We start from the raw sequence: 576,716 nt of genomic DNA on the forward strand, positions 1-576,716 counted from the left end.
GCATTTAATTCCATCCAACTGAATTTTCTGATTTGGTATATAACAAACTGTAAATTTCTTTTATTGATTGTAAATATCTACATCACTAGAAGCCTTTTTGTAGCAATTGATCATTTAAACACTGCAGTTACAAGTTTAATTTTAATATTTTGTTGTACCAATACACCAGACTGTTAATTAATATATAGGATTATATTTTAAACACATTTTTATAACATACTTGTCTCTTGTTACATTGGTTTAGTTTTTAATTTCGTATTTTATACTTAGTGTTTATCTGGTTTTTACATAACAAATTGTTATTTACTTTCACTTTGTATTTGCTTGTAAATAGGACACTACCAGAAGTTTTTTAGGTAAACATTATTTTAAACACTGCAGTTTTTTGTTTACCTTACACCAGACTGTAATTTAATTAAAGTAGGCCTATCATTATTTTTATACTACGTCTCTTGTTTAAATTATCTGAATGAATGTACTACGAATGTACATTCAGCTGTTAAACTACAATTCACACTTTAAACTGAAACAAGAGGTTCTACCCGTGAATTCACGGGTGAATAGAAACCACCATTAAATTAATTTAATCAACTTTGACTTTATATTTCATTTAAAGGGCCCAAGTTCGAGAAATTTTCATGTGAAAGTATGTTAAAGGCAGTGGAACCTTCATACCTTACGTCCTAAGGTTGGCCGAGGTTGTACCTGAACACGCAGCTCTCTTTCACGACATCTTTAATACTTTTCAATGAAATTGCGATCTGTTAAAGATCGGTGACAACCTCTTGGAACGAACAACATACATGGTTTGTTAATCTCATAGTCATCATGGTTCGAACACCTTTAGTTACTCACTTGTAACAAACAGCTATAAATAGCTTCACTGTCCATTCACCGCGACTCTTTTTAGAACGTAAAAGTAAATAATAAAATAAGTAAACAAAAATGTAAACTAGGGTGGTCTGCCGTTACACTTTAGACGCATAAATGAGCGAAACATTATTTAAAGATTGTCGATGGCTAAAACAGCTAACACCCTTCAATATGTTCCCTTTCAACAGATTCACCGTTTGTTTGCCCGATATTATTTCAATTCTAAAGAATGGCAAATTTATCTGATAGTTTATACTGCACCTTTGTAGTGAAACTGGCCATCCTGACCATTTGCTTGTACTTTGTAAATGGGCATAGCAGGATGTACTCGTGCAATCAACATTTGTTCTACAATCGTCATGTCAGTTAATTCGTTCGGGACACTTGACACATCCATATTATTTAACACCGTGAATTTAGTTGCATTTGAACGACAACGCGAACAAATCGGTGATTGGTTTGAAGCTGTAGTTGTTGGCGATGACAGTTAGTGCAAGTGTAACATTTTTGTGCATCTAATTCATGTTGGAATTGATTAGCTAACTGCCTATCATTATCAGCTTCTTCCGCCACTGCTTCATCTGGTTCCAAGGCGCCTTGATCTGGTTCTTCTTGTTCACGACGCCACTCTCTTACAATATTTGCATTATCGGTGCGACGACCAATATTACGACGTGGCCTTTGAGGCATGCTCAAAACAAATGTAGCAAAACTGTTACTTCCATTGATTAACTGTTACATTCCAACTTTAACCTATGATGAAAGTAAACATTGAAATTTAAACAAAACAGTTACAAACAATTATCATATGTTCATCTTATTTAAATGAAACGAGATAAACCCATATGTCATAAACCCAATATATTTTTCTTTCAACTTACATTAAAATAACAAGCGAAATTGCGTGACCCGTAAAATAAAATCCAGAAGGAAATTTGCAAATATTTTTTACCAAAACATTGTGCTCAGTATTCTTTAGCTGTTGGCCAAATTTCATATCAATTGGTCAAGCCATTACATTCTGATGCCCTTACAAAGAAGTTACAAAGTGAGGGAAAGTGAGCTTCGCTCAACAAACAAACTATATTGTCGATTGCATTGGCCAGCTGTTGTTCACTAAATTAATCAAATAATAACTTCCAAAACATGCAAGGCGTAGCCCTTTGAAAATCAGCCTGTGGGGCAGAGCCCTTAGGGAGTTCGTCCATATCAATACTTTTCGGCAAAATCTACACACTCTAAGCTTCATTTTGATATGCCATATGCCTATATTTTTATTTGGTAAATGGCCTTAACCGTTTACATAAAATTTGATTGTATCACTGTAATAATATAATACTAGTGGTCGTCCTGTGGTCGAAACTCGTATGCGTAGATTTTCCCTACGATGCACACGAGCTGGGAAAAAAGGTTTTAAAGAAACATGCTTGCCTATTAATATATAGATACTGTTGTATGGATAATATTTTTGTACTATTGAGTGGATGGATTCTTATGTAAACAAGCCTTGAAATCATATTAAGTGAGACTAATTCGTCAACGTTTGTGATTTATGAAAGCTATAGTGACAATAGGCGGATGGTGGCCCCACCTTCTGCAGTAGCCTATCTATAAAAGCTATAATGTATATACAAAACTATAATATCTATAACTAATATTATGATGGTCAATTTATACATATCCACTGTTTTTGTATCTTGAACTGAGGTGACACATATGTCGTCAAATCGTCGTTAAAATTGGTTAAAAACTGTTTAAATATACAACTTTTAGCACGGTGTTTGTAACTAAACCAGCCCAAACTTAGATTTAAATCAATCTAATACCTACTCTTGCTCTGGAGTGCTCTGGGGCTCAGGTCCTTCTTGGAAGTACCGTACCTAATCCTATTCATAGTTTTTGGCCAGCTTGCTGTGTCAAACACCCCATATCACTCCTTCCCTACTTCCCTCTTACCCACAAACTCTTATCAAATTTACCTATAGGGAATCTTTTGGGGACAGCAGACTCAGAGCTACCCACGTTCCCTATTGTTTGTTGCGGAGGGTAAGTTTCTCATAATCACCCCAGGCCGAAAGTCCTACACTCCTGTTACGATTGTCGTACATTATACTATCGATATGTCGAACTTTTGACAATAGTGCAACAATAAGTTACAACCGATAAAATCAATCGATAAATTTCGATACATTTGATTGCTTACAATCGAAGTTTACAACCGAATACAACAGCTGATTTTTACTCCCTAGGGTCTTAAAAAAGAGCTACTTTACTTACTTAGACCCGCAACGCATGTTTATAGTTCTATGCGCATAACGCGTGTATATGTCTAAACTGGGCCTTCCTATTGAAATTATTTTTGCATTCGGATTAGTAAAGTGCAAACAAATAAATATTTTAACGGGATTTTATTTCGCTAAACAAGCAAGTATTTACAGCATAAGTTTAGTAATGCAAGCATTTCAAGTAAGAATAATTTTGTATTCATTTGACTCAACAACCAAAGTTTATGTATAATTAGGGGAATCTCCACAGCCACTGGGGCGGAGCCCGAAAGGATCTTTGAGATATGAGTGTGTCGTTAATCGAGAACGTAAAAGGTATCATCAAACCAAATATCAGCTCAACCGACAGTAGTTAATGCGTGATTGAACTTCAAACTTATGTTTGCATAAAATTGTATTATATGTATATTAAATTTATAATTAATGTTTGTAAGCAGTTTAATTACAGTGCAAACTGTTTTAAGCCAATTAAAGTTTTCCCGGAATAATTTCCCAACAATGACCTTCCTCAAAACAACTTATCTTTAAAATCACATGGTGCACACTGCAAACTACCGTAGCAAAATGGAAGCAAAATGCGAAGTACTTGAATTCTGTCCACACGAAACAATAATATTTCCAGTAGGTTGAGGAAAGTTGATAATGAAAATTTATTGAAAACAGCAAAATTATCTCATCTAATTCAATTTTAATGCTTTATGAAGATTGCCGAAAACACTGTAAGGGATTTATTTATTTAATTTTAAAAGTTGGTTTTGCATGATAATCCTTTTAACTCTACAAAAATTGTGCAACCCCCATAGCTGTAAGTATTACGGTACAGTTTGAAGGTTATTGCAACTTTTGTGATTTTACCTATAAAATATCATAGTTACTTCCGCCACTTAAGAGTTGTTGGCAGGCTAATGTGGGAATTAGTTCAATTTTTAACACTAATAATTTATACAGTCTGGTCTTGTAACGCGATTAAGCGCGATTCCGTCAAGGCCCGGCTAGCTCAGTCGGTAGAGCATGAGACTCTTAATCTCAGGGTCGTGGGTTCGAGCCCCACGTTGGGCGGTTCACTTTTTGTCTGATATTGACCAGTATTAGGTTACCAGTGACATTATACTCAATACTTATTATCTATTTATTATTTATACATCACATAATTTTTATTATTTATTGCTTACATAATGCTTGCACTTACACCTGCAAGTTTATTATCCTGTTTAAAATTGTAATTACATACTTTGTTTCAAAGTTAATAAACTAATATTCAAAACGTGTAAAAATATTATGATGCATCCATCCTTCAATAAGGATCCACGTTAAAAAGAAGGAAGGTAGGAAAAAACTGATAGCAAATATAATAAATACATATCAAATAAAATAATATTCTTTTAATCAGAAAAAATGTGTTTTTGATAGTAAATGAAGATATTCGTATAATGGTATGGATGGAAGATGTAAAATATTAAGCTATCAGACCAATGCAACACTCCTCCTTTATTATTCTGTGTACAACTTATTATTAATCTTCAACTTCATCATCTCAAAAATACATTTCATTCATACATATATGATCAATGAGATAGGTACAACAAAGCCTACAATAACAATTTTGGAGAAAATAGTAAATTACAATCCCATCGGTGCCGATAACGTAGATCAAAGTTCTACAGTTTGCCGCTAGGAGCAGCACAAATCACGGGTCTTAGTAAGTAGTTATACATTTTACAACCAGAATCGCTGCTGTCGACGTCGTCTGATGGCATAATTAATTAATTGTGGAATGTAGAAAAGGGTTCACACTACATTCCAAAATTCCGTAATTCATTACCTCTCTAAGAACCAGTAAAGCAGATTTTGTTTCTATACAACACCAGCGCTGCAAAAATATGTTTAGCCCAGCATTCTTCCAATTATTCGGTAAATTATTAGCTCCTTTTTATAGGCTAAGCTAACTTTTTGAAAATAAAAGATAACTCAGGATTAATCATGACTAGTATTGTTCCTCTGAAGATAATATTTTGGTTATGACGGTTTAGTGCTCTCTAGAGCTGATTAAGGGCATTTTTTCAAGACGATGTTTTAAAAATAGTAACACATGCAAGTTTTCAAGAAGTTTATAGTCTATTTTATAGTCGAAGTTCATAGTTTATAGTCTGGAACTAAAACTTAATGCATTTCTAGGTATCGTAGTCATCGATATACTGTATAATACTTTACAAATTGTAGCATAGTAAAGTTAATAATGTAGACCGATTAATATTTTGGGAAATAATATAAATTTTACACATTGGGAATCGGGTGGGCCTCTGATAAATATTGCCGATACCTTGAAATGCCAGAGATTCTTAAATTCTTGTATCAATCACTTTTTATTGTCGTAAATTAAAATGTTTTTCTTCAATCTTGCAGAGGATAGAAAATTTAACGTGCCGGTCAGCGTCAGTCAAATATTTATGATCGGAAACAATAATTAATTTACTGTGTAAATGTTGGCCAAAACTCAATTCAGATTTGAAAAAAGCTGTCTGCATTATTTCTTTTTAAAATTATAAGATCTCATTTAAAAGGGAAGCAAGAAAAAATATCTGTGTGACAAAAAGTTTAGTGCGATGGCCGGGAATCGAACCCGGATCAACTGCTTGGAAGGCAACTATGCTGACCATTACACCACCATCGCACGGTGAAGGCAGTGGTATTTTCTAACAATATAAGTACACTTGTTTATGTTTTTACGAAATGTAAGTGCTATGTGTTTTTTATTCTCCAAACGGATGTAACTCATCCGCATATAGTTAATATGGGAATTTTTTATTTTAAGTTAACGGTTACACTTTTTTTATTTTTCTCTGTAACCGTTAGGCATACAAAAACGCTTCAACATACTAAATTATTTGTTTGTTTAATATTTACAATATATTTAAAGAAATTGAATAATTTCATTTTTTAGGGTGGAAAGTAAGAAAAACCCTTAAAACCTCTTATAAGACCACCGTTTCCATCCAATCATGCTGGTTTGTGAACTCATTTGTATGGACATAGGTTTACATGTAGGTACCAAACTTCATTAAAATCGGATTTGCTTGAGTTAAGTTATCACACTAACCTACACATATTTGAGTTACAAACATTTTATATAAATTTGAACAGAGGGTGTTTTTGGCTTCTGGGGAAATCGAAAGGAAAAAGTAAATCGGTCCCAGGTCCAGGTCATAACCATGAAACCTACGGTAACAGCTTGTTCCCTTATGGAAAATTCGCTAATGAGGTAGAAAAATTGAATTTTTGACACTAGCACAATCTGTAATAAGCTATAAGCTCGCCCATTAAAACATCTTTTGAGCCCTTTATTTTCAAAAACTCTTGCCTAAGCACAAAATGTACTACAACATTAATTCTCTCTTAAATCTATCTTTGTTCTTTGTGTTTCTCAGTTTGAAGGGTGTCTAACCACTTTCTGGTAACTGTTAGACCTAAAAATCAATTGTGTTGTGAATTGAATTGTATTGTGTTCATATACTAGGAACAGCGTTGGTGTAGTTCTCATTGCGTGAAGTAAAAAGCCACTGGTAAAGATCTCATTGTGTCGCATCGCAAACCAAAAACTTGATGTTTTGTAAATACCACACACTGTATAAATTTCTTGTTTTTATTCTTAACCATGATGACTACTGAAATGGTATGAGTGGTCGATCAAAAAACAACCAAAACTGTCTGCCCAATATCTACACGTAAGTACGTACTGAGCAAATATAACTTCTTAATCTGTTTTGCCCCACTATTGATGACAAAATAATTCAGAAAATAAATTGAACAACATTGTTAATAAACGACTTATATATTTTACTTATCATCTATTCGACATCAGGAACATTTTGGTTTAAAATTGTTATTCTCTTAAGCTATGTACAAATAAATGAGTACAACGGAGTCAGTCTTTCATAAACTTCCCATTGGGAGAAAGCGCTATCATAACAATAATATTTCTCTTGGAAAAGCACCACTGAATAAAACATCACTAATATGCAATATGTAAAAAAAAAACAATAAATTCTGAGAATACTTTAGACCTGTATTCAATTAAAATAGAAACAAGATTAAGAAATAACAACAGAATTTTCATAGTACAAAAAATGTGACATGACCTAGTGGCTAGAATGGTGAAAAATGTTACAACAATAATAGAATATGTACATGGATATTTTATACCCATTTTAACAGCAAATAATATGTCATTCATTTAAAAATTCTGCACTATACAAACATTTAAATAAATTTACAAGACTTTTAAACAAAAATAAGTACTATTAATGCAACCATAGACTCATTTGCACTCAGAGTAATTTTTGTGTAGGGGATATGAATGGACGAGTAGGAATGACAAACAACAATAAAATTAACATTCTATACTCTCTGTTCTATGATACACAACAACCACAGAGAAGTAGGGTACAGAAGTACGAAAACTTGCTTATAGGACGACCATGCGCTTTCATCTCTAGTGTTAGTTTGTGCCAGAAATATCCTTGTGATGAGCAATCAAGAGCCCATGCAGAAATTCCTATGGCACAGGGCACAGGTTTTTATCCATCATGAGCTTTGTAGTACATGATGGGGGTGTTGAACTTTGCTTTAGACACCAGCGACTAGTGCACCCCTTACATGTGCCAAGGATATTTCCTCTGTACCTTACTTTTCTATGAAAAAACTGAGTAAATCACAGATTTCTTACAACTCATCTTTCCTTGTGTCTTTTCACGCCTGTGGCGTTTTAACCATTTTTTTGCAAGGGAACAGTCCAAACCCTGTGCTATCGAACATAAACGGTTTGTTGGATAGCACCATTAATTAGCCCTCAATCGGCATCTTGGTAAACATCCTGCTTTGGATTCAATGCCTATCCAGACAAAGACTTGATTCAGTCATCATTAGGCTTAGGTTTCTCTTCCACTTCACTAGTTCCGAATGTGAAGAGGGGAGGGGCAGCCACAGTGCAAGTGTACAGCAGCTCTTGCATCTTTAGTCTGAACCACATCTTCGTCTGGAGAGGCATGGCCTTCATAGAGGGCAAGAAACTGATTAAGTAGTGGTAGTCGTCATCCACCTGCAACAGTAGAAGCTACTTTAAGTCTATGGAGCAACAATAACGCATACGGTATACAGATATCATGGATCTTTATTTTTTCAGATGTGAGCTGGATCGAAATACAACTGGAGGTAGCACTGGCACGGCAACTCTGCTAGAAAATCTAGATGCTTTACAATTTTGTTATGTTGGTACCAATTAGGGGAGTCAGGTGGTTTACTCATGGCTGTATGTATTTACAATCCCGCAATTTCCAATTATTAGTAATAACCGGTACCCTAGTTTATGTACTATGTATGTAACTTTATCCCTTAATAAAAAATGGCAGCGAATGTCTCGCACTTCTCTTATTCATTGCTACCAATAGTTGTATCTCTAGCCCAGTTCTTAAAACAACCCCTTGGCAATAGAGGCAACCATAGTACCATAGTAAGTGGCACCAATCAGTAAGAAACTGCCCCATCCCTCTTGTAGAGACATAGGTTGATAAATGAAATGTTTATGTTTAACACGTTCCCTGCAGCACGTCAAATGGCAGGCGTATCCCCAATGCGGCGCAGCCCGCAGCTTCGAACCCGATTGCCGCGCAGCCCACAGTGTCAAACAAACCCGATTGCCGCGTGTGATTGGCTTTCCAATTTTGGTCTATTGAATAGAAAATAACGTGCGGGGATGTCCTGCTTTACGACGAGAGTCGACGTAGTTTGCTAAACACCCATTGATAGCAGCACTGTTTGGAACGTAGCCGGTCCCATTGGAATTGTATTGTCCAATGGAGGGAAAAAGACAGGACAAAATGTTTCATTTTTAAGTTTGCCAGATGGGGATTTTAAGGGAAAATTTACTACCAACCTACACTACAACAAAATGCAAGTCACACACTACACGCTAACATGCTATAGGTCCGCTATCGACTGACGCTAGAGCAAAAAGGAGATAGACAACAGGCATTGCTGAGCGTTCCCGATCGGGTACGAACGCACCGTATGGGGGCCGAGCGCCATACCTGGTCGGGAACGGCCACACTCAACGTGTTTATATAATCTCATGCTAAGTGATTTTCTCTGGTACTTCTAATAGTAACCTCCTATGCACCTGATTAGTGTATTGGGAGCTAAGTATTTATTTAAAGTCAGTAATCTACCCACCTGACATTGTGTTTCATGCAGACGGTTGAATAAACAGAAAACATTTAAATTATGAGCTGGACGATAACTATAAGATGTGACTCAGAAGTTAAAATAACCCAAATGTGACACATTATATTATGAATGATCTTGCGTTCTGTGGAACACAGTAAATCTGCTGCTAGCCTCTCCAGAAGAATTTGAAGAAATATAAATAGGTGAACACTGAAGAGAATCTAAATTTCACTCTTAACAGTATACATGTTTTGTCTTTTTATAGTAGGCTACAGTTTTTTTCTTTTTAAAGGAGCTCTAGGTAAACATATTTTCCATCACCTGCACAGTTGGTTGGTGGTAGTAGCTGTTATAGAACTCTGTCGCTGTTCCTGACTCCCTCTTGCGTTTCCTCGGTGTTGGAGTCGGATGTGACTGAGGTTTCAGAAAGTGGTCTAATCTCTGGTAATCCGTGGGGATCATATCTGAGATGTTTTGAGGCAGGTCACCTCGTACAGCTGTATCCACACCTGTTACAGGTTTTAAGTCAAAGATAACACAGAGGAATATTAAAAATTGTACAGCTGTTTATGAGCATATAGTCTTTGATAACCAAAATAAAGCTTCAGCTAGTTTTAGAATTGAAATGGGTGTAGTTGAATTGACCCACCAATAAAACGCTGTTACCAAAATCAAAAGAGTCTACATGTATACAAAAAGGGTTGTCTCTGTAAAATCCCTTTTCCAGCTGTCCTAGGTAACCGATTATTACGATTGAGGTGATATTTTAAAGCTTATGATCTAGCGGAGAGACAAATGGTAACTAACAAAGTAATTGTTTAATTTATTTTTAAGGTTCAGGACATTATCAAAGACCAAGTGATGCTGATAAACTTTTTATAATGGGAATGTAAATTATAATTTAACCTCTTTAACCACAGACAGTTTGCAAAGAAGAGAAGAACAGTTGATGAAAACAAATTTTAAGTTGGCAAACATTTTGTTAAATGTAACCCGATTGAGGAAGGTATGATTGAGGTAGACTGGGACGGTGACGTCGTCCTGTAATCCAGCTACTAGGAGGTCACGAATTGTGGATATTTATATTCACGCACTGTGGATGCGATACTCTCTAGTGTGGATTAACGTCTGCACTAGTGAGTACTACGACTACCCGCAGTGCTATTCTGATTATTAGACCAATTTGTTAATTACAAGGCAAAAATGTGTCGGACTCCACTATAAACTGTAGGTCCCTTAGTTGCCATTGGCTATGTGCTATTAATTAATAGCTGCGTCAAAGGAACATGTGGGCCTTAGTCACAACAAGACTACAAGATCGGGCCACTCATCCTTCACTCATATTTGGGTTGAAATACGCAACTAGTGGCGTCCCCATCCTTAATAATTGATATAATTGAATTGATATATCACTCTATGTACATTTGTGAAGTGCAAGGAAGAGCCTGAGTGACAAGCATTGTGCGGAAATTCCTATCGCACAGTCCACATGGTCTTCTTCCACCGTGAGTGTTGTAATACATGATGGCGAGGAGGCGGTGTTGGACTTGGCCCTAGATACGAGCACTAGTACTAGGCACCACTTAAGTGTATTATTGATTATTTCCTCTGTGCCTTACTTCTCTGTGGCTAAATACATTTTTTCGCTATGACGTGAACCTGTGATTGTTTTTCACATTACTTCAGGCTAGACCTAGGGGTTGTGGCAATATCACTAAGATTAAATCTATTGGTTATTCAGCGGGATTTCAACACGAGACCTCAGGGACGAAAGTCCCACGCTCCAACCACTAGACCAGCTTGCTCCCTTAGCTAAATACAATTTTTTTGTCCTAGGACATTTTTTTTTTGCCCTGGCTACATTCATTAGTCCTGTAAGTCCGAAAGAGTCTCACCTCTATCATCCCCTTGGTTTTCCTCATCCTCATCATCAAAGTTCACAGGAGACACGGGAATTTCCAATGTTTCCTCGTTGTCATCCGAGTCGAGCTCCACTCCTGTTATATTCAGGTTTCGTAAAGTTTTCCGAGTAACGATCTGGTCTTTTAGGAATACCTGGAAACAAAATGATTTATTTCCTCGTAACAAAAATGTACTTCTTTCTTTATCTAAATGCACTTTATGGAATGAATGATCAAATGGTTTAACTACAGACTGTTTTGCTAAACCAAACTTAAAGAAATTTGAGTTTAATAGGAAATCATACATATTGTGACAATGCTGTTACCAGTGTGTGCTGGGGTTTTCTAAATTTTGGATCTGAAATTTTAATTAACAACCTTTAAAAGTAAAAATAAACCAAATCTCAAGATGAGATACTATATTACAGAGACAACTTAACTTGTAAACCTAGCTAACACTGTAATCAAACTGTAAATCAATTAAGAGTCTAATACCATAACCTCAGAGAGAGTAATAAAACAAAAAGACTTTTGTTTTATTACTCTGAGCCATAACATAACCATTGACTATTGGATACTGAAGTAGATGTCCCATCCATATAAGGGGTGCTGTTGCCAAATAAAAAAATAAATAACCGTAGTCTACAAGCCAGTCACAGAATGCGCTATTGACAAACGTTTTATTTTCTTTCTCAATTTTGTTGCTGATCAAGTTGGTGGGTAATCACAGTTGCTATTGTTCAGAATAAGTTGTTCCAATAGTTTGATGTGGTAAAAAATGTATGTTTATTTGACCAGAAATTAGTAATTTTGGTCAGCAAAATCTGCCGGTGGCTTATATCAACTATGGTCATTTTAATCCAAAAACTGGCGACAACTTTAACTTGGGGATCAGGTACGCGGTTTGCATCTAAAGCGCTTTGCGCCCCCTTTGCCCTTTCTTTGCCAGGGAAATTTTATCTTCCTTGCGCCCCCAATCAATCCTCAAACCACTTTATGAAGGGGACCCTGATGGAGGTGGAATATGTCTAGTTGTATCAATAGTCTACAATAGAATAAAGTTACAATGGAATAAAATTAATTTGGCAGAACTCCTACACCGGTTAAAAGCACTGTGACTGCAAATACCCAACAATACTGATCAGCTGATCTTACCATATCCTCAAAGTGTGACCACGGAGAAACAAATTCTTCAGGAAGAGAATCGCCAGCTTCCAATAAGATCTTTTTGACTTCATTTCTAAACATGTCTCGTAGATTTTTCCATCTTTTCCGCACCTTGTCCACTGAAAGAAACAAATAAATGTAATAAGATAAATAAGTTCTTTACTGAATAACTGAAGAATTCAGAAAAAAGAATAAAAAAAATTGTGTAAAGTATATTGTGTACGTTTACTGTGGAAAACTGGGAGATTAAATTGGCTCTAAGCATAAATATATACCTAGCAATATACCTAGCATGTAATCATTATACCTACCTAGGAAGTTGGAATAATGAAAAAACTGTTTTTTTCCTTTGACATCATAAAACATAATATGCAAATATTATTTTCAAAAGCTCTTCTTCTACATATTCCTCCTTAAAAATTAATTTGGATAACAGCATAAGAAGCAGGGCGACGGCCCAAGGTCTCAGCGATCCGGGATTTTCTTGATTTAGTGTCCAGTTGTCTCTGTGCTGTTTTGTTACACAAATAACTATATCTGAAATGTTTGCTCACAGTTACAGCTTTATTCACAGTCAAAACAATTTAAGTCAAAAATTACTTGGTGAAGTGGAAAACCATGCAAAAATTTTTAATTCAAGCAGATTACATAAAGAACAAATTTACATCTGACCGGGCCGGGGCCCTTCAGAGTACCGGGCCCCACCCTCTAGCCGGCCCTGATAAGAAGTACCATGGACTCAGGTTCGTTTAGGGTGAAAAAGCACCCTTAGTTCTGCAATCAGCTATGGTGCCCTCACCTCGGAATATAGAAATCAAAGTAAAGTACAAACTGTACAAATTGTATTTCTAGTATAAATGAGCCATTTCATAACAGGTATGATTGTTTTGAGGCATGATAGATGATAGATGACAAAATGATCTGATTATGACAGTCATAGTTTGAGGTTTGCCCCCTCCCCCTACTCCCACCACAACCACATCAGTTATTGAATACCACAGACATTGACACGAATACATACAGTAGAGTCTACAATAGCACAATTCGGAGGGTAGAACATACCATATATTTATTGTACACTATACGTGATGTATAAAACTAAACTATATTATATTTGAGTAGCCATCTTTTATAATTTATAGTTTGAGGAGGAAGATATTTAAATACACATTTATATTTGGGTTTTTTCTACCTATGGGCTAGCAGTAAAAAAAAAACATTCCACCATATATTAAACCTTCCTATTTCAAAATGTGGACGTGATATTTAACGATTCATGCCTATGCATATGTAATCAAAATCCAAAACCAAGCAAATAGAACGGATATAATCAGTTCTACGATGTGTTTTTCATACAATAACAATTAGGTGACCTTTGCATAGAATGTAGGTTTCAAAACGAATCTGACACTCAATAGAAATAGGTAGGCCTAAATTTTTATTTTCTAAAACTGGGTGTTTGGGTTTGGGTATAAATTTGCTGTGTATTTATGTACAGTATTTATTTCCTCCAACAAAATGCCTAACCAATACATAAAGGTAAGAAGAGACTTAGTTTACACATTTTGACACTTAAATAAGATTAAAGTGTTAATATAAGTCAGTGTAAAATTATTACTTAAAAAACTTGTTCACAATAATTTCAATTGTTCACGTGTCCGCCTCCATCAGTTTCTTTTAAAACTGATACAATTATAGATACCTCTAAACAAAATTAATTTAAATTAAACTGACAGTATCGGAAAAAGTAAAGTTTACTTTAAATATCACAAAGTTAAAAATAGCAACATCGATGCGAGGTACTGTAGTTCCCAAATGGCGCGATTAGCGCGGGTGTTAAAATCAGCTGACAGCCGTCAACAAAGTAACAATTTAACGTTTCCATGGCAACGCCACTGGAAGAGTCAAACTATTGCGCCTTTTTCTCCGCTTATCTTGGATTTAAGAAACAAACCAGTGTTGTAGTTTTTAAGTGATAATCTCATACATATTTTTGCAATTTTATCGTTATGCGTTTTCGTTTATTACATAAAAGAAATAATGGTTTGTAGCTAAGTTATTACCATTTGCCTAAATACTTTTTAACTCATTAGCCAACAATGTTGAGGCAACAATGGACATTTACTTCGAAGAAATTGAGCAAACCCTTCAAATTTTTAATAAATACAGTGTTGTTTGTTGATTACAAATGCGATTTTCGAATATTTGTAAATAATTAAAAACTCAATTAGAAAATTCATGTGGTTAATTGACGTTTTCCAGTAATGTAACCCCGCATTTTGTTGAAATAAAAATTCCTGATTTTTGATTCATTAACAAATTGTAGGCAAAAGTTTAAACATATACAATATATACAACCAAATCCTCAAACTGTTTTATTTATTTCTAAAAACTTACGCGGTCGGTCTAATTCAGCAGCCACTTCATCCCATAGCAGTTTGACGACATCTCGGTTCTTGTAGTTGTAGTCCTTCTGGTCCCAGATGGGTGGTCTGTCACGCACCAGAGCGATCAGCTTGGTAACGTCCATCTTGCACATGGTAGGTCCAGGAAGTAGAGAGTGGCACAGGAGACGGACAAACGGACAGTGGACGGCGCGTCCTATCGCTCAATACTGTCGCCGCCCGCTCTACCCGCCTACACTGTTGCCGCTTGGTGCAGGCGAGTCGCCTACAATGTTGCCGGTGTCACCGCCCGCGCGTCACCGGGCGGGCAGCGGTCACCGCGATTTTGGAAATGTTAAAATTTTGTTTGTTGAGTAATAATTGTTTCTTCGCTTGTGAGTTAAGGTAGCGGTCAACAGGAGTTTTCAAGAAGGATTTAGGAATTGTCAAAATTTAACTATTCTGTGAAAATAACTAGATATGTTAGAAACGGAGGATTTCAAGGACATTCCCCGACATTACTTTTATGGAATTGTTATTGAAATAATGTGGAAATCAGCTGAACAGTGAACAATTTTAAAATAACATAACCTGTTGCACAACGTTAACACGTTTAATGTAAAACTCTTTTTAAATACTTTTTTTTAAATCGCTATAATTAGCAATAATGTACATTAAACTGTAGAGAACCTGTAGCCATAATCAAGTATAATATGCAAGCTAATTGAGTAAATAAAATTATAAAACAAACGTGAACCCCAAACAGAACAATATTAGCTTATTCAAATGCATAACACCTTACTTTACAGCACATCACAACTACTTTAAAATGTACGAGGCTCCTTCCAGATTAAACAATTCTATAATCTCTAGACTAGTTAGGCTTCCACGGTCACGGCGGATGGTCGAATCATCTTGGTGATCACGTCGTTGAAAGAGTGAGAATATAGGCGAGCGTTGAATAGTACGTAGTAATAGGAGTTCGCCCTGAAGATGGGTACCGGTAGATGCTACGTATCCGAAACGTCCGGAACTCTTCAACGATGCAGTCCATCGTGGAGACCTATATTTGGCACAGTTCTTGTTTCACGTAGTACACAATACTGTATGTGTTTTTGAATAATTATGGGCTAATCATGAGTTTGTATGCCATAGTTTTGGATGTTCCATGAAGTAGCCTATAATTAATAAGAAATATGCAGTAAGACACCAAAAAATACTCTTGTAAGTCATTTTGTACAATTGCTGTAAATTCTAGTAGAATACGATTTCATAGTATTATCAACAAGCTTCTCAGAAACGCTTAACCTGCCAAAGATGTGAATTACCTTGAAGTACATTGCAGATGTACCAGAAACAATAACATAACAGATTCTGTGAAACAGTCAGTTGTTTTTAACTGGATAAACAGGATTTTCTGTCGTGACGCCAACATGGAGTCGGATACATCGCAACTGATTACCATTATATTCCTAAAATGGTACATAATGTGAACCTTGGTTAAGGACGTGTTTTATTTTGCCTTATCGACCATCGTAATAGCTATTTGTTTACAGATTTTTAATGAGCTTGCCTAAAAGAATAATTAACAAGAAAAAATAATTAGACAAAATCATGATAATAACTGTCTCATAGGCTATTATGTTCGTAAAAAGAATGCAATCAACAAATACGTTCTAGTCTAACTTCATTTTGCGACTTTGTTCCAAGTTTTTATTTAGACCATTTTCCATTTTGTGCAAAGGCCTCAAACGTGACTACTTTTGTAATGTTTACAGTTGTTGAACTCCACCTATCGGAATCAATCGTAACACATTCGGATGGTAAACAGTTCTGATAGGTGCTGTAGTTGGATTTTACCGAATTTTAGGATATTTGATAAGAAATAGGCCGAATTGGACCAAGTTTTTACCATCAGTCAAATCGCAGAACGTGTCTGCTAAGGTTTCGTGACTGATACATTCACGCTACGCTGCGATCATGACGATGATGATGTCTACTAGTAACGATAATTATGTTCGATATTTTGCCACGATCGCAAAAAACATGATGTGTCCGGGACCGCGGGAGATGAGCATACTTTGCCGTAATCACAGCTTCTGCCCTTTTAATAACGATTCTTAATAATGTAGTTTTAGGTGTTAAATATTCTATTTGTAAACGATTCGGATAATCGGGTTTTTGGAGAATCGACGATTCGGATAATCGGTTATTCGGATAATCGGTTATTCGGATAATCGACGATTCGGATAACCGGTGACTCTGGTAGGTGGAGTTCGGATAGTTAGAGTTCTACATGTGCGGTCCAAAACCACAGGAATAGAATCCGGCGCATTGCAATTGCAAACAGATAATTAGGTGCTTTGGACAAATAATTGCTACCGATTTACTTATTCCCCAGTAGTCAACCATGTCGTGTCGTTTCGTGTCGTGTCACTTCTCGTGTACCCGTGTACTCCTACTCCGTGTTCCCACTTTCACCTCTTTGTGAGTTGCCGTTTCCGGCGGCGGGTGGTGGATTTCCGGTAGATCATCGTACTTTCGTGCTGCGCCGCAAATGAAAAATAGGCCTACACAAAATTGCATTGACCTTGGTTCTCTAGCCACAAACTGTTAAAATACTATTTTCAGTGGACTAAGGATATTTAAGGTTCTTTATTGCTAGAACTTTAATTTACTTAATAATCTTTAGGTACCTATCTATATTCTGTGTTAATATCAGTTACTTATCCATCTAGTTGGGCTACTATGATTCAAAAGCTGAGCGTCCAATACAACAATTACAGACTTTTTACCATGTACAATGTGATTATTCCCTTACAAGAATTACGATTTCCCTACAGTATCTACTTCAGTAACCTAATCTTTGCCTCATATTACATACGCTTTGGAGTTAGACAGCTAAAACTAAAAAAATCTAAAATCATTGTTTTCCAAGTTAATCATTTGTTGGGGTTGACAATAGAAATTTGTAAATATCTCAAACCAAGTTATTTTATAATACCAAATAATTTGACTAAGTTAACCAGCAGTATTTGGCTAATTTAATTTAGCATGTTGTAAAATTACAACTTATAATGATTGTATGTACTCATTATAGCAATATGCCAATAATAATGTTGAATGCACTTTTACAAAAAAAAACTGTATATATTCAATGGTATAGTAAAAATGGTTGTAATTATTAATAATCATACAATTGATTGGAGCTCTACAATCACTGAATGCACTTAGCCTATAGACGCACGATCACAGTGTGCACCGAGGCGATAGCCCACCTACATAAACTCCACAACAATAACCGATACCGCACAAGTTCGCATTGTCTCAAAACCGTTTTCATTGTTGTGCTTTCACTAGCCGCTGTTGTGGAACCCGCATACATATTTAAACCATCTCCGGATCCGTTTGTTTTAATGAGGAGACCTACTTCTGCTTACAATGTTGGTAGTTGGTAGTTGTCAGGAACTTGCTGTGGTGTGATATTGTTAATAATTTAATGTTTGATTTTGAAGTAGTTGGTGTATTGCAATGAGCACGTGTATTGGTGTTACCGCATTTGTATTTTTTTAGTTTTTTTGTTGGTAGTTGTTTCTTGATTTAAATGCGGGGGTTCACTAGGGTCATTTTTTTGGGCCATTACTTTTTTATACAATACGACGTAAAAACTCAGCACTTGGTTTGCCTGTAGATTTTCAGGAAAACGTGTTTATCGGATAATAATCTACTATTGTAGCAGTTAAATTGTTGTATTTACGTCTAGTACTGGTGATACATTTCGGTGGACCTGAAACGTTTCTAGACTTCCCTTGATGAAAATCTGTTATTCTATTTGATTTTTGGTCTAATTCAACTTTAACAATCAATGTGCTACAGATATCTGTAAAATAAAGAATGTAAAACTGAAACGGCTCCTCATACTATACTGTAAAAAATACAATACATTTCTACATTCGACAAATATGATTTCAAACCATCTGGAATATCGAATAATTTTGAACTATTAAAAAAGGCAAAAAAACAAGTTTTATATTTTCGATTTTGTTATTTTAAAATTTGAATGTTTTACATTGTTTAGTTTAAATCCAATATAGCTGAGTTCTGTTCTGTGAGGTCTGAATCGATACCAATAACCTAAACTCAATGTTAAATTTAAACTATTAAAATAGAACAGTTTATCTAACTATCCACACTTCTCCATCTCAGCTGTATTATTTTAAGCTTAAATGAATTATAATATTAAATACAGAAACACAATAAATTACCTAATGACTCCCCTAACTTCAACATATTTTGAAGGTGAATCACGACCAAAGAGCCTCGTTTGGCTAATTTACTACTAGCATTATAGACGTAAGATGCATATTTATAAAATAAACTGATTCCAATGTTTGGATGATTATAACCTGTGAGAGATCTAAATCTGTTAGTGTGTTCAGTCTCTCTGCCCTAACATTTTGCGTAGGTAACACAATCCTTAAATACGCCATTGAATCAACTAAATATAATGCGGAATTCATTCGAGGAAGATTATTTAGAAGGCTGTGGCATCTGCCACAGTGAACTGCGATGCAGCGACCTTGCTAACTGCACGATGCAACGCCTCCTAGATACGGGAAAGGTCAGCGAGGAAGGTAATGGAAACATTATATCCGGGAAATATAAACGAGATGGTACTAGGTTGTGCAAGTGGTGATAGAGGTCAAATCTTCGGCGCCGGTTGGATACGTAGTAAAGAATTAAAGATTAGATTAGTTTCGTGCGTCGCCACCAGAATGCGTTTTAGGTAATTTTAAGGACGTGTTGTTAAATGAGATTACAGCTTAGTTACAAAGAACAGCTGATTCATCCAGAATCATTTATTAAAAGCCCAATAATCAAGAGATGCTATGGGTCTAGTTTCGAATGACCAAAAAGCCTATGGCTTTTTCTTAGGAACCGGTGATTACTAGGCAAATACTCACTTAACTGCCTAGAAATAACATGGATGAATTCCTTACATAAAACAATAGAAATACATGTATGTATATCCTACTTTATACTCCATTGATAGTTTACCATTTATTCAAACTCCAAAAAACTTCAAAATATCTTTTAAATACACATTGTTTATGTTTTGTCTTGTTTCTGTTTCGGCTCTGGCCCATCTGGTCTTCGGGCTTTAAAAGTTATCATGAGCTTATATGAGTTTATTCATTGATATCCTTGTAAATTTCATGTTTACAAGTACCAACTGTTTTCAAGTTTCAATTTTGAAATGAACTGAACCCAGCAAAATTTTGTATCAGCGACTCATTTTGTATCACCCACATCTGTATTTTCCATAGATAGATAATCTGACTATGTTCAATTAAAAAATATGCAAAAAAAATATTTTTATATCAGAATCCAGGAGTTCCAATTTTCTGAATGCAAAGACTAGATCGCGCGTCAGAACACACTATATTGGCGTCAGAAATGAATGGGAAGTTCCATAGTGAACGATAATTACGTAGTCTTCACAGCTGATGACCGTCAGGTCAGTCTGTGGTCAAGGAAAATCCAGGCACCAACTCACATTTCCTTACTTTCCTTGCGTTGAGTGTTTTAACCATGGAAATATCTAGACCAATTTTGAAAGGAACTGTGTTCGTTGTAACAGTATTACAAGCAAGCTATTAAAGTAGTCATAATCAGGAGTTTAACTTTTAAAAACGTTACATCGATGTTAAGTGAAGAAAACTATTTCAGTGCTATTTTGTTTTAACATTTATTTCATAGAGCTGAGTTCCTTTTTGCTTGCTAAATCTCTGTGCACTGGTACAAGAGTTTTATTCAAATTGTTACGCGGAGTAACCTTAATTTCTACAGTAATATATTCATATGCACACTTTAATTATCTTACAATGCGGCTTTTCATAACCAATTTTCCTCGAAATTAAAGTTGAATTGAAAATAATGGTCCAATACCATGATTTTGAATAGATACGCCTGTATTCTTTCAAACATGATGGTAAAAGCAAAAGCACGCAAAATAAATAAATAGGTTTTGAGATTGACAGTGACAGGCAGGTGGCGCTAAGTAACAGCAGCGGATCTGCACGGAACTACGGGTGCGAGAGAGACAGAAGACTCGTTCGTACCTCTCCGCGCCAGGTACGAACGAAGTCTTCCCCCCTCCTACCACCCCCCTCAAACATCTAACTTGGACAACACAACAACACTCACATTCATTGACTGACTACACTTCCAGTCGCACAGTCCAGTCCCGTCCCTGTGTCCAGTCACTAGTCAGTCATTGCTCTATATAGGCTCTAGCTAATCTCTGCGATTCCAAGTCCAAGTCCATATGACCACAGAAAATATACTTTTAGTATATATTCTGTGATATAACTGTGGCGACTAGCGCCTCGTCTCGTGAAGCTCCTGCTCGCTAGGAGCTTATGTCATCTGTGTACGGTATTGTACGTTTGAATGATGGAAAGGAAAGTCCTATAGGGCGATTCCAAACGAAGTTCCTTACACACCTAATTCAATATTTGCATAACTTATATCCTTGTAGTTGCCATTATTTGATAGTAAAACAGCTCAAGTGTTACTTGAAACCTCTAATTTCTGTGGAAAGTGGTAAAGTAAAAGTGTTCAGAAAGAAAACTTCCCTCCTAATTTCCCCCTAATTTAGTGTGCTTGGGTTGGAAAATACTTCAATCAGTTATACAGGGTGTTCATAAAAGGCGAGGAAATATTTTACCTAGTGATTCCTTGGGTCAAAATAAATAGAAAATTAAGAATAACATGTTTTCCAAAATCGTTTCGTTAACCAGATATCCGCCATTTTGTATTTTTACATACGAATATTTATCTTAAGTCTTTCCCAACTGATGTTTATGAAACTAGGTATGTATGTTAAGGTAGGAGAGACCCATGTTAGAAAATAAATTATCTCAATTTAACTTAAAATTTCAAAATGGTGGCCATTTTAATTTTTTTAACTTTAAATGACTCAAAACGGCTGATTTTATGAAACAATAACAAAAACACTTTTTATTTTGGATTTTTAATTCCCTATCAAACGGTTTAAAGTTAATAAAAGGTCGAATAAGAAATGGCTGAAATATTACGATTTTTAGTTGTAAAATGGGGTAAAAAAAGGGTAATCTAGTCAGTTTTGCCTTGAGTTTTGCCCTCTTTTACAACTAAAATCGTAATATTTCAGCTATTTATTATTTGGTCTTTTTGAACTTGGTATAGTTTGATAGGGAATTAACAATGCTAAATTAAAGTGTTCTTGACATTTTTTCATATAATCAACCGTTTTAGAGTAATTTAGGTTTAAGAAATTAAAATGGCCACCATTTTGAAATTTTAAGGTGAATCGAAATGAATCTTTTTTATAACATGGGTCTCTCCTACCTTAAAATACATACCAAGTTTCATAAACATCGGTTGGAAAAGTCTAAAGATAAATATTTGTATGTAAAAAATACAAAAAGGCGGATATATGGTTAACGAAGCGATTTTGGAAAAAATGTTATTCTTGATTTTCTGTTTATTTTGACCCAAGGAAACACAAGTAAAATATGTCCCCACCTTTTTTGAACACCCTGTATAATCAGTTGTTCAACCTAAATGCAGAATAATAATACAGACTCTACTAATAAGAAGTCTTAATAATATTAATTACGTAACCAGAATATAATAGACCTACTGCAATTAAAATGTACTACTGTAGTCAACAGTATTCACAAAAATAATCTAAACAAGTTCAGGGTCATGTAAAAGAGAGTTGTGATTGTTAAAACTCGCAATACATTAGTGAAATAACAATACAGTATTTCCCTCATTTTTTAACACAAAATAACTCGAACCCAGTCTCGCTACCCTCCAGTCATTTATCTTGTCTTCACAAAAGGCCAAATTGTTATTGATTTGCAAGCGACTGCGAAAATGAACAAAGTTGAGTGAAACGAATAGCCACATTCATTGTTGCTTGGCTTTTGTTTCTCACTTTTGTGGGAAATACAAAAGTCACGAACGTAAACTTCATTTGGTTTTGAATTTTGGAAAAAGTGTATTATATTGTAGTTAGAAGATTAAATAGTTCATCCGCAGAAAAAGTAAAGTTATCATTGTGTAGCACAGCTTTTTGTTTTCTGCTTGGTTCAAATTAGCTGTTGTCATTAATTCAAAAAAGTTGATAGTGCTGAACCCTGTTGGTAAACTTTATTACTTTATAATGCTATTGAATATCATGGAACCAACTTTTGTAGTTGAAACAGCTGACTAAAGTCTTTAAATCCTTTTAAATATGAATACTCATAAGGTTAACATGGGAAACTTCAGAGCCACTGGGGCAGAGCCCTAAAGGACTTTTGAGATAAGAATATGTCTATATGTTAATCGGGAACGTGAGCTATCATCATACCAAATTTCAGCCCAATCCGACCAGTATTTAATGCGTGATTGAACTTCAAACAAACAAACAAACTAACACACAAACTTTCACATTCATAATATTACAGTAGTAAGATTATTATATTTTTACGGGGTAGCCATGACTAATTTTAAACACTCATCTCAATTAGTATGCCATCAAGTAAAAATTACTTTACGTTATTATTTTTGACGAGTATATTTTTCTTATCAAATAGCTTATATTATCGTCTTAATTTATGCTACTGTATTACTTAACCAATCATAGTTTCATGGAAAGCTGTCCTAATAAATTTTAAAAATATAGGAATAAATCAAACATAGTGTACATCGAGTGGACAAACATATATGTGTTCTATCGTGGGTTGCAGCATGTACTAAAGCATTTTTATGACTTTCATTCAACCAACAGACCAATCTATGAGTACAGGTTATAAATATTGAAAAACCACTGCAGTTGCCCCAGTTAAATTTTATATCTCGGTTTTTTATACCGTCGATTCCAACAATACCCATAAGTCTGGGTGGAATTAAACGTGTAGGTCAATTTGTATGGATATTTTAAAATATTTTTCAGTTGGGGTTTTGTGAACAAACAAGAGTTTTAGATTTTATAGGATGAATACGGTATAACAGTTGCATTTGTATGGGGATATATCATTGTAGTTCCGGTTGGGACTACAATTTCATTGTATGTAAAATGTCTTTGATTTAAATGTTGTTTTGTCAGTTCACCTTATTTACTGAAAAATGTAAATTTATCAAAGACACAGTTTTTGTAAATTTTAATATTTGTCATCTCATTTAAAATTATTTGATTGCCACCGATGATCATTGTAAGAATCATGATCAATCACGATTTTCAATTATTGTGACTATTGTGAGTAATATTTTAACTAAAATGTGTATCAATCAGTAAGTTTTTTTATTACAGTACTTAATATTTACTTTTGACAGTAGCAATACCATACTTAGGTAATGATGAATAATGAATACCCCGCCACAGCAAACCTGCAGCCTAAGCGAGTTTCCATTTGCCTGATTCAATTTTTATTATAATATTTCCTTAAAAATATTATATTTATTCCCTATTTAGATAACATCAGGTTTGATGCAATGAGTAATTTGGTTTGCTGCTGCAGGGATCCAAATAAAGACTAATTTTAGTGAAACGATAATAGTCTACGCAATAACCATAACCAAACTAACTACAACAATTGACTTAATCTGCATAATAATAACGTAGGTATTTGAAATTTGCAGGTTTTTAAATTTTCTTCAAAACCACTAAACATACATAGACGCTTCAATATACTACATAATTAATTTTATTAAGTTCTACAAAATAGTTAAGTATGAAATTGCAACAGGTTTTTAATGGTCAAAAGGGGGAAAACAGCTTTTTACCCCATAATTTTGAACGGATTGTGTTTTTGGCCTCTCCTAGGGACAAAAAAAGTAAATCGGTCCTGGGCCTAGGTATTATCATTAGAATCACAGTAATATCTTAGTCCTTATGTGTAATTCTATAAAAATAAAATAACTACGATCTAGAACAGATTTACCGAGAGATGTAAAAACTTCCTTACAATAAACATTATGGAAAACAGAAGGATGAAGATCGGCAATGCACTTTCTATTTTTTTTCTGTGGAAAATTATACAAAAAAATCACCATATTAACCCAATTGTTCTTACCCAACCTATATTTTATTTTTGCTTGCATAGTTTTAATGTTTGCCTGAAAAATATTTATGAAACGATACAGCATGATAACAATAATCCTTATAAAAGTTGAACAACAGTAAACTAACTAGTGAAATACAGAAAGATACACAATTCAAGAAATTTATAATAAACTAATGCAATCTTGTAAATCCAGGGAAATTCTCGAGTAGGATGGAAAAACAAAACAAAAGTGTTGAATCACGATTCTAAAATTTTAAGTGAGTATGCAACTAACACTTGCACGTGGGTATTGCAGATTGCAACTACGATGATTTGTGCCTGAAAGGTAATAAAGTTGCCTGCAATAAACCAGAGATTCGCCAAAACAAGATTACTTCCTGTAAAATGTTGTGTGCTAAGTGAAAAATACTACTCTGTTATGGCGCAATACCTACATTGGAATTAGATTTTAACGTTGAGAAATAATGTTTTCATCGGATTTAGAATTTGAGTGCATAAAGTTGATTCATGAAGGGGTTTTAGGTAAGTTTTGATTGATATACAGTATAGGAGATTAGAAATGTTGTTGCAATTGTTTATACATGTATTATGATTAGTTTGTCTAGGGATTGAAACTGCTCTACTATATTAACTTAATGCTATCTGTATTCATCATTGATTCCATTTGTATACAATTAACACTATTAGTCCCTCTAAAGCATTATTTTTAAACGACGGATAATTTTTGTAAATCTCTAAATTAGGTGATAATGTTATCATAATATTATAGATTATGCTATTAGTTATTGGGGTCTGATGATACTAGTGGTTGGGATTTGATGCTACTAGTGGTTAGGGTCTGATGCAACAAGAATTTGGGATCTGATGCTACAAGTGGTTAGGGTCTGATGCAACAAGTATTTGGGATCTGATACTGCAAGTGGTTAAGATCTGATGCTACAAGTGGTTTGGGTCTGATGATACTAGTGGTTGACATCTGATGCTACAGTTGGTTGGGGTCTGATGCTACAGTTGGTTGGGGTCTGATGCTACAGTTGGTTGGGGTCTGATGTTACAAGTGGTTGGGGTCTGATGCTTCAATTTGTTAGGGTCTGATGCAACAAGTATTTGGGATCTGATACTGCAAGTGGTTAAGATCTGATGCTACAAGTGGTTTGGGTCTGATGATACTAGTGGTTGACATCTGATGCTACAGTTGGTTGGGGTCTGATGCTACAGTTGGTTGGGGTCTGATGCTACAGTTGGTTGGGGTCTGATGTTACAAGTGGTTGGGGTCTGATGCTTCAATTTGTTAGGGTCTGATGCAACAAGTATTTGGGATCTGATACTGCAAGTGGTTAAGATCTGATGCTACAAGTGGTTTGGGTCTGATGATACTAGTGGTTGACATCTGATGCTACAGTTGGTTGGGGTCTGATGTTACAGTTGGTTGGGGTCTGATGCTACAGTTGGTTGGGGTCTGATGTTACAAGTGGTTGGGGTCTGATGCTTCAATTTGTTAGGGTCCGATGCAACAAGTATTTGGGATCTGATACTGCAAGTGGTTAAGATCTGATGCTACAAATGGTTTGGGTCTGATGATACTAGTGGTTGACATCTGATGCTACAGTTGGTTGGGGTCTGATGCTACAAGTGGTTGGGATCTGATGCAACAAGTATTTGGGATCTGATACTGCAAGTGGTTAAGATCTGATGCTACAAGTGGTTTGGGTCTGATGATACTAGTGGTTGACATCTGATGCTACAGTTGGTTGGGATCTGATGCAACAAGTATTTGGGATCTGATACTGCAAGTGGTTAAGATCTGATGCTACAAGTGGTTTGGGTCTGATGATACTAGTGGTTGACATCTGATGCTACAGTTGGTTGGGGTCTGATGCTACAAGTGGTTGGGATCTGATGCAACAAGTATTTGGGATCTGATACTGCAAGTGGTTAAGATCTGATGCTACAAGTGGTTTGGGTCTGATGATACTAGTGGTTGACATCTGATGCTACAAGTGGTTGGGATCTGATGCAACAAGTATTTGGGATCTGATACTGCAAGTGGTTAAGATCTGATGCTACAAGTGGTTTGGGTCTGATGATACTAGTGGTTGACATCTGATGCTACAGTTGGTTGGGATCTGATGCTACAAGTGGTTAGGGTCTGATGCAACAAGTATTTGGGATCTGATACTGCAAGTGGTTAAGATCTGATGCTACAAGTGGTTTGGGTCTGATGATACTAGTGGTTGACATCTGATGCTACAGTTGGTTGGGGTCTGATGCTACAAGTGGTTGGGATCTGATGTTACAAGTGGTTGGGGTCTGATGCTTCAATTTGTTAGGGTCTGATGCAACAAGTATTTGGGATCTGATGCTACAAGTGGTTTGGAGTCTGATGCTACAAGTAGTTGGGGTCTGATAAAGTGGTAGGGGAATATTTCAGTGAGGCATACCAAGGCATACCAGCGGTATAATAACACGTCAGCAGGCACGACTCGTATGAACACCAAAATTGTAAGTTTGGGGGGGGGGCGTGACTCTTAAAACCGCGACTACTCATCTACAGACTACGATGAAATCTCTTCTGCTGTTGACTCTCCCTGTTTTCATCGATAGTTTTCTCAAGCATTATAATGAAATATCTCAGTTATTTTTCTATCGTGTTGACTGTAAAATTCAACTTACAAAGTATTAAAAAAAGTTTTACTGTAATGCAATGCAATGTAGCTATGTTTGATCGTTTCAAATTTCACGTTTCATTTTTTTGGACTCAGTTTTAAGACAAGTTTTTAGAACACCCCCGTCAAATAGTCCCATGGCTATTCACGTGAATCAACTTGTATTTTGTGTTGTGAAAGCACCACTTTGAAAGCCCAACATGTAATTTAAACAAGCTAAACGTAAAATTGTAAAAAATGATCTCACACACAAACATAGATAGCGCTATCACGATTACTATACGAGTCCGGCTTGGCGCGGTTGGTAGCAGATCAAATTGTTTAACTCGAGCTTTGGAAATGAATCCTAATTTTTATTAAATGTTTCATTACATTCAAGATCATTTTTACTGGATTGTTTCTGGGTCTAAAATGCACTGAATCTCCATTTATATTTCGGTTAAAAACTTTATACTCATTTCTAACTTTATTTCCAACTAAATAGGTTTCATACACCAACACAATGAAGTAGTGCAAGTAGATGAATTATTCTGTAATCAATTTAAATAATGTAAAATCAATAATTCGTTATTGGACTTTTATAAATAGAAAATTATGTTGTCAGATTTCGACCTACCTATATACAGAGTGTTTTTGTACAGTAACATTGCAACACCTCTCATGTAAATTACTACAATTAACTCATGTTACATATTCTACAAGTAATTTATTTGGTGCAGCACTAGTATTGGAAAAAACTAATTTTATATCAAAACATAAACATTTTCAACACTTCATGGCATATAATGATTACCAACGCATTATTCCACTTTCTCGTCGTCCCGTTGTTATTGTTGTCTGCGCGTGATGCTCGGTGTATCAGAATATAAACAATAACAATATAACAAGACCCAGCGGCACAGTTCCCATGCGCTCCTTGCATAATCCAGCCACACTAGACAACGGTTCATACTGTCTACCTTCCTATAGCAAGATAAAATCGACTATATTTTACACGAAAATATCTAGATAGCAAAGAAATAATTTGAGTTTACAGATACTTTTGTTCAAGTAATGGTTTCAAATTATGGTTGCTGGAAAAGAAATAGGATGATTTTCCAATTCTTGAGAAATGTTCTTTGAATTTATTTCTGTGTATCCGATGAGTTTCGCAGGAAACTGATTTTGAAGTTGAAGCCTCGATGAGATCCTAGTCTATAACCTACTGTCGGGGAAAAGGTTTAGACACTCGAGTTTGGTGCTCTACAGAAAAGTAAAAAAAAACTACCCAGAAGAAAACGGAATATATATAAATTGCCTTTGTTTTATTCTACTTATTCCTGTGAAAACAATTTTTAGCACATTATAAAACTTTTATGACAGACGGAAGTTAAAATCCCCCAGTTTTTAGAGTTAAAAACTTATCTTATGACTTTGAAAATTCACTCAACAAAAGTAAACGTCAGAACTTCATCAAACCTTGATATATAATAGATTAATTTGTATAGTTCCAGAACTTTTACATACTCAAAAAGCTTTTGTTGTTAATTTTGTAAATTATTTTTTAGTACCGCAACTTGGTCCGTAATGCAAATTTGGGTGTGTAAAATGTCCTTTTACCCTCATCATCTTCGTGATGGCCATATCGTAGATAAAGTAATTACTTAATTTATTTTAATTTTTTTTAGGCGTAGCGAGGAAAATGATGCTGTCAAGTACGATCAAAACGACCTTGCTCTTCCTGAACAGGTCCTAGCTGTCACCGTCAGGAATATTGTAAGACCATCTCAGTTTACCATTGTTTTACCCATAGCTTGATTAGTAATTTAATCAAGAATCTGTATGTGTGCTAGTGTGCTCCTATGTTCGTGACTGATCCTTTCCATGCCGCCGATTTCTTTTCTTTTCCACACCAAAGATTATGACGAGGATGACTCTGGCATCATCAGATTCGGACAAATTCCAATCCGTGATTGCTACCTTACCCTTGGTGCTACATAATATTGAGAGGCATGATTTTCTAATTCTTGCTAAGCACGTATAATCACTTTGAAATAGGCCGTAGATGTCAATATTTTTTTTTCGATTATACCAAGGACCTCGACATAGGCACAATCCTACGAAGATGAATCCGGGCGGGCATTAATTGCGCCAACTGACCTAATCACAGAATAGGGTAATCATAAATTGCACCAACTACTCTAGGGAGCCACCCGATACGTTCATTAACTGCGCCAAGTGGTGGCCCTATTTGACTGTATAATTTTGAGTAGGCCTAGGTTAGGTTAGGTTAGGTTAGGCTAGGTTAGGATGACACGTAAACAAGGACATTCCTTCTACCAGCAATTCACCCCTACGTGGCTTGGATTTTGGCGCATCTAAGGAACATTTTTGGGACCCTTTGAGGGCTTGGCGCAATTAAGGTACTCTTTTGCGCAATTAATGCACGACCATGAATCCACTAGAGCAGCCTTGTCCGACGGAAGGTCTATTCACCATAACCTGTACGGTTCACTATTACTCCTAGCAGAAGGATGGTGCGAACATCGATGGGTGCGAATGGTTTGGACATTGAAATCTCCCACCCACCACGGAACGATGATATCGGTCCACTTTTTGGGCAGAATCACGATCTCGGTTTTGCTTAGAGCGGGCGCGAGACCGTTACGCATGACTACGTCCAGTTTTAGCCTGCTCAACATCCACAGTTATTGGAGCTGCAACGTCATCGTGCCCAAAACGGTTTGGCCGGATATTTCAGGCCTAAAATGGCTAAAAACAATGCTCAATAGGCTCGGGTTGAGTGTACGACCCTGTCATTCTACTCCGAGACTTCGAAAGGTCTGGGTAGCACCAAATGTGACACTCATCGTTCACGGGTAGTACGCAGGGTGGGAAATGATAAGGTGGAACCGGAGATATTCCTCAGACCTAATTTTTTATTGTGTTTCAAACTCCTCTAATAACTTTTATAAGTCCTTAATAAATCGCATACCCTTGTGCTCTCCAGGAGGGTGGGCATTAATTGCGCCAACTGACCTGAGCCAGGTAGTTGGATAATCCTGAATTGCGCCAACTACTCCAGGGAACCGGCCGATACTTTTATTAACTGCGCCAAGTGGAGCCCTCTTTAACTGTATAATTGAGTAGGTTAGGTTAGGTTAGGCTAGGTTAGGTTAAGTTAAGTTCGTTTAGGTTAGGTTAGGATGACACGTAAACAAGAGCATCCCTTCTGCCGGCAACTCCCCCCTACCTGGCTTGGGCTTGGTTTAACAAAAGAACATTTTTGGGACCCTTTGAGGGCTTGGAGCAATTCAGGAACTCTTTTGCGCAATTATAATGCACGACCCTCCAGAAACATGCATTGTGAATAGGAAAAAATGAATTCCCTATCATGGGGGCACACTGAAGTACAGAAAATGTAAAGAGGACACTGAGTTTCTGGGGTAGCATTGAATAGCTCAGGTTACATATACTGTATATCTAGATGGATTAAATATGCCAGGTAAAGTCTATGTCTTTTCTAAGCATGTTTGTTTGCTGCTAAATAAATATTTTTTTCAAGGTAACAATAATGTATAATTCCATATGTCTTTGCATTTAATTATCAAAATATACTCAGTTGTTTCAATAATTTAAAACTTAAGGGCATGTCGTAAACATTAAGATGATCTTGATAGTGTTAAACTTATCTATAAATTTCAATCACCTAAACTTAATTATCAGACTGAAAGTCAGTTTAATATTTGAGCCTCAAGTTCAGTACAAAGCAAACCTCTATTGGACTTTGTAATATTTAAGTACGTCTGTGGCTTTGGCCTTTTGTTACTAACAAGCTCAAACTTCCAAAGCTAACTACGCCATCTTTAATACAAGCTTCGAAGAGTATTTAACCAAAAAGTATTTGCGTTGTAATAATTTCTACAAACAGTTTTTATCCGTACCATAAATATGGAGCGCAAAATATAACAACAGTATTGCCAAAAAGTTAAGATAAACATTTTATTTCATAAAGAATATTATTACACATACGCCTAAATTTTAAGTAATTTGAGACGAAAGAAACTTGTAAAGTGATTTTACTTAAGTATGGAAGTAAATTGAAAGGATAAATTTTTCATAACCCAATATTGAGCGGTGGTGATACTTTAAGAGGCTGGGATACTCTATGGTCATTGCAAGAGGTAATATTTTCAAAATTGCTCACCCAGAGAATGAGGAAGGGTCTTACCGTTTATTAAAAAAGGTCTTTCCTTAGCCTAGAGTTAAAGGTCGAAACGATATCATAGATTATTTTTTGCGTATTGTGATCTAAACATCTAATCTATAATGTGTCAGCTGTCACGTTTTTTTAAAAGATCGTAGTTGTGTGACACAAACTGCGCTGGTAAAATTCTATTTTCTACCTTATTTTGTTCCTGAGATTGTTGACGGGACACAAAAAACTGAATAGCTTGCAATGAGTCCAAACCCTCTATCAGTTTGCCTTGGGTAAAAAGTCCGCATATCCAACGGAAATAGTTTAATTTTGCATACCTCAAGCGCAATTTAGTGTAGCCTACTAAAACAGAAGAATAACCTCCTAATAAGTGATCGCTGGTGGTTACGTCCCACAGGCCCGGTCACTCCATTAGGCCTACGTAATAACAAACGTGCAAAATAATCATTGCTCATACGCTCTATTAGAGAGAATCAGCTATTTCAGTAGGACGGGATTGCGACGTTGCCACTTTTGTCTCTCCACGACTTTGTATGAGAGGTGACCATGGTAAGACATCAGCTGATTTTATTTCCCTCCAGGTTTACGTAAGCGGTTTACAGGCTTGTGTTCCCGCAGTTTTGTTTTATAACTGGCAAAACTTTACCGACAACATTACGCATACTTTACTGGCAGACGTGTTTTACGACTGGATCAATGGATTCCATGTTTTTTTATGCCAATTGACCTGTGCGAGTTTAATTTTCACCACTAGCTTTTGTGTAAAAAAATATATTTTAAATATCTTTATCTTATTAATTTTGTTGAGTTTAGGTCGTGAACTTTGGTAAATTTTGATTTTTTTAAATGTAGTGTAAAAACTGATTATTTGGAAAAAAGTTGCATAAATTGTTTGATTTACGTTCCAGTAGCAACACGGTTAATCTTTTCTTCTGTAAATGCGTAAAACACAATTTAAAAACTATTTACAGAGCTTGTTTATTTAAAAAAACATAAAAAATAATAAAATAACCGTTTAATGTAATGTGATATTGTTGTGTTTACTGTCAATTGGTTATTTTCTTGATTCTGATCTAAATATTTGCAAGCAATTTGAGTTTGTATGGAAATTTAAATAAGTTATTTGAGAGGAAGAATATTGGTTCTTCTATCTCCGCTTTCATGTTTAACTAATCTATTTTCTACAAAGGTTTTCATTGAGACGTTATATATTCGTTCATAGAAATATTGACGTGCGAAACAGATTATTAACCAGGATTGCCAACCTAATTAAAACAAACTCCCCAATTAACTGATAAACATTTAAATTTGATGATAATATTTTTCATTAAAGTTCATTGTATTTTTTTATAAATTCAAAAACTCAAGTAATATAGAATACTACTTCGGTGCACTCAAATAACTTTATAAAGCCTCTGATCAAATGTTTTAAAATTTTTTACTTTATTTAGGAAATATTTGATAAAGGGGCGTTTCTGCTATCACAACTCAGGGGGTAATCAAAACTCAGACTTTGTATAAAAATGGGCCAACAATAGAATGTATGGGGAAGCTGAAAGAGACATGCCTTAAAATATTAGCGTAGTTGAAGCAAACTAAAGTAAACTTAACAAAAAAGTTTCAAAAGGAAAATTTGAAAATCACAACATTTACAACATTTCTTCGAGCTTCGAAAACATTAATTTGGTACAAACTGAGGTGAACGTTGTATAAATAAATTCTACTTACAGTTTACTGAGTTTACTAAGTATGTAATCCTAGTTTTAAACATTATGTTGTAGAACTATTTGTACAAAGGATGTCTAGTAAACTATTCCCTTTATAAGTTTGTTTTTCAAAACGAACTTTATTAACTTATCGACCCAAAGAGGTTACTTAGTGGATTAAGTTCACCATACAAACCTTAGTCTAAGTATTTGAAATCATTAATTTTAAAAGTTGTAATGCAGCCACAAACTTCATACTTTATTCTAATACTGTTTCTTAGTTTTTGACTTCACATGTTAAGGGAATAAATTAATTAGATTTAATAAGTTTTATTAACTTAACATGTGATCGTACTGATGGTCTATAAACTAAAAAAAACAAATTTTAAACTAGAAAGGAAACTCATATTGAGAAAACTCTAGTGTAAAATTTAAAACACGTATTATTGGAATCAGGAACTAGGTTCCTTTTGGGGTACAGAAGTCGTTGGTCTATTCTAGGTTTTGGATTATTTGTACCATAGACAATAGACCAATATTTCTTTTGTCTATGTTTGTACCCAGTAAAATATTGGACATGCTAAATGGTATTTTTTCAATAACACTGAAATCCGAGAATATCAAGGTTCATCGTGACTATTGTAAGAAATAGAGACTGTTTTATGAGTAAAACAACATACAATTTAAATGTTGATTAAAACACGTTAAACAGGAAACTCGCAAAATAACTAATTACTTTACTAAATGATCAAAAGCCTCTAATATTGGTTAACAACATATTCTAGTTAATTGTTATACCTTAATTAAATTTGTATAGCAATGTCCACTTCATAAGTATTAAATTGAATTTAATGAAATGTTTGTTTACCTCATAAGTACCTATGCTTTTGTTGAAATCCAAAATAAGGAAATACTGATGTGTTAGTTTTACAGCTATAATATGCATCTGACACAAAAAAGTGTATAAGTTATTTGTAGATTGCTGAGTTTGTTTTGATTGGATAGTCAACTTTAAAGAAGAAATAAAATAATGTTATAATGAAAACTAGAATAATAAAATCATTGTTTTTTTAAATACACTGTCTTTAACCTACTGTTTTAATTGGGTAGGGTAGTTAGGTTAGGTAATTAGGTAAAAGTTAAATGTAGGAATTGGTTATAGAGTCACTTAAAAATGGGAAGTTTCTTTAGCAGTCGAACGTGGATGAGTCAAAAACACAAGAAATAGAAAAGGTCCAACAATTTTACTCAAATAACTTTGAAAACAACCACATAATGACATAAAAAAATTGAATGTACAGACGTTAAGTATTTTTTTATAGATTGACTGAATTCTTTATTGCAGAGAGAATCATGCGCAGTTATTTAAATGTAACTGCGACAAGTTTTGGATCGTCCCTCGTAGTTGAGTTTTTCAAATATAACCAAAATGATAGTTGACCTCTTTAATCTTTTTTCTGAAAGTGCAAACAGTTTCTTAGAACGAAACTGATTAAAGCCCAACCGAACCTGACTTAACAGTTGGAATAATCAGAATGCTGTAAAAGAAGAAGCTTACTCCTGACGGTTGGTATTAATTATTCCAACTTTACTCTGATCTTAAAGTAGCTCTTCGCCGAACAGTCTTTTGATCTGGGTATTTGATAGTAAACATTGTTTTTACCGTACAGCTAAAAAGGCTGTTAAGGTGCTGTGAAGCTGCCCCTGATATTTTAAACGTAAATAAGGACTCTAACCTAAGTCATCGGCTCTTTTCTGTTATGTAAGCACAGCATTTATTTTGATCTAGATTGTGTTAAAATGAATGTTTACCAATATGGTCAATACTGGCATACATTTTTTGGGTCTTACAAACTGTATTGAAACTGTAACAGCAATTGTATGGGGGAGCGAGCTGGTCTAGTGGTTAGAGCGCGTACTCCGGTTCCTGGTGTACCGGGTTCAAATCCCGCCAAATCAATAATGGATTTTATCTAAGTGATAATGCTGTAACCCCTAAGCCTGAAGTAATGTGAAAGACAATTCCGGGTTCGTGCCTAGCGTCCTAGGACATAACTGTAACAGCGGTTCGTAGCTATTGTATAATAGAAATCTGGCAACATGGCAAAACGGGATCTTCTTGTCGTTGTATCCTCCAATATACAGCATGTAGCACTGAAAAGAGGTAATGCATTAGAATTTCAGTTCAATAGCATTAAAACATCAAGGTTATCGACATTTTAACTGCAGACAAATCATTAATCAAGTAAAATATCAACAACCGTGTGATTTTAGTCATTATTCACAAAGACCGATGCTTTTGACGTTATAAATATAACGATTTAACGTTAATAAATATCAGTTTGGTTCCAGCGACGTCAACTATGATATTATAGACGACTATACTATGCTATCACCTTTGAAACAACACAAAACAAAGGAAGTTGTCGCTAGAAAATTCTCGCGACAACCTTTAGCAATGGAGGGATTTGAAATTTATTTCTAGCTACAAAAAAAGAAGCTTTTGTAGAGGGACCGTCAAATTTTGAAACATGTTGAAGTGAACACGTTAAATTTGTGAGCACGTTTAAGTTGTTACCAAGTTAAAGTGAATACGTTAAATTGGTGAACTCGTTAAAGTAATGTACACGAGTAGTATAAAACACGGGGGTGATCCCGTGACGTCATAATTAGGTAATTGGTAAGTATTTTGTGATTGTGGAGCAGCGTGAATTACGCAGCGACTCTGGCGATGTATGTTGTGGATTGGTTGGTATTGTTATTAGGTCAAGGTTGTCTGAATGTGTTTTTTTAAATGTTCAGCTTTAATGTTTCAAATATACCATGTACTGGATTGTAAAAATATGTATTGTTCCATTTAACTATCCATCAACTAGCTGTCTCATATAATCTTCGAACTCTGGGCGGAGAAAGTACGAGGTACTAGATACTTGTGAGTTCTGTATCGGTGACATAGTTACGTCTACTGCGTTTTGTTCTTGAGTGTTTTGTTCTTGAGTGTTTTGTTCTTGAATATTATTATTTGAGATATTCGATGTTGAAGATATTTTGGGGTCTTGAATAGGAGCTGAATTTCTTGCAGACATGTTTTCCTGACGGTAGCTAAGAGTCAAATGATCTGTAGTTTACTCTGTTAACACTTATATAGTGTTTACAGAAATTCTAAATGTTTGCACAGAGACGTTTCAATCTTCCGAGAGATGAGGGAATTGCATGAATACCCTATTCTACCGGAGACAGAAAGACATACATGGACTGTAAAGACTTCTAATCATTTGGAAAAACCTAGATATGTGATAGTTGGACTGCAAACGGACAGAAGAAGTAACATAACTGCTGATGCAACATTATTCGATCATTGTAAACTTAAAAACTGTAAACTGTACCTTAACTCTCAATTCTTTCCATACGACAATTTAAATGTTTCTTTTGAAAAGAAGCGGTATAGTATTTTATACGACATGTATGCAAGATTTCAATCTTCATATTATGGCAAGGCAAACACACCATTACTATCACCAACTGAATTTAGTTCAAAAGCACCTATCGTGGTTATTGATTGTTCAAAACAAAATGAATCCGTTAAATCTTCTAGCGTGGATATTAAATTAGAAATGGAGTTTGAATCCAACATACCTTCTAATACAAGTGCGTACTGTTTGATTCTTCATGACAAAATTGTAACGTACACACCTTTAACCGGTATAGTAAAGATGGTTTTATAAGCCTCAGCAAGACAAGGTATAAATAGCAGTCACTTAAGCAAGGATTCAGTTTATATTTGTCAGTGGTTGAAGCAACATATGATACTGTAGACATGAATTCTTTAACGGACAAAGATAAAAGCAGTACCAAAGTGGAAGAAGAGGTGGTTGTTAGAGAAGAAGAATATGACGCAAAAGTTAAGCTTTGTGAAGATGAATTATCAGAGTTTCTAAAATTCCATACTCAAGATAACAATGATATGGACAGTTGTGAAAACAGTGTTTTTGTAACTAACTCAGCGCTAAAGAGGAAGAAAACCCCCGAAGACGACCTTCCTCTTAATATGTTAACGGATATTTTCCTCCGTATATTTTACCCCATTTCAAGATGTATGTCTAAAGGCATTGCAATCGGATTAGTGAAGGACCTATCATACGCACCTAACGCAATTTTAAATCATGGAGCAAAAATGTTGTTTTTTTCGGAGCATGCTTGGGACTCATTCATAAAACATTTGCACTTAATCGAATGTTATTTGGCTAAAAACATGTTTGGTAAAAAAACGGCTGTTCGGTTATTGGATTGTGACATAGAAATAGATATTTATAAGTATCGTGGAGGACAGCAAATACGTTTCAGAGACCTATCAAAACACGATATTAAGATTCAACTAACAAGAGAAGAATTTTATGTTTTGGGTTGTGCCGCTTCACCTGTAACTAGATACATGAAACAACTAACATTTTCAAGCTCTGTAATAAAAGAATATTTAGTGGATGCTATGGATCAATACCCTGACTCCCAGATTCTACACGGACCGATCGATACATCAATTTTTAATCGAATCCCCTATGAGGTTGAAATGTGGCGGAGTATAAAAGACTACGAGATCAATAAGACTACAACGGATGACGTAAAAGAAAATATTGAAGAAACACAGCCAATCTAAGTGTGTTTTAGTTTGAAATAAAAAAAACTAATTTAAACTCGTGGGGTAGGCCTACTTGGGGATGATGCCCACGTTAAATATACATCAACGCGCCTTAACTGTACGGCCTGGTATAAATATAAAACCTACCGTGGTGTGGAAATCAGTTACTTGACATTCTTACCATGGAGCAGAGGGTATGGTTCTCAGACAAAGTTAAAACAATAGAAGAGAAACCCTGTGTGATTGAGTTCCAAGCTTTTCGTGGAAATACAAATGAATATGTTGTTAAGGAGTTAGTAATTTTAGATTTATTAACGTACGTTGTCTATCCCTTTATGTTTAAACCACCACATTCTTTTAAAAAACTAAATTCTAAAGCCAAGTTAACTAATAAGTGGGTTACTAGGAATTTTCATCACATTGCATGGAATGAAGGATTTTTAGATTACAACACTGTAGATGATGTAATGTATCACTTTTGTGCGAAATTCAACCGTATTTACACTAAAGGTTTGGAAAAACGAAGCTGGATTCAAAAATATACCATTGGTAACGTGATTGATGTAACGATTGACTCAAATTTTAAAGTGTGTTATGACGGCATTTGTCTTGCAGGCAAAAACAAATGTCATCGTCAAGGTCAATGTGCTTTAAAAAATGCATACCGTATAGCATCATTCCTAAACCAAAAGGAGAGCTGCGGTAGTGGGGGAATCGATGGGTATAAATATGAGGAAAGTGTGCAGACAACACATCAGTATTGTTCCAACCTAGGACAGGAAAACACCTACAGCTTGACCAATAAAGATGGCATCTCAACTCCAGAACCTTGTTGATCAGTTCAACACTCATTCAAAGTCAAGTGTTTTAATTACTAAAAAGTGTTCAGAACTTAAGGAACTAAAACATTATATTGTGCATAGAATGAAGAAAATGGAAACATCTATTGGGGACGCTATTCTAGTCTCCTTAAGCGATGCACCTTTTACTCCAGGAGATGAACCAAAGTTCCAAATGTTTCTTCCAAAACGGTTTGTCAGCATGTTACAAAATGAGGATCTACGCAGCATCGAACCGGGCTCTCTCTATTTGGTATCTCATGGAGTTAGTGGGAACAACTCTACAGAACTCTCTTTGCACTGTTGTTAGAATAAGAATATTGTACAAATGATTGTATATAAATAAAATATTATAAATTATCATGTTAGTATTTTGTCTAAAATACTAACATGATATTTTTTAAAAACTGATATGGATGACCTTGACCTAAATCAGAAACAACATTTTTACAATCGATTACAAACTAGCTAACCCCCACCCCTCTTCTTTGCGTATAAAACGTTGCTAACAGTTGGGTTTTAATCATTTGGATTGCAGCGAGCCATCTACTCTCTTAATATGTCCGCAACCATTTTGAAGATTAAAATTGCCTTTCCGAACTATACTCACTTTCAAACTAGGCTAAATTCTTTTGAAAAAAGTTTACATAACTCTGTCGTAAACAATTCCAAATGGGAATTATCCGAAGCAGGGTTTTTTTACACTGGGAAGAATGATGAAACTATATGTTACTACTGTGGAGGAGGATTAAAGGATTGGCAAGAAGAAGATGATCCGTGGCAAGAACATGCACGATGGTTTCCAAGATGCCCCTTTGTGGTTGTTAACAAGGGGCAAGACTTTGTGAACAAATATTCCAAGCGAATAAATAAAAATGTGATAGTTAAAAAGAGAAGCTCAACCAAAGGCGTAGGAACAAACGAACCTGTGCAAAAACAAGGATCGGAGTGCATAGTATGTTTGTCCGCAGAGAGGGAAATTGTGTTTTTACCTTGCAAACATTTTTGCAGCTGCATCATGTGCGGCCTAAGTGTTGACAATTGCGTTTATTGTAGAACCCCTATTATTTCTGTGATGAAAATATTTATGGTGTAATACGAGGCCCTTTAAAAAGATTAGTGGTGGGGGTAGCTAGGAGGGGGGGGGGGGATGGACTTTACCTATAAATACAAGAAGATAGTCCTATGCCTTCAATCGTTCTGCAGACTTCCTAGAGGCAACTACAGCTCAATACAACAATTATGTCTCTCAAGGTGAAGTTTGTCCAGTACGACGATGTTCAACTTTCAACCTACCATGATATAGATGTTTTTGCTGAAGAGTTGAGAGTTCTACTTGCAAGTGGGTATGCAGTTACAGTAACAACAACAGCCAACAGCACTCTGCTTCCAGACTACGGAGCTTACAAACCACCATGCCCCAATCGAAGAAAATTTGAAACCGACCATTCAGCATTCAACATATATGGAAGCAGCAGCTCTACGACGAAGAACGATTCCAACACTTCTTAGATTTAACTTAGATTTAACTACTTTACATTATTATTACTATTGTTGATTGTAAAAAAAATAAATGAATAAATAAAAAATATTCTGCACTATTTATCCATTAGTGCAGAATATTTTTTAAAAACAGATTCAGATGACCTTGACCTAATAACAATACCAACCAATCCACAACATACATCGCCAGAGTCGCTGCGTAATTCACGCTGCTCCACAATCACAAAATACTTACCAATTACCTAATTATGACGTCACGGGATCACCCCCGTGTTTTATACTACTTACACGTGATAGATTAAGTCTATATTTATGTATCCGATTTAAAGACGGATTGGTGCACTCAAAAGTCGAATCATCGAGCCTTTTAAGTCTACTCACAGTAATTGTTTTACAGCTGTTTTGCTGTAAGCCTGTACGCAGGTGCCATTCGGCAAACCCTAACAATAAACCATCAGCTGATTTTATTTCCCGCCAGGTTTATGTCAGCTGTTTACGGGCGTGTTCCCGTGGTTCTACTTTATTGCCGGGAAATCTTCCTGACAACAAAACACAACAATATTCATGCTTTGTAACAATGGACGCCATATTGTGTAAGTATTGGTCTGTAAATTCTAAACCAGAATAAATATGGCCCAGAAAGAGTTTTACCATAAGCAAGTAGGGTCTTGGAAACTGTTGTTTCGAGATAATAAGTTCTTTTGTAATAAGACAACTTTAATCAAATTGATGTCTTGGGTAGACTTCCGTATCTGTTGGAACAAACAACCGAATGAAAATATCGATTATTCGATTGTTTCATTCGAATATCGTTTGGTTAGTTAGGTTAGGTTAACCTTATCTAACTAACCAAGCGATATATCGAATAATCGATACATCGATCGATATTTTCAACCGGTTGTTTGTGCCATCAGATATGGAAGTCTACCCGATGTCTTATCTGCGTTTCAATTCGTATATAATGTTTTCATTGCAGTAACCATACATATTCCTACATAATGTTAAAATAAATAATCACTTTACACACAATGAGTGTCTTGTAGGTAGAATTAATATTTTTCACCCACCATTACTACTAAAATAAATTACTCAAATTGTAATTCAGTTTGAAAGCGTCTCAAATCAATGCAAGATATACAACCATATACCTAAATTAATCAATGATGTAATACCCAACAACATTCTCTATTTACAATAGACAAAGTCAAATAGCTAATTAAATGATCCGGCATTGAGTATAAAATAGATATTTGGTGGTCACAAGTTGGCAACAATGAAAACCGATGATTAACCAGGATTACCAACTATTCGTTGAACCGCATTAACGGATATGGAATAATAGTTCATTTTTATAGCAACAACAGATAATGCCAATTAAATTCTGAACCATATAGGGATGAAATCGGATTGGTGAATGCTTACGAGCTAACACTGAAGTTAATAAGTCTGGGAAATATCAGGCACCTTTTCTGTAAACGTTTCTCGGATAAAAATGGTAATTCGTTGATTCTATCAAGGAAGTAAAAAATTAAAAAATATAGTAAAAACCAATAAATGAATTTTTGTGAAGCTATATTGTTGTTATTTCGGATATGGACCTACAAAATGATTTATAAAATATTTTAAAAACTATAATTCAATGACCACTTTACCTATTTTTATTTAGGTAATGAAAAACATAATTTAACGATTACAACTTCGAATGAAACATTCACAAATAAAAATTTGAGAAGTGTCATTGAATAAGTTGGATTTGGATACATTTTACTTTCCCACAATAATACTTATTTTATATAAAAACCCATTTTAATGATATTTTAATGAATGTTTGAAATATTATTTGGAAGAAAACCCAACAAATAAGACGAATTAAACTAGATGCCAAAGTATAATTTCTACCAGTTGTCCTTTAATCATAAAACTTTATTTCAAAATAGCTTAGTGGAATGACGGATATTTTTGTACCCTTTTATTGATTATATTTGTGGCTGGATAAATAACCTACAACTTTCCATTGCCAGTAAAAAACAAATTGTCCACATTTTAAACGTTATGTTGATTTCTAAACTGAAAAAATACATTTAGTAAAATTAGTATTTGTTTTAAATGTGTCTGTCAATTTATTTATTTATTTATTCACTTTTGTCCTGTTCAAGTAAAGGTGCTAGTTTATATGCTAAGTTTACTGCAAAGGGTATTTCACATTTATATAAATGTTGTTACTATACATTTTTCGTAGGAACATGAATTAAATGTTTTTTTATGTATATGTTATAGTGGAAGAATATTAGGAAAATCGACCTAACAAATTCGAACTACCTAGAAATTTTGCACAGCTGTTAAGTAAGCCATGTTCTTGAAAATGTCAAAAGTCCCCGGAAATCCCTGCTGTGCTTCAGCCGCCATCTTGGAAAATGGCGGCCAATTTTCACTTTTTTGACAATATTTCCCAAACTATTGGTATTAGAGAACTTTTGTAAAAACAAAAGTTAAAGAACGTTTAAAAATACACAATTTTTATATTACAAGGTTTGCTCTATCTCTAACGGCTATTGAGATAAATAATAAAAATAGTTTTAAATTTAAAATTCCCATGTTACTCTTATGAAGGAAAAGAAAATTGTTGCAGTTTGCTTATTTATGGATATATTTTTATCAAACTTGGCAAACTTATTTATTTTATACTAAGTTAATGATATTTAACATAATTACACACTTTATAACCCTTCCAATAGCAGTAAACGTAGTACTTGTTAAATTTAAAGTTATTTAAATAGGGATTCTATCTTTCATTTTTAGGTATTATTTTAATAAAAATCCAGGCAGGCAAATGGAAATTCATTTTTAGACACGATTGTTAATTTTTCCTTATTAGTATTAAAGAGAAATGGAAAATGGTGGCCGATTTTTTAATGACTCCTTAATTGTCAACATTATCAAAAATTACCAAGAGCTAAATAATATTCGCTACTAAAAACTGAAAAAAATATTTGTATTTTGTTTATTGATATTGGCAGCACTTTTTTAACAGGAATATTTGACTTGTTCATTGTTAGTCAGCTGACAGTATAATAAAGTATGATAGCTGAGAATGTTTGTTTGTTTTACAGATTCTGAAGTTATTTAATAAGAATGAAAGGCTGTTTTTAAGTGTGTTCGTGTTTATTTTAAGTTGTTTTATTATTTTTCTGTGTACATTGTTAACGTTGTGTGATATATATAACCATGCCAGTGTTAAAATTAACAATCGTGTCTAAAAATGAATTTCCATTTGCCTGCCTGGATTTTTACTAAAATATTTCCTAAAAATGAAAGATAGAATCCCTATTTAAATAACTTTAAATTTAACAAGTACTACGTTTACTGCTATTGGAAGGGTTATAAAGTGTGTAATTATGTTAAATATCATTAGCTTAGTATAAAATAAATAAGTTTGTCAAGTTTGATAAAAATATATCCATAAATAAGCAAACTGCAACAATTTTCTTTTCCTTCATAAGAATAACATGGGAATTTTAAATTTAAAACTATTTTTATTATTTATCTCAATAGCCGTTAGAGATAGAGCAAACCTTGTAATATAAAAAATATGTATTTTTAGGTGTTCTTTAACTTTTGTATTTACAAAAATTCTCTAATACCAATAGTTTGGGAAATATTGTCAAAAAAGTGAAAATTGGCCGCCATTTTCCAAGATGGCGGCTGAAGCACAGCAGGGATTTCCGGGGACTTTTGACATTTTCAAGAACATGGCTTACTTAACAGCTGTGCAAAATTTCTAGGTAGTTCGAATTTGTTAGGTCGAATGGCATTTGAATCCCTAAAATTCCTGGACTATTACTGGCAAAGTATAATTATAATACATGCATTCTTTAGAATAACCAAAAGTGTGTCACGAATAGTATAAAATAAAGATATTAATTTGTTGAAAACAACATTTACTTACAGTAATAGTATAGATTTGTTTTGACTGTATAGGCTATGATGGTAAATTTTAGATTAGATTGACTAATGATAAAAAGAGTAATCACAAGTCTACAAATATAACGAAATATTTTGTATATAATTAGGTTGGATTAGTTTAGTTCAGATTAGATAAGTTAATGCCAAAGAAGGATTCAAAAGTTCGAAAATACCTTCATCAGCGTATACTCCACCTGCAGTGCCAACGGGTATTCCCTAGAAAGACTAGGCAAAGTGTACAATGAGATCTATTTCATACTTTGCCTGGTTCATTTTAGGTATTGCATAGAATGCCTACTAATTCTATAGAATGTCTGATTATGTTCTTTGCCTGTAACATATACGTAATAACTAAAGGTAATAACTAAAGGATAACTAGGTTATAACTGAATTGTTATGCATACAATGTTTACCTTATGTTAGACATTACAGACATTAAATTTTAGAAATAACCATTCCATATTATGTAATCTAGAAACAAATCAACATCCAGGTTCAATTTCCGGGATGAGATTAGATTTTGAACACAGCACAACTGTGGGACAACTGTTTTGTTTCCGGTGTTTACATTATCAGTTAATAAACTTTGTCTTTAGAGTTGTAATAGAAACGATACTCAACAATATCGCACAGCAGTTTTAGTTTTGTTTGAAGTATTTGATGTTTCATTTATCATTTCAAGTTTGTAGCTACTTCAGGTGTATTTACCCGAAAATAATACCATCGTGTCAAAAAATATTTGTGATGCCTATATTTAATCATATTGCATGGAATTTATTGCGTTGCCATTAATTTTTTTACTAGAGTTTATCCTGTTGTTATTTTGTTCTTGTTGCTCAGAAAATTATTGTTTTGTTGTATTTTTCAGCCAGATATTTGTGGTGATTCATTATTTAGAGGTTATCTTTATTATGTATCGTTCTTGAAATCTTGTCTCCAGTTCTTTTTATTTCCTGCGTTCTGAACATCACACTTTTTGCATCGAGGTTGAGAGAGTGAGTCACAACATAAACTAATTAAAAAATTGAATATAGAATACATGTTATAAATTAATATAACTTTATTTTAGAACCCTTGTTGTAAAATGGGCCTATTTTAGAGATAGGATTAAAAAGAACAAAATTTAATTTAGCAATGCTACAGTATTTACATTCTGTATATATTATAGATGGTCGTTGAAGAAGGCTCTAAAATAATAAAAAGTATTGTGATTTATTTCAGAAATGTACTTTGGAGTGTCACCTAATTTTAGTACAGTGATATTAGTAAAATAAATTTATATTTAGAAATTATGTAAGTCAAATAACTAATGATTATACAGCTTCGGCAGTAAAAGTTTTAGTCATTTTGTATTCTGAAACAAAATGACACGTAAGTAAAATTGGATTATAATTATTTTGAAATGCAATAAATGTCACTGTTGTGATGCAATCATTGTATTGATTCCCAATAATGATGAACAATGTTAATTACAGTTTAGTTCAAACAAATGCTATTAAATTTGACAATAAGATAAAAATAATGGCTTCCAAAGTCTAATAGTTTGTTTTCACAAACGAGTTTTAGTCTTATTCACTATTATTTTAGGTTTGAAAAACTCTTTATGCTGCGTTTCTAAGTACTTGGATACACAGTTAAAGGAATTAAAAGTATATTAGACTAGCTGTAACCCGCGGGCTTTGCCCCGTTTAACTTCAAGATTATCTCGTTCGCATGGCTCAATCACGTCCTGGTTGAAGTTTGTTCGCTACGCTCACTCACCTTTAGGTTGGAGCTCGTTCGCTACGCTCACTCACCTTTGGGTTGGAGCTCGTTCGCTACGCTCACTCACCTTTAGGCTGGAGCTCGTTCGCTGCGCTCACTTTCCTTCAGGTTAGTTCGTTCGCTACGCTCACTGACCTTTTGGTTGCAAATTAGCAAATTAGGTCATAAATGTAAAAGAAATAATAGTGCTGCACCCTGTTGGTAATTCTTAGAACCAACTTGTTTAATTGAAACAGCTGTTAAGATTCAATAATTCCATTTCTCATAAGGTTAACATGGGAAACTCCAGAGCCACTGGGGCGGAGCCCGAAAGGATATTCGAAATAAGAATATGCCTATATGTTAATCGGGAATGTGAGCTATCATCATGCCAAATTTCAGCCCATTCCGACCAGTATTTTTCGCGTTCACTTGTCACAAACATACATCCATACATCCATACATACATCCAAACTTTCTCATTTATAATATTAGTAGGATTTAAAAACATCAAAATTAAAATGTATGAACATCATTTGTGATGTTTCCTACAGCTTAATAGTTTACAAACACAAACTACCTCACTGCAAAGAAAACAAAATGTGAAACCTTTAAAATATCTACGAACTTTGTTCACCCTTTTCACAGACAAAAAAAAAAAAAAACTCTATAAAGAGAGAAATTAAATAATCAAATAATTATTACAATGTAATATAAATAATTTTTTAAGAAAATAAAACAAATTACTAACTGCAAAAAAATAAATGCAAAAAAAATTGGACGAACGACGATTTAATGAGCGGAAGCTACAAATGTCTACCTTGGTATACAATGCTTAGTACTGAGTCAAAGCAAATGACCAACTACATAAATAGATTATCCCTCGGTGGAAGCGTACCTAGCAAGCCTTTGAGACATTGAAATTAATAATAGAAGGTTCAAGAAGCCACGGACCTTGTTAATTATTCCAACAGCAAATGAGTTTAGCCTCCGTCATCCTGTCAAGGCTAGCTGGCCATTTTCTTTTATCTTAAGTTCGAAAAAAATTTTCTTGGATTATTATAAGACATTTTTACGACAATAGCTCACGATGGATCAGATCCTTGAGTAATCCAACGTTTATTCGAAAAATTTTGTGAACCAAAATCAGACTATGGATATGGGATTTCAGGGGGAGGGGGGGGGCTTCATGGAGTAAAAATAGGTTTATCCTAAAACAAAAAATTTTGCAATTTCCTTCAAAACTATTACGTAGACCTTAAAAAATTATTTAGTATATTAAAGCGTCGGTGCAAGCCTAATAGTTAAAGAGAAAATTCAAAGAAACTGTAAATGTATTGTGGTCATCCATGCTCTTAAGGAGAATTAAAAAAAAATAATAAATCAAAATTCGCCTTGTCTGCGGTTTTCAATGGTTCTGTGGTTTTATAAATTCGGTTTTCTGCAGCGGGAGCTTTTTTGGATAGCATAGCCCAATAAAATGTCATGTGATATTATTACACACATAATACCATAATACGTAGTCCTAGAATATATAAAGGGCATGAATGGATTAAAATTTACCTGGTTCTGGTTGGGGTTAAAAATTACAACGAAAGGGGTATAAATAAATAAATAAAATAAATTATTATTCATCTTCTACCTGAAGAGTTTCCGCTGTTGTGTTAAGTCGTCGTCAACGCTAAATATTTAAAACTCCTTTGGAATTTGTTTTAAACATGCAGTTATATAAACCCCTAACACTCATAATATGGTGTCTTTGATCGAATTAAGAATTAATATCGAAATTGAATGTTTTAGCTACGATATTTTATTCAATTAAAATACAGTATTAGAACAATAAATAACTATTATGGTTTAAGTGTAGACTTTTCATAAAATGTTTGAATGCTATTTTTAACCGACTTCCCCACTACCAACAAAAGGAGGAGGTTCTCAATTTGTTTGTGGCGATGTTTTTTTTTTCTATGTATGTTCACCAATTTCTCTGTGATTCTTTTACCGATCAGTGTGGTTCCACCACCAAAATAACCAGGAGAGTTTCTATTTGGTACCTTATATATTATGTTTAAGTATAATATTTGTTTCGGTGAAAAATTCTGAAAACCTTAAATATTCAACATTTATTTTGTTTACATTTGTGCAGATTGTTTACATTTGTGCAGAGAAGGCAATAAATAATAATAGCATTCCTACAGCTGTTAGTTGAAACCATTTAAATGAAGCTACAGACAATTCTTCATGAAACAGTTGCTTCATATTGATCAATAAACTATTTCTTGCCATGGAGCCTAAAAGTTACATTGAAAAAATGCATTTTGTTTTGGTTACTATAAAAAATGTATTTTAACGTTTGACCTCATTTGTGTATACAGTAATTCAGTTTTTAGTATTGAATATTCTGACTTACAAAAACATTTATGTTTCAGTGAATAGCTGTAAAATATTGACAAATAAAGGTGTATTGTGAAAACCAAAGCATTCGTAAAACAGGTCTAAATATAAAGCAAATGCAATTAATTATTCCTTACACGACCTAAGAAGTGTGACAGTGCATAATCGTCAATTGTCTTAAAAGTGTTAAATATTTTAATTACTAAACATGCATTTGCAGATTTGGAATGTTTATTGATATTCTCTACCGAGTTAATATATCATATCAATACTATTATGCCTGCTTCGGAAAGTCCTAGAGGAAGATGATTTGCAATTTCGACTAGGCTATATCCTGATCAAACAAAACCACCTACATGGCTTGCACCACTTTTAGCTGAACCAATCTTTCATATACATATTTCATTTGCAGATGTGGAATGTTTATTAATATTCTCTTCCCAGTTACTATAACATATCAATACTATTATGCCTGCTTCGGAAAGTCCTAGAGGAAGATGATTTGCAATTTCGACTAGGCTATATCTTGAGCAAACAAAACCCCCTACATGACTTACACCACTTTTAGCTGACCAATCTTTCATCATATAATATTTTCCAAAGGTACTATACGAAAGGTACTATGGTGTTAACGACCAATTTTGAGAGATTTTTTAGTGCTGGTTGCTGAGGAATAACTTTCATATTGTTCCAAAAGGCTTGAGACGTTACTGTATTTCTTTTTATAATGTAGAAGTACACCGATTGCAGGAAACGATGATGTCTGACATTTCAATGTATCTAGAAAAGACAATTAGTTTCTCATTAGGCCTAATGTAATGGACAACTCTTTCTTTCTTAAGGAATATTTAAAGATGTTTATTGCCATACCCATTGATTATGTAACCTGAACAGGTGACTCAAGCAGTTTTAAAATAATGATTGTTCTGTGGAACTTTTGATTGTTTCAAACAGTTTTGCTTATCAAAAATCCTCAAGCAATTAATATATAAAAAATTATACAGTCACTAAAAATCGTGAAATAATTTATTTTTGTAAAAAAATACAACCGACTTCAAACGCTCTAAAAAGAATGAAATAATTTCAATAAAGTAAACTTTTGTATTAGGCAAGCTCACGTATTTCAAGTCGGCGCGGCTCAAACTGCAATTATGATTGAAATTAAATATTGTGTGTGTATTTTGAAAATCAATAAATTGTAGCTGGATAACATAAATATAAAAAAAACATACTGAACGGTTTTGTTTATATATTAAAGGAAATATTTTCTTGTATTTTATGTTTACTTCAGAATAAATGCATTATGAAAATAACACACACAAATGTTCTATATGAATAGGAAAATAATTTAGTTTGATATTATGATAGGGAAAAGAAGCTAGTTTAGTATTAAAACGTTACTTTTCCAAGTTAGAAACATTTAAATGCGTTATAATCTTTTTAAAGAGACTCGTTAATACCACTATGATGCCGATCTCTGATAACGGTAATAAAATAACACTTAACGCATAACTATGAAAAATATATGCAGATTAACACCTTTAGTTATAGATAGTCACCTGCAATATGGACACCCTCTTTCAATTTTGCATCAAAAATCATCATAGAGCCGCGCCGACTTAAAATACGTGAGCTTGCCTAATACAAAAGTTTACTTTATTGAAATTATTTCATTCTTTTTAGAGCGTTTGAAGTCGGTTGTATTTTTTTACAAAAATAAATTATATGATGCAGTAAAACATATAATGACATCTAGTATTGGCATTTTGTTTGGTTGAAATTTAAAAAAAGTTAAACCTTTACATGCACATGTTAGTTGAATGTATAGAAAAGATTTGAGAAGGTTTGCACACAAATAAACCAATTAAGTAAAAAAGTCCAGATTCCCAATTGGATTTATTTTTAAATGAAAACTATTTTAGACCATAACTTTCTTAACTTAATCGTACCTATAATAACACAATGTTTATATCAACTAATAGGATCATTATCGGTATGGATCATAAACAAATTACGTCACTGGCCCGAATGTCTATCTATACCATAGAATAAAAAACTGTCAGCCGTGCAGCGGTTACCATGGTTACCATAGGTTCTAGCGCACACCGCTGTTAGCGCCGTGTAGTTATGTAGCGCGTACGCCGTAACTACATGGCACTCCCAGCGGTGTGCGCCAGAACCTATGGTAACCACAGCTTGGCTGCGGTCTATATTTAAGTCTTTATTTCTATGTCCATACTAACAGCTGAAACAGCTGATTTGAAAGTTTTTCACTGTTTTATTTAAATGTTAATAAAACATGTTTACTTTCGGGCCGGTTACGTCATTTGTTTATTTTCATGGTTCATACAGTTTCTATTATAATATTCGTAGTTATTTATAAATTGGGAGCGATGTACGCAGCTTACTGCAGCAGAATAATTTGTCAAGAGAAATACACAACAAGCGAGTGATTTTAGTCATTTTTCACGATGTCCGGTGCTTGTGACGTTATCGATATCAGTTGGTTCCAGTGACGTACACTTTGATATATGTTGGTCTTGCGTTCTTTGTCGCAAGATTGTGGTATAACTTATGAAAATGTTTACTTCACATAACTACTACTCTTAAATTTAAATTTAACATATTATTTGCAAATCAAAGTAGTTAATCGTCTTGAAATCGTCATAAAATGTGTGGACTGTCCTGCTGAAGTACATTTTTGTGTTCGTTCATGCTGTTAAAAAGCGTATTACATACATCTTCCATCTAAGGCAGTGGAATACAAAGTTTTGATGACGTCACGCATCTGAAATGTGACATATACTCTGTTTTCCCTTCAAAATGAATAAAATATTAAATATAAATTTTTCAAGTTACTTTAGGCGAGACCTAGCGGTTGTAATATTATCATTTAGATAAAATCCATTGATGGTATGGTAAAATGAAATATATAAATATTTATACTCTGTCTGTTTACAAACAGTCAACAGTAATATTTGTATATTTTATTCGTGGAACCTCGATAAGAAGACCCTTGATAACGAGTCACCTTTGATAACAAGTGTAATTTTTAAATCCCCTTGAATTTATTATGACCATAAACACATGTGACAAACCTTAATAAGAAGTCAACCTTGATAACAAGTCTAATTTGATAATCCCCATGAGAGTCTTGTTATCGAGGTTCTACTTTTATGGATCAAAAGTTTGTTACGATAAAAAAACATCGAACATGCTTTATAGCTTTAGGTTTTTATTATTCTGATTATTTAACTAAATAGAAAATAAATGCATATAATGATGTCCAAACAAACAAACAAAAGTTGAGTTTTAAATCAGAGAAACTTAATTAAAGTTTTTTGCATGTTGCAAATGTAATATTGTATCAGACTGTTGATTACACACTAATTAAAAAGTTTGAAAGATAAATAAGATAATGTGAATTCCGTTGGAACGAAACATGCTTTATTTAGACATTTAGTTAAACATTGAAACGTTGAAGCCCGCATCCAGTGGGAATTACTGATGAAATCGTAGTTTAAATAAATCTCATTAAAGGTAAACAGCATCAGAATCAGCCTTAAATGGATCATCTGATTTTAATTAAACTCTTGTAATATAAGCACCACAATGCATTTTATTGTTCATCTTTGTGTGGTCTAATTTGAAATATATTTCATAACGGGTTGATTATAGTTTTAATTTTTATTTTGGAAAATACTTGCAGTTATAAAGTTTAGTGAAAAAGGTCAAATTATAAGTTCAATTTTGGTTACTATCTTTACTATAGTCAAATATTGTTATCACAGAATTGAAAACATAAGTCTGATCTAATTAACTTTAGATAATGTATAAAAAATTGAAAAGATTAAGTAACTTGCTTTGGTAAGTTAAAAGGCCGAATATAAAAACAAGGCCAAACTTTAAAAAAAAGTCAAATAACTCACATAACTTTTTTCAGTTGTTAGATTTTTTTATTAATAACCAAAGATTCATTTCTGAAACACTTAAGTCTTTCAATATTGTTCAACTTTTAATTATATAACGACAAAACTAATTTACATAAATTTTTACTAGCGAATTTCCCATAATAAGCTATTAGTCATGGTAATACCTAGACCCGGGACCGATTTACTTTTTAGTTTTGATGTCCTCAGGGAAAAAACTATCCGTTCATACTACTTGTAGTATAAATCCCCGATTTCGATGGCATTTGGTGAAAACAGGTAAACCTTTATTGATTCGAACGAGTTCGCGGACCAGCATGATAGTACTAGTGTATCGAGGTTTTATGGGATGAATATTTATTTTTTCCATTCTTGACCGCCGAAACAAATTTGCAATTTCCATCCAAACTATTTCGTAGAGTTTAATAAACGAACAAGTTACTATATTGAAGCGTTATTGTAGGCTTAGCTGATACAAAGAGATAAAACTTAAATTCAAAATGTTATGTTATTCTAAAAGAAAATAAATATACAGTAGTTTGTTTGTTTAGGGATATATTTTAGACGATTTCACCAAATTTGTTTCATACTGAGGTATTAACATTTCAATTAAAAAAATCTTTACTACCTCCCTTGTAGCAGCAAACCTAGGTACTCGTTAAAATTAATGCTAATAAAATAGAAAAAAATCTGAAAATTGTAAGGCATATTTCAGTGAAAATCCAACCAGGTAAATGGAAACTCGGTTAGTCTGCAGGTTTGCTGCAGCTGGGGGTATTTATTATTTTCCAACCCGATAGTGTAAACAAAACACGTACTAGTTTAGCAGACAGCTGTGGTAGTCATCAGTCAAGGGCTCCACACTGCAGTCATTTTTCCACTAGTCATTCGTCCAACTGATCATTTGTTTCAGTTTACTTGTTCCCAACAGACACAGTAGTATTCCCTTGCAGTAAAGTATGTTTCATATACATGTACCATCAAAAATATTAGCAAATTACCCGGCCGCAGCAAACCTGCAGACTAAGCGAATTTCCATTTCACTGAATTGATTTTAAATTAAATATATTTAAATAACATTAGGTTTAACAGGTACCTAGGTTTGCTGCTACAGGGAGGCTAGTAAAGTGTGTTTTTAGTAAAATATTAGTAGCTTAGTATAAAATGAATAAATTTGCCAAGCTTGCTTAAAATATTTCCATAAAGAAGCAAACTAAAAAAATTAACAATATTCTCCAAAAGAATAACATGGGAATTTTAAATTTGCAATTTTTTTAATTTTCTCCTCAACCAATAGCCTAAAAAAACACAGTACAAAAACACTTTGGAATACTAAATTTTTGGGTTTTTTTTAGGCTCTTTAAAATGGTCTAGAGATAAATTGGGAAATTATGTGATTTGAGGGTCAAAAATGAGATAAACAAATTCAACGAATAGTGTTTTTGGCCTCCAGGGACATAAAATTGAAAAAGTATATCGTTCCCGGCTCCAGGTATCACCGTGCTACCTACGGTAATAGCTACTTCACTATAGGGAAATTCGCTAAATTTATCTGAAGATTCAGCATTTACACAAAGAATAAAGCACTGAAATGATTTATAAAGCCATAAAAAAAATTAAAATTTTGTAAATATCATGAGTATGGGTTTTGCAATTTTTTAGTTTATATTTTGTTTCGTTTGACCGTCATACATAAAAAATAATCTTGATTTACAATACGAAGTTCCATGTTAAAACACGAAATATAAATTATTTAATTTGAATCTGCCATATGCTATCACTACAACCAAGTGAAAATCCGTTTAATAGAACCAAACTAAATGCACAGTCATAATCCTTAGTCCTACACACTCAATGAATAGTTATGAATTACAACAATGAATATGTTACATCGTTAAGTTTGGATGGTTTGAAAATCTACCAATAACACGTGTTTAAATATTCTGTGATTTCCTTGGCTTTCCAATTCACAAGGTTTAATAATACTCTTTTGTTGCGTTTTCTGAACAACATTCTTTTCGTCCTTTTTTGTGAGGGAAGCCTTAAACGGAAGTGATTCCTTTTGTAGCAAGGTTCTGTTATATTTGGAAATAATATACAAAATACTATTCTGAGTAAGAAACCCCATATTATACATTCGTTACATCATTGTTAACCTGCCTATTGTAGAAAATACTTACATAAATTAGCATTTATTTTTAATTATTTGAATACTTTAGTACACCTTGTACTCATTAGTACTAAATGTCGTCCAGTGGTCGAAACCTCGACCAAAAATAATGTAATGTACAGACTTAATTTATTCTTTTAGTACAGAAAATATCCTACAGCTGACTTTTAAATAAATTGTATTACTCCAGTAATCGAAAACTCGATCGAAAATAATTATGTAATAGTATTCGTAATACAGACTTCTCTATTTTCAACCCACGCTATAAATAAAACATGTGATTGAAATTTCTTCAATTTTTTTTATTTTCTGTTTATGTTTCGTTATTTTTTCGTCATCAGCATGGGAACCCACAAGTTTTATTAATTAGAGATTCCTAGAATTAAATTAAATAATAAATAAAGTAAAATTAAACACAACCAATGTTAGTTTTATCATTGACTAATATACATAACTACTGTAGGTATATATAGTCAATGGTTTCATGAAAAATAATAGGGGACAATAATTAGACAAAATTATTAAATATTTAAAGCATATTATTCGTAGACGCTTGAATTTATCATTATTAATTTCACCAGTGTATTATCACCTGAAAGGACTTCGACATCTAGTCATAGTATAGTAAAACAATCAAATTAGTAGTTGATAAGCTGGACTGTAGTTTACTGATAAGAGGGTTACATGTTGGAACATGATGCCCGCCCCTATATGTAGCACATTAGCTGTGATAATAGTTGTTTGAATAGATACAGAAGCCAATTTGTCATCAGCTGATGTACCGATTGGTTTTTAACGTAATTCAAGCTACAAGTACCGTATGACACTTAACGACAAAACAAGCTCATATGTTGGCATCCCTGTTTCTTTACGTCATTGCCAATCAGCTGATATGCATTGTTGCACAGTTACCAATGAGTTTTAGTGTTATTTAGAATTTATTGTGGACAAGTCTCAACATGGGGTTTTCGCAAGCTGAAAGAGTGTGTACTGTATAGTATAAGTAAAAAAATATTGGTTTTATGCCAAGATAGGTTGGAAATTAAATTTCCACGTTTGATTCCAGTGCCTAAAAACCAAACTCAACCATATAATTGTCAACAATTTAGAAAATCAGATCTACGGAAACAAAAATAAATACAAATAGACGTACACAATACAGTGGTAAGCATGTAGTCATTTAGGTACACCTGCATGGTTTGTAAATGATTTCTTTTCATTTTTGTCTCGAGCTTTTTATTAGCAATTTGTTTATTTGCTTGATTTTTGCAGGTTTTTATTTTGAGTATGACGATCCTAACCTATCGTACTTATTGTATTTAATGGTCAATAAAACCTATACATACTTTCAGTTCACGACACATCACGTTGAGTCTTATCTTTTTATATCTGTATATTTAATTCCGTAAGCGAATCGGTCTCCACGAAACATCTCGAGCAAGGAAAAATGTAGCATGACTTTTGAGGATTCATTTTAAAGCTTAAGGCCCAAGGACTTTCTAATGGAAGTACTGCTACAGTGTTTCTATAAGCTGTTTTAATTATACCAGGTGATGTAAACATTGGGTATTTGTTTGTTTATTGATTTTAGTGTTCTGTTTTTAGGTTAGAATGGTAGCCTACCTAATGAAGTTGAAATGTTTCGTGTTTAGGGCAAGACTGGTACTACGAAGAAGAGTATTTAGGAATAGTGCACAGCATCATAGGGAATGGTTCAGGCCAAATCACAACGGAGTAAAGGGCAGCAATTGCTGCTATGGTCCCCTAGTTTACAATGCCTCAGACACTCTTTGCGTGGATTTTACCCATAGTTGACTGTGATAGTGATACATTAATTACAAATCAATTAAGTCAAAATAGTTTAAGGCTGAAAATGAATATCACAAGCCCTGCTGACGCTCATACTAGCTTCAAATTAAAAACTAACATCTCAAGGTATTTAACAACAATGCACCCAAATGTGACGAACTCTTTCGCATTTCACCCACAGTTGACCTGTTGTCTGGTGAGGCGGAACGGCGGAACACCGTACCTGGTACCAGGTAGACGAGGTGCAGCGGAAAACCTGTTGCTGGTCGAGGAGGGGGAGTAGTGGGAGGGGGAGAGAGATCCTGCCGCGCCGCGACCAGTGCGCTTCCAACCTTGCAGAAGGAAGGAACTTTCGCATCGTCTCTAACATAACGGAACTTGTGACAGTGTTAGTGTATAGTGTGAAGTGCAACATGTACTGAGTGTCACGTGCAATGGTGGGGTTGTGGATTTTCGCCGTAGGATTGGCGGTGTCTTCCGGTGTGATCGCTAAAAGTCAAGGTAAGGGTAGTTTACAGGGTGTGTAGTAATAGGTGGTCTAGTATAGTAGAACTAGTGGCGTGCCTTCAGAATGAACAGGTGGCAGGATTAGATAGTTATTAAGTTGGCTCCATGGAGTATCATGTCTTGGAATCCGAATTACTTTTGGGGTCAGTTTGTAAATAATGTTACGTAATAAGTTCTAAGAAGAGTGAATATTGCAAAGTACACAACGATTTAAAATTTTACAAGCCTACTCGAATCATCTATTCAAAATATTTTTCGATATCACACAATCCCTAATTTGGGTAAAAGAGTTAAAGGAGGTAGAAGTTTACTATTGTACAGTATTTATAATCAGGGCATTTCGTTTCAAATAATTGTGAAATTGATTTAAAAACTAACAAAATATCGCATTATTAACCAACGAATTGGAATTATTAAGAAATTAATAGTAAATATTGCGAGGTTTTTAAATGTTTTAAAAGTTTATGAGCTTAGGAAGTGATTCGAAATTTAAATGTTAACTTTATGTTTCTTTTCTTGGACTAAGTTTCGTGTCATGCTTATTTCGTAATAAATCATAAACAAGTTTGATTATATAATAGGCCTAGCAAAGGATATCACATTGTGGGACATCCGATTGTGATGGTAGGTGGGACATAGTTTTTTTTTAATTATTTGACCAAGGGATTCAAGGAATTTAGATATAGGCTAACCATTATTTCGTTGTAAATCGTAGAAAAAAATATCTGATAACGTTTAGCATAGAAGCTGCATTTCAAAAATAGTGTTAAAAATATAACACACATTTATTCAAGCTTAAGCCACTAAACTGTTTAATTTATTACGGAAAGATTCGTAGTTCTTAATAAAATACAAAATAGTTTAGTAAAATAGAGTTTTACCTATTTTTCGATGTCTCAAGTAATTTTTGGATTCTTCGTTTGCAGCACCTCCTCATTTCTAAAATGCAATCAGTTGAACTAGGCCTACCAATGTGCTTTTCCAAAGTATGTTTGCAAATGCAGGCCATGACTTAAGTTACTTAGGACTATATTATATAACCGCATTTATTTTTATATTGTGAATCACTAGTAACTGTTTACTACCTATTCCTGTCTGAACTGGCTTTTACGTAGGCCTAATGTTTTAGTTCTAAGTTAATGGAACTTTTGAGTGAGAGGTTGTTTACTTAAGATAACTCCGCCTTTTGAATAACAACCAATAGTAAGTTTAGTATCAGAGTAACGTAGTATTATCAATTAGTACGGTAGGCCTACTTAACTCAGTCATCATTATCGCTAGGCTTATTGCAATTCATTGATTTTTCTTCGATTATAGTACGACAAAGCTACAGTATTTCATATCGCGCTTATTATCAATTTAATGTCACAATTATTGTCTGTTTAGCGTTGAGTGTTCTCTATACTTAGAAATAAGACAAATAACACGTTTATAGAATGTGGTAATCATACATATTTCATTATTTTTATTGTTTTAAAATGTATTTTTACAGATGAAGCCAATAAATTAAATGTTCGCACAGCCAATAACTTTCTCATGGCTTATTGGGGGATTTGTTACAATCTTCCAACTTAATTGAAGAGTTTTCGTTCAGTTAATTTTAACAATTTCAATTGATTTTTCCGAAAACATAGTTACATGCTAGGTGATAGCGAAGTATGAGAAAATAATTGGAGCAAGTGGTTCAAAATTGCACACTATTTATCTTAAAAATGGTACTATATTGGGGTTAGTTTAAATCTTAAAGTGGTTAAGTTTTGTTAAGTTGGTAGAAACAACTCAAACAAGTAGTGATGCCAACCCCAGAGATATGTGTTAATCCGCGAAACAAATTCGTTCCTATGGTTTAACGAACCTTATCAAACAAAATCTCTCGAATATCACAAATCTAGGGTTTTCTTTCTGTTATCTTTATGTTTCTTAGACTACGGAAGCCAATAGGCAAATCGAACTACGCTTATCCTAACGAAGAAGCATTGAGTTTACCTTTCTTAGCTAAAGCTTAGATAAAACATACCCCCTTAACTGAAACATTGTTGTTGGATTAAAGGTTGCAGAAAAAGCTGGAAATTTAAAGTTACAATATCATTCGTATTTGAGAAAAAGTAGATTGTTGTATTTTGCTTGTTTGTGCGTATTTTTATCAAATTTGGAATTTTTAAACATTTATTCCGTAATATTAAGACCGTGTTAAAAAAAAAAAACAAAAAAAAAACACACACACACTTTCCTTCCCTTTATCAGCAACTCTAAGTACTCGTTAAACCTTATGTTATTTAAATAGGTAATAAATCTGACAAGTTTAAATACGTATTTTAGTGAAAATCCTAACATACAAATGGAAATTCGCTTAGTCTGCAGGTTTGCTGTGGAGGGGGTAACCTATTTTGTTTCAGGTAAAAACGATGGTTTAGTTTGTTCGTTGTTAAGTATAACCTGATACACAGTTTGATGTTTGTTCAAAAAATTTATTAGGCTAGGTACTAAGTACATTGACTATTTACATGCATTGATTATACAATTGAACACATATTTTTTTTTGTAGTTGGTTTGTGTTCTCGTATGCATAGTCGAAGTTGGTGCTATCACAGACGCTATTTTGGGTAGTAAATACAGGGTGGTCCAAAAAACGGACACATTTTAACATAATTTTTTTACAAAATTCTAACTTTAAGGTAAAATTTATGTACAGATAGAAAAACTCAAAAGGTTTTAGGTGATACTGTATTTAATAAATCTCAATATGGCCACCAATTAAATTTAGCATATCGCATACCTTTCCTGTATTTCTCGGGGATGGAATCAAAATTGCATGTCTAACTCCAGCATAGCCTTAAACAGTGGTCGTATTCAGATTTATTTATTATCACTAACAACTTTTAGAGTTTTTTCGTACAAAAATGTTACCATGCAGTTAAATTTTTTTAAATAAAACTGTATGAATGTGTCAGTTCTTTTTGGACCACCCTGTAAGTATATTCACAGACCTATGATCAAACGTAAAGCTCACACGTTTTCTTTACCTTTCACAAGAGGAAAGTAGTGTAAAACATTTTCTTCGCCCTTCGATATATTTATAGGAAAGTAGTGCAGCAACAGCAGTCTACTATTGCTACGCTGAAGCAGCTCTTGCTCACATTAAACACAGAGTAATTACAAGTTTTATTGCTCACCGAGGAACAATTTGCTACAAATCATGTACAGAAATTTACTTTTATCGTATGCAAAACGCTAATTGAATTCGATTGTGATCTGTTTCGAATAATCCACCGAATGCTGAGATAATGAAGAGGACCTGATTAAAAATAGATACGCGATCTTGTTTTGGGGGATTGAATTTCATTGTCGACTCGGGGGTTGAAGCTAAACAACGGATATCCATTTGGTATTCAGTTTGTTACATTTTTTGTCAGTTTTATTGGTTATGTGATTGCAATAAAGGGGTTTTATTAATTGTCAAAAAAAAAAATAAAACCTCGCAGATGATAAAAAATATTTTAAAAGTGTTATGTGTTGAAAATTTTTAATTTATCTTTTTACACCTCCCTTGGGGGCTATTTATCTAATTTCTACTGAAGCTGAGTTTTTTCTGTTTAACAATAATCTCAAAATTACTAATAACTACTGTGATGTGTCATTAGTTATATGTAATCAATTTAAGCTTGTGTTGATTTGATTAATTCCAATTTAATGAAGTTTTAACTTATTATGGCAGGCATTTCCGGTCTCCTCGATTTTAGCCTACATTCATGTTTAAACGGTTTACACGCATGATGATGATTTTTAAAATTTACAAAATAAATATTGAAACTGCTGTAATTTGTGAAGAAGCTACATTTTATGTACATTGTTGAAGTTTTTGACTTTGCAACATCAAAATAATTCTCTATAACACGTTCAAAGCCTGAAGCACTAATTTTCCCCCATTTGACCCCTATAATCAATTTTCTATGAAAACCTGCCCAATATCACTCAAAGTCCAAATATTGTATTGACACTAAGATACAACATTAATTGCTTCTGAGGTCGACTTGGCAATCACTCCTGTAGCTTTGGTTCAATGATCTTCAACTCTCCGGGCTTGAGTCAGGTAATTGCGTCAAGACAGCCAAAGGACTGATCTTAATTAAGTCCTTCAGATGATCTTTACTTTGAAACCACTTTCCTGCCTTAATTGCTTATCGTCAACTTATATTTTGACTCCCATCTTAGCAGTTTGATTACAAAAGTTGAGTCAGCTTTCTATCTTCTTTGTATTGGAAAATTACTTGGTTCACAGTTTGAGTCAAGGGACATGTTCCAATCTTTTGAAATCGTTCTCTATGTGATACGCATTTTCAGGTGCGGTCATTTGATTTGAAAATTCTTTTCTTTTTCGTCCTAGAACGCTAGGCACAAACCCAAGATGGGTTTTCATATTACTTCAGGCTAGACATTGGGGTTGCGACATTGTAAAAATCACTTTGGGCTTGGAACCCGTGACCTCAGGAATTGAAGTCCCGCGCTATACCGCCATAGTCCAGCTTGCTCCCCGATTTGTAAAATACTGTCATGCTACTAAATTTTAAAACCGATAAAAATCGATAAATTGTATTTATAAATGTTGTCAACCTAAGACTAAAATATTAAAAAATCTCGTACAACAGCAAATAAAACCATTTTGATTTCTGTTTTTCATTAACTAGAACGAACACTTAAGTTTTTTAGGGACAACAGTAATTTTTCAACACGGAGAATGTGTAATTTTAACACTGGACTCGTGTAAACGAACGTCCTTGACAACGTTTCGGGCTGATACTCATCGTCGTCATCAGCTCACATCAAAGCTTCACATCATGACCGCTGTAGAGGTACTATCAAAATATTCAGTGCTGGATTTTATTTTCTTTTATTTTAGGCGCAATTTCGAAATAAAATGTTCAATGTAAAACTACGGTATACATATTTTGGCGGGGAGCTGATCTAGTGGTAGAGCGCATGGCTTCCGTCTCCGAGGTTCCCGAGTTCAAATCCGGCTAATAATTTAATGCCACTTTAATCTAGGACTAGCTTGGAATATCGTGTGAATGGGTTTTTTGCTAGAGCCTAGTACCATACAATGTGAAGTTTTACCAATATTTTCGTACTTTCTCTAACATTATTTAACGAGAAAATCAAGTTACACTTTATGTTACTAGCAAAATATTAGCATTCCAGATGCAAATTTCGGTCATGCAATTTGCGAAGAGAACCTTGCCATGTTTCCGCTTGTTTGCGAAAAGTAAGAAAATAAAGTAATGCGACACGGGTGGGCCCAAGGGGGGCGATTAGCATTTTAATCGGAACCCCACTTACATGGCTCCATCACTCGGGGTCCCCTGGGTCCCTGGGTAAACTTTGTGACAGGTGTTTTGTTGGCAATGATCTAGACTTGGGGTGAAAATCGTCGGTTTCTAGAAGAGTTTTTTTTTGTGTTTGGGATTTTCTAAGAGGTTTTGTAAAGACATTTCGTTTTTATGTGCACCTTTTGTTATTTGTAGATAGCACAAATTGATAGCTAGTGTCATCTGCGACCAGAATTGATCTCACTGGTATCGAACCAGCAACTTTCAGGTTTGAAGGCCGATGTTTTCCCCAACAGACGGTTCCGAACCACTAAAACTCGAAAGCAATACTGTACTGAAGAAAGGCTAGTTGTTTGAAACCGAAGCTACTTTTTTGTTTTTGGGCTGTCTGTTTATCGTATTCGGTCGGCCTGCCATCTAGTAGTTCACCTGTCTCTGTCACCATTGTTTTACAGTACGTTCCTTTCCGTTTCCTGCACGTTTTGTAGGTCCTGAACACCAGTACTGTAGTTTTCTGTTGTTATAGACCAATTTTTATTTCTGACGTAAATAGTGTTTTTATCCGTTCATATATTTTTATTATAACGGAATAGTGAACAAAAACTTTCCCTTGTATCGATTTAGTTATTTAGTGGGGTTACAAAAATGCCAAATTTCATTCTATTATTGGTTCGAGTAGCCACTGAATGTGTTATCTAGATAGGATGGTCATTGATTTGATTTCAGAAATGTTACGCCAATTAGGTGCTCAAATGGACCTAAAAGCTCGATAATTCGTGACACCATTGTCAATTTGACGTATCTTTCGTTGTTGCTATACTCTGTATGGTGGGACCTGTCTCCTAGCTTTCTGTCTTCATGAATCCCATCCCAATGGCCCGCGCCAGTACCAAATAGACGAAGGGCCAGGATACAGGTTCCTTCAAACATACTGTAAGCTGTAGAGTGCGAGACTTTTCACACATGCGAAACATTGTTCGTAATCGTAACCAAGCAGTCCTAGAACGACAGTAGAAAAAATCCGAACTAAAGACACGGATATTATTATATATTTTTTTGCACTTACCGTTTTCTTCTTCAGCTTATAATGCAAAATCAATTGCCTAAGGTATGCTTTGACTATATAGATCGTATTTTATCCAATTCAAGTTAGGAAATTGAGGACCTTTTCTGTTAATCCACTACCGCACATATAATAATTTGTATGTAACAGTGCACCAATGAAGTTTCAAGGTATGTCTTAGTTCTAACTTAACCTAACCAAACCAAGCCTAAAATAACCCATCCAAACATTATTTGGTGATAATTATAACAGTTTAAACTAAAAAAAAAATTGTATCTAATTTGTATCTAAATGTGTATAGTAATCCGGAAGGCAATACACAAGATGAAGTAAAAGAAAAACCTTGTGTAATTGAAATAACAAAACAGGTCCAACATTCATCTTTAATTTCGAAAATCTGCGTTACACCTTTGACTGTGTATTTTGATAACCCTACGCTTTGGGAAATAAAATCTACCCTTGTTGCAAGAATTGACTATCGTACTGGGAAAGGACTTCGAAAATAAGTCAGGTATTCTCATCACTAACATTTTAATTCGGCAGAAACTTCATACTGTAATTATAAACTGTTTAGGACAGCCAATTACAGACTTTTTCACAAACCCTCTACCTCCACCTGCGTCGCGGTGTTGCCAGTTGGTGCTGCACGAAGCGGCAACGCTGCACGGCCAGGTTCAAAGTACCGGTATTTATTTGTACGTGGCCGGCATCGGCATCACCACTTGCCAGGTCTGGGCCTCTTTTGCATGTGAATCTCCCCTACCTACAATGTTGTATTCACTAGTGTGATTGTGAATGGGTGGTAGGTAACGTAGTATACAGAGTAGTTCATTGCAATGGATTGGAAAATGTATATTGAAAAACGTCTAGGAAAAATGTGTGTCTTATGAACCTTGTGCTGTCGAACTCTATTTGGGAAATTTCGGAACAAGAAACAATAATAACTTTCAAAATACAATGCTAAACTAAATTAATTTATGTAAGGGAATAGTATTGTTTGGATTTTAGTGAAGGAGTACTTTTCAACGAGACAGGTTTTGTTCAGAGGTTCTATCCATTTTAGTATCTAATTGGATATATTTACCGTAGAGGATTCCGAACCACTGGGTCAAGCTTACGATGAATAACGTGATTTGAATTTGAGCCTCTGAGAAGTCTTTGGATTTAAGTGATTTGAAGTCTCGACTCGAGTAGCATGTAAACCAGCTCAGCGGCTTAAAGTCAATGATATTATAAACCCATTTCTAATATTAGCTTTTGTCCTAAAATTATTGCAGCAATCTTGAAAAGTTAGTTATCCACATTTGGTTCCAGCTCCAGCAAGTTCCTAATAATGACGTACCTAATCATAATCATTAATTTCACACATTTTCAAGTCCAAAAAGGTTGTATTCAACATGGGAAACAGTTGATGGTTGTTAAAATTGAAATACTAACCAATCGCATCACTGAATGTTATCAAACTAGTAATAGTTTGTAGGCTTCTATTTGTATCCTGACGTGCTAGTACAGTATTCAATATTTAAATCGACAAATTCAGTATCAAAAACAATACTTCCCTGTATCTTCATCCCCAAGATTGTTGACTAGGTATGTTACTGAGATACAATAATTTACAACTGCAGTTGGTTCCAAGTGCAGTTAGCGGTTTGCTTAAGTTGTTCAGCTGATTTACAACATAACATACTAGTTCATTATTCAGCTACTTAACATGATAAATTACGGTTGTGAAAATATATGTGAGAGGATATTTTTCCTCGGTGATAACATTTTCATTTTATACTTTTGTAAGAAAAACTGTCAATGAAATGGATCTATAAACTTCGTCGACAAGTTGATATGAATCAGTTAATATAAAAACAGCTGATTGTATTGATTGTTGTTTGCTGTGCTGATTCACAGCTGATTCGTTGCTGACGCGATGTCGCAGGCGGAAACGGTGACCATGTGACATTTGATACCCATATTTTCGTAGAGTACAGAAGACTGCAGATTCAAGACTGCAACTAAAATAATGATCACAGAAAGAATTGTATCCAAAAATATGTGTAAGAAAAAATCTTTTTCACCCTCTGTATTCGAAAATAACCCATTTCCATACAGCTGAGATCTTCGAAAATCGTCATCAATTAATTTCCATACACCAAAAAGCTAATATTGATCAGCTGGAATAACCTGGCATAAGCATTACTTTCGCTACATAAACAATACTTTACCTGACATCAACAAAGTTACAACTGAAGTTAAGAGATATTTCAGATATTTTTTAAAGTTTGATGAAGTAGTTTTTTTTTATCGTGATAAAAAGTGTTAAATACTCGCATGTAAAACACTATCTCGCCACGAAATGGGTCACTTTCGTGACTAGAAGGGAAATATACTATATCTTTGAAAAATTACTTTCCATACCTTTTCCTTTGTTACCTAGTCTTGTTAAGATGTTTTTGAATTTGATGAAGTGCTTCTTTAACTGAATTTTTGTGATTTATGAGTTAATTTGTATACTACTCCATATATTCTGGTATTATAATCAAGTATGAGGTATTTTGTAGAATCAATTCTAAAATAACATAAATCATTTTGTATACATCAACGCATTCAAACGATGCACAACAATAAAACAAGCGTTAAAACAGGCTGGAGAATTGAAAAGCCTACCTGTAGTATCAAAAGTTTAGTACAGTATTTGCATCGGACTCCTCTTCAATTGGCCTTGACCAGTCGACACTAGCTACCTGTTCTGCGTCAAATTGAACCCGGCATTATTGCCACAATATGGTAGTTTCCGGTCCGAGCGTTTCCGTCCGCCATTCCGTCGATTACCCGCCAACGCGGGAACAGCGTGTTTTCCGCGGGAATCTGTTATTGGTTTCGTACTTTGATGCGAATCAATGGTCTCGAACCGATTGTTACAATGGATTCTGTACTCGTTTTCGATTACTGTGCAATACTCGTATGTCAGTTTCAATATTGCTATCGGTTCAGTTGTTGTGCATACAAAAATTAAATCCATGTAGACAATTGGAAATAATTATATCAAAAAGTGAATAGTGTACTCAGAGTCACAATAGTTATTTTGTAAGAATGAATAGTTGTAATGTTTGCATACTCTTTTCTGTAAGGTTTCGCATATGAAAACACTGCATATGCATGATAAACACTACAAGATTCAAATGAAAACAACGTTACAACAACGTTGCGTAACTCACAACGTTACAGTAATTCAACGTCTTCAGTAAAAAAAAACAAATTTAGTACTACGTAATTCAATAAAACGTTTACCTTCGTCACTTAGTAATTTAGTTTTGTATGACAAGTAGTGTTACTGTATTTTCAACAAAAAAAAAACAGTTCACATTGCAAGGTATGGTGTTATGTAATCAAACTCACAAGGAACAACGGTTTTACCTCAGCAAAATCTACTCTCTTCTCTAGGAGTATCGGGGATGCGGAATACTATCCCCCGGAAAACTACCCCCCCAGGTGAAACGTGACGTCACAAAATCTGCTAACTAACCAATATGGAAGCCGTTTCCGCGACTGGAATACTACCCCCCCTAGACAAATCATGCTATGTAATTTTAATTTTAATTCGAGTAATTCCGTTGGATAATAGAAAAGGCATGTGGTGAATATAAAACAGATTTTCGAAATGTTACAGCAAGTTTGGTTGGTTAGGTTAGGTTAGATTAGAACTGTTTGACAACTAAATTTGAGTGTCCGTGACTGGAAAACTGCCCCCCCCCGGACTCTGACGTCAATATGACGTACCGTAGGAACCTGCTTGGGGGGGGGGGGGTAGTTTTCCGGGGGGCAGTCATCCGGAGTATTGAGAATCTACTAGATCGACTCTGTCCTCATTCTCGGCCTCAAAGGTGACCAAATGTCGGTAAACAAGTATGATTCATGTCCTGGCCTCAAGGCTGTGATTGGCCACTTTCTTCCAATCCTTCAGTGAAGACGTTCTTGTTTACTATCCAAATCCAACCTGTAGTAGGAAATATCCCTTAGTCATTGGTAGATCAGTCTAGAAATGATTGTGTAATGTAGTTCTAGGTAACCTAGATGTTCTGGTTTTATTTGGAATCTTATCATGAATACAAAAAATGCAATTACAACAAAAATCTTTATTTTTCTAAAGGACTTCTTCCAAAAGAATATTGTAATCGCTTATGGTTTGATACGTGCTGTAGTCTGAAATTATTACGCAATGTTCCAGGTATTCTTGTTAGATATTCTAGTTTGACAATCCTGTTTTTAACTCGGGCAATGCATTTATCTTTTGGGTTTAGGTTTTCCTTATGGACTTTTCCTAAACGACTAAATTAGTCACTTTTATTCCTTTGATTTTAATGTAGTATCCGAAATGATTACGTAATATTCCATGAATTTTGATGAACCTTCTAGTTTGATTTTCAATTTTGAATCCAACTCTAGATACGCAGTATCGTTTCATAGTTTAGTTTTCCTTATGAATATCTTCCAAATGACTGTTGTGATCGGTTTTTAATCACCGCCAAACTAAAGTATGGAAATCATTAAGATTTCGTAACTGACGTAGTAAAATTCATAGGCAAATATTGCGTTTTGGATATATGTAACAGGAATTCCTGCAAATTTGTTTAGTTATCGAGAAAATTATTTTCACCCTCAATTGCATAAAAATTATTGTTACTATGCACATTAAGTAATTGCAATTATCATGGAAATTGCACCAGAAATTAATTTTTCACTAACAATATGTAATTGAGTATTAAATCGAATATTGTAAGAAATAAAAATACTACACATTAATTTGATTATGTAGTGTGATAACACAATGCAACAACGATTCACTAATACAATTCTTATCTCCAACTTCGTTCCATTTCTCGTAATGGAGTTCATTAATACTCATTTACAGCTCTTTGTACTTTTTGCTCAGTTCGTGAGAATTTTAGAAATATTATTTTTTCTTACTACAGCATTTTTGTAAGGCTTATCGCGCTGTGAATGGAAAACTCACGGCTTTTCTCGGCGAAAAGAGCTTCGACAAAAATATAATAAATCTCCAAAATGCATATATTCGAAACTTTTAGAAATTAGAAAATTTTGGTGTTTTTTGACGCGGCAGTGATTTTTGATTGTTTTTTTTAATGATTTCTTTAAGCGGCTTAAATATTACATTATGAAATGTATTTTAAGTTTAAAATGCTGAGTAGTTGAGTGGACATAGTGATTGCCTATTTATCAAAAGAATGCAGGTTAAATCTTAGGAGAAGTCACAGGCTTTTAGGTTGTTTGAAAATTCACCCAGCTGTTCTTGAAAGCTTTCTCATTCTTTCAACATTCATCCTTCACTCAACTTTGACTTAAAATACTGGTGTTTCAGTGTCGTAAAATCAGGTAGACTTCCTTATCTGTTGGCACAAACAACCGAATGAAAATATCGATCGACATATTGTTTGGTTAGTTAGGTAAGGTTAACCTAACCTAACTAACCAAAAGATACATCGAATGAAATAATCGAACAATTGATATTTTCATTCGGTTGTGTATGCCAACAGATACGGTAGTATACCCTAAAAACTAGTATTATTATCATGCCAAATTGAGATGAGGACGACACTTAACGTATTTTAACCCAAATATGAACAAAGAATGGACTGTAGAATGGAATAATAATCTGCGTGGCTTTCTTACTGACTAAGATCAGCTGTTTCATCAGCCAGGATCATTTTTAAGCAATGATAATGGACAGCGGGGTGTAATTTCGAACCTAATTTTGAATTTCGGATCCTGCAACCTTTTCATTACTAGACGACCTCTAATCTACGCAACGACGTACTACTCAGTAATATGTACACTTGGATTTGGATCTTGTCAATCTTAGAAACGTTTTGAGTTAAGCATGAAACTCATGCTGCAAGCTAGGAGAAATGCTCTACGAAGTTCATGTAGTGAAGCATGAAACTCATGCTGCAAGCTAGGAGCAATGCCCGAAGTTCAGTCTAGAAAGAGTGGCTCTTGCGAAGAACCCCCAGTGAAGTGACAGTTGCATAACTACTGTGGGATCTGTGTACAGTTGCCTCACAGGTTGTGACATTAGTTGAGTACTAAGCTTTGAAATCACTCAATGGATTCTGAAGGGTGGGAATCAACGAAAGTGGGACCCCCTATGGGTTATTGAAGTGCACGTAGCTCTTGTACTGTTAATGTTTACGATGTTCATAAAGAGTCGTGGAGTTAATATAGAGTTAAAATAGAGTGCCGTACTGAGTTCTATGAGGTCTGTGTTCAAATCTCGTAATTCACCAATTTTAAAATGGTTATGCTGATGCTCGGACTTTCAAGTACTGTAAAGACAATGGTCTATAATTTGTTTAAATAATGAAGGTGGTTTGATGGGTAACATACTCTCATCCCTGAACACCTTCGTTATTTGAACAAACTATAGGTAAAGTGTCTTACCTAGTGCTAGGTAGTGTCTTTGTGTGTAGATATAGGAACTTAAACCGTACAATAATTTAAAAAGTGGTTTCCATATTTTGTTTTTTCTTAAGACCAACAACAATGTTGTATTACTAGGCTTATTAACCAAATAAAAGAAAATACTAATAACAATACTAACATTTTGTCACATGTTTTAAAACCACAAGAACCTTTTGTCTCTACACTCATCTTAAATAATATTGTTTTGGTCCAGTTGTAGGTTAATATGGTCAATGAAAATATATATTGTAGGCCCTACTTATTGAGACCATGCAAAGGTGAGTGAGCGTAGCGAACGAACTTCAACCAGGACGTGATTGAGCCATGCGAACGAGCTCATCTTGAAAATGAACGAGCATGTGACATAAAACCACAATAGGACAGGACGACGTCTGTCGGGCCAGCTAGTCTTAAATAATATTGTTTTGGTCCAGTTGTAGGTTAATATGGTCAATGAAAATATATATTGTAGGCCCTACTTATTGAGACCATGCAATTGTCTAGATCAATAAAAACACAATGGCCTACATTCTAATACTCTTTTATGTATATAATTTGTCTACGAGCCACCAGACATTTATTTAATGATAATATTTCAGTTGGACAATAGAGCTACATAGTAAAATGTTTAAACAGTACAGTCTGGCGAAATGAAAACAGGAAGGCAACACAATCTCAGCTCACGACGTCTTGATTATTAAAACTGTCTTGTTCTATTTTTTATGATCACACTCTAATGCCTTTTGCGTCCTAATTAACTCTTTGATTAGAATTGTAAATTATGTATGTTGTGGTTCCATTGGCTGGGATTCGTCCCTAATTTTGGTACACACTTTTTATGAAATCACAGAACACTCTTAGATTAACTTATATCATTATATTAGTTCGTATATGGTACAATAATGTAGTGTAAACAGATTTTTGAGTCAGTTTTGACGCCCGGAAATTTGTTGTGTGGACTAAATTAGCATTTTCTCATTTAACACTTTAAAATGAAATCACAGTACAATCATAGGTGATATGATTAAATTAGTTCATCTATGATACAATACTGTAGTGTAAACAGTTAGCTGAGTTAATTTTGACGCCAGGAAAAAATTGTAGAAATTAAATTTGCATTTTCTAATTTAAAATACTCTTTTGTTTTGATCATGATTTAAGATTTTGTAGTGAACCAAATACAGAAACATTTAATAGGCCAGGCCTTAAACCGTAAATAGCCTTACATTTGTCGATTCTATGTATTTTTTTTTTAACTTTTCATTAAATATAGGCACCCATTAATGCAAATTGTATTTTGAAAGTTTTTTTTTTTTACTTTCTCCTTCTATACATAGTACCTATGAGGAGAAAGTATTGCTTTCTTCAGAAAGTTTTAGGTAGAAATATTCGTTATGGGTCCCCGAACCCAAAAAATGGTTTTGAATTCATGTCAATGTGTGAGCTATGTGGGTATCCTTAGTATAACCAGGCCTTTTCATATATTGAAATTTGATTATTACTAGAAGTTTTACTCATACAACCCAAAAAAATAACGGAAGAATAGCAAAAACGGTTTGAACCACATATTTCGATTCAAATTTGGCACATCAAGGACCTTTCGAATTTGTACAAAAACACAACCCAATGCCTTAAAAATTACGGTTCAGAATTTAAAAACATAGTTACACCCACCACGTACCCATAATAAGAGGTTTGAAATGCTAATTGTGGGGAGAATGTGTTAGATTGGTGATACCGTTTATTAATTTATCTTTTCACTCTTTAACTTTCTATAGATTCTGTGAGGTTCGAAGTCCATCAGATCCACGGCTCACCACAAACGCCCGGCACCAGCCACAACAGCTGTTATCTCTGGTTTAGGTTCAAGACGTGACAAAACTACAATAGTAGGTCCAGCTGGTGTTTAGTTTACACCACAACTTGCAGCTAAAAGACAACATGCAAACTATAGCCTAGTTGTTTACAACTTTGCGGGTACACTTGTCAATCAAATGAAATATACGCGTTGCAGTATAGAGAATGCATTTGTCATTTGGTAGCAGCTGAACATGTGATTTGAATGTAGGATGGATGAACCATGCTTTGTTGAAGACTAGCACATTCATTTGTCAGGATTTAAACCTCGCACGCTTAGGACAAAGGCACGACAAGTTGAATACACGCGTTGAATGTTGAAGTTCAAAGTTTTTCCATTGGAATTAGTTATATGCAAGTTTTGTTTGGACTTGTTTTACATTTTTAACGTGGTATAATCAAGAAAATGGACGGATACAAAATATCACTATTTTATTACAAGCATGGTTCCCGAAATATCCACTAGTTTCATCAAAACTGAGGCCTATACTTTACTGAGCAAATGTATGAGATCATAATAAAGGAGCAACATCAGGTTATCTCAAACCATTTTAATAAACATTTTCAGCAAACTGACAAATACTTTCTAAACCGCAATTAAAAGTTAAAAATTCTAAACGTAAAAATGCGTCGGAGAGAAATAAAAAAATTAAAGCAATATGAGCAATATGAATATATTAAACAATAAATAATATATTTTAAAAATGCCGCAAGTTGATCAAGTATTTTATTTTATCCATCGCTAAACCAACCATAAAACATCGAATTATCACTAAGTGCAAATGTTATCCAATCATAACCAAATCAGCAAGCACTACTAAAGGTATTAAAAATTCATAAACGTTCAACGCCTGCAACAATATCACCCTAAGACCTTTTAACCGTTCAAAGTAAACTAGATGAATTACTAAAAAAACCAATGTTGAATGCGAAGCTGCTAACAAGTCTGCCAGCTTCTACAGTGCGGGAATATTAAAAACTCATCAGATATCTACCCTACCAGGAAGTTACTGTACGATAAGCCAAGCATACATCAAGGCATTTTGCCTAGGTGTTTCATATCCAGTGCATTTGATTCCTTATATAACTACTACTCTTTCTGTACTTTTGTGATTAGAGAAAACGTGTATCCCTAAATTTTAAATTTAACGTCACAATAGGTGACGTTTGGCCGTGAAATATTTTTACAAAATTTACAAGATTTACAAAATGGCAGATATCTGGTTAACGAAGCAATTTTAGAAAAAATGTTATTCCTGGGTTTCTCTTTATTTTGACTCAAGGAATCACTAGGTAAAATATGTCCCCACCTTTTTTGAACACCCTGTATTTTAATAGGCAAGCATGTGTATTTAAAACATTTTTTTCTCAGCTCGTGTGCATCGCAGGGAAAATCAATGCATACTGTACAGAAAGATATTTTCCTGTAGATGTACAGAATCCCTTTATAAAATAGGCTCAAATATAAGTACAACAAATGAATTGAAAATAAAAAAAATTCACAATGGCCTTATGGGTTGCCATGCTGGTGACGAAATAACTACAAAATGTAAACAGAAAATCAAAACAAATTGAAGAAATTCCAATCAGATGTTTTATTTACGTGGGGTGAAAATAGAGAAGTCTGTATTACGAATACTATTACATAATTATTTTTGGTCGAATTTTCGACCACTGGTACAACGATGACCTCTAGTACAATTTATTTAAAAGTCAGCTTTCAGATATTTTCTGTACTAGAGGAATAAATTCTGTTGAGTCGCACGGAAACTCAATTTGTTTGGGAAAGAAAAAAATGTGGTTTAGGACAGGAAAAGTAATGGACAGGCATAATCATATGTTTTGGTAGATTGGAAATTGTTTTTCTTAAGGCTCAGCTGAACAGATATTGTTGTATACAGAGTGATTTAAATAATATTATGTGTCCAAACTCCAGTGATATTTTAATTATTTACCTGGTTCTTGCCCATCGCACTGTGATGAGTCATTTGATGACTGATGCATCCTGAAGGTGCAGAGCAGTGTAGGACGAAGTGACAGACTTGTAGGAAGAAGAATAACTGACATGAAGAATAACTGACATGTCTATAGTGTCTGTAGAAGTAAGTTGTATGACTCATCTATAATAATCCTGTAGAACCAACATATTGTGTTCCTTGAGGTATTGATCAAATTGCCAGTAAAAGATATGGCAGTTCTTTACGTGAAAAATCTAACAATGTAATCAATTTTTTGATATAATATGTCAGGTGATAGTTCTGTATGCTGAACCTTAATTTTTCTACTGAAAATCATCTAAATAATTATGATGACTCTAATAAACAACCTGTGGTTCGTTTAGAAGTTATTGAGACTACCAAAGACTTCTGAAGACTGATTAGTCAATATTACTCAATGAGATTACCCTTGAGTTCTAATTACTCAGTTACGATTTGTATTAGTCATTGATTCTATCTTTAACTTCTTAACTTTGATTTGTTAGCTCATTAGTCATTGAATCATCGTTGACTATTAAACTGTTATTATTTAGTCAGCCATATTTGTTTACTTAATGCTGAAATTTGATAATACCTTTCCGTTTCGAACTTCAAATTTACTATTTGGTCATCGTAACAATCATTAGCTACTGATTTCTGATTAGTTTATTACTAGATTCGTTGGCTCTTTGATCAACTCGATGTCTACTAAATTTGTTTTGGTCTTAATTACCATTAAGACGTAATTCCCAAATATCGCACTGTGTATGGGTAAAAATTATCTACGTTTCTGAAAAAAAAGCTATGTAATATGCAATTTTTTTACATTACATACTACAGTGCCGGGATATATAAAGCTATACAATAATTTTTAAACAAATATTGAAACAATGAACATATTCAATAATGTAAATAGGTCTTTTGTTAGTCATCAACCAATTTTTTACAACTAACAATACATTGAAAAATCACCGTTATCGAAATGATCCTCATTACAATGTTATTCGAATTATCTTTTATCAGATAAATGTTTCTATACAATAAAACATACGTTATTTCAACAAGCCCTCTGGTTGCCCAATTATTTTGTTGGCTCAAAGCAGTTTGAATGGTTTAATATCTACTCCATTGTTCGCAATGACCTGGAGGAATCATTGCAATAACGCAATTGTTATTGCGGGATAACACGTTTGTTATTGGGCGATAACGATTGTCTCTCATTGGTTGATATTGGTAATGATTGGACGCGATTGGGCCAAATAATTAACTTCATTGGAGGTTTGTGGTTGTGTATTCATTATGGGCATGGATTCCATTATTTACTTGGTTACAAAAAACATTGCTTATAATGGACACATCGTTTATTTGCATTTTGAGGACGAAAGATCTACATCGTATGAACACATTTTCATCGATGTCTTGAACTTATTTCTTGGAAAACAGTTGAGCAAGAATTTATAGCGTTTCAGACGTCGTTATTTGCAATGCTTTTCGCGAGAGTGAATCACAATAGACGATACAATACAATGACACTGAAGTGTTGTGTGTGGTTGTGTGAGTGAATTCTGACATGGTGTACATTAGTGAGAGTGTCTTAGCATTGACTCAACAGTATACAGGGTGTATAAAAACTCCCTGGACAGATGGTGTGTATTTGTTTCATAAAAAAAACTTCACACAAACATGAGTCTAAAATGACTGGTTTTTCTGTCTGTATGTTTGTGATTGCCCATAACTTTTTGACTCCTTATAAATAGTTGTTCAAATCAAAATGGTGGCAAATAAAAAAGTTCTTGGAGGCTAGCGGCCATCTAATTTCAAACAGCTGCTGAAGAGTTATTTATCGTCCAAAAATATTTTTTCATACACCAAAGTGATTATAATTTAAATATTTAGTATACTGTGAGATTAGAAATGTTCTTAGTTTTGAAATGTTTCCCAAGGCCATGGAAGCTATAGGTCATCTTGGATTTTCCCGCCATAATAACAATGTTAATTTTGTCAATTTCAAACAGCCGCTGAAGAGTTATTTACCATCTCAAAATGTTAGTTTGTGTTCACCCTGTATATTGTTCAACACCGTAGTGGTAGTCAGATTGTTGTACGAACAATCAGATGTACAACAATGATGGTTTCATAAACAGCTGATATTATTGATACATTATCACCCTGAAGGGGTGTAAGCAAATTTATGATGACAGGTGTCAGATACATTATAGGAGTGGTATGATGCACCTGCAGCCTCAGTTTAGTGTTAGACTACTGACTACTAAATTACTCATAAATTAAGATTTGATAGTAAAATGTTTACTACTAGATTAAAACTGAAAATTAATTACTCTCACCAATTTCTATATCTGGCCAGGGGGTAAAGTCTGGGGGTGAAATTCCGGCCCGTACACTCTAGGTTTTATAGAGTGTACTGAAAGTGTACTGAGTGTACTGGAAATTTGGTGTGTTCTGATTAAATTCACATCCGCGAAAATATACGTTTAATTTTACCCCCTGGTTTGTGACAGGGGATAAAATTCCGCTACCCCTATGGACCTCTTACTTGAACTGCGTTCCTAAACTCTTGTAAATTTTTCATCGGGCCGAAATGTTACCGCAATGTTATACAATTAGCTTATTTAATCAACAGTAAAACCGATTGGGACGAAGTGTAACTGTTTTTCTAAGAAATTTGAGGTTTGCCTAAATGTTACTGGACCGAAGCGTTCCACACCAAAAATTTAATGAGGGGTACGTAATCTATGACATATACTTGAATCGACCAAGTTTGCTTACCTCAAACCGAGTTGCCAAGTTTGCTTACCTCAAGCCGAGTTGCCAAGTTTGCTTTGCCCGCACGACTAGATTTCACCGCAGACGGAAGTGTTGCCAAATGATGAGTATCGCAGTCACAGTCGCTGTCTGATTCCCACGAGCCTAGAGTCACTTTCACCCTCCAAGGTCCGCGGGTGAACTTTGCCAAAGGTCGTCCGCAGCCTCCGGATCATCTGGGGACAAAGACGGAGTCATTGCGAGGGCGGTGAGGTACCTGTGCTTTTGGTAACGGACCGAGACTGTAGGGAAACATGAGGGAATCGGTTTGTGACTACTTATTTCGTAGTAACTTACTTTTAGCGACACTCTTCAGAAATAGTTATTATGAGCATTGTTTACTAAAAATATAGTGGATACGATAAATGACTGTTCATTTTAGCGAATTGTCCTTGTAGGATAAAAGGGGAACGGGACGATTGGCACACATTTTTGGATCTTCTGCCCATGGCAGTATTGGCACAATCATTTGAGCGGAATAAGTAGGGTCAACTCGCTTGCTTGGAAAAGGCACGATTGGCACAACCGCTCGAGCAGGTAAACGCCATCGAACGAGGGAAAACGGGAGGTTTAAAATTCCCCGTCAACTCTGCTACGACAGTCATTTGCCGGTAAAATCGCGTATTTTCAATGGTTAGGTTAGGTTATATTAGCTTAGGTTAGGTTAGGTTAGGTTAAGTTAGGTTAGGTTAAGTTAGGTTAGGTTAGGTTTAGTTAAGTTAGGTTGGGTTAGTGTAGTTTTATTTGGGTCCAGCAGGGGCAGTGACCGTAGCAGCAGATTTGTCGCTCAAACTTACACCATGGATGAAGTAACTGCTAACTCTAATAAACACTACAGCGGGGACTTTGTGGGGACAAAACAATTTCCATTTTCCCGCATTCTGGCTACCTGCCTACTACTTCCTTACCGGTCTGTTGTGCCAATCGTGCCTTTCCGAACCTTACAGTTTGACCCTTCTTAATCCCCTCTAATGATTGTGCCAGTCGTGCTATTCCAAATCGGCTAAAAATGTGTGCCAATCGTTCTACGGCCCCTACAAGGATTGGTCTTTGGTCCAATGTTGTGTAGGCGTAGTAGGGCAGGATAACCTTAAATTAGTTCGCGAACCAATAAAATAGGGTCATAGGGAAATAGTTTTATGGAATTCAATCAAAAATAGTGCTAAATAACTTTAAACCATCGTGTAGGGCTTAAAAACAAACAATTCAGTCTATTTACATCTTACCAAACAAACAAAACGAAAATAAAACAATTTTACTCCCTTGTTGTAGACACGTTAAACCTAATGTTATTGATATATGGAATACATTTTACATGGGGAATTGTTTAGTACAAATTCAATCAAACGTAAATTTGTTTAGTCTACAGCTTTGCTGCTGTAGGGGTACTTAAACACTTAACTTATATTTGAAAAGCAAAATAAATTTGTAACCACACGAAAAAGGTTTATTAATAAAACTCGGCAGATAGAACAGAATATGCTTAGTTAGCTGATTGACGAATCACCCATCCCTTACAAATAATCTCGATATTGTTGACACTAGATTGTAAAGCCCAATAAACAACCGTTGTTGTTTGGGTTCTGTTTTCATTGATGAATCACTGAAAGAAATTGTAAAGAGAATTGTCTACGTTTTCATCAGTTGTTGATGTTTAATCTATAACATTCAGAATGTAAATTCGGCGTACATTCATTAACATCCATCCATATTTAAAACCTGAAGTACCCATGAACTTTTGTCACAGCCCCATAAACCATATACTTAAAATGTTCGTCATGACGAGAAACCTTGCGCAAAACTATCCATTATTTCTACAATTACCCTTTAAGGTCGCAATTCCTTTCTAAAGGGAACTTTCTATATAAAAATACCTCCGCTGTACTTATTTGTTTGTTTCTTTCAATTTATTACCTTATAAAAAAACAGGTGTGGTTATTTTTTTGTATTACCGTATCCGGTTTTTTGTTTATTTAAGCTTAACTTAACCAATCAATAGTTTTATTAATACTTATGAATTCAAACGGGGTGAAGCCAGTGGGTAACAGCTAGTTTGTTAGTTGGTTATTGGGAATAAGAGCGAATATTGGGTAAGGTTGGTTGTGAAATAAACACTGTTACTGCATCTCTAAAAAATATATTAGATGACAAAACTCGTCTACTATTTTATTCTGCTATGCTTATAAGGAAGTACAGTAACAAATTCCACAGACGAGTAATCTTACTTACAACCTGTATTGTATTGCGTAGACTATTGTATTGCGTTCGAGTACTTAAGATACAACACGTCAACTAACTTATCTGAACAATCGTGTCATTGTTCACGTTCATGTTATTCTTGCTCAAGGTATGAAGGTATGCCAGTTCCAGTTACGGCAAAGGCGAGTGCCTTTCCTTGTATGGGAATGTCTCTTAATGAGTGTTTCTATAGATATTCTCATTAGAAAATAATAGTCACGATCAAGAGTTATGGAGAATTCCACAGGAACACAATATTTAGAATTTAAAGATATATTTTTTCAACTGTAATATAATTGAAAACCTAATAAAACAAAATTTTAGGTTTGTGTGGTTAAAGAACGCTCATAGAATAAATACCCCCGCCGCAGCAAACCTGCAGACTAAGCGAATTTCAACTTGTATGATTAGATTTTTACTATAATATTTCCATAAATAAGACATATTTATTCCCAATTTCAAAACAGTAGATTTAACGTGTGCTTAGGTTTGCTGCTACTGGGAAGGTAAAAGGTGTTTTTTGACCAAACGTCAATAGTATAGGATGGAATACGTAAATTTGTCAAAATGTATCAACATATATCCATAAACAAGTGAACTACAACACTTTTCATTTTCTCCATAAGAATAACATGGGAATTTTAAATTTACACTTTTTTAATTATCTCCGTAACCGTTAGCCATACAATAATGCTTCAAGACACTAATTTTTTTCTTATTTTAGGCTCTACAAAATGGTTTGAAACGAAATTCCAAAATCTTATGCTTCTAGGGCAAAAAATGGGAAAACCCCATAAAACCCCCCATAAACCCCCGTTTTCATGGTCTGATTATGCTGGTTCGCTGATATGAATTTGAACGGATGGTGTTTTTGGCCTCTAGGGACCTCAAAACGATAATTACATCGGTCCCGGGTCCAGGTCTTACCATGAGTACTACGGTAATAGCTTATTCCCTATATGGGAAATTCGCAAAAACGTTTGATCAACCAAACCAACGCTATCAAAGTTATGGACTTTTGGTTTGACCAGTGGCAATTTGATCACTAAACGAATTTGTCACATGAGTTTTCAGTATTTGCATTTCATAGGTTTTGTATGGTTGCCAATCAACTTGTAATTTGACCTGCAACAATCATGATGGGTAGTCTATCCATAACGAAGTCTTATAGACAAAATACATAATTTTTCTTGTGCTTTTAATACTTTTTAAATGTTAATCAAAATAAATGTTTTCTAAAATATTCAAGCCTGGTGAGTGTATCAAGTTACAATCAAAATAAATCAGATAAAAAAGGTTTGTAGAATGTCTAGAGGTTTGATTACAATTTGTTCAAATAACGGAGGTATACTGTCCTATTATAGATGGGACCTATTTGCAATACAAAACTAATTTATTAATCGCAGATAGGCTCCTATTTCTATCGCCTTCGTTATTTAAACAAAAAAAGTGTAGTTGCCCACGGAGCTATTCCAAGCCTTGCTACCAGGCTTATAGATTGACTTGTCAAAAGTTTTTTCATTGCAGAGAGGTTTATAATAGTGTATAACAACTTAAACACTCAAAGGCCTGAATGGTTTACTTACAAATTCGCTGTTAGCTATCAATAAATAAATAGACTCCTGTAGACACCGTTTAACACAGACAGCAGAACTAGCCAGGCAAGTAAACTTGAAACTTGTCGAGTAGCTTTACCGAAAACTTTATCGATACATTCCAACAAAATTGTTAATAGGTACTACTACTGGACGGGATTTTAGTTTCTAGATTTTTTGAAATTTTACAATGTCTAATGCTATACAGTTTGATCTGTGTCTAGTTAATGTTCTCCAAAATGTTACAATATGTCTACTTTTGCTGTCCTATTAGCTCAATGTCTGGTTATATTTTCCAAAATGTTGCAATGTCTACTTTTGCTCTCCAATTAGCTCAGTGTTTAGTTATGTTGTCCAAAGTGTTACAATGTCTACTTTTGCTGTCCAATTTGCTCAGTGTTTAGTTATGATGTTCAAAATGCTACAAGACTACTTTTGCTGTCCATATAATCAGCGTCTACGTGTGATACGTTGTCCAAAATGTTTTATTTTTTCTTCTGCTATTCGGTTTTCTCAGTATGTAGTTATGTTGTCCAAAATGTTACTATCTTCTTGCAAAATGATAACTTTGTACTACTGGACAGGATTCCACTTTCTAGTTATTTTTATTTACTGTCTACTTCTGCTATTCCGTATTCTCAGTGTCTAGTTATCTTGTCCAAAATGTTAAAATGTATACTTCTGCCGTACATTGCACAGTCTAGTTGAGCATTTAAAGTATCTACTGCTATCCAGGTTTTATAGTGGCTAGTTTTCGCTCTAGGTCTGTCCCACATTTCAGTGATCAGTTGTCGACCGCAAATCAGCCTGAGGACCTTGAGAGAACTTTCAAAACCGACAGCCTACATTCTGCTTGGGTCGATGATCCCGGCCTTGCCCCTGGCGCTGCTATTCCTATTCCTGACCCTACAGGCGTCACCTTCAAATCACTCCATTATCTGGACATTGGAAATTGGGGCTTTTCGACCCCACAGATCTCAATCTAACCAATGTTTTTGGAGTACGATTCGTGACGTCCTACACGTCAATCAGATTGCATTTTACAAAATATTTGAATATTTTTTCACCAAGCAGTCTACTTTTGCAATGTTTTTTCTACTTACATTACACAAAATGTGTTATAAGCTACGTTTAACCGTTAATAAGTTGACAACGTGATTAATACACAGGAATAGTTTGGAGCTAAAATCGGTTCTCACATTGAATACAAAATTTACTACAGTATACACATTTTTCCACGGTGGAAGCATTGTCATTGTGTTTATTTGCAAAATTTCTTAGTCCTATCTATTTATTGAAGTCTTAGCGAAATTAACCCTGATTTCACAATATTTAACGGTTAAGTTACCAACAATGTAAATTTTGTTCCCTATCACAAGTTCATGTGAGGATACCGGTTGTTCTAGTGATTGAAGAGCGGTACTTCAGTACTGAAGTTCCGTGTTCAATTCCTGCTAGCCACCAATGGTTATTCATGGAATTAAATTGTACCCCGTGGTTCCGAATCTACTTTTAACTGTATGTACAAACAATTGACCTCACTATATAAGACAACTCGCTGGAGAACCTTCTTCATTTTACACGGGACTCATTTTTATTTGAAGTTAGGGAGTGTATGGATTTCCGACTGTACGTGTTTAATCGCAATTAATTCGATCTCCTTAACACCTTAACATAGATATAGTGCGTCTTGTCTTGTGTTTATGGGACACCAGGCCTGTTCTCGGCTACAAGCTACAACACAGACGGAAGTTCCTAATCAAACATTCTATGGACATTGGACAGTTGGCTGGGACGATTGTCTGTCACTGCATGTCTTCGAGTCTCTCAATCACTATAACAAACGGTTTTGAACTATAAACATCAGAATCTAATGTTCAATGGGTGTTTATCAGTCTTGCAACAGTATTGTTCATAAAGGTACTAAGGTTGTTGAATGAAATTGAATTGGAAATTTGTCACACAAACATTTAATTTACAGTAAACAATTTAAGTTAAAAAATTCACATTTTTGAAGATTCGTTGAAATTTGAAATTGCAAAAGGTTTAGGTATTGTATCGCACGCTGAGAATAATATTGATGTTCGGAAAATAAACAAACAGGGATTGAGGAAACAGGAAAGAATAAACACCACCCTCGGTGTATGTGAGTTCAGTATATTTAACAATGTTGTTGTTTTACGTGTTATAAATCTGGTCCTTGTTTGATACTCCGTACAGATCTTACTCAACAAATTTTCATTTAGACAATTTTAAGTAGTGAATTTGTGATGATTGGCTGGGTAGCTGACCTAACAGTGCTCGTCTAACAATCAAAGGTCGCCTGTTCGATCCGGAGAAAAATAGTAGCTTTGTGTTAGGTACAAAATAAGTGTCAGAAAGGTATAAAATCGAATTTAATTATCAAATTGCATAATTTGTAGGCATGGATGTAATAAAACAAAGTTCGTTCATTAACGATGCTGTAAAATGTACTAACTTTGGCTTCTATTATGGTGATGTATTTGAAATGTGTCAATATTGTACCTAAAAACTTTCGTCACAAGATCCAATCAGAATGCTTTGCCTTTAGTGGTGGGTTTGATACCGTGTTACAAAGGACCTGATAGTATTTGACGTTAGCTGTCAGCCGTTTGTGACAGACTTTGAAGGGGGGAGGGGGTCACGTGACAAATTACAGCTGATATTAGGAACTAAACTGCAACATATATTGCAAAGTATTATTGGACCTAATCTTTCATTGCGCAGTTATAAAAAAATATTACTTTTGCTCTATTGTTATTTTATAGGTTAAGTCACGAAAAATGTTAAACCATTTTGAAATTTGATCTTTTGAAACTATACACAGCTGTATCTGATCATTTGACTTTAAAATGATCCTGAATGATGAAACAGCTGATCTTACAAAGCTACACAGAACACTGATAATTTCACACCATTTTAAACTCATCCTTCACCCATACTTGTGTCTCAATTGAAATATTGCATACTCTGTGTACATTTTTGACCCCGGCTATTAACTCTTACATAACTGTTACTACAATCTATTATGTATTGTTCCTAGACCAGGCTCATATTGGGCGAAAGTCCGCAACTGTGATCGACAAGGTTCGGCCGTTGCCGGTCCGGTACCGGTGCCGTCAAGTAACGGTTCCACGCCGGACCGGTTGCGTGGGTTCAGGAACTGGTTCGGTATTTAAAACGGTCAATCAATCCGTGGGTTGGTGCTCTTGCCAATTCGGTGAACAGATAAGATTCAAAACTGATGGGATTGTGTGACCTAGATTGTGACCCATTGTTGGTAATATTGTGGGGTTAAACTGGTGTTGAAACAATGACAATTTGTATTTAACGCAAATCATGTTATTATTGTTTTACGCCATCGACATTTTAAAAACTCTTTCAGTCTAAGCTCTGTTTTTTGCAAAACCTCGACAATTGCCATCCTAATGACAAATTACTCCTGTCTGGAATTGGTCCTGCTCTATACGTGACTGTAGCTTAATATTTGAAAGCGATACCCTTAACCATTAGGCGACACAGAAAATATTTAATTCAGATCATGCACTCTTAATCGAAGACAATATCTTAGACAAATTTTTACCAATATTTTTTACATAGACAAAATACCCCCGCGGCAGCAAACCTGCAGACTAAGCGAATTTCCATTTACCCGGCTGGATTTCTACTAGAACATTCCCTTAATTTGCCCCTTAAGATTTATTCCCTATTTAAATAAAATTTTGGTGAGTGCTTAGGTTTGCTGCTACAGGGAAGGTATTGAAGTGTTTTTAAATTGAAATGTTGATAGCTTAGAATGAAATATACAAAATTGCCAAATTTGATTAAAATATTTCCATAAACAAGGAAACTACAACAGTTTTTAATTCTCTATAAGAATAACATAATCATTTTAATAATTACAATTTTTTAAATTATCTCCGTAACCGTTAGGCATAGAACAACGCTTTAATACACTAAATTATTTTTTTAAGCTCTACAAAACGGTTTGGATATGGTAGTCTACATATTTAAATGTAATTTTAATAGAATATTGAATCGACTTGTTAAAAAATGTAATAATGTGATTATCACATTACCGAATGTGAACCAAGAAACACGTTCAACTCGTGATGGCGCGTACGGCGAAGGCAACACAAATGAGAAATTAATATCCCAAAGATACGACAAGAGCTCAGCCGAATAATTAGGCCTAGAACAGCTGCTGAGTTGAGCAGTGGTGCTTGTGTTTCCAAGTCAGTGACACACAAGAGGGTATATAAACTTTAAAAGTCCTGGAATATCTGATAAAACTTTGCTTAGCTTACTCTCTTGTTTATGAAAAGATTTTTTTAATATTAAAATGTTAAGAGTGATTATAAGTCTCATTGATCAATGCACTTTTGTTTGATTCAAGCCTTAAGTATTGTCTGACATAACTTTAGGAATATCCATTTATTTTTACTACTTAATTTTGTCAGTTTAAATACAAAAAGTTACAAAAATATTTGAAACTAAATAGATTATATGTCAGTCATTTTAAGATATTACGTAAGCTCAGTGGTAAATGAATCCGAGGTATTTATTTTACTGTGAACCTTTTAAAATCTTTTGCAACCAAAAAATATTATATATGTGATACTGAATATATTTACTCTATAGTCTATGACAGTAGGCCTACGGTATTCAAAAATAATTTTTTGAATAATCTGTACCTACAGACTTTTTTTCACAACTACAGTAACATGTATCTATAACACAATTTAAACATTCTTCCATAATAAATAATGTTGACCGTTTCTTCTGTAAACAGAAAAAATCTTTTCTAAAAACTTAACCAATCCAAGAAACTTTGTAAATGAAACAAAATTATTGCGGCCTACATACAGAGTACAAAATATAAGGTCAGAGGAGTTTCGTGTGTGGTGGGTTCTAGTGGTTCTAACTCATTGAGTTATAGCTGTAATATTACACGCGTCGGCTTTGTAATGCAAATTCGGTTCTATTGAAGACCACTGGCTTTTTATATGAATATCAAGTTATGATCCGACGTGTAACCGGTTTAACTCATCCGATAATTCGATGAGTTCTCGATGTTAACTTCGTCAATCCTGTTTAATAATCGCGATCAGAGATATTTTGCCTGGAATAGTTAATTAATTGGTTGAATCAATATACAAAGTAACTTTATAGTTAGGTTTGGGGGTTATCGATTGGGTTTTCCCATTGTATTTCGATAGGGATACTTAATTTTAATATTTCTTCAATAATTATTGTTGGCGATGATGCGGCAAAACTAATTCAATATTTTGATATTTTATACAAATAAAAAAAAGAAATATATTTGACTTACTTTACTTAGATGAATTTAAGAATTTTGATCAATTTTATTCATAGTCAATCAAGAATATTTGAATTAAAACAGTTTAATTTAATGTAAAATTAAAATAAAAATATTAAAATTTAATATATAGATCTTGCTTTGAGGAATGTGTACATATTTTAGATTTGTTTTAGTAATTATTAAAACCACCTTTTATAGATATTGTTTTACTTAATGAGACAAGCGATATAATGTTTTTCATTGTTCAACTTTTTGCTTTTATCTAATTAAAAAATTGCATGGAAATTCCACACCTAAGTAGTTCTGTAGCTCTTTAAATAATTTTAAGGTCCATATATAATAATTACAAAATATAATAAGCAAATAAGTAAAAATTAAATTAGGATAGGCTAAAATAAATTCTAGTCAACTTACCATGTATTAAAAAAAAAACTTTTCATATTAAAACACTAATTTGTGAAAACTATCCATCATTAACTTAATTTAACATAAAGTTGGGTAGTTTAATCACAATATTCCCTCCCACTAATCAACTAAACAAATCTCTTTTAAATCTAATTCACCCTAGGTCAGAAAAATTAGTTGGAACCTAGTTAACGAATTGAGTGCGGGACTTGAAAAGGATTCGAATTGCACATGTAACATAAAAGCTGGCGAGATTCATTAACAAAAACACGGGGTTTGCATGCGGGAGTTTTGTGCACTCAAAACTTGTCTGACTTGAATAACTTATCAACTAACTAGATAATTACTGTCCGTCCCTACCGTGGTACTCGACGTTCTGTACCCACGAGCACCTCAGCGAATATGCTTGAATCTACGAAGAAATTAAACGAAATTAAAAATATAAATCACCCAACCCGCTGAAATGCTCCCTAAGCCAAGGGGTTTTGTTTGTATTTTGTTCGTATGAGAGCTTTCATCATTTAGTCCAAAGTTGAATGGGTAAGCTTTAATCCGTTTCATTAAAATATCTTCACAATATCGTTGCGTTGAAGAGTTGTTTTTAAAATCCAAGAGGAATAATTTGAGCAGTTTTCGTACATTTTATATAGTTTTGTCAATTGAAAATGATATGAAAATTTATTTAACGAAAGTTGGTCTTTTGTTTGTAAAACAAATAAACATAATTACCCTCTCATATTGTTATGTATGTCGTGTTAAGAGTATCTTTCGTTAAATTAAATATACGTTAGGTGTCTTTAAATGATATATTTATTGCAATATTCAATATGAGAGAAAATCTAAATAGTATTTTAAGTCAAAACCTTTTGAGGGTTACTCACGTAACAAATAGTTTTGACTTCAATATTAGATTGATGTGTGCTATTTTGTTTTAGAATCAAAATAAAATTATTAAAATTGTTGCTCTTTACACTTACACTCTTTACACTCTTTTTATATTTGGTGGTTAAGATTGCAAATTTGAAGAAAGTCAATTTCTTTAGTTCTGCAATACTCAACCTGAACTTTATGAAATACGGTACAGTAGACCCCCTCTTATCCGGACTGGCTTTGGTACCGAGGAATCCGGATAAGAGGGGGTCTACTGTAGTAAAAAAATGGGGTGGGATATTAGCTTCTAAGGAAAAAGCTTAAAAGGTAGAGGCTTTATTCTTTAGACTTATTTAATTTCATTGTTATATTTCAGCTTTGATACCATATTTGATAACTTTTTGGTGGGTCAATTTAAAATGTTAAAATAAGAAGTGTTTAAAGCGTTTTTTTTTACATAATTTGCTAAATCATAACAAGAATAAATAGATTTTTCTCTTAAAAAAAAACTCAGAAGCTGTCGAAACGACGAAAGCAAATTAAATGCAAAATGGCGTAGCTTTAATACATCCGTTGTGGATGTTAATAAAAACAAACCGCCTTAGTCTGTTAAGGATAATGGCTGTGGTGCAGGATTATAAGCTGTGTGTATTTTCATTTCATTATTCGTTTATTTAGAATTTTATTAAGTTCTTGCAGTATTATCAAGAATAATAAAGGGAATCTTTAGGGACATGGATGAAAAGAATTATGAGAAACTTTGTCTTGCAGTTTATTATCCTAGGAAATTGAGATGTTGTTTAGTCTATAAAACACTAATTTATCAGATCCACATACAATAAAGGTGTTTTGAAGGGATAAAGGTCGTAATCGGAATTAGGATCAATCATATGAATTCCTGAAATTTGATCTTATTAAAACTTATTCAATTGATTAATAATTTAATCAACCTTGATAATAAATACCTTGACTTTTTGTTTTCTCAGTTAAACATTAATGACCCAACTACGCTGTGAAAATATATATTTTCAAGCATATTTGAAATATTGAAAATAATTTTACTTTATTCTGTATATGTAATACAATACATTCTGTATTGTTGCCTGTATGGAAAAATAATTGGTTTGTCATATTTTTTTTTAGTTTTGGTTTTCGGCAAAAATATCCGTTTTGGATTCCCCTGAACTAAAAAAAATGGCGATCGAAGTGATGTCTGTCTATTAGTGCTGATGTGTAGATACAGACTGCACCAGTGGTCCGATTTTTGGTGTGGTATGTGGTTACTAGTCCTAAGCATCTCATGGCTGTAAAATAACGAAGAGATTATAATTTTACAAAAACGGGTCTCCAGGTACACCAAAATGAAAAAAAAAAAATTGCCCCCAGGTTCAGGTCTTACCGTGCCACATACTCTAATAGCTGCTTCCCTATTAGGAAATTCACTAAAAAGTGTTTTAAGTGGTAGGCTACTCAGAAATGCCACGACTTAACAGGTAATCACCATAGCAACCTTTAGACTCAAAATTGGCTTAAGTTGTTCAAAGAGTGCTGAGCGTGAGTGCCCTTTTGTCCAAACTCCATTGTTTCTTTGGCAAACCACTTGCCTTCATTTCCTTTTTCATTGCAGAGCGACGTGTTAAGAAAACATCGGTCTGAATTTCGCTTTTCATAATGTACACAGTCTGGGATTTCTGTTGGCCTGTTGAAGTATGATCGTTTTGTGAATGTAAAATCTAATTTGAATAATGTATATAAAAATTCTTGCTGAAAATTTGATAGGAAATATTGAATATAGGTTATGAAATAAATGCGATTTTTGGTTAGTTGATAGCATAGAAAACGAGTATTTTTTTAATTGTATGATTGAGTGAAAAACGTATACGGAAATGGTGATAAAAATGTGACATTTTGCGAATTTATGAATTAGATGTCAGTATAGCTAATTAATACATAATATATCAATATACATATAGTTGATGTAGACGTTATAAGTAACGTTTCTTAATGTACATAACATTTCTATGATTTTGAAGTGATATAATGCTAATGAAACAGAGATTTTTGTAATACAGTCAATAAAAACTACAGTAAATAATACAAAACATACAGTTAATCAAAACTTTGTATCATTGATTTCTGACATAATTAACTGTAAGCAGGCAATAGATTACCAACAAATAATCTACAGTAAGTTTACTACACTGTACTCAGTTCACAAAATTTGGGTGGTTTTAGGGGAAGAAATATGTTCCCTCCACTTGATCCAACGTTAATACAATAGCTTAACAGCTCAGGCTTGCCAATACGTCAATCAGGTGCAACAAAATTAAGCAAAATGTTATGTTATGTTAGGTTAGGTTAGATTAGGTTAGGTTATGTTCGTTTATGTTAGGTTATGTTAGTTTATGTTAGGTTATGTTAGGTTAGGTTAGGTCATAATTATTAGGCATTAGCCTAGTTGGGTCGGTATAATACGTAAGTGCCAACCTTCCTATTAAAACCATCTAAATTCTCTTCCCTTTACTTAATCTGCACAAAACAAATACAAGAGCTACAATTAATTTACTCATTCAATACGCCAAGTGTATTTGTAATGCAAGGAATCACTAGAGCCACACAACAGTTAAAGAGGCGTCTTATGAAATGATAAGCAAGAAGAATGTAGATAAGAGCTTTATTTGCCTGACTTCATGCTTGTTATGCTGATAGACTACAACAATGAAAAGTGACGTTATAGTCGTTAGCTCAACAATGCTCTGGTATTTAACTAAGGATCGGGATTGTTGTATGTTCAATTTAGATTAGAAAGGCATTTCCATCAGCAACCCATTTGTGGGTAGGGAAGTAGGCCTAATCAAATTTAGTTGTTTTCGTAACAAGTTTATTTATTCGAACCCCAAAGTAATTTGGAAAGCAAAAAAATTTAGTAACTATCATTATGAGCTGCTAGAAGCTGGAAATAATTCCCAATAGTATTGGAATGAATCATTTCATTGGTCATCACTCTACTATGATAAACAATGACAGACCAAATTAATTTTGTATAGAGATGTAAGAACCAAAGTGTACTCAACTTATTACAGTAAGTCCACCACTTACAGGAACTCAAACGGTTACTTTTTTTTTCTTATTAACTCTAATTTATTTTCTTGAATGTAAAATTGGGATTGTAAAACATTTCATAGCTTGTAACACGTTGTTTTTCTTTCAGGTACTGCATCCATAATAGTTGACTTCCGATTTTTGTGAGTACTGGAACTTTATTTTAGAAAATTATAAATTTAGACTTTCGTTAGTGGTAAGATTGGCAACTCTATCTTCACGTTTATTTTTCTACAAAGAAGATTGCTTCCTTTCACGCCCACAATTTTAGAAATATCAACTCCGAAATCGTATCTTGCACTATAATCTTTCCAGTAATATTTTGGTTAGTAATTAAGTTCGAATGTAAAAACAGGTAATCGATGGTTTTGTGTCATGTTTAACGTCATGACCAGCTTCACGATTGATATATTTTTTGTTTTTCGCTACCCTACGTCATAATATTCTTGCTTGAGTCTCGAAAAACGTTTTTAGTTCCTTTTCCCTAAAGGAAAGAAGCTGTTTTTCCATTCTGGAGTTGAATGATTTATCTAATCGTCGACCTTTTGCTGAATCTATAAAATACACTTGACTGGGATTTTTCTGCCTCCAGAATTGTTTTATTGAGGTAAAAATTGAAATTTTTGTGCATTAAACCATCTTACAAGCTCTACTTATCTATTTGATATGAAGATAGTAAGATATTATATCTTCTACAAATAAACTAACTTTTGATAATTTTTGAATTTTTATAACTGATTAAAGCTTCTTTCATTGTTGAAGTAGTTTGGACGATTATTATTTATGATAAAGTTATCATTGCTTGTCATTTGCGGTTTCCCTAAAATCTTTATAGGTTGTCCTTGCTGTTTCTCTTTTATTTTGTAATATTTTTATCTATATCATAATGTTTGTGTGTTATTTCTGTCTATTCCTAAATATTTTATTACTTTTACTTTTACTTGCCATCCCGAGATGCCATATCCATGAGAATATTAAATATTTAGATTGAAACCCGGTCCCCAACATCAAATAAAACCTAGTTTTTCTAATAAATCACTTCATTCATAAAAATACCTAAAAAATCTCGTGACGGTTTTTTGGAAAGAGTCACATTTTTATATGAACCCTTCCTCATAAAACACACATGTTTTTTTTTTTTTTACAAAAAATAGCTTCTTGTTGGTACGCTTCCCAGAAACTACCATATTTGCTAATCCATCCTAAAAAGCTATAGTTAAAAATCTCGTGAACCACAATACAATATCTTTGAATGCAAATCATTAGTAGTCATGTAATATTGGTTTCCACTACGTTCTTTCAAGAAATTACGCGTTTTTTATAAAATAATAGGAATATAGGAATTGGGTGCATATTTTAATTTTAAATCAGAATGATTGAATCTTTAGCATGGAAATTTTTTACGATGAAGCTGATATTTATTCAGCTGATATTAATAGTTCATCTCACATTTCGGATGGGTATTGTGTTAGTTGATAGGCGTTGACAACCCATCACTTGACTGGTTCCGCAGCTATTTGACTGGTCGATCACAGTTCGTTACTATCAATGGCGAAAATAGTGATATCACTAACATTGACTATGGTGTCGTCCAAGGAAGTAACCTAGGCCCTCTTCTCTTTTTAATATATATCAATAACATTACTAAATTAAGAGTCAATGGTAAATTGTTTCTTTTTGCTGACGACACAGCGGTAGTGTCCTCGGGTAATACGTGGGATGATGTCTACCATCAAGCTGCATCTGACTTACTTAAAATAAAAAATTGGCTGGATCATAACACATTGACATTGAATGTATCAAAAACCAAGTGCATGCCAGTTTTCTTATCTCGAACTCGTGACCCTGGCCCTAGAAAACTCTATCTTCATTCATGTGGCGATCTGTGGTCTAATACCTGCGGATGTGACACAGTCGATCGTGTGGACCAATACAAGTACCTTGGGGTGATCATTGATCAAAGGATGACATGGTCTCCTCATATTATCTATGTAAAGCAAAGATTGAGGAAACTGGTCTACGCCTTTTATCAACTAAGCCGTGTGTTAACGGTTGATCACTGCAGATACGTTTACTATGCATACGTGCAGTTTGTGCTGCAGTATGGCATACTGGCGTGGGGCGGTGTATCTGCTGCCACATTGGCTCCTCTTCACGTAACCCAGAAAACCTTAATCAAAATTATTCTTAAAAGGCCAAAACATTATTCAACAAGTTTACTTTTTTCCGAATTCCCAGTTTTAAATATTAGACAATTGTTTATCAAAACACTATTACTTTTCATTAAGAACAACAAGGAAATTATTTTTTCTAACTTACAACACAGTTATCACACTAGACACAGGCATAACTTTGGATACCGCACTCCACAACTAGCATATAGTTCCTTGAAAAATAACGTGTTTTACATAGCTCACATCCTTTATCGCAACTTGCCGCCCAACATAACTGATGCTGAATCAGGCAGTGTCGCTGTGTATAAAAGCAAGGTCTGTGAGTGGCTGATGACTGTGGGACGAGAGGCTGCAGAGGCTTTAATTCGCTCGCCTTACATTTAAATTAATCTCTGACATCAAACGCCGCCATAATAGCTATCAAAATAAATTTTTCTTCATAGATTAATATTTTTATTGTTGCTTAAGGCTGTTTATTGTTAATTAATTCTAGTATACAATATATTTATATAGCATATATATACATTTATTAAAAGCTCCTGATACGTATTAAGTACAGATGTACACATTATTTATAAACAGTGTGCACATTTTTTTTGACCTATGGACAATAACCAAAACTTATTTCCTGCTGGTAAGAGCTCTTCCCTCGAGCACGGACTTGCAGTCCATTCGGGGGAATACTATTCTTACCTTGATAATGTATTCCTGTATTTATATATGTGAATAAAGTGATTTTTGATTTGATTTGATTTGAGTTCATTGTACGAGTAAATCTTTAAATAATCGTAAACCATGTCAATATTATTGATTGATTGATTTATTTATTGATCATAGGAACCAACACTTAGTGAGAAATATAATTTTAGACACCCTTGGAGAGTCAATTCTCTGTCTATTTTTTGCCAAATCTAATTTGAGAAGTTTGTTGAAAATATTATTGATAACTATATGATATGGAATGTCTAATTCAGTATCTAAAGTCAATGGTGTTGGATTTTAGGGTATTCTGCTGCCATCGACCATACCAGTAGCTTAGGCTAACCTAACCTAACCTAAACAGTTAAAAATACATTTTAGACCCCTTCTTTAATTTTAAATGTTTGGTCGCAATCTAACCTAACCCAACCTAACCTAACCTGGTGAAGTTTGTACAACATAAGAGAACGCATTTAAAATACTATCTTGAGTTAACACCGCTTGTAACCACCGTCTGGTCAGCTGACGGTCAAGGTCACGTGGTCTGAGGGGGGGAGGGGGGTAACGGTCCAACCCGTTACTCACCGTCGGCCAGTCGGACCATTTACATAGTGTAAACGGTGCGGCCTTGTTCTGCCGGGTCAATCGACGACGCGGCGTCAATCGCCCAAATCTTGAGGAAGGTTACAATCACGTGATCTTTCCCGCCAAACAGCTGGCCCTTGGTAACACGCGCCAATTTTGTACTTCAGCTTGGAGTTTAAGTCTAGTGAGGCACGAAGGACCAAAATTTTGGGTACGTATTATACCGACCACACCGATAAAATGAGTTCCAAATAAGATTTTAATTAGTTTAACAAAATCCTCCTAACCTAACCACCCTTAGGTTAGGTTAGGTTAAGTGTGGTCGGTTTAATACGTGCCGTAAGTAAACTTACCTTGATTTGTAAGACTTTCATACAGGACCTCGATAACAAGACTGTCATGGGGATAATTAAATAAGACTTTAAGGTTTACTTCTTATCGAGGTTTGCAATAACATGTGGTGGGGGCTCGAATAATTTCTTGGGGATTTGAAAATGACACTTAAAAAGGGTCAGTTAGTTGGGTTTCGCGATTAAACTGTTCACAATGATATTAAAGTGTTGTTGCATGGAAGTGAGGTGATATAGAAATTACGTGCATTAAAGTTTAGTTAATCCGAATTATATTTGGTAGAAGGAAATATTCATTTAAAGCTCAAACTGATCCTTCTTAAAGAAAGAAAATAGAAATTGTTGAAATAACTTACTTTATACTGTAGTAGGGTCTGTGGATATGACCCATTCGTTTAGAAACTGATTTCAACTTTACCATAGTGATGTTTGCCTACCTCTATCAATGACCTAATTAAAATTGACTACATTGCATAATTGGTATTTTTAATACACGAATTTGCTTATGCATAATGAATGCAATAATGGATTTGCAAGTACAGTCGGACTTAGAACTTCTGGTGTAGCAGTTTTGGGTCAGTAATAACACAATTATGCACCACACAAATGAATATTTTATAGCAATGAGTTGCATAGTTTTCTGAGTTTCATGGTTATATTACTTTTGAATAATGCAAAGAAGTCGTTTAATCATACTAATATTACAAATGTGAAAGTTTGTGTGTTTGTGTGTTTGTTTAAAGTTCAATCACGCATTAACTACTGGTCGGATTGGGTTGAAATTTGCCTAACTTAAACTATCCTAGCCTAATCCAACCCAAACTAGCCTAAGGTTTGGTCGGTATAAAATAACCACACTTCTATTGTTTTATAAATTTTAATTGATGCATATTCTCGAAAATTAATGTGTATTTATTTGTTGTGAAAATTAATGTGTATCTACATCTAATGAAACGGTTGTGTAACAGGTCGATTCAACTTCGACGACAAAATTTACATCCATGCATATTCTGCCCAAATATAATTGACTTTCATAATTACAAAGTTAAATCCCGTTGTTAAATCCTAAGCAATAAATCATCAGAGATTTGCGAGGTGTAAATCTTGTTACCCACTTAGGCTTAGCGTAATTATTAAAACCAAACTGGAAACGTTTATTACTGGAATGATCAAATGAAGCTTAACAAACCTTTCGACATAAAACAGCCCATATTTTAAATCGGATTAAGGAAATTTATCTGGCCCAGGTTGGTAATGGCAGTGTTCAATAACAGCTGATCGTCGTTTATATCGCAAAAGCAGCTGTTTTACTCCAATATTAGCCGTAATTAAATTGGCTGGTGTCTTTGACATTTGGCGGTTGGACAGTAAATTGTAACTCGCGCAGTTTTCCGTGGTTTTATTTGGGGATTGGTTTTTAATAAAATTCTTTTCTAATTGTCTTTGTCTAATTAAAAAATACATTATTTCAACGTTATTGGGTTTTTATCTATGTGTTTCTCTAGATATTTTACTCGAAAAGTATATAAAGTAAAAAAGGTTTAGTCATTATATTCAATATACGTTTAAAACTCACAATATAGTATGTAATCCGTATAGAAGGGATTGTAGAGTGTTTGTGTGTATTAATGATTCTGTTCTTCTTAATAACACGGCTTACACATTTAATTTTTCTCTTAATCTTTCATTGTGTTAATACTCACAAACACCCTACAGGGATGTCTACAGTATCCAATGGCATAGATTAACCAACACAAGTAGACTTATCACCCCATTGTTAATTATTTAGATGATTTTTTTCCTTTCTTGTTCATGTCGACACTGATAGCTAGTGTCAAAGAAATTTTGTTTCTGTCATTTTAGGGGTTAATTTAATGATCTGTGCTTTACTGGTTTCTACGAGTTATTGTTTATGATTATATATATTTTTTTTGTTAAATAAGGTTTTAAATTACTGAAATAAAAAGATCCAAATTGTAAACATAACACGACCTCTACAGTGCACCAGAACTAACAATAAAACTGGCTTCAGCTGTACCATAAGGATGAGAAGTCCACCAAGAGAGTAGGTTTAATCTAAGATAAAAATCATTGCTGGGGCCAATAACGCTGGGTTCTGTGTGTTTGAGTTTGTTTACACTTAAGTGCGAAAGAGAGAGGGAGTACAAGGCACAGATTGTGCTCAAGTTTGACCTTCACCAGTCAAGGTCAACACAGATTCTGCATGAGGAATGTGCTGAAGGCGTTCCTGTCCCTCCCCCCATGTGCCATAAGCTCATGGTGTAAAATGCATGTGCAAAGTAAATCCTTACTGTGATGGTTTTCATTATAGTAAAACTAAACGGGTGCTTAATGAATAGTGGAGCAAGAACAGTACGGTAGATTTTTAGTTTGATTCAATCAGCTGTTAATACCGACAACGGAGAGTTTTGTTTGTTTTGATTTGGTAATGTTTTGCCTCGGTTGCTCGTTAACAACCGTGTCAGACTTGACTAGTAATTAAGTACAAAGAAAAAAGGAGTTTCGTGTTTTATAGGTTGTGTTGCGTATGAGGATAATTTCCGCATAGTTTTTGGAAGTTTTATCGAACTGCTGCACCAACTTATTTTTTTGCTTTGTAGTAACCATTTAATAAATACGTCTGTCAATAAGGTAGCTAGGACCAAACATAGCCAAATCCGAACAAACTTAACTTTTAAACTCATCCCTAAGGTTTTGGCACAATAACTGTATTACTCGAGTCAAATCAAAAATTCACATTTTTTGTTGTTCACAATTTTTTTTAAACAATCAATACTGTTTTTTTATTGATATGCCTGCAAACAAAATTTGTTATAATTTTCAGCATAATTTTTAAATGACACCCGATTAAAACATCGAACATTCTTACAATTTAAGTTAGTAAAAATACATCTAATTTTAAGTCCTACATGTTCGTAAAACTAATCGAAAAGTTTCATAAACTGTACAAGTTGAATGAACTACCCTCAAACTTGACTAAACCTGAAAGATTCCGGTGTACATGATTTTGTAGTAAACCTTATTTTATGTTGCATGAAATAGCTATTCTTGGAGTAAATTCCAAGCTCTAGATCAGTTTGAAGTGTCTTGTGCACTAAACTGGTTCCAAGTAGTGGCAAATATAACATTGATGCAACTATGTGCTTGAGGGTTGGTTAAACTGTAACTATGCCACATGTGCGAAGTTGGGTGAGAGTTAAGTAATCAGCTGTTAATCATGTGTTTATTGTGTTTTGAGGTGTTTAAAATTGAATTAATTGCTTATAAGAGGATTTATTAAATCTTAATCTATCTTAAGGTAGGATTTATTAGTATTATCATACCCTACAATACAAGGCAACGTCGCACCAGCCGGCCTTTTACGAGGCAATGACAGTAATAAATGTACTGTATACACATTGCGCAGACGCTACATTGTGAATTAGCGAAACAGCTGTTTCGGTAGGCCGGGAATGCGGTGTTGCCAAATTTCTCCCCGCGAGTTTCATGATAAAGTTATAGTCTATCATGTTTTATATTGGAATTTATATATTTAAAAACTATAGAATTGATCGATAACGAACCAGAGGTCCAGCTAAGGGGTGAGCCGGTATAGTACAAGCAGAGAGCACAGAGTATAACGGGTGAAGGTACTGGTAAAAAATAGTAATCAGGATCCGAATCCACGACATCGCTGCCCCGAAGTCCGTATTGGAGTTCTTAAAAGATCTTACCTAGTTTTTGCAGTTCATAAAAAACCTACACATTTTAAGTATTTATATTATTGATAAGTTATTTAATCTATAACACGACACTAGATTATCGCACAGGATTGGATTACAGAAGGACGTGTTTGCCATGATCACCACAGCATGCAATCGCAGCGTCTATATACTTACTATGATGATTGCTGTAGTGATTACATACATCTGGGAGATAGTAATCGCGGATCACCGACATACGGACAGACGGACAGACAGACATAACACGTGACCTTCACAAAAACACCGGCAGAATTTGAAGGAAGCGAAATTTTGGATTGGACAATAGAAGATGAGAGATGTAGAGTAAAAATTATTTTTGATTTTTTTGTTTGTTAAATGTTTGAACTTCACGTAGTTATAATTTTTCTCTCTTTATTAAATGGATATGGACGATTGGTTTTATGCGAACTTTTGAAGTGAAAATCTTTCAACGACTTTGATTTATTGGATTTACTTTTCAATTCTTAAATAAGGGCTTATGATTACTGTCCATCACAGTATATACTGTACAATGTTGTAGACTTTGCAATGAAAAGTTGTTACTGTAGCACGCCAGAAATAATTGTAGTAACTCTGCGTCTTTAATGGTTTATCTAAGTTTTTGGCAAATCCAGGTTTAGCACAGGCGCCTATTGTTATATATAGCCATTTGTCACATTTAATATAACAATGCACGTTTTTTTAGACAACATCATACTACTTAAATAATGTCTTATGTAAATTAAACATGAAGTCTAAATTAGAGCTCTTAAATGGAGTGTGAACACAACTTACTTAATATCGAAGCAAATAGTAATTTCTCACAAGATTTTCCTTTTGAAAGCTTATGAAGACACCCGGGAAAAATTACTCCCAACAGACCAACAGAGTTCAGAACGAAGTACAGTATTCAAATTCTACACCGTTCAAAAAGGCGATTCAAACTTCGCGCAAAAAATCACTTCTATCAGCTGAGCCCTCAAGTCGCAACTTCTCACATAACTGTACAAGTTTGAAGAGCAGGCCTTTGAGGTACAACTTTTACTGAGTTGAGGAAAATAATCCGTAACAAGTTATCCAAGTTAGTTACACCTGACGGGGAGATAAGTGGAGCTGCTTGTGTGTGAGTGAGAAGTTACAACTTGTGTGTGTGAGGGTTAACAACTTCCTACTTCAATGTTACCTTTGGATCAGAGAGTTCAAGTTGAACATGACGTGTTCTACATACTTAAGTGTGTAGTAGAGAAGCTGTTATAGATTTTATTTTGTATACATTTAAATTTCCTATAATCCTTTATACAGAGTTAGGCAAAAGTATGAATACACCATCTTAAGTTTTCAAAGAGTTACACAAGGAAAAATAAACTGTACACAGCTTTATAAGGCAAAAAAATGCACTTTTTGGTCGAAATGATATTTCTTCCCTGGATCCCAAAAAGCTAGGGAGAAGAAAATTTTGTTTTCTTGAGGTGGGGCTGTATAAGCTAAAAATTGTGTGGTGGGGAAACACAAATTTACAAATTTTAAATTTTAAGCTAATCCTAAAATACTCCATTTTGGGGTCCTGGCCAAAATCGTCACATAAACCAAAATATGCACTTTTGTGCCATAAGGCTTGCAGAGTGTAATTTTCCTGGTGTAACCCTTTAACTGAGAATAAAATCAAGAGAGTGTATCCCGTGTACCAAACACTTTTGTCTAACCCTGTATGAAAATATATTCTCAATAAATTGTATTGAATCCCAAAATATTTGTAACTAAATAAATCTTATACACCAAAACCGTAAAATCACAATCAATTAACTAAACGATATTGCCTCTACATACGTTATGTTTTATAACCAACTTATAAAATTCGTTATGACTCGTATTTTTATTTGTTTAGTTCCTTGTAAAAATTATTCGTGTGAAGATTATTTTACTTGACATTTTCATGTTTAAATTTATTTCGTCAATCGTTCATTTAAAATAGTTAAATATCAATATTTTGTACATTAAAAAAATAATTTCTTACTACAAATGGCATGTCGTTCAAAATCGATTAGAGCATTGAGTGCTTGATCTATTATCGTTTAAGTCGACATAGGAGCTGCCTGGACTTATTGGAAACATCAAATAGTTATGTCGCATCAAGTGTGAGGGATCAAACGATCATCCAGACATCAAATAATATTACGACCTCATCAGCTGTTCAACACAGATTACATAAGAACTTGGTCCTGATGTTTCCTTTATAAATTCCCTTAGTTGAAACACTCTAAGTTTGATGGTAAAAAAATACTTCTCTTTCTCCTAAGATTAACTAAGATGACATTTAAAAGCAATTCAATACGGTATTTTTCATTATCACCCCTAACAAATTGTGCTGTAATCGTAGTATTAAATGCTACCTAATCCTATTTGTGTAATAAACATGAACTACAGCAACATAATTGGTATACATAATAAAGCATTTTCCTGGGCATTGTAACAGTTATGCCCTTTTTTGGTTAACTTTGTCTTTATAGTGTTGTGTCTTTACGGGTGAAGGAAGGATTAGACGAGACAAATCCAGGGATTAGGGATTAGGGAAACGCTGCTAACCGCCTAAGGGAAGCAAACATCTTAATGTCCTGCTTACAAGAAGTTTGTAATCGTAACGGTATTCAAGGTCATTTTCCATTGTGTTTCGCCTAACTGTAGATTCAGATTTATAGATAGCGTAAAAAATATAGTCTAACTTTTTAACTTCGTTGGAAGAGATTAAAATGTCTAGTCCTATGTTTATACATCCAATAATATGATTATTAGCGTCGAAAAATATTCCAAAGCCTTTGAGTAGACTTGCAACAAAACGATCTTGTAACATAGTATGACATTGTAAACAATGTTATTTTCATACAATATCTTTACTCAAAACATATTTTGCAATAAAGATTAAAAATAGTTATTGCAAAGTTACATAAACCATGTTACATACATGAAACGGAAATGGGTAAACTAAAATTATTAACATTTTAGACATGTAATACGTGGTAAAGTACTAATAGCGCCTTGGATAAGAGCTTCTTTGAAGAGCAGACAAGCATGAAGTTTAATATGTAATGTAGGAAAGTAAGATTGAAAATATTATCTTAATGTCTTGGAGCGATGGAATAAACGTTGACAAAATATATTTAAAGTATATTTATACGAAATAAGTTTTTACGTAAAACATTGGTATGTATCGAAAGCTGATTATGCACTTTTAAGTCCGGAAGGGCGAATATTTGAGTAAAATATTGCTCTGATTTTTCTGCTGTTCTATTTAACTACTGATGCAAAACTTTGGAGTAAAACAGGATTTGTTTTATAAATAGAGAAAAGTCCTTACCTTTAGTTTCACAACTTCATTTCTAAGTAATGATTTGCTTCAAAATCTTTGAAGTTTTGTCAGTTCTAAAGTGTTTTATATCACTAAATATTTGTATGCCTTGGACCTTCAATGAATAAACATTTAAAATTAAACAGTTAGAAAGCATTTCATTATTACGTTGCTAAATATTATTCCAAATCCGATAGTGTTGCTGAATTTAATAACTTTTATTTCCAATAAGACTTATTCCTCACTTATACTTGAACAAAAATCAATGTCAACAAAATACAAATTGCTAAATCATCACCCTCATATGCATTAATATTATGCAGGCTCAATTAGGATAATTGTACTATATTAGTATAACGATTGTGAAATGTCAAACTTTAGCATTTTACATAATAACGATGGTATTTGAATAAGTAAATAACTCGAGCTTTAAAGGACGGAGATTTGTGGTTAAAGCAATGAGGGGTCAGCGCCCTTAATATTGCTGTTTGTTTAAATTATGTCTCAGCAACGCAATTTAAAATAGAAACTCTGTGGCTTTTAATATTTTTTTATGTTCCACCTTCATATTCTATGATGCTAGTTCTATCCCGGAACTGTTTACACTTTACTTCAGGCTAATCCCAGAAGGTTGCTGTATTTAAGATAAAATCTATTGGTGATTGGCGGAATTTGAACCCGTAACATCGGTCACCGAAGCCTGGAGCTCTACCACTGTGGCACAGACAATATAATACTTTAATGGTTTCTTTTAATGGTTTCCATTGTCTGTGACTGTGGTCTTTACTATTGCGTTGTAATTTCTTATTGGTAATCGAAAAATATAAATATTCTACATCTAACCTACTAACTGGATTTGGTACTAAATTGGTTTTCATTAGTTAACAGTTAAGTTAATCGGATTTGAATATTTAAAGTTTTCCATTACCAACATCCAGATTATGTCAAATTTTAATGAAAATTTGTATACTTAGGTTTCTGAGTTAGAATTTCACGGTAGTTAGTAACCAAGTGCTTTTCGAATATAGACTTTAAAATAGGAAAAACATATGTTCCTACGTTAGCAAAAACATCAAATACATGTTTTTAAAACGTTAACATACAGTTATCTCTATATGTTTTCAAAACTTATCATTCAGAATATATTGAAATAAACTTGGCAACTGAGAATACAAACTTGGAAGCTGAATAGGCCGGAAATTGGAACGAACTCAGGGTGAAAAGCATGCTAGATTGATTGGCAAAGGCCATCACAGAAATCTTTGGACGTTGGCCTAAAAGATTTATATGGAAATTTCAGTTATACTGTGGTAGATTGGTATTGTTTGTAGATTGTATGACATTTTTTTTTGTTGAGATATGTTTTTGTTTCGTCAAAAATCTGTTTAATATTTACTTTAATATTTAATTGAAAATAATAAGGTAATACATGTGAGTTTTGACGTGCGTGATACTTGAACGGGTAGGATATTTCAAAGGAGTCAGGCTCATGGTAAATAACTTACAGGAATTTGTATAAACAATTTTAATCATCAAATACTATTTTAATTTTGTATTAAATATGTCTGGGCACAAGTTAGTAGTCCTTTGTAACACACTAAGAATGTGTTTCTTAATCCATCCATCAAATACAATTTTCCTGCCTACATTGGGAATATTTAAATTATAAAACAGGTGTGATGTTTTGGTTTTAGCCATATAGGGAATAAGCTATTACCGTGGGTCTCATGGTAAGACATGTTGGAGACTGATTTACTTTTTCGTGTTGATCTCAGAGAGAAAAAAAAAAAAAACACCATCAGATCAAATTCATATATATGTGAGCGTCTGTTGGCATGGCAACTCGAGTAAAAATAATCCGATTTTTATTAAATTCGGCACAAATGTTTAAACCTACTATTACTCGATTGAGTTTTTAAACGTGCAAAATAATGACCAGACCATCGGGACGGGGGCTTCAGAGTGGTTTTATGGGGTAAGAATTCTTTCCCCAATTTTGACCCTCAAAACACACTTATTTTTTTCCCTATACAATTTTTATAGCTTAAACAATATTATTTATTGTACGTATTGACGCATTGTTGAATGCTCAAAATAAATTAAACATTTTTTTATCGAATATTAGTTAACTGTTGTTGTGTGCTGTTGTAACTTATTTGGTACAATTATTTATTTCATACCAAGACTTTTTAATAACACTCTTTATTAACTTCCCTGTTTAAGGAAATATTTTAATCGAAGCCCTAGTGGAGGCTTTTATGATAATTTAACTATACACAGAGAATAAAGAGTTTTCGATAGAGTAAAAAAGTATTATTTACTCAAACTAATATGCGTTTATTGATGTACACAACAGCATGTTACGCTGTAGACATATTATTCTGTGGATTGCTGGGGTAGTTTTTCGTGTTATTTCCCCAGTGAGTTAGCACATGTTCGCTGATTCGCCCAATAGTCCCACATCACAGATAGCGCTAGTTCACTACCGTGCTATCTCACTTTTGTCCATTTGTTCAACTAAATCGGTGCACGTCTGTTCAATGACGAGCTTGCTGAAAGGTGTGAAACCAATTTATTCGCTTTTTCCCTAACCCGTTTTTATATTATATAATAGTTTGTCAATAATCATTGAGTCTGAAAATGAGTCTGGACAATGTGGAGTTCAAGTACATAAATTGTACAGTAGTAATCTACGTCTTCATTTGTTTATTATAGCACAAAATTACACTATTTCATAATTATTGTGATGGAAAATGTAGATATGATAAAAAAAAACAATAAATATAGTATTCAATTTACAAAAATGAAGAAATTACAAATGCATTTATTAGTGCAAAGCAGATGTTTGTTTGCAGATGATATTTATTCATTTTGCAATTTATGGTGAAACAAAGATATTAGGTAAGTCAATAATTTCGTGTAACGACTTGCACTTTTCAAATATATCACATTAGTTGCAAAAAATCTTTTCAGCGTGCTTAAAATTATTAACTTTTACGGTCTCGTAAGTACTTTTTTTAAAGTAAAAATTGTTTTAGATGGTGTGCAAATCGTTAATAAAAAAAACTATTTTTTATACTATTAGCCTTCTAAGACTGTTTGCCCATTTAGTGAAATCGTCAATGCCATACTTTTTTATGCTGTTGGTTGCTACATTTGTAAAAAAAAGAAATGAAGAACACATTTTTTTTTTTTAATTTAATCGTCTTTCAGTAAGTTGCTAACTCAAAATCAGAGTCGACACTTGCTACTTAGGTGCAAGAGTGTAACACTGAGTTAAGATCTCTAACCACTTTGACTGTTTATTCTCGAATGTGTTTATGGTCTATGCAGCTGGGTGATTACAGTGTTCGTCTTTAAATCTGAAGGTCGCTGGTTCGATCCTGATCAGTGGCGATTTTGGGCCCAGATTCCATTACGTCATTGGGCTCTCAACCTTCCCAATGGTCGTCAGACTGCAGCTAAACCAGAGCTACAGTTCCCTTACAAACTGCATCCCGATCAGCATTCCGACAAATACTTTCCCCCATTAGCTTGTCAACAACCCTTGTCATAGGCAAGTGGCGTGAGTAGCTATGATATTTTATGGGGAAAATCACAAATGTTGAAATAACTTGTGAATCGTCGTTTTCATCAAAATCGGACCACAGGCGTAGGTCTTTAGCTCTGTACACAGACATCACTTCGAAAAAAGTGTTTTTGTTCAGGGGACAAAAAACGGTCGTGTCCACAATAGACTCAAACTCGAAAATGTTTACAGAAACAAAATATATGTATAGAGGTAGAAAGTCAATAACTCGTAAATGGTAAAACTGACCAGTGAGTGAGCTTGATTGTCAATACAAATCTGAGGCAGTTGAGTTTTTCTCTGTATTAGGGAACCTGTCCCCTCCCTACCTGGGACTGCCCAAGACCTTAAACCATTGGGTCAGTAGACAGGTTCCATCACGCACACTATAGTATGTAGATTCCCGTACACTTGAGGCAGTGCAGACTCCCGTGGTCTAGAAACCTCGATGCGGCGGTGGCGTAGCCCGACCATCCCGTGCCGGTCCGTACCAGGCCCCCATTGTGCTCTAATTGTGTCATTGTGTGCCTCTCTCACTCACACACTGACTCTCTTCAACAGCTTTTTGCTCTTTTGCATACAATGAGGCCTCCTTGAAGAATATCTTTTGTGGATTTCTTCTATTTGGTTATTGTGTTGTGTGGCAGAAGGATGGTCTGTTACATGGTTAGGCCGAGAGTATAAATAGTAAACAATCAATATAATACGTATACATACAATAAATAGTCATGCATACACCAGACGGATTTAAATAGGTTGTTTAGGATGGAAAACTGTATTTGTAGAGTTAAAACGTGGAACTCGCGAAAGAATAATACCAAATATAGATGTGTCTGTTTGATTAAAACTTCAAAAGCACGTCTTTCTGTCTGTTTGTGGGTTGACGAGTCAATAATGTTGTATATAGATCGAACATCAAGGAACTACTTCTACCTTCTACTACCTTATAAGGAATCAGTAGACTAATCTCGGAGGAAAAAGATATTTTATTTGATTTCGGTATAGACTACAGGTGTAAACGAAGTTTATGATTTTGAGATGTAATTTATTCAATATACATTTTCCTGGTAATTTAAGCTGCAATATCTATTCTATTATATTATTAAAGTGATACAATCAAATTTTATGTAAACGGTTAAGGTAATTTACCAAATAAAAATATAGTCATATGGCACATCAAAATTAAGCTTAGAGTGTGTAGATTTGCCGATAACTATTGATCCCTATCAATCCTATTTCCTAAGGGACGAATTTCCTAAGGGCTCTGCCCCACAGGCTGATTTCCAAAGAGCTACGCCTGGCATGCTTCAAATGTTTAAATGATTTAATTTAATTTAGTTAATGAAACAGCTGGTCAGTACAATGGACTGGTGTTTGTTTATTTACTCGAAAAAGATGTTTGTGCTTTATGTAGATTTAGGAGGGTTATGTTTGGTTTTAAAGTGAGGTTGTATACGTTTTGTAAAGTATTGCTCAAAGTTTCATTTTTTTATTTATATAGAATTTTTATTTATATAAATGTGAAGAGGCATGACTAAAATTGAAGCATTATGGTAAAACATGTAATTCATGAAGCATCAATATGAAGCAATTGATGCTATTGCTACGCTAAGGTATGTTGTCATATTCTTATGGATCTATTAACATCAAAAGTAGGGGTTTGAAAGTAAGTAGGTTTACGCTTTTAAATCAGTTTATATTTTCAAACTAAATCATAGAGTTGCCGTATTTTAAAACACACATCAGCACCACTTTAATAGCTCTCTAGGTCACATTTTCTTCCCTTTGCAAAGAACGGGTATACCAGCTTGTTTATGTTTAAGAAACAAATTAAGCTCTTCTTCTTATGTAAATCAGAAATTTCAAAATAAACAAATATCTATTCCTACCATTCAGGACATATCGTGTTCTAAGAATCTTGGTAACACTCTTTTTTTATACCATTGATTCCTATTAAAAGAGATATTTTAAATTTAGTCTCGAACAATAGAAATACAATAACTCTAACTCGCACATACTTTACACAATCTCCTAGATTGCAGGGTTAAACTTGCCAATACAGGTTTGCAATCAGTGATCAATATTTATTCAACATTACCACAAACACAATAAGACTTGCCAGTGTTGCGGCAGTGTGTTTGTAGTCAAGTTCTTCAGCATCTTCGACTTGCTGTTCCCAGAAACCCGCGTCAGCATTCAAGGTCAACAGTTGATTGTAGGTTTTCCCCCTGTCGTCAGCCGCTGGTCTAGAATTACAGCAAACCAGCAATACTTGCAATCATCAAGTAGTCTTGAAGAATTCTATAACACTGATGTTTTGCTGTATTGCCCAGCGGTGTTTGCTGGGGTAAAAAAAACTTAGCAAATTCTTAGAAACGTACGTAAAAAGATATTGTAAAACATAGTTGTGTAATCTAGATGATAAGCTTCCACGGTCACTGCAGATTGTCAAATCTTGGTCTTCGGGTGTTGACCGCGTCGTTGAATACGACATATTTATAAAAGTCAATATAGCAACAAAAGTACTATACATTACGACATATATAGTTTAACTTATTCAACGACGCGGTCAACACCCGAAGACCAAGATTTGACATAGTTGTGTAATCAAAACAAACTGTTACGGTGAATATTCTAAATACTGTATATTAAGAATTCCAATGTAATTTTTGTAGAGGGAAAAGATCGTTGCTTGTTTATAGATATATTTTGATCAAATCTTTCCAACTTATTAATCCAATAATATACCATTATTAACATTTCTAGCAAAAAACTGTCTTTACTTCCCTGTAGCAACAAACGTAAGTACTCGTAAAATCTAATGTTTAAATATTGCATAAATCTGTTGTGTTTAAAGGAAAAATATTTTATTTGAAATCCATTGAGACAAATGGAAATTCGCCAAGTATGCAGGTTTGCTGCGACAGTGGTGTATATTAATCGTATAATTTTCTCGTACATTTTTATTTATATATTTGTTATGTGTAGATGCAGATAGTGTGTTTACATTTTCGACATAATCTATCTTCACAACGTTGATTTTCATTGGGAATAATCACCCTGGGCCTACAGGCATGAAGTGGTGAATATCTTGTTTTCATTTGGTTTAATCCCTTTCGACAAATTAAACTCGACAGCAGCTCCAAGAACGTTTCCCAAATCCCCCCTTCAACCCCCCCCCCCTACTGAGCGCGTTTGAGGCTGTTAGTGCAAACAGATTTGAGGCTCTAAATATTAATTAGTGTGTTTTAGGCGTAGTTCATCGTTGGTAGATTCCTTGAAGCGGGCGTTATTGGTAGATAATCTAACTAGTTCAACCAACCTTGTTATTTAATCATAGTAGTTTAAGTAAAATCAGCTTACAACAGAATTGAACTTGCAACATAAGAAAATAATTCCAAGGATTTCTTTGGGTTGAGTTGGGAAAGTATATTACTGTATAATGAGTTGAAAACAAACTTTTCCACCTCCAAGAAACAAAGTGATTGAAATACAACACCGTCAAGTGACAATCATTTTATTTGAATTAAAAACGTTCCATTGTGCTGTCGGTCCCCGAGGCCCGGGTTCAAAACTTGTCAATAACCATTTTGTCTAAGTAATAATGCCGCAACTTTTTAAACCTAGCCTAAAATAATATGAAAAACAAAAAGAACGTCCTAGGCCAAAAGATCAGTGTTATGCATTTAAATGGTTCTTGATACTATTGATTCAAATTTATTGTAACTTACGGATAGTTTTAGGTACTGTATGAAGGTGCAAATATACATTTTGTTACTTTGTGGGAAGTAGAATCGCCAATTTAGCTGCAGCTATGTCCGTTACTGACTCAAGATTATGAAAGTGAACGAGTCCAATAAAAAGTGGGTTAGGTTTTTATGAGGTCTACGAGTCTGTTCGAAGCAGCATGTGTATATAATGAATGTAATTGTTAAGATTAAATCAACTTCGGAATGATTTACAATAATTAAATCTAGTGCAACGAAAAATCAAACAAACAGGAATCCGACAAAATAAAGATATTTCACAATTCTTTGATGAAATTCCCTGATTTGCGGTGCTTGGTCCATTAACCATAACTTAATTACTCCCAAGGCACGACCCATCTCAACGGTTGATGAGGGAAATAAATTTAAAGTAAAAGCGACCCGCCTAAGGATGTGTTTGAGACCGTTGAACAATTAAGGGACCTCGGCTTACTCCCTAATCCAGGGATTTGTTATCCCTAATCCCTGCTAACATGTGTCCTGATATGCAAGTTGACTAAAGATAACGTTCCGTCTAGCTATGCGCATGAAGAAATATGAAGGTGTGCTTTTTTAATGGTTATTTCTCATGTTTATGCATATTCAGATCCTAGAATGGAAACTTACCATCTGTTTGAATGTAAACATGTGATCTCTAGTTTACAATGTAAAGCTAGTTTTGTTTTAACATTATTTCCCGATTTATTCTTTTAAACAGATCTGCATTTCACATCATAGTTTAAAGTTATTTCTTAAACAACGATCAGCTGATTTTTACTCTCTCTAAATTTACTATTCATATTTCTCGATTAGTTCTTCATTTACCCTCTACGCATGCCAGTGTTTTGTTATGGTTTATGATTTAAATCAGCTGTTTTCATTGTTGCACAAACGTATATAGAAACAGGTATTAGTTTGTTTTGTTGTGTTTTATTGATAGTGCGTGTTTGAAATTGCTCATAATCTGTCTAAAATTCCTGATAATTTGATAAGAGGCTTCAGAGATAACTACAGACAATACACCAGATAAATCCCAGGAAAGATATGAAGAGATACAGAAAGTATACGGACTGAACTGGTAAAATATGCCTTTCCTCCACTACATATTGATTATAAAATAGTCGGAACCTTTAATTGCATTAACTTTTAATCAATTTCTGTTACATTTATGAGAGTCAACATCGAGTAGATTTCTGTTATCAGAACACATCTCAACTCGTGGAAGTTAGAGTTTGCTAACTTCAAAATTATATTTGTGCTGTGAACTGAAAACCTAATAAAAACAGCAAGTCTTGCTCCACCAGATGCACTTCTGCATGGGAATGTTCCTATCAGTTTACAAGTGCTCTTACACTTCTGAAATTGAAATCAGTCTTAAATTATTCGATCAAATATTCATTCTTGAATTAGCAAATCACATATAATGCAACGTTACTTTTGTTAGTAACAAAGGAAATTTTACAACAATTAATTTACTCCACCTTCCCTGATATTGATGCAAAATGTTTTTAAAGTTTGTAATGAAGTTTTTGGTAGAATTTTGGTATTCAAAACTTTAGCTACTGGTTTAAAATAATTATGTGGGGATAACAACAATCTTAGTCTAATTATGTTCAACCAGTTTGATTTCCAGTCTCAATTTTATGTAGGTTTTGAGAAATTTCGAAATTAATCCGCACCTCATTCTTTATATCTATTAAGATATACCATTGCAATTAATCTTGTAAATAACTGATCGTACAATTTATTTAATTAGGGCATGAGTACAGCAATCATAAAAATACATATTCGTCTCCATAACATTATAAAATCTACTTCGTCATTCATTTAAACTTAAGCAAGACTTTCAAGTATTGAAATATCCATAATATAAGTTTTAGTACAAACAATATTTTGAGATTTATTTGTGTTTATTTATGCAGTAACGGTTTAAGCTTATGGATTGTTCAACTGAATAAATAAAGTGAAGGATTTGAATGGTAAGACCGTTAAGGATATTTGATCATAAACTATAATTATTGAACGTTAAGACAATAATACCCAGGAATACATTAAACTCCATTGTTCGGCATAGTGTTGGGTAGAGCCTGCAAAAGTTATTGGGTATTGAATCGGTACTTGGGTACAATGAAAGTTTAGAAATGGGTTTCGAAGTATTCGTGGAAAATAAACTAAGATTATTCAGTTAATGCTTAAAACGGGGTTTATTGAATAATAACTTCTGTGTGTATTAAAGCTACTTCTCATTTATCCTCAAATGTATTTAATTTCACTTTACGAACAAAGTAGCCTATAGGATTTAAAACTTAAGTTAAGTTCGTATCGATGGATTTTTCTTGCATGTGTAAGAGTAAAAAAACATGTTAAAATTTCTTTGTTACCGATTGCAATTTTTGTATTAGACCCTGTTATGGTAGGCCTAATTTATTTAAATAAATCATTTATCAACCAATGTTAAAATCCTTTTCATTTTAACAAAATTTTACCAACAGCAGAGAACAAATTCATATCTTTTCCTTTGCAATTATTTTTTCTCAAAGAAATATGCGGATCCGTGTTTTGCCAAGTACTTGGAGACTAGCGGCCATCTTGGATTATTTCAAACGGCTGTTGAAGGTTTGTGTATCATCCAAAAATATTTTGTCAAATACCACAGTGATTGCAACTTTAATATCTAGTGTAATGTGGGATCAGAAATCGTCTTTGTAGTTTTATAATTGATTTCTAAGGGAGTCCATGGAGGCTAAAGGCCATCTTGGATTTGCCCGTTGATTTGGAATGTTAATTTTGTTAATTTCAAACAGCCGCTGAAGATTTTTTATTTACCATCTCAAAATATGTTTTTCAAATACCAAAGTGATCGTAATTAAAATGTCTAGTGCACTGTGAGATTGGAAATTTTCTTCCTACTTTTGTCATAGTTTTATGAGTTACTCTAGGCTCCAAGGACTCTTAAAAAGCTATAAAATAAGTAGCAATAATCACCGTTTTACCACTTATATAAAAAAATATCCTAATTTTGGGAAAAAAATCCGCCCATTTCGTAGGTTGAATTACGAAAGCATTTATATGCTTGATATAAACATAAGATATGTTATTTTTCATAAGCAAAATTCATTTTATATACTTACATAACACCTTTTTGCACACTACACATAATCAATTCAAGTCCAAAAATAAATGCATTTTAATAACATGTAATTCAAACTGATACCTCAAAGCCTCGAAACCTCAAAAATATTTAGAACAAAAGGAGCTTATCTATTTAAACTTAAATTGTCCGATTATAGCTAGACTTAGCTAACTTAAGCAATTTCCAACTCTGATAAGTCTAACAACCGAAACAATAGCACAATACAGCCAAAGCCCCTTAGATTAGCCCAGTTTGAGCAACTTGGGGTGTGTCCAGTAATACTTGGAACTCTCCTGGTATTACAGTTTTTGTGCTAGGTATTTAAAATTTTAAAACCACCCTAGTTTCATTGTTATTTACAATTATTTTATCTCTTAGCCATGGGAATGTTTCAAAATTAAGAAAATAGTTTTAAACCATTTTAAACTATTGTTTTATTTGGATGTCATTTAAAATGGTTTTAAACTATTTTCCAAAACCGCGTTCCCATGACTTTCATAATAATTAAGGTCAGAAATAACAATTAAATTAGGTCAGTTTTTTAATATATATTGAGATGTGTTGGAAGTCATATTTCAGTATATTGGTACTCTATCAGATTTCTATTCGAATTAAAATATTTGTTATAGAGGAAAGATTTAACCAATTTAAATTATTTACAGTGCTTTTGCTACAGGGAAAATATATTGGGTTAAACAATTTAACCAAATATCCATAAGTGTTTTTGCAGTATCGAAATGGTTTTGTTCTAACAATTTTTCTTTTTTTTCAGGTACTGAATAATTTTCTCTTCTATGGGATAAGTAAGTAGAATAAATTTAAATTTAGTATTAATGTAGATTTGCAATTCACATACAAGAATAAAACAAGAATAGGGTAGTAGGTTTTAAATTATTTTAAATCTTAATTTGATAAGTTTACATACAAATTTCTTACTACTGAATTTTATTCTTTTCAATTTGAATTGATTACAGTTTCTTAAAACCACGGATTATCAATATGTCTTATTGGTGTACCGATAAAGTCTTAACTTATTTCGACATATTTTACACAAAATGCTTTTTATTGTATTGGTTGAATTTATACACAACAAGAAGTGACGTATTAAGTAAAATGTTTATGGTGCATTTTTCTATCGCAGGTGTATGAATAAAAATAATTAATTAGTTATTTAATTTATTTTTTTATATCCATTTCAAAAATTACAATTTGCCTTTGAATTGATGCCACACATTTGACTGTTGAATATTTCAGTATGTATATTGATGAACGCTATATACATCCCTATATCCTCTGATCTAGCAGCTAAACACCGTTCGTCCGCACCTAGTGGCATTTGCATGATGTGTTAAGCCAGCTCACCAATGGATTGGCAACTAAAATCGTCTAAATGACATGAATTTGTAATATGGGTTTGTGTTATAAAAATGTTAATAATGTTCAGAGGATTCAGCGTAATTTTTACTTTAATTAAATATTTTATACATTTTTTTGTTGATGTATAAATGTAGGTATGTAATTACGACAAATTCTTTACTATTCAATTTTAGTCCTTTTTTTATCAATAAAATGTGGGTGTTTGTGTTGTAACAGTGATGTTGAAAAAACGTATTCAAATAATATTGAAGTTCTGTCTGTGTCTTAAATAAAATAATTTTGAACACTCAGCACATTCTAGCATTTTTATTATTCTATCTTTAAACAAAAAAAATTTACACATTCATTTGTAAAAGTACTAAGCACAATGTGTGTGGATAAATTAAATATTTTTCTATATTTCCCAATTTAAAAGAAATTTTTACAAACGATCACATTAGTTTATTATTCATTTTATGCAGTTCATTCATTTATAATCCTACGTCATTAAAGTTATAGGTCTTATCACTAATAACCACTAACTAAAGATTACTTTTGACTATTTTCTGTACGGTACGTAGGTAATAACTTCTGATTTACTAAACCCATTTTAACTATGCATTTAGTGCTCTTCGGCACTGCAATAACTGGGTCGAGACTATTTTGCTGTGACTGCATTAAACGCCATTGTCCTGCGTTGTTGTGTAGATACGGCAATAGTTATAGGGTATTGAATCGGTACTTGGGCAGAACGACTTGGGAAATCGTTTTCAGAATGTGTTGGAACGATCAGTAGGCTGTAACTTTGAAATAAATATAAGAATTACTTATTTCTCTAAAATATACTAAGAAACATTTGAAATCTTAGTAAGTTGACAGTTACATATTTAAACGGTGCTATAATAGTTTATAGGTTTATATATGAGATATAGATTATTTTATTAACCTAATTTTTCGATACTACATCTAAAATTATTTTGCTGTTTGAACGAAATTTGTACTTACTACAACGATTCACAGTTCTTTAAAAATATTCTTTTGAACAGTGTAAAACCTTACAAGCCCAAAAGTGAAAACCCAACTATCGTTTACACATTTTAACCTATAATTCTTTCTACTTTAAAACCAAAAGGTTTTTTTAGTTTTGAAATTGTTTTAAGCTGCTTAAAAATATTCAACTAGTAATAATTGCTTATTTTATGTTGTAAAATTAGCTTAAAACAAATTTCGGCAATCGCAGGTTTATAAAATAATTGCAAGAATTTATGCTTTGCACTAAGACATTTAAAAACTATTCTGTGTGATTTTGTGTGTACAAACAAACAATAACAATACAACTGGTATTTAGAACTATTATTTTTCAACTAAACTTTTTACATTCATCTTTTATTTACTGATATATACATCGATGGTCTATACAAAATATTAAAATTAACTCAAAAAATTAGTTCCTCAACTGTCATAAAACTGAAAATGAAAATGTAATATATTTTTTTTGATATAAGTTAAGGATAAGTTTGCAACATTATAGCATTGAAAACATTGTGCAATTACAGGCTTTCACATGTTTGTTTAATTTGTGTAAATCCGCGTACTTAGAAGATTAATTCAATTCAACCCTTAATGGTTTAATAGCACCAGTAGTGTGTTTTAAAACTAAAACAAAACTAATCAGCTGACGTTAGATAGCGTCATTTTATTGCAATACTGATTATCTATATAAATAAAATTAGAGTTTTGTCTGTACTTTGCTCAGAATTATATACTTTTAGGTTATTTTTACGTTTTATACATTAAAGAAGCAGAAACGAGTCTTATCTCTATTTCTGTCTGTCTGTCTGTCTGTCTTTCCCTTTGTCTGTAACACTCAAGATGGCATTTTACGCAATCTTCTCCGTGAAAACCAGAGTACCTATCAAGATCCAAGTCATTTTAATGTATTCACTGGATTGGCGAGAGTGTCTTTAGTGATTTAAATATAGCCTCACTACTTTGTAAATAAAATTACGGACGTTCAAAAAAGCAGTTTTGTGCGATTTTTGTCAAATTTTCGTTCAATTTTTATCACATAATCGTCTATGAAATAACGAACAGCTGTTCGGATCAAGATTATTTTTTCTAGCTGTCAATGATATGTTTACAAATGTTGTTTACAAATACCGCAACCATTTCGAATCACGTTTTGAAAGCAAATCCCAACCAAGTGAGATTAAAAACGTTTTTCTTACATAACGGATTTAATTAATCGCAAGTGCAATAATATAGTCTAATAGTGTAACCGTAAATTAAATTAAATAACTAGACATCGTCCAAATCGGAACCAGAAATTCTTTGAGTATAAAATGTTTCTTGAGTTTTGACAACCAGAAAGAAGACCTTGAATCAGTGTTGTATAGGGCTGGGACACTGAAATGATCGTCGCCAATAGCTTACAAAAAGGTTTCCACTCATTGACGGCGCTTCAATGGCGGTTGTGTAAAGTGTAAAGTAAAAAATCACAACTGCAGTGGGTGATTGTAACAGAGGTTTAACAGAGGAAGAGCTAAACTCGCTTTTCCAATGTGTCACTTTCTGTTTCTACTCACCGTGTGATGCAATCGCTGGACCATACAGCCAATAGGCCCATAGCTCATATCTTGGGTACGTAAGCCTACATATTTATTCATAACAACCTTTTTGACGACGATCCTTGATACCGGTACTTTTCCATATAATACATGGCCTACCTACTTAAGAAATATAATTACAAATGACCAAAACCCTAACATTGTGTGATTTTCGTCACATTTCCTTCTAATGTTAATAGATATACTAATCATTGTTTAGAGAATGCGTAATCTATTAAATAACAAAAAGTTGTTTGGGTAAGGTTGTTTTTTTTTCAAACTGACACCGATAAGTTTACGCTATAACTTTTTACGAGAAAATCCAAAAGCAAGAGATCAATAACCTCGGGACTAGATATTAATGTATTTAATTGGTCGGATGTACTATAGTTCTTAGGTAGGTTCTTACGTAGGTACTGGTTCTTTTCCTTAGAACCGTTGGTAGCTGCTAGAATCATTTTTACGTAGGTACCAACACATCACTGTAGTTTACAAATTAGTTATCGTTGGTGTTGCACCTTATTTATTAGAGCCGTCCGTATTCAATTTAAGTGATGTCTTAACTCTGTATAAGTTTTGCTTTTTCTGTCTGGATTCCAAATCTTAGCTTACCCGGTATGCTAAGAAAATGATAACCTATTTGAGTAAAACATTTGTTGGGCAAACCATCATGAATTGTTTACGCCTTTATATTGTTTATGTATCAGTAGTTCGTGGCCTTTTTTGGATTGTTGTGTGTATGTCTGTTGGTAACGCATTAATGTCCTTATTTCTCAGCGTTTCACGGAATGGACAAGAGCACCTTTGATACTGAAAATGTCAACCGGAATAAAGTGTTAAATGGTGAGGTTAAGGTAGTACTTTAAATACGTTTAAGTTAACCGATGTGGAAAGTAACTTTCAATTATAGGCCTACTTTAGGGCTACGCTTCATGGATCTATAAAACATTTTTTAGTTTAATCATTGGACATATGGACCATAACGATCCGGGTGACATTTAATTGCGAAGCATTGATTTTGGCTTGAACTGTCAGATACTGTATTTGCGAAGGTTTATATATAATAGTTTTGCCAGCATATCTGCAAATATGCAAACTAACTGCTGTTCTTAATCTTAATATAAGAAGGTTTCAACTGACTACTATAAGATCCCCGTGCGTAGAACGGGCACACAGCTAGTTTACAATATTATTGTACCTTCGATTTCACAAAACGAAATAGTGACAAAATATCGTTTTGGGATTCAGAAATATTCTACAAACATAGTCCTTTTCGTTAAATATATAGATTGTTTCACGCATAACTACATACATTACTATTTGTAAATTTTAAGCTGACATTAAAACTAAACACACGAAACAGAGTTGCCAACAGAAGACGATTATTACAAAGACTGGAGACTGAACACACCTCAAGTTGGCCCAAGTAGTGTAATCTAACTAGTTTTGCCTGTATTGTACCATTGTTTTGCTCTGTCTGGACTTAATCAAATGTGGGTTTTGTTTGTAATTAGAATTGTAGTTATTGTATCCGGTCAATGTCCTGGAATAAAGTTACTATATTCCTATAAAGCTATATTCCTACAGTATACAGTATACAACTAGCAACTTTAGTATCGATACTTTGTTATAGAATGGGTTATTTCTCGAAATAGTTGTTGTAATGTCTTACGTTTTAGCACATTTTAATTTTTCATTTTGTATGAGTGATAATGTTTAATTACTATGGATTAAAAAATGTAGCCTGGAGAATAATTACATTTATTAAACTATACATAAACAAATATCTACTTGACATATATTAGCATTTCAAGATGTACCAATGTGTGTGTATGTTCTAATGCGTAACTTTGGTTTATAAAGGATTTGCAGCAATTATTTTGTAAAAGTATTCTGAATTAAAATTTTTAATTAGAGTGTTTTAGTTAGGTTATTTTATTGATCTGTTTTATTCAAGTAATGAGTGTACATTTAAAATTGATCGCCACTTGCCATCTTTTTTTTACGTCTTGTGAGTTGACAGTATAAAGTAAGTGAGTGAAGTATGTTGTAAGATTGTATTTAAGTAGGTGATCCACTTTCTGTAAATTTAATAACACAAAGTCGTATATATATAGTTGATAGGGACAGCTGAAATCGAAAAAAGCGTCAAAAGTGTTACAGTGTTTAATTATCTTTGTATTTTATCAGAATTGTTCGGGTTTGTGACTTATTGTAAAGCTTTTTACCTATTTCTGTTAATAATGTGTTATTTATTTTTTGACTCACTCTCTGATGCTTTAAATTATATTCTCTTAGTAATGTAATTTATTTGAGAAGGGAATTCCACAGACTTGTCATTAAATTATCAAGGCATTCGTCAAAAATTAAAGTTTTACAAGATAGAAGTAAAAGTAACAAAAATACCAAATAAACTAGGTAACATAAAATATTCCTATAGTAATTTATCAATGTATTCAAAGATATGTCATTGGTTTACTTATGTTCAAAAAGTCGTGTTGCTACCAATCTTACATTTTAATTTCACATCTCAATTTCAACAATTACATCCATCAAACATTAACATGCTACTTCCCGACAGCCAGTTTAATATTCACCACAGTTGTACCAACCTAACGATCGAAATATCAAAAATTGTCTAATACTATTGCTCCTGCCACAGGGCCTAGTACGTGCCGCCACTTCTAAACGAGCATTTGCTAAATGTTCATCGTTTGAGGGCAATTGTAAGAGCTTAACATTGGCTACGCTTCTCCAAACTCCATTCATAACAATGTATGTGATTTGAGGTTAACAATTTTACCCCTTACCCGAAAAAATTTAACGAGTATTCGAGATTGTTCGCTAGGAAATAATTAAACCCCTCAATTTAGTAGTTTGACAAGTTAAGGGTACTTACAGTATGCAACAATGAAATACAAATATCAAGAATACAATTCTAAGTTTGTACTTACAATGTTAATGTCTCATGGTTAATGGGTTGTGCTTTTAATTGGCAAACAGGATTATAAGTTGTATCATTTCGCTCGCGTTCTAGCGTTAAATGCTTTTAGCATCTAGGGCAATGGCAAAGCTGACAATCTAATTGTTAACATAACGGTTATAAAGGAAGTGCAATTAGTGTCCCATTTTAGTTTGTCGTATTTTCAAGTTTAATTCTTGAATAAAATTTTAGTAATTTTGTATAATTAAACATTACATTTGCTTTATTGCCTAAATTAACACTACAACCTTTGTGCAAATTATTATAAAGTATTATTTTTACTGTTTGAATTTTTGCAAGAAATTCAAATATTAGATTTTTCTGCAGTATGCGCTATTGACAAATGAAATTTTTTTACTTGTTTGCATGATAAAACATAATGATGAGATGTTCATGTTAATTTAGAATCAGAAACATTCTTTGTTCGAGATATAGTAAAATTCAATATGTACAAATAAATAAACGATTTTCTTTTTAGCGAATTTCCCACATAGAGAATAAGCTATTACTGTAGGGCTCATGGCAAGACCTGGACCCGGGTCCGATTTACTTTTTCGTTTTGAGATCTCCTGAGGCCAAAAACGCCATCCGTTCGAATTCATATATATAATTATATTTATATGTATATATGTCCATTAGCACGATAAATCGAGCAAAAGTGAGCAAAATATGTGTAAACCTACGTTTCTTCGAACGAGTTCGCGAACCAGCATGATCGAACCATGGGGACGGGTGAACATAGGTTTACCCGAGATTTATGGGGTGAAAATACGTTTTTCTCGATTTTCACCCTTAAAACATAACATTCCCCAATTTCTCTAAAGACCATTTTGAAGAGCTTAAAGAACAAATAATTTAGTACATTGAAGTGTTTTTGTATGATTACTGATTGCAGATAAAATTCAACTACCATGTTATTCTTATGTAGAATAAGTAAACTGTTGTAGTTTGCTTGTTTATATAGGCCTATCTTTTTATTAACCTTGGCAAATCTGTTTATTTAACACTAAGCTATTTATGTTTTACTAAAAAAACACACTTTACTACCCTTCCTGTAGCAGCAAACCTAGGTACTCGTTAAACGTAATGTTATTGAAATAGATTTAGTTGAAAATAAAATCAGGCATGATGAATGAAAATTGGCTTAGTTTGCAGTATGCTGTAAGGATATTTTTAAATTTTAACCACTACTTTTTGGGATGAATAGACACAATAGTTGTGGGTGGTCTGAAGGCGGCGAAGTACTGTATATGGACAAGCTATGCCACAAGATCACGGTGTATTACAAATAACTATAACGTTTTCAAGGTTATAACTGTAATTTTCTGAAACACTTTACTTTTAAACACTATTGAAAAAAGGATTTTGAAAAAATTATATATTTGGACCCAAAACAATCAGTGAACAAGATTCTAAATGCACACTTAAACACTTACCCATGATAAATCTGTTGTGTGACATTCACAAATTATTCTACATCATCCACCATCCCTTATTGCTTGTATTGTTGCGGTAAGTAAAGCAACATCCTTTGTGTCGTTTACTTATGATGCGAGATGGCTGTGGAAAATCTTCCCCATCAGCTGCACGTTCTTCCAACTTACATCATGAGAAATACTGTGATATCTTATTTTGTTGTAGCAATTTCAGCTTTGCAACAAATAAACGGGTGTTTGATATTTTTGGGAAATTGTTGGTAGGTTTCGATTGCAAAGGTTGGTTAAGAACAATAAATAAATCACACTACGTAAACAATTTTAAAAGTGTCTTTTTAACCGTAGCTCATTTTAGACTTACTTACTTGCTTTCCAACCATATGCTACACTATTGAGGTTTAGATATTTTTTTGTTTGTTTTAGTGGGTTAAATAAACAGGAAACAGGGATCTTTTTTACTGTTTTTACTGTTCAAGCTGAAACAAAAATACAACTTTTGCTTATACATGCCGACTTTCTATGTATTAAATGTTAAAGACACCATGCTTTGTAGTCTTCAAACCACTAAAGAGTACATAAGCAGACATAAAGCTTAATGGCATAGCATATGGTTGGAAAGCTTATAAAATGGCGCAGTTTTTAACATATTCTGACACTTTCTTGTATACAGGGTGTGAAAAATGCAATAGACCATTTTTTTATTATTATCAAACATCTTAATTTTTATCATTGAATCTATTTACAATTGAGTTTTTACAACTGATCCTCCGTCATTTTCTATTATTCTTATTCAAAATTTAATGTAGAACATGAAAATTACATTATCTACTCAAATCCATATACAGGTAATTGAGTTATCGCTGTATTAAGTTTAAAAGCATGGTTATTTTTGAAAAACTTAAAATATTTTTTTGGGAAGCTAATTTTTAGACTTGGAACATTTTATATGCATCATCACACTGCATTTACTTTGTACTTACGTCAAAAAATTTTTGTCACGCTGAGTACAAATCACCCTGTATAGGAAATTTGCTAATAGAATAATTAGAATAAAATATAAATTCAAGTTGATCTTACTATACTATTAACGCGACCAACAGTGTCCAGATTCCTGAGTAGCTTGAAGTTTAACTTTTATAGAATTGTGAATTCACAAATTTTTATTATCAATGAAATCAAGACCAAATTACAAGACTTGTTAGGTAAGTGTAGCAGTGTTTTGCTCAAGATTCGTTTTTGTAGAAAGGCCCTCGGGGCTCTTAACAATTTAAACTGCTGCCTTTGAAGTCTACTCAAAGTAATAACGTTTACAAAATCTTGTCCTGGGTTTCCTTTCCGGTTCAACCAAAACATAATAGCATTCCATAGTTTTATTTGTTGTTCTAAAGAAAGGGTTTACAAAATCTTATAAATGTTTGCAAGTTTACTTTCGATATTTGTTACTGTAGGCCTACGTTCCCAAGAAAGAAGTAGATAATGAAATGAATGTTGAAATCTTTTGTAATAAATTTCGAACTGAAAATGTATATAGGTTTTCGTAAGATAAATCATTCACAGGTTGTACTAGGATTAACAAAACTGTCTGCCTGTTTTATAACGGTAAATTTGTGTAACAAAATACGCAAATAAAGGGTAATTTATTAGATTTTTTATTTAGCTGTTGAGGACGAAATGAATACCTGATCATAAGAGAACTATTGTAGTTGTTTTCAGCATTAAATTTGTTTTCAAATTAAATAATTTTGTTATTAATTTCATTTTACTTTATATTACTCTTAGTCGTATTGTTAGATATTTTTCACGAAAGAAAATAAAATTACCAACAACACCACTTAAACACCCTAAACATATTTTACAATCCATCAATACCTTATATAAAGATTCAAAGAATGAAATATAGGCTCGAATGTTTGAACAAGAAGTTGGATAGAAACATGCTGCATGGGAACGTGAGGAGGCGGATGATGGAAATGCATTGTTGCTACGAGTGAGAGAGACAGAGAATATACGTTCCATGCGATAGACAGAGAGGGAAGATGTTGCGCACATATCTCCTCCACTATTGCCATGTGATGGGAATTTTTCTCCAGTAATATTTCTTCACCCTTATATTTCGTACCAAGTGAATTATGTGCTACCAGACTACATTTCCCGAAATAACTTTCTTCTTGTTTCCCTTACTTGAGCCCCTGTTGAATATAAAATGATACTGATTTTTCCCTTTTGTTATGCATTGAAGTATTTATTTGTTCGAAGAAATATGGAAGTTGTGATTCTTGTTTCACAATTGTTTCCTCTGGTATGTAAACATCGTATTCAAGTTAAAATTCAAAGCTTATGGTTTATCTAGATTAAATTATTTACAAAATGAATAATCAAATATTTTTTATAAATACATTTAATAAAATGAGCTGAACGCAATTTAGGTACACAGATCCTATAAGAAAGTAGATTTTTTAAAACGAAATTTTGATATTTTGTAGACGGTGGGTTTGCTGACCCTTCCCAAACGTTTTGTTCACATAGGTATCGCCAGTATGGCAGAATTATCTTTTGATTTTGTTATTTCATCAATTGTTTTTTTTTTCAGAAATGTTGCGTATAAAAGATAAAGTATGGTACAATAAATGGTTACCGTCTAATTGTATTGTTTTCTAGTATATTTCAATCATGTTATTGCAAATTGTGAAATTGTTGGAATGTAGACCACTTTAAACAATACAGTCGAGTAATCTTGTATAGATTAAACAAAACTTTGTCCCTTTTTTTCTAGAGAGTTTAAAATAAGTTTATAATTCAATTAAAGTCAAGATGCCAATCAAACAATTTTAATCAATAAAAGGTTACAGTACTTGCATACTGCCTTGTGGGTTTTTGTTAATCCAGTAGAATTAACAAAAACCCACAAGGCAGAGTGCAGGTACTGTAACCTTTTATTGATTAGCTAATGTGGTTTAGAAAAACAACTACATTATGAAGAACAAACAATTTTAATTAATTGTTGTTTTTTTTTGCAGAGTTATAAGTTTGTTTATGAAATAAAAAACAGAGTGTGAATTTTATTGTTAGTAACTTTGTCAATATTTATTTACAATTTCATTTTTGTTAGAATTAAAATATTTAACTGTTAGTAAAGGATAAGTAAATATTCATTTTTAATCGCACTTTATTGGTGGCTCTAGAACGTAGTATCTTATATCATCGTGTGGAATAATATGTAGGAGTAAAGTTAATACTAAACTGCTAAAATCAGTTGGAGTGTTTCTCAATTAAGTTATTTAACTACTTTAAAGAGAGAAGAAATTATTTAATATTTTAACAACGTCTGTTTACTGTGGTCAACTGTGTGTGTGTATGACAGGTTTTGTGCGTGTGTAAAATAAAATGACAGCCATTAAAACACATTTTAATTCTGAAGGGTTGTTTCGTTCCCAGCGTGGAAATCAACGCAATTGGTAAAATCTGCATATTTATAAATGAGAAGCTACATTTTATAATTACCCCGTTATTTCATTGGCATTTTATTGAAACACGACGTTATTTTTTACACAAGTGTTGGGATGTGAGCTGGTAGTACCTTTGCCAATAAATACAAATTGCAATACGTACTAATTTTAGACTTTTTGACTATTGCTAGACTATCCTTCCCTGCTAATAATATGCACTTGACTATTTTTTGACACTTAAATGCTTTTATTATTATTTTTTTTTACCCAGTAAACACATTATATGTTTTTATAATCTGTAATAAAATTTGTTACTTTACAAAATAGCAATTTATCCCTTTCATACAAAAAATACTATAGTGTGTCCAACCTTATAAAATACCATTTAAATTTCTAAACTACCTGTATTGATGGGTCTAAGTAAAATTTGTTCGTATTTTAATCTCCCTTTAATTACTGAGTATACGTTTTTTACTTAACATTTTATGAAATACAAATTTCGAAAGTAAAATTTATTTGAGACGTTTATTCAGTTTTTTATTCGACGTTTTACTACTTTCATACTCTATATGTAAAAAAAACCTGTGTATTGATATACTATATTGGTTTGAACAATATTTATATAATTCCAGTATATTGTTACATAGAATTGCTTACTATACTGTACTTAATCTGGCAAATTTACACACATATTATTGTGATTTGGCTAATATATTCATTAAAAATAAAGTGAATAGTTTCTGAATTTTGTGCCCCAACAATACACGTACGTTCAAAAACAAATCTCTACTGATAGCTTTTAACAGTTGGTTATCGAACCAAACCAAATAGTTTTAGTCAGATGAGTCTTACACACTATAATTTTGTATTTACAAAAAATAAATTAACAGCTTCATAATTTCGCTATACCTTGTTCTGTCGAAAAATTATTTATGTCTGTTGCACCGTCATAATTTCTCAGATCAATCTGGCATCTTTGAAGTTTTTCTTTGTGAGGGACTCTCGACGGTAGGAAATAAATCAGAAACTCGATTAAAAGTTATATTACAGCCGGGCACTGATAGAGAGCGTGTAAATGATGGAAACACTTCTCATTGGACGCTGGAGAGGTTGATGGATTCACCAATGATTGGGATCAATTCTTTTTGGTAACCATTATGGAAAAGCTATCTTGTTAAATACGTCTGAACCAATTTGTAACAAATGTGTGTTTGAACGATTTTTATCTTTTTTTTATATAATCTACTTAGTTGTACATTACGTGTACTCGTAGGAAAATTAGTTGGTACTAAAGAAAAAGAAAACAGATTTTTAAAACTAGAAATTGAATGCTTCATCAATTTAGGTAAATTGTGCAGTAAGTGAATACACTACCTCTAAACTATTTAAAATGTATTATTTAACAAGCGATGTTTAATTATCTACGATTTAAGAAGTGTAGCTTTAGAGTTTAAAATATCCTTATATATAATACGTGAAGGCGATTTTTACGAAACACTACTCCTCCGTTAATAATGGACGGATTTTTACAAACGACGTGTCAAAACAAAGTATTTTTGTGTAGACGCCCCCTTTCACCAATTCCTGTAATAAAAATCCTCGGGCTTTGCCCCACAGGCCATCAAAGTTGGAGTTTCTCCCATAAGATTAACATGGGGGAATCTAAATATTTTATTGGAAACTTTGTCCCCGATAATTTGAGAAAACGGCTGGGCGTAGAAACTTGGTAGGGGTGTCCAAAGAAAGGTCTTGGTCTGTAGATGAGTTATCAAAAGAAAAACTAAGCAAAATCCCTTAGGACTCTGCCCCAGAAGCATTTAAAGATCCCTTCACAGAGTTGTTTACATTTTGGCCATGTGAATAATACTTTTTAATGAAACAGCTGTTCATTTTTAAATTGTATTCCAAACAACACACATTTTTGGGAGTTACTGAATTCTTCCAAATAAGTATTTGCAATGTTATTTTCTGATTTTAAAATTGATTTTCTTCTTTATCATGTCAAGTTTTACAATATAACGTTCCATTACGAAATCAGTGGAAAATCCTTTTATCACAGCAAATCTTAAATTATTTCTTATTGAACTATCCTTTATCTGTCAGGTTGGTGTCTGCCTTTTTCACTACTTTTGCCTACATTTTATCATATTATTCTACACATATCAAATATTTATGTAGAAATATCTGCTCTTATCGTGTCTAATAAAATCTAAACATAGAAACCTTACCTAAAATGGTACCCATCTTGACAAATTATTTGCACCTGCCTATATTACGAACTTTGGCGCACTGGGTTGGTAACATTATTGAAAATAACACGACATTTTGGCTGTAAAATATGGTACAAAGAGAAAATACTATTTAAGCAGCTACTGTCATGACAGAAAGGTCATATTCCTTTAAACTAGATCACATAATCCTTTATAAGATACGTCGATTAACAATATGTAAACGTCATATATACGTAACAGACAATTTACAGTGTTTTGCTTTTTGGAAATGTCCCATTGCTATGTCATTTGCATTATTTGTTGCCAATGAAGCCACAAGACCATATGAACTAGGAGGCCCCTAACAGTTCAAGAATAAAAGCCAACTTCATTTCAAGTATTCCACTACACCTAACATTCCGTAGAGAGAATATATTGACAACTTTATGTTATTGATAAGGCTGAGAAAACTAACTGACATCCCCCACGTCAAGGAATTCCAGCTTTAACAGTAACCCCACAATCAATTTCTCAAAACTATGCTAGGGGGTTCATTCATTGGCACAGAAGTACGATATGAACTGACGTGACGTGACGAAGGAAAAATCTAACTTACACTGTAACGGACGGATATACCTCCCTTAGAAGTTAGAATATGTCTTCCCAAAAAATGTTTTCTCTGAAATAAAATTATATTACACTGATGAAATCACGGAAGTGTTTAACTACAAAAGATCTACCAATACGATTTTAATACTATTTAAAGGTTCTTCCAAAGGAAGAGATACCATATATAACATACTAATAATAACTCCGATTACGTACGGTATGGGGAATATTTTATTCATTGAATGATCAACCAAATTTGGCAACTAACGCAATTAATATTATACACTTTTTACATTTTAAACAAATCTAAATGCTCTAAATATGTACAGTATATTTCACCCAATTTATCGTAGTTAGATAAATTAACGTAAGTCTTGAAAGTAACTGTCGATTTCGACGGGTTTCACCTAGTTGTCACTGTTTTACGAAACAGATGTAACCATTGAAGAAAGATAGAGTGGTAATGCGCAATTCTACAATTTGGTTTCAGCCCGCAAGTTTTCTATTTGTACTTTTATGAACATCTTATTTAGCTTTATTCTATGTATTTATGACATTTAAATCATAAGCCACTGCATATTGTATGAATGGTTATGTATACAAACGGGTTCGTTTATTAAGACAATCGGCTACTCTTTAATGACTAGTCTAGAAAAGATTTTCCCCGAAAGCAATCGATGTTATCACCAATTAGGATCTATCCACTATTTACTATTATTTATTTACTATTATTTAAAAGTTAAATAGCGTGCTTGAGAAATACAAAATATGCAATAGTTATTAACTACACACATATACATTGTTTCGAATAGTACTCGGGATTTAGACTTAGTATGGTGTCTATGAAAGACGAAGGTGACAGAAGGAAATTGGAATCCCCGATCACGTTTTGGGTTTGAGACTGTTAACAGGCCCCTAGGTATATTACAGTGTATCCCGAACAGAGATAGATAATGCCATTAGTTGTTAAATGTCCGGCTTAACTCATGAAACTGTTGCACAACTAAAAAACTAAATTTCTTAGCTCACAGCACCATAGATATTTAAATTACAATCACTTTTGTATTTGAATAAGTATTTTGGGTTTGGTAATTAACTCTTTAGTGGCTATTAGAAAGGTTAAATATATAAGGTTATATTGCTCTAATGGTGGAAATACCAAAATGGCCGTTGCCCACCAATCACTATTAAAAGCCATAAATTCAAGGAACCATAAAATTTTTTGCCGGATTCTGGAGCTATTTTCATCAAATTATTAACTTGTAAAATATTGATCACGTACAGTTTTATTACTTTTACTACCAAATTTCTTTTTCAACGTACCTGTTAATTTTCATGCGGAATTTATTTAAAAAATCCCCATCCGCATTTGTGTTTTTGCTGACAATGAACTTGAATAAAATAAAAACCACAGAGTAATAATGAAAAGTTTTAATTAAACTCATACTAACTGAGTACTGATACAGCACGCAGTCGGGCAAAACTTCGCGGTTCTCATTGTGTTGAGGGTGGAAAAATATTGTATAGTTTTAATCAAGAAAGAAGTAATAAAAGTAGTTATAAATACTGGATTAACATTAAACGAATGTAATAAAATATAAAGAATACCCCAGATGCAGCAAACATTCCGACTAAGCGAATTTCCATTTGTCTGAATGTATTTTAAATTTAATCTATTTAAAAATAACATTAGGTTTAAGGAGTACCTAGGTTTCGCTGCTACATGGAAACTAATGAAGTGTGTTTTTAGTAAAATATTAACTGAGTAGTATGAAATAAATTAATTTGCGATGTTTGATCAAAATATTCATAAACAAACAAACTACCACATTTTACAATATTTCCCCAAATAAAAATGATTTAAAATGGTATTATTTGTTATTGCACTTCCCTTACTTTGACGTTGAAAATATAAAAAATAATAAAATAAATTGCTATAGAAATTTAAAATGGTAATCATCATACCTGCTTATGCAACGAATGGTAAAATGTTACTAATGAGAATAAAGTACCATTATCTAACGAGACTTAACAAAAACGTGATTGACTAAAGAAAGAGATTGCTGATGAGTTAAACGTTTTTCATGTTCATTAGTTTCATTTTACTGCCAGTCAGTAAAAATATTTAAATTCAAATAATCAACACTTTGAATTGGCTTAACAAATTAACATTGAACATAATGAATAATATTGTATACGTGCATGACAGTACTGAACTGATTATAAAGGACATTAATAGAACAGATTTTACTCTACAAAGACATTTAATTAACTGCTAAAATTAACTGTTTAAAAAGCCTGAGGTGTTTAATGTGCCCAAGAAGTAACACATATCACACATATGCTGGTCATGTGTGCGGAATAGAGTTAAAATGACAAGAGGAAATTAGAATACCTCAGCGAGCTGAGATGTTGTCTAGGTAACGTATTGTCTCCAGCGTTGTTGAATCATAACCTCTAGGATAGGATGGAGATAAAAAATTACTATATAATAATTAAATACATTGGTGTCCAACCCGTCTTTAATCGACACAAAATATTAGCAAAGAAATATGACCAGATAAGAAAAACCAATATGGATTTAGTAGACTGAAGGAGGTATGTATTACATACGTACAAAAGATCAAGGATATTGTAAAATTATACTATATAGTGTAGTCTTGTTACAGATAAAATTTGCAAACATTTTATCGCCTTATTTGAATAAATATTTTGTAGAGGAATATTATTCAGTTAAAAAATAAAACTAATATTTGTATTAAACTCCAGATACTCAGTAGGGCTTTCATGTTCACTTAATACCCTAAAACTAATTTCTTAAGGTTGTTGCTGGTGTTTTGTATGTGTTAAATATAACTTAATTATTTGGTAAAAAAAGTTTAGTAACAAGTTTTTACCAACACAAGCAGGAGGATACTTCCAATTCAATTGCAGCCAGGATATGCTTATATTCAAACAAAGTGACTTTACACGCTTTCATTCTGTCAGGAATATAATTTATACCTTTTAGTTTGTTTATCCATTTTACCCTCAGAGGTTACCTTCAATTTCTAAAATAATACTGCAAATAATACGATTAGAAGAACTATCTGAAGGCAAATCACAAATTCTTTGAACCCTTCCACCTTGGTTACGTAGAACAGATTATTGCTCCCCGCCAATCATCTAAGTCTTAGATTAAATCTAGATTATGTAAATAACATGCCGCTTAAGATCAATCAATTCTGACAAGTTTACACTTGCTAAGATTGTGTGTAACTTGGAAACTAGTTATACAGTCAAATATCATTGATTGGGAAGTATACAATTGCAGTGCATCGATCATGGGGTTGAGAAGTCATTACAGTACAGAGTGAAAAGAACTTTATACAGGATTTATCATAACCCAAAACATTTATTACGTTTTCTTTGCATACAGACAAACATTTTCCCTACAGTTACCTGACAAAGTGTCTGATTTTTGCATTTACTTACTTTGCCGCGCTAATATCACTTTCCCGCACTAATCTCACTTTCCCGCACTAATTTTTAACTAACCTCACTCCAGTATTCCAACAAAAAACACAAAATAGTGGGCTTGTAAAACAGCTAATCGATGATTTCGTTGAAGATCTAATTTATCATTTATTACATAATCCCAACTATCTGTTAAAGTAAATAAGTACACAATTTACGTACACAACGTAAATCACTTCTTGTACAGTACGGAAATTCCCCTCGCACGTAGTCAATGCCTCACATTTTATTTCCTGCCAAAGACTACGCACGCGCCTCGCTCCATTCAGTGGTATCTGCGCAGTGGACTTTATTTATCACCGATTGTTCCGTTCGACCTTGGACAAGTGGTACACTCACGAACCGGCTGGTTGGAATGTTATGTTAATTTTATGATCGAACTGGTCCATTTCTCAGATTGCAAATCAGTGAAAACTTATCACTAGGAATTCGTTAGGTTTTATAATGGGACTGCACGGTAAATTTACTGTAAAATAACCTTCGATACTATGAGAAGGGTGGCTCGAGAAGAGATCGTGCGGAAAATTTGGTTTATTATGTTGGTATTGGTAGTTTTTCTATGGAATTTAGACATTTGTTAGACACGGTACCATTTTGGTATACCATTGGATGATTTGTAGGCATCTTTGGCTAATTTCCTAATTGTATTATTATTTTTTGTCTATCCATTACCATTTTTTTAACGTTTTGAACTGGATCGTAAACCCTGGCCTTGTCCAAAGTCATCCTTTGGTCGCAGCATTTCTACCACAATGATAAAATAAAAATGATTGGGTCCGGTAACGATATCGTTTGCAATCTAACCAGCGACTGATTATTATTTCTTTAATGTAACAGAACTGAACCCAAAGAAAATTAAAGATTCGTAACAGCGAGTTAAAATATGTTTTTTATTATTGGCCACGAAATTAACAATACATCCTAAAACAATTAAAATAATTAATTATTCCGAAATAGTTAAATACCAATATTAACTGAACACACACGTTATTGAAGCGAATAACCCAAATGGTAGTACAGTGGATAAGTTTAATAAACTTTACAAAACTACGAGACAAAAGTCTTGTGCCCAAGGTTGTACCAAGTTAGCCAATGAGACGCAATGCCCGGAGGCGTCAGTTGGAGAACTCTTCTGGCAGATTTCCCGTCATTCCCTCCAGTAGTTCTCATTATTGTGCCAGCTGGTAGAATCAGCTGATGCTCTTTGCTAGAGTTTTGTCACAGAGTAACAACTCTACTTAGGAAAGTATGTAGTTATTTTAGTTGTAGTGTAGCGTAATTGACTTTCTCCACCCTACACTGTTATAATATGCTTTCCATGCATGAATTTAGACCAGAAAACAGCTGTTTGTCTGCTGAATAAAATCGGGCTCCATTACGTGATACTGTACTGAAATGCATTTTTACCGGACTCCAGCTGATTATGTTGGCAATAAGTAAACTAATCAATAAACGAAAACAGAACCTCTCTTGGAAGTAATTAATTAATACATTAGTGAGTGAATGTTAAGTCCTTTAGTCGGTGGGAATATACAACGGATTATAACAGTTTATTTTTTCATTTTTACCACAGTAGAATTATTATTGTAATTCATAAACCTTTTCGCCTGATGAGCTATAATTTATTTAGGTCACACATTTGTATAAAGTTATTCAACATTTTATTTAGTTTTTCATCTGGAAACTATAATTTTAGCAATTGTTCTGATTTTATTGCACGTATACTGCAAACTAAACAAAGTTGTAGAGTTAACCCATACCATATATAAATATTTGCATGCTGTAGCAGAGTATTACCAAACCACAAGCCACAGAATAAATATTTTGTGGTGATACGTATATTGTTTGTTTGAAACATTTAATTGATCTGAATGCTCCAAATCTATCTGGCAACCATATTTATTTATTATTTTTTTAGTATAATTACTATGTATACATTTTTCGGTTGAAAATCTTATCATTAGGTCTAAACAACAAAAAACAGGCTCATCTGTTGGGGGTACAACATATCCATAAATAACTTTTGTATCTAAACATTAATTTGGACTAAAAAAATCAACGTTATAAAATCAGGCAGCTATCAACTACGACTCCACTACTACGTAATTATTATAATTAATCAATTCTTGAGGCTACAAAAAAAAAAAAAAAATTAAATTACAGTATTCGAGTTTGAAAATGCAATTTTGATGAAATGTGATATAAAAACTATATTGGTGAGATAAAACGGAGCATAAATGTAATTATTCCATAAGACTAATTGTTTGGATATAATTTTATTGTACTAGACCTAATTGACAATATAATTACCCTTACAATGTAACAACAATCTTTCAAAAGTATCACGACATTTCAATCATGACGTTGTAGTAGATGTTCATCAATGTTACATTTACAGGTATCCGATGTCAAGTTATAGCCCTATTGATATAGCCTAATTGTACTACCCATAGCTTGGGAATAGAAATTGAATCTTTGACATCGCCCATTTAGGCCTCGGGTACGATACGAGCGGCGAGCGGTGAGCGGCTAGCGGCGAGCGGCAACCTGAGCGGCACGTGAGCGGCGGTGGTGGCTACGATACAAGCGGCACATTTATACCGCTCATCAAGTTTCCCAAGTTTTATGAGTTAGTTTAGTATAAAATGGTAAACTATGCTTACCTGCAAGACGTATTGCAACTTTTGTTGCTATCTGACAATTGTTTGCCTTTAAAAAAAACTTAGTTTTTAGAAAAACCTTAACCCTAATTTTTTCCCATACTTTTCTGGTGACTGAAGTGTTTTAAAACTTCCTTGTTGGTCATTCCACAAACATTACCTGGACTGCACCTCACGTATCAACTCGTATCGCATTTTTGCTGCTGTTTCCCTGTCATTTTAAGCCGAACTGAAGCATGACTCACCTGAGCGGCGAGCGGCGTTTTCGCGAAAATCGGTTTTGACTTGGAACCATGAGCGGCGCTGAGCGGTGCCGCTCACCGCCGCTCGCCGCTCAGACGTATCGTGGCCACCCTCAACAAATTTACACGCAACTAAATGAGACCCGATGTCAGAGCGGCGCCGCTCATGCCGCTCGCCGCTCACCGCTCGCCGCTCGCCGCTCGTATCGTACCCGGGGCCTTAGGGGCGTCCAGGGAATAATTATGGGATATTTATTGTTATGACCGAGACGTGTGGCACCACTGCAAATATTTGAGCAACATTAATTGTTCTGACGTCCATATTTCACTTAACCGAAATCGCTGCTTTTAAACGTTAGTTTCTGATTTGGAATTCCGTTAGGAGCAGTTATGGGTTTTTATTTTATCTGATCCAAAATCTAGCAACAACAGCGTTCAGGATCAATTTCTGTTCGGAAAACATTTAGTTTTATGTTTAGTGGGCTATTTTTTTATGTATTTCTAATTAACATTTCTAGTTGTATAAATTTGGCATTTTGATAGCGGTTTTTAAAAGTAAGGTAGGTATTGACTTATGTTTAACTAAGCTACTTTGTTTTATTTTATTTTATACATTATGTCAAAATAGTTTCCACTGTGTTTTCTGATTTGCTGATGATTTTCATCTCTCGCTTTTTAAAAGTGATTTAGATTTTTTTGCTATCAATTTACATTAGATGAGCACATATAATATATATATAGTCTAGAGTTCTATAGTAGTTATTCTTAGAACAAAAAAGATTTGAGCAGGATATTGTTTAAGATATATAATTAGCTGTGTTAATTATTGAAATGTGTTACACAGGATTACCAGCATATATGATGTTTATTTTTATATCATTTGTTATAATTAGGAATTCCTGATTTAACACTTATTTTAGTGAGTGGGCTTCAATAATAAAGAAGGGGAATCTGTAATTAATTCAATATCAACCTAATAAAAAAAATAATAAAAAATAAAAAAAAATAAATAAAGAATTTTCTCTCAACCACAGAACGAAAATAGTTCCTCCTTATAAAATCTTTCTTTATATTCATAGCTTAACATAAGAAATACTCTTTAGATGGATTTTTCGTATGTGTAAAAATTATACCATATCATTATTACACTTTTAGGGGAAAAACCTTTACCCTTGAACTGGCGTCTATAATACCGGTAACCAATCAATGAATATATTCTTATTCAAAGTGTTGATATGTGTTTTCGTTTAATACATTGCTAACTCTAGTTTTTATTTTGTGTTTATCTACTGTAGCATTTTTCACGTTTTTTTTTAGGGGAACGGTCCAAAACGATGTATCAATGTCGGGACAAATATTATACTTTTATATATAATGAAGTATTTCCTAGCATCAATATTATTTTAGGATTGCAAATTTGAGGAAAATCTAATATTTTTCTTTATTTGCAGGTATGTACCATACGTTTTGAGGATCTGTACAATCGAGATATGTAAGTTGTTTTGATTTATAACATAATTTTTTCTGTCATTTTGCTAAGGTAATTTTATTGGCCAAATTAATAATTCAACTGCCATTACAAAATATTCCTCTACACATTTTAAATTAATAATTTATGCCAAGCAAATGTAATATGATATAATCTAGTAATTTCTCCTACAATAATTAACAATGCATTCTCACTACCATTCCAGTAAAATAGAGTTGAACAAGAACCAAGTAAGCAAATATTTACACACTTCTATAAAAAATACACTGACATGTACCACAATAGAGAACAGTTTGTTTACTGTCTCACATAACCCCAAGTTGTGTGAAGTAAGAGGAATGTTTGTACAAATGTTTGTTGTGTTTGTTTTCACACATTCACCTTAGAGGTCATTGACCCGTGTTATCACGACCAGCTGTTGAGATAAGGGTTGAGCCATTGTTGTTGTATTATGCTAGATAAAACACGTGCATTTGCCATTTGTGTTTCTCAATTGTCTTGAGATAGTCAAATTCCGCGTACAAGTTTAGTACCAAATATGTTCATGTTTAAAGTATACATTTGTTTAATGCTTAGGATCTGCCATTAATTGTCGATGGTTCAATGCTGTGTACAACTTAATTTTATAATACAATAAGGGTAAATTAAATATAGACTCTTACTTTTATGAAATCTGCATTATATTATTTGGTATATTGCTGAGAACCTTAACAATACTATTCATATTTTGATTTTGATGAAATTTGCTTTAAAGGTGTAAAGCGAGATAAACTTGAATGAGTTCGCGAACCAGCATGATCGGACCATGGGAACGGGGCTTTACGAGGGGTTTTATGGGGTAAAAATTGGTTTTTCTCACTTTTGACCCTCAAAACACAAAATTTCCCAATTTCTCTTTAGACCTTTTTAAAAAGCTTAAAAAAACAATTAATTTAGTATATAAAAGTATTTTTGTTCGGTTAATAGTAACGGAGAAAATTAAAAATATTGTAAATTTAAAATTCCCATGTTATTCTTATGGAGAATATTGTCAAATGTTGTAGTTTGCTTGTTTATGGATACATTTGGTATTTTGATCAAATTTATTTATTTTGTACTAAGCTATCAATATTTTACAAAAAAACACACTTTATTAGTTTCTTGTAGCAGCAAACCTAGGTACTCGTTAAACCTAATGTTATTAAAATATATTTAATTTAAAATCAATTAAGACAAATGGAAATTCGCTTAGTCGGCAGGTTTGCTGCGGCGGGGGTATTATTTTAATCATACTGTAAAATATCATACTTACTCCGACCTATTGACCATGATAAGGGTTTTTGACAGCCTAATAGGAGAAAGTGTTTGTCAGATTGCTGATAAAGTTTATCATACTTTACATTGATTTTAAATTCCGTTACATTTTTTTGAGACAGAGATATCAAATACTCTACTGTAATATCCTATGTGAAATAATTTGAAATGCCTTTTCTATCAAACAATATTTGCTCCTGCTTTTCCTAGTTAATTAAATTATATTTACCATACGTTAACTCAGTATAATAAAAATTACATTACAATCCAATATCAAATTAAAATAATTATAAATACAATATTAAAATAAATATTTCACCATTGTATAAAATATTACTAAAGATGAACTGCAAGTATCATTCATAAGTCTTTGTCAAGGATAGATTTTAATTAGCCTTAATTAGACTAGCAAGTAATGAATTACCAAGGGTCTACTCTAACAAGGCTATGGTCGTTAGTTTAGTCACCGGACACCGAGCTAAAAATGCTCTATTCTTGAAAAAGACCAATATTCCTAAGTGATGGTTTTCACCTTAAAAGGTTTTTAACTTAATATCGATGTTTTAATATTGCTTTTACCTTTATGCTCAGGAACACCCTTTTATAATCTGACTCAAAGGAGCAAGTTTTTACCCTTTTATTCTTCACTTAGCACAAATTAAATTAGTGTTTGTAATTGATAAGGCGAGTGCTAAACTATAATTTAAATTACTAAAAATTGTAAAAACTTATTTTTTTTAGTTGTTAATTCAATTATTAGCATACAAGTGCAAGATTTAATACTTGTGAGTTTTTTGAAGGTACATTTTTAAAAAATTATTGAAGATTAAAATAATGTTTAAAGTTTTATGTAGTACACTTAAGTATATTAAGTAATTAGTTTCTTTGTTACATCAAAGGGGCGTTTGTAAATGATGTAAAATAGTTGCATGACAATAAATATATGATTTCTAGTCTTGATATACGTTCAAACTTTAACAAAATAAATTAAAATAGTCTAAATACCGGCTGAGAGGTGGTCCATAATAATTGTGTTTATAACCAAACTGTATTACATGGACTACCAAAAAGGAGGTATCTACAACATTTTATTATTAATTGGTATTCTGGAGGTCATATAACCTTTACATAACAATAAATTAAACAATAAACATGACTAATGTTTGATTTTGTCAAAGAAATCTTTGTCACAATTCATATTATAACCCTACTCCATTAATGATTAATTATGATATCTTTCCTTCGTCTCTTATCCAAAACGTTTATCTACAACTTTGATGTTGAATAGTTTTGTTTCAAATGCAACATTGTCAAAACAAGCTTCCTGCAAAAACATATAAATACATTTACACGAAACGCGAAACTGACATGAGATAAAACGAAAAACGATAGCGCTAGGTACCTAATCGGACCCGGTGACGGTAATCTTGTCTTATCATTCGCCAAGATAGCGCTATCGTCTTTGTTCTATGTTATGTTCGTGTCGTTTTTCGTGTTCAATTTTTACTTTGATGTTTTGACTTGCTGATAGTTTTTGTCAATGTTGCTAGCAACGAAACTATTCAGTACCAAAGTTGATGAACATTTTATGGTTCAGACGAAGGTGAGATATCCTAATTAGAATCTTTGCCTCTTACCTCGTAAAAACCATTTTAGAATTACAACTCTAAAACTTGAAGCAACGTAAACACATAACTGTTTAAATTTAAATAATGCATGAAATGACTATTCAACAGCTGAAGTAAAGGCGTCAGTTTCATGTATAGTTCTCTTCAAACGGGCCTGCAATTATATTTATGTATGCAGATTTTGGAATAATTGGTAATTATCTTTTACGTAAACACGTTTTAAAACTAGATAGGAATTATTACAATTTACCATAACTTAGTCGTTAAAGAAGCTAAGTGCTCATAGAAGTTACAGAAGTTATAGTTATAGAAGTTATTCATTACATTATCACTGTAAACATTATTTCACAGCAAAACACTTTTATTTTGTTTTCAGGCTTTATTTATTCAGCTCTCAGCTTTATTTATTTGTTCCACCTTACAGGCTTAGTATATTAGACTACTTCAAAAGTAAATTGTCACAGCCTTAAACACTATTTTATAGTCCCCCCCCCCCCTAGAATAACAATAATCTTTAAGTATATTTCATAACAAGGTTTGAGGTCCCCAAAGTACTTGTTAAATTTATATCCATCCCTACATTATTTTACATCATAACGTCATACATTACTAAAAAGAACAAGTATCTATATGGAGTTATCCATTTTATTTATTCATCTTCTCTTGGCAATCTTCTGCGAAAACTCGGAAGTGTATAACGGTGTTCGACGACACTTTATGCGAAAAGTTATTATCTAGTAGAGTGACAGTGTCATTATGCGTGGATTATTTAAGCAAGATTGTCGTCCTATTTCAGTGCCTCCTAGATTATGGTTTAGTTTGCTTCTCACCCTAGATGACGTCATCACTCTTACTTATCTCACGGCCTTCTTGATGGATTTTCTTTATCTGATTGACCCTGCAATCTTCAACTCTTACTATAGAAAAACAAGCGAATTTTTTTAGAACGTTTCGATTTTACACTTGGTTTGTTAGCAAGAAGTTTCAGGCATAAGGATTAGGCCAAATAAAATATTAAACATAAACAAAGAAAATATGCCAAGGATAAACAAAAAACACTCGGTAACCAACTGGTGCTATTTTATATCTTATAGTATATACCTAGAGAGCGAGCTGGTCTAGTGGTTAGAGCGCGGGACTTCGGTTCCAGAGGTCCCGGGTTCAAATCCCGCCAATCCCCAATGGATTTTATTTGTGATGATGCCGCAATTCTCTAAGACTAGTCTGAAATAATGAGTGAAACAATTCCGGGCTAGAACCTAGTGTCGTCTTAGGGTGTCAAGGACAAGGTGGGACTTAAAAAACAACTTATATCTTTAATACTCAGCTAGGGGACTCCCTATCCGTGCCGAATCATTTATGCTGGTTGTAATAAACAATGACTTTTCAGTTGTCATGTCATAAAAAAAATAATTTGTAACGATACTTAAAATGGTGAAGTAATTTTAAAAGAATTGCGAATAATATAGTCAATTTTCCTCAGAACCAAACCTAATCACAACAAGAAATCGCAAGAACTAGACACGACAAGTTAACTACCGCCCCCCTAAAAACTAGAACCCGTTAATATCCAACCTGTCTATTTGTTGTGACGTCAGACGATTAAACAAGAAAGTGCACTGCAACTTCACCTGGAAAGCGGAAGTAGATAATACAGCTAGAAACTCCCCACTTCCGCCACCCACGATAATCATCCATCATTATATCTTAGCTCCACCTGTGTTTAAAACTAAAAAAATACGTACAAAGAAATAAACACACAGGTTTTTATCGTTTAAAACGCCTTAGATTTTCTAATATTAAATTATTAATGGTGGTTTGTCTGTAACATTATTGTTTATTTTGGGCCTGTCTTTTGTCTTTTGTTCAACATATAAGGCAATTAAAATGTTCCTTGTATACTTTTCGGTACATCGACAAGTTTGAGTTTTGGAAGTTTTAAAAATGTTAAGCGAAAAAATATTGGAATGTGGTGTAAGTTTTAAACATTACTAAATTCAAACACAATAAACTCTTTTATAGTTAAGAGCTTAAAACAATATTTTTATAACAAGATTGGCATCAATGATTTCCCTAGAGCGGTTAACTAGAATGAAAATATGAAGCAAGTCACAACGTTTTACGTGTTATAACATGAAAGTGAATAATTGGAAGTTTTTCTAAGAAAAGTTATTTTAACGTAAAATAAGTGAGAATATTCAACTCTGATTAGGCCCTACATGAAGGCTGTTTATTCAGTACCTTTGTGGGCGCTGAAGTTCTCACGTTTGTTTTACCTGGAAGGAAATTAAACGTTCTGCTCCAGACATCTTTCACCGCTTGAGTCTCGCAACCTTTATGGAATTGAGTTTTGGGAATCAGCGATCCTTGGAGTTTCTTGGAAATTTGGAGCTCAGGTGAAACACGCGCATGCAAAAAACTGCAAAATGTGTTTTTTTAAATTTGTTTGATAATTTTTTTTTCGGAATTTCTAGTTTAATTGTTCTTAATAAATACTTTATAGTATGTCTTATTATCGACTTTGGTTAAGTAGATATTGTATCCGTATAGACTAGAAAAATCCAATGTACAGTATTTTCAAAAAGTAATTAGTAGGATGGGCATCTCACTATGTGTGTTGTAAGTTCATACTTATTACTTAATCATAAGTTAGTATGTAACGTAATATACTCTATTTGCAATAAGTTTTAAGCACTTTCAGCCAATTAAGTTTGTACTATTTAACTGACCCACACTCCATAAAGGAATACAATGTATACTTCTTAAAGGTATTGTTTCAAAGATTTTTTGGTACTTACGTATTAAACGGAGGCCACATATTTTACAGCGCGCTGCAGCGGTTATGTTAGGTTGGGTTATCATAAATATATGTTTTTTTTATCAAATTAAACTATCTTAACCTAACCTAACCAACCAAACTTGCTGATGGTGAAGGTTTACTAATCGAATCGAATCTGTAGGTTAGGTGGCCTCCGTTTAATACGTAAGTACCGATTTTTTTCACATGTACCTAACATGTTTATATCTGTAGTTTTATTTAATTAATTTGGGCTTTTTTATATTGTACTCATGTATAAGAGCTTTTGTTAATATACATCGATAGTATAGCCTAGAAAACGCTAGTTTTATTGTTTTTAGTAATAAACTTTGAATGTTGGTATATACTGTTAAATTACTAAGCTTACAACTTTTTACCACCTCACCACCGATGTACCACTTTATTCATAATTCTGTTTTACTACTTGTTCAACCCATCGAGTCTTGTTAGCCACTTCTAGTTGTAGCCCCGCCTACTACGTGAACACATTGTACTTTGGGCTGGGTCAAAGAACTCATTAAATGTGATTGTGGTGTGAATAAATTGAGCCCCGTCTTGACCTTGTGTCGAACAAATCTCAACGCCGGCGCCAGCGTTATTGTGGTGTATTGTTCGTGAAATTTAGCGGTATTTAGCACCTTATTGTACAGAGAGCACAATTTTATTATTTAACACCATATTGTAAATACAGAACAATTTTATTATTTAGCACCCCATTGTACACAATTTTATTATTTAGCACCTTATTGTAAATACAGCATAATTCTATTATTTAACAACCTAATGTACAGACAGCACAATTTTATAATTTAGCACTCTATTTTACAGACATCACAAATTTATTGTCTAGCACCCTATTGTGCACACAGCATAATTTTATTATTAAGCACCCTATTTTACAGACATACCTATTTTATTATTTATCGTCCTATTATACAGACAGCACAATTTTATTATTTAGCACCCTATTGTAAATACAGCACAATTTTATTATTTAGCACCCTATTGTACTGACAACACAATTTGATTATTTATCACCCTATTGTACCATTGAATATATATGCCTGTAGCTATATATAGTCAATGATTGTACTGACAGCACAATTTTATTATTTAGCACCCTATTGTACAGTCAGCACAATTTTATTATATAGCGTCCTATTGCACAGACATCACAATTTTATTATTTAGTACCCTATTGAACAAAGTACCATTTTATTATTTAACGCCATGTTGTACAGACGATTTTATCTTGACCTTCTGTGACTTTTAAAGGTTTTACTGAGCTCACAAATTTAGAACTACAGTATACGATTGCTCTCGTAAATTTCTTTAACCTACTTTATTATATTCATTAATAATTAAAACCGTACACGGGTTTCCCTGAAAATCATGCGCCCACTGACTAGCTTAGCTTAGCCTTATTATACCTCATTTTACAACTAAAATTCTTGATATTTGAGCAAATTTGTTAGTCGTCGTTTGAACTTGGTTTCATTAGATAAGGAAACCAAATAAAGTGTTCTTCACAATCTGTAATTTAAGTTACAAAAGTCATAATGACCGCCATTTTGAGTTGGACAATCTTAATATTTTGTCTAGTATAGGCTTTTTACATACCAAGTTTCATAAAGATCGGATGGAAAAATTAAAAGATTAACAAAATGGTGGATATATGAATATGCGTTTTCGAGAAAATTTCATTCTTGATTTTCTCTTCATTTTGGCCTAAAGAACCATTTCCCGTAGTTTAGTTGTTAACTTACGGAACACCCTGTAAAATAAACTCAGACCGAGATATACTGTACGTACCTAATTTTTATCCACACATAGACAGAATGCACACGAATACGGTTCACAGGTCTGATAGTTTCAGCGCAGTCGTGTGTTTGTCACGGCAAATAATGACTTTCATCCGTCCCTAATGACCTTGTTTCCAAATCACAATTATAACATTCTAGTTTTCATCCAAGGTTTTGACGTTTATGTTCGTGTTTGGACAAAAAGATTATTTAATTGCGGGTTTGTTCAGTTATGTGATATATAGTGAATGTAACCGATGTGTCAAATTTGTGACAAAATTTGTGTAAGGAATTGTACAAGGTGTCCTCAAAATCTACTAACCTTTTTTATCGTAAAAATATATATTTTTTTTATTGGTCCTTGCGTATCAACTTTCGTTTTTGAAAAATTCAAACAATTTAAACAATTTACTGCTGTTTTTGGGATTCATTGTTAGAATATTTTTTTGGACTTTACCAAAGTTGAAAAATTGGAAAAGGGATAACAATAATAGTAAGAAGACAACAAAAGTTTTTTAAGTTTTTGGAAATTTCAACATGATATTTAAGTTCGTCGGTGCAGAAATGAGGAAACCAACAGAGTTCTGGGACACCCTGTATAACGTTTTGTTATTCGAACAGTATTCATGTTTGACGTTGTATACAGAGTAAATACCTATTTAAACGTAGCAGTTCTTTTTAACGTGTTTTCATTTTGTAGTTGACGGGATTTCTGAACGTTAAGATCGTGCAATTGTTACATATAGTGAATGAAATAAATTGGGATAAGTGGATTTTGAACCTGACCCTGTTGGTTGGGAATTTGCATGTCCAATAGATCAGCACAGCCCATACATAAATACTAATTACGTGTTTGGAAATAAAATTATTTTTTATATATAAAATAATGTTTGAAGCCAAACTTATTTTATAATTTTATTATTCTTAGCGACCATTACAAAAATGTTGTTCATGTTAATACTGTACGCTGAAAATAAGAGATTAATAGTTAAAACTACTCTATTCACATTAATTTATCATTAATTTTACGTAACGCAAAACCAAAATGAAGGAAACTGATTAAAGTGTTAAAGTGTTCCATTTACCACCCCTTTGCAGTGTTCCCGTAGTTAAACAGGATTCCAGAAACTAATATCAGGAACCTGAACATGTCACTTCGTTGGTTGAACCTTAATTTGGTTGTAAGATTCACTGAAGAACGTTCAACTCAAACCACTCCGACCTGATTACTTTGGTTAGTTCTCAGAGTTTAAACACGGTTTCATAGTTAAAATCAATATTCTTGACGGTGAGTAATAGTTTTAGAATTGCGTTGATTAAGATAATAAACGGTCTAAGCAATCTGACACATACTTTCTCCCATTAGCTGGTCAACAACCTTTATCTCAGGTAAGCTGTGGGAGTAACAATGATATTTTATGGGAAAATTATATAGGTTGCAATAAACTTCAAACAGTAATTTCATGACTACATGCTACATTTTCATCAAAATTATTTTGGCAGTTTTTTTGAAAATCTTATGTTTTGTTATTTTATAGAGTTAATAGAATCAAAAATTTACAAACAATGAAAACATCTGGAGATACCATAAATTAGTACCCACAAACCAAATTTTATTGAAATTGGTCTACATATGTTGTCTGTAGCTCTGTACTCATACACATACATGAAAACTTCGAAACCCAATTTCTTAAGTTCAGAAGACCATAAAAAATCTAACCCGAAGATTTTGACGAAAACATTTTTCTCAAACACGATGTATAAAGAATAAACGAAACGAAACAGCGTTATTAACTTTTTAAATGTTTAAACTCTCATTGAAAACACAGAATTTGTCCCAAAATACAAAAGCACAAGAGAATTAATTCAAGTGAAACTTGTTCACCTGACAAACGAGATTGCCAAGATTTAATTTGCATAAATTTGAACTTGCGTCTCATTCTTGTCATGTGTTCAAATCTTGTATCTTCCAGTGAAGCGTGTGCCTGTGTAATAATAATATAGCTTAATAATAAAAAAACACAGTAAAAGACATAAATATAGTATTACTAGCTGTGTACCCGTTCTACGCACGGGGATCTTATAATATTCAGTTGAAACCTTCTTATATAAAGAACAGCAGTTGGTTTGCATATTTTAAGATATGCTGGCCAAACTATTATACATAGCTTCATTTTATGTTGTTTTTTGTTGTTCCGGATCGGTATGACAATCAATAAAAGGTTAAATTACCTCTGTGTCTGCCGGTCGATCCTATAACGGTAGGCTTACTTTTATTTTTACTATCTGATCTCGTTTGCATGGCTCAATCACGTCCTGGTTGAAGTTCGTTCGCTACGCTCACTCACCTGTATGTTGGAGCTCGTTCGCTGCGCTCACTTTCCTTCAGGTTAGCTCGTTCGCTACGCTCACTTGCCTTCAGGTTAGCTCGTTCGCTACGCTCACTCGCCTCCAGGTTGCAAATTAGCTGTTGTCATAAATGTAAAAGAAATAATAGTGCTAGTGCTGCACCCTGTTGGTAATCCTTGTAACTTTAATGCTATTGAACATCACAGAACAGAACCAACTTGTTTAATTGAAACAGCTGTTAAGATTCAATAATTTCATTTCTCATAAGGTTAACATGGGCTTCCAGAAATTCCACGTCAAAAATCGACAAAAACTTGATTTTCAAGGGTTTACTGTTAAATATCTAACTGTCTCATATTCGATGAAATACGTCTAAAACCATCTCATATATGTATAGTATTTGGAAAATAAGTTTCAGGCGGGACAGTGCTATAGTTATTGAGGAGTAGTTGTAATAAAGTGCGTATTTTAGCGTTACCAAGAGAATGACAGATAGACAGACAGACAGACAGACAGACAGACAGACAGAAATTGAGATAAGGTTTGATTCGGTTTCTCTGACCTATGAAATGTAAAAATAACCAAAAAGTTCATTATTCTAAGCAATGTACAGACAAAACTCTAATTTTATTTATATAGATAAGGTCATGTTTATTGATTTTTTTTCAGTTTAGTTATACCGGGTTATACACTGCACCGTTGCAATGAAAATCCCTTCTCTCCATATGATTAAGGTCAAATCCTGTCATAAATCAGTTTTCAAGTTAGAATGAATTTAATTTTAAAAATTTTCAATTTATTTCCTAACTGATGGAGCTTTATAATTTCGTTGTATATTCTTTAGTAACTACTTATAAAGTTCCTTCAAAGCATTTGGACTAAATTTGTTATTGATTTTCAAGTTTTTCGGTTCCAAATATATTCTTTGCATTAATTCGCATCACATATTGTAAACGTTAATCCCACAGAAAGCTAGTTATGGTGACCATTTGGGTTTCTTTTCATTAGACTCGTCTCACGCTAGGCATATCGTGATTGGCGAATGCTTAGGTATGCAGGCCCAAATTGTCAATCAGGCAGACAATACGCCAGACCACATGATGCCCAAGGTTGCCTGGGCTACGACCTCAGCTGATGAAGACTCAATGTTGTTCCCACATGTACACGTTTCTTCTGTACAACTCGAAAAGTAAGGTAAATGCACTCGTTGGTGTCTGAGACATTACTTGTTAAGATATTTCGCGTGTCTGAGGCGAATGGCACGTGCCAACCTGGGTCGTCCAATGACTTGCCTGATTTCAGACCCAACTTTATTGCTTTAGTCAATTGTCGCGTCGGTCGTTCGACGTTTGCCAAGGCCCAAGACAGTCTTTTACGATAGCTTTTAGCACGCGCATGTGATAAATTCCCAACCTAATGTACCAAGTGCAATTTGCGCCGCTCTGGTGTTAGGTCTTTCGTTGATGGAAATGCCAACAACATTGAGTGCCTTGATTATCCCGTTGTTTTCAATTCCGACTTTTAGAAGTGATTCGACGACGTGTGACATCAATCATAATAAATTCGACTGCGTCGATGCATTTGTTTCACTCATTAACCAAAGTATCCATCAACAAGAAAGACAAATTTCTAGACATGCATGAGACATCCGTGTCTTCTTCAATGGCATTAGACAATCGTCTTAATACTGATGTCTGAGACATTGTCCAATCCGGCAATACAGGCAAGACCACATTAGTGTTAAATCAGGCTTGATTACTAATACTATTGCAATTCCTGAATGAAAGTATTAATGGAGAACGATTACGACTGAAAAAAATTAAACCAGGACTTACTAAATCAGTAGCACGCATTGTCTGAAGGCAAATTAAAAAATATAATTTCCTTATGACGTGTGGATTGTTTGAGTTCGAGTGGTGACAACTGTTGGAACAAAAGCAGGATTAAAAATTAATCTCGCTTTTCGGGGAAAACCAATCATTTGCAATCAATTAATTACACTCAATCACCGCCACAACGGATCAAATTTCAATAAAACCTTTGTTTAGTAGTAATCTGCAGTCAATCGCGGCTAATCAGCTGATTGACATGACCGATCGATCAATTGTAATCAGCTGTTCAAAGACTACGCAGTTTGTCGCGCTGATTGGCGTTTCATACCCCAACTTTGGAAATTCATCAGAATCCCATTCCAGTGATTCATCAAAGATCGAATTGACCGTTAGTGTTATTTAAATTTGTGTACGATTAATTGCAATTCTCAATTAGTTCTGCCGGTTATTGAATCCTGATGGCATCTATAATTGGATGAAAAGTTCATCAATGCTTTTGTGTCATCCTGTAATTGAAAAAATCAATGTACGCGGTAAATACAGTTTTAATTGGATGTGGAGTTTTTACTACAGGAAAAAACTCTTGATTGGGTCAGCAATTGTTTGAAATTAGTCTACAATTTACGTTAATGAAAGATGTTTAGTTTTATTACGTGGAGTTGAGCTGAAAAATATATTTTACGTCAAGAGCAGATAGTTAAAATAGTTTGAAATCGTATTTAAAGTTTTAGATTTTTTTTACATTTTGAGCTTGCGAATCTAGTTCGCTTGAAATGTGAGCTTTTCTTCACTTTACTATAAAGAACTAAGGAAGTCGTTCGAAAATTAGAAACATCGTTAAAAAATAAAGTCAAATATAATTTTAAGATATGTCTTTGTTAAAATACACTTTGATAGAATAATCGTTCAACATCTCAATGCATCATGAAGTACGAAAATTAATTTCCCTTGCTCTAAAGAATACGCGGTTTCAGAATTATGCAAATGTAAATTTAACCTATTTACTCAACGGACAAGTATGTTCATTGTATTATTCTACAAATTCCGCTTTTGTACCTTTCTCAGCTTATCTACTCTTTCCTCTTTAATATTTAAAGAGAAGCTCTCTTGTATGGTTCTGCCTAAATCTCCGAGAATGGTAATTTATGTATGATGATATAATGATTTAATGGCGTTGGTTGATGTTAAGTCAACAATTTTGTAAATAATAATTAAATCTTTACAAGTCTACAATTTCTATCAGTTTTGAAACAATTTTGTATTTTAAATTAAGTTCAATTGCTACAGGCCTATTAATACTTTAAATTGTAATACTTCCGTATCACTAATCAGGAACGTTAAATTTATTTTAGATATTATAAGCTAAATCTATTGTTTTGGAAACGTAAGTAACATTTTCATTTAACTACGAATGTTAAAGTTTTCCATGTCACGTAAACAAACACTATTGTTGTAAACACAGGATTATGATCTACTTTCCAAGCTTTCCGTTTAAAAGCCTAAATGTGTTTTCCACACAGATTAGTAAAACGTATTAGGAATCACTCAAAAATGTTGACTAAGCTTTCAACCTTAAAGTGCTTCATCTTACAGAACTGGATACCTTTACACAAAAAGGGTTGAACAAATAAAGGTTATGGAAGGTAGTATAAATAAGGCTCATCAAGATAGCTCACAGTTTCTAAGGTTTCCATGCAGTTCAAGTTCTTTAGCTATATCTTTATTATCATTATCAATTGAAATGGGGACGCCACCTAGGTGCGTATTTTTATCCAAATATGAGTGAAGAATGACTGTAGAATGGTGTGAGATTATCTGTGTAGCTTTGTTACTGACTAAGATCAGCTGTTTCATTAGCCATGATCATGTGTTTAAAGCCCAAAGAGGAACAGCTAGGCCCAGTTTCGAACCATCCAAAGCTACTGGCTTTTCTCATGATCGAACCGGTGACCTTTTGATTGTTGTACTATAACTTCTACTACCCAGCCATATATAAATGCGACTACGTACGAATCTATTGTTCCTTGTAAAAGAATATTGTTGCTAAATGTCTTATACTGAGCTGTATATAGTTTAACACAGTAAACAAAAGGACCGTAGTGTTTTGTCTAAAAGTTCTTTACCACGGATAGAATACAGGCCGCTTCATAATAATGTTTGATGATAAGGTATTAACTATAATATAGCTACAATTCTGATTAGTAGGTATAGAACTTGGGAACAAAACGAATTAAGCGTGAACGAAGTTGACACTGCTCTTGAGTCTTGTCAAAGACAAAGGAACTGTATTTTTTCCCCTGTAGGTGGTCTTACTTATAGGTCGGTGGAACTATTTTACATCGGTTGTTCCGGTGTTTCATATCTATGAGTATGCACTTCCAGCCCTTGTAGGATGAGGAGAAACCTCCAGTTAGTTCCCAAGCTTTCTCCGTTGATCTGATGCATTTCCGTCCGATAAACCAACTGTTCCGGTTGGCCAACAGCTCCAGGTCAATCTGGTGAACTGGGTCACTATGATTTTTGTATTATAGTGTATCGTTTTTGGGCCATGTTGTATGATTTTTGTATCATAGTGTGTGGTTTTTGTATCATAGTGTGTGGTTTTTGTATCATAGTGTGTGATTTTTGTATCATAGTGTGTGATTTTTGTATCATAGTGTGTGATTTTTGTATAATAGTGTGTGTTTTTGTATCATAGTGTTTGATTTTTGTATCATAGTGTGTGGTTTTTGTATCATAGTGTGTGATTTTTGTATCATAGTGTGTGATTTTTGTATCATATTGTGTGATTTTTGTATCATAGTGTGTGATTTTCGTATCATAGTGTGTGATTTTTGTATCATAGTGTGTGATTTTTGTATCATAGTGTGTGATTTTTGGGTAATGTATGCTTATTGTATCATAGTTTGTGATTTTTGGGTAATGTATGATTTCGCATCATAGTGTATGATTTTGTTATCGTTGTGTGTTCTTTGGTATCATAATATGATTTTTGGGTCATTTGGTAAGATTTTGTCATCGTTGTGTGTTCTTTTGTATCATAGTGTTAGATTTTTGTATCATAGTGTGTGATTTTTGGGCCATGTTGTATGATTTCGTACCATAGTGTATGATTTTGTTATTGTTGTGTGTTCTTTTGTATCATAATACGATTTTAGGGCCATTTTTTATGATTTTGTTATCGTTGTGTGTTCTTTTGTATCATAGTGTGTGATTTTTGCATCATAGTGTGTGATTTTTGCATCATAGTGTGTGATTTTCGTATCATAGTGTGTGATTTTTGTATCATAGTGCGTGATTTTTGTATTATAGTGTATGATTTTTGTATCATATTGTGTGATTTTTGTATCATAGTGTGTGATTTTTGTATCATATTGTGTGATTTTTGTATCATAGTGTGTGATTTTTGTATCATATTGTGTGATTTTTGTATCATAGTGTGTGATTTTCGTATCATAGTGTGTGATTTTTGTATCATAGTGTGTGATTTTTGTATCATAGTGTGTGATTTTTGGGTAATGTATGCTTTTTGTATCATAGTTTGTGATTTTTGGGTAATGTATGATTTCGCATCATAGTGTATGATTTTGTTATCGTTGTGTGTTCTTTGGTATCATAATATGATTTTTGGGTCATTTGGTAAGATTTTGTCATCGTTGTGTGTTCTTTTGTATCATAGTGTTAGATTTTTGTATCATAGTGTGTGATTTTTGGGCCATGTTGTATGATTTCGTACCATAGTGTATGATTTTGTTATTGTTGTGTGTTCTTTTGTATCATAATACGATTTTAGGGCCATTTTTTATGATTTTGTTATCGTTGTGTGTTCTTTTGTATCATAGTGTGTGATTTTTGCATCATAGTGTGTGATTTTTGCATCATAGTGTGTGATTTTCGTATCATAGTGTGTGATTTTTGTATCATAGTGCGTGATTTTTGTATTATAGTGTATGATTTTTGTATCATAGTGTGTGATTTTGTTATCGTTGTGTGTTCTTTTGTATCATAGTGTGTGATTTTTGGGTCATGTTGTATGATTTTTGTATTTTAGTGTATGCTTTTAGTATCATATTGTGTGATTTTTGGGTCATGTTGTATGATTTTTGTATTTTAGTGTATGATTTTTGTATTTTAGTGTATGCTTTTTTGTATCATAGTGTGTCACTTTTGGGTCATGTTGTATGATTTGTGTACCATAGTTTATGATTTTTGAATCTTGTTAAACTACTCTTTAAAAATAATTTTAGATCCATCGCTGATAACGGGGTTTTTTTATAGGATTAGCATAGACGGGTTTGTTATTGATATGACCAATATATTATTTTTCAAACAAGCCTGTACCCTCTGCGAGACATGACTATCTTGGAAAAACTGTTTTATATTGAAACGTAATAATTAAACTAATTTAACTAATATTTTTTATTACATTTTTTACTGATTCGAGGCAATAAAAAGCTGTTATTGATTAGTTTTGTCACAATTTACAAGTTATTTTCTAACATTTACACAAGTAAAATATCATAAAACATGTTTTAAGTTTGTTCAGTATAAGTGATTCATTATAGCCTACTATAACAGAATTATTTATGCACTATCCATAAAATTTCAAAAAATAAAAGTATAATAAAAGTAAAATAAAAGGGTCAGAATCGTAGAGACTGTAACGTTTTGAAAATGATTCAAACTTTAAATACTCTTGGAAATAAACAGTTGTTAAGATTAGTGTCATTTGAACAGGCTGCCTGCAGGCCAATGATAACAACGATATAAATAAGACTTCTTTAACGGCCCTTGATGTTTTATTCGCTATTATTCGGGTATAAATTATACCAGAAAGTCGTAAACAATATGCTTTTTGTCAACCTTGTTTTTGATTTGTTAGTTAACTATATTTTACAACTATATTATTGCATCTTAAATCGCCTCCTATTTTCCTCCGAAAATTTTACTGTTAATCCCCCTTAGTCCATAATATGACCGAAAGAATTTATCCTGTAATCTTTAATTAATTGTTCCTTCAAATTAGAAACGTACGTGATTGAATCTAGAGTCGTAGAAATATGCGGTCCGTCTTTGGCTGAAGAAAGTAGAGCATTCTAGTTATGGCAAGGCCTACAAGTGTGTTTCCATTGGGCTCGATTTCACAGAATGGGCCTGCTATGTCATTTATTTATTGATAATGTACATACAATGTTTATGGACAAACAGACAGAATTAGACTTATAATTTTGTTTAGAGAAATGTGGTATTCATTACGTTTAAATGAAACTATTTTGTCAGAAAGAGATCAAGGTATACTGAAGGTATACTTAACAATGATTTTCTATGTGAACTTGTGTTGTTAATAATAGCCCAGTCATTTTATATTAAAAATATGCATGACAAATGAAAAATTCTCATAGTTCTGAATATTACTTTAAAGTGGCCGCCTATGTGTCTACCAAAAAGCCCCGTGGAAGGCGGGTCGGGAAGTGGCCGCCATCTTGGATTAATTTACTCATTCAATTAGTAATACATATAAATCTGTATGTAAAATAAATACTGAACGTGGTAAGTCCTATCCACATAAGGTCAGTATAACCGATATTCATAAAATATTGACAAAATTTCCTCAATCTGATATATTAATAATACATTTAAAGGCTGAACACACAAAAAAGTTCCAATTTAAGAAAATATTACAAATAATGCGGTTATTGTGAGCTCGCCAACGCCTCAATTTAAAATCCAAGATTTAAATTGCCAAGATTCATTTTGCATCTTGCTCTTAAAATCCAAAATGGCGGCCACTTCTCGACCCCCCCACCCACGGGGCTTTTTGGTGTGTTAAAATATACACCAAGGAGGAGATTCCAAAGCAATTTCCAGAACTATAAGATTTTTTCCATTTTCTAAGGCACTAAATGACTGGGTTATAAGTGGAATCAAACTAATAATGCAATTTTGCCCATTAACAACAATTGTTTATTAAAAAAAATTATGTTTATAGTTGTTGAATTATTTTGTAACATTTCACTTGTTGTCATTGATTTTCCCCCTTTAATTTGTCAAAACCAGCAGTTTACCAGCAAAATAATTATGTATGAAAGTAGATAGTCTTGTAAAATATCTATTGAGGATGCAATACTTTTATTTTGTAAGAAGAAACAACACTAGTATGATATTACATCAAAAGATCAGACTTCAATTTACTGTAAAAGATTTAATAACACCACGACTCCTGGGGAGGCCAGTAGCTAAGATTGCAGAGATATATGGCTGGACCTCTGGGAACGAGGGAACATTTCCTATCTGAGCAGGACCCATTAATGTGAAGCATAACCTGTGTGTGTGTGTGCGTGTGTGAGTGTGTGTGTCCCCTAATGTGACTCATGGCCTTTATCATAACTCAAGAAATATCTTCCACACATTCTATCTTCACCTTGACAACAGTGCTTTCTACCAGTATCAAAAACTTTGGAAGTATATTGTGATAGATGTAAAATTCATATTGAAATGTTGCACAGTGTAATTGTTAATAAATAGTGAAATTTTGTTTAAATATTTAAATACTTTAAGGGTTATAATTGTAAAGTGTGGACTTTTCCTGTATAAGTTCATCTAAATTTAGTCAAAGTTTCATAGATAACGAACTGTACAGACATGTTGGCAAAATATAAAGTCAATGATTTATTTTAAAGAACCTAAACCTGCAATACTGTTTAAAGGTTTATCGTAAAAAAAAACAAAAAAAAAACTGTGTAATTAGTGTTTCATTGTTGTGAACTATATACCCCAAATATTTATTATAATTTGTACATACAGATTTTTGTGTTTTGTGATTAGTTTTATTTTGCATGTTTTATCATGACTTGATAGTGCATATACTTGGCTGCTACTCTCTGTAGTGTGTTCCAACTTAGGTTTGTAGTTGTGTATTGTTAGTTGTAATTGGTTAGTTAAGTTTTCTCACCTGAGGATGGGATCAGATTTCAGATCCCGAAACGTTGTGTATTGTTTTTTTACCATTGTTGTAGAAAATCTCCTCATCATCACCAACATTGAACTTCAAAAAAAGGTTATTTAAATAGTTGATCATTAGATAGTAAAATAGTCAATTTATTAATGGAGTGTTTATTTTTACAGGTAAGCTGATATCTCACCGTTCTGGTTTGTAAGTATATAAACCGATGCAATATCACTCTGTTATACTGTATATATGGTTTAGTTTATAATTATATCCATCAACAGAACCAATAATATAAAAAAAATACAGAAAAATAATTCGGGATCGTACAAACCATAATTTAACAAACCGGAAATCGGAAGGTGCATCATAAGAGACAAATTAGTGGGAAAAAGGTTTTTACAAAATTGGCAAGTAAAATCAATTAATTAATTATGAATCAGGAGGCGTTTACATACTAAAATCTGCCCTTGGTAGGGGGCTGGAGAGGGGGTCGTGTATGTAAATTGTATCAAAATTACCTCCCTGAGCTTGGTCGAGTCGGAACTGAACCACGATTTTAATCCGCTCTTGGCTCTGGTTGATTTCTTCCTGATTAACAGTCGACGAACATAAACGCAATTAAATGCTTATTAGTAAGTAAAAATAATCTAACACAATTAATAAATGGTTTTAAGTTACCTTTCTCAGTAGCTCAAATGGTTGTTAAAACTCTACAACCAGGTTTCGATACTGAGTTGCACCATGATCACGTAAGTCAGCAGGATAACTTCTTGCCCACATGTCGGTCAAGTTGACGTCGTTAAAAAGTTTATAAAAACAATACAGGACGTTAAAAACACATACATTTAAACACGAACAGTTGTAAAACGTTTTTACAACTTAAAACCATTTATTAAGTCTTATAGTTCAGGGGAAGAAAAAACAAAAATGTTTAAATCTAACAAAATTAATTTAAATTTTTTGCTATTGCAATTTAAACGGACAATATCTTTTTCAGAATGCATTCGACGAATCGTATATTGGTAAAAAATGAAATGAAGAAAACTAAAATAATTTTTTTTTTATTTACTGATCAAATTAATAGTTTATTTAAATTTATGAAAAATTAAATATTTATTTACACAGTGTCCCGTAGGTATATAGCCAAACTCCTGGATACGATTCTATATTAAATAAAGAGAAAATGGGACAGATTTTTCTCAATAATTGCTTCTTTAACCAGATATCTACATTTTCACATAAAACTTACTTTTATATAAACTTATTTTTGATTTTTTCAACCGAAACTTTGTTATCTGGGTTTAGGTAGATGATGATTTAAAAAAATAAGCTAGGTCTAATTAACAATTTTAAAATGATGGCCATTAATATTTGTATACTTTAAACTACAGTACTAAAAATTGGCTAAGTAAGGTCTTAACATACTTACCAAGTTTTTATATAAACCTCAATTAGAAAATAAAAAAAAAACCAATTGTTTATGTAAAACTACAAAATTGCAAACGTCTAGTTACCAAGGCGATTTTGGAAAACATTTAATTTCTGATTTCCTTTTTATTTTGATCCATAAAACTATTTTCCGGAATGTGAATCTTAACTTACGAAACACCTGTATTTGTAAATCACGCCTTTATATTCGTGGAAGTTGTAATAGCTATTTACATTACAAGTGTAGTAAGAGCGTTTTTACATCACGCAGGTGAATGTTGTGCAACGAGCGGAAGCGAGTTGCATAATTCACCTAAGAGATGTAAACATGCTCTTGCGCAACGTGTAACGTACAAGATTTTACCTGACCCGACAATGTACATGGGTTTACATACAATATTTTTCAATATCCATTTCACTCATCGTCTAACAGTAACGTTCTTTTACAAACAAAAGCTAGGTTAGGAAAATACTTTAAAGCATAACAATAACATTCAAGCGCACAGCTGATTTCTAGCGTTGAACGTCGATGCCTCCATAGAGGTATATTTTTTTTAAGTTAAGCACTCAATGTTATTTAAATGGGTTTCATTACATCACCGAGTGAGTTTTTTTTCAACTTTACATCACTCGAGAAGTAAGGAAGTTGTATACATCACGCTTGGTATAGGGAAGTTTAACATGGCGGGTTAGGTAAAAATACTGAAATTATTTATGCAAAGTTCACCGACCTTTTGACTTATTACGGTTTACCCTGATGTTAAATATCCTTATTTACCTCTCAATTAAGTGAATTCAATATCCATTTAACAAAAATCTGTTTAACACAATATCAGAGTAACTACTGATATCAAAAACCATTATTTTGCTTTGTTTTCAAGCTCAAACTTTTAAAATAAATCTCTTAAATACATAAGCGAGACCAGAAAGTAATGCAATAAGCAGAAGTTGCTCTCGCCAAACAAGATCGCAAAGATTACATTAGCATAACTCAAAAGGATTGTCTCATTCTTCCACTGAGTTTGCAGTATGGCCGCAACAGCGCTAATTTAACGGTTAAATATGGGAAGTGTTAAACTTGAGGTAATTAAAAACCCTTAATTCAATAGTTTAAGTTAATAACCCTATCCATGATTTGGAATCTAAAATAGGCTATCTTTCGTAAATTTTCGTAACGTTTAGGTCATTTGTAAGTTCAAAGTTAAAAATTTGAACACGTATTTGAACATTGGTACTTAAAATAAGGTAACATTATGTTGAACCCTAAACGGAAAACCGTACATTGACAAAATTGATAAGACCTTACTGTTGTGGTTTTCACAAGCATTTTATTGTACTTAAAAGTAGTTTTATCGTACTTACGTAATTAATATTAGTTAACTAAATAACGTAATTAACTTAAAATATTCAGTCGAGACTGAAGGAGGTGGTAAAATAAGGAAGAACCACTATATCCAACAATTTTGCAGATCTCCAAAAGCTGTGAACTCTTCAGAGACAGATTCGGCACAATATTTGAATACATATTGTTAATCTTGCTTTTTTCCTAACACAATTATTGCCTTCTTGATTAATTTAAAGTAAAAACTGCTCACACATCTTTTCCAAAACATTTCAACCTAAATAAGAAGACCTTTGATAACAAGGGTCATTTTGTGTGACATAACCTTTTCCAATGGCCTTGATTTAATTAACACATACAGTAATTACAAACCTTGACGAGTTGAGTCATATTTTATCATCCCCATGAGGGACTTGTTATCAAGGTTTAACTGTATTAAAAGCTATTCATCAAGTTCTTATTATATAACTTCTATAATAAGTTAGATTAGAACCTTGATAACAAGACTCTCATGGGGATTGTGAAATAAGACTTGTTATCAAGGTTGACTTCTTATCGATGTTTGTAATCCATATGATTAGGAGTAAAATAATTTTAATGCGATTTGAAAATGACACTTTTTTATCAAGGATGACTTGTTATCGAGGGTCTTCTTATCAAGATTCCACCTGTATCCTATTTTATTGGTACGAGGTGTTTTTGAATAATCACTGTGGAAACAATTCGAACTAAAATGAACATTCTCTGCATAACAAGAGCTTAAATAATCTAGTAAACAAGTTTACATAGACTTTCTGTGCATTAAACCCATAAACGCTACAATCAAGTTGGAATTTCATCCTTTGCAAATGATAACACGTGAAATAACATCGTTCAAGTTCTGCTTACTAGTGGCACTCCAAACATATGGTGATATGATCCGATACACAATAGTCTACTACCAACATCGTAATCCTTTACAGTTAACTAAGCTCATCGTTGAAAGCTGATTTCACATTTCTGCACGAGCATCATTTGAGAGATTTGAACGATTGTGAATATTTACGATATTTACCGATTTGCGGAAAAGTGAGCTATTTATACTTAGATTATGATGTAATCGATTCTAGTACCATCACAGCGCGGTGATTATATTTCGAAGCATTTATGTTATGATCAGTATAATTGTTTAACGTTTTAGTTTGTCATCTAGAATATTTATAAAAGGTTGCAATTTATTATCTAAAATTGGTAAAATAATTTAGTAAAAAATAGCTAAAATTTGAAAGAGCTTAAAAAAAACTATCACGAATTTCAGTTTTAGCAAATTGTTTTTCTGAGTTATGGAACCAAAGAAAATTATTAATCGGGCAGTTTCAAGAATTCGTCTGTATTCTAGGTACATCATTCAACTGTCAATTATAAATTCTAAGAGACAGTGACGCAAATTTAGATGCGTATCAAACCGGATATGATTCCAATATGATGGTAGAAAGTAGTTAAGATATCTTGCAGCTTTGTTACTGACTAAGACCTATTTTATAAGTCAGGATCATTTATTTAAATCTCAATTATAAAAGATTTCGACAAATCTTTTGAGTTTGCATTTTGAGAAATTTTCAATTTCGTGCCCTTTTAAAAAAGTGTGGGTTCTAATCGATGATATCTTTAGGTAATTTTTTACTATTCATTTTTAATGCAAATTTTCCATTAAACGGAAGAATTGATTTTCTAAAAAATAGCCTAATGATTTCAATTGAAATTGTGTATGTTCTGGTCGTGTTAACAAAAAACAAAATTGTACAACTACCAATCCTATGAACATTATGTTTTTAAAGTTATTGAATAATTTGTGATTCTTTAAAACATCATATCTACTCTTTCCGCTTACCCATTAGGGTTGGGAGAACGTATGTGTTGGTGTATTGTCACATCTATCTATATAATTCTGTAAGACCAAATTTTTACCAGAAAATTGAGGACGTCTGGTAAGTCGCAGAAAAGTTGGAGGGGTCTTAAATTAAAGGTCTTGACCCCAGGGACTCGGGAAAAATAGCAGAATTCCCATAAAGTTACCAGAAAATGAGATATAACGGAAAATATCCACCCTAAGAAATGCATGGGGACTGAAAAACGTCTGCATTCTATCAGCTGTTACTTATTCATTTGCAATGTTTACATTTATTCCAAAAGTCAATGTTGGTAAATAATGTTTAAAATGAATTGTGTTTATTATTATTTTTTCGTTTTATAATGAGTGAACAGTGTAACAGTGCAATGGCTTTTGCGTCGCTTTCCACCACACAAAAAGAGATTCCGGGAAATGGGCCTTACTGTTTTAAAATTCAGGGACAAATTCATAGATATATTTCTGACTTACTACCGTGAAATGGGGAGTTGCCTTCATAATAATTAATAATAATTTTAACCTTTACATTTGCATTTGGTTCTTAAAATGGAAACTATAACAGAATTCGAAAGATTACAAAACAAATCTACAATTTTAAACTAGAAAAGATGTGCAATGTTTGGCTGTATGATTTCAGCTCTGATTCGTCGTTCTCCGGGCGCAGGCCAAACCGTGTGCACGTTTCCATTTGTTAATATGTTGTGTTATTTATTTTATCATTATTTTACAATAGTATTTCATTGACACATCAGAAGCAACTAATATACGACTCCAAATGAAGGAAACCAAGATATAAAACAAGAAACACTGTAAATTTTAAGTACCGTAACATAAAATTGATAATTTTAAAAACATATTTCGAATACCTATTTGTCATTTTATATATGGTTTTTTTATTGTAAGTCTAAATTAGGGGCTATGGCCCCTATAGGCCACACTAGTCTATAATAATTCTGTAAGACCAAATTTTTACCAGAAAATTGTGGACGTCTGGTAAGTTGCAGAAAAGTGGGAGGGGTCTTAAATTAAAGGTCTTGACCCCAGGGACTCGGGAAAAATAGCAGAATTCCCATAAAATTACCAGAAAACGAGATATAACGTAAAATATCCACCATAAGAAATGCATGGGGACTGAAAAACGTCTGCATTCTATCAGCTGTTACTTATTTATTTGCATTGTTTACATTTATTCCGAAAGTCAATGTTGGTAAATAATGTTTTAAAGTGAATTGTGTTTGATTTTTTTGTTTTCCGTTTTGATAATGAGTGAAGTAGCTAGACAGGGTAGGGGAAGACCTGCAAGACGTGGAAGAGTGTCCAGGAATTCAACAGACTTAAGAAATGCAAAAGAGAATGACATGTAGGGCCTAACTGTGAAAGGAATCCAGAAGCTGTTTTACAACCTGTCTTTAGAAGAACGCTGGAAAATGAGTTGAGTGTTGTTTCTGACAATCTTAAAGCACTTGCATGCGTTGTGGCGCATTTCACTTCGCAGAGGAGGCCACAAATGGACATTTCAACGCATGTTGCCACAATGGACATTCCACGACCACAAGTAAATGACAAACTAAAAGAACAGTTTTTACATGATTCGAACTTCATAAAAAACATAAGGCTATACAACAGTGCAATGGCTTTTGCGTCGCTTTCACCTACACAAAAAAGAGATTCCGGGAAATGGGCCTTGCTGTCTTAAAATTCAGGGACAATTTCATATATGTATTTCTGACTTACTACCGCGCGAAATGGGGAATTTCCTTCATAATAATAATAATTTAAACCTTTACATTTGGTTCTCAAAATGGAAACTATAACAGAATTCGTAAGATTACCAAACAAATCTTCAATTTTAAACTAGAAAAGATGTGCAATGTTTGGCTGTATGATTTCAGCTCTGATTCGTCGTTCTCCGGGCTCAGGCGAAACTGTGTGCGCGTTTTGCATTTGTTAATATGTTGTGTTATTGATTTAATCATTATTTTACAATTGTATTTCATTGACACACCAGAAGCAACTAATATACGACTCCAACGGAAGGAAATCCAAGATATGAAACAAGAAACACCGTAAATTTTAAGTACCGGTAACATAAAATTGATAATTTTAAAAACACATTTCGAATATTTATCTTTCATATATGGGTTTTTATTGTTCAGTAGTCTAAATTAGGGGCTATGGCCCCTACAGGCCACTAGTTTTATTTATTGTTATATTTCTTAATTTATTTGTGTATGTAGCTTCTACATGTGGTAATATGCATAATTCGCTGTCTCTGAGCATGCAGGTTTGCAGCTACCGTACTATGGACCACAGCTGTTAGTTGTGCTCGATTTCGACACGGTATGGTTTTGCCTTGTAACCCGGTCAGAGTTCTTGTCTCCCTGTTCGGTTACTTCCACTTCTACTGTGGTCAAGTGCTGCAACGGAATTTAGAAGTACAGAGAATCTCTTCAATAAGGCTAGATGACCACGAACTGAAAGGTTGATGATGATGGACTTTAATTATAAATCCATGCTGCGTATCATCACGCTACAATAGATTTTTCACGTTGTTTTGCGTAGAATGTTATGTACTTCAAGCAGTTGTGGACTTTCACCTTTGGGTATTATAATCTGTATGATTTAATCTGACCCTTGACCGGGTCCAAGATGCATCTTGGACCGGGTCTACCTCCGGGCCTTAAAGTATTGGCCAGTTCTCCGGTAGAAGATTTATCAGGAGAAAAATTCCATAATGCAGACTATAATCACTTATTTCAGATTCTCATTTTCTGAGGAACTAGAAAACTTCGATCCCTTTTACAACTGTATAGCTCATATGTATTGTCAAAAACAATTCTACACTTTGCATGGTATCCGTCACGAATATTAGCACACCAAATACATTTCATAACATAAAGAATTAATACAATTCTTTAAATTCTTTCTAACTTTTTTTAAATCCCTAAGGTGTTTAATTTATCTTACGGTATTATATTTTTCTAAACGGGCTTTACATGCATAGAAGAACTTAAAATATCCTACCTCCTCGAAATATTTCAGGTGGTTTGAGAATTTAACAAATTATTTATCCCAGTACATTTTGCTTGTAACTAATAATACTAATGATCTTGGTTTTTAGGAATAATTAAACATTTTATGAACGCCGTCTGTTAAATTTTTTTTAAGAGACCACCAATTGAGACATAGCATCCTCTAATACAATGCCGCAGCGAGACCAATGTTCAAAGCGGCAACGCCGCATCCACGGCCTACCGAAACAGCTGTTGCAATACTCCCTTATGGAGCATCTCCGCAATGTTTATGTTTACGCGTTTGTTATTACTGTTATTGCCATGATAACTGGCCTGGTAATACTTGTCACTAATAGACGAATTTAGTTAACACAAATAAGGTAATAATTGTAGTTTTACTTGCTACGTAATCGTAAAATGAACGATTTTTCTGAACTTAAAGCATTGTTATAGATAAATCTGTTTATCTTTGTCGCGTAACTTCCTGTGAACAAGCAAGCCATTGTTTAATATTGAAGCTTGGCTCATCAAAATTCATTTTCCTAAGCCCTCAAGCCTTTAAATGGTTAGGTCCTTCAATATTTTCCCTCTGGGTCGTTTGAAATCAACTTTTAATTACTATTTTGTTACAAAAAAATCAAAAGTAAATTTCGTATATACCTAAGCACTCGGATGCTTTTCCAATAAAACATTTTTGATACGCCTACTATGGTTCCTCTTATAGCAATTTCTAAAATAGTACTGGAGCCAGATATTCAACAAGAATATTCAATAAAAACTGTTATTGGTAGCTATTTTCTAGGCGAGTGCCACGACCGCGTCATAAGATAATTATTTATTGATGTAGAGTCCATTAAAGGTAGTTTCAATTAGTATAATATTTAATTGATATAAACTATCAATTGTAAATATGTAATAAAAGTGTTTTAAAATGTAATTAATAGATAACTAATAGATAATAAGATTAGCATGCAAGGCTGTTGTCAATGATAATACATAATATTCTTTAGTTACAAGTCTAAGAATCACAACAAAAAAATTTCGTAAACAATTTTGTAGATTTTAAAATAATAAAAAAATATTTCCCTTAATTTAGTTGTTATCAGGATCGAAAGTTAAAGGATGCAAGAATTTTTGACACAACACACTTTTAACTGCGACAATGAAGAAAGATGATGATACTAGTAAAACTAAACCAATTTTACAATACTGTAAATTATTGTAGTCTTTTACTTGTTTTTAAAGCAAACCCTTTCCCCTGTAAACTTACTCTTTGCTGTTTGCAACAACCGTAATTTTTGCGGCATCTGCAGGCAATTTTTCTAGTCACTGCTGCTTTGTCTAACTTTATTGTTCCTGTTCGAACTACAAGCTGATGTCACTTATTTTACAACTTTTTTTATCACTAAGCTTTACTTTTTTGTACAAAATTAGTCGTATAGAGATGGCGTCAAGTGTGTATTTGTAAAATTCAATTTCGTGGAGCAGTGTCTGCGAGTATTAATTTGATTAGTAGGCCTATATGACTTTCTTTAAATCCATTAGGGGGTTCTTTAAAGTAGGTTTGACGTGTATGGAAGAATTTGAAATATCGTGTCTGCTCATATAAGGTGTAAATATTTAAAGTGGTTTGTACATTAAAGAATTTGTTTCTTCGAGTACTGTACTGCATTTGTTTGAGGAAGGTGTTTTGTACATTTTATACACGTTTTTGTTTGTCTTGCAGCTCAGCAAATAACTACAAAAATATATTTTTTTATTAATAAAGAAAAAAGTGTATTGAAATTTAATTAATGTCCCATTGAAATATTTTGGCAGCACACCTAAATACAAAAAGGAATCATTAAATTAAATCCACCTTTCCGTTCGTGTACCGTTTAATTTCAATTAGAGAGTAATTAAAAACTTACAACGAATAAAAAAATTATGTTGAAATCTCAAGTTGACTTGATTAGTGGAATAGTCAGGTTTTAGCTGAGGTGTATAATTTAATTATTGAAAGTACAAATTAAAACGAAAGGATTTCGCGGTATTATCAAGTTAGAAGACGGTTTAGCAGTCAAATTGTTTAATTCATAAACTCGCCAACAGTTTTACACTTTTCTTTAAGGGTTAAGCAGGTTTTCTTCTCTCTGTGAATAATTTTTCATTTCCAACAAAAAACCTACTTTTATACTTTTAAAATGCCTCATTTAGGTCTAAAATCAAATTTAAGTTAGAAAACCCAAATAACTGGTAGGTTTTTAAATTAATATTTACGGTACCAGTTTACACACAGTAGTTACAAATATTTTTACGCAGAATGGAACGTAATCTTACTACAAAATAAAGTACAAACGAAACTAATCCAAACAAAATCAACCCGATTGACTATTTTAAGCACTTGTGAGGTCATATATACACTTCTTGTGCTGTACAAAAGTAAAGTTATTTATCTGACTGAAATATCGTGTGAAAATAAAGTAAATAGCTTTAAGAACGCTAGCTAGAACCGAAGTCCATTTGTTTTAAGTCATTTTCTGCGAAAAGGAACTCAAATAGCTCAGAAACTTCCAGGTGAGGTTTACATATCATGTCAAAGAGGCCATATGTAACAAGATATGTAATATAATAACTAAAAAAAAATTAGTCCTACTTGGGGAAATTTTTTTTTACAAGTGTGGGTAGCTCTCGTTGTTTCAAGAAATTGTCTAGAATAAAACTGTCTCCATAACTATCATTCATAACTTGAAGACCAGCAAGACTCTGCACCTACATTGGTAGTGTTGAGTGTACAGCACGTGTTGTGTCGTACGTGTACACAGCTGTGCATGTGACCTTGAGTACTGCGCAGGTCGTCGACGCAGCGGATCTGCGCTCTGACGCTGTGTAATAGACATGCGCACACGCCACTACACGCCACGCTGTTACGTAACTTTGGGCCGCGAATTGTAGTGTTAACGTTCAAATGAAACAACCTCAATGGATTATTTGTTCAACATTTCTTATCCAAACGATAAATCTTGAACATTTATTTTTGGTAGAACTGAATAACATATCAAGATTTTATGATGTGCAGTTTTGAGTTTTTGGTCAGTGAAAAAAAAAACTAAACAAAACATTGCATTTGAATCTTGTACAGTTCTAACAGTGGTACAGTAAGAGGTAGTTTTAGTTTTGTTTGAATAACCACTCATCGTTGGTGAAATGGAGGTTTTTGAATTTATTTATTTCTCTCAACGGTTTACATTAGTTTACAAAAATGGATACAATGTTATAAGATGACAAAATTCATTCCACAGTGAAAGTAGTACAGTAAAGTGGTAACATAAGAACATAATTGAATGAGTTCTCAAAATACCCTTTTTGAGTTGCAGAACAAAAAGGTTGAATCAAAGACACAAAATGAGACTCCCTTGTCTAAGGTTGTTCCTAGTTAGCCGGTTAGTTAACTATTGTGGGTAAATAAAAGGATTTATAAATTAAGTAGTCGTTAAATTCGCAAACTGTAAGTTATTCAGTTTATTCGATGGTTATTCCAAGTCTACTCAGCATTCGAAATTTGTTATTGTTAGGTAAGTTTTCAGGAAAATGTTTTTATTTCTTGTACGACGTCTTCATGACGTCCTTCGACATTACTCCAAAGGTAAATTCATTCATCATTCTTAATTAACCCCATATCATTCAGTTATTTTTATACAAATACAAATTATAAAACAAAAATTTCTTTTGACAGTCTTGTACGTTGTATTCAATGTAACCACGGATTAAAATATAATTATTGGCGATTGCTTGATACTGTTTTCTAAAACTGCTTCCTCTTTGAGAAAAATCTAATTGCTCATGTTGCTACTGTAATTGCAAACTTGATTTGCATTTTATAACTTTAAGTAGAGAAAAATGCAAATAGATCTTGAACAGCCAACCTCTTGTTCATTAAGGTCATCGTATAATGTTACTTGGTGAACGTGCTAAGAATATGTAATGGTCATTTTATACGTTACTATGTATCTAATTAATTATGTAAACATTTACGTCAACTGAGTTATAAAATTCAAAATTTCGATTTTCAGTTTATCGTCTAAATTTAAGTCAGCTTTCATTGTTGCCGCGCAATACAATCAGAGAGTTACAAAAGGCGGGAATTTCTAGGTGAAAGAATATGCAAATCAGTAAACGCCGGAGAAGAAAACATTACCAGAGCGAACATTAAGCGAAACAAGTCGTTCCCAAGAATGGAATTTCCGCTGACATTAAAGGTGCTTTTGTTTGGAAGTGTTCTCAAATCCTATCATCAAAGGGAACTTTTACTTGTGTAAATTGGTTTGTTGATGTTGCATTTAGCCTAGTTGTCAGCCTTAGTATTACTTATAGTGAGTGTCCATATAGCTAAAGGGAATGTTTATAAATATTTTATAATGTAGGGTTTGCACCTTGGCTCAGTAAATTAGTTTGTTAAAATATTCATTTAATTATTAAATTAACCCATATATTCACAATGTGCATTGTAAATTACCGAAAAATTGAAAACTTGATGGACAGATTGTACAAATTAAAACTCCAATAATTTATTTACTAATTCTATAATCGATTCTGACATTTAATACCTAAAAAAATTATTGACAATACTAAATTTTTTATTTGTGTACAGTACTGTCAATGGTATATAATTATGGTTAAATTAAATTATTGTACATCAATCAAGAAAAATATCACACTATTTTGGTAATGGGGGAGAAGCCAATAAAAGAAAATTCTTTACCAAACATATATGTTTGTAATTATATGGAATACAGAAAAATGCAAAAATCTGACAAGGTATATTTTAGAAATACCACCAACGTATTCCCCAATTATTTTTTTTAAGACACCTTGATTTGAAACCCCCAAAAGAACATAGTTAACACCTATCGATTATTTGCCAATTAACAGGTTTCGAGGTGAAAAAGTTCTGTAATACTTTTTGTTTACAATGTCTAAGTGGTTTCACTGAACCAAAAACCTCACACGGGATTTGCATAAGCCGCAGCTGTTGTTTCACACCCTCCAAATTCACATCCTTTAATATTTACCCGCCAAAAAATGAAAAAAAATCGCACAACAGTGTACGTCTTGTTCTTGAATTTCGATACGCTGAATGGGTTAAAATTGTGTAAAACGTTGATAGTTGGTTTTGGAAACACATTTTAATATTTTCACTTCTACTATCTTTCATCACTCGGGGAATTATTTATTCGTTTAATATAAGTCATTGTTCGCATTATTCATCAATGCTGAGCAACAGAATTCTGGTTGGAGGATTGGTGTGTCCTACACTACCCTCAAAACCCGAGGGGTTGCGTAACAGCATTTTACACCTCCTAGTAAAAAGAATTCCTCTTAATGTGTATCCATTTCAATTCCTTATAAATAAGATATTTTATGCTTTTGTAATTATTCAAAGAAGAAAGTAGGCGTATTTTTAATTCGTTATTCTTTAATTTGAACAAGTTTCTTTTGTCGATGAATTTGGTCAGTTGAGGGCTCAGTCGGTAGCAAAACTGACTCAAAAGAAGACAACAATGTTTTAGTTTCATGACCCAACACAACTATTACAAATTTACCAGTACAGTTCAGTCTTACTCCTTGCTTTACTGATACATTCTTCTCTCAGGCCAAAGAGGCCCACGTGGACAGTCAAATTCAAGATTAAAATCGTCCGCCAACCCTTAAGATAGGCCATAAGATAGGTGGTAACAATAAATAACCATAACGCTCTAAAATTGAACTAAACAATCTTCCTACAACCTATAACAAATCTAAATCATTGTGAATGGGACTTAACACTTGATCAAGTAAATTATTTACTTTTTAAACAAATGTTTGATGGAGTATATTTTCTATTACCACAGGTTTTGGAAGATTCCAAGCTTAATTTGATTTCAATTCAATCACAAAACTCAAGGATCGTCTGATTATTAGGGTAAAAGAATAGTTTATCACTAGTTTCTAAAATTGGAATAGTAAGAAATTCTTATATAAAGTGCCAAAATAATGGAACAAGCATGTTAAAATTTACACTGAAATAGACACTGAAGTACTTAACCCAAGGTCAGTTGCAATTGCGATTTGCGCTATCGTTAATGCAATTGTTGAACAATGTGAAAATGCAATATTGCGAATGTTGCGAGTGCAATTATTGATTGATTTGAGTGCAGTCACTATCGTTGTACCAATTGTGGCACTGTTAAGGTTAACAGGCTGACCGAGTGTCTAAAACGACGTATTGTAGCCTACTCAATGTGTTCATATGCTATTATTTTCTAAAATGTCATGTGTAAAGTGTCACATTAAATTATTTGTCAACTGGGATCTCTTAGTTCGTATAAGATATGTAATTTAAAGTATTGCGGTTATTATCCTTCACTTAACTATTGTGTTTTCCGACAAAGCACTGTTTGTGTTATCTTTGTCTATTGTAAGTTCCTGTTCCATATTATAAGACAGGGTTATATTATAGAAATCGCAACTTCATGAAACTTCTTCCTTAGCTATAGGAATGTCCGCAACATGTTGCTAAACAATATACATTCATCACCAAAAAAATAAATTTAAACAAAGAACGGATACATAATGTTTTTTCGACAGTAAAAAAAGATCGTAGACACATCCACTGTATGTCCTGTGCCAACATTTCACAACATTAGTGACTCCTAAAGTACTATAATGAAATGCATTTGGAATTCAACCTATTTCATCGTTAGAATTTCAATAAGTGGTCTTGACCAAAGAAGGGGCTGAAATTAAACATGAAGCTACACAGATTATCCAATTCAATTCTACACTATACTGCTTTTATATTTATCTTGAAATGCAAGTCCAAGTGTGCATTGCTGACTTAGAGGATTGACTGGCAATTTGAAGAATGGAGGTTTAATAACGAAACAAAACACGTTCAGTGCTCAGTGGTGACTTCTTGAGCTGATGAGAATCAAGACATTTATTCAGCTTAAGATAACACAGTTACAACACATCTTTGCTGTGGTCACCCTTGGCTTTATATTATGCAACCCATGCGAAGTTTGTATATCACTGTCTTAAGATCATCAAACATATTAATATAGCAATACACCATTCAGATAAATAAAGCAGTAAAAGATTAAAGAAAACGAAACGACATTTTATTTTCCAAAAATCTCAAATGATTGGCATTAGTCTATTCCTTAAACGTAATGCACCATAATGTTGGTAACAATGAGGGACAAGCAGGCAACCTTGCGGTGTGAAAGTGGGTCGGAAAAGGTATAAACACAACTTGGCTATGTACCAGGACCAGGTGGGGTCAAGGAGCTGTCGTTCTCACTCGGTGCCAAACAAGTTTTGAACCCTGAAACCTGAGGTCGAGTGTCAAAGATGGGATTTCGACTCATGTTGATAGGTTGCCGCTCTTTTGGAACGGGTTGCCGTACATATAGGGGTATGGTATGGGAAATAAACACAGAATTCTAAGAGGCAAGAGTAAGAGTTTTCACTAATTACACAAAAATACAATCCGTAATCATTGTGGGTGTAAGTTATGTTAGCTTACACTCAGACTTCGTTTGGTCACGTCACAACCGAATGCAAACATTTTGGTTGACTTAACTACTTTATATCATTGGTTTGGATAATTAATAGTGTTGGTTGAATAAATCTAATCAAGTGTTACAAATGCATTATTCCCCTTTATTTATCTCATAAATCTTGTCAATAAATCAATCTGTTTTCCAAAGTATTTCTCACTTTTCCTACATGGACTTTTAGTTTTCTGTTATCTATTGTATGTGTCTAAAACATTTATAATCGTTGGCTGTATCATTTTTCTTTCATTCAGGGCTGAGAACCAGTTAATTATATAATAGTTTCCTTTTACTAACATTCGTGATAACTAGAGGAAAATATTCTACTACGAATTAATTTCGTAATAGTAGATTAATATCTAAACTACTGGAAAATATCCACCACTTAAAATCTAATGGATAAAAAATCAATTCCTACACTTAATAATACAAGTGTTTTCAAGCTTCAACCCTCAGCATATTGCATAACAACTTATTCTCAGGAGGTGGTTTCGTATAAAATCTGACCTGAACTAATTTTAGGGGTCAATACGTGAGCAGGAACGAAGCAAGGGCGGTCGGTTTTGTGAGTGTGTTAAATCTTTCGGTCAGGTGATTATGTAAAGGCACGCACCTCTGAAATAGCCTGAGATAATTAGCTATGCTTTGTCCTTAGATTCAAGTAAATAATAAAGATGCTATGTTTTATGCAAAGACTTCAAAGCTATACAGTGTTTTGTAAAATTTATGACGATTGTAATTGCTATAAAATATTACTAAGTGATCTTAAATTAAGTTTTTCGTTGTAAATTCTGTTTCCTGGTACAGCACCTTGGACCACAGAATAAAAAGAATATAAGGATAAATAGTGGAATGTCAACTCCTTATTCTGTTGTTGAAAAACGGATATATGAACTTTTGATGGATAGTAGCACAGAATAAAGACTTTACATATGTAGCCTATCTACTCTGTCGTGGTAGGGTTCTATAACTGATCACATTACTGTATATTTGATTAAAAATTACTAAAGAGCCCGCTCGTTCTAGATCCGAAAAAACTATAACCACAGCCCATAAAATTACTTAGAGTAGTTTTTTTTTTACAGTTATTTCATTGGTTTTTAAATTTACCAAAACTTTTAAACGTACTGTTAAAATTAACACACAAATAAAAAGCATTGTAGTTACAAAAACTACCTGTTCGCATTGCAGTATTATTTCTTCCTCAAAACCCAAACTACCCCTACTTGTTGGAATCAATGCACCATATTGGGGTTAAATTGGCGATTTCACAAATTCCATACCGACTGCAAACTATTATCCGCTAATTAAGGGGCTTTTCAGCTTCAATGGCTACTGTCAATGGCTACAGGCATGGCTACATAGCAACATAGCTGAGCCTGCCGCAGTGAAAGCTGGCATTAAACACACATCTGCGCGGGAAACTGTTATAGAAAGCATTTCCGTTATGTTCGCTAAGTCACTTCCATCGCGCAACTCGAATAATTGAAGGAGTCATCTTCGTACTGAGTTTTCGAGTCAGATGGAATTACGGTTGAAATTGTAGGGTTCATTCGAGCTATTGCTGGAATAGCTGTGAGGCTTAAAAAAATTGGTTTAAGAAAACAGACTAGAGTTGCAAATACAAGATTGCTGGAATAGCTATGAGGGTTAGAAAAAAAAAATGCTTAAGAAAAAAAAATTAGTGCTGCAAATATATTTAGTTTTACGAACGATATGATTATAATAATAATAAAAAAAATTCAGGTAACCTTTCATAATAGGGCCGTCACTATTTAAGCCGTGGAAAACCAATAGTTTAAGTTAGGTTGGTTTATAGCTTTACTCACACTTTTTTTTAAATTTACCGAACAGAAACAATCATTAAAAAAAAAAACCAATTACCTAACCTAAACTGTGAGTTTTCCACAGTACAAATAGTGGCGACCCTCTTCTGAAAAAGACCCAAAATGTTTTACGCACTTGAAAAAATACATTTCATGCCAGTTTTACGCCTTAGCTCGATTTAGCATATATATTTTAAATGATTTTATAACTGAATTCCTTCCTAAAAATAATGTTCCTATGAGTGAGACAAATAATATAAACATATTCTATTTACACAAAGAAAAACTTTAAAATACGGAAACACAATAAATTTCCTATTTATTTATGACAATTTCATGTTTTACATGTTATGGTTATTTTGAATAAATACCCTGTCGTCAAATTTAGAGTATATTTCTTTTCCGAAATTGAAAAAAATGATTTAAATATAAAACCATTTCTTACAATGTATCTTGAAAATACAAACTGTCCTTATGATGATCAAATACATATAACACATTGGGTAAACAACCTATTGTATGTATAGAAACAAAATAACAACTAATGTACTTTTTATTTAGCGAATCAACAAGGAAAAGGCTTAACGCTTTTAGATGTTTCAAACATCCCAATTTTACACCAAGCCAAATTTTCTCATTAATATACAGTATCAAAGAGAATACTCTCTTTTACACAACATTTTAAAGCCTCTGTAAAACGTAAAGCTAATAAAGTCGTAACGAATAAAGTGTGAAAGCAAGGTTATAACAGCGCCATGTTTGCTTATTAAATCCACCTACAAATGCACTACACTTTGCCGCCAAATTCATCTCTTTCCCGCCTGATTACCTCCTATTGTCAAACCACTGTTGCCAACTCACAACTTTGTTTGACTTTTAAACTTGCCAGTGACATGTGTGGATTTCGGTGTTAGATTACGTATTGAAAGTCGTATTGTATGTGAGAAGTCGGTTAAAACTTTTCTTGCGAGGTTTTTCAATTTTAGATTTGCGGATTTATTGTTGGTTTTGGTTGTTTTCATTTGCGTTTTTATGTTCGTTTCAGTATATTGACTGTAAGTGAAATTTTAATGCTCAGTGTATTAGATAATATGCATACGATGCCAATATGTGTATGTAAAATAACAGGAAGAACAGTAGAGGATGATTATAAACATTTGTGTCCTGTTTCGAACCTTAAGATGTTATTGGTTTCTTAGGATAGAACCGGTAATATTCTGTCAAGAGACAAACTACATTTGCAGCTAACAAATGTAGCTTACACATAGCAGATAGTCCAGAACAGATAATGTAGTAATATAATAAAAAAAACATAAACAATTAGTTGTGCAGTTTGAATTTCAAACACGAATCATTACTAAATCTGTAGTGTAATATTTGGTGGCAGGTGACCTTTTAGTATCAAACTTTAATCTTACTAAAAAAATCTATTTATTTAAAATTATACGGAGGAAGTGTTCAAATAAATGCGAGAACACTGGAACTAGCTTTCAATGCCAGGATGGGATGACAAAAGAAACAGCTGACCAGGAAAAGCATAACATATCTGCACATTTTTATTCAATTATTCTATCTCTATTTTGGACCTACCGTCGTCAAAAAGCTTACAGAGCTATTTAAAAGCAAAATATATTTAATTGGACACATTTTAAGTCACAAAGAATTTTTTGATAAAACAAAAAAATTATAGACCTTTTCTAATCGTATACACATTAAGGACACCTTGAGTGTCACCTTAAGGTAATTAGATTCCTTGACATGCACAACCATGAACACTGACTATAGTTTGTTCAAATAACGATGGCGGTCGGGGATGGAGCCTAATGAATACAAACCTGCACAGGGAGGTAGGCCCCATCTCCAACCGCCACAAGTATTTGAACAAACTATAGAGCAGTGGCAGGACCACAGGCTATGATTGACCGTCGGATAGACAGACGGACTCTGAGCGGACACTTGAATGTTAACCAGGAAGTGTTACTTGACTCAATTCTAGTCCGCGCTCTGGCCACTCTAAACAGCTGTTGTTGTACGAGTATGCCAAGACATCTATCCTCGTTTGGATCTGTAGACTGTAATGGAATAAGGGTTTAGAATGGGAAAAAATCAATACCTCCGCTGCAGCAAACCTGCAGACTAAGCGAATTTCCATTTACCTGGCTAGATATTCCCTAAAATATTTCCTTGAAATTGTCACATTAATTTTCTATTTACACAACACAAATTTAATGTATACTTAGGTTTGCTGCTACAGGGTGGGTCGTAAAGTGTGTTTTAGTAAAATATTAATAGCTCAGTACGAAATAAATAAATTCGCCGAGTTTGATTAACATATATCCATAAACAAGCAAACTGCAACAGTATTTTCCCCCGTAAGAATAACGTGGGAATTTTATTTACACTTTTTTGAATTTTCTCCGTTACCGTCAGTCACACTACAATGCTTCAACATACAAAATATTTTTTTCCAAGCTTTACAAAGTGATTTGGAAAGAAAATTAGAAATTTTATGTTCTAGTGCCAACAATTGGAACCCCCAATTTTTATCCCATAAAACTCCCCCTAAACCCCCTTCCCATAGTCCGATCATGCGTTCAAATAATGTAGGTTTACACGTTTGTACAAAATGTAATCTAAATAACATGTTTTGCCTTATAAAAAAGGTACTTACGTTTTTATATTAGTAATTAAATATGTATATTTTGGCATCTGAGGACATCAAAACAAAACAGTATTTCGGTTCGGGGTCCTTGTCTTGCCACAAGATCTACGGTAATACCTTATTCCCTGTTTGGGAAATTCTCTAAAAATAACAAAAATAACCCACTTACCTGTAAAACTATGCAAAAATATGTTTTAAATGATACAAGACTCTCTTTAACACTGAGAAACTCTTAAATTGAGAAAGTCTTAAGAGGTGTTTTTATTGACAAATAAATCTGTTGTTACCAATCGCACTAACCTTATTTGTTTTCCAGTAAGTGTTATGGCTTATTTATGAATTACAGCAACTAAAGTGGGTTTACTACGTTAAGTTTACGTTGTAATAAACTTTAGAAGTGTCTCCCTCTCTCGATTGCTTGCCATTAATATTAAAGAGATTTGTCTGAGCCAGTTTCTTTATTCATTGCTTATTTTAACTTTGCCACAATGAATAATCTGGGACTTGGGGAATATTGGATTTGAGATGGTAATTCCGACTCTTAAAACAACGATAAATGGGGTTATTTGGAGAAAAATTGTTTAACTAACGATAAAGTTGGTATTATTGTATTCAATATTTTAAATGGTCAGTGATGTTATTTTTGATGGGGATGGGACCCGCCTGGTTTGGTGGTTAGTGTATGGGTCTTCCTGGTTAAGATTTCTTAATTACCTAGATGCTTTTAGTATCTCATAAAACCAAGACCTGGTGTTCGGAATCCATTTAAGCTGTACTTCAAAGAAATTACATCTCGAGTGAGGGAGAATTGTCTGAATTGGAAACTTACCTCCACTTAAATCCATGCAGAATTGAAATAAATAATTTTTCGGTGTTGAAAATCATGTTGAAATACGTAGGTAATTTTAGTAAAGGAAAGTTTCTTTTAAATCATCTCTTATGTTTAGTAGCGTGTTTTAAGATTAATAACAACATTAGTCAATTTCATATTTTTAGGACTAATAGATGACGCATTTGAGGTTAGGTTTTCGTGGGAATACCGTCTCCCTCGAATTATGCTTCGACATTATCAAATATTGGAAGATTGCTTTTGTATCTCGATAAACATCGTAGAAGCTTCCATACAAAGGGTTTTTGAGGATAATTTTTCCATGAATCGTGATGATGTAATACCCAACATATACAATGCACTTTTTATCAGTTGAAAACTAGAAAAACCCCAAATAATTCTCCATTTCTGTATCAATTAAGATGGAGACGCCATCTATTTTAACCAAAATAAGAGTGAAGTATGAGTGTAGAATGGAGTGTGATGCCTTGTGTAGCTTTGTTACTAAGATCAGCTGTTTCATTATTCTGGACCATTATTAAAAGCCCAATGATCAAGAACAGCTGGGTCCATTTTCTAATCATCAAAAAGCTACACACTTTTTTTAGGATCGAACCGGCGACCTTTTAATTAACAGTTTTGAATAAAATACCTACCCTACCCTACCCAAGTTCCCAACTTAAGACTTAACCCTTAAGTCTTAAGCTATAACCCTCCCATATTAATACTTGATGACATTAGTCAATATAGATTTATATTGTTAACACTATGAGAAAATCGATAAGAAAACGTTATTACATTATTTGTCTTTGGAACCAAATTAACTCTTTAACTTAGTAGAGAGACGTTGTGGACCCGGTAGGTGCCTACAATACCAGCTACGGTGATAAGCGGAGGTCAAGGTCAAGGTCACAGTCAAGGTCACGCCCGCCTCATGCCGCCAGTCTGGCCACAGAATCGCGAAACTGATTGCAACTATCGATATATAACTATATCGATTATTGCGAATAGACCGAAATTATAATCGGTTGATATAAGTAATTTAGAAGAAATGTACGTTTACAAGTTCCCTGATATGCAAACAAGTATAAATGTCTTGATCCTGACTGTGCAATGTTTAAGCATTCATACACTAATCTATGGATCTTAGTGAATATTTTCGATAATTTTCAATTTGCTACTCCACAGAAAAAGATCATATCCAAATTCATGTCGAACTAGCCAGTATTAAATAATATGGTGCAAGAAATTGAAAATGTTCCCTTAATTATTAGGGTAATTATTGTAGAGAAATGTTTATTCAGTGATTATTATAATTGTTTAAGTTTCATCAATTACAAAATGATAAAGTGTTAACAACCTGTGAGATTTAATGACAAAAACCAATCCAATCGAAATCTATCATCAAATAGCATCTTTGATGTATATTTACCGTCTTGTGAGTAACAGTATAAGCGTAAATATATGTTTTAAGTGTTATAAGACGTTTCTTTTATTTATTCTCCGTTAACAATATTCACAGTAACATCGTTAAAAAACTCACCTCATTTAGCATGATCCCTAACTGGGTTGTAATCGATTGTATTGTTATAAATTATTCTCGAACTGGAAACACGAAGTAACGCCAGTGTAAGTTTCTCGAGTTGTGATTTGTAAGTTAATTCTCAGCGGTCAGTAGTGTGAGTCGGAGGGCAAGATTTGGAGGTCGAAGGTCACGAAGAATGCAATTGACCTCATTACTGACACTTGGATTTGTCACAGTCTGGTCTCTGGCAGTAATTGAACCGTTTTTGTTAACACCACTTTAATAGGGAGAAGCATAGATAGAATTGTGTAAAATGTTACAAACTTATAAGTTATCAATTTGACCTACATATGAATAATGTGTTTAAATTCTTATATATTAACTAATTGGAGGTTTTTTTTTCAGGTATGAAAAAAAGTTGTCACTGAGTTCAAAAACTGGATATGTGTAAGTAAACATATTTTTTTAGTTTAGTAGTTGAATTATATTCAATTTTAATTTTACAGATGCTTTAAAGCATTTCTTTGTTATCGTAATTACGAACAATTTTGATTTGTGTACAATTTTGATGTAGGCCTATATGTAGTTTCCATAGACCACCAAAGAAGTAATTTTTTAAAGAATTAACATTTTTTTTACATAAAATCATAATTGGTTTTACGGCAACTAGTGAAGTAGTTTCCTTAAGGAATACAAAGGTTATATACAGCTCAAATTAACAGTATTTTTTAAGTGTATATGCGTCTTCTTAAATGAAACAAAACTTATTAACGAGGAAATGAGGATAGCAATAATGTTTAATCCTCCTAGGATAGCAATACTGATAGCGCGTGCAAAATTGTTGAAGCACTTATTAGTCCTTATCGAGTTAGGTCTATTCAATTTTTCCGGGTGATCTATCTTTATTAATTCCACTAACAATAATCCTGAGTTTAATTTTAATCCTGGATTAATAAATTGTCCACCAAAATTAATGAATTCATGAATATTTTTGTTGAAAAGCTTTCTTTTATTAAAAAAACTATTTGAACACAACAAAAATATGCTTAATGGTTGTTCGTTGTTTTATAAGTTGTTGCCAACAAATGTAATTCATCAGTTGGTCGCTGGATTTCATGGTTGGAAATATTTTATCCCTATTTTTTCCTCATTAGACAATTTGTTACTAACAGATAATTTTACGACAGGTATTAAAATTATCGAATATCGCAAACTGCAGCTTTAAAGGTTGTAAAGATTTTTAATCTTGTAATTTGATTTATGGGCGAATCTAAAGTCTCTTTAACATTGTAATTTTATTTTTACTACTCAATTTCTCTCTTTACAAGTCTTTTATATTTTGTAGAATACAATTTATTCGCCTTCATTGGGTAAGAATCGATTCAGTATCAATTTTATAATTTTATCGTAATTTTTATTAAATATATCACTAATATTATATAAGAAAACACTTATTTAATGTTACAAGCATATATCACAATAACTTGATCAATTAATGTGAAGTTCGTAGGCATGACGAGATTCTGAAAATTACCAATTTAGACGTCTTCTAAAATTAAACTTGTAAACCAATATATATTTGAATGATTTTGCGAAAGATTTTTATTCGTCCATGAGATGGAAGATTGGGAGAGAAAGCTGCGTTTTGAAAGTCGTGGATTGCCCTTTTTTGCTATGAAAATTTAAAACCTAGACACAGTTTTTACAAACTTTGTGTACATAATCGATTACCATTTTTTATGTAAATTATTTTAATATACTTACGCTTTTCCATTTTTATTGCTATATACTAATCCAGAGACAAATACTAACCTTCACCGGTTACCCTTTTGTTTGTAGTTAAACATTATTATTCATTAGCGTTTAATTTAAATCCAACCATAATGTTTAATTCCTAATAGCAGCAATCCTACGTAAAAACAGCATTAATCTATTGATTGAGGTTCAATTACCCAATAACAATCTAAGACAAGAGCAAACTATTTCGTTTAATTATTTAATACTGTAAGCTAGTTTCAGTTTGCATAAACAAGCTGCATGGTTGTACCTACTTTGTATTATTAAGCTGGTGAAGCCACAGTCATCCCTAGTGTGTTGTGGTGTCGACCCCTGAGACAGGGCAGATACTGATAAACACAACTATACAACTACTGTAGGGCCAAGCTGGTAAATAGTGAAGGTACAATTAGACAACCCTGTGTACTTCCAAGTCATTGGTGTTACATTGTCACAATGTGATTAAATAGTTTTGGTTACTAATTAACACGGTTGTGGTTGTGGTGATTTTGAATGTGTTCAAATTTAATCAGCTTATAAAAATAAAATCTTTTACAAGTATGGGTAATGTAAAAAAATTACTATTAAAATTATTGATAATTTTGAGCTTATATGGCTTACAAATCGGCATCATTCTGTTTTAAGTTAGTATACCTTAACTTGAGGCCATGAGTAGTTAATGCTTAATTTTAACATCATAAAATTAGTTTTAGGTTGACATACCTACTCTTCTCGACAATTTTATTATGCTAACCAAACTAACAAAACCCAATTTTTTAGACCTTCATAGACAAATTATTTCTACCTCCCACTGAATGTCTAAACATGTTTTCTTTAGAAATAAGTTCGAGGTTGTTTTACACTTCGTATTACTCGTTTTTCTATTATTTCAGGCGAGTTCATTCATTTTAGTCTTTCATCAAGGTAATTATTTTCAATCAGTGAAATAAGTCCCTCGTCTTTAAGGCCATCCCCTGCCATATGCAAAATCGCTCGATTCATTATAAAAATAATTATTAAAAGGATAAACAAAAGATAATTCATTTTACTAACTCATCTATGACATTGCAGCAGTTCAGGAAATTGTAAATGAATAATCTTTAGATCACTGTAGTGAAAGCAGAATTTCTCTTAATTATTTGTTGACTAGCAAATAAGTAATCCTAATGTTAACATTGCGTACTCGCTTGATGATAAATCACGATCAGCTGTATTGAAGTAAACAAAAATTAGCAGTAAATGGCTTCTAATGCCATTCTTATGGAGAACATTTTACGTTATATCTCGTTTTCTGGTATGTTTATGGGAATTCTGCTATTTTTCCCGAGTCCCTGGGGTCAAGACCTTTAATTTAAGACCCCTCCCACTTTTCTGTGACGTACCAGACGTCCACAATTTTCTGATAAAAATTTTGTCTTACAGAATTATATATAAGGATTGGTAAACAATCTCCACACACTCTATCGGCAGAATGAAAATCGAATAAAAATAATAATACATTTGTAATCAAATGTTTAATGTAAACAAAGCAGGCTTTTTTCATTCCCGAAGCATTTTCAATGGAAGATATTTTTCGTTAATGATCATTTTCTGGTAGATTTGGACAGAATCTGCTATTTTTCCCCACCCCCTGAGGCCAAGACCTTTAATTTGAGCCATATTCCCCATCATCCATCGAGCTTCAAACCCTCACAATTTTGATTTAAAAAATCGCTGACAGAATTAATAATATACAATGTAGTGTATCTTAGATTGTATACTTAATAAAGAGTCATATTAACGTGGAGAACTTTCAAATATATTCGCACGCATTGGTTAACAAGTTTAAAAAACTCGAATCATCTGGATAATAGGTCAACATTTTTGGATCACAAACTCTAAGCCACATTGAGCTCACACTTAAGGACTAAACATAATCAAGTCCGCATCTGCAGTGTCCTTAATTGATTACGGATCCAAAGTGGCAGTTAATGATCCGCATTCATTACCAAAGCGGGTCAACGGAGCTGTTTACGGTCAGTCGCTCCAGTCCAGTCCGTTCCCACGGAGTGAACTGGAGCTGTTTACAATGATAGTAAAATGGATGTTACCTACCTGGATCGTTGCCAATCCGATTGGAGCCCATGTCGATGTTGTGGAGGTGCAGGCCTGTAGGTGCGTAATATACAGGGTGTCCCTGAACTCTCTTGAGAATTTAGTAAACAAATTGTTTCTTAACACAAACAGACCGTCAGACGGAAAATTAGACACCGGAGAAACATGTAACTGTGAAATATGTTTGTCTTGACACAAGGAAAAATTGTGTGAAATGTTTCAGTTTTGGGACACTCTGTACATATTTTTTAAAACCCATAAGAACCAGTGTATGCCAGTAAAATCACCACACTACCATACCATACTAAGTACACAACTCTTAGAAGAGTACTTTTGTAGTTTAGTACTTTTAGTGTAAACCTGTTCGTCCATTTATGCAAAATCGAAATGTAAATCGTTCACACTCTGCAGTAGCTTTTTTTGTTTAGTTGGTTTTCAGGTCCAAGAAGTTTTAAACTACCTTAAAGCCTACACAATTAGTTAAAGGTCAAACAAAGAACCTTCTGCTAACAACAAAATCTTCACAACCTTTCAACAAGTTTTTTGGTCATTTTAATCTATTTCAAACGTTATCTTCCTATATGTTTCACTTTTACAAAACGTTTTACTAATTAAAACCACAACACCTTGTCCATGATCTATATTTTTACGGCCGTATTAATCCTCTTGATAAATCTTTGATCCAAGCTTATTTTCTGGGATTTAGAAGACGCAAATCGATTACGTGATTATTGCCAAGAGATTTATTACTATAGTTCGGCCGCTTAGAAAGCGACCTCCTCCACCATTGGTTTAGCATTAGCGCGCAGGTCGTTTTCTAAGCGGCCGAACTATAATTCTTCATAACTTTAACACAGGTACGCACCTGACGGCGTATATTAAGCCAAATACAAATGCTTAGAATGGCGTGATTTGTTTAGCGATGTTACTGACTATTATAATTTTAATTTGAGCCAGGGTCTATCAAAAGCCCAGCAAAGGGCACCAAAGTCCAGCTCCAAATAACTAATCAAAAGCAACTGACTTTTTTATTCATTTACACGAAAGCGATGTCTAACATCTTACTTATTGCCCGAGTATACTGTGTGGAAGGCGAAGCAGTAGCATGTTACCATCGTTGATGTCTCTGCAGTAAAGTAGGCCGTGGAAGTGTCACACTCTCTCATTCTTGTCAACACATTCACACTTTTACACACACCCACACACACACACACACACACAGAGGTGGTGTTTTTATACGATCTGCATCAGTGACAGGTTGACAGCCTTTTAAGCTGCGTTTTAAAGTTCAACTCTTAAAAGGTAGTCGTGAAAACAGCCAGGACCATATACATTAGTGCATATGGAAATACTTTTAGGGTAAAGGTACAAATATTTTAGGGTCTTTATTATAATTTTGAACATTAATGATTTTGTATTTTCAGAAATAATTTCTTTATAATGTCGACTACTCTGCGTAAGGTGTTTTAAGTGTAAAGGGTATTCGATGAGGTCGGCAAAAAAGCATATTTCTTAAACAGACAAAAGTATGTATTAAAGATTTCCAATTTTTATGATTTTGAGGATTTTTAAACTACAAAACCTAATGAACGAGTCCTTCCAAGACAGGTTGTAACTATTCGGTTATGAAGCTAAAGTATTTAAATATTTACCATGTTACTAAACAGAAACGCGATAAATATTACAGTGACTTTTAATCTGAGCTCGTTTATGAAAGAACTGATTACACCTTTTTATTAATTGCATAAGATATTACTGCATCAATGGTTTTTTTTCTACTATCAAAATTATCAGTGAGTTAAAATTGTCTAGCTATATCATGCTGTATTTTCGTAATAAGTATGTTAAAAAATCTGAACATTTCAGAACAATCTCATTGAACAAAATAAAAAACAAATCTTCTATCGTTACTATAAATGATAATTTCTCACCACAGGACGGCCCAACAAAAGAACCCATCACAACGTCACCTTTTCGCATTTCAAACTCCGCAACATTAGATGAAATGCTAATTTTATGCATTCATTCACCTTTGCCAAACGACGACTGCGTGCCAAGTCCCGAAGAGACTACAAACTTTCTTAATTGAGATTTCATACAAATTTATTACATAATAGGCCCACCACATGCGGAAATCACGCCTTAGTTGATACTTGCCACGATGTTTTTCTACAATAAAATACTGTGATGTAAAATATCTGTAAATATTTATAAGGTTTTGGAATAGAATGAATAATGGTTGTTTCTTCATTTTGTGGTAAAAGTGAAAACTAAGGCCTATTCAATCACACAATAAATATCATTTCGTTGATATAATTATTAAATATTAATCCCATAGTAAGTAATTGTATGCGTTAATCAAAAAGATAATTAAATGTAGTCTAACTATCTAAAAAAGACTTGAACTTTTCAACTAACGAGGACACTTTTCCTTTTAGTTCGTCATCAACTTCAGTAGTATAAAAGATGGGATAGAAAGTATGCACAACATTTAAGGTGCTACTTACGAATTAGTGTATTATTAAATCGAAGAAAATAACTCCGACTGTTCAACGAGAATATGATGTAACTAATATTTTTTTACTCTTAATACACTTTTATTCACCTAACTTCTTCAAAATAACCGCAAATATTTATTATTTACTATAGGGCCTATTTCAATAGTTATGAATGATTTTTAAAGTCAATAAAAACAAAACTATTAAAATCTAATGAGTACGTCGAATAGCATTACTACTACCAATGTAACGAACTAGGTTTTCCGTATAAAAATTGCTAAAATGAGTGTTTCTTTGATAGGAAATCCAAGTCTACATTGACTCATTATAACTGTCAAATATTTTCTAAGTCTTGAATTGAGCAGAAATCTTTAACACACTCTATTTACGTCATCCGACCAAAACTAAATGCTAATTGCTTTTTCTTTAAAGGTCTGGATTACTTTAAATGAGGAAAGGTGTAAAAATTCTTCAAATTAATTGATTGTAAATCCTCAACAGATTTATCCTCAAGACAATAGCCTCACCTCCATTCTGGGGAAGTTCTTAATCTAAAAGCCTGAAGAAATCTAGGACCACTTAGTGGATAAATTAATTATTCCATCAATCTCCCTTTGTCTCTGTTATTTCTGTACGTATCAAGGAAATTCGCTCTCGGAAAATTTAATTTTCCTTCAGTTACCTGACGAAGCGGAATTTCTTGCACTGAAAATAGCACGCAAAGTAGCATTCCTGCACTTACTTATTTTCCCACACTCGTTTAATTTTGTCGCACTCATTTTTCTTTCCCGCACTCTATTATTTCAACCAAACAACAAATATATATTTGTATAACTAGTAGGCGAATTAAATTTTTGCTGCACACGAAAGAAATGTTTACGCACGACCCGCTGGCTGGTGTGGAAAGTTTCTCAAGTACAGCAAAGGTACTTTGCACTCGTTACGCTTTATATGTCTCCTTCAGTTACTATAAAGCATATAAATAATTATTTTTTTTCCAACACTATACATTTTACAACACGTTTTAGGTTAGGTTAAATAAAAGCGTTGGACGTAATGGGAAACGCTAGACCAGCTGATTGTAGTCGTAGTATCTTCAAGTGTTGCTAACCTATTCCCAAGCGTACGCGGATTACGTGCCTAATAAAATCAAGCTGTTTTATGTTGTTTGGTTGGAACACTGGTGTGTGGCAAAAAAAAGAGTGCGACAAAAGTAAGTAAATGTGGCAATTAGCTACTTTCTCTACTATAATTAGTGCCCACTTTGTCAGGTGACTTTAGGAAAAGTAGATTGCATGTATTAGGCACTTAATACGGGTATGCTTGAAAACAGCTTGAATACACTGTTAAATCGATCAGCTGGTGCAGTGTTTGTTTGCCATTCCATTTTACCATCGATACAAAGACCTAACTTAACCTATAAACCTGTCGTTGCGTATTAACATAAAACCATTGACTACACAAACCAACAAATATATTCAGATTTTGATTCTTGATGTTTGGGAAATTTTATTTGGATTTTTATTCGTGACAAATATTTTTTGGCTTTTATTGGTTGTGAGAAAATTTCATTTAGGTTCGAATTTGTTAATTTATGAAACTGCACAGTTACAGTTAACACATTTTATACATACAATTACCCATTATTTATGCTTTATAGTAAATTTAGGGAAAATATATTGTAAAACAATTCTCCGCAATTGAACGTGCATATACAAATTTAAAAACTTATATTAGTGTGTACCACGTGTTGTTGATTTTTTAAAAATTTCTGATTACACCATTTAATAAAACAAGGAACTTCTTGTCATGGCTTGTGTTAAGGTTGAGGTCGAGACGCCAAGAAATAATTATATCCCACAAAGGAAGCGGTAATTTCTAGCAACCCCTAAATGAATGCGAAACATCTTTTAGAAGTTTGCTTCCACGCAATTACTGTAGAACAGGTTTATTTAATGCTTGATAACATTATACCTAACTGTGTTAACCGTGTTGCTGGTTTAGTGTAAGATTTTGTTCAAGTTGTTTTATTGTGACATCAAGTCGATATTCAAGATGAGTTTAAAGGGATTTACACATTTTAATAAAATATTTTAATACATTTGTTCTAAAGTGTTCCATAAATTACCAAAAACAAATTTAATATGAATTATGATTGATCCTTTGAAGAACAAAAATTAAAACAAAAAGCAATGATTTATTTGGATTTAGATTTAATACTAGTTCACTAAAGTTATAAAGAAATACTTTATGGTTCACTTATTTATTACCAATTTACTGTGTGTTTGAAGAGGAAGGTAAACTTAATATCGTTAAAAGTTTATTTTTGTCTCAATCATCATTGTTTTTATAGATTGTTGTAAAAGAAAGTAGACATTGATGGAATGGAAGTTGATTGACAAACTTGGGCTTCCACATCCGATTTCAAAAGATATTTGATTTGACAAATGTAGAGAACTGGAAAGAAATCACAGTAAACAAACTCCGATCCTAAAGTTGTCTTCTCAAAACACTTCAGTGACGACCTTTTATTTAACATCTTCGAGAAGCATGGTACAGTAAAAATTACGTATTTTTTAAATCCTTAATTCTTATGCTTTAAGAAACATAACTTTTCTTAATAAAAGAGAATGATTATAATCTCTTTTATGAGCAATACTCTTTTTGTAAGCAAATAAAAAATTAAAGTGTAATATAGATATTTACAAATAGTTTATTATATTGACTATTATTCGACGCATATCCTTGAAAAGAATTAGAAAACAAATTATTGCTAGAAGTGTGGTGAAAAAATATTATGTATGAAAAAAACTAGGGTGGATTTTTCCTCCTATTAGAATAGATAAAATAATTAATAGTCTTTGCCTTAAGTTTTTAATGAAGTTTATCGAAGGACGGACATTTATTTCCATTTGAATGAATGTTGAATAATAATCTTAAGTTACCTTTAATCATGTCAATTATGTAAGTATGTGTAAACACCTTTATAATTTGTGAAAAAATATAATTTTATATGATAACAAATGCAACTTTAAGGCAGATGACTACAATTAGAATTAGTTATCTCCCGTTAAATATACAGAGAGATTTTATACATTTTTACAGTTGAATTGTTCATTTACTATCTGAAATAAATCAGTGATAAAGAAATACAATAACTATTATTTAAAGGGTTTTCTTGTTGAAACCAAGTAAATTCTTCTTGTTAAGTATAAACTCTTGGGGAGCGAGCTGGTCTAGTATTAGAGCGTCGAGTGTGGTTCTTCAGTCCTTGAGGTTACGGGTATGAATCTTCCCAATCACCAATGGATTTTATCCAATGCCGACACTTCTAGGTCTAGCCTGAAGTAATGTAGAAAGCGATCCCAGGCTGTTGCCTAGCGACCTAGGACTAAAATAGTGTACAAGTTCTCTTACTACTGTAATACATAATGATGAAGGTTACAATCAGAAGATACTGGTTTTAAACCAATCAAATACTACAACTTAGACTAAAAAAGGTTTAGGTGAATTGTACACTTGTACAGTGAAGTGAATCTTTCCGAAAGGTTTCGGAGACAATACATTTGATTAGTCTGATCCAACGAACTTCGGATTGGAATCGTAAAACAAACATGGGATTTAAAGTACTCTCTTTAAAGTTTGCTATTTAACCCGGATCTAAAGTAATCTTATTTTAGTTGCTTAGGACTGTTATTGAATAATGAGTCTTGATATAGTTTTATACTTAATTTTGTTTTTAAACTAAGGTTGAAAACATTATTTCTGGATTTAAATTCAATTGCTAGAATAGCTTGTATATCTGTACTATTTTGAGACTTAAAAAGGTTAAGGTAATACTATGAGGTTAAAATATTCCACTTTGGCTTGCCACTAAATAACGAGTGTATCAAAAAGCATGGTTAAACCACTGAAATACGAAGCAGTGGTGGTCCCAGAGGGGGTATGGTAGACATATGCCCCCCCCCCCCGAAATATTTTATATTTTATTACCCAACATAAACAGTATTAGCTTGATAATATTTTAGATTTTAAATACGTATAAAAATAAGTTTTTAGGCTTTAAATTCCAAATTATTTCAAGAGATTCTCTATGGACTTAGCTTTTATTTAGAATGATCAAAAGATTTCATTAATCGAATATTTTAATTACAATGAAACTATTTGAGGTAAAATACAATGAATATTACATTAGGTATTTAAATAAATTCATTTTTAGGTAAAAATTTCTTTCAATTTTTTTTTACAAATCATTTGATATCTAGAGTAGAAGGAATTGTGTGAAAGCATAAATTAGGTGTCTCAAATAACTTTCTTTGCAACCTTTAACAACTCGGTATTAGCCTTAGCAGCTCGATGAATTGAACGATTTAAATTGCTCTGTAAATCTAAGTTTTCTTTTGATTCCTACGCAATACACTTTCACATTAATTTCCGAAACGATTTCGTAGTGTGTTTGACAGCTTACTTTGGTTTATAGAAGTTTGGTTTACATGCAGAACATTTTGCTTCGTTGAAATTTGACAAACATATTTTCGTACCTCTAGAAATGTGTTTTTTTTTTGGAATATTTAAACATAATATTTTGTGTGATTCACTCTTTTTTCCTTGATTTGTCCTTGAATTGTTGTTTGATTTTTCGTAAGGAATATCAATATAATGTGCTTCTTGTTTGGTGGAATTCTATATCCACTAAGGCCAATATATTCAATGTAAGGTCAAAGTGAAAGGTACGTTCACCTTTACAGTTTATCATTTTTGAAGAAGAAAGGGACAGATCACTGAACTGCTTCAAAGTATAGCAAGTCAAAGGATGGGGCAAAAGAACGCACTTTAGACTGAAAATTATAACGGAAGTTGTAAATTTGTAAGTTATAGTGCAAAAAATGCTGGACTTACTTAGAAAGAATCATTTTTCGTAATTGTCATAGTACTTTATACTTAATTGCTAATGATTAACTTGTCAATTGTTTGAAATTAATTTTCATTCAAATAATCTCCCGATGCCCAAAATTATAAAAAGTGATTAACCTGTTCTGCCCAGTTTTTCCAGAACATTTTAAACACTAGCTGTATATACCCAGCATATCAACTGAACCATTTTAGATTCAAACCATTTAAATGCCAATAAATAGTTGTAATGCATCGCAAACTATATAGTCAAGTAACTCTTGTAATAATATATTTACACATATACTGTTTACTCACAAGATGGCAAGTGGTGATCGATTTTGATTGGACAATTAAATCATCACACCCAATAGGTGAATGACAAGAATCTCAATGGCGTCGCATAAGCGATAAATACTATTGGCTAGTGGAAGTGCCGGCCAATAGAATATAAGAATATACTATTGGCTAGTGGAAGGACCGGCCAATAGTGTACTATTGGCTAGTGGAAGTACCGGCCAATAATATATAAGGACGCCATTGAGATTTTTATTATTCACCTCTTGTGTCTATCAGTCTGATGGTGATTGAAGTGTCCAATCGAAATCTACCACCACTTACCATCTTTTACATGTATTTACCGTCTTGTAAGTAAACAGTTCTTGTCGAATCAAATTTTTTGCCACATTGTATTATTTATCCAAAACTATCTTCACTGCTTCTAATTTCATTGTTATCGTTATTCTTTGTCGCTTTTGTTTTTTTGTTATTGTTATTGTTATTATTATTGTTATTCAAAATTGTTATTAATATAGTATCTATTTACTTATTACTTGTTAATTGTTATTTATTATATTATGTTCTTGCTGTTACCACTTTACTGTACTACTTTATTGTTTCACTGCATGATTTTTGCCATCCACAACATTGTATCCATTCTTGTAAACTGGTGTAAACCGTTGGGAAATAAATAAAAAATAATAATACACAGTATAAGTGTAAATATATTATTACCAGTGTTATTTGACTTATGTTTTGGTACTTTTAGGTAATTTAGTAACACGTTCGATGCTGATTAAAAAGTTATTAGAGAAAATAAACGTAAATAGTGTTGGTAAAATAAATCAAAATTCCTAGCATAAGACAGTCAAATCATTTACCCCATAAAGATTACAAATCGTATTTTAAGAGAATTTCTCCAACGGAGAAACTTAAAGCCTTGATACTCATCAGCCATTGGATCGAAGAGCTTTGGCGGGTCCAAGTGACAGACGTTGGACGCTCCCAGAGCCCCGAGGTTGCACACTGCTGGGTTTTTGGCATTGTGGATTGCTACGATCGGCAGTCCAAACACTCCACCTGACGAGTTATATAGTCAGCTGTGACAGCACCAGACAGTGACGGATGCCGAGAGATGTCAGTTTGTCAATTGCTGCTGGGTTCTTCATGATGAACAAGCAATTGCAAGCCTGCAGCAATTGACAAACTGACATAACTCTCTCTTCTGAACTGCAGCTTGTATCTCTTGCAGTGATTCAAGATTCAAGATTCAAGATTTATTTCGGCCATTAAGTTGATTACAATAGGCTTTGTCTTACATAAAATATTAATCTAAAAATAATATTTCAGTCTTTCCTGAAAAAAAAATAAAACATACAAAATAATAAAATAATCCACTGCAAACCAAACAACAGCACTTCTGTCAAAATCTTCACACAGCAAACCATGCAAAATATAATTGTCAAACAAACATACCTTTCAGTAGACGTACATGACATGACTTAATAAGTATTTAAGTTTTGTGCAGCCTTCATGGCATCAAAAAATTCATCAAATTTGTAATATGGGTTCAACTCAAGCCAATTTTTCACAATGGATACAAATTTTGATCTCCTCTGGGAACGGACAATACCAGGGAGGGCATTGAAAAACCTAATACCTGTAACAGGAAAACAGTTTTGTGATTTACTTAATCTATTACTACTCATATGTACATTTGAACGATTTCTGGTCATGTAAGAGTGAACATCCTTATTATATACAAGATCAGCCTCCATATCTTTCATTGCTATCAAACATTGATATATGTACACATTGACCACAGTCATGATCCGAAGTTCGCTAAATACAGGTTTATGGTGCTCTATAAAATGAGTCTGACACATGACTCGAATCGCTCTTTTCTGAAGTAACAACACTTTCTTAGCATGTGGGGAGTGACCCCAGAGCCGCGTACCGTAGACAACGTGTGCCTGAAAGAAAGAGAAAAAAGCCAGCCTCAAGAAATGAAATGGCAATTCATGAGATAGGTTTCTTAAAAGGAAAATCACTCGATTGAGCTTAGCACAGAGGGCGTCAATGTGGTCACTCCACACAAGCTCAGAATCCAGGGTGAAACCCAGAAGCTTTACAGGATCACTGCCGGTAACATTTTTGTTAAGACTAAACATGATTTCCTGAGTCTTATCTTTGTTTAAGGCTAATCTATTTCCAGCAAACCATTCAGATGCTGCATTAACCAATGTGTTTACACAATTTCTAGCTGTGGTAGGGTCAGTGTTCTTAGAGAACAGAGTTGTATCGTCTGCATACAGCAACACATCATTAGAGACATTGTGATAAAGGTCATTCATTGTAACTATAAATAAGAAAGGCCCAAGCACCGAGCCCTGTGGGACCCCATGCTGAACTACCAGATCTTTTGAGTTCACACCTGCCCATGACACTACTTGAGTCCTATTATTAAGATAGGACTCGATCATTCCAAGCGCACGGGGACCAACCCCATACTTAGGAAGCTTCTGTAGCAATAAGTCATGTGAAACACAATCGAAAGCCCGTGATAAATCACACAGGACAACGGAAGTTGAACATTTTTCCTCAAATGCCTCCAGGATGACCTGCAGAAGGGAGCCCACTGCCGAGACAGTAGATTTGCCCCTCCGAAAACCATGCTGGGCGGGGACCAGGAGCCCGTGCGCTTCAAAATGATCACAGAGCTGACTTAACATGACAGCTTCAAAAATCTTACCAAACACAGGTATCAAGGACACTGGCCTATAGCTAGATAAAACATTTTTGGGACCCTTTTTGTACACAGGTACAGTTCTGGCTGTCTTTAATACATTAGGGAAAATGCCCTGCAAAAGGCAGCAGTTAAACAAGTGGACCAGCAAAGGAGCAAGTATCTTAACAACCCTTTTGATTAGTGAAGTCGACATATCAAAGATGTCCTTACTGTCAGAGGACTTAAAATTATTTACAATATTTACAACATCGGATACATTTATGGTTTTCCATTCAAAACTAGCACTATCCAATGGAATTGAATCACTAAAATTGTAAACATCAGTATTACATGGTATACCGCCAATAATATCATCTACTGACTCAACAAAAAAGTGGTTGAAGTCATCGGCAGTAGCAAAATCAAGCTTGGCAGCTGCTCCCCCTTTGGGCCTACTCTTGCCAATCAGCTTCCATGCCGCCTTGCAGTGCGCCGAGACTTGGCCGACTTCATGCTCCTACTGAAAATAATCAGAGGGCTTCTATTTAGTCCGGATCTCCTGTCAAAAATTGACTTTAAAGTACCATCTGGCACTAGGACTAGGGAACTCTTCGTCCGAAGACACTACAATACGTCTTTCGACTTCCACGGCCCACTAGCTCGTCTTGCCAGGCTTGGAAACCGCGTTGCTCCGGACTGTGACCTGTTCTGTGACACAATTTCTCATCTCAGAAGATGTGCTACGGAAATCTTCACTCCTTGAACCTGTACGACCGTAAACTAGGCCTACTTCCAGACACAGATTTTCACCAGCATTTGTTAATCTTGTGATGTAGGCCCCTATGTAAAATTTGTAAAACTGATTATTATGTTTGTTCCTGCATTTTTGTCAATGTAAAATTATTTATTGTAAAACAATTATTGTAACGAATTGTCAATTTGTATTTATTGTAAAATAACTTAAACTCTTCTTGATCTCACTCATGCACTACTTGTTGCCATCCAACGTTCTATTTAAAAATTGTAAATATTTGTATTGTTAATATTTTTGTACTATTTATTTATTTATTTATTTATTTCAACGGACATCTCCATTTTACAGCATACAAAACAAAACAATAAACTCAGGATGAGTTAAATTGATAATAACAATTTTTGTGCTTAATATTAGAAATAAAATTAACAATATATAATGATCTAATAACAAACAACAGTAACAATGCCAAACCTAGCCAAACAAAACAAAAACTGACAAAATAACAAAAGGTATACAAATAAATAATAATTTTAAACAACAACAATAAATAAAAAATATGAAACAATAACAACAAACCTACCATCAACAATAACAAATGATAAAGAAAAATATATAGATTGACTAATAGAAATGTTTAAGTGAAATTTTTAACAGACAAGAGTAACAGTTTGAACAACAAAAAACAATTTTTAATTAGGACTGACTGAGACTGATGATCTTCTTGATATTGTTACTACTATTGTTATTGTTCACTATTTACACAACTTTTACTATTTTGTTTCCTGTAATTTCAAGTTGTGAATGTTTTTCATTGTAAAGTGGCTATGCCGTTGGGAAATAAAATAAAATAAAATAAAAATAAAATAAAATAACTGTGGTGGCACAGGCAGGGCCTTTTCCGAGCCTTGCGCTTCCTTGTCTGCAACATCGCCTGCTGAGTTGGATACTGCGCATTACACAGGTTACATCTTTTATTACTTGTTAATTGTTATTAACACGTTTTTATTAGCTCGCTTTCGTGTCCGGTACAGACTTTGCAATCAATTTTATACTTGATTACTGTACTACTTTATTGTACTGTATACCACTTCACTGCATGATTTTTGCCATCCACAACATAGTATCCATTCTTGTAAACTGGTGTAAACCGTTGGGAAATAAATAAAAAATAATTATAAACAGTATAAGTGTAAATATATTATTACCAGTGTTATTTGACTTATGTTTTGGTACTTTTAGGTAATTTAATTACACGTTCGATGCTGGTTATAAAATTATTCAAGAAAAAATACAAACAAAAAACGTAAATAGTGTTGGTAAAATAAATCAAAATTCCTAGCATAAGAGAGTCAAATCATTTACCACATAAAGATTACAAATCGTTGTATTTTAAGAGAATTTCTCCAACGGAGAAAGTTAAAGCCACGATACTCATCAGCCATTGTGATAAGAACGCTTTAGAGAAGGATCCAAATTACCGAGAGTATACAGCTCAGAAACTTTCTTTATCCTTCCTTCTGCCTAATTTGGAGTAATATCAAAGTAATTATTTAACAATTAGTACTGTTGGCTAAGTATTTATTTAGGAAATTGTGTCGCGTTGATGCCTCATTTTAAAGTACTGTACCTTTAAATACATATATTGTTAAATATTGTTGTTGTTATGTTTTTGCACTTCATATTTTACCTGTTGTTGTTAATTTCGCGCTATATTATTTGCTGGTTATGTCTTTTGCTTGTTATGCCTGTTTTTCACATCTATTCTTATTTATTGCACGTATTTTAGTATTCTATACCCAATTTGCTGTGTTTATGTGTGTCATACACTTGAAGTGATTCAGCCTATGTAATGTGTTTTTCTTTTTTTTATACTGGTTATGTCTTTTGCATGTCATGCCTGCTATCTAATTTATTCTTATTATTGCTCATTTGTTATTAACTAATTATGCTATGTTTATAAAGTGATGTAATCCTATTTATTGTATATTTGAATGTAAAAATGGTGTTACCGTTGAAAGAATAAATAAATAAATACAGGTTTTGTATGATTTTCTCAATTTTCTGAAATATTATTAAATTTTAATTTTACGATATTTATAATTATTAAAATTAAGTCGTTAAACATTTTTTGTATTTGTTATATTTTAAGCTCGAAAATAAAGTTTGAAAGCACAGATAAAAATCGTGCATCTTGTAAATCATGCAATTACTGTGTGTGTATCATAATTTATACTACAATAATTTAGAATCTTTTTATACTTTCAAGATCATTGGTATCAAATTCATACTGGATGTACAAAAAAAGTAAGTATACTGCAACATATGTACTAGATTCTGATTGAATCTTCAAAATCTTCTTTAATCATTCATCAGTGCCATTATGTTAACAAGTCAAACCCAAGTTAATGACAAGAATCAAAAGAACTAACATGTGATCGATGAAAACCGTTGAATTGAAAGAGGATTAGTGGCTCGCATCAAAGCTTTACAAGTCAAACACTAGTTATAACAGAAAGCTGAGGCTTATGCGATAATTTTTGTTTCTAAAGTCTAACATTATTCAACCAAATTGCTATGACTGTAAGCCTAAAAGATAATGTCTATAAGATTAACGAATGCTTAAGATGAAGAATTCAACTTCATTTTACCAATTCCTTAATTTTAATTACCATTTTATTGCTAAAACAAAATTTAAAGCTTGGCTTAATATTTTTTAAGGAACCTTGGGGTTTTCATTTAAACTAGTGAATTGGAAACCAACTACCTATTATTTTGGTGCTTACCTACAGCTTATTTAGAATAACATAGCAATAAGTATTGATTTTATTGCTGTTTCTACGGATTAAGTAGTAATTTAATAAAATACCATGAAAAATAATATAGGCTTTAAAATATTCACTGCTGTTCCACTCATTTAATCGTAGTTTTCACGTTATTCCTTGTCACTTTTGTTATTATTGTTCTTGTTATTGTTATTCAAGATTGTTTTTGATGTAGTATCTATTTACTTTATTTCTTGTTAATTATATTATGATTCATTATATTATGTTCTTGCTGTTACCACTTTTACTGTTGCATGAATTTAGCCATCTTATGGGCATTGTATCCATTTTTGTAAACTGGTGTAAACCGTTGCGAAATAAATAAATCATAAGTATTCTCGAAAAATCTACGAATTGTTCAAGATATTTTTTTTTGTTTAATTAGTAAACTACATAGTAATGTAAGCAACACTACACCTACAAACGTCTAGGAAAAGGTAAATGTTTAATAAACACACACACAAAAATGTCAGCAACCAAAGCCGGCCTCCGTTAACAATACACGACAAACATTCGAAATTTTTGTAAAGATTTATTTTTGGGCTTGATTTATACAATTACTTCATACAAATCTACGTATGATCCCCAAAAAGTTAAAACCAGCAATATAGCTCTGTACCTTTTATCTCATGAACGTGGAATCTTTTTGAAATAAAGTGTAGACGATATTGGCATTCCTGGTTGAGGAGATGTCTTAGAACAAATTGTTCTCTTTGTCCTCGGAGCTCCGGTAGTGTTTTATCCGATTCCAAGGGTATAGAAGACTTCCCACTCGAAACAAGGTGTAGTGGCATTTGTCGTGAGTGTCTACTGTCTTTGTAACATAAGAACACCCAACTTTATTGCTGTTGTAGCCTTTCTTTCCGGCAAAGACAAATGAAATGCCTCAACAGTTCGGGAGAAAAAGATTTGATTGCATTTCCAAGAAATGTATTTTTAAAGTGAAAAAATATTTGATATAGTTTCGATACTATTTGTGGCAGTAATACAATTTAATTTAAAATCAATTGTGATCATTGTAAATTGACAAAAAATTAAAAAAAATACATAGCACATTATTAATGAGATTTTGTTACGAATTATAACTTTTTACACAGTTGATATCTAAAATTAACGTTATCAGCGAACTGACTTATACCTTCTTCAATTAGCCTGTCAATAAAATTCGTAATTATGGGTACATTTCATAGGGAATAATCACAAAAATTTCAATAACTTTTTGACCGCAATTTTTACAGGATTGAGGGTTGTACCATTTGATTTTTAGAGAATAAAAGATTCTATCCATCGTTTGAGCAGTTTTTGTTAAAATTCAATTTCGCCGTTATTTTGTGGAGTTTTATAGGAAAACTAATTTTAAAAATCTAATTAAAAAAGTGGAAAATAAACTCCTGGATTCCATGGAGTATTAACTACATACCACATTCCAGCCAATTCGGACCACAGCTGTACTATGTAGCTATGTGGCAAGAGATTTCACATATGAAATAGTTTAATTTATCCACATGTCTTGTGGTTATGTTTCTACTAATTGGGCATGTTTATGTTGTTCTCATTGGGCCAACATGCTGCAATACATTACCAGCCAATTATTGGCGTTGTATAATCAATGGCTTATCTACTAGTTGATATAAAATACATTTCCAAGAATTCTAAATCGATACTACCTATTAACTTTTCAGTTAATGACTGTTTGTCCAAATATTCGGATCCAATATCTACTCTAGAGTGAACATCGTTTTCCTTTGAAGAAGATATGGAACGGACAAATGTTATCCTTTAATAAAGGACAGAACAAAGACTGTTTCCCTTCATTGCTTGTTTCAAAAGGGACATGAGCTCCTTGTATTGAGGTAGTTTGTACCTCGGAATAGCTCTGATCTGTTTAAATAATATGTGGTAAATAAAAAAAACTTTTATTTTACAGCGCTTAAGACATATGTAAAGTTCTGTTTATGAAAACGTACTGTGATTAATTAAATATTTTTCAGTTAACGGGTTTAGATTTTTTACTACTTACTCATTTTGAATTATCGTTTTCGATATTTTATTTTTTTTATTTGTATATTTAGAGTATCTTATTTTTTTGTTTGATGCGTGGGTTAGTGCCATTTGTATTTTTTGGGTTTTTGTAGTGTAACGGTCTAAAACCTATACATAGTTTTTTCTAACGTCATAATTTTGCTAGATAACATCAATAACCCCGATATGCCCAAAAAATAACATCCGGGTCAAAAAAATAATCCCGGCTTGAGACCTAGTCGGTAAAATTCATATTGAATGCGACCAAATAGCTATTACGTTGCATTTATTGTAGAATAATAAAAAATATTTAACGCAGAAATAAGTATATGCCTAAAGTGATATGAACACAATTTTTACTGATGTTAAAATGTTTTTATAGAGACAAATCATTGGTAAAAAATTATATGTATTACATTCATCTTCTTTAAAACATGGCTGTGAAATAAGCACCTTTAAACCGTCAATGAGTTGTCACTAATGAACCTTTGGATTGGGTTTAAACCTTCAAATGACGCTTCTCTTTAAGCCTCGTTTTATAAATGGAGTTTTGAGAGTGTCTTCAATGTATAGAAAACCTCAAACGAAACCACTGGAGTTTTTTCCTCTTCGAAGTATTTTTTGTAGCTCATAATCTCTGCATTGTTTTTTTTTATAAAATGTGATTTCCATTAGGTTGTAATTTCTGTGGGCATTCAGGAACAACACTATTAATTTAAACTGTGTTCTTATTCATAGAAAGTATAATTTATTAAAAGTAAACTTTTACTGTAAACAGCATCTTATTTATTCAAACTATTTTTTAATCATTCAACAGTGTCATTGTGTTAACAAGGCAAAGCCAAGTTAATGACAAGAATCAATAGAACTAACATGTGATCGAGGAAAACCATTGAATCGAAAGAGGATCATGAAGGATACTAGACGTGGTTTATTCAGTTTCTTCATATAAATGGTCCCCAAAAAGTTAAATTAACCAGCAATATAGCTCTGTACCTTTTATCTCGTGAAAGTGGAATCTTTTTGAAATAAAGTGTAGACGATATTGGCATTCCTGGTTGAGGAGATGTCTTAGAACAAATTGTTCTCTTTGTCCTCGGAGCTCCGGTAGTGTTTTATCCGATTCCAAGGGTATAGAAGACTTCCCACTCGAAACAAGGTGTAGTGGCATTTGTCGTGAGTGTCTACTGTCTTTGTAACATAAGAACACCCAACTTTATTGCTGTTGTAGCCTTTCTTTCCGGCAAAGACAAATGAAATGTTTCAACAGGGAGAAATAGATTTGATCGTATTTCCAAGAAATAATGTGTTTAAGTAATCACTTAAGGGTTTGCATGTAGATTTTTGAGCGTGTAAATATATTTGGTATGATTTCGATACTATTCGTGGTAGTAATAAAATTTTATTTAAAATAAACTATGATTATTGTTAAATTTTTCAAAAAATACCATATACGTAGGAGTTTATTAATGAGATTTGGGTACAAGTTAATAAAGATCAAGTTTTAATTGTTAACTTCAATTCCTTTTTTTACGCGTTTCCCTTAGTTTCAATTAAATTTGAAAAATGCTTCCTGATGTTCTGTATTATGTTGAAGTAGAATTGACACATTTACTTAGACATTAGTAATCTAAAATTAACGTTATCAGCGAACTGACTTATATCTTCTTAAAGTGGCTTGTCAATAAAAATCGTAATTGGAAGTATATTTCATAGGGGATAATCACAAAAATTTCAATATCTTTTGTACTGAAATTTTTACAGAACATTTTTTTAATTTGTACCAATTGGTTTGAAGTAAAAACATATAATTCATATAGGGAGATTTTTTGGGAAGCCCCGTATTAAACCGCAAAATTTAAAAAAGGAAAAACTCCTGGATTCCATGGATTATCAACTATATACCACATTACAGCCAATTCGGACCACAGCTGTCTGTAGCTATGTGGCAAGAGATTACATATATGAAATAGTTTAATTAATCCACATGTCTTGTGGTTACAAATGTGGTTAGGTTTCTACTAATTGGGCATGTTTATGTTCTCATTGGGCCAACATGCTGCAATACATTACCAGCCAATTATTGGCGGTGTATAATCAATGCCTTATCTACTAGATTAAATACATTTCCATGAATTCTAAATCGGTACTACCTATTAACTTTTCAGTTAATGACTGTCTATCCAAATATTCGGATCCAATATCTACTCTACATTTAGAGTGAACGTCGTTTTCCTTTGAAGAAGATATGGAAAGGACAAATGTTATCCTTTAATAAAGGACAGAACTGTTTCTCTTCATTGCTTGTTTCAAAAGGGACAGGAGCTCCGTGTATTGAGGTAGTGTGTACCTCGGAATAACACTGATCTGTCTAAATAATGTGGTAAATTAAAAAAATCTTTATTTTACAGCGCTTAAGACGTTTGATTTTTACCTTCGCTTATTTTTTTAGCTAACGGGTTTAGATTGTTAACTACTTATCCATATTGAATTATAGTTTTTCAATATTTTCTTATTTTTAATTTTTATATTACAGTATATTATTTTTTTGTTTGATGCATGGTTTAATGCCATTTGTATTTTTTGGGTTTTTGTAGTGTAACGGTCTAAAACCTATACATAATTTTTTCTTACGTCATTATTTTGCTACATAACATCAACAACCCGAAAAGCCCAAAAAATGAGATCCGGGTCAAAAAATAAACCCGGCTTGAGACCTAATTGGTAAAATTCATATTGAATGCGACCAAATAGCTATTACGTTGCATTTATTGTAGAATAATAAAGATATTTAACGTACAAAACTAAGTATATACCTAAAACTATATGAAAACAATTTTTACTGATGTTAAAATGTTTTTATAGAGACAAATCATTGGTAAAAAATTATATATTACATTACATCTTCTTTAAAACATGGCTGTGAAAATAAGCACCTCTAAATCGTCAATGAGTTGTCACTAATGAACCTTTGGATTGGGGTTTTAAACCTTCAAATGACGCTTCTCTTTTATAAATGGAGTTTTAAGAGTGTCTTCAATGTATAGAAAACCTCAAACGAAACACCTGGAATTTATACCTCTTCGAAGTATATTTTGTAGCTCACAAATCTCTGCAAGGGTAGTCTCTTTTTTTTATAAAATGTGATTTCCATTAGGTTGTATTTTTGTGGCAATTGGAAGGACATTCAGAAACAACCAATAACACTATTAATTACACTGTGTATTAAATTCAGATAGAATAAAATTTTGTAAAAGTAAACTTACTATTAAAACAGAATATTATTTAAATCTTATTAGATTAGTCACTATTTAATAAATTAGTATTTTTCAATACTTTTGAAATTCTTAGCTTTTGGTACTTTTTCATGAAAATGCGATAAAAAAGTGTCTTGATCTTTTGGTAAAATGTTTTTAAAATATGCACTATATAATGATTAATAATGTTTGTGTATGTAGATATTCCATGGCCAAGTACATTTTGTCTGACATTCTAGTTATTTTCAAGAACAATAACGCATACACAGTCTGTAACTGAACTGTACATTGTTTATTTATTATAGACAAATAAATATATTATTTTGTAACACTTTCACCTACGACACATGTTTTTGATGTTGTACTATTTTAATTATTTACATATTTTAAATACACATGGAAAAGATACACATGTCTAAGCAAACTAATAATGTAACCATTGACTATAAGATTTATAACTGTATTTTACTCTTTCTAATTCATTTGGTTTTTTACAGGTACGTTAATCCTTACACTAGAAGAACTGTTTTGGTGAGTTAAAAAATCAAGCATCAGTTCGACTTATGGTATGCTGTATACATGTTATTTTATTGGTTATGAGTTTGGCAGTATGCTATATGCTTAAGTGAGAAATTAATGTAAGGCAATTTAGATTGTTGTACTTAAGTTTACATAAGCATGTGCCTTAAATATGATTTTTTTGCTCACATGTTAAAAAATATTGAAAAATAAAAGATTAAACACGCCATACTTTTTACCAGTAATGAATATGTAAATCAAAAATAAATCAAACATATTATACGATTGTCATTTAATTCAGTAACGTTTTTATACGTTTTTACGAGTAAATATTTAGAGATAATAAGAATCGGTTTGAGAAGAAAACCCGACTTAGCTTGTTTTGTTCACCTGGTTTTCATGTCTTCAAGATCCAACAAATCAAATTCCTCGATATTTTCGCAAAAAGGTTCAGTTTATTCGTTCTCTTCTCCTTGGTCGACCGAATTTGTTCTAGAGTTACGTTTTCGCAGTTTTCTTTTGAGCTTAAACATTAATTTAGCTTTTTATTCTTGGTGAAAGAAAAGTGTTAACATTAAAGGGATATTTTATAACAAGAACTCTTTTCGTGGAGATATTTTTTGCAATTATAAATTTGGCTCCTTCTAAATTTTAGAATTTTTTTCTTATTTCACGTTAAAAAAATTCTTTAATAACAAATATGAAAATAATGTCTAAATATTATTACCGTAACAGTGGTTTTAGTATATAAAATAATTTATGGTGCAAATGTAAATTTATGTTTTCCTATAAATTTACCAGTGTTTGATGTCATATGATTAAGTTAAACAGAAGTAAGACTATCTTAATTGTTACTAAATTATATGTGTTAATTATCTAAGAGAAGGTTACAATTAATTATGTTCTATATTTCACTTTGGTTTATATGTACGTAGGCCTACACTGATCTTGTGCTAAGAGCTCGAAGCTTCTAATCTAAAATTTCGGGTTTCAAATTAAAATCACAAATGCCATTTGATAACGTGAAATGTCACCTTTAGATTTAGGTTTTTTTACTCCATAGTAGTTTCTTAGTTGAGTAGGACATTTACAATGATGAACTATTAAACAAAACCATACAAAAAATGCAAATTATATAAATAAAAAAATAAAAAAAAATATTTTAAAAATTAAGTATGAGGCATGACGCACCGGTGTTTAGGGCTGTAAAGTCCACCTGGGTGCGATGCAGGTACAATCACTCTTCTCGTCTGAAACATGTTCAAACTCACACAACAATACATCTATAACAGCTGTGTTTCATTAGTAATCCCATATACTAATCATATGTTACATAATATAAAACATATTATTTATTATATGGTAATGCCTTCTCTATCACTCATTTAAATTCATCTTAAGTTAAAACAAGGTGATTAAAGTGATACAAATTAATTCATCAGCTACCAAAAAATTAAGATTTTCTTTACAACCAAATTATAATTAGGATAAAATTAAATATGACAAAGAATAACTGGTTGATTATGTTATGTAGGAAAGGAGAACACATTGATTTCTGTTTAGCTTGAGAAGGCTAGTTTTAGTCACTCAGCGAAATTTACAAAAGAAGGAAAAAATTAATTTTGTGAATTTTGATTGTTGCAACTAAGTTTATTTCCTAAAGGAGAATTCATTATTGATTATGTTCATTTGGTGTTAACGTATTTCCTATTAAAATAGCTAATTTTAGCTTTCGTCATTAAATTTTATATGCGGAAAAGAATACTTTAACTAAGCCGAGTTTTGCACATTTTTGTTCTCTCAAATCTGTTCACAAAAGAAGAATGATTTGGTTGGATAAGGTTTATACAACACTCGCAGTCCTTATGTAAAACGCAATTTCAGTAATATCTCCAGAAATCCTCCTCTGTTGCCGGAATTGTTTTCTTATTGCTCTGTGTGTTCTATCTTGGATTGCTAATAAGATACTGCTTCCTAGTGAGCTCATAATGATATTTTTTCTTAAAATGCCTTTACATGCGAAAGTTTTTTTTATGTTGGTAGATTAGTTATTCAAAAGGGGAATCAATATGGTTTCGTATTTTCAATAATTAACTAGTGGTGCCGCCAACAGGACAAAAATATATCTTTTTCATGATTAATTAAATTAAGGTATATATGACTTCATATCAATAAATTAGGATTTTCTAATTCTCTTTCTAACTTATTTTCTTAAACTTTTCAACTAAAAAAACTGTGTTAGGACAAAAATTAGTTTAAAATAATTTAGCCATTTTGGGGTAAGAAAATGGTTTACGAGCGGAGCGAAGCATAGAGCGGTATAGCATAAGTTTGCAATTTATTGAAAGGTTGAAAAATATTCCTTGATAATTTATGCATCCATTTACTAAGTCCCAAATACACCATAATAGTTCGAAGTGTGCCATCATTGTTAATTACATTGGTTCAACATCAGACAAAATCACAGATTGTTACTCTAAAGCCCAATCGAATCGTATCGAGTTAGAGAAGCAAATATGTAACAGTTTTCCCTACTTGGTAGTTTCGATATATCGATTTCTAAGTGACGACCGTCCAATCAATTAATGCAGTTTGCCTAACCAATCAGTTTGTTAACTATGCTTTCAACATGTTTATACAATCTTGCTTCGTTCATCAAGTTAGTCAACATTTGAGTGTAGCGTGTTTTAACTTTCCGAGTTGGTGTTTACATAAAAGTGAATTTGGAGTACATTAAATGATCGTTTGTTGTTTAAAGTTAATTTTCCACATTGCATTATTTTACATGTAATATTTGGTATGGAAAAAATCTTTTCATATTGTTACAATTGAATTTGCTTGCTTTCAATGTATTGGACGATAAGTTTTCAATGTGTTATGTTTGGAATGATTTTATATTTGTTGCTGTGATCGTAACCAAGAGGATTTTAGATAAATGACCCCTTTAATATTAATTAGGGGCAAGTTTTTATCACGTTTAAACTACATTTAAATCGGAACTAACTACTTTGAGTTATTATATTATACCTACAAAAATAAAATACGGATGCAAGTGTAAAACGATATAAGCAAAGTTAAATAAAATCACATTTGGAAATTTTTCACTATGCTTAACTAAAGCTTGTTTTATTACTGTCAATTATTATTTTACTGTGGATCAGTTATGATAACAATTGAAAAAATGATCTTTTTCTCAAATTGCCTTTACATGAGAAAGTGTTTTCTTTAGTTGGACTAGTATGATTTTTCAAGAGGTAAATCTATATGGTTTGTCATTTTCAATAGTTAACTAGTAAAGTAGTTCCGTCAACAGAACATAAATATATTTTTTTCATGATTAATGAAATTTAATAATTTACTAACTCAAGCCGATCAACGGCTATTCACAGCAACTTTTGCGTTGGATTACGAAAACATTTTCGGAGCTAAAACAAAATCATTTTTCGCTGTCCAGTATACACAGGAAAGATAAAGCAAAGCAAGTCGAATTAAATTAATCCTCTTGTGAATTTTTGGACCGAGAGATATAAAACTTTTTGTCCGTCTGAGCAGAATCGACAAGAGGGCTTGTAGCTTCTCAATCAAGTGGGCTGTGATAAAAACTGCGACTGGATTAGCAATCAGCTTCTTTTTGCCACATTTCCTGGTAAACCCCTTTATATTTTTGGCTCAAAGTCCATGCAATCCGGGGGAAACATCCTGTTTAACCAATATTTGTATCAGACCGTTAAACACTTTATATTTTAGGCTCAAAGTCCATACAATCCGGGTGAAACATCCTGTTTAACCAACTTATGCATCAGACTGTTAAACCCTTTTTATTTCAGGCTCAAAGTCCATACAATCCGGGTGAAATTCCTGTTTAACCAGTTTATGCATCAGACTGTCAAACCCTTTATATTTCAGGCTCAAAGTCCATACAATCTGGGGGAAATTCCTGTTTAACCAGTTTATGCATCAGACTGTCAAACCCTTTATATTTTAGGCTCAAAGTCCATACAATCCGGGTGAAATTCCTGTTTAACCAGTTTATGCATCAGACTGTCAAACCCTTTATATTTCAGGCTCAAAGTCCATACAATCCGGGGGAAACATCCTGTTTAACCAATCTATGCATCAGACTGTTAAACCCTTTTATATTTCAGGCTCAAAGTCCATACAATCTGAGTGAAATTCCTATTTAACCAATTTATGCATCGTACTGTCAAACCCTTTATATTTCAGGCTCAAAGTCCATACAACCCTGTGACACTTCCTGTTTAACCCATTTATGTTTCAGACTGTACATAGTTATGAACTACACTTCCTGTTTAACCCATTTATGTGTCAGACCGTCCTTAGTTATGAACTACACTTCCTGTTAAACCCTTTTTGTTTCAGGCTCAAAGTTCATACAACCGGGGACACTTCCTGTTTAACCCATTTATGTGTCAGACCGTCCATAGTTATTAACTACACTTCCTGTGAAACTCTTTATAGTTCAGGCTCAAAGTCCACTTAACCCGGGGACACTTCCTGTTTAACCCATTTATGTGTCAGACTGTCCATAGTTATTAACTACACTTCATGTTAATTCCTTGTTATTTCAGGCTCAAAGTCCACTAATCAGGGGGACACTTCCTGTTTAACATTTTTTATGTTTTAGACTGTTCATAGTTAACCACATTTCCACATACTCATTGAACCTCTGAATTATGTCTCAGACTGTCCATAGTTAACAACCACACTTCCTCTTCAAAACCTCCTTTAAACGCCATGCAATTCAGGACACAGGGTGCAGAAAGAGAATACTGTATTTTGTTTATTTAGATAAAATGTAGTATTAAAAAGTTCAACACATTTATGTTTCATTATTAGAAAAAATAGTTTTAATCGGTGAGTTCGAAATACATTTTTATTTAATTCAAATTGGGGTTGAATTTCCTAGACAACCCACTACGTTGTTATAAGTGGCCCAGGGTATTTAACCCTATACAAAACTTATACTATCTCTTTAATTACACACAATCCTCTTATTAAATAAACAAACAAACACATTTCCACTTGTAAATAATTATCTACAAATCCATTTACTAACGGTTATCTCAAACTAATAGGCTGACTCTCAAGAACAACATGGTAACTTTGGAAGCCAGTGGGGTGGAGCCCTAGTAGAGCCACAAAACAAAAATATGATTATGATGGGTTATTGGCTATATGTCTGCAAAACTTCAGCTCAATTGACCAAGTGTAGTAATTTTAACGTGAATCGCAATTTGACATTCTCACAAAAATCCAAACTTTTACACCTAAAATATCAGTAAGACATCTATACCATTTACCCAGCTATTTAACGTCACCCCTGCGTGACTTGCGCGTGTCTATGTCATGCCGCGTGATGTCACGTGAGTCACGCGTGATATCCTGCAGCCAGCGTGACGTCACGTGCGACAAAACCCGCGGGTCACGGCTCCCACAGGCGACATGGAGAATAAATTGGGCGCAATTTCCTAGTTTGGCGAAAGGTTCAGCCATAATTCGTGTTGGGTAATCTCAACTGATTTGAATTATCGTCACGGCTCTCCTCGATTGTTTACAGTGTAATTCTTTTTGTTGGGAAATTGTTGAATTTTTCTTATGTAATCATTGGATTAAGTTTTGTTTATTGGTATTATGATAAGAGGAATTTGAAATGTCCCCTTGGAAATTGTATGATGCTTTGTCCTTGTTGTTAATGTTTAAAACTATTTTACCGCGCAATAACACATTTGGAGACTAAAAAACCCACATTTTTCATTTTATTCTTTAAAAATCCTTGCACCTTGAGTTTGGTTGAATTGAAACAGTCGCTGAAAATACTTCTACGTCAATGTGAATCAAAAATATGGGATCTGTCCCACACACTTCCCGCAAAACGTTCTTGTCACTTATATAAAAAGAAACGACAGTAGCCTATTTTACAAAAGTTAGAATTAAGCAATTTTTTTTAAATATCCAAATATTTCGGCTATGTGACAATAATTAGGCTAATTATCAAAATAAATACTCAACATAGTAACATAAATAACTGCAAACTAGTTTGCATTAGATAAAATCTTACGTTGTTTTAATATTTACGTCCATAAAAATAGGAAAACAACACAGAAACAACGGGTTAAAATTGCATTCACAGTTGTCCAACCAACACTAGCTACATTGTTGTATTGCAGTACACAGACACAATCCCCGTTCCACACTTGACTATTACCCCATAATTCAGTCTTGACTAGAGTCACTACACCATAAATTCCCATAAACCCCCGTAAATTCCCATAAACTCTCGTACACCGCGTGGTTACTAGAACACCTAACCAGTTTATGAGTTTCATCAACTGTCGTTGGATTGTCAGGTTTAGCTTTTAAACAGTTTTTTACGCTATAAAAACGCTATCATTAACTGACATTGCTATAATTTTTGGTGTTAACCGTGAAAATATGCATTTACGATGTACGAAACATAGAGCTCTTTGTTGCTATGTCCTGATTAAAAATCAGCGAGATAAATTAATTAATTGATTATATCTTGTTTTGTTAATCAATATTTCGACGTTTCAGTTATTATATTTTTACAAAATTCATAGTTGAAATAAAGGTACTGTTTGTGTCAATAGTCACAACAAATATTTGAATAAAAGTGTTCTCAATTTGTTCTATTAGCAAAAGACCCGGGACTGATTTACTTTCTATTTTGATGTTTCCAGAGGCCAAAGACACTTCGTTCAAATTGTTATATATTCATTTTTAATACCATTTTTGACCCTCAAAACTTAACATTTTGCAATTCATTCAAACAGTTCCTTACCTTTTTTTTACAGCCAATAAAACTTAAATTACACAATTAAGCCAAAATATAATAAAAGTCTTAATTGCAATGGTCCTTTAAACCATACCAAGCTCCACTTCATTTCCTTACAACAATATTATGTCCGGTTTTTACTATATTAAACTTAAAAAATGTTTATATTGCACCGTTGCAATAAATAAGTTGACATTCTGTTTACATACATAGATAAAAGACACGCACATTTCGTTAAATTACAGAACGATATTTATGTTGGGTTTAAACTAAAGAGATTTGTAGATATCCAAATATTGTGGTTGCAATTCCAAGTAATCAGCAAGCAACAAGCACTGCGACTGACAGATCAAATTATTTAACTTCTCCAGTTAATTAAAGACCAGTAGAACATTTCAGCTGGAACTTAGTTGTAAGTCAACAATAGTCACCATTACGCATTCAAAATCCACCTTCGTCCATTCAATAGCTATGTATTATATAAAATTTGGTTGGATATACTTAGATAAAACGATAAGAATGGGTTTTAAACACTATATTATTATTGGTTATGTTTGTGTGTTATAGCATTGACCGATCTATATTTATTTATTGTTTCGTGTTAGGCAGTTTATTTAAAAATTTTGGTTTCTCCGTTAACCTATGGCTTTTAAAGGTCTTTTAAATGAAAAATTTCAAACATATTAAAGGTTAAGATAATTTAGTGAAAAATAAACTTTAAATAATATAGAAAATATCAAATATGACATATCAAACCCAAAATGTAAAATATCAAATATAAAATACAAAATATAAAATATGAAATACGAAATACTGTACAACATACAACATACAACATATAACATACAGTAAAACGAAAAAAATATAAAATATAAAATTTCAATAAATTTCAATTTAAAAACATAAAATTCAAAATTCAAAATACAAAATATGAATCATAAAATATAAAATTAAAAATAAACTGGTGGTAAAGGTAAGCGTGTATTTTAAAACAACACTGTAATGGTTCTACAACACCAAGTCACCTACTCACTGACTCCTCAAAGAATATAAAAAAATATATAAATAATAATTTACTTTATATTTAAAATTTACCAAATTTAGTTTTGAAGCTATTGCATAATATCTAATCAGATATATATCTTAATAATTGTAAATAATAAGCTTCGTAAAGAAGACTAAACTATTTTTATAAGATTTTATGTTGTTACTTAAATAATATTTTGTTTCCATTGTTCAATTCTTGGGATTGATTCTGATGTTTATTAACTTAGTAATCAGAGCTCAAATCATCCACCTAGCCCTTGTTTGGAGGGGGGTAAAGGGGGGTCAACAGTCACGTGTTTTACCACGTGATCCCCCCCTTCCTTCATCAGCTGATCTCACATTGTTGAGTTTGACATTGTTTGCTGTATTCAGAGCTGGTCAACAGCGTTGATTAATTGGCTATTAGATGATTGTGTTTATTTAATTGTGTCGTTTGAACTCGGGTTGTGTAAAAACGTACTCTCTTCGGTTTAGTGTTTGGGAAAATATTGAAACAGGATTCAGTCCAATTTTTAAAATGGTTTTTCTCTATTATGAGACAAATATTTTGAATTTATTTTAGACTTTTTCAACACTTGATGTAACACTTAATGAGTAATTTAACTCTGAAATTATATTAGAATTCCGAAACAAATATAGTTTTTAATTTTACATCCTTTATTTGTACAGTAATAGTTTTCTTTACGTCACAGGATGAGGGTTTGTGTAGTTTCTTTAATGTTTCAGATTATTGTGATTTGTTTTTTACCATGCTTTCCTATTTCACGCTGTGCATGCACTTTGTTTTATAGTGTCACATTCGAAGATATCGTAAATTTTATTGTAATCGTTGAGATTCTGATATGTGAAAAGTTAACACTTTTGTGCATATAAACACTCTATAAAATCACAATTTCGGATCAAATTCTTAAGTAGAATATAGTTTAGTATAAAAAAATGATTTAATTCCGAGGGTAATGTATTTTATTGTGTATACAGGAAATTTAAAGCAAGTAAAACGATTTTCCATCACATTCTGAAGGGAAAATAAACACTTTGCACACTAAGTATGTAATGTGTGCAGTAATTGTTGCAAGACGTTTAGTTTCCACACAAATCATCCCCACGACTTCATCTACATGAATTGTAGCACCATTATCTGCGTTCTCATGGATATACTGCAGTTCCGGCGAATTGGCACAAATCATGTTTAAGAGCGCACGGAGGAATATAACGCAATGATTAAATGTGTACTTTGACATTTACATGGTAATATTGGCAATTTATCTTTTATTATTTATGCAAAATCGCTATAAGAGGTCATTTACAAGGGGTGTTTTAAACATTCTGAATTTCATTATTTGACTTGTGATAATATCTATTTGTGTATTAAGATATCAAAGTACGTCATTCCCGCTCGAGAATGACTGTTTATACTCGTAATACACACAAGATTTTCCCTAACATCATAATTAGCTTAAATTATTACACAGATTAACTTTTTAGATGTTTAATATAAAATGTCATTTAGGTTATGTTTGCTTTTTTAAGGTTACGCTATTTGATTACTAGCTTTTAGTTAACCTACCAGATCTTCGCGGCTATTTAGTGTAGAAACGACAACTGTAAAATCAGCAAGCGAGCGGGAATGATACATTCCCACTCTAGTGCGGCAATGAGCTATTTTGCGTACTGTTTCCGGATTGGTATTGTGATCATTTCCGTGCAGTTATAGGGAAAAATTATTTTTATTAAGCAAGATTCTTGAATGTTATCAATATTTTCAAAATTTGTTACAATATTTTTCATTAAGGAAAGTTTATTATTCGTTGTTATTGTGTCATAAGAGATTATTTGTGTGGAATAACCTAGACAATTATTTCTACCCAAATACGTTTGTTAAATATTTGTTGAAATGTACGAGTAATAACGGTATATTAGATAACGTAATATCAATCATGTATGTATAATAACCAAGGATTAATATTTCAGACCAAAATGTACATACACACAACCTATAGTTAGTAAATGATTGAAATTATCTTCGTAAACGTTTGCATAATTCGTGGAATGAAATCAATAGTTTGATATACTAAACTAAACTGTACTGCAATGGAATTCAATAATAGTTTCTGTGTGTTGTAATCACTAAAATAAATGTTCACAATAAAATTACGTTTTAAAAGCTGTCTCGTTTGCATCGTTAGTGCTTTAGACTTTTAAATCGGAACCAACCCTGACTTGAAATTAAGCTCTGACACTAACATGATTTTAATTGTCTTTTTATTACTACTTGCGCCATACTGTCTTACTACTGAACTTTTTAAAACATGATACTGAACATTTTTTACACTTAGGGATAAAAACTACAGTATTGCTTTTTTAATAAAGACTACATTTAATTTGAAAATATTTAATACCCATAGACTAACATTAACTCAAAGTTACTCAATGTGTGCGTTTTCGAGAAATTTCTGCACCATGAGTCATTTTACTTTAATTTTGTCATTGTGAAACTATTTCGTTCTTGGTAATATTGAGCAATATTTGAAGTCCAAGTTCTGTTTTTGTGAACTTTCTAGGTCGCATTTGGTTTGTGAATGAGTTCAACGAGTGTTGTGGAGAGTGGGCCGAAATCCCTTAGGGAAGGTTTGGTCCCTGAAGGACTTTTGGCCTCTGACATCTTGAAAGCATACATTTCCTAAAAAAAGCTCTGCATTTTTCGTGTTGAGAATATGTTTGAATATGATAAAACCTTTCGAATACTCTTAAAGCATTTCAACTCAAAGATGTGATAATAAGAGTCTTGTTTACTTATCATAAAGTGCATAAATTTTTTTTATATTTTTATAAAAAATATGATATGGAAATTTTTTACATAAGATTATATTAGCAGCGTAAACAATTCTAATTTAGGTAATCCACTACCCTCTAATTATTTTAGATTCCTTTGACAGTCTAGACATAAACATCAATATCAAAGCTTAAAGCAACCCCTGCTGTTGGCGCAGCAAGCTAATGTTAGTCTAAGCTGAACCCTCGCAACACCTACATTGTACCGTGGTTTGCTGTGTTGGATTAATTGACTTTGAGGTAGAATATATAAGCTTTCCACTGTATTTATAGTTAATATTCTAAATTACGTGGGAGATTGGAAAATTGCCTTCGTGAATCTTGTTAATTTACGAAATTTAATATAAAACGTGTTACTAACTATTTTTAAATCCACTGTTAACATTACAGTGGTTTCGAGCCGATCAATAATTAATTGTCAATATTATAGCTTTTTATTACGCCACACATGTCATTATGTCTCAGTTACCTGGCAATCCATTTCACTGTAAAAATACATACTTTTACAAAACATATTATAAAACCAAACTACTAGTTTTAAATGTGCTCTACTAATTTTTAATGTGTGAGACTTCCGTTCTTGTGGAACGGGTTCATTCCTTGCCAAATGCAATTATCGTTATCAATTGATATGGGGAAGCAACTTGCGTATTTCAACCTAAATATGAGTAAAGGATGAGTGTAGAATGAGTTTGACTCAAAGTGTGCTACAAGTATAATGATCAACAGCTGGGTCCAGTTCGAACAATCAAATTTTGAAATGGTTTAAAATTTATGGTGACTTTTTGGTTTAGCCCAAACTGACACCACAATCCTACACCTACAAAACAACAAAGGATGTAAACGTAATATAATTTGTTATAACTGCGCAATGAAAGATTAGATCCAATATTACTTTGCAATATATGTTGCAGTCGTTGTTGCAGTTTAGTACCTAATATCAGCTATAATTTGTCACGTGACCCCCTCCCCCCTTCAAAGTCTGTCACAAACGGCTGACAGCTAACGTCAAATACTATCAGGTCTTTTGTAACGCGGTATCAAACCCACCACTAAAGGCAAAGCATTCTGATTGGATCTTGTGACGAAAGTTTTAGATACGCTTTGGAAGCTTTTAATTTTTCATTTATAATTTAGTACAACATTTATACATTTCAGATATATTACCTTAGTAAAATCAGAATAAGTCAATTTTAAAGCTTTGTTAATTTGGCCGGAAATGACCACCTTGTCAAAATGAAGTAATTACTACCCAACAATGTTTGGAAGTGGTCTGAGATTGATATTTAGAAAAAAAAATAAAAAAAGTTGGGGGGGGTGCAATTAAAACCCACCCTGTGTATAGAGCTAAGTCTAGTTATTATAAGACATTCAGAGAAACCGAATATATGAGAATCCAATTCTAAGTATTCATTTTGTTTAAAAACATAGTTTGCGTTGTTAGGTGAAATACCTTCAGTACCTATATGGCTTTCACAATTAATATCCGAATAAAAACATATTTAAATTCTACGAAATAGAGACTAAGCAAAGTTTCCCGTACTCTAACCTAAATTAACGTTAAAGCGAATGCACAATTATATTGCTAAATCTAATTTAGTCATGGCTTACAGTAATTCCGTGGTATTAATCATTAATGACATCTACGTATTCTGTCAGTGTTTATGCTTGTTTGGTGTTAATTGTAATTAATTACTCTTAACAATTAAGTCAGTCTCGTCACAAGTTTCTGAGAGTGATTATTGGTTCATTGCAGTATAACATTGTTTTGAGTTTTCAATATAATGATTCATAGAAAACAAGATATAATCTGTTTTAAAAATTGGGGTTTAATTGTGTAGACAATAATGATAAATGAAAACTTTAAACTTTTACTTAGAAATTTCATTAGTGTATTATTAAAGAGCAGTTAGAATAGGAAACAATGGAATTTTGCTGTAAACTTGCTTTTCTACCTAATGAAAAGTATTTTTTTAGTTTGCTCAATGCAAGACCGAAATTTATCAAATTTAAATAGTTATTGTTTATTAAAGGTATTACATTTTTTTTACTCACTGAGATCAGCTGTTTCATTATCCAGGATCATTTTTATCAGCCCAAATACGTTTGTTAAATATTTGTTGTTCTGTAGGAGTAATAACGGTATTTTGGTAATATTAATCATTTATGTACACAATAACCAATGGTTATTATTTCCGACCAAAATGTACATAATCACACAACAGATAGTTAGTAAATGATTGAATTTATCTTCGTATACGTTAGCATAGTTCGCGGAATGAAAATCAATAGTTCGATATAGTAAAGTAAATTGTTACTGCAATGCAATCCAATAATAGTTTCTGTCTTTTGTAATCACTAAAATAAATGTTTACAATAAAATAACGCTTAAAAGCCCCCTCGTTTGCATCGTTAGTGCTTTAGACTTTTAAATCAGAACCAACCCTGACTTGAAATTAAGCTCTGACACTAACATGATTTTAATTGTCTTTTTATTACTACTGTGCCATACTGTCTTACTACTGACCTTTTTAAAAAATGATACTGAACATGTTTTACACTTAGTCATAAAAAGCTGCAGTATCACTTTGTTAATTATAACATCATTTGGGAAATACATATTTATACACATTTACTTTAAGTTACTCAATGTGCGTTTTTCGAAAAGTTTGTTATCTTTGAGTCATTTTAGCACAGTCAATCTGTCACAATTTTGTTCTTGGTAATATGGAGCAATATTTTATGTCCAAGTTCGGTTTTTGCGAACTTTCCAGGTCGCATTTGGCTTGTGATTGTGTTCAACTAGTGTTGTGGAGAGTGGGCCGAAATCCCTTAGGGAAGGTTTGGTCCCTGAAGGACTTTTGGCCTCTGACATCTTGAAAGCATACATTTTCTAAAAAATCTCTGCATGTTTCGTGTTGAGAATATGTTTGAATACGATAAAACTTTTCATGGTAAAACTGAAAGGTGTGATTATATGCGTTTTATATACTTACCATAAACTGTTGTCTTTTTATAATTTTTTTATCGAAATGAAAAATGTGTGTTTTTAACAGATTGAATTAACAGCGAAAAATACAATTTAGTTAATCTGCTATTTTCTCATTATTGTGGATTCCTTTGACAGTCTAGACATAAACATCAATATCAAAGCTTAAAGCAACCCCTGCTGTTGGCGCGGCAAGCTAATGTTAGTCTAAGCTGAACCTTCGCAACACCTACATTGTACCGTGGTTTGCTGTGTTGGATTAATTAACTTTGAGGTAGAATATATAAGCTTTCCACCGTATTTATAGTTAATATTCTAAAATACGTGGGGGATTGGAACATTGCCTTCGTGAACCTAGTTAAATTACGAAAAGTCATCAACAGTGATGGCATAAATAAAATAATACTTTATAGGAAATATCGTAAATTTTTCTAAATTTATTATTTCTTACGAATAATTTTGTTATCCTTTCTACGTATTGAAAACTGAAATTAAATCAAATATGATGCAAGAATAATCCAATTTTGATTAAATTTCATACACACGTGTAAACCTACGTTTATTTTAAGCAGCTCACGAACCAGCATGATCGGACTATGAGAACGAGGTTTTATGAGGTAGAAATTGGGGTTTCCCTTTTAGACCAACATTAAAAAATGTTAAAATTTTTTCTGAACTTTTTATAGAGCTTAAAAACACATTATTCAGTATATTACTCAAATATTTATAAATGTACTGTTCACATTAGAACGTTTTGAGCTAATTGTAAAGCTTATAGCTTTTCATTTCACTAGACTCCTCGTAACTTCGTCTTAGTTACCTTGATAATTTATTTCACTGTTAAAATACATACCTCGTCTTTATTATTATCACTATCATTTGAGATGGGTACGCCAACTGCGTATTTTAAGTCAAATATGAGTGAAGGATTGTAGAATTTTGTGAAATGATCCGTGCAGCCTTTTTACTAAGATCACTAAGATCAGCTGTTTCATTATCTTGTATCATTAATTATTTACTAAAAGCCCAATGATCAAGCACAGGTGCGTCCGGATTCGAACTTTTAAATTTTTTATTATTTTACATTTTCGTGACTTTTTGGGTCAGCCAAAACTTACACCATAATTCTACCCCTACAAAACAACAAAGGATACAGCAAAAGTAATATAATTTGTTATAACTGCAATGAAAGATTAGTTCCAATAATACTTTGCAATATATGTTGCAGTCGTTGTTGCAGTTTAGTACCTAATATCAGCTGTAATTTGTCACGTGACCCCCCTTCCCCCTCTTCAAAGTCTGTCACAAACGGCTGACAGCTAACGTCAAATACTATCAGATTCTTTGTACCGCGGTATCAAACCCACCGATAAAGGCAAAGCATTCTGATTGGATCTTGTGACGATAGTTTTAGATACGCTTTGGAAGCTTTTAATTTTTCATTTAAAATTTAGTACAACATTTATACATTTCAGATATATTACTCACTCTTACTCTTACTCCTGTGGCCATTCGAACCCTAGAAGGGTTTTAGCCTCTCCAACTAGCCGCCTCCATTCTTCTCTGTTGTGCGCCATCCCCAAATCTCCTCCTATCTTCACCAAATCACCCTTAACTTGGTCGTTCCAGCGCATTCTTGGTCTTCCCAAGGGTCTTGTTCCACTTGGTCTTCCTGTCCAGATTTTCTTTACTACTTTCTCTTCACTTCTTCTTATGATGTGTCCCAGCCATCTGAGTCTCCTGCTTCTTGCTAAAGCTACAATATCTGGCTCTTTATATAACTCTCTCAGCTCCCTATTTTTTCTGATTCTCCATGCATCCCTCTCTTTTACAGGTCCGTATATTCTCCGTAGTATTTTGTTCTCAAATGTTATTAGCTTTTTTTGAGATTTTTTTGTCAGGGCCCAAACTTCGGATCCATATAACACTACCGGTTGTATCATTGTTTTGTAAATCCTTTTTTTTTGTGTCTTTTGATAATATATTGTTTTTCAAAAGCTTTGTTAAGCTCCAGTAGCTTCTATCACCAGCAGCAATTCTGTTTTGTATTTCAATATCTTCCAAGTTAGTGTTAGATATTGTAACTCCTAATTACCTGCAATTAGGAAAAAAAAATTCAAAAAAATTCGTCTTGAATTTTTTTTGTGAATTTCAGATATATTACCTTGGTAAAATCAGAGCAAGTCAATTTTACAGCTTTGTTAATAAAAAAAATTGTTTTCTTAGATTTATGTATCAGATTTATGTCTACATATGTAATTGAAAACGTTGGTCTATCTGGCATTTATTTTTTACCTTGATAACTAATTGAATACATAAAATGCTTGGAAACAAATATATACCGGGTGTTCAAAAAGTCCCGGATCGGCTTCTTATTTTTAAAAATCTTAAATATCGACCTACAAAACTTAGAACATGTTTTTTAAACACAAAATACTATTTTAACATGTATTAAATACTTAAAGATGCATCAAATTTGCACTACTATTATACGCCACCTCATCAGGGGGGCGGCCGCTAGAAGTTGGCATAAAATAATAAATGTAGGCATAGATCGATATGCACACCAAATTAAAGGTCTTAATTATTATAATATAATGCCACAAATTTGAGCTCAAATGAACAACTGAGTATGAAATGGCAGCCGTTTAAAGATTCAAAATGGCAGATTCAAACTTCAGTGGGTAATTAAAACTCGCCCTGTATATAGAACCAAGTCTAGTTATTATAAGACATTCAGAGAAACCGTTTATATGAGAATCCAATTCTATGCATTTTCTTTACAAAACATAGTTTGGGTTGTTAGGTGAAATACCTTACAAATAAGTAGGCCTACCTATATGGGTTTCACTAATTAAATCTGGATGAAAACATAGTTTAAATTCTAGGAAATAGAAACTCAGCAAAGCTCAAGTAATTCTAACCTAAATTAATGTTGAAGCGAATGCACAATTATATTGCTAAATCTAATTAAGTCATGATCTACAGTAATTCCGTGGTATTATTCATTAATGATTTCTTCGTATTCTGTCAGTGTTTATGTTTGTTTGGTGTTAATTGTAATTAATTACTCTTAACAATTAAGACAGTCTCGTCACCAAGTTTCTGAGAGTAACTATTTGGTTCATTGCAGTATAACATTGTTTTGGGTTTTCAATATAATAATTCATAGAAAACAATATATAACCTGTTTTGAAAATGGGGTTTTAATTGTGTAGACAATAATGATGGATTAAAACTTTAAATTTTAACTTAGAAATTTCTTTAGTGTATTTTTTTTTATTAAAGAGCAGTTAGAATAGGAAACAATGGAATTTTGCTGTAAACTTTATTTTCTACCTAATGAAAAGTATTTATTTTAGTTTGCTCAATGCAAGACCGGAATTTATCAAATTTAAATAGTTATTGTTTATTAAAGGTATTAATTTTTTTTACTGACTGAGATCAGCTGTTTCATTATCCAGGATCATTTTTTATCAGCCCAGTAATCAAGAACAGCTGGGTTCAGTTTCGAACCATCAAAAAGCTACATACTTTTATATGAACTGGTGAATTTTTGATTAGTAGGCGAGCACTATAACCCTACGAGAGCTACCCATATAATTTATGTTTGTTATATAGCAATAGAATAACAAACAACTACTTTTATATATATTGTAGTACAATATTATAGATTGTTATATAATCATATGTTTTCTAATTTTATTTTAAAAAAGTAGAAGAAACAAACTTTTATGTAACGATTTCAATTATGACGAATCGTTTTTGTCGTCAGATGCTCAAACTTGTCAACGAAAGTTTGTAGTCACATGTTCCAACACGTTTCTATCTCGACCTTTTGTCAAACACGTGCCTGGGTTCAATACTTACGTGTAACGAGTTTTCAAACCGCACTGTGAAACCATTGTTGAATTCAATCATATGATTGGTCTGGTTTCAGACTTTCAATAAACAGGTGTTTCGATGTAAAAACGTTATTGCAATTAAAAGTAAGATATACTTTCACGTGGTAGTATGTTGAAGGGATTCTTGACTTTGGTTGTACTGTATTTCGGAACTTTCGGATGGTTATTGCACCATAACTTGACGGCGTGTTTATTTTGTTTTTACTTTGGTTGAACAATTTTTATTCGATTACACATTATGTTATTGTTAACGCAACATCTAACGATATTCCAAAAGTTAATGTTTATATTGATTTAAATGCTAACTTATATATCGGACTAAAAAAAGTATTCTTATATTTAATGGGGGGATTTCTGTGACCGAATAGACTTAAAAGTTCAACATTCCAATTTCAACTGCTCAATAAAATATTAATTATACATAAATTAACTAAAAAAAAAATTACCCAGTTACATGGGTTTAGTAACTTGATTAAAACTAATATTTTAAAAAGTTTTTACCAAACATAAATTTATACTAGAGAGAGTATATCTGTTAATAATTGTACATAAAAAAGTACCCCGTTTTTCTTACTTTTGATAAATTCAATACTGACCAGGCTCATGGTATTAAGTGTTATTCAACTTCATCTATATTATTTTTACATTAAAATATTTTAAATATATTTTAAACCATTCAATAAATATTCCTAAAGTTAAATATTTTAGTCAGTGACATACAGCGAGCGAAACCAAGACGATGTAGCTCCAACATTCTCCTTTGTTCGAGTAGCTATATATCGTTTCAGAGGTTATATTGTGGATTTAATTAAACTTAAATTGAGCTAAGCTAAAACCTTATGAGGCATACGTTTTATTAAACAATAAATTTGAAATTTTTTATCGTAAGTATTTCAATGAATTGTATGTCTCCTTACTGTAAACTTACAATGGTTCACATCACCTGCGTATAATCGTACTTTTTTGCTGTATTGGCGACTTGTTTCGGTTCTTACTTTAACAATTTTTCAAATTTACCAAACATTATTTAAGTTCTGTAACGTATTTTAAGTTTCTACCCCTCATGATGGTTCAATGTTAGAACCGAAACTAGTTAACACTACAGCAACCGATGATTGCTATATTTATTATGGTTTATTTACTTCAATTAGTTGTTTCACAACATATTATCGCTGAAAAAATCCACACTATTCCTACAACTACAATTACACACAAATTATTAACTATACCTGTAATCTACCTACACACACCAAGTCAATGCTGCCAAATCATTTCAACGCTCAATGTGATATTCAATACGTCACATGATTAACGTGAGCAATGCAGTCAGTCAAAGACGTCAAACGGAGAACATCAAATATCAGCCGACTTATCAGCTGTAGAGACAAAGGATCTGATTGGATCCTGGTGACGCTTTAACATGCATTGTTGTCTGTGAAGAGAACACATGTTAGATGTTAGTTGTATGTTCGTATAATATGTTCAACCCTATTTAAAATTATATACAGTCTTTGTGCATTCATTGTTGACTACGAAAATAAAATATGTTAGTATTACGTTCGTGTACTATTTTTAATCTTATTCATAATTTGATTTAGTATTTGTATTTTTTTGTTGACTAAGAAGAGAGGATATGTCAGTAGTAGGTACGTTTGTATACTATTTTCAATTCTATCCCAAATTATATACATTATTTCCTTTTATTGTTTACTACGGAAATAAGATGTGTTGGTAGTTAAAAGAAAGTATGTGTTAGATTGTTGATACCTTTTATATTTTGGAAATTTATTGGTATTATATTTTACTAATAGTACCTTTTCTTTCATTTTCAGGTTAGTGTTGATGCCCTGGTTTTACAAAAGCGTGTAAGGTAATTAAATTTAAAATTCCTACAAAATTTATGTTTAGTATATGGACGTGCTGGAAGTATTTACAAAAATAGAACACAAATTTGTAGCTTTACGTTTTGTTATTTTACTGTCTTCGTACAAACGTCTTGTTCGTACAGTAGTAGTTTTTGATGTGTATATTTTGATTCCATGGATTGAAACGAATACCCTTAAATCAAAATTAATTGAAAATGCTATCTCATTATCATTCAAACTGTTTTTGATATACAAAGTAAAATGTTTGTGCAAAATATATTTTTGTTCGTTATAAGGCATGTTTTTGGTGATATAATATGCGTCAACATTGTGTAGCTTGTATTAACTAATATTTTCTTAATTCTGTTTAAAAAGTAAAAGAAGAAACAAATAACATAAATATATGGTATGTTTCACAAGACAATATTTCCAAATTTAAGCTTTGCTGAAAATATTGGCGTAAAGTAAAAGGGTGTATATAAGATAAAGTGTTTCTTAACACCCATCTATCATTATACGTTTTTGTTATTCATCGACCTGAATTACTACAAATTCCTTCTGGAATGTTGTGTTCACTAAAATTATTTGCAGTTCCAAGGGCAGTGGGCTACATGGGCTTTTAACTCGCCCATTGGGCCCTGGAAAATATTTTAATCATTCGTCCTACAAACGTAACGGAGGTTTTTAGACACAGTTGTAAATGTTGAAAATTGCTTTAGAAAGCCACCAAACGGCCTAGAACCACTACTAACCAAAAAACACAATTTTTTAATATTGTCACATGATATTTTTGTGTTTATTTCAAAAGTTTCTAAAACTATATTCAATGATGAATCAAGGAATCATACAATTAAATCCGACTCAAGCATGTATAAATACCAGAGAGGTTCATACAGTCTATTCATGTCGTCTGTAGTAGCGTTGCATGCTTACTCCCTTATGGTAATTAATTTCGCCTTGTGCGTTTAGACGATATGTCGCTAGGGCTTTGCTGTTTGTGGCACTGTAAACATTCAATGTAATCAACATTTCAGTATCTCTTTGTAATAGAGAGGTGGTGTATAACTAGTTTACTGTTTTCCTTAATTATTATATGCACTACAATGGAATCTTGATAAGAAGACCCTCGATAACAAGTCGCCCTTGATAACAAGTGTCATTTTCAAATCCCCTTAATATTATTTTACCACTAATCACATGTTATTATAAACCTCGATAAGAAGTCAACCTTGATAATAAGTCTTATTTTACGATCCCCATGAGAGTCTTATTATCAAGATTTATTCTATGATGTATTGTAAACATTTCTACAACTAGTCTGGTATTCCATTTGAACTTCGTTGAAGGTTTTTTAGGTTTCTTATATGTAAATGTTTTTAAACGTTTAATGGGTTGAAAATAACTTAAAATTACTTCTAATGAGAAGAAATAGAAGCAGGATTCTATTTCAGATAGCATAGACGTTACATTTTTTGAATCACAGCATACTTCTTTCATCCCTATTGAAAAAATAAAGCATCATTTATAAGCTTCATTAATAATTTTATTGTTTAGTTATTTGATCTAATTGCTTTAGACAAACTTCAGTAATAAACTACTCGATTGTTCTTAATGTCAAATGATTTGCAAAATCGTACGTAGTCCTTTTTAAAAATAAGAATAGAAAAGGCAGTGATTACTATAGTCGTCAGAAGTTAACTGAGTTAGGAGTGAAAACTGTTTAAGAATTATTTTACTGCAGATATTGTGTTCATGATTGTTCTAGTATTCCTGCAACGTTTCCGTCACGAAACAAATTACTTTTATCTTGACAATTACTAATTAATTTCACTTTTACTGATGAAGTCGTGTTAATATGGCACGTGATGGCAATACTGTTGTAATTATTGTTTCTAAGGTATTAATTTAAAACAAGTTTTAGGATTTGTTTGACATTTATAAATTATAATTTTTATTTATAAACTAATATAATACACAGGCTGGCTCTAGGCATATTATTGCAAATAATCTACTCTCAGATTATGTTGTTCAGCATAACATAACATTCATGAAATTATGAACTTGCCTTTTATGAGTGTGCACAATTTTAAACTATGCATTAACCCCGTTTGTATCACATGTAAATTATTATTAGATAACGAAGATAATTCACCCAGATAGCACTTGAACTTGCTTTGAACTATAACTTGAACCCTCCACCGACAGTCTGTTCCCGCTCGTGTAGCCATACCGGCAATGTTGTATATTCGTGATAGGCGTATCAAACTAAAAGTATTTATTTATATGTCGTGTATAAAATGTGTTTGTCGTGTATTGAAAACGAAGCTATTGAAACGGAAATTAATGTAGATTTCTGTAATGATGTGTTTGACAATTCCAGCTCGCCGAAACATGTAACGCTTTGATTAAGGTTGCTATTTGGGACTGATAAAAGCTAATGTAAAAAACCCCATAGTATATATTAAAGTTCCGGGGGTACAAAAATGAATCTAAAAAAACTTTTTCCTTCCTCTGAAAAAATATCAATATCTATTCAAAAAGTTCGAGGATATGAGTACACTTTTGTATTTAATATTTAATTGATTCTTAAGAATTAGGCTACACTTAATGGAAAGCTTAAAGGAAGAGGGTGTAGGCCCTATATACAACATTTATGTACAAATTGTGATGAAATAATATGTTGTACAGGACTGGGAAATATATTAACCGTATACTGGAGCTCTTTTATTTTTTATTAGTCTCACTCTACGACTTATTAAATGATTATTATTGAGTGACAGACGTTATTTTAACAGTTGTGAATAAAGTTTATTTTCATTCACAGCAAAGAAGATTTACAGCGTTGGATATTAAATTGAAATTGTATCAATTCCTCGACTAAGACCAATAAAACCTCATCAATCAGGAAAATAATTAAAAGAAATAATTTTTCCGACAAAATATGTGTCTAAGATGTATCGACTAAAGTATAAACGTTGAATCGACTAAAACTTTCATTTACTTGACGTTTGATTGAAAATCCTTAGTTTAAACGAAAATACAATAAAAAAGGAATTTTTTTTAACGAAGACTTGGAGGAAAGATAAATGTTGTTGGCTGTCAGAACCTGAAGCCCTCAAGGGGCTGCCCTCTGCCCAGACCTCAAGGACTGTTGTGGGAAGTCCTCTACGTCAACAACGGACTACCGAGTCATTCACACACAATTATCGGCCTAAAACTACATAACTAAGTTCTCAAACTAACTTTTTCATCTTAAAAAATACTAAACAACTATACCTAGGTTTCGCATTAAAGTTATGTTTGTGTCATTTGTATTTTAATCGTATACCTTCAATATTAGTTCTAAAATAGTTCTTAAAAGGGTAACATGAGCATGCTTTTCACCTTCAAAGATTTAATAATTATTAGAACATATTATATGAGTCACTAAAATATGAAGTTAATTGTTGAATATCTGAAGGGATTGCTGTTGAATAAATAAACTTTAACTGAATGTTGGTATAATATTTTATGAGTTGTTCATATATTATGACAGAAATGACCATTATGTTTGATTGATTGTTATATTATATCTACTTTCTGTTGATTATATGATAAAATGATTAACAAAGTAATTTAACGAAATGATTTACTATTAAGTAATACCGAAACAAATAATTGCCACAAAGTAATGCTAATTTTATTTCATGACAGGTCTTTCCTTGTCTACAAAAGTTAAATTTGTATACTATAGTTTAACTTGTTGGGAAATTTACTTTCACTGTTAACGAATAACAATGCTTATACTATAATTCTTGACATAAAAGTAATATATATATTTTATTTTTGTAGAACGAGACCTAATAAGTATTCGTTTACCCCATAAAGCATGATATTAATTTATACTTCGGGTTTTTAGAATGTTTTTTGTTACAGTCAAAGTTATTGATTGCAAAATTGTAAGACACGTGATGAACCATAAAATTGTACAAAATAAATTTCAATCCCCGACTCAAATCGGGATTCAAATCAGATTTTGCCTGCAAAGAACTCGTGTGTGCGAACGCCTTTTGGAATCGACAATTAAGAATGGATTAACGAAATATTTGAGTAAGAAGCTTACGTTTAAACAATCTCTGAAAAATTACGTTTCTCGTTTTTGATCCATTGTAATCTATTAGGTGCCATTATTATTTTCTGAACATTGTAAATATTGTCTTTGGAATACTATATTTATAATATACTGATTTTTTATGCCATTCAAGGGTGATTTTTAGGAGTATTGAATAGTTATGAGAAACTCCAAAATTGGACTTTTGTTTGATTAGCTACAATAATTGTACATTGCTTTTCGTACTATTACAAGATGTTGCGTAAACATTTCTATTGCAACCATATAATGTCACGATTCATCCAATTATTTCTATGATTGGTCTTCCTTCGATTACAATTTGAAATTACATTGTATTTTCAATTATATTACGTAACATTATCTGCACTTCAGCAAGTTGTATTCTATTAGAACTGCTATGTATGCTTTGGGTTGGCGTATTGTATTTGAGGTTAACTTTAGATGGTATACACATTTCAACTTTCATAATTCATACTAACCTATATGAGCTAACTATTTATTAATGTTTTAAATCGTATGATTTTCAGATACGTGTTGTTGATGAATTATTTACATGCAAGAATTGTTTTTCTTTTCTTATACAAAAATAACTGTTTAATACAATTCAAAATAAGAAGGTTACAATTCTGCAGACTGCCTACAGTGGTCCTCGATCATCAAACGGGTTAAGCGTTTCGGTATACTGTATTATCATGGCATCTTCAGATCCTATTTGGTTTTCAACAATTAATGTCACGTTACAGTAAAAAAAAAACAACAAATAAAAAACTATTTTATACGTTTTACTTATGAGTATTCCTCCTACTAATCAAGTCAATATTTTTCAGGTACATATTTAAAGAAAATTTGTATTTCCACTAACACATTTTAACCACTGATAAGTTGTTATGAAATACAAATTTACTGATTAGATAAAAAAAATATTCGTGTTAGTATCTTAATTACATTTTACACACTAGGATAAATCCCATATTGCTTCAGCCGACGAAAACTTAACACGAAATAGTAGTCAAACTTCAAAATGTAATTACAGTAGTACTATTACATTTAATATATTACCCCTATTGTTATTTTAATTAGCATAGATATTGACTATTGTCAACTGGTCAATTTAAAATACTGTCAACGATCGCATAAGTGAATGCAATCAATCCTTTAAAAAGAATCTGTGTACTAAATTGTGCATAATAAGCGTTCAAAGCTTGCATTCGAGGAAAAAGTATTAAATACATAGAGTAATAGATGTATACATTCAAGTTATTTTAACCAAACATTGATTAAACAATGTATGAGCAGACCTTTTAGAGAGCACGCCGTTTGACTGTCAACTTTGTTAATCTTTCCTTTTACAAATCATCAACAACGTTGTGACATACAAGCTGTTAATAAATCAGCAGGCAAATACACATTCAATGGGGACAGTCTGCTATTCTACCGGTAAAGTCCTCAGTTCTATTGACGGTAGGGCACGAACCATTCTGAAATGAAAAGCTCGACCTTTCCCTGCTCACGCGTGTAACCTCTGTGTGACCTCTACGTGACGGCCTGAGCTGTGATGTCTTTACTAACCTCAGGTAAGGAGTTGCAACCTCTGGGCACGAAGTGAACAATCCTGAATTTTAGGAAAGGTCACAAATTATTTTCGTCCGAACAAAGACTAGTTTAGGTCCAGAGGGTGGCAGAAAGAACTCCAAACAAAAAGCCAAGAGAATTAGGCTCAACTCTTTATGAATTATCTGTATCGTCTCTATTTAAATGTTTTTTCGAATATATCTTGTACGTACACGAGTAAGTGAGGGTAGGCAATTCAATTTTCTTTATATTCATGTCCGTTTGTAAACGTATTAATATAAATCTAGCACCAATAAAGCAAAACAAATATATTAGTAATGAATATTATAATGACAATTATTAATATTAAAATTCCTTTTTTAAAGAAAATTATACCCTGAAAAGAAGTAATAATGATACCATAGCTAGTTTTAATCTAGCTTCATTACAAATTCAACCAATCAAAGAACAAATTTATTTATTTTATTCTATGCAACTTCTTCTTGCACTTACTGAAGTTACCTCCCCCCCCATTGTAAAGTGAATTGTGATAAAATCATTAAAAGTAGGTTATTTAAACTTAATGTGGCACATTTTCTGGTCACAACTAGTATATTCGTCTTCATAACAAAATTTAAACTACATTCTTTTTATGTTTATTGATTCGTAGCAAATCTATGTAAAACTAATAAGTGTCATTATAATAATATCTTCCTTGGTAATTTGTTGTTGTTTTTATCCCAAAAAACTAATACAATTTTTAAATATTTTATTTTGACTCGTATAATTTAAGTTACATAGGTTACAGTAAAATATAGAAAATAAGAATAATCAATTAAATTTAACCGAATTGAATAAACGTTTAGGCTGAAAACATTACACTTATCTTGTCTCAGGTATAAGTTTCTAATTTTGTTATAACTAAATTTTACTAACGTTAAGTTTAGGTATATTAAAAAATAAAATAATACAATAATACAGTAAATACTAAAAACTTACCACCATTGGGCTCTTGCTGTACTTTAGAATTTTGAAGGTTACAATTTTGTTTTCGAAAATAAATTCCAAACAATCAAAAAGCATTTTCTGTTGTAGGATCTGGGTCCAAGGGGTGGAAAGGGTGGGCTGCTCTCACTGCTGTACCAGGTATTTACGGCATAAATACTTAAGGGTGGTTTGGTTACTTTTATACTCTCAACTTACATTTATCAACATTGATCTCTTAAATTTTAGTATGAAAATTTTCTAATCTTTCATTAGAAAAATGTAGCAGTCAAAGCTTGCTTTTTCTTTAAGGAAAAAAATATTTATATAGGGAGCTTAAAATATTTCGAGGCAAGTTTTCCAAAGTGAGTCTTTTTTTTGTAAAATGTTAATTATAATACTTGATAAATTCAGGATATAATTTTATTATGAGTGTTATGCATGAGCTATACCTTCACATACTGCGCTATGAATACGTGAAAATACTAAACCTAATTAGGAGTTATTTGGAAAATATGCATTGTAAAGCTCAGTCCGGATTGGAACTCCTCATCTTCGTTATTATTGGTGTAAATTCTCCGATTAAAATGGCAGGCCAATAAACATATTTAACCTAAAATATACTACTGTATACTTTTCCTAACGTTCGTGTAAATGTATATACGTTTTACAGTATTGTTAGACTGAGTTAAGAGTCCTTGGAAGCTGGCGGCCATTCTTGGATATTTTAAAACAGCCGCTGAAGAGTTATCTACTATCTCAAAATATTTTTCATACCAAAGTGATTGTATTTAAAATATCTAGGACTCTGTAAGATTAGGACTTTTCTTTGTACTTTTTAAAAATTGTTTAATGAACAGGCTCCAAGTACTGGATGTGTGAAGATAAAAATAATTTGAGCCACTTAGCATTCTTCTTTTATTTGATAACCAATAGTGCAGTTAAAATGTACGTAGACTTCAGGCAAGAACTGAAGCTGAAGTGCAGTTCTGTGCTGTTTAATAACAATTAGACGTTACCGCAAAGATACAACCTATCTGATGCACCCCTCTATATTGACAGTTACCCCTCTTCCCACCTTTTGAACTTTTTTGAAGAACTGGGAAAAGTACAGGAATTGAAAGATTATGCTTAAAACTAGACGGGTTTTGAGTGTTTATAGCTACTGAGTAGGAAAATAGGAACCCTAAAACTAACTTTAATAAAGTAAAAATTGGAACTACATGTTGTAGGTGTAATGTGTATGAAATCTGCGTACAGTCGATACAAAAATCTATGCAGTAGTTCCTCTTATAATTATCGTGAACTATAAAGTATATTTATTATGAAAAATATAACCATTAGGTAGAATGACACAAAAATCGATGTTAGCAGCTCTCCCGATTACAACAGTCAACTAAATTATATTGGTTGGGGGAAATAAATTTGCAAGCTTGATTAACACAATAATCGATATATTTTACTAACATATACTACTAATATGCATAGATTATCTAACTGTATACTAATATGAACTAACTAATAATATGTTTCCCCGATTACAATCGTACACTATACATTTGTTTGGTTTAGGAATAGTTATTTGTTTAACAAGTGCCCGAGGTGGCACTTTGCACTCATTTTCCTACAGTTACTATAGCCTTAAAGCATAATAATAATTCGTTTTTGAACACTAAACAACACGTTTTTAAATCCGTTTGGTTAAATCCAAGCGTTGGATGAAATGGGAAACGCTGCACCAGCTGATCGTAGTCGCAGTACTGTATCTTCAGTGTTGCCAATTTTTTTTTCAAGCGTACACCTATTAAGTGCCTAATAAAAGCACACAGTTTTTGTTGTTTGGTTTGAATACTGGAGTGCGGCATAAGTAAATAAATGCAGCAATTAGCTACTTGGCGTGATATAATCAGCCAAGGAAGCCCTTTGTGTTAGATAACTGTAGGAAAAAAATGGCTACAAACTAAGGATAACTATTTTTAATCACCTTTCTCAACCTATTCCATCGAAAACATTCGAGGATTTACACTAGAGGCTTTCATCGGTTTGCTTTCATTCAAATTCATCCACGCCATTAACTACAGAATAATGTCAACTTCGTCGTTTTCACAGTGCAAATAACGAGAAAAAATAATAGCGGGGTTAGCGAAGACGGCGCTTAGTAACGAGCAACTCTTTGAAGCTTGCTTATCATTATCGGTGATAACGAGTAGTCCTTCCCTTCCACGTCCTTTCTATCACCCCCCTTCTGAAGGTGAAAAACCGACCTTAGAAGTCTGGAAGTCTCAGCTTTTAGCTTTCAAGTGCTACAATAAAAACAATGGTAACGTTGCTTATTTATAATCGAAATTTAAATGAAAAAAATGTTGTAATTTATCTCAAACTTGCAATCGTAAGTTGACAATTAGAATAGAATAGAAAGGTGCTTTATTGAATTCATATTATGTACATTACATTAAATGGATACGATAGATTATAGTGCACATACAACAATGGTCATACGACCGTCTGCTGGGTTGGCATAATGTCTATTCAATTGTCCATTCGTACGTTGACAATTACTCCTACTCACTTTAGCACTAAGAATAATATGGTGTGCCATTTATTTTGTTATTAGGACATATTGATAATCCAACGTGTTATTATTTTAAATCTCATGAGTTATCTAATTCCCTTTAACAAACAAAACGTTCCCAACCAGCATTGAACGCTCCTCGGTATTTCAAGATATGTGGTGGTTGTTAATGAAGGTACTAACTTTTTTCTTGAAAGTACATATTTTCTTTTTTTCCGAGTATATCTACGCTTGTAGCACTTTTTGAAGGTTTTTGTAATACAAAGGTCCAAACACTTGTCTTAAAATGTCGACATTTTGTTCGATTGCATCATTAAATGACAAATGACATTTGGGTCTGAAAACGACAATACCGGTACTTAGATTTGAACCAGCGACCTCCATTTGAAGGCGAGCTCTGTACAAATTACACAGGTTTTTGTATTTTTATGCTTGAAAAGATTTTCAAAAAATATACAAACGGAGATAACTTTTAAATTAGTAGAGGAACATTTAGACTTAAAATTAATTACGGTAAAAGTTTTTTTTTGCTCTGCTTGGATTGCAATTTTTTTTAGTAATTTAATCATAAATTATAACTTATTCGGACGAGACCTCAAGAAACTGGTCTTTTTGTTAGTCTGACAATTGTGGAGTTGTAAAATCCGCATATAGGATTTTTTCTAAACGATACTACTTGTTAAGGATTGTCTGATATGTTTAGCCACTATTCGTCAAACGCAACCCTAGGACTATCAAAATAAATTATAATTATAAATTAATTTAAGTTAGCCTAGTGGTTAGCGTCTCGGACTGTGAGGGTGGGATGGGTTTAATCCTCTTGCACATCCACAAAACTGAAATGGGTTTGAACACCTTTCCCAATCGTTTGCATTGACTTGATTGATAATTACTGGTGTGGACACGAGCAAAATAAAAGATTAAGATAGAGGATGTTCAAGTTGTGATTTGGAGTTATCACGGATAACAAGCATGAAGTTTCCAATTGAGTTTGTGCCTACGTTGGCTGCATGTTCGTGGCGGAGGACTAGACACTTTAAACTGTACATTGTAGACTGTAGACTGTAGACTTTAGACTGTAGACTGTAGACTTTAGACTTTAGACTTTAGACTGTAGACTGTAGACTGTAGACTTTAGACTGTATGCTGTAGAAGTGTAAACTGTAGACTGTGGTGTGTAGACTAGAAGAGGACTTGTGACTTGCGGAGGTGAAAGCTGAGTCTCTGTCAGGTCATCGACCTCAGGCTGATCTCAGGATGTGTGTCATCAGATGTGTGCCACAACCGCGGCGACGACCACAGACACAGATAACAGACAACAAACAGTATACAATACACGTTGGAAAATAAAATCTTTGAACGTCAGACAGAAGAAATAGATAACAATGAAATCAGACAACAGACAGTATAAAACCGACGACGACAAGCATTTTCATTGACAGCACCGGGGGCAACAACATAGACAACATAGATATCAGACAACAAACAGTATACAATACACGTTGGAAAATAAAAACACTGAACGTCAGACAGCAGAAATAGATAACAATGAAATCAGACAACAGACAGTATAAAACCGACGACGACAAGCATTTTCATTGACAGCACCAGGGGCAACAACATAGACAACATAGATATCAGACAACAAACAGTATACAATACACGTTGGAAAATAAAAACACTGAACGTCAGACAGCAGAAATAGATAACAATGAAATCAGACAACAGACAGTATAAAACCGACGACGACAAGCATTTTCATTGACAGCACCAGGGGCAACAACATAGACAACATAGATATCAGACAACAAACAGTATACAATATACGTTGGAAAATAAAATCACTGAACGTCAGACAGCAGACATAGATAACAATGAAATCAGACTACAGACAGTATAAAACCAACGACGACAAGCATTTTTATAATTAGCACCGGGGGGCAACAACATAGACAACACAGAAATCAGAAAATAAACATTATAAGACGTTAAAGACAAATCACTGAACAATAGACATGAGGCACAAACTATATTAGGCCACACAGACATCAGACAGTAAATTGTACACAAACATCAGATTACAAACAGAATACAACAGACGGTAAATAAAAAACTTGCCTTTGGCTCGCTGAGGGCTACCCCCAAGTCCCCTATTTTGGTTGGGGGATTGATCCTCCAGAAGGATCCCCTTTTATCCTCGGAGAAAATCTGTTACTGGTAATTTTTTTACTAAGTAAAATAATACAATAATAATTAGTTAGTAAAATACGAAGCACTGTAGTCTATTTCAACTGAAGTGTTTTTGATACAAAAATATTAGGGGGGTTGATTTTGGGGAGGGTGTAAATCGTATACACTTTTATAATTTATTCCTTGGTTTGAAAACGAAGACAAGACTCATTGAAAACTGCCTTCTGTCATATTTTGCTTACTAAACTCTACTGTGATAGTGAGTCAACATTTTAATTAAGGTTATGATGTCGTAAAATCATTTACACCTCACTATAGAGCAAGTTTTTAAAAGAAATTTAAGTAATATGTATGAATTTACATAGCCTGTTTGCATAGCCTCACAGATACCGAAATACAGCCACATACCTAACAATTGGGTTTCAATCAAGTTACTGAACACAATATTTGTAATTCTTTACATTTTGAGAGGAAATACATTTTTCCTAATAGTGATGAGAAGTGTACGTACAAAACATGCCTGTATGAAAATGTGTTACTGTACATGGAGAATAAACCATTTTTAAGAAATTCTGAAAGGGGGACATTGACATCCTATCCAGTGACATAAAAAATTGAATTTATTAATTATAAATTTCCTACACTATATAACTGCATTACGCTATCAAAATTCGGAATTTGTACCGAAAAGAAAGTTCTCACCAACGGCCTAAAGTGGGAATCACATAAACAAAGATCAAAACTTAAAACATACAACTGGATGCGGATACGCAAAGACAAACAAGACAAGAAGACGTACGGCCCAGTACACATTTCATCACAGGAAAGGTATTTTTATGGATACATCAAAATAGTATTTATAGAAGGAAGTTAGAAGACACAACATAACAGCACTCGTAGGTGACATAAGGTATTCGGAAAGATTACAAACGCTAGATTACGAATGCCAAGATTAACATACCACATGAAGGGATCAGAAGAAGACCCGACCCGACCACCTTCTGACATAACAACGCTGACATTTACCGTTCCCGCTCACGTGACTTGTGTGTGTGTGTGTGTGTGTGTGTGTGTTTTTGTGTTGGTTGTACCGGTGACCCCCGAGCTCAGAGAGAAAGCTAGCTCAGTTTTGCAGCTCCATTCATGGGACTATTTCCCCGTGTTGTAACTAGCTGGCTTCGGTCGTTGACTTTGGGTGAAATTCACTCAGGGAAGTAGCTTTTGTGGTTGGAAATAATCTTCCAGCGGATTTAGATTAGCCAATTTCTGAGTATCTTGTCAAATAGTCGGTTGATGAGATTTGGTTATGCGTAAAGATTGTGTGGTTGATTTTAAAACAAAATCTTTGTATCCTTACAAAACTGTAAAAATATCTCTACTCTATCCGGTAACAGATGAAAGATAAATGTATTACTTAGTCACAAGATGCTATCAATTCTAGTCCGTATACTAGTATGTACTATACTCTTTAACAGTTGAGAAATCTTTGTATTTTATTTTGGCTACAACCTGCTATCTTATTTATGTTACATGTTACTCATAAAGTGTTTAACAAATAAAAAACAAAAGCATTATAATTTTGCGTCTCCGGTTTCAAAGAGGCCATCAAAATGTAATAAGATACACTTTAGTTGACATTCAAATGTAACTGAAGATTTTGGCACGCACAGGACTTTGGAATATGAGATGTAATGCGTTGTTAATGAGTTCCGGAAGTTAACATCCCGGCAAAGTTTGCTAACACTTGGTGTTTCCGGTAACTTTGCCGTCACTTAATACAGAAATATGAAACCTAACGAAATTGCGTCGCGCGTTCAATCTGAAGATAAAGTAGCGAAAGGGAAAGAAACGAAAAAAGTAATTTAGGTTATAATAAACGGTATCAGCAAACTGTTATACTTTCTTCCTAGCTTGCCAACCCTTATTATTGGTAAGTGGTCGGAGTAACTATGATATTTTCGGGGAAATCGCAATAATTGCAATTACCTTTGAACAGCAATTTTTACAGCATAGTGGGTTGTACAATTTTGTTTGAAGGTAAAAAGCGCAAAAACATACTTAATTTTAATTCAAATTGCTGGTGCTGTTTTTTGTGAAAATCTGATTACTCTGAATGAGTTTTATGAACAAATTACGATAAAAAATCCGAATTGAAAGAAAAATTTAAAAACCTGGAGAACCATGGGCTATTAACACCATAGCAAAATATCTTATCGTTAACACATAAATAAATTTGTTATGGTATCTTTTTTATCAAAATTTATCCAAATGTATCTGTAGCTCTGTACTCATCCACACATGCACACACAGACATCACTTTGAAAACCTTTTTTGAGGTTCAGAGTTATCCAAAAAAGGATGTTTCCCTCTCAAAAATCAAACTGGAATATTTTGACGAAAACAATACATTCTCTATACCAAGCCTACTTACTACTTATAGGGTGAGAAATTGAAAATTGTTATACAACAACCTATCTATCGACAAAACATTCTATTATGTGTACCAATGTTCACAATAGAATGTTCCAAAGCGTATCAAACACTAGCTTTTACGTGATTACGTTAATGTTGTTGTGTTCGCAACAAAAGGAAGTTATCTTGGCCTCGAAGTAGTGATTCCGTTGCTACTTTTAACTCGTTATTGTTACCAGAGTCCTTATCTTGATCTGATAAAGCGAGGTTTACTTCAGTGTAGCTTTATAGACCCATTCAGTGTTACTCCGCCGACGTGTTCAGACTTGCTACTCTGCTTTTCTACACTCGAGTGTTTACTGTTCATAACTGATTCATGGCGGTGATACCGTTAAGTGCCATTACGTATGTGGTTGCCGTTAAATTACTATTTGTATTTGTTAGTGGCAGTTAAAATGGATCAAATGTGTAAACAGGCTTTTTGCGTTATACTACCACTTATAATGTATGTAACACAATGTAAGGCTTAGTTTAAGTTATACCTCAGTTCTAACCTTATCTAACCCTAACCTAACCTAACCGAACCGAACCGAACCTAACCTAACCTTACGTAACCGAACCTATCCTAAACCTAACCGAATCCAACTCAACCTAACCTAACCAACCCTAACGTAACCGAACCTAACCTAACCGTAAACTGGATTTGTAGATAATAAAAAAATCAACCTGGAAAAATATAGTCGTCCATTCAACGGGAAGATCCTGAATGAAAGATGGTAAAGTAAATCGAGTTTTATGTTAGCTAAATTACTAACAAATATTGGTTAGGTTTCCAAAAACATTTACTATAAATACCTAATGTGCAATGAAAGCAGGGTAAAATTTGTAATCTTACAAGTTTAAAAAATAACGTCTCAATACGAATTTGACACAGTCTTAAAAATAAATATATAAAAGTCCACAGATACATAAACATCAAGTAGTGATAAGTTCTACAATAACAAATCTAAATCCCTAAATTATGTAAGAAATAATTTTTAAAATTAATTTCACAAAAAAAAAAAACATTCACAGAACACATTGAATGTTAATAAATTGTCATTTTCACAATACCTATTGTATTTGTGTATTACACCGTTTTGAAAAAAACCATTTGAAACTTTTTAAATTCCAGCCATATCATTAAAAGCGGTGAAAACTTTTACATAATCTTTCACAAATTTCAAAATCTACGGTTAAATAAACTACTTTGTAGTTGAGATACATTGTACAATAACATTATGTTTCCGTAAATCCCTCTAAGAACAATGTAGTAGAAAGTATGAGCAAGCCCCTGTATAGCCGATGAAGTCAACGTCCCGAAAGAGCTTAGTTTTATGGTCGGTTTACGTTAATATCGTAACTTGTGCCCTCCGTTATTACAAGTATACGGGCCATATTTCATACAGAAAAGGTATATAACATGTAAGAGATGAAAATGTCAACCTAATTATAATGGATCCTAGTATTTTAAAACTAAGTGATTTTTTTTTCATTCATTGAAAGTTGTAGCTTACCTGATTTGCTTTGAAAGTAAATTAATTATGTTTGACATATATTAAGATAAGTTATTTATTACGAAAAACCTATAGCATTATAGTTTACTTAGGGCTTCTTCTTAAAACAAATTCACTTATAAATAGTACAACAACAATTTTAAAATAATTTAATTGTTTTCGTTATAGGTTCTGCTTTTATATGAATATGATTTATATTAAGTACAGTACCAATATACTTTTATTTTAGAAATTTGTTTAAAAGTATTTACTGTTACTGATAGACTTTCAATTTAATAGCTATAAGGTTTGAACTAATGCTGTAACACAAAGTTCTATAATTTCAATAATTAAAAGTCAATCAAACGAATTAAATACGACTAAAAAATATTACATTAAGACAAATGAATTATTCATGTGAAAAGTCTACATTTTACTTTTGTAGCACAAAGACATCACAATTACTACAATAGATCTTATTTGAGTAAAGATTGGAAAAATAACAGAGAGAGAAAACATCTCCAGGGTATTGCATTTAGCATGGACACCACTTAGTTCGTGGTCATTCATGCATTAACAGTTGAATATTATTTTCTTATGCTTTTAAAAAATACTACTCTATATTTTATTTTTTACTGCTCTGTTTAATTTTTTTCGCCATCACAAACGCGTCAACAAAGACAATATTGTGTTGTCTACGAGAGTTAAGCGAAGCACACCAATTCTGTCACAACATCAGTCAATCTCAACAGCTATATTTTACAATTTGTCGCCGCACTTGAGTGATTTGCCTAAGGCTGGTTTTATGCACCGCGACAGTCGCGAGTCGCGAGTCGCGCCACGTCTTGGGGCTGACAAAAATGTCACGCGACAGCGACACTTTTTTGTCGCGTAAACTCACATCCGGTGGTGGGGGAGTTAAAGAAATCAGTCTGTTCTCAATCCAATGTTGTGTGTTGTGTTTTGATGTAGAAGTGATTATTAAGTTGTTTAAATAGACCCTGTAGTGTTGTACACGTTAATGACAAAACCCCAGTTATTTAAACAACACATACAATTTACAGTTGGGATTGGGTCAACCCTCTTAAAAATGTCATTACACAATATAATGATGTAATTTATATTACAAATAAAGAGTAAAGAACTCATTTATATACTAATTATTAACATTAATCAATATAAGTATATGGAGAATATACCACGTGGAGTATGAAAAATTCTACTGTCGCGGTGCATAAACGTGCCCATTTGATCCAATAGAACTTGAACCGCGCGCGACACATTTTTTAAAGCTGCGATTCTAAAACCTGTCGCGGGTATTTAGAGTCGCTCCGCGGCAGTTTGTCGCTGTCGCGGTGCATAAATGCTCCCATTTAACTCAATAGAACTTGAGTCGCGCCGCGACACGCGACACGCGACTGTCGCGGTGCATAAAACCGGCCTAAGCCTTTATTGTGATGTACGTTTATAACACTTGAACAGAACACTTGAGAGCTTTTCGCCCAGTTTGTTGATTCCTTTAAGTCATTTAGGTTATTTTGTTAAAAATGGGTTTTATATAAAAATGTCAAGATTATTGAATTGACAGAGTTGTTAGTTTTAGCGAATTTCCGAAGCTAATACCAGTGTTCTTAAGGCGAGACCTGGACCCGGGACCGATTTACTTTTTTCTCGATGTTCCTATATGCGAAAACACCATCCGTTCTAATATATGTATTTATTTATATATTTTTTTATTCAAGTTGGCACGTTAACCACGGGAACGGGGTAAAAATGGGAATTTCAAATTTTGACCTTCAAAACGTATAATTTTCCAATTTCTCTACAAAAGATTTTGTAGAGCTAAAGAAATTTTTCGAAAAAGGCTGTTTCGAAGTGTTTTCGTACAGTTAATATTTACGGAGAAAATTAATAATTTTTTTATTGAAAATAATAAATCAGTTGTATGTCCGTTTATTTATTTGCTTGCTACAGTATATATATATATTGACCAAATGTAGGATATTTATTTATTTCATACTAAGCTATCAACATTACAATTAAAATCGCTCTTTATTGCCTTCCCGTTGCACCGAACCTTACTTAATGTCGATAAAACTATAATATTATTAAAATTGGGGACACATGTGACAATTTTAAGAAACTATTTTAGTGATATCCTAGGCAATTGGAAATTCGCATAGTCAGCAGGTTTGCTCTGGAGACGGTATTTAATTCATTTTTGTAGGGTGGCAGGAGTGGTAAACGTTTGCGATTTCTCCATATTTCTCCTAAAGATGATATCTGTAGCCTTTAAGACCTCTCAGTAGTAATTAAAAAATATACAGGGTGGCTGGTCATCAGTGTTACAAAATGTTTTTGGCGTAAGTACAAAGTAAATGCAGTGTAATGATGCATATAAAAGGTTCCAAGTCCAAAAATTAGCTTCCCAAAGAATTATTTGATGTTTTTCAAAAATAACTACGTTTTCAAACTTAATACAGCTATTTCTCAATTACCGGTAAATGGATTTGAGTAGACAATGTCATTTTCGTGTTCTACATTAAATTTTGAATAAGAATAATAGAAAGTGACGGAGGATCAGTTGTAAAAAACCCCATTGTAAATAGATTCAAAGATAAAAATTAAGATGTTTGTAACAAATTTAAAAAAACATTGGTCTATTGTATTTGTTCACACCCTGTAAACAAGAAAGTGGCCGATTATGTTAAAAACTGCGCCATTTTATAAGCTTTCTAACCATATGCTACACTATTGAGGTTTATATATTCTGTTGTTTGTTTTAGTGGTTTGAATACCAGAAAACAGGGTGTCTTTAACATTTAAAACATAGAAAGCCGGCATGTATTAAGCAAAAGTTGTATTTTTGTTTCAGCTTGAACAGTAAAAACAGTAAAAAAGTTCCCTGTTTTCTGGTATTCAAACCACTAAAACAAACAACAGAATATATAAACCTCAATAGTGTAGCATATGGTTAGAAAGCTTATAAAATGGCGCAGTTTTTAACATAATCGGCCACTTTCTTGTTTACAGGGTGTGAACAAATACAATAGACCAATGTTTTTTTAAATTTGTTACAAACATCTTAATTTTTATCTTTGAATCTATTTACAAGGGGGTTTTTACAACTGATTCTCCGTCATTTTGTATTATTCTTATTCAAAATTTAATGTAGAACACGAAAATGACATTGTCTACTCAAATCCATTTACCGGTAATTGAGAAATAGCTGTATTAAGTTTGAAAACATAGTTATTTTTGAAAAACATAAAATAATTCTTTGGGTAGCTAATTTTTGGACTTGGAACCTTTTATATGCATCATTACACTGCATTTACTTTGTACTTACGACAAAAAAACTTTGTAACACTGATGATCAGCCACCCTGTATAAACAAATAATTAAGCTTAAAAAATCAGACCAATATCAGTGTATTCACCCTTGATATTCTTGTCATAACATATAAAAGTCATTGTAACGGCTCCGATGAACTGTGCAGGTTGTTATTGACTATTTCACCTAACTGCATATCGGTTTAATGTTCTGCAACGTACATTTTGCCGGGACATTGGCATCACTGATAGGGCTTATTGAGGTATATAACTTGTTAGCTCTCAGCAAATGGGGTTCTTTGTTTGATGAAGTTTACTTTTTGTGACTCTATCAGATTTTCAAGCTGTAAGTTGCATTGTAGAAGTATATTTTGTACACTGTAGTATTTTGATTGAATTTGTTATTGGGCTGTAGTAAAATAATACATCACATAATAATAGAACCAACATGTTAAAACTTTTGTAACCACTCTCCTTAAAAAATGTAATAAATTTCAATACCATAAAGAATAAAACAGCTATCCCTAGTGTAACTAGACTAACAAATTAAAAGTTCGAATATAAAATAAAAAAAATGTAATTGTAAAAATATATAAAAAATATGTAAAAAAATATATGAAAATAAAAATAAAAGTTGAGATGTAAATGCATATAAAGCAAGTTGAATATTTAAGTAATAATAGACAATATAAATATGGGCGTGCCGATGGATATCTTGTTTTCGTAAGTCTCGACTCGTTTAAGTGTTGAGTATTTTGGTAATTATAAACTAAAATGATTACTATTATACAGGGTGAGTAAAAAATCAAGACCATCTAGTATTTTTGTATACATACAGAGATATCTTTGGTGGTCGTGCAAACTTATCAGGAAGTTTTATTTTATGACTTTGAATATTTTTCGAGTGTCAAAAAATGGGAGATTTTCGGGAACACTCTGGAGGATTTTGCTATCTCTTCTTTACCCATAATGGTGGCCCGTCAAACGTATTGAAGTCTACACATTAAAGGGATACGAAAAAATGTAGTGGTACTGTAATATTGGCTACGATCATGGATAGAGAAGAGATAGCGAACTGTTGTTTTCACCCTTCTTTAGGTTTTTTTGAACTCTACAAAATGAGATGTCACTTACGTAAGGAGGTTAACATTTACAAATTTTGAGTTGCCCCCGAAATTTCTTTTTTTTGGGGGAAACTCAAAATTTTCAAAATCATAAAACGAAACTTCTTGCTAAGATTGCACCACCAACAAAAGGATATCTCTGTATATTTACTTAGTAAAATATAATATGGGGGATCTTGACTTTTTATTCGCTCTGTATATGTAGCACCATAAACTAGTTAGTTACAAGTGTAAATTTATTTTTTATTCTATGTCCATTTACATGATTTGTTCATTTTACACCAAAACATAAAGATTTCAGTGCACTCCTACATACAAACTCCTACTGGAGAACTAATGGAAATAGTTTTATCAAATATGACACCGCGATAAAGACCGGTTAAGTGTAGCCCCGACAGTTTATACGCCAGACAAATGACTTTGACATAGTTATAAAATGTTTATAGGCCTGTCAGGCTCGCCGCTGCCTTTGAGAAGTAAAACTTAGTAACGTTCAATACCTTAGTACCACTGATAAAACGGTGATGTTTTACTTTGAGTCAGCAAAGGAAATGGCTAACTTTATGTCTTATACCTTTACTATATTCCTTACGAGCAACTGTAGCGGATTTTTTTTTACATTTGCTTTATACAAATTAAATTTTATGCCATGGTAGTAGTAGAATTAATTTAGTAAGGTTTAGAGTTTGATGTATTTTTTATATGAACATACGTGATGCTAACAATAGTAAGATAATTAGTTTGGTATTCATTAATGAAAATATTCTTCTTAAACAATGAAAATGATAAGAAATGCTTGACTTTATGATATATATTTTGTAGGTATATGTTAAATTGACGTAAATTGTTAGAAAATGAATACATACAAAAAATAAAAGGTAGGCTCGTAATTTATTTGAAAAAAAATCTATACAAAGAGGACCATTTTGGTTTACATCAGTTGTTAATAAGAACATAGGCTACTATTAACCCATTTCTTATTCTTATAAAAGAAATATCTGTAAACCTGGGACCGTTTTTTTCGTATTAGTGTCCTGAGAAGTAAAAAAAAATACAACTGTAAGTGTTTATCACATTTTAATATAAGATTAAACATATGTTTTCTTAAACATTAACATGGCGATCAAAAGTTGAATAATTTACTGTACATTATTATGCATCTATTCCAATTAACTAATATCAATCAAAATATTATTTTCTCTCTTTAACAAATTATAAGGTAAATCATATAAAAACTAAACAACAGCAAGTTAGTTCTCTAATGACACATTAGGTTAACAGTATTATGTTTAAACTTTTTTCAACTCCCGTTAGAGTAAGAACTAAACAATAATGAATGATGATTAATATTGAGTAAAAACACAATCAGATTTCGTTTAGTCATATAAGTCTCAGAACAGCTGTTTAAGCCAAGCAATTACTCGTTAGAACTTGTAAAACGACAAGTACAAGACAGTCTGAGGCATTTAACATCTTCCTGTTCTCGTCAAGTGGTTCATTCCTGTCTGTCGAAGTACTTTCCTGTAGAACTTGTACGTGTGGAGATTTTATTTATCTTTAAAGCTTCTTCCTTTTTTTAGTAAAGATTTATTGTATGACTTACTTTATTATTACAAAATTAGTTAGAAATTCGAATATAGAGTGGATAAATAGACTTTAAGGTAAATATTAAAAAAAAAAATTAACTGATTGAGGGCGTTGAATCATGTAAATAGTTACTGCATTTGTAAGTATTTAAATAGATATTGTAATAATAAGAAAACATTTTTTCCCAAAAAATCATTGAATTCGAACATGTGTTAAGGGCAAAACTTTTTGTCGTGTCCTGCTCAAATAACTAAAACGTTACATCATAAGTACTTGGGCTCTATGTTTGTGTTAATTTAGTTTAATTTAATATTCTTTTAACAGCAAATTAATATTGTAAATTAACTTAGAGATTTGACTTGTGAACTGAAAATTATTTCATACGAGTATTTTAATATTAAAATACAATAACTATTTTTAGGCATCGAACCCAATACGTTCCAGGAATTACATTATAATCCTGTCACATCCACTCACATCTCATTCGCATCTAATTCCTTACATATCAAAATGAAAACAGAGTTTTAAGAATATATTTCCGGTGATTGGACACAAATGTGAATAGGACATTTCTATCCTCATTTTCCTTGCTATAAAAATGTTATAAAACATAGTAATGATTAGCATAATATTGCAAAATAGCTACTAAAGCCCAATTGACCGAAACCATTATTTTTTATGACAACGAAATAAATGTTTCACAATGAAAATTTAGCAGATTTTTGTACTTAAAATCTTTATACCCAACTCAAATTATGAAAGAATAAATAAAAAGTTTCGTACTAAAAGTGACATTATCAGTTTCATTTTCAGGGTTTCCACTTTTGCTTTGCTCGCGTTGGCTGAAAGCCACGGTTTTTGTCTTTGTTCAATCTTGATGCTTTCGCTAAATTGCGTCCCTCCTCTTCACTAAGTTCAGTTATCTTCTGGGATTGCCTGACTAGGAATATGCCTCTTTGGACAATGTTTGCATGGTAATAATGTGGTATTTCCTCTAATTTTAATCCTGAATTATCGTATTTATGAATTGTCAACATGTATTAAAACTCACCTGATAAACTAGAGGTAACTGAGTGGTTATAGCGCTCGCCTTACAATCGAAAGGTCGCAGGTTCGATCCTGAGAATTCAGTAGCTTTCTGTTGGTACAAAACTGGACCCAGCTGTTCCTAATTGGACTTTAAATAAATGATTCTGACTAATGAAGAAGACTATTAATTTAGCATTTTTAATTGTCTATCAAACGATACTAAGTTCTAAAAGATTGAACTAGAAATAGCTGAAATATTACGATCTTTAGTTGTAAAATGGGGTAGAATAAGTCAGAAGCTTGTCAGGTTTGTCCCATTTCACAACAAAAAATCGTAGCTAAATAATAGTTCCCTTGTCATTTTTCATTAAATCAGCCTTTTTTGAGTAATTTAAGTTTAAAGTTTTTTAATGTCCACCATTTTGAAATTTCAGGTTGAATCAAGATGATTTTTTTCTAAACGCGGGGCTATTATACCTTAATATACATACTAAGTATCATAAAGATCAGTTGAACATATTAAAAGATAAAAATTGTTATGTAAAAAATACAAATTGGCGGATATCTGGTCAACGAAGTGATTTTGGAAAAATTTTATTTCTGATTTTCTCTTTATCTTGACCCAAGGAATCACTACGTAAAAATATGTCCCATTCTTAAACACCCTGTATAAGATATGTTTGTTGAAAGGACCTAGTACTGTCTAACTGTTATCTTTTCCAATAGCAATGAACCTATTTAGTTAGAACAGTACTTGGTGAACTAAATAACTGTGTTAGTTGATTAGTTCAGACTTTCTCGTCAGTCTAGCTCAACTGTCAAAGTTTATTTCCCATTTCGCTGTCTTGGCGCTACAATTGGCACAAATCAATAGCAGTTAATGTTGTTTCGATACTGTTGCAGTTCAACAGTTTGACAGTTCACTGTAGCTTTTTTGTTCACTGTCAGTATTAGTTTAAAAAAGTTTATAACTCAAAATATTGTTTTGGGTATTACTGTGATGAAGTAGTTTTATTTTGATTTTTAGGAATTTTTCGATTGTCTAAATACAAACAAAATTACCTTCAGTATGTTCTGTTGTGGTCCAACGTATGCACTATGGCACCTATACATTAATGATCGTAAATGTTTTTTTTTTAAGTGATACATAGTGTGAGTTTTACAATACCTCATAAATATTTTTGCAACAATGCATATCAGCTGATCGACAATTACGTAAAGAAAACAGGGATACCAACATTTAAAACTTTTTTGGTCGCTAAACAGTGCCTCGTAGTATTTTAGTTGCGTAAAAAAATTCTGTGTCAATCTTCGGTATTATAATATAATAAGGCTGATTAAGTGTAAGGGGGACTTATAACGTAGACAATTTAATGGTTTCTTTTTTTGTATAGTCAATGATTATATTTATCAATGGTTGCTAGGCACGTACTGACACATTAACATTATATTATGCATAATTAAGTACGCAATTTATAATTAACTAATTGGCCTTGCCATTAACAATTCTTTTGGAAGTGTTTTAACATAACAATAATTAAACTACTTACTCACCTAACGAATTACCCTAGTGTGTTTTAAAAGCCCCATTATCATTATGCACAATTATAGACCCCCCTACTGAGCTATTGCAACACATAACCTAACAATGGCGTCGGTATAAAAAGCCAATGCCACTTTGATATTCATCAAAACCCCCCGTGGAGTCTTTGTTTCTGATATTTAAGGGGCGGTGGATCAAACATTAACTAATTTAGCAGCTTCTATAGTTAAATCCAGGATAAAGGCCGTCAATGTTTACTTTATATGTTTAATGAATTTATAAAGTTTTACTACATTTTTAAACAAACTAGTGGTAGAAGCTTTTATGAAATATTTTATAGCTTTGATTGAAAAGGGTCAAGATTTTTTAAAATTTGGAAACACTCTTTTATGAGTTTAGTATGTACTTTTCTCTCCTAAAGTTTACTGTTCTTTTCAACAATATTAAAAATTGTCTTTAACATTATTAACCCGTTCAGATATTTAAGACTAAACACTTTTAAATAGTTTTATGAATAAATTTATTTTTTGTCTACACTATACTAAAACTTTGATACATAATTGAAATTGTTTTATGAAATTAGTTTAAGTGTAGGAAGTTTCATTGTGTTTTATAAATTAATTCGTTTCCAGAGTTGTTACAGGATTTTTAGTATTATTTTATTCATTTGGCTTGGTTTCATGTTTTTATACATTGATAATGATGTAATGTCAAATTATAAAATCCTTATCACATTTTTACCATCCTGTCTGTTGTTATTTACCTCTATGGGTTTATTTTTCTAAAAGATTTTTACTTACATCTTGCATTAACTCTATGTGTAAACACTACACAGTTATTGAGCTGGTCATATGCTTGAGTCCCGTGTTACATAAAAATTTATATAACGACTAGCTGAAACCGGCAGACGTTGTTTTGCCTTTGACTATTTATAATCCCGCGGGCTTTGCCTCGTTTAACTTCTTAATTTTCAAGATGATCTCGTTCGCATGGCTCAGAGCTCGTTCGCTACGCTCACTCACCTTTAAGTTGGAGCTCGTTCGCTGCGCTCACTTGCCTTCAGGTTAGCTCGTTCGCTACGCTCACTTGCCTTCAGGTTAGCTCGTTCGCTACGCTAACTCGCCTCCAGGTTGAAGTTCGTTCGCTACGCTTACTCACCTTTTGGTTGCAAATTAGCTGAGGTCATAAATGTAAAAGTAATAATAGTGCTGCACCGTGTTGGTAATCCTTGTAACTTTAATGCTATTGAACATCATAGAACAGAACCAACTTGTTTAATTGAAACAGCTGTTAAGATTCATTAATTCCATTTCTCATAAGGTTAACATGGGAAACTCCAGAGCCACTGGGGTGGAGCCGATTGGACGGATCACGAAATTGATGGTGTATAAACCTATTCCATGACATTCTACACGTATGTACCAAGTTTCGTGGCAATCGGTTTAGCGGTGTCTGAGTTTATCACTGCCAAACAAACAAATATATATACAAACATCCTCTTTTATACTTATAGATATTTAGTTTTCTTGTTTAGTTTGTGAATTAATAATGCAATATGACGAAAAATATAGTTCACCACACGGGCAAAAAGTCTTCTTTTAACACTCATTTTCCGACCTCGGCTTCGCCTCGATGGTAGAACTTGACCTCGGGTCGAAAAGAGTCTCTTTAGGCTCTAGTGATGAAATGTACTATTACTCTGTACAAAAATTGGTCTTGCCTATGTTATTTATAAGTTGTGAATCAATTTTATGAGCGGCTAGTCTAATAGTTACGGAGGGTATTTCTTGAAACGACTAGTGCAAATCTCGTTAATCTATATATTTATGTTAAGTGTGTGTTCCCGTGGTGTAAAACTTACCTTAGTTTGTAGGTCAACATATTTAGAGAACTTACACAGTATTTATTTCAGAAAACAATTCCTACGTTAAAAATGCTCGTTAAATACCGATTCGGAATAGTCTACACATAAAACAAACAGTCATCCAACAAACGTCCAGTATATCACAAACACATCCATATATCATATGTACTTGTATTATTCCAAGGCAGAGTCATCATTTATGAAGTGACAAAGACTTCTAAGGTTAACAAGACATTGAATGCTGCAATGATGGATGAGAGTATCAAAGAGACAGCTTAGAGGTGGTCTTAGCTGCACATTCGGTGGGGAATATTTTCACGCTTTTACCAAGACTTGTAAGCTGGCTTGAAAATCCTTTTCGAATGCTTCATATTTATTATATAGTTTTCTTTAAAGATTTCCATTTACTATTTTTATTTATTTCTTTTTTAATTAATTTATTTTAAATTATTATTTTTTTTATTTGTATTAATTTATTTTTTTAATTTTTTTAGTACATGTTTTTTTATTTTATTTGTACTATTGATAAATGTTTATTTAAAAATATTCCTAGATTAAATTATAAAAACAGCATTGTTATAACTAGCCTAAGAGTTTAGTCTAATATACAGGGTGTTCGTAAGTAAGTACCAAAAATGTAGACAGATGTTTAAGTTAGTACGTAAAAATAAAATGAAAATCAAGAATTAGTATTTCCAAAAACTACTAGTTAGTTGATAACCGTAATTTAGTTTTTTTGTGTTTTAAATTCATATCTTAAATAGTATTAAAGGTATCTTTATAAAACATATTATACAATTTAAAAGAGTAATGTGTCATTTGAAAAAAAATAAAAATAATCAAAGAAATATATGTGGTTTTAAAACGGTGGCATTTTTATTTTTACAAATTCAATTTATAAAAAAAACTGCCAATATAATGATCAACTGTGAAGAACACTTTTATTTCATTGTTATTAGTTACTATTTGGTAACATAGATTGAAAATATTGTTACAAAAATACATTTACTAAAGTAATCACTTTAAATGTTCTTCTATAATATACGGTTGGTGGATAACAGTTATCGATAAAATCACAGTATTCTCTGCTCTACCCCGTTGCGAAACTTGGATAAAACAACTAGTTGAATATATTAGTAAATGTAAAACATAAAACAGTTTGATGACAACGTAAGTGTTTACTGTACCTGTGGTAAAGTTTTATTTCCAACTCCTTCCTCATTGACTTTCAACAGATCTGTTACTTATCGGAGTAATATAGATTGTCGTTTGTTTTATTGGTTTCTTGTCTCAGTGGTTACTGTTTCTTAAAGTTCGGCTCTATTTATGTAACTGCATTATGATCAGCAAGCAGTTTACATATTGGTTATAGTCAATAGATGTTGCCTCAAATGTTTTGTGAGCCATACACTCTTTCAAATGTTAAAGATGAAAGATTTCAACGTCAAAAATATAGTATGTATTAGTGTAGACCACAAAAATCTATCTAGATAGTTATGGGACACATGACAATCTTAACCTAACTGGTGTTAGGTTATATCAACATAAAATAATATAACTAATAAATCTAGATAAACTATTAATCACAATGTTTATATATAAAAAAATAGTACAACGTTCGAAATAGTTTATTATACTTTAAACTGTATATTTACAACAAAACTCAAATGTTGGAGTATGTGTAACTTGTAAAATATTTAAATAAAACTCCTGTTTTTCGATTTAAAATTGCTTCAGGTGTATACTATCGTGGATATTTGTTTACGATTGTTTTAATACAGAAGAGTACCTATAGATTTATTTTATGTATGGTAAAATATATCCAAGTGTATAAAGCATTGGAACTACACAACAAATAAGTCAAACGATTCAAAATGTGTTATTAATTATCAGAAAAAATATTGTTTTATACATAGATTTACAAACCTTACACATAGAGTAAAATTAAGAATAACTTAGATTAATTTTGACACTTGTGAATTATTTAACGATGAAACAATTCATCACTAGGTCAAAGATCTGTTTGGGATGTTCTATTACGTACATATATAAAACAGTTCAAAGATTGTATCACTGACATCAATAAATAATACACTCTAAAGCAACTCTAAAAAATAATATTACTTAAGCTTAATTGTTAAAATAGGCCTAATTACATTACACCTGACATATAAGGGAAAAATGTACAAGTAACAACAAGGGAGAGTTTAACCAATTTAGGATATAAAAACTATCGTGGTTTAGAAGTAATATGTTTGTCATTAAGGCATAAAAATAAAATGGGATGAATTGGGAAATGGATACACGTCATAGATAAACTTGCCAACAATTTCGATAAGCATTAGAATCGTTGCAAAACTGTTAAAACAATATAGTTTTATACGTATGTTTCACAGCATTAAAAATTGTATTATTTTCCCATAAATTGTTACATTATTTACATTAACCGTTATGAAACACTATCGGCATTTTTCGACCATATTTTAATTTGACAGTGCAACGAAATATTAAATTCAACATCTTTGATATAGAATTCCGACGAGTGCCCCTAGGCTTATTGATATTCAATTCCTGTAGTCGAACTGAATGTATTTGGGTGAATTATTGTTTTGCTCCTTCATAGATCTTGCCTTCTTATCTGTGTCTCTTGAGGTTGTTCTCTATTAAATTACGTTGAAGATTGAGTGATTAATATGCTACTATAAACGATGAAATCAACAACTTAATTTGTACAGTAAAACCTCGATAACAAGTCTCTCATAGGGATTGTTAAATACGACTTGTTATCAAGGTTCCCCTGTATTCACATTTATTGTACTACGAAGTACTATGAAGTAGTGCAGTGTGAAATTACTAACTACTGTTTTTGTTTTCAGGTGGGTTTTCTTATTACTCTCCACAACGGTTACGTAAGTCGTATTGTTAAGTCAGCTGTTTATTGATGTAATTAAATTGTCAAGCTTAATTCGAAGAAATAATTTATAGGAACATTTTTACAATATTATTGTATGCACGAATAATATAGTGAATTGAATTTCGTCGCTTGCAACATAGGTGCTTAAGCACACAGGTTAATTATATTTATTTACGATCCTTTGTCTTTGAAATCGACAATTAATTTCAATACCAAAAGAAAAAAATGTCACAATTAGGTCAAAAGCTGAAAAAAGGAGATGTTACTAACAATTATTGCGAATCAGGTAACATATTCATAATTTGTACCACCAAAATTAAAATCTAACTTGTTTATATAATTATGACATTTTATTTTTAACGAACTTACCTTTTCAGTAATTAGTAGTCAGTAGTTAAATTGTAATAGTAAAATTTTACTATTATACTTTGTTATAAACTAATTGTACAGTACTACTAAAATTTTAATATTTATTTAATTGTAATAAAAATCACGTGTTTTTTTACATCCAAGACTTTAGTAAATAGATTTTGACATGTGGACCATTTCATTTATAAATTGATTATACTCATTTTAGATATTTTACTCGACAGATTAGAACAATAAAAACCCTTTTAAGGCTTCTATTTTCAAACGATTCTTAAAAACTTTCATTCAGCACTGTTTTCTATTGATAAAATTTAAATCTTAATTACGTTTTAATATTCACCATCTTATAATTTAACATTATAATTCTAACTTTATTGCTACATTGCATTGTTCAGCATTACAATTTCATGGTGAACATTGGTAATAAAATAAACATGAAGCAGTTCATATCAGCAATCGTATTGCTGACGTATCCCCACCGATGCTGACGAAGCAATGCCTCTGCTGGCTCTTGATGCTCAGTCCCGGCAACGGAAAGCACTTGAAAGTCCGTCGTAAATGTTTATTTCACTAGGCCTACCTTGTTGTCTAAACCGATTTGCATATTGAGAAGGTTGACGACAATCCTTTCTACAGCTGTTTCGTGAGTTATATCGGATTTGTGATATATGTATGGATTTATGTATAGAGTACTTCTAGCACCTGAATGAAAATATTACTCAATACTAAACACGATTATGGCAATACTCATCAGTAACTTACAAAAAAATAACAAAAAAAAATGTGAGTAAATTAACAATTGTACAATAATTTAATGATATTATCCTTGTAATTATTTATTTTAATACCAACTATGTAAACATTCATACCACGATTCTACGTTGTGCTCGGCGTAGTGTCTGATTTCTTAGTGGTTGGGGTGTTTTGGGTGTTTGGGTGTTTAAGAAAATCTTTGAAAACATTCTTCTAATAGATTTTCACTGAATAAAAGGGTGTAATTAAACAAATTGTTGTAGTTTGCACGGACATATTACGATCAAACTCGGCGAATTTATTTACATATACTAAGCTCAAATAAATTGCATGTAGCGTAGAACCCAGCTATTCGTCAATCCTAATGTTATGTCAATAGGAAAAATCTGTCATTTTAAAGGAAATATTTAACTGAAAATCCAATGAGGATGGAAATTAGTTTGTAAGTTTGCTGTGGCTGTATTTAACAAACTTGATCCAAACAAACTTGTATTGTTCATGCGGGTCCCTCACAGTTGATGTGTTAATGTTGATGTCATACACGGATTTACCCAAATGCGGCATTAGATCAAATCTGTATGTACTTGCAATCGACTCCTGCACTTCTCTGCATTACTTTTTAATATTTATGGTCTATCTTGTTGTTACATTTATTGTTAAGTTTTTTTTATTTTCTTCAGAGTTTACCGTACCTTTTGTACATTGTTCGCTTCTGTAAATTTGCTATTTTTGCCGCCATGCTATGTATTTACTTTGTAGTGTTTCATAATTTTGGGTTTGCTTATATTTAGTCTCTACTTCGTTAATATTTATTGTATTATTGTTCCTGCATGTTAACTAGTCTTTATTGCCACTTGCTGTGATATTTATCATAGGCCTATATTTATTTTCTCAACTTTGTTTTGTTAATTGAGTGTAGGTATAGCAGATAGTTGTAATGGTCGCATGTATATCGTCATCTCTTTGGCCATCTGTACAGTATATAATTGCAATGTGAAATGTAAAGTGGTGTTTGCCGTATTCAAAATAAATAAATCCTCTGTCATGAACCAGGCAATGCTTGTGGCTTTCTTGACTTTCTTGGCTTTCTTGACTTGTGGCTTGCATTTTTTTGTGGCAATGAGTTTAGGGGATCTCTTTGACGCCAATTACGTATAATGATGATTTAATTATTTATTCGGATTTAGTTTGGTTTTGGTTCTGTATATGAAGTTGTTACCTTCCTTTACTCTTAGGTTTCTGTTTTCTAAATTCAAAATTTATGGATTTGTTTAGTTTGATCTTTCAAGCATCTCAAAGTTTAAAAAATAAGATATTTGCTGCACAGAGAAGTTAAAATCGAAAATTGCGTTTATTTGCTGCGTTTTGTGTTTTATATTTACTGATTGAAAAAAACCCATCATAATTGTACTATAAAATTATATCAAATGACAAAAAAATATTCGTAAACATTTGTTAGGGTAGTAACAGGGAATTAAATACTCGTAGTAATATGGTAAAATGTATAGTAAAAGTTTCATACCGCTCATAAAGTAAAGATTTAAAATGTAAAAATACATTCTGGCAACTAACAATACTTACTTAATATCTTTACAATATAATATTTTGGGTCAACTTTTTCAATAGTTGTATACAAATTGTTATGTAGAAAAGAAACATTTTTCCTTAAGGTTGAAATATTATTCATGTAAATTATGATTCAAAGTAGTTTTATAATTAAATGAAAAAGTTTGAAAATAACTTATTAAGTTACATGACGTTTCCAATACAGACTTAACTATATAATGACTTATCCCCTTAACTAATTCAATCAACTTATTGAACATCGATGGAATGGAAAAACTACGAAATGTTTGGTTTGATGTTTTTGGACGACTCTTGTTTATAAAACCTCGCAACCCAGTTGACCAATACTGGCATCTTCGATTTCAATAATTCCTACGTTTCGGTCAAAGCTTTGGTTTGCCATGTTGTGCAATGAGTGGCCGTTTCATAGAATTTTTCGCTTCGGTAGAAACACAAAGAATATTAAACGAGTCAAGAGCTTCGTTTGAACCGTGCATCGTATATGACTTGATAGTTTCATGAAGTGGTTTCGAGAACTAAGTTTTAGTGCTGCGTAAAGACTTTTTACTGTTTAGACATGATAAAACATTTTAATATCTGTTAAAAAAAAAAAAAAAATTATATGACTTTACGGTGTTTAATGAGATTGATAAGCTACTATTAAATCTAGATTAATTTTAAAACCTTATATTAAAGTTAGTGGCAGTTGTTAATGTATAAACATCTATTCTACTCTAAAATACGATGATATTTTTTGTCATAAAATGGATACTTAATACAAACTTTTTAAAGCGATGTTCTTTGTACTCTAATGATTTACATGGCTTGTCATGAAGATTAAACAACCTTTTGTGCTGGAGGATATATCGTCAAGTTTATGATAACCTCTTAATACAAAGAATGTAATAAAGTTTTCTCAGTGAGGCTTTAGTAATGTAATATTACACAAGTTTATAACACACTTGATGTCCTTCCAGGCTTAAGGCGTGCTTTCAATGTTACCACAAAATAATTGGTTCTCCTACATGGAATTGGATAAAGTTGCTTGTAGATTTTTTGCACAATTATGATTTGCTATCTGAATCCTAAAAGGATATGTGAATTATTCATATTATTCAATGTTTTATTAGGTGAAAACTTATTTAGAAAAAGAAGACGATTTTTGAATAGGTTAAACCATTATATGAAATAAACCATTATATGAGTTCATTTTACAACTAAAAATCGTGATATTTCGCTTTTTATTTGACCTTTTTGGAATAGGTGTAGTTTGATAGGAAATTTTAAATGCTTAATGAAATCGAATTTTTTTTTTAGTAATATAAATAGCCTACAAATTATAGAGGCTGCCATTTTGAAATGTTGAATTTTAAAACAAAAATTGATTTTTTTAATCGTTCACCATACATTCTAAGTTTCATAATAATCGGTTTGGAAAATCCAAAGTTTATGAAAATGTATGTAAAAATTAAAAATAGTGGATATCTTGTTAGCGAAGCGATATTTACGAAAATGTTATAATTTATTTTCTTATTATTTTGACCCATAGAATCATTTCCAGAGTTTGACTTTTACTTACGGCACAATCTGTATATGCATAAAACAATCAATTAATTTTATTTGGTTGTAACGTCAATCCAGTAATTGTAAACATATATTCCAATAAATTGCTGTTATTTGCTAATTTTTCATTACCTTTAAACAATTACTTGTGCAAAAACATTGACTTAAGGGAACCGTTTACTAACCGGAAAAAAACCTAAATAAAATTTTGTTAGTTTTTAATTTCGTCAAAATGTTCATTGTTTGATAAGCTTTATGAATTGTGAACACGGACAACAAGCAAACAGTTGACCAATATTAATTAAATGAATGCACAGTAATGCATTTACTTTCGACAGATCAATCTTGTTTTTAACAGATTTTCAAAAATATTGTTGACTTCAATTCGTGATTTGGAGTAAATATTTGCCCATTAAAATACGTGATATTGTCATTCTACTTTAAATTATAGGTTAAAAGTTCATATTTATTTTACTAACTTTGTATCTAATCGTAGTACAATTCCATGTGGGTAAAACTAATTTTAATTTGTTGTAGTACCAACTGATTAAAAATACGTAATTTTGCAGACTAAAATCTGTATATCAAATGCAGTAGCTTGATGAAATATAGTGCTTAATAGACACCAACTTTATAATAGAACATTAATCACTAGGGTGCAATCGACAAGAGCAAAAGTTTAACTTAACTGAAAGCGAAGGTTTGAAAGACGCGTTTTGCCCTTGTGATGAACTATATTTTTCGTTGTAGTACACCAGTATTCAAGCAAAGTAAGTTACAGAACAAAAATACCTTTTTAAAAATAAGCTCCCAAAATTACTTCGATCTTTGTTCAATTTTGCTTATATAATAAGTGAACAAGTGGATGTTTAGTGCAACGGTTTGAAGTGATGTATGTATTTAATATTACGAAATCATATCGTCTATTACGATTTTATTTGTATCCATTGTACTATCGATAGATATCGATACGTCTAATCTTACAATAGTTTTTTTTATTTCTTAGGATTTAGGTGCAAACAGTTTTCCTTTATTATCAATCTTCTTAGATTGAACGTAAAAAAAAACTTAATACGGTCGAAATAGATGCATCAATTAACTACAATCAAATGAAAACAATCGATACAACCGTTACTTTCGATACAATCTCAGTTACAATCGGAAGTCAAAAATTAGCAAAATGTACTAACGTCATCGTCTCCAGATGAATTTTACTCCCTAAGGAGAAAAAGTGTTACTTTAGACGCAAAACGAATGTATTGAAATCAGCTGTTTTTCAATACATCACAAAAATATACTTTATACATTGTTATTGTACGCTAACAAAATAATCGAGTGAGGGGATTTCAGCTGTGTCAAGAGACCAGATGACGAAGTGAAAATAAACAGAGTTGAGCCTAAACTAAACAAAACTGTGGAAATTAGTGTGAACAACAACAATGGTTCCCTTTGGGGACCTCCTAACAACCAAACGATCGACAACGTATTGGTTTATTTAGTCCAAGATGTGTGAATGACAAACATGTAACAACAATCATTTCAATTTATAACTTTACATAGATCCTGAAAATGTACCAAATATAATTCAAAAATGTATATACTTTATTGTTTTGGAGTGGCACCAAATAATTTTATTTTTTATAAAGGATTCTGAATCTCATGAACATTTTTAGATTATGCATTAATTAGTTCATTTATTTTATTATCACGTGTTTAAAAACACATTTTTGCTTTATTTTAGTAAAAGTGTAGTAGTAAGGTTTTAAATCGTAGTTATAAGGTTTTTTGTTTTAGATTTTTACAGCTTTTTATTCTGCGGAAAATCTTTATAATGTTTACTGGACATTTTATTGGTTACTAGATAAAACAAACCCTTAGAAATTTTAATCATACTTAAGGCACTTCTTACATTTGCAGTTGATTACAATTTATACACCTTTCCAGTGATGGAATTGCCTCTTAAAGTCAGAAGAGGTATTATTGGCGGGAAAATGGAGTAACTGTTAACGCGGCAAACACTCCAGAGAGTAAGGTTCAATATCCGTCATAGAGTACACTTCAATCTTACAGGTAGTTTTGTTGAAATGTTTCACATCAAATACCCTCTGTAGTTTTATTGGATTCCGTACAATGTAGACTCACGTGTAGTAAAATCGTTAGTATTTTATTGTTATGTCTAGCATTTTATTTTCAGTTGAGTTTATTTGTTAGAATAAATTATAATTTTACCACGATTATTTTATGCAAAATATTTTAATACATTAACCAATGATTTTGACAAGATTGTTGAAATCTTCTCGCCGAATCATAAACAGCTGAAACATAAAAATTGGCAATTTACCATTTTATTTATATAATACTTTACTTATAGAACGATACTATACTGTAATGTATCGGCAACAATATAAAAAACGGAAAGAAAGATGAAACAACTTGTGATCTGCTTAAAGACATATTTTGTAACTAGTGTGGAAAGTGGTACTTTACTGCACTAGAGAGAATTTTTCCCGAGTGCAACTAAGAGACTTTGAACTTATGTTATACATTACATTTTTTTACAGGCTCTGAATGAAATTCTACAAACATTATGAATAAAAATCTAAATATAATTGTTGGTTTGTAATGTTTTTGTTAACATGCAACAGCAGGTTTATAGGTTAAATCAAGTAGTATTAATGGTCAAGTGGAATGACAAACACTACACCTAGTCCAGGCGCTAAACGGGTTGAGTATGCACTGAAAGTCTGACAAAATTTGACTTTTGATTATTGTTGGGGACATCTAGTAGATGAACAAAATCGATGATGTCGCATTTCTAGGGTGGTCACAACTCGGGGGGGAGGGGGGGAAGTTGCGCGGGTCATCGGTTTACGTTTCCGCGTCTAACTCACAAAGGTTAATGATAGAAAGGTGAATTAAGCGTCTATCTACGCCTAAATATATTGTCTTTTAAAAAGGATATTACAACCTTTCTTCTATCTCTTATACTTTAGGCGCTAATCAACATTTATTGCAAAAAATAAAATTTAAAAATACTTAAAAATGAAATATCGGAAATATTGCGCTTGTTTAGGGCATGTTAAAACTATTTATGGTTAGAAAAACTAACAAGTAGTACAACAACACCAAGTTTAAAGAAATCCGTGCAAAAACAACAGAGCTACGTTGATTTCAGTAAGAGTAAACGTGGAAAATTCGTAGTAGTACCGAGGCGCGCATGGACGGTACGTAGCCCACAGTCGATATAGGTTTGATGTTGTATGTAACTATGGGAAAGCTGAATTTTTCTATGCTGTTAGACCATGTTGAGATGAGCATTTTCCCAAAAGTCCCCACTCCTACCCCTTTGTGCTTTCCTCTACCCCCCCCCTTTCAGATAAATTTACAGTCTCTTAGAAATTAAGCTATAACTTTAAAACGGGTAAGGATAATAACGCAATCTTTTATTAATCATTTTGCGTTACGATATTCTACAAAAGGTGTTTACCATGGTATCCTAAATATTCATAGTTAAAAAATATCATAAACATAAAAAAATATTGTTTACAGATTAATTTATGAAACTTTTCTTTGTAGATGTTTTATACGAGGTCGCACAACAAAATGTTTGATACAAAATTTGGGGTGCATAGTTCACATTTTAAAATGATACATAGTTATTAACAGTTTGTTTGCATATAGTAGTTATAGATAGTACAGTATATTGATTTTACAGGACTCAGGCTTTTTTGTGCACCGCAACAATGGAAAAAATTACGTATATTATGGTTTTTGTATTTGAATTTGCCGCTTTATATAGATTATATTAACGTTATGTAGCTCATTCAGTACATATACAGACTGTAGTGGATACATATGAATGAATATCGTGCATTTGCTGCTGTACGCCAGAGCCTCATTTTATTATACAGGGTGTCTCACCTAAAGTGAACCAATAGATAACTTTTTTATTATGAGATATAGAGTTAACTTCTTATGGGACACTACCCTTTATTTTAAGATTTTTTTTAGTGGTTTCGAATTTTAAAAATATGTTCGCCATTTTCCAATATGGCTGACAACTTTATTAGTCCTATGGAATACCCTGTATTTCATGATTGTTTTAGAATGTAAACGCACAACTTTTAAACCTTTTTATTCTTGACATTTTTCTCTAAAGCTACTTGTTTAGGAGTTACATCGAAAAAGAAATGGTTTGTGAGTACATCCTGCATCCTCACAGCTCATAAACGTAAGTTTAAGAGCGGAAATACAAAGAATAAACAAGTTTTCAAATCACATCTACATAAAAAAAAACCATAAAATAAATTGTTCCAATATCAAAGTAAGCTAGGATTTTTGAAAATGGTGGCCATTTTTAAAACAACAAAATCAGTATTTTTTAACGTATTTTATATATTTTTTTGAACGAGGACTTATATGTGACTTATTTATTCTTTGCACTTTCTCCCTCAACTTACTCGTTTATGAGCTACAGGATGCCGAATGTACACCACAAGCCTTTCTTTTAGATATAACACGCTGTAACTCCTAAATGGGGTAGGTTTAGAGAAAAAATGTCACGAATAAGAAAATAGCTTTTAAATTGTAAAAGAATACTAAAATACAGCGTATTCCATAAGAAATAACAAAGTTGTTGGCCATATTGGAAAATTGTGGATATATATTTTTTATTCGTAACCATCCCTAAAAAAAATTTTTACAATTATTAAAAGGGGTCGTCTAATAAAAAGTTAACACTATATGGAAAATAAAATTTGTGTATGTTCACTATGTAATCTCAACCGGGATGAAACGTGTACCCTTTTATAGCAGAATCTCCAATTTAAAAAAAGATACGTCAATTTTGGTCTAACAAGTTATATTTAAATGAATATGAGTTTTTTTGAATTTTTAAATGGCAAAGATTGGCGGGCACTTGGAAATTATCTTAAAGAGGCGTGGAGTAAAGGGTGGGAATTGATAATGGAGTATAATTATTAAATTAAGGAATTGAGATATCGATACAAAAATTGGAAAAATCTATGTAATTAAAAAAAATTATAAAGTATTGTTTGTTAAGTATCTATCAAAGTAAATTATAAAAGTAACAGGTTTGTTTTATGAATTATTAACTGTTTGTAGGAAAAATTCAGATTCTCAGTAGGCTACATTTAAATTTTATTATTCATTCAATTGTTATCTTATCTTTATTAGTATGTAGTGCTATTTGTGTATGTTCTGTAGTGGAAATCAGTTTATTTTATGAATAATTGTATGTGATTCATGGTATTTTTTAAACGGTTTTAAAATATTTTAAAATCAGTGTGTCTTACACAAAACAGACGGTCTTTGACCGTTGTTCTTTGCATTTAAATAAAAAACACTGTATTGATATTTTATTACAATGAACACATTTTCTTCTTCTTCATCATCTATCTTCTTCATAATTTATTCATCTAATAATTCTTTTTGTAGATTATCGTAACGCAAAATGATTAATAAAAGATTGCGTTATTATCCTTACCCGTTTTAAAGTTATAGCTTAATTTCTAAGAGACTGTAAATTTATCTGAAAGGGGGGGGGGTAGAGGAAAGCACAAAGGGGTAGGAGTGGGGACTTTTGGGAAAATGCTCATCTCAACATGGTCTAACAGCATAGAAAAATTCAGCTTTCCCATAGTTACATACAACATCAAACCTATATCGACTGTGGGCTACGTACCGTCCATGCGCGCCTCGGTACTACTACGAATTTTCCACGTTTACTCTTACTGAAATCAACGTAGCTCTGTTGTTTTTGCACGGATTTCTTTAAACTTGGTGTTGTTGTACTACTTGTTAGTTTTCTAACCATAAATAGTTTTAACATGCCCTAAACAAGCGCAATATTTCCGATATTTCATTTTTAAGTATTTTTAAATTTTATTTTTTGCAATAAATGTTGATTAGCGCCTAAAGTATAAGAGATAGAAGAAAGGTTGTAATATCCTTTTTAAAAGACAATATATTTAGGCGTAGATAGACGCTTAATTCACCTTTCTATCATTAACCGTTTGTGAGTTAGACGCGGAAACGTAAACCGATGACCCGCGCAACTTCCCCCCCTCCCCCCCGAGTTGTGACCACCCTAGAAATGCGACATCATCGATTTTGTTCATCTACTAGATGTCCCCAACAATAATCAAAAGTCAAATTTTGTCAGACTTTCAGTGCATACTCAACCCGTTTAGCGCCTGGACTAACCAGCTTATCGATTTTGCTGTGATGCCAACATGTTTTTTAAGCACATCCTTATTACGTTTCCTTTATATTACGAATCCTTGGAGCCTAGACATTGTAACTCATAAAACAAAAAAAAAAAAAAAAAACTAAAACTAAAAAGGTTAACTAGATATTAATTTAAATTACAATTACTCTGGTGATTGAAAACATATTTTGAGATGGTAAATTACTCTTCAGCAGCTGTTCAGCAGCTGGGCAAATCCAAGATTACCGTAAGCTTCGATGGACTTCATTGGAGAACAATTCAAAACTAGAAAACGGATTTCCAAACTTACATGTGTTGTTGAAATAGTGGAGTGCGAGAAAGCAAAATGAGTGCGACAAAGTAAAATTATTGCGGAAACGAAGTAAATGAATCCGCTACTTTGCGTGCTATAACCAGTGCAAGAACTTTTCGATTTAATAAGTATGTTATTTACTTTTTTTTAGAAATCACAAACAATCGTCGATCCATTGGGGAAATAAAACCTAAAAACAGGTGAAATATATAAACTGTACTCCTGCTTTGAAAGTTCATTATTTGTCAGTATGTACAAAAATACACAAGTCAAAAATTTGTCGTATATTTTCTCTAAACATTTCCTTCTTCAGCCAACTGTCAAATGATAGGAAGTAAAAAGGGTTTACTCCTTGCTCGTGCCTTATTGACTTTCAATTGGTCTCTTGTTTAGTGTTGATTTATAGATTATTTGTAGTCCATTTGTCTTTTATTTCCTCTGATGTCGTTTATTAGATAGTGTCCTTTATGTTATCATAAAAAAGACATAAATGACGTATAAACCAATAACGCAAGAGTAACGTGCCTTATAAAGGCTCAATTATATTTTAAGAGCATTCAAAGTCATTGAGAGTATGCAACTTCATACTTAACCATAATAATAATACATTTTTTGATTTATCTTAATTATTACACTTGATTACCAATCAATTTTCATGGATTTAACACCGTTCAAGGCATTTTACTTAAACACACAATTGAAAAATATTAGGCGATATTCGACAGTCTAAACCTCTAAACACGAAGAGATAATAAAAATTTTTCATCTTAGTGGCTTAAAATAAATAAAAATAGAACATAATTTAGTGGATGAAATGGAAAGTGGTAGTTTATAAATATTATCAGTTTATAAAAAGGACAAGTTTTACCGGAAGATCAATAACTACTTGTATGAACACTCGTATTTATACGATTTTGGCTTCTTGAAATTTAAAATCGAAAATCCTGATCATATGTATTACTGTAAAAACTAGGGTGATAACTATTTCACTGAGATTGAATTCGTTAAGGTCACTCAATAGTGATAGTTTGATGACTTTTGTAAATTATGCTTTAGTCCAATTTAGCTTTATCAATTTTTTCTGTAATGTCGTTGTCTATCGGATGCTTAAGGTAATAGTTAGAATTCGTTATATAAAATATTATACAAATTTTGGGTGATTTCCATATATATCAATAGAAACATAATCCATCCACTCTCTCAACGGCACCAAACATAGCTTAATTAGTCATTTCCCATGAACGCCCGTTAGGCAGAAACCCTAGTCAATCACGTTTGTCGGTTCAATCCACGCACACAGTCAAATGAAATGACAAATATGGTTTAACCGCAATCCCACACTGCTTTGACAGATTTCCCGATCAAAGGACAAAGTCAATGTTCCATATTGACTCATTATGAGTGTTGCGCTATTGTAAATGTTGTTGGAAATTTAAAGAAGAAGCATAGGTGATTATTTTTTTCACCACGAATTCACCATGATAATTAAGTTAAAAGCGTACATTATAGTATATTATTTATAATATTTAATTTTATACTTGTCAGCTCAGCATTTTAACGTTTTGTATTGGTACACTAAAAATAGTGTGCTAGGTCGTTTTGTTAAATATTTTGTTCAAAAATGTGTTTTTGTTAAATATAATCATATATTTCAGTTCAATTAGCTCTTGAATTTAAATTATTGTACTGCTATTGAATGTAAACCAGAGTATTAGTGATATAGTTAAATGTTATGCACGAAATATACATTTTATTTAAACTTAAATTTATAAAGAATAACATTTTCTTATGGTTACAGTGTACTGTGGTTTTTGTATTTTGCCATTACATGAGAAATGTATGAAGCTATTTTCCACTGGACATTAGGTTTGACTGCTTCTATGGATGCTATCCTTTTGACCAGAACCTCATCGACCGTTGCAAATAGTGTTTTTTTTGTTTATTACGAATTCTAAATCATTTTTCAGATCTACTTCTTGCACTACTTTCATTGGAAATATTAAAATAGACAACTGCCTTTTCATTATGAGTTTAAATGCTTGATTAACATGCTGATAATATATGCCAGAATTTAATAATACAATTTTATAAAAACGCTTCTATCATAATATCTATCTTAGTTTATTCAAGTAAAGCCCCCAAAAGAAACATACTTTACATTAATGGTCTCCCTCTACAAATTTATATGGTAAACGGAATGGTTTATAGGTAAATTATTCTATTATCAATTAGCAATCATTAAGATGGGGACGCTACTTAGGTGCGTATTTTAACCCAAATATGAATGAAGGATGAGTGTAGAATGGTGTGAGATGATCTGTGTAGCTTTGTTACTGACTAAGATCAGCTGTTTCATCAGTCAGGATAATTTATTTTAAGCCCAATGATCAGGAACAACTGGGTCCAGTTTCGAACCATCAAAAAGCTACTGACTTTTCTATGGATCGAACCGGCGACCTTGTGTATGTATTTATATCTGTCAGATTGGCTAGTAAGCTGAAATTTCAATAGTATAATTTGTTAATACAGATCAATTGTTATTTGTTTATTATCCCCGTTTATTATCCAGAGAAAATGTGCATTGGGAAAATTACACTTTTGTTGATTTTTATGCTGCGTTTGTCTAGAGCAGATGTTTTAGAAAGCTTAATATTGTAATTTAAGTACGTTTTTTCAACTTCAAAAGTCAATACCCTAAACAATTTTAACTGCAGGCGTTTCGTCAAAATAATATGTAACATCCTTAAACGTTTAATTTCTTAAAAGCTATTTATGAAACTACTATTTATAAATCTAGTAAAAAAGGAATTACCAAGAAGTGCAAATCGTTCACAGTAATAACACTACAGTTTAAAACAACGCTTACGAACAACTTCTTAATTCTAATTGGTAATAGTGACGTTAACTCCAAGTTAAATTGCAAGCTGTACTCTCTGTCATAACAATCAAAGTGCAGAACAGTCGTGCCAACTGTTTAACACTAATGAGGCGAAGGAAAACTTTCCTCGTGTTGGCAGAACTGATCGCATTGTTTCTTTGTATTGATGAAGCCATTTTATAACTTAGTTTGTTGGACTCGTCAAAAACAATAGCTTGCTCTAGTTTATTTAATTTTCGTTGTTTAATTAAGTTATTTATATTTTAAAACTGTATTTAAACGGTTGCGTGGTTTCTTACTAGCCTAACTGCGTCCTGTTCAATAAAGAAAAAGAAGTTTGAAATACAATTTATTTAATAAATTAATTTTATTGTATACAAGAGTATGTTATACATATTTTTATGCTTAGATTTTTATGTTGAAAGAGACATCTGTCCTGCTAATCTAAAGTAATTATTGACTACAATCTACAAAATTAAATTGAAAAGTATTAACACATTGATATTTCTTCTACTCCTTTGGAAACAAATTGACGTAAGCAAATCAAATGTCTCAAATTTTTAACGTGTTTTTTAATTCAAATATTATATCCAGTGCTGCTAAGGGAATGACCACATATACATTTTGAGACACAAAATTATATCTACCGTAGATATTGTAAAAACATTCTTACGAATTCTCTAAATTTAATTCATGTTCTTAGCCTATTTTTCCCACAATTCACCCCGTTAATAATATTAATTCTTCAAACCAATAAAATATGATATTCCTACTTTTAGTAACTATAAAATTTAAATACACCTACATTCGTGTGTTGACAATATTGTTATATTTTTCGGACTTTGGGTTAAAGTAGGAAATAATGGGAAAATATTGGGGTTTACCACAATCCTGTGAAAATGCAATAATCTTAGAACCCTGTGCTGAGGAAAAGAGATAAGAAAATGGTCACTATACAGTGTTCTCCTAAGATTTGACAACTATGACCGGCTTTCGATGTAATTCGCTTCGTATACAAGTCCCTTTACAAATTGCATTAACCTTTTAGAAGGATATTTTTGTAACAAGAAGCTTTGCTTTAGGGATAGTTTTTCACACTACTTCATGCTAGACGTAGGGCAGCGTTATCACTTGGATAAAATTCTTTTGGGATATGGTGTGATTTGAACCCAGGACCTCAGTACCGGAAGTCCCACACTCTACCACTAGACAAGCTCGCTGCTCTAGGTATTTAGTTCCGCGTAAAATAATAGGAAGATGATAGTAATTTAAAAGTCATTGCGGATATTGATTTATAATGATATTAATTATTTTTACCTTCCAATATCTTTAGATTTTTGGATAAACTACATGTTTCTTGGTAACTACTACATCTTTAGGTATATCCTCTTCTACGATTCTTTATATTACAAATTGAACACAAATAAACATTAAATGGATACAATTGTAAAGGTTTTATGTTAAATTTGTCTATGTCAATGTGTGTTTCCTATGCAATTTTAATTGTAAAGAATAGTAGAAGAGGATCAACTTGAATAACTTTTCGTTTAGCTAAACATCTAAGGACATTGCAAGGTAAAAAATACATTTACAGCAATTGTATGTTTATGAATCAAATAATTCATTACTATAGTCAATTATGATACGAGTAGATTTTTGCTGACAAAGAAATAATAATCAGATAAATATATAATAATCAAGGAAAATAACGTTACTGTACTGAAATTGTAAATGTAAATCTTATATCTTATATTAATACATCTAGCGTTTTTAAACTCAAAATAAAATGTTTAAACGGCTTATAATCTTTTAAAGGGAATATTTTATCAAGTATATAAATAGTATTTTTTTACATTTTAACACAAATGTTCCACTTTTAGTACTAGTATTGACAGGCAAAGGTACTAGCCTCGACATTAGGTTGACATTAAGTGTTACTCTTCTTTTTCCCTTACACTCAATAACTAAGTTCTAGTGTCAAAACTATCACTTTGCAACCCCAGTGCGGAATCTCTACATTTTCTGATCTCACTAAATTTGCAACATTACCCAACTTGATCGATGTCTTTGTTAGAATATCATCAAGAAATTGTTAAGTTGGCAGAATCGGAGTCGAAGTTTCTCGATGTTGGCACAACTGATTATAATCAAAGTTTCATCCCCGTCAGCTGTGGTTATTGTTTACATTGCGTTTAACAACTTTGATTTCATCAAGTTACAATTCCGTTCACGAACTCCAGTTTGCACAGTTACTCTTAAGTGTTTGATAAACTTTTGGTTTGTTTTGACTTAGTAAGTTATAACTTTTAATGTGGATTCGTTCATTGAGAATATAGTTATAGGTAGGATCATTATTCGTACGGGTTGATACTCGCTCAAACATGGTAGAGTAAAGAAGCATTAATTGGACAACAATATCTTTGGCTGAATTCACATATTTAGTACCGTAATTTAAGGGTAAATGTGTTAAAACTATTGAGACGCTGACGCTAGGTACCTGTACAACAGTGGTTACCCAACAATAGGGAAAGAACAATTATAAACAATTTGTAGATCTACTTTAATTTTAAAGACTGATTTAGGAAAGGACTGTGTCCTAAACGATCTTCCCTCCCCCGCTCTGCCAATGTCATCCCTTATATTTTAATATATTATCTAGTAAATTTTCCTAGTAAAACATTGTTAAAACGTGCAATATTTAGCTTGTCAATTTTGGGCTGACTCACAATTTCTTGCTCAGAGTTTTTAATCTTTAAACTCTTAAAATAAAAATTGTTCACTAACCCAATCTTTTAGGAAATGGACAGAGAAAATATAAGAATGATAGTACAACTTTTAAGTTTTTACTCTTCCAGCCTACTCGTATGACATTGCCAAAAAACCTTTTTGTTACTCGACAGAAAAGGTTGTATTTACTTCATAAAATTATTGTTCCTATCTGAAATATGTTACAATGGCTTTAAGTAAAAAAAGCCTGTAAATTTATTTATGAAATCCGACCAAACAGTTGTGTTCGATGTTCGACTATTGACTCATAGCTAAAATTAATTAAAATTGTAAATACTTTATTTTTATTTTCTAACTCACTCAAAACTATTACTAACCTAACTAAATTTATCTATATACGCTTATCTAAGTGGAAATTTCCTAGGACTACTTGTATGAAAGATTGTATTGACAATAATTTCACGCCGATTTCTCGGTCTGGTGACAATACGAGTGACTGAAGACTCAATCCAAGGTCACTCCGATGACACCATGAAGGTCACAGCCTTTACTACTTATTCATAACCTCAATATTCTCGAAGGCTTAAGGAAGTATTGCTTAAGCCATAAAAATGACGTATAAATTTAATCATCGTATAAATCTTGCCAATTATGTTGTATTGCTGAAGCTACCTTTAATATATAGTGGGAGGAAAAATTAATTATAAAATTAATATAAATGTGTTAAATTCATATATTTTTTGTATTGATGCTGGTTTAATAACAACTTAACTACAACATATGTGGGGACATTTTATGTCATTATCTAATATATAAAATTCTCGTGTCACAGTGTTTGTCTGCAAACTCCTCCGGAACGACTTCACCGATCGTTATGAAATTTGGTGTGTAAATTCTGTAGGTATGCGAATCGGACGTAAACTATTTCCCGTTTCGAAATTCTTAAAAGGGCTCCGCCCCAGTGGCTCTGGAGTTTCCCATGTTAACCTTATGAGAAATGGAATTAATGAATCTTAACAGCTGTTTCAATTAAACAAGTTGGTTCTGTTCTATGATGTTCAATAGCATTAACGAGCTAACCTGAAGGCAAGTGAGCGCAGCGAACGAGCTCCAACCTAAAGGTGAGTGAGCGTAGCGAACGAGTTCCAACCCAAAGGTGAGTGAGCGTAGCGAACGAACTTCAACCAGGACGTGATTGAGCGATGCGAACGAGATCATCTTGAAAATTAAACGTAACGGTACTTTCTTTCCATCGGTCTGTCTTAGGGGAAACCTATAACTTAGGCGATACGAAGTTCGCCGGGTTAGCTAGTATCTTATATAATTTTAAATTCGTGAAGATTAATTTAAAACACTGTGGATGGTTTTCATATGTAGAGTGTGTTGATGTTTTGTGGACTAATACTATGATTAAACTACATTAGTATTAGAAGCTGAAGTTAAAATAAAGACACATTAAGTTAATACTCTTGTCGCAGCCAACTGGAAAATATTAAATTTACATTGTAGTATACCGTTTTTTACATTATTGTTTTCTTCACATCCAGATTCCTCTTATGGTAGCCTACTTTGCTTATTTTAATACATTCTCGTCTGTTTCTATTTAGATTTTATTTGAAAATTGTAAAAGGTTGTCAAATTGAGAAAAGGTAAAAAATCCTTATTCCTTTATTAAAAAATATTTAAATGTATTCAGACAAAATAATCCTAAGTCTAGTCCTTTGTTCGTTAAAAATTAAAATCTGTCGTTCATTATTGATTTCATTTACACATTTTTATGTTTATAAGTGTTCCAATTAATTGAACCAAGATTATGTGTGCCAATTATAATTGTTGTCGCAAAAGCATACATGTTCCCTGTTCTGCTGGATTACAAGTGATTTCAAGAAACAGTCAGTCGCGCTAGTAAGATGATAACATTATGCACTTGGCAATATCAACTGCAATATTATTAACAGTACATGGTTAACACCGTATTAATAAACAATAATTAGTTTACCTGGATGGTTGAAGTGATATATCTAGTTTATTGATCAATCATGTTTGTTCATATTAGATTATTAAATGTTGTAGTAATCGTTTTACGTGATTTATTCTACAAACAAGTCCTTGTACTGCGAAGTGCTCAAGAATAAATATATGTTATTTAATTTGATTATTGGAGATTTAAACTCACGTATCTAAATTTACAAAGAAATGTATACAAATTTATGTTTATTAATAGCCCATTTTTTTAGAATTACGTTTAAATCTCCAATATTAACATTTGCAATAGGGTTGTTTTAATTATGTATACCTTAAGACTTTAAGTAGAACTTTTAATGGGAATATGTAATCATTCATTTTTATATGATTCTATTTACTATGAATATTTCTTTGGATATGTCTATAGATATTCGTGTTGAGTTTATAAATTTATCGACGGAAAACTGAAAATTTTAACTAAGCCTGACTGGTTTATTATTTACATTATTTTTCATAACTTGCCACTCCGTAACTTCATTGATAACAAATAAGAAATTACCAAAATATTATCCTTCACAATGTTTACTTTTGTTTTCATAAATAATCAGGTTAATATATGTTTAGTAAAAATAATTCTAGTTGTAAGTTGTATTTTTTTGTATGAAATTGCGAAAAGTTTACCCATAAAAACAATTCTTATTCGAGAATAGTTTTGTTTTTGACACCAATACTTGTAGGATCGATTAGAGTTTGAGACTAATCTATTACTCTGAGCTACAAAACCTTTTTCAAAGTTTTAATGTCCAAGTAAGTAGCCTTTATTGATTAAAACTGGCAGAAAATAATAAAAAAGTCCATTATGCCTCACTTTAACAATACATAAATTACAGTTCGCATACATTTTTTGATATATTTAAACGTTTATCAAATTATAAAATTATCCTAGTTAAAACTTTAAAAAATAGCGTTGACTCAAATAACCTTTGTGGTAAAATTGGAACAACAATATTGCTTTTATTTCCAAAAAAGTAAAGAAAGATATATTGGTGAACAAATAAAACTAATACTTTTCAAAGCATAAAAGTAATACTTTTCAAAGCAATGTGGTCGGATGCTCAAAGAAAAGGTTGAGAATGGGGTCCACTGAAGCGGTTACTGGTCAAAGCAGATCCTGGACTCGTTTATAAACGTACACAACTCCACCGAGATCCCACAGGAAATTACTTTTATCCACTGGGGATTATTTTTTCAACACCTCGTTCCGAGTAGGTAGAACGAATCTGTATTTATGGGTGAAAATCAAACTATTGGTTACAACTGAGATTTGTCCAGTGTGACTTTATTGGTTATGTGGAAATTGGTTATATGTTTATATTGATTTGGTTTATTAATGGTATTGGCAATTGGCTTTGATTTGTATTTATCGTTAGAACCTTGCGTTAGATCAGTTTATCAATAGGCTGACGACAAATAGCATCAGGTACTAGAATCGATCTATTTCAAAATAGAACCAATTTAAGATTTTTAGGTAAACAATATTTCTGGTTGACTACTCAGATAATTAAGAGTTTTATTACTTTAATTTTATTTAAGATTTTGGTTGAAATTATATCTATTAACTAAGCCTGCCAGTAAATATTCGTGTTTGGCACGATGATGTGATAAAATTCTACATTTTGCAAGTATAATTTATAAAAGAAATTTAAGGTAATGTATATTTTTATTAGTTGTATAAAAAACGTATTTTAATTTGCAACTATGTAATCAACTTGCCAATATGAATCTAACCATGGTCTCCTCTTAAATAACGATGCGACAAGACAAATTTGGCAACGTCGCAGTCCCGGCCTACCGAACCAACTGTAATGGAGCATCTGCGCAATTTTTACGTTTTGGTTATTACTGTTGTTTCCATGGCAATAGAATGGCCGGTGCGACGTTGCCACACCTACGCCACGGTCTTGTTTTATGCTCCAAACTCGAGTTTTGGCGGGGTTTGGTTTAATTATTATACGCTACATACAAACTATTGAACCCAAACAAACAATATCTGATCACCATCCTGTAAAGTAATGGCAATACAATCAACAGTACCTACCCATAAGTAAAGTAAAAATTTTTATAATTTTATTTGATAACCTATGGAACCTTATCTAACTAAATCATACTTAAATTTGTATTTCTGTGTGTTTCTACAATAATTACAAACCGATTCCTCAATAGGCACTGTGACAATTAAATATTTAAAAGCCCATATGGAATATACAATTGAACTTTAGGTAATAAGAGTAGTTCCAACTCTAAACGTTAAGTTGAGAAGAGCTTAAGTTAAGTTTTCCCATTGCTAGTGAACGACATTAACACACTAATTATTCCGAAATGGGGGATTTAAAACTTTGTATATGCTAACACTTTTAAAGTATTAAACAAACTTTGCTCCCGCCTTTAGTTTGGTAACATGATTCCCAAGATGGTTGTCGTTGCGCAAACAGACAAGTCTTCTATGTATATTTAGGTTTGAGATACTTCTTATGTAGTTTTGAAGTGGTAACAATTGCATTTAGATAAGAATGTGAAAAAAATTGTATAAAATTATACTTTTTTTTGGGTCAGTTTAAATAGTTAATGTCAAATGCAAATTTTTTGAACTTATGCACACTAACAAGTCGACAAATACATAAAAATATGGTTATGGCGGATTTCGATTGGAAACATTCACCTTTCGGATCTGACGATATTTTGTCAGTTCCCATTATGTATCACAGCTTTTTGTTGCTGCTTGGTTCAAATAAGCTGTTGTCATGAATTACAAAAATAATAGTGCTTCACCCTATTGGTAAATCCTATAACTTTGATATTGAATATCATAGAACCAACTTGTATTGTTGAGGCAGCTAGCAAAATTCTTTAATTCATTTTTAATATGAGTACTGATAAGGTTACCATGGGAATTTCCAGATCCACTGGGGTGGAGTCTGAAAGGATCTTTTAGATAAGAGTATGTCTATATGTTAATCGGGAACGTAATCTATCATCATACCGAATCTCAGCTCAATGCGATCAGTAACTAATGTGGGATTTAACTTCGAACAAACAAACAAACATACAAACAAACAAACACACAAACTTTCACATTTATAATATTAGTAAGTTTATTGTTTACTTACCGTTAGTTTAATAACATGTACAATAGTGAGCAAGAAGTTGATATAACAAGTCAGCTATCTCGTGTAAGTTTGTTTATTTTTAAATTCGTTTGAAAAGTGTCACACACACTAATCTGTTATGTTACAAACGAGTTTTTAACCCTTTGACCTATTTCATCAAAACATATCACCTCTTGTTTCACCATTAACGTTTGAATGAAACAGTGATGCAAGTTATGAAAGCTTTTTTGACAACTAGAATCCTTTACACACTTAAAACAATCTGGAACAACAGTTTTATTTAAAGCTTTTGAAAACCTGAATATCACTGCCTTTAGTGCGCACCGTTTTGGAACGATACCATGTTCCATAGTTTCAACATTGATAAGAACGTTTCTTTTATAACTTGTTGACAGCAGAAACCTTTTTGCATTTGTATGATTACATTTTTAACTGGTTAAAGCAAATCTTTTGCACCTTTTTCCACGTTTTCCACTTTGCAAAGATCTTTTAAAATATTCTGGTAATTATTTAATTCTATTGGGAACTTAATAAAACACTAATTACGAATGATTATTATTTTTCTAAAATATTTAGGAGAAAACCTCATAGTTGTAACAGATATGTTCAATAATTGCTATATGCTAGATTATTACTTTTATGAATGACGTAAATATTAATAAAATAAAATGATTAACTTATCCAAACACAGTTGTTGGTAAGACGACTAGTTTCGTTCCTTAAAACCAAAAAATGTTAAGCTTGGTGTTAAAGAAGAATTCACCATCTACAAAACAAAAAAAAATTCGACCCATGTAACATTTTAAATGCCCAGACTTCTTTCTAGTCAAATATTATATTTGGTACTGAAATATTGACAAATTACACATCATATAAGTATATAAAAGAAGAACAAAACAAACTGAAATACTGGTGGCACTGGTGATAAGAAGAAACATCATGATTCAGTCAGTTTTATTTAACCAGTGGCAGTGATAAGACAGTGTTGGCCAGCTTGTACAGTTTTTATCAGTTTTATCAATTTTTATTCAATTTTATTATTGTTTTAATTATTGTGATTATCACAGTATTTTAAAGAATCTATTGACATACCACAATGTATCGATGTGCATATGATGTAGTTGTACACTACATGACCTGACGAAGTTCTTGGGAACGAAACTAGTCGTCATACCGACAACTGTGGTTGGATAAGGTAATAATTTTATTTTAAAAATAATACTGCATATTCCAACGAAGGATTTCAATGAATGATATATAAACATGTTGATTGTTCATCTTAGCAAGCAACGCACGTTTTTATCCATGGTGATACTTGAAGAGATGATATATATCCAAGGGAAGGTTGCACTTCAAAGAAGTCTTTTTGCAATTTACTGCCGAGTATCACGCAATCGCTTTATTGTTCTATCGGTTGCTCTAAAACTCACTGATTGTTGTTTTTAACCTTTCCCGTTTTGTCCTAGTATTTATCCTTATCAACATTTATTATGTTACATCACTACGTCCTCTTCATAGATAAAAAGATATGTATAACTTTAAGTTGGGTAACAAAACATAATTTACTATTTTAGCCAATCGTCGTTATATCATAATTTCAATAGACGAACGAATTTGTTGTATTGCAACAGAACATTTTGCTAACCAAACTAAAACCGAAGTAGTACACTAAATACTGGAATACTCATCTATTCTTACGCATCAAGAAAAGAAATTCGCGAAATATTAGTATTCTATGATTAATCAATAATAACGCCCTAAATAAATTCAAAGACTAATTATTGAAAAGGATAATGAATAATTTCTAAATTCATCGACCTTGACTCTTTTGTTTTGCTGAGGACTTTGAGTTACCTTGGTAGATGACATCAAGGTTAATTAACTCATTAAATTGTTCCTGATCTGTTTGAAATATTATAATTATTAAAGTAATATTTCTTCAATGAAACATTTCTATTATATCTCTACGATTCTATGCAAATAGTACTGCTTGAAACAGTTCCTTTCGGTAAACATTTGTGTCAAAAACTTTACTTGTATAATTTTTCCTATGTAGATTAATGGGCGTTCTTAATCATATAGATAACGGTAAAATTATAAATAAGTTTCCTCTCTTGATTTGATAACTTGTATTTGAAATATAATATACACATTTCTTGTTTAATACCTAAATTATATTGTATTAATAGTATAATACTCATACGTAGTTCATTGATAAACAAAATTGAAAAATTAACATGTTCTCCTTTTTTAAGGTCTGAACAAAAAATGTATGTATTGAATCATAATATTTGGCCATCTTTAATATATCCTTTTCAAACCGCACCAATTAAGAAAATTACAATGAAATTCTTTGACGATGTTGATAAAGTGATAAGATCAACAACAAAGGAAATCTTAGATCTTCCAAATGATATGCCAAATTCTATGTTTTATACAAGTACTAAAAACAAAGGGATTGGGTTATGTAAATCAATGTGGGAATCATCAATCCAACATATAAACATATGTCGCGTATTAAAACAAACGGGAAACCCCTACTTACTTAATATTCGTCAATTTGACGAAGAAATTAGGTTTTGTCTGGAAAAATTGAATTTAAGTATTGAATTTATTGAATCAAAACCCAAGATACTGCGAGAAACCTTACGAGACTTAGAGTATCAAAATTGGTGTAAACTTCCATACAAAGGGAATGGGGTGGTTCTTTTCAAAGAATGTAACAAGATCAATAAAAATTTGGCTAGAGGTTGTGGCCTCACAGAAGCTGAGTTCAAACAATACTTGAAAATGGTCGGAGACGTTATTCCTCTTAGAAGTCTTCATGGGAGATCCAGGGACGGGAACCAGTGCAGGCATTGTCCTGTATCTGAGAAATTTACTCTTGAAACTCTTGCCCACGTCCTTGGAAAGTGCCCATTTAGTAGTCTTCTACGAAATACCCGCCACCATACCATCAGAAAAATCATAGCTGATCAATTCAGAAAGAAAAGTTACGAGGTCTATGAAGAGGTCACGGCTATAGAAGAAGAGGGCTCTGTGAGGCGGAGTGACATCATTGTTATAGACAAGGAGAAAGATTTCGGTCTCATTATAGACCCAACAGTTCGTCTTGAGACAAATGAAAATCAGCCACAGGAAGTCCATGAAGAAAAAGTAAATATTTACAAGAAAACTATCCCATATTATTCAGAGAAATATAAAATATCAAAATTCGAAGTATATGGACTACTCATTGGATCAAGAGGAACAATTCCTCAACAAGTTGAGAAATTTTGGAAGAAATTCAAGTTGGAAAATCAAGTGCTATATTTAATATCTTTAACAGCCATAAAATTTTCTATTAATATTATAAGAAACCACCTATATAACAACTATCATAATTAGGTTTAATCAAACTTGCAAAATTTAATGTAATATTATTCTTTGTTCTACAGCAGACTACAATGTGTAGTAAGATTTCAATTTTTTAAATAAATTTGAATTTATATATAAATATTAGACAAATCATTACTTTACTGCACTTATAAGCTGTATTTTTTAATAAAAATTTAAAATTTGCTCATAAAAGATTTACATACATTAAAATAGCTTTTACAAAACTTTAAACGATTAGCCGGATAATACATTTTTAACTAAAGCGAAAGTATAAACTATATAATAAACATAGTATTTTGTCTATTGTAATAAATAAGTGAGTCAGTAAATGTTTTTCACCTAATTTATTGCAGCTTTAAGCAATTTTGTTGGTTGTCATAGAAACCCTACCTATTCCAAACACCTGTCCACGCCTTTAGAAAGGTCAGGTCATCTTCGTTCTTCGTGGCTCACATTCCCTTGTTAATTTCTTTACTTTCACTTTCCCATGACAATGTCGTGCTCACTGTGCTGACATTTACCAGGTCTGTGTTCATTTTTGTTTTTGTATGATACAAGACGCTATTAAATCCAGATTAAATCAAGTGGTAAAATCTCTCCAATTTCATTCATTCGTTGTTGAAAATATTTTAGAAAAAAGATTGTGCTATAACTTATATTATATAGAAAAGTTATAATAGTTCTTGGACTTTTAGGTACATATAAGTTAACAAACACATTGTCTTACATCTGTACACGATCATTCAAAATGTTTTTAGAGTAATAAGCTATAAAAATCTATTGGTTATAAAAAATCTATCTATGAGAAGCCCCCAAACTAGGCGTGCTAGTCTAGTGGTTAACATTTTGGACTTCGGTCTGGGACCGATTCCCGGCACTTCCCAAAACAAATGGGCTTAGAGTGGTTTAGACCATGTTCGAATCGCTTGCCCTAAAAATGTTTGAGTCCTCTACCTTGTGACAAACGTGTTGTAGACCTCAAGAAAAAACGAATTTATTGAATTATGCAAGTTATTGTCTTTGTATCAACATAATCTGGAGTATTTATACTCCTTGACATGTTTCGCTGCAACTGTAGAATCATGTTTTTTGTGCCACGTGATTATGGTACAAAAAACGAAACATTGCAAGGAACTGAGAAGAAGCCAAAATTAGGCCATAGATCAGTCTTGTTATGACCATTTGAGTGCATTTCAGTTGTGGGTATGTAGCTGTATATAATCCTCACATTTACCAAAATTACAATTCCCACATCCACTATATAATGTGATTTGTAAATACGTTTATAAAACAAATTTATTTTTTGAAAACACAGCCAACCTTCCATAATGTATTGCAATAAGTAGAACATGCATCAGGATATTCATAAACGAATATAACACGTTTATGTGTAAAAATTTTAATATAAATTATTTTTGTAAGAAGTAGAAAGATTGAAAAATTCCTTTTATGTTTCAGCTACAGTAGAAAACGTTCAAACGTTCAACCCTTTCGCATTAAGGCCAAGACCGACGTTAACGCCACTTAGCGGTTGGCTCATTCTCTCATTGTAGTAACGACAGAAATATAACCACCGATCACTTCGGTCCTCCATCTTTGTTATTTCTGCCTCGTTTGGCGCCAAATGTGAGCTCGACGAAGAATCGTTTGTAATGACTCTTGCTACTTTCCAACATTTTCTATCGTCATGTATCTCTTGAAATTGGTGTCGAATTCGCGCCGTTCAATTCAATAGCTGTCGTTTGAAGTGATAGGAAATATTTTCAAATAGTTTATGATATATTTGTGGTTTTGAACGCGAATATTTAAACAAAAACTGTATTCGCTGGGCAATATTTTGTTGTGGTTGCATTCAATTGTTCTGTGTTTACCTGGCGTTTTACTATTGTGGTTAAGTGATATCGAATACTACATCTGGTTTTAGAAAAAAATCAAAAAAGTATGCTAACTACCTTTAAATATATATTCCATCCACTTACCTAACTCAAAGCAAGCATTAAAATTAGAATAAAAATCAGAACATAATTGTTTGTGACCAAGTGTATAATTTATTCTATTTTTAGCATAAATATTTATCTTGTAACCTAATTTTTATCATTTTTTTCAGGTACTGTTTGATGATAAACGTAGCAACTATGGTGAGTTGTAAATAGACCTCAATTATTTGAGTTTAATTTAATAACATGAATATTTGGTATAAGTCCTGGACCTTTTGGGAATTTATGGAAAGAAATCAACTAAAATCCTTTCACTTTATTGAAATAGAAACTATAAAAGCTATGGTAAAAAATAAACTATTTTTATTAGTTTGTTTGATTGACAGTTATAGCGGTGGAAATGGGATTGATTTAATCTTTTCCTTAGCTCCGGCTTTTTGCTAAAACCTTTTGTATGTCATACAACTCTTTTTATCGCCTGGAAATTAATTATATGTATTATTAAACCCATACAATCTAGGAAAACAAGTGAAATGTCAGTTGGGAAAAGGAAAATTAAATTTTAAATTCACACATATGCGATTAATGTTAGTGATGACAGAAGCCATGTATTCAGTTATAGTAAACAGCTGTTGGAGTAAACAGCTGTTACAGTAAACAGCTGTTACAAAGCAGTAAAGGGCAGTACTTGTCTCCTAACTTGCCCACCTGTTCCTGTTCCATGTTATACTGTATACATGTGACCGCCATTAGGCCTATCTAGCCTGTCAAGTGAGACTTCTCTTCTATCGAAGTCCTTTTGTGTTAAATGAGTACATAATAAACGGTTTTAGCGATCTGGTCCATGCTTTGTCTTTTAGCTTGTCAACAGCCCCTTAAAATGGGTAAGCAGTAGGAGCAGTAGTATTTTAAGAGGGAAATAATAAATGTTAATATAGTTTTTAACCCTAATTTTTACAGCATTGCAAAGTGTACAGTTTGGTTAAAAGTTAAAAGGACCCTAACATACTATTTTAACTAAAGTTCTTCGACACACACATTTTTGAAAACAACTTTTTTGGGCTCTAGTGTATCCAAAACTTATAGATCGTTAACATTATGGTGTTTTTGGAGCAAAATGTTAAGCACATTTTGTGATTAGAAGATTTTTTAACCATAAAGTTTTTAATGTCGTTTGGCTCCTAGCTACTCAAACGTATTTCTTTTACTGGACGAAGATTTTACAAAAAAATTATCAGTACAGTTTTAAAATTATTATAATAAGGATTAGGTATACAGATCTAATTAAAATTACACATTGATTGACAACATTCCATATTACATTTTACTACATTAACATTTAATTAGTTAAGACATTAGCAAGGATTTAAAAAAAATTGTTACAACATCGACAAGATGAAAGATAAAGTCTCTGCTGCTTAAACAACTAATTTGTTACAATTTAGAGGAAACTCGAGGGATTCTTCATTTATAACTGCCAATATTTGTATAATTATGTAAGCAGTACTTAAGCTCCTTCTGCTTTATTTACAGTTTGTTTCCAAGGAATGATTGTCGTATTCAAGTTAATAATTACAATTTTACTTTATCTCCCATTCATAGTATGTGGAAAAATATTTTCGTCATCATTTTCGAGCTTTAGTCAAGCTACATTGTGATATATCTGACAATACACATACAGTATACATGTAATTTCTAGTTGCACTAATAGACAGAGATTGCACACTGAAGGGTTGGCAAATGAGGCGATGGACATTGGTTAAACCAGACGCTCTACAACACAGTTAATAATCTTGCTGTAAGGTTACTGTGTGATATATCTGACAATGTACATACAGTATACATGTAATCACTCTCTAGTTGCACTAATAGACGGAGATTGCACCCTGAAGGGTTGGCAAATGAGGTGATGGACATTGGTTAAACCAGACGCTCTACAACACAGTTAATAATCTTGCTGTAAGGCTACTGTGTGATATATATGACAATGTACATACAGTATACATGTAATCACTCTCTAGTTTGCACTAATAGACAGAGATTGCACCCTGAAGGGTTGGTAAATGAGGTGATGGACATTGGTTAAACCAGACGCTCTACAACACAGTTAATAATCTTGCTGTAAGGCTACTGTGTGATATATCTGACAATGTACATGCAGTATACATGTAATCACTCTCTAGTTTGCACTAATAGACGGAGATTGCACCCTGAAGGGTTGGTAAATGAGGTGATGGACATTGGTTAAACCAGACGCTCTACAACACAGTTAATAATCTTGCTGTAAGGCTACTGTGTGATTTATATGACAATGTACATACAGTATACATGTAATCACTCTCTAGTTGCACTAATAGACGGAGATTGCACACTGAAGGGTTGGTAAATGAGGTGATGGACATTGGTTAAACCAGACGCTCTACAACACAGTTAATAATCTTGCTGTAAGGCTACTGTGTGATATATATGACAATGTACATACAGTATACATGTAATCACTCTCTAGTTGCACTAATAGACGGAGATTGCACACTGAAGGGTTGGTAAATGAGGTGATGGACATTGGTTAAACCAGGCGCCATACAACACAGTTAATAATCTTGCTGTAAGGCTACTGTGTGATATATATGACAATGTACATACAGTATACATGTAATCACTCTCTAGTTGCACTAATAGACGGAGATTGCACCCTGAAGGGTTGGCAAATGAGGTGATGGACATTGGTTAAACCAGACGCTCTACAACACAGTTAATAATCTTGCTGTAAGGCTACTGTGTGATATATATGACAATGTACATACAGTATACATGTAATCACTCTCTAGTTGCACTAATAGACGGAGATTGCACACTGAAGGGTTGGTAAATGAGGTGATGGACATTGGTTAAACCAGACGCTCTACAACACAGTTAATAATCTTGCTGTAAGGCTACTGTGTGATATATATGACAATGTACATACAGTATACATGTAATCACTCTCTAGTTGCACTAATAGACGGAGATTGCACACTGAAGGGTTGGTAAATGAGGTGATGGACATTGGTTAAACCAGACGCTCTACAACACAGTTAATAATCTTGCTGTAAGGTTACTGTGTGACATAACTGACAATGTTCATAGAGAATACATATAATAACTGTCTCTGCATAATATATTTATTCGGTTATACCTAAATTAAGAGTTTAATATACTTTCAAGGACAAAGCACTGAACTGTTACATGTTAATGCAACTTTCTTTTGAATTTGTGATGATAAGACTAAAAGAATTAATTTGATAAGAAAAAGTCGAATAAAAACGTAGTTTTTCCTAAAAACTTTTTAATAAAGAAACAAATTTTCCTAGTTAAAATTTTTTTCTGTTATAAAAAACGGAAATTGGTGATATTTTCAAACCAACTATTTGAACAATATTTTCCACTGGACAGACAGAAAGATTATCTTGAATCGAGTTGAAAATGTCAACCATATTAGATTTTGTGAATTTTTGTGAAATATTAATTGAAATTATATTGATTACATTCATTTATAATTTTAGATACAACGTATAATTCGGCCTAACAATTGGTCCAGTCTTACATGTGCTGTAGTGGAATAATCCTCTTTCGAACGCAACAGCTGAAAACCATGGGCGAGAACTGATATTCATGGCTATTAAACTGTTTGGTTAAGTGGCTGAACTTATCAGCTAGAGGCGATTTGGATGCATCAGTGTTAAAGCTATTATTAATTTTATTGGAAAGTTTTAGCGCAGGTATTATATATTTAATTGTTTCTGATGCACATTGTTCTTCGTAACCAATAACACTTAAATATGTGAAATTTTAACAGGTGTAACTTCGCTTAAATATAATAAATCCTAATGCAGTATTGAAGTTACATCATTTTCTACTACAAATTGGCACGGAATTGTTTTTCCACATACTTTAACACATATAATTGTGTTGTCTATTCATTTCCTAGATATAATAAAAACAGCTGTTTCAAAACTTGCTTTTATCATACAAAAAATGTGTAGGTAACTAAAATGATTCTTTGGTCACATATTGGTTACGTTTTGTAGGCTACGTATTTAAGGTACAAATTTATTTCGTTTAGGATTCTTTCTTATTTTATCCTATTTGATCAAATATCAACTATGTGAGTGCTATAGGCTGGAGAAAATGTTACAATAAGACTATGTAATACTGCTATTTAATTAATAAGTTAATTAGTCTATACATTTCCTAAACTAAATTTACAGGCTGACAAACCTAGTATGTTTTAGTAATTCAACAGCTGCTTTGCTGTTTAATTATTCCATATGTCCCACATAAACATGTCACATTCCCTTTAAGCTTTACAACTCTAATGAATGTAATGGAATTTTAATGTTGATGCCGTTTGCTTTCTACTACTTCATACCTACAGTGAAGTATGCGTAGTAATTAAAATATACTTTTATTGGGGATGATTTTTTTACAATATGTCTTTTTAAACGCAAGCCAAATTACAAGTACAGTAAGACACTTTTTACGACTAAACAAGCTCACATTTTGATATCCTGGATTTCCAAAAGTTATTTTGATGGATGACTTGACCTACCAAGTCAAACGAGTAAGTCAGGGTATATCTTTTTGTAACAGACAATATTATATGATATTAAAAAAAATTCAGAAATATTATTGATTGATTAAAAACTTAAATTATTATAATATTAGAGATAAAATTCCATTAAAATTATAATACAAGCTTTCCAGTAACAGGTCTTAATACTCTTTTAGATGCTCAACTTCCACTTCGATTTCAACTTCCTACACAAAAACATGTTTAGACTAACATTCATCATCAAATATCTTCAAATGGGAAAACATTTTTCAATGGTGTCATATCTAATTCTTGATAGTCGTTCTGTACTAGTTTTAATTGCCTTAATTTTGATATTTCATTGATTATGGTTAACATGCTACTTGTTTGGATGCCATAAAAACTGGATCCATAATACCAAATCAGAGAGTAGTAGTACGAGGTGCAGTGCAGTGGAATAAACGGATTTTAGTAAAGCTCAAAATCCGACTACGACACAATAGCCAATTTACTCATTTGCCAAGTCGCCATAGCCTCGAAACTCCCTCCCAAACATGTTTCCTGCTTTTGATTTACTGTTACTTGATGTCTAAATACCTAAGACGTATCCGTTTTAGAATCACTAACATGGGAAAAATATTAGTTTACATTTTTGCTTGATTTGCTTTTGTAATTCGAGACGAAACAATTCAAGAAGTTTGCATTGTGAATTTAATATACCAAAGTGTAAGCAATTAAATTAAAATCAAATAAAAACACTTACTGCACATAATTTCAGGGTTACAACCTTTTGCCATGGATAAACTATACTATTTTCCGGAACTTAATCCAATTTTATTGTAAGCTCTGTCCGGTGCACTGTAGAGGTCGTTTTGTTTACAACTTGTTTCTTGTTATTTCAGTCATTTGCAAGCTTGTTTAACCAAATAAAACGATGTAATCATAAACAACAACTCGTCACCTAGTTATATAACCAACCCTACAGCACAAATCATTAAATTAACCCTAAAATTATAGAGAAAAAAAATTACATCGACACTAGCGATCAGTGTCACCGGACATGAACTAGACACGAAAAACGAGCTTCAAAATTTACAATTTGATGAGAAGTCTACTTGTGTTGGGTAGTCTATGCTTTTACCTAATATATTGTACAAAATTGAAACTAAAGAGATAAATTTATTTTTGAAACTTAGCAAAATTCGGGAAATATCACATTTTACTTGTATTTTTAGTATAGCTTACAATTACAAGAACTAAGATATATTTTTAGAAATACTCAACAAAACGTCTAAACACGGCCTTAAACGGTTTACTAGTTGAGTATTCACCAGTCGATAGCTACAGTAGTTTATCAAGTTATGCGTCGAAGTTATGTTGTTACTCCAGGGTCAAGTTAGGGACTTAACTTGAAGTACTGAAGTACACTTCATTAGTGTCTGTTCGACGATAGCTTTGGCTTACATTTCCCTTTGTTCAAGTTCGAATCTGAAATGGTTAATCCTAAGTTACCAATCAATGTGATATAGAATAGATGGGAAGAAAAATCGTTCTACATATTTATGGTAAGCTTTTGTGTTTACCCCCGCAATTTCAGCAATTTGTAGACCTGTTTAATTAATTCCTATTGACTTAGGTACGGTATTAAATATGTGTATACAATTGTGTGTAAATTTAGGTTGATACCTTCGATGAAATTATCTGATATCGATCTATTATGTATTTCTAATTTCGATTTGAGCTCTTAGAAGACTTTTTGCTTAGCTAAATATGTCTTTTAAATATCATAGGAATGTTAAAAAGTTTTTAAATCATACTCATAGGCGAAATTGAAATCTAACTAGCAATATTTTATTAAAAGTCTATCCATCTAGCTTGGAAGTGTTATTTTAGCAGAGTTAAACAATAGCAATTAGCCTTAACTTAATTTTATATGTATAAAACAAAACTTAAAAGAACGTTAGGAATATAAAATGTCCTAAAACTGCTAACCGACATGGACAAAGGACATATTTATGATCTGCAAAAAATATCTATCTTGGTAGAATTCACATACGAGAATGCTGCACCTGAACTTCCCGGATTTACGTACATTTTACATAAGAGTCACCTCAGAAAAGACTCTTTTCAAAAGTGTCAGTAGTGTTGAAAATCTTCTTACTCTTGGTGCATAGTTGTTCTGTCCTTAAGTACTCTCGTGGAAAGTGTTTATGATAATCTTTGATAAGGAACACGGTCTTTAAGGGCAAAAAATGTAAGCAACAAACCTTTCGGCCACATATTTAAATAAAAGGACTTGACGATATATTTACCGGATTTTTTTTTATAAACCCTCTCTTCCAAGTGCACGAATATAAAGGGTGTATACCCCTTGACTAATAGATTGTATTTCATCAATTTTATGACTTTGGAGCTGTTACGTTTGTTTGTTTTTTATAATTGTTTGTTTACTATTTTCCTCATTTCAACATTTAGAAACACCAACAGCAGACTTTTAATTAAGCTGCAAACCTATGCTATGGAAGCATAGACCACAATATAATACTCCAAGCAATATAATTTTATAACCAATCATTTTTTTGTGAAATTTGATTTGTAATGAAAAGTATTGGCCACTTTTCGTCATGAAAGATCATTTCCGGACCACCATTTTGCCTCGAAATGATTTACTTTATAGACTAGTTGTGAAACAAACGTACTATTAAAAAAAAATATAATATATAAAATAAAAATTCATAACATAGCTTATAAAATATTAGTTTGAAGAAAACCAAAATGTTAATAGAAAACTTGTGAACGATTACTGAATCAGAAATTCCGGATAACGATATTGTTTCTCGAAGGATAGTTTAAAAGTCGTTCTCGGGGGGTGCTTCATCCCTGTGTAAGGAGTTTGCTAGGGATGTCATTATGAATAAACTGCTCGTCACGTATTGAATATTACATGAATAACAGAGTTATCCCTTCGACTTTCTATAGATATTCGTCAAACTTTACCAAAGCTTACTGCATTTTCAAACTTTCTTCATTGCTACAACAACTTGTATCGTTAAATTCTTCACCAACACTTATCGATGTTTATATATTTCATACCTCTTATTTAGAGTTTAAAGTGTTAAGCCAGTGTTAACCACAATTTTGTTTTCTAAACTATATCTTACATAACTTCAGACTTTTTGCTTACATTACTTTGATTTGCATTACTGTCATTTTGTAGACTACTTATTTTGTATATATCTTCGCATATTTTATATTTGTATAGAAAATTAAATTGTATTTATTGCATTAGGTATAAATCTTTTGTAAGGTACCGTACATAAAAATACACTTTATTATTTTTTTAGTTTTGCGTAGGTAATACAAAACTATACCTCCAAAAATTACCACAAAATACTTAACAGTTAACAGTTAACAGTTTGAGAGCTAGTGGCCTTTTTAGATGTTAAGGAAAGACATTATTGAAAAATAATTAGTGAAATAAGTTAAGTCTATATACATTGAAAATCTATTAAAGAAATCAATATCCCAAGGCTCAGTATTTTATAAATTAGTCGTTTTTATTTCACTACAACAATTATATTCTAACTCCAACATTAAAAATAACCTGCTGAGAAAATGTATCACTATTTCAAACTTTACCATTTACACTAGTCTAATAACCTAACGAAGTCTAATAGTTGTAACATGACATGCTGTAGCATGTGTGTCTTGCAGGCTGATGCATGATGGGTAATATACATGACGTCACGCGGTGACGGCCGGCAAATGCACGGACGTGTTTTGAATAATGTAAAGCGTACTTTAACGTTAGAATATTCTAAATGTTGCCAAATACGTATACTTCACGTTGCCAGTGACATTTGCTTATGACTTTGTAAAGTGGCAATATTTGTTAAATGTAAAAAAATGTGGAAAAAGAAAATGACTTATAAAGTAAGATTATTGTGGGTTTACTGGATTAACCACAGCGTTTAACCTCAAACTAGTTGAGTATAAAAGTGGTGCCATCCGGAAGCGATGCATAAGTTACAGGTTCCGTAAACATTAACAAAGGACTCTATATTTGTTCGTTAATTCGTTGACTGTAATTCATCATACACTGGCGTGGTTCTAAATTTGTTTACTTATTTAATTGCCCAAGGATGAAAAAGATGATTGTTAATTTTCGTACAATACAGGTGAACCTTTTTTAGAACTACTTTTTCACTGTTATGTGAAAATCTCATGATCCTCTCAACCAATTTGTAAGAAATTAAGTTAATTTTTTCTCTATTTGGTAAGATTAGATTTGGACTTAATACTAATCGTTAGAAACTAATCGTGAGAAACCTTTTAAGAATAAAATAAAAACCTTTAAGTAGGCTAATCCTTAATTGGAAAGTTCAATCAGGCCCGATGCCCGCTGGCCAATCCACTGAAATTGGGGGGGGGGGGAGGGGTGGAAGATTGGCAAGACGAGTGGGGGAGGAGAGATCGTTTAGGTCACAATCCTTATTTGAACAGATTTGGGCTTGTTGTCATAAAGATACTTAACAAACTGGCTTTAAAACAAAACATATACCAATCTTAGGTATAACAATACAATTGATTTTATGCAACCAAAAAAAGGGTTATTCTAAATTAAATTATTAAATAATTAATGTTAAAGGAAATAGTTATCGTTCTCGTGAAAATCTCATGACTTATATCCTTTAACTTTTTGAAAATAGTAAATTGAAAGGGTTTGTGTCAAAATGTTTACCTATATTTGGGAATACAGTATCTAAATATAAATATGCCTATCTTGAGCCTATAGCCTACTTCAATGGTATTAGATTTCATGTGTAACATAAATAAGTATTTAAAATGTAAAAGTAACTACCTCCAATTAAAATTATTCAATCTCAATTCTTAAATATATTATTTAGGAAATAAAATTATTTCATAATTCTGTATCTGTAAGCATCATTAATTATAGATTTTCTCTTTACGAGAAACTGGTAATATTGGTTAAAATAAATATCAAATGAATAATTATTTCACCAATAATTTGAATTTATTTTCATGTACAAAAAAAACTAATGAAGTATTTATTTTATATTTTTAGCTCTCCTGTTTTGAATTAATTCCTTGACAATTTATATTTATACCCTTTGTAGTAAATATATTTTGAACTTTGTATTGAACTATATAATTGTTATTTTTGTAAGTTAATATATGGTCAAAATATTGCCATGCAAACTTAACAAAAGCATAGTTGAATTATATTTCTAACGCTTTCAATTTATTTCTACTCTTAAGTTATTTTAGGATAAAAAGTCATGTGACAGGATAAAAGTTTGCAGGATCAATATTGAAACAATATTGTTATTAAAATTCGTTTATAAAAAATTACAACTACTAAGTAACATTTATCATAATTTGTTTTATTATATTAGTCTACTGGTTATGAGAAGAGAGCAATAATTATAATAATGATTCTTGACTTACATAATTGCCGATTAGAAAATTTAAGTTTTCATGTTATGTCCATTTAACGTCCTTGCAGTAGGAAATGCCATTTACTGTGTTAAACTAGAGCACCACCACTGCAGAGGTATAACTGGAATTACTGGTTAGATACTTAAAGTTAAGTACAAAGCAAGTAATATTGGCAATGATTCTCCTTAAGTAAGTTTAAGTCGGTATGTTTTCAATTATAGAATTGTATTCAACGATTTTATTCCTATATCAAATAATTATATTGTTATTCTTATGCGTTACCATTTTCTTAGATCATTTGATATGCTATTAAAATTTCGTCATAAGACAGTTTAATAATGAGTGTAAATAGTCTGAAAATCTTTTTAGCCAACGTAATGAAAGCCGTTTCAAATAAATTAACGGAAAGTAAATAATAGAAACGTCTTATAACACTTAAAACATATATTTACGCTTATACTGTTACTCACAAGACGGTAAATATACAAAAAGATGGTAAGTGGTGATCGATTTCGATTGGACACTCAAATCATCATCAGACCCAATAGGGTAATACAATAAATTTAAAAAATAGTATAATACTGTACTTGGATCCATAATTTGTTTTGGTGTTATTAGGTCTACAAAAGTGTTTACTCTTTCTGCTGTACTTCTTTCACTATAATGGGAATTACGTGAATATCTAAATAAGATTAAACGAATTAACAAATATTGTTCAACAATTATTATATTATAAATATAAAATATAACATTTATGTTTAGCTTCACTTTTTAAAAAATTCACCTTTGTTATGGACATTTTAGAAATGTTAATAAATACTCATTGAGATAGATTTTTTTTGTAGTTATTTAATGTGGCCAAATTTGGGGTGACCTTTGAGGTTACAATGGATAGAGTCGTTACTGACCACATCGCAGACAGGAAGTGAAAAGAACACTAATGATCCACTTCCGGTCCGAAGTGACGTCAGGGGCGGGTCAGTAGTATTGTATAGACCGATAGATTCTGGGTACAGTTAATCTTAGAGGCATTGGATTTTTTTGCAAATTGCTAACAACACAGTTTTTATTATGAACAAATGTAATTAATTTTGTATTTTAACATTTGTGGTTTGGAGTATGTATATGTTACACTCAATCTCCGAATTCGGACAATGTCCGAAATTTCTACCCACTCCGCGATGTGGATAGTGTGAAATACCCACGTCGCGGAGTGGGCATTTTATTTCGGACATTGGCCGAAACGAAATGCCCAGACCGCGTTGTGGGTAAACTGATTTACTCAAACACCGAAGTCAAAACCTTCTTCGGCCATTGAGCAAATTCAAAATACCCACAACGCGATGTGAGCAAGAATGATTGCCCACGTCGGGTAGTGGATATTTCTAGTTTGCGCAAACGCCGAATAGCCTGCATAAACTACCGTATACCCAAAAATCTACATGAAATCCACAATCACTAGGTAAAATAAATAAAATTTATGTTTTGATTATAATTATTTAATGTATAAAATAGCATTTTAGAAAATAAACAGCAAATCACCGAATAGGAACAAATATAAAAAGGTCCATTACACATACATTGAGAATACGTTTTTCCGATTTACAAAAATAGGAGTAACTTTAAAACACCGATTATCACACAGTTCTTGTTACATCTTTCTTTTACTTATTGACACATTATTCTAAAGTCACTCTAATTTAGCGAAAGGATTTAAAGTTAAAACTAATCTTACCTGACATCGTGAATTCAATAATGATGGGTTTAACGGCCAGTCCTTTACTTTGAGATTTTTTCTTCAGTGAGCAAGGTTCGAACATATCCAAGTATATTTTAATCACCTCTCTGGTAATCTTGCAAAATTTCTTTTTAAGCTCTACTTCCATAGCTTTCTCTTTCTTAAGACCAACTCGCAATTGAGCTGAATGAATTGTGTCATACATTTGATCAATGTGACAAAAATATTTTATATCTGTCATTTCACCAGTTGTTTTTACAATTAAAATTTCTTTGTCATCAATGTTTATGACATCGAAGCGGTTGATTCGGCGATAATCTTTCGATGATAAGGACTGTCCATCACTAGCGTATCACTACAGGGCAGCAACAGTAAAGAAAACACAATGCACGTGCAGGTCCATCCATCCTAATCGCAAATAGTGCAAATGGTGGGGGTGAAATGTCTGAACGTGAATTCGGCGTTTGCCTAAACTAGAAATACCCACAACGCGACGTGGGCAATACATCTTGCTCACATCGCGTTGTGGGTATTTTGGATTTACTCACTCGCCGAAGAACGTTATGACTTCGGCATTTGAGTAAATCAATTTACCCACAACGCGGTCTGGGCATTTCACTTCGGCCAATGTCCGAATAAAATGCTCACTCCGCGACGTGGGTATTTCACACTATCCACATCGCGGAGTGGGTAGAAATTTCGGACATTGTCCGAATTCGGAGATTGAGTGTAACATATACATTCCGTTTGTAAAATATTTGTGCGTATAAGTAAGCTAAGTTATTGTATTGACTAGTGTTGTTTCTTTACAGGTAAGCTGACGTAGCTGTCATTGTTTGCTTTACTATAAGTACTCTGCGAAAATAAATCGTAAGTAAATAGTAGAACTATAGGTGTAGCTAAAAAATAATTAATTATATCGAATGGATACATCGATTATTTTTTAAGAATACAGACAGAGGTTTACTTTTGAGTAATCGATGTTAGCAATTCAACTTTTATCGATAATTTTTAACATTTACTCCTAATCCCAAGGAAGTGCAGCAATTGTAACATTGTATTTTACTGTCGTTAAAAGTGAGTTTTACGGTATAGTTTATACAATTCTATTTTCAAGTCTCCCTGTTTACGAATTTTTATTATAGTCTTTTTAGTTACCCTTCACATATTTTAATCGCATAAAAATTATGCCAGAACCTAAGCTACTCTTTCTACTCTTTCTTTTTTACTACTCTTTCTTTTCTTTTTTCAAGACATATGATTACTACGAGACAAAATAATCTAATTGAACTTTCCTATGGAGCTTGTTTCAACGTAAATTTAAATCCAACTGTTTGAAGTGACGCTTTATTTAATAATAAATAGTATTAAATGTGTATTTAAACACCTTAAATACACCTAAAAACTGTATTTTCATGTTTAATATAGCACTCTACCAAGGTATTAAATTTTCATTTGCATTTCAACAATTCCATTTATATTTTAACAGAAAAAGTTATAGTAAATTGCAATTTAAATTGATTACTTGTTATTTGAAGATACAATCAAACTATATTTCAAACTTTGTTTTGAAGTAAACAAAAGTAAACACAAATGTTACAATGTTGTCACAGAGAGTGAGATCATTGTGTTGTTTCTGGCAACACCTGCTCGTGGATCTCGAGAATGTCTTGAGACGAAAACATCTTAACACCACACTGTTGAGAGGAATCTATAAAACCCGTCCGCTGTTTATATTTACGGTAACCCCTAAATTTTCTCTTCCTCCCTCTATACGTAGTATATCGAGAAAGTATTGTTTTCGTCAACATTTTAGAGGTTGAGTTTTGGATGGAAATATCTATATTGTACCAAAAAATTAGGTTTTAAAGTGATGTTTGTCTGTATAGCTTGTGGTTCGATTTTGATGAAATTTGTTATATGGGTACTCTATGCTACCCCAAAGACCTTTTGATGTTTTTAATAAAAAAAAATAAAAAAAAATAAAAAATGGCTCGAATGATTTTTATAAAATTTGTATAATGTAATGGCCTTTTTATCTCTAAACGTCATGATACAACTTGCAATACCATAAAAAGTTCTGTTCGTTAGTGATTGTAATATTTGTGATTTTACTCATATTATACTATATTTACTCCCACTGCTTACTTATAAGGGTTGTTGACAAGTTAATGTGAGATCAATCATGTGTCGGATTGATAATACAGTTTAATTAGTTTTTCTTAGCAATAACAAATTGTTTTTCATTCCTCAGAAGGATTTTAAATTTTATGTGCTTTAACGATTTGACTAATCAATTTGCTGAAAAGCTCTCCTTATAGCCCTTTGGTTACATTTCTCATCATTAAATTCCACCTCTAAATTCAAAATATTCCATACGAAATTGAATATAATGCTATCCAGTTTAGATACAATAATTGCTCAATAACTATAACTTTGTACAAACTGTTGACCGTACAAGTCTTAACGCCCGAGAGCTTAGAATGTACTTAATAGATAAATAAGTTCACTAAACTATTTGGGTGCATTGTTATAAAAACACTCTTTATCCTATACCTTACGTGTAATTTACTCACGACTTTTCTAGCATAATGTTGTTCATAAACTCAAACTAAATCTTACAATAGTTGTATGGAATTTAACCATTAGAATATGAATGAATGAAAATAAAAATGGGCTATAGATGTTAATACTGTAATTGAAAAATATTTTTCGTACAAGGTTACACGTATACGTTAATGTTAAAAATATGCTATAACGTATAAATAAAAAAGAAATATACATAATTTTACTATATGGTATGTCAAACTAAGTTACACAGCTGACTTGGTGACGACGTGGTCATTGAATTTGATGCTGTTTTTACCCAATATATAAGTTTTTCAACGAATGATAACGATAGGCTTGAAGTTAGATAAGTAAGGAGATCAGGTTGTAAACCTTAAACCCCTATAAAACGCTTATAGCGGAGATAAAAAGTACTGTATAATAAATACCACTATAAACAAAACAGATTGAATGCTATAAAGCAATTTTCCAGCTAAATGAATAATTTGTCATCAAATTGTTAAAAGAATACTTTTAAATGCACTCTCTAAATGATTTTATCAAAACTCTGAAACACAATATAAATTCGTAATTGGCAATTATTTCAGTAAAACAGCAGTTTTATTTGAATTTTCCCAAAGGAAAATTGCTGTTGATTCGTTTTTTGGTAGCCCCGATATAAATATCAACAGGACAAAAGCTAATTGCTAATTAAATGAAATAATTATTTATAATTAACAATGACTCAATTATATTGCTGTTTTCTTCATATGCTTTCCCGAATCAAGTAAAAAACTCATTCTCTGTGTTATTTTACCAACAATGTCATTTCACCAAACAATATTTACCGTACAATTAATTATTTCCTGGTTACCTTTGTTATTCTTTAATAATATGTAAATGTGTTCAATCTTCAAATAGATTTTTGCCAGGTCAATATATCTTCACCAGTATCCAGTATTTTATCGGTTCTCTATGTAGTATTTTACTGGCATTCGAAACAATAAGTTTCACTTTTTTCATTGTTAAAACTAGTTGCATGTAGCTTTTAACACAACTTTTCAACATTTCATTTTGATTTCAAAATTACACAAATACAAAATGTTTTCTAATTTGTTATCGCTTTATCTTCACACACATGTATGTGTATACCACTGGTAGGCTTAGTTTTAATTAAGAAAAAATATTTTAGATGAAGTTAGATAGTTTTTGGAAGTGCAAGTGTAAATATTTATTAAGGTACATCTAGGTGTGTAAATGGAGGGGTAGATATTTGGGGTGCACGAAAGCTCTGAGCTATACATAGACTCTTCAAGCATCCATATGGACCCAATTTACCTCTCTTAATTAAAAAAAGCTTCTAGGGAGCATACACTGTTGCTGTCAGGGAGGGGGTGATTTGTGATACATTTTCAACCCTATGTACTTTATGTGGGAAGAAACCCCTAAGATGACACCTGCTTGCATAACATCATCCTTGGTGGATAAATTTGTAATATCTTGGGGAAAAGCTTCGGACCAGATTGAAAAAGGTTGGGAAATTCCTTTGCTTGTACATACATACTACAATAAATATTAAGAGTTATGGTTGAGAAAGCGAGCTGGCCTGGTGGTAGAGCGCAGGGCTTCGTAGCTTGAAGTTCCGGGTTCAAGTCCCGCCAATCACCAATGTATTTTATATGTGATAATGCCGAGACCCTCTAGGACTAGCCTGAAGTAATGAGTAAAACAGTTCCGGGCATGAACCTACCGTAAAAAATAAAAAAATATTGCCTTATAAATTACTATTAGAAAATCATGCATATTCTTTCTTTAGGGCCTATGTTAATGTACATTATAGTTTAGTTACACTATCCATGATTATAGTTCAACTTTTTGTAAAATACGTATATTTTGATAAAACTGTCGATCAAAAAATATTCATTTTATTGCATTAGTAACATTAAGGTTCATACATATGTTTTAAAATATTGCTATGAAGTGGTAACATGTGTTTTAATTTAAAAGCGAACCTTGGTCAGAAGGGTTATGGAATAATTCACTGGCTGTGTTAAACATTGGGCGGTTGTTTCGAAAAGCGCGTTGCCTAATGGAAATATACATTCTGTAGGAATTTGTAAATGTACATTCGCATATAGATGATGTACGTGTTGGAAAATGAAAATGTTTTAAACATTCAAAATGAAAAGACTTTTGAATTTATATTTATACCACTTATAAAAAAACAGAGCTGTTAGAAAGGTAATCGAAGCAATTAACTATGTTGCAAAATGGGTTGATTTATTTAAAAGCAGTTTAATTCTCCTACGGTTACTAAATGAAATGCCACACCCGGGCCGTCCGGGCTCGGGTACAGTGCCCGGGCCATGTCACCGGCCCGTCGGCGCCGGACCACTTGTATACGGTACTGTATAGCCCTGTCCCACCAGGCCACATAGCCCAGGCGTCTTGGTGAGCCCTTCCCCACCGGGCCGGCGCAATTGGCCCGGGCGATTTGCCACACCTGGGCCGTCCGGGCTCGGGTGCAGTGCCCGGGCACAGGTCCGGGGCCCCTCCCGGACGGGCTCACCACAACGGCTCGGACCATGTCACCGGCCCGTCGGCACCGGGCAACTTGTATAGCCCTGTCCCACCGGGCCACCGTCACTAGCCCGGACCTCTTACCTTTGGTTTTCACTTGGTAGGTGTCCCTTGGTCGCCCGCGGCATGCAAATTATCTATTGGCCCAGTTTGCAAGGATTGCAAAAAGAAAAATAAATACACCCAGCTATATTATACGTTAAGCAACAGTTTAGTTGAAATAGTAATACTTTAACCTGATCAAACGTTTACATTCGTAACAAACCCGAAAATTCAATCAGTATTAACATGATCATTTCAAGGTTGATTGGGTCTAAAAGACTGATCCCGATTACATATATGCAACTTCAAAGAACGGTGGAAATAGAATTCTCAGATTTCTTGTTAGAATTCAATTTCTCGTCCAAACCGGTGCTCAAATCTTTGCTAGATTGAATTTTCACCTGTTTTGCCTCTACTTCACATCGTTTATGCACACACGCTCTTCCCAAGAAAATATATTTTAAAATATCGCTAAGGTAAATATATCATGTATTAGGACAAGTTAAGTATGTGTTTAGCGTCCGAGTTTACAAAATATTCTCCTTTTAATGAGGTAGAGATTAATTACATGAAGGTTTAAAATACAACAATATATAGTTTCTTACTAAACTTGAATTATGTGCAGTATCATGTTTCATGGACTCACAAATCAGTTGAGAATAAAACAACATTTTTGAAGTTAGATAATTACACTTTTAAAATTTAACACTTTTGAACTAATGGCATCAGATACAAATTTCAAAGTTGTTGTTTATTATATACATATTCGTAATGTATCTCTTAATTTGCAAATTGACCTAGCCAGCAGTTTATTTTATCAAATTTAATGCCCTACTATATACGGTATCTATATTTATAGCTCGGTTTATTAAATAAATTGTAGTACACTACTGAGAAAATTGCTACAATTTATATTGATTCTAATTTCATCAAATTATTTTTGAATTTTCTTAATACAAATATTTTGATCATAAAATCAAGTGATTTCAAGATTCCCGAATGTTTGATTTTATTTAACATTATAAAAAAGTAAAGAATATAGCACATTTGTAGAATAGTTTGTAGTATAGTATAGTATAGCTATTTGTAATGGCACATTAACAATAATTTATGTACAGCAAATATCTATGACTTATAAAATTCCGTACAAAATTTTTCCAGTTATTTAAACCCCTTCGAAAAACTAAAAAAGAAATACTATTTTCATTAACACAGTTAATAATGGGTTTTTATTTTTTTATTGACAGCAAACTTGGTTATGTACATTCAAACACAATTATTAGAACTAATTGTAATACTATGTATGTATATCATTATTATTTTAATTGATTCGTTTAATAATTTGTTTTAACGTTATTCAAATACTAAATAGGCCTAATACTTAAAAAATCTATATGACCTCAAAAAAATCAGTTTTTCCATCTCATCACATTGTATTTAGGTATTATATACATACGAAGTAATTGTTCCAACTCCCGACGGTTCTGTTCAGTATTTCTGATTTGGGTTGTTGGTGGAGGGGGGGGGGGTTTGAGGGGGTTTGTTCAACATACACACGTAACGCGGCAGCAGAAGGTCCTTATCTGATCCAGATATTAATTAACCACTTGCCTCGCTCCTTAATGTCCTGAACGCTTCTTGCGGAATCCTTTGGGAGTCTGTAATTAGGGCTGTGGTTATGTATCGTCCCTGCGGTGCCTTAGATTTTGTAATGTTTCTTTAGTTGTGCGTCAGATTAAGTTATATTTAGAAATTATATTTTTTGTTGCTTATAATGTTTTGTAATGAATGATATGTTTGCAGGATCAAAACGGGTTTTTATTAAAAGGATTTTGAATTTGTTGTGTCTCGCATTAGTTTATTTGTTAAATACGATATTCCAGTATCCATGGTGTAAATTAATATGCTTCACTATCTATAATCGAATGTTTAAGCTACGGTATACTATACTGACACTACAGTATTGGTTTTAAATCAAATAAGATTTTCGTACAGTGAATAATTATTTGAGGATTATACTAGCTGTTCCAAAATCCGACAGACAATTTGTCAATGGTTTCGTCCATGGCTGGAAGCTTTTGTGTATTTTTTCCGTTTGGACATGTTTAGTAGTACAGTAGTAAATTTGTAAAAAGAACTAGGCTATACAATTTACGGAATTCTAATGAAACAAAACCTAATATTTGGAGGAGTAATTATAAATTTCGGATAACTTCATGAACAGCGTCGTTCGTATTATTAAATACAAAAACTAGTCAATCAACACTTGTGATAGGCTAGTATATTTATACTCATACTGTTTACTCACAAAACGTTGTTTGTTTTTTAATACATATAAAATGTGGTATGTGGTGATCGATTGCAATTATACACTCCGATTATCATCAGACCCAATAGGCGAATGACAAGATGCTCAATAACGTCCCTTATATAAAAAAAATATAAATGCAAGTTTTTTATTCAACGTACTAATTTGTATAAATGTATTAGCTGTAAGACGGTTTGTGAGGTACTTACATTAAGCAGAGTATTTGGCAACAAACTCTGGGTCTGATTGTAACTGTAATACAAATATATATACATTTATATACATGTACTATTCAACCTTCATTTCCCTAATGAATGTATAATGAATCGTCATCAATTTGTCATTCGCCTATTGGGTCTGATGACGATTGGAGTGTCCAATCGAAATAGATCACAACTTACCACCTTTATATATATTTACTGTCTTGTAAGTAAACAGTATAAGTGTAAATACATTATCACAATTGTTAGTTGACGTATTTTTTGTACTTTCAGGTTACAATATCGTTTTAGCTTTGGTTTGTGATTAGTAGCAGTCTTAAACCACGGGTTTTGATTATAATCAATTATTTATAAAAGCGAGAGTGGTTGTGACGTGTTTTATCTCTCAAGGGATTTAGCCTTCTTCACTTTGCAATTTTGTGTGAAATATTCAACCAGGAAAAGAGTACACTTTCCCTTTTCCTTCTTACTTTTGCTTAACCCATAAACGTAGAAAAAAATCTTGAATGCAATATTTGTATTCCTAAGAAACGGAAACTCGATATTTCGTTTCCCAACCAATAATAAGGCATAAACTCGTAATAAAATGGAATCTTAAGCTAGCAAATTTAATTTACATAATTACAAACATTGTTTGATTGAATTTTGAAGTTCACCGTAATAGACAATCTTGGTAGTAAAATATGTCTTGATTCAAACAAAACCACACCTTTCAACACGATTTTCAATCTCTTATAATTTATTTTTGAGAGTGAGTACATTTATTTTTATTATGAAAACGCAAATTTTGCCTTTATGAGCCAACGTAAAATAGTTTTACAATTTAACCAATCTTTATTTACTTAACACCAACGTGTTGCGGTGATATTTTATGTTTCATAAGATGATTTTCTCGGCCAGAAGATGACGAAAGGTTGTCGTAAAATGTTTTACGAGGATTTATACTAAGGAAAGGCTGGCGATGAAGATGTGAACAATGCTCCTGACTGGATTATGTTGTGAAATATGTTGCAAAATTCTAGTTAAAATATGCCTTATTCAGATATAAAATTTTAATATTGCAATTTCTACGAGAACAATAAGAACCTAAGTGTTAAGTACCTATTTATTTACTCAACTAAAGTATAGAAAACGTCATTACTTACGATGACCTGTTTATTATTAAACAATGGTAATTGTAATTCTCTGGTGATTATCATAATTCGAAGTGCTAATTAACTTAATTTATTTGGTTGTGGTGTAGCAGACAATTTATTCGTTTCTTTGTTTTTTTTTTCAAAAAATGCATTGCTACAGATACGAAAACATTGTTAGCAGGATATCACTAGAACATGTTTATTATAAGTTTGTTGAAAGTAAAAGGTCGGTGTAATTTTTTTAAATTTCTTATTTGCAGATTAGTTTCTCGGCGTGTTATTTCTAATTTGTATTGTGTCTAATCCAATAAATAGGCCTACCTAAAAACATGCTTCTTTATTTAGGTAAACTGACTTACAATCACGAGTGCATTTCTTATACATTTCAATAGTACAAATCAATTCACATTAATTGGAATTTTAATATTGTAGAATAATTCATTTTCAAATATGTTTCGTACAATTTAAAGAGTAGACTCGTGAAAATTATGAAAAACCACATTTACTTACGCAATTGCTATTAAATCTTAACTTATTAACAACCCGTTGAGTGCAGTTCACTTGAGAATAGCCGGGAAGATTTTGCCAAGTACAGTAACCTCAATACAGCAAGGCCCTAGGGACGACCCTCCTCCAAGTGGCAAATATTGCACCCACATTGCCATCACTGACATTTTCACGGTAAATATTTTATATACCTTGTACACTTAAACGATACGTGGAGGATTTACAGCTATATGTATTGAATTTTATGAAAATCACGATACTAAAACTATTATTTAACCATACTTTTGTGTAGTATTTTTTTACATCATTATGTGTTGAGGAGCTTTTTTGTTTGGATTGAGGGGTTTTCCAAAAATACATTTTTTAAACTAAAATCTTTTAGTACTAATAATTAAAATCTAAATTAACTCTAAAAAAGACTGAAGAGACACGAAATATTTCAAATTATGTACTACTAACAGGATTGTCCCAATCAATTGTGATTTCATTTGATTGTATTAAATTATTATTGGATCCACTTAAGATTTTCTAATAAATATTACTAAATAATAATTTTAAATAAGGAAGAGAATACAGTATCTAAACAACAAAGCAAAGAAATATATTACAACTGTGTACAAACTATTACTATAATTATTGCTTTAAATTTCCAACAATAAGAAAAATGAATTCCTAACCTAAAAAAGAAATTGTGGTTTCTAGGCAGGTAGTGCGGTAAACAATGACATATGTTACATACTACAATAACTGTAGATGAAAAATACTCTACTTTAACTAGGTATACACGAGTTTTTTTTAATAGATTAAAAATCTCTGCTAGGGTATAGTGTGTGGATTTCATAAGGAATAATTTCAGGGGAAAGTTTTGCATCATTCAAACAGACCAAACCCCAGAATAGATTTCAGAGGCGAAGTTAGAATAGAAATTGAATTTTATCACAGATCGTGAATTCTATTTCCTTTCCTTGCATGTTCACTGATCTCTCAGATTTTATTTTTCTCACGGTGGATCGAACATTTGTGGGACACTTGTACTGATATGCTAAAACACAATGAATACAAAGAGAAACTAAGAATATTTATTATGGTAATTTGATATGTGAATAACTTGTTCCTAAACCTATTTTTAAATAGTTTCAGTACTAGGATTGAATGATATTTCCGCTCGCTAAATCACCTAAATCAGCTGATTTCCTAGTTGGCGTATCTAGACTGTTCTAGACCAACCACAGCTGCGGATCAGGTACGGAACAACCGGTAAGAAATAACATGACCATTAAAGAAGTAAACTTACCCTAAATGTCATTTATATACATCTAAAAATTAATCTGTGTGTTATTATAAGTTTATTATGGCGGAAGAAAAAATCTTGTGTGTATTACGAGCACGAAAGTCATTGTGCTCTTAATACACAAATAGCTATTTCGGTAATCCCTTTTCTAGATTGATAAAAGCTTTTAAATTATTTTTTGACGTTTTGGCTATTATTTTAGTATTAATATAATCGATCAAATTATCCGTGTTTCAAATCATCTAAAGTAGACCAGCAATCCCTCTATTTTGCGTGTGAAATAATCTAGTATAAAATTAGGCTGGATAATAAAAAATCTATCAAATTACGAACTAGCTTTCAACAAATTTGAATGTCCTACCAACATAGGGCAACATAAAGAATATTTTGATATATTCAAGCTGTAACCATTTTAAGGCAACAGTCATCCTAGCTGGGCTGGCCTGGTTACAGAATATCACGGAATTAATTAACCAAGGTTCCCCTTAATGTCTTGAACATTGTTGGAATCCGTGCCTTTGCCTTTCTCCAATAATACCTGATTACTCTTAATTATTAAAATAATCGTTTGGAACATACGTTTAGTAAATTTAATCTCAATAATTTTACACATTTTGTTACAGAATATAACTACTGTTACTACTGTTATACACGCTTTTGCTCTGGAATTAAAATTAAGCTTTCAGTGTGTATGATAAAAGCTTAGTAAGTTTTATGCAAGTGTTTATTTTTTCTTACGTCGAACTATGTTGTATTTAAATCTTTTGAAGACGGTACATAAATATATTTTTGCGATTCTTAAGGGTACATTAAAACAATTTATCATCAGATTAATCGTAATTTAGTGATTTATAATTTTGTAGGTAGTTTAAATTGTTAGTAATGGTAAATCCATGTTTATATTAAATTGTTATTTTGACACTTTACATTGCAATGTTATGGCTACGAACCGGTTTAGATATAATTACATTTTTCTGCCGGTTCGAAACCTTTTTTTTGAGCGGGGAAGAGATTTTACAATATTTGTTATTTTCATTTACATGCGTTTAAGTTGTGTCAGGATTTAGTTTGAGTATCAAATAGTAAAGCACTTTTTAAATCTGGTAACAAATTAAAAAAAATATTTTAGATTAGCACAGAATAGCTGACTGTAAAAACGCTTAATAACGTAAAGAGCATACATAATATTTATATTGAAAATAATGATATAATATTAACGCTTAATTAATTATTCTACTCCAACCATAATCATGCCATGATAACGTTCCAAACAATAAAAAAATGTTTAGTAACAAATTATAACTAAGAAGAAATTTGCATGTCCTTAAAAATCCCTTGCGTTTGGCGGGGTGCAAATCTTTGCTGCAATTCAAAACGTTTTACTCTTTTTATTTTTTTTTCAACAATACATATCCTAACTTAAAATATGATTACCCATGTAAATTGTTAGTTAGAGTGTTTTCCCAGAAAGTTCCCTTAGATTCTTACGTTTTATAAACTGTAAATTAAAATACTTTATCTCTGAATTACGTATGTATACTGTAAAGGTTTATGTTGCTTACCCAAACTGCTTAAGATAATCCTGTATTCTGTATCAAGATACCAAGGAATAAGCTGTGACAAGCTAAGTATATCTGACAAACACCATTGATCTTAGATGTGACAGACTGACATTTGAAGCAAATCTGACAATACTAACAAAGAACATCTGTCAAAGTGAAGAATTTTGGCACTTGTAGCTTTTGTAGCAGGTAAAGATTTTTTTAATATTTGGCCATGAATTTAGGTTTGTCATGCTCAACATTAATCAAATGTGTTAAGGTTTTTTTTCCTGGTTGAACCCAAAAATATTCCGCCAATTACTACAAAGTGTGACTGTTGGTTTTGAAGTAGAACATTTTTAGTTTTAACACAAGTAGTGTCATTACAATGTACACCTTGTAAAAAATTGATTTTCCGTAAATAAATAAATATTTAAATAAACCCACTGGGCTGTAAAATAGTACTAGGGGTTTTAAGTAAATTTAGGAAAATTTTTAACCCACGATATGCCGAGCTGTAGTCCGATGAGCAAATGTAGGAAAATCGTCTCTTTACATAAGACTGACTCATTTAGATGGTTATAATTAAATATCTTAATATTTCCTAGAAAAAGTTATTAAGCTGTAATAAGTACATTAACTGACTTGAGGACTATTTAAAGTTAATAAAGAAAAGTTATTCAGGTAGATGAGCTTTCTTGGAAATATAATTAATCCAGGAGTGTTTTAATTTTTAGAGATAAGTCTTCTTAACTTAGAACGGTTAATCTTTCCATACTACTGTTTTTTAAATATTTTCCCTTATACATTATATTTGAAGAAAGTATTGTTTTCTTCATAATTTTTATTTGGATTTTTGGCTGGAAATATCCGTTAGAAATTATTGTACGTGATTTTTCTTCGGCTTTAGCTGGTTTGTTTACTAATATGGTTATGTTTTATTTACTCTTTTAACTGAGCCGATTTCAGATCCTGAAACTTTGTGTCTTTTAACAATCGTGATGAAAAATATCCACAATAATCCCATAAACGCCGTTGTTAGTTTCACATCCATAACATGTTTAATTTTAATTTATAACATATCATTAGACTATCACTTAATATTCACACACAATTATCACTAAATCTTTGCTTCTAGATGTAGGTAACTTCACAGATTAGGAAATGACAAACTTTGGTTTTTATCACGAATGACGTGTGGTGGATTTGTCAGTTATTGTGTGGTGAATAGCGTTGATGGGGATGCACAGATATTGTGCGGTAACCATTGTTGCAACAATATGTCCTACAACAATGCCTGATTAAAATACACGGCTGTTATTGTTCTAATGTCCCGATTCCATGTGATTGTGAAGTAGCTATGTCATGTATTGATTTATTTATGAAATTACTTGCACTGGACTGACATCAGGTGTATTTGTGAATTCAATTTTTTTTTGTGAGGGAAGAAGATATTTTAGTGAAATAAGGTCAATGAAATTAATCTACACATCTAAGGATATTTATATATACAGTATTTAAAAACTTTAAGCAATTTAGTCCTTGTAACCCTCTAAGGGAAATCTTTTAGTACGGAAACGAACTATATCCATTAAGCAATAAGATTATACAGGGTGTTGAAAAAGTCTTAGTAAACAAAAAAAATTAACGATTTTGCAACTTCAAAACTTTTTCCCCACCCCTTTAAGTGTTGATAGGGGACAACTAAAAATTTTTAATTTCTCAGAACAACTGAGCAAGAAATGAGAGCCGTTCAAAGATTCAAAAATGGCAGATTCAAGATATCTTTGAACGGCTGCCATTTTCGACTTGGTTATCAGTTTGAGTTCAAACTTGCGGCATTGTATTCTACTAACTAAGACATTCAAAATGAGGGGTCACAACATGGGTCTTAACATTCGAACATTTTTAGTTGCCCCCTATCTAAAAGGGGGACGGGTCAACATTTTGATTTCTTGAAAAAAGTTAGAAAGGTTATAATATAATGACATGTTGAGATGCAAAACTTTATCTTACGCCATTTAGTTTATTTTTGGGAGTGTTAAAACTTTTTCAACACCCTGTATGTGTGTCGTGCTATATCATTTAACGTTCTTCATTTCTGTGTCAGAACAAGATATTTATTATTTATTTCCAATTTGTTACAGAAAATGAGTTTTATTACATATTTTTGTCCGATGAACCTTAGTAAATATAATCAGAAGAAAAACTATTACCGTGCATTTACATACTTTTTTATTTGGCCAATTTGGAAAAGGGTGTAAACAAAATTATGAATATATTTATTCATAATTTAATTATTTAAAAAAAGAAGCAAAAACTATGTATTTGAACCTATTTATTTTTATGATTTAATTAAGTATAAACATCATGGACACTTATAAGAAAAGTATCTTAGTTTTATATTACATGTCAACATTTTGGTGACATAATACTTTAATTTACTGCAAAAGATAACGAAACCCAAGTGACGTCGCTAATTCCAAGATCCACCTAAACTTCTTAGCTCAGCTTTCCGACAAACAGATTATTATATCCAGGATTATCTCTGTTTTGCTAATGCCGACCTCTGTTGACAACTTTAATAACTTTGTTTGAGGCATTTGTTATAAAGTAAGCAAACTTATAATTTCTTTATGTTTAGTGATAAAAATAACAGCTGAATTTATCACATGTGTTAAACAAATGAGTTAATATTACACTAAGCAAATGCATAAACGTTATAGTGTCTCACCTAAAGTAAACCAATAGCTCTCTTTTTTATTGTGAGAAATGCAGTTACCATTTCTTAGGGCACTCCCCTTTATTTTAAGAGGTTTTTTTGTATCGTTTCGAAATTTAAAAATATATCCACCATTTTCCAATATGGCCAACAACTTTGTTATTTTTTATGGAACACCTTTGTTATGATTTTCTTAGGTTGTACATACGATTAAAAAATGTTTTTCTTCTTGACAGTTGTTTCTCAAAAGCTATTTGTTTAGGAGTTACAGCGTGTTACACAAAGAAAGCATTGCTCCTGGTGTACATTATGCATCCTGTAGCTCCTAAACGAGTAAGTTGAGAGAGAAAATGCAACGAATAAATAGGTCAAAAATTGCATTAACATTTAAAAAATACCATAAAATTACCGAGTGTGTCTAATATTAAAGTTGGCTACCATTTTTGTAAATATTCTCAATTTTTGTAACAATGAAATCAATTGTTGTATTGTGTGTTTATGATTTTTTTTATGTAAATACAGTTTTAAAACTTATTTAAACTTTCTGCCTTCAGTTAATAGTAGATCCTTTTTCGAACGCAGCTTGTTGCTTTTAAATAAGTGCCAAAAATCATTTGTTTGGTTTGTATATTTGTTTCAGTATAAGCATTCTAGAAGATAAAAGTGAGAAAGTATGTAAAAGTTACAGTTGAAGAAACGTGAAAATCTTCTACAAGTCTTGCCTCCATTTGCAAATTGAGTTCCAGTTCTAAAATGGATTGAACTTGACAAAACCTTCATTCCTTACAATCACATGGAGTGCCTCAGTCCCACAAGATTTAATATACTATTTTTGATTTAATATACCAGACGCTCCGAATAAGCTACAAACTTGAAACTTTACAGCTAAAATCAACAGATAACTCCTCCTCAGACGTCCCTTCACTGATTTTAACCAATCAGAACTGATATTACTTAATGCTTACGTTATATCGTTATCCTATTTGTTATTAGTCATTAGATTTTTTAGTTAAAAAATTATAATTATAGTATAAAATAATTTCAAATTAATACTTGACTTTTTGCCAATGATTTAAAGTGCTAAAAATTAAATTTACTGAAGAGATATGATAGTTGTAAATCCCGAAATTAACATTTTGAATGTAATCTCTAAACATTTTGGTTTTTTTAAATCGCAGTCACAATTTGTTTCAAGAGTTTTGCAGTTATTTTGTTGCTCCTCCATTTTTTTTTTATTAGACCTTAATCTTACTTAAAAGTGATTTTTGACATATGTTTTTATTATGACTAGAGTTTCAGTTCTTCTATAACTGTTCAGTTTCAAATTTTCACCCGAAAAATAAAATATTTCTAAAACCAACAAAACTTAACAAAGTTAATTGAATAAAATCTTCTTACAATAGGATATATTGTTAAGTAATGATTAAAATTGTATATCATGTAATTAACACGAACATAATACTGTGCAATATAACCGACTAAATGTTCAATTAATATGTATGTGAGGAGATCACATACCCAAGACATACCCATGACAATTCCAATGTTAATTCAAGGTATTCCTGAGCTGTAAAGATTATTTAGTCACTTAATTAAACGAAATACGAAATAATTTAGGTTTATAATATATATTTTCAAATCGAATACTTTTTCAATTTAGTATGGGTAATATCATATGCTTAAGAACCAACATATCAGCATGAAGTCAACTTTTTATATTCTAAACACTTAATAAAATTAGTATAGCTATATGTATTAGTGATGTTACAGGAACTTTGCCTAGTGAAGATGACCCAACTTTCCTTTGTCATTAAGGCTTTTGATAAAGATCATGGCCAACGAAACAGCTGACTTTTGACAGTAGCACAGCTGTTCAATACATTTTATGCACATTTGTATGTCGGTATCGAAATAATCCAATCCAATTTAAGCTATGTCTCGAATATAACTAGATGATAAAAGTTCATTTTTAACCGAAGTTTTTATCTATTAAGTCAAGTTAATGGTACGCAATATCACAAAAACTTACAAGACTGGAAATTTTTCTTTTAAGTGTCTTCTTTTTCGAAACTTGCTTTGTTTGTTTTAATTATATAATTTGTAATCCTTTAATTTGAATCATTGTTAAATTGTTAGTCCCAGCACTTAGCAGTAGTGATGTATCGTTTAGTCGTGAGGTTTCCCTTTTGGGTTTTGATTGGCCTAAGTGGAGTTCCTTGTTAACCATCTGATTCTAACCATATTGGAAATCTTCATTTTAATAGTGTTGTTACTGATTCTGTCTTTTGACTATTTCAAACTACTACAGTATTCATTTTATTGAGTAAAACTTGCGGTAGTGGTGACTTTAAAAACCAAGGTAATCGGTAAAACTAGTGGGATCAGAATTTATATTCGATTTCACTATTCTGTCGAAAATACAACTGATATTAAAGACATAAGATTATAAACAGAAATTAACATAGACGCAATTCATAAACACATTTTAACATAGATTTGCTTACTATACTAAAAACAGCCATACTATACTGAAAAAAATGAGTTTTTTCTGTTAGTATCTTTAATACATTTAATTAACTATTTGGTTAAAAGCTACCCCTAAAGCGTGTTGCAACTGGTGTGCCAAAGGGTCAAGTCAAGTTTTATGAGACCAATCTGTGGACATTTCATCGCATTTGGTGGAAACCCTTTGATCCTGACCACCAAAAGCCACCTTAATTCTACCAATTGGGTACAAAAACTCGTTTGCCTTTTCAAAAACATTACGCAAACCGTGTAGAAACGTATCTACCATACAGTAAATTAATTCAAAATTTGTTTTTAGTAAATAATTGACACACAGTGTTTTTAAATTTTAATGTTTTTTACCAATCGCAAAAATAATAACAAACTTTTAGCAGACTAATGGAGTATTGTTTAAACTCATTCTCAATTAGTATATCAATTCGAAATAAAATGTATCTTGTTTTAGCAAAGCCCGAGTATAATGTTGATTGTATGATATTAAACTTTGAACAGTTTATTTCGTAACTACGTAAAAGTCTTCCCACTTGAGCCATGAAATTCATTTCGAGTGTTTCATTTAAGACAGAGAACACAGTTTTGTATTTACTCGAAGGCGGTTAATGGAAAAACTTTCTTCATTATAATTTATTATGGCCACAACAACCACTGAATTCCATTGCCGCCTTTTTGTTTAATAACGTCAAATGGAAAATAAAGTTATCTTTGGAGTTCTTTTGGAGATCAAAACACGCATTATGTTAGAAAATTAGCTATCAATATTTGTATTTTTTGTCAATTTAGATATAATTTTTAACATTTTACCAAAATAGTTTTGTTATAAGTCTTAAAAAATAGTTTATCTACAATGCGAAAGAAACTCTAAATGGTTTAAAAAAAAGTGTTAAGACCCATAAACATTATATGTTTATGTAATTATCATTTATGTATGTGATCTGTTAGAACCACACATTTGATCAAATACAAGAACACCCAAAATAATTAATTCTTTAAACGCATTTCTGTTTGAACATTTAATTGTTTTAACACGTTTTCTACCAGCAGTCACACTCCTCTGCACGAGTTGTTTCGTGTCACCTAGTGAAAGTGTTAAAGTTTGAAAGAGTTTCATACAAGAAGTTTAGTAAAAAAATTACCATTTAAGTGGAAATCACACACATGGTCCTCTTCCGCTTAAAAGGTGCCCTCGAACTTTCTACTGACATTTAAAATTATTATTCATAGGAAAAAAAAACAACTAAAATATCACGTTTAAAATTTAAAAAAATATAAGTTACTGCACACTAACTCTATAGGAAATAATACTTTTCTTGGAGAATAACAATGAGTTGAAAGTTTAATTTTTGTGATGTAAACCACTTTCTGAACGAAAATAAACGATCGAAATAAAATAATAATTGTCTACTAATGACGTGTAATATGCTACAAATATTTTAATAATTTTTGATTCTAGTTTTTGTAAAGAAAAAGAATAGCAATATGTGGAAGCAAAGTACTAATTTGTGCGTGAAAAAAGGTTAGTGCTCATCTATTAACACTGTCATTATCACCATGGTATTTATATTGATTATTGATAATAATAAATTATAAAAGTTATTGGTATTAATAAAAGTAAAAGTCCCTCTTGGTTTTCTTCAGTTGTTAGACTTATTTTCAACGTTTTTAAATAATAACAATATCTGCACAATTGTGTTAGTTATGTTATACCAAAGATTATGCAAATAAGCTCAGATTCTCATCAAGTTTTAGATATTTAAATCTTGCAGTATTGTTTATTTGGTTCATCCCTTATTTCCCGCCTCAAGTGACAGTAGTATAAATCCAATGTAAGAAGTGGAAGACATTTTGAACGCACCAAATCTTCACTTGGAAATCTGGTTCCATTTGTAAATTGAGTTGTGCAATATGTCACGCTGAAGTATGCACTTCTTTTTCTTTTTCCCCTACGGCGCTTTTACCAAAATAATGTCATATAAAGGGTTTGTTAAAGCGTTTCAATAGATAATATAACAAGTAGTACTTTTAGCGAATTTCCCTATAGGGAAGTAGCTATTACCGTAGGTCTCATGGTAAGACTTAGGCCCGGGACCGATTTACTTTTTCATTTTAATGTCCCCAGAGGCCAAAAACACCATTCGTTCAAATTTTTATATATGTATATATATATGTGTCCGTGAACACGATAACTTGAGTAATTTTTATCCGATTTTGATGAAATTTGGTTTGAAGGTGTAAGGCGGGATAAACTTGAATGAGTTCGCGATCCAGCATGATCGGACTATGGGAACAGGGTTTTATGGGGGGTTTTATGGGGTAAAAATTGGTTTTTCTCACTTCTTACCCTCAAAACACAAAATTTCCCAATTTTTCTCTAAACCTTCTTAAAGAGCTTAAAAAAACAAACAATTCAGTATATCAAAGTGTTTTTGTACGGTTATTGGTTACGGACAAAACTAAAAAAATGGTAAATTTAAAATTCCCATGTTATTCTTATGGAGAATATTGTAAAATGTTGTAGTTTGCTTGTTTATGGATATATTTTGATCAAACTTGGCAAATTTATTTATTTTATAGTAAGCTATAAATATTTTACTAAAAACACACTACTTTATTAGTTTCCTTGTAGCAGCAAACCTAGGTACTCGTTAAACCTAATGTTATTTAAATAGATCAATTGAAAATCAATTCGGCCAAATGGAAATTCGCTTAGACGGCAGGTTTGCTGCGGCGGGGGTATTTTAAAAGTATTTAGGCACTAGACCCTACTATTTTGTTTGTTTTAAAACATTTTTATTTTTGCACCTCTTTCTTGTAGCTTGAGTTTTACATTGAACAAAGGCTTTTCTTAATAGTTTCGTCAAATGAATATCAATACAGTATCTTAAATAACCTGCCTTTTGCCTGCTTTACGTAAAGCTAGAATAGCTACAAAATGATTCTCGTGTAAACCTCATTGTTAGTGAAGTACTCATTTATTAGATATAATTAAAATGTCTACCATTGTTTAGATTTGTTATTTATCTCTGTTGAATAAGTAGGTGCATTTTAACTCTACATCTTTTTGTATGTCTTTTTGCATGTACTACAATTTGGGCGTTGAAATAATGAATAAATCAAATAATAAATAAATAAGAAAATAAATATAAATCAAGAACTAGGGGAAATTCAGCTTAGGTTCAACATGACCTATTATAACGCAATCATTTAGAACATTTGATGTTAAAGCTTATCCATTTAAAACTTAATTCATTGGCATTGAAGTGTATGTTTGAATACATTCTAGGCTCTGAATATCTGATTGTTTCTGTATTTTTAATAACAAATTTTATTTTATGTTTCAGGTATTTAAATCTCGCTAGAGTGGTGAGAAATTTCTTATAGAAACGTACAGTAGTTTTAATTGTTACCTCAACTACCTTAATAATTTACATCCAATATTTTTCAGCAAACTTTACTATTTTCAGTAAGTTTGCAAAGTATTTAGGCCAATTTTAAACTTCAAAACCAAATTCGTAAAGTTATGTTAAGTACTTAACAATTCACTTGGTAATCGGGATATCGCTTAAATCAAAAGTCGCCTTCCCTAAAATATTTTATTGGGTTTTTTTTCGGCGAATACAGAAAATGTAAAACTCTATTTTTTCAAAAATAAACTTGAAAACATTAATGTCAAACTAGACTAAACTAGAACTGAAGAAACAATAGTTTATTATTGAGAGACCACACTACAGTTTAAATGAAATTTTTGGAGGGAAAATTACGACAGTGGCATCATAAAGCACATGTTTTATAGGAAGTTCCATTTAAGTGAATGATAGCACTCCATCTTTTACAAGAATATTGGGCTTTCCGCCAAGCGAAAATCTGGCCTCTTGAAAAATGTTGGTGATTCCACCGTATGTCAATACATCTTTCAGCTGTGGGTTTATCCATAGGCATTTTTATAATTCTTGCACCGTAAACGCAAAAAAGCTTTTAGATAATAAATTTACAATCAATCAATATATATTTTAATTCCTACAAAGTGGCATGGCAAAAATAATTTTCATCAAACGGATAGTAATTTTTATATTGATACAGGGATTTTTTGTATGGATATGTTTAGCTAATACAATTTCAATTTTATTAGGCTAGTATATCATATTTACAGTGTCTTTTAAAACAAAAATAAGTACGTCCGTGTTTTGTTACTTAATTGAATTAATTACGTCGAGTACAGCATTTAGGAATGTTAACAATTCCGTCAAATTTCAATTGGACCAGTTTGTCTAATACATAAGGCTAAATGATACCTTTTGCTATTTGCATTATTTTATCATTTTAGATAACTTCTTCTTGTCACATTAGGGAATTTAAATCAAAACATCAAAACATTAAGTAAATAAGATCTAAGATGTATTCAATGTTATTTAATTCAATTCACCTACACTGTCTTTATCTCTTTTCAATTCCCTTAGAAGTTTCTATTTACGTTTTTCTATTCACTCCACCCTTACGAAGTCAGTCGTGCCTTGTATTGGAAGTTAGTTGGTAGTCGGGACAGGCCATTTATTTAACGGCAACAGGTTGGCCAATATACGAACCATAAATAACCCTGTCGATACATGTAAGCCAGTCGGACCTTTCGACTTGTATATACATCGAAGGGCCTAAATGCTGTTCTTAATTAGGTACAATATACATGAATTTTACAAAAGTTAAAAAGTTTGGTTGAGTTTTTGAAATGATATTTCTAGCTCTAACTTAAAAAGTCGATTATTATCTCAAAAGTTTTGAATTAATATTTATTGTATGGGTTGGCATGTTTAGTCATGGTATTCAACAACTCAAGTTTGCTAGATATTTGAAGTTATCATACATTTTTATTTGAATAAAAAACTCAAACATTCTCTTGCGAAAATCCCTTATATGGCTATAATTAGGTGGATTATATAGATGGTTAAGAAACATAATTGTGTGTGCCAAAAAGGATCCATAGTTTTGCATTTGAATACAGAAATATCCGTGAAATAGGAAGTGTTATTTTATTTAAGGTGTTATTTTCGTAAAACAAAAACATTTTTTTTATTAGTTTTTGTATAAATGCTTTTAAAATCCTTAAGTTCGTAGTAATTTTAATTTTAAAAATTTTAAAAATATTAAAATAATGTAAACATGAATATGTCTTTGAAGAACAAATCTATTAACTACTATCAACAATGACCTTCAATTAAAAGCATAACAAATCTTTAAAAATTTAAACTGCTCTGCATATTAAATATTTAGCAACATAAAGATTAAATTTGCTTACTATATTTTGTGGTGGTCAAATGTGTAGTAGATTTTAGAACATCTTAAGAAGGTTAAGTGTTATTTTGTTAACGATTTTATAGAAAGTTATAGCTTTATACTTATATACAAGCTGTTCAATTATGCTAAGCTAATTTGCAATTATGAATTATTATTGAAAAAGCTCTGAATATTAAAACCTTTCAACCTTTTACACTATATTTGCCTAGTTTCTTTTCATAATTTTAAAGAGTAACATGGAAGGAGAAGCGACAGCTGTTGATGTGTCAGATGAAATGTAGCCCAGAATCCGCAAAATCTTGCCAGTCTTTATGTTCAGGGAAATCACAGCTTTTCTCATTTATTTCCACCCTTGGGATCCCTTTCATTTAAGAGTTGTGATTTTCAGAATTGCAAATGATATATCCTCCAGTGGAGACCACGTTTGAAATATTTTCACATTTCATCCTTGCATGAATTGATGTTGAAATTATACGTCAGTGTAATATATTCTCTTCAGTGAAATATATTGTGCAACTATGTTGTATTTTATGTGTATATTTGGGTAAAAATTATAAACATATAAATTAAAAAAATCTGCTTCGTAGTTGGACGTCTATTATAAATTAATACTCTTAATTTGTCTACCTTACTTTACCAGTTTTTTAAAAATTTCTTTTGCTTATAACATTTTTTACAAAAATAAGTAGAAAGAAAGAGCTACCCCTCTTGACAATTTATTTGCGTAAGACGCTATTTGGCATGACTGTTTTATTCAAGGAAATTAAGCAGGGCAACACTTAAGTATCTTTTAACTTTGTTGCCTGGAACATAATTAATCGGAATAAGGCGTTATCTACAATTCATATTTTTACAATGACGTTTCCCCCTTTGAAAGCTCTAATATTTTTAAACTCTTTGGTGTGCATAGTTTAATCATTAAAATTCACAATTTTACCTAAAAAATCATGATTTCCACTTTTGCTCTCTGAATCGCAAATTAAATTACCAATATTTTAAGTCTGTTATTCCTCCAGGGCTGCAAAATTCATTAAGAGCATTCATTTTATTCAAACCTAAAACGCAGTATAGTTTGTACGCGTTGAAGCCAAGATTTATCTGGTCAAAGTAATGAATAATTCAGAAGAATAAGATTATCTTCCAGGAAATCCTTCGCCACTATAAAGAGTCCAGTTTTATGGTGGTCCGTTACTCTTATTCTTAGGGCTCATAAGAATTTAAGGGCCTCCCCGGAGTATTTTGGGGCCGAGCGAGCAGTTGTAAGTAATGTTACCAATTTATGGCAAAGTATAAAATGTCCGAGATCACTTACTTAAGTGATACTCTTCTTGAAAAGATACAAAATAAATGAATTAGTTTTGAAAAGTAGGTCAAATACGATTTTTCATGTGGGATGATTTAGTAATTGTCTTGTTGAGCTCTACAATTGGCTTCCTGAACTGAATAAGAATCATTGCTACAAGTTAAAAATAATCAGTCAACGAAAGAATGGATATATAATACGACATAATTAAGTTAGTAGTATTGTCATACCACTAACTAACTACCACTAACAGTTCACATTTTGTACTAACCATTGTCGATATTGATACTGCTTGGCTTAATTTACACTTTAACGGAATTTAAACGTCTAATAGTTATTAATCCACATTTAAACATGTATTATTTTAATTTAAATGATTCATTTAGTTAAATTTTGGTTGAAATTTTGATTTCAGCTCTTTTGTAAACTATATCTATTAACCCCTGTGGACTTATTTGTAGTATTTCTTGTGAAATAAAGTTCCAGACCCTTTTAAATAAAAAAACATCTTTTGGTCAATTGTAATTTGATTAATCCTGCCAGTGCGAAAAGTGCAAAACAATTGTTAGTTACTTGTATACTCAATGGTTATATTTAGTTTTTTGTAGTCGTAATACACGAATAAAATCGGTTTTCAGTGAATTAAACAATATCGACCTATTCAATATTTCAACTTATTTGAAAACAAGATTTCTGACAAAAACCAACATAAAATAAAGATTTGCTTGAAAAACAGTACAGACCTCTTTTCTTTTTAAATTAAATTATAATATCTCAGGAGTAATTCACGTCCATTAATTAGCATCATTAAGGCCTCTCTAAAGCAGAAACAATTAGTTGAAGATTGCAATTAGGGGTTTACCGTGATGCCGTTGCGATCCTTGTGTTTTAAAAAATACACTGGCTCCAATATTTCAAGGGGTTCTTTAACTGAGAAGGGTATTTATAAAATTATTAATTTAAATTCAGTTCCGAGCTGTGCTAGCATAAAAGAGCCTTTCATTTAATTTTGGATAATTAGAAATTTTAAAGTAATTAAATACCCTTTTGTATGTATTAAAATCCTTTAACAAAGTGTAAATAACTTTAATCACTAGTTCAATGAATGTTTACGGACTATCACACAATGGTACCCGTCAAAATAAATTCATTACGTAATAAAACTATATATAAATAATTATTACCTATTTAGTATCTCATACTATGTAAAATTGAAAACAGATACAGAATAAAATAAAACAAAACTACTTACAATTTTAAACTTACTCTCAATTTGAAAGATATATTCTTAGGAGCTCATACAAACACCATGTCAATTTTTGATTGTGAATAAATTAATAATTAAATAAATTATAGATGAATAGATTAACAGGTTAATAGATGAATGGATGAATGGATGGATGAGTAAATGAGTAACTGAATAAAATAGTAAATAAATAAATACATGCAGAAAAAAGTTAATGAATGAATAAAAGAATAAATAAATAAATTAGTAAATAAATAAATGAAAAAAAATCAATTAATAGACGACTAAATAATGTAATAAATATAAAAGTAAATTATTAAATGGATTAAATAATAAATGTATTAATGGACATATAAATAAATGAAAAATCATTTTTTACTCCATGAAAAAAAATCATTGGATACATTCATAAGTGCCGAACTGTATTTTACCAATAGTGTGTGAATCTCATACATCAGTTGGTTGTCGAGATTATCTGTCAAGATAAGAAGAATGGAACACATCAAGTTGAGATTCACACTTTACCTCAGATTTCGTATTATTTGGGAGGAACGTATTTCCCACATTCGTTTTGAATTTTGACATACGTCATATGTCTGTTGTCGGAGTAGATTGTATTATTGGTTAGGCTGACTGGACAATATGTATTTATAGTTGGCATATCATACTGATGTATTTATTTAAAGTTAATATCTCATAAATTCAATTTAATTTCGTCAGAATTACTCAAATGAAGTAATATTCTTGTATAAATATGAAGGTTTGTTTCAAGTTTAATTTCTTGATTTAATAGACATATACATTTTTTATATTGAATATAGTGAAAAATCCAAAAATATTCCATAGATTCATTGTGTAATACAGTAATAAACTTAATAATTAATCCAGAAATCAATAAAAAAATAATTAAATAAACTATTTCTAAGAATTTAATCAAAATGAAGTAATAAATAAGCTTTATGAAGGACACATATCTTAATCAGTATGTTTATTAGTTTTTAAGCCATTTTGTTTTATGATTGTATGTATATTACATATAAATTTTACTCATGAACAACAACAAAAGTAATTTAGGTAGTTTATAAATATTAATTAACAGTTTGACAAAATACATCTCAACATAACGCACTCAATGTGCTTGAAAGGCTGAAACATTGATATCGTGACGTTCTGCGCTTAACACATCATGTATGCTAATGGGTCCGCGGAATTGGCTAACTCTGGAACTCGCTAACCCCATGTTAAACGCCCTATCTTCAAATTTGGTCGATGAGAGGAACTCGCTAACTTGTTCGGTTTCGGAATTGGCTAACTCCGGAACCCGCTAACCCGCTCTAGAGCCGGGTTAGCGAATTCCGTCTTCGTACGGAAGTCGCTAACTCGGTCCCTCGGCGGAACTCGCTAACTCCCAATCAGAAGCCTCGCGGGCCGTCCAATGGGAGCCAAGCACGAATATTTATGGCCAGTGTTGCCGAAAGTGTAGTACCTATATCGTATCGGTACCATAATGTCGTATCCTACGATTAATAATTAGGAGTAAGAGCAACGTAGTCGATAAAATAAATATATTTGGAAGTATGTTTAACATTATTCTTATGATTATTAGGGTAGAAAATGCATTATAGTCTTACCATAGACTAACCAACACAAGTAAACTTTACATCCCATTGTAAACATGAAGCTCGTTTTTCGTGTCTAGTTCATGTCCGGTGACACTGATCGCTAGTGTCGACAAAATTGTGTTTCTATTATTTGATAGTTAACTTCATGATTTATTCTTTACTGTTTGGCTATATAACTAGGGGACGTGTTATTAGTTGTGATTAGAACGTTTCATTTGGTTAAACGAGATTTTAAATTACTGAAAACAAGAAACAATTGTAAACAAAACACGACCTATAAAGACAGTGCACCTGACAGAACTAACAATAAAACTGTCTTCAGCTGATCCATAAGGATGAGAAATGTACTAATATAAGGGAGTATGTTCAATATTTGGGTTTCTTACTTAAATAGTAGCTTATTGGTTTGCAAAAAGATAAAAATGCACATTTAATTTGGATCTATTACATGTTATGAAATATCTATTTTCGTAGTCCGCCATTTGTTTCTTTTATTCAAATAAATACCATTTTGTGAACTTCTGCAAATAAAATTATTGAGTTCGCATTTTATATACTGGGCTTGTAACCTTGAATCATAAATCATAATAAAATTTACACGTTAAACGTCATTACAGAATTACATTGTAGTGGTAATGTATTTTTAAATAGAGCTATTGAATTTAATAAATATTTTTCAATACATTATAAAGTGGTAGGCTTAAAATGTATTCATGGATTGCATTAAAAATGAGTCTATGCATAAATTCAACTTGCAAATTTCTTTTATCATCGGCTATTATCGTGTAGAACCCGGGTCATCCTCTTAATTTTGTTGAATTAATATTAATTTTACGTCTTTCAGTAGGCCTATTAGTCTAGAGTTTTTCTCCAGGCTGGTTCTAAATGGACCCAGGCGTTCTTGTTTGTTACAATTCTTATGAATGGTGGCCATAGCTAAAATTACTTGATATCCAAAAACAAAGCTATTGTCTATTGTGTAGCTCAGTACCGGTGAACGGTGAACCGAGCAATGGCTTGGTATCGTTTATATAGTTTGTGAAAGCAATATAAAGGAAACCCAACACTCAAAATCAGGAAAATCAGTCAATTTGTTTATTAAGAATCTTGAATTAAAATAGCCCTGTCACGTTTTATTATATGAATATTATATCTTCTCCTATTTTTTACTAGTGGTGCTTAGGTGTACAATCTAAATACGGTTTTAAAATATGTAACATTATTGCTAAAAAATTCAACACATTTTAGAATTAGGCAACTATTTACTAGTAGGCCTACAATGCTTTGGTTCAAACTATTAGGCCTAGATAAAAACTTAGTCTATGTCATCATATTTGTACACGTAAGTACCCATTATTATAATAATTATTGTTTTCTGAATTCATCCCCCTGAATTAAATTATTTTTTTTTAACACTCATACGTTTATGAATTCAAATTTTTCGGTGTAAAAGAGAAATTAAGGTGTGAATTATACGGCCTCTAGACCTTTTTAGTAACTCTACGTAACATTTTAATTTTCTTCATCAAGAAAATCTTTTTGAGTGTGCTACTGATTGCTTTTGAAATTATTCATGTCCTTTTTTAATGAGTTACGAAGGAAATTTTGTAAAATGTTTTTGCAATGAGATTAGTTATTAGATTAATTTTTTTAGAATTTCTCATTTTGATAATAAACCATTTCCGTATGTCTCATATTGTTCGTTAGCACGATATCTAGAGTTAAAATTGTCCGATTTTGATGAAATTTGTGTACAATTACGTTAATTTTAACGGGTTTGCGAACCAGCGTGATTGGACTTTGGGAATGGAAATTTTATGGGGGAAAAATTGTTTTCCCCCATTTTCAACTCTCAAAATATAATATTATGTATTTTCTTTCCTATCCATTTGCAAAGATTTAAACAACTATTTAGTATATAACAAATCTTTGCACGTCTAAATTTATGAAGAAAATCTTGAAATAGGTCACTATAAATTTACAATTTACTAGATATTTTTGTGAGAAATTAATAAACTGTTGTAATTTGCTTGATGATAAATTATGGATCTATTTTGACCAAATTAAAAACTTTTTTTATTTCATAATAAGCTATTTCCCTTCAATAAAAATTCATTTTATTAATTTTCCTGTAGCAGCAAACCTACGTACTCATAATTATACAGTACCATAGTATTTGAAATAGGGAATATATTTGACAATTTTTGTGAAATAATTTTGTGAATAACACCAACAAATTGAGAAATTTTTAGTCAACAGGGTTGCCACTGCGGTGGTATTTACTCTTGCAATTATGCACTGATTTCAAATATTTTTATAATTAAAACCAAAGTGGGCGATGGTTAACGCTTGAATAACCAGTTTAATTTACTTTGAACACTAATTAGTTGAGATCGACCAACTCATTCATTAAGCTAATTATCCTACAGAAACAATCATCTGTAAAGTAGGAATCATCTGTTTATAGCAGATATCTTTTGGTATCACTGGACTGAGGAAATTTTAACAATATGCGCTCTTAATTGTATTTTTTGTTTAACAAAAATATTTATTTTTGCATACAATGTAGGGATAATTTACACCCAAGAAAATTATTTTTATGTTAATTATTTTTTTATCTATAATTATCATTATCTTTTATTTTAGTTAGAATTTTCACTCCATATAAACGTAGATTGCTCTTTTATAAAATTTTCTAAACTTTCGTGTTTAATAAAAAAAAATACGTATAGGTAAATTTTGTCATAAAAAAACTTTTTACAACTAAACTATTTACGATGAGATATCGGAGAGAAGTTTCAACATTTAGTATCCTACACTATAATAGGCATACTGTAAAAATACTAATTGATACCATTAATACCGGAAATGTTTTTGAGCTACCCATTTAAAGTATATTTCTAACAAGATGGCTTAAAACTTAATACTCATGTAGGGGAGGAGGTTTTGAAGATATGTTGACATTAGGGGTGGGGGGGGGAGTCTGGTCTTATAACGCCAGATTTTCGTTGTTGGCGGTTGTCCCAATATTTGGAAGGATGACGCGGCTGAATGCTTTGAACATCAATTTTCCACCGTAAAGGATCCCGTCAAAATATGCTTTTAAATATACCTTTCACCGTTAAATAACTGTAAGTAGGGAAAGCAGTAAGGTATCATTCTGATTTTCTTGTTTAAACTTAAATTGTTAACTCAAGTCAAACGTTGAACTAAGTTGTTTCTTACTTTTTTAATGTATTACAATATTTTGCAGGATGGTAAAAGATTTTTATGCGACATATTTAGGTGTCTTATTTTCACATTTAAATATATTTGAGATTTTCTCTGGTTGTAGTTCATTGTAAATTTATTTTAGTTATTGATTACTACTGGTATAACAGTTCGATCAATTTCACGTCGTAGGAATTAAATAGTGACATACCGGTCTTATTAAGTACCTATACAAAACTAAAATAAAAACCATTAAGTAAATATAATGTTTTTGTTTTATACTGAATTTATTATTTTTATTTGGCACTATACTGTTCATAGAATTAATCAAATGCAACATGATTTTAAGTAAAGTTGAAAATCATGTTGGTTTTACACATTTAAATAAGTCAATTACGCATTTTTCACATCAGTTTTGCGAATTAAATCAGCCTAGTAAACATTCTAGGGATTTAAAGATTACACGATATTTGGATTGTCAAAGGTCAGTGAACCCCCAGCATATTGGCTAGTTACTTTTACATTTATGATTTTCTTTTTGCTTTCCTGAAAGAGGTTAACGGTTAAATTGTCATCACAGACTATTTCGAGATAATCTTATGGTGACAGGTTTATTTACTGTATTTAATTTTATTCTCGATAATGCTAAATTGAATTTTATATCAACTTAATCCCGCTGAATTAACATGAAAACAGGAAAAGGTTCATGCATACACATTTTTCGATAAAAAATGTGAAGTATTAATATACTAACATACACACAACAACACTTAACACACTAACACTTAACACTTAACATACACACACACACTAACACTTACACACACACATTATACCATTAACATTAACACTTAATATCCTTAACATACTAACAATGATGTATATTATCACCAGGTCGTAAAGTAACTATGACCTGAGCTCAAGTTACAAAAATGAAAATGTGCGGGGGTTTAAAAGACACTTTTTACCAAAATGATGAACTATATTGCTCGTCATATTGAAAAATTATTTAGGCTACCATAATAAGTTAGAGAACGAAAATGTTTTTCATGCAACGACAAACTCACAAAAAAAATCCATCTTGGTTGAAATTTTGCATACTCAATTAAGCAATCGTTTAGTAGGTGATAAAATAATTTCCTGTAAGTGTACATTATACTATCGATATTTCGAAGTACTGAAAAGAATTCACTAATAAACTACAGCCGATTTAATCAATTGATACATAATTTTTAGAAACTTGCGATTGCTTACAATCGCAAAATACAGCTGAGTTTACAACAGCTGACTTTTACTCCCTAGGGACCAAAAGGCTTTTTACTCCCTAGGGAGTAAATGAGGTACTCTAGACTCGCAACGCATGAATTAAAAACGACAATTTTTTCTGCGGTATGGCGAAAGACCAAATATTTATTAGTAAAAAATGTTCCAAATATTACAAATATATTATAGTTCAAAGTAAATCTTTGAATAAAATATACACTCACTTTCTGCAGAAAATATACACTCACTTTCTGCAGAAAATATACACTCACTTTCATTATTTTAATGGAATGATAGCGCACAATGGAGTTATCTGGTACGTTGACAGGCACACATCAATCACTGTTGAGTTTTATCTTTTCGTGCTTTCTTTCTTTTCTTACTTCATCAAAAACTTTGAAATCATGTCCAGTTTTTAGAAGTTGAACTCTGTATAGAAGTTTAAATTTGTAATAGGTTAACACGTTTCAAAATATTAAAATGTAATGATGTAATTCAAATTGGTTGTAAATGTCGGTTTACCACAATATATTACCAATTTGGATTAAATTACAAAGTACGTTGTAATATTAAATTGGTTATTACAATAATCCACAGGATCCTCTAAGAAGATTTCAAAATGCATCGATGTTTGTTATCGTTATGCTTTTGTTCTTAAAGGTTTTGATTAAACTATACGACTTACAAACTTTACATCAAACGTGTTCTTCTACTCTTTTAGAAGTGTAAAATATACTAATCTAAGTAATATGTAGCCTTTACTTAGCGAATTAAGGGTTGAAAAATGTGTACAGCAATTCTTTGTTAAACCTTGACCACACACCTTTATGAACCGCATACTTTTATTAGATAATTTTCAGATAACAATTTTGTGTGTAGTTGTTTTTAAAATATATTATATTAGTTTATAGAATTGAATTCTATTTTTTTTTCAGCATAGACCAATAAAATGGCTATACAACATAGAAGTTGTAGTAATTTATTGGTGTAAACCGTCTTACAATGAATTATATGGATAATCGTGTTGGTCGAACTCACTCAATTTAAGTGTATAGAACAGTATTGGTTATTCATAAATTTATATCTCCAACCACAATCAAAATACATTGTATTTTAAGTTTGGCATTCGCTTTGGGAGAAAAGCAAACGAACTCAATTTAAACTTTGATTTACATAACCATTACAACATAACAAACTGCCTAATAAAAAGTTAAATAGCCTAAATGTTCTCATATTTGTTAACTATAAGTAGGAAATTATGTAGATGCAGAACATAAAAGGACGAAACTGGAGAATTTATGAATCCGCAATATTTGTGTAGTTTGTGGAAGATTGCTCGTTATTGTGATTTATTGGACAATAAAAACTTATAAATAAGCTGCTTTAACGATGTGTCTCTTAAATACTTTTATTTACTTTGCAAAACGTTATAGTCGTTGTAGGTTATCTCATCTAATTTCGGGTTAAAGTTATAAGCGAACTTAAGTACAATGTACTTTTCAGTACATGTGTGAATCGAATTGAAAGAATATATTTTAACGACCCAAGTGAACTTGGATATTCTTCAGTGAAGTTATATTTAGAGGAAAATTATTAACCTACTAGTTGTGAAATCGCCATTGTACTTTATGAGATGTACAAAACTTTCCCATAGAGTGTGTCTTTATGGTATTCATTTGCATTCTATCATTGATTTTTTGATACTGAAGTAAACACCCTATTTATATGGACCGGCCGTCGAAAATTTGTATATTAAAAAGAACATTGTTCTGTGATTCATAAAATACTTTTGAGATACAAAGAAAATTATTAAATTGTACAGCACCAAGACGTAAATTGTGGTTTTAAATATTTTGAAGTAATAAATTAAGCTATTGTTACACTAATTTTAATGGCGTTCCAGTCGTTTTTATCAAGTATAATTGGTTTTATACACATTGGACTATATACCAATCACAACCAACGGTATACAGTCTGGCTGTAATCTGTTTTGCTGTTCTGCTGACCTTTTTCTTCTTTCCTGCGACAGATTTCCCCAGACGAGAAACATCCATCCGCTCGGCGCATAATAAACTGTCTTCTTCACCGTCCATTTCCCTCCTCCTGTCTGCAAAAATTAAAATAAACTTTATGTGATGCTATAAAAGTCCTATTACAAAATATAATTTGTTGAGTAATGCATTTGAAATATTATTAAGGTAGCTCAACAATATTTCAAAATTTTATTCAGTTTGTTGATAGTTTTCTCCGCACTACGGTTGGTGTTTCTGTATATCTTTTACTTTTTAGGGGTTTCTAGAGATTTTTGTCATATACATTAATTAATTAAAATAACGCACAGACGTACTGTTTTATGATTGATAAATGTATTTCCTGATTGTATATCAAGGATGAAACTAGAACATAGACAATTTATCTTAAGAAAATTTTAACATTACGTCTATTTAAATATTTAGACTTAAATAAATAGTCGGCGATAATAGTTTAGCGTCTCTACTCTGTTACGGGCGTTTGATAATATTATACTGGTCCACAAGGACTCAAGATGAATAACCTACGATGAGTGACTAACGTTTTAAAGTTAAATTTAAAATATTTTCCTAAATTGTGCTATTCTTTAATTGAAGTGGTAAAAATATTACTCGTTATAACTTATTCTGGTGTAGGTTTTAAAGTTAAAACTATTATACTACAAATATGTACAGTGAAAATATCGTTTGCATAAAATAATTTTACGAAACTGTACACAAAATTAAACCGCGTGAACAAACATTGTAGCCGCAAGCTAGGCTGGGAAATTCTTAAATAACCGCTACTAAAACGCTGCTTTATTATCGCCCGGGGGATTGTAATTAACACGTGCACCAAATATATTGTTTTATTTACAATCTATAAATTAACGTTGGCTTGTAAACTTTAACCATGTAAAACAATTAACAACTTAATCCTAATATGCCCTAAAGTAGGTTTTGATATTTCAATCACTGTAAGCCCCGTATATAAAATCATAGACAGAATAATAAAATCCTTTGCGAAGTACAAATTTTGTAGAAGATTTGACCAATCAAGCAGAGTCTTATTTAGATATTTACTGGCTTCTGCAGATTGGGAGCAATTATACAACACCAGGGATTTAAACACCAAATTTACAATATTCAATGACCAACTATGCCATTTCCTTGACGTTTCTTTCCCAAATAAATTACAAAAAATTAATAAAATTCAGTCTAAGGGTAAAATCAAACTGGACAAGGAGACAATAAATATGAAAAACCAAATGCTTGATCTTTATGTAGAAACCAAGGACTTAGACTCAAACCACCACCTTCGTCAAAAATACTTGCAGATTAAACGCACTTACAGAAATAAAATAAGGCAACAAAAATCAGATATGATTCATGATAGAATAAACCAATCAGATAATATAAATAAAGCCATCTGGGATACTATTAAAGAAAATCTTCCAAACAAAAGTAGTAATGCAAAAGAAATCAATCTTCATAATGAAAAGGGGGAAATAATTAAAGACCCACAACAAGTTGCTAATGTCTTTAATATTTTTTTTACATCAGTTAGTATGCCATCAGATAAGAAAGGCAAGCCAAATCATATAAAGCCTATTCCTGATTCCCTTTTTCTTAAGCCAACAAACAAGACCGAAGTAGAAAAGATCATAAAAGAAATGAAAAATAAACGGTCGGCTGGAACAGATGAATTGTCACCAAACCTGTTAAGAGAAGTTGCAGACCTCGTATCTATCCCTCTAGCTAGCTTAATCAATGCCTCCTTTGAATGTGGCCAGTTCCCAGATGCCCTGAAAACGTCCATTATTAAGCCACTCCATAAAAAAGGAGATCGCCACCTCTGCGACAACTACAGACCTATAGCCATAACATCATCTATATCTAAGGTATTTGAAAAGATAATACTACTAAGACTATTAGAATTTTTTACAAAAAATAATGTTATTTCAGAGAAGCAATTTGGGTTCACAAAAAAGAAAACCACCACAGACGCAATGACTGACCTTATCTCAAATTTAGTAAATTCATTGGATGCAGGGGAACATACAATGGGCTTTTTTTTCGATCTGAGCAAAGCCTTTGATATGGTGGATCACGCATTGCTTCTTGATAAGCTTTCTTGTCTTGGAGTGCGAGGGCTGGCACTGCAATGGTTTAAGTCATTCATTACAGGACGGAAGCAGTTTGTGATGATTCAGGCGGTGGATGACTTAGGATATCTGAATACCTACCGCTCACCCCATTGCGAGTCTGCTCGTGGCGTGCCTCAGGGGTCAGTCCTCGGTCCGGTGTTGTTCCTTGTCTTTGTGAATGATCTTCCATCAATTGTAAATTCTGGAAACATTTGTCTATTTGCTGATGACACGTCGCTCTCGGTTTCTGATCAAAATTTCGATGAACTCGAAATAAAGGCCTTTTTGCAAGCGAGCTCCATGATGCAGTGGTTCGAGGACAACTCATTGAGTCTAAATGCCAGAAAAACTGAATTTGAAAATTTTTCTAAAAGTTCAGCTGGGAAAAACAAAAACAATTTCCTTTTGAATGATGTTGTGCTCGAGGCAGCTGATCAGGTTAAGTTCTTGGGATTGGTGCTCGATAGAAACCTGCGCTTTCATTCCCATATTGACACTGTGTGTAGAAGGATTTCTTCGGGAATCTTTCTTCTCCGCCAACTTTCTAAGTTTGCAAAATGTGATGTTCTAATTACAGCATATTATGGAGTGATTTTCCCGCACCTGATATACGCAGTGCCGGTGTGGGGGTGTGAGTGTGGGAAAACGTCTTTCCTTTTCCGACTCCAGAAGAGGGCAGTTAAGGCAGTCTTTGGTTTGAAAAGAAGAACATCTTGCAGGCAATACTTTATTTCATCACAAATTTTAACATTTCCCTCAATATACATTTTGGAAACTTTGATTCTCATTAAAAAAGACTTACACCAATACCAATCTTCACTTACACATTCCTATTCACTACGTAACAATTCCCATCTTAAATTACCATCTCATTCAACTACATTTTTCAAGAGACACTTTCATTACAATGGCATTAAACTTTTTAATCTCCTCCCTCCCTCCCTTCAGCTGGAGTCGGACTTGAACAGCTTTAAAAAGCAAATCAAAAAAATACTCTTGGCCAAGGGTTACTACAGTGTTCGAGATTGTGTCGCTGATGGGTTTAGTTAGTTAGTTTTTTTTTTTGTTGTTGTAAGAAGTAATTGATATTGTTTTATTGAAGCAACATTGTCTATTGTTTATTTTAATTTTAGTTCTATTATTTGACATGACCAATGCAAATTTTGTATCTGTTATTTTGGTTCAATAAATGAGTTATGAGTTATGAGTTATGAGTTAATTAAATATAGACCAACAGCAATGCTGCATCTTGCAGAAGTTCTGGCGTCCACCGCTGGGAATGTTTTGTAGGCCTAGTTACGTATCTCGTGTGCCGTGTCTAAAGTACGGCCCACGAGAGTCTGCAATTGAGGGAGGAGCCTATTTACCACGTGACTTCGAAGTAGTCAATGAGGACCGCACGTTGTTGCCAAATCTAATAATACCAGTTGATTTGTAAATATGTTTAGTATTTTAATTAGTGTCGTCAACGGGCGATATGGCAACGTCGCACCAGCGATTCTCGTGGTCCCGACTGTAGTTATATTTTATTTTGAATCTGAGCATTCCTTGCCACCTATATAGTAGATTTTAAACTATTGAATACCTAATAACCAATGCAAGCTGTTTCCAACAGTGAAATCTCTACTATTTTCCCACCTGTTTCAAAGCATAACACTGTGTTATACTATTTCAAATGTATATGCTTCTCAATGATCCCAAATATGTGTTTAATATATCACCACATAACGAATGTATAAAATAAACAGCTGTGGTCTCCGAGGACATTTCCCAAATATGAGACGGCTCACAACAGGTAATTTATCGCAGGTCCTGTAGAACTGACGTAATATATTATGTGCAGAGAGATTATCCAAGTCCTCAACGAGGACATAGAGTAATGTCCTCTCACTCTGCTCCTGGCTTTGTTGTGTTTTTATAGCCCAAAGTTTGCGAATATTATCGTCACTAATATAAAAATTTGGAACGATTTTGAGTAATTAAAATGTGTTACTGTAAATGTTTTTGAGTTGTGTATGAGCTTCGAAAAGTGTAATCCAGTAATACCAAGAAGATATATTATTTTAGAAGTTCACTGACCCAATTGATTGTTTTCAAAATAAATTAAGTAATATTTTTTTAAAGTACTGTACATTTTTTAAATTTTTAAATGTCTTCATTCATTTACCAAATACGGTTTTCAGTTTACACACACAACAATTGACAAATAAAATACATTTTATAACAAATAAAAATATTATAAATAAATACAAATTGTGAGTGTATCTAGGTAGCTATCTCATATTTTGTGTTTAGAAATTTTCAAGCTATTAATGCTGTGTTTTGTTAACCCCAAATACACAATTAAATTATAATTGCTATTAAAATGGCTTCGTTTTGTAAAAATGACTCGTTCTTGTATATTAAATTTATTTGTATAGTTATTTTCATTGTTTATAGCCTATTAATTTTTATTTTTTCCCTAATTCTTTCAGTACCTGGAACACCTATCACTAAAGATTTCTGGTCTCATAGGCTAATAGCTGATCTAAATATGATGTTTCCTGCTTTGGTAAGCTAATGGTGACACCAGTGATATTACTTTACAAGTTATTACATGAGGCTGCATGAAAACAGCAATGTCTGGTTTGAGACGACACCAATGGGGTTGCATGTTCGGTAATTCAACAAATTAATATTAAATAATTCTAGTATTTTCACATTTGTCATCCATTGCTAGGCCAATAATAATCACCATGTATCCAAACTTACATCCTCAATCAATCAATCAATCAATCAATCAATTTATTGAACAATAATATTGAGGACAACAATGATCTTACTGAATTATACACCACACTACTCATTGTAGCTAAACGTAAATTTAACTATTCTATTCATTCTCTACTGAATGCAACGGCTACAGTCTAGCAAGCAGGACTTGCCATTAATTCTTCATCCTGCAGCATTATTAACATCCTCAACAGAAGCTGCTGGCCTTCCACAATAGCTTTCATCCTTAATTCACCCTCCGACTAATGAGGTTACCTGAACTTGTTTCCGCTTACAATGTTATGCTATGTGCAACAGTTTAAGTGTTCAAAGGTTTATTGCGGACATTTTTCTTCTCAATGGTAAAAAACAATACACAACGTTTCGGGTCGGGAATCTGAGCAGTCTTCAGGTGAAAAAAAAAACTTAACACATAACAATTAACAATACACAAAGACCTAACCGAAGTTGGAATACACTACAGAGAGTAGCAGTCAAGTATATGCACTGTATAGCAGCAAGTTATGATACAACATTCAAAAAATAACCAATCAAAAAACACAAAAAAAGTAATTGAGGCGGTGGTGAAGAAAGGGACATAATAAAAATAACATGAATAGTTTTAAATTTGAAACTGTGTAAGTTCCAGATACATTTAAACTAGTTTTTTTCAGTTTGAATAAATTAAATTCATTGTATTTTGGTTCATGGATTTTGAAAGGTAGACGTCTTGTATAAACTTACACAACATTCTCTGTTTCAAAAAAAAACTTGTATTATTTTGAAATATCTTTAACTAGAAATCTACGTAAATGAACTATATTTTAAATAAATAAATAGATTTTGGAATAAACCTTTGACTTTTAAAGTTTGAAATTTGAGATTTCCTATACAAGTTCAGCACACGATACATATAATCAAATCCGTTCAACTAAAAATAAATTACTTCTCGTTATCTTCTTTGACATAGTTTTGCATGCAATCTTTTTCCTATCCGGTCTACACTTGAGATAGTTTCGGTACATTTCAAGTTGTACATACCGTATGTATAGCCACGACTGCTAGATTTTCGTATCGTGATGTTTAGTGACACTGTATTTCCCTTGGCACTGTCCCTCGCACTGATGCATAGTAAACAAGCGACATCTTCAATCTTGCCTGCCCATCTGAATCTCTCGTACATTTGAACATTTTCTCGTATTTTTTGTCCACCTTCACATCTTCTAGCTCGGAACAGTTTCACACATAACTTTAGAGGGTCGCAACATCATCAGGTAAATAAAATCCATTGGTGATTGGTGGGATTTGAACCCAGGACTTTGTGTTCAGAAGCCCAGCGCTTTGCCACTAGTCCAGTATGCTCCTCCAAGTTCTGGTATATACTTGTCGCTTTTCGCTTGAAACTGCCAGGCAACATCAAGTTATTTTGTTGATGTTCTTACCTAGGTAAGCAAATGCCGTACTTTTGATTGTGAGATCTAAGTACAAGATCAATCTTATTTTTTAATTTTTTTTTGTTAATGACATAGTGAAACAAGCAGAACAACAAATGGAAGAGGGGGCAAACTACTATTTGTTTGTGTGTTTAAAAAATGTAAGTTAAATTCCCGAGAAACAAAAATGTTAGCTATTACAGTATTACTACTCCTCTAAACGGGTGAAATAAATAATTGAAGAGCTAACCAAATTGAGTTGTTTGTAATAGTTTTACGAGTAACAATCAAAGATTATCATTAAAGTTTTGCTTGTTTAAACTTAATTAATTTATCAAACATAATACCGTGTTTATCTACAATTCTTAATGTAAAATATAGTGGACGAGTAACTTTTTAAACAATATATGATGAAAACAAGATGTGTCTACTACAATTTTTTAAATACTTTTAATGATGTTTGATGAAATTTAAAACTTTGTGTTTCTTTTAGCGTGAAAATCCATTATCGAGGAAGGAAAAACTGTACCTGGCAGCGTGCTAAGGTACGATTAATCATTGGAGCAAAAAGGGTGGCACATTTCAGGAATGACCACCGAAACACATGTTCGGAGATGTCACCTCCATTATAATTATTATTTTTGTCAACTTCATAATACAAATTCTTTGAAGAAAAAAAAACAGAATTGTAATCGTCTTTCTTCTTGAACAAAACTATTCACTTTTAAGTGAAAATCACACCTTCCCTTCCCTTAGCAGCAAAGCTAAGTTCTCTTAAACATAATGCTATTTAGGTTTATATAAATTCTAGTCTACATTTTGAATTAAGGTCAATTAATGTTGGATTCATTTACCCATAATTATAATTTAACTGCTAATTGCAACGGACACTTTTAACTATAACTTATGTTTACTTTAAGACGTGTTTACATTGAAACAAGTCCAGCACAATATACTTACGTTGAATTTTTGGATCGCGTTGTAATCTATAGATTATGGGGTAGATTTTCTCGAAATATCTATGCTGGATATAACTTTTTAGTTTAGATTAATAGTTCTTCGCCTTAATAGTTAAAATATTTGTTAATACTAAGTCCCATCGTTTAAATATATTTCATGGCCCACGATACCGATTTTCCAGCTCAATCTTTGTACAAAAGACAATAATGTATCCTCAAACCGGCTTGATCGTAAGTACGTCAATATCGGAAGAATCTGTTCAAAGACTTATCTTTTATCGGTATTTATCCGTTATTCCACACAAGACACAGCTTAACCCCAAAGCCATACTGTGACTACACAAAGGGAAACTCCACAAAGTGTGCACAGATTTAAATATATAGCTTTTTAGAGTCCTTTAATGTGCAAGAATCCTTATGGTTTCAATACAAAATTTCGTATGAGATTTCTGGTTTATCTGAAAATTAATTGTGAGCATATTTTAGTCTTATGCTTTCTTTTCCAGCAGAATTAAACGTTTACGGGAATAACCCCCATTATATGTGTACTAGCAGAGCACCCGTCCTTCGTACGGGGTTGGCATATAAGTATAAAATGCTTATTGCAGTTATACTCAAGCTTTGCGTTTGCAATGGGGGGAGGACACAGTTTGATAAAATTTGGTTCATAAATTTACGGTTTGGTATAGTATAAAACATCTACCATTGCCATAATGTTCTACCACTGCACCTAAACAATAGAAAAAATAAATAAATTATCAAACATTCGCACAATATCACAAATTATTCATTAAATTAAAAACTCAAACCTAACTGTAAACAATCTTACTTTGACAGTTCTCATTGTGTATCACAGCTTTTTTTTGCTGCTTAGTTCACATTAGCTGTTGTCATATATGCAAAAACAAAATAATAGTGCTGCACCCTGTTGGGAAACCTTATAACTTTTTAATACTATTGTATATTATAGAACCAACTTGTAAAATTGAAACAGCTGACTAAATTCTTTAATTCCCTTTAAATATGAATACTCATAAGGTTAACATGGGGAACTACATAGCCACTGGGGCGGAGCCCAAAAATATTTTTGAGATAAAAATATGCATTAATGTTAATCGGGAATGTGAGCTATCATCATGCCAAATTTCAGCCCAATCCGTCCAGTAGTTTATGCGTGATTGAGCCACACACACACAAACTCACAAACTTTCAGATTTATAATATTAGTAAGATTATTAGTGCAAGCTTAATGAGTGGTTTAAAATTAATTTTAACGTTTCCTATAACCCCCCTCGTTTAAAAATAATTAATAGTAGGTTAAAACAATCTTTTTAAAACGTTACCACTGATCTTTTGTGTTTTACTCGATGTAGCGTGATAAAAACTGTTTACTTAAAAATTATTTCTTTTGAAACTAGTTCTATAGTTTAGATCTTTCCTGTGAATTTATTTTTTACATGTTTATACCATGTAGTGTAAAGAAAAACGTTGGTCTTTGATGGTTTTCCTGAGATAAATGAACCAAGTTACTACTATTGTATCTACAGCTATTTTATCTCATACACATGTATATATTTTATATTGTATCTTGACGTTTGCTAATAATGGAAAATTATCATAAAGCAATAAAGACAATGTACATTAATAGGCCTACTATTATTTAACTGTATTTCATAATTACCATATGTTTTTGTTACAAGTCGCTCCTCTGATACCGTTGGATCTTCCATGTTATGTAATTTCCTGTTACAATTGGCTTCTAAAATCAAAACATACTCCTGATACAGTTGATTCTTCCATTCACTGTATTTTCCTGTTCCGGCTAATTCTTCTATTTACCGGTACTGTATGTTCTATTTACCTTTTATCCTAAAATTACAACATGCTCCTGATACAGTTGATTCTTCAATTTACTGTATGTTCCTGTTACAGTTGTCTCCTAAAATGACAACATGTTCCTGATACAGTTGGATCCTAAAATCACAACATGCTTCTGAAACAGTTGATTCTTCCATTTACTGAGTTCCTGTTACAATAGGCTCATCCAATAACAATTTGTTCATGATACTGTTAGCCCTTGTATTTACTGTACGCTCATGTTAAGGTTGGCTCTTAAAAGTACAATATGATCCTGATACATTTGATTCTTCCATTCTTTGTATGGTCATGTTACAATAGGCTTGTCAAAGCCCAATTTGTTTCTGATGTAGTTAGCTCTTTTATTTACTGTATGTTCTTGTTTTAGATGGCTCCTCCACGTGTGGGCCCGGTATGTTTCGCTGCAGTGAGGGCAAGTGTATATCCAGCCATGACGTCTGTAACTACCAAAAAGACTGCGAAAAAGGGGAAGACGAATTTCAAGCATGTCGTAAGTATACTTTTTAAATTTTAAAATAAAAATTAGCTTAAATCGAATGCAGGATGTAATATTAAACTATTATAAGCAAAATTTACCAAATACTAAGCAGCATAAAACAATTATATTTAACAAAGATTAAAGTTGATGATTAAATACGACAATAATGCATTTATTTTCTAAACTTCATTTTTATAATAGAAGTAAGTTAATTGTGATAGACAACCGGTACAATAATACACACATCCAACCAGGATGAATTCAACTGCTTAGATTTAAATACATAATATTCTTATTATAATGCATACTTTTATTATTATGATTATAATTGTCAATTGAGATGGGGACGCCTCTTAGGTACGTTTTTAATTTTAAATATGAGCATAGAATGAGTGTAGAATGTTGAAAGATGATCTGTGTAGCTTTGTTACGTCAAAGGTCAGCTGTCTTATTGGCCAGGATCATTTATTTAAAGACCGATGATCTTGGACAGCTGGGTAAAGATTTAAATTAGTCTTCGAAATTTTAGGGTTAAATCCCGGCAATCACCTATGTATTTTGTCCAAGGTATGCCGCAACTTCCTCCACAACTAGCCTTGATCAATGTAAAAAAAAACTTTTCCAAGGTAGTACCAATAAGAACCTATTAAAACCAGTCCAAAATGTTGTGCAAACATAAATTGGTGAGTAAGTTCGCAGGTTAAAGATTAAAATGATAAAAAAAAATGAAAACTTGAACTCTTTAAAATAATTTCACGTTTGCCTAAACAAAATTTGCCATTACTGATACGACTTTGTATAATAAATCCGGTCTTTTTATGCAATCGAGTTTAAGTTTATGCAAATATCAGCATGAAGCGTGACCATTTGCAGCTAAATGCTAGCCTGATGCTGAGGAGGCTTGCTATCAGCATATGCTAAGCAGCCAGGAGCCGTGTCGGACCATTAGGCTAATCCCTCACATTTAAAATTAGCTTTCACTTTTGAACATTTAAAGAGCAAAGAATTTTATTTTACACAGCAAGTACGATGTTGTCATTAGTGTAGATTCTATCAGTGTGTGTTTGACAAATGTTTGTATTTGTTTGAAGCTTTAAAAATCTTATTTTAATTAAGAAAAGCAAGATAAATTTAGTAATCAAATTGATTAATATACAATGGTATAAAACGTAATTGTAATAAGTATAATTAATTATATCATATTCTCGGAAAATAAATTAAAATACTGTACTAGGATACCATAAATTGGATCTAAATTAATATTGGAGTGTCTAATTGAAATTGAATGCCCTTATCATCTTTAATATGTCTTTACCGTCTTGTATAAATCTATGTTAATCAATGTGTAAATTTATGTTTCTAGTGTTATAAGACATATTTTAATTTATTTTTCGTTTTTTATTTTTGCCAAAGAAGATTAGTTATATCCATGGACTTATACGAAATGTTATTCTAGTAAGACTTCTGAGTCTCAGAAACATTGTTTACAATGTAACGAAAACTTTATTACCAGATAATAACACATCGCCATGTATTTCGAGGTCCATGAAAACGTTGTAAGTTGAAACCTATTTACTTGAGTAAAATAAACCTTACCAATGAATAAATACCGTTATTTTTCTTAAATTAAATAAGTAAATCCAAACCAAAGTTGTTTGTTAGTTATTGAGTTAAAACTAAACAAACGTATTAAAAATCTATAAAAATATGAATGTTAGTCTACTTATTATTAGTGATGTAGTTCTTGAAAAGTGAGTTAACTGTGTTCAAGTCAAGATTTACAACTTTTCCGACTCCAAAACATGTGTTTACTTTGTCGACAGCTCCTTCCTTACAATTTGACAAGTAATTTTGTCAAAGACGTATTAATCTTTCACAGCTCGTGTCTTTGACAAGCAATCTTGCTATTATTTTTATTTTTTATTTAGTTAAACTTATAATTTATTATTTTATATATTAATTTTATAAAAAATATTTGTATTGCAATGCATCTCTTATTTTATTTTTTTCAATGAATGTAGTATTTATTTGTGCTTTAATAGTTCTGGATTTATTTAAAATATAAGTTTTTAAAGCAGTTTGTCGAATGTACAAAAGTAATAGGTCGATATGCCCGTATAGAACTATTACGAAATATACAAGTTAAATTAAATCCCCCGAACGGCTGGTTTCCTGGTAGAGCGTGGGACTTCGGTCCCGAGGTTGTGAGTTCAAATCCCGCCAATCACTAATTGATTTTATTGAAGTGGTAACGTTGTGACCACCTTTAGACCTAGCCTTAAGTTATGTAGAAATCAATTCCGAGCTAGAACCTATGAAAAATAGTTCTACACACTTTTCTGAAATTGATGATTGACAAACTATTATAAAAGAAACATTTAAAAGACAAACAATAGGTATAAAATAAAAATTCAATACCTTACTTTCTAGTTTTTTCTAAAGAAAGCATTTTTCAAATTTAACACGAAACAATCAAGTATTATTATTTGAAAGGAACTTTCTCGTCCTTTTTTGTGTATTTATACGTATAGGCATTTACACGAAAATCTTATATTAAGGTTAAGGTTACATCGATGAAAAGAAAATATAAATATTTGATGTGAAGATATTACCAGTCGTACATCGGTAAATGCTATTTCACGGCAGTCGTGTGGTATGAATAAGATTTCACAGTTTGCCTTGAATTCGTACGAGAAACTGGATATGTCAATGGAATGGGCTAACGTAAGGGAAGATCCTTCTTTTCAAATCATCCTCTTGCTGGGGGAATCGAGTTTTAATTTGTACCTAAGGTCTTTACGGTCACCAGTTCTGACCGTACTTCGCAACGGGATGAGAATACATAAGAGAATAACGTGGATCTTGTAGTGTAAAGCATAGGTACATGGATTATAAAGACAACACTCAGTTGTACATTTTCAATAAATTGTGTTACCGAATCAAAACTTATAACTTAATCGTGATGTGAACATAAAATTTTATATGAGAATCAAAAGTTTAACTCAGAAAAAATAGACAACAAATTATAAAGGAAGAATAATGCAAAATCCTCCGCAAATTCAATATTTTAATGTCAATTTTAAGAGAGGGTTTATTTAAAATACTAAAACTTGTATATGAAGTTTCTCATCGAGACCTTTTAGGTTTGCGGTTGGTGTGTGGCTTACGGGTTTCTAAAAATCATTATCATTATTAGCTCTACAGATTTTACAAGTGACTTTGTCACCATAAGAATGTAACATGTAAAAATGCCTTTTGTAAAAAAATACAAAAATTTGTCATGCAAAAATAAGTGTTACTAAAATGTAATGCATTGTGTTTTAAAGTCAAAAGCATACGGGAGAATTTTCGCATAGTTTTTTTTATAAAATACGTGTTAAGTGTTAATATTTATCTAACTGCTTGAAAAATAATAACCAGTACCACAGACAATACAATACTGTAATATTCGATTGTTTATTGTTTATTTATTGGTTCATTCCATTGTCTGTGCCAGTGCGTTGTCGGTGCTACCCTGACAAAGTCAGTAGTGTTTAATGTCTCGAACCTGAATTAAGTTGTCCTCTATAATTGGAGGGGGGGAGGGGGTACACCCGGTACGCATGTATTAAATAGCTGTTTTGTTGCAGTAAGACTCAAAATTTTTAACAGTCATTACAAATAAAATGTAAACAGACAATGCAGGAAAACGTTACATTTGGTCGCGGATCAGTGCTACCAACCTACCAGCAATAAAAGCAGCTTGATGCCGAGACGTCGACAAGCAAAAGCTTTCTCAAGTTGTTATGTTGGCATTACACTAAGTGCTGCGGTTTCTACATGATGCAATTTCTGTTAAACGTCTCCAACCGTTCAATCATATTCAGATGTTTTCTTTGAAAATAGTTTTTTTTTCATTATTTGCTATTGTGATAATATTTAAAGTTTTTGGTTAGAGGTTAGATAATAGATTGATGGCCTGTATTATGTTGTTCAAATATTTAAGTATTTATTAAAATAACAATATATAAAAGGTCCTCGCCTAACTTCGCATGGTAAAAAAAAAACTTAAAATGAGTAATAAGTATGCACATCAAACCGAACATATTAATACTATATGATGCGTTCTTTAAGTTTTTGTGTCTATAGATTTGGTTGAGCATATATCATATCTGATTTTTTTTTTAGTTTTTATATTTTTTCTAAATCTAAATTAACCTACGTATGTTGGCGTACATGATATTTTAATTAATAACTAAATACAATATAAATTTTGGCAGTACAATGGAACCTCGATAATAAGACCCTCACTAAAATGGCCTTTAATAAAGTGTAATTTTTTAATGTCTTTGATCATATATTAAATTACAAGTTATTGCAAACTTCTATAAGGAGGGAACCTTTATAACAAGTCATATTTGATCCTCCCCATGAGAGGCTTGTTATAAAGTTTTTGTTGTATATTTATTTCATAAACTTACATCTTTACAAACAGTCTTATCGTTTATTAATATTTATTGAGTAAAGATATTGTTAGTATTTTTTGTAATTTTGTAAGTTTATAAATTGTTATTAAAATTTACGTGCTTTTCCTCTACTATAGCATAAGTCAGTTAAGTGTTTGCAATCTTAAGATAGTCGAACAGTGATGATATCAAACACTTAAATACTCTTATTGTTTAAGAACCCCCATCGACTATTTCTTTGAATTACTTTATAGCACACATTCATTTAGACGAATAATAAATTATATATAATATTAACAGTTATTGCACGAATGGAAGAAAAATATTCAATTTTATAGGAATAAATTGAATATTTAAATGTGAAATAATATTGCGAGTGAAGCAATAAAGCTAGTGCATTGCAACAGCATGGATGATTTATCATGGAACATTGGCTACAAATGGATTGCCCAGCTTCGGTGGTCCATTTATCATTAGTTCTGCGAACGTCTATGCAGTTCTAGTCTTGTCACTGCTGACCTACAATTCACTACGATTGGTATAAATAGATTATTCTGTCGATTATGTTATGAATTATCACGCTTATTTGAGGATATTCAATATATGTTTAGTTAAATAGAAATTTAAATTATTTTACCTTAGTAATATTTCAGTTTTTTTCCTAGGACGCTAGGCACGAGCCTGTGATTGTTTTTCACATTACTACAGGCTAGACCTAAGGGTTGCAGCATTATCAGTTAGATAAAATCCATTGGTGACTTGGCGGGGATCGAACCCGGGACCTTAGGTACCTTAGGTAAGGCGGGGGCTTAGTCCCGCGCTCTAACCACTACGCCAGTTCGCTCCCCAATAGTAGTGTGACTGGCACTATTAAACAGCTCAATTACAAATAAAATTAATAGTTTGTCACACTTTGGACCAATTTCGCTTCTTTATTTATTTAACCAATTTAGATAAATTTTCAAATCGAGTATTTTATATGTTTTGATATAACAAATATACATAAGTTTTTCTCAAAACTTATTTGATTAGAAATTCCTTCAAATACGTTTCGACACCTTGTTTTATGAATTTTAAATACTATTTAGCCTAAATATGAAACCTTAACTAGTAAACTTTTTTTAACCTGAGTGCTAGTTACGATAAATTTCTTTTGAGAATCAGTTTGAAACAGTGTGAGTTTAATACATTTTCTAACCTCTATGACAACAGGAGTGGGTAGGATCTATGTGATATTTTCTTACATTTACGACTAAAACATATAACGAAGGTGGCTTTGTTTAAAAGTTAAAATAATACTACGCTTCGAAACCTATACAAACGGACTATCTTTATACATCGTGTTCCACGAAGTGGACGCATTGATTTAATATGACTTTCAAGCAATGTCACACAGCTGTCCAGAATAAGTCATCACTGCAGCACAGCGAATAGATGAGGTATTAACTTAGGAATTGTGTACCTATATGAATCGAATCAGTTACATCAATATGCTACAATTTTTTTCTACAAACATTTGTAAGCTGAAATTACCCAAAAAAATATTTTCATAACCTACTCAATAAACTGAAATGTTTTAAAACTTACCGTACACTTACGGCCAATTAATATAAAATAAAAACATTAAATAAACATCTAAACCTCTTTGTGGAACACCCTGAATCAGAAAAAAACAAAGAACTTAATAATTACTGAATTACGATGCTGGTACATCTTTTGTGTAGTTTGAAAAGGAAAAATAAAAAATTAAAATTGAAAAACTAAAATTAAAAAAATGAAATTAAAAGTTAAATAAAAAAAATATAAATATAAACAATTTTAAAAATTGAAAAATCGAATTGAAATTGAAATTAGTATTCAGTGTAACAAAATACATTTAATAAAAAAATATTTACTTCTATTGTTTTTTGGTTTTTCGGGACAAAATTTCTATTTATGTTATGTACACATCAGAGCCATTTTGCAGACAGATCAGCTGTGAGTGAGTTTCGACAGCTGACATCTGAATGTTTCAGCAGCATACATTATGTATGCTATTGTCGCTATTCAATACTGTACATCCCCACAGATCTCCTCTCTACTTTTGGGCTTTTTCCTTTATCTTATGCATTGAATGTTCACCAATAAATAAATATTAATATAAATACATTACATTTTTTTACAAAATACATTCACAATATCTATTTGTGACTTTAGGTATGGTTTGTTTACTAAAATAGACTAGGATTTTGCAGTTTACTCAACTAAAATTAAATAATTATTATTTTGTAGACATTGTATACAATACAAGGCTTAATGAACATTTGTATATTTTATTAAATTATATGAATATTGTAAGTTAAAACTGTTAGTAACGTGTGTTTATAATCTTTTGTTAATATCTAGTAGTGCCGAATTAATATATACAAATCTATTGGATGAGTTTTCTGTCAAACATTTAAAATACTATTTTCTACCTAATCAGAACATACGGTTATATTATCTTCTCTAACATGTATGTAAATTTGCTTACTAACCTTAAAAGTTAGGGTTTTCTATAATATGTATGTTTCATGAATGTTTTTACAATAGTGACAACATAAGTACTATAAATAAAAAAAAATCCACACATATATTTCATCCCTTAATTTTTGCAGCACCTCTAAGTTAGCAGCGTATTTATTATAAATTTAACTGGAGGCAAGAGTTATTTCGGCCCAGAAATTAATAATCAACGCAAAGTTAAATTGATTTCCGTTGTGTCCGGGTTCACAAAATTGGATTTTAATCAGGTGGCCATGTCACTCTGTATGTGATAGTCAGAGGCTTCTGGGGCAAATGAAAACCCCATTGACGATTAATGAGATTAGGTTCAAACTTTTTGCAAAAAATTTGTAATGCTCAGTATTTTTTTTATCACAAAGAGCTATAAAATATAAAGCAATTATTTGAGAAGAAGTTAATTCATTGTTTATAGATTTTTGGTAGTATAAATGAAATCATATGTTACCTATGTATTTGGTAGTCTCTTGTTCATAAATTTAACCGAATAACACTTTCAATATCAACGTAAAGGTTTATATTTAATTTTTATAATTCGTGGGTAGTAATGTGTTTCTAAAGTTTTTTGCTCCTTAATTTGCTACAGTATTAGAAAAATTACTAAGTAAGCTGTATTTATTAAGCCTAGATATATTTATAAGTCAATGTGGATTATTGTGTTTAAGTGGGTTTGAACCAGTTTACTCTAGTAAAGTAGGATTTGCATTAGTTAGGATAAACTTAGCACAACTTTGGTTATCCACAACTAAGAACATGACCTACTTTTCTTTGCCGCATTACCAATCAAGATAGTGCACAATCCATCAGATAATAATCCGCTTAACATTGCAGTCATGTTGTATCACGAAAAATATTATTGGTTAAGGGTCTCAACAATTTGTATTTTACATGTTAATTTCAAAAGGGGAAAAGTAGGTACATTTTCAATCTGAATCTTTATGAGTTTGAATCCTTTTTTAATTGAGTTTTAATTGGCAGCAGCTTAACTCTGAAATGTCCTAAACCTCTAGCATGATCATGAGAATAGTCAGCAGTTTTTTTAATGGTTTGTAACTGTACCAGCTGTTACTGATCATATGGCTTTAAATAAATGATCCTGGCTAATGAAACAGCTGATCTTAATCAGTAACACACAGATCATCTCCAAAAATTCTGCACTCATCCTTTACTCATATTTGGGTTAAAATACTCACCTAGGTCAAGGCGTATTTTACTTTATTTTATTTTATTTTTAGGCGTCCCCATCTCACTGGTTGATTATTGATAATAACTCTAGAAGATATAGGAACAGCCTTGAACTATTTTATAGAAACTGGGGGAATCTACAATATTGTTCAATTTTTATATGTAATTTAAGTGCGTTATAATCATTCAAAGTCCAACATTTCGCTATTGCTACATTTGCTATTATGATTGACCAATTATGCAGCTTCACATTGCACGGTCAAATTGCCATTGAGTTATGCACATGCTCTTACTATTTTCTGCTCGACTTAATACTGTTAGCTTAGTTAGCCAGGGTCCAGATTTAAATGACGGTTTTAGCACAGTTTAATATTCATCTCCTTATTTTTAGCTCACATTTTTGTGTCTAATCTTGATTTAGATTGGTTACTAATCACATATTTTTATTGTCTGTAGACGTCAAAAAATAATTCAATCAATAACAGTGTTTTTATAATTTTTTTACATTTTTAGATAGAGTTTGTTTGTTTAACATGTACAAATGGAACAAAAGATTAAATACATCTCTCCTGCGTTGTATAGCATGATAGCGTTTGTATCTCTTTGTACTTTTATTTACAATTAAAGAAGTATACGATGTAATAATTAAATTAATACAATATGTACAATTTGAATAACCAGTACAATCAATGGTTAATATTTTGGATATAAGTGTGGTAGCCTCACAGGTAGGTAAGTAGTTTCAGTACCTAATGGTAAATAAGGTAAAAGAAGGGTTGAAATATTAATTAGTACATACTTATGTTTTCACTAATTATATTGCAAATATTTTAGCTTAGAACAGCTTTTTGAGCACTTATTCCAACCTTTGAAATTAAACTTAATACGAATAATTCATAAGCACTCTTATATAATGCTAAACAAATTATTTGTCCTTCGTCACAACATTTTTTTTATAGCTCAGCCATTGATTGAATAAAACAAAGTGTAATTCTTCATATTTATATCTTTATTCACATACAACTAAGCCTTGCAAAATACTGAAATTGGTCCAGTGTTGTAATCTATCAAAGCCAGCAACAATGGTTTGTAATCCTGTCCACTCATGTAATTGTTTATAAATCCAAGGATATGTACAATCTCTACCATTCATCATTTCAGTCAGTGTTATTAGAAAATATTTAAATTGGTTTTTAAATTTCAAGGTCATTGGAAAAGTTACATTGCACTGTTTGAAAATTGTGCTTTTAAAGCTTTTAAACATTTTTATCGTCATTAATATTGCTAATCAAAAATTTCTACCAGTAGAGGTAATACCAGAATATGACCTCACTTTCGGCGTTTTAGAGGCACTTTTAGGGCACTTTTTATAGGGGAAAAATGAGAAAAAAATGGAAGAGCTTTTTTTGGCCACTTTTTTAAAGACCCAGCTCTCGACCTATACACCTCTATATAAATTTTCTACTTTTTTAATACTGAAAAACACGTCTGGAATATGGCTCATTTTTTTGGCCACCCGGCTCTCGGCACGCGAACTCGGGCGCGCTCCCGGCTTATGACGTGCTCCCTTGGACATCCTTAGTGGAAATCCATGAGTTCTGGCTACTTGGGAACCCAAGCCATTTGACATACAACGAATTACCCTTTCTCCTAATTACCTTCTCTACCAAATACATGTCCTTATACTTGGTCTTTAACAACTCCTCTGTATAGAAGCCTCCCCTGATTATATTGCCATTTTCATCTTTCAAGATATAAGTTACAGGCTTTGTATTCTTAACTTCTGCTATTGTAAATAGTTCCCCTGTCCAATTTGGAGTATAACCTTTACTAAAAACATGTTTATACTTGGAAATCCTTACGCTATCACCTACCTTATATCTTGGCTTTTTAACTTGCACTACTTTAGAAGTCAACTTCTCATGCACATATTTACTATTCTTAACATTCACTTGGTTAGGCTTCATTCCTATAGATCTATGCACCTTATTATTATATTTTCGAATTAACTTTGGAAGTAAATCCAACCATTTATAACTCCCCTGAGCACTAAATTCCCTATATAGCCAATTCTTTAAAGTTCTCTGGAACCTCTCTACAATTGCAGCCTTAGTTGTAGAAAATGTGTGATAGTGATTAATATTTAATTTCTTCATTAGTTTGCTAAAATATTGATTAAAAAATTCTTTACCATTGTCAGATTGAATGTTTTTAACCCCCTTTGGTAGAATGGTTTTAATGGCTTCTGTAACCACTAACCCTGTCTTATTCTTTAGTGGAGCAGCATAAGCTTTTTTAGAAAATGTATCTATTAAAGTTAAAATATATTTATTGCCAGAATTTTCTCTAGCATAGTTTTGCATATCAATTAAATCTATTTGTAAGGTTTCGTTTATACCCAATACTTTAAAAGACCTTCTAATGAAATTCTTTCTCGCAGGCTTATGAAGTTCGTATGCAATTTCATTCATTTTTTATAACATCATCCTTTCCTGTAACTCTAAATACATCACCATTAGCCCCAATCAATAGATTATCTTCCATTCTTTTAAATACATAGTTTTCTGGTATATATGGTCTATTATCTATATACTTAAATCCACTCAAAGATGTGGGGTCAGCAACTAATAAATCAGGATTATATTCCATCAAATTAAAAATTTTTTCTCCATATACAAATTTTGATCCATCGTAATGCATAGATTGTGACATTAGACAAATATCATCCGAATGTTCCCCCTCTGGTAGATTTCTTATAAATTGTTTTTTGGCATCCCAACATTTTTCTTTTTTATCAAAAGTTATAGTCTGTTCTTTTATAACACAGTCAGTGTCATCAATGGCAGGTTTGACACGTACTAACCTTTTACTATTAAAACTCCAATAGCCTGCTTCCATTTTTGGAACTTGTGAAACATTCACAGCATCTTTACTATCTGTACCTTCTATCAAATTACTAATTTTCTGTTTCTTTGCATTCCAAACACCATTCTCTGATTCTAAAAATTCATAATTATTATCGTCTTGAACAAATTTACCATCTTCTTTTCGTATTAAAGTCTGTTGTAAAGTGGGCACATCATCTAAACTTTCACCCTTTTCTACATTAGTAATTTTCCGTTTCTTAGCATTCCAAATACCATTCTCTGATTCTAAAAATTCATAATTATTATCGTCTTGTACAAATGTACCATCTTTTTTTCGTATTAAAGTCTGTTGTAAAGTGGGCACATCATCTAAACTTTCACCCTTTCCCACATTAGTAATTTTCTGTTTTTTAGCATTCCAATTTTTATTCTTAGATTCTAAAAACTCATATTTAGTATTACCTTGTAAAAAGACATCACCTTTTCTAGTTAATGTCTGTCCCAAAGTTGATACATCATCTACAAACTCCCCATCTTTAACATTACCAATTTTACGGTTTAAACCATTCCAACTATCGTCTTGTAAATTTAAAGTAGGTTCACTACTAGCCCTGGGTTCTGCAGGCTTATTATATGGATTATATAAACGATAAAATTTATCTATAAACATATTTTTATTTAATAAATAATTCCACTTTCTCTTAATTCCTCAATAATGGAATCTATTTCATTATCCACTCCTGAGTTACCGGCTTGGCGACTTAGCCAAAGAAGTCTTAACCTATCTACAAGCTCATTAGGATCATCCCAATAAATATAGTCTATTTTATTACCAGTCACTTGTCTCAAACCTTCACCAACAGATTTAAAAAGAGGTTTAATTATATTAAGATATTTAGTATGTCTATTACTTGAAATTGGTGCACCATCTTTGTAACTCTTTAAATGTCCATTTGTAGCTTCCAAAATTTCTTTATAGTTTTGCAAATCAGCCGGAGTATAATCCTCAGGTTCTTTTAAAGTTAACAATTGCCACAAACCTTTTGTCCCCTTGTAGGTTTTATTTGCAATTGTAACATCATCATTGGCAATGTCAACTTCCTTATTTCCAATAAAAAATTTATTTGCTTCTCGTCTAATACCATATGTAGTGTCTGTCATACTACTTTTACTGAGGTAATTTCCTAAATAGTCTGATGCTAAAAGACCAAAATCTAATTTCTGTGGAGTAGATTGTTGTAATGGTTGCAATCTTGGTATTATTGGTATTCTAGATGGAGTCATTGGGAGAATCTCCATTCGAGGCCTCTCTGTTTTGGCAATTTTTTTTAATTCTTGTAATGGCTCTATTAAAGGTTGGAATGTTTGAAACCTCTCTTCAGCCTCTAGAAACTTGCCACGTTTTAAAGCTCTATATTTCTCTCGTATTTGATTTGCAGAGTCAACCAATTCTTGTTGAATGTTTTTCATCTTTTATTTACATTTTATTTATCTCATTTGACAAAGGATTGTACTCAAACACTTTATCATGTATTATCAAACAATATGCAGATGTATTTGCTGGTACATTTTCTGCAGTTTCAATCTCTAATTTAATATCAACAATTCCTTCCTTCACTGTTTCGTTCTGTCTAGAACAGTCTATTACAATTAGTGGATATTTCTTCATAAACTCAGCCCTACTAATCATAGGATCTGGGATAGTATTATAGTAAGTCTCTCTAAACCTCATAAACATCTCATAAGCTTTAGAGACATCTCCATTTTCAAAGTCGAGATTTAAATCACTATAAGGATAATATTCAGAGTTTAGAAATACTTTGAGATTTTTTAACTTACAGTGATCAAATTCATCAGTTCTTTTTCGTGCACTATTATCCCTAGCTGTTTGGAAACCAAATATAATATACCTAGGCTTCTCCAAACTTGAAGATGTCTTTACTGACCATGTATGTCTTGTAGTATTGGGATATGATGGAAGTTCATGCAACTCTAAGCTTCTAAATGCAATTTGCAAATTTTTATTTTGCAGTAACATCTTTTGTAATTGTAACTTCTCCCCATCTGATGGTATTACATGTGGCATCACCCATTGAATTGAGTTAAGTGTAATTTTAGGAATCATATCAGCAGTACCACTGGCTGGAGCACTAGTGGTTGTTAATATACAATTCAAATCATTTTTGGATCTTTTTAACACCAATTCTTGTTTGACATTTACTAATACCTTATTAAAATCCTCAAATACACCCATTAACAGTTCTAATGGCAAACAAGTACTAAACTTGCCACCTTTATGGAACTCTTTTAAATTCGTGTCAGAATCAAATGCCACATTTGACAATTTAGTAGTTTTATTGTAAGAGCTCAATATTTTCATAAGACTAGAAATTCCTGGGTTTCTTACAATGTCTATTTCTTTACCTGCGACTTCATATCTAATTTCATCAAATAAGAATGCAAATGCATTATTTATAAAATGACCTTTATCATGATTTTCAATTTCTCCCTTAATATACAGATAACTCCTACATGGGAGAGTTAGCAAATCTTGATTATTAATACATATTCGAATTTCATCAGAATTATTTATAGCCAAAGTGTTATGGGGAACATAGGAGTGATTTGTAATTTTAACCACACTATCGTCGAATTGGGATTTCCCTGTAACGTCTAGAAAATCTTCCATTTTTATTAATAGAAAATTTTAACTTTAGTCCTATTGACTTTAGGAACCTGGCATTTTGTACACTTATAGATAAATTCTTATAAATTCTCATATCTTTTTTATATGACAAGTAATTGTAGTTTCTTCTCCGTTAAAGTCAATTGCCTTGTCATGCTGATCGGCAAATGTAATACTGACAACATCTAAACTTCTCTTATTTACAGGAAAATATATAATATTTCTTGGAACTTCAATAATTTTGTAGCCAGGAGGAGCTTCTGGATAAAAGCTATGTATGGTGTGTGATTTGTTTCCATTTAAATAGGACCCGTTTGCAATATTACATTTTACTCTAATCACATTTACATTATTAATGTTTATTTTATTTGTAGATTCAAACTGAACACCAGGAGTAGAAACACCTTTAAATCCCAATAAAACAGACCCTAAACATGGTTTTGTAAAATCAAACACGTGGCTAGAAAGTAATGTCGCTTTCATAGTTTTATTATTAGCTGTAAGGAAAAAGTTTGGAATTTGCTTTTGAATTTCCTTTGCAAGCTCAACCACCTCATATGTTCCTTCAGAAATTTCTATTGTAACTGGAGCATTGTGGTCATAATAGAAAACATCATCACCTTCTCCAATGGTTAATTTGTTGCCTTTAAGTTGATTTAATTTTGGAATAAGCCCTTTAAATAAAAGTTTGGATTTAGTATTAATTAATGCTTCTCCATTTTTATCTATTATAACTTTAAGTTTACCATTCAATAATTGGTTTAAATCATCAACTAAGATCTCTCCCTTTGGTAATGTTATTTTCTCTACTTTGTAATATGTTAAAGTATTTAGTGGTTTTTTAACATTAAATATAGAATTATAACTTTGAAAATCTACTAATCCAATTACATAATCATCATTTAATTCAATGGGAGGAAAGAACACTGACTTTAGCTCTGGCTCTGTACCCGAAAATGTTATGGTAAATGAATCCATTTTTATAAAGAAATATTTTTTATGAATGATAAACATAAAATTCCACAAATAGAACTATTTAAATCTTGTAATTGATCGGTTGTATAGAATATTTTATATCCCTCAAAATATTTAATTACTTCTTTTGGAGGTTGGATTCCAAATGGGTCAAAATAAATTACAATATCTTTATTTTTACGATAAGCTGTCCAATGTGTGCCAGATGAACTGTCTAAATTAACTATTCCGCACTCTTTTACTCTTGGTGTTAGATTTTTTAGCTCGTTTTTTAGGTACACCCCCCTGAAGTGAGGCACGTCTTTTGCGGCCTCTAACAGCTGGTAGTTGTCCATATTTTTTATTAAATTTTAATCCCATTCCCATCTTTGCTTTTGCCTTCATCAAATTTGTCACGGCATAAGCAGCTGCTCTTTCAGCAAGATTTGCATCCTTGGCCGTTACTCTAGTCCAAGCTAAGTCTGCTAATCTCATGTCTGCTTTGTTCCGAGCAGCGGTATCGGGATTATTCATGTAGAATATGTCATGCTCTTTACAATAAGAGTCTAGTTTATTTTTTGGAGGTACATTTTTAGCTAAATTCTCACGTATATTCGTTCCAGGTCCACAGTACCGATATGATGGTATGTGAAGTGGAAATGGAAGGTTATTTATAAGAGTATTCAATAACCCTCGACCCCTATAAGGCTTTAGGAATAAACCTTTGCCCTTTTTACATGTTTTCTTATTATTTTTTACCATTTTTATTATATAAAAAATGTCTTTTATTCAACAAAAACACAAATTTAAAATAGTACATACTAAGGAAAATATACCAAAGAAGTTGGGTCTTTTTCCTACCAATATTCGATGTGTTATTTGTGGTCCAAGTGGAAGTGGGAAGACGGTTGTAATTTACAATTTAATTGTAAGAAAGGAAGGATTAAAATTTACAAACTTATATTTAATATCTAAATCTTTAGAACAAGAAAAATATAAAAAAATAATTGAAATATTTAGTTTGTGTGACGAAGTGAAATTACACACGTTTACTGACTGTGAAATCACACCAAATGATGTCGAATCACAGTCAGTTGTTGTATTTGATGACATAAATAGTCAAAATATTACACAATTTTTTTCAATGGGTCGACATAAAAATATAAACTGTTTTTACTTGTGTCAATCTTACAGCAAAGTACACAAACATTTACGTGATAATGTAAATTTCCTAATATTATTTAAACAAGATGATTTGAATTTAAAACATGTATATAACAATCATGTTGGTAATGATTTTTCATTTAACCAATTTAGAAATCTCTGTCATCAATGTTGGGATAAAACTAAATATGGCTTTTTTGTAATAGACAAAGAAAGGTTAAAGAATAATGGCAAATATAGATTTATGTTTGATCAATTTTATAATGACCAAGTGCAAGAGTATTGATACCATCTTCCAGAATAAACCTCTTGTCATCGTCAAACGATAGTACTTTCTTATTCATAGTTAAGGTTTGAAGATGATGATTTGTAGATTTAATTCTTGTCACATTCTCATAGTAATCTTGTCCAGTGGCAAGACAGTTCAAATAATGTTGATGTCTAAGGAGATGTTTAACTGTAGCACCATCAGCTCCTTTAGCTTTCTTTACCTCTAAAGCTTGTTTGTCTTCTTCATATAACCATTTTAGAGGAATATAAGAATATAACTTTGGTCTTAAACCACAATATTCATACATAATATGACCATCTAATTCGTCTTTAAACTTGCCAGTGACTTTTTTATTTTTATCAGAGTATAAGAAATGGTCTTTACTATATCCAGAGGTATCAAAATAGTGCAAGTCACATTCTATTTCCTTGTAAAAGTCCTCTGTAACTATAGAATACATTAAAGAATCTGTATCTGTCATTAGAAATCTTTTGTTCTTAAATTTTGACATATAATTATAGTGAAAATCATACATTATTACTTTACTGATATCCAAAATGGTCATTCCCAAATATATCGGCTTATTAAACTTTACAACTAATTTATTTAAATGTATAGCATGTAAATTGTTATCAAACTTTTTGCTACAGTCAAACCTTGGATTATTGACATATTTTGTTAATAGTGATTCATCCTTGAGATATATATCACAAAACTTGCGTTGGTTCATAATTGTTCGACCAAAGAGACTATTATTTAACAATTTGTAAAAGTCTTTTTCAAAATCATTTTTAGCACATTTGCGTTTTTCAATATTAAAATTAATATAGGGTGCAAGCCATTTGGACTGTCTAAATTTTAAAATTCTATGGTATTTTGTAGCAACCAAACCCAATTCCTCATATTTTTGTAATGTTTTATAATGTAAAATATATTTAGTTTTGTCATTTAAATTAGGTATTAATTTGCCATTCATTTTCTCAGGTGCTAATGGATAATCATTATGTAAATCATGTAAGCTTTTATCATATTTTAAATCAACTTCTAAAATGTATCCAAACTCATCATTTTGATTGTTTTTGTATATTTTGTAGTCTATCTCTTTCGTCCAATGAAATCCATCCACGGGTAGTGGCTCGCACATTGCTGTAGAGTATAGTGAATTACAGTCTAAATATATTAAATAGACACTTTCTTGATTGGGATCATAATGTTCACCCATATATCTATTATTGGCTTTAGCGTAACGTGTGGAAATCATACTGACTCCTCCTCTGATTGCACTTTCTATGAACAAATGCATGTCAATATCTTGAAATAATTGTAATTTTATGCCAGTCATTCTAAGACAGGCTTCCCATGTTAGTCCTGGAAGTGAATACATGTGTACGGGGTCAAGTTTGTAATCCTTTAAACACAGGTCTCTAAATGTCTCAAACACATCAGCCAGTAGCAATACATCTGTTTTAAGATATAAATCATGATATTCTTGTAAATTATGTATATTAAAATGGGTCCAGATATGCTTTGCATGTTCATATTCATTGGGAGAGATATGTTCTTTAGTTAAAGTACTGTAAAATTTTTCAATTGGAGGTAGAGACTCTGTAAACTTATCTGGTCCTGTCATATATTCATAGGGAAATACGCCTTTACGTTGTAGTAGTGGATTGTCTATAAATCTAAATGTATTTAAATTGGAAGCTAATTTGTATAATGGAAGGGATAGAAAGTTGTAGGAATCTAAAAATACTAAATCATCAACAGAGAATGAAATGTACTTTTCCATATCTTTGGCTATGCAATTTAATTTACGATTATATTTTCCCAAGTGTTGCATTATTAAATGTCCATCGTAATTTTTCAAGTTATGGAAGAATACTGGTATTTTCTTTGTTACTTTATAGTTTAAATTACAATCATTATGGGCAGCTCCACGGTATCGGCCATTTGAATGACAATGATCACGTACCCTATCAAAATATAGAGGCTTTTCGCAAATATGACAATGTGTTGAGTTTTGGAAAGATGCCTCTTGCTCAGGAGTCATTACAAGGGGAATATATATCGCCATTTGACTTTTAATACAATCATAAGTCTCAAATAATCTTTCGAAAAACACATCCATAACATTTGCACCACTATATAACTCTTCAGAAATAATCTTAGAATCTCTCACTACAACGAATGCAAATCCCGATGGAATATGCTTGTTTGAGTTTATAAAGCACTCAAAATCAGCATAAATTACAAATGGGGCTTTAAGTTGATATTTATAATTTTTAAATTGTAATGTATCTTGTTTAGACATTTCCACTCGTTGGACATCAAAGTTTTTACAATATGTTATATGACGCTCCAATTTATCTTTGGTGTAAAAATGTTGTAAACAAAACTTGCAAAAATGCTTTTTACTGTTATCTTTTGTTGACCGTAGCATTAACCTATCAAAATCACGAATTAAACAGTAATGTGATTTACGACCTTGTTGTAATAATAATAGATCTATGTGAGCATTACTATTCAGTTTGGTTCTTCTTAATGGATATATAAATTTTTGGTCTTCAACTCCAAATACATTAACACTTATATTATTTTGTCTTTCAAATTTATCTATATCAGATATTTTAACAGGATACTTTATGTTTTTCATATTTAACTGATTTTCATAGGGTGCATATTTCGATACCCTTTCAGCATTTTTAGCATTCCTTGGATGTAAAGCTGCTAAAATTGACCAAAGGAAGCATTTATTTTCAGCATTCTTTATATTTAAAACTGCTTTTGTCAATTTAATACTTTTTGGTGTGGGGATATATGACTTTGGAGTTAGGGGCTTATACTTGTAAACGTGCAACTGCCAATATTTAGTATAGTCATATATCCATCCACTACCTTCGGCTTGGTATTTGTGCATGGAAGTGTCAATCTTTAAAAGAGCATTTTCAATTTGATGCTTTAAATCTCTCTTCTCAATGGTTAGGATAGTAAGGCTTCTAAAATCTGCAATACATTCTTTCTCATTAACTAATTTTCCGTTTTGATCCATTGAATATTTTATAAATTTGATTCTCCTTACTAAAGTCCATTTTATTGGTAGAGGACAAGACTGAAGAGTACTTTTAAGTTCAGTTTTAATCGATTCACCGACAAATTTAATCATTGTATATGGACATTTGTTACAAGAATTTACGTGTCTTTTAAAATGACCAACAACATTTCTTTTACAGAAATTACAAGTCTTATGAGTTTGTAATATATGAGATTTTAGAGCTATGTTACTATCACAGATTAAATCACAAACTTTGCACAGTTTCACCTTCATTTTATGTATTACCTTGTAGTGGCGAATAAGGTTGCTTTTTTTTGGAGAGCGATGCAAAACAATGTTGACATGTGGTCTTCATTTTTATATATGAAATTAAAAAATAGGTTGGCATCTTCTATATAGTAGAAATTACATTTTTACAATTTAAATTAATGAGAAGTAATAATTCAAATCATAATTCTAAATTTTAATATTCAAAACAATTTTATACAATAATATTTGGCAATTAAAATTTTCTAAATCAAAACTAAATTCTAAATCTTAAATAAAAACTCTTTTTAGCAGAATGCTGAGTCTACATTTATACAGAGTTAGTGTTAGTTATATAGAGAAGACTACCTATGAAAAAATTATATAGTGATTGAGATTCGGCTAAGTTTTAAAAAAATAACTTGTACACTTTTGACTCAAAGTCCCCAGTGATTGAGATTCGGCTAAGTTTTAAAAAAATAACTTGTACACTTTTGACTCAAAGTCCCCAGTGATTGAGATTCGGCTAAGTTTTAAAAAAATAACTTGTACACTTTTGACTCAAAGTCCCCAGGTGAGTCAAATTCGGCTAAGTTTAAAAAAAATAACTTTTACACTTTTGACTCAAAGTCCCCAGTGATTGAGATTCGGCTAAGTTTAAAAAAAATAACTTGTACACTTTTGACTCAAAGTCCCCAGTGATTGAGATTCGGCTAAGTTTTAAAAAAATAACTTGTACACTTTTGACTCACTTGAAAATAGTAATAACAAAATAAGGTTACATTTTAGATAGGGAAGCAGCATACAATTGACATGTAACTAAAAAACTAGGTTGACATCTTCTATATATAGTAGAAATTACATTTAAAAAATTTCATTTAATAAAAATAATAATTTTGAATATTAATTTTATATTTTTAATATTCAAAATTATTTCACACAATTAGATTTGGCAATTATAATTTTCTAAATCAAAACTAAATTCAACTAAAAGAACTAAAAGAAACTAAACTTCAAACTAAAAGAAATACAGAGTACAAGTATGAGTACAAGCATCAATTGGTCACAACCAATTGATCCCATGACCCGACACGCGACAATATATTAGGCCTACACTAGTCTAGCTTACATGTTAAAACAAGAAGATTCAGGTGATGAGCGAGGTGGTCCAGGCGGGCGAGGTAGTCCAGGCGGGTGAGGTGGTCCAGGCGGGCGAGGTAGTCCAGGCGGGTGAGGTGGTCCAGGCGGGTGAGGTGGTCCAGGTGGGCAAGGTAGTCCAGGCGAGCGAGGTAGTCCAGGTGGGCGAGGTGGTCCAGGCGAGCGAGGTAGTCCAGGCGAGCGAGGTGGTCCAGGCGAGCGAGGTGGTCCAGGCGGGCGAGGTAGTCCAGGCGGGCGAGGTAGTCCAGGCGGGTGAGGTGGTCCAGGCGGGCGAGGTGGTCCAGGCGGGTGAGGTGGTCCAGGCGGGCGAGGTAGTCCAGGCGGGTGAGGTGGTCCAGGCGGGCGAGGTAGTCCAGGCGGGTGAGGAGGTCCAGGCGGGTGAGGTGGTCCAGGCGGGCAAGGTAGTCCAGGCGGGTGAGGTGGTCCAGGCGGGTGAGGTGGTCCAGGCGGGCGAGGTAGTCCAGGCGGGTGAGGTGGTCCAGGCGGGTGAGGTGGTCCAGGCGGGCGAGGTAGTCCAGGCGGGTGAGGTGGTCCAGGCGGGTGAGGTGGTCCAGGCGGGCGAGGTAGTCCAGGCGGGTGAGGTGGTCCAGGCGGGTGAGGTGGTCCAGGCGGGCGAGGTGGTCCAGGCGGGTGAGGTGGTCCAGGCGGGTGAGGTGGTCCAGGCGGGCGAGGTAGTCCAGGCGGGTGAGGTGGTCCAGGCGGGTGAGGTGGTCCAGGCGGGCGAGGTAGTCCAGGCGGGTGAGGTGGTCCAGGCGGGCGAGGTGGTCCAGGTGGGCGAGGTGGTCCAGGCGGGCGAGGTAGTCCAGGCGGGTGAGGTGGTCCAGGCGGGTGAGGTAGTCCAGGTGAGCGAGGTGGTCCAGGCGGGCGAGGTGGTCCAAGTGAGTGAGGATACGATAGAATCTCCCCCTTTTATACCCAAAAATTGTCAAAAAACCTGCCCCAGACAGACTGGCGCCAGACAGGCAGAAAAAATTAACAATTAGTTTTGATTGGGGTCATTGGGTTACACTCAGTCATTCATTAGAGTCAGGAGCGGGAGCATAGGACAGGAGCCCGACCATAGCATGGAGCACGCCATGGGTCAAGAGCATGCCAAGAGCACGCCCGCGACCGGGAGCACGCCATGGGTCAAGAGCATGCCTAGAGCACACCCGCGACCAGGAGCGCGCCCGAGTTCGCGTGCCGAGAGCCGGGTGGCCAAAAAAATGAGCCATATTCCAGACGTGTTTTTCAGTATTAAAAAAGTAGAAAATTTATATAGAGGTGTATAGGTCGAGAGCTGGGTCTTTAAAAAAGTGGCCAAAAAAAGCTCTTCCATTTTTTTCTCATTTTTCCCCTATAAAAAGTGCCCTAAAAGTGCCTCTAAAACGCCGAAAGTGAGGTCATATTCTGGTATTACCTCTACTTCTACCAAATATTTTTAGTAATATAATCAATCCAGAAAGACAAATATGTATAGATGGGTTTACAACTATTTACAAATACAAACCATACGGTTATAACAACACAGCATAAACTGAGCAAATTCAACAGTAGATTGTACTGTAGATAATTCTAAATTTTATTTTATGGTAAAACTTAAACATTTTACTGCTCCTTAGAGTTTTAAACTTTCCTTATCCACTCTTAATAAGTTCTGTCAAGAAATGGTGCCAACGGGGCTGGAACTTTCAAGTAGGATATGAGTAGTGGAGAACTGCCGGTTTTACCCCACTTTAGACACGTTTTTCCCATGTTATTCTTATGGGGATTATTTTTGGCCACCAAATCTAAAATCCTGATCTTTGCCTGCAAATCCTTATATAATTGTCAAACCTTATTTTTTACTTATTCTCTATATATATATATATTCGGTATTAAGCTAAAAAAAGCTAATTATTTTATTTATTGACTCATACATGTGTATATGTATAGTAGTGTAAAAACGCTATTCACTGGAGCAGGAGCAGGAGCAACCCCCAATTGTACCATAGCACCCCATCATGTGTACAGTTTATTGTGTATCTGTTTTGGTTTAAATATATATATTTCTATGTAATAACACTATTCAATGAACCAGGAGCACGTGCACCCCTCCAACTGTCCCATAGTATAGTAGTGTAAAAACGCTATTCACTGCAGCAGGATGAGGAGCAACCCCCAATTGTACCATAGCACCCCACCATGTGTACACAATATTTTACTCGATTGTTTTGGATTTAATGCACAATTGCTAGTACATCTACCATTCCCCTTTCCAGTTGATATATTATATTTCTATTTAAAAATCATGTATGTGCGAACTCGGCTCATGGCGTGGGTGTGCTCCCTTGGACATCCTTAGTGGAAATCCATGAGTTCTGGCTACTTGGGAACCCAAGCCATTTGACATACAATAAATCACCCTTTCTCCTAATTACCTTTTCTACTAAATACATGTCTTTATACTTGGTCTTTAACAACTCCTCTGTATAGAATCCTCCCCTGATTATATTACCATTTTCATCTTTCAAGATATAAGTCACAGGCTTTGTATTCTTAACTTCTGCTATTGTAAATAGTTCCCCTGTCCAATTTGGAGTATAACCTTTACTAAAAACATGTTTATACTTGGAAATCCTCACACTATCACCTACCTTATATCTTGGTTTTTTAACTTGCACTACTTTAGAAGTCCTTTCATGCAACCTCTCATGCACATATTTACTGTTCTTAATATTTACTTGGTTAGGCTTCATTCCTATAGATCTATGCACTTTATTATTATATTTTCGAATTAACTTTGGAAGTAAATCCAACCATTTATAACTCCCCTGAACACTAAATTCTCTATATAACCAATTCTTTAAAGTTCTCTGAAACCTCTCCACAATTGCAGCCTTAGTTGTAGAAAATGTGTGATAGTGATTAATATTTAATTTTTTCATTAGTTTGCTAAAATATTGATTAAAAAATTCTTTTCCATTGTCGGATTGAATGTTTTTAACCCCCTTTGGTAGAATGGTTTTAATGGCTTCTGTAACCACCAACCCTGTCTTATTCTTTAGTGGAGCAGCATAAGCTTTTTTAGAAAATGTATCTATTAAAGTTAAAATATATTTATTGCCAGAATTCTCTCTAGCATAGTTTTGCATATCAATTAAATCTATTTGTACAGTTTCGTTTATACCCAATACTTTAAAAGACCTTCTAATGAAATTCTTTCTTGCAGGCTTATGAAGTTCGTATGCAATTTCATTCATTTTTTATAACATCATCCTTTCCTGTAACTCTAAATACATCACCATTAGCCCCAATCAATAGATTATCTTCCATTCTTTTAAATACATAGTTTTCTGGTATATATGGTCTATTATCTATATACTTAAATCCACTCAAAGATGTGGGGTCAGCAACTAATAAATCAGGATTATATTCCATCAAATTAAAAATTTTTTCTCCATATACAAATTTTGATCCATCGTAATGCATAGCTTGTGACATTAGACAAATATCATCCGAATGTTCCCCCTCTGGTAGATTTCTTATAAATTGTTTTTTGGCATCCCAACATTTTTCTTTTTTATCAAAAGTTATAGTCTGTTCTTTCATAACACAGTCAGTTTCATCAATGGCAGGTTTAACACGTACTAACCTTTTATTATAAAAACTCCAATAGCCTGCTTCCATTTTTGGAACTTGTGAAACATTCACAGCATCTTTACTATCTGTACCTTCCATCAAATTGCTAAGTTTCTGTTTCTTAGCATTCCAAACACCATTCTCTGATTCTAAAAATTCATAATTATTATCATCTTGTATAAATTTACCATCTTCTTTTCGTATTAAAGTCTGTTGTAAAGTGGGCACATCATCTAAACTTTCACCCTTTTCTACATTAGTAATTTTCCGTTTCTTAGCATTCCAAACACCATTCTCTGATTCTAAAAATTCATAATTTTTATTGTCTTGTACAAATGTACCACCATCTGTTCGTATTAAAGTCTGTTGTAAAGTGGGCACATCATCTAAACTTTCACCCTTTTCCACATTAGTAATTTTCTGTTTTTTAGCATTCCACTTTTTATTCTTAGATTCTAAAAACTCATATTTAGTTTTACCTTGTAAAAAGACATCACCTTTTCTAGTTAATGTCTGTCCTAAAGTTGATACATCATCTACAAACTCCCCATCTTTAACATTACCAATTTTACGGTTTAAACAATTCCAACTATCATCTTGTAAATTTAAAGTAGGTTCACTACTCATGGTTGCCGCCCTGGGTTCTGCGGGCTTATTATATGGATTATATAAACGATAAAATTTATCTATAAACATATTTTTATTTAATAAATAATTCCACTTTCTCTCAATTCCTCAATAATGGAATCTATTTCATTATCCACTCCTGAGTTACCGGCTTGGCGACTTAGCCAAAGAAGTCTTAACCTATCTACAAGCTCATTAGGATCATCCCAATAAATATAGTCTATTTTATTACCAGTCACTTGTCTCAAACCTTCACCAACAGATTTAAATAGAGGTTTAATTATATTAAGATATTTAGTATGTCTATTACTTGAAATTGGTGCACCATCTTTGTAACTCTTTAAATGTCCATTTGTAGCTTCCAAAATCTCTTTATAATTTTGCAAATCAGCCTGAGTATAGTTCTCAGGTTCTTTTAACGTTATCAATTCCCATAAACCTTTTGTCCCCTTGTAGGTTTTATTTGCAACTGTAACATCATCATTGCCAATATCAACTTCTTTATTTCCAATAAAAAATTTATTTGCTTCTCGTCTAATACCATATGTAGTGTCTGTCATACTACTTTTACTGAGGTAATTTCCTAAATAGTCTGATGCTAAAAGACCAAAATCTAATTTCTGTGGGGTGGATGGTTGTAATGGTTGTAATGGTTGTAATGGTTGTAATCTTGGTATCATTGATATTCTAGATGGAGTCATTGGGAGTATCTCCATTCGAGGCCTCTCTGATGTGATTTTCTTTAATTCTTGTAATGGCTCTATTAAAGGTTGGAATGTTTGGAACCTCTCTTCAGCCTCTAGAAACTTGCCACGTTTTAAAGCTCTATATTTCTCTCGTATTTGATTTGCAGAGTCAACCAATTCTTGTTGAATGTTTTTCATCTTTTATTTACATTTTATTTATCTCATTTGACAAAGGATTGTACTCAAACACTTTATCATGTATTATCAAACAATATGCAGATGTATTTGCTGGCACATTTTCTGCAGTTTCAATCTCTAATTTAATATCAACAATTCCTTCTTTCACTGTTTCGTTCTGTCTAGAACAGTCTATTACAATTAGTGGATATTTCTTCATAAACTCAGCCCTACTAATCATAGGATCTGGGATAGTATTATAGTAAGTCTCTCTAAACCTCATAAACATCTCATAAGCTTTAGAGACATCTCCATTTTCAAAGTCGAGATTTAAATCACTATAAGGATAATATTCAGAGTTTAGAAATACTTTGAGATTTTTTAATTTACAGTGATCAAATTCATCAGTTCTTTTTCGTGCACTATTGTCCCTAGCTGTTTGGAAACCAAATATAATATACCTAGGCTTCTCCAAACTTGAAGATGTCTTTACTGACCATGTATGTCTTGTGGTATTGGGATATGATGGAAGTTCATGCAGCTCTAAACTTCTAAATGCAATTTGCAAATTTTTATTTTGCAATAACATCTTTTGTAATTGTAACTTCTCTCCATCTGATGGTATCACATGTGGCATGACCCATTGAATAGAGTTAAGTGTAATTTTGGGAATCGTATCAGCAGTGCCACTGGCTGGAGCACTAGTGGTTGTTAATATACAATTCAAATCATTTTTTGATCTTTTCAACACCAATTCTTGTTTGACATTTACTAATACCTTATTAAAATCCTCAAATACACCCATTAACAGCTCTAATGGCAAACATGTACTAAACTTGCCACCTTTATGGAACTCTTTTAAATTTGTGTCAGAATCAAATGCTACATTTGACAATTTAGTAGTTTTATTATAAGAGCTCAATATTTTCATAAGACTAGAAATTCCTGGGTTTCTTACAATGTCTATTTCTTTACCTGCAACTTCGTATCTAATTTCATCAAATAAGAACGCAAATGCATTATTTATAAAATGACCTTTATCATGATTTTCAATTTCTCCCTTAATATACAGATAACTTCTACATGGGAGAGTTAGCAAATCTTGATTATTAATACATATTCGAATTTCATCAGAATTATTTATTGCTAAAGTGTTGTGGGGAACATAGGAGTGATTTGTAATTTTAACCACACTATCGTCGAATTGGGATTTCCCTGTAACGTCTAGAAAATCTTCCATTTTTATTAATAGAAAATTTTAACTTTAGTCCTATTGACTTTAGGAACCTAGCATTTTGTACACTTATAGATAAATTCTTATAAATTCTCATATCTTTTTTATATGACAAGTAATTGTAGTTTCTTCTCCATTGAAGTCAATTGCCTTGTCGTGCTGATCGGCAAATGTAATACTGACAACATCTAAACTTCTCTTATTTACAGGAAAATATATAATATTTCTTGGAACTTCAATAATTTTGTAGCCAGGAGGAGCTTCTGGATAAAAGCTATGTATGGTGTGTGATTTGTTGCCGTTTAAATAGGACCCATTTGCAATATTACATTTTACTCTAATCACATTTACATTATTAATGTTTATTTTATTTGTAGATTCAAACTGAACACCAGGAGTAGAAACACCTTTAAATCCCAATAAAACAGACCCTAAACATGGTTTTGTAAAATCAAACACATGGCTAGAAAGTAGTGTCGCTTTCATAGTTTTATTATTAGCTGTAAGGAAAAAATCTGGGATTTGCTTTTGAATTTCCTTTGCAAGCTCAACCACCTCATATGTTCCTTCAGAAATTTCTATTGTAACTGGAGTATTGTGGTCATAATAGAAAACATCATCACCTTCACTAATGGTTAATTTTTTGCCTTTAAGTTGATTTAATTTTGGAATAAGCCCTTTAAATAAAAGTTTGGATTTAGTATTAATTAATGCTTCTCCATTTTTATCTATTATAACTTTAAGTTTACCATTTAATAACTGGTTTAAATCAGCAACTGAGATCTCTCCTTTTGGTAATGTTATTTTTTCTACTTTGTAATATGTTAAAGTATTTAGAGGTTTTTTTAACATTAAATATAGAATTATAACTTTGAAAATCTACTAATCCAATTACATAATCATCATTTAATTCTATGGGAGGAAAGAACACTGACTTTAGCTCTGGCTCTGTACCCGAAAATGTTATAGTAAATGAACCCATTTTTATAAAGAAATATTTTTTATGAATGATAAACATAAAATTCCACAAATAGAACTATTTAAATCTTGTATTTGATCAGTTGTATAGAATATTTTATATCCCTCAAAATATTTAATTACTTCTTTTGGAGGTTGGATTCCAAATGGGTCAAAATAAATTACAATATCTTTATTTTTACGATATGCTGTCCAATGTGTGCCAGATGAACTGTCTAAATTAACTATTCCGCACTCTTTTACTCTTGGTGTTAGATTTTTTAGCTCGCTTTTTAGGTACACCCCTCTGAAGTGAGGCACGTCTTTTGCGGCCTCTAACAGCTGGTAGTTGTCCATCTTTTTTATTAAATTTTAATCCCATTCCCATTTTTGCTTTTGCCTTCATCAAATTTGTCACTGCATAAGCAGCAGCTTTTTCAGCAAGACTTGCATCATTGGCTGTAACTCTAGTCCAAGCTAAGTCTGCTAATCTCATGTCTGCTTTGTTCTGAGCAGCGGTATCGGGATTATTCATGTAGAATATGTCATGCTCTTTACAATAAGAGTCTAGTTTATTTTTTGGAGGTACATTTTTAGCTAGATTCTCACGTATATTCGTTCCAGGTCCACAGTATCGATATGATGGTATGTGAAGTGGGAATGGAAGGTTATTTATAAGAGTATTCAATAACCCTCGACCCCTGTATGGCTTTAGGAATAAACCTTTGCCCTTTTTACATGTTTTCTTATTAACATTTTTTACCATTTTTATTATATAAAAAATGTCTTTTATTCAACAAAAACACAAATTTAAAATAGTACATACTAAGGAAAATATACCAAAGAAGTTGGGTCTATTTCCTACCAATATTCGATGTGTTATTTGCGGTCCAAGTGGAAGTGGGAAGACGGTTGTAATTTATAACTTAATTGTAAGAAAGGAAGGATTAAAATTTACAAACTTATATTTAATATCCAAATCGTTAGAACAAGAAAAATATAAAAAAATAATTGAAATATTTAGTTTGTGTGATGAAGTGAAATTACACACATTTACTGACTGTGAAATCACACCAAATGATGTAAAATCACAGTCAGTTGTTGTATTTGATGACATAAATAGTCCAAATATTACACAATTTTTCTCAATGGGTCGACATAAAAATATTAACTGTTTTTACTTGTGTCAATCTTATAGCAAAGTACACAAACATTTACGTGATAATGTAAATTTCCTAATATTATTTAAACAAGATGATTTAAATTTAAAACATGTATATCACAATCATGTTGGTAATGACTTTTCATTTGACTAATTTAAAAATCTCTGTCATCAGTGTTGGGATAAAACTAAATACGGCTTTCTCGTAATAGACAAAGAAAGGCCAAAGAATAATGGCAAATATAGATTTATGTTTGATCAATTCTATCAAGAGGATGGTAAGGGTAAATAAATGAAAGATTGGAGTTTTTTAACATTTGTATTTATTATATATCTACACATTTTGAACATCAATTTTATAATGACCAAATGCAAAAGTGTTGATCCCATCTTCCAGAATAAACCTCTTGTCATCGTCAAAGGATAGTACTTTTTTATTCATGGTTAAGGTTGGAAGATGATGATTTATAGATTTAATTCTTGTCACATTCTCATAGTAATCTTGCCCAGTTGCAAGGCAGTTTAAATAATGTTGATGTCTGAGGAGATGTTTAACAGTAGCACCATCAGCTCCTTTAGCTTTCTTCACCTCTAAAGCTTGCTTGTCTTCTTCATATAACCATTTTAGAGGAATGTAAGAATATAACTTTGGTCTTAAACCACAATATTCATACATAATATGACCACCTAATTCATCTTTAAACTTTCCAGTGACTTTTTTATTTTTATCAGAGTATAAGAAATGGTCTTTACTATATCCAGAGGTATCAAAATAGTGTAAGTCACATTCTATTTCCTTGTAAAAGTCCTCTGTAACTATAGCATACATTAATGAATCTGTATCTGTCATTAGAAATCTTTTATTCTTAAATTTTGACATATAATTATAGTGGAAATCATACATTATTACTTTACTTATATCCAAAATGGTCATTCCTAAATATATTGGTTTATTAAACTTAACAACTAATTTATTTAAATGTATAGCATGTAAATTGTTATCAAACTTTTTGCTACAATCAAATCTTGGATTAGTGACATATTTTGTTAATAGTGACTCATCCTTGAGATATATATCACGAAACTTTCGTTGATTCATAATTGTTCGACCAAAGAGACTATTATTTAACAATTTATAAAAGTCTTTTTCGAAATCATTTTTAGCCCATTTTCGTTTTTCAATATTAAAATTAATATAGGGTGCAAGCCATTTAGACTGTCTAAATTTTAAAATTCTGTGGTATTTTGTAACAATCAAACCCAATTCCTCATATTTTTGTAATGCTTTATAATGTAAAATATATTTAGTTTTGTCATTTAAATTAGGTATTAATTTGCCATTCATTTTCTCAGGTGCTAATGGATAGTCATTATGTAAATCATGTAAGCTTTTATCATATTTTAAATCAACTTCTAAAATGTATCCAAACTCATCATTTTGATTATATTTGTAGTCTATCTCATTAGTCCAACAGAATTCATCCACAGGCAGTGGCTCGCACATAGCTGTGGAGTATAGCGAGTTACAATCTAAATATATTAAATAGACACTCTCTTGATTGGGATCATAGTGTTCACCCATATATCTATTATTTGCTTTAGCGTAACGTGTAGAAATCATACTGACTCCTCCTCGAATCGCACTTTCTATGAACAAATGCATGTCAATATCTTTGAATAATTGTAATTTTATTCCTGTCATTCTAAGACAGGCCTCCCATGTAAGTCCAGGAAGTGAATACATATGTACAGGGTCAAGTTTGTAATCTTTTAAACACAGGTCTCTAAATGTCTCAAACACATCAGCCAGTAGCAATACATCTGTTTTAAGATATAAATCATGATATTCTTGTAAATTATTTATATTAAAATGGGTCCATACATTTTTAGCATGTTCATATTCATTGGGAGAGATATGTTCTTTAGTTAGAGTACTATAAAATGTTTCAATTGGGGGTAGAGACTCTGCAAACTTATCTGGTCCCGTCATATATTCATAGGGATATACACCTTTACGTTGTAGTAGTGGATTTTGTATGAATCTAAATGTGTTCAAATTGGAAGCCAATTTATATAATGGAAGGGACAGAAAGTTGTATGAATCTAAAAATACTAAATCATCTACAGAGAATGATATATATTTTTCCATATCTTTAGCTATACAATTTAATTTACGTTTATTAAACTTTCCCAAATGTTGCATTATTATGTGACCATCATAATTTTTCAAGTTATGGAAGAATACTGGTATTTTCTTTGTTACTTTATAATTTAAATTACAATCATTGTGGGCAGCTCCACGGTATTGGCCAGAGGAATGGCAATGATCTCTCACCCTATCAAAATATAGGGGCTTTTCACAAATGTGACAGTGTGTTGAGTTTTGGAAAGATGCCTCTTGCTCAGGGGTCATTTGAAGAGGAATATATATTGCCATTTGATTTTTAATATAATCATAAGCCTGAAATAATCTTTCAAAAAACACATCCATAACATTTGTGCCACTGTACAACTCTTCAGAAATAATTTTTGAATCTTTTACTACGACAAATGCAAATCCCGATGGAATATGTATATTAGAGTTTATAAAGCATTCAAAATCTGCATAAATTACATATGGGGCTTTAAGTTGATATTTATAATTTTTAAATTGTAATGTATCTTGTTTAGACATTTCCACTCGTTGAGCATCAAAGTTTTTACAATATGTTACATGACGTTCTAATATATCATTAGTTTAAAAATGTTGTAAACACAACTTGCAAAAATGCTGCTTATGGCCATGTTTTGTAGAGTGGAACATTAACCTATCAAAATCACGAATTAAACAATAATGTGATTTACGACCTTCTTGTAATAATAATAAATCTATGTGAGTATTACTATTTAGTTTAGTCGTTCTTAATGGATATATAAATTTATCATATTCAACCCCAAATACATTAATACTTATATCATTCTGTGTTTCAAATTTATCTATATCAGATATTTTCACAGGATACTTTATGTTTGTCATATTCAACTGACTTTCATAGGGTACATAATTAGAAACCCTTTCAGCATTGTTTGCATACCTTGGATGTAAAGCTGCTAAAATCGACCAAAGAAAGCATCTATTGTCAGAATTCTTTATATTTAAAACAGCATGTTTTGATTGAATACTTTTTGGTGTGGGGATATATGACTTTGGAGTTAGGGGTTTATACTTGTAAACATGCAACTGCCAATATTTAGTATGGTCATATATCCATCCACTGCCTTGGGCTTGATATTTGTGTATGGAAGCATCAATCTTTGAAAGTGCATTTTCAATTTGAGGCTTTAAATCTCTCTTCTCAATAGTTAAGGTAGTAAGACTTCGAAAATCTGCTATACATTCTTTTTCATTAACTAATTTACCATTTTGATCCATTGAATATTTTATAAATTTGATTCTCCTAACTAAAGTCCATTTTATCGGTAGAGGACAAGACTTCAGAGTATTTTCAAGGTCAGTTCTAATCGATTCACCAACAAATTTAATCATTGTGTATGGACATTTCATGCAAGAATTAACATGTCTTTTAAAATGTCCAACAATATTCGTTTTACAGAAATTACAACTCTTGTGACTTTGTAATATATGCGATTTTAGAGCAATGTTACTATCACAGATTAAATTACAAACTTTGCACAGTTTCACCTTCATTTGATGAATTACCTTGTAGTGACGAATCATATTACTTTTGGTGGTGAGCGACACGGAGCAGTGTTGACAGGTGGGCCTCATTTTTATATATAACAAAAAAATTTGTGTCACTTCTATTTATAGACTTTTCGAAAATTTCAAAATTTTGGAAATTTTAAAAATTTTCAGCTAGAAATTAAAAATTTGTAAAAAATTACTTCAACAGATCCAAGACTAGCAAGGAGCAAGCCCAAGTGAGTGACGTTTTCACCACGTCACCACTAGAGGCAAGAAACAACCATGAGTCAGGATCGCACCCACGCCATGAGCCGAGTTCGCACATACATGATTTTGAAATAGAAATATAATATATCAACTGGAAAGGGGAATGGTAGATGTACTAGCAATTGTGCATGGGGCAGAGGGGAGTGGTGAGGGGGTGAGGGGTGAGGGGGGGAGTTGGCCCAAAAATGTCGAACCTCAAAAAACGGCGGCAACAAACTATACTAACAATATTAAACAACTCATACGTCTAATATATAGATAAGATAAGACAGAAATATAATACATCAACTAGAAAGGGGAATGGTAAATGTACTAGCAATTAGGCATGGGCGGGGAGTTGGCCCAAAAACCTCGTGCCGCAAAAAACGGCGGCGACAAACTATACTACTATACATATACACATGCATGGGTCAATAAATGAAATAATTAGTTTTTTTTTATTTTTTGCTTAATATCGAATATATTTATAGGGAATAACTAAGAAATAAGGTTTGACAATTTTATAGGGATATTTGGGCAAAGATCAGGATTTTTGGAATTGGTGGCCAAAAAATGATCCCCATAAGAATAACATGGGAAAAACGTGTCTAAAGTGAGGTAAAACCGGCAGTTCTCCACTACTGATATGAAACTTTGATTCTTGAGATTCTATATTCATTTACATATTACTTATTTATATGTGATGAAGTTTTTGTCTGTGTTCTATTGATACTCTTTATTGGTATGATATTTAATGGTAAAAGTAATATTTGAAAAAACATTTTAACTTTTATTAGTTTACATATTTTCATGCCATATCAGCTGTATGACTTTTATGTACAACTACTATTTATAAATGTGAGTGCACATTTCATTGTTATACATACCCTGTAGATTTTATTGTTTTCACGGCTTCGGTAGATTTTATAATCCTTATGGGATTGGTCCACTAAAAACACAAAGTTTAGTACATTGCATTGATGTTATTCTCATGCACATTAGACTACATTGTTGTTTTATGTAAACCTCATTCCAATTACATTTGTTTTATACCTAATTTCCATTACTGTTACATCTCCAGTATACATTTCTTTTTTGAATGAACTTTTTACATCCAAATTTTGTTAAATCCATACACTTAATTTTGGTTACTTCTACTTCACATAAAATATTGTTGTTAGATCTACCTAGGTACTCTTCGTTTTCTCGCTAAATCGGCTATATAGCCGAGATACATGTTAATGAGATGTTAAGTGAATGTAACAATAATGAGATGTAAAGTAAATAATAAGAAAATATTTCTTTTGTAATAAGAAATATTTCTTATTATTGTCACTTCTACTTTAATATTAATTACATTATTGTTACACCCACTTTACATCTCATTATTGTTACATTCACTGAACATCTCATTATTGTTACATCCACTTAACATCTCATTATTGTTACACCCCCTTTTCATCTCATTATTGTTACATTCACTGAACATCTCATTATTGTTACATCCACTTAACATCTCATTATTGTTACACCCCCTTTACATCTCATTATTGTTACATTCACTGAACATCTCATTATTGTTACATCCACTTAACATCTCATTATTGTTACACCCCCTTTACATCTCATTATTGTTACATTCACTGAACATCTCATTATTGTTACACCCACTTTACATCTCATTATTGTTACATTCACTTAACATCTCATTATTGTTACACCCACTTTACATCTCATTATTGTTACATCCACTTAACATCTCATTATTGTTACACCCCCTTTACATCTCATTATTGTTACATTCACTGAACGTCTCATTATTGTTACACCCACTTTACATCTCATTATTGTTACATTCACTTAACATATCATCGTTGTTGCAGCTCCCCCAGACTGTGAGAGTGGTCAGTTATCGTGTGGTCAGTATGTATGGAACAAGACGTACTGCATACCACCACAACACCGGTGTGATATGACCGTGGATTGTGTGGACGGCACGGACGAAGCTGACTGCAGTGAGTTCTACAGTGTCATTTAGTTCTTAAAAATAATTAATGATTTTAAACATGTTCATTTTGAAATACAAAAATCCTACAAAAAAATCATGAACATGAGTCACATTGACAATAAAATTGGTTTATGTTTGACATGTGAATTTTGTGCTTCTTTAAGAAGCTAGTTTGTATTTATAACTCAAACGGATTTTCTATTTAAATAAATGATAATTTTGTGGAGGTAACTCCAAAACAGAGTTTATTCTCCATGCCAAACAAAACGATCTTTTTACTCAATAGGTGTTTCTATAGGCCCATAGGACAAGGTTCAAACAATTGGATCACATATTTATAACTAACATTGTTGATAAAATTTATTTTTTATATAATAACAAGAAATACTTAAATTACACTTGCAGAACATAACGTTTGTGTTTAGTGCATGAACAATAATCCTTTACATCTTCATAATTTCTTGACATTACAGAATTTGTAAGGAGATGTGTTATGATTAGAAAATTAAAAATGCTAAAACTTGTATGGCCCTTTTGTTATTTGTCAAACATATTATTTTTAAATATCAAAGTAAAATTGAATAAAGTCCTCTTTATTTTTAACATATTACAAATCATAACCTCACATCAAATCACATGTTTTATTAACCCTCTAGTATACGTAAGGTGTATGGATGCTCATGACATTTCCACATTGATATCGATCACGTGATATGGAAACCTGTCGTATCCACGAACCTTTGGTTGTTACTTGTCGTAACATATCGTATGATATCAGACTGGTATGATTGGGTGAACCGATCCGTACCAGTCAATCGTCCTTGGATTGATTAAAGTTTACGTTCCATTCACCATCATTTCATGGCAGTGGATTATTTCTTGCCAGACATTTTGTCAATAGATATCCAATCTTTTTCTGTATTACGATGATATTGCATCTCGGTTTCTGATGATATGTTCATTATTTTATAGAGTTTATTTGTATTAGCCATGTGCAAAAAAAATAAGATGTTAATTAATGTGTTAGTTGATAGTTCTTTATAAAATTATTTGAAGGGTCATATGAAAATGGTACCTTGATTAAAAAAATATATTTGTTAATTTGATAGCACCATAATAAATCAGCTGATTTTAATAAATTGAAATGTCAAGAATTTTAACCAAAAGGATTAAAATTAAATTCCGTCATCTTTAGTGTATAGATTCAGACTTACATTTAATTTTTCAACCTTGATTTACATACAAATTTTCTCCGCAGCTTACCGCAAGTGCCAGCCGGACGACTTCCACTGTTCAGAGGCGCATGGCGGAGGACCCTGTCTGCCCAAGGAGAAGCGGTGTGACGGCTACTACGACTGCCGCAACGGTCGTGACGAGGAGGGCTGCGGCGCAGACCACGGCACGTCCTGCGCAATAACACAGTTCCGCTGTGCCAACGGACAACGCTGCGTAGAGACGTTCCTCAAGTGTAACCATCGCAATGACTGCGGCGACAACAGCGATGAGGAGGGATGCAGTGAGTAGAGATTACTCTCTATAATATAGTCATTGATTCACCTCAGGGGCCCTATTTTTGAAATGGTTGACTGTTGAGTTGAGTGTCGAGTCATTCTATTTCCAATCGTTTCGTATTTTTGAAACGGTTGACGGTGGACTTATACAACCAAAACTACTCAACACCTATCGAGCTGTTGAGTGGAGGTTGACTGCACTTTCTTCTTCCTCTCTTTCGGCAAAAAATTACTCTTTTTGAGACGACGCCATATTGTTTTGTTATTGCTTTAATTTACTAATTGTGATTTTGAGGTTATGTATTTGTTGTCAATGTATTAGCACCCAATTATGCGATTGTTTTCTGTAGAATAATCGCATTTTAATTTTATTTACTGTGTCAATACTATAGACTATTTAATCAAGGGTTTTATTCTTGTTGGAATGTTTGAAATAGACTAGGCATACTAATTGAACTTATTATAAGATAATTATTGTTATTAGACCTATGATTTTGATTTAAGGTATTAAAGATTGTGGTAGAGAGAAACAATATCATAGTTTGTTTCAATACCATTCACCTAATAAAGGGATCGAATTAATTTAAGTTACGATATGCTTCCAGTGCAATGGCAAATAGCCGCTTTAACCTAAATAAAAAACAATTAAAAATAACATAAAACAAACCGACGAAGGAAACTAAAATAAGGTCATGTGTTCCGAAATAGAGACGAAGAAAGCAAATAATAATGTATTCAGGATGAGTGTAGGACCTAAAGTAAAGTGCAGCCTATGCCTAAACTTATAATTAGCTACACCCTAAAACAAACATCCATAGTAAATTTTATTTTTTATACTTAAGTTTATTAGGCTACTTTATTTAGTTTATTACTTAAGTTAAGGTACTTTGCAATCACTAAGATTAAGCAAGACATAACCTCAATCTCAATTCAATCTCTCAAGATCGGAGTTGACAGTTTACCTCAGTGTCTCGAAATATGGCAGATTGAGATTTAGCTGCCAGATTTTAGAGTAAGAAGAGGTTAAATCGAAGTCCGCAAGAACTCTGCATTGTGATTGGTTCAAAATGACGTCATCTGAATTTTTGACGGTCGTATGCTCTACATTTCCACCACGAGTCTCTCAACTAGTGATTCCCAACTCGCTTCCCAACTGTTGGGTTTCAAAAATACCAAATCATGTTGTTGGTTGAGTTGAGTGCTGACGATTGACTCAACTGTCAACCATTTCAAAAATAGGGCCCCAGCCACGGCCACCTTTAACTACAGGCCCCGGCCTGGTAGAATTGGCAACGCCGCAAGTGGTGTTGTTTAGTGACAGACGTCCCATAAGATAACATGGCAGACGGGTGATATCAGCTCATTAATTCGCACTTTATTGATTTAAATTTAAATTTATAAACATAAATTTATTAAAATAATGAAAATAAAACATACAGAATTGGAAACCGAAACAATATGAATTAAAAATCTATTTTAAGCGGAGTCAACATTGTCATAGTCTAGTAAGCAATCTTTCGTAAATACACAAAATACCATTAGCTGCTTCCAAACAAAACAGCTCTTACAACACCACTTGCGACGTTGCCACTTTGAAGGCCGCGGCCTGGAGTTAAAGGCGGCCGTACCTCAGCCATTGATAGTTATACTATACATTCGGGGAGATGTATAATTAATTGTACATCTCCCTCATGCATAATCAGTGATATAGAATATATTTATTATAGTATATTTAGTCAATGCAGATACGAGGGGTCAAGGGGTGATGGAATGCTGGGAGCTTTGCCCCGTATATTAGGTTAATTACATCGTTAGTTCCAAATATTTGACAATTATTACATTGTTTAGCATAGTTATTCTAATGTTTACAGTACAATAGGTTGCATAGAAGATTTTATCATATTAAAATAGTAGTGTACCTGTTGCTCGAATTCGAGCAATTGCTAAGCATTACAGGTGTTATTTTAAAACGAATAACAGTCATAATTTCTGATGACCTTAAAAGATTCGACTCAAAGATTATGGAATTACTCAAGATGTACCTAACAGATCGATGTAATCAAAATTTCTTGTAAATAAGGTATCGTATTTCAAAAGCTGATCTTGTTTTTTAGTGTTTTCTACAAATAGCCTTATTCATAGCCTTGTACATTATTTCTATTTTTATCCTATGTTTTCATAGTTTGCAAATCGGCTCTTTCAATGATTAAGAAATGCAGCACAGTGTTCTTAAGAAATTCAGTTTTCTTTTTAGTATATCAAATTATCCAGGCTCTCTCGCTTTTTTCCATTGTAATATTTACGCCAACCCAAATTCAAATAGTAAATACTTCATTTCAACCAAGTCAGTAAGTTAAATCATAGATAAAAAAATATGGTTAAATGTTTGTAGCAAACTGTTTAATTAGTAAACTTATTGCCTGTTTACAACTAACATGTTCTTCTTCTCACTTTTAATTTTTAACAACAGCTGGAGTTTCATAACAGTTTTTGTTTACCATGTTAATCTTATGGAGAAATACGAAACTTTAAAGGGCCCCAGGGCCTCACTCTCTAATTATTTCCCTAAACAGAAAGTTTCCTGCACAACTTCACGTTACGCTCTTTCCAATGACACCAAAAACATGTCAATCGGTTCAGTAGTTTCGGATCGGAGGAGTAATTGTCACAAAAAAACTGCTTGGTATTAAATTAGTATAGATAGCGCTATTTATTCTTTTACTTACTTTTTAAATCAGCTGATTTCACTGTTGAGTGTTGAGTTGACGTTTACGTTACTTTTACTTGAACCACTAACATCTGGTAAGCAAAGCAAACAACATAACCTATAAAAAACAAACATAACCTAAATTACATTTTTATTTTTGGTATACTGTACAACTTTATAATTGAACTGTGTGTTTGATAAGTTCATGGCGTGTCTATTACCATTTACTTTTATATATAAAGTCAATGCTATTGAGCACAAACAGTCATTTGCTGAGGTACAGTTTCTTAACTAGGCTATGCTAATATCATGGTAGGTGTATGGCTCTGGGGAGTGGGATTTTTTAAGCGAGATTTATCCCTATTAACTAACCAAACTTGATGAAAATGAAAAAAAATCACATGAAGGTTTACTAATGGAATCGAGAGTTTAAATTAAATCGATTTTATTATAGCCCAGTAAAGAAACTGAACCTGTTAAAAATATTGGTATATCTGAACTTTCAATTTGATAATTTCAATCAATATTAAAACTTAGCATTTAGCTAGCTGCTCTTAATAAACAAATAGCTATTTTCAAGAAAGGAGATCTCTGTTGTTTTAACTTGAAATGGAGACCTACAGATTGAGAAGGGCTATTCACGTCACAATATATATATTTTTTCCAATTCAAAAAACTAAGTTAAATACATCTAATATAGCTTTTTGGTTTCAAGGTTTTTTTTGAGGGTTTGATGTGTTCATTCAGGATGTATTTGAGAAGGATGGATGCTGTTAAGGCTCAATTTTATTTTTTAATAAACTGATTAGTAGAAACATCTTTTTTGTAAATCAACCTATTCCTGTTTACTTCTACTACATTAAGCACATATATAACCCTATCCTAGGCCTAACCAATTTTAATTTTTGTAACAGATTTCCCAGCCTGCCATGGAGGTCAGTTCAGGTGTGCCAACGCCCTCTGTATTCCACTGAGCTACCATTGCGACGGCTACAGAGACTGTGTGGATGGCAGTGACGAGGCTAACTGCACGGCGATTGCATGTCCTGAAAACAAGTTCCTGTGCCCTCGCGGAGGGCCCAACAATGTTCCTAAGTGCATCTCGCGCGCTCAACTCTGTGATGGCAAGAAGGACTGCGAGGACGGAGCTGATGAGAAAAATGCATGTTGTGAGTCCAATTTCTTTGTGCAAAGATTTTGTCTTCTGTGCTATACAGAAATAATTTAAGTTATTAACTTAAGGATTTACATGAACTTAGCCTACCTATCAGTAGCCTAGTTCCAGTCTCAACAGCAGGGGGAGTCTCATGTTTTGGCTGAATACCATTTTGAAACATATCAGTCCAAGGGTAAATGTTAAGCCTGCTTTAGTACCATGACATATCCCTTGACAAGTTTGATAGGCATATCCCTTTACCTACTGTCCATGCAGTAGGTTAATAATAGTAAAACATTGCTGCATCTATACAATCAATGCCTATCAATATTTCATTATTTTATAGGTAACCACCGGAATATTATTTGGATCCATTAATTCACACCTTTAAATCCTCCATTTTCTGCATAGTAGAAAATTCAGTTTTAATAAGTGTATAGGAAGGAAAGGAAAGGAACAATGTCCAAGTTTATAAAATAAAACATGTTTGCTACAGGGGCTATTTTAAAGTCTTCTGCATCTTGAATTGGCTAGTTTTTGTTTTTGTTAGATGCAGTTTTTTAGTCCATTTAGTTGTAGGTGTACCTATTTGGTTATTGTTAATTTTTATTTTATTTCAGCAACCAGTAACTGTGCCTCGCTCAACTGCGAGTACAAGTGCCAAGCTTCGCTCAACGGAGGAACCTGCTACTGTCCCGAGGGGCGTAAAATATCCAACGACACTCGGACATGCATTGGTAAGATTTGAAAAGACTATATTAATTACTGGTATTACAATATTAGTTAAATGTGGTATTCAATTATCTTTAATCTCTAAACAAGTAAATTGCTTGGAATAAATACTTTTTATATTTTTATGTGGCAACATTTGCTTCTAGATTAAAATTTCTATGAATTTCTTTGGTATTTTTTTATCAGTTTACCATATTAGAAATAAACAACTTTGATTTTGAAAGGTTTAAATGAGGTTAATAACACAATACCGGTACTTGCCATATCTAAATACTGTAAACAGTGAAAAATGTTTGGTCTAATTCAGAACTGAAGGAATCCAATTTCAGCTCATCAATCAAAGTGAGAATTTCTTTGAGCGTTTCGAAGAAAAATACAAGTAAACTATGATTAAAAATTGAACACTTATTTTTTATGTTCTCCAACAATAGATAGAGGAATTTGGGAGAAAAGTTATAATCTTTGTAGCAAATTTCACAGTCAATGGCTATTTTTAATTGTTTACTTTCTATATAAACTAAAGATACCCATCTATTTTGTGTATAGATATAGATAAAGTAGTAAGTAACAAAAACCACCAAGTAGTTTATTAATAAATCAATGGTTTAATGACATTAAAACAACCATTAAATTTCTAAGATTCATTTTGAATTTCTGACTTAGAAATTCACACAACTTAACTAATTATTCCAATTACTGGATGTAAAAAAGGATTCGACAACTCAAAGAAAGTAAAATATACATAATATAATAACTTGCGTTTTTAGTTAATTAAAATGTATAAAAGTAGAAAAACAACATTTGTGCCGTCACCAAACATAAGGCCAAGGCCCCAGAATATAAAAAAGGTTAAATCTTCAAGAGACCAATCGACAACAATGCTGTTCTGAGTTCAAAAGCATACAAAGGTATCGCTTAATAATATCAAAGTTTTACCAAACACTCAACTGATATCAAGTGGAATAGGAATTGTTAACGGTTAATTTCCATCAAAGTTCTCAAAACTCAACCCTTTGATTATAAGGTTCTGAGTTTTAATCGTTTCCTAATAAACAAAGTAACAAACTCGTGACGAGGAACTGTAAAAGAATTCGGAGTATTTTAAAAGTTTTAATGAGTTTTGTTTTAGTAATTACAAGGGTTGAGAAGAAGAGCATCGACTTGAGACGTTCTTTGGGCTTTGTTGTTTGGTTGGCGTGGCAGGTTTCTATCAAGATAATTTTTGATTAGTTGTAAAACATTCTAAGAAATGTTATCCAATTCTTTAAGATTCAGACTAAGTTCAATCAACTTGTGTTTAGAATTTGTATTTTTATGATTATTTGATGCCATATTAGTATTTTTTTATGGTTTTACGTATAGTAAGGGAACTGTTCAAGCTCTGCTCTTACTATATTATTATCCTCGTTGACCTTTTCTTACAGATAGCAACATTAATGGATAGATCAGTGAATTTTGGCATCTGCGTCTGGTTAGGATTAAGCAACCTTTAGATTCAAAGGCTAGCACTATTATAGCAAATCATCTACTCAGACAAATAATTTGTTTATATACTGCCTCATCATAAATATTTTCCAGTAATTGTGTAGAAAAAAGATAGCGAATTTGCATGTGTCAGTGATAATATAATGAAGATGTAGAGTAGAGAGTTACTTTATGTTTTGATATGATTTTTTTGTGTTATAAATCTTAAACCCATTTAACTCAAATAATTATTGTAAGTATTGTTTTCTTTTTCTTAAGTGGTTTAAGAATTATAATCAATTACGGTAATAACAATAAAAAAAAATTGAAACACTTAAATTGTTTTAATAAAAAAATTATGATTCTGAAGTTGAAAAAGGTCGGTAAAATTTGTGGTAAAAAAAAAAAAAAAACGAGCTTTGATGATGAAAGTAGTCTTTAAATATTGCCTCAGCCATTTTTATACCAAAGTTCAAAAGAGTCCGATACATATTGCTAATGTGAGTGGTCGGGTAGCAGAGGGTGTTTTTACATTATTGCTCCAGAAACCTTTTTGTTATCTCAGAAATGCTTTTAATAGATTACCACTACAAAAGCGAAGCTATTTAAAGTTCCTTTACTGAAATGTTTCTAATATTTTTACAAAGTAATATAAATTTTAGAGCCAATTACGGGAATTAAATCTTAAAAGCTATGAGTTTTGAAGAATTTGTTTTCAATGGCCAGTTGCTATCAAAGCTATTATAGTTCGGCCGCTTAGAAAACGACCTGCGCGCTAATGCTAAACCAATGCTGGAGGAGGTCGCTTTCTAAGCGGCCGACCTATAGTTAGTTATTTAATCAAAATTTGCTAACTAATATGATTTCCTTCCAAAATTTAACTAAATATTTCTGGCTATTACAGAAGTTAGAAAGTGTAACGATTGATGATGAGTAGTACCGGTATGGAAATATATGTTGCTACAACCTTGTTTGAGATCTTAAATTTGCGTGGTGAATTATTAACTTTAACTTAGCTCTAGCACAGGATTATTAAAAAAATAACCCTAGACACCATCAACTAGTGCTAGACACCACTTAAAAGTACCATTGAATGTTTCAGGTACGTTAATTTTAGCTGGGAATAATTAATCTATTTTAATTAATCTTGAAATGGTCAAGAAAAAGTTAATGTTTAATGCTCTTTGTCATCATTAACAATTTGTTTCAGACCACAATGAGTGTGAAGAGTGGGGCTTCTGTGATCAACGCTGTACAAACACCCAAGACTCTTACACTTGCTCCTGCTTCCCGGGCTACCAGCTGGTCGACAAATCCAGGTACCCTTTTAAAAAGTTAAACATATGCTATGTCTTCTCCTACCTAAAGATAGATTTATAGTTAACTAGATACCTAAATAATCCTCTTCGGCAAAAATAAAAAACAGTAGACTCCCTCTTATTCAGACTCCTTCGGACCGAGGCTAGTCCAGATAACTGTTATTCCGGTTATCAAATGTATCCTAAAACTCGGTGATGTAAATTAGGAACGCCAATTAAGCCAATAATGATTATTTACCTTAAAATAGTAAAATTAGACATGTGATTACTGGTTTCAAACCTTTTCCACGAGAAAAGTAGTTTCAGTATCACCAACTTTCCACTTCCTACCGATCCATTCTGGTTAAAGAAATACATTCCGATGTGCTGGTATAAAAATTGTCTGATTGAAGAGACGTCACTTTTGCCAAGTGTAGTCCGGTTGAATTGATGTCCAGTTAAAAGGTGTCCGGGTAAGAGGGAATCTACTGTAATATCTTTGCTAAAACTCTCTTTAGGTTTTGTTTAGAAATTATCTCTTATGATTTTTAACTCTACAAGTTCTGTCCCTAAAATATGTAACTAAACACACAATTTTCGTGGGTTGTGATAGGTCCTCTGTTTTCAATGCAGTGGCCTTTGTTTTTTTTTGTGTTCAAAAGCATATTATATTAAATAGGCTTTGGACAATTATGTCATAACACTAGCCTATTGCATAGCCAATTGCTTTTTGAGATTTTTTAAATCCGAACCAAAATCTCCATAGTTGGTATCTTACCATAGTTGGCACAGAGTTGGTATCCAACCATCGGACAAGATACACCCTCACTGCTGCTTTTCAAGTTCTTTTAGAAACCCCACTTTAATTACGTTTTGTAAAAAGTGAAGAAAGTATGTTCATATAATCAAACTTTGTCAAATATTTTCATCGCTTCCTTACCTATCTGTTCGTTACAGGTGTGTGTCTCCCAACTCAGAAAATCTGCAGGTTCTGTTTGCTCACGATCGTTCTGTCTACCGCATGGACTCGCACGGCCGCAATCAGCAGCTCGTCGCAAACACCACGGCTGCCAGCGGACTGGACTACCACTTCACCAAGAACCTTCTGTACTGGACTGACACAAAGACGAAGAAGGTAAGTTAGGGTTTGAAAGAAATTTTGAATCGGTTTCCCAATCTATTTATTTTATTAGTTACCAACTTATCTTGGTTGAAATGTTTTATCTGACTGCTTTGCCTTACCAAATTGGTGACTTTCATATATCATGGTGTATTTTGGAAAATATAGGATGATTGATACAGTGTGTACAGGGGAAGTCAGTGAAACATGTAAAACCAGTAAAATCTATTGATCCACAAGTAATTGTTCAGCCATTGTACTTAAGGAAAGTACAACCCCAAAAAATAAATAAATAAAACAACTCATTTATTCTCAAATTTGGGGAAGTTCAGAAGCTATTCCACTTTGTTTGGCTGCCAATAAAACCATGCAAATACCAATAGGATCAATTTTTTTTTATTGTGGACTTTAAATATGTCATAGTTTATACTAAAGTAACTCAGCAGGATTTTCAAAACTTGTAAAAACATCTTAAAATCTCACTTGTACATTTTGTTCAATCCTTGTCAAATATTATTATTATTATCAATTATCAATTATTTAAGATGGGGACGCCACTATGTGCGTATTTTAACCCAAATATGAGTGAAGGATGAGTGTAGGATGAGTGGCGCGATCTTGTAGTCTTGTTAGTGACTAAGGCCGACATGTTCCTTAGACACAGCTGTTAATTAATAGCCCATACAGCTAATGGCAAACAACATTATTAAAACAATGACATTTTTCAGATACACAGCCAGATCCTGCAAGAACCGAAGGGACCAGCACCGTACCAGCAAGTGCCGGATGACATCCAGCTGCCCGGTACTTGGTCTCCGGTGGCACTGGCCGTTGACTGGGTCGGAGACAAGCTGTATGTGGCAGACTCTGTCGGACAGAAGGTGGACGTGTTTGAGTGGAATGGCCGATGGCACGCGATTGTCCTGAGTAGCAACCTCACTAGCCCGGCAGATATTGCTTTGGACCCTACATCTGGGTAATACAAACTCTTACTTTTATTGAATCAGACAACCGATCGTAAACTAATCTAAACCCATGAATTACAAAAAAATGAATCACTCGCTACTTTACTTCGTATTTCAAATATTGTGATTGTGACTTATAATAAATGTATTTAACTAAAAACTGCTGTTTTATAAACATTTAACAGCCATACCACTTCTTAAATTATTAGCTGGAGTATAACTGATTTCTCTCTCTCAATGTCAGAGGATAATCTATATTTCCTTTAAAATACTTTCAAGTCTTTAGTTTCACTGTAGAAATAAATTAATATTAATATTATGCCTAGGAAGTAGAAATTGTTTCCACATACATTAAGCTATACAATTTCATGCTCCAAAATGAATAGTTTATGTTTGTTTATCTACAACAAGCGAAACAAAAACTTACGACTGAACCTTCAATCGCATCTTAACCTGGTAAATAAATTACTAATTGATATGACAGTACTCTTGGAGCAATGACAAGAAGTAGACACCTTCCTCAGGAGGAGCTCATAGATAAGATGCTGAAGTTAATTTAGCAACTCAGGTTTGACAGACTCTGAAGTTCCATGTGGGGAGCGCAAAAAGCCCATCAGTGGCTGACGTGGACAAGGTCGTGGAACAGTACAAGGTCCGCCTCTACAGAATCAATTAATCAATCAACTCACCGATATTTTGTTGGTTGTAGATACATGTTCATAGCAGACAGCAACCAAGTTCTGAGAGCAAACATGGACGGAACCAACACCAAAGCTATCGTGTCCGAGGCGGCCTACAAGGCGTCAGGAGTGGCCGTCGACATCCTTGCGAGACGTATATTCTGGTGCGACTCACTACTCGACTACATTGAGACTGTTGACTACAACGGAAACTACAGGTTCCTCATACTCAGAGGTAATTGGATTGTTTTAAAACCTTGTAAGGCACCATGTTTCCATTAGCAAATGCCTGATATGTTGTCATATACAGTAAGGTAGGTACTGTGTTATATTGTCATTTAATGATCTTGATCAGACTGAAAGGCATGTTTCGAAGGTAAACAAGGCAAAAAAACAGCACAAAAGACGAAGTCCAAATTATTTGTTGGTGTAATTTGATTTTGGATTGCCTTCTTTTGTTCATGGTACACATTATAGTATTCGTAGTGTTTGGCTTAGCCTACTTGTTATATGAGTAAGAACCACCTTCTAAAATATCTAATCCACCAACTTGTTGGTCCCATCATTATTTCATGTGCTGCTACTGGTAAGTGACTTTAGGTGCAGGACTGATACATTTGAACTCTAGCATATATCCAAAATATTAAAGGGTTTAAGAGAAAAACCAAAAGGTTTTGGTCTCTTTTCCTTTTCACAAATTGCCAATTTTGTAAATGCAGAGAGGAAAAAGATGAATGTAGTGTAGCCTACATAAAAACACATCGTAAAGGAATTGTAGAGCATAAAATTCCGCATCCATTGAGTATCTGGCGATGAAAATTGAACCATAAATAAGTTATTTATAGTAATTAAAATAATGTTATATGAGATGTATTGTTCAAATGTATTATGTAGCCATAAGATGTGTAGCCTACACACATTCTAACTGTGTGCTGCTTTTATTTCAACCTGCCTTAGATATCATTCATCTTAAAAGTAATTACTGCAGATTCAGTAACAAAAGAATGACTCCAAGGTATTCTTCACTTTAATCTCTTCAAGTTAACCATCAAGTTAACCAAGTAAACCAACTCAGTCTCATTTCTGCTCCATCAAAGTATTCTAATTGCAAACTGAGTTTAATTATAAATTAGATTCAATACTTTAAAAAACATCGTTATAGGCTAAGTTTAGTTCAGCCAACTGCTCAGTCCCCTTACAACCTTATCTGCCAAACTCAAAAATTTTGCTCGGCTTGCAGGACAACCAGTGCCATCTCCATCGCGCCTGGCAGTGTTTGAGAACCGCATCTACTGGTCGGACGGCACCAAGCAGGGCATTATGAGTGTGGACAAGTACGATGGAGCCAACAGCATCCAGGTCGTTTACAAGAACAAAGAGGTGCGAGAACCTAAGGCGGTGAAGATTGTTGACACACTGGTACAAAGACATGGTGAGTAACCACAATGTTCTTAAGAATCTTGAGCAAGAGAAATCTAAGAAAAAATTACAAAGAGATTTTCTCAAAGAATTAAGAGAATTTAACAAATTATTGTTCAGTTGAATGTTTAACCACAGTCAGATTCTAATTAAGTTCTGAAATAAACATATTTAATTTAGTCTAGTAGTTTTACTCACCTAATAATTGTGTTGTCCGGTATTGCATCAGATTCGTTTTGCCTCCCTAAAAAAGTATTCAATCCTATTAAAAATTTGCAATTAGGTAAGGGGCCCCCTTGTTTAGTTATATTTTACTGTTCTGATCTCATTTTATGTAATCCTACTGTAAAAATATTATCTTGCTGTGTACATACCAATGTCCGTAGAACTGAATGCCAACCTTAATTTCTCAAAAGTGATATAGTTTGTTACTCATTTCCTTTACCAAAATACATTATGTACATCTAATTCATGTATTTGCTATCAACCTACTATTGCTATCGGTCTACCAAGATCCAAACCCAAGTGCGTTTTCTACTGGTTTTTTTGTGGTTTCTTATCTCTACTGCTTCTGTCCTGCACTCGGGACTGTTTCAGCTCGCAATCCCTGTGGTACTCGCAACGGAGGTTGCCAACACATGTGTGTTGTGACGGCCAGCTCAGAAGAAGGAGGTCTTGGCTACCGTTGTGCATGTCACATCGGCTACCGTCTGTCGTCCGATCTCCGTAACTGCAACCGTAAGTTAACAATTAAGATATTTTTATTATTATCATCACTATTGACACTATCAATTGAAATAGGGATGATATCTGGGTGCATATTTTAACCCATATATGCGTGAAGGATGAGTATTGAATTGAGTGAGATGATTTGTATAGCTTTGTTACTGACTAAGATCAGCTGTTCATCAGCTTTAGCCAGGATAATTTTTTAAGTCTAATGATTAGTGACAGGTGGTCCTATCTCGAACCATTAAAAAGTTACTGACTTTTCTCAGTACTAGTGTTTAAAATAATATATTTATCTCAATATAGCTCAGAATACATTACTGTTGTGTGGATTAAGTTGTATAAATGCGAGTTAAGTAATGTCAAAATCAGCATCTACATTAAATTAAGTCTGCTCTTCCTCCTATATTATAAAAACAGAAAAATAAAAACTTTCTACACTAACACACAACCTTAAAGTCACAATCTCAACTGCAATTGATTCAAACTTTGACGCTATCAATATAATATCCTTTTTCGATTTCTTACAATTAATTAGTAACAAATTTGAAACATGCTCAAACCATCTGTTTCTCTCATCAGTGGTGGAAGACTTCCTGCTGTACTCCCAACAAAGGTTCATCAAGGGTAGAGTGATAGACCCGGTGGTAGAAGGGTTCAGCGATGCGATGCTCCCCTACGTGTCCCGACGTGCTCGCTTTGTCGGGCTAGACTTTGACGCTAGTGACAACTACATTTACTACTCTGACGTTCTACAAGATGTTATCTACAGGATACACCGCAATGGCACAGGTTTGTTGTATAAAAAAAATATAAAATAAATTTATGTAATTTACAAGATTGTGTTTCCTACTTTTTCCTTTAATGTTTTAAACCAGGCTCACCTTAATTGGTAAAATATCCAGCGCTGTCCTTTCCAAGCTGACAGAATTCACTACCTAATCCTCTATTTTTATTTTGATCGCAAGTTTGGTCATACTTAAGGCTCTTTAATGCATGACTTAATCCCATTACTCCTTCTACTTTTAATCTCTTTCTCAATGAGACTTCATTTTGTTTACAAGTATTCCTTGTTTGGGTTTGAAACACTTTACCGTCAGCTAAATTTGTCTGTTTCCCAGGTCGAGAGATTGTCCTCGCCTCACAGAACGAAGGAGTGGAGGGATTAGCAGTTGACTGGGTAGCCAAGAACCTATACTATATCGACAGTCGCAAAGGCACACTCAATGTACTGAGCACTCGCAACGTCACCTTCCGACGAACACTGCTGAAGAATCTCAAGAGGCCGCGAGCTATAGTTGTACATCCCAATAAAGGGTTAGTGTTGAAAAAAAATGATTAGTTATTTGTTTTGACGATTGCTTGATTTGATGTTTAAGTGTACAGTCTGAAAATTGTTTGAACACCTCAATTACATCAAGCTTGCTTATTCTGTCCTTTGTCTCCTTAAAGCTTTAATAATTGATATTTTTCTGGTTTTTCACAAGCTTTTACGTTTAAAGTGGGTGATGTTACGTAGTGTATGTGATTGTTGTGAACATTTTAAGCTGTTTATGGGAAAACAAAAACATACAACATGTCTCACAAATCTCCTAAATTACCTTTGTGAAACATTTTTGCAATCAATTCAAAGTCTTGTTTTCCTTACAAACATTAAAAATCACACCAAATATAAATATACGTGGTTGTCACAAAAAGTGTTTAACTCTCACTTATTCTGTGTAAACTCATCTAATGCACATGTACATTTATTTAACAAGCTTTTCCTCCAAGTATTTGTTACTTTATTGTAGATGCACTTCTTAAATACATAAAATAAAATTTTTCATGCATATTTTCATATACCTATCTTTTTCAGCTTCATATTTTTCTCGGAGTGGGATCGACCTGCCAACATCAGCAGAGCTCACACTGACGGGAGTAACCTCATAGTATTCCGTAACGTGACTCTCGGCTGGCCCAACGGACTGTCTGTGGACTTCCGAGCAGATCGTCTCTACTGGTGTGACGCTTTGCTGGATCATGTGCAGCACAGCAATCTGGATGGGTCAGACGTACGGACGATCTCTAGTAGACTTATCCGACATCCGTTCTCAATTGTCATCTACAATGGTAAGTTTTGTTGTGCACCCACTTGAGCTTGTACATATTGTTTTTTTTTTTGTTTTTTTTAAGGAAAGGCTCTATGCCAGAATTTTAAATTTTAGGATAAGAAGGATGAAAGCTAGCTTACCTTGAAGAAGTGAAGGTAGGCCATAGATTTTATAGAAGACACACTGAACACACAATCTTTCGTCACTTGGGGGGACTATTTCAATTGTAGATAAAGTGATTGAGAGTTTACAAAATGGCAGCAGTCATGGATGTTGCCACATATCACTAGTTTATTTACTACTTTGTACATTATGTAAGCAAATTTGTACAGTCGACCTTATTAATTTACACATTTGGTTTCTCGCAGACTGGATGTACATCACAGACTGGCGACTGGACGCAATCATCCGGCTGCATAAACTGAGCGGAGACAAGGAGGAGATCCTGGTGCGAGAGTCGCAGAACAACCGTTTGTACGGAGTCAAGGTGTACGCCAAGAGCGAACAGGATGCAGACAACAGCCATCCCTGCTACAACAACAATGGCGGCTGTCAGAAACTCTGCTTTGCTGTCCCCTCCCCGACCAAGACTGGAATTGGCTCAACACTTAAGGTTGTCAAATCAAATTAAATCATCCCTTATCACCATAAACATTTGTTTAAGCATTGTCATCATTCAAATACAATTACATACTGATATGAAACATACATGGACAGACAAAACAGAAACCTCTATAAAAAAGGGGAAATATTGACCTAGATGATTTGCTTGAAAACAGAGTGGTGAATCAAGTGTAGCTTTATATATTTTTGTTTGTCATAAAAAAATAATTTATCATCATTGACTGAAATGGGAACATCTTGCACTTTAATTATAGTAGTAATCCGATATATGTATAACGGATAATCCTCCTTGATAGGTGCATTGTGGGTGTCCTTACGGAGAGAAACTAGACCCGTCAGGCGATGGACGCACTTGCATCTCCGACCCGGAGGCTGAACCACCCGTGACAGCGTGTCCTAACAAATGGGACTTTACCTGCAACAACCAGCGCTGCGTACCCAAGGCTTGGGTCTGTGATGGAGATGATGATTGTCTCGACAACTCTGACGAGGAGCAGAACTGCACCAGTGAGTAAACAATTGTATTATGATTTTAGAAAGTGAACACTTCTCTACAATGGAATGATTTAGTTTGGTTTGGTGTTTTTGATTAGCATCACATATTGAGATAAACATATAATATCTCTGAATGTTTTAATATGTACTGAAGTTTTCACTAGTACCCCAGTACTACTACTACGATACTTGGATCAGCACTCCAGCAGGTTGAAATTAAATGAAAATTAAATGAAATGAAATGAAAATGCTTCTTTATTGAGGCGAACTTAGGACCTCATGGTCCTTCATACAATTAACCTCTAGTATCTCTAGTATATCTCTAGTGTACTTCTAGTTAACCTCTACTGTAGGTTGGCAGTTTCCTCCTTATTAAGTCACAACTTCCTCAAAAGCCCTTGTAACTGGTATCATAATCTTGATTTGGACTTTAATTTTAGGTTTGACGAAAGAAAATAAGTAAAACTATTTGTTGGGAGGCTAAATACAATTTGGACTTTATTTACAATTTGTATAAATGGAATTTTAATTTTATAAAATTTATTTTTGGTGCAGCATCCTAAAAATCTAATAGGTATTGTAACAGTTCACATGCCTGACATTCAGTCAATACATTTCTCATGGAGTTTTGTGAGGTAATAAAACAAAAGCAACCAAAAATTTTTAAAGTCACTTAGTCTATTTTTCAACTCATGTCTTAATTTCCAGAGCCAACGTGTGCACCAGGAGAGTTCCAGTGTTCTTCAGGACGATGTGTTCCTATGACTTTCCGCTGTGATTCGGAGAATGATTGCGGCGACTACAGTGACGAAACAGGTTGCGTAAATGTAACCTGTTCCTCGTCACAGTTCCTTTGCGAAAACGGCAGATGCATACCTTCTACTTGGAAATGTGACTCGGAAAACGATTGTGGTGATAGTTCTGACGAGGGAGATTTCTGCGCAGAGAAAACGTGCGCTTACTTCCAGGTAATGATGTCAAAGTCTTTTTCAGTAAAGAAACTAGTCGGCTAAACTTTTTTTTTTTTTTTGTAAGAAGTAAATGAAAATGTGGTCTAAATTATTTTTTTAGTTGTAGGTCATTTTAAGTACTACCTAACCTACCACTCCCGATCTTTGTGACCATTTATTTTTTGCTCAGCTTCCTTAAAATCTAATGGTTCTTGTTACAGTTTACTTGTCCGAGATCTGGCCACTGCATTCCTCATTCCTGGGTCTGTGATGGAGACAACGATTGTTTTGACAACCAAGATGAAGAAGGATGTCCACCAATCACATGTTCCGCTACACAGTTCAAGTGTGCAGATCTGCGTCAGTGTGTGCAAGAGACCTACAAGTGTGATGGAATCCTCGACTGTAATGACGGAAGTGATGAACTCGGATGTGGTAAGTCAATTTTTATTTTATCCTTGTTTACTTTTACTCTTTATTTGTAATAGTTGTAAAATTTTTCTTAATTTGTTTACGATAAAATTGGAAATCAGTAGAGTTTGTTTGTTATTTGTATCAGGGATTAAGTTTTCTTCATAGTTTGATGAGTCGATGGTTTAGTCGGGATAGCATCAGTCTTCGGATCCATAGCTGCGATGACATTCTGTGTCCTGTCACCTGCCACTATATTTTATTCAACACATGTACTGTACAGATTGCTTTGCTGGATGTCCTCCATGCACAGGCTCGGGGCCTATATGGACAGGAAAAATCCAAGGCTAAAAGAGGCCGGCTACCTCTTAAAAAATATTTGAAAACATGTTAATTTGTATGCTTGTATGGTTAATCTTAGGGATAGTATCTGACATTATCTAATATTTAAGAGAACAATACATTTTGAATCAAAAATGTCAGAGTAAAAGACTAACATCACAAATTAAATTAGTATCGTAAATAAAAGTTAGTTTCTTGGTAACTAAAATGTTTACACCGTTGCTCCCTTGTAGATAAAAAAACCAAACCAATATGACACCTTACTAAAGTACTAAAATATATTGGTTTATGTTTAGAAAATATTTCAATAGTAGTATCAGCAAAGTTTTGACACAAACAATCGACAGAACTTATTTTATTAGCATCAGATTTTACAATTTGGATATAAACTGTTAGAAATATAATGTGGTCCTAATATTTGCTTCAATAAAAGAAGTAGTTAATTTAATCTCTAATCTATACTTTTTCAACCAAGAAACAAACTCCTGTCTACGATTTCCAGTGTCTCTATCACTTGCCAATGTTGTTGCAGCTACTCTTGCCCCCAACACTTGTGACAGTGAGAAGCAGTTCAAGTGTGAGAAGTCTGGCATCTGCATCCCCAAGGCTTGGCACTGCGATGGCACTCCTGACTGTGATGACGAGTCTGATGAACCTCCTACATGTGGGGAGGTAAACACTTTCTTTGTGGTTATAGTTTTACAGTTGTTATGTAGAATTAGTTACAGAAGAGGAAGTTTGACAAATATAGGTCGATTTTGAACTCAGTACAAAATTGCTGGGATTTATAGTTTGTATGATATTATGAACGTTGGTAGAAAATTGTTGGATAGCCTAGGTACAATTCTTCTATGATGATTTTTAGAGAATCCTAAACCCTAGTGTACCATGAAAGAAAGAACACCATTGTAATTTTTTTTTGCCTACATATTTAAACAATTATTCCAAAGCAAGTTATTTTTAGGGCAACCTAAGCTTTTGAAACTTGACAAATACAAACCTCTATAACTGACCCTTAATTTTAATGGTTTAATGAAAAAAGAAAAGACAAATAATAAAAGTATAGATATCTATTGTAGCAAAATGGCATTTGTCACTTGATTCTGTCAAAAACATTAAATAGGCCTACCTGTCACTCAAGTTTTGATGGATTAGAATATGAAATACAGCTGAAAGAGTACAGTCGGTAAAACAATGTTACTCCCTTTTAAGAGCAACGAAAAATTTTTAATGTCTCGTAAAAGTTTGTCGTTAAAGTTTACGTCAATATATTAATTATTATGTAAAACTAAAACACTATATAATTTATACTCAAAATAATCCTCCCATAATCTGATGTTTTCTGTCCATTCACAGGTGGCGTGCCAGATGGGCTACTTCAAATGCAACAACTCCCAGTGTGTATTCAAGGCGTATATCTGTGACGGCCGGGATGACTGCGGAGATGGGAGCGATGAAGATGAGAGACACGCTTGCAAATCTCCAGGCATCAGGTAAATCCAGGCTAAACACTAAGTGCTCACAGTAACCTTGATGTGCAGATAAATGATAAATTAGTTCTTCGTCAAAAGACAGTTTACAGGATATCCCAGACAGCTACTCATTGCACCAGTGATGTCTTAAGAACGACAGCCACATCTGTCACTGATGATACCAAATCCATCTTGAGCCAGTATACGAGCAAATGTGTCATGTCAGGTCTTAAGGCAGTGATGAGAGCCCGGCTTGAAGCCCTATGTTTCTCCGACCATTTTGCTCTATACCATCAGTGACCCTGCCATTCACACTAAATCCGGTTTTGAGTCATTAATATTGCTCAAAACTAAGATAATAACATTAGGAAAAGTAAAATATATTTCCAAACATATTTGCAATTTAAATAACATTTTCAACTGTTTCAGATGTGAGTCGGATGAGTGGAAGTGTCCGGGAGTCACGGACCGCTGTATCAAACTGTCCGGAGTTTGCAATGGGAAGCCGGACTGTCCGAACGGAGCTGATGAAGGTCCAGGATGTGACCTGAACGAATGTGGGCAGAAGTCTGGACAGTGCTCAAACGGATGTGTGGAAACCCCAGTTGTGAGTAGCACTTTTTGGACTATAGATGTTATTAGTCTGTTTAATTGACACTTTATTTTATATAATCCCTAATCGTAAAATTTTAATTCTCGTTAAAACTGTTTAAAAATAGTATAAAGATGGATTGCACGACTTCTGTTGCATCACAAGAAGGAATATAATGATAGAAAATTGTGACAACGCTGTTTTAGTGGAAAAAGTAAGATGCCAAGGTAGCTCCTTAGTCTGATATATTGGACTCAAGAAAAACATAACCAAACTTTCTCTTACAATATTCTATGCAATCAAAACACATGAAAAATTGCTAAAAGCAATACAAAATGTTCTAAAAATCTAGGAGTCTAGCTCAGAACTACTGTACTACTTTTTACTTTTGGCATACCAAAAGCTATAGGTCTGGTCAAAGGCTGGGCGTTTTAAGGTCTTGCCTTACTGGCTAGCATACAGAATATTAGCTTGAGAGTTCCATTCCCATTTCAGTTAGGTCTAGAGAACTCACAAAGAGTTTGGTGGCCTATCTGAGTCAAGAGTTTTACTTGAAAAGCAACCTACATAAAATAAATGGTTGACAGTTTTAGTGGAAGTTGGCAGGATTGGTACATTCTTTTTGATTTGCATAACATCTTAGGCATTTTGCAATTTTTTGATAGGTATATAAAAAATAAAATTGAAACTGATATGTGATATGCGATGAGGGAAAATGTGATATAAAAAGGTATAGTTAAATTCCTAATTATAGTGCATAGAGTTTAAAGGTAAAACTGCTTAGTTATCCATCCAACTGTAACTGTAACTGTATTTCCGCAGGGTGCTCTATGTACGTGTCCCCACGGTGAGACTCTGTCCAACGACACCGTCACGTGCCAGGACGTTGACGAGTGTTCTCCGCCAGGCTTGTGTTCACAAGTGTGTACCAACACTAAGGGTAGTTACGTCTGCACCTGCAATGACGGATACCTACTGGAGAGGGACAACCACACTTGCAAAGCTCTCAGTAAGTTTGATTAAAGGTTACTCCACAACAAGTTACTTTATCTTTAGCTTCAGAATGTGCTATTGTAACCTTTTGAAATTCTGATGATAATATTTTTCTAAATAGTGAGTAACAGAAATTAAATCTGTTTTAAGGACATGAGGTTTATGATTTTAAAAGAGTTCATTTGGCTTTACTTTTTGTTTCCATTCCTAACAGAAAATTGAAAATATTTAATTTAATTACCGCTTTACCAAATTTTAATTTGAACAAAGAAGGTACAGAAAACTTTTTGTACTTAATATTGTAACAAATCAATTTCCATTGTTTGTTTTTTGTGTGATGAAAAATTTATGTGATATAAGTTATTACCTACATTCTTTATCTTGATTAGTGAAAAACACAAAATTTTTTCTTAGATCCGAAAAATATTAAAAGGTACATAAAACATAGAAAAATTAGTACACAAATCCCGCTAAAGCTGGAAAAATTACAAAATGAAAACCACACAACAATCTGCATGGTATTTAAAACCAGAAATAAAGATCCTATCAAAAACACTAATCAATTACTTAACAACGGTAGGAAAAAACCAGAGACACTCCTCCTTCTTAATTTGTTAGTTTTTTTATAATATCCTAAAAAATTCGGTTTGTAAAGATCACTTCTCGATTGTAAAAAAATCTATCAAGAGACTTCCGACTTCTCTAAATAGTTTTTTTTTACCAATGAAACCTTAGTACTCAAAATTACCAAATTGTTTTACAGACCACAGTGCAGCCTTCTTGATCATCTCCAACCGTCACTCAATCCTGATCGCAGACCTAAAGGACCAAGGACTAGAGAGAGTGCCGATAGTCGTGGAGAACGTTGTCGCCACAGCCTCCAACATGCACACTGGCACCATCTTCTGGTCGGACATGAAGCTCAAGAAGATCTCTCGACTGGACCGTGGTAGCGAACCGCAAGTGGTGAGTAACTTGAGTACTTAGTTGTGTGTGTGATGTATGGAAACAATTTAATTGAGTGTTAATTTTGGCCAGCCAACATCAAAATATTCATTGGAAAAAATTTGGTAGTCATCCATCTATTACTTCCTTTATACAAACTTTTGAGTTCATAATACCTTCAAAGAGTAACTAATGGCTGTTGTCATTGTGCACTATCAGTAGCGTTGTAAAACAAATTTAGCTTGGAAAAAAATGTGATCAGCTGTTTTAGCGGGTAAACGTCTTGTGATTACCAAGGCGATTTCCTGTGATATACTGCCGTATGGTAGGTAATGCCTTCTCTGGTATTAAAACATCTGATTATCCTTTGCTAACCAATGTGAATGATTATCCAACTGGGTGACTTAATCATTTATAGGCAAGCCTTCCTATGCCAGAATAATTTATGCTTCTCTTCTTCCAGAGTTTTATTTTTCTAGCTAAACAATTATAAGATTGAAAGCATAGAAATGTAAACCTTTTTTTTATATTTAAATTAAAATATCTTTCAGGTGATATCCACTGGACTTGACTTGGTAGAAGGACTAGCCTACGATTGGGTGGGAGGCAATCTTTACTGGCTAGACTCTCGTCTGAACTCCATCGAAGTGGCAACAGAAAACGGTTCTAACAGAGTTGTTCTGCTGAAAGAAAACATCACACAGCCGCGAGGAATGATGCTTGACCCCAGTCCTAAGTGAGTTAATTTGAAACTAAGGGTCAAACAGTTTTCTTATGTTCAGAAATGGTAGTTGCTGTTTCAGCTATTATGTGAAGATTTCAATAAGCTCAAGATAGTTTCTACTACATTTAGTACCTAGCAATAGATTTGTGATTTGTATATGTTTCTTTGTAAATCCTGCAAAACGCAAGCAACCCTTACTCAACTATTTTACATTGTCTTAGATCATTCCATCAATGAGGTAACCTAGTTGAAACCTTGCCGGAATATGGAATAGGTATCTTGTATGGCTTGACAATGTCACACTACATATCTCCTTATAATCGGCCTCTTCCTGCATGAATTGAATCGTTATTTTGACTGCCGTATATTCATATTTAAATTGAATCGGAATTTCGATGCATTGGACACCCCTACTCCCAAGCCTTATTGCTCATAAAAATAAATTACCTGCTTGACTATCCTTAATTAGTAATTAGTTATCTGTAAAATCAGGTGATAACCATAATGCTTGCCAATTGGGTCAAACCTAAATAATAATCCACTACAGTTTATTAGTTCATACGGTTCATCTAAAAACCATATTATGTTCCAGTGCTCGTTGGCTTTTCTGGACTGACTGGGGAGAGAACCCCCGTATCGAGAGGGTGGGTATGGATGGAACCAACCGATCTGTCATCATCAGCACCAAGATCTACTGGCCCAACGGTCTGACTTTGGACATTGCCAACCAGAGGATCTACTTTGCAGACTCCAAGCTAGACTTTATAGATTTCTGCAACTACAACGGCAGCGGACGACAACAGGTGGTGGCTGGTAGTCATTATCTGTTGCATCCACACTCTATCACGGTCTTCGAGGACACTATTTACTGGACAGATCGTCAGCTGAATAGAGTAAGTTGTACATTGTGTTGTTTTACTTTGTTTTCAAGCTGATAGGAACAATTTTGGCAAGTTTGATCATATATTCATTATTCCCTTCAGTGAAGTAGATATGGTATTCCTATAAAGTTGTAGCTAGTTTTTAGAATATAAAAGGTTTCAGTATATTTGAGCCATCAACAGATCCCATATATGTCTCTGGGGTTTTGAGTTCAAAAGTTTTCCCCTTAATGCATTTGTGACTTAAAGTCTAACAAATTAACATAATGTACTGCTGTTGGATACGATTCATTTCACTTGTCATTTTATGTTAATAAATTTTACCTCTTAGTTAGTTAACTAACTACCCAACTGAAACGTAAATCATTGAGACTTTGGACCCTATATAATCTGTTATGTTTCCATCTATTATCATGATAAATAAATAACAAAGAAAAATACATTTCAATAATAGCAACTTTGTAGAAAGGTGTATTTTAACTTTTTCCTTGCTACAGTATGGTCCATTAGATACCATGCCTGCTTTAATAACTGAAGTCAGTCAATTGGAACCAATATTTACTTTTTCCATCGTATGCCTTTAATAACTATTTTTCTTTCAGAATGCTATAATTTCTTGGGTCAAATACTGTTCCTTCCCTTGTGAACAGCAAAAATGTCAATCATAAACATAAAACAAAGTATAAATATCTTTAAAGATGTTATGACTATGACTACAATTCATTGATACATACAATGGGTTTTATAGAAAAGACATTTAAACTGACAACTAGATCATTTACCTGATGAATCACACGTTCTTGTTTGTTGTCGCAGGTACTGTCAGCGCACAAGTTCCGAGGCAAGAACCAGACAGTGGTTTCCCACCTGATTTCTCAGCCCCTCAGTATCCACGTACATCATCCCTCGCTGCAGCCCAAGTCCCCCAACCCTTGTCTTGACCCTCGCTACCCCACGTGCTCTCAGCTCTGTCTGCTCTCTCCGTCCGATCCTCAAGGGTTCACCTGCAAGTGCAAACCGGGCTTCCGCGTTGATGGATTCAGGTGTATTGAAGGTGAAAGGATATTTTCTTTTCTTTTTTATTTGCAGCCTATGTAAAGAAAGGTAATACCTTACCATTCATCATCAGCAGTTTAAATTGGTTTTAGGTTTTGGTCGACCAATCTAATTTCTTTCACTAGTTTGATAATACACGGTAATTTTATCTCCCATCTCCATCCAATTGAGAACTAGACTACATTTGATATCTTTCTAGATTCCTCAACTGAGCTATCTTCGTATCTTCACTCAATCTTTCATAAAACCCTACCCTCCACCCCCTCCCTAACCCTTCCCTATGGGGTGTTTTTGCCCCTACCCTCATTACCTGATAGTTCTGAAGTATTCTTGTATCAATTCAAACTCTTTTTCATACCCTATTATCAAATCTTAGAACAAAGTTCACTGATTCTCTAAGATTGTAAACAGATTGTAACTACTAATGAGCTTAAAATCCTAATTTCATTAATATAATTTTCTTCTTTTTTATCACGGTCCGTAAATGTCATCACTGTAATTTAATTCTTCAAAGTAGTAACTGTCATAAAATGATGATCCTGTTTTTTCATGTTAAACGTGGATCAGTTACTTAAGGTAATCCAAAATTTTTATTTGTATACAAGTGATCAAGAGACTGAAACATTTAAATCCAATGTTTCATGTAAATTATGTTTTGTAAATCTTTTTATTACTCTTGATACTCTTTTACCAGAATGATTCATATCACCTGGGATTATAGATGCTGAAGTGTTGTTGTTGATAATCATTTTTAGTTTAAAAGTTTCTTCTAACTTCCTAACCCTGATTTCTCTTGCAGAGGAGACCTCGTTCCTGGTGTTGATGAAGGGTATGCAGATCGTAGACGTGAGTCTGACTCCAGGAGACAAGACCAGCGGGTATCTCACTCCCATTGTCGGCATTGAGAATGGAATACAGATTGAGTTTGACCGCAAGAGCGAGATGCTGTTCTGGGTCGAAGGCAAGGAGGATGACGATGAAAATGTAAGTAAAGCTCAATTCAACAAGTTAATTTGTATAAGATTAAATTTTTAATTGGTTTTGAACATTTTTAAGCATGGTAAGTTGGAGCTAGTTATTATTAGTTTATTTAAAAGGATAAATAATCTTGTTTTCTGAAAAAGAAAAGATTTTTATTAGGGATGGACGGGATTGAATTTTTAGTTCGGGACGGGACGGGACGGGATTTTTATTTCCTTCCCGATTTTCGGGACGGGACGAGACGGGATTTTTTTCTGTGCATAAAAAGAAAGTACTGTATTGCAGTTACCAAAAACGACATACGAAATCAATTTTTACCATTTGTGGCACTGATCTATAAAAACAAAAAAATGGGTAACAATTTACAGGTACCTATAGAAACTTGTGACTCGCGGGTCACGGCGCGATCGTCGTCATGACTCGCGGTCACGGCGCGATCGTCGGTATGACTCCGCGGTCACGGGGTTATTGTCGGTATGACTCCACGGTCACGGCGCGATCGTCGTAATGACTCGCGGTCACGGCGCGATCGTCGGTATGACTCGCGGTCACGGCGCGATCGTCGGTATGACTCGCGGTCACGGCGCGATCGTCGGTATGACTCGCGGTCACAGCGCGATCGTCGGTATGACTCCGCGGTCACGGGGATATCGTCGGTATGACTCCGCGGTCACGGCGTGATTGTCGGTATGACTCGCGGTCACGGCGTGATCGTTGGTATGACTCGTGGTCACAGCGCGATCGTCGGTAGGACTTCGCGGTCACGGCGCGATCGTCGTTATGACTCCGCGGTCACGGCGCGATCGTCGTCATGACTCGCGGTTATGGGGTTGTCGTCGGTATGACTCCACGGTCACGGCGCGATCGTCGTCATGACTCGCGGTCACGGCGCGATCGTCGGTATGACTCGTGGTCACGGCGCGATCGTCGGTGTGACTCCGCGGTCACGGGGTTATCGTCGGTAGGACTCCGCGGTCACGTCGTGATCGTCGGTATGACTCACCATCACGGCATGATCGTCAGTATGACTCCGCGGTAACGGCGCGATCGTCGGTAGGACTCCGCGGTCACGGCGTGATCGTCTGTATGACTCGTGGTCACAGCGCGATCGTCGGTAGGACTTCGCAGTCACGGCCCGATCGCGGTCACGGTGCGATCGTCGGTCCAATAATCGCGGCCACGGCGCGATCGTCGGTAGGACTCCGCGGTCACGGCGTGATTGTCGGTATGACTCGCGGTCACGGCGTGATCGTCGGTATGACTCGTGGTCACAGCGCGATCGTCGGTAGGACTTCGCGGTCACAGCGCGATCGTCGTTATGACTCGGCGGTCAAGGCGTGACTGTCGGTATGACTCCGCGGTCACGGCGCGATCGTCGTCATGACTCGCGGTTATGGGGTTGTCGTCGGTATGACTCCACGGTCACGGCGCGATCGTCGTCATGACTCGCGGTCACGGCGCGATCGTCGGTATGACTCGTGGTCACGGCGCGATCGTCGGTATGACTCCGCGGTCACGGGGTTATCGTCGGTAGGACTCCGCGGTCACGTCGTGATCGTCGGTATGACTCACCATCACGGCATGATCGTCAGTATGACTCCGCGGTAACGGCGCGATCGTCGGTAGGACTCCGCGGTCACGGCGCGATTGTCGGTATGACTCGCGGTCACGGCGTGATCGTCTGTATGACTCGTGGTCACAGCGCGATCGTCGGTAGGACTTCGCGGTCACGGCCCGATCGCGGTCACGGTGCGATCGTCGGTCCAATAATCGCGGCCACGGCGCGATCGTCGGTAGGACTCCGCGGTCACGGCGTGATTGTCGGTATGACTCGCGGTCACGGCGTGATCGTCGGTATGACTCGTGGTCACAGCGCGATCGTCGGTAGGACTTCGCGGTCACGGCGCGATCGTCGTTATGACTCCGCGGTCACGGCGTGACTGTCGGTATGACTCCGCGGTCACAGCCCGATCGTCGTTATGACTCGCGGTCACGGTGCGATCGTCGGTCCAATAATCGCGGCCACGGCGCGATCGTCGTTATGACTCCGCGGTCACGGCGTAATCGTCGAAATGACTTTGTCTCCTGCGTTCGCGGACCTATATCTCGCAATAACGGCGTTATCGGCACTCGCGAAGCGGAAAAATCGCTGACGATCGGACCAAATCCCGTCCCGAAAAATTCCCGAGTCAAATGTAATCCCGTCCCGATAATCGGGAACATTTTTTTCCCGAAAAATTCCCGAAATTTTGGGACCCGTCCATCCCTAATTTTTATACATATTTGTGCGGAGTAAATCGTTGAGGATTATAATAATTTGGTCTGTATTGCAAACCCCGGTTCACATTAGAGGTATTATGTGCCTGAGACATATTTGCACCAAACCTTCGTCCCCTCTTTACCAGGAATTTTTTTCTCTTGTGCCCAAACAAACATAAAATCTGCATTTCCCCTATGCCGAGGTCCAACAGGCCTATTTACTAAATTGGCTCTGGGTTTTACAGTTTTGTACACGACAAAATTACTTTAACATTTTTGTAAATACTGAACATTGGAATCAGTAAACCTTCTGTATATTTAATACTATTTCTTTGGAGACAATTAAGTCCCATATTTCATATATATACTTCATTCAGCATTCCTATGGTTAAAACATTATTTTTTTAAATCATGACGAAATAGTTGATCCTAATTAGTGAGTTCAACTAAGCGAATAACAAATTTCCATTGTTTCAGTGCACAATTTACACAACTCCATACCGTGGTGGGAACAAGACTGAGTTCTTGTCGAAGGATTCTGGCATGACAGGAGCGCCGTACGCAATCGCATTTGATTGGCTTGGACGCAACCTGTACATCGGGAACAGACTCGCCTCCAACTTGGAGGTTATCAAGGTCGACGGAAAAGTCAAACATCGTAAAATCATATTGGCAAACAATGGGAAACCAGAATCTGTGGCAAAACCTAAGTCAATGTGTCTCGATCCTTCCATGGGGTAAGATTAGCATTTTTATTTAGTAAATAAGGAATTGATTTTCATAATTTAAATACGTTATGAAACATTGAAAATCAATACTGTTTAAAAATTTAATCAGAGCCTGAAATATTACAGTTGAAAATTTATTTACAAGACTTCATACAATTCAAAACCCTTATTTTAATATAAGTTACTGTAAACAAATATTTTTCAATTAATTTTAACGAGTTGGTCGGGTTGATATTTTAAAACTTACCAACTCGCCATAATAATATTCAACAATAAATTAAGAAAAGTGTAAAAAAAATGTCTCATGTCAATTATTTTCCAGAAAACTGTATTGGGTGGACGAAGGGGGTTTTGGAGTATCCGCCAAGATTGGTAAAGTGAACATGGATGGTAGTAACTCAATGGTTTTGGTCAACAACATTACTAGGCCTGAAGCGATCACGATAGACTTGGATGAGAAACTTATCTACTACAGTACTCAATACCCTAGCAAGGTGAGTGTAGAGCACTATCTAACTTCAAACTTTTTTAGAAAGCATAATCAATTGGTAACAAAGATAAATTGCATCTGGGTTCGGAAACAATCCAACAAGTCAGGACCTTCAGATTTGAAAGCCAACACTATAACCAGGTTGATATTACCAAACAAGTTAACTTTTTGCTTTACAAACATGTAACCAGGCCCATTTTTTCATGACAGATCATAGTGATCGACACAGACGGCAACTGGAAGCGAGACTTGCTGGATGAACGGAACAGTATCTCACTGCCCAAGGCGCTGGCAGTCTATGACAAGAGACTGTACTACTTGGACCCGAGATACGAGAGGCTGGAGAGGGTAGACATTGCGACGGGCGACAACAGCAAGACCATGATCGACAATGAGCCTGACCTCAAGACATTCACTATCTTTAGAAAGAGGCCTTGTGAGTTTCTTAAGCATTTTTGTAAAAAATAAATTTCAATTGATTTTATTTGGATACCTATTGTTTGTACATCAATTTAATGAGTTTTTTCAATTTTAAACGGTCCTTATTCAGTAAGTTTTAAGCTGTGGAACAAGTTAATTATCAAACTGAGTAGAAATTCGTTCCCCTATCTTTTTAGGGTTGCTTTTCCTCACTGTTGATTATTCATAATATTTAAACATTTTGAACATTGACAGGCATTCCCCGCTCAGTCAATGGAAAAATATGATAATGAGACATGAAGAAATACAATCTCTCATTTTATCTACAGTCATTGTATGCAAAATCATAACTTATTTTTCAGTAAATTTGTTTTAAGGAAAATTTGCATAAAGGATTTTAAAATTTTATCACATGAAGGGCCTATGATAATGTGAAAAAAATATGAACATGAGTCAATTTAATTAAATAGTTAAATGGTTGTTTTCACACCTTGAATATTTTTCCTTCTTTTTGTCGTTGGATGCTAGGCTTTAGTCCAAGCGCGTTTTTCACATTACTTCAGGCTAGACCCAGCTGTTGCGGCATTATCACTTAAATTTAATCTATTGGTGATTTGGTGGGATTTAAGACTGAAGTCCTGTGCTCTACCACTAGACCAGATTTATCTTCCTACCTTTTGGTTAGATAACATCAATTGATAGCACGTTGACAAATTACATCTGGATCTTTCCACTTAAGATCGAACCAGTGACTAAAAACCACACTGTCTTTTTTGTCAGGAAATGAGTTTTGTATAGTAAATAGTAAATTAACAGGTAATGTTGCACCTGGAATATTATTAATTTAATCTAACAATCCATGTTTATTCCCAGTGACCAACCACCCCTGTATGACCAACAACGGAGGCTGCTCCCAGCTGTGTATCCCTACTGAGAACAACCAGAGGGAATGCCATTGCTCCATCGGATACAAGAAGGAAGATGGAAGTTGTGTTGCGTACAAGACATTCGCTGTCGTGTCTCAACTGGACATCACTCGTGGGTTCAGTCTGGAGGACTCGTCTGAAGCCATTGTCCCCATCTCTGGCCCTGGTATGTTTTGTAAAAGAGTTTTTTTTGCGATAGATCGTTGACGTACGCATAAAAATTCTTGGCTAAGGAAACAGGTGATCCCAGTCATCAGAAACAAAGCTTAGAACATCCAATCTATTCTGCTCACACCCTTAAATTATATTCAGCTTAAAATAGTAAAATACACTCATAAAGTACATTACTGCTACAGAGAGATTAAAATACAATTTTTAACTCTTCACTATTTTTTCAAATCACTTTCATACATTGTCCTTAAGATAAATGGATATTAAAGACTGTATAAGGTAACACTTTGCAAATAACTAATCCTGGTTAGTTTCTATGCTCACTTATACTTAAATTTAGTTTGAACTTGTATTTATTTATTTCTCATATTTTAGTAATAGCAAACTTTGGCTTATGATAGCCTGATCAATTTGTAATTAAGATTTGTGTGCTTATAGCTTTTGCAAAATATTTTGATTTATAGCTACACCTTGTTTAATTTATTTTAATATTTCAAAAGTTGTGTATGATTAACTAAACTTGCATTCTTTTTCAGGCCACCATATCTTACATGTGGACGTGCACTACCAAGAGAAGTGGATCTACTGGGTGGACTTCAACCGAGGACCGTGGAACGGTATTTACCGAGTGAGGCCGAACGGCACAGAACTCCAGGCGGTCATAAAGGATGGCATCGGATCTAACGGAATACGAGGACTGACTATTGACTGGATCGCTGGAAACTTGTACTTCACCAACGTTTTCCCACACGAGAATTACGTTGAGGTTTGCTGGCTTGACGGATCCAACAGGAAGGTTATCTACAAAACCACCTCAGATGCACCCAAGGAGTTGGCTGTCAATCCGATCAAAAGGTAAACTTGCGTTGGAAGTTATATGGCTTTGAAATAGTAGATATCATTACTAGTACCGAAAGTGGAATTTTTTAAGTTTTCAAGTTTCAGTACAGCTTTGCCTCACACAGAAATTAGTTTCATGTGGAAGGTGAAACTGACGATGGAAATATTTGGAGCAACTGGATAGTCACTTCTCATCACAACGCAAAAATACACACAAAAAGAATAAAAGACCTCAGTAATTCCTAAACTATTATACTTCTCTTTAAGTCACAAGTCAAATCGCCACATATATTTAGTTCTGGCACACATTGCCTGACTTCCTCCCTTACAATTGAGTGGTCAAGGGAATTTCTTCCTCTGAAAGGGTTTGTGTGTTTGGTTTTCAAAGTAGCCAACTGTAAATAATTATATATTTATATTTTTTTTTACTCTATTGAGCGGGGACTTCCTAAAGAGCGGGGGAAATGATAGAGATTTTCCAGCGATCACGATCTCTGGACGAACTAACCGAAATTTTAATGAATTCTATATAACCACACACAATATATATCACAAACATAATTGTGAAAGCTTTATTTAAGTTTTAACCAAAGATGTTTTAATTTATTGTAAAATCCCCCAGGTACCTGTATTGGATAGACTACGGCCAGTACCCACGTATCGGCAAGGCCTATCTCGACGGACAGAAGTGGTCACCGATAGTCACCTCGGGTATCAGCACACCACGAGACCTCACAGTCGACATGTTGACACACGACGTGTACTGGGTTGACGCTCGACTGGACATGATACAGAAGATATCTTACAACGGAGGAAACAGACAGGTAAGACACTTATAGAAAAGTGTGATTTATGGTCAGAATTTCCCCAGTAATATTTAGTTGTGTTATTAACGTTATTATTTATTTGAGAGGATTTGTGTGTAAAATTTGCACTATAATGGGGTTAATAACTTGTTTCTGAGGAATAACTTGAAAAAATGCATTGCCCTTTTAGCTTTCTAATATTATGGTTGTTTGGGACAGTTATTAGGTGGTTAAAACTACTAAAGACCATAAGCTTTAAAATGACTCCTCAATTGTAAAAACGGTAGGACAATTGAAAGAGAGATGTAACAAAGAAAACCCTTATTGTGTTAAGTACATAGATTACATGATTATATTTGGTAGATGCTTTCTGCACAATGAAGTGCAATATGAGTAAATAAAACGTTTACAGGTGGTGCGTCGTAACCTACCGAACCCGATGGGCATTGCAGTACACATGAGTGACGTGTACTGGGTGGACCGCAACCTACAGACAGTGTACAAGGCTTCCAAGCTACCTGGCAACACAGATGCCGCCACTCCAGTTAGGACGGGACTGTCTAAACTGAGAGACATTGTCATTTACGACGTAGCCAACCAGCCTCCTGACGACAACAACCCTTGTAGACGCTTTGGTACGTACGAAAAACTTTCAAAAACAAACATTGGCCTTTATATGGCTACGATGCATGATGCAACAATTATTGTCGAAAGTACATTAATCACAGTTAGTAAATTACACACTCCTGAAAAACTAACAAAAAATTGAAATAGGCTGGTAGTATTTTTTATATGAATATTTTAATTTTATTCTGTTTTTTTCCTGACACAGGTAACGGTGGATGTGAACAGCTGTGTTTCTCCTACCCACAAGACAGTCTAACCTCGCTGGGCAGTTTCCAATACAAGTGTGACTGCGCCACAGGGCAGATCCTCAACGGACAACGGACCAAGTGCTCGACTGTGGACGAATACCTGGTGTTTGCGACTCGGACTGAAATTCGAGCTGTCAACTTAGATCCTGCTTCAACCAGTGTACCCTTCAGGCCTCTAGTGAGTTTGACATCTTTTGAAAATTTCTACTTAAGTTTAAAATTATTAATTCTGGTTTGTGTGACTTTAATAAAATCATTAAGATCACATACAGACAGGGTGATTGATATAAGTGTGCCAGCCGTTTTATTCGCAAACTATAAGAGATATCAAAATAAGTTAAATGGTAAGTGCCTTGGATTTTTTATTTAAACAATTTTAGTCAAGTCCAAAAAAATATTTTAGCCACCATTTTTCCAATATGACCGCCAACTTTGATTTTTCTTATGGAACATCCTGTATTTTATGATGTATTCTGGTAGAAAAAGTAATTTTAAGATGATTTTATTCTTGTCATTTTTTCATAAACCTAACCGTTTCAAAGATAATAATGGTTAAAGTTTTGAAATTTTTGCATGAGAAAGAGTTTCGATACAGGCCTAAGCAAGCATGCCAGCTGTTTTATTCGAAAACCATTCAAAATTTCACAACTTAAACCATTATTATCTTTGAAACGGTTAGGTTTATGAAAAAAATCACAAGAATAAAATCGTCTTAAAATTACATTTTCTACCAGAATACATCATAAAATACAGGGTGTTCCATAAGAAAAATCAAAGTTGGCGGCCATATTGGAAAAATGGCGGTTAAAATAATTTTTTCGACTTGACTACAATTTTTTAAATAAAAAGTCCAAGGCACTTACCATTTAACTTTTTTTGATATCTTTTATGGTTTTCGAATAAAACGGCTGGCACACTTATATCAATCACCCTGTATTGTGTCAGTGTTTGGAATTTTTGTGCTATGTAAGTATTATGTTTTTCCAATCTTCAAAATTTTTTCAGTCAACTTTGTGTTTCTTAATATTTCTTGAGTAATTATTGGTAAAACACTAACATGGCGCAAGTTCTTCTCTGGGGTTGTACTTAAGTGTGGGTATAAGCCTAACAAAATTTACTTTATAAAAATCACAAACATTGTTGATTTAGATTTGATAACTTCTTCCTCATAGAGGGTTTTAAAATATCCAAAAAGTTAAGAATATTTAAGTTGCAAACTTGGTGTAAACCTTGTTGGAGTTAGTAAATATGTGGGCTTGTGCTGTTCTGTTTGTGCTGCAATGTGAACGGGACGATTGTCAGCCGCGGGCCGAGGCCTAGCAATGACTCCCCCCACCACCAGAGGTACCAACATTGCAACATACTTTGGTGTTGTGATTCAAACAAATCTGATTTTAATAACTTTGTGGTTGTTTATGATACCTGTCTGTTTAGAATAATGCATCTAAAGAAGTTAGGAGATGTCCATAAGCTATTCTGAAGAAACATAGTTCCTTTAACTGAATATTGGAATAACTAATAGCTAGGGGGCGGTGTTGGGCTTTGTCCTAGACACCAGCAACTAGTGCTAGACACCACTTAAGTGTAAAATTTAACTTTTCCTCTGTAATTTCTTTCTCTGTGGTGACACTGATTGGATAATTGATTATGTTCATTTTGCTACATTAACATTAACATCTACATCTACATTAATTAGGTTTCTAATCCAAGCAAGCACATAGTGTAAATTACACATTTGATAACTGTGCTTCGTACACATTTTTGTCTAGTAACTTGCTCCCGCAGTAAGAATAATAAGAAATTTTTGAAATTGTGTACACCCTGATGTTCCAAACCAAACCAACACAGTTTAAGTTTATTAAAATATCTCATTCTCAGGGTAACCTCACGAACGTGGTGGGAGTGGACTTTGACTACGAGGACAAGATGTTGCTGTTCACGCAGATCCGTCCTTGGGCGCGCATCGCCCAAGTACCTAGTGGCGAACCCAGCACTGACAAAGTCAAGCAGATCATCAACCGAGGGATCAACCCGGAGGGTATCGCTTACGACTGGACGCAGAAGAAGATCTACTGGACGGACTCGAGCAACAACAGCATCTACGCGATGAACATGGACGGATCCGACTTGGTGATGATCGCCAGAGTGGAAAGGCCGAGAGCGATTGTCGTCGATCCTTGCAATGGGTGAGAAATCTTGTTACATCATATTTTGTTAATTAAATGCTTCACTTTACCACTAAAATTTACCTTAGCTCTGTAATAATATGGGAACATGGTTTGATGCACACACATCAATAGATTGAGTTCTTACTAGCTAAATCATAGTGGATTTATACCAAAAAGTTATAAATAACATCAGTTGTGTGTTCTGTGATAATATCTTTAAGTTTATGAAGTAAATCAGCAGACTGACATTTTATAAACCCTTTTTCATTTGCTTTTAATCCCTCTATTTTGAAAATTTGCTGATGCATTTGGAGAAATCTATTATTTACTATGTAGACTTAACAAAAACTTGTTGTGAATAAGTATGTCTACTTAACATTCTTTTCTGGCAGTTCCAAGGGAATCCAGTCACAGTGTGTACTTAGTCAGTTGGCAAGACCTACATTCTTGATGGAAAGCAGTCCAAACCAAAATTATAACAACTAAAATTACAGAATGTATGGAACTTTCCTTTTTCACATGCAAAAAACAAAAAATGTAGGATTTATTTTGGATATGTTGGGAAACTTTTTTTTATAACTTGTCCGTTCCATCCAATCATTGTATTCTATAGGACCTGTTCAATAAATAAATATTAGCTGTGATTAGTTTTTGTTGATTTACTAAAACAATTTCAATCCACTGTTTCAGCTCGTTATACTACACTGACTGGGGAAGGTTTGGCACGTCAGGTAAGATATTCCGCACCACGATGGCTGGAAGTCTGAAACGAACGATCATTGAGCGAGATCTGAGCCAACCGAGCGGACTTGCTATTGACTTTGATGAAAGAATGTTGTATTGGACGGATGCAGTCAGAGAGAAGATTGAAAGGTCTACGCTAACTGGACAAAACAGAGAGGTGAGCAATGTATATTGTAATAGGAATAAGTATGTAGGTCTCAATATAAGTTAAAATGCATTGAAAAAGGATTCCAAAACTTATTTTTTGAGGGAATGTTTTTATATTTTTGAATGGAAATTAGATTACTTCAGCTTATGAATCTGGAAGAAAAATTGCCACATTACTATCTGAAACATGACTTTATAAAATAATAAAAAGTTGATAAAGTCTTCTTGATCAAAATAAATTAGAGTAATGAGTGGGAAAGTTTTCTGAAAGGAATTATGGAAGTAAAAAATACTATTTTCTTACTTTCTGGCTCAAGGTTCGTTTCATGCATCTTTTCTATCCAACATTAGGAAAATATTTGAGTGTGTACTGGTACTCGTTAGATTTTAAAATTAATTTTATTCATCAAACCATTTTCAAGAGATTCTGTCCCTTTTCACTCATTCATACGTTGATGAATAATCCGAATCTATCTCCCTAGGTGTTAATATCAGCAACGATTTACCCGTTCGCGATCACTGTCCACCGCAACTACATCTACTGGACGGACCTACAACTGAGAGGGGTGTACAGAGCTGAGAAGCACACAGGCGCTAACATGGTGGAGATGGTGAAGAGATTAGAAGACTCTCCGAGGGACATACAGGTTTACTCTGCGGAGAGGCAGAAATGCACCGTCAACCCATGCCATATCAACAACGGAGGGTGTGCCCAGTCGTGTCATCCTGCGCCTAACAATATGGTGAGTGGGTCAATCGGTTAAACTTAATACAATGTTTTATGGGAAGAAAATATAAATATTAAAACATTTAAAACTAGTTTGAAAGTTATGCAATGAGAATGGTAGAATGATTACTCCTCTATGTTTTTAGGCTGAATGCAAGTGCAACGACTCAACAAAACTAGTCAACGAGGGACGTATGTGTGTGGCCAAGAACCTGACCTGTGAGCCTAACAAATTCTACTGTGCCAATGGCAAGTGCATCTCTCGCATGTGGGCTTGTGACGGAGATGACGACTGCGGAGACAATTCCGATGAAGACGTCAACTACTGCAGTGAGTTGATAATCAGCAACATTAGGCTTATAGATGGTAGGCTTTGGTAGATTGTCAAATCTATGTCTTCCGGTCGACTAAGTTCTAGGCGTTGTTGAATGAGTAAGACTAGAGGCCGATGTTTCGGATGCGTAGTAGCTTTCCATCTTCGGGGCGAACTACTATTACATTGCAACATCATTGCAACTCATTGCATGCATTAGGCTTATGTTATTATTAAATTGAAATACATAGTGCTATACAGTGAGGGAGAAAATATATTTCTTTATTGCTTTCATCGTTTCAATAAAATCTAGCCATATTAACACATGGTAATTTAATGAATAACTTAAGATAAGGCTCACCACTCAAATTTATTTTTCCTCCCTTTCTTATTTTTAATCTACATTCTTATTTCCTTACTATATTCAAGACATAGAATTTTCATGAAAATGAAATTTTGAATGTTGCTGAGTTTCATTATGGTACATCGATTGTAGTCGATTTTACTTTACCAATCACGTGCCATCTCTTGAACATTTTTACAGTAGGCATACTCTGAAACAGAAAAACTGCATAACCACGATTTCCTTGCAGCATACCACTCATGCAGTCCAAACGAGTTCCGCTGTAACAACGGACGATGCATATTCCGCTCATGGAAGTGTGACCATGAGAATGACTGTCGGGACGGATCAGACGAGATCGGCTGCAACTATCCTCCCTGTACCAAGGGAGAGTTTACATGTGCCAACAGCCGGTGTATTCCTATGACTCAGGTAGGCAGTGCAGATGGAAACCCAATTAAAATCCAATTAGTTATTAGATGTTAAAAACCAATTTGCTTTTTTTAGATTTTTCAAACTTTTGCAGATTATTAGGTTGTTTGATAACTATGGACAAATTGTCTTTCAAATATCCTTTATAATAAAATAAAAATACAAGACAAGACCATTTGTTCCCCTACTAATATATATTTTTTTCTATCTCAGCTTAAAGAATCTCTACAGTGTTATAGTCTGTATGGTGAAACCTGTCTCATGATTTTTCATCTACCTGGGACTGGCCTGGGCCCTGAACCACTGGCCAGTATCCAAGTAGACGGAGCGTCAGGAGATAGGCTCCATAAAACAGACTATACAAAGCTGTAAAAATCGAATGTGGAATATATTTTATGTTAAAAAAAGAACTTCACATATTAAAATAAGATGGAATTTTAATTAAATTATTAATAAATAAATCAATTACATCCTAAGCTCAAATCCATCATCAATGGTACTCCAATAGAATTTAGTCACAAAATCAAACTAATCTTCCAGGTGTGTAACGGCATGAACGACTGCAAAGACAACGTGACGTCGGATGAGACCCACGAGAGATGTGGCAAGAACACGACTTGCCCCGCTAACCACCTCAAGTGTGAGAAAACTAACATCTGTGTGGAGCCTTACTGGCTGTGTGACGGGGACAACGACTGCGGGGACAACAGTGATGAAGACCCCATACATTGCGCTCAACGTACCTGCCCCGCCAACAGCTTCAGGTATGTAGTGCTGAGCATATCCAACATTGTAATGTTCAGAAAGTCTAATGGCAATACGATTCCTTGCATTGACGGTTCAAGGACCTTTTCAAGGGTGTTAACCGGGGGTCTTTGGGATGTGGGTCCAAAGTTCTTCCTTGGAAAATTTGGTAATTTAAATATTTTAATGCTGTTGGTGACTTTCTAAAGCTATTTTGAACCCTCAGAACAGTATCCAAAAACCTCCCTTACGTTTTTAGGACGTAATATATGTCTTATTTTTCCATTCTCCAATTTGGAGGAAGCTTTTAGCCCCTTTAGCCCAAAACCAAAAGTACTATTTAGCCAACAGCAGCCCTAGAGATAACTTACTTCAACTGCTGAAAATGGTTCAATGACAAAAAGAAATTCTACATATCCAAAGTCAAAGGAATAACAGTACTTATCTTCTTAACCTTAACCTTAACAAACAAAACTATTAATGATATGTCTCAATGTCTTTTAAGATGTCTTTATCAGAATGTGACAATATTGCAGATGTCCCAACCATCGCTGTATCCCTGCCACCTGGTATTGTGATGGAGACGATGACTGCGGCGATGGATCTGATGAACCCCCAGAGTATTGCAAGTCTGAAGGCCGCACCTGCTTTGGCGATCTGTTCACTTGCGACAACGGAAACTGCATACCTCGTATCTACATCTGCGACGGTGACAATGACTGCATGGACAACTCGGACGAAGATTCCAGACACCAATGCAGTAAGTGTTAACAGACTTACTTCTTGTCCACGCCTATCGTTTTTTTTTCTTTCAGAGAAGAGTAAGGGAGAGAGAGAGTTTTTCAGAGTAGTAGAGAGAGAGCATAGTTAGTCAAACGCTTTTTGGAAAAACTTTCCAAACCCACATGATTTTTGGGTGTACTGGGAATGGAACATGTCTTCAACAAAGAGATATTGGATTTTAGATTAAGCCAAAACTTATTAATAAAACAATGCTGTTGAAAATAATAATAAAAAGATGTAAGCGATTGTTCAAACAACATACTCAGTTACACTTTGAAAAGAGTAGGGGATGAAATAGTTTTGAAGTATTGTAAACAGATTGAAATAATATTGAATAAATATATTTTTTTAAATAAAAATAAAATAAGTAAATGTACCTATAGAGCTAAGTGGTTATAGTGCTCACCTACTAATCAGAAATTAGCTGGTTTGATCTTGATGAGAAAAGGCGCTGGCTTTAGATTCTCCAAATTAAAATCTGTACCTCACTTAGGACCTTTTCTTGGTCATTGGACTTGGTCTACAAAGTAAAAGTAAAACCTCGAAAAGTTATATTACTCCATTTGATGCTCACTCTTTACTTTAGTTAAGGTTGAAACACACATCATTGTTTCCCCATCTCAATGCATTGATAATGATAATGACATAGTTTGCTCTCACTCCTTGGGAAATTAAAAAAAAATCATATGTGAAACTTCAAAATCCTAATATTTTGACTGTATTTATCTCATGTAAACACATTTTTTAGACGAGCGCAAGTGTGATGAAGAGACAGAGTTTACGTGTGCTGCCAACAAAGCGTGGGGCCGAGCGCAGTGTATTCCCCGTAAGTGGGTGTGTGATGGGGACCCAGACTGTGTTGACGGGGCTGACGAGAACACGACGGCTCTGAGCTGCCCCCCTCCCCCCACCTGCAGCCCCGACCAGTTCACGTGTGGCAACGGACGGTGTATCAACAAGGTAATGACAATGAGTTTGAATAATTCAAATAGAATATAATTTTATTGTGAAGTTTGTTTGAATCCATTCATAAGATCTACTTTCATGCAATAACTTAAATAGTTATAAGTATCTAACATCAAGCACAAGATGTATTTAGGATATTTTAATGAAGATAGCCGGCTTACATGAATGAAAAAGACTCCAAACTGGCACAAGAAACACTAAATTTTACACTATTACACAAAACATAAGAATATTTAACTGTAACTAACAGCTCTTTGAACTAAGAATGAGAGGTCCTCCTCCCCAAGAATTTCCAAACGTTAAATTTGCTTCCTGTCTGCAACTTTGGTAACTTAAGTCAAAAGTACAAAATGTTATGTTTTTTGCAGGGTTGGACCTGTGACCATGACAACGACTGCGGTGACGGCACAGACGAAGGCAAGGACTGTCACTCTGTCTACAAGAACTGCACGGAGCTTGAGTTCCACTGTCAGAACTTCAAATGTATCCGATCTACTTATCATTGCGATGGCGAGGACGACTGTGGGGATAACTCGGATGAGTTTGACTGCAGTAAGTAATGTTCAGTGGAGTTTTACTTCAGGACCAGTTAAGATATGAAAAGTTGTGCATTGAATTGTGTCATAGATTGTCATTGAGCTTTTCAATTAAATATTCTGTTCAATTCAAGCTTGTTTTTCAGATAATGTTGTTGAAAGGCATAGGCATTATTGATATGTGGACATTATATCTATCACAATTGGTAAAAAACAAAGTTATTATTATGTCATTCTATCATCTGCTATCTGTACTGTACCAGATTGCACCATCTGATCCCATTCTCAGATTAGGAAGTACCTAAATATTCCAAATCCTGAAATGTCCTAAAAATTGTTCTTGCAATCCTGATTGGAAATCTACTAGTCTCTTAAATAAAATGGACTCACCATCACTAAACAACTGAATAATTAACACAAAAATATTTTCTAATGTTAGGGATTTTTAATCATAGGTACCTGGGGTTAAATATTTTATCCATACTCTGTTCACAAAATTTAGACGGTTCTGAAAGAAATGTATCCCCTCCACTTGGCCCTACCTTTTAAAACAAAGCTAAACAGCTGATGTAAAACAAACATTTATTCAACCCGTCAATCAATTGCAACTTACATTAAACAAAAATAAGTGGGGGAACTTCCCCTTATTTAACTGCCAAAATTTTTTAAACAGAGTATAGCACCATAAATTAGTTGTACTTGAGATTCTCACAAAGATTGGTTCAGCACATTATTTCTAAGCAAAAAACTCCAACTTACAATTTATATATTTTTTCATTCACACCACAAAATGTTTTCAGAGAAGGAAGCCAGTACATGCCCTGAAGGCCAGTTCCAATGCACCAACGGCCAATGTATCGACTACCGCCTGGTGTGCAACAAGGTGTCGGACTGCACAGACGACAGTGACGAGCCGCTTCACTGCAACGTGGACGAGTGTGCTCGGGTAGAGGTGCACCAATGCGGTCACAAGTGTGTCAACACTCTCACAGGCTTCTATTGCGAGTGCAACACCGGATACAAGTATGAAAATTAAAAGTATTTTTTATGTTGTACTTTCTAAGTCTCTAACGTTTTGTAAGAATTTGTTTCACAATCCAAGTGGATATAAAAAATACACACGGAGGAGTTGAAATAGACCAATAAGTTACATTACTTCCATTATAACCCAAACAAACTCAACATATCTAGTTAGTATGGATGGACGAGATTGGATTTTTAGTTCGAGACGAGACGAGACAAGATTTTTTATTTCTCATAAAATTTCGAGACGAGATCGAGACGGGATTTCCCTTCTCATACACAACGGGAAATACACGTTCAAAATTTTTACCTGATTTTGTAACATTGTTAGATGACTGTTTAAATAGAAAAATAATTATAATAGGCAAGAATATTTACAATATTTTATTAAAAAACATCAGCATAACATTTTTTTATTAATCACGCCTAACTTATTAAAAATGCCTACGATTAGAAAACATAGTGATATCAGTTAGGATAGAGTTCAACTTATCCTAAAATAAAATAAATCATAAAATAAAAGCAATATAAATTTTTATAAAATAGTTACTTGTTTTGACTTTTTATAGTAATAAAACATTCCTCACACTGCTTACAGTTAAGAAAACTTCTCAAATGTTATTAAAGTAATATTATTTAAATAATTAAAGTAATATTTACATTTAAAGAATTAATTAAATAAGAACGCCTTCGCAAAGGAAACGCAACTACAACACGCTCCTGTATTGCGGGTATTGCATTGACTTTCTGCAGGCGTTTTTAATTTTTAATTTTTTATTTTTTTTTCTCGTCTCGATAAAAATCTCGGCCAAAAAGAAATCTCGTCTCGCGTAACGAGATTTATAATTTCCCGAAAATTTCCCGAAATTTCGAGACTTGACCATCCCTACTAGTTAGCATTGTTAGCAATAAGGAATTTTTGTTTCAGAGCAATCGCGTTTCTGTTGTTAACTAAAAAGGCAGGTGTATGAAATAGGGCGGGTAAAATAGAAGGATTCAAGGATTACCTGAGGAAATCTATGTCAACAATCTTAAAAATATTCAAATGAAACTAATATTCTTGTATTCAACAAGTTTTTATGTAATTGTGCTTACTAATCAACCGTATGTTTTTTTCAAATACAACAAATAAAGTCTTGGCCAGTAAAAAATGAACTGAAAACTTTTTCTTAATTACTAATTACTTTGCAGACTCATGGAAGACGGCAAGGCTTGCACTGACATAGACGAGTGCATAGAAACACCGGGAGTGTGTTCCCAATACTGCAGCAACACCCCTGGTAGCTACTACTGCAAATGTGATGAGACTTACTACGATCGAGCATTGGACGAGCACTCGTGCAAGAGGCGCGACCGAACAAACCCCTGGCTGGTGTTCACCAACAAGTACTACGTGCGCAACATGAGTCTGGACGGAACTCACTACGCCATCGTACAACAGGAACTCATGAACGTTGTGGCGCTCGACTTTGACTACCGGGAGAACTACGTCTACTACTGTGACGTCAGTGCTAAGACAATATTCAGGTTGGTCATAAACGTCTCTTGTAAATAAATTTTCATATTGATTGTGATATTATTGCAATGTCAATTTTCTTGTTGACATTCCTTTCGTCATTCAACAAACTTTGAACAAGTAGTGCTACTGTATAAGTTACTGTATCCAAAATCCATGCAAGTATTTTCCGATGAATCACGTTTTATTTATAATTTCCACCAGTATTTGTCTACTCACACTACGGCTGTACAAATAACCCTTATTATATTTTCAAGAACAATAATCTGTGGATACTTTTTCTCAAGTTTTGAGTTGGGTTGTCTGTTGTCTGCAACAGGTCCCACATCAACAAACAAGACAAGGAGCCTGTCATCCGCCATGACAGTCACGGACTGGAGGGCGTCGCTGTGGACTGGGTGGGACGGAAACTCTATTGGTTGGACAGACACAGCAAACATCTGGACGTAGCGGAGCTGGACGGCACCAAACGGAAGACGCTGTACTCTGGCATCCCAGACCCTCGCGGACTGGCTGTCCATCCTGGCATCGGCTATCTGTACTTCACTAGCTGGCACTTACAGGTAATTTTGATACCACATACTAGTGGAAAAACATTTTTTATGTATCAAGTACTATTGTTTGTCTCCAATCATCTGTTCCTTCATCTGCATAATTTATGTATTAGGCCTATGTAAAATGATTTTGATGTTACTGTATACTCTTATGTAAATCAACCGAGAAAAATGCCACCATGCTATTTATGTAAGTGGTGTTCATAGCATAAGCCAATATTTTTTTTTTTTTATTGGTGGAAATTCATGGAAAAAAGTTGGCCTCTACTCCACTGGTTCAGAGCAATATCTGGTTAGAAAAGTGAATATAGTGCAAATATGACGTTCAATTCCACAAAGAAATTATTTTGGCCTCAGTTGCCATTTATTCGGCTATAGTATAGAAAAAGTCTGGAAAAGGTTTTAGAAAACATTAGGTGATAAAAATAAAAATAATACAATATAAGTTGGTATGTACATCCAATAATAAAAGACACATTTTAGAAAAAGAGTGAAAGAAGCACTTGCCTTAACATAACAGTACAAAAATGAAATTATAGAAATATTTTGGAAATTCTGCCTCCAAAAAGACCTAAGCATTAGTAAGATTGTAATAATTACAGTTACGACTATAGAAGCCACCATCCAATTTATCTTTCTATTACTTGGAACCTAATTATTATTTTAATTTCAGGCTTTCATCGGTAAAATGGGAATGGACGGTAGCAATTTCACTCGTATCCTGACCTATGAGAACGATATTGCCTGGCCGAACGCTTTGACGATTGATTACTTCTCCGAGAGGATCTTCTGGGCCGACGCTCATCTAGACTACATCGCATCAGCTGATTTGGAGGGTCGTCATCGACACATAGTATTGTCTGGAGACAAGGTTCCTCATGTGTTTGCCATCTCACTGTTCGAGGATTACATCTACTGGACGGACTGGAACATGAAGGCGGTGACGAGAGCCAACAAGTTCACAGGTGTGTTTTAGGGATTTAAACTTCCTAAAGTTGTAATAATTCATTACACAACTTAAAGAAAGGTCGTTTTCTTCCCCTTCAAAATCTTAATTAATAATAATAGTATATTTCATTACTAGGACCGAAAGTGGCATTTTCCGTCGCGCGCTCAAGTTTTTGTGAGAGGCAAAGCCAAACACAGGGAACCCCAATTTGAGAACTATTTTCACGTACGAGGCAAAGCCGAGGACGGGAATAATGGAGCAAGTGCCGGATAATAACTTTTGGTACGAGTTATGAACGATACTTTTCATCACAACGCAAAAACACAGATTAGCAGACCTCAGTAATATTACAACTATTTTATTTCTCAATTAATTTGATTGAACATCAAAATAAAAAAAATCTTCTAAAAGGAAACTTACGTACCTATATTTCTCAACTAATTTTGTTTAAACATGAAAATAAAAGAATAAATCTACTTTTAATAATACATTTAGCTGATTCAAATCATTAAATTAAACTGTAACAAAACACTAGCGTGCGTAGAGAATAGATGGATAACTAATTGAGAGCGAGGGAAAGTAAATTTAGAGCGAGGGAAAATCAGCTGATCGATTTTCCCTCGCCCTAAATTAGAGCTTGGGAAACGACTACCGGTACTTTCATTGATGTCAGCTGTTATCGAAAATAGTTACTTTCGTTACGGAGTGATGAAAACAATATTTCCAGAAAATATTTTGGAACTAGATATGTGTGTAAACATTTATATTTAGGAAGGGTTTGTGTTGGAAACAACCACTTTCCTTATTTTGTTTCTATGATATATGTTTGTTAATCATAGACCAGTAGTTTAAAACTGTGGTGTTGTTAAAGAAATTCAATTAGTTTCTCAGGAATGTAGGGCTCTTAATTAATGTGGATACAGCCATTGATTGTATACTTCTACTAAATGTAAGCAATAATTGGTGTGCTCACCTCTTAATTAGAAGATTGCCGGCTAAATCCTGAGAAGTCAGAGCTTCAGTTAATGAAGTTTGTAGAAAACTTAGCAGCACAAGCTATAGCTTTGAAAACAGAAGCATCAATAATAAAAGCGATAAATCCATCGGGTCTCCTTCCCGCCCCTCATTATAATTCACTATTTTCAATTAGCTAGTGCTAGTGACATATTTCGTTAGAAAGCTATGTTGTCTGGGCTGTCACACAGTACAGCCTTACGACCCAACTCAAATAGCTGATAACTGCCAGTGTAGTATACAACTTACAAAAAGACATACAGCTATTATTAATTTTTCAAACAGGAACTGACTTAATAATGGTAGTATTTACGTGAGGTTTGGGATGTATTATTTCCTATTTTACAATCTGTTTATATTTCAGGCCACGAGCTGCAAGTTCTGCGCAACACCACTCACCGTCCGTACGACATCCATGTGTTCCACCCCCTGAGGCAGCTGCCCTACCCCAACCCCTGTGGCGGAGACAACGGGGGCTGCTCACATCTGTGCCTGCTCATGCCTGTACCTGGAGTCGACGCTAGTCCTGACGGGTCAGTCAATGCATGGCTTGAAAAGAACTTGAGAAACGAAAAATACTTGAAAAAGTCAGTTATTTATTCCGCTTTTCATTTTTCTGTGTGGTAAATAACAAAACTGTTCTTACACGTAACTCCACATTGTTACTGCGATAAGGGTAGGAATGAGGAAGTCATTAAATTCATATGAAAGGAAGGTTAATTCAGGGCAGATGAACTGACCTCTATTTTCGTCCAGGCAGAGGTGGTAGAACTGAGTGGCATTTGATCCATAGTTGGTTTAAGGAATGGCCTACTGTGATTCATTTATCTTATTTTTTACCTTCATTTATTAAAGCACAAGGGCCTAGGTTTTTAGGATTTTTTATGAGGATAGGTATAGCAGGTTTTTCTGAATGGGTTAGAAGAGCCCAAGAGAATGGGAAAGAGTCCAAACTAATACATGAAACACAAAGTGTACTACAGTAGAACCTCTTTAATCCGAACTAATTGGGACCGGGGGTAGTTCGGACTATTAAATAGTTCGGATTACAGAACATATTGTTGTTTTTACATAACAATAGCTAGGGAAAAGTGTAAAATGCTTTATAAAGTAAAATACAGTGTTTATTTAATACAGTAGTAAACATAGGGAATAAACAGTAGGTACTGTACATTTCAATTAAAATAATTACAGTGCGTATATCAATAAATACAATTTACAATAAAGAACTACTGTACTGTGTACAGTAGTGAGTGCAGCAATTACACTTTACTGTGTGTACAGCAATGAGGAGTTCGGATTAGTGGACGTTCGGATTACAGGTGTTCGGATTAAAGAGGTTGTACTGTACTAGTTTTGTGTTTCTTGTGCCATTCAGGTAAGCATCCTATTCTCAAAAAATTCTGAAATGTAAGTTGCCTAAGTAACCTAAATGTGTATGTTGTAGGTATGAGGACACAAAGATGCCAGTAAGCTACCGCTGTGCGTGTCCGAACCAGTTCATCTTGTCTCATGATAACCACACTTGTCTCGCAAACTGCACAAACGGCCAACATCGCTGTGGAGGAGACGACGAAAAATGTATTCCCTGGTTCTGGAAGTGAGTAACATAATTTTGTGTGTGTCTTAGCTTAGAAGTCTAGGAAATGAAACATTTTAAACACACAAACCTCCACCCTTAAAGGTATTCATGTAATTTTTACATGCTGGTAATTATTTATTACAGACACTTTTGTTAGATGATATCTATGGTAACATAGAAATAGTCGTGAGGTAATACAAAATTATTAGTACTTTCTGTGCTTTTCTGAAAACAAATATGTCATCAAACACAGACCTTGCTATCGCCAACACCCTGCTCGCAGTATCGTCAGGATGGTCCTTCTTACAATGTCAAGACTTGAAGTTTGTTTCAATCGGTTTGGCAATGAGTTTTATCTTCGGAGTACTAGGGTTGATTGATTACATGGTGCACAACAACAGAAGATTGAAACAGTTGTTCTTCGGATCACAAAGAACTTGCAGAGTTGCATACACATCGCTCATTGCGGCTGAGGCGATCGTAAAATCAGGACACGCAGAGAACCCTTACGCTTACATCCATCTGTTGTTTCCAGTTGTCTTTCTCGTTTTGACAGAAGCAATGAACAAGCGCCTTGACCAGCAATACCTTGATTTGGCCGTGATGGCCAACTCTGCCTCCATCTTCTATTCGTCATACCTACTGAATGACATTTACGGAGGCGTTTGTGGCTTCCTCAACTTTGTAACTTTTTCTGGAACACGCTACCCTTCCATGGAATCTACTGTTATCTTTGCTATCACGAATATATCAGTAGTACAATTCTTTAACCATGTTTTCCTCAAGTGAAATGTCCAAGGACCAGAGTTAACAATGTTTTGATGTAGTAATAAAGTAAAATGAAGTACTTTGTATTTTAATTGTTAAAAATAAATATGTGTCCTGAATGTAACAATTTTTTCACACACTAGATTAACAAATCTAGTTTAGCTTGGTGAAATATTTTGTTTACCTTCATATTTGATTCATAGTTATTTAGTATGAAACAATGGAACTTGCAAGTATGAACACAATTATTATTATTATTATTATTATTATTATTAGTAGGACCTCAATATCTCGAATCTGAAGGGGATATGATAAAAATTCGAGTTATCAAGTTTTTCAAGTTAGTGAGGTTCGAGTTATGAAGGTGCCATACAAAAAAGTTCGAGATACTGAGGTGTTTGGGCCTGACAGTGATGTAACGTTGCGGCCTTTATAACTCGACTTTTACATCCTAAACCTTTATAAATCGAACTCAAACTGTATTTATACGTACTGAAGAGTAACTGTGGAAGCAAAATAAAACAATTTTAATGCACATAAAGTACTTTATTTATTATTGGGCAATAAGTTTGGAAATAAGTTTCATAAAGTACATACGTAAAAAACCTGTTGAATAACAAAGAAAAATTATTTTAAATACTGAACAAAACACAAAACAATACAAATTCTAAACAAAATACAAGTTTAACTTTTCAAAATGTAGTTAAGTAGGCCTACTGAATCTAAACTCGACTTTTACATCCTAAACCTTTATAATGTAAATCGAACTCAAACTGTATTTACCCACGTATTGAAGAGTAACTGTGGAAGCAAAATAAAACAATTTTAATGCACATAGAGTACTTTATTTATTATTGGGCAATAAGTTTGGAAATAAGTTTGATAAAGTACATACGTAAAAAACCTGTTGAATAACAAAGACAAATTATTTTAAATACAGGTACTGAACAAAACACAAAACAATACGAATTCTAAACAAAATACTGTACAAGTTTAACTTTTCAAAATGTAGTTAAGTAGGCCTACTGAACCTACTTTGGCAAAACGGGATGAAAGAAATCTTCAATTCTTGCTTGTTTACCTTTTATGTTTACGGCATCCAATGCTATGTCCAAGTTATTGATGCAATTCACAACACTATCACTCATCACTGACTTTTTCTCAAAAAAACACCGAATCACATGAATTGCAGCACGAGCATCTTTAAGAGTTGGGTCTGGCTGTGTTGATTCGCCCTCATCCTCCTCTCCCTCGTCTGAAGAAACTGCATTCGAACTCGAACCTCCAGCAACCGATGTAATGATGTCTGCGTCAGTCAGCTCCCCGCATACAGCAACGTCGTCGTCAAAGTCTACGAAGTCCACGAACGCCAACTCTTCAACATTCAGAGCCTGTGCTGCTACAGTCCATTCAGCCGGTGTCTCATTTATGTCCGCGATAGAAGGTTCATCCTGTACTTCATCCAGTTCATTTCCCGTGGTGTGTTGGGGTACCTCAAAACCACATGCATTAAAGCAGTTTTTGATTGTCACCGAAGTCACACAGTTCCAGGCTTTTGACACCATCCATAGTGCATCGAGTAGATTAATCTGCGTCATTGACTCGTTGTCCATATCCCTCAAAAATCGTTTGACAACCTCTCTTCTGTAGTTCACTTTAAAGTTTTTAATGATCCCTTGATCAAGTGGTTGTAGCTTGGAGGTTGTGTTTGGTGGTAGGAATTGTACTTTGACGTTCTTCAGAGGAGGTATGTCCTTGTGTGCTGAGCAGTTGTCAATAAAGAGAAGTATTTTTCTATTCTTCTTCTTCATGGCCTTATCGATATTTTTCAGCCAAGAACTGAAAAACCCAGAAACCATCCAAGCTTTATTATTTGCTTCATACTCTGTCGGCAAACTTTTCACATTCTTAAAACAGCGTGGATTTTTTGCCTTTCCCATGACAAGGGGCTTGAGTTTGTCTGTTCCGTCGGAGTTAGCACAAAGCAACACAGTTATTCTAACTTTGCTCATTTTCCCACCACTACATGAATCACCTTTAAAAGACAGGGTTCTGTCTGGCAGACACTTAAAAAAAAGGCCAGTTTCGTCGGCATTGTAAATGTTTTCTGGCAAATATGACTCAGTCAGTTTTTTTAGTTCTGTTTTCCATTCGTCACACACATTGGAGTTCACAGAAGCACTTTCTCCACAAACCTTTCTGAAAATAATTTCGTTTCTTTTTTTGAAGTTGTGCAACCATCCGTTGCTGGCGCGGAAGTCTTTCTTTCCTAAGCTCTCTGCATATTGAATGGCCTTCTCTTGCAAAATCGGTCCTGATACAGGGATGTTCTTATCTCGACACTGTTTCAACCACGTTAAAACACATTCGTCCACGTCTTTAAACTCACCGCTTTTACATCTCTTCTTATTGGTTAGTCCACCTTCAGCCTCATACTTTTCCCGGTTTTTCATAATTGTTGATAAAGTGTTAGGCGGAATTCCGAACTCCTTAGCGATTTCACTTTTTTTCTTTAATCCTTCGTCAACTGCCTTAATAACTCTTCTTTTTTCATCGTGTGTCAACGTTTTGCACTTACGCTTAACCGACGACATGACGTCCGACGCGCACAAAATTATCTCAACAACTGGCAGACTACAGTACGTATCCAAACAGACACAGGAAGCAACCACCGGAAGTTGGATTTTCACGTCTCGACAGGAATCAAAACACTACTGACTTGCACTGTAAGGCAAAACTTCGAATTATTGAGGCGCATTCGTGCGAACTTCGACTTATAAAGGTAAACTTCGAGTTACTGAGGCTCGACGACGGGAAAATTCGACTTATAGAGGTGGAATATTACCGTTCAAAAGTTGTTAAAAATCGACTTATTGAGGTTGTGTATTTAGAAACTTTGACTTATAAAGGTACTTTTAACATTATAATTAATGTGGATTTCAAGGGGATTTAAAAAAAATCGAGATATTGAGGAATTCGAGATATTAAGGTTCGAGTAATTGAGGTTCTACTGTATTATTATTATTATTTTAATTTATGCAACATGTATTAAAAAACAAAACAAAACTGAATTCTTCCATATCATCATATTATTGTTTTGGCAATCATTGTTATATAACTTCCAAAAAAGTGCCCATGTCTATAAAAAAGTATTTTTTAAATAGCTATGGCAGATGTAGATTGTTTTTTTAAATATTTTCCACAAACATATTTAACTCATTAGTTTAATGTGACACTAGATAAAAAAATATGAACTCCAACTCACCATAGCCTTATCTGTTTATTTTTTGTTTTACAGGAATATGTTTCCACTTAATTTATTTTAGTATTTATATGACATGAAACTGAAAGAAATCCTAATCAATCCTTCCAACATTAATAATTTCTTAGTCACTTTGCATGACACAGTTTATTTTTATCATACTAAGTGTTTTGTTCATCGCAGGTGTGATGGGGAGAAGGATTGTCGTGACGGAAGTGACGAGCCGACCACTTGTCCGCCTCGTAAGTGTCGCCCTGGAACCTTCCAGTGCGACAATGACAAGTGTACGCCTTCGGCAAATATCTGTGACGGAAACAACGATTGTGGTGACAATTCTGACGAAAGGTAAGCTGATGACAATACATTTTTGTATACAAATCAGGGGACACTCTTAAAATAAATGTCATGCGTTAGCATAAGTTTTGTTCATGATATAACAGTTTTAACTACTAACATTAGGCTACCATCAGAAAATATATAAATCTGAATTTGAAGTTATTGTGCTGTCTTAAAAGCTATGATAAGTAAAAACAATTTTTGTACTGAAACATAATGTTAGGTGATAGTGATAGACAATAAGCATGTCTATTAAATATTAGACATAGTACTGGATTTTACGTATTTGTATTTATAAAGTTAAAGGAAATAACTAATGATTGATTATACTCGTATTTTTGTGTTTAGGTTCTGCAATCTTACCTGCCCAGACTTGGAGTTCAAATGTAGATCAAACGGCCGTTGTATCTTAAACGCCTGGAAATGTGATGGTGACCCAGACTGTAAAGACGGTTCAGACGAAGATCCTGATATTTGTCGTAAGTTAACATTGAGTTATTTTTATAAACTTTTCAAGTGTTTACTAGCTAACAGTTTTCTTACTTTTTGTTTAGTTTACTCTTATGGAAGTTTCTTTTCAAAATCATGGCATCGTAATGATTTGTGTTCCAGACCATCGAGAGTGTGATCCAGAAACGGAATTCACTTGTAAGAACAAACGCTGCATCGCCAAACTGTGGGTTTGCGACTTTGACAACGACTGCGGAGATGACTCCGATGAGCCTGCCTACATGTGTCGGTGAGTGCATCAAACAACTGTTTGTAGATAGAAGAGTTTTTTAATATCCAAGAAAGTGTTTGTATTTTTGTCGCTAGACCCTAAATTAAAATAGCAGTCTCAGTAAAGTTTTACTATGTTGACTTCAATCTGGTTGTGGTTTTGGAAATTGCACTGATGATTAAAACCATTGTAACTGTGCAATATTGAAAAAAAAAAATAGTACAAAAAATAAATTTTCCTATTTTTAACCTCTAAAAAGTGTTCAAAACCAACAGATTGAAAACTTGTAGAAAAAGTTCAACATTTTTACATCACACATAAAAGACCCATTTGCTTCCCCCTATTCTTTAACCTGATACTGTACTTTGATACATTTCTTGTTCCTACCACAGTCAGAAGAACTGCACCACAGGATGGCAGCGTTGTCCTGGCCGTACCAACTACCGATGTATTCCCAAGTGGCTGTTCTGCGATGGCAAGGACGATTGTAGAGATAACAGTGACGAACTTCCACAACATTGTCCTAAGTGCAACACAAACACAGACTTCCAGTGCAAGAATAATCGCTGCATACCCAAGTAAGAAGGAAACCTAAATAAATCCGATAAGGATTAAAGTGCGGTCCTTGGGGTGCAACGATTTATTTAGTATTGGCTTTAAAAACTGTACCTCTTAAATGGAAGTAATTATCCATTTACTATTCTTTGGAATCAAACATCAAACTAGATATTCCAAATATTTATACTTCAGTTTTTATCTTTTTTCAAAAACATAATTATTAAGTTAGAACACTAATATAGATGACAGTTTGAAAAGTATTTTTACCTAAAGGTGAGGGCTGTCAACTTTTTAGAAAAGTGTATTACACCACCAATACTAATTGGTAAAACCATGTAGTAATGCTGTACTTTTACAAGGGTACCCTACCTGATTCCTTATTATTTTTGCTGAACTTTTGAGTAAGGTGCTCAAATTATTTAAAACAATTTTATGAAAATCTACTGACTTTATATAACAATTTTAATTTTTTGAAAAACAGATTTATATTTTTATGTGAAATAAAATTTTAGCCCTGATTGAAAATTAACTGCAAGACTCCCAACAGCCAATTGGGTTCAACTAATTAAAATGCAATAATTTAAAATACAATTAGCATCTGGATCTGATTCAAACAAATTTCTCAGACGTTGGCTGTGCGACTTTGAGAACGACTGCGGAGACTACTCAGACGAAGCAGAGGAAGTGTGCAAGGGGTCGTACCGAGCATGCTCAGAGAGCGAACTGAGGTGCAACAACGGCAAATGTATCCCTACGCACTGGCGGTGCGACCATGACGACGACTGCGGCGACGGAAGTGACGAGCTCAACTGCGGTGACTTCCAGTGCAAGGTCAGTTATTATTTTTTTAATTTATTACTTTTGTACTGATAATGTAAAATAATAATGTAAAGTAATGTAATGTGGAACATTCTAATTGAAATTCAACTCAAAATATGATTTTTTAAATAATTTATGCAAAGTATTTGAGTTCAAATTATTGTTTGAACTATTAATTTAGTTGAAAAAATGCTCTCCTTAATTTTAATTTAGAATTTAGAAACACAATAATCATACATTTTGTAGAATAAATGCTAAACTTACTCATCTCTATTTTTAAAAAAGCACAAAAATGAGGAACGATCATTATTATTTATAATGGTTTAAATACCTGCATTCAGTAATCCAATATGCTGCTTGTGGCAACTATAGTTTCGACCATTATTACTTTATTTCAATCGAGAAATAACTAATAAAGTTTTCATTTAAATCAATCAGTACAGTTTTTAGTTGTATTATCTATGTTGTATTGTGTAGGACTTAAATGTGACTCTAGAAATAGTCTGGCACATCAAACAGGCTGTGCATATCAAACAGAAATTGTTGGATTTTTATCGTTCACATTTTTATTCTACCACATGTGCCTGTTGACTTAAACGACTAAAATAAACCTTGATTAATTATGTTTGATTAATCGATCTTACTTCATAATCAGTTTAAAAATGATTGATTGATTGCTTATAAAATAGGATTATTTATCACATGTTTTTTGTCGCAGAACGGAACATTCCAATGTGACAGCGGCCACTGCATTGCTGCATATTTCCGCTGCGATGGAGACAAAGACTGCCGAGACTTCAGTGACGAGAAGAACTGTCCACCGAGATACCCCAACGGTCGTTACTGTCCAGAGAGCAAGTTCGAGTGCAACAACAGCATCTGCATAGAGAAAGACGATAAATGTGACAGCATTGACGACTGCGGTGATGGCTCTGACGAAGATCCTGCCATTTGTTGTAAGTAGTTGTATCAATAAGATTGATTTTTGGCGGTAACGTTCAAGTGGTATTTAGAAGTAAAATAAATTGTCTTTAAGTCATTTTAAAACTTAGTTGGCAATAAATAAACATCTGAAATAGGTTATCGAGTAATTTAAATTTAGCCATGTGCAATGTTATCACTGTATACTTACTTACCAATACATTGGTAATTAGTTTTTCAGATCATATACAACAGAACAATTGCAGTTGGAGTATAAAATTAGTTAGTTCTTCACTTAATTATTGTTCTCTTTGAGGTTTTTTTCTAGTTTTGACTTCAATTTTATGTATGGTTTTTTTGTCTTACCAACTTAAGATTGGTCTATGTGTTAATGCTAATCTTCTTGTACCACCTGTCTTAACTAAAAACAGGGTCAGGTCCGAGATAAAAAAAAAATTGTTATATGAAATGTTTGCTTAATCTTTTAAACAGGTACTATTTCTTTCTTAGGTCTATTTTTTCTATTTTATCCTCAAATCAAACAACTACAAAAACTTTTTCACTTACAGCCACAGCGGTGTCATGCAGCGGGCGAGGGCGTTATCAGTGTGAGAACGGGCGATGTGTCTCGATGGACGTTGTCTGCAATGGAGTTGACAACTGTGGCGACGCCAGCGACGAAAACAACCACACATTGTGTCACGCGATGGTTCCTCTCAGTCACTGCGAGTTCCGTTGCGACAACACTAACTGTGTTAGGGATACTTTCGTCTGCAACTACGTGGACGACTGCGGCGACGGCTCTGATGAGAAAGGATGCCGTAAGTTGATTATTTAATTTCCTGTCTAGGATTTGATGAAATTTTTGATTTTGGAAATTAAACATCCTGCTAAGATTGAACGACTACCATAAGGATATTTCTGTATATGCATTTAAAAAATATTGGATGGGGGAGTCTTGACTTTTGATTCACCCTGTATACAGGTAAATTATAATTTTAGGATCTGTAAAACCTCTTAATACAATCCTAATGTGAAAGCATCTGACTTTTCTTGTCAGGGTTAATTAACATATTTTAGTTTATTTGTAATGTAATTTTTGGGAGTAGGCCTAAATATCATTTTCTCACAAACCTGATTATCGTTTCCAGGCTAACTCTTTGTGAATGTTTTCAGACTATGATGAGTTCTGTCCGCCTGTAAACCCCTTCGGCAACACTTCTGTTGGAGGTTGTGAACATTTCTGCAAGAATCTCACCAAGAGTTACATTTGCAGCTGTTTCACTGGCTACGTCATAGATCCCAACAACCGCAAACGTTGCATGGGTCAGTACAATGCTTACCAAAGTCATTGGTTCATAGATTGTTCAAAAAACGTTTGAAATAGTTATAAACTCATTAGTTGTATTTGGGTTATCTTGAAAAAGGTAAAAGTGATAGGTGCAGGCTTTAATATTTTTTTATCAATAAATGTCACATGGACTGTTATAGTTTTCGGATAGGTAAAATCTAATCTCACAGCATACAGTAACTGTTGTAAGAAAAGAAGAAACCAAACTTCAACATAACACATTCAATATTGATTATTTGTTACTCTATGTGAGAAATAGAACATCATATTGCCTTGGTGAAATATTAGAACCTGTCTATTGCACCCTCCCATCTTCTTGCTAAACTTGTTTAACTATCAATTTGACTAACTTTTCAGATCTTGACGAGTGTCAACTAGACCTAGACAAGTGTTCACACCATTGTACAAACCTCAATGGAACCTTCAGCTGTTCATGCCAGCCTGGCTTCACTCTGCAAGACAGCATCAGTGGGGTGTGTCGTGCCAACAACCCTGAAGTGAGTAGAACAACATACTATTGCTAGTTTTATCTGCAGATTGAATTCTCTCATAATAAAATAAAAACATTAAAGCCGATTGAACTGGACCCAAAGAAACTAATATTTAATCTTTGTGGATTATTTGGTGATTCATCCTCTATTATTTCCGAGTCTAGGAGCAGGGGTGGCTCCAGAGAGCAAGCCACGTAGGCCCGGGCCTACCTAAAATATAAACCACCTTTTTGCATTCAATTTTTTTATATTCATGCATCTGTTTCAGGCATCAGTGTTGTTTTCTAACGGCGAGGAGATACGAGCTTACGAGACCTCTAAGAAGCGAGAAATGGGCGTTATCAGTCGAGAGAAGCACATTGAGGCGATAGACTTTGACCCGACTCTAGAAATGGTCTACTGGGTGGACTCTAAGGACAGGAAGATCAAGAGATCGTACATGGTCGGTGCTCGTGCAGGGGAGGTCAAGACCGGCTTCTCACAACCTCTCACTGGCAAAGGTATTACGTTCTCTGGCATTGAATTGGTAGAGAGATTTAGCTTCTTTTTGGCTGTGAAGCTTGACCATTTATTTGACATTTAATGGCTTTCATACTGACATTAAGAGTAACATAAATATTAGTGCTTATTATTAGTGTTAATTAGTGCTTACGTAATTTGAGAGAGAAAAATGTCCGCCAACGTGATATTACCAAATTGGCTTTTGACTCGAGACCGTTTATACATTCTTGTTTTAATTCCTATCATTATATAAATTGAACACTGGTTTCATTTACCTGCTCAGTATTATGCCATTACACAGTAAGTGAAAAAGCAATAATGAATGTGTCTTAAACAGCAGCTGTGAAACTACTAAACCAGGAGTAAAAACAACATCAATATATTTCCCATTAGATTGTATGAAAGTGTCAGTGGTACTATGACAGCAGCTTTCCATTTTTATAATAAATTAATTAACTGTACATTTCTGAGAAACTACTATAGAATTCAAGAAACAAAGTATAAAGTTGTTGATTGAATTTGTACAAAATATTTCTGGCAAAATTAAATCTCATTGTTATCTTATAATTTTGATGTATTTTTCAGGAAACTCTAAATTGACAAGTATAGCTGTAGACTGGGTTTCCCACAATCTCTACTGGACAGAAACCGACCAATCAGGAACCAAGCCTAAAGGTCGAGTCATGGTGTCGAAAGAGGACGGTCGCTACAGACGATCTCTCATCGATATAGGTTTGTATACAATGTTTGTTGATTGGAAAGAGGATATTGACTTGAATTTAGGAGATGTAACGACTCACAAACTTTTTTTAATTTTTTTTACTAAAATGGATTAAAATGATTTTTGCTATGTTTGACTATGGTCAAACACAATACAAACTTGCATTATAATATTTACACTGGACATTCTAATAATCCCTAAAATGTTTCATAACAGTGTGACTTACCTACCATTTATTTAAATATAAAACATCTGTGCAGGTTTGGACCAGCCGACATCCATTGCTGTTGACCCGGAATCCGGTCACATGTTCTGGGCTGATGCTGGAGCTGTACCCAAGATTGAGTCCGGGTGGATGGACGGGTCCAAGAGGAGACCCTTGGTTCTGGACAAGGTCCGACACCCGACGGGTCTGACCATCGACTCCGGACTGGAACACCACTCACTCTACTGGGTTGATACCAAGTTGAACACCATCGAAACTATCAGACAAGACGGAACTTTCAGAAGGGTCATACTGAGAGGAGGTTAGTATTGAATTGTGTAGTTCTTAGTTACGTACACCTTTAATCAGAACAAAAGATTATTTATCAAAATCCATGTTTCTGGCCCTTGGATTATTTTATTTTGTTAAGACAATAATAAGTTTTTAGATACCTCTGTCAAATAGTCTAGCGATTAAGTTTGGCAAGAAACTTACATTTTTTTTTTTGTGAAGACAACATTCTCAAAGCTTGCAACTTGTCAAATCTATATCTATAAAAGAGAAACTATGCATGTATGTATTTATATATTGGATTCACTATTCCTAGCAGTTTTAAAATTTCATCCTGAAATTTCAGTAACTTATAAAAAGATTTGTTAAAGCAATAACAGGAGACAAGATAAATAAAAACAGACCAAATTAAATAAATAAACAAAACTCAATTAAAATAAAACTATATGAAACATCTTCCAACTCACAAAGCAGGTCTCAGAATCACATGTAACATTACACATTAACAATAGAACAATATTATTTGATTGAAGTGTGTTGTTAATTCAATTATCTGTAATATTTGGGCTCATACCAATCATATTCAGATTGTATAAACAATGTGTTTAATCATTCAGCAATGATTAGTGAATCAGTCATGCTTGTAGATAGATAGCTGGAAATCGGCTTATGATCTGTATTATATCTGGTGTACTCAATGGTGTTAGTGAACAGTTTTGTCAGAGGATCAATATGTAATTACGCTTGTTAATACTTTTGTAGGTTCAACATTTCCTAAGTGTCCCTTTGTATTTTTATGAAATACAACTATTTCATTTTTTGTAAGAATTATTACAGTAAGTTAAATCAAACCTGGAATTCATACTGTATTTTATAACTCCGTAGTTAGCTGTATATTGTTGTTTGCTTTTTGAAAATAGTTTCAATTAAATTTTTTTTTTTTTTGAAAGAGGTAGTAATAAAAACTGGTGTTAAACTTCAAAATCCTACTGTAAGTAGTTAACGCGCCATTATCAAGCGAATTTTGGAATTTCTAACATAAAGTTATGATTTTTCAGAAGCTCTTCATCATCCTTTATCTTTGGATATCTTTGAAAATCATCTATTCTTCACAACAAGGGAGAACGGAGAGTTAGTCAAACAAGACAAGTTTGGCCGAGGAATTCCTGTTGTTATTTCCAAAAATCTGGTCAACCCAACAGGAGTTAAAGGTAAGCCTAATTTAGGTTAAGTCAGTGTTTATTAAGGAAGAGGAAGATAGGTTAAATTTTCTTTTTAATTTGATCTAAATGTTTACCGGTTATCATGGTATTTGGGATGAAAAAGCGTTGTAGCAGAGGGTTTAAAATGGCCAATGTCTAACTTTTATTTCCTATGATTATCAATGTCCTACAAATTGTACCATTGTTCTTGCAGATTCAGAAATTCTATTCAGAAAATATTTGTACTGAGATATGGATTTAAAATTCTTTAATTAAAACACTCTATACAGGCCTTTTTTCCCAAAACTAAAAAAAAAAATCTTTTTGATACAGAAATTCGTAACATTTTATCAAATTGTTCTGCAAGGTTAAGTGTTTGTATAAAATTTGAAACAAATGAAACAGCTTTTGTTTGCTGTATTATTATTTTCTCGACAAATAAGTAGCAGCATAAACTTTTGGATGACATGATAAACATCTAATCTATCTACTAGCTGTAGACAACTATTCTTTCAAATTTTATAGACATTTTATGTCATTTGAAGAATGTTATTATTAATATAGCCTAACTACGTGACATTGATATTTGAGGCTGTTTGATAGCAAAGGTACAATTAATTAATTATTAATATAATATTCTCCTTATTTAGGCCTACTACACTTACAATTTTAAAATTATACGTCAGTTTTAAGATTTTGTTGCGTTATAATAAAATTGTACAATAGATGTATGTACAGGATTTTGTCATCAGGGTTCAAATCTGGATATTTTATTTCTTTACTAATAATTACTTTAAAGGAGAATTGCCTATATTATCTGCCCCCTTACTGTACCACATATCAACTCAATCAGTTAAGTAGTTTGTGCTTGGAGAGCAACAAGAAAATACACAAACTGATAAACTTTAGATTTTTAATATTATAAGAAGTGTTTGGGAGTTTGAGAGTTACATAATCCTAAAGTGGCAACAATCCCTTATAATAATTCCAGTTATTGTCAAAAACTCATTTATAGATGAGCATAAATGGAAAATTATTATTCCATATATGAGTAATTTAATTTCATACCTGGGAGTCATATATGACCATATATAGACCATAATTCCATATATGGAGGATATTTATGGCCATATATGGGCAATATTTTCATATATAAAAAACATGTATGGCCATATATGAACAATAATTTCATATGTAGAAAACATGTATGGCCATATATGGGCAATAATTTCATATATAGAAAACATGTATGGCCATATATGAACAATTATTTCATATATAGAAAACATGTATGGCCATATATGAACAATTATTTCATATATAGAAAACATGTATGGCCATATAAGAACAATTATTTCATATATCGAAAACATGTATGGCCATATATGAACAATAATTCCATATATATACTACATATATGGCCATATATGGACACCACCATATATGGATACAACCACATCTGGCCATGTATGCTTCCATATATGCTCATCAAAACCCATATATGGCTTTATAAAACCATATATGGAATTTTGATATGGCCATATATGGCCAGAAATTACTTTTTTATAGGGGTGGTCACGGCGCGATCGTCGGTAGGACTCCACGGTCACGTCGTGATCGTCCGTAGGACTCCGCGGTCACGGCGCGATCGTCGGTATGACTCGCGGTCACGGAGCGATCGTCGGTAGGACTCCGCGGTCACGGCGCGATCGTCGGTATGACTCGCGGTCACGGGGTGATCGTCTGTATGACTCACGGTCACGGCGCGATCGTCGTCATGACTCGCGGTCACGGCGCGATCGTCGTCATGACTCGCGGTCACGGCGCGATCGTCGGTATGACTCGCGGTCACGGCGCGATCGTCGGTATGACTCCGCGGTCACGGGGTTATCGTCGGTATGACTCGCGGTCACGGCATGATCGTCGGTATGACTCGCGATCACGGCTCGATCGTCAGAATGACTCCGCGGTCACGGCGCGATCGTCGTCATGACTCGCGGTCACGGCGTGATCGTCGTCATGACTCGCGGTCACGGCGTGATCGTCGTCATGACTCGCGGTCACGGCGCGATCGTCGTCATGACTCCGCGGTCACGGGGTTATCGTCGGTATGACTCGCGGTCACGGCATGATCGTCGGTATGACTCGCGATCACGGCTCGATCGTCAGCATGACTCCATGGTCACGGCGCGATCGTCGGTAGGACTCCACGGTCACGTCGTGATCGTCCGTAGGACTCCGCGGTCACGGCGTGATCGTCGGTATGACTCGCGGTCACGGAGCGATCGTCGGTAGGACTCCGCGGTCACGGCGCGATCGTCGGTATGACTCGCGGTCACGGCGCGATCGGCGGTATGACTCGCGGTCACGGCGCAATCGTCGGTAGGACTCCGCGGTCACAGGGCGATCGTCGGTAGGCTATGACTCGCGGTCACGGCGTGATCGTCGGTATGACTCCGCGGTCACAGCCCGATCGTCGTTATGACTCGCGGTCACGGTGCGATCGTCAGTTCAATAATCGCGGCCACGGCGCGATCGTCGTTATGACTCCGCGGTCACGTCGTAATCGTCGAAATGGCTTCGTCTCCTGCGTTCGCAGACCTATCGCTCACAATAACGGCGTTATCGGCACTCGCGAAGCGGAAAAATCGCCGACGATCGGACCAAATCCCGTCCCGAAAAATTCCCGAGTCAAATGTAATCCCGTCCCGATAATCGGGAATATTTTTTTCCCGAAAAATTCCCGAAATTTCGGGACCCGTCCATCCCTACTTTAGGTTTTGGTTTTGATGTGATAATTGATTTAACCTAAAATTATACTATATTTTACACAATAATTTGTCCTGTAGGTTTTGCTTGGTGAAATATTCTATATATACGACAGAAATCAGTAATAGTAGCAAACTCTCCTTGCTCAATTTAACTATGTTTATTTAGTTTCTAAAACTGATTATTACCTTAGAGAAGCAAGGTACAAAAGGAATGCAAATTTGCTTATGCATCGACAACCATGCACTTTAAGCTCTAGTATGTTGTGCTGTAAATATACTTGTGACAACCAAGGAAGTGCCCGAGCGGTAAGCACTGATTGGAAATTCCTATTACATGAGCGTTGTAGTACATGAGGGCGAAGCGGCGGTGTTGTACTTTGCCCTAGACACCAGAAATAGTGCTAGACACCACTTAAGTGTACCATTGTTTCCTCTGTACCTTACTTCTCTCTGCTACAACTTTAAGATGTGACATTGATGTCATCTACTCTCTGTAGTCAATGGTAGTATCTAACAAGTTTTGTTTGTTGCAGTTTACCACCCAGACAGATACAACAGATCGGTAGACGACCCTTGTCGCTCCGTGTTGTGTTCTCACCTGTGTCTGATCGTGCCCGGAGGCCATCGCTGCAGTTGTCCGGACAACGCAGTGCCTCGGCTGGGAGGAGAGACGTATTGTGACGCAGGTAGGCAGTGACAAATATTATAATTCTAACTAGGAAAGTATTTTTTTAATTATTAGGAGGCTTATCCTTGCCAACCTACTTTTGAGGTGTAAGCACAAATATGTATGAACGGTATACTTAATTTCACACTGTACATTCTCTATGTCAATGACCAGTTACTGGGATATTTTTATGCCATCTAATCAGCAATACAATGAATTAACCTGTTAGTGAATGTGTTAATGATAGATTGGTGAGATATTAAACAAGAATATGGAAATATTGAAAGGTCCATAAACCATCAACAGATCTTATTTTTTATTCATATTGAATCACCTTTTACGTTTGAGTAAGAATAAAAGTAGTTAGGGATATATTCAATAGATTATTTAATGATAAACATGGATCAAGACAGCAAAGCTGAATAAATAAGCAAATCCGTCAAGATTTACGAGAGTACATAAAACAATATTGTAAACATTTTACACAAAACTTAGTAAAACATAAATCCATTTGAATAGTTGCTAAAGAAGATACAATGCTTTTCCAAAATTTAATAGAATGAAAATGCCCCTTTTTACCACTATTGTCTGGTTTTTGACCCAAACTTTCTTCATTTGCAGCTTCGGAGCCCGAACTCCCGCTTCCCCGAGTGTGCCCGTGTCAGAACGGCGGAGTTTGCGAGGAGGACATGAAGGGCGACCTCAAGTGCCGATGTCCTCCGCAAGTGTTGGGAGATCACTGTGAGGTGTACGCTGTCAAGGCACACTCTGGCAGCGGCAGCCACATGGGGGTGTTCGCCATCCCCTTCGTCATCCTGCTAGTACTAGCCTCCGCAGGGGTGGCGTACTACGTCATACGCAAGAGGCCGTTGTGAGTATCAATAGTGACAGCTCTATAGGATTACCTCTAGTTTGGGCACATTAACTAACTGAAAGAGTCTGAACCTTTAAAAATTCAAAACAATAATAAATGTACAGTAGAATCCCAACCATCGGAACCATACAATTGGGCTTGTACCACATTCAGTAAACAATTTTGATTGTTGAATTTTTATCAAAATTTGGGGTTTTTTAAGCGTCTGCAAAGATTTTGTGATGGAAAATTTTAAGATTTTGCGAAGGACAATGATCACATCTTTTTGTCTGTAAGACCGTAAAGGATGTTAAAGATTTTGCTACGATCGTAGAAGACCATAATAATGTCTACCTTAACCGTGAGAGATTTCCAGTATTTTGCTTTGCTTGTTAGAGATGATGATAATGATGTCTACTCAACCGCAGGATTCAGGATTTTGCTGCAATAATGACTTCTGCTTTCATTAAAACAATTCTCATTCCTATAGCTTTAGGGTTTTAACATTCTTTCTGTAACTAATCCAGATAATAAATAATTTTGATAGTTGGATTTTAGATAGCTGGAGTTCTAATGTATACATTTTTAGAAAAAAAATTATGTGTGCAAATTGTGTAAACTACAGTAAGAAACTTAACTACCAAGGAATATAGCAATTGCATCTGTATGCATTTTCCTCTTCCCTGTCAACTTAACTTCCTATACTGAACTTTAAAAAATCACTTGTACCACTATAAGCTATGAAAAGCTCAAGCTTCGCATGAGTTTAAAAATACTGTTTATGTTTTCAAGAGGAATTATGTTTATTCCATTCTTGAATACAATGGAGTTATCAAAATCAAAATTCTAACCACTTGGTGTTTTTTTTTTCAGTGGCAAACCAGTTTTAGGGTTGGCCAACTCCCAAAGCGTATCTTTCAGACAAGGAACAAACGTTGAGTTTGGTTCTCCTACGTTCTCCAGCAACGGACCTGGAGTTGTAAGTATTCATTTGACAACTTTTTGACCAACAAAACACTATATAAACCTATGCATTACATTATTTTGTTTATTAAATTCATATTTTTTACTGATAAGTATTCAAGCTTACAGCACTGGGATATCTAGCAACTTCATTTATAAATAAATAAACATAAAATGCTAACGTAAGACTTCTTCACCAACACAGTTGACCTGTTTAGTGTAGAATTTATTCATGCAACTAGACACTATAGTTTCAAATGAGTTTTAAAATGTTGCAGTTTGATTCCTTTCAATGGAGGAAAAATGAATTTAGGTTTGCTTTCCAAATCTCAAACCAAAACAGAATATAGGTATTTTCAATTGCTCAATGTTTCTTTTCCTTTGTGTTTACAGTAGCAAAAGGTTGACATATTTTAAACATGATAAGCGCTCAATGTTCTCGTTTGTTCATTCTCTGTTAGTTTCCTTGACAGTAAGTCAACCTATGTTTTCTGTTCCAGGAGCCTTTAGACGTAGAGTACAACTTGTCTGACATTAGTAGTAAGAACAGAGACTTCAGTAACCCAATGTACGACGCATTAGACGGGACGGGGGGCATTTACGAGGTGCCTGCCGACCTTAGCAAGGTATGTGGGAAACATAAAAATAGTATTATTAAGTCTAAGTTGACAAGTACGTTGGTAGTGTTAGTGTTACACTTTTGTCCAAGAAAACTCACAATGTTTTGCCATTAGTTTTGAACTCTGTACACTTACGGTTTCCTTGACAAAACCCATTTTCAAAACCGAAATCAACATATTTTCAATATTATTGTCATTAGGTTTTGGTTTTTGATTCATGATGCCGTCTAACATAAACACTGATTTTAGATAGCAACTAAACCGTGGCTTAAAAATAAATTAATAAAACAAATTTATTAATCGTAAAAATTTGACATCTGTGAACAAAAATTACGGATGAGTAAAACACTTTAGAACACAAGTAGTTCTTTGAACTTCAAAAGATCGATCCTTGATATTTTGCTAAATAATTTTTTTCTTCCCCAGGTGGTGCCTGTGATAGAGCCGGCGTCTGCAGTTCTTGCGCCGTCCAGCGTGATACAGCGGTCGTCGCCGCAGATCACGGTCAGACATCGGGACCTTGACCCCGTCACCTCCGACTCGGGCAAGGACACGCAGAAACTTGTCGAGGAAGACAAGTCGGACTGTTGATAGTGGTACATCGCGGGGCAGATGACAGGCAGTTCTGTTTTGACTGTGTCAAATTTTTACTACAGTTACGTTTTTTGTAGCTGTAAAGCCGAACGTGTTGTTTTAGCAAGGTTTAGTCCATTTGACATGGGTAAATATCCTCCAAAATCATATTTTAGTTTTCTAAATTGTATAAATATTTACATTGCAATACTTCTTCTTATGTTTCCCGATATAAGTACACAGAATTGCCTGCGATGCCTTGGACTATATTGTGTGAAACATTAACGATAGACTTATATTTCCTGACATGAAGACTTAAAAATGCCATTTTAGAAAGCTTTTGATTGAAGCCTGAGAGGGGTTGTGTATGTAACTGACAAAAGCCGATACGACTTCTAAATGCTGGCCTTATTAGGCACAATATTTTTCTATGGTTTTACAAAGTAAAAAATGAATTGTAAAAATAAAATTTTGTTATGTATGAAAATTGTACATTCCAGTACAGTAGGTTGTTGTAATCATTCGCAGAGTTGTTGTGTATATTAGTAGAGTTTTATTAAGGAATTTGTAAGTATTTTTACAGTATTACAGTATAATCTGTCTTGTCTCTTTAAATTAATGATTGTTATGATTATCGATCTGATTCAGGCTTTTCAGATAAAACAAGAATTCAAACTTCAAACTTGGCAAAAAACATAGTAGCTTGTAGAACTATTGCAACTTTGTAAATAAATATGAAATTTAATGACTGCAATATTTATATTTTTATAGTATTGTGTAAATTTGGTGTATAAAATATAGTTGAAATCGTTGATAGATGCTATTAACACATTTGCTCTACTGCAGTGAAGAAAGAACTTTATCTGAAAAGCCTATCTAGAAACATTCCAGTATGCAACATTCCAGTCACTTAATCCTAAGGTGCTGCTTAAACTTGTTTTATACGTTGTTGTTTGTAATCTTAAAGTGAAAACCATATCAATATTTGAAATTGTAATTAATCATTTTGTTTGTTGGTTTTTAAGAAATGTTTAACTAAAACCTTATGGTTGTTTATAGATTAATTTTGTTTTTATCAGTTTTTGACCATACCTCCGTCCATCCATTTCTTTCTCTTGTTGTTGTTAGTTGTTATAGTCAAGTGGGGCACGACTCGCTGGTTTAGTTTATCTAAATCCCCTTGTTATGTTTAAACTAATTTTATTATTGTTGTTATTATCTGAAAACAGCCAAAAAGTTGTGAAGTCGTGTACTCTAAAGTTATTTTATATTTTGGTTGGGGTCGGAGGCTCAGCAATCTTTTTATATTGTGACAAAGAGTTTCTATATAGTTGTACAGTATAATATAGTGATTATTTTAATGTAAAAACAATAAAATATTTTGTAAAAACTGACATTTTTGTTCTGTTCTTTTACTTCCATTGATTATATTTGTAATTTTAGAATAAAAAAATAAGTCATAGGAGAAAATTCTTGGTCAAGTTAAGGATAACTCTAACTGCTTTCAAATAAGCCTTAAGCTTAACAATGTGTCTCCTTTAAACTTCAATGACTTGCATTTTAAATTCAGCCTAGAAATGACTAATTATAACATAAATTTGATGTGTTTGCTTATAAGTTATATTTTTAGCTAGTCTGTCCTTTGCTACCTGTGCGGCTGGTAATCTTTTATTAGAACAGGTCTGTTTCTTAAATGTTTAATTGTTTTATGTATTTATTTGTGCCGTTTCGTACTGTGTTTATCGTCTGACGATGTTAACTACTGATCAACTCTAAATATGTACCTGAAGCTGACGATGGTGTTTTAACACCGAAACATGTCCTAAATTAGTAAATTGACATATTTTATTGAGCTGTGACGGGATTACATAAGTTATTTAGTCTTACACTATATTTATAGACACTTCATAGATTTTGAATCACGCATTGACATTGATAAAGATTATCATTCCTGATTTTTGTACCAAATGATATTTTATTCTTCTGGATTATTTCTAATTCTAAATATAAAATTAACCTTAAGAATTGTGTGAAATTATATTTTTTTCAAACAAACGTTATCAACACCTTAACAAAACTTTACTCTGCTAAAGGTTCAACGTATCCCAATGGAGACATGGATAAGCACTTTTTACAATCGAGTTGACAAAGTTTTGACTCATTGGGAATAAACTGAGTATATGAGTTTCAGTTAGCAAACCCTCTTTTTCAATGTAAGTTGACCCTGCTGTTTTGTTGTTTCAACATGTTCCATGTTTATTAATTTATGCAGACTTGAAACAGGATTTTTCTTGTAATATTTTGTCAATGTGTTTTTTTTAGGTAATTGGTTGTATGTCTGATTTTGCTTATGTATTTTAACACGACATGTCCATATTTAATTAAAATATTTCACAAAAGGATATCCAAATCTATCCTCATCTATGTTGTAAAAAGCTACACTCGTCTAACTGTCTTCAAGGGCTAGTATAGTTTTTGGAGATTCAACCATATTCTTTCATCCAAAATAATTATAATTTAACAACTAACTGAGAAAAAATATATAGCGTAGTAAAGCTAGCAGTATCTGAGAAGCATCCACAAAAATGAAATACAGAATTTATTGAAAAAACTAGTTTAAGTTCTCCATTCAATGTTCTCTCTAAATCTAATAGTTTCTGAGATACCAATGGTGGTTGAGTTTGGTTGTTCACCCTTTATCTCTAGGTGAAAAGTATAAACTTCAAAACCAATTTCAAAGACTTCAAAAGAATTTCTGAAGATTTAATTTTGCAACTCTTCGACTCCAATCTATTTTGAAACATAAAATAGATAAATTTCTTTGACCTCAAGAGGTACATAAATTACATTTTTAATAAATTTACGCTTTTACCCTTAAAAAACTTACCTTCTCATTCTCAAAGATTAAAATACCATTGCTGAATAAAGTTAATTATATGAAATCAGAACTAATGAAGTGATATCTTCAGGACTTTTGCTAAATTAGTTTCCTTCGTTAAGTTCTGACTGGAATTTCTTTCGCCAAAGGATTATTCACTAAATGAACACAATTAAATTCTAATTTTCTTGATGAATGATTGTCCGTTATCTCTTTTCTCTCTAATCAAAAACTCTCTTGAATTAGAAAATACAAAAGCCATTGAATTTGTGCTGTGTAGGATGAAAGACAAAGATAAATGATTTTATGAGCAGTTTATTAATAAGTTGTTGAGAATAGTATTTGTGTTGACAGAATGTATTATTCTTTGCGACTTTTGGTAGAATACTCTATTTTGAATTTTGTGAGCATGATTTTTTGGTGTTTTTATTTAGCACTGCTTTTGTTAGGGACGTTAGGGTTATGTTTTGTAGGTAATCCTTTGTAAACATGATCTTTTTAATTGTCTTCACATGAGATAAATGTAACACGAATTACCTGTCCACAAACGACATAGCTAACACAATTTAAAATTTAATTCCCTACCTAGGATATGTTATTAAGCAAAAAAGAAACCCTTATAAAATATTCTTATAACTTTTTGTTTCTACAACTATGCCATTGTTCAACTGCATACAATGACACAACGTGTAGTAATTTAACAAGTATAAATTAGTTGGTTGAGATCTCACAACCTTCAAAGCATTGTGGTGAGGAGTGAACATTAATAATGTGAAAGCACATAACAAATGAAATTCGCAGAACAGAATTTATCAACTGCCATCTCCAACAATCTGTCACCTCTGTGGCAGTCCATTCTGCAACTCTCTCGTTTATTAATTGTTGTTTGGAAACTCACAAATTTACTTTAACTAATCATAGACAGTGATAAATATACACTTGTAATTGTGTTAATAAATTGGTTTTGAGACAGTGTATTAAACATATTATAGTGCTTTGAAAACATGGTACTCAAATGGAATTGTTCTTGATATACAGTCACTAATTATTGTGTCCGGTCCAACTTACACTCGGTAAGTTTTAGGCAAAGTGATCCAAACTTATTGGAGAAGAAATTTAGTTTCTAGCAGATTTTATGTTGTCTTATCTTAATGTTGTAGCACAAGTACCTTGGCTATTCCCCTACACTTTGGTACAACCCCCATTGCTTTAAAAATTACAGCTTAAAAGCTGCTGCAACTTTTGTGATTCCCCCCTCAAAAATATCATTGTTACTCCTACCGCTTTCCTATGATAAGGGTTGTTAAAAAGCTAATGGAAGAAAGTATGTGTAAGACTGATATTGTTTATTTCATCTACATTACATACTAATAGTAGATAGTTTTTGTTTGAAGGAAATCCTTTTAGCACACAAGTATTAGATTAATTGCAACATCACTGAATCTACAAAATGTTTGAATCTAAAAGGATCCAAAAACATAACTTAAGTCTAAATATTTTTTACTTAAACTAAACATTGTTTTTCATATACATTTTTATGAAGTTACAGCTTAATTAGTGGTTGCAGTTCCATTTGTCTAATTGTTTCTGAAACTGTCTGAGAATAACAACGAGTGTCTCGTTTCAAAGAGAATAATTTCTCTCGTTATAAACTGCTTTCATTTCTCCTAACAAGCGTAAAATCATCATTACTGAAATTATAGGGTTTCGAAACTTAGTAATTTTGTCGAAACATCTCAAAATGTTTTGAACAGATTTTAACTAAGATCATTATTTAAAATGGTTGTATTATTTAGCAATTTTCTGGAATTTTAATAGCACGATTATTAATAATCACTGATGAATGAAACTAATAATCATTGTTTAATTAAAAGTACTGTTTATTTGTGTGACTATTGGATGTTAACAACAATACAGGAAATAAAAAACCTGTGTTTGTTTTCATAGCTTATGCCTTGAGGAAGAAAATTGCCTTTCACAACACGAAAACTCTTTCATCTTTCATCTAGAAAATAATCATCCTATAAAACGTTGTATTAAAATCATTTAGCTGTAAACTATTATTTCCTTTAGCTTAAACTATGTCAAGTTGGCAAATGGTGTTTTAATAGTTAGATATTTTGTTTGTTAAACTCTTACATATAACAAAAAGATGAATACATAATCAATTAATGTAAAAATGTTTAGTAGGAACCTCAACAAAACTAATGGGTCACTAATAATAAACACAAAAATACGAAATACAACAATTAAGTCTAAAATACATAATTGTATAGACTTTTCTGTTGCTGTTGGTATGCATGTGTGTAATGGCAAGATGGCGGTCTTTCTACTGCATCAATTTTTGATATCATGATGGCATAGTCTCGATATCTAAATATTAGCTAACATAATGACATTTCAAAGTTACTCAGAACTACTGAGAAATCAAACCAACCACTGAGATCATGTTAACATGGGACATGTTATACTATAGCGTAAAAATTAATATACATGTGAATTAATATATTATTTAACGTTATAACGTTCTTGAGAAATACAAATAGCATACAATCATGATGTCTTTGATCCATTGAACGTATTCCATTGTACCATTGATCATTTTTATGCATAAATAACCCTCCTGATTTATAATATAAACTAATGCACTGACTGACGGAGCAGTTAACTCAAATACGTTTGTTGAAAAAACATTTTTATTAGGCTACATACTACATTCCTTGAGTTTATTACCCTGTATTAATTAATATTGAACCTTTGTTACGTTAAATTATCCTCTTAAAAGATGGAATAGCTTGTGCGAAAAAAAATTAAATCAGTAGGTATATAAATAATAAAAAGGTAAGAGTGGTATTTTTATTTCCAAGTATAAGTGGTCTATTTACAGCTTGAAACTACAGGCCAGGCGTCCCCAGTTCAAACCCTACAAAACACCATTACTAATTGGCCGGGTTGGAGCAGTAGTTTCACTTAATCAATTTTAAAATACATTTTTTGGAATAAAGATCTTTTCTATAATTAAGAACGTATTCAATTAAAGTCTTATCTTAATTATCAGACATATGTAAATTGATGTACCAATGTACCTGATATTAAATACTATATCTGATTGTATTTGGAACCTAAATATGAAGTAAACACGCTAAAGATCAGATGAAATGTCAGGAACAGAACACATGTGGAAATTGGCTGTTAGTGATGTGACGTTAGGTCTGTGGAAAGGTTAAAAATAATGCTTAGACTATCTGAAAATAACACATACCATTTGTTACTTAGGCTTATAGTTATAGCTTTTACATAGGTACTAAATCTATGTAGGATAATTCGATAATTCAACTTATTATAATTTTTTTTTGTCATGAAAGCTTAAGATGTTTATGGTTTATTTAAATTATTTGTATAAATAAACTTCAATTCTTAAGACTTGTAGTCTTATGAAAACAAGTGTTCCCTTTTGATTAGTATTAATAAAACTACTGATTGATTAAGTTAAGCTGAAATAAACAAAACAGAATACAGTAATACAAACAATCACACCTGATTTTAAAAAAGGTAATAAATTGAAAGAATAACTTACAAATAAGTACAACTGAGGAATTTTAACATTAGGTATATGGAAAGTCCCCTTAAAAAAAAACAAAAAAACAAATACAACCTTAAAGGGCAATTTATGAAATAATGGATAATTTTGCGCAAGGTTACCGTCATGATGAAAATTTTAAGTAGCCTATATGGTTTATGGGGGTGTGACTTGTAGTTTTCTCAAAATTTCATGGGTACTTTGGGCTTTATATATGGATAATCAGTATACTGAATTTAATTCAGCATTCTACCAAATCTGGTATTAGATTAATTAAATGGGTCAGTAAGCCAGTTATTGCTTTTACTTTTATATTTTTAGATTGTTTAAAGTTTTTTTATTTGGTTTGGAAAAAGATTATTTTCTGAAAAAGATCTGTCTACATTTCTGACCGACTATTATTGATTAATATTAGGTATTAAAAAAAAAATTACACCCATTAAATTATTTTTACGTTTCATTCTTGAGTTTTCCAAAGAGAAATACCTTAAACTGAATAATCAACATACTGTTGTAACGGTAGAATCAGCTGGTAACGACCCAATGTAGGCCCGAGCTGAAAATTTAATTAGATCATTAACTTTGCACCTCATAAAACCTTTGACGTAATCTAACCAGAGTTAGCTTGGACTCATCTAACTTTTGAAACAATGGAAAGTGCAGATTTACTTGCTCTTAAAATGCAATGTCAAAACATTGATGTATACCATTGACTTTGTAGTCAAAGGTTTTATCCTTTCAACTTGACGTATATGTTAAGGAAGACCAAAGACCACCTAATCCCACATATATAATGATTTTACTGTTGCATTAGGGTTAACTATGAACGGGTTTAATATTACAGGGATTTTATTTGTTAATTCACATTTCCGCATTAAAATTACTGCAAAACATCTACTGTTAAATTTGTGAAACATTATTATTTTAATTTTAAATGAATGCATCAACCATTGCTTTTCAATATAATTTAAGTTCGATTCTAATATAAAACATACTAAATGTATTCTACGTGCTATTTTAAAACCCTATCAATTCAATCAATAGTGTGATGACATTATTGTTCTGCCAATTATAATATTTAACTGAACTGGTAAAACTCTTAAAAATGACAAGACAACTATTTGGGTTTTATTTAGATCTATGTCAACTTGTGAATTTTAAATTAACATATTACTAAATAATCAAATAACCATACATTACTATTTTGTTCCTAGTTTCCGTGAAACCTTTTAAAGTAAAAAACTAAAAAAAACCTGTAAGGTGAACCCATTTATCCTTGTAATAGATAGATTTACAAAAGATTACAGCAAGTTATTTTCCCACACATTAAAAGGTTCCGATTGGATTCAAGTAGTTGCTTTACGACTTGAGCTGTTAATTTAACAATATTCTCAATGGTCACTATCAATCCGACCAGAAAATATTTAATCCATCAACAATCAAAACAATTAAACCGCAATAATATTATTTTGGCAACGAGTCATATAGTCCAGCAGCTAGCTATACTTTAGTGTGCAAACTTGCGTATACTCAATATTCTTGCATGACGTTTTAGTTTAATGTCTAGGGAGTTTAAAAAACCTGGGTGTTTACCTCCTACCCCCCACGTTTTCCGGCTATGACGTAATCAAAATGGCGGCCATTGATTTTTAAAAAGCGTATATTTCGCAAACTATTTGTCGGATCGGAATGAACTTTTTTTTATTTGAATGATCAGTTTAAATGCTATCTGTTTTACATTTACACATTTGTTGTGTGTTTAGTACATTTTTCGTAATTTTGCAAATACCTGTATTTTTTAATATTTTTGTGTTATTTTTGTTTGTAACGTTTTATTGATACAATATATCAAAAACCACCAATGGAAAAAGTTGTAGAACGTTTAAAAAGCTTTACAAAAATACCAAATTCGATATGTTTTACTCAAAAGATTACGTCAGGAAACTAGATAAATCTCATAAAAACACCTATTTTGGCGCAAAAACGCCTATTAGTCCGGCATCTAGGGCAGTGCACAAGTCTTATATAGACAGTTTTACCATTCAATGTTGATGTATGTGTCTAAATAAGTGTTTTCAACTCGGGTGTCACGTCTGCACCCACTGCAGTTTCCGGTTATGACGTCATCAAAATGGCGGAAAGGGCTATATTAAAAATAACTATATTTTACATACCATGTATCGGATCGGAATGAACTTTTTTTTGTTTGAAAGATAAGTCTACATTCTATCTTTCATACATTTACACTTTTGTTGTATGTTTAGTGCATTTTTCGTAATTTTGCAAAAACCTATATTTTTAAATATTTTTGTGTTATTTTTGTTGATTACGTTTTATTGATACAATATATCAGAAATAACTTAAAGAGAAGGTTGTAGCACGTTAAAAGGGCTTTACAAAAATACCAAATTCGATATGCTTTACTCAAAGGATCACGTCAAGAAACTAGAAAAATCGTACAAAACAACCTAATTTGGCGCAAAAATTCATATAAATCCGACATCGATGGCTGTGTTCGAGTCATATATAGACAGTTTTACCATTCAATGTTGATGTATGTGTCTATAGAAGTGTTTTTAACTCGGGTGTCACGTCTGGACCCACTGCAGTTTCCGGTTATGATGTCTTTAAAATTGCTACATGTTACGATTTCACCAACTATTTTACTTTAAATAAGACCATTACCCTCTTTTATGCAAATAAAAGCACAACAAATCAATGTAATTAGTCTATAGGAATGTTCCCACTATATAAATACCCCCGGTGCAGCAATCCTGTCGACTAAGCGAATTTCCATTTGCCTGGATTGATTTTCAATTAATCTATTAAATTAACATTGTTTAAGAGTGCCTAGGTTTGCTGCTAAAGAGAAACTAATAAAGTGGATTTTTTATTAAAATATTAATGGCTTAGTGTTGGATAAATAAATCTGCAAAGTTTGATCAAAATATATCCATAAACAAGCCAACTACTACATTTACAATATTGTCCATAAAAATAACATTGGAATTTTAAATGAAAAATGTTTTTATTTTCTCCTTAACCAATAACCGTACAAAAACACTTTTACATACTACATTATTTGTTTTTTCGAGGTCTTTCAAAAGGTTCTGAGAAAAATTGATAAATTTTGTGTTATAAGGGTAAAAAAGAGAAAATCCCATTTTAGTCCCATAAAACCCCTCTTTGAACTCCGTTCCTATGGTCCGATCATGCTGGTTCGCAAAATTATTGAAATTAATCCCGCCTTACACCTTTAAACCAAATTACATCGAAATCATACTCAAGTCAAAAGTAACTCAAGTTATCGTCTCTATGGACACACAGCGTTTATAGTCTTCCCTTTTTCACTGTATTTTGAATAATGAGGTCTATACTGGAAGTCTAAGTTATTCATATACGAACAATTGAACGCGTTTTTTACTAATAGTGATAAAACAATATATTATAGGCCTAATATCCTAATTTTAACCCTAAGCAAAAGCTTACCTAGTAGCAAGCAATACCACTATTGGCCAATTAAGTTAAGTTGTAACTCATTTAATTGGTATGTTACCTAAGTATCAGACGGGTAAAAAAAAAACGATCAGGACAATTATAAATTTAGTTGTACTTGATAGGTATTCAACAATGTGTATTGTTTACAGTCCATTGGTTGTGTGATAAGGAAATACTTTTTCCTTAAGATACCTAACAATGTTCATGTTCTCTCACTGATTTGAGAAAGCAAAGTGGCCAATTCGCACATCAAAAAACATTGTCTCACTCTAATTATCGTACTTTGTCTCACTCGCTTCAGATTTGCAACGTGAAGGCACGAAATAGTGAGCGCGTAACATGCAGACAATGTCCTAAGCACGCGAAATACGTTGGCAGCACTGGCTGTAAATCAGCTGGTCAGCTCCCTTTGCTCACTAGTTGCACAAATAACTATTGTGTTTTAATGATAAAGTTGTTTATTAAGTTAATTTGTATATTTATTTGCGACAGAATCAAGTACTTTTGCACTATTAGTTGGACACAAATGGTGGAAGGCAGTTACGTGATTTTCAAAAGCACATTTTAGCGAATTTTCCACATTTGAAAGTAGCTATTATCGCAAGTCTCATTGTAATACCATGTCCGGGACCGTTTAAATTTGTTATTTTGATGTCCCCAGAGGCCAAAAACCTATGTGTTCAAATGTTAGATTGTTAGATGAAATTTGGTTTGAAGGTGTAAGGCGGGATAAATTTGGATAATTTCGCAAACCAGCATGATCGGACCATAGGAACGGAGTTCAAAGAGGGGTTTTATGGGACTAAAATGGGATTTTCTCTTTTTTACCCTTATAACACAAAATTTATCAATTTTTCTCAGAACCTTTTGAAAGACCTCAAAAAAACAAATAATGTAGTATGTAAAAGTGTTTTTGTACGGTTATTGGTTAAGGAGAAAATAAAAACATTTTTCATTTAAAATTCCAATGTTATTTTTATGGACAATATTGTAAATGTAGTAGTTGGCTTGTTTATGGATATATTTTGATCAAACTTTGCAGATTTATTTATCCAACACTAAGCCATTAATATTTTAATAAAAAATCCACTTTATTAGTTTCCCTTTAGCAGCAAACCTAGGCACTCTTAAACAATGTTAATTTAATAGATTAATTGAAAATCAATCCAGGCAAATGGAAATTCGCTTAGTCGACAGGATTGCTGCACCGGGGGTATTTATATAGTGGGAACATTCCTATAGACTAATTACATTGATTTGTTGTGCTTTTATTTGCATAAAAGAGGGTAATGGTCTTATTTGAAGTAAAATAGTTGGTGAAATCGTAACATGTAGCAATTTTAAAGACATCATAACCGGAAACTGCAGTGGGTCCAGACGTAACACCCGAGTTAAAAACACTTCTATAGACACATACATCAACATTGAATGGTAAAACTGTCTATATATGACTCGTACACAGCCATCGATGTCGGATTTATATTAATTTTTGCGCCAAATTAGGTTGTTTTGTACGATTTTTCTAGTTTCTTGACGTGATCCTTTGAGTAAAGCATATCGAATTTGGTATTTTTGTAAAGCCCTTTTAACGTGCTACAACCTTCTCTTTAAGTTATTTCTGATATATTGTATCAATAAAACGTAATTAACAAAAATAACACAAAAATATTTAAAAATATAGGTTTTTGCAAAATTAAGAAAAATGCACTAAACATACAACAAAAGTGTAAAAGTATGAAAGATAGAATGTAGACTTATCTTTCAAACAAAAAAAGTTCATTCCGATCCGATACATGGTATGTAAAATATAGTTATTTTCAATATAGCCCTTTCCGCCATTTTGATGACGTCATAACCGGAAACTGCAGTGGGTGCAGACGTGACACCCGAGTTGAAAACACTTATTTAGACACATACATCAACATTGAATGGTAAAACTATCTATATAAGACTTGTGCACTGCCCTAGATGCCGGACTAATAGGCGTTTTTGCGCCAAAATAGGTGTTTTTATGAGATTTATCTAGTTTCCTGACGTAATCTTTTGAGTAAAACATATCGAATTTGGTATTTTTGTAAAGCTTTTTAAACGTTCTACAACTTTTTCCATTGGTGGTTTTTGATATATTGTATCAATAAAACGTTACAAACAAAAATAACACAAAAATATTAAAAAATACAGGTATTTGCAAAATTACGAAAAATGTACTAAACACACAACAAATGTGTAAATGTAAAACAGATAGCATTTAAACTGATCATTCAAATAAAAAAAAGTTCATTCCGATCCGACAAATAGTTTGCGAAATATACGCTTTTTAAAAATCAATGGCCGCCATTTTGATTACGTCATAGCCGGAAAACGTGGGGGGTAGGAGGTAAACACCCAGGTTTTTTAAACTCCCTAGACATCAAACTAAATTGTTTTGCAAGAATATTGAGTATACGCAAGTTTGCACACTAAAGTATAGCTAGCTGCAGGACTAATATTGAAATATGACCATCTGATGGTTTTCATTAGTGCAGTAAGATTGTAGACCTACACAGAATATGACAAGCAGGGTGAATTCATTCACAAAGGAGCCAAGACATAAATTAGTCATGAACAATTAATTGCAGGCTTTGTTGTGACAAGGATTAGGGTTTTGATCCTGACGACGCCAGCAAAACGAAAGCTTTCATTGTTGTTATTTGTTTAAATTTCAGCCTTTACTAAACAACAAATAAATACATGTGGCAATTTACGTGGTTTTCTTAAGATATTGTTGTGAGTTTAATCTCGCACAGTGAGTCAACTCTAGTGTCATCTAGTGACATCTAGTGACATCTAGTGACATCTAGTGTCATCTAGTGACATCTAGTGACGTCTCGTGACATCTAGTGACATCTAGTGACATCTAGTGACGTCTAGTGACATCTAGTGACGTCTAGTGACATCTAGTGACGTCTAGTGACATCTAGTGACATCTAGTGACGTCTAGTGACATCTAGTGACGTCTAGTGACGTCTAGTGACATCTAGTGACATCTAGTTACATCTAGTGACACCTAGTGACACCTAGTGACACCTAGTGACACCTAGTGACATCTAGTGACACCTAGTGACACCTAGTGACACCTAGTGACATCTAGTGACACCTAGTGACATCTAGTGACATCTAGTGACATCTAGTGACACCTAGTGACATCTAGTTACACCTAGTGACACCTAGTGACTAGGTGTACATCTAGTGACACCCAGTGACACCTAGTGACACCTAGTGACATGTAGTGACACCTAGTGACATCTAGTGACATCTAGTGACATCTAGTGACACCTAGTGACACCTAGTGACACCTAGTGACACCTAGTGACACCTAGTGACACCTAGTGACATATAGTGACATCTAGTGACATCTAGTGACACCTAGTGACACCTAGTGACACCTAGTGACATCTAGTGACATCTAGTGACATCTAGTGACACCTAGTGACATCTAGTGACACCTAGTGACATCTAGTGACACCTAGTGACATCTAGTGACACCTAGTGACACCTAGTGACACCTAGTGACATCTAGTGACACCTAGTGACACCTAGTGACACCTAGTGACACCTAGTGACACCTAGTGACACCTAGTGACACCTAGTGACATCTAGTGACATCTAGTGACATCTAGTGACACCTAGTGACACCTAGTGACACCTAGTGACACCTAGTGACATCTAGTGACACCTAATGACACCTAATGACATCTAGTGACATCTAGTGACACCTAGTGACACCTAGTGACATCTAGTGACATCTAGTGACACCTAGTGACACCTAGTGACACCTAGTGACATCTAGTGACACCTAGTGACACCTAGTGACATCTAGTGACACCTAGTGACATCTAGTGACACCTAGTGACATCTAGTTACACCAAGTGACACCTAGTGACTAGGTGTACATCTAGTGACACCTAGTGACACCTAGTGACACCTAGTGACACCTAGTGACACCTAGTGACACCTAGTGACATATAGTGACATCTAGTGACATCTAGTGACACCTAGTGACACCTAGTGACATCTAGTGACATCTAGTGACATCTAGTGACACCTAGTGACACCTAGTGACATCTAGTTACACCTAGTGACACCTAGTGACACCTAGTGACACCTAGTGACATCTAGTTACACCTAGTGACACCTAGTGACACCTAGTGACATCTAGTGACACCTAGTGACACCTAGTGACACCTAGTGACACCTAGTGACACCTAGTGACACCTAGTGACATATAGTGACATCTAGTGACATCTAGTGACACCTAGTGACACCTAGTGACATCTAGTGACATCTAGTGACATCTAGTGACACCTAGTGACATCTAGTGACACCTAGTGACATCTAGTGACACCTAGTGACATCTAGTTACACCTAGTGACACCTAGTGACACCTAGTGACATCTAGTGACACCTAGTGACACCTAGTGACACCTAGTGACACCTAGTGACATCTAGTGACACCTAGTGACACCTAGTGACACCTAGTGACACCTAGTGACATCTAGTGACATCTAGTGACACCTAGTGACACCTAGTGACACCTAGTGACACCTAGTGACATCTAGTGACACGTAGTGACACCTAGTGACACCTAGTGACACCTAGTGACACCAAGTGACACCTAGTGACACCTAGTGACACCTAGTGACACCTAGTGACATCTAGTGACACCTAGTGACACCTAGTGACACCTAGTGACACCTAGTGACACCTAGTGACATCTAGTGACACCTAGTGACATCTAGTGACAACTAGTGACACCTAGTGACACCTAGTGACATCTAGTGACACCTAGTGACACCTAGTGACAGCTAGTGACATCTAGTGACATCTAGTGACACCTAGTGACACCTAGTGACACCTAGTGACACCTAGTGACATCTAGTGACATCTAGTGACGTCTAGCTGCATGTATCTTAGATGGATCAATTACATACCAATACATACTCTGGTCTGCAATCCTCAGGAGAGATACAATGCTTGTAATGCACAGGTGACAATATAGTATGATTGACAAGTTGTGATATTAAATGTTCTAAGGACTAACCTAAAAAATACAAACTGTTAATGTATATAAATAACAACTTTATTTTCATGAATAGTTTTCACTATGAAATTAAATGATATGTTAAAAAAACCTATAGTACTTAATTGTGTTGTGTGGTATGTTGTTTTAGCTGTAAGAAATGAACTGTTTGCTCTGTCTTGTTGCTCAGTCCCTTATAACAAACCATTTTAAGGAATAACTTTTATTTTTAATTTACCACTCCAGTAAATTATTCTAGGGAACATCAGCTAGTGTGACAGTGACGGCATAGTTAACATTGTCAATATGGCTAAGGTTCCTATAGACTTCACCTAAGCGTCATACAATGAGTTTGGATCGTAGTTTAATAATAATATTTAAGTTGAATAAAATTATACTTTATCAAAACTTCACTAATTATAAAAATTGTTTGTCAAGTAAATATTTTAATGTCGTAGTAAACTTTACATAGGAATTCAAGTCAAGGGTACGTCTTTTACAGTGTATTAAATTCAACCTAAGGATTGTGGTTGTATTAACAAAGTAAAAAACGAATCTACCTCGGAATCCGTCATAAAAAGTAATTATGATAGTAGAAGATATAGCTAAAAATGGTATGTATTTTAAAACAGCGTGTAAAATAAAAATGACTTAACCCTTCTTGTTAAGACAAACAATATTTGTATATGCAAAACAATATCACACATGGCATGAAACCTAATTATAAGGGACAGTCGCGTTAAAATAGGTTGTTTTCGCTCAAGAATATGTAAATGTTTTGGGATAATCACTCAAGTAAACTCGAAATCCACCCTATAAAATAAAAGATTGCAACTCTTTATTGTGAAATTCTAAAATATTGAGTCGTTGTTATTTAAATGATCTTAACTAAGTATATGCTACATATTCCCTCTAAGAAGCTCATTTAATTGTGTGTTTTATTTTTGTAAAATGGTGCATCATTTAACAAAACTATTTTGAGAATTACTTTTATATGTTTTTAAAATCAATCCTTTTGTCGTTAAATACTTACATGTTTCGCCTTATTAGACTATTGAGTAAAACGAAGTATTAAACCAAGCTACGCTATTCGGATTATAGAAATTAGCTTGTTTAATAGATTTAATCAGTAATAATGACCCTAAAAAGTAATGGCGATTGAAATTAACAAAGTTAATGACTGGAAAGCAGTTAATGAAAATTAATAACCTCACTGAAAATTACATTTCAGGATTAGCTGAGACAATAGCACTTGAATGTATTATTTTATATTGTTTTACAGTTATTGGATATGTTCCTATCGATATTTATTCACTCAAATTAAACCTCTTTCAATGTAATCAATATAAAATTGTTATAAATATTTAAGGGTTCTATACACAAACATTTACTTGTTTAAATGGTGATATAATTATCTAGTATTTATATGCAAGTAGGCATATCTCCATCCATCCATTGTTTTTGTTGTGTTTTATCCATCCACGTATCGTTTATTTGTTGATATATCCATCCATATATCGATTATTTGTTGATATATCCATCCATATATCGATTATTTGTTGATATATCCATCCATATATCGATTATTTGTTGATATATCCATCCATATATCGATTTTTTGTTGATATATCCATCCATATATCGATTATTATGTGATATATCTGTGTTGTTATTCATATGTGTTTAAAAACATATGGTGTTAGAATATTATTTGTTTAGTTTTTGTTGGTAAACATTGGGGATCTTGTTTTATTGTAAAAGCTACCTAATAAAGTATTTGTCTTATTAAAACTATATTTTACGTTAACTTACGATAACACTACAATATCCATCCATTTATTCCTTACTTAATTGATTGAAATTTTCACTATAGACTGAAAGTTTGTTTGTAGCAAAATCGTGTCGCCTAATGGTTAAATACTGTGCGCAAAACATCTAAGGTGGTAAGCCCACATTTTATGGAAGATTTAAGAGAGCATTGTTTTGGCTTAAGAAAGCTTCTTAGGGATAAACTCAATTCAATATTCATGAGAAAAGTATTAGGCTTAAGATGTAAAAGCCTTTTCCTCCAAACAAAGCCTACGATTGAGATTTATGGTATATATATATGCAGTATTTAATACAAAATACCTGTATGGTTATGGTTTATAACAAAGTATATGAGGGATATACTAAACTTACATTTATTCCTAAAGATACATGAATAACTTCTTGATCAGCATCGTACGTGTTATTAAATTACCTGTAAAAAGCAAAAATATATACGTCAAAAATATAACACTTGTAATAATATAACACTTACACTGTTGACTTACAAGTCGGTAAATACATATAAAAGTTGATAATGGTGATCGATTTCGATTGGAAACTCCAATCATCATCAGACCCAAATGCGAATCATTCCATAAAAACACGATAAATGAATGGAATAATTCCATGAAATTTTTGATTGCATTTAATATTTAATCCGATATTTAATATTAGTAAAATACTTTTCGTTATTTATGCGTGTCTAAACTTGCAAACCCCATGCAATAACATGTAAACATGTTGTTAATACATTATATAAATTAGGTAAAACAAAATTTTTCATCCAACATGTAAAAATAAAAAAAATATAATAGGAAGGTAAATTGAATAAGAAACTGTTCGTCATTTAAACAATTGAAGTTTAAGTGGTTGACAAACAGCTGTTTATTCTTTAAACAATTGAAGCTTAAGTAGTTGACAAACAGCTGCTTATTCTTTAAACAATTGAAGTTTAAGTGGTTGACAAACAGCTGTTTATTCTTTAAACAATTGAAGTTTAAGTGGTTGACAAACAGATAAAGGCTACTCTTGAAAAATTGTTATAGGAGACTCAAAACAATCGCTTTGTGTAGGGTAATTCGGTGTATTTTGTTCAATGATACAATATGAAATATAAATAATATTAATATATGTTTTCTAATAAATTAATGCCAAGCTTGTAATATATTTTCTAAAATAATCATTTTATGAGTTCATAAATATATTGTCAAGACTTAAACTACCACCGATTGAAAATCATGTAATACATCTTACATAAAACTTATGGCGATATTCAATCAATAACTTAAAAATCACACTTAATTTAAGGTAAAATGAAATGAAAAAAAACTCTATCTAAAATTTTATATAATTGCTAAGTATGCAGTATGTAATATTTTTGTCACTTAATCTAATGTTTATTGGTTAGTATTATTTCAAAATGTGACGTCGATTGTAATCTTTACTTAAATATATAGTAAAAAGTTGTTAAATGGAAAAAGAAATTCCAATCTTGCTCGTTTCCTCCTGAGAAGAGTAAATGGGAAGAAATGGTGTGGAACAGAAAGCGTTTGTCCCTTGATAGCTGTTAATTTCGATTGGCTTGTCACAGACAATTAAAGTTTCTAAATTATTGCTGTGATTTATTTTTATATCTTTGAAAAACACATTGACTTTTTTTCAAATATAAAACCTATGTTTTGTTTCAAAACAGGTGTCACTAAAACACATGTTTGCCATAAAAATATAAAATTGAATATCAATTAATTTTACTAAGAACTAAATACAACTGACATATTACAAATGCACCAATAACAATAGGTACTGATGTAATTTAATACATAGTTTTCATTACCAAATCGCAGTTTTGTTTTACATTTGCCGATATGCTAAAAAAACTACATAGATACTATTTTAAGAGTACTAAACAATAAAAAACTTCTTTCCAGAGTCTTTGCTACATGGATTGCCGACTGTTTATATTTTGCTATCCTTCGAAGTTAATTTTTGTTGATGGGTAGTTTACATTATCTAACAGATAGTAGATATTTTCCATTACGATTAGTGAAAAAAAATTAAAGTCAGACACAAGCTCTACCGTAAGCTTGTTTTTTCATTGTATTGTGGTTATTGATGTCGAACAATTAGAAAGAAAGGTATATAATGTACGTTTTTCACTACACGTTTATACTCTGTGAAAATTCATCATTACATTGTTTGTTACGGAAAAAGAATGTTTACTATGCGAAAGTTATGTTTACTATTTTTTTTTGTTTTGCTAACGTAAACAAACACAGATATTTTATTGTTTTTTCAACTGTTTCACTTTCCAACAACCAAAAATGTACAACAAAAAAGTAAATTGAAGGCATAACCTAAAAAATTCTATGAGTTTTGTTATGTTCCTACCTGTAATAAAGAAATATCTTATCTCTGTTTTAATCAAGAAAATAAATCGACTTTATAGTGTAGCAAAAAGTAACTTCAAAATCAAAGTTAATGTATCTGTAGGCCTACATAATCTCGATCATGTAAAGTGTTCAATAAATCTCGCACTTCAAACAGTCTCAAATGTGTAACTCACTACTTTCTACTCTTGTTATTAAATAAAAACTCTGCCAATTACGATAAAATAGCCTATTATTGTAACATAGCCAGTGACGATAACATAGCCTGTTACGATAACTATCCTGTTACGATAAAAAAGCCTATTACGATAACAAAGCCTGTTACGATAGCATAGCCTGTTACGATGAAATAACCGAATACGATGAGGTAGCCTATTACGATGAGATAGCCGATTACGATTAATAGCCTATTACGGTAAAATAGCCTATTACGATAAAAAGCCTATTACGGTACAATAGCCCATTACGATGAGGTAGCCTGTTACGATGATATAGCCTATTACGATGAGATAGCCTGTTAAGATGAGATAGCCTGTTACGATGAGATAGCCTATTACGATGAGATAGCCTATTACGATACAATAGCATATTACGATACAATAGCCTATTATGGTAAGATAGCCTATTACGATTTGATAGCCTGTTACGATGAGATAGCCTATTACGATGAAATAGCCTGTTACGATGAGATAACCTATTACGATAGAATAGCCTATTACGATACAATAGCCTATTACGATAAGAAAGCCTATTACGATGAGATAGCCTGTTACGATGAGATAGCCTGTTACGATGAGATAGCCTATTACGATAACAGAGCCTGTAACGATGCAATAGCCTATTACGATGAGATTGCATATTACGATACAATAGCCTATTACGATACACAGTTGACTAACATGTTACGATAACATATCCTTTTACAATATCATAGCCCGTTACGATAGCATAGCCCGTTGGAAAAAAAATTGCATGATACGCATGATACCTATCACCTATGCCTATTACGATGAAATCGCCTATTACGATGAGATAGCTTATTACGATGGGATGGCCTATTACGATACAATAGCCTATTATGATGACAAAGCCTGTAACGATGCTATTGCCTATTACGATGAAATAGCCTATTACGATGAGATAGCCTATTACGATGAGATATTACGATGAGATAGCCTGTTACGATGAGATAGCCTGTTACGATGAGATAGCCTGTTACGATGAGATAGCCTATTACGATACAATAGCCTATTACGATAACAAAGCCTGTTACGATGCAATAGCCTATTACGATGAGATTGCATATTACGATACAATAGCCTATTACGATGAGAAAGCCTATTACGATAACAAAGCCTGTTACGATGCAATAGCCTATTACGATGAGATAGCCTGTTACGATGAGATAGCCTATTACGATACAATAGAATATTATGGTTAGATAGCCTATTACGATAACAAAGCCTGTTACGATGCAATAGCCTATTACGATGAGATTGCATATTACAATACAATAGCCTATTACGATACAATAGCCTATTACGGTACAATAGCCTATTACGATACAATAGCCTACTACGATGAAATAGCCTACTACGATGAGATAGCCTATTACGATGAGATAGCCTGTTACGATGAGATAGCCTGTTACGATAACATATCCTTTTACGATATCATAGCCCGTTACGATAGCATAGCCCGTTGGAAAAAAAACATTGCATGATACGCATGATACCTATGCCTATTACGATGAAATCGCCTATTACGATGAGATAGCTTATTACGATGGGATGGCCTATTACGATACAATAGAATATTACGATGACAAAGCCTGTAACGATGCTATTGCCTATTACGATAAGATAGCCTATTACGATGAGATAGCCTATTACGATACAATAGCCTGTTACGATGATATAGCCTGTTACGATGGGATGGCCTATTACGATACAACAGCCTATTACGATGACTAAGCCTGTAACGATGCTATTGCCTATTACGATGAGAAAGCCTATTACGATAACAAAGCCTGTTACGATGCAATAGCCTATTACGATGAGATAGCCTGTTACGATGAGATAGCCTATTACGATACAATAGAATATTAGCCTATTACGGTAACAAAGCCTGTTACGATGCAATAGCCTATTACGATGAGATTGCATATTACGAGACAATAGCCTATTACGATACAATAGCCTATTACGATACAATAGCCTACTATGATGAAATAGCCTATTACGATGAGATAGCCTGTTACGATGGGATAGCCTATTACGATGCAATAGCCTATTGCGACGACAAAGCCTGTAACGATGGGATGGCCTATTACGATAACTTATCCTTTTAAGATATCATATCCTTTTACGATATCATAGCCTATAACGATAACAAAGCCTGTAGATAGCCTGTTACGATGAAATAGCCTAGTACGATGAAATAGCCTGTTACGATGAGATAGCCTATTACGATACAATAGCCTATTACGATACAATAGCCTTTTACGATGAGATAGCCTATTACGATGAGAAAGCCTATTACGATACAATAGCTTTTTACGATGAAATAGCCTATTACGATGAAATAGCCTATTACGATACAATAGCCTTTTACGATGAGATAGCCTGTTACGATGAGATAGCCTATTACGATGAAATAGCCCGTTACAATGAGATAGCCTATTACGATACAATAGCCTATTACGATACGACAGCCTATTACGATGACTAAGCCTGTAACGATGCTATTGCCGATGAGAAAGCCTATTACGATGACTAAGCCTGTAACGATGCTATTGCCGATGAGAAAGCCTATTACGATAACAAAGCCTGTTACGATGCAATAGCCTATTACGATGAGATAGCCTGTTACGATGAGATAGCCTATTACGATACAATAGAATATTATGGTTAGATAGCCTATTACGACAACATAGCCTGTTACGATAACATAGCCTGTTAATTATACAATACCATAGTCTGGGATAGCCCATTACGATGGATAGCCTATTACGATGGATATCCTCTTGTTATGATAACAAATATTGTAAAAGTAACAGGTGGTTAGCTACAGCATCATACTCCCCTCCCAGTGACAACGCAAATTTTCAAGTGAGTCATTTGGAAGAGAACCTCACAACACGACCAAAGTAAGGGGTTTCGTTCGGTTGGCGACAGTGTTAAATGTCTAATAGTAGTTTGTATAATATTCACTGTAAGAGAATAACTGGGGTGTAATAATAGGAGCAGGTTGGCCTGTGCATTCAAAAGGATTTGAACGTCGTTTCTCTTAGTTTAACTTCTGAACATTTAGCGTTTTCAGCGTGAAACAACCCCTGATTTAATTCATTAGGTCTAATCCGATTGTCAGGCTGCTTACTGAAAAAAGCCAATCAACCAAAAACATAGGTAGGGAAGAAATTACCATATTTTATTAACTCAAATTAATGGTCTTAGCAAGTTATCTAGCAACCGCCTAACATTTGTTGCTAAGCAAAAGGTAATCATTAGAACAAAACTGCTGTTCGTAATAAAATATAAACTATACATGTACAACTGTACATGTACAATATATCTATACAAAGTGAACGACCACACCACTGCGTCATATACTTTGAGTGTAACCAATGCAATATCAAAACCTTTTAATCCATAACAGCAGGTCTAGATGTAGTTATGCAAATAAAATATTGATGTTGGTTCCAAATTCAAGAGACCAATCTACAAACTCTCTAAGTTGGCTTTTTCTATAAAGCACTAAAGTGAAACTTTTTTATCAATGACAACTGATACTGGATGGCCAATATATGACGAATGCGAATTTATGTGATTATACGTGTTATTGCTCAGCCAGCAGTTACACGTGACATGAATCAACAGTTGCCGGATATTAGTACTGTGACACTGTAAACAGAAACATGGCTTCTGCAAAACTGTATAATCTAGTTTAGTGGCAAGTCTGGAAAATGGTAAATATAAACATTGTACAATATAACGAATTTATTTGTGATCGTTTACAACATGCAATGAATAGTTTTTGATAACGTAGGAATTGTCACTTATGGATATTTGTTAATCTAATTTTGACTCTACACCCTTAACTTTATTTGTAATTATTGGTTTGTAACGTTAAAAAGTTTACGAGGCCTTTCACAGATACATAAAAAGATAATTGTTCTCCACCATCAGAAAAATATGAGTATGACACTCGTTTAAAGAGATAAAATAGAAAATTAATACACGAATAAGCAAGAGATAAAAGTCACAAATGTTCACCGGAGTTAGATCAAATTGGGTTTATTTGTCGGATTACCAATGTGCGAGTTTGCAGATTTGTTTCAATAATAATCTGTCTTTCAAAACCAATAATGTCCCCACTGCCGTGTCTTTGATAAATTGTACCAATAACCTTGTCAATCTGTAGACAATATCCAACTTAATATCTTACAAATATGTTTTATATTTTTTTGTGTGTATCTAAGACGACTGATATTCGCAGACAAGTAATTTATGAAAAATGCGTTTTATGCGTTTAAATTAAGTCGTAAATTGTAGTTGGGATAAAATATAAAAAAAAACATAAATTATTACACATTTAATTTGCCGTCAAAATTAGATGCTGTGTCTTATTTAAGGTTTGTAGGTTAATAGTTAAAGGTTAAGTTAGGGAAAACTAAGGATTATTAAAAGATTTTTAAATGAATATCTTCTTGATTAGTATGGTACGTGTTATTAAATTACCTGAAAAATACAGAAATATATTACGTCTAATAACAATTGCAATAATATATTTACACTTATACTGTTGACTTACAAGACGGTAAATACATGTGAAAGTTGGTAAGTGGTGATCGATTTCGATTGGACACTCCAATCATCATCAGACCCGATAGGCGAATGACAAGAATCAATAGTATATAAGGGAACGCCATTTTGATTCTTGTCATTCGCCTATTGGGTCTGATGATGATTGGAGTGTCCAATCGAAATCGATCACCACTTACCAACTTTCACATGTATTTACCGTCTTGTAAGTCAACAGTATAAGTGTAAATATTTTATTGCAAGTGTTATTAGACGTAATATATTTCTGTATTTTTCAGGTAAAAAAATTGTTAAATAATATTTTTGTAGGTATCCATAGAAACATAAATTCAAACATGTCAAACACTGTCAATAAACAGCTAAGTTAATACAATTATTGTGAGACCACGTACATGTGAATTATTTTATGAAGATTTTTCCATTTTTGTACAGCGTAACGTACCGTGGAGTCTCATTGGTGGAGTCATTGCGTACGGTGCTTTTAGTGTTCCATTGTGTGAGTTTTTTACGTTAAACCTTTTATAGATTATAGTGTTTTGTGATTTGTTATTAATTGCATGTTGTATCATGACTTGACTGCTATACAGTGCATATTTTTTTACTACTACCCTCTGTAGTGTATTCCAACTTAGGTTGGGTGTTTGTGTATTGTTAGTTGTAATGTGTTAGTTAAGTTTTTTTCGCCTTAAGACGGGATCAGATTCCAGATCCCGAAACGTTGTGTATTGTTTTTTTACATTCGTGATGGAAAATGTCCGCAATGAACCTTTGAACAACATTGGATTTGTTGTTTGTCTAGAATATGGCAGATTGCCTGGTTGTTCTTTGGGTTATATCAAACAGGTAACGTTTTAAGCAGATTTTATTTTTTTTAACCATGTCACTAAGACCAAACCAATCGAAAACACAATAAAATGTGGAAGAAAGATTTTGAAAGGATGAGTTTCCACAGAGTGACAACAATCTTTATCCTAACAGAGGTTTATATCAGATATTGATTTATATAATCCCTGCAAAGTCTTAACGCTTTTAGTCCTTCTTTGTGCGATTTCTTTCGCTTTCTTGTTTGCAGAAATTAAGAAAGCACGTTCACAATTTTATTTACAGAATTGCAAAAATTTTAGTGGGGATAATTAGTTGCTCTGTATCAACCTATTTAGAATAAAACGTATTATCAGTGTGGAGTTTTCATCTTTTTTTAACAACCTGATAACAAATAATTATGCTAATTATATTTGGAAACGTAAATGTATACAAAATTATTACCAGAAATTAAACAAATCAGTGACTAATATTGAATCACTAATTATCCACTACATATAAGTTGACATGTAATCATTGACGGATTGCAATACATTGTCTAATATCCGTCCAAACAGGCTTAATTGGATTGAATGGACTAAACAGATAATTGTCACTTCCAAAACAAATTAAATTACGATTAAATATATCAACTGTGGATATTTTCCCCGAATAAGCCTGAAAAATATTATCAAATATTGTTTCACACAACAAATATTTTACAAACGTAGATATGATATTATAAATCCATGGTTATCTGGTATAGTTATCTTCTTTTAACATTCATGAAAAAACAAATTAACCGTACATGAAAATATAAGTTTTAATTTCGAATTCATACTATCATCACGAATCAACAGGTTTTATTTATTGTTTTCTTTGTATTTATGTTCACGTTATGTACTGTTAATCACAACAACAACTCTTAAAAATTGTTAATACATTTCTACAAAAATTATTTCGTTAAAGATGAGCACTTTTTCGAAAAAAAGTATACGGATAATAAGTTTGGTTTTAATGAAAAAAGACACCAAAACAATCATACTAGCTTATTTAAACCATCTACAATCGTTATCTCATGTAATCTTTAAGGAAAACATCCTATTCACTTTCAACCTGTTAATGCAAAGTAAAAACTTATAAGTTGAAGAATTAGCTGAAATGATTAGAATAAAGTACAAGTAGAATTTCTTACAAGAACCTTAAAAGAAAGCCCCACTTTGTTGAGGTACACATACAACACATACTATAGTTTGGCTCAAAGTATGTGGTTGGCTTGTAGCAATGCTTTGAGCTCAAGATTACTAACCTAGTCCACATGCCAGTGCCTGGATAGGCAATGTAAACTTAAATTACCTTGCTCGTCTGTGTAAAAAACAAACAATCTTATGTCTCGGGACAAGAAGATATTTCGGAAAAGTACTGTTTCTATCTACTTAAAAATTATTTTTTCCCGACAGGATCACGGTAAATAGGGAGTGCATTAATTGTACATAATATTGTGTAACACATTTATCTAAACCGATGATCATGTCCTGCCCGTATGTTTCATTCTCGAAACTGTTCAAAGCGCAATGGTGGTATGAGCAGCTCTGTGGTGTCACTTCAAAAGACTTTTAATTTTATTTAATTGTATCCCCTATATTCATTAGAGCGTAATGTTTTGTTTCTCCATCTAATGTAAGTGAATTTATTCTTGCAGTGATGACATATTTTACAGTAATTATTTTTAGGCTAAGTATACATTACATGTAAACGTATCCATAAAACATATTTTGTATGTTAAGAAGTGTGTGTTAAGAAATTAAGGGAAAAAATAAGAATTATTTCAAAGTAGGCCTACAGAACTTACATTTACTTTTAGGTATGATAGTGCTGGAGCTATTATTAATTCCATTTATATTTTTGTAAAACACTCACCTTTTTATTTAGTAATCTGGTTGTCGTTCCCGATGCTTGGTAAAATATAACATTGTTGCAAAAAGAACTTCTAAGTACAGTAGAGTTATATTATTTTTTAATATTTTTCGTATACAATTTATTTTGTGTTAAACAGTCCATTTCAGTTAGGTACTTGCAAAATGTCGTTTAGAAACTATAAAGAAGAAAACTATTGTTATTGTCTCGTGTTGTGAACCTAAAAAAAGTTGCATTTCCTTTTATCTCAAATTCAATAAGATCACAAATGTTCAAGTATGTTCATGTATTGCATTTATCGTGGTGTAATGAGACTATTTTCGTTAAAAGTAATAACAAATAAACAACTTTAATAATGCTGAACAATTATGTTAGGATAACAACTCAGATTTACGTTAAACCTCTCACTGAAAGTTTAATTATATCAAGAACCCTCGCACCTCATGAAACCCCGGGTTTAATCTGTGCAACATTCAGACTTCGTATCACGTTCAACTGTAAAAAATGTTTGGGTGTTTAACAGTGATATTATAAACTTAAAATGTACTTCTATGAAAGACCCAAGGAAAAAAAGTTGAAATTAACATTCATTTACTATCAAACAATTATTTTTGTTAATCATGGTTTAAGATAATATTATTTTACAAGTAATGTTAAATTCGTTAATTCCAGAAAAAAGATGTGTTCGGGCCAGAATATGATAAGCATAATAAACTTGGACCTAAGACAAGACAGTTACAATGTATTGCCCAATTAACATGTGTCAAGAAATTAAAAAAAAAAACTTATAGGAAAATAAATACTTGTTTGTATATGTCGGTAAAGAATGCGATTTGAAATACGCACATTAAATACAGTTAATAATAGTAAAATATTGGTTAACATAAATTTAAGTAGCACATCCTCTGGTTGACTGACTTAATGTTTTTGTTTCTTAATCCAATTTAAGTGAATTCATTCTTACAGTGTAGTGTCATGTTTTACAGTTGATATTTTAAGGCTACTCTATGTGGATGGGGAGCGAGCTGGTCTAGTGGTTAGAGCGCGGGACTTCGGTCCAAGAGGTCCCGGGTTCAAATCCCGCCAATTCACCAATGAATTTTATCTAAGTGATAATTCCGCAACCCCTAGTCTAGCCTGAAGTAATGTGCAAAACAATCCCAAGCTCGTGCCTAGCGTCCCAGGACAATAAAAAAACACAAAAATATCCTGGTACATGGATATTTTACAAATAGCATTACAGAACACATTACATTTTTACTATTATATTTAGCGTTTTAGAAGTAATAGGCCTAGTTCATCGCCTACTTAAACAAGTAAACCATTCTTACTTAAAAATAATCCATAGGATAACGAAAAGACTACAATGATCGATAAGGAAAGATAAACTTTGTTTTTCTAATGTATTTTCCTAACGACTTCTCTATCTATTTTTTAACCAAGGCCATTTTGTTAAATGAAAATGTTATATTTTATGTATACCTTTCAATATTTACTAAACCTAATAGCTGTACAAATCAAAGTATTATGTTAATAGAATACATAATATGCAAAACATTAGAATGGTTCTCTTATTAATGTGGTCACTAACATGTGGTTTGCATCAATACAACATAGAGAGAAACGTGAATAGATCCTTGCAACAATGATGGTAGGACACAATGGGCTCTTCAATTTCAGGTTTCCCTGGTTAGAAATACCAGTGATAGTTTGTATATAAAAATGATTTAAGCAATGGAGGATGTAAAAAAAGGAATGAGTGATTTTAAACTCATCTTAAACAAATATTATGTTTCGTAATGAGAACAATACATGTTGGTAATCATACATGAACATGTTTTGAATTATTGAACCTGTCAAAAAAATTTAACATCCCCAACAATATTTGGTTCCCTGATACTAGAGTAGTTAACAATAAAAACACGATAGTTCTTAAAATAATTTTCGTGTAGTAGATTTTGTTTTAATTTATCCCTTGAGTTAAGTCAAGCACACCATTTTACACTGAAGTACTTCTTAAAATGCTGTATAGTGCGTTTACACTTCACTTTAATGTATATTTACCGCCGAAAGTTGGTAAGTTTATTTTACAGTGGAAATGTTAAGATGCTCTAATAGTTTTAAAAAGAAGTTCTTCGCAAGCATTTAGTTTACTCTAATACATGTTGGTAGTTATTTAAAAAATTGTTTTCTCTATGCGATATTTTACATGAAATATGAAATTTGCTAACAAGATTTATAGCTGTAGGATGAAATAACATCTTTTGATACATAGCACTGCTTAAGTATAAGAGTGAATCTTTTATTATTAGCAAATCATACTTTAAATGAAACTGTTTAAGAATTTCAATGTATGTATGATTTATTTGAAAATGTATTAATTATGATGAAATAAATAAAATGAAGTAAAGCTAACATTGTAGCCTACTTAATAGTTAATATTTTTGATTTTCAAGATTAGAGTCATGTATTTTAAGCTTTGTTTGGTAACCTTATGTTTTGTAAATATCAGATAAATCTGACATTTCAAATGGAATATTTGTGGAAATCCAATCAAGCAAATGGAAATTTGCTTACTCTGCAGGTTTGTCACGGCAGGGGAATTATCATATTTTATTACGGTAATATAGCTCTCATCTTTGACAAATTCGCATTTTATTTTATTGTATGCATTAAAAAGCTCAGCACAATAACTAAATATTGCGGTGAAATCTTTCATGTTACTCTCATTGTAAAACATCTTCTGTAACACCGTATTTTTTAAAACTGTTTTCATTTCTAGACTGGTTTGATGTGCAAATTTAACTGGAAACCTGTTTCATAAAGCCCTATGCTGTCTATTATACTCTGTTTTAACAGAGTACCTAATGCAATTTTAGCTATCAGACTAAAGAGAACCTGGTGTAATGAAATATATTTTATGGGCCTTTCCTTCTCTCTTAAACGTTGCTTAACTAATTTTACTATATCAAGTTTTGACATATAACTACAAAACATATTGAACATGACGTTTGCAAAAACTGTTTTTTGTAAATTAGGTACCGTTATGTATTATGTATTATAAATTTAAAATAAAATAAATCCAATTGAGGTAGCTGTTTTGTATTCCTATAAAATTTATTTATTTATTTATTTATTTATTTATACCAACGGTCAAACCAATACAAAATTGATGTAAGGGTTGTTTAATTGAACAATAAGGGAGACATATTTTCATTATATTTATTGGTTTATTAAAAATCCCGTTCAAAAAATTTAATCGTGTGAAAAGAAATGGCAAAATAGTAATAGCTACTTAATCTTTTCAAATTTTGTAATGATTGAGCATTTAAGTTGACTTAAATAATATTATTTGTGAATGTTAATAAAATAAATGTGTAAATTACAAAACATGCATGTAACAAACAAAAATACAGTAGATTTGATTTTTGAATAAATCTCTATTTCTAAATATGAAAAACATTGTTTCCAGAAAGGCAGTATTAAGAGAACGGTATTTAGGTCCTTCAATAATATAGTGTGCCTTAATGGACTTTTCCAGTAGCCTACTATACAATCTGCCACAAACTTTAAAAATATTACACAATTTACTTCTGTCTTTTACAAATTTTCAAATGGAACTTTTCAACTGAAATAAGATATAGTTTTTAACAGTCATAACGAGCCACAACTTCAATATTATATTAGCTAATATCAACGAACGGGCCATAAGTGATTATTAAGCTAATATCAGAACACTTACTGCTTTTAAACCACCATCTTACAAAACAAAACCATAACAGGCGAATAATCAACGTTTAAGAGCATTATTTAAATTCTTAATTTGAAGAACTTCCTACAACATTTGTAACATTTCGGAGTTATAATCACCAGAATCATGGACAGCACAAACTGTTGGGTCATCTTACAATGTCTTTAATCCCAAAACGTCAACAACAGAAATGTCCAACTTAGCCAGGCTCTCATCACTGATGATATTTGGAGCTCACAACTTGAGACCTTATATCGTTACTCAGCACTTGTTATGACAGCAGTTATTATTTGAAGCGCAGCAGTTACTATTTGAAGCATAGCAGTTATTATTTGAAGCTTGTCAGTTGTTATTTGAAGCACAGCAGTTGTTATTTCAGTAGCTCACCGGTTATTATTTGAAGCACATAAGTTATTATTTGAACACATAAGTTATTATTTAAAGCACAACAGTTACTATTTCAAACACAGCAGTTATTATTTCAGAATCTCACCAGTTATTACTTGAAGAACACCAGTTATTATTTGTAACAAACCAACTATTATTTTAAGCACACCAGTTATTATTTGAAGCTCGTCAGTTGTAATTTTAAACTCAGCAGTTATTATTTGAAGCACATCAGTTACTATTTGAAGCATATCAGTTATTATTTGATCCACATAAGCTATTATTTGTAGCACATCAGTTATTATTTGAATTGAAATAGAGCAAGTGGATTCATAAAAACAACACTGCAATAATGTAAGCCACAGCAAAAAAAATAAGTAGTTTATATACAAATTCAACAAATATAAAAATAAACTTTATTCAGAAATTCAATACAAATCGTAACATTTTTTAGATTCTGTTTATTTAGTTCAGTAAAATTATTCGTTCAAGTGGATATTATCTGTCACAGAGATTTCTTGGTATAAGTTTACTGACGCATTTCCACATCAGCTATTTTTTTTATCTAAAAGTGTTTGATATTATTAGCGTGGGTTTTAGTATAAATTATAAATTACTATAAAAAAATAGTGTAATATAAATGATGCTTAAATATTATTTATCAAACACAAACCATTTAAAACGATGAAATGTGCATATTTATAAGTGAAACTAAATATGTGATTTGTATAATCGATGGCATCAGGTTTGACCTAAAGTGAGAGCTGAGTTTAATTGTTAGGTAATCAATCACAACTGATTTCCTTTGTGTCTCAGTTCAGGAAAAAACTTAAATTTAGCAGACAATCAATCACAAGGCAATCTGATCGGTGGGGTTGGAGTTTTTCATCCATAAAAACAACGCCATGGTAGATTATTTTATAAGCAGTTTTATTTTATTGTAGGATCAACATTTGGGTAACTTTCTGTAAGTTATTTGATTTTAGTTCTACCACCTACGATTAGTTCTACCATCAATAATCGTTACGCAGTTTGTTAAGACTAAACAACCTTCTAGGGGTGGGCCTATATTGAAAGATAAGTAGTAAGTTAAAAAAAAAACCTTAAAAATGTTTAATCAGTACTTTATTATGCTGTTGGAGTAATTTTTGTGTAATCAGCATAAATGGTATTTTTTTCGTTTTGTATAACTTCGGCATAAATCCGCAAATTGAAGTACATATTACTTAATTTGAATGACGTTTTTGAGGATCACAAAATCTGAAGTTACGTGGAAAACACTTTTTTTGGTATGAAACTTAAGTTGCTGAAACTAAAGTTAGTGAGTCGGTGGCTCAGTCGGTAGCGTCACGGACTATGGGCCCAAGGTAGCGATGTCTTGGGTTCGGATTCCTGGTCACTGCCGAAAACATTTTATCAGTACAGTTCCCTTTGTACAGTACCGGGCGGTTAGTCTATGTGGACGGGCAAATGCAAGGTTAAAAGAGGCCACCAACCTCTTAAAAAATTAAAAAAAAATTAAATAAAAAACTACACTCGTCAATCAGTAAGTGTGTTTATTTTTAGTTCTAAAAACAACGTACAATATAAAAAAATTTGATTATTGAATTTGGAATTTGGGAAAGGTTATCGTAAATTTTGGACTTGGGAATTGTATGTTCGCTTAGTAGTAATTTTCATAAAGTAAATAAAAAAAACCGCCATCAACAAATACAGCGATTTAGAATTCACACAGTTGTTTAGTTGTCTTTAGTTTTGGTAACTTTAAGTCATAATTATTTATCAGTATTAGAGTTAGAAAAGATTTAATCAATGGAAAGCGTCTTGCAGCTGAATAATAACAGCTTAAATCCTCTTTAAAGATATCTGTTGTTCTTTAAACTTTACTGCTTATCAATAATTCTGAAAGCGGCTTATGTCAAACTGTTTAACTATTTAACAAAACGCATTTAACTAATCCATTCAGTAAATTTGTTATTATTACACATTAATAATGTTTCTGTAAATTTATTTTAAAATTTTTAACACCCCATTGATTTCAAGCCTGTAGGTTATAAATAATATTAATTTTCATTTAATACCTAGGAAAGGATCATCATCTACGATACAAATAATTTCCCTTGAAAATTCATTTGTCTACGATATTTATGTTTATCCGAAATTAAGTTCATATTTTGTATCAGGGAAACTATATACAGTATGCAACATACAATATGACTTACGTTTGGATTAATAAATATCGTGGGTATAAATTTTGTTACCTTGATAATTAATTTTGAGCAAGTTTTTTTTGCTGCGATCAAATACCGTATTAAAACACTGACTAACAGAAAGTGTTTTCAAATCATTTTAGTTAACAAGTTTTGTAGTTTATTGAGTGGAGTGAGCAAAGCACAGCGGTTCATTGTAAGGAAATGTTTGACAAGAACTATTATGTATACATATAAAACACTGGTTTTTGTATCTAATACATGTATTGATTTTTTACATGCTTATATACATCTTTCCCTTAAGTAGAGACCAAAGGAATATTCGATATATTTAATTCCTTACCAACTAATGTCAACCACTTTAGTCTCGGGCGGTTCATTGACCTGTAGTAATAAAATGCATTTTGTAGTAGCTGTTTTTATTATTTTTTCCATTTTATGTTCATTAAACATGCTTTAAACGACCACTAACCTCAAGCAATGCAAATAAGATCAATTTAAATATCTGATTTCAACACCACCAACCTCAAATCACAGTATAATAGTATACATTTAAACAGCTGATTAGAGGTGTTTTAAGGTTCAAAGTCCATTAAAAAAAGTGTATCTAGTATCCAATAGTTTTTTCTAGGTAATATGGTATTAACAAAGTTACGTTTAGGAGTGCACTAACTCATTTATCCTAGTATTAAAAGCTCAATTATTACAATTATCCTCAATTATCCTCAATTATCCTACAATTATCCTCATCAACGGATTACATTTGAATAAAATCTAAATTAGATTCAAGAGAAAACTAATAATTTTATTCATTAAAACATTCCTCGAACCATTAAACAGAGCTTAGTGACTAAACGAGCCATTTTGTTTAAATCAGATGTTTATTGCAAATATCTGGGTTAGTGTCATAGCTAATGAACAGCTAACTATTTAAATCAGTGTACATAATAGTGAGTCACAATTTCAATTTACGTCCAAGTGTGAATCAATAGGTACAGATGCAAATTTACAGATTACAAAATTACATATGCAAAACTAATATTAGTATGAGTTACAGACACAATTACATAGATTATACATGTTACTAAAAATTTACTAGTGATTTGATTATAAAACAGTTATATTCAGATAAATTAGGAAAAACACATTGTTTATCATATATTATGTTAAATGCAGACTATAGTTTGTTAAATGATATAAAATAAGTTTTTAATCGAATAACCAGTATTACTTTTTTACCACAAAGAGACCTAAGTAAAATATCTTATCAAATAGCAAATTCCACCTTAAATCCACGCCCTTATGATATTATAACAAAGGAATTTAGAACCATAAAAGATAAGATATTTTCAAAAGTATGCTTCTATGATTGAAAAGAATCTCTATGAAAAAGTTAGGAATATTTGTTTACCACTTTTACTTAATAATGTTTTTGTTCATTGTACAGTGATTGTAACCTATTTTTCCATAAATACCCATAAAATAACGGAAAGTTGGATAAAAAAAGGCTTCCTTCTTAAAATATCATAGTCATCCCCACCACTTACCCATGATAAAGGCTGTTGACAAGCTAACTCGAGAAAGTATGTGTCATATTTCTGATATCGTTTATTTATATTTAATTTAATTCCAAATCCTATTTAACTCATAATCCAATAAACTTGCTTTTAAGGTATTATACACATTGCTAAAACCATATAATAGTATTTTTACCTAAAAATGTATTTAAAAGTCTCATGTTTTTAATATAAGATTTCTCGGCAAATTAAAAGCATAATTAATTATGGCTATTTGAGTTGTTACAAAGTCTAATTATGGCCTCTCTCACCATTGTACAAGTTGCTGAATATTCATAAGCAGCACTCAGGTGTTGGAAGCCGTTATGCTTATTAGTCAGCTGATTAGTGTAAACTAACACCAGACTGGCTTATATTACAGCAACAATGGCATTATGTTTTAAAATTAAAGTTAGAATGTGTCATATTGAAGACTTGACCATTTTACACATAACAAACTTGCATATAACAGAAAAACTGTCATTGCTATAATTGGATTAAATACTGTATGTCGCGTTTTTTTTCACTTTTTTTGTATTATTGAGTCAAATAATGGCATATTTTGTATAAAAAAAGTATTTAATTGCTTTGTGATCATTGTGCAATATCAAACCATACTGTTGTAAAAATTTAAACTGCAGGTTGAAAATACACATTCTTAAAAACATTTATTTTGCCAACTCAATATTGATGGGAAAAGTAATTAAAAATATTAAAGCGACCAAAGACTTTAACTATGCTAGTTCATAATATTATCTAATAAACAGTTTAATTATTTTTATATAATAATAGACCTACTAAACAAACTGTTAAGCTTAAAACATTTTAAGCGTTTGCAATAAGAATAAAATACATTGTAATAGAAAATGACAATATATTGCTACGGAAAAGATGTATTTCAAGCTATAAACTTATGATTCGGCGTCCATTGAAGACTACTATCACCTAATTTTAGGATATTCATAAATTAAATTATTTTAGATTTAGTCGAAAGTATAAAACATGTTTTCTTTACGATAGTACGGTATATTTATGACTTGCATGTCAAAGCTGCAAAATCGTTATAAAGTTAAATCAGCTCCACGCCGCACCTGTCCCGTCGACACACCTTCCACAAAATTTGACTTTGGATTGTCAAATTATTCAACAGCTTAAATTCAATGTGTCATGATGTATGTTAAACTGACAATTAGTACTTCAAAAGTGAAACAATAAGTTGTGGTCTGGTAAACTTATGTTGTAAGATATGTAGTCAATAATACGCTTACTCGCAAGTGTGTCCCATACGTTGCGTATGACAACTCGGGATATAAGTAGTTGGATTATGACTAAGACAATAAAGACAATACAAAACAATAAACAAATTAGTCTACATTTATTATTTGCCAGTCCTAAAGATATCTTTTAGCGAATTTCCCTATAGGGAAGTAGCTATTACCGTAGGTCTCATGGTGAGACCTAAGCCCGGGACCGATTTACTTTTTCATTTTGATGTCCCCAGAGGCCAAAAACACCATTCGTTCAAATTTTTATCTATCTATATATATATATATGTGTGTCAATCCGCACGATAACTTGAGTAATTTTTGTCCGATTTTGATAAAATTTGGTTTGAAGGTGTAAGGCGGGATAAACTTAAAAGAGTTCGCGAACCAGCATGATCGGACTATGGGAACGGGGGTTTATGGGGGGTTTTATGGAGTAAAAATAGGTTTTTCTCATTTTTGACCCTTAAAACACAAAATTTCACAACTTCTTTTTAAACCATTTTGTAGAGCTTAAAAAAACAAATAATTTAGTATATTAAAGCGTTATTATGCGCCTAATTGTTACGGAGAAAATTAAAAAAATTGTAATTTTAAAATTCCCATGTTATTCTTAAGGAGAATAAGTCAACTGTTGTAGTTTGCTTGTTTATGAACATATTTTGATCAAATTTGGAAAATACATTAATTTCTTACTAAACCACAGTACCTTTTAATATTTTACATTAAAAAAACTTTTTACCCTCCCTGTTGCAGCAAACCTAAGTACTCATTAAACTAATTCTGTTTAAATAAGGAATAAATGTGATATTTTTAAGGAGACATTTGAGTTTAAATCCAATCAGGCAGATGGAAATTCGCTAAGTCTGCAGGTTTGCTGCGGCGGGGGTATTTTTTTACTATGTCCTTATTTATTCAATTGCAACAAAAAGTCAGTAAAGCTAAACCACTATGGGTAAGAAGCTATGATTCTGTGCAACCATTAAAATATCAGCTACGTATACAATTATTATTGTAATATTAGATTGTTATATTATTTCAATTTAGAGTCTTCCAAAAACTAGGAGTACATAACAACATTTTCACTAAGGACAATGATAATCAATGTTCTCTTTTAAAAATTAAAATATTATCAAATGTATTTTTATGTTTGTTTGGTATTCAAAATAACCCTTCATTTAAGTATTTTGTGGTCCATTAGTTGAACATGTGACATGAGTACAGGCAGAGATAAATGTTTTTAGAAAGCTCAGTACCTTGTTTGATAATATTAATTAAAATTTATTATTCAGAATACTCTGCTCCTGTCAATAGGTTTTGAATTATTGACGCTACCTACCAAGAAGGTTAATAATAGATACTCTCAAAACCAGGGTTTGGATCGTTCCCTTTCAAAATAGCAATGATGTATCCCATACCTGTTAAATTATACAACTGTTATTATTGTTAGTACGAAATGTAATACAATAACACATACCAGAATGGTTACGAAACTATTTATGACACTGTTATACATATATTATCCCTGTTTTATGTATATAGGACTAATAATTAACAGTTTTACTGGTAAAGGACATAAATCAATTAGAGTTGGATCGCATCAATCGTCAACATTCCCAAAGCCATAGTTAATCCGTGGATAATTGGTTTATCCAGTTTAGTGGCAGACTGCAGTTTTAACAAAGTATTCAATGTCCCGGAATCAAAACTATGCATTTGTTAGAACTCTCCTTTTGTGCATTTTATCTATAGAATTTGTTTTAATATGACCTGTCCATTCATTATTGTCTACAAAAGTGTATAGCTACATTTTGAAATCATGGTTGTGAACATATATATAATGTTGTACATTACTGAACAAACTTAAACTCGCTATCGTATCACCTACATAATATCCTGCATAAAAACCCTGTGGTTACAAAGAGGAGCAACTAGGGAATATATTGTACTGAGGCACCAAAGAAAACTATGGTAAAACAATAGTCCTTCCCTCTTGGGCTCACGACCCTTCCTTTTGCAGTTTAGGAGAAAACACAGTTAGTTGGGAGAAAGTGTTTGCATTTATATGTTTGAACAAAAATTAAAGATTACTTAACAAATTTTAATAGACCATCAATGAAATGCTCAAGTATTCCACAATAATATAATTTTGATATTTACATTGAAATGTGAACTTTTAAATATTGTGTTTTTAAATTCAACGTCTCTTTAAAATTTGAGATAACTTTGCAGCTAGCCAATTATTCATAGAAAAACAAATATAAGTCCCTGTAAATCTTTCTCGAATATTTGAACTATATACTCGTACTATTAAAGTTAGGCAGAAAATAGTTAAGCTTATGTAAAAATGGCTACATAAATATATTTAGGCTACAATATAGTTTTAGCATAGACTAGGGGAGTATGTTTTATCTATGGTTTTTGTCTTTCCGTTTGATCTACTTAATCGGTCTTTTTAAATGATCAACCGAAATTTATCAAAAACCTCAAAAATCTAAAATAGGATGACAAAAAATTGTCTTCTGTAATACATAATAATAATCTAACAATTGAGATAATCTAAACTGCTAATGAATGTTGCTAAACCCAGAATGATAACTATTTAGTGCTCTTATAAAAATTTTATACTTACTACAATCTAATATCAAGCACTCCAGGATAGTTTAATGGAAGTGCTTTAATATTATGGCTTAATATAATTCGTTCTATGATCATTAACTCAAATTAAAATATGTGTGGACTTTATGATCACAAAACTGGAAGACTTCACATAAACCATGTTTACTGCCACTGTTTATTTTGTTACAGCCAGAATATCCACGCAACTGTGGATTTATGTCTCGTACAACTGCTGGCTGAGCAATAAAACTGCGATGAATAAAACTGTTATTGTTTCATATTGGTTATTAAGTACCAATGTGGTAGTTGAAAGGAGTTTTGTGTGTAAAAAAGAATGTTAGCTTCCACTGATGGAGTAAGAATTACTTATTATTTTTGATTTGATTATTAGCTCCATAAAAATATGAATCATTCGCTCGTATAAAAGTCTGTGTTTACAAACAATTTTACATATTTTGAACTCGTATATCCTAAATGAACATTCATGGAAATTTTATGGAAGGTATACATAATTATTCGTAAGTGCTAGCCAATGCAAAAGTGAAAATATTATAAATTTATCTTTTGCTTTCACTACTATTTACTACTTTGTTACTACTCACGTAGTAAAATCCAGTTGTTTGTGTAAAACATCCTGTCTAATATAATAAACAAGCAAAGATAACAAGTTTAAAGGTGTTTGCTCAATAACCAATCTTAGGAAACATCCCTTTGGGGTAAAATAAAAATGAACTAATTACATGATGTTAGTTCTATATTCCGGTTTGTAATAAGTGATCATTAAACGGTTTACATATTGGTCGTCAATGTTGGTATTAGAGTTTTAATATTGGTTTTTAATATTGATTATTAATATTATCAATTGGCTCACATAATGATATTATATTGAAATAATTGTGTATTACAATTATTATTTCAGACGTGTTTTTATTTCGCCTTTTGGATCTTGTTGGAATTTTTTTATCATCCTTTTATGTAGGTGATAGCGTTGAAGATTTTAAAATTAAATGAATTTATCCGTAAAATTATTCTACTTAAATTTGTAATTTAACAAATACGAATAATCCAGCATACTTAATGCGCCTTAAACCGCTATCATTAACGCTGAATGTCTTAAACATAAATAATAAAACGATTCCATGATACTAACTATTAAATGCGCCAGCACAAAATGACATTGACAATTAACTGGTATAAGTGAATATTATAACTAATCGTAATCTTAATTTATTTAGTTTATTGGCAAATACCGCAGGGGAAAATCTAAACTTTATTTATAACTCTGTTGTTCTCCAGATAAAATTATTTGGGCTCTAAAATAAACCAAGGTATAAATAATAAAGCTAAATAAATTGTGGGTTAGTCAAATAAACTCTTCCCTCGGAGACATAACCAATTCAATTACGTGGTTGGGTCGTTTACATCTTTAGCTGTTTGAGAGTTTCTGGCAAACACAACTTATTTTTACAAAATGTAATGTTTAGTTAAGTTACCTCATCGCTTTATTTTCTAACTAAATCAGATGATTACTGGTAAAAAGTTTAAAAAGTATAGTTACTGGTATACTAAGGCTCGATAGTTAATAGAAGATCATTAAAGATGTTTACAAAACATAAATATCATTCAGTATTAGGATATAGAGGGAAGCGAGCTGGTCAAGTGGTTAGAGCGCGGGATTTTGGTTCTGAGGTCCCAGGTTCAAATCCCGCCAAGTCACCAATGGATTTTATTTAAGTAGTATCGCCTTAACCCCTAGGTTAGCCTGAAGTAATGTGAAAAACAATTCCGGACTCATACCAAGCGTCCTAGGACTAAAAAGTATTAAAACAGACCTGAACAGTTTCCCCTTGGAATATTCTCTGTTGACGTTGTTGGTAAATGCAATATTGCTTAATACTAAATCTAATTATCATAAAATAATCCAGGGTTTACCAGGGACTAATTTATGCAGGTGTTTAAACAATTCAATGTATAAGTGAAGTACATGTATTTCTCAAAATCCATTAGGTTGTGTAAAGTAACAAGAAAGACAACATACACAACCAAATCCAGTCTCAACTCCAGAGGGAGAAGTTTGAGGTTTTCTACCAGAAAACGCTTCCAGAATTTCCCTGGAGTTTATTGCCTACCAATTCTATGAAGCTACAGATATTATACGGTTACACATTGATCTAGGAATAGTCTAAACTGTAATGCTGAGATGACGTTTATATAATCATATTTGTTATGCATAGCATTTTTAATCAGAAGAGCGAAGTTAACTATGAAGTCTAAGAAGTCAATTTGATTAATCAATTGATACAAATGTAGCCAATGTTTAGTGACGTGAATGATACAGTAGTAGGAATTAAGTTATTCTGTGTCAAAATATAGGGTTCATTTTTCATCACAAAAACTATACGTGCTAAGTGATAGTGTGATTTCCTATTAAATTTATTTTGGAGTGATTTAAAACTGATTATAAATATTGACAAGTATTTACTATTTTGCTAATTTTATTTATTTTTATACGTAAAAACGTTAAAAAGCAACCAACTGGGCGATTATTACTTTATGGGTGGTAAAATAATAAACAGCTAAACGGAAATCAATAATTAAACAATAGAGGAATACACTATCATTTATAAAATAAATTTTAATACTGTTGAAGCTCTTTATTGAAAACGTAAGCTGGAATAACAGTTTATATTTTGAAAGTGTTTAGAAATATCGAGAATACAATGCTTCCCATCTAAGGAACTGTTGCTCTCCATCGTTATATCCATTGACTGGGACGGGTGGCGTCGTCCTGTAATCCAGCTACTAGGGGGTCACGAATTGTGGATATTTATAGGCATGCACTGTGGATTCGATACTCCCGGGTGTGGATTAACATCCACAGGAGTGAGTACTACGACTATCCATAGTACTATCCTGATGGTTAGACCAATTCGTATATACCAAGGAAAAATGTGGTTCGGATTCCACTATAAACTGTAGGTCCCTTAGTTGCCATTAGCTGTATGGGCTATTATTAACAGGTGTCTAAGGAATGTCGGCCTTAGTCACTAACAAGACTACAAGATCGCGCCACTCATCCTACACTCATCTCCATTCATACTTGGCTTAAAATACCTACTATGTATGGTCGCCATTTCATTGAACAGTATTGAACAGTACAGTATTGAACAGTTAAAGGGAAATATAAAATAATTAGACAAGTAGTTACTAGTTAGAGGTGGTAGAGCAGCCAGTTATCGAGTATTGTTTGTGGGATTAAGCAACAATGATTGAACCAAAACTGACCTTGTTTGCTGCCTTCAGGCTGTAATCCGAGCTCTTGGTTGTAATTAGTTAATGAGTTTGTTTGTGGGTGTGGGTCGTCGTTTAGTATTCAATGTGATAGAAACCCAATCTGAAATGACTAGGAATAATTTGTAACATATTATTTTGCGAATGGTCGAGTGCACTTGAATTATGGAAGTACAAATAGAGAACTCCATTTTAATTGTATGTATAGTTTCTGGATAAATGAATGTTTTTACACTTAGAGTTGATCTAATTCTAAACCAAGCGTAAATGTATTTAAAAGTGTAAAGATTGTATAAATTCTATGATTACACATGGTGGATTTTAAGCCAATTCGGGTAGACTTCCGCAGAGAGCCTACGATATATTATCGGATGAATAACGATATATCTCGGAGGTTGTTCGGTTTGATGTATCGATTGTATAATTTTTTTCCTATTTTAAACGTAGATTTTGAACTTGGTTTGTTTACGATTTCATCAATAATTTATAAATAAAACTATAAATATTAACACAAAAACACAATTTATTATGTGAAAATTAACAACAAACCATTTGTTTAGCATAACAAGAATTATTTAATTTACAAAGAGAATACACAACCTACGGAATCAACGACTTCATGAAACTATTTTTAAATATCAATTGTACAGAGGTTTTGTGTATGATATCAAATAAGTTTAATACTACGTCACCAGTAACTGTGGTGACATTTGAAAGTAATGATGCCATACCACCTTCGGTAAAATACATCGGTGAAATACTGTAAAATACTACTTCCCTATAGTAAAATTCGCTAAAACCTAAGTTCTCCTTAAAAAAAAAAAACTCTCTATTACGCCAAATAAGTGTACTCTTGGTCAAGTCAAGGCCCGACAGAGGATCATCATTGGTTATTGTTCCCAACAAAGAGTTACGAAACAATGTTACTTCAAAAGCCTCTGGATCATCTAGCACCCTACCCTTGGCCTCTATAAGAAACTTCTATCTAAAGGGGTTTTGAAACATGCATATCGAATGCTGAGCATTATTTTAGTTAACATTTATCAATGGCAGTTACGTTAGGGTTTCTTATATCCAATACATGTTGCATGTTGTGTCAAGGACAGTTTAATCAAGTAAATTGCTATCATAAGACAACTTCCCGAAACAAATAGGTTTAACCAAAAAATTATTGTGATAGTAGCATGACGTCAAAGGGGGAATGTGTTTTTTGGCATTATTGTGTGTTGTGAACGAATTTAAGAAAAGACAAGTAAAAAGGTAAATGCTCAATATGATTTACAAACGGGGTTTTGTAGGATAAAGAACAGATCAAACAAAAAGTAAAATAAATTTCTTTGCAGTTTCAAACGCAAAAAATGCTTTTAATTGCATCAATCAATTTGTCTCGGTTCCTTAAAATACGGTTAAACCAATAACCGAGGTTTTTTTAATAAATATATCCTGGAAACATAAACAATTATTACATAGACCGTTTAGGTTTAAGTTCCATAATATTATTTAGATTTATACCTAGCACTGTTTTCTAAACTATCCTTTTCAGTTCAGTTCTTAGAATTGCAAAGATTCTTGCATACTTTACAGAATTGTGTTTTTACTTTCCAAAACTAGTAGCGGACCATTGAGATACAAGGATTGAGAGAAAATGACAAATGTGATGCTTCAAACGTCATCTTAACAGTGGTTAAGACCAATTCAATTGTTAGTAAGTGCTGCAATGAGTGGTACAATGCGTCGTTGCATCATCAGTGACAATGAACGGTTATAAACGAAAACATAACCTCTCTTAGAGGTTATGATTAGTGATTGTTAGTCCTTAAGTGGGTGGTAATATTTAAGGATTTGTACGGATTTAGTAATATGGCGTAAAATATCGCACGTCACTCGTCCAGAGTGTGTTTACCGGACTCGTATGGTAATCCCGTACTCGACTTCGTCTCGCAAGAGACCACACTCGCCCGGCAAACACTTATTTTCAGGACTAGTAAAGTAATGCACCATTACGTATACTAAAACGTGTACCTGTCACCATTGTCTTATTATTCTCATAAAGCTCCTAGTAGTCTAAAGCGTAACAGATATAATCGCATTATTCTCGTCATATATTTCAAGAACTGAATACTTGTTGACGATTCAAAGCAAAAAGAACAGCGGTCGACTAATAATAAAAATACTAATTAGAACTGTCAGAGGTATTCCGATTTTTTCCAACAAATATTCTAAGATACTTTAGGTCGCATTATAAAGGGTGTCCAATAATTGTTAAGTGTAACTTTGGAAATTTCCTTTACATAGTGTATCGAAAGCAGGTCATATACATTTTTACCATCAATATTACTTTCATTTTTATGGTATAGCCTCTGGATCACTGATTTTTACAATAAAAATCACAAAAATCACGAAAAAAAATAACCAAGAACCAAAAATAATAAAAATAATAATAATAATAATAATAAAAATCACGGTGTATCACTTCCGGCACACGACAGTCATGACCTACCTTCTAGCGGCGCCGTATGTGTCCGATGCCTATCACGCGTTTTTCATATTTTTGTGTTGGCCAATTTATGTTTTAATGTTTTTGTGTACGTGTATGTGTCATTTTTGTGAACTTTAAACCTTGACGACCATTCCATGGATTAAATCAATGTATATACGTTTGACCTGAAGATGTGTTTTACAACATGAAACGGCTGTAGTCAATTAACTACAAACCAGGATCACTTGACGGATACAGGTAATTTAAACCTTTTTATTGTAATATTACTTTCCTCCCTTATGTAAAATTAATTGAAAGTAATGAGGTGCACAGCTCATTCAATAAGCCTTTCTTTGTTGTGGTTTTAGTGGAAGTTCATTAAGGCCTACGTTTAAACTTTGAGGCTCTGGGCATTGTTCTGGATTTTAAATTTCCTGTATTACGTAGGCTTATCGTGCTTTATTCTCATTAAGACTACATTGTTTACTAATAACCAAATTTTGTGTCGTCAAAATCATCACCGGTACAACAAATACATTTGGGAACTATTTTTGTAGGTGAATATAATATTTTGCGACCATAAATATATTATTCCTTTCAGGTCAAGCATATTAAAAACATGTAAAACACAATGTTTTGCCTTTAATTCATTAACATATTTTACCTCAATATATTGGTCTGTTGTTTGAAATATTTATATATAATTTATAATTTAAATAAGTTAATATAGTATGGTTGATCGACTGATTATAGCTAGTTGTATTCATAATAGCTAATACAATTATTTGGTGAAATGTTTCACATCGTACGTCTTTTAATGTGTTTTGCAGGCAATCAGTATGCAAAGTTATTTGACCATCTTGAACAAATTAAACTTGATAAATTGTTAAAAAATTGTGTTTGTTAGTTCGTAAAATGGTAGGTTTAAGTTTACATCTTCAAATTAATCAAATTGTTTGTTTTATATTATTTAACATGATATTAATGACTTACAATATAGTATCTAGTATTTAGAGATGGTTCTTCATTTTATTGTGTTTGTTAGTTCGTAAAATGGTAGGTTAAAGTTTTCATCTTCAAATTAATCAAATTGTTTGTTTTATATTATTTAACATGATGTTAATGACTTACAATATAGTATCTAGTATTTAGAGATGGTGCTTCATTTTAAGTTATATAAAACACCTTGTAAGTATAAACATTACAATTATACTAACGTTTTGATTACAGCCATTTTGTTAAGTATGACGTTTCCTAATATATAAAATATAAAAAAAATTAAAACTGACACCATTACATTTGAGATTCGTATAGGCAAGCAAATTGTGGGGGAGAGATGTTTTATAATAATTATAACAAAATGCACACAAGCCTTTTTAGGTTGCGAAGATGAAGCCTTTTGAAGTCACGTTGAATAGAAGTTTTTAACAAGGATGTCAAGATTGCGCCAATTGGTCCCTCGTTGCCATCTTTGGAGCTTTGTAAAGTGAGAGTTTGTGACATTTTGAGTAACTAGTGCTAATGGCACTGAGTATTATTTACACGGTGAGATAAATTATTTCTAATTTTGTTTTATACAAGTTAGTTTAATTTCATTTAAGGTAATTAATACTTTTAGTCCAATCCAAATACTGATATCTTAAAACTCCGGATCGAAAAAAAAATAATATGGCTTATTGGTCAACAACAAAGATTTATATTATAAATGCATAGCGTTTGCTTTTCTAGCTTTGGGACAATTTTACTAAACCAACCTCAATATTTAAAAAGACCAATTTCCATAAAATGTAATGCAGCCGATGGCTTTTGAAAGCACTTTAAAGGTATTAAGTATTCATAGTCGTGGCCAAACGTCTTTTACAGAGAAAATGTTCTAATTATTAGAAAAATATCTGCTAAAGTTTCACATAAACAACAGGTTTCAATTTATTAAACATAATAATTCATAGTGACTTTTAGTTTCTTCCAACTACTGACAAATTAGCTTATGAAAATTCCAAAACAAAGGCATTTTCATGTTGTTTTGCGTTTTTGGGCGAAACTTAATCAGTCGAATACAATTTTATAGGATAATAAAAGTATAAAGTGAATTGTTTCTTGATTAGCAAGTGTGTTTTTACTCATTTTTTTTATTTGTTATGTTAAAATACGTAAAAAATGCTGGTCCAAACAATGCTATAATTTATTTGTTCTTGACTTTGAAACATAAATAATTTTAATCATCTTACTTTTTATCAATCATCATTTTTCTTTTTGACTAATCATTTTACAAGCATACAGACAATCAACTACTTTTAACCTAAAATTCTAATGCCACAACTAAAATGTTGGCATACATAACATTATAATTAATCTTGCTTAGTTGGGTGATCAGAAATACATAACGACCAGCTTAGGTTTTTAATGTAAAACGTTTCTAAAATTTATGGGTACATTGTAAGTTAATAATAATGAATTTTTGAATCTATAATTGATCAACACATTTTACTTAGTAGCGTTTTTACTCCCTAAGGCGTAAATAGTTATTTGTGTAACTAGTTCGCAAATTGGCATTTTGCTGCACTTGAGAAAGTGCTCGAGTGTAGCAAAGAAACTTTGCGTCCGCGTTACACATTATATTTCTCTATACATATACACCACATGTATACAATAAATACTCTTTGTTCATTCATGTATCATCATTTGCATTCTTTCTTAAACAGGAAAGTGTTTTATAATTCTTTACTTAGAATATTTTGAATGTAAATTAATTAAACTTATTGATTTTAAAAGCATTTTTTAAATAATATTAATTTTACTTTGTCAATGGTTCACATCAAAATTCACCTATACAAAACAATATTTACTCTTTTAGAGTAATATCGGATCTTAGGTTTGTTGAACAAAGATTATTATTTATATATATTTAAACTTTTTAATTATCTTGTATACTTCACTGGTAATTCTTTTTAAATATATAATACTCACAATGTTTAGCTTTACTAAAGAGAATACAAATACATTTATAAAATAAAGTTCTGTTAAAGTATCACCACAGAGCCACTCGCACCTTCATTGTGCTTTGAAGAGTTTCTAGGGTGAAACATATTAGATAAATCTGTTACCTAATACAACTAATGCACCTCATATTTAATTTGCATACGTCATTAACATAAACTAAGCGTAAAGAGAGTTTTTAAGAAATTCCCTTTTTTTAAATATACAAGGCTAAAACAAAATGGCCTTTGAAATAAGCCTCTTCATGTTAACAATATTTAATATACAGTATGCTAAGCAAAATATAATTTTCACCTTATATTGTCTGCCCCTGCACTGGCATGTGGACTACGCAGTGTAACCTTAAGCTCAAAGTCTTTTATCAAGGCAACCTACATACTTGGAGCCAATCAAACTTAGGATATGTTGTATTTTCACCTCAACAAAGTCAGGCTCCTCCCATATCAATCTTATTGCATTTTAATTCAGATACATATTTCGTTATTTTTTGAAATAGGATTTTACATATTGAAAATTAATAGGATGTCTTCTTTGGTGGTTACTTTCCAAAACGTGTTAAGTTAGAACTCAACTAACGCAAGATTATTGTGTCTGTTTTAGCAAATTTCCCATATAGTGAATAAGCTATACAGGTAATACCTGGGCCCGGGACTGATTTACTTTTTTTGTTTTGATGTCCTAAGGGGCCAGAAATTCTTTTCTTCTCTTTCATTGATGTATAAGAGCCCTGATGTATATTTATTGGCATTACCACGGACCATTGATTTGTGAGTTAAAATTGCCAATTATTGGTGTATTAGTGTCATTAATGATGATTCAATTCATTTCAACGAGCCAATTGTAATCAGTCCAATAACACTAACCTCTTTTATCATGTCAAATTTTTTGTAATAATACTGAGATGTTTTAATTTTGGAAAATAAAAATGTACAATATTTTATTTTGCTCTGACATAAGATTGCAGCTTAATTAGTGAATTTCAAACATGACTTTAGCGTAAAGTAACTTTAAACATATTTTGCCTGTTTTCTTTAACATTAATGTAAACTATAATTAGCACCCATGCACAACCTAAGGCTAACAGCAACAGACCTTGGAATACTAAGCTAAAATATGTAAAAAACTAAGTAAAGGTTTTAAAACTCTTGGTTATTATATCATGATTTTATTCAAATAAATATACCAGCCTTCCATTTATTTTCTACCTAAACAAAATCATTGTTTCGATTGGTTTAATCAACAATTATAACTTATTTCTATTAAACTGACTCTATTCATCATATAATTAAATTATGATCACAATATTCAAAATTATATTGGATAATATACTTATTTTAAAAATAATAGCAATGTCTAAAGCTGCAAACCCAACACAGTCCATAGCTTAATTCTATTTCTCAGAATTAAGACCTCAGATGGAAAATGCGATTCAACAACGTTTTGGTTTTGTCTCTTAGAACAGGAAATACAATTAGTACTTAAATATTAATAACAAATCGTATCAAAATAACATTAAAGTAACGACTTCTGAAAGAAAACCAAAATAATGCCAAAATAATATTTCTAATCATAAAATAATTTGATATAATAATTAATATAATTCCTTTTTTTATTATGAACACAAAGGTGAAGGATATTAGTAAACTAAATATACAAAAAAATATACTAATCTAACAAAGTAGCCTTGTGTTTGCTTTAAAACCTTAAATCTACCAAAAATATAAATTGTACACATAGGGCTTACACTTAAAAGAACTTTTTTGATTAGGCACATTTAAAACATAACCTTTAATTTAATACAAGTCATACCAGATAAACGCTGTGCGTTAGATATACCATGTATTAAGTTTGTCCGCCGAAACCAGAGACCTATTTTGTTTATTGTGAAAACTGATCCATGCATACAGACACTCTTAGGTATTTACTGTTTACATTTTATAATTTTAATTCGCAATTTAATCATTTTAGTAGGCATTCTGATGGTACAATGTTAAGCCGATTTAATCAAATCCAACTTGATTGATAGGATATTATGCTATGTGATTATTGAAATCCGTCTTTGATTACATGCATACTCATGTATATAGAATCAAAGTAGTGACCTATGAATAGGGTTGTTTGTTTATTTTTTTACTAATTTCTGTTAGTAATTATGTTAATCACAGCATCAACAAGTCCACAAATTGAAGAGATCACTGATTATAATGAAGTTGTAAAAACCCAAAGATAAAATTCCATTCTACGAGATTTCTTTAATGTTAGACACCTAACCTAACCTAACCTAATCCAACCGAGATAGATAGATTGTTGTACAATTTTGAGCCACTACATAGTAATAATTTGGATAATTAACTAAAGGTTAGTAGAAAAGTTTGCCTTGAAGTTTGTTTGAAGATCTTGTATGATTTATTAAGGATTTATTTTGTAACAGCACATAAACTACACTTTAAAAGTCTCAAATACTGCGAGAGAAAGTCTCAAAAATGTTACGCCAAAAAAACAAGTTTCAAAGGTTTCCAGTTATAGATCCTGCAGCTTCTAGTGAAAACGTTTGAACTTAAATGCTGAAATGTACAGTGTGTGTTAATAACTATAGCTTAACTTTACTATTTTAGTAAATACATTAATTAGGTCCCCCATTAACATTGAGAAAATTATATATTAAGAATTTATTTTCCTCAAAATAAAAAAAAGTAGTAAACAACACCACAAACTACGTACTCATACATTTTTCGTCAAACTTTCATTTATATTTGTAAGTCTCAGTGTGTTAGAAAACAAATAGTATTTACGGCATTGCATGGGAGATGTAGGATTCTTAAACTACCACGCTTCGATATATAAAAGCATACATAAACCTTCTTCTTTCAGATCAGTTTTGTTGTAAGATCAGGATACATATAATTTGATTCCTCAGTAGTATTATATTTGCATTTATACGTTACGTTGAAGGTAACATTTATTTTGTTTTAGCTAGTTTTCAGGAAAAAAATACTTAATTTGTTTGAAACTACTTATTACAAATTCTTGAAACAGAGTACTAAAAAAAGTATTACAAACCAATAGAAAGTATTAAGCTTATTATGTTTATAATTGGTTATAAAAATCAAGTACTATTTATGTTGAATAATAAGGATTTACAACGTATCAAAAAGTTGTTTTATAAATTCTGTAAACTGAATAATGAAAAAAAACTTACTATTCCATGATGATCTAATAATTACAAAATGAATATTAAAATAAGAACAACATATTACAATTTTACTGTCATATGGATCGATGGATTTTTTATACTTTTTAACTATGTATATTGTTTTGCATGTTTACCTGGGAACTTTGAATCATGGTGGAAGTAAATATTATTATTATTAGTATACTATTATAATTAGTATATTAGTATAAATATTAGTATTTAATTCCACTATGCTTTGAATACCCCGGAGACGAAGCCTTGTTTGATATTGAAGTGAGAATAACCTTACAATATTCTGACCCCAAATGTGATCCTTAGTAAGGTATCTGCTAATTTGGTCTTGAGCTTTTTCCTTATGGAGTCCTAATATTTACTCACATATATTATATGTATAATTTAGTATTTTAGGGTTGGAATGAATTATAACATTAAATATGTAATGCAATATTATTTATACTTTGCAAATGTAAATATTTTGCGGTGGCATTCTATTTAACCCGTTTTCGTTCAAACTACAGCCCTTACATTCACAACGCTCATATCACCAGTGGAAACGGAAACTTTTCCCCGTTCACTGTTTGTTTATTCGAGGGCTTATCTTTCCATATACAGGTTTGTGATTGTGTGACCTTATTCAGGCCACATGATTCAAATTTTTAGTCTTGAATAAATAATAAAGAAAGTTAAAAATGTCTGTAGTTTAATATTGCTAAGCAGTTTTTACCGCAAATATAGCACTTACATTTAAATAATCTAAGGAACGTATACGGATTGCGGTCGAAAATTATCTAAAGCAGCAACACTTTAAACATGCAGTAACGGCTTTTAAGGCTGTGGACAAGCAGTACGTTATCTACAATGCATTCTAACCGATATACATTTGCATATCAACGGGTTGGTATGGACACCTCTGCAGAGCACTTAAGACCATTATACCAGAACATAAAGTCTATAAAATACCAAAGTATTGAGATAAAAACGTTTTATCAGCGTGTTTATTTTATCCCAGCCACCTTTAGTATAACAAAAGATAAAATATTTGCAAGACATTTTAAATGATAAACTGAACCTACTTTTGACAACCTTTAAACTTAAATATTTACTTTATGACCATATCCATCATTATTTGTTATAAATATATAAATGTTAAAAACTATACAACCATCATCTGTAGTATATGTAACACGTAAAGGTTAGGAAATAACATTTGTCTCAAAGGAAGGACACACAATAAATCAATTGACTATCAACATATTTGCGATGATAAATTGACTGATATTATGAAACCGTATAGATTATTGATACAATTTGTTGGAGACATTGCAGTGGATATTTTTAGTTTTGAAATACAGATTGTTATTGAAAGAAATTTGCAAACCCGTGCATTGTTTTTGCAATAAATAATCCCAATATAAAGTAACCTAATTTGCTGGGAATTTGTAACTTTTATCTATTTTGTTGGTTATTCAGGATTGTAATTTTAATTCTCACGTATATATTTTCGCTGGTGAGGCCTTCATTACGCAGTTATCCATGGACTATATTTCCTTTTTCAATGATTTTATTTTTTATGTTTAGTTTTGCGTCTAGTTGAAAATGGCTTTGAAACTTTAATGTCATAAAATTGGTCTCGTTTATATTTGAAACCAGAACATTAGTAATTTATGTAATGAAAGTGATCAATTGTTACAAATGTTGTAACTGTGGTTGCTATATTGTTCAATATAGGAACTTAATACTATTTTATCCAGAATTATGCCACTAGGTTTTGCAGAATTCTGTTTGCAGTTCACTGTGTCACAACCCAAATATCCCATGCAACTGTTGATTTATGACTCATACAACTGCTGGCTGAGCAATATTACATACTCATGTGTGTTACATATTGGCCATCTATGTGACAACTTTGTCATTTATTTGTTTGTTTTAATTGTTTGTAATATGTTTGGTTTTAGTGGTTAAAATAATAAAATTATTCCTTAGGGCTTAAATATGAGCTTCCCTAAAACCACAAACAATAAAGTCTAAATTTCACTACTATCCCCTTGAATATAACGAGTAACAACTATAGTCTGTTCACAAAATTTAGGTGGATCAATGGGAATGGATCCAGGGTTTCCCACCACTTTTTAAACTAAATGTATTTATCAGCTAATCAGCTGTTGGCTGTTATTTCAAAGTAAGGGTGGAGATGATTGAATCACTTCTACAACCCGCCATTTTTTGTGAACGGAGTATAAAAACTTATTGGATTAACTTAAATCCTATTATGGATAAAAGTATACATTTTGATTTATTTTTTATGGTGGAAATTCCCATGAGAAAATATACGAAATTCGTGTGTACTAAAATCAACAGACAATTTAAATCAGGTTTCCAGGTAAACGTTAATTATTCTACATGATAAACATCCTTAGGTGTGGTTTTCATTATTAATTAATGAAGGATATGAGCTGACGTGAGATGTAGGTTATGTGTTTGTTTTGATCACCAATATTGTTGTGTGATCAGAGTTTGTTTTCATTGTGTTAAAACGTTGCTTTATTGAATTATTACAAAAATAGTAATTTAAAATGTGACTCAATTTTCACATAAATCTTTAATTACAACTCCTTTTTGTCACATTTAGTTTGGGTTTAAAAGGTATATAAATCACGATTCTCATTGTTTACTTTGAGGAAGTATTAGGAAGGGAATTCACTTTATTGCACGTCAGAGTATTCAAAATTATATTTCTATTTACATCTATGAATCTTTTCAATACTTGTTAATCATTTTTAGTAGGTCTACTATGATTTGGGGAGACCCGAGTAATTTGCTATACTGCAAATATAATACCTAGGTATCTAGGTTTTGTTGAACTTATCCTTGCATTTAGCGACTAGACTATAGTATTCTTTTAACCCCATAACCCTGAAATAGCCATCATAAAGACACATAGGTACACTTTACACATACCAAAATTAATTTAAAGCAGTAATTTTCCTCATTTGCGTTAGATTTTAATATTGTGTTCAATTTTCATTAAAATATGTGATTTTAGTCCGCTCAAAAAATTTAAGCAGTTTAAGGGGAATTGTTCCTGGCCCCCCCCCCCACTTTTTTAGCTTATCAGCTTTTTTATCAGCTGTCAGCTGTTGGTAAGGGTGAGGTAGAGGGGATGGAATAATTTCCCTTCAATCCACCTACATTTTGCGAACCGATTACTACCATTACATTTTCCTAGTACATATAAAAATTAAAAAATCTCTATCAACTTAATGTAATAACTGTAAAGACTGGTTGAACGTGGTTTCAGTTCAAATAAACTGTTCCCTCGGAGACGTAACCAATTCAATTAACGTGGGTCGTTTGCATCTTCAGCTTTACGTCTGAGAGTCTCAGGCAAATACAATTTATATTTTGTTTGACAAACTTTAATATTTCGCAAACCTAAGTTTACATTACTTAAGTTATTTCATGCTTCATTAAGTTTGAGTTGATGTTTATCAAACATTGGAATATTACTCTAATAAGTTAGATAGTGCATTGGTAGAAATATACGTTTAGTTTTATCTTTTTTAGTTATATTCTCATGGTTTTCATTATGTTTTTCGATGTTGTTCTTTTGTTTTTCATATGTTCAATATACTCTATATGACTATTTGACTAATCCATACACAAGCATATCTTGAGAGCTGTGGGTGAAAATAAATACAATTTTAATCCTTCAAATTTTAATTAATAAAGAAAGTTTGTGGCAACTCTCTTTTTTTAACATGGACGATTTTGGAAACAATATTATTATATTATTTTACCAATTAATGTTTTGTTATTATTGGGAATGAGATTAAGTTAAACTATAAATTCCATGTAAATTATAACCGCATTCTTGGTTTATATAACATTTCAGAGAGAGTTTTTAAATAAAAACTATTGTAACCACTGTGTTTGGAAAAGAAACAATCAATACAAAGTATTTCAGTATAAAACGAGCATATATTGTATCTCTGTGCAAACATGATCAGTGCTAATCTACTTTTAAAAGAAATATAGATATACTATACACGTTTGTGGAGGTTAATCGTTATTATTAAATGTAATATCTTGTAAAAAAATACTTTTCATACAAATGAATTTCAAAAGGTAAAATCTTTGAATTGGTCTAAGATATTAAACAAATCAGATTTATTTTTATTTTCTGCTTTTACAAATACATTTGGAATATTATGTTGTTATAACAACCACAGGAAATCACGTTTGTAGACGGTTGAACAAATGTTAGTAATTACTGTTTGCTCATAAACAGTATGAGAGCAGTTTAATGAAAAGCCTAGATGTTTGTCTATTAAGTAAGCCACGACAAAGCCAAATGGGCAATAGTTAGCGTACAAAGACTGGACTTGGAACGTGTCATAAATATTCGCGTCATAATCAAGGTTTTGGCAGTGTTTTCAGCGAAACGTCTCGGCAATTAGCTAGATTTTGAAAATATTTTAGTGGTGTCTAGAAAATGGATTAACATTTTTTGTTTAGCATTAATCATTTTCAGATTTTGTTTGAAAATAAGATAAAAAAATCATCAAATCAAATGAAAATATCTTTATTCATACAAGACAAGTACATGTTACATCTGAGTAGTGTCAGCTGACAACTTAGCTATTTAAATCAACATTTGCTGTTTGACTGCTTAATTATTGCTACTTAGATATTGTTGATTGACATGTTTTAGAGAAAAGTTGTAAGCCTATGTGTGACTGAACCTAGTAGCATTGACTTTATATATATAAAGTAAATGCTAGTAGGAAACGTAATGGACTCGAAAATCACAATACTTTAATCTTTAGTTTCTTTCCAATTATAATGACACACATTGTAGAACAAAATTAAATACATTAGAAGGACTTTAATACAATAATTTTGGTCTATTTGGCATCGCATGTCAAGATTTCTTTTAGTTAATTTACTAATAATTATAGTTAATGTAGTATTTTGAAGCGGTTTTGTAGATTTAAAGGATAACCAAAAAATTATTTAAAACTCTTATGTTATGGAAAATAAGTAAACTTTTGTAGCTTGCTTGTTTATGGATTCAAACTTAGTAAATGTATTTATTTAATTTACAAAATGTTAAGGTCTTAACATTTTCTAATAAACACCCTTAGTTTTAGCTTCCCTATAACAGCAAACCTAATTACTCGTCAAACTAAATACATCTGACAAATTTAAAAGTATACTTATTAAGAAAAGGAAGAAGCTAGAATTGACTGTCAAAAGATTTATTTTGACAAGAGCCAAAGAATTGCCTACACTACCTGATGGAGCTCAAGTCCATATAAGGACAGGAATCAAGAAGGAACAATATAAAAAACCTCCTTCACCTCGGTCTTTTGTAATTCAAACACAAGATGGTTGTTTGCGGAGGAACATAAGATCACTGCAAAGATTAAGCACTACTATACCTTCTGATCACTCTCAACCAGCACTGCAGAGCAGTCTTTCAGAACACCTGAGAAGATCAGCACCTTTCGACCATCCTCCAATGGCGTCGCAGACAGATCTTTTAGCGAATCTAAGATCAACAGACAATTAAAACCTACCCGGAGGTTAGATCTGTTGAGGGAGATGTGTTGCTAGTCATATGTGTTTGAAAAAATATGGTATGATAATCTTGTTTATTTGATTTTTTTGTAACCATTCTGAATGTTAACTTATTATGAAAGTTACTATTGAAGTATTTGTCTTGCTCAATAATATAATTCATTTAACTCACGATAACACTATATTTATTAAGATATATTATTTAAGTGAAAGTGCAATGGCAATGGAAATTCGTTTAGTTTTTCTGAGTCTGGCATATTTTACAACTAATAATAACTAATATTCCAATATATTTTAACATATTGCCTTAGAACTTATTTTACCATATAACCTAATATCGACTGGTATGTAATAGTATTTAATCATAAAACCCAAAGTACACACAATTTACAGAATCTTTTCTAGTTCAGAGATTCTCATTAGACAAAGAGCACACACTTAACCTGATATTATTGCCCTCTCCGTCTTGCAGATAACTTCTCCTCTTCTGGGATCTATTTTAATGTTTTCCTTTCCACTTCTTGAATTACAAACTACTTTTCTAGGAGTTCCTATAAATTGAACAGTCTGTACATCAATCAAAAGAGACATATTGTTATAAATATTTACTCTAGGAATTTACAATATAAAATAAAAAAGCTTTGCTTCGTTGATGCTATAAGTTCTGAAAATGTTTATTTTCGTTTTTTTCAGTGATTTTTTTATATTTATCAATCAAATCTAATATTGGTCAGTTGTAGTTTAATACGAAAGGAACATGTTTAAGATATATATAAAGAAATGTTACAAAATGATATGAACTGCTTAATCATCGTACCTTTTGATCGATTTCTTTTGATACAATTTTAATTAAAATTTGTACTAACCTGAAATGGATTAAATACTTAAGTTCAGATCTCAGTATTGTACGGATTACCTTTTAAATTCAAACCAATATTCAAGAGGCTAACAACATTTTGATGACTTTAGAAACCACATCAAAATCTCGTTAACATTTTCACTTGGCCATGAAATCGTTACATTGAAGACACATTTTCAACAATTTCTTAACTAATTAACAAGATCATCAAAAGAAAAAGTGTATGTAAATATTTTTGCGGTGGTAAAATCTGTTTACTCTACTGCTGTATCTTAGAGTTCTAATCTTACTAGGTCAAACCAAACAGTTACATGTATCCAATGAGAAGAATTTTTAAACTTAGTCGTGAAAAACTTCGTTATTTATAAACAAATTTTCTACTTAGCTTAAATAAATAAAATAAAATGAGCTAAATTATGTGAACACTAGCGCTCAGTGTCCCGAATTTACAATGCGATGAGATGTCTTATGGTATTAGTTTAACTTTATTTTTATTTTACATAACAATAACTACCCTGATTAACTTGACATAAGTAACAAGTATTTCTGTAATTTGGATTTAATTTATTTCAGTGGTTAAGTACCGGGTGTTTTTAATATTTTTTTATATATTAGAGAATATTTTAGCTTTTTTATGAGTAATTTCGTTGTAATAGACAATATACTGCACACCAAACGTTTTAGCACACTAAATATTTGAAAAATCAGTAACAACTGTTAGTTTATAATAGAAAATCGAGATTAAACCATTCTGCAATCTCGATAACATGCAATCTATAATGCAAACTAATCTATATCAGGTACACTGTTGGTATTTTTTTTAATTTTATACGTTTTTATCACATTGACACCGCACAGAGTGTTAAAAGAACTAAATCTATTGATCAATAATGTTGTAAACTAAAAGAATTAGGTTATGGCTCATGGAAAGGTAAACCTTAATACTTGCCTAACAGTGTATGATTGCTAAGGGATTAGGGGAAGTCACAATCCCAGAAACAATTAATCTCACAATGCAACAGTAAGTTTACAGTCGAGTTGTCAAAGTTTAATATGACATGAGGCTTAGTTACACAGAGGTAAACATAGAGGTAAGTCATTCGCAATGGATTGTCAAGGGATTGTGGCTTCAAACACTGTCATGAAGAATAAATGTTTTGGTGTCTTCATCATTAATGTCACCAACCCCAAAGTATATAGTTTGTTCAGTGTTCTAAAGTAGTAATAGCTTAATATAGCATAATGCACCTTATGAATTATTCTTTTAATGTTGGTCATAGTTTGGTAAAATCGTCACTAATTGTTGAACGGTCATTTTTTGTTCTCATATTAGCCCACTTTTACTCTATAGAAAAGGTTACATAGTACACATCATAGCTGAAATTCCCTCACAATATTATACCATAAAAGTTGATTTAATAGTTGAATTATTAATCCTTTAGACAAGCAATTCAATATAGATTACTACACCACTAGTATACAATTCTCACAGTGTGGTGTAATACAGCAAATATACACATGCAAATTATTACATGTATACTTGGTTTATCATTCATTACATCTGAAAATCTAAAAAATAATTAATCATAACAAATACTAACAGGAGCGTAGTAAAAATATACAACAAGTTTTTTTTTAATACAATTTCAAAATCATATATTCCTTTATTGATAAAATTATACCGTCGAAAAAAAGGTACGACTAACGCATTAAAATTAAACGGTAAAAATATTCCTTTCTCACAACAAAAAAAAAAAAAAATAACGACAACAGCAAGGTCGTGGTTTAAGTGTGGTTTAAATCGTTTAGGATATAAATAGCCAGAGTACACCTTTTATTTAACAAACTCTCCGCTAGGATGAAAGCAATTCAATTAGAGAGGATGGGTCGTTTAAATTTGTGCCTGTAAAAGTATATTCTTAACTAATGTCATATAAAATTACTTTACGAACTACAATGCAAAAGTATATGTACTTATTTACTAATCTTATTTGATAATATTCATTTGTTAGAAGTTGTAAAAAAGTGACTAAAAACAACAAGTAAGGAAGAACAATAATTAGGGTTGGTTAAATTGTAAAACACGCTATCCCTAAATGTACGTGAATAATGTTTTCGTGTAGATATTTATTTAGAGTCTTGGGTTACATTAAATTAATCAATTAAGAAAATAATATTTTAGTGGGGTGGGTTAGCTGAAAAATATTTCACATCTGGCAACCAACGCGCCCCTTTGGATTCAGATAGTACATGCGTAGACGAGTCCAAAAAGTCCGGGACACAAATTTTTCGGGCACTCTATGGGTGTTGATGACGTAATCAAAATGGCCGCCAAAGTTGTGTGACATGATTCTACATTTCCCTATATAATTCGGGTTCATATTTTAATAATGCCCTACATTTTTAGTGATTATTAATCACGAAAAAATTACCTTTCCGATGGTGTACTTTACTTCATTGTTTAGATTCATAATACTACGAATATTTATAGTTTTATTAAATATTTTGTTTTTGATTTAGATTTTTTTAAATTATTTTGCTAAGTGTCGTGGATTCCGTTACACGTAACTGAAAACGTCTTACATACACTTTTTTGTCAGAATATTACCTTTCTAACGGAATATATAACTTATATTTTAATACAAAAACACTGCTTAAAATTTTCCACAACAATGTAGTGGTACACAGTGAGTCGTTATGACCCCGATGCAATTTATAAGAGGACCGAAAGGTAATAGCGCTACTGAGTGCTATTAAACTTTTACTTTCGTTTTAAAATTAGAGACAATAAAATTAAGTACAAGAATTAAATTCCCCCTGCTGCAGCAAACCTACCGACTAAGCGAATTTCCATTTGTCTGAATTCATTTTCAATTAAATATATTTCAATAACATTAGCTTTAACGAGTACCTAGGTTTGCTGCTACAAGGAAACTAATTAAGTGTGTCTTTTAGTAAAATATTGATAGCTTAGTATAAAATACATAAATTTGCCAAGTTCGTTAAAAATATATCCATAAACAAGCAAACTACAACATTTTACAATATTGTCCATAAGAATAACATAGGAATTTTAAATTTACAATTTTTAAAATTTTCTCCATTACCAATAACCGAACAAAAACGCTTTCATATACTAAATTAATTGTTTTTTTAAGCTCTTTTAAAAGGTCTAAAGAAAAAATTGGGTTATTTCGTGTTTTGAGGGTCAAAAGTGAGAAAAAACCATTTTTACCCCGCAAAACCCCCCGTAAAGCCTCGTTCCCATGGTCCGATTATGCTGGTTATGCTGGAACTCATTCAAGGTAAACCCGCTTTACACCTTTAAACCAAATTTCATTAAAATCGGACAAAAATTACTCAAGTTATCGCGTTCACGGACGTATATATATATACAGGGTGTCCCACGAAGGGTTTAAACGTTTGATTTTAGATTACTTGCCCATTTATGCTCCGAACATTTTGAAACTTTACACAATCTATAAAGTACGTTTTAAAAATATTCTGGGAAAGTTTCAGCTCCCTACCTCTTGTAAAAACAAATTCGGAACATATTGAAAAATGATACTTTAAACACATTAAAAATAGTGTTTTTAGTTTTGTAGAACATTTGTATTAACGCATTCTATGGAAATAAGGCTTTTTCATCAGGAAATTATACCATAGCCTAGTGAAAACCCTAAAGTAGAGTCCAAATTTATTGTAACCGTCATCCATCACTAGTTAAAAATTAATAATAAATTGATTTATATAATATAATTAGTTAATAAAAACATTCAATACGCCACCATTTTGTTTCTACAAGGGTTAGGGAGACAGATCTTTCACAGAATTTTTTTAAACCTACTGTACTTTATAAATTGAGTAAAGTTTCAAAATGTTCGGTCCATGAATGGGTAAGAAATATAAAATCAAACGGTTAAACCTCTTCGTGGGACACTCTGTATATATATAATTTGAACGAATGTTTTTTGGCCTCTAGGAAAATCAAAATGAAAAAGTAAATCGGTCCCGGGTCTAGGTCTTACCGTGCCACCTACGGTAATAGCTACTTCCCTATAGGGAAATTCGCTAAAACAGAGTGTACTATACAATATTGTTTAAATTTTATACCAAAATTCATAAATATCATATACATCAAAAATATAATACAGGCTTAAATCAAACAGATTAACCCTTAGTGCCCATTGACCAAATCTGTGGGCACAGTATTATAAAACATCAATATCAGTATAAATATAAATTATGTTATATATAAAATATATCTAACCAATAGACGGGGATTTAGGAACAACTTGAGAAATTTTTTTCTGATTTTTATGAAATTTGGTTTAAAGGTGTAAAGTGGGATAAACTTGAATGAGTTCGCGAACCAGCATAATCGGACCATGGGAACGAGGTTTTAGGGGGGGGGGATTTTGCGGGGTAAAAATGGGTTTTTCTCACTTTTGACCCTCAAAACGCAAAATAACCCAATTTCTCTTTAGACCTTTTGAAAGAGCTTAAAAAAACAATTAATTTAGTATATAAAAGTGTTTTTGTTCGGTTATTGGTAATGGAGAAAATTTAAAAAATTGAAAATTTAAAATTCCTATGTTATTCTTATGGAGAATATTATAAAATGTTGTAGTTTGCTTGTTTATGGATATATTTTGATCAAACTTGGCAAATTTATTTATTTTATACTAAGCTATGAATATTTTACTAAAAAACACACTTTATTAGTTTCCTTGTAGCAGCAAACCTAGGTACTCGTTAAAGCTAATATTAATAAAATATATTTAATTGAAAATGAATACAGACAAATGGAAATTCGCTTAGTCGATAGGTTTGCTGCGGCGGGGGTATTTAATTCTTGTACTTAATTTTATTGTCTCTAATTTTAAAACGAAAGTAAAAGTTTAATTTCACTCAACAGCGCTATTACCTTTCGGTCCTCTTATAAATTGCATCGGGGTCATAACGACTCACTGTGTACCACTACATTGTTGTGGAAAATTTTGAGCAGTGTTTTTGTATTAAAATATAAGTTATATATACCGTTAGAAAGGTAATATTCTGACAAAAAAAGTGTATGTAAGACGTTTTCAGCTACGTGTAACGGAATCCACGACACTTAGCAAAATAATTTAAAAAAAATCTAAATCAAAAACAAAATATTTAATAAAACTATAAATATTCGTAGTATTATGAATCTAAACAATGAAGTAAAGTACACCATCGGAAAGGTAATTTTTTCGTGATTAATAATCACTAAAAATGTAGGGCATTATTAAAATATGAAACCGAGTTATATAGGGAAATGTAGAATCATGTCACACAACTTTGGCGGCCATTTTGATTACGTCATCAACACCCATAGAGTACCCGAAAAATTTGTGTCCCGGACTTTTTGGACTCTTCTACGCATGTACTATCTGAATCCAAAGGGGCGCGTTGGTTGCCAGATGTGAAATATTATGGTGTAATTTGTTGCTAACCCACCCCACTATTTAGTTTTTGAATAATGCCACCTTCCCTACCTTTGTTACCTTACCATTGTTGGCTCTTACCACCTTCATGCTTTGCACTGTTGAGAGGTTGGAATATACGGGCCATTATAATTTAATGATTTGAGCAATTTCGTGAATTAAAAAGTATCTTTGTAATTTAATTTATCTGTTGGTCTACGCTAACGTACTGATCTAAGTGATATTCACTTTTTAGAACGTGTAAATTGTGTGGTTTTATTGGCAAAAATGGAAAAGTATGGCCGAAAATAAACTTTAAAATGTGTAAAAAGAAAAATGGTAGTAAACATTCCCAACTATTTTACGACGATATACAATGTTACGTTCAACTGTAGCCATTGTCTCAGCTAATTCAGAAATGTAATTTTCAGAGAGGTCATTAATTTTCATAAACTGCTTTCCAGTCATTAGCTTTATGAGTTTCAATCGCCATTACTTTTTATTACGGTCATTATTGCTGATTGAATTTATATCAACAAGGTTATATAGATCTCTAGGTTCAGTTACATATTAGTAAATAAGATATTCGGGTTCCATTGACAAATACTTTTTATTTAATATTTACGTGAGGAAATGCACTTTAAAAGAACCTTGAAATAATAACAACTGTCCTAGAACATATTGAATATAGATTTTCATTATGCCATATAAAAAACTGCTATATGTTTTAAGGATCTGCAGGTTATAGCAGAGATTTATGATGGACCATTAAACCATCGACATAAACCAATGACTACTAGATATGCTTATCGGTTAATGTGCCCATTACATACAAGTCGGGGAGTTAACAAGCAGTGTCCTACAACAGCATGCTTTGTTTTTAATATCTTGATTGCATAGATGGATTTATAATCATGAAAATAGAAATGTTATAAACTTTGTTTATATTTTTAACTCTTCTAAATTTTACGTCTTAGGAGATTCAATACAACATATCCTATTTTGACAACTTAAATGGACTTTCCTATACTCCATTATCTACTCTCACGTGTAATGCACATGACAGCCAGTCCCTCCTGAGGATTATACTCCAGCATATATATTGGTAATTGATGCATCTAAGATGCATATAGCTTGGTTGTAACCAGTTAAGCAATTACACATATTATATTCAAATAACGCAAATTGTTTACTATAACATTACATTTTCGTTCGATGTGGTATTAGTACACAATTTTAGCTCTAAAGTAAACTAAAATTAACCAACCTAACACAAAAATCAATCAGCTATCAAATACATAAATTATTTAATATGGGGACGCCACTACATGCGTGTTTTAACCCCAATATGAGTGAAGGATGAGTGTAGGATGAGTGGAGCTAACTCGGAGTCTTGTTAGTGAATAAGACCGACATATTCTTTAAACACGGCTGTTAATAGCCCAATAGCCCATACAGCTAAAGGCAACTAAGTTTATACAGTTTATAGTGGAATCCGAACCACATTTTTGCCTCCGTATTAACAAATTGGTCTAATTATAAGGATAGTATTGCGGATGGTGTTAGTACTCACTAGTGTTGACGTTAATCCACACCAGTGAGTATCGCATCCACAGTGCATACCTATAAATATCCACAGTTCGTGACCTCCTAGTAGCTGGATTACAGGACGACGCCACCGTTCCCAGTTAATCCTGTACAACAAATGGTATTTTTAAAACAAATATCTTTACTTTACACTTTGCCTGACACAAAAGTGGGCATTCTTTAGAATGCATGGTCAAAGTGTATAACATCAAATCATTACTATTATATATCCCCGAAAGCAAAAAAATGAACGTCTTATAACACTTAAAACATATATTTACGCTTATACTGTTACTCACAAGACGGTAAATATACATAAAAGATGGTAAGTGGTGATCGATTTCGATTGAAGTGTCTAATTTTAACAAATGAAAAATTTAACAACATGTACAATCCGTATCAATAAGTTATTTATTCTATTTCCTTCTTTGTCTAAAAAGCTCCAAGCATTGTATAGAATAGCTGCATTATATACTTTGCTGTAACATATATTTATATTGAAATTCTAACGACAAGCATGTCAATGCTTGCAAAGACATTACAAAGTTAAATCAGTCCCATGTTGCACCTGTCACAAAGTTGAACTCTCCACTTTAGAATATTAAATATTCAAAAGTCAACGTGAAATCTATTTGTTACTTGGTTTATAACCGTTGATTAATCAGAAATGTTTAGTTTTTATGATAAGGTTTATATACAGTAAACTCCGTAGACACACAGAATTCTAGAACTCACCTTTATGCAAAATATTAATCCTTTATTTGTTCTCCGATGCATGTATTTAGATTTTTTGTATTATCTATGTGTTTTTGGAAAACTTCCCCATAGGGAAACTGCTTATACAATAGGTTGCATGGTATTACCTAGACCCTGGACCGATCTTATTTTCATTTTGATGTCCAAAGAAACTACAGACACAATTTGTTCAATGTATTGTTAATTTTTTCCGTGATCTCGAGTAAATTTACTCAAATTTTGATGAAATTTAGCAAAATGTATAGGGGTTGATAAGCTTGTTTAATTTTGCGAACCAGGAGTTTTGAGTCATGGGAACGGGATGTATAGGGGGTTTAAATGTAAACGAATTGTGGTTTCAAATTTCTTACCCGCAATACGTGAAAATGTCAAATTCCCATTACATCTACCTTGTAGAGCTTAAAAACTAATTAATTTGTAAATTAAACCATTGTTCCACAAAAAGACGATAGAGAAAAAACCTAATATTTAAAATGTCGATGCTTTTTATGGATAAAAAAATAGTAGTTTTGTTTAGCAAAATACTCAAACACTCTCAGAAGACGTACTTTAAGTACTATAGATTGTTTAAAGTCGAAACGAGGAAAATTCTAGCACATTACTAACATACAACATTAAAAATAACACGATACGATAGGATTGGGTAAAGTATTGTTAGTCACTTCAGATAATTTCCGATATTTGCAAATCCCTACGCCACTCTTATTATTGGTACAATTCGTCGAGGGCACGACTGCGGTGGTATTATTTTGTCTGAAAGAGATATTTTATTGGAACCAATCCACAGATCAGCGTATTGCTAAACCGACGAATAAACCCGATTGAATTTAACATTGGTGAAGATTTGTGTCACTTATTACTATTTTTAAAGGTTGTACTGATGTGGCATTATCAAGTGTCAAAATTATGTTCGTTAAAATCTGCATTTAGACATTTTTGTCAAAATGTATTAATGTTAATGTATTGTTTTAGGTTTTGAAAATTGATGGTGAATGTAAGCTTTTTTAAATTAGATATATAACAACACAAATCTTTACAAACGTATTAAAATTAAGATAAAAAACTGAATTTTCAAGGAAAATCTTTTAAATAAAGTTGTATAGGCTTTACATCATAAATTTAAACCATATTAACAAATAATTTTAAAGAACGTGATTATAAGTTGCCGAATGATTTTTAAAATGTAAATAAGTGGTTATCGTATAAGCCTTAAAATCTTTTAGAGGTTTTGCCGTCCACTGTGACGTGTAATTTGTTAAGAGAAATTACGTATTACATCGAATATTAGCAGTATATTTTTATGGTCAATAAACGAACAAACCTTGCCTTTAAATTACTATTTAATAAATTGTTTCTAAATATAAAATTTTACAAAATATTTGAACTTTCCCTACATTTATTGTTTTATATGACTGATTATAAGATCATATTTTCCATGCACATGAGAATATGGTGTATTTAGTATCAATCACTAATCCTTGTCCCTACAAAGCTTGCAATTAATTCATTATGAATAATCTACGTCAAGAATTGTGAATGAAGAATTCACTTGGATCTTGTCAGATTCTGGGAAGGTCTACACTCAGCAAGGGGACCAGTTTTTGGTTACAAGGTCAATACTTATTCTTAACCAAAACAGCACTGTTGTGGTTTAGTTATAATGAGGGTATATAGATTGGAATACTACTCGTAAGTTTTCTTACGGATCATAAAATGAATTTTTAAATCCATAGGTTAATGATTTAATATTATTTGAATGAGTCCGCACATTTGTAATAGGTTATGTTAAACTCTATTTATACTTCTATTTAGTATATTGTTCATTAAAAGCGTAAATTTATTCATTAAACTGAAATTTCAAATATATTTATCATTTTAAGAAGTTTAAAGGGCTAAATAGGAGCAATATAGATCTAGTAATGACTGAATAATCACACCATCTACTGATCCATTAATTTTCGTCACAAAAGCTTACCTATATGTAATAATACACAACAAAATCCGAATAGTTTTTAATTCGAAGAACATGACGATTTCAATAATTATTTACGGTTCGAACAGGTTTTATATTAGAATATAACGATAATTATGTCAAAAAGCTGTGGTTTATATTAGCAGACGTCATAAAAGTTTATTTAAAAATTTTATTATATTATAATGTTTTTCTCGTACCGGTACATAAACTTACGACATGTTGTCTTAAATACTTGCAAAATTTTTTTTAACAAAAATTTCATGTAGCACGTAATATTTCAGTGAGACTAAACCCAAGAATAGTTAATCAAAATGCAAAATAAAATAAAAGTCTATATGTGGCTTAGCTAATCAAATATTTGTTATTGGGATTTTTCACATATACATGGAGTTTGTTAGTATAAAACAATTGAGTATAAAACCATTTGAGACTTAACGTTGCATTTTAAGAGCAACTGAATTTGCTTCCATTGTTTTAGAAGTTAGATTAAGCCCTGATTAACTCTGGTCAGATTAAGTCGGAGGTTTTATGAGGTGCAAGAGTTACTGGTCTAATTAAAGTTTCAGCTTGGGCTTACATCAGAGCTTTACATGATAATCCAAGCGTTATAATAGTGTGATAATTATTAAGGTCGAGGTGTTTTCCTGTGAAACTCAAACTAAAATAATTTTTAAAAACATTATAGTAAGTGTAGGACGTTTTGTTATACAAGTAAACATCTTAAATTGACGATACTTTTTAAAGAAGTAGGATGTGTAATTCCAATTGTTATTATTTAACTAAAAGGGGTATCCACAGACGAAAATAACCATACTCAAACAGGGCAATGAATTATGGGCTTGCAACTACACCTAATAAGATAACAGAGTAAAATGTTCTCTGAAAGCTTAATGGGAGTTTAGTCTTCAAAATAAACAAAGACACGCCCAAGCTCATTTAAAATATAACTGAGATACTGAGATAGAGCGAGCGCTTTGAATATTAATAAAGCCACTTAACCAAGAAGCTTTATACTTTCTCTTTCTGTATTGCATCGCTTAATTAAAATTGTAATATTTGTCACTAGAGAAATGTTCAAATATATCAGTTTATTATTCAATTGCTTAAGGATCCTTTCCTCACAATGTTATACTGTAATTATTTATATTATTTATTTATACTTCGTCTTATTTTTACGCTAATCTATTTTTAATGTTTGGGCTCAGTAGGCTTACCAAATTTAAAGCTCCTCGAAAGCATTGTAGATTTTTTTAAGTTGACTGTACTCACAAAACAGTTTTACTGTACCTATTGTATTCTTCTCTTCAACTAAATCATTTATTCACTAGACAAAACAAAATACCCCCAATGGAAAACGATCTCTGTCTGAGCTTCTTTAGGATGAACTATAAAATAAATATAAGATAAAACATCGTTTTATTTAACATTGATAAATTGCCTCTTTCCCAAAGACAAAAACTCACAAACCAAAATAACAAATTGTGCTTGAAGATTTCCTTGGTTTGAATAAAGACTCGATACAATTTTCAGTAAATAAGTTATAGGGAAATAAATCAGTTGGAAGGTAAATCCGATTACAGGGTAGTGCGTAATTAATTTGTTTCCGAGAAAGTTTCAACCACCAGAGCGTTTCTCGCTTTTGTACAGATAAAACGATTTTTAGACTAACTTCAATCAACTAAGGAGTGTTACGTGTAAATGTTCTAGTATTGTTTATAATTAATGTCATTTGGTATAAAATTTTATCAGCTGGGCTTGGATGGTATTAAAAAATATCACTTAACAAAAACACTGTTAAATTAGGAACACGTCCTACGTACAGTGATTTTACTCGTAGCAAATTCATACGAAATATGATTTAAATTAACATGGATGTATAGTGTTTACAAAATATAGTTAGATAAGGATCAAAATCGGTTTGTTACTTCAAGTTAGTCTACACATAATTTAGTAAACCTTCCCAAGTGCTGACGTCACATCACTAACGAACAATTTCCACATGTGTTCTGTTGCTGATATTTCATCTGATCTTTAGCGTGTTCACTTTGTATTTATACTTAACACATTACTATTTAATATTTAATCTTTGGTGAATGGAAAATGTTATAATGCATGATAAAAATCAAATATAGCTTTTATAGAAAATAAATAGTTTATTAGTACGAAAACGATTACATATTTCTTTTAACAAAATATTGTTGTATCTTAAATTACCCTTTAAAGTAAAACTGCAGCTCCAAATCAGCTAAATCTTGACAGAAATTCAAGCAAACTTGAGTCGATTCTCTGGCTATTTATTCAAACTTTAAAACACATATACACAATAATAAAGAGTAAAACTGTCACACAAGTACAAAAGAAGAAAAAAGAAATTTCTTTTTACAATATGAGAATAACTAGGCTAAAGTTACAACGGCATAATGAACCAATAAATTGTAGTTTACTCGTTAGTAGTTATTACCTAATTACTAGTTTAAATTTAACACAACAACTTTCATCAATTGATAAATATCAAGAAATTTTTCTATATACCCGCATTTTGTGATTTTGATATTTAAATAACGTATTATCCCGTCATGATACCAATTAATTAATCTAAATACCTTATTTGAGACAAAAATTAAAATAAATGTGCTAACAACTCAGAAATATTTTTACCCATCAGTATTATTTTTTGCAGTATTTAGGTAATTAGGAAATATAGGATTCTCAAATATTTTATGGTTCTCTAGATGCGATCCTGAAGTTATAAGAAGTTAGTATATGTTATAAACTGTTGCAAATAAAGAAATATGATGCTTATTTTTGGATTGGAAACATTGAAAAGGATAACTCATAAATGGAATATAGCCGAGTGTTTAAAATACCAAAGTTCTGCTAGGAAGGCTGGTTTTGAAAATCACTTTTGCCCCAACCGACAAGCAATTTAATTGGGAAATGAAATTGGTTTACCTTTAAAAGGGTTTGCGTTTGGAGATCGGTCATATTAAAACGTTTAGGATATGCGATGATATCTACATTAAACCTCAAACTGTATTTCCTTGAAGATTTTATTTGAATAAATATACATAAACTCACTTTAGAAAGCATATATGAATATTCTAAAAACATGCCTTGCTCTTCATTGTAATTTAGTTTTACTTTATGCAATTAATAGCACAAACTGTCGTGCCTTTTCTAAAGAAAATTTAAGAAAAATGTTAAATGTTTTAATCTGATACAATATGATTTTTATTTGTTGTATTCACTACACCCGGCTATGTTAGGTTAAGTTAGATGTACATTAAATAATATATTTATTTTAGTTTAAAAACGTTGGTTTACCTAACCTTGCCAAACTTGTTGTAGGCGGTAAAAAAACAATTTTCTTTTCTTTTTAAATAGGATAAAAATTATTCAATGGCAAATTTATTTAACACTGGCAAAATGTTTTGACGTTTTTATTGTTGTTGAATCAAGTAAAAATAACTAGGGTCAAATTAAATTCATGAATGGTTCTTTTGTGAATCGCTACTGCGTGTTGGTGGTTTACATTGGAGAAACGTTGATAACTATTTGAATAGAATCCTGCAACAATACCTTGATCTGCTCAATGCACTATCCAATACCAGGATTCATTGGTTGGAATGCCTACGATAACATATACATAGGCATTCTAAATCTATTCATGAGTTCTGTACTAGATGACCCATCTATAGACACACTATAGAACTTGCATTGTGAATCATGAAAGAATAATAATGCACATGTAAAATGTTTAGAGTAAAACAATGTAAATATATTAATTAAAAAATGTATGTAGTACTAACAGTTTTAAATCTGCTACTATTAACTTATTAATTTAAGATTCCTTAGAGCCTAAACGTTCTAACTTATCAACAGCAAAAAAATACAAATAAAATTTCTAATCCCACAGTATACAAGATATTTAAATTACAACCAATTTGGTATTTCAAAAACGATTTTGAGGTGGTAAATAGCCCTTCAGCGGCTGTTTGAAAATAACATAATTAACATATTGCTCTTATAGCGGGCCGATGCAGATGGCCATTGGCTTCCATTGACTTCCTTAGAAATACATTTTAATCGACAAACAACATTTATAATCTCACAGAATACTATATATTTACATTATAATCACTTGGTGTTTGAAAACTATTTTTGGATAATAATTAGCTTTTTGAAATTGTCCAAGATGGCCGCTAGCCTCAAAGGACTCTTAAGACTCAAAGTGTATATTTCAATGTATAAAGATATTTAGTGCAAGCTGTATTCAGTTTTAGTTACTCACTATATCTCTTCAGTAAAATATAAATTCTAGAATTTTTGGTGAAAAATAATTTTCATAATTACATTTTAGACTGTGGTCAAAATACAATCAAATACTGTCAATATATATTCGAATATTTTACTGTAAGCGGCACATTTAGTAGTAGTGACAATTTTATGCAGTATCCAATATACTCAATGTATATGTTAACGTTAAATTGTTGCATATTAAGGTTTTTATAATTTACAAATTCAAATTCGTCTATTCAGCTAAAAATTAGCAAAAAAATGCATTAGCTATGTCATGAAAAAAGGTACACTTGTTGGTACGTTTTTATTTTGTGTTTTCATCAGTGAAAACTCACAATGTTCGTAGCACAGTAAGTATTAATTATATTGCTATCAAATCTTATAATTATATTTTCATTTTAAGGAAATACTACCAATAGCCTAGTCGTTTATAGTATACAAAAAGTTGATAGTTATCGAGATATTTAGGGAAAACCTAAAAGTGGCACCTCAAATCCAAGATGGCAGCCATTTTCTGAACCTTCCCACCCTCGAGGGTTTTTGGTATGTTAAAATACCTAGGAGGACATTTTAAAGAAATTTCCAAAACTCTTAGATATGTTTAAAGGCTTAAATAACTGGGCTATAAATAAAGATCAGTATCTTTGAATCAACTTTATTATGACAATTATCACTTTAAATTACTTATAAATTTGAAAGAAAATGAACTCAAGCGATAGATCCAAATTTTTACAAATTCATTGCTGTAGCGATGGTAGTTTTGATGTGTTGTTAAATTACTCAAGTGTGGTAGCTCCTTTAAAGATGAGAGGAAAATGTGTTCTGACGGCGTTGTTAAGTTGTTTCACTTTATCTAATGAGCTGCGTAAAACTTAGAAGCCAACGTTTTACTGTACATAGTTTGGCTTCTCTGATGATATTCTTTACTTTTTAGCCAAGTTCAGATTTATTGTTGATTGTTTTTGTGAAAGGTTGATATAATTATATTATTAATTAAATGGTAAATTACAGATTTAAGCTACGCTACAATGAAATGAACAATCATTTTCGAAAACAAAATTGAGTGAAATTGCATACAGCGTAACCCTAGTTTTCGTAAAAATACAAATGAATTTGAAACCTTTGTATTTAGATAAGATCAATTATGAGAACAAAATGAATTTTGAAAAAAAAATTAATTTTTTTCTTTAATTTAGAAAAGATTTATGGCCATCGGCATTGAAGATTAAGAAAATGGTCTGAATACTTACAAAATGCATGCTTAACATGTTAAAGCTTTTTGAAAATAAGCAATTGCTATTTATTAATAATGTTTCAAGTTTTAGAGTGAATGCTTACGAAAATCCTTCAGGTTATAAGACGAAGTTTTACAGTATACAGTGTGATTGAAAAGTCCAGGAACGGTTTAATATTTAAAAAAATAATGCAGATAGAGTTAAAATAGTTGGTACAAAGTTACAGGGCATAACACTCTATTTTATCGCATATTCAGTGACTCAATAACTCTTCAGGGGGAAGTCCCACAAGGAGTCAGAAGAAAATCTTAAATGGAAGCATAGGTCAATATGCACATCAAATTGAAGGTCTTTTTTATAAAATACAATGCCGCAAACCGCACTTCAAAAGGTTGATCCTGCGCAAAATGACAGTTAGTTGTTCAAAGATTCATTTAATTTACATTGCTATTATACGCTTTCTCCTCAGGGGGCACAGCCCTAGGAATCGGAAGAAAATTGTTAACGTAAGAATAGGTCGATATGCACATCAAATTAAAGATCTTCACTTTTAGATTACGATGCCGTAAATTCAAGCTCAAAAGAATGCCTGAGTAAAAAATGGCAGTCGTTCAAAGATTCAAAATGGCGGATTCAAGAAATCTTTGAACATCTGCCATTTTGTGCAGGATCAACCTTTTGAAGTGCGGTTCGCGGCATTGTATTCTACTAAAAAAGACCTTTAATTTGATGCGCATATTAACCTATGCTTCCATTTAAGATCTTCTTCAGACTCCTTGTGGGCCGTCCCCCTGAAGAATTATTGGATCACTGAATTATATGTTAAAATAGAGTTTTATGCCCTGTAACTTTGTACTAAGTATTTTAGCTCTATCTGCATTATTTTTTTTAATATTTAACCGTTCCTGGACTTTTCAATCACAGTGTATGTGTGCACTTTAATTTAATTTAATTGTTGATCACAATTCGCATTGAAGAATTAAATTTTCCCTAAATCATTTTAGCTCATTAAAGAAACAACTCAACTCGACCAATTTTTTTAGAGATTTGAATAAGGTTATTTACAACAAACTCTAGTGTATGATAAACTAAAACTTTTTCAGCTTGTGTTTTGCTTTAGAAGTTCATATGCATGATTGTAGTATACATGATTCTTTATAAATGCGTTTGGCCACCACTATGAATACTTAATACCTTAAAAGTGCTTTCAAAAGCCATCGGCTGCACCTATTTGCATGTTAATGAAGATTGGTCCGTTCGAACAATAATGTTGGTTAAGTAAAATCGTCCCAAAGTTAGAAAAACAAAATTTATTCATTTAATTTCAAAACTGTTTTTAATTCCGTGAAGCCGTATTAATATTAAAAAAATGTAAATATGTGCCTTTATATTTTGAAAATATTTAATAAGGGAAAATAAATATTTACGTGAAACTCAATAATAACTTAAAATATTTCTCAGGACATTAAAACTAAGTCGCCCTATCATCTTGGATTAAAGCCCCCTCTCTATTTGTACATTTTCAGTGAATCCAAAGATTGAAAACTCACAATCTACGAGCTTCAAAAGATGCCAACGAGGGACCAATTGGCACAATCTTGACATCCTTGTTAAAACTTTCCTTCGATGTGGCTTCAAAAGGACCCTTCATCTTCGCCTTTTGCTGCCAAGACGGATTTTATGGATTTCGTTGTAATAGTTGTAACATATCATTATCACATTACTGGCATACGTGAACAAAAAGTATATTTAACCACACAAATAATTTAGGTATTCAATTCAATATTATCAGACAACAAATATGTGTTTAAGAATATGTTAGTAAAATATTCTCTACTTATAACATACTTAATGTAACCTTGAAATGTAGTATCGTCTGTAAACACTGAATCATACATTTGATTTTATTAATACATTGGATAAATGTATGAGTAAAAAATTGAAATATGCATAATTTGATTAAGCCTTTAACTAACAACCTTACACATTTAGAGATTTGTTTCGTAAAGTTCAAAATAAACAAAAAAGTTGTAAATTCAAATTGAGCATAAGACTCTCAAATAACTCAGCATACTTGTCTTGTAATATCATCGTATTAGGGACCCTAACATCCGATCAATAAAAATGTTTAAATATGTTAATGCATTCATAACATGGCTTTATTTAAAGTTGAATTAGTTTAATTTTCATATCAAATTTGTTTAATTTCTTTAACCTTTATTTGAGTTTTCATATATTCATTGATACATTGCACTTTTGTGCCTTTCAATAATTCCGACTACAAAAACAAAGTGTATTTCTGTCTGTAATTTTATAAAACCACAATAACGTTTTACAAAAGAATTAATAAAAAAAAAATCCAGTCTGGATTTGTATAACAGTGAACACTAAACGACGATCCACACCCACAAACAAACTCATTAACTAATTACAACCAACAGCTCGGATTACAGCCTGAAGGCAGCAAACAAGGACAGTTTTGGTTCAATCATTGTTGCTTAATCCCACAAACAATACTCGATAACTAGCTGTTCTACCACCTCTAACTATTTCTCCAATTATTTGCTGATCCTTTCTAACTACGGTCAAAATGGAGGCTGGCATTGTATTTTACGTTTTGTGTTACAAATATACTTCAAAACAACGATGTTTTTTGCATTCAAAAATGAGTTTGTTGGAATGAATGAGATACCAAGTTAGGGTTAGTTTATTTTAAAACGTCGACGTTTTTGTGTAAATATACATATATTCGTATAAGAATATTGTTTTACTTTAATTTCTGTATCATTTTATATTAACCTTAACTTTAATGCTATACAAAACAGCTATTTTAGATTGTCAAACTGTAAGATGTATAAGCTTTAGCGACTTTCATTCCAACCGTCTTGAATATAATTGACAAATTGTTAAAAGTATTGGGATTAAATTGAATACATTTTAAATACACAAATAACATAATTTTCCCCATAAAATCACATATTATCAATATTACAATTTGGCTATTTCTTGTGGGCCTAATGAATGGAACACGCATTTTCTAAACAGTTTCACTGTGTTTTAGCTTCTGTATCCCTGTTTCGTAGCCTTAAAAACTTTTCATTTATATAAATTGATTCTTAATCATTCGAGGCGTGAACCTCGCTGGCTTAAGGACACTAGCTCAAAAATAATTGCAACATATTTTTAATAGTGTATTATATATCTATATGCACTCATAGCTTATTTGGCTTCAGCAAATCGCTAAGCAATAAGCTCAAGGGAAATTCAGAAAGCGGTTCCTGGTATAAACCTCAAACCTCTCCCTCTAGAGTTGTGCCTGGAGTTGGTACGTATTTTGTCTGTCTTGTCCTTTACATACGTTACTGGATTTTGAGAACGATTTTTGAAAAGCAAAAAATAGTACTGATATTCTCCATTAAAAAAATAACTTTAGTGTAGTTTAAATGTTTATTAAAGCAGGATTTTGCAGAGTAACGTTAAACAGTTGTATATGATAGAAATGACTACTTTAATGGTGGAGCCAAAATAGGTAATTTATAGAAGTACAATTATTATGGAATTTTAAAACGTATTTATTAGCTTGTTAACTTGTCCAGTACAAATTTTGCAATCAATTTTATACTAAGTTCCCGATGAGCTAGAGACTTGAAACATGAAACATAGTTCACAAATGGATGTCAATGCAATATTATATAATTAAATTTTCATATTTCCCATGGGCTGCGCCCCATGGGCTTCCAAATTTTTCATGTTTACATTTTGAAAGAATGAAAAAATATAAATTAATTAAGTCAGCGGTAAATACTTCGAAGAGCAAAGGTTAAGAGGTACAGGTGCTCCAAAGAGATTCTTTATACAAACAAACATTTCAAAACAAAGATAAACAATCTGATTGCAGATATCAAGGTGTTTGTTAATAATGCCATTTGTTATTTATTTAGTATTCTATAAAGGAAACAATAAATTAAATAGATTGATATATTTATAGTTATTAGGTAGGCCATACATTCAATCTAGTACATAATTATATGGAAAGAATCTCAAATAAACCTTAGATTTCCCACACGCCCCTGTCTTAATCTGATATAGATTCGTGAAATAGATTTAACATCCACACACATTAAAAACTAAAAAGTATAAAATATTTTATAAATAAAAAACTTTTTTAAAACAAAACGTTTTTAAACGCACTAAAAAGTAGAAAATAGTTTATAAATATGTGGAGACCATAAATACTTGTAAGATTTAAAACTAAAATCGTTGGATGCATGCAATTGATAATAATACATTAGTTCAATAGGTGAAAGTAATTGTAAACTTTCTATTGCATGCAGCCCACGTTTTTCGTTTTAAATCTTTCAATTATTTATACTCTCTACATATCTATAAATTGATTTCTATTTTTTAGTGCGTTTAAAAACGTTTTCTTTTAATAAAGTATTTTTTATTTATAAAATATTTACTTTTGTAATCCACTGTTTTATTAAATTTGAATATAGTAATTTCATTTAGAACTTTCTAAGATTTACATTTATAATTTGCATTCAAATTGTAGCTAGTTTGGTTGTTAAATCTATTTTTTATAAACACGAACTACCTTTAAAACAAGAAAACAACTTGTTTGAAGATTTAAGAAATTAGGCTGTGGCAGTATTGCCATTTGGGTTCTATCAATCCAACTCAGAGATACCATGGGTTCGCAATGGTAAATGTCAAGTTGTTTTGGCTACATACAAAATCATACAGTTTTTATAAATAATTGTATTAAAAATAATTATTTAAAAGTAGATTTATATAAAAAATTAAAACAAAGTTAATTGGGACAGAGGTGGGGAAACTGAAGTCAGCAAAACGTTATTGGTTCCTTAGTATTGGCAGGATTTCTGCATGTTAATCCAGAGGTATAATTTGCAGTTTGTAGCTCGTTGTTAGCACTTCCCATTAAAAATTTCAATATGAATTTCAAATGTATTATTATATCGACAAAATAGGTATATGATACGAGATAATGTAATTATAATAATATTTGCTAGTCGTGATTATATATTTTTATTAATTTATACAATATGTAATGATCAGAAAAATTAAATCAGTGAAACAACCAATTCCAACATATATTTATCTATCAAAACTCAATTGGTAAAATATTTAAATATCTATTCTGCGATAGAAAAACACTTTGTGACGAACGTAGAAGCATAAACTCTTTGAATTATCTGAATCGAACATATTGCTTGCATCAATAACGTCAAAGGAGTATTCTATGAATACCAACTAACGGTTTAGGACGTTCCTTCAATACATGTAAGTTCTCCATGCACATGTTTTAATATGTATATTCAAATTTGCTAAAATAAGGAATTTTGACTTCCAGCTTTTGATCTCATAAATCTAATAAATATCAACTACTATCAAGTGTTTTTTTTTTGTTTTTTTTTTAGTTTTGGTATTTCTTACTAAATAGCACCTTTATCGATGGTTAACGTTGTATAGATTTAAAAGAATTAAGTATATTATCCAGTATCTTGCGTAATGAATAATACAGCACAAAAACATTTTAGAGTTAAACAATGTTTTTAGTTTTAGACAAAAGTAAAAGTATGTTTTACGAATCTTACGAATTCGTAGACATAATAACGTTAAGTGTATTCCTGAAACGTTAAAACACGTTAATGAAAAACAATCTATCCTATTTTTTTCCACCATGATTTTGTAAGTTAATAGTTATCAAAGTCATTAATAAATTAAATCATCTCCTGAATTATGCATTTTCGAAATAGAGTTCCTTACAGAATTATAATATTGTATTACCAACTAACTATTCATGGTTATAAATAAAGGTTGTGTGTGGCAAAAATATACGAACTTTTTTGAATTTGCTTCACAAGCTTTAGTCAATTACAAAAAAAGTATGACATTTTTTATGTTTAAAGAGCTGTGTAGGTTGTTTAAGTGGTTTTTAGTTACGTTAGCAAAACATTAAAGTTTGTCAAACGAAATATAAATTGTGTTTGCTTAAGACTCTCAGACGTAAAGCTGTGGATGCAAACGACCCACGTTAATTGAATTGGTTATGTTTCCAAGGGAACAGTTTATTTAAACTAAAACACGATTTTTCACTAAGATTGACATTAACCACATTGGTGCCTTCGAGCCTTAATTGGGTACTACCATAGACAAAAAGAATTAAATATAGACCGTCAGCCATGCAACGGTTACCATAGGTTCTGGCGCACACCGCTGGGAGCGCAATTTAGTTACGGCGTACGCGCTACGTAACTATTCGGCGCTCCCAACGGTGTGCGCCAGAACCTATGGTATCCATGGTAACCTCAGCATGGCTGACAGTCTATATTTAATTCTTTTAATCTATGGTAGTACGATGTAAATATTCGATTAAAAATCATCATGTGTTACACGACGTATTTGAAATAAAATGAAAAAAAGCTTGGGAATTGATTATTTTCATTGCCAGGTATTTTTCTCTACGTACACATTAGTATGAAACGAATACTAGAAAATACCCGGTATGGAATATAAACATAAACAAGTGAAATGTTTGACCCGAAAGTAAACACACCCCTTATACTTATAGCACTAATTAACATATGGGTTTTTTTTACTTTCAGACCGAAAAGTCATTTGTTTATGTTTATGATCCATACCGGGTATTTTCTAGTGTTCGTGGTATGAAACAATATCACACGAAACACCTCTAAAAGTATTAAAGATCAATCAATTTGTATTTTATCGTGTAATTAGTACATAATTAAACAACACTGAAGGGATGTTTTCTAGGATGTGTTATTATTAGCATGCACCTGGAAACTTGTTATATTAGCTGGGTATATTGCACAGGATTCCTTACATTCATAATGCAAACGGGAACACATTTTTAAAAGTCAAATAATATAGAACATTTATTCGATATTAACAAACAATTTTTTATGCCTGACTTAAAATCTCCACGAATAGTCCCTCACATACCCCTACTTTATATTTTGTAAACATTGACATAATAAAGATGATTACGATTAAGAAGCAGTTTCCTGTTTACAGTGGGGCAACTTTACCATCCCTGATGAAGTAGATCTGGTATTTGTTTGGCAAACACTAAGTTTTAAACAAACTCATTCATACTTGATAGCCAAAATGCAACAATAATAGTTTTATTTCATCGCTGTTTTATTGCTCTGCCAGCAGTTGTACGAGACATAAATCCACAGTTGCGTGGATATTCTAGCTGTAACACAATAAACAGTGGAAGTTAAATGGGTAAATTCAATATTGTCTAGTTTTTTATCATAAAAATTGCAATCTTGTAAAACGGTTTTATGTCAATGTATCACATTTAACTATAGTTTATCACTTTGAATAAAGTCAACCGGAGTTTTAGTACCCTAGATTACAAAATATGTTGATGTAGATAATAAATGCCCTGACAACTTTCTTAATCTAGTTACTGAATACTGATGGTTACAAACTGAGTAAATTTAAACAATAGAGAAAACGGTTGGTTGAAAATTAATTGATCTTCGGGTTTGTGCGATAGTATGAACCTTTTAATTATTTTGGAAAAATCATAAAGCCATTCATTTAAATGGCACTCTTGATAGCATGAAGTTTTTATGGACGCAGGCTATATATTGGTTATGTACTACATTTTAGACAGTACAATTATGAAGAGGGTAAAACGATTACCATAAATGCTCAGGTTTGATTTTAGGACATTGAATCCCTTGTTGAAACTGCAGTCTGCCACTAAACTGGAAAAACCAATTATCCATGGATTACATATCGCTTCAGAAATGTTGGTGATTTGGGACGTCCAACGGTAATAGATTATCCATTACTAGTAAAAATGGTAACTTTTTTATCTTTTATTGTATAAAAGATACAAATACGAGTAAACTATGCATTCTCGTATTTTTCCGATAGTAAATAATATTGTTATCATCATAGTAACTGTATTAGAATTTTTTATCCGTCCTATAGTGTAAAGTACTGATGCTATTTGTTTTTATTTTAGAAAAACTAAAGGGCAGCATCATTTGATAACCTAATAACAAACATCCAGATAACCCCCCAAAAAAATTATTATACAACACGTTTTACGATTTTCAAAATTTCGAATGACATACTCAACTTGTGGAAATTTTACTCGCATAAAATGTGTATATAAAATTTACATATTTAACATAGTTACAGCTTAAGTCCACCTCAATTGATCGTTTAGCCTGTCAAGTTCTGTCAGTTTGGCATGACCTGATGACTCGTTGAATGTCAGCTGTTGAATAATTTGACAGTCCAAAGTAGAGAGTTTGTCGACGGGACAGGTGAGGCAAGGGGCTGATTTAACTTAATAATGCCTTGGCAGCATTGACATGCGTGTAATATAAATATATTTCTAATTGGAATAAAGAAATAACTTTTTTAGTTTAAAATGGTATCATCATAAGTTCAATTAATAAGTACTGACACGAGCTCTGTCATGATCACGGATAAGTCGACTTGGTATATTATGTATTCTATCCACTGTCCACTAAAATTGAATTCATCCATGTAATATATTCCTATCCAAACATACTGTATATTTGTATGTTTTCTATTCTGATCCGCAAAATTAAACATTTAAATCTTAAATATAGCAGCTCGTAGTTGTTCAGCATAAAGCCATTTTTGCTGTAATATAAGCACTGTCTGGTGTTAGTTTACACTAATCAGCTGACTAATAAGCATAACGGCTTCCAACACCTGAGTGCTGCTTATGAATATTCAGCAACTTGTACAATGGTGAGAGAGGCCATAATTAGACTTTGTAACAGCATTAATGGCTATAGTAAATTATGCTTTAACATTTTTAAGACTTAATGGCATTTAAGGTATTTTAATTAAATTCAATTAACCCATTTTCAGTTAACGTAATGAAAAAAAAAAAACAATAATCATTTTTGCATATTTCCCTCTCCTCCTACAACAACATGAGATCAAAATGTACGGGTAAAAACTGTGTGCGATTAAAAACAATTCAAAATTTAAAAAAAGTATCCAAAGTATTGGAAAATATCTAAGAAAGAAGTTGATAGCGAGAATTCCTAAGGAAGCAGTTAGAAAATCTCATGTCCTGGATAATATAAAATTCCTTTGTGGTTAGAAAATCGTTTTTTTTTTCAATACAAGTTGCGTAGTGGAATTTGCGGTATGATTAAATGTCAACTTTAATTGCCTCAAAGACACCAATAAGACTGCATAGTTTATATTCTTTGATTAAAAATTTACATTTATTTTACTGGAATATTAATGTGCAGTTTTTGGCATACTCTGTTCACTATTATAATCCGTATGTTTAATTTATAAATTGAAATAAGTGTGTTGTTTAGTTTTAATATAATTTGATACGACACAGTTTATGATAATATAGCTTGCAAATTGGCATTATTAGGTATTATAATAATTATTATAATCTGGTCTCAGTTCTTCTAATGAGCCTTGAAAATGACCTTCAAGCTGAAAAACTAAAAATAGTAATCAAACTTGGTCGTAGCTTGGACTTTATACAAATAAAACGTTCTTTTAATTAATTAAATTTATTCATATATTATTTATCTGCATTATTTTTCTTGTAACCAGTGCACTTCATGAGTCTTTTTTTAGAAATTCAAAAATAACTTTTTAACAATATTGGATTTTTGTATGCACCAATATTTAATTCGTCACATACTAGTACGATTAAAACTAATTAAATGAGTTCTTAGGCTGGTTTTTCATCCTGTTAATACATCTTGGACTTACTATAAGATAGTGTAATTTTATCACGCGACACATAAAAAAACACAAAATAAAATAATTTACAAAAGTTTAAAATATTTATATAGAAAAATATAAATATTTTTTTTGTTCAGAAAATTTGATTTTTGTTAAACCATCTGATACACATTGATTTTTAAGTTTTGTTCCTTAAAAAGGCTTATGCTGAAATATATCAAAAGTTTTTTGTTAAAAAGTATATAAATAGTATATTGTAAAAAAAACAGCCGTATGGTAATACTTTGATGAAGTTATATAATAAAATGTGACCCATGATGTAACTGAATATACTGATTTAGCTAAATACAGAACAATAACACTGATAAAAAAGTCTGAATAAAACTCTGTTTGAAGTTTGCGAATCGTATCATCACTAAGCTTTGTTTAATGGATCGTTAAATCTGTAATGGCTTAAATTAATAGTCTTCTCTTTGTTATAATTTAGATTTTATTTAAATGCAAAACGCTGACAACTATTATCATTTTTATTATCCTACACGGTATTAATGATACAAACCTTTTATTCTCTGATGAATAAAGTATTTTACGTACAAACTATTATTGTGTAATTCTATGTGATGCTGAACTTCTATACAACCTATGCACAAATCGGCGGTAACTGGAAGAACTTTTCTATCTTACTTAGGTCCTCAATTTGAGGTTTGGAGGATTGTTTTGTGCATGTTAATAATTAATGTTGTCTAATTAACTCGAATTAGTTAATTGCGTAGTGTAAATGGAGTTGACTATTAGTATTTTCAAGATATCAAGTTCTCATTGGGTAATCCTGTAAGTTTTATTATTTGGAGGGAGTTTTTAATACACTTATGTAAAATACCCCAGCCACAGTAAACCGGCAAACCGCAAATTTTCCTCTGCATGATTGGGTAAAATATCTTCTTAAACTAGTCAAATTTATCCTTATTCGAAGAAAAATGTTGTTAGGTTTGCTGCTACAGAGTAGTTAGTAAATTATGTTTTGTAAAGATGTAAAACATAGCTGGGTGCATCATGGGAATTATTTATAATAACAGTCACAAATTTACAGTGAATGTTTAATGATTAATTTTATTTCTAATGAATGCTTTAATAATACCACTTTAAAAAACGGATTATGCAGATATTGTAAAATGCTAAACGGGTTGACTTAAGCCGCTTGCAGATTTAATAAGTAGCAAAGTTTATTAACGATGGATTGTTTTTTATGACTTAAGGTGTTATGATTTTGTATGATGGGTTGTAAAACGCTCTTTGTAATGATTTAATCTTTCTCAACTGTTATTCTCATTAATAGTTGTTATATTTCATAAAAAAAAATATAATACTAAAACTGGGGCATTTCAATTTTATTTGGTGTAGTCACTATTTCAACTACATCAGGTCTTAACTCCTGAATAAAATCTAATTTGACTATGAATGTTCCTCTTCTTTACGAATTATGATATTGCTTAAAGGTTGGTTAGGGCTGAAATACAAGAATGTGTTAAAACATACCTACTCATTAAATGACCCACCTGTTAGGGAAATTTTTTTCTCTGGATAAAAACTTCAACCGCACCGATCAGTTTGCCTTGTGATTGATTGTCTGCTAAATTAAAGTTTTTCCTCAACTGAGACACGGAGACAATCAGTTGTGATTGATCATCTAAAAATCAAGCTCAGTTCTCAATTCGGGATCAACATTATACCATCGATTATGTTTAACGGATATTTCATTTTTATTTAATGGATATGTATGTTAAGATGTGTTTGAAATCTTTTGTTTTGGTAGTAAATTTAATTTTTAGTATGGCATTTACACTTACAAGTGAACCTTTTCGACACTAACAGTTTATTACACTTCATGGACACTTTGAAATTAAAATTGGTAAATAAGGGTTGTGTAAACACGTATTCTTTTTTCAAAGATGTTTCTGGGGTATATAAGCTTCCCTAATGCTTAGGATGGAAAACATACCAGTGCAATTTGAAAATCTAATGCTATGTATTGTTTTAAACTTAGTTTGTTCTGTTCATGTTGTTTTACAACTTGACATGAAGAAATTACATTTATAAAAATTCGTTATATAAATCTGGCTTGTGGAGCAATAATAAAACTTATGGTTCGAAATAGACGTTCAGATGCTAAAAATGTACAAGTAAACGATCCAGCCTCAGTAATTGAATTGGTTGTGTCTCCGAGCAAAGTTGTTATTGAAGTTGTTCAGTGGTTTACTTTTTCACGTTGTTTGTAAACGAAATATATACAGGGTTAGGCAAAGTATTCATACGCCCTGTTACCTTTTCAACGAGTTACATCAGGAAAACAAAACCTTTATATGGCCCAAAATTACAATTTTTGGTCGCTAAATGACATATTATTTCATGATCTAAAAATAAACAAACAATATTGCATCAGCTGCAACAAGTTTTTTTTTCCTTTATGAAATATTCTTTTTAAAATATACTTTAGTTTGATGCGATATATAAGATTTTAAAGATGTATTTATTCGTGATTGTTTATTTAATTTGATGTGGTATTGTGTGTAAAATATCAATAATTAGTTTTGAGTTAATAATACATACATTATTACATGTTATTTTATTGGTTTTGTGGCAATAGTTCACTGTGTATTTACCTAAATCTGACCTTCATCTTGCTTATGCATGTAAACAAGTTTTCTAGTTAAGTCAACATCTGAGCTGTGCCATCAGCATTGCAGATGAAGATGGAAATATCACTGAGTTTGTATGGTTTTGAGGATGGGGGGGGGGCACATGAATTTGTGGCGGGGGAGGGGCATATGGTTGTGTGTAAACAACTAACACGCATCTAAGGAGGTTCTAAACCTATTTGATAATACGATAATTTTTGATACTAACTTTTATTGGTGTTTGAATTTCAGTATATGGTATATACTAACAATTTTCACCCCCCACCATTTTCAATAATTTAACCGGTATAATTAAACCTCTCCCTTCTAAACGTAGTATAGTGAAAACTGTAAACTTTGAATCTATGTAGCCCAAAATACGGCAAAAAGAGAACAATTTGTAGTTTTAGGGTATAAAAGCACTGAACATTTTTTAACGAGTCAATAATATTATCATACTCTTTAAAATTAAAATTTTATATTTATTTTTGTCAACTTCTACATTTTATTCAACTTATTGATAACATAGAAGAATGAATTTGTTTAAATTATATTTGTTAAAAGTGGAAAGAATAGAGGACAAGATGGAACCAGTGAGATTATGTAAAGTACAATGTCGGCCTCCAAGTTTCTCGCAGCTCATTAATGAAAGTAGAACAAATTATCAAGACATTCGGAAAACATTTTCTTCTCTTTCTTGCAGAATCTCTATCAACTTACACACTGTCTAAAACTATATATCGTTTAATTATAACTATAATTTATAAACAGATAAGGTTTGGTTCTTAATTAACAATTTAAGTTTTTCTATGATGAAATCTAAAAAAAAACACAGTTTTTACCTCGATTTCAAATTCAATTCTAGATTTTATTTACAATATATTCTAGAGGTTAAATACCTTTTTGTTGAAAACGTAATGCATTGGTCGTCTGTATAGCGACCGGTTTCGACACTCAAGGTGTCATTGTCAAGCCTTTAAGACGTGCTGTCGCTCCTAGGAGGTCGTTAAGAAGTCTTCAAACACACGAACAAACATTTTTACGAACAAATAAAACATTATGGCCATACAAAACACTAATGATTACGGCGTGGCTGTGGGTTCAGGGTCTATACTCTAAAAGTTGAATGTTTGAACACTAGAAGTTGTATAATAGTTATAATTAGGTTAGATGTGGTATCGTGTGATTCAATGAGAAAAGATATAATAGCTATGGAAAAAAACAGGCGAAACATACCAGAAATCTGGAGGTGATAAATAAACCATTATGTATATTGGCCTTAATGTTTGATTTATTCTTAAAAATGTGTGTTCATGTCTCGTGTTTATGTTTTGAAGACTTCTTGACGACCTTGGAGGGACAACACGTCTTAGGCTAGACAATGTCACCTTGAGTGTCGAACCCGGTCGCTATCCAGACGACTAATGCATTACTTTTCTAACAAAAAGGAATTTAACCTCTAGAATATATTGTTAAAAAATAATCCGGAAGGCAACACCTCATAAATGAAGGTAATTTACAATAGATATTAAAAGTGCCTTTTACCAATATATTATAAATCTATTACGAACAAATGAAATATAAAAGTTAATGTCGTTATGCATAGACTACCTCATATGAATAAACTTCCTTTTTATACTCTAGTTCAATTCTCGACAATTATAATTATTATGCATCGGTATGTATTATATTGTGAGGGATAGAATAAAATATTATGATAAATAGGTTGAACATTATTTAACAATGTTTTACATTTCCTCACCTCAAAAGACAATATGCAATACAAAAACGCTATGACAGTGATTTTAACCCTTGAAGATTGCAAAAAAAATAGTTAGTCATTTATAGTTTTTATTTTTAATTGGATCTTCCAAGTCCAACAGGCGGATTCATTGATTAGTGTCATCATCCAAGATTTCCATGTTTGATCGTCATATGTCCAGACACCCAATAATATCCTGGCCTAATCAAATGTGTTCTCCTGGATAAATTTATTAAGCAATATTTATATAGCAATATAATTGTTAACGATGTTCAACAGAATTGTCAGTAAATTTGATTCAGTTAGGAAGTCCCACGTGATGATTTTCTAGCCTATTCATGTTAATGAAGTTTAAGATTATATTACCTCAGTTAACAAGCCAAGTTTTTTTATCATTGGGCGTGAGATGAAGCTAGAATGTTGCTAATTCAAATTATACCCGAGGTTTTATTAGGTGCTGGGGCTGCTGATACAATTAAACTTTCAGAGAGAGTTTTATTATTAAACTGGGATTGTGATCGCTGCTATAAATGTTAAGTTTGGAAGTAATAATTAAGGAAATGAAAATTATGTATTTTTTTTATTTGGAAGTAATAAGTAAACTCTAAGATAAAAATAAATCAAACTTATTGAGAAATATAATATAAAGGAAATACGAATTGTTGTATTCATAGCATTTAAACGGAACGGACTGTGAACAAAATGTTTACTAATACAATGTTTAATAAAAAATGACAAATAAGTTTATGAGAAAATTACTATAAATATCCGTAGAAGATTTTTTTTTAAGCAGCATGCATTTTGTATAATGTTATGGCCAATATAACATGAATAAAAAAGTAATCATTTCAGAACAATAAACAATTATTACCGGCCCAAAGCTCACTTCTGTTGGAATAAAAATGAATGTGATTGTTGTACTCTGTATTAGTTTTTTTTATTATTTTCTATACATTTTCTTTCAAACTATATTTCGCATGCAATGTAAACATAGTAGGCCTAATTAAGGAGAGGTAAAGGAATCACTTTACGAAATCAGGGCTAAGGAAACTCCTATTTATACAGAGTGTCCCGGAATTCTTTACCAATGTTTTAGGGAACTGTTCCTGAGTAAGAAATATATCTTAATATCATATTGAAATTGTCCGGAAGTCCTTAGTTACTCATACAGCCACCATACTGTTTTTTCACTTATTGTTTTTTTCTAAAAAGAAGTTAAACATACGAAAGTGAAACTTTGAATAAACATTTAAGACGACTAGACAAAGCTACAAAAAACAAAATGGTAGCTATTTTAAATTTTGTTTCTTAAATAACTAAAAAAACGTTGATTTTACAAACATTTAAAAAAACCGCCAATTTTTTTTGTGAATTCAACAAAGTTTAATAATTTTTTGTCTAGTTTTCAGAAATGTTTGTGCAAAGTTTCAATTAAATTTATAAGTAAAAAACAAAAACAAATTGGTGGCAGTGTGAGTAGCCAAGGACTTCCGAAAATTTTAATATTATATTTAGATATGTTTCTTACTCAGGAACAATGACTTAAAATATTGGTTTTGAAATCCGGGATACCCTGTATATTTGTGTGATTCAAGACCACACAAAAACGAAAACACAATGTCAGGAAGGCTGATTTTGTAAAATCACTTTCACCCTAAACCCACAACACTTTAATTGGGAAATGAATTATTGGTTTACCTCCAAAAGTGGTTACACACTGCGCTCAGTCATAGTAAAACATTCAGTTGGGGTTACGTGGTGTTTTGTACATCTAAACCGAATTTTCGTTGAAATTTAAAAACTATTTGCATATCTATTATATGGTTATATTTTTTACAGCCGAAAACAGATATAAATTTTGGATTGTTTTAACAGTACAACTTATTGTAAAACAAATAATCATTGTGAAAGTAGTAGCTAATCCATTGACCAATGTATCCTAAAAAAGAGAAAAATTGCATTTAACATTGTTAAAATATCTTACCTCATGAAATAAGAACTAGGCCTACCCATTTAGTTTACGTTCGTTTAAGATTTTTTAAATTCAGTAATTTTAGATCTAGTTCTATTGAACTAAACCTTTGGACTTAGTTTTCAAGTTGAAAACAAGCAACTAAAGTCGAAAGCCGGATTAATATTCCAGAAAAGCTTCGTATTTGAAGTAACTTAAATAATATAAGAAAAGAAAGCACGATTATTATGAGCACAAATTTTGATCACAAATATTTAATAAAATTTATCTTATACACAACACTGAACTATTCACAAAATTCAACTAACCACATTATTTATACAAAAATAGTTTTTACAGTTCTATATTAAACATCAGTTTATGGAAACAACGTTAAATATTAAGAAAATAACAGCATTTTAAACTTTAAAAAGGTGTTTACAGCTAATTACCTTGAAACAAGCTCCTACTAGCTGAAAATTGTTAAATTACATTGTTAAAGGACCCACACACAATAGGCTACCAGTATGAGAGGATCATTATTTTTAATAGGAAAATCTTTTTCTGCTGTTATAATTGCATATTGCCTAAAATACACAATTGCAAGTCTGAACAACTACTGTATAATCGCAGGTTAAAGTCCGTCTAAAACAATTATGAACATTTTTTTTACATGAAGAAAGTTATTCAGTTTCATAAAATATATGGGGCTATTCTTGAAAAAAAAACTTTCTTACCATGAATTTTTCTAAATTCACAACACAACATACAAAGTTTAAAATCAGTTGGAAGTGTTTCTGTTACATTTATAAGTATAAATAGTCCTAAAAACACATAATTTTAATTCAGAATTTTTATTCAATAGTCAAATTAAGTTTTTTTTGTAATTAAACCAACAACATTATATTTAAAGAATTATAGTTGAAACTCCAAGTGTGGATATGGTCTGTTTCAGCTGATGCTATTTAAATTCCAAACACTTGATTATAACCAACTCTGGAGCAGTCATTTTAATTATGAGTAACCTACTTATGTATTTGATATTCATTAGATTCAAGCGAAATAATCTCGATATTAGACTATAATTATTACATTTTTAGTGTATGTTTTCACTTTTAATTGCCTACATCCACATACGACCACTGCTAAATAAATAATGAAAATATCAAAATCATGCTTCAATCATAGTTTCTGACTTGTACCACCTCTCCTATGGGGAGGGGAGGGGTGGTAAATTGACGTGTAAACAGGGAAAGGTACCAGAATGGCTAGTTACCGATCTATGTTTGTGGGACTAATTAACAATGATAAAACCCAAATTGTCCCCGTTTGCTGCCTGAAGTGCTCCGATATCTTGATTGTCTTTAACTTGATATAAGATTGTATGTAAGTGTTCAGCTTAGCAAATGTTGACGGTATTTTGGTAGTGCTAAATTAGTTTCTCGACACTTTTGTTAACACCATTGTAACACGGTGGTTTTAAATGTTACAAAACTATAATAAATATTAATTTTGCAGAATAATCACAAACGAATAGTTTGTAAGACTTCATTAAAATTACATTGAAAATAATTAAATTCCTTACGCAATAAAATGCCGTGTGTATCAAAAAGGAAATAGGACTTCCTTGCGTCGACACAAATATATATATATATATATATATTATTTCTGTAGTGATATTCTCAAGTGCTGATATTCAGATATTCTCAGTTGTCTGGTGCTGACGACACTGCATACGTTAACGCTATTACAGAAACTGTTATTATATTTTCAAACGCGTGGTTTAGCATGACTTTTACATATTTTTGTTATAAAATACACTTAAACTTAAAATAAACATTAAAAAATATATCTAATTTTTTTTTCGTACCGTATTTTTTGTTATACCTGAACATCACAAGTTTTTAAGATAAGGAAGAGGATAAATTATAAAATTAAACGATAATAAATCGATTTTATAGATCAATACTTTTAAAATCTCCATGTCAAACAAAATATTTTGGACTAGGCAAATTCTATCTTTAGTAATAAACCATTAGGAAGTTGACAATGATTTTACAAAATTTTACAGTCTTGTTTATACAATTTCTTTACTTAAGTAAGTATAATTGTTATATTTGAACTCCGAAGGTTTACGTATACAATTTATTTTATCAAATATGTAGAAATAAACGGTAAAAATGAGCTTTTAATCGGGTTTTATTGAAATTTGTGCTTCACTAACACGAATATATGGTTTACATTGGTAACGTAGATAACTAATTGAATAGAATCTCTCAACACTGTAGGTGGAACCAATGCTTTGTCTATTATCAGAATGCATCGGTTGGAATGTGTGCGATAACACATAGAACATATACATGGGACCCATAATACATAGTCATTGTGCCCTAGTAAGCCTAATCGTGCATAGAGAATCATAGTTAGTATACACCACTATTTAGATCAACAAAATATAAATTATTGATAAAAATAGGGGTTTTATGATCCTTCCGCCCGGAACAGTTTAGTTGCAGTTTGTCTAATAGTAATATAAGAGAATAGTTTATCTTGTGTATGTTTAATGTTATATATTTAACGTGTGATATATATACATGATATATATTGATTTTCTGCATAAATTTACTGTAAATTTTTTTCAAATCCTCCAGATAAGCAATTTACTTAACGAATACATTTTTAGTATAATCTTGAGAATTGCATTTTGAAAAAATAACAAAATGACTTCTAAACACTGTGTTAGCTTCATCTTTGCAAAGGTCTTGGGAAATTGAACCCTTTGGTCAATCATAGCCCGTGGCTCCATAATGTCTATCTGAAATTGTAGGTCCATAAGGGAGCTTTGTTTATATTTCCAACGAGTTATGGAATAGTAGTACTAAAAAAATTTGTGGTTTTTCTTTTCACTATTTCAATAACCTATAATGTTCAGGAACTACATATTCAGATAGAGATTATGGAGCCACTGGTTATGATTGACCAAAGGGTTTAATTTCCCAAGACAAGTACTTGGTCACAGGGCTAAGGTACACTCTAAGGACCTTTAAAAAGATGAAGCTAAAACAGTTTTTAGAATTCATGTTGCTATTTTTTTTACTTGTAACTCTCAAGATCATACTTATTTGTAAAGTAAATTACTTATCTGGAGAATTAAAAAAAAAAAGGATTTTAAACATATACATTTTCTTAACGTTGAACAGTTAAAAGTCTCTGGAATAGTTAATACAAAATTTTAGTTTTTCTTCTAAAGTATTGGATGTGCATACCAAATTCTGTGTGATTTGATCATAGAGTATTCACACTCAATAACGTATTTTAGACAGGGTGATTGTAATAGATTTTAGTAAATGTAATATTGTTTATTTGATAACGAAGTAAACATACTGTTAAACATACATCTTCAGCTTCCTATGTTTGTTAATAAATACTACGAACTTCCTTTAGGTTTTCTTAGTAATGTACATTAGAGCTTATATAACATTAATTATTTATTGTAAACGATTAAAAAGAAATCATAAAGGTGCTTGGCGATAGGTATACTACAAAAATTCACAACTCATACTTACTATTTTGGAATCCTTAATCAAATCGTAATAAAAAATCTTTGCTGAAAACCAGCACTTGAAAAATATAATGTCGAGATTGCAATTTCCAATAAGAAAATCCTGCATTATGGGTACCCAGGGATTGCGTATGTTTGGTTGTAAAAGAGCTTCTAACTTCGTCCTTTACTGAATTATAGACCCAATTTCATCGTAAATAGAGTTTCTTGGACCTGCCTTCAATTTGTCCTTGCATCAGATCCTATTTAATACTGTAATTGGTTCTTTAGTAGGATTGTAAACAGTAATTTATATGTAATGTGTTTAAAAGCATTTGTTGTAGAGTTTGATTTCAAGTATTACATAATTTTAAACCATGTCCTATTTTAAGCTCTAAAAGACAGCTGCGTGAGACCGGCTAAACATACCATAACATATTCAGGCCTGTTGATGTTTGATTTTGTTTCAATAAAAAAAAGTTTCAAAGTTTATTCTAACATCGATTGAAATATTTTACTTTGAAATTAATTGTAGGCTAGTTGTTTTCAAATTTGTTAGAAATATTGAACAAATTTTATAAGTTTTTAGATGCTTGACTTACATAAATAGAGTTGGATAATAATATAATTCAATGCATTTATGTAAATAATTTTAAAATCTCCACAATCGTACTTGCATAAAACACATATTTAAATATATTAAATACATAAATGATATGAAATATATTAAAATAGTCAACCCATACTTATTTATGTATATCTATAGTTTATAAGTTCTGTCAGCTCTCCTTAAAGCTGACTCTTATAAATTACTTAATTACGCCACGCTGAGGATACATTTTGCTGTATTAAGTGACTATTAAGTAAGAGTGAGATAAATATTTGACTTTTTTCTCTTAGTAATCCTATCAACTATGCAGACGTAATATTAGTCTTATGAAGGAAAGAAAACATTTTAACCTGTTATAAAAAAGGAAACAGTTTTAAATTTCCAATCGGTTACATCCATCCAAATTATCAACAATACCAAACAAATAAAAAGTAACCAGCGACTAGCACGATGAACTGTTCATTCCATGGCTAGGTAAACAAATTATTAAAGATTTTTTTACACGTAAAAGTAGGCAAAACATTTCGTAGATTTAAAGATTAATGTAAACATTTCTAAAATGTTAATGTAATAAAATGAGAAACTCAGTTGTAATTTCATTTAAATATTGTAAATATTACATAAATTCCAAGATATAGATAGAGATACGATCCATTGTGTATAAACTAGCGTGTATGGGCATTTTATATATATCGCTTATAGCAACGATGAAGAGGTGTTGCCGATATGTTGAAAGCTTATGAATAATGTATCTTGGGGTTCGTTATTGACTTTCATATCAGGAAATGTTGACTGTTCGTGTCAGGTAATACAAGTTCTCTCTGAAAGTGTTAAACTAAGGAAGTGATTTAAAACTGTTGTATAGAATTAACTACTGTAAATTCAAATTATCAATAAACGAATTGCCTGCGTATAAAACTAAATCAAGTATGATAGCCTGATACTCCCGCCACAGCAAACCTGCAGACTGAACAAATTTCCATCTACCTGGCTTAGTAAAAAAATCCTTTAAAACTATCAGCAGATTTATTTACTATTTGAATGCTATAAATGTTAATGTGTACTTGGGTATGAAATGAACTAGCAAACAACAGTTTATCATGTTATTTAAAATCTCTATAGAAATAACATGATAATTTTATATTTACGGGTTTTTCAATTTTCTCCGTAACCATTTGGTATTAAACGACGCTTTAGTATAGTAAAATGTATACTATATTGATTCTACTAAATAAAAAAAATACAAAGTTTTATGTTTTGGAGTCGAAAAAAGGGATACGAATACCTAACAAAATCTCCATACAATCTAGTTCTATAGCTTGATCATGCTGGTTCGTGTACTGGATTGAATAAACGTAGGTTTACATGTTTTAACCAAATTAAATAAAAAACTGATAATTTTTATTCAAGATATTCTGCTAACAAAACACAAACATACACATATAAATGAATATCAAATTGGTGGTATCTTAAGCATCTGGAAACATCAAAACCAAACAGTAAATTGGTCCCCAGTCTGTTTCATAAAATGGGACTAATTCAATATTTGGGAAATTCGCTTAAACCAGTTTTCAAATAAAATTATGAAAACATATGTAAAACTATTTTACAAATCGTGCTGAAATATTTCCACATCATTAAAAAGCTACAAATTCCAACAAATTCTACACATAAATAACACAGACAAACAATCAATGCATAGGAAATGTAAACATATATTCTCCACCTATTTATGTTTATAATAATAATAATAATAATAATAATAATAATAATCTTTATTGTCATTCAGCAACATAAAATTACAATAGACAACGTCAGAAGTTAGGACACAAATGTGACATCATGCTTAAATCTATACATCATCCTATGAAACATTGAACATTTTGTTGCATAAACTGTACATACAGGCCTAAATATTTAAATTTAAAATTCTAAGATTGAATGCTTTACACAAATTTATACAAAACTTAAGTAAATAATGCTTCAAAACTAAACAATTTGTAAATATTCAGGAAATTTATAAAAAGATTTTTGGTCATGCAGGCTGCCTCCTAGTGGCCAATAGTGTTAAGAGTTCAGAGTAATTATTTGTGTTTAAAAAATCGTCTATAGAAAAAAAGGCTTTGCTAATTAGCCATCTTGATAATGTTGATTTGAAAAGGTTTATGTTATCAATTTCTCTAAATGGAATGGGAAGTTTATTGAAAAGTTGTAATTGTAAATATTTATGGCTTTTTGTGAATTTTGAAAGTCTAACTGGTGGGATGTACAGGTTGTTTGATTGTCTAGTTGAGTGGTTATGTATTGAGTGGCATTTAGTAAAATTTGTAATGTTTTGTTTAACAAAGACTAAATTATTAAAAATATAAATACTTGAAAGTGTCATTATATTATTATTTATAAAGAAAGGTTTGCAGTTGACTTTATTTGGTATATCAAACATGATCCTCAGGGCTTTTCTTTGCCAAGTAAACACCCTGCTGGCCCCACAGCTATTTCCCCAGAGAATATTTCCATATAATAAGTGCGTATGAAATAAACTATGGTAAACAGAAAGAAGTATGTGATTTGATACACAGTTTTTTAGTTTTCGCAATAAAAAACAAACTCGTGACAACTTAGATATTACATTGTTGGTATGTTCTTCCCAAGTTAATTTTTTATCTAAGAAAATACCTAGCAATTTAACAAAATCTGGATTTTCAATTTGGTTTCTACGTAGTGTAAAACATATTTTCTCTGTCTTATCACTATTAATTTCAAGAAAATTACTCTTAAACCAATTATTACCAATATCGATCATGTTATCAATTCCATGGATTGCTGTGTTAAGATTGTCAGAAGGCCAAATAAACGATGTGTCGTCTGCATATAGAACTGTTTTACAAGGCATAGCATTTGGCAAATCATTAATATATAAAATAAACAATACTGGCCCAAGTACTGACCCCTGCGGCACCCCAGCAAGAACCTCTTTAAAAGCTGATGTTTGTTTGCCGGAAGCTACATATTGTTGTCTGCCACAAAGGTAGGTTTTAAAAAAATTTAGTTCCTGGTTTTTTATACCATAAAAATCCAATTTCTGCAAAAGTATGGTGTGCAGAACTGAGTCAAAGGCCCTGCTGAGATCCACAAGGGCCAGACTCAGATAGTTGCCAGATTCAAATGTATCCAGAATATCTGACACTATGGATTCAACAGCTAAAGTTGTGGAGTACCCGGGTCGAAAGCCAAATTGATTGCTATTCAGAATTTTATTATTTGTTAAAAAATCAAAAAGCTGTATTTTAACACAATTTTCAATTATTTTTTAAAAAACTGGAACCATTGAAATGGGACGATAATTGGAAACAGAAGATATATCTCCTTTCTTGAAAATTGGCACTGTTTTGCATATTTTCAGACAACTTGGAAATGTGGAATTTAATAAGGCAATATTAACTAAATAAGTTAAGGGTTCTAGAATGTATGGAGCTATACATTTGACAATTTTGTTAGAAAAGCCATAAAAATCTTCAGAGTTAGAGGAACTAAGTGATCTTATAACTTTTAAAATTTCAATTGATGTTACCGGATTCCAGGAAAAATTGGTATTAGAAACATTTTCCTTATCTAAAAAGTCGTAAAAATGTAACCCACTTCCCCCTCCATTAGAGAACTTGTCTAAAATTTGTTTTCCTACATCAATGTAATAGTCATTAAATTCGTCAGCTGTAATTGGTGGATCCGACTTTTCACTTTTAAAAAATAAACCACTTTCTGACTTAACAACTTTCCATGCAGCCTTACATTTGTTTTGTGAACTATTAATAAATTCCTCATTATATTCTATCTTAGCGGTTTTAATTCTAGTTTTATATTTGTTTTTGTAAGATGATAGACATTTTTTTAGGATGTCATTGTTTTGATAAGCTGGTATTTTAGTCAAATCCTTGAGGAGTAACAGAGTATCCTTCATTTTCTTAAGTGACTCATCAAACCACAGGTTATTTTTTGTACTAACTTTGTAGTCCTTTCTTACTCTCTTAGATAGTCTAGGACAGTGATAATTGTAACACTTCTGAATACAGTCAATGAAACATTTAAAAGCAACATTAACATCAGCAATCTGAAAAACCGGCTCCCAATTGATGACACTTAAACTATACAAAAACATATTAATCCTTTCTTTTGTTAACAATCTAAAAGAAACTTCTTTGACTATATCAGGCACATATAAACTACTTGAAAATGCAAAATGTAAAATAGGGTGATCAGATATTTGTTCTTTCAAAACTTTACACTGAAATAAGTTTGGCTCAATGTTAGTTGCAATATTGTCAATACATTTGTTCCCTTTGGTTGGGTATTTAAAGATATAATATAAATTGAACGATTTTAAGACATTGACAAGCATTTTTGTGGGATTATCATTCTTTAAAAAATCAACATTAAAATCTGCTCCTAAAATTAATTTACAAGATGGTTGAAAGAGATGGTTAAGAGGGGGTGTGGTTGAAATTAGTGTTAGGGGTATGTTTAGTGTTATTAAAGTGTAAGCGTCATCACACTTCATTAATTCATCCCAGCTCAAACAGACACTTTCATAACACAAAGTTTGATTACATTCTGGATGTATTGCGCTATTATCGCTCGAATGAATGGCTGCTAACTACTGTGGTGTACTTCTGTCTACAATGAAATGCTATTGAAGTGACAATAATGTTGAAACAGAATTTCATAGAAATGTGCATTCATTCGTTTCATAAAAGAAACAATATTTCTCACACTGTTACATTTTAGTTGACACTTGTGATTATTTTACTAATGCATAAACTATCACCTTATATTTACTCGTTTACTCTAAAAAACATCTAGTTCATGTTAATCTGCATTATAGTTTTGAGGTTAACCCTTAATGGCTTGCACCTATTCACCCCTTTATCCTTCCTGCTCTTTTATTGGTTTTTGTCACAATGTAAATTGTATCATGTTTTAAAATTGTAAATCAATAAATGACAATCATTGTCAGTTGTTAGATTTTCAAGAGGTCTGAATCAAATAAATACAGATACGATACCGGTAGTTTAATATAATTTTTGAAAACCAAAACTGCATTATTTTTAGTGCCCTCTTTAATGACTTAGCAATGATTATATGTTGAGGAAAACATTTTATGATGGGGTTTTATGCGAGTCATAAGACAAATTTGCGACGTATAATTGATATTAAGGATTCTCTTGCGTACTAATTACTATCTAATCAACGTAAACCGAAGATACTAAATCGTGGCCTAAGGGTAGTTAGTGTTGTCTGCTTTGGTTTAATCATTGTAACTAATATCACTTGATTAACCTTAGTGAGTTGAACGTAAATACGTATGTTTTGACTTCCAATGGTTTGGGATTGTTCTTCTTTGGCATTTAATTTAAATCCGAATTATATATTTAAAAAAAAAACGCCTTAGCTCATAGAAAAAAAATCTAAATATCTTACTAATATTATAAATGTAAAAGTTTGTGTGTTTGTTTGTTTGTTTGTTTGAAGTTCAATCACGCATAAACCACTGGACGGATTGGGCTGAAATTTGGCATGATGATAGCTCACATTCCCGATTAGCATATAGGCATATTCTTTTCTCAAAAATCCTTTCGGGCTCTACCCCAGTGGCTCTGTGTTTCCCCATGTTAACCTTATAAGTATTCATATTTAGAGGGAATCAAAATTTAGTCAGCTTGTTCACCTAAGTAAGTTGGTTCTATGATATACAAAAGTATTAAAAAGTTATAAGATTTACCACCTGGGTGCAGCACTATAATATTCTTTGCATTTATGTAAACAGCTAATTTGAACTAAGCAGCAACAAAAAACTGTGATACACAATGGGAACTGTAAAAGTAGGACTGTTTACAGTTATGTTATGTTTTTAAAGTCATGAATAGTTTGTGATTATTTTTGTGAATTCGTGATGATTTATTTTTCTTTATTGTTTAGGTGAATTGGTATAACATTATGGCTATGGTAGATGTGTAATACCATTAGTATACCGTCAATTTAAAGAAGAAAATTTTATCAAACTCTGTCCTCCCCCATTGCAAACGCAAAGCTTGAGTTTAACTGCAATAAACATTTTAAACTTATATGCCAACCCCGTTCGAAGGATGGGTACTCCGCTAGTAATATATATATATAGATTAAAATACGATATCAATAGGTAGAAGAGAACAAAAATGTCATACACAACTCAAACCTTGAAATTACGGCTATATATAACTATCCAATTTATGTTTTATTGGATTGTAAATCAAGTTGTCAAAACTCTCTGAATTGGCAAAAATAGGTAAGAATCACAAATTCAAAAAAAAAAACTATTAAAGTTTAAATCATAGTATGTTTTTCACTTAATCTTTGTACGTTACACCAATATTTACACACATATTGGTTTTGTTAGAAAGCAAAATTGTTTGTTTCTAGCCACCGAATGGAGATCTCAAGTTTCCATTTCATTCAACATATTATTTCAGGTGTTCAAACCAATGAAACCTGATATTGCTTCGACTATTGTGCCGGGACGAAGCATTGTGGGATGCTCCTATACAAACGGTCCTCCCCTATGGAAACCACACATTGGAACAATGTTTTATGTACAAACCTTGTCTTCAATAGTCCCTGATTTATTTTGAATACAGATGGACTTTTATTTAAATCTACCTGAATTATATATTACATGCAGATTGTTTAACCTGTAAGGTAACACGAAGGAAACTATTTTTTAGCCCTAAACAAGCTACGTAAACAAACTATATAATAAAATAAACGGTATCAGCAATCTGGCACATATTTTCTCCCGTTCGCTTATCGACAACCATTATCGTTATGAATAAGCAGTTAGTTTATTTTTGATAATTCATTACGAAAATCACTAAAGCTGTAAACACTTTTGAACCATGATTTTAAAAACTATGGGGGATCATACTATCTTGTGCAGAGCAAAAAAAAAAAGAAAAAATAATACATTTTAAGTTGTTTTTTTTGGGGGGGACTTATTATTTTCACTTTCGTATTTTGTTTAAGAACGTATCTGCCAATAACTAAAAAAATATATTGTGGATACGGAGTGTAAAAGAGTTAAAGATCAATATACGCGGACCATCTGAAGATGGAATATCTTAAATGTGACTGTATACAGTATAGGAATGGCTGGTAGAATTATTATAGTTTTTACTCCGCAAATTAGATCAACTAATGTTTAGTACATTAAAACAGTTAAGAAATAATCTAGTTCCTTAATCTAAATTTGGTTTATTTATAGTGGGAAGTATTTATCGTATGGCTAAGCAATATAAGTTGGATGTGGAATATAAATTCAACTTCGAACATAAAAACTTAAAATAAAGTTATATGTACTGATTAGGTTTTTATCTTTGAATTCAATGTTTCAAGCTTGATTATTTTGTCACGCAAAACATCGAGGAAATAATTATCATGCATTAAAACTGAACGAAAAGTTTGAAAGTGCTTGGTTTTGAGTCATTACTAGTCCATTACCTGTTTACATTATTTGACCACGTTTTGCAATTCAAATAGGTTTTTTACATCTATCTAACAAGTAAATTAGTTAATCACACTGGTAAGAAATTGGATGGTTAATACTTCAGGCAAAATTTTTAAAAAACACAATAAATATATTACTATTTTCAGGAACATTTGGATCTTAAAGTTCCCTTCATGGTCTGAATTATTGTTTTAGTTTATCAATATATATTTTGATTATTCTATTTCATGGTAACTTAAAGGGAAATTACAGTAGCGAAGGAATTTTAAAATAAATATAAATTAAATCCCAATTTTACAAAATCAATTGCAATTGAAAATTAATTCGCACCAATCTATTGGTGACAACTGTAAACAGATTACAATGTTTAGTTCTTTATTTTAAAAACATATTCTTCTATAACGGCATTTTAAAACAAAATATATATAAATATGATATATTTATTGTTTGTAAAGAGTGACATTTGAAGCTCAACATAAAATCAGTAACACCACATGAGATATGTTCAGTTTGCCCAGACCCAGATGCATTACACACTAATACTGTTGACATTCCAGTCTGTTGAGTACATCAAAACATGGACACTATCCGGGCAAGAATGCCTAATTACTCTGTTTACTTCAAATCATTTTGTTTATGTGATCCGTTTAACTGACGGTGGTAAATATACTGTGTATAGAAATGGCAAACTATAAATAAAACTGCAATACAAATTTTAAACACAATAAAACGATGTAGCACATATGTTTATCCAAATTTATATCACACGAAAGCATTAAAATAGCATGATTGACTTGTAACATTGAATGTGTAGGTTTTGCTTTATGAACGCTATAATCATATACTGTAGTAACCTAACTATTATATAAACATATACTACAAACTCCATTGAAATAATTATGACTAATGCTTGAAACTTGATTTTCGCAAGGATTTGACAAGAAAACAAAGCAGTATATTAATTAAGAAACGAGTATATAACAATAATAAATTAAAAATTTAAGGAAAGAATGAAAATTAGTGAAAGAAAGTGTCTTAAAAATAAAAACTAAACCACCAGAAATTAGTTACAATGGCACATCTCTCTTTATTATCAGCCAAGGAAAAGTATAAAAGTACTTTTACTTAAAAAAAAAAATTATATTTTGAATGTACGCCGTCATATTTTAAGAATTTATGTGTTATCACAACACTATACATCAATCACGTTGATGATACATACATCGGATGTTTTGATCCGATAAATTAGATTGACAATTCGTTGCTTGTCATGAAACAAACCTGTTGTTTTCTCTTAACAAGCATTACAATATTCGCATGGATAAAAACAACAAAATTATCTGTAAAGATTAAGGTTTAAAATCGAATGGGGAAAGTATGTATAATTTTGCTGATTTTACTGTACTTTATTTTATTTTGCGAGCTAAATTTAAGTGCACTATCACCATTTCAAGAAGTGAAAGATCAATAAATAATAATTTTTATTCCGGTAACCCTGATCATAAAAGAACATTTTTCAAACATATTAATTTTGTCTATAGTTGAATAAAGTAATTTTAAAATCCCACTTATAATTATACAGGAAATGAGGCACGTTAAATCTATAGCACTGTAAATTTGAATGCTAAAGTCACAATAAGAGTGTCAAGTATTAATAATACTCTAACATGATCTTAAAGATGATAAAAAAAGATAATTGAATAGTTTTTAGGTTTATTGGGAAAACTTAATTAAAAGCATCTGGAACTTCGATTGGTCGCTAAACTAACTGACTCTAAGAGACAATTGATTTCTGTTCCACTCCATTTCATATCTTTTAGTTCACTCATGGGGAAATCAGCAAAGATTAGAAATTTTATTTGTAGTGGCCTATGTTTTATATGTTTCAACTTTATTTTATATGTAGGTCTACAATAATTGATTTCTCACTTGAAACTGATTGCAAAGCTTTGTAAGTACAGTGTCAAACTCTTGGGAAGTTGTTTTATTTGTATTTATGGCCTATGTTTTTTATATTTATTTTGACTATAGGTTGGCCTCTCTTCAATTTTGCACTTTTTACACAAAATTGTATCCTTGAGTTTTAAACTTAACATTTATATAACTATCTTTGTATGTTAAGGTGAAAGAAACCTTTTAGGAAAACCTTGATTTGCCAAATTAAAAAATGTTTAGAATAAAATCGCTTGATGGTTTTTCGAGTTATCTAAATCCAACGAAATTTTTGGACACAATATACTTTTTAATGCTGGTGTCAACAGTAAAATCATGTAAAAATAATTCTTTAAGTTTTAAATTAATAAAAAAATACGGTTTTATTCAACAACTGATTTTACAAGCAAACGGTCATTAGATATTGTTATTTAAATGCTTTAACCCTAACTCTTGTTTATTTAATTTATTTATGAATCATTTAAACGACTAACTAAATTTTACTATAAAAAAGCTAATGTTCCATCGCAGTTCGCAATTTAATTGTCTTTACTTAAAAAATATTACTAGCCTGTTGCATTGCTCAAAGACACATTACAAACCTGACCATTGTACAGAAACAGACAGATTCAACTTTACAGCTAAAGAGGTCTCATGAGAAAAGGGTTCTTTGGTGGAGTATTGTTTACATTTATCTGTTCACGTAACAAAGGAGCTGTGTCAAATCTGGGACTAAGAGATATTTCTGTGGTGTGTTTGGGTTTCTTTTAGAATAGTAAAGTATAACGTTGGTATTCTTGTTTTTATGGTGTGGTGTTTGCCACCAATTAATAATTCCCTCATATCTCTCTAGTATTTTTACGATTAACTTTTCGTTATTTAAACGTTTCTAATATATTATCAAGGTGGTTAAAGAAATAGCTTTTGAATATGTTTTACAATTTAGTAACTAATTACTAAAAAATAAAAAATAAACTTAAGCCAATGCATTAGTTCTATGCATAAGATGAAAAATCGCATTATAGAACTTTGCTGTTAGGAGACAAAAAAAGCAATACTACTTGATTTTTTTGCCTTAAGATAACATCTTTATATTCACCTCAAGAACAAGACTTGACATGTAAATATTTAAACAGAGATAAATCCAAAGATTTAACATGCTTTCTAAGAAATACTTTAGCGTAGCAACTCTAAAACAACTGAAGAAATAAATATGAAATGATTTGGAGAAAACTACTCAGTTTTAAATTTATTCAAATATTAACTTCTCATGTTTGTATAACTAGTGATTTCAAAACTATATAAAGTCTGTTTAGTCAGTTAGTTTTACAATTTTCTAATCACTTCACCAGAAAATTTGAAAGGTGTTTACCATTTAATTTAGCTTTAAATACAAACAGATGAATAAATTGTGAAGCTATTTTTAGAAATACAAAGTTCGTTTTGCCATAATAACAAGTATTTATGGTAACGGTTAGTTTAGGAACGGTTATTTAAAGAGCCCATAAATATTGCACGGTTATTACTTCATGAGTTTCAATCACCATTAATCTTTATTAGTGTCATTAATGTTGATTACAAATGAGGATGCCTCATTTTTACTTGGGTATTACTTGAAATACAGTTTTTCATTAAGTGTACGTGTAAACACTATACTAGCTATTTATGAAAGGAATTTTTTATCATGTATATTTTCATGATATATGACGGTATTTCCAAACAAAATATAGAGTTGGATAACAAATAAGTTTACAACCATATGTAATTTTCAACTGCATTATTTTAAAGAATAATCCAAATAGAATGTAACCTAAAAGAGTTAAAAAGCTTTGTAAAAAGTTATGCAACCTTGAATAAGACTGTTTTTGGTAACATTTTGTGTTTTTGTTTTTATAATATTTTCGTTCACACAAAAAATATATTCACTATTGTAAAGCTAATGAATCAATTAAACAGGCTAATATTTACCAATATCTATAAACCATGCACTTTAAACAAATTTAATAAACATATTTTTAGTCTGGTTCGCTATAAGTTTTAGAAAAAAAATCTGGAAATGTCCTTTAATAGCTTCAAAAAGATATACCAACCTTTATCTAAAATGAAGTCATTATAATATTTGGAAAGAAGAATTTATATATATTTTTTTATTATTGAAGAAAACCGTTATCTGAAATAGCAGACATTATTAGAAAGCAGATTCCACTCAAAAGAAAATAGTTCTGAGTTATCTAAGACGAGAGATTTTCTTGAATGTTTTCAAAGGAATTCCGCCATCACATCCAATTGACTGGCTGTTCAGTAAACTTTAACAATTCATATTATTTAACACTCTATGTTTTATTTAATGTACATCTCTTTTCCTTGCAACTAACATGTGTTCTTAATCAAATTAAATTATTCTCTATTGCTAACACATGTTGTGTATAAAAAAGTAAATAAAACAGTGCTTGTTCTCCTATCCCAAAAGTGTGTTCATTTTTTTTTTTCTCCTCTTATAATCTCCATTTAATTTCATTCTCTACAAAACATTCATTGGTCCTAATCGAGCCTGGATTTTGAATTTCAGTCTTTGGATTCAATTTTCAGAACACTTTCAAGCTATCGAAATATCTTTATTTTATCATTCAATCTCTTTATGTTTCTCCCCACTCTCATAGTGTCACAAACTCTATCTAATTCTTAGTAAAGTTTCACTCCATTTGTTTTGTCCAATATGGCTACCAGATCAATTTCACTCTCAAACTTCAACAAATCAACCCTTCTCATACAAAATTCTTTTGAAAAGATTCTCAAATCTGTACAAGAGCTTGAAACACTTTCCCCCTCAATCTTGTCAGTGATACAAATCAGAACTTTAAACAACTTCTCGAACCAGTTAGAAAAGAAACATGAAGCCTATGAAAATTACCTGGAAAGAGCCTTGGAACATATATCAGAAGAATTAGATTTGGATGCAGTAAGTGACACTGAAGACAAACTGCGACTGCTATTCGTCGAAGCCAAGTCTCGAATTGAAGCCCTTCTCCAACAGCAGCCGCAAGATGTTCCAGAAGAAAGTAAAGATTCAACAAGAATTAGTGACATCTCAGCTTCATCATCTGCTCACGTAAGACTCCCAAAACTAGACCTCATCACGTTTGATGGTTCTCCTCTACAGTGGGTAAGTTTCATCAACTTATTTGACACTAGCATCCATCTGAATGAAAGCATTTCAAACGTCACTAAATTTCAATATCTTCTCAGCGTGCTCAAAAATGAACCACTAAGTCTCGTAAAAGCTTTCAGTATCACTTCAGCCAATTACTCAATTGCCTATCAGCTCCTCAGAGACAGATACCACAACACCCGAAGGTTAACTACACTTCACCTCAACAAACTGATCGACCTACCGGACATTTCCTCTACCTCAAACAAATGTCTCAGAACGTTCCTCAACTTGTTTTATGAACACACAGAAGCACTTAAAGCTCTTGACTGTGACATTACTTCTAACTCTAACCCTCTGTTGTCCACCATACTCTTACGAAAACTAGACAATGACCTTCTAAAACAACTAGAGGCTTTTAGAATTAATATAAAATGCGAAACACATTCTCTACCAGAAGTAGTCGAAATAGTCAAGTTTCTTAATCAAGAGTGTAACCAAATGGAAGACGCTGTGTTACATACCAAGTTTGCTCAAAGTACGAACAACCACAATTCAAATTTTAAACCCAAATCTTTCACATCCAAGCCCTCTTTCATTCAAGCTCAGAAAGTTACAATGGTCTCTACTCCAACTCCATCAAATCAAGACAACTCAAAAAATCCTTTCTCATTTCCCTGCTTTGTCTGCTCATCAACTGGCCACAAGGTTTATGCTTGTCCTAGCTTTCTCTCTCTTTCTTCAAATGAACGTTTTAAAACCGTAAAGGACAACAACAGATGTGTCTCTTGCCTCGGAAAACATGATGTTAAAACATGTAAGTCTAAAGCATCTTGCTTCAAATGCCACAAACGTCATCACACCTTACTTCATTTTGAACATGACAAGACATCTCAAGGTTCTACATCATCACAACCATCAACCACTCATGTTTCGAATGAAAAACCTACCGTATCTCTTTGCTCACAGGAAGCCAGTCCTGCTAATCAAATCCCTAAAACTGTAATTTTAGGCACAACACTGGTTAAAGTTACTGCTCAAAATAACGTTTCTCATGTGTTCAGAGCATTGATTGATAGTGGCAGCATGTGTGATTTTATTAGTGAAAAAGCTGCTCAACTACTGAATGCACCTCGTTTCAAATCCAACTTACAAGTAGTTGGTCTTTCTCAATCTCCAACTCTCACAAAGGGTATTGTGAACCTCACTGTTAACACACTGGCAGGAAAATTAGTTGCATCCAACCATGAAGTGCACATACTTGATAAAATATCTGTCAATCTCCCTAGATCTCAAATATCACAAAGAGTTCTATTGAAAGTAAAACCTTACCCCCTTGCTGATCCCAGCTTCCACTTATCAGGGCCCATTGACATGCTGATCGGAGCTTCTCTCTTCCCTCTTCTTTTAACGAATGAAAACTATTCTCTCGGCCCTAACATGCCTAACATGATGGGAACTCACTTTGGCTTTGTTGTTATGGGGAATGCACCTTGTTCAACCGATTCCCAGCCTGCCAACACTCCATCCATCTCTCTGCTCTCAACGGTTGACAACGAATTGCATAACTCTCTACAGAAATTTTGGAAATTAGAGGAATTATCTGTACCCTCAAAGATATCGGTTGAAGAGCAACAGTGTGAAGATCTGTTTAAAGCTACCCACTCTAGGGACGAAAATGGCCGTTACTTAGTTCAGCTACCATTTAAAGAAAATCATCCACCTTTAGGATCTTCCAAACTCATCGCAGAACGACGTTTTCACTCACTTGAACGACGTTTTACACTCTCTCCTGATTTGTATAAAGCTTACTCTGACAATATAAATGAACACATCTCTCAAGGTCATATGGTAAAACTACCTCATCTAGATATCAACTCTCCTCACTATTTCTTGCCACACCATGCAGTTGTGAAACCATCCAGTACCTCAACTAAACTCCGAATCGTTTATGATGCAAGCTGCAAAACCAGCTCTGGAATTTCCCTCAATGATTCTCTCATGACCGGCCCTAAATTACAGACCAACATTTGTGATATATTGCTACATTTCAGAATAAACAATATCGTTTTCACTTGCGATATTCGCCAAATGTATCTTCAAATCTTAATCAAACCTTCCGATCAACTGTTTCAACTCGTCTTGTGGCGTGACAATCCCTCTGAAGATATATCCACATACAAACTCACTCGAGTGACTTTTGGAGTAAATAGCTCACCCTACTTAGCGATTCGTACCCTCCACCAGTTAGCTGAAGACGAAGGTAAAGACTTCCCTGAAGCAGCAAATGTCTTGCGCACTCAGACTTACGTAGACGACATTGTAACTGGAGCAGACACGGTAGATGAAGCAAAGAACCTTCAAAATCAACTCATTCAACTACTCAACCGTGGACACTTTGAACTTCGAAAATGGACTTCAAATTCTCCCGAGCTTCTTCAGTCTCTTCCAGACACTCATAAAGACTCTCCAGTCTTTCTTGAAAATACACCTGATCCCCATTTCTCAATTCTTGGCCTACACTGGTCTCCAGACTCGGACAATTTTTCATTTCATCTCAACCTACCGCCAAAAACACTAACTAAACGTCACGTTCTCAGTCTAGTCGCTAAAATATACGATCCTTGTGGATTTCTTAGCCCATGTACTATGACAGCGAAATGTTTTATTCAACTTCTCTGGACGACCGGTCTACAATGGGATGAACCTCTCACTCCAGAACTTAGTGCAATTTGGAGTAACTTTATCTCAGCGATACCAGCACTTGCAGACATTCAGATCCCTAGAGCATTGAAAATCTCTCCAAATTCTAGTGTTGAACTTCACGGCTTCTCAGACGCCTCTGAACGTGGGGTTTCAGCTGTTGTCTATGTACGATGTTCCCAACCCAACGGAGAAGTGACTACACGTATGGTTTTATCTAAAACTAGAGTCGCCCCTCTCAAGAAGGTGACTCTTCCACGATTAGAACTCTGCGCTGCCCACTTATTAGCTCAACTCGTAAACTTCTGTTGTTCTTCATTCAAACCCTTAATTTCACTCAACCAATGTTATTTGTGGTGTGATTCTTCAGTAACCTTGACATGGCTTCAAACTCCATCTTACAGGCTGAAAACATTCGTGGCTAACAGAGTCGCCCAAACACAAGAACTTGTCCCCTATCACTGTTGGCGTTACATCCCTAGCAAGGAAAACCCTGCTGATTGTGCTTCAAGAGGTATTCTAGCCACTGAGCTTGTGTCTCACCCCCTTTGGTGGTCAGGGCCTTCTTGGCTTTCTCTTCCCCCTTCAAACTGGCCTGATGTAACTTTTTCACCTACAGATATCTCAACATTAGATGAAGTAAAACACACTCCTCTAACTGTACTTGTGTCAACTACCACTGAATCTACGCTGACCAATCTTCTCATTAAATATTCTTCATGGGAACGACTTCTTAGGATTTTTGCTTACGTCCTTCGTTTCATACACAACTGTAAAGGTTCTGAAAAACGCCAAGGTTTCATCTCAACACAGGAACTGAAAGACACAAAATATCACATTTTTAAACTTGTACAAAAAGAAGTATTCACAGAAGAAATCAACTGCCTCAAACGGAAATCATTTTGCTCCACTCGTTTACAACGTCTTTCACCTTTCATTGACTCATTTGGATTATTGCGTGTTGGAGGACGTCTTTCTCAGACATCACTTCCTGAAGATGCTCGACATCCCATTATTCTGCCAAAAAAGCATCATGTGGTAAATCTCCTCATTGACCACTACCATATCTACAATCTTCATTCAGGCCCTCAGCTTACTCAAGCATTACTTTACAAACATGTTTGGATACTGTCTGCCCGTTGTGCCATACGCTCTCGTATCCATAAATGTGTCAGATGTTTCAAAGTCAAACCTAGAAATGTGTGTCCTCTCATGGCTGATCTCCCTCAGTCTCGTGTAACTCCTGCTCGACCTTTCCTCCACACCGGCATAGATTATGCAGGGCCTTTTACTGTTAAAATCTTCAACCTCAAGGCAGTGAGACACATAAAGTCATACTTTTGTACTTTCATCTGCCTCGTCACGAAAGCTGTACATTTGGAAGTAGTAACAGACCTAACGACTGAATCTTTCATTGCTGCAATGACTCGATTTGTATCTCGCAGAGGACATTCTTCCGACATTTACTCGGATTGTGGGTCCAACTTCATTGGTGCTGACTCTACCCTACGCAAGATTGTTGAAAAATCTCTTTATTGTCAAGACTCCAAACGGAAGATTCAACGATTCTCTTCACTTAAAGGCATCAATTTTCATTTTAATCCACCAGCCGCTCCGCATCAAGGAGGATTGTGGGAATCGTCTGTAAAGAATGTGAAACATCATCTCCGTCGAGTAATGGGAAACTCAGTCTTAACACTCATTGAATTCATCACATTGTTGACCCAAATCGAAGCAATGCTCAATTCCCGACCACTGACACCTCTTTCAAATGATCCTTCGGATCTCGCAGCACTGACTCCCGGACACTTCCTGATTGGTGCACCCCTCACAGCAGTACCTGAACCTAATCTCCTGACAGTTCCTGAAAACCGTCTCAAGCAATGGCAGCTAGTTCAAGCATTTCATCAACGCATATGGCATAGATGGCACCTAGAATACTTAAACAACTTGCAACAACGTACCAAGTGGACTCGGAAATCAAAAAATCTTGAAGTGGGTGACCTTGTTCTGGTACATATGGACTCACCACCTCTCTCGTGGCCTCTCGCTCGAATTACAGCAGTTCATCCAGGGGCTGATGGGGTTGTGCGAGTGATAGACTTAAAAACATCAAGTGGCAACCTCAGAAGATCTGCCCACAAAGTGTTTCCCCTGCCAACTGTGGATTCGTGAACTGTTTTTGTTGAATCCACTGGGGATTCAAGGCCCCCGGTATGTTCAGTAAACTTTAACCATTCATATTATTTAACACTCTATGTTTTATTTAATGTACATCTCTTTTCCTTGCAACTAACATGTGTTCTTAATCAAATTAAATTATTCTCTATTGCTAACACATGTTGTGTATAAAAAAGTAAATAAAACAGTGCTTGTTCTCCTATCCCAAAAGTGTGTTCATTTTTTTTTCTCCTCTTATAATCTCCATTTAATTTCATTCTCTACAAAACATTCACTGGCTTATCGAAGACGTTTAATCCAAATATGTCTGAACTTTTTGTTTTTACTTGGTGTTTTACTTAGTTTATAAAATAAAACTTTACTATTTACTTCCAAAAATATAGAAAATCATAATGAAATTGCTGTTTTCGACGAAAGTTAAGATATTTCGCAATATTTACTAAGTGATATTCTGTTATGATCCTGAAAAAATACAACAAACCAACGAACAAATTGTATATTAAGTAAGTTAGTTGTCATATAATTAAGGTAATTATTAATACAAATAAACGATACTAAAATTTTACTATGCTACTTTGTTTTAAAGGTTTCTAACTAATATAGTGGAATATAACAATACAATCGTGTTTTCTATCTAAATATATATACTTTGTGATCACAAAACTGGAAGACTTCACATAAACACTGTTTACTGCTACTGTTTATTGTGTTGCAGCCAGAATATCCACGCAATTGTGGATTTATGTCTCGTACAACTGCTGCCTGAGCAATAACCAACGATGAATAAGGCTATTATTATCGCATATTGGCTATCCATTGGCGATGTGGGTTTTCTATCTTCATGCATGATACAAAAAGAACGTATTTACTTCAAGTTACAAGTTTAATCGTACTTAGTTTGTATGAAGTGCAACATTCTTACATACTTTTAAATATCATATGCTTAGGGAATAGTATAAAACACTATGCCATCATCAAAGTAAAATTAGAAATACGGATTTCATAGTAGACATAAGTACAACTGCTAACTAACAGGTTATAGTTTCCAGGTGTATGTTTGGTGACTGAATATAGTGCTTACTCCCTCTAGTGTTTTATAAAATAAACTAATGACAAGATATTATAAAGAGATGTAAGCTATTATAGTACGAGTGTATATCCGTATTGTGTAGGTTTTCTGGTAGGTTTAACATGTCATTAAATTATTACCTAAGAAATCTCTATACAATCTAGTTTCTATAGCCCTATTTCGGTGTTTCGTGAACTGGATTGAATAAACGTAGGTTTACATGTTTTACGGTAAATATATAAAAGATACGTCTTATAACACTTAAAACGTATATTTATGCTTATACTGTTACTCACAAGACGGTAAATATACAAACAGATGGTAAGTGGTGATCGATTTCGATTGGACACTCCAATCATCATCAGACCCAATATGCGAATGTTCTACAAATAAAGTACAGACGAACAATCAATGAATAATAAATGTAAACATATATTTTCCACCTATTTATACAAGCCCCACCCCCCTATTTATTTTTCTGTTTTCACCTATTAATGGAAGCGTCATCACACTTCATCAATTCATCCCAGCTCAAACAGACACTTTCATAGCTCAAAGTTTGATTACAGTCTGGATGTATTGCGCTATTATCACGCTCGAATGAATGGCTGCTAACTACTGTGGTGTACTTCAGTGTACAATGAAATGCTATTGAAGTGACAATGTTGAAACATTATTTCATAGAAATGTGCATTAGTTCATTTCATAAAATAAACAATATTTCCCATACCATTAATTTTTTGTTGGTAATTTTACTAATGCATAAACTATTACACATTTCCTCTCTTAAAAAAAAAATCTATTTTATGTTAGTTTACATTATAGTTTTGAAGTTAACCCTTAAAGGATTGAACCTATTAATCCCTTTATACGGCCTCCTCTTTTATTGGTTTCAAACCAAATGTAAATTGTGTCATAGTTTGAAATTGTAAAGTAATAAATTTCAATCATTGTTAGTTGTTAGATCTGCAAGAAATCTGAATAAAATAAATACAAATACGATATTTTTTTCATTTTCAGTGCCCTCTTTGAAGACAAAATTTAACAAAACTGCTTTTATTTTTCCGTATGAATCTTTAACTTAGCTATAATTTATTATAAGTCGAGGAAAACATTTGATGATGGGATTTTTAGGAGTCATAAGACGCGTTTGCGACGTATAATTGATATTAATGGATTCTCTTGCGTACTAATTAGTAACTAATCAACGTAAACCGAAGGTACTAAATCGTGGCCTATGGGTAGTTAGTGTTGTCTGCTGTAGTTTAATCATTGTAACTAATATCACTTGATTAACCTTAGTGAGTTGAACGTAAATACATATGTTTTGATTTCCAAAGGTTTGGTATTGTTACTTATGAGCATTTAATTTTAATCTGAATTATAAGAAAAACTTTTGGGCTCCTACGTAAAAAATATAATAATATAAATAATCGTATCTATAGGTAGAGAAGAACAGAATTGTAATACAAAACTCAAACCTTGCAATTACAACTAAATGTAACTACAAATAAATAAAAGGTTAAAATACCTGCTTGTCGCCTTGTGGTCCTAGTAGTATTGTCCTAGTGGATTATGTACATTTCGGCGCGAGCGCCATCGTCGGATCCGTATAAGAACTGTTTACACTAAACTTCCCTGAAGAGGTGCGTAAGATGTCCACAACACAAAACACATATAAACACTGGTCGACCGTTAATTAACATTTTTAACTTTTTTCTACGCGTGCATGGGCAGGATATGGAGGCGCGCCATCTTACGCACCTCTTCAGGGAAGTTTAGTGTAAACAGTTCTTATACGGATCCGACGATCGCGCTCGCGCCGAAATGTACATAATCCACTAGGACAATACTAGGACCACAAGGCGACAAGCAGGTATTTTAACCTTTTATTTATTTGTCAATCAATTGGTCCGGAAACACCACAACAAAATATAAATGTAACTACTCATTTTAGGGTTGATTTGATGGTACATCAAATCTTAAAAACGTTCTGAATGGACAGGAATAGGTATGAACCACAAATCCTAAAAAAATATGTTTAAACAATTATTATAGTTTTCAAATTCATAGTAGGCCTATTTTTCTTCTTCTTATTATCGTATCCTTGTACGTTACATCACCATTTACACACAGATTGGTTTTGTTAGAATGCAAAATTGTTTGTTTCTAACCACCGAATGGAGATCTCAAGTTTCCATTACATTCAACATGTTATTTCAGGTATTGTAACCAATGAAACCTGATATTGCTCCGACTATTGTGCCGGGACGAAGCATTGTGGCATGCTCCTATACAAACGGTCCTCTCCTATGGAAACCACACAGTGGAACAATGTTTTATGTACAAACATTGTCTTCAATAGTCCTAAATTTATTTTGAATAGAGATGGACTTTTTATTTAAACCTACCTGTATACATACAGGTATTACATGCAGATTGTTTAACCTGTAAGGTAACAAAAAGGAAAATATTTTTTTAGCCTTAAACAAGCTACGTAAACAAACTATAAATAAAATAAACGGTTTCAGCAATCTGACACATATTTTCTCCCGTTCGCTTATCGACAACCATTATCGTAATGGGTAAGCAGTGAGTTTATCTTTGATAATTCATTAAGAAAATCACTAAAGCTGTAAAAACTTTTGAACCATGATTTTAAAAACTATGGGGGGGGGGTTATAGTATCTTGGTCAAAGCCAAAAAATCAATTTTTAAGTTTTTTTTTGGGGGGGCTTATTATTTTGTCTTATTTTTACTTTCAGATGTTGTTTTAGAAAATGTTTGCCGATAACTACAAAATATATTGTGGATACGGAGAGTGAACGAGCAACAGATCAATATACGCGGACCATCTAAAGATAGAATATCTTAAACACGTGACTGCAAATAGGAATGGCTGGTAGAATTATAATAGTTTTTACTCCGCAAATAAGATCAACTAATGTTTAGTAAAAAAACAGTTACGACAAAACCTAGTTCCTTAATCTAAAGTTGGTTGATTTATAGTAGATAGTATTTATCTTATGACTAAGCAATATAAATTGAATTTCAACTATTTAACTTATACATAAAAACTAATTCCACTTAGAACATTGAAACTTCAAATAAAGTTATATGCACTGACTAAGTGTTATCTTTGAATTCAATGTTTCAAGCTTGATTATTTTGTCAAGCAAAACATTGAGGAAATAATTAACATGCATTAAAACTGAACGAAAAGTTTGAAAGTGCTTGGTTTTGAGTCATTACTAGTCCATTACCTCTTCACATTATTTGGCCGCGCTTTGTAATTCAAATAGTTCTTTTTACTTCAATCTAACAAGTAAATTAGTTAATCATCCTGGTAAGAAGTTGGATAGTTAATACTTAAGGCAAAAATGTATATAAGTACAATTATTATATTATTATTTTCGGGATGGTTTGGATCTAAACATAAAGTTCCCTTCTTGGTCTTCTTGGTTTATGTTTATTAATCTACAATTTACTTTTTCTTTTGCACAGTATATTTAAAAGGAAATTAGCTAAGGAATTCAAGAATTTAAATTCAAACGAATATATCAAGAAACATATTTTTTTATATAATGACAATTGAAAGTTGATTTTATAATGCATATTAATGATAACTGTGGACAATTTACAATGTTAACTTCTTGATTTTAAACAAATAAATCTTCAATGAGAGCATTAACAAAATACACGTATAATATACCTATTGTATGTAAAGAGTGACATTTTAAAGCTCAACATAAAATCAATAACACCACATTAGATATGTTCAGTGTGCCCAGACCCAGATGCATTACACACTAATACTGTTGACATTCCAGTCTGTTGAGTAAATCAAAACATGGACACTATCCGGGCAGGAATGCCTAATTACTATTTACTCATTTTGTTTATGTGATAATTTTAACTGAAGGTGGTAAATATACTGTGTATAGAAATGACATACCATAAATAAAACTGCAATATAAATTTCTAAACACAATAAAACGATGTAGCACATTCGTTTATCCAAATGTATATCACATGAATGCATTATTAGCATGATTGACTTGTAATCTTGAATTAATCGATTTTATATTATGAATACTATAATTAGATACTATAGTAACCCAACTATTATATAAACATATACTACAAACTCCAAATAAATAATTATTACCAATGCTTAAAACTTGATTTTCGCAAGGATTTGACAAGAAAACAAAGCAATGTATTAATTAAGAAACGAATATATAACAATAATAAATTAAAAATTTAAGGAAAGAATGAAAATGAAAGAAAGAGATTGTGTTAAGAATAAAAATTAAATCACAACTTACAATGGCAAATCTTTCTTTATTACCAGCCAAAAAAGAGTAAATGAGTACTTTTACTTAAAAAAAATGAGTATTTTGAATGTACGCCATCATATTTTGGGAATTTATGTGTTATCACAACACGATACATCAAACACGTTGATGATACATACAGTGCGGATGTTTTGATCCGGTAAATTAGATTGACAATTCGTTGCTTCTCATAAACCTGCTGTTTTCTCTTACAGGCATTGAAATATTCGCATTAATAAAAACAACAAAATTATCTGTAAAGATTAAAGTTTAAAAGAGAATGGGGAAAGTATGTATAACTTTGATGATACCATTTACTGTACTTTATTTTATTTTGCGAGCACTATCACCACTTCTCATGAGGTGAAAGATGAAAAATATTGTATCCCAGTAACCCTAACACATTTTTTCTATCATAAAAGAATATTTTTCAAACATACAAATTTTTCCTATAGTTGAATCAAGCAATTTTAGAACTCCACTTATAATTATACAGGAAATGAGGTACGTTAAATCTAAAACACTGTAAATTGGAATGTTGAAGTCACCTTAAGAAGGTAATTTATTGATAATACTCTAAGATGATGGTACTTAAAGATGACAAAAAAGGCAATTGAATAGTTTTTAGGTTTATTGGGAAAACTTAATTAAAAGCATCTGGAGTTTCGATTGGTCGTTAAATTAACTTCCTCTAAGAGACAATTGATTTCTGTTCCACTCCATTTCATATCTTTTAGTTCACTCATGGGGAAAACAGCAAAGATTATAAATGTTATTTGTAGTGGTCTGTGTTTTATATGTTTCAACTTTTTTATATGTAGGTCTACAACAATTGATTTCACATTACATACCTAAAACTGATTGCAAAGCTGCGTATGTACAGTGTCAAACTCTTGGGAAGTTGTTTTATTTATATTTATGGCCTATGTTTTTTTTATATTTATTTTGACTATAGGTTGGTCTCTCTTCAATTTTGCACTTTTTAAACAAACTTTTATCCTTAAATTTTAAAACCTAACCTTTATATTTATATGTTGTGACAGAAACCTTTTAGGAAAACCTTGATTTGTCAAATTTAAAAATGTTTAGAATAAAACCGCTTGATGGTTTTTGGAGTCATCTAAATCCAACGACATTTTTGGACACAATAAACTTTGTAATGCTGCTGTAAACAGTAAAATCATGAAAAAATAATTCTTCAGTGGCCTGTGTTTTATATGTTTCAACTTTTTTTTATATGTAGGTCTACAACAATTAATTTCACACCTAAAACTGATTGCAAAGCTGTTTAAGTACAGTGCCAAACTCTTTGGAAGTTGTTTTATTTGTATTTATGGCCTATGTTTTTTATATTTATTTTGACTACAGGTTGGCCTCTCTTCAATTTTGCACTTTTTACACAAAATTTTATCCTATACTTTTAATCCTAACCTTTATATTTGTATGTTAAGGTGAAAGAAACCTTTTAGGAAAACCATGATTTGCCAAATTAAATAATGTTTAGAATAAAATCGATGGTTTTTGGAGTCATCTAAATCCAACGTCATTTTTGGACACAATGAACTTTGTAAAGCTGCTGCAAAGAGTAAAATCATGTAAAAATAATTCTTTAAGTTTTAAATTAATAAAAAATCACGGGTTTATTCCATAACTGATTTTACAAGCAAATGGTCATTAGATATTGTTATTTAAATGCTTGAACCCTAATTCTTGTTTATTTAAGAATCATTTAAATGACTAACTAAATTTTACTCTAAAAAGCTAGTGTTCCATCGCAGTTCGCAATTTAATTGTATTTACTTAAAAAGTATTACTAGCCTATTGCATTGCTGAAAGACACATTACAAAAAAGCTGACCATTGAACAGAAAAAGAGACAGATTCAACTTTACAGCTAAAGAGGTCTCGCGAGAAAAGGGTTCTTTGGTGGAGTATTGTTTACATTTATCTGTTCACGTAACAAAAGAGCTGTGTCACATCTGGGACTAAGAGATACTTCTGTGATGTGTTTGGGTTTCTTTTAGCATAGTAAAGTATAACGTTTGTATTCTTGTTTTGTGATGTGGTGTTTGCTAACAATTAATAATTCCCTCATATCTCTCTAGTATTTTTACGATTAACTTTTCGTTATTTAAACGTTTCTAATATATTATCAAAGTGGTAATAGAAATAGATTTTGAATATGTTTTACGATTGAGTAACTAATTACTTAAAAATAAAAAAAAATAAACTTAAGCTAGTGCATTAGTTCTATACATGACATTCCGGTTTTAAAATCAATATTGAGATCTCATTGAGATATTAAATAGTGCAAACAATAAAATGGGTCAGCTGTAAAAATAAAAATTACACTATAGAACTTTGCTCTTAGGAGAAAAAAGATGCAATACTACTTGATTTTTTAGCCTTAAGATAACATCTTAATATCCACCTCAAGAACAAGACTTGACATGTAAATATTCAAAGAGAGATAACTCCGAGGATTTAACATGCTTTCTAAGAAAAACTGTAGCTTAGCAACTCTAAAATAAGTGATGGAATAAATATGAAAACATTTTGAGAAAACCATTCAGTTTTAAATTTATTCAAATATTAACTTCTGATGTTTTTTGTATAATTATAGATTTAAACGCTATATAAAGTCCGTTTAGTAAGTTAGTTTAATACAAATTTCTAACAATTTTACTAGAAATTTCGAAACGTGTAGCATTTAATTTAATTTAACATTTAATTTAATTTTAAATATAAACAGATGAATAAATTGTTAAGCTATTTTTAGAAATACTAGTAACGCTATGCCATAATAACGAGTATTTATGGTAACGGTTTTTTAGGAACTTCTGGAAAAGTCCTTTAATACAAAGCTTCAAAAAGATATATCAACCTTTATCCAAAATGCAATCATTATATAATATTTGGAAAGAAGAATTTATATAATTTTTTATTATTGAAGAAAACCGTTATCTGAAATAGCAGACATTATTACAAAGCAGATTCTACTCAAAAGAAAATAGTTCTGAGTTATCTAATACAAGAGATTTTCTTGAATGTTTTCAAAGGAATTCCGCCATCACATCCAATCGACTGGCTTATCGAAGACGTTTAATTCAAATATGTCTGAACTTTTTGTTTTTACTTGGTGTTTTACTTAGTTTATAAAATAAAACTTTACTATTTATTTCCAAAAATATAGAAAGTCATAGTGAAATTGCTTTTTTCGACGAAAATTGAAATATATTGCAATATTTACTAAGTGATATTCTGTTATGATCCTGAAAAAATACAACAAACCAACGAAAAATGGTATATTATGTAAGTTAGTTGTCATATAATTAAGGTAATTATTTACTCAAATAAACGATACTAAAATTGTACTATGCTACTTTGTTTTGTTAGAAACCACAAATATAGTGGAATATAATAGACTAATACAGTCGTGTTTTCTATCTAAATATATTTACTTTATGATCACAAAAGTGGAAGACTTCACATAAACCCTGTTTACTGCCACTTTTTATTGTGTTGCAGCCAGAATATCCACGCAACTGTGGATTTATGTCTCGTACAACTGCTGGCAGAGCAATAAAAAACGAGGAATAAAACTATAATTATTGCATATTGGCTATCCATTGGCAATGTGGTTTTTTTATCTTCATGCATGATACAAAAAGAACGTTTTTACTTCAAGTTACAAGTTTTATCGTATTTAGTTTGTATGAAGTGCAATAGCATTCTAACATACTTTAAAATATTTTATGCTTAGTGAATAGTATAAAACAACCATTATTAAGAATTGTTTGCCATTATTAAGAAAAAATTAGAAATAAAATTTTCATATTTTAAGACGTAATTACAACTACTAGTTAACAGGTTATAGTTTTTAGGTGTATGTTTGGTGACTGAATATAGTACTTACCTCCTGTGTTGTGTTTTAATTATGAACTAATAACAATATATTACAAGGGGATGTAAGTGGTTATGATATGGGTGTATATCTAGATTATGTATATTTTCTAGTAGGTTTAACATGCCATAATTTCCCTTATGTTAGTAATTGTGTATTAGTTAAGCGTTAGGAATTATTTTACTCGGTTTGTATGAAGGTACCTACAAAATGTAAATAAATATCCTTCGGGACAAATTTTGAATTTTTAATGATGGGTGGTTATTCAAATTAATAAATACATTTTAAGTTAGATTTTAAATATGATATTTGTATAATCATGTCAACGTGTTATCAAAGTATCAAATCGTTGGAAAAATAAGCTATACGTTAGTATGGTTATTGCAAATTGATAACATGACACAATTTTAAGATTGTAGAACTGCGATTGAACATTTCATAGAATTACGAAAGGCCATTAAGGTTTTAGTTGATCTTCCCGCAGTCAAGTGATCTACTTCAAGTCTGAAACTACTTTGTTCACTACTAATCCGGTTGGTTTCTAGCCCTAGGGAACGATTAGTTTTTTGTAGTATTGAAAACGTTTTAAAAGCAAATCGACACTCCCATTATGTATAAACTGAGGTCATGTTCCTTCAGGAAGAGGTCAATCCCTGACGACTAATTGGATAGAATTGATAACATTAATTATAAGATCATTTTTGGTTCACGTGGTTGTTACGCTACAACAAAGCGTGTATTATGCCCGCTATATTGGATAAAATAAAATGTTACGGAAACTTTGTCAATGAGGCATTTCCGGTAAAGTTTAACTTACCAGTCCGTTGTTGATCCTACTGTCGTTTATGGTGATCGGTTTCAAGATTAAAACTCATCATCAGGATTTTTTAATGCCATTTCACTCAAGTTAGGTCTTCGGTGAACACATAGACACGAACAAAAATCATGTGTCTGAGAGACATTAGAGTACGATAATGTGAGTTTGAACAACTAACGCATGTTGGCAAAGGCATTGAAATCTCTCTGTTGACAAAGAATGTAAGAGAAATGCTTTTCACTCACACTTGACTTCACCGACAGACAAACCTTATGTTGTTCAATCAGTTGAAAGTAAAACGTGTGAGGGTTTTAGAGTAACTGTAAATACGAAATGTACAATCCTTGTATAAAACAATTGAACATTGTGTAATAAAAGGTTAAATACCTGTAGTACTTGTCCGTGATCCTGTGTTTTAGGCCAGCGACCCAGGTTTCGAACCTAAAGGTTCATTTTCAAGCTGATACCATGGTACCATGGTATCAGCTTGAAAATGAACCTTTAGGTTCGAAACCTGGGTCGCTGACCTCAAACACAGGATCACGGACAAGTACTACAGGTATTTAACCTTTTATTAGTAAATTACGTGATTCAGAGGCTAAACATGTTGAAAATTATGTGTTATATAAAATTTTTACAGCAATACACTTTTATGGCATAGGTTTATAGTATATGTGAACACATTAGTAACCTTCACACTGAACTTTATTATTACTTTATTTACAAAATTCAGCCAATATTCAATTTACCAACAACCTTTTAATGACTTCAACCACCACAACACAAGCCTCTGAAATATTAATCAGCTTTAGAAAATACATGGGTACTTGTGGAGTAGCAGGGCAATTGATTGCTAAGGGATTATCAGGACTCACAGTTCAAACAATTAATCACAGAATTCAACACTAATCTCACAGCTGAGTTGTCAAAGTTTAATATGACATGAGTCTAAGTAACACTGAGGTAAACACAGAGGTAAGTCATTCACTATGGATTGTCAAGAGATTTAGGACTTTATATTTTAGTAACACTAATTAAATTAAAATGCTACAATTAATTATTGGATACAATTATGTATTAGTTGATCTGATTTATGCCAAAAAAGCAAATTTTTTACAATGGCAAACTGATGGATAACTTATTGTAATCCATGCCATCTTGTATTATACTTATAAAATATCTCTATAAAAAGGCTAATGAAGAAAACATAACTATTTATAGGCTGCACCATATTCTGAGAGTATGATCACAATGCCACACGTAAACAGTACGCAAAAAGCTCATTTCCGCTCTAGTGCGGAAACGTAACATTCCCGCTTGCTAATCAGCTGACTTAACAGTAGTTGTCTTTCTACGCTAACCACAGCCGTGGAACAGGTACGTTAGAATCGGTAAGCAAATTACAATGCCTTAGAAATTAAACACAATCTAAATTACATTTTATAGACAACTACTAATAATTTCAATAAAGTAAACTTTTGTATTAGGCAAGCTCACGTATTTCAAGTCGGCGCGGCTCTATGATGATTTTTGGTACAAAATTGAAGAGGGTGTCCATATTGCAGGTGACTATCTATAACTAAAGGTGTTAATCTGCATGTCTTTTTCATAGTTATGCGTTAAGTGTTATTTTATTACCGTAATCAGAGATCGGCATTATAGTGGTATTAACGAGTATCTTTAAAAAGATTATAACGCATTTAAATGTTTCTAACTTGGAAAAGTAACGTTTTAATACTAAACTAGCTTCTTTTCCCTATCATAATATCAAACTTAATTATTTTCATATTCATATAGATCATTTGTGTGTGTTATTTTCATAATGCATTTATTCTGAGGTAAACATAAAATACAAGAAAATATTTCCTTTAATATATAAACAAAACAGTTCAGTATGTGTTTTATATATTTATGTTATCCAGCTACAATTTATTGATTTTCAAAATACACACACAATATTTAATTTCAATCATATTTGCAGTTTGAGCCGCGCCGACTTAAAATACGTGAGCTTGCCTAATACAAAAGTTTACTTTATTGAAATTATTTCATTCTTTTTAGAGCGTTTGAAGTCGGTTGTATTTTTTTACAAAAATAAATTATTTCATGATTTTTAGTGACTGTATAATTTTTTATATACTAATTACTTGAGGATTTGTTATAAGCATCAAAACTGTTTGAAACCATCAAAAGTTCCACAGAACAATCATTATTTTAAAACTGCTTGAGTTACCTGTTCAGGTTACATAATCAATGGGTATGAAAATAAACATCTTTAGATATTCCTAAATGATATGATATGAACAATGGCTTTGAAAGAAAGAGTTGTCAATTACTTTAGGCCTAATGAAAAACTAATTGTCTTTTCTAGATACATTGAAATGTCAGACATCATCGTTTCCTGCAATCGATTTACTTCTACATTATAAAAAGAAATACAGTAACGTCTCAAGCCTTTTGGAACAATATGAAAGTTATTCCTCAGCTACCAGCACTAAAAAAATTGCAAATCATCTTCCTCTAGGACTTTCCGAAGCAGGCATAATAGTATTGATATGTTATAGTAACTGGGTAGAGAAAATTAATAAACATTCCACATCTGCAAATGAAATATGTATATGAAAGATTGGTTCAGCTAAAAGTGGTGCAAGCCATGTAGGTGGTTTTGTTTGATCAAGATATAGCCTAGTCAAAATTGCAAATCATCTTCCTCTAGGACTTTCCGAAGCAGGCATAATAGTATTGATATGATATAGTAACTCCGTAGAGAATATCAATAAACATTCCACATCTGCAAAATGCATGTTTCGTAATTAAAATATTTAACACTTTTAAGACAATTGACGATTATGCACTGTCACACTTCTTAGGTCGTTAAGGAATAATTGCATTTGATTTATATTTAGACCTGTTTTACGAATGCTTTGGTTTTCACAATACACCTTTATTTGTCAATATCATACAGCTATTCATTGAAACATATATGTTTTTGTAAGTCAGAATATTCAATACTAAAAACAGAATTAATGTATACACAAATCAGGTCAAACGTTAAAATACATTTTTTATAGTAGGTAACCAAAACAAAATGCATTTTTCTCAATGTAATTAATTTAGGCTCCATGGCAAGAAATAGTTTATTGATCAATATGAAGCAACTGTTTCATGAAGAATTGTCTGTAGCTTCATTTATGGTTTCAACTAACAGCTGTAGGAATGTTATTATTATTTATTGCCTTCTCTGCACAAATGTAAACAATCTGCACAAATGTAAACAAAATAAATGTTGAATATTTAAGGTTTTCAGAATTTTTCACCGAAACAAATATTATACTTAAACATAATATATAAGGTACCAAATAGAAACTCTCCTGGTTATTTTGGTGGTGGAACCACACTGATCGGTAAAAGAATCACAGAGAAATTGGTGAACATACATAGAAAAAAAAACATCGCCACAAACAAATTGAGAACCTCCTCCTTTTGTTGGTAGTGGGGAAGTCGGTTAAAAAGTAGATCTGTGTGTTATGATAAGTTAATTATGGTGGTAGGTAAAATATTGTGTTTATTACGTGAGCACAATTAGTCATTGTCACACTTAATACACAAATTGCCATGGTTTTGTTTAAGAACAATACTATTTGTACACCGATGAATATCATGTCACAATCTAGAATGGCTATTACATTAATTGCTTTCCGATAATTTCTTCCATTATATTGCAGCCTACATATTCTGATATTGCAGTGCTTAGTGTAATAATCGTATCTATTTTAGCATTTGATAAAACATAGTACTCTAGTTTGTTATCATCATGATAGCCTATTTGGCTTTTACTTGATTTATACCTTTATACTATTTATTACGACAATATTGTGTGAAAAAAATGTTTTTTTTTACAAAAGGGTCTTGAAAATTAAATGGTCGTGTCTGTACTAGTTGCATTAAACTAAATTATGATTGACAATTACCTATTTATTATTTTAGGATTGAAAGATTTTTCCAAACCTGTTTACATTATCATTAATCAATACTGGTAAATGAAAATACTTATTTCATTAAATACATTTCTTGTTAAATGATAAATACTTTTTAACTTATGTTAACACTTATATTGACTAAATGATTATTTATTTTTTTAATTTTTCTGTAACATCCAACAAAAACATCTATCCTTCAATATTAGTGTAAATGAATCAAATTGATCCGCAAGTGCCCAAACTAAGACAAACCACTTTGTTTCAAATTCTCAGTAATTTATGTCTCAATATCACTAAAAGAATTACATGAGATAATTTTTACCACTTACAAATTAATGTTTTTTTTTATTTTACCATGAGCTTTAATAAAATATGTATTGTTTGGGCTTTTATCAAAATACCAAGGATCTTCAATCAAAAGTAAGAGCTCTACTCTATGTACACTTGTCCAAGTCAAGATCCGACAGAAGGGTCTTGGTGAGTTCCAACAATGGTGTGAAAACAATGGATATTCTGTGACCTCTAGAGCCTCACTCCTGGGTCTCTAGTATCTTTCACAAAGTCACGTCGAAGTAATTCATGTAAGTTCTTTTGTTAACATAATATTTACTCAAATGTGATAATTGTAGGCTTACCCTTCATATTGCCTTCACCTAATGGACTAATAGGTTGAATTTGTGACAACAATCTTGTATGTAATTTACTTTGCATTTTGGCGTCACCTAGTGTTAATGATATCCAGCAAATAACTCTCAAAATTATATTGTACGATGAGTTTCTTATGATCGACAGCCATGGGAAGTTGTGTTATTAAAACAATTCTACAGATATACCTAAATTTAAATTTAAATCAAAAGTAAGACATTTTAGTAACATTTTCGAAAGTAACTTCTTGATCAGCATTTTACTTGTTGTTGAATGTACATAAAGGCAATAAAAATAATTTGAATAACGCCTGAAATATGTTTAAAACTCATACTGTTGACTCAAAAGACACACATAACACACATACAATAAACAATCATGTCATGGTAAGAGGTGATATTAAATTAAATTTTAAATTTAAGGTAAATTTTAATTAATATTTACTCCAATTTTATATATAATCTACTTATTTTTATTTTTACAGGTTCCCATAGCACTTAGTACATTTTTATTTAAACTTTTTCTTCAATTGCAAATTAGCTCAAAAAATACATATATAATTTTTAGCAACTCGAGTCTACGCACAGACCACTGAGGTCTATGTAGACTCATTTCCATTATATATTAAATTAGTTATTATTCAAGCCGGAGCAAACACTCAACTAGTATTTAAGTTTTTACTTTTATAACTTATAAATTAATTTTACTAGAATTAATTTACGTTAACAATTACTGTATAATGCTTCAGGGCTATATATATTTTTATTTTATTTTATTGAAAAATTGTAAATTTGTATATATTGTGGAAATAAACTGATTTGATTTGATTTGATTTGATATATTTCGATCAAATATTCCAATCATAATCAGACCTAACAGGTGAATCTTAGGTACTTGAATATTAATTATAAATATCATAAAGTACAGTATAGTGTTCATTCAACAAGCTTCCTTTATCGAGGTCTTAACGGAAGTTCATTAAGGCTTGTATATAAACTTCGAGGCTTTCGGCATTGTTTGTAAAATTAGAGTTGATGTATTATGCAGTCTTAGGCCTAAGTATCAAACGGTATTGCATGGATGTTTACTTTGTTTAGTTGTTAATACAAGCATAAAATAAATTTATGCATATTTTTTAAAGTTAATTCACATTACATTATTATGCAGCCACTGCGGTTGCCGTTGATTTTGTCATGATTGTGAACGAAATTTAATTTGATTATTATTTTTTGATTGTGATTTTAATTTTAAATATTTTATGTGTCCTTACATTAAAACATTTTAGAGTACAAGTCTATAAAAGGATGAAAACCTAAATTAAGGTTATTTAGCGTTTTATTACTATCTTCATCATATACTACTGTAATTTACGATTCATGTAAAAGCAATATACAAAAAGAAGCTAGTTAAAATTTATAATTTTAATTTATGTATACTCAACATGGCTGTAAGGCTCACATACTGATTTCACTAAAACACAGATGTGTTTGTTTTAAACGATTAGAATTATTTTACCCCACCAATATCATAAATGGATGCACAACAGACCCTTTTAAAGTGCAGACAAGTGCAGTGGATTACATTTAAAAGCACTTTTGAGCTGTTAGGTATTCATAGTGGTGGATAAAACTGTTTACCGAAATACTACTTCATACACTATGTATTGGGATATTGAATCGTTAAATTACAACAATCTGTGTTTATTTAGTACATTACTTCTTTACTGTTACTTCACTTAGCTAAAAACATATGATTCTTCTGTACCATTACGATACATAAAATGACATCTGATAAATAAAATAAACTTAATGACACTCTATAAATGTTCACGTTACAATTGATGGATAAATAGGCCACATGACTTATTATCTGATTCGTTCTCATCTGTGAGAGAACTGATCAGGTGTTTGTTCAGTTTTACACAACAATGTGTTACCTTATGTTAAATATTCTCCTGTAAATATACAAACCGTTTGTCTTCATTTGCAATTCCGATGACTTGCCTCTGTTGGTTTTAACCCAAACATAGTGACAGATAATGTTCGTATAGTTAGGTTAAAAATTTTCAAGTCATAGAGCCTTTGTGTTTTCTTAGGGATATAATGACACGTATCTTTGAAGTTTAAAACGACAATCTTATAACTTTTAATTATATAAGTTATGACTGATTGTTAGATTAAATTATTTCTAAAATAGATTGATATCACAACTCGCATTATAACAGCGATGGTAAACATTTGAATTGATTAAATAACATCTCTTCTGGAAGAAATAACCAATTTGATTACGGAGACTGATTCACATTTTTGCCTCTGAAATACTTTTCGGAACCAATATTATATTTACATTCTTCCACAAATCACAAATTGAACCACAATCTGGGTTAAGCCTCGTTAAAAAGCTTTCCAGTTCATTTCACTTATTTTTATAACCGGCTTTTTTATAAGTAATAGAATACGGTATTAGTTTTATGTTTCATTCATGTAAACAAGTTTTAAATAATTTTCTTAATAAAATTCAAAGGATGGATATGCTTAATGATGTATGAGAAAGAAGTGTAGGTCACCATTACAGGAATGAATTTAACTAAGGATGCCATACAGAGCGTATGGTACTAGCTGACAACTAAATGTAAAAGAATAATTTTCGCCCTGTGTCAAATAACTGTACAAAAAAAAACGATTTTTACTTACATTGGCTTTGTCATTACGAAGCTCTACGTTGTTCTCCAAATGACCACTGCTTTATTTAAGTCTTAAAGTCGATTTAAGGTTATTTCCACACATATTACCTGTTATTGCCAGTAAAAACTAGTAGTTTCATGAGTGATGTGAATGTATGAGGCTCAGCTTTAACTGATAAGGGATCAGTATCCATTTAAATTTATTAGGGGTTGCATTTATACAAAAGAGTCCTAACCTACTTCTTACGATGTAATGGTCTCCCACCTAATTATCGTACACTAAGGTGCGTTTACCTGTCAAAGTCCGAATCTCGAGACGATGATAATTTAAGAAGGCGTATATTTAACCACCGAACTTTCAGAACAGCATCCTGGATTTGAAAAGAAAATCACAATTTCAACGTTTTATAGTTGCTAGAATAGGGTAAAACCAGGGAAATCATACTTAAAATAATGCAGTGACGAAGGATTTAACGATTCAATGCTAGAACTGCAGTTAAAACATTTTAACCAAGATATATGGGGTTCATATAAATATACGGGGTATATAAATGCACACACTGATCCACTCTTATTATTCCAGCCCAGTTATTCTCTAAATTTGAATATTCCCCAGGATTTCATTGTAATGCACTTAAGCTTGCCAACAAATACATATTCACCAAGTACAGTTTGTTACATGAGTTTTAAGCTGATTTACTTCTTAAGTCTCCGTATTTTCAAATTCTTATAGTAAAGGGCGTATTTTTTTTTATAACTACCAGTGATTCTCAACGAATGAATACAGAAGAGTATAATTTTGCTCATAGAACATATAAAAACACATAAATGGTAAAAAGGTCATTAGTTCCATATAGGTAGTTTTAAAATATTTTCTTTTGTTAAATAATAATTTTAAAAGCCCATTTACAAACTTTGAACGTCCACAGGGAGGAGATTTGTTCTAGAGGATTTAAAGGGTATCAATAGGCCTGCGCTGCCCGGGTTTATAATCTGGTTTTACGTAAAACATTGGCCCAGTGGATTCAGTATTTTTTTTAGATCACCTAGAAGAGCTGATTTTATTTAAATACCCTCCATTTTATCTAAATTATTCTTTTTTTATGACTCAAACAGTAAACAATTTATCGAAGTACTGTTTACACCATTTTAAGTCTAAGCGTTTTATTTCACTTTAAAAATAAACATTGAGTTTGCTTAAATAATTGTTATGTTTACAAACATTCTTAGACGTCTTTGAAAAAAATTAACGATGTTATTATAAAGGGAATGGAACATACCATTTTTATCTCAATTAGTTATTTAAATTTGTAACAATATCACATAGAAAATCTCATATCCTTTGTCACAAAAGTAATATTCCCATTATCAAACATTTGCATGCATATATTCAATGTTTATATACCAAAATAAACTGTACTAAGTATACGTTTCGTAAATGCCAATCTTTACGCTAAGTAGCAATGTTATGTGGGCTGGGGTCCTCAAAGCCTTGTGCTAAGCCATACACATACTTTGGGATATTACAAAGTATTAACATGTGGGATGCGTTGTATGTGTGCCTTGATGAAATCACGCAACAGAGTTTCTAACAAAATTTGTATTTCATAACAAATTGTTTTATAAAATCTTTCATTATTTTTTAAATTTGTTTATCATTTGATAACTAAATCAATATTTTGTAAGGTCTAATGAAAAAATTACTAAATGTTGTTGTAAAAACGAATGTAAAACAATATCACATATTTTATGTTCACAAAAAGCATTTTTCAAAAATCCATTAGTTTTAAAATTTGCATTATGTTTTTATTATTTCAAAACCTGTTACATATTATACAAGGGAAGGTACAATGTAAAATATCATATAAAGTACATAAAATACATCTTGCGCAGGATTTAGGTTGGAGATGGAAGCTTTTATCCTTATCTTAAGACTAAGCTTCTCAAATTCAGACGACTGTTTCAGCTAAAATTGTATTTCTGTCATAAATTTATAACATCCGTCTTTAGGGAGAAACGTGCATCAGACTATATTTCTCTAATACGTATTATGAAATATAGTTACAAATCACATCTGGGCAAAAACTAGTTTTTAAATAAATTTTATTATATTAAAAAATATATTTTCATCAATTCCCGGTTATTGATTTTCGCCTTAAAAACGTTCGAAATATATAATAATTTTAAATAGAATAATCAATACCTACACGATAATCACGGAGCGATTTTGTGTAGTATCTTTTCTGAGTTATATTAATTGAATTTATTGTTTACGATTTGATACATATACTAGCCTACAATATTGTCCACATTAAGAATGTGAGATCCAATAAACAAACGTCATTTCCTGTTATAAAAACAATCAAATGTATAACGACATTCGCAGAGATGGCCCCAATGATTAAGGAAGCACTTTCTAGCTGCTTAACTTGGGTTAAGCTGACTGTTTCCCACGGCAAATATTTAATAATAGTCACATCAAATCTCACAATTTTCGATGCACTTCAAAGATAATGATGGAAAAACGTCGATAGAACTACATAATATTTTTCATAGTTTATCAGTTAATTAAATCATTATTATTATTTAGAATGGGAAGTAAGAAAATAGTGTCTGGGTCATGGTTGAGGAAAGACTTAAATTTGACTATCAAAATGTCAATCAAAAAGAAATAATATCAAATGGCCTTCTCACTAGTAGGATTAATTTTTTTTATTGAAGGTAAGAGACATGCTTTTTGTTGTAAATAAGTTTTCTACTACTAGGAGGCCTATTCATACAAATACATTATAAAATAATCAATATATGAAGTACAAAACTGTATTTAAGTCTCCACTTACATTCATATCTTTCATGACCCAATGTTTAATGAATGTTAATGTTTTACAAAAGTATAAAAACCAATTATATTTACTCATACTGGTGATGTATTGGTTCTTAAATACTTAGTAGTCCTGATAAGTGTACCATGTTATAAACATACCATATATTAATAAATGTCTTGACCCTCAGAGACAAGCTTCGCTACCACATGCAGTAATGGACTCCAGAGGTTAACATGGCCCAATATGTGGCCAAACACATTGACATATTATGGCCAACCACGTGAGTTTAACATATACCTTAGCACTTTTATCTGCTCTACAGCCTTATACCATGTGGGACATGAAAGTGTTCGCGTTTGGAGACATAAAAGTGCACATAAACATTCTTCCTTCGGATCTATTCTGTATTGTGTTCACAGATTACATACAGTTCTTGCTACTTTAGCCAACTGCACATTCACAGCCATACTTTTGAAATAAAATAAAATACATTGTTGAATTCTTGTTAAATAATCTTAGTATCTTGTTTTTTATATAACAAATATCATCGCATAGTTTCCTAAAAATCCATAGATACCTTTTCGCATTAAGTTCTAATTTCTAGAACCAAAGTACTCATCAAAATTCCTAAAAACCCGTTTGCAGTTAAACCTTTTGATGACCTTCTCCTATTAAAAGCATATTAAAACAAAGAAAATACAATATGAGTCTAAAGTGAATTGTGATGGATGGATCAACATTGACTGGAGATATTTTAAAAATATAATTAATATTAAAATAATCTTTCCAATTATTTCTTGACGCATCACTTAACTTTACGTAACGATATCGTATTAGAAACGAAAAAAGTGCATGTTAAATAATGAGAAATGACTCCACTAAAATAGGTTCTAATTACAAGGAGAATGACAATGCTATAATATGTTTTTTTACACTAATTTTTTTTCTCTTTTACCACGAAACGACTCTTTTTACACTTTAGCTTTTTGCATCTAAACAATGTATACAACAAACTAGTACTGTATTTTTAAGACAGTTTTTAAAACAATAAAATGTTAGTTACAGATTACCCAAAAAACAACCCTTTATCTATTAATGTCTTGGACATCCATTACAAAGCACTATCTATAATGGACTCTGACCAACTGAAATTTGCATAAACGACTGTGTGACACATGCAGATTTGTGTGTTCTAGCCACTTAAAGCCATAGTGGACTAGTCTAATGGCGACCGAATGTAATTGCTTGAAAACAGTTGTTCATAGATCAAATAAATGACTATGTAAGGAACACTAACGTAATGAATGTTATATCCTGCAAAACGTGGTTTAGGTTTAAATACCCTCCCTCGGAGACATAACCAATTCAATTAACGTGGGTCGTTTGCATCTTCAGCTTTGCTTTAGAAACCCTGTGACAAACACAATTTATATTTGTTTGACAAACTTCTAGGTTTTTGCAGCAGCATTCTCTAGATAATTCTAACTTAAACGATATTTATTAGTAATTCCTAGGGTCATTCAGGTAGTATAATATGTGAATTCAACCTCCTTTGTATACCAAGATTGTCTTTGTAGTTTTTCACCCACATTTGAACAATTAAAAATCACACACTTCAATCATCATTTTCCATGTAACAATTGCAACCTTCTACATTTATGTAGTGAATTGTGATACAAAGGTAAACACAAAAACAAACATTTTTTACGATAATAGACCGTTATATCTTCTATATTATTATCTATTAAGTAATTTGTACTTTCCACAAAACACTACAAGCAACATTGACTCCTACTATTAAGTTTTTGTGACAAGAGTAGTTTTTAGATATTTCCTAACATGGATTTTTAGGAGGAGGTTAAAAATGCGTTTACGAACACTGAGAAACTCAATGTCCTCTCAGTATTGCCGGACCCCCACGGGCTCAATGTCCCCGTATTACCGGCTATAACCCACTCATCTCTTAGGACACTTGCCTAGAACTGTTTAGCACATTACTTTGGGCTATGTATTTTTCACTATGTCATTAGAACTTAACTTATTAGTTTCTTCCTAAGTTTTAGGTTGATCTGGAGTATCGTCTTACCCCATTTAGTATTTAAATGTCATATAATTGTACAAAGATGTAAAATACATTAAGGCTATTTTGGATGATTTGTATATCCTTAATCGTAATTAGTATAAATATATATATAATACATTTAAGGATATAATATCTTTGAAAAATGATCCTTGAAAAGAATCATGTCTAGTCGGTGCAGATTCGGGATCTGAAGCACCTCCGACAGAGAATAGTTGAATGTGTTGGTGCAACATTCCCTAAAGTACTGACCAATACTGGGAAGAGGTCAAATTTCGCGTAGATTTATGCCGGGTTACTAATGGTGCTCATATCAAGATATATTAAGTTTCTAATGAAACTTGTAATGTTAGCTTTATATACATATATAAAACATTATACATAGTCTCTTATTTTTGGTATTGGTATTTGTCTTTAAAATGTTTATGTATTTTTGTTGCTCGTACCAATACACTTTTCCATTGAATTTTCCTCTGTCAAATTCAACTAAACTTTAATATCTGTGTTAACCACGATGGTAATACTTCTACGGGAGATGAACCCAAGTTTAGTCCAGTCAGATTAAACCCGAGGTTTTATGAGGTGCAAGAGTTGCTGATCTAATTAAATGTTCAGACAATGATTTACCAACCTGGATTAAAATCACCACTAAGCACTATTAAATGATGAGATACAGGCATTATTTTATAGTATAGTTTTACTCCCTGGTTTCTCTATTCTTTTCTTTTTATTGAATTGTTAAGAGAATGTAGGCCTAGGTTAAACTATTTTTGTATGAAAGTGTAGCAAATGTACATGAATGATTTTTAATACCCTTGATTTATTTCGTAAAAAGTTATAATATTATAATAAATAAACTAGTGAAATGGGTTAAAATACTGTTAAATGACTTTTAATAAATGTTTAGAAAAAAAATGTAAACAAAATCCTCAAAGTTAATTGAAAAGTGCATATCTTAATACAAAACTGGGTCCACAGAATGTAAAGTAGTTTTAATTTTTTTTATGTTTTTATGTATGTTTTTTTATGTTATATTTTTATGTGTGGATGTTGTGTTATTTTTTTATGGATAAAATCCATGTTATAGCATTTCGTATATGATAACAATAAGTGAAAGCATTCTTTGTCAAACAGAAAGTAACTTTTCTACTCCAGAGATTCTCATTAGACAAAGAGCAAACACTTAACCTCGTATTATTGCCCTCTCCGTCTTGCAGATAACTTCTCCTCTTCTGGGATCTTTTTTTATGTTTTACCGTTTATCCTCTTAAACTTCCTCTAACTACCTACTTTTTTCAAAGATTTACCAGATGTTTTATATGTTTATTCAACATTATCTGCATTGATGAGGACGAATTTTACGTCAAATAGTATAAATAATTATTTTTTTTAATTTTAGTTACATTAATGATTATTTATAATAATTTATTTTAATAAATCTTAAATTTAATATTTATAAATTAAATCAATTTCGAAGAAATTAATGAGGTTACTTTTTACACAGGGCTTGTAAATAGATTTGTAGACACCAGATTAAATAGTCTCAAATCACGGGTTGATAAAAAAAAAATAGGCATGCATTTTACTATAATAGTTGCGAAAATATTTAAGGCCAGGATTAGGTTGTTTCTCCGGAATCCTCTGTAGTATTATTTTTCGTTTTCTTAAAAACAAAATTAACCTTTATCATAATTCCCTCAAAGCACTACGTTATGCAAATAACTAAAACCATGTTTTAATGCGTCAATTTTACAACAAGTTTTATATTAAAGAAACAACTGTTACTCTGTTGACAAAAAATGGAAGCGTAAGTGTTTTCATAGACGCTTGAAAAAGTCACCAATTCACTATAATAAGTTTGTTAGCGTTTAATCAATTGAGGGTGGAAATAATACCTATGAAATAAAATGTTCTTTTAGACAAATCTTAATTTTGTTTTTTAGTACATTCATGGTGGTTAAACCTTATCCACATAATAATATGTCTTTTAAAGATATTCACACAAATACCAATTAAGTAAGACTTACCTTTTAAACTAACAGTAAATGATTTTTTAATAAAAAATTTTATTTTTGTAACAATTTAAAGTATTTTAGTACAACTAATATTTGTGATTTTAAGGTTTTGCATTTCAGGCTGTTTGATCCCAATTTTATTTCATTTCCCACTTTTGTGTTGTGTTTAAGATAAATTTAAATATCTTTGAAAAAATAAATTATAAAAACAAATAAGGATTGTAATTTGAAGAAAACATATTAAACGCTTCACTTTAATGCACACAGGTAAAGTAAATAAACATTCATCTAAAGAACGGTAAATATTTTTGAATATGACCATAACCGTAAGATATGTATATATTCATAAGAGTATGCTTCCTTTGGGGCTTACTCATATGGGCGAATTGCTTATATAGATACTTCAAAAAGCTTACTCACTGTATCATGCCAAGTAGGAATAGGTTAAAAATTAAATGTATAATATTTTTGCAATTATTTGACATTTATTTAAACACCATTTGTTATTTAAAGTCAACTAGTAAACTATTTATAGTACATTTATAGGTTTCATGTGTGGGTTAGTGGCAAAACTATCATTATCTAATAAGCTATTAAATTTAAAATATTCCTAAAATTTTTCTCACTATCAACACAACTTTATATTAAATTTTTTTATATAAAAAAGTTAGTAAACTTTAAGATAACAACACTACAAAATCGTGCATGATCAATCAATTACTTTTGTAAGGGAAATCATACATACAAAACAATGTGATATTGCTATGGGAGAAAGATTACCCAAATTCCCAGAAACAATTAATCTCACAATGCAACAGTAAGTTTACAGTCGAGTTGTCAAAGTTTAATATGACATGAGGCTTAGTTACCCTAAGGTAAACACAGAGGTAAGTCATTCGCAATGGATTGTCAAGGGATTGTGGCATCATGCTCTGTCAAGAAGAATAAATGTTTTGGTGTCTTCATCATTAATGTATCCCACAAGCTCACATGTTCACCAAAAAAGCTACATTTCAGGTGAAGCTATACTTTAACTTATTTTATCACAAAATAAATTTAAATTGGTAAGAAGATTCAATAGTTTAAAAGTTTATGTTTTACACATAAGTAATCCTAGAACTCTTTTAATAAAATTAATGGGCCTAATCACTTCTTGTATTACTTCAACAAATGGTCAAGAAGGTAAATAATATTACCAAATAAAAAGCTGGCAAAAATGCATACATGCTTATGAAAGCTATGTAATATTTTATAGATTCTCTTGGAAGAATGTAAATAAATAAAACTAAAGGTGAAATACTAGTGAACTTTAATTGCAATACGGTAATCAGTTAGTTCTGTACAAATATACAAGTGTTTTGTAGTAAAAGCCATTTAATACTAACTATTCATACTACTAACATTAATTATTTTCTGTTCATGTTATACATATGGCCATCAATTTTTTATTATTAGACATATTTAGTGAACTTTTATAAGATCGTAAAATTACTATCAGTAACTGTTTATTATTTTATAAACAGTAGCAGCATAAATGTAAACAAAAATTATATTTGGTTCTTTTAAAGGCATTTGAAATAAAATCTGTAAGATTATAAAATATGCCTTTGTGAGATAACTATCATTCTATATAAAAGCTATTACATTTTTACTGTAAAATATTTAAGCTATGGTTGGAATCATTTATATAAGCTTTGCAGCACTATTATAAATACAGTATAGATCATCAAAATAATTACAATAATAATATCTAAACAAAGTATAATAACGTAATAATGCTAAAAATAGCGTAAATGGTTTTCATTTATTAATTCCACAACCTTTTCGTTTGAGGACGAAACTAATTCAATTATGGAGCCAGTTTCGTTTACATTTTTGCCAGTAAGCATCTTTCAATCCATTATATCTTACCTTACTTTTTGAACCATATTAAAAGGACTTACATTTACAGAATAATTTATTTATTTATTTTTACTAGCTCTTTGGCTGAATTTATTTTGTTTCAGTATGAGTGTTGTTGTTATTAGTAAAAAAAAAGTAGAATTACTTTTTCTTTATTAGACAAAATAAAATGTATAGGCAGTAATTTAAAAGAAAAGTTTCAGTAAATAAGTGGTATCATTATTATAAAAATAGAATCAATTTTTCTTCATTAAAGGAAATAAATAGAATAGGCAGTAACGTAAAAGGAAAAAAAAACTCTACAGCTAGGTATAATTTCTTTTTATGTATAAGCAATATTATGACTTCAGCGGGTACGTGCATTTAAGCAATGGTGAGCAAAGGTGGTGGTGCAATTGGTAAGTAAGCAAAGAAGATAAAGAAGACTAAAATAAGCTATCAGTATTAAGACAGTTGAGCAATATTGAAATTTAACTTGATTTAGTTGAAAACCGGTTGACCTAATCTTTTTACTTATTTTTATTTATCTTATTTAAACAAATGGTTCATCCAGTTTTGTTTTATGCAGTGTTTTTTTTACTCTAGTTCTACCAGCTTCCTTTTAAAATCCAACGTGAAAATGTAGTTCCAACCGTTGAACTTTTTACTTGTCAAAAGTAATTTAAATAAATGTAATAAATTGCACAATGCAAACCTTTTTTATTTGTGAATTCAACAAAGAGCTTCCTGCTGAAACGTCAGACTATCAGACTAAAATAGCAAGAAATACGAGGTTCAAATCCCTTTAAATGCACAGTCTGATCCTCTCCTATTATTCCAGTCCAGTTATTCTCTCTCAATTTGAATATTCCCCAAGATTCCCTTGTAATGCACTGGAGCTTACCAAGCATTATTTACGATCTACAAAGCTGCATGGGCTTTAGATGTAGGTTGGTTTTGTTGTATAGCTGTAAAAATAATAATCAATAAAGCGATGAATTTCGGAAAAAAACTAATATTTTACCTGATAATTGTAGATTCGGCGCTAATAAATAAATGGAGATGGTTTCAGATTCGCGTAGGTACTGCTCGTTAATAGCATCGTTTTGAAGTTTCTAAAATGTATTTTATTTTAGTGGACTTAACATATCTAGAGTGTTTTCAGCCGTGTAATTTCTAAAATCAGACAAAAACTAAAGCCATGTTAATACCAACTACCAGCGGTAACCTATATCCAATAAATATAAAATCCATCCAGGAAGAAGTTTTAATATTAACATATAATTGAGCACGATTAAAAAATAATATTCGAAGAGAGAGCTGGCCTGGTAGAGCGTGGGACTTCGGTCCCTGAGGTCCCGGGTTAAAATCCAACCAAATCACCAATGGATTATATCTAAGTGATAATGCCCCAACCCCTAGCCTGAAGTAAGGTGAAAAACAACCCCGGGCTTGTGCCTAGTGTCTTTAGACAAAAACTATTAGTCAAATATGTGAACGAAGTGCACTTAGAAAGAAGTGCACCCGCTTATCTAGCACTAGAGCCGATTGCTAAGGTAACAATTGTTATCTTAAACTATAGAGATTATCTTAAATAATCTGTCGTGTTATTGGTGCATCCACGGATGTCGAAGAAATATGTCGGTGTTAATGGTCTTAGTCATTAAAAAGACTACAAGATCACGGCACTCATCCTACACTCATCTCCATTCATAATTGGCCCACCACCTAATGGTCCCCAATGGTGAAATGGTTGTCATTTCATTGAAAAGTATTAAAAGTAAAGATGACTCTAGTTCATTTAAGGTAACCTACAAAATATATTGCCAGCTATCATAAGTTAATTGTAATGATTTCTACGAGCACAGAATTGTTGGTTATTTTCTGTAGGAACGTGTAAGGACATTTTTACCACTGCTAAACCATAAACAGAAAAGGAGTCAGAAATTGGCCCACACAGCCCAAGCGAAGAGAAAAATCAATGATGATCAAATCAAAATCAATTTTTTGTGTATGAATTATTCGAGGTACTAACCACACAAAAAAACATAATCACTCTTAAATGTTATGAGTAGTAATCGCTAGGCCTTTCATCGATGAGAATATTTAACGAATTTCAAAGTTTTCTCTGTTAGGTTAGTTTGAGTTAGTATGGCAAAACATATCTTACATAACTCGTCCAAAATGTGTTTACTGGACTCGTATTGTATGAGAACGACCACGCCCCTTTGGTTAACACCTATTTTCCAATCTAGTGTGTAATATACTGTTACAACGATTAAGACAAAAATAAGTTAATGGGACCTAATAAAAGTAATAGTTGATTAATGCCCCCAAGATGTAAAAAGTACACTACTGCTATAATTTAGAAACTTTGATTGCCCCCAACAATCCAATCGTAATTAACATTTATCAAGAGACAAACGGTTTCTGTTCCACGCCATTAATTTCTTCTTATTTCCCTCAGGGAGCAAAAACAAGATTGTTGGTTAGTCAGATATAAAACCATTTAAATACACTTAATTACTCATTATTACTCATTGTGTGAAACTTGCAGCCATTTATAATTCAATGCTTTTAGATTTCTTTTGATTCGTTACAAAATGTATAGTTTTGGATCAATACCTAAATAAAGGGCATACTTTTTTTTATCAAATATGTATATAAATTAAATTTTAAAATATAACTGATGAAATAAAATATTAACCAAACTTCAAATTTCAGTTTTTATAATCTTGATAAATTAATATTTGTAGGTTTTATCAAGAGCTGTTTAGTAAACATTTCAATTACAATTTGAAAAAAAAGTATCTTACTAATATAGAGACTAAATATTTTTTTGCCAGCGTAATACTTGGTAGTCTTAATGGCACCTTACACCAAGTGTCTCGATACCGGTCGCCATAACCAGCCAAAGAGGTCGATTGCCAGAGTATTTTGTTAAGTAATCCGGAAGGCTACAACTGAAAGATAAAGTATCTCATCTTATTTCTTTACATTTAGCTTGTCCTATATTCATTTGAGTACCTAAATATTAGAAATACATTATTCCATTTGCATTAGCTAGAAATTTTAGCTTTGCAGAGAATTATTTACGAGAATAAATATTAAGCTAACTTTTTATTTAACATTATTTATTTACCTTACAAATCATCATACATGTCGTACTTATAGAATTACAAATGAATTATAAAATTTAAAATTTGTGTAGTTTTTCTTTTAATATCTCTGAAATATTGTTAACCATGGCTAAATACTCATTTCATTACTTTGAATAATATTTTTTAACAAATCTTGAACAATCATACATCATACTACTAATGTTAATAGGGGATGAGTTGCATAAACCAACTTATAGCTCTTTTTTATGTTTTATGTCCCACCCTTAAAATTCTAGGACGATAAGTTCTAACCCAGAATTGTTTACCTATTTCTTCAGGCTATTCTTAGAACTTTAGCATCTTATTATTATCTTATTCTATCTTATTCTATTCTATTATTATTGTTATTATATTATTTAGCATATTATTATAGTATCTTATTTTTAGCAGCTTTATCACATGGATAAGATACATTGGTGATTGTTAAGATTTGACTCCGGGACCTCAGGTTTCGGAGACCCGGGCTCTATCACTAGACCAGCTTGACCTGACTTTTATAGCTTGCATAGCTTTATTATTTGTATATTTCTTGAACGAATGTGTATGATAGTACCAAACCAATAATTTGTTTTGCATTATTTTTATACAAATTATATTAAATACCATAAAAATCTCGACTAAAAAATGAATCTTAACTAGAACACTGTCATCTCTACACACGTTATGGGCATTTTGACCTTAACTATTAAAACCAGAAAAACATTTGTACACTTTTATTCAATCTTTATTTTAAGATTTTGCCCTATCTGTAGTATTCCCAAAGTACACTACTAGTTTATTCTGAGATGATTAGAAACCCCTTGGTGCCATCAACCACATTTCAGCTCAATTCCCTAGAACAATAAAAAAAGAAATGCTTAAGTCGTCTTTGAAACAATATAGTTCAATGATTTTAGCTAAAAATTTCCTGTGGTAAAATTTATTTGTCGGAGCTTTATTTTCTCTAAAAAACTATGTTTCTTCAATATCTGTTTTTTATAGGTACATTTTATTTTTAGCTAACTAATAAAAATGTTAAAAGTCCCTTTAACACAGCTGACATAACCAAACTGTTGTACACGTAAATGAAGGTTGGATTACGCCCATTGTAGATGGTGATTTGTATTGGTTGACTACAATCTCTTAAACCAATTGGAGTTGATTTAGATATACAGTACTTTATTTAACCATTTTATTCTCTTATAAATTGTTCTATGTCAATGTTAGAGTGCCTAAATGTTTGAAACTGCAAGAAAAATAAAACTTAATATTTTTTGGTCTTTATTATATCTCTTTCATTTAACCAATGAGGTTCCTCACTAAATTCACATTAACACGTATCTTACGGAAAGCATAACATACATAAGACTAATTTGTTAGCAAGCATGTTTTTTTGAAAATAGCATTGATACTACTTCATTCGTGGACGTAAACATCACTAAAAAGCAATGTAGAACATTGTGGGATCCAAAATATTGTTGTAGATTTTTTTTTATTTTTCTTAATTTTTTAGTAATTATTACTGAGGCATTTTGTTTTTCCATGAACAAATCCAAGATATATATTACTTATTACAGTTCATGATTATAAGCTATTTAATAATCACACTGACTCTAAACATCTGAGTACCAATTATTAATATTTAAAGCTTTTTACATAAATGAATAAAATAGTAGTAGTTAGACTTACCACGGCCTTAAATATTAAATGTTTTTACAATAATTTGTTAAATAAACAAAGTACACTGACGAACGATTAAGCTGTATAATTTCTTGTTTGTGATTTTCGTTATAGTATTGAATAAAATCTTGGTCTTCGGAGTAAAATTAAATCATAATCAACAAAAATAATTCCGATTTATCCCTGAGTATGTTATAAATACATTGTGATTCAAGCTATAGTCAAATAGTAGAATACACGTTTGTTGTTTTAGGGTTTAATATGGTGTACAGCGAGACTCAATATTCAATAGTCAAGTCTTAATGAAGCAAACATGTTCACTCGTATACGAGTAAACAATATTGCATCAATGAGCTGCATGTGTGTTATTTGTATTGGCTTTATACTCTATCACACGTTATATTATTATTTGTATTATATTTGTCAAGCCAATCTAGATTGTAATATAACTTTTTTTTATGTAATTAAAATTTGAAAGCAACTTATTTGAAGGCAATGAACGAGTGAAAAAGGGTGTAAAACATAGTATTGCTGAAAAATAATAAAATAATTTTGCAGAAATTGTCTCTCTTATCTTAAATATTAGGGGTTTTATAAAATATTACATTTTTTCCATAAGGGGAGCTTAAGGCATAAAGTAAACTTAAAATTACTCTGTCATAGATTTGTCAGGAATAAATCTTTCTGCCGTGAATGATTTCATTTGATTATACTAGATTATACTGTATGTTATTCTTCGTTAAAGAAGTCATTTAGTCTAAAATAAGTCTTCAGTTGTAAGTATTTGTTTTTTATCTCTAAAAACTGGAGTACTCATTTAATATTTTGTTTGCGTTTTTGATCAAATCAATGGACATAATTGATAAACTATAATTCGTTTAACTACTCTGTATGCCATTTATAGTGTGTTTTGAAAGTCTTCGTTAATTCCTTAACTTATTTATTTATTTTTTAAATATCTTGCATATATCGTTAGGATAATTATAATTTAAGTAATATATTTAAAATTGTATTTAACAGTGTTAGTAGTATTTACTGATGTAATTTTTAAATTATTTATTAATACAGAGCAATTTTTACAACACCCTACATATATGGGCACGTATGATTTAACTTATGTTTAGGAAAACCTTTTCTTAAAGATACCATAATTTGCTTGTTTTATTGAGAATTAATAGTAAGGCAAAGTGAGTTTAAATTTTAATATTAATGTTAAACACTCGATTAAAATGATTTAAACCTTTCAATTATATATACATAATAATAATAGTAATAGTGCATGTAAACGATCCACGCACAGGCGCTTAGTCTATGTGGACGTGCAAATGCAAGGTTAAAAGAGGCCGCCAACCTCTGAAAAGAAAAGTCACCAATCAAAAATTGAAAAGTTCAAATCTTTTTAATTGAACTTCCACGAATTGTCTTTTCTCATAAAAATTAAGTCAAAGAAAATCTCTCGTCTTAGATGGCTCAGAACTATTTTCTTTTACATTAATATACACTAATACAATAATATTTTCCTTGAAAATATCTAGGAGATGTTTTAATACTTACTTTATATGCTTAAATGAAGTTCTTTTGGAAGTTGACACCTGATTTTTCGCTAATAGAAGTTATTCAAAGTAGGTCATTACTCCAATCATTCTAAGCGGCTTCAATTTGTACAAAATTCGTAGTAATTGTAAAAGTAAATTAAATTACAGACGTACTTTTTAGTGATTGAAAAACCTTAATCTCATTACGAATTTATATAAAACGTAATTTTATCAAAGGTGTGGCAAATCAGTTAAGATGTAAAGACTTAAGACTTGTCAAGCTAAGAAGTGTGGGTGGGCAGCCTTAGATGTTACTGTTACTGGCATTGTATAAAAGGACCACTTCGCCACCTGCCTGATCGTTTCTAAGCATTATGTAGTTTTAATTTAATGATTAAAAAGTCAACTTCTAACTCAAACTTAGGGTTTATGTCGTAATTATCAATTTTGTTTAGTCATAATACTTTTAGCTTTACACAATCCCTAGGGCAAAAAGAAAATGTAGGACAAACTTTTAATGATTGCGTGTTATAAAAACTTCTATATTTAATGCTTGACTTCTAATTTAATATTTAAATATTTTTTATATACATTTTTTATTACCGTACCTACCTATTATATCTCTATAGTTAATCAATATTTAAAATTCCAAAAGAGTTCGACAAAAAAAAAAAAAAATAAATCTAATATTTTGCACCGTTTCATTTTCCACGATACTTGTTTATAAACAAAAAAAACCATCATTACTCATGAATAAACGAAAAATGTTTCAATTGAAAAAAAAGAAATATGAAGAAATTATTTAAAAACAGCTTTGCATATAAGATGAAACAAAAACTTTGATTCATGACAAGATTAAAGATGTCAATCCAATTTATTGGTTAAAAACATCCGCAATGCCAGTGTATTGTCAACATGATTTATGGGATGTCACGTAAAAAACAGACACATCCTTAAAATTCTATAATATTTATCAATGAAAAATATTTATCAATAAAATACTGATCATTTTAGTATTACTAAGATCCGGTATGTATAATGGAGAATCCTCTCTTATTAATAACAATTTACTTAATTATTTCACGAAACTAGTGCACATTAAATTTCAAGGTATAAAATAATGCATATATATAATTCGTATTTCTTCAGGGTTTTTTTAAATTGTGATATTGTATAAAAGTAATCATAATAATCATAAATAGTTAAATTACAACCCATTAACCTTATGATCAACATCCAAATAGAAACCGTATTAAGTACAAGTTTATGTGGTGGTATTCCTCCTGATGGTGTGATTAATTTTATCCATTCCATCAGAATAGGCATATCTAAACTATTTAACGTCCAGCTGTTTCATCGATGATAGTAGTTAATAGTTTCGACCACACTGAAGTAGTTCCCATTTGCTTCTTCAGCCACAACTTCGTGCATTAACTGGCAGTAGTATTATATTCTATTCAATGTATTGTCATGTTATTTCAGAATTTTTTAAAGTTTTGATATTTATGATTAAAAAACAAATATTTTTTTTTTATAATTTTGTTGTCACTGGTTGTGGTCCATCCCCCAGTTGTCGAAGTTCATTTTAATCAACGTTGGCACGCATATTTTTGGTTAATTTGGTTCAGTTAGTTTAGTTGGTAGAACACGTAAAGAAATGTAAACTACCTCCAGGTTTTACTTTTATGTATGAATGCTCCCTTTATTACATATATTATGTAGTTTTTGTAATGTCATTAATAATTTGGTAAGCCTTATTGCATTTGTAATTTTTTTTTGCTTATAACATTATTATCGTTGATTTATTTTTATTGTTTTATTGTTCTTTCACATTATTGTTATAGCAATTAACTGTTAATAGTGTCTATGTATAATTCATAACTTAATATAGTATATTAGGGTGCTTTAAAAAAAAATTTCTTATCCTAAAAGGAATTCCATATATTCATTCGCAGCCAAACACTACACAATAATGTATTATATAACATATGAATTCTTGAGAATGTAATTTACAATCTGAAATTCACTAAAAGGATGTATTGACAGAGCTTTTTGAACAATCAGTCTTCATTGAGTAAACCTAATTTTTAAGCTCAAGTCTTTGAAATTGAGTTACAATCCGCAATCGTTAACAGAACTAAAATCTCTTAAGGACTTTAAATTTTGAATTGACGTTTGATTCTAAATCTATACTGGTATAAGCTCTCATTAAGAACTACAAAGTTATATATCAGATTTGTACACAAATTATTATACACATATATAATAAGCACCACATTTTATAAATCAAACCGCCATTTCATTAGATTGAAGTCCAATCAAACGTTACTTTTTAAATAGCTAATGATCCTTTGAGAATTTACAATATATCAAATAGTTTATAGAAGTTTACGCAACGATCGTCTAAGGATAGTCTTAACGACTCAAGTAGAAGATTTAAGGTACGACCCTGATCGAGTGCCTTAAAATCTTCTTCGAGTTTTGTTAGGTTAATTACGTCAGTTGCATAAACTACTTTACCTACGACCGGTTCTTAATTACTAAATATCCCTACTCATAACTTCCAAGAGTTATGTTTTCTCTTATTACTTCATATTGCCACTGATTGTGATTCAACGACTCATTGTTCCAACCACTCACTCATTCAAATGTGAAGAAATGCAACTGTATTACATTTCATAGAACTAAATCTGCCATCATCTTCGACTACAAACTGGATAACATTCCACTGACTCGTTGTGAGAGTATCCGTGACCTTGGTGTAATGCTTGCTCATGATTTGAGACCCAATTTACATATCCAAAACATCTGTGCGAAAGCGTCCAGATCTCTTGGCCTGTTAGCACGTTCTTCTAGAGACTTTGATGACCTCAACTCTCTTAGGACACTCTATTGCACCATTGTACGTCCGCTGCTTGAATATAACTGCGTAGTATGGTCGCCGCATCAGATTATCCTGGTTCGGGAGCTTCAGACCATCCAAGACAGGTTCTTACGTCTCCTTGGCTGTCGGATGGGGTTTGCCGTCAGAGAAGTTCCTATTAGAGATCTCGAGCCTTGTTCAACCTTCAAAGCTTGGAAGTCAGAAGAGATGTTTTTGGAGTAGTGTTTCTGCACAAGCTGGTGAATGGTTTCGTGGACTGTCCGGAGCTGCTAGGCCAGATTGGTTTCCTTTGTCGTACTGGAACCAGATCTACCGACCTTTTTGGAAGACGGCATGTGAGCAGCAACTATGATGCAAACAGCACCCTCAATAGAATACAGAGACTTGGGAACAAAGCCTCACACCACATCGACTTTTTCGCTGACAGTTCCACATCAGTCAAGAGGAGCCTGCTAAGAGTCGCAACTGACGAGCTCTACAGCCTGCGACAATGACACAGTGACAGTAGTTTGTAATGCATGTAGACACAATCTGTACCTTTGTTAGTATTTAAGTCACATTACATTTTTTGTTAGCAATTCAGATTCATTAGTTTAACAAAAGTCAGATTATTATATTGTTGTCTTTTCGAAATATTTATTTGTTGTTATTGTTGCATGATCAAAGAAAAAAAATTATATATATATTTATTGTTGTTGTAAGTCTGAAAATATTTATTTGTTGTTAATGGTTTGATAAATGGTATATGGTGATGTTATATTGTTACTTCAGAGTACATATTTTTTTGCTGTAGAATTTAGACTAATGTATTAATTATGTTGTTGCTGTTATTGTAATTATTTGTAGATTTGTATCACATCTTGCTTTGATTTTTATTGTTATTTCTTTGTAATGTTTCAATGTAATGGGTTTCCCGTTGGAATAAATAAATAAATAAATAATAAATAAATAAATCAATTAAATTGGTCCTAAAAGATTAAGTTCAAAGTATTACAGTTTTATTTTCTCTCAACCCTTGATCCTCATTGGTCCGTTACTCACGTTGTTAAGTAAAACAAAAAATACTGTTAAATATGTAAAC

At 32.5% G+C, this 576,716-nt stretch overlaps 3 protein-coding genes and 2 non-coding genes across 6 annotated transcripts; 3 read left to right on the forward strand and 2 right to left on the reverse strand.

Moving 5' to 3' along the window:
* Positions 1-4,144: 4,144 nt before the first annotated feature.
* On the forward strand, positions 4,145-4,217 carry Trnak-cuu (transfer RNA lysine (anticodon CUU)). The gene has a single exon. It is a non-coding gene; the product is annotated as a tRNA-Lys (tRNA).
* Positions 4,218-5,757: 1,540 nt separating this feature from the next.
* On the reverse strand, positions 5,758-5,829 carry Trnag-ucc (transfer RNA glycine (anticodon UCC)). The gene has a single exon. It is a non-coding gene; the product is annotated as a tRNA-Gly (tRNA).
* A 1,854-nt stretch (positions 5,830-7,683) lies between these two features.
* Positions 7,684-15,052, reverse strand: LOC129002435 (uncharacterized). The gene is made up of 5 exons (XM_054430231.1): positions 14,843-15,052; positions 12,434-12,564; positions 11,273-11,432; positions 9,699-9,886; positions 7,684-8,253 (listed from the first exon to the last, which is right to left on the reverse strand). The coding sequence occupies exons 1-5, from the start codon at positions 14,982-14,984 to the stop codon at positions 8,068-8,070; spliced, it is 807 nt and encodes a 268-aa protein (XP_054286206.1). The 5' UTR covers positions 14,985-15,052; the 3' UTR covers positions 7,684-8,067.
* A 41,768-nt stretch (positions 15,053-56,820) lies between these two features.
* On the forward strand, positions 56,821-431,512 carry LOC129002433 (low-density lipoprotein receptor-related protein 2). 2 transcript variants are annotated; one of them, XM_054430228.1, is made up of 70 exons: positions 56,821-56,986; positions 224,568-224,618; positions 328,067-328,189; positions 363,004-363,135; positions 364,387-364,644; positions 368,261-368,515; positions 369,123-369,239; positions 371,909-372,017; positions 372,954-373,131; positions 373,845-374,092; positions 374,791-374,996; positions 376,002-376,193; positions 376,778-376,918; positions 377,492-377,701; positions 378,031-378,226; positions 378,768-379,021; positions 379,371-379,615; positions 379,923-380,133; positions 380,830-381,089; positions 381,293-381,506; positions 382,357-382,496; positions 383,181-383,317; positions 383,726-383,903; positions 384,711-384,897; positions 385,645-385,847; positions 386,378-386,562; positions 387,143-387,443; positions 388,248-388,485; positions 389,287-389,471; positions 392,205-392,464; positions 392,778-392,949; positions 393,156-393,381; positions 394,239-394,457; positions 394,999-395,317; positions 395,925-396,126; positions 396,521-396,743; positions 396,941-397,161; positions 398,862-399,169; positions 399,842-400,052; positions 400,525-400,785; positions 400,916-401,099; positions 401,676-401,857; positions 402,398-402,621; positions 403,138-403,361; positions 404,133-404,344; positions 404,719-404,902; positions 405,687-405,909; positions 407,101-407,436; positions 407,745-407,988; positions 408,653-408,944; positions 410,307-410,475; positions 411,390-411,542; positions 415,738-415,899; positions 416,239-416,369; positions 416,503-416,629; positions 417,004-417,189; positions 417,796-418,000; positions 418,707-418,944; positions 419,479-419,730; positions 420,086-420,235; positions 420,618-420,757; positions 421,020-421,251; positions 421,838-421,984; positions 422,234-422,500; positions 423,528-423,680; positions 426,976-427,128; positions 427,731-427,980; positions 428,836-428,941; positions 429,426-429,551; positions 429,972-431,512. In XM_054430228.1, exons 1-70 carry the CDS (start codon positions 56,920-56,922, stop codon positions 430,134-430,136), a joined length of 13,860 nt encoding a protein of 4,619 aa, XP_054286203.1. In that variant the 5' UTR covers positions 56,821-56,919; the 3' UTR covers positions 430,137-431,512. The 2 variants fall into 2 exon arrangements, with proteins under 2 accessions (XP_054286203.1, XP_054286204.1); XM_054430229.1 differs by lacking the exon at positions 224,568-224,618.
* A 103,333-nt stretch (positions 431,513-534,845) lies between these two features.
* LOC129003524 (uncharacterized) lies at positions 534,846-540,155 on the forward strand. Its single transcript, XM_054431820.1, has 2 exons — positions 534,846-535,292; positions 537,525-540,155. The coding sequence occupies exons 1-2, from the start codon at positions 534,846-534,848 to the stop codon at positions 540,153-540,155; spliced, it is 3,078 nt and encodes a 1,025-aa protein (XP_054287795.1).
* The last annotated feature ends 36,561 nt before the right edge of the window (positions 540,156-576,716 follow it).

Source organism: Macrosteles quadrilineatus, unplaced genomic scaffold (assembly GCF_028750875.1).
Source record: "Macrosteles quadrilineatus isolate MER2022 unplaced genomic scaffold, UCM_ALF_1.0 Scaffold_9__3_contigs__length_116548681, whole genome shotgun sequence".
NCBI lineage: Eukaryota > Metazoa > Arthropoda > Insecta > Hemiptera > Cicadellidae > Macrosteles > Macrosteles quadrilineatus.

Excerpts from the sequence above, each read along its gene's own strand:
- LOC129002435 (XM_054430231.1), bottom strand. The coding sequence starts at position 14,984 with ATGTGCAAGATGGACGTTACCAAGCTGATCGCTCTGGTGCGTGACAGA. Across the intron at positions 12,565-14,842 it reads TGCTGAATTAGACCGACCGC|TGGACAAGGTGCGGAAAAGA; the intron begins GTAAGTTTTTAG and ends TGTTTCTTTCAG. Across the intron at positions 11,433-12,433 it reads GGTCACACTTTGAGGATATG|GTATTCCTAAAAGACCAGAT; the intron begins GTAAGATCAGCT and ends TTTTGTTTCCAG.
- LOC129002433 (XM_054430228.1), top strand. The coding sequence starts at position 56,920 with ATGGTGGGGTTGTGGATTTTCGCCGTAGGATTGGCGGTGTCTTCCGGT. Across the intron at positions 403,362-404,132 it reads AGATTCCAGACACCAATGCA|ACGAGCGCAAGTGTGATGAA; the intron begins GTAAGTGTTAAC and ends CACATTTTTTAG. Across the intron at positions 418,001-418,706 it reads GCGGTGACTTCCAGTGCAAG|AACGGAACATTCCAATGTGA; the intron begins GTCAGTTATTAT and ends TTTTTGTCGCAG.
- LOC129003524 (XM_054431820.1), top strand. The coding sequence starts at position 534,846 with ATGGCTACCAGATCAATTTCACTCTCAAACTTCAACAAATCAACCCTT. Across the intron at positions 535,293-537,524 it reads ATGGTTCTCCTCTACAGTGG|TTAGCTGAAGACGAAGGTAA; the intron begins GTAAGTTTCATC and ends ACCCTCCACCAG.